Genomic DNA, 469,955 nt, shown 5'->3' on the forward strand with positions numbered 1-469,955 from the left:
TTTGAGACGGAGTCTCGCTCTGTCGCCCAGGCTGGAGTGCAGTGGCATGATCTCGGCTCACTGCAAGCTCTGCCTCCCGGGTTCATGCCATTCTCCTGCTTCAGCCTCCCGAGTAGCTGGGACTACAGGCGCCTCCCACCACGTCCGGCTAATTTTTTTTTTTTTTTTTTTTGTATTCTTAGCAGAGATGGGGTTTCACCGTGTTAGCCAGGATGGTTTCGATCTCATGACCTCATGATCTGCCCGCGTTGGCCTCCCAAAGTGCTGGGATTACAGGCGTGAGCCACCACGCCCAGCAAATACTTTCTTTATAGGATAAAAATTCCCATATTAAGCCAAAAGACAATGCTGAAAATGGCATAACCCTGAAAGTCACTTTCGGCCAAGGCCCATTGTCCCCATTGTTACTTTCATTGTGACAATAGTGTGGTGGGCAAGGAGGGAGGCCAGAGTCCGGTGGGAACTAGGTTTTAGGAGGAGGTATTTGAAGAATGTGTAGTGAGGCAGGGGGCTGGTGCGGTCAGAAGGGCCACCTCTAATTTCTGCCTTGCATTGGTGACTAGATCTGCACTTTCTGGAACTCCCAGAGAAGTTTGCTTGTGCCTTTGAGGGCAGGTACAGGGCCTGCCTTATCCAGGTAGCCCTGGGGAGGGTGTCCAGGGCAGTAGGGAGGGGCTGAGGGGAGGCTTACCTCTGACACAAGACCTGGGTACAGCAAGGGCATGCAGTAGCATGATCAAAGTCCCCCCAGAGTGGTCCGGGCAGCATCTCTGGTTGGGCCAGAGCTGGGCAGGTGGGGACCTGTGTTTCCCTCGCGGGGAGGCAGCCTCCCCTTCCCCTTCTGTGACGCCCTGTAACAAGGCCTACCTCGGGTTTTCAGAAGGGCCAAATGCGAGGACATGTACAATACCAGCTCCGCACCTGACACCTAGTAAACAGTGAACGTAGCTGTTGCTATTATAACAAATACCTGTTCCCTGTGGAAAATGGTTAAATGCCAACTTATGCTTTTAAATGTCTATAGGGAAACTAGTTTTATGGACATTATTTATTCTCATCTGCATTTGCAGTGTATCTCGGCCCGGCTGCTTCTAATTTTTTGCCATTATAAAACAGGGAACATGAGCATCTTGTGCAGGGTGGGGTTTTTGTTTTTTGTCTCACTGTAGCCTCGACCTCCCGGGCTCAGGTCATCCTCCTCCCTCAGTCTCCTGAGTAGCTGGGACCACAGGTGCGCGCCACCACAGCCGGCTAATTAATTTTACTTGTGGAGACGGTCTCCTACGTTGCCCAAGTTGGTCTCTAACTCCTCGGCTCAAGCGATCTTCGCGCCTTGGACTCCCACAGTGTTGGGATTACAACCGCGAGCCACTGTGCCCGGCTTTCTGCAAGTTCTTGATGACCGATGAGGGCCGGTGGGCCCTAACGCCAAGGGCCCTAACCCGGCTTCACGCTCCGCCCGGCCCGGCCCGGCCGTCCATACTTCCCTCCGGTGTCCACCAGGGGGCGAATGGGAGCCGCGAATAGGGTTCGACTACGCATGCGCACGCCGCTGGGAGCACGTGCGGAGGGCGGTGGGGCGGGAGGGTAAAGGTAGGAGGTGAGAGGTGAAGGGGCGGGCGCCCGGCGGCCAGTAGGGAGAGGGCGGGCGCCACGCACCGGACTGCGGGCCGAGAGCGCGCACGCCGCGCTCCGGCCCCACTGCCGCCCCCGTCGCCGCCGCCGCTGCCGCCGCAGCTTGGGAGTTGCTGCCACTACAGGTACCGTCACGCGGGTGCCCAGGGCGCCTGCCCGCGGGCCCCAGCTCGACCCCAGCCGCGCGGAGCTGGGAGTTCCGGAATGGGGGCCGCTAGGGGCGGGGGTGCGTGGGCATGGCGCTGTCCAGCAGCCGTGCGGGCCGGCCCTGGGAGACCGCAGGCCGGCAAGGAGGCAGGGCCGCTGCGTCCCCACCCCCAACCCGGCCGCGCCCCTGCACAGGCCGGCCCCTGGAGCTCCGCGTCTCCACCAGACCTCCGCTGGCCCCTGGTGTGACGGGGGGAGATGCGCGCCGTCGCATCCCCTGGCCTAGTTGCTCCGGGCGGCTGTTGTAGAACCTGCTTTGGTGCTGTCTGGGTTTTCCGGAGTGCGGGGGAGAGCATGTTCTGCACTTCTGCCTCTTTTGGAAGATCTTATTGAGAGACAACGCTAGCTGCTTTGCTGGTTTTGCTTGGTTTCTAGTTTTCCGTATTGCTTAAACCTCAACTTTGCTCACTAATATTGCTTCTGTTTACTTCTGAGTGGGTTTATGACCTCAGTATTAAACCGGCTTATAATGTCACGATAGCGTTGGTTGCAGGGAGCCCTGGATCCGGACTGTTTGAATCCCAGAAAGTTGTGCAGTTGGGAATGCGGAGGGGGTGGGGGGGCAGTGAGTCTCTGTGGGAGCTCTGGCAGGAGTCAGCCCCTGGTTCAGGTCGCTCACTGCTCCACCTTATATGGCAACAGTCGGAGCTAGGTGAATAAACTCTTTCTGGGGATTTTGTAATACTTATTGTGAAGCGGCCATAGAAAAGGTTTAGTGTTGTTAGCTTTGCGTGTGTTTCTTTTATTTGGCCAAAAATTTGTGGAGTTTGGTTATGCGGTGTCTTTATTGGCTTGCTGTCAGGTCAGGATATTGAGCAAAAGACTGACGCTTTTATTAGGGAGTCAGGGTCGAGGGTGTCTAGTTAGTGCTGTATCCATTTTAGGTGTTCCTCAGTGATGCCTAAAGACTTGTTTTTTGTTTGTTTGGAGACAGGGTCTCACTCTGTCTCCCAGGCTGGAGTGCAGTGGCGCGATCTTGGCTCACTGCAGCCTTGATTTCCGGGGCTCAGGTGATCCTCCCACCTCAGCCTCCCCAGTAGCTGGGACAACAGGTGTGTGCCACCACGCCCGGCTAATTTTTGTATTTTTTGTAGAGATGGGGGTCTTGTTGTGTTGCCCAGGCTGGTCTTTAACTCCTGGGCTCAAGCATTATACAGGCCTTGGTCTCCCAAAGTGTTGGTATTACAGGCGTGAGCCACCGTGCCCAGCCAAGACCTGTATCTTTTAAAATGTGTGTTAATGTAGTTTACATTTTAGGTGTTTTACACATTTGCAGTATTCCCACTGAGCACATGACGTAAAAAACACTATATAAATTTATTTAACACTGTATAAATATATTTCCATATTTATTCTTTTGGTCATAAATTGAAATGGAAATAATTAGGCTTTTTAAATTTATTATGAACTGATCTGATGTTTGAATGCTCTCTGTTTTCTTTCTTTCTTTTTTTTTTTTTTTGAGATGGAGTCTCGCTCTGTCGCTCAGGCTGGAGTGCAGTGGCGCCATCTCGGCTCACTGCACCCTCCGCTTCCCGGGTTCAAGCGATTCTCCTGCCTCAGCCTCCCGAGTAGCTGGGACTACAGGCGCCCGCCACCATGCCCGGCTACTTTTTTGTATTTTTAGTAGAGACGGGGTTTCACCGTGTTAGCCAGGATGGTCTGTATCTCCTGACCTCATGATCCGCCCGCCTCGGCCTCCCAAAGTGCTGGGATTACAGGCGTGAGCCACCGCGCCTGGCTTGAATGCTCTCTCTTTTCTTTTGCTGTTGCCGCAAAAACAGCCCCTCTCTAGAGATCTCCATGGACTTTATAATGACTGGTTTGGGGCCCTTTCCCCGTTCCCTCAGTCACTGTCATTAGGTGGGTAAAAAGTTTACTCCAAGTTTATTACTAGAAAAATGGAGGCATATGCGATTCAGGAATTAAACTAAAAAAGGAAAGAAAATGGAGGCATAAAGATTGTGATTTGCCTGAGGTCGTATATGAACAAATCAACTACCCAGTTGGGAAAGGAACCGTGCTTGTGGGCGTCACTGCATGTATGTATATTAACATTTGGTGGTAGACTTTAGGGATGTTTTCTCTCTCAGAATCTAGCCATGCATGTGAATAGGCCTCAGGGATCCTGGAATGACAGGTGCATGTGCTGTTTGCTTACTCTCACCATTGGTGGTTGCCAGTGTTTTACTGGCTCTGACAGGTACTTCATATACAGTTTGTGTCATCACCCCCGTTGAACAGATGAGAGTACTCCTCACAGAGAAGCTGGGTTCTTACAAGGTCACCCAGCTTGTCAAGGGTGGATCATCCTTCAAACCAGGCCTGCTACACCTCTGCCACCTGAGCTCCTTCCGTTAGAACCGGCTACCTTACTGAGTTGGCTAAAGAAACAAGGTTCAGGTGTCGTCTTTTGCCACTCAGAGTAATAATTCTGGGTGATATCGAGTGCTTGTGCTGTTTAGGCAGTGTCCTAGGTACTGTAATATTAGCTTATCTCACTTAGTTTTCATAATAACCAGATGAGATAACACTGTTATCACCCCCTTTACGGAGGGTTTTAGAAAAGTTATTTGACTGGCCCTGGGTCACCTAGCGAATTAGAGACAGAGTGTGTGTGCAAACTGAGGTTTGGCTGAGAAAAGAGTCCATCCTTTTATGCTGTTCTTGTACCTGCTGGCTTCCACAGTCTGTTTTTTTTTTTTTTGAGATGGAGTTTCGCTCTTCTTGCCCAGGCTGGAGTGCAATGGCATGATCTCAGCTCACGGCAACCTCCGCCTCCCAGGTTCAAGCAATTCTCCTGCCTCAGGCTCCTGAGTAGCTGGGATTACAGGCACGTGCTACCATGCCTGGCTAATTTTGTATTTTTAGTAGAGGCGAGGTTTCTCCATGTTGGTCAGGCTGGTCTCAGACTCCCAATCTCTAGTGATCCACCTGCCTCGGCCTCCCAAAGTGCTGGGATTACAGGCGTGAGCCACTGCCCCCAGCCCACAGTCTTTTCTGTTGCTCATTGGCAGGTAAGGGGAGTGGAAGAAGGTGGTAGGGGTGGTGGGAGGAAACCAGCATCACTGACTCGAGTGTGGGGATGGTGGAACTCAGCAAGAAGGTGACAGCAGTTAACCACTGCCATTTGACAGCTTCTGCTTAAGCAGTCAAGGGCACTAACCTAGAATGGTTGCAGGGATGCTAAATCATAAGCTTTGCAGTGGGGTCCAAAGTTGGTGTGTAAGCATAAAGATGCACGTGGATCTCAGGAAAAATAAAAACTGATTTTCCTGTTTATTTCAGCCTCATTTATATATTTATTTATTTATTGAGATGGAGTCTCACTCAATCTGTTGCCCAGGCTGGAGTGCATTGATGCTATCTTGGTTTACTGCAATCTTGGTCTCCTGCCTCAGCCTCCCGAGTAGCTGGGATTACAGGTGTGTGCCACCATGCCTGACTAATTTTTGTATTTTTAGTAGAGATGGGGTTTCACCATATTGGTTAGGCTGGTCTCAAACTCCTGGCATCAAGTGATCCACCCACTTTAACCTCCCAAAGTGCTGGGATTACAGGCATGAGCCACCATAATAATTTTTATTATGTACTTTATAATGTACACTGTATTATCACTGTAGTACATATATATAATTTATATGTAAGTGTACATGTATTGGGAGCATAAACTTGAATTTTTGTTGTTGGGCATTCATGGTCAAAACGTTTGGGAACCAGTGGTTTATCTGATATTTAGCATTTTCAGAAAGCATAAAATATACAAGGTGTTGGCCAGGCGCAGTGGCTCATGCCTGTAATCTCAGTACTTTGGGAGGCCAAGGTGGGTGGATCACCTGAGGTCAGGAGCTCGAGACCAGCCTGACCAACATGTGTGAAACCCCGTCTCCACTATAAATAGAAAAGTTAGTCAGGTGTGGTGGCATGTGCCTGCAGTCCCAGCTACTCAGGAGGCTGAGGCAGGAGAATCGCTTGAACCCGGGAGGCGGAGGTTGCAGTGAGCCGAGATCCCACCACTGCACTCCAGTCTGGGCAACAACAAGAGCAAGACTCCATCTTAAAAAAAAAAAAAAAAGAAAAAGAAAAAAATTGCAGTCACTAATGTGGAAGAGGTCTTTGTGTCTCAAACATAGCACCTGTCTTAAATTTGAAGCTATAGTGACCAGTAATGGTCCCTTAGACAAATCTAGATGTTAAAATTTTGTTGAACCTCTCCTGCCTTAAACATCTTAATTTTGGTTGGAGGCCAGAGGGACTCAAATAATCAGTTCACACAAATAAGACAATTATAGTGGTTGTATTTATACCATTCCCCAACTTCAGAGTATTTTCAAATCATCTAAATATTGAAATTTCAAATACGTTGATTTTTAAATAATTTTACAAGTGAGACTTGGTTTTCTTCATTTCATTCCACCGCATTCCTAATTGTTAAAATATCTTGCCGGGCGCAGTGGCTCACGCCTGTAATCCCAGCACTTTGGGAGGCTGAGACGCGCGGATCACCTGAGGTGGGGAGTTCGAGACCAGCCTGACCAACATGGAGAAACCACGTTTCTACTAAAAATACAAAATTAGCCGGGCGTGGTGGTGCATGCCTGTAGTCCCAGCTACTTGGGAGGCTGAGGCAGGAGAATCACTTGAACCCGGGAGGCAGAGGTTGCAGTGAGCCGAGATTGCGCCATTGCACTCCAGCCTGGGCAACGAGCGAAACTCCATCTCAAAAAAAATAAAAATAAAAAAAATTAATAAAATAAAACAGTTAATACAATATCTTATTTCCCAGCTTATTTTACAGTTGAATAGATTAGTTTTTGTTTAGTTTTTTATTTATTTTTTTGTTTGTTTGTTTTGAGGCAGGGTCTTGCTCTGTCACCCAAGGCTGTAGTGCAGTGGCATGATCATAGCTCACTGCGGCTTCAGTCTCCTGGGCTCAAGAGATTCCCCCCCTCAAGCTTCCCAAGTAGCTGGGACTACAGGCGCATGTCACCACTCCTGGCTAATTTAAATTTTTTTTTTTTTTTTTTTTTGAGGCAGAGTCTTGCTCTGTTGCCCAGGCTGGAGTGCAGTGGTGTGATCTCGGTTCACTGCAAGCTCTGCCTTCCGGGTTCACGCCATTCTCCTGCCTCAGCCTCCCAAGTAGCTGGGACTACAGTTGCCCACCACCACGCCCGGCTAATTGTTTGTATTTTTTAGTACAGATGGGGTTTCACTGTGTTAGCCAGGATAGTCTCGATCTCCTGACCTTGTGATCTGCCCGCCTCGGCCTCCCAAAGTGCTGGGATTATAGGCGTGAGCCACCGCGCCTGGCCTTAAAAATTTTTTGTAGAGACAGGGCCTCAACTATGTTGCCCAGGCTGGTAGAGTTTGTGTTTTTTTTTTTTTTTCCAGGACAAGAGTTTTGCTCTTGTTGCCCAGGCTGGAGGGCAATGGCGCGATGGCTCACTGCAACCTCTGCTTCCTGGGTTCAAGCGATTCTCCTTCCTCAACCTCCTTAGTAGCTGTGATTACAGGTGCCCGCCACCATGCCCAGCTAAATTTTTTTGTATTTTTAGTAGAGAGTGTTTCTGCATGTTGGCCTTGCTGGTCTTGAACTCCTGACCTTAGGTGATCCGCCCACCTTGGCCTCCCAAAGTGCTGGGATTACAGGCATGAACCACTGCGCCTGGCCGAGTTTGTTTTTAATTCAAGTCATCCTTGTTGCAAAATTAATAGGTAAGTGCAAAAAACCCACAAAGTTAAATTGTAACCCCATCGGTAACCACTATCAGGCTTCTTAGGCTTTTTCTCATGCTTTCTTGCTCAGTTGTTCTCTGTCTTATAATGGGATCAGAATGTTTTGTATTCATTTTCTACATTATATTGTGAGACTCTTTTTGTGGGAAAAACTGCTTGACATTTTTGGTTTTTTGAACGTAAAATCTCATTTATTTTTATGTTTTCCAATAATTTTCTCCATTGAGCAGCCTTGTTCAGCCCAGCTTGCTGCATTTGGCTGTGGGCTTGCATTGCACCTTTTGGAAGGCTGGGCTGTCACTCACCAGGTCTCCAGTCATAGGCAGTAGTTTCCCACTCTCATGATCTGCCCCAAGCTGGCCTACCTAGTTAACCCTTCCTCCCTCTGAAAGGTCATGTTCATGCTGCCTCATCTCCATGTTATGATTAGGTCCCTTCTTTCAGGCCTGAGCCCTGGTAGAGTTTGACAGTGATGTGCATTTGTCACCTCCAGAGACAGTGACTATTAGAGACATATTTAGCAGGCAGTTGAGAATGTTGCATTTCATGTTCTTGCCAGGAAGGAGAATCTTGAATTCAACTCCCAAAAGCCACAGCTGAGCTCAGCTGTGGAAAGAATATCCATTGAATTGTGCTTGAAGGTGCTTTAGTGTACCTATTTCACATCTGCAGTGTTTTGTCTTTTGGTGAAGCTAGATCATGAGAAAGCACAATTCTGGCCCTTCTTCCAGTTGTTTTCACTCAACTCATTTTGCATGGCCCCGTCAGTTTATATTGCAGTCTGTATCAGAAGTTCCCAAGGAAACCTCTGAGGCTGCTGAGAAATTTCCTTCAGGTTGAGTGACTGGGATCACTATACCTCTAAGTATACTGGAACTATGTTGATGTTTTCCTCTCTCTGCCTTGGCCACTAGGAAGCTCAGAGTCAGGTTTGTATCCAGGGTCTTCCAGCTTGCACTTAGTGTATTAATCTTCTAGGTTGTTTTTAATGGTTTCTGCTCTTTGTCTCAGGTTTTACTATAAAATACATAACACATTTCCTTCCTGTTCTAAATATTACTGTGATCATATTCTTATAGCCAAATCTTTGTTCTCATTCTTATTTTCTTTTATTTTTTATACTATTGAATCCCTCTGAGCCTTGCCTTTCCCTGCCTCCTCCTCTGTACTCATTTTTGCCAAAATTTATAAGGGGATAAATTCTTGAAAAGCTTTGCACATTTTGAAGACTTGTTTGTTTTTTAATATTTATTATAGTAAAACTCAAATATACATTCAAAAAGAGAGCAATAAGCCGATGTGTGCCTATCACTCAGTTACGTCTGTCACTTAGTCATTAGCTTGGGGACACTCTTCTTTCATCTATATCCTTTAATCCTCATTATACTTTTTTTTGGGGGGGAGAAGTTTATTAATTGATAGGTGTTACTTTGGGCTTTGGGGTAAATGAGGAGGGAGCTAACTAGTATGCTGGGGAACTGGTAAGGTTTTTTTTTTTGTTTTTTTTTTTTGAGACAGAGTCTTGCTCTTGTCGCCCACGCTGGAGTGCAGTGGTGCGATCTCAGCTCACTGTAACCTTCGCCCCCCGGGTTCAAGCGATTCTCCTGCCTCAGCCTCCCAAGTAGCTGGGATTACAGGCACCTGCCACCATGCCTGGCTAATTTTTGTACTTTTAGTAGATGGGATTTCACCATGTTGGCCAAGCTGGTCTTGAACTCCTGACCTCTGGTGATCTGCCTGCCTCGGCCTCCCATAGTGTTGGGGTTACAGGCGTGAGCCACTGCGCCCCGCCAAGGTTCTTTTCTTTGGGATCCTTTCCTGTCCTTAGAGAAGACCCTTTAGCTTTCTGCCTGAGGAGCTGATGCCTAGTTGTCAGGCTTTCTTCTTGCCAAGATAAGGGTGTTAACTCCTGTGTACAGACGTTCCCTTAATCCTTTTTACCAGTCCCACATCTCACTACAGCCCTATGCTATACCTGGGTTTCTCCATCCCAAGCCCCTTTAGGGTCTCTAGTGCCAATCTTCTTCTTCATTGGCTGTGTCTCCTAGGTTCTTTTTCATTTTTCCCAACGGTGATGCACTTACTGAGCAGATGCAGTAATCTTCTTACCTGATCCTACATATAACCATTGGCCTAAATGTATGATGGTTTGCTAACATCAGCAATAAGACTGGTAGTGGGGTAAAAAACAAGTTCTCTTAAGGCTAGGTCTTGATCCCCTGTTCTAAGCTGACCAACTTAATCTGAAAATAATTTGCAGCATGTAAATGTTTTAGGATTACAGCCATCTGTATACACACTTAAAAGTAGTTTTGCTACCATTACCTTAGTCTAAGAGTCACCTAAGAATGCCAAACGTTATTTTGTTCGAATGCCATGGTTATTTTAATTTAAAAGCATTTCTTTCAAAGCCGCTTCTCTCTTCACAACAGTAGAGCTCTGGCAGTGAACTAAGAGGTCAAGGATTCAGTGAAACTGTGGCTAATTTCTAGTTCCAATCTGGGAGCTCTCTTTGCACTATGATCAAAATGGAGTCTTGCCAGCTGCCCAGGGTAATAGCCTTGCAGGTCTCTTCCTTGTTGAGCAATGAATATAAGTTCCACATGGCTGGGGAGGCCTCACAATCATGGCAGAAGGTGAAAGAGGAGCAAAGGCATGTCTTACATGGTGGCAGGCAAGCCTCTTCTCATTATACTTTTAAAATTATTTGGTGGCCGGGTGCAGTGGCTCATGCCTGTAATGCCAGCACTTTGGGAGGCCAAGGTGGGTGACTTACTTGAGGTCAGAAGTTCAAGACCAGCCTGGCCAACATGGTGAAACCTTGCCTGTACTAAAAATACAAAAATTAGCAGGGGCATGGTGGCACACACCTGTAATTCCAGCTACTCAGGAAGCTGAGGAAGAATTGTTTGGACCCAGAGGTGGAGGTTGCAGTGAGCCAGGATTGCGTCACAGCACTCCAGCCTGGGTGACTGAACAAGACTCTGTCTCAAAACAAACAAAAATTATTTGGTGATTTTTTTTTTTGAGATGGAGTCTCCTTGTCACTCAGGCTGGAGTGCAATGGCGTGGTCTCTGCTCACTGCAACCTTTGCCTCCCGGGTTCAAGCGATTCTTCTGTCTCAGCTTACCAAAGTAGCTGGGACTATAGGCATGTGCCACCACACCTGGCTAATTTTTGTATTTTTTGTAGAGATGGGGTTTCACCATGTTGGCCAGGCTGGTCTTGAACTCCTGACCTCAAGTGATCTACCCGCCTTGGCCTCCCAAAGTGCTGGGATTGCAGGCATGACCCAGCGTGCCTGGCCCATTTTAACCATTTTTAAGTGTACTATTTAGTGACATTAAATGTATTCACATTGTTATGCAACCATCATCACTATCCATTTCCAGAATGTTTTCATTATTCTACATAGAAACTATCTATCCGGGAGCCATATGTAGAAAGCTGAAACTGGATCCCTTCCTTACACCTTATACAAAAATCAATTCAAGATGGATTAAAGACTTAAATGTTAGACCTAAAACCATAAAAACCCTAGAAGAAAACCTAGGCAATACCATTCAGGCCATAGGCATGGGCAAGGACTTCATGACTAAAACACCAAAAGCAATGGCAACAAAAGCCAAAATTGACAAATGGGATCTAATTAAACTAAAGAGCTTCTACACAGCAAAAGAAACTACCATCAGAGTGAACAGGCAACCTACAGAATGGGAGAAAATTTTTACGATCTACCCATCTGACAAAGGGCTAATACCCAGAATCTACAAAGAACTTAAACAAATTTACAAGAAAAAATCAAACAACTCCATCAAAAAGTGGGGGAAGGATATGAATAGACACTTCTCAAAAGAAGACATTTATGCAGCCAACAGACACATGAAAAAATGCTCATCGTCACTGGCCATCAGAGAAATGCAAATCAAAACCACAACGAGATACCCTCACAGCAGTTAGAATGGTGATCATTAAAAGGTCAGGAAACAACAGGTGCTGGAGAGGATGTGGAGAAATAGGAACACTTTTACACTGTTGGTGGGACTGTAAACTAGTTCAACCATTGTGGAAGACAGTGTGGCAATTCCTCAGGGATCTAGAACTAGAAATACCATTTGACCCAGCCATCCCATTACTGGGCATATATTCATATATAAATCATGCTACTACAAAGACAGATGCACACATATGTTTATTGCGGCACTATTCACAATAGCAAAGACTTGGAACCAACCCAAATGTCCAACAACGATAGACTGGATTAAGAAAATGTGGCACATATACACCATGGAATACTATGCAGCCATAAAAAAGGATGAGTTCATGTCCTTTATAGGGACATGGATGAAGCTGGAAACCATCATTCTGAGCAAACTCGCAAGGACAGAAAACCAAACACCGCATGTTCTCACTCATAGGTGGGAATTGAACAATGAGAACACATGGACACAGGGGAACATCACATACCAGGGCCTGCCGGGGGATCGGGGGAGGGGGGAGAGATAGCATTAGGAGATATACACAATGTAAATGACGAGTTAATGGGTGCAGCACACCAACATGGCACATGTATACATATGTAACAAACTTGCATGTTGTGCACATGTACCCTAGGGCCAGTGGGTGGGAATTGGTATCTCATTGTGATTTCGATTTGCATTTTCTAAGGAATATTGATGTTGAGCAATTTTTCATTTGTTGATTGGCCATTTGTATATCTTCTTTTTTGTTGTTGTTTGGATTTTTTTTTTTTTTTTTTTTTTTTTTTGACAGGGTCTTCTTGCTCTGTTGCCCAGACTGCAGTGGCACAATCACAGTTGACTGCAGCCTCAAGCCTCTGGTCCCAAGTGATCCTCCCACCTCAGTCTTCCAAGTAGCTGGGACTACAGGCATGTGCCCCCATGCCTAGTTAATATTCATATTTTTTGTAGAGATGGGATTTCACCATGTTGCCTAGGCTGGCCTTGAACTCCTGATTTCAAGTGACCCATCCACTTCAGCCTTCCAAAGTGGTGGAATTACAGGCATGAGCCACCCCACTGAGCCTGTATATCTTCTTTAGAGAAATGTTTATTCAAGTCCTTTTCTCGCTTTGAGTTGTTAATTGTTATTTTGTTGTTATTGTTGAGTTGTAGGAATTCTTTACAAATTCTGGATATTCAACCCTTGTTAGATATATGATTTGTGAATAGTTTCTCCTATTTTCTTGGTTAGCATTTCACTCTCTTTATTGTGTGATTTGCACAATTTTTGCCTTTTTTTTTTTTTTTTTTTTTTTTTTAAAGACAGAGTCTCCCTCAGTTACCCAGGGTGGAGTGCAGTGCTGCAGTGTTGGCTCATTGCAGCCTCCACTTCCTGGACTCAGGCAATCCTCCCACCTCAGCCTCTCAAGTAGCTGAAACTACAGGTGCACACCACCACGCCCGGCTGATTTTTTTTGTATTTTTTTTTTTTTGAAGCGATGGTGTCTTGCCATGTTGTCCAGGCTGGTCTCAAACTTCTGAGCTCAAGCAGTCCGCTTGCCTTGGCTTCCCAAAGTGCTGGGATTAAGGCGTGAACCACCACGCCCAGCCAAAAGTTTTTAATTTTTATGAATTCCAGTTTATCAATTTTTTTCTTTTGTTGCCTATACTTTTCAATCTTTGCTAAATTCAGCATCATGAAGATCTTTTTCTTATGTTTTCTTCTAAGGGCTTTATAGTTTTAGCTCTTCTTCTTTCATTTATTTCATCTATTTTGAGTTAATTTTTGTGTATAAGAGTCCAACTTCACTTTTGCATGTAACTATCCAGTTTTCCCAGTAGCATTTGTTGAAGAGACTGTCCTTTCCCCAGTGACTGGTCGTGGCACCTTTGTCAAAAATCAGTTGATCATATTTGTGAGAGTTTATTTTTGGGTTCTTTTTTTTTCTTCTTTTTCTTTTTATCAGGTTAGATGGGTAGTGCTGACATCATAACAAGATTCGAAAATGACTCATCTCACGTGTGTGAAACACCCAGGTATCATACTGATGAACTACGGAAGATCTGGGCTCTCTATTGTTTTATATGTCTGACCTTATGCCAGTACCACATTGTTTTGCTTACTGTAGCTTTATAGTAAGTTTTGAAATCAGGAAGTGTGAGTCCTCCAACTTAGTTCTTGTTTTTCAAGATTGTTTTGGCTATTCAGGGTTCCCCCTTTTTTCTTTGGACAAAATAATGGGAAGAATTTCTTTTTTTTTGTTTGTTTGTTTTTTGAGACAGAGTCTCACTCTGTTGTCAGGCCGGAGTGCAGTGGTGTGATCTCGGCTTACTGTAACCTCCACCTCCTGGGTTCAAGCGATTCTCCTGCCTCAGCCTCCTGAGTAGCTGGTATTACAGGCGCCTGCCACCATGCCCAGCTAAGTTTTGTATTTTTAGTAGAGACGGGGTTTCACCATGTTGGCCAAGATGGTCTCGATCTCTTGACCTCGTGACCCACCTGCCTTGGCTTCCCAAAGTGGTGGGATTACAGGCGTGAGCCACCGCAGCCAGGTTTTGTGTGTGTGTGTGTGTGTGTGTGTGTGTGTGTGTGTTTTACAAGTAAATGGAAAGAAATCCCACGTTCATGGATTGGAAGACAATTTTTTTTTTTTTTTTTTTTTTTTGAGACAGAGTCTTGCTCTGTCACCTAGGCTGGAATGCATTGGCACAGTCACTGCTCACTACAGCCTTGAGCTCCCAGGCTCAAGTGATCCTCCCACCTCAGGCTGCTAAGTAGGTGGGACTACAGGAACGTACTACTGTGCCTGGCTAAAAAATTTTTTGTAGAGATGGAGTCTCACTGTGTTGCCCAGGCTGGTCTTGAGGACTCCAGGGCTCAAACAGTCCTCCCCACTTGACCTCCCAAAGTGCTGGGTTTACAGGCATGGGCCACCGTGCCTGGCCAGCTGTTAGAATTTTGATAGGGATTGCATTGCATTTTGATAGGGATTGCATTTGTAGATAGCTTTGGATAACGTTGTCATTTAAAGGATATTGTCTTCCCAGCCTGGCCAACATGGTGAAACCCTGTCTCTACTAACAATACAAAAATTAGCCAGGTGTGGTGGTGTACACCTGTAATCCTGGTTACTCAGGAGGCTGATACAGGAGAATTGCTTGAACCTGGGAGGTGGAGATTGCAGTGAACCGAGATTGTGCCACTGCACTCCAGCCTGGGTGACAGAGCAAGACTGTCTAAAAAAAAAGAAAAAAAAAAAGAATATCATCTTCCAATCCATGAAAGTGGGAAAGTGGGATTTCTTTCCATTTATTTTATGTCTTTAATTTGTTTCAGCCATGTTTCAGTTTATGTCTTTTGTCTCCTTTGGTTAAATTTATTTGTAAGTATTTTATTCTTTTTGATGCTATTATAAATGGAATGTTTTCCTAATTTTGTTTTTAGATTGTTCACGTCAGTGAACAATAGAAATGCAACTGATTTTTGCATATTCATTTTCCATCCTACAACTTTGTTGAATTCATTTATTAGCTGTGTGTGTGTGTAATCTTTAGGGTTTTCTACATGTAAGATCATGTCGTTTAGGAACAGAAATAATTTTACTACTTCCTGTCCAGTTTAGATGCCTGGAGAGAAAGGGTAAATGAGGCAGTGAGAAGATTCTTGCTTAATTTCTCTGGCTAGAACTTTTCAGTACTGGATTAAATAGAAGTGGCACAAGTGGGCATCCTTGTCTTGTTCCTGATTTTAGGGGAAAAGCTTTTAGTCTTTCACCATCAAGTGTGATGTAAGCTGTGAGATTTTCATATATACCCCTTTATTATGTTGAGGATCTTGCCTTCTATTCCTATTTCACTGAGTGTTTTTTAATCAAAAAGTCATCTTGAATTTTGTTAAATGCTTTTTCTGCATCAGTTGGGATGATCATTGTGTTTTCCTCCTTCATTCTAGTAATGTGGCATATTACCTTAATTGATTTTTGTTAAACCATCCTTGCACTTTGGGAATAAATTCCACTTGTCATCTGAGATGTATTTTTAATATCTATTTAAAAAAAAAAAACACCCAAATCAGTCCCAGCCTGGGCAACATAGTGAGACCCTCATCTCTACAAAAAAATTTAAAAAGCCTGGTGCAGTGGCTCACGCCTGTAATCCCAGCACTTTGAGAGGCTGAGACGGGCGGATCACCTGAGGTCAGGAGTTCAAGACCAGCTTGACTAACATGGTGAAACCCCATCTCTACTAAAAATACAAAAATTAGCCGGGCATAGTGACAAGCGCCTGTAATCCCAGCTACTCGGGAGGCTAAGGCAGGAGAATCGCTTGAGCCTGGGAGGCGGAGGTTGCAGTGAGCTGAGATCATGCCACTGTACTGCAGTCTGGGTGACAGAGCGAGACTCTGTCTCAAATAAATAAATAAATATTAAAAAATAAAATAAATTAGCCAGATGTGGTGGCTCATGCCTGTAGTCCCAGCCAGTGTGAGAGGCTGAGATGGGAGGATCACTCGGGAGGTCGAGACCGCAGTGAGCCACAATTGTGCCACTGCATCCAGCCTGGGTGACAGAGTGAGACCGTATCTCAAAAATAAAACAAAAAACCAAAAAACTTACAAGTCAACAGATGCTTATTGAATTCTTCCTAGGTGTCAGACACTGTTAAAGTTCTGGGGATTCAGCAGTGAACAAGGCTAAGCCCCTGCTTTCTTTTAATTTTTAATTTTTTTTTTTTAGAGACAGTCTCACTTTGTCACTTAGGCTGCCAGGCTCGAGTGCAGTCATGCATTCTCAGCTCACTGCAACCTCTGCCTCCTGGGTTCAAGTTATTCTCATGCCTCAGTTTCCCATGTAGCTGGGATTACAGGCACTACCACACCTAGCTAATTTTTGTATTTTTAGTAGAGACAGGGTTTCACCATGTTGGCCAGGCTGGTCTCAAACTCCTGACCTCAAGTGATCCGCCTGCCTCTGCCTCCCAGAGTGCTGGGATTACAGGCGTGAGCCACCGTGCCCCGGCCCACTGGAGTGTTTTGAGCAGGGAAGTGACATTAGTGATTTGTGCTTTAGAAAGATGTATTGAGGATGGAATGAGGCAGGAATGAATAGAGGCATTCCTGCTGTCCCCATGGTCAGTGATGGGAGAGTAGCCAGGGAGACGATGATGGTTGGTCAGGTTGGGGATCTGACTTGGAGGTAAAACTGTTGTAACCAGCTGTTTCGGATGTGGGCCTGTTGTAGGATGTTTCCTAAACTTTTGCCCGAGGAATAAACAGGGTAGCTAGTGGTATAATTAACTGAGATGGCTGGGAAAGAACAGATACTGTGGGGAAATCAAGAGTTCTGTTTTTGGTCTTGTTAGATTTGAAGTGCTCATTAGGCATTTGAGTGGAGATACCAAGTGGAAATAGTGTAAATAAGGAGCTTAGGGGAGAGGCTTGAGAGGTGTGTATATGAGAGACATCAGCAAACAGATGAGACTTGGAGCCAGGAGTCAGGCTGAGAAGCCCTGGGGAGAAAGGGTAGATGAGGAAAGCTGGCCAGGAACAAAGCCTATAGGGAAGCAGGAAGGGAGGCTGAGAAGCACAACCTTCTAGGACACCAGTAGGGACATGATGTCATTCACAACTAGGAAATAAGTAGGCGTTTTTCTTTTTCTTTTTTTTTTTGAGACGGAGTTTCGCTCTTATTGCCCAGGCTGGGGTACGATGGCGCAATCTTGGCTCACGGCAACCTCTGCCTCCCAGGTTCAAGCGATTCTCCTGCCTCAGCCTCCTGAGTAGCTGGGATTACAGGCATGTGCCACCACGCCCGGCTGATTTTTTGTATTTTTAGTAGAGACGGGGTTTTGCCGTGTTAGCCAGGATGGTTGTAGGCGTTTCTCATTTCAGCCTAGTGTCTTCATAGTCAGCCCTTTCAGTGGCTGCTTCTGATGGTGTTTGATCATAAGTCATAACTCATCCATGAAGGTGTTTTACAGTCTGTCTTCAAGTTGGCAGGCCCTTAGATTGAAAGAATGGAAGCTTCACTGCGTGTGCCTTTACTACACAGATAGTTGATGGGGCAGAGGTTGTATAGCCGATGGGGCAGAGGCTGTCAGATGACTGTTTTACAGAAAAACCTTTGACAAGTTATATAGTGAACTAGTTAAAAGAAAAAGTTGATCTTCTAGCTAAGACAAAAGATTACAGTTTAGGAAGACAAAAAAGATGGATGGTGGTGATGGCTGCACAACAATATGAATGTACTTAATGTCACGGAACTGTACACTTAAAAGGGGTTAAAATGATGTTTATGTTAATAATTTTTTTTTACCACAAAATGAAGTATAATACTTTGTTACTGATTATAGTAAACATTTAAATCTGAGTGCCAGATTGGTTTTTTTTTGAGATGGGAGTCTCACTCTGTTGGCCAGGCTGGAGTACAGTGGCGTGATCTCAGCTCACTGCAACCTCTGCCTCCTGGGTTTAAGTGGTTCTCCTGTCTCAGCCTCCCAAGTAGCTGGGATTATAGGTGCCTGTCACCACGCTTGACTAATTTTTGTATTTTTAGTAGAGATGGGGTTTCACCATGTTGCTCAGGCTGGTCTCGAACTCCTGACCTGAAGTGATCTGTCTGCCTCGGCCTCCCAGAGTCCTAGGATTATAAGAGTGAGCCACTGTGCCTGGCCTAGACTGCTCTTAAATAGGTTAAAACAAATTATTTTGTTGGGAGGTGCTGGGGAATCAACTCTGTCATGGAAATGTTCCCCAGGCTGGGAGTTGGAACCAGATTATTGACTGTTGTCATTTGCTACATGACCTGGGTCATCTGGCATGACCTTCCCTAAGCCTCAGTTTCTTCCTTACCAATAGGATATTGTGTTGGAGGATCCCATCTCTCCTAGCTCTGAAATCTGGTAGCTTTCTGTTCCTTTTCCTATATAAATGTCTGGAAGGCAAGCAAGTTCCAGTCTGAGAAGTGACTGTGAACATTGGAAGAATTGTGTGGTCCCAGTGCATATCACAGTCCACAGCTGTCCTGTTAGCTGGAAAGTTTTACTTAGTACCAGCTTATAGATATGAAAAAGAAGCAATTGAAACTTACAGCAGGCCTTACAATTTGAGATGGAAACAAAATCTTTTTTAGACTTTGACCAGATATTTGGGAATGAGCACCATGTAGATGTGATTTGTATCTGTGAGGCTTCACACATTGTGACTTGACAGGAACCCACAGCACTTAGGTTTGTGAGCCCAGAGTACCACCCTTTGCCTTCAAGAGTGTGGAGGGAGTCTTAGGGCCAGCGCTGAGCAGGATGAAAGGCTCTTAGAAGCTGGTGGACATGAAGGGGGTACAGAGGGGAGGCTCTCCTGGGAGATAAGGTGGTGGAAGGGGCTGGTGAAGTCTGGCATGCTGGAGAGAGCTCTAGGGGCTCCTGGACCCTCACCCCAAGGAAAAGAGGCCCAGGTGAGCCTCATCTCTTGGCTTTCTTCTTTGCCACTTTTCCCCTCACAAACTCCTCCCCTCTTTGCACTGTGTTTGGAGCCATCTTCCATGCAACGTTTATATTAAGAGTTCTTGCTGGGCGCAGTGGCTCATGCCTGTAATCCCAGCACTTTGGGAGGTCGAGGTGGGTGGATCACGAGTTCAGGAGTTCAAGACCAGCCTGGCCAAGATGGCGAAACCCCATATCTACTAAAAATACGAAAATTAGCTGGGCACAGTGGCAGGCACCTGTAATCCCAGCTACTTGGCAGGCTGAGGCAGGAGAATCACTTGAACCTGGGGGCGGGGGCAGAGGTTGCAGTGAGCTGAGATTGTGCCACTGCACTTCAGCCTGGGGGACAGAGTGAGACTCCGTCTCAAAAAAAAAAAAAAAAAAAGCAACCAAAAAAAGAGTTCTTGAAGTGTTGCAGGAAGTCAGGGACCCCGAACGGAGGGACTGAGGGACTGGCTGGAGCCACGGCAGAGGAACATAAATTGCGAAGATTTCATTTTAATATGGACATATATCAGTTCCCAAAATTAATACTTTTGTAATTTCTTATGCCTTTCTTTACTTCAAGCTCTGAACATAAATTGTGAAGATTTCCTTTTAATATTGACATTTATCAGTTCCCAAAATTAATACTTTTATAATTTCTTACACTTGTCTTTAATCTCTCAATCCTGTTATCTTTGTAAGCTGAGGATGTACATCACCTCAGGACCACTATTGTGTTAGCTGTACAAATTGATTGTAAAACGTGTGTTTGAACAATATGAAATCAGTACACCTTGAAAAAGAACAGAATAACAGCGATTTTAGGGAACAAGGAAAGACAACCATAACGTCTGACTGCCTGTGGGGTCTGGCAGAATAGAGCCATATTTTTCTTCTTGCAGAGAGCCTATAAATGGATGTGCAAGTAGGGAAGATATCACTAAATTCTTTTCCTAGCAAGGAATATTAATAATTAAGACCCTGGGAAAGGAATGCATTCCTCGGGGGAGGTCTATAAATGGCTGCTGTGGGAGTGTCTGTCTTACGTGGTTGAGATAAGGACTGAAATACGCCCTGGTCTCCTGTAGTACCCTCAGGCTTACTAGGATTGGGAAACCCCACCCTGGTAAATTTGAGGTCAGACCGGTTCTCTGCTCTTGAACCCTATTTCTGTTGTTTAAGATGTTTATCAAGACAATATGTGCACAGGTGAACATGGACCCTTATCAGTAGTTCTGAATTTGCCTTTGTCCTGTTTCCTCAGAAGCATGTGATCTTCGTTCTCTTTTTTGCCCTTTGAAGCATGTAATCTTGTGACCTACTCCCTGTTCTTGCACCCCCTCCCCTTTTGAAATCCTTAATAAAACTTGCTGGTTTTGTGGCTCAGGTGGGCATCACAGTCCTACCGATATGTGACGTCACTCCTGGAGGCCCAGCTGTAAAATTCCTCTCTTTGTACTGTTTCTCCTTATTTCTCAGATGGCCAACACTTACAGAAAATAGAACCTATTTTGAAATATTGGGGGTGGATTCCCCCGATGTTGAAGTAGTAATACAGTGAGACTCATCACATCTCCCATTTTGGGATTTGATTGTATAAAACTGTCAAGAGCTTTGATGCCCTCCAGCAAAGCACACTTCTTGCAGGAAATCAGGCAAAGGTCTTTAGCCTGCGTGGCCTGATATGCTCATGTGTAGCTGGTGGCAGGAGGCTGGTCCTGGCTGTGCTCCTACAAGTACCTGCTGGAGCCGAGGCTGAGGACACTCTGTCCATGGGCCAAGAGTCTCATTGTGTGAAATGACAAGGCTGCCCCCATGGGCTCTCAAGTTGTTTCTAGCTTTAAAACGGATTCTTGGCTGGGTACGGTGGCTCACACCTGTAATCCCAGTACTTTGGGAGGCCAAGGTGGGCAGATCACCTGAGGTCAGGAGTTTGAAACCAGCCTGACCAACATGGTGGAACCCTGTCTCTACTAAAAATAAAAAATTAGCCGGGCATTGTGGCACATGCCGGTAATCCCAGCTACTTGTGAGGCTGAGGCAAGAGAATCGCTTGAACCCAGGAGGCCGAGGTTGTAGTGAGCTGAGATCACGCCGTTGCACGTCAGCCTGGGCAACAAGAGCAAAACTCTGTCTCAAAATAAATAAATAAATAAAAATAAAACTGATTCTTAGCAGCAGCAGTTCAGTCCCTTTGTTAGTCATTCCTGACCAGGTCAAGAGGGAGTAAGAATGTAGGTAACTGGCACTGTGGAAGAAAATCTTTCATAGGTTTGTTGATGTTCTATTGTGAAGAGGGTTGACATTATGCACGTGGTTATTTGTGACAACCATTACAACCAACTAATATAATTTGGTCTTCCTTCAATTTGGGTGTTGCTGTGCCATCCCAACAATTACTCTAAAATGTGCCAGTACTCATCTTCTTGAATATGTGTGTTTTTAGGCTTTAAATTCTCTGAAATCAGCTTTCGTTCATTAACTGAAATTCCTTTATTTTTTCAATACTATTTATTATTATTTTTTTGAGACAGAGTTTCCCTCCTGTTGCCCAGGCTGGAGTGCAGTGGTACGATCTCAGCTCACTGCAACCTTTGCCTCCAGGGTTCAAGAGATTCTCCTGCCTCAGCCTCCTGAGTAGCTGGGATTACAGGCGCGTGCCACCACGCCCAGCTAATTTTTGTATTTTGAGTAGAGACGGGGTTTCACTGTGTTGGCCAGGCTGGTCTTGAACTCCTGACCTCGTGATCCACCTGCCTCAGCCTCCCAAAGTGCTGGGATTACAGGCATGAGCCACCGCGCCTGGCCACGCCCTGCTAATTTTTGTATTTTTAGTAGAGGCGGGGTTTCACCATGTTGGCCAGGCTGGTCTCGAACTCCAGACCTCAGGTGATCTGCCCACCTCAGCCTCCCAAAGTGCTGGGATTACAGGCGTGAGCCACCGTGCCCGACCTTTTTTCAATACTATTAACTTGATCTGCTGAAAATTCTCCCAGGTTACTGGCTAATTTTGAAGCTTAGAGAAGCAATTTTCTCTTATTTATTTATTTAATTTATTTATTTATTTTTTTATTTTTTTTTTTTTTTAATTTTTTTTTTTCCTGTCCCTCCCGACTCTTCTTGTTTTTTCCTGGAATCCTCAGCCCTGGCTACTACTAGCAGTCACAGTGTAATCCTGAGGGAAGACAAGATAAGAAGAAAGCCAGAACATAGAGTGGGGCCAAAGAAAGTATTTCACAAAGGAAGCCTTGATCAAACTGTGCTTGAGGCCCACACACCTTTGGAATTTTCCATGTGAGCCAATACATTTCCTTCATTTCACAATTGAATTTAAGTTATATTTATGCCTTGTAATCTGAAGTATCTTTTTTTTTTTTTTAATTTTTTTTTGCACACAAAAACAATAAACATTTTCTAAAAATACATACAAACAAAAAGATGCGTATCAAACATATTAGGAAGGTTACACATGGGAAGTCGGGGAATAGAAATGGGGGGTGGGAGTTAAAATAAGGTAGAGAGGGACTTTATGTGGATCAGTGATAATAACTCAATCCTCTATTTGACAAAGAAGAGGGAGAAGGAAGAGGAAGAAAAAGAAAGTGGGATAAAGGATCAGAAAGGGAGGAAAATAGAAAAAATTAGAGTATGACTCCAGGGTAGACCTGTTTTGTTGTCACTGAGTTGGTTGGTTGGTTTGCCTGTTGTATTTTTCATGTTTCGCCAAGTTGGCCAGACTGGTCTCGAACTCCTAGCCCGAAGTGATCAACCCGCCTCGCCCCCCAGAGTGCCGGGACCACAGGCGTGAGCCACCACGTCCAGCCCCCACATTGCTTCTGGCCTCCATTGTAGACCTCCCAGACGGAGTGGCCGGGCAGAGGCGCTCCTCACTTCTTCCCAGACACGGGGCGGCCGGGCAGAGGCGCTCCTCACTTCCCAGACGGGGCGGCCAGGCAGAGACGCTCCTCACTTCTTCCCAGACGATAGGTGGCCGGGCAGAGGCGCCCCTCCCTTCCCAGACAATGGGTGGCCGGGCAGAGGCGCTCCTCACTTCCCAGACGATGGGTGGCCGGGCAGAGGTGCTCCTCACTTCCCAGATATTTATTTATTTTTTGAGACGGAGTCTTGCTTTGTTGCCCAGGCTGGAGTGCAGTGGCGCCATCTCAGCTCACTGCAGGCTCTGCCTCCCAGGTTCATGCCATTCTGCCTCAGCCTCCTGAGTAGCTGGGACTACAGGTGCCCGCCACCAGGCCCGGCTAATTTTTTGTATTTTTAGCAGAGACAGGGTTTCACCGTGTTAGCCAGGATGGTCTCGATCTCCTGACCTCGTGATCCGCCCGCCTTGGCCTCCCAAAGTGCTGGGATTATAGACGTGAGCCACCACACCCGGCCCAGAGAAGCAATTTTCTGCCCTTAGCATTGGTCCGCTTGACAACTTTCAGAAAACATTACCCCAAAGGGATGAATTATTTGCACCAGTGGACTAGTTTAGCGCAGTGAGCAGACCTGTAGTGACTTTCTGCTTGGCACCAGGTGAGGTGCTGGGTGCTCTAGGGAACACAAGGTGATTCAGTTATGCCCTTCTCCTGAAGGGGAACGCAGTCAATCCAGGAGGCTGAGAGAGTCAGAATGAGCAAGGTGGAAATTCATAGTTAGAGAAGCTCAGAGAAGAGGGCTGCTGCTTCCACAGGAAACTTTGCTCATTATTTTTTAATTTCAGCTTTTCAATGTAGAAATACATTTACGTGACACAAAATTGGAAAGGTAAACTACATGGGGGAAAGTTTCCCTTCCATCCTGCACCTGGCTACCAGATCCTCTCCCCAGAGGCTGCTGGTGCTGCCACTTCTCATGTGTCCATTCCCAGGTGTTTTGTGCATTTATAGACAAATAAGCAGACTTCTGTTCTCTTACATGAAAGTAGCACACTGCTCCCTTGCTTTTTTCTCTGAATGTTTCTTTCTTTTTTTTTTTTTTTTTTTTTTTCCGAGGAAGAGTCTCGCTCTGTCACCCAGGCTGCAGTGCAGTGGCACAATCTTGGCTCACTGCAACCTCTGCCTCCTGGGTTCAAGCAATTCTCTGCCTCAGCCTCCCAAGTAGCTGGGATTACAGGTGGCCACCACCATGCCCGGCTAATTTTTGTATTTTTAGTAGAGACGGGGTTTCACCATCTTGGCCAGGCAGGTCTTGAACTCCTGACCTCGTGATCCACCCGCCTCAGCCTCCCAAAGTGCTGGGATTACAGGTGTGAGCCACTGCACCCAGCTCTCTGAATGTTTCTTTATGATAGTTTATCATTAATACATAAGAGTTTCCTCATTGTCTTACTCTTTTTTTTTTTGACGGAGTCACCCAGGCGGGAGTGCAATGGTGTGATCTCGGCTCACTGCAACCCTTGCCTCCTGAGTTCAAGCAACTCTCCTACCTCAGCCTCCTGAGTAGCTGGGATTACAGGCCTGCGCACCACCATACCCGGGTAATTTTTTTATATTTTTGGTAGGGATGGGGTTTTACCATGTTGGCCAGGCTAGTCTCAAAACTCCTGACCTCAAGTGATCCGCTCGCCTCGGCCTCCCAAAGTGCTGGGATTACAGGCGTTGAGCTACTGCGCCTGGCACCTCGTTGTCTTTTATAACTGGATAATACTCCATTTTCAGGATGTCCTTTAATTTATTTAGTCAGAGCTCTATTGATGGAATTGTAGAGGAATTTTAAGTTTTGTTAGTGCAGATAACACTGGGATGACTAACTTTCTGTGTGCATCAATCAGTCCATGCATGGCCAAGTGTATCTATCCAGTTACTTACCAGAGGCAGAAGTGCTGAGTTGATGAGGATTTGCTTTTGTAATTTTGATAACTCTTACCAGATAAACCTCTACAGTGGTTTTATCCACATGTGCTCCTAAGCAGTGCGTGGGCAGTGCTTGTTTATCCACACCCTCACCAACACTGTGGTACTACACAGTTTGATTTTTGCCATTGTGATGGGTGAAAAATTAGTTTCTCTGTTTAGATTCCACCCCACCCCCGAACTTTTTAGTGTAACCTACAGAAAAGTTGAAAGAGTAGTAGAACGAACACTCATATTATCTCAGGAGAAGTTTTAATTTATTTCTCTTTGGTTGCAGTAAGGTTGAAGGACGATTTACGTTTTATTTTCTGTGAAAAAAACTATTCAAGCTGGGCATGGTGGCTCAGGCCTTTAATCCCCCAGCACTTTGGGAGGCCAAGGTGGGCGGATTGCTCGAGTTCAAGAGTTCAAGAGCAGCCGGGGCAACCTGGCAAAACCCCATCTGTACAAAAAAATACAAAAATTAACTGGGCATGGTTGTGTGTGCTTGTAGTCCCAGCTACTCAGGAGGCTGAGGTGGGAGGATTGCTTGACCCTGGGAGGTCAAGGCTGCAGTGACCTGAGATCATGCCACTACACTCCAGCCAGGGTGTGACCTTGTCTCAAAAAAAACCCCACAAAAACCCTATTCATATCCTTGACCACTTTTCTGTTGGGCTTTGGCTTTTTTTTTTTTTTTTTTTGAGACGGAGTCTCATCTCCGTCACTCAGCTGGAGTGCAGTGGCTCAATCTCAGCTCACTGCAACCTCCGCCTCCTGTGTTCAAGCGATTCTCTTGTCTCAGCTTCCCGAGTAGCTGGGATTACAGGCATGTGCCACAATGCCTGGCTAATTTTTGTATTTTTAGTAGAGACAGGGTTTCACCATGTTGGCCAGGCTGGTCTGAACTCCTGACCTCAGGTGATCCACCTGCCTCAGCCTCCCAAAGTGCTGGGATTATAGGTGTGAGCTACTGTGCCTAGCCGGGCTTTGGTATTTTTAAATTGATTTTGTCAAAATTGCTTATATATGCGGGAACTTAGCACCTTGTCAGTGATATGAATTGCAGTTGTATTTTTCCAGATCTTATTTATCTTTTTTTTTTGAGATGGAGTCTCGCTTTGTCACCCAGGCTAGAGTACAGTGGCACGATCTTGCACGATCTCAGATGATCTCAGCTCACTCCAACCTCCGCCTCCCAGGTTCAAGCGATTCTCCTGTCTCAGCCTCCTGAGTAGCTGAGACTACAGGCGCACGCCACCACACCCGGCTAATTTTTGTATTTTTAGTAGAGACAGGGTTTTGCCATATTGGTCAGGCTGGTCTCGAACTCCTGACCTCAGGTGATCCACCTGTCTCGGCCTCCCAGAGTGCTGGGATTACAGGCATGAGCCACTGCACCTGGCCTAAAGTAATTTTTATATTTCATATTTTACCTTTAAATCTTTTCTCTATTTGGAATTTATTTTTATTTTTTATTTTTATTTTGAGGCAGGGTCTTGCTCTGTTGCCCATACTGGAGCACAGTAGTGTGATCATGGCTCACTACAGCCTGGACCTTGCCAGGCTCGGGTAATCCACCCACTTCAGCCTCCTGAGTAGCTGGGACTACAGGTGTGCATCACCATGCCCAGCTAATTTTTGTACTTTTGGTAGAGAAGGGTTTTGCCATGTTGCCCAGGCTGGTCTTGAACTCCTGGGCTCAAGTAATCCGTCTGCCTTGACTTCCCAAAGTGCTGGGATTATAGGCGTGAGCCACTGTGCTTTTTGGAATTTATTTTGATGTGAAGTGTTAGATCCAACTTAATTTTTTTCCGTGGCTACCCATTTGTTGCAACACCTTTTGTTGCACAATTAATCTTTCTCCTACTTGTTTATCATTTACTGTATATGATATACTTTGTCGTATGTGTACATTTTGGTCTGTTTCTGGACATTCGGTTCTGTTACATTAATCTGTGTATTTATGTGTTAGGACCACACTGTTTTAATTACTCTAGCATGCTTTGTTATTTGGTGAAGTTACTTCATTTTCTTCATCTTTATTTTTCAGAACTTTATTGGCTATATTTGTTTTTCTGTATAAACTTTAAGTTTGTTTAGTTAAAGAAGTCCTGTTTTTATTGGGACTGTTACATTTCTAGATGAATGTAGGAAGAGTGACACTTTGGTTATGTTATATTGACTTTTCCTCATTAAGAATGTGGCATGTTTTTCTTTTTGTTGAAGTCATCTTTTCTGTCTTTCAGAGTTTCAGAGATTTCTTTTGGTTTCTTTTTTTTTTTTTTTTTTTTTGAGATGGAGTCTTGCTCTGTCACCCAGGCTGGAATGCAGTGGTGCAATCCCAGCTCACTGCAACCTCCACCTCCCAGGTTCAAGTGATTCTCCTGCCTCAATTTCCTGAGTAGCTGGGATTACAGGAATGTGCCACAATGCCCAGCTAATTTTTGTATTTTTAGTAGAGACGGGGTTTCACCATGTTGGCTAGGCTGGTCTTTAACTCCTGACCTCAGGTGATCCGCCCACCTCGGCCTCCCAAATTGCTGGGATTACAGGTGTGAGCCACCATGTCCTGCTGGGAGTTTCAGAGATTTCTTACATTTCTTTTTAGGTTTATTTTCAAGTTTTTGGTTTTGTTATTTATGTTAGTGTTAATGAACCATTATTATAATCAGTATTATCATTATTTTATCTTCTGCCTGCTTGTTGGTGATGTATGTGAAGGCATTGGTATGTATTAGTTTTCACTACCTTATGGTGTTTATTTTATCAACTGTAAAAGGTTTTCAGTTGATTATATGTATATATATATAATTTTTTGTATATATATTTGGATTTTGTATCTAATATCATTTGCAAATAATGATAATTTAACTTTTTCCTTTCCAGTTGTATACCTATGTTTTCTTTGTCTTGCCTAATTGTGATAACTAGTAGTTCCACAATAGTAATAAATAATGATGGTTAAATGTATAGCCTGTATGGCCCCTGACGTTAGTGAGAACACTTCTAGTGTGTTCCCATTGGGCTTGATTTTAGCTTTGAGATTGAGAAAGATGTAAACATTTAGTTGAAGTCTGTATTTTATTTTATATATATATGTATGTATGTATGTATTTTTATTATTATTTTTTGAGACAGTCTCACTCTGTCGCCCGGGCTGGAGTGCAGTGGCACAATCTTGGCTCACTGTAACTTCTGCCTCCTGGGTTCAAGCGATTCTCCTGCCTCAGCCACCCAAATAGTTGGGATTACAGGTGCCCACCACCATGCCTGGCTAATTTTTGTATTTTTTAGTGGAGACGGGGTTGGCCACTGGTCTTGTTGGCCAGACTGGTCACCTTGTTGGCCAGACTGGTCTCGAACTCCTGACCTCAAACGATCCACCTGTCTTGGCCTCCCAAAGTGCTAGGATTACAGGTGTGAGCCACCGTGCCTGGCCTATATGTATGTATTTATGTATGTATTATGTAAATCAACATACACATATCTACTAAGCACCTGTCTATTCTTATTTTAAAAGGATGAGGGTTGAATTTTATCAGATGTCTTCAGCATTGGCAGAGATGATTTCTGTTGATATGTTAAACGCAACATTGTTTTAACATTAGTACTTACATGTTTCTGGCACAAAATGAATAGGATGATGTTTAGAGAAGGCTTATGGAGGAAATGGCATTTTATCTAGTGCCTGAAGGCTGAATGGAGAAAATTGGAGGTGGGAATTAGAGTGGGAAGATAGGAAAAGGGCATTCAGTAAAGAGAGAGCCCTGACTGCAAAGGTGTGGAAAGTGGGAATGCAGGTTATTTTGGGGAAGAATGCCAACATCCCAACATGACTGTGATATTCATGAGGGCCTTCTAGATGGGTAACATGGCAGATTACACCTCTGGACTTCAGATTCTTATCTGTGGAACTGAAAAAGTAAAAGTAGTTATTAGTTTAAGGGTTATTATAAGGATTCAGGAGACAATGTAGGCGAAAGTCTTAGGCCAGAGGCTGACACATGGTTTGTAAATACTAGTTATTTTTATATGACAAGAGAAGAAAGCTGGAAAGAAGTTTCAGTATATTTTGAGTGTTCCTGTATAATAAGCAAAGAAGTATGGCCTCAGATGTGCAGGCACTGGAGAGCCATTCAAAACTTTTGTGCAAGGGGTGACATAAGCAAGTCTTTTTTTTTTTCCATTAAAAATTTTTTTTAAAAAATTTTATTATTATACTTTTAAGTTTTAGGGTACATGTGCACAATGTGCAGGTTTGTTACATATGTATACATGTGCCATGTTGGTGTGCTGCACCCATTAACTCATCATTTAGCATTAGATATATCTCCTAATGCTATCCCTCCCCCCTCCCCCCACCCCAAACAGTCCCCGGAGTGTGATGTTCCCCTTCCTTTGTCCATGTGTTCTCATTGTTCAATTCCCACCCATGAGTGAGAACATGTGGTGTTTGGTTTTTTGTCCTTGTGATAGTTTGCTGAGAATGATAGTTTCCAGTTTCATCCATGTCCCTACAAAGGACATGAACTCATCATTTTTTATGGCTGCATAGTATTCCATGGTGTATATGTGCCACATTTTCTTAATCTAGTCTATCGCTGTTGGACATTTGGGTTGGTTCCAAGTCTTTGCTATTGTGAATAGTGCCGCAATAAACATACGTGTGCATGTGTCTTTACAGCAGCATGATTTATAGTCCTTTGGGTATATACCCAGTAATGGGATGGCTGGGTCAAATGGTATTTCTAGTTCTAGATCCCTGAGGAATCGCCACACTGACTTCCACAATGGTTGAACTAGTTTACGGTCCCACCAACAGTGTAAAAGTGTTCCTATTTCTCCACATCCTCTCCAGCAACTGTTGTTTCCTGACTTTTGAATGATGGCCATTGTAACTGGTGGGAGATGGTATCTCATTGTGGTTTTGATTTGCATTTCTCTGATGGCCAGTGATGATGAGCATTTTTGCATGTGTTTTTTGGCTGCATAAATGTCTTCTTTTGAGAAGTGTCTGTTCATATCCTTCGCCCACTTTTTGATGGGGTTGTTTGATTTTTTCTTGTAAATTTGTTTGAGTTCATTGTAGATTCTGGATATTAGCCCTTTGTCAGATGAGCAGGTTGCAAAAGTTTTCTCCCATTTTGTAGGTTGCCTCTTCACTTTGATGATAGTTTCTTTTGCTGTGCAGAAGCTCTTTAGTATAATTAGATCCCATTTGTCAGTTTTGGCTTTTGTTGCCATTGCTTTTGGTGTCTCAGACATGAAGTCCTTGCCCATGCCTATGTCCTGAATGGTATTGCCTAAGTTTCCTTCTAGGGTTTTTATGGTTTTAGGTCTAACACGTAAGTCTTTAATCCATCTTGAATTAATTTTTGTATAAGGTGTAAGGAAGGGATCCAGTTTCAGCTTTCTCCATATGGCTAGCCAGTTTTCCCAGCACCATTTATTTTTTTTATTTTTTTATTTTTTTTGAGACGGAGTCTCGCTCTGTCGCCCAGGCTGGAGTGCAGTGGCGCAATCTCGGCTCACTGCAAGCTCCGCCTCTCGGGTTCATGCCATTCTCCTGCCTCAGCCTCTCCGAGTAGCTGGGACTACAGGCACCCGCCACCACGGCCAGCTAATTTTTTGTATTTTTAGTAGAGACGGGGTTTCACCGTGGTCTCGAACTCCTGACCTCGTGATCCGCCCGCCTCGGCCTCCCAAAGTGCTGGGATTACAAGCATGAGCCACCGCGCCCGGCCCCCAGCACCATTTATTAAATAGGGAATCCTTTCCCCATTTCTTGTTTTTGTCAGGTTTGTCAAAGATCAGATGGTTGTAGATATGTGGCATTATTTCTGGGGGCTCTGTTCTGTTCCATTGATCTATATCTCTGTTTTGGTACCAGTACCATGCTGTTTTGGTTACTATAGCCTTGTAGTATCGTTTGAAGTTAGGTAGCGTGATGCCTCCAGCTTTGTTCTTTTGGCTGAGGATTGAATTGGCAATGTGGACTCTTTTTGGTTCCATATGAACTTTAGTTTTTTCCAATTCTGTGAAGAAAGTCATTGGTAGCTTGATGGGGATGGTGTTGAATCTGTAAATTACCTTGGGCAGTATGGTCATTTTCACCATATTGATTCTTCCTACCCATGAGCATGGAGTGTTCTTCCATTTGTTTGTATCCGCTTTTATTTCATTGAGCAGTAGTTTGTAGTTCTCCTTGAAGAGGTCCTTCACATCCCTTGTAAGTTGGATTCCTAGGTATTTTATTCTCTTTGAAGCAATTGTGAATGGGAGTTCACTCATGATTTGGCTCTCTGTTATTGATGTATAAGAATGCTTGTGATTTTTGTACATTGATTTTGTATCCTGAGACTTTGCCGAAGTTGCTTATCAGCTTAAGGAGATTTTGGGCTGAGACAATGGGGTTTTCTAGATATACAATCATGTCATCTGCAAACAGGGACAATTTGACTTCCTCTTTTCCTAATTGAATACCCTTTATTTCCTTCTCCTGCCTAATTGCCCTGGCCAGAACTTCCAACACTGTGTTGAATAGGAGTGGTGAGAGAGGGCATCCCTGTCTTGTGCCAGTTTTCAAAGGGAATGCTTCCAGTTTTTGCCCATTCTGTATGATACTGGCTGTGGGTTTGTCATAGATAGCTCTTATTATTTTGAGATATGTCCCATCACTACCTAATTTATTGAGAGTTTTTAGCATGAAGCATTGCTGAATTTTGTCAAAGGCCTTTTCTGCATCTATTGAGATAACCATGTGGTTTTTGTCTTTGGTTCTGTTTATATGCTGGATTACATTTATTGATTTGCATGTGTTGAACCAGCCTTGCATCCCAGGAATGAAGCCCACTTGATCATGGTGGATAAGCTTTTTGATGTGCTGCTGGATTCGTTTTGCCAGTATTTTATTGAGGATTTTTGCATCAATGTTCATCAAGGATATTGGTCTAAAATACTCCTTTTTGGTTGTGTCTCTACCAGGCTTTGGTATCAGGATGATGCTGGCCTCATAAAATGAGTTAGGGAGGATTCCCTCTTTTTCTGTTGATGGGAATAATTTCAGAAGGAATGGTACCAGCTCCTCCTTGTACCTCTGGTAGAATTCGGCTGTGAATCCATCTGGTCCTGGACTTTTTTTGGTTGGTAAGCTATTGATTATTGCCACAATTTCAGAGCCTGTTATTGGTCTATTTAGAGATTCAACTTCTTCCTGGTTTAGTCTTGGGAGGGTGTATGTGTCAAGGAATTTATCCGTTTCTTCTAGATTTTCTAGTTTATTTGCGTAGAGGTGTTTGTAGTATTCTCTGATGGTAGTTTGTAAAAAATTTTTTTAAAGAGATGGGGTCTCACTATGTTGCCCAGGCTGGTCTCGAATTTCTGGGCTGAAGCAATCCTCCCATCTCAGCCTCCCAAAGTGCCAGGATTACAGGTGTGAGCCACCGCACCTGGTCATAAGCAGGTCTTTATTTTAGGAAGCTGTCCACGCTGACCATGTGGGAAGACAAACCAGAAGTGAAGTGCAAATGTAGGTAGCAAAATCAGGTAGGAGACTATTAGAATTTTTCAGGCTGGTGGTTTTGGATATCTGCCACTAGTCCAGTTTATTTTTTATTTTTTATTTTTTGAGATAGGCCTTGCTCTTTTGCCCAGGCTAAAGTGCAGTGGCGGAATCATAGCTTACTTGTAGCCTTGACCTCCTGGGCTCAAGCAATCCTTCCCACTCAGCCTTCCAAGTAGCCAGGACTACAGTCATGAGCCACCACAATTGGCTAATTAAAATTTTTTTTTTTTTTGTAGAGACAGGATCTCTGTGTGTTGCCCAGGCTGGTCTTGAACTTTCCTGGCCTCAAGCAATCTTCCTGCCTCAGCCTCCCAAACTGCTGGGATTACAGACATTAGTTAGCTACGATGCTTGCCCTGCTTGTCCAGTTTAGACATATGTTCAAGATGTGGGCACCACAGAGTTGACTTAGGCAACTCTTGGGCTCCAGGTTTGGTAGGGCAGTGTTTCTCAAATTTGAGCATATCACTGTCAACTGGAGGGTGTGTTAAATAGAGATTTGTGGGCCTCACCCCTAGATTTTCTGATTGACTGGGTCTGGGATAGGCCCAATAATTTGCATTTCTAACAAGGATTTATATTGGGACATTTGTGAAGAACAGGATGGATGAAGTGTTCCTTGTTTATGGTTTCATTCAGAGAGAGGGGATTATTAGCTCTCTCTCTCTTTCTTCCAGAATGCCTGAGGTGCTTTGTATTACAGTTAGAAATTGAGAAGATATGTACTGAGCACTGTCCGAATAATATCTGATCCTGGTTGGGTTGGTTGGTTTGCTCATCACTTATTCAACAAGTGGTTTGTTTTCAGAGACAGGGTCTCACTATGTTGCCCAGGCTGGCATCAATCTCCTGGGCTCAAGGGATTGTCCCACCTCAGTCTCCTGAGTAGCCGGGATTATAGGTGCATTTAATAAAAATTTAACATGCCAAGTACTATTAAAGACCCTGAAGAACAGACAGGGAGTTTATTTATAGTCTTGACAGAGGACAGATAGTAAACCAGGGAATAAGTCATTTGTACAATTACAGAGTTTTAAATGCACTGAAAAAGAAGAAATAGGCTCTGTAAGGGACAATAAAGAGAACTACTGGAAAACATATGGTCATGGGAGGTCTTTTTGTAGAAGTGATATTTCAGCTGAGACTTGAACAATGAAAAGGAACCAGCCTATAAAGAGAAGAGGGAATAGAGGACGGAACAGTATGTGCCAGGCCCCTGAGATGGGAATGAGGTTGGCACACATAAGGCATTGGAAGAGATCAGAACAGGGAGAGGTGACACAAGGTGAAGTTGGGGAGGACTGGGGTGGGTTGTGCAGAGCCCTGAGAGCTAGGGAGAGGCATTTGGGCTTTGTTCTAAGTGCAGAAGGGTATCCAGCTCACGGCATTAGTAGAATCTGTGTCCACTCTGACCTCTGAGATAAGGTGAATTGTAAAGGGATAGGAAGGGGTCTGTGAGGGCCAGGCATGGTGGGTGGCTCAGCCTGTAATCCCAACTCTTCTGGAGGCTGAGGCAGGAGGATTGCTGGAGTCTAAGAGTTTAAGACCAGCCTGGGCAACATGGTGAAACCCCATCTCTACTAAAAATACAAACATTTCATTGGGTATGGTGGTGTACGCCTGTAGTCCTAGCTACTTGGAAGGCTGAAGTGGGAGAATTGATTGAACCTGGGAGGTGGAGGCTGCAGTGAGCCATGATCATGCCACTGCACTCCAGCCTGGGTGACAGAGTGAGACCCCATCTCTAAAAAAAGAAAAATAAATAAATGAATGCTTATAGTGAAAAATGTAAAGATATTGAGATTTGAATTAAAAAAATTTCTCTGCTGGGTGTGGTGGCTCACGCCTATAATCAGTTTGGGAAATTGAGGCAGGAGGATTGCTTGAGCCCAGGAGTTTGAGACCAGCCTGGGCAACATGGCAAAACCCTGTCTCTACTAAAAATACCAGAAATTATCTCTCATGGTGGTACGTGCCTATAGTTCCAGCTAGTAGGCAGGCCGAGGTGGGAGGATCACCTGAGCCTGGGAGATTGAGGCTGCAGTGAGCTGTGATCCTGCCACTGCATTCCAGCCTGGGTGACAGAGTAAGACTGTCTCAAGGAAAAAAAAAAAAAAAAAAAAAAAAAACCCTGCATATAATCACATTACACAAAGACAAGCAACCACTACTAACGTTTCCCTCTATTCTCCTTTTGTGCACTTTTCGTATATAATTTTTATTTTTTCAAATTGTAAAAGTAATGTGTGCTTTTTGTAGAAAACTTATACTACATGCTTCTCACAATGAAATGATGTAATTGACAGAAAAATGCCAGTAGGCATAGTGTGAAAAGTTTCCTTAGGGCCAGGAGCGTGGCTCACACCTGTAATCCCAGCACTTTGGGAGGCCGAGGCAGGCAGATTGATTGAGGTCAGGAATTTGAGAACAGCCTGGCCAACATGGTGAAACCCTGTTTCTACCAAAAATATAAAAATTAGTTGGGTGGGGTGGCACACGCCTATAACTCCAGCTACTTGGGAGGCTGAGGCACAAGAATTGCTTGAGCCCAGGAGGCGGAGGTTGCGGTGAGCCAAGATCACACCACTGCACTCCAGCCTGGGTGACAGAGCAAGACTCCATCTCAAAAAAAAAAAAAAAAAAAAAAGTTTCTTTAAAGGCAAAGAATCCTGAAATGTAGGAAGATTTTCACATTAAAAAAATTTAAGAGTTCTGATGTGATAAAGATGGAGTAAACATACTCCACCCTTTATGTCTGACAGAGAGCAACTGAAATCACTGGACAGAATGCATGGATCAGTGGAGTAACCCCAGAAAGATAAATGTTAGCACGCGAATTGGAGAAGGAAACCAGAACTCCAAATACCAGTGAACTGGTAGTGAGTTTCCCATAATTTTTTTTCCTCCATACAATATTTTCCAGCCTGGACTTAAAGTCAGCCCCAAACCTGGAAATGTGTGCTGGATGTCCACAGAAAGAGGACTAACAGAAGCCATGTTTCTAGTTTGAGGAGCAGGAAAGGGGATCCTCATGGGTCAGGAATGGGGATGGAGGAAGAAATCTCGTATGTTGTTTGCTTTGTCTTTTCTCCTTTTCTCTTGCTCTGGTCCTCCATGTAATTCTGTAGTGGTGGAGACAGCAGTGACATTGGCAAATGGATAGGAGAGGAAGTCTTCTATTTATAGGGACTGTGGTCCCAGGAGCATGGAGGGAATCCTTGATTTTATTCTTTCCTTTCTCTCATTGCTTTTCCTTGGAGGTAGTCACAGTTGTGGGAGGTACTCAGCAGGTCAGGGAAATTAAACCCTTGACTTTTAGCTAGAAGACCAGGAAAGGGGCCCTTGGGATCTGGAAAGTGTTAGGAAGATTGTGTAGAGGAAGGAGCTCAACAAATTGAACTCATAAAGTTGCATATGAACTCCTGGGCTGTTCCTCAGAACTAACATACGTGCATCTGACCCTAAAGAGCATACCAAAGGCTTTGAGGACCAAACTGTGGAGTAGACTACTGCTCAAGTAGTTCTGCACTGGCCTCTGGACGGTATGCTTGGGAAAAATCAAAATAATACTTCAAAGGCTTTGAAAACTGATCTCATATTGGTACCACAGCCCACAGAAGGTAGGTAGGAACTTGTGGACTGGACCTGATTAGATTGATTGCTGCAAAGACAAATTCAAAATTTTTCGTGGGACTTAAACAAGAGCTAGAGTCACATAGCATAATATTCAAAATGTCCCGTAATTCAGAATTACTTCAGCTATGAAGAATCAGGAAAATCATAAGAGGAAAAGACAGCCAACAGATGGCAACCACAACATGACACAGATGTTGAAATTATCAAAAAATTAAAAGCCAAAGTATAATTAAAATATTAATTAAAACCTTGCTATAACAAGTAAGGGTGAATACTCTTGAACAGAAAATCAGAAATTTATTTACTGTAAAATATGACAACCTAAATGAAAAATTAATTGGGTGGGCTCAATAGCAGAATGGAGAAGACAGAAGAGTCAGTGAACATGAAGGCAGAATAATAGAAATTATCGAGTCTGAACAACAGAGATTGAAAGAAAATGAAAAAAAAAAAAAAATGAACAGAGCTTCAGGGACCCATGGGACAATAACAGAAAGTTTATCTTTTATGCTTTTGAAGTCTCAAAGAGAGGAGAAAGAGTGGTGCAGAAAAAATATTTGAAGAAATTATGGAAAGGAATAAATAAATATGTTTCTGTTCACAGATAACATGATAAGTCTACGTAGAAATTTCCAAAGAATCTACACACACACACACACACACAAAGACTCTGGCACTAATAAGTGATTTCAGGACAATTGCACGATAAAAGATTAGCATAAAAAAATCAATGTACTGGCAATGAACATGTGAAAATCAAAATTGAAAATATAGTTGCTAAAAAGTGAAATGGTAGGTATAAATCTAACAAAACATGTACAGTCATGTATGCTGAAAACTATACAACGCTGATGAAAGAAATCAAAGATCTAAATAAATGGAGAAATATACCATGTTCATGGATTGGGAGACTCAACATGCCAGTTCTTTGCAAATTTGATAAACAGTTTTAATGCAGTTTCTATCAAAATTCTATCAAGTTTCTGTTTGTTTGTTTTTGAGACAGAGTCTACCTCTGTCGCCCAGACTGGAGTGCAGTGGCGTGATCTCAGCTTACTGCAACCTCCGCCTCACGGGTTCAAGCGATTCTCCTGCCTCAGCCTCCAGAATAGCTGGGATTACAGGCGCACGCCACCATGCCTGGCTATTTTGTATTTTTCGTAGAGACAGGTTTTCACTATGTTGGCCAGGCTGGTCTCGAACTCCTGACCTCAAGAGATCTGCCCGCCCTGGCCTCCCAAAGTGCTGGGATTACAGGCATGAACCACCACACCTGGACTTTTTTTCTTTTTTCTTTTCTTTATTTTTTTTGAGTCAGAGTCTCACTCTATTGCCTAGGCTGGAGTGCAGTGGCGCAATCTTTGGCTCACTGTGGCCTCCGCCTCACGGGTTCAAGCAATTCTCCTGCCTCAGCCTCCCAAGTAGCTGGGATTACAGGCACTCACCACCACACCCGGCTAATTTTTGTATTTTTAGTAGAGAAGAGGTTTCACCATATTGGCTAGGCTGGTCTTGAACTTCTGACCTTGTAATCCACCCACCTTGACCTCACAAAGTTCTGGGATTACGGGCGTGAGCCACCACACCTGGCGTTTTTCTCCTTTTTTGAGACGGAGTCACAGTCTGTCACCTAGGCTGGAGTGCAGTGGCGTGATCTCGGCTTGCTCAACCTCTGCTTTCTGGTTTCAAGCGATTCTCAGCCTACCAAGTAGCTGGGATTACAAGTGTGTGCCACCACACCCAGCTATTTTTTTCTGTTTTTAGTAGAGAAGGGGTTTCACTATGTTAGCCAGGTCTCAAACTCCTGGCCTCAAGCGATCCGCCCACCTCGGTCTCTCAAAGTGCTGGGACTACAGGCGTGAGCCACTGTGCCTGGCCCAGACAACTGCTTTTTGACAAAGATGCCAAGCAATTCAATGGAGGAAGGATAGTTTTTTCACCAAATGGTGCTGGAACAATTGGCTATCTTTAGACCAAAGGGGAAAAAAAGGAATTTATATCTCACACCTTATCCAAAAATTAACTCAAATGGATCACAGATTTTTATTTTTATTTTTTGAGACAGTCTCGCTCTGTTGCCCAGGCTATAGTGCAATGGTGTGGTCATAGCTCATTGCAGCCTCAAACTCTTGGGCTCAAGTGATCCTCCCACTTCAGCCTCCCAAGTAGCTAGGACTACAGCCATGTGCCACCCTGCCCTGCTAATTGTTAATTTTTTTTTTTTTGTAAAGGCAGGGCCTCACAGTGTCCAGGCTGGTCTCAAACTCCTGGTTTCAAGTAATTTCCCACCTCAGCCTCCCAAATTGTTGGGATTACAGGCATGAGTCACTGCACCAGCTGGATTACAGACTTAAACAAATGTGAAACTACAAATTTTTAGGAGAAGACATTGGGGAAAATTACCTTATGACCAAGCAATTCCACTCCTAAGAATGAATACACTCAAAAGAAAACAAAAAGAAAAAAAATACAAAAACCCCCACTGAAGAATAACAACAACAAAAAAGTAAACTTAAGAATTGAGGGGGGCCGGGCACGGTGGCTCACGCCTGTAATCCCAGCCCTTTGGAAGGCCAAGGAGGGCAGATCATGAGGTCAGCAGTTCAAGACAAGCCTGGCCAACATAGTGAAACTTCGTCTCTACTAAAAATAAAAAATTAGCCGAGTGTGGTGGTGCATGCCTGTAGTCCCAGCTACTTGGCAGGCTGAGGCAGGAGAATCGCTTGAACCCAGGAGGCAGAGGTTGCAGTAAGCTGAGACTGTGCCACTGCACTCCAGCCTGGGTGACAGAGCGAGACTCCATCTCAAAAAAAAAAAAAGGTTGGCCAGGTGCAGTGGCTCATGCCTGTAATCCCAGCACTTTGGGAGGCTGAGGCGGTCGATCACGAGGTCAAGAGATTGAGACCATCCTGGCCAAGATGGTGAAACCCCGTCTCTTCTAAGAATGCAAAAATTAGCTGGGCGTGGTGGTGCGCATCTGTAATCCCAGCTACTCAGGAGGCTGAGACAGGTTAATTGCTGGAACCCAGGAGGTGGAGGTTGCAGTGAGCCGAGATCGCACCACCGCACCCCAGCCTTGTGACAGAGCAAGACTCTGTCTCAAAAAAAAAAAAAAAAAATTGAGACAGGGTGTGGTGGCTCACGCCTGTAATCCCAGCACTTTGGGAGGCCAGGCTGGCAAATCATCTAAGGTCAGGAGTTCTAGACCAGTCTGGCCAACATGGTGAAACCCCATCTCTACTAAAAATACAAAAATTAGCCAAGCATGGTGGTGTGCGCCTGTACTCCCAGCTACAAGGGAGGCTGAGGCACGAATTGTTTGAACCACCGGAAGGCTGAGGCTACAGTGAGCCGAGATCACGCTGCTGCACTCTAGGCTGGGCAACAGAGCAAGATTCCATTTCAAAAAAAAAAAGTTCGAGTTCGAGGCCAAGTAAACAAGAATAATGTGGCCCGGCATGGTGGCTCATGCCTGTAATCCCAGCACTTTGGGAGGCCGAGGCGAATGGATCACCTGGTTAGGAGTTCGAGAGCAGCCTGGCCAACATGATGAAATCCCATTTCTACTAAAAATATGAAAAAATAGCTGGGCGTAGTGGCGGGCACCTGTAATCCCAGCTACTCAGGAAGCTGAGGCAAGAGAATCGCTTGAATCTGGGAGGCGGAGGTTGCATTGAGCTGAGATTGCGCCACTGCACTCCATCCAGCCTGGGCAACAAGAGCGAAACTTTATCTCAAAAAAAAGAATTGAAAGCAGGTATTCAAACAAATACAGGAATGTTAGAATGTTCGTCACAGCACTATTCACAATAGGCAAAACAGAGAAACTGCCCAAATGTTTATCAGCTGATGAATGGATAAACAAAATGTGGCATACCCATTTGATGAAATATTCAGCCATAAAAAGTAATGAAGTGGCTGGGCTCAGTGCCTCATGCCTGTAATCCAGGCACTTTGGGAGGCCAAGGCTGGTGGATCACTTGAGGTCAGGAGTTTGAGACCAGCCTGGCCAACATGGTGAAACCTGGTCTCTACCAAAAATACAAAAATTAGCCAGGTGTGGTGGCGGGTGCCTGTAATCCCAGCTACTTGGGAGGCTGAGTCAGGAGACTAGCTTAAACCTAGGAGACGGAGATTTCATTGAGCCAAGATTGTGCCACTGCACTCCAGCCTGGGCAACGCCATCTCAAAAAAAAAAAAAAGTAATGAAGTACTGGCCGGGCATGATGGTTCGTGCCTGTAATCCCAGCACTTCGAGAGGCTGAGGCAGCTGGATCATTTGAGCCCAGGAGTTTGAGACCAGCCTGGAAAACATAATGAGAACCTGTCTCTACAAAAAAATACAAAACTTAGGAGGGCGTGGTGGAGCACACCTGTAATCTCAGCTACTTGGAAGACTAGGTGGGAGAATCACTTGAACCTGGGAGGCAGAGGTTGCAGTGAGCCAAGAGAGTGCCACTGCACTTCAGCCTGGTCGATAGAGTGAGATTCTGTGTCAAAAAAAAAAAAAAAAAGGTTCCTGGATTGGAAACTTGCATGTGCACTTAAGGCTTCTGCTTTCAGAGAGGTAGAACGAGCAATAGGCATTCCTTTTGGCTTTTGAGTTGGCTGTGGTGTGACTCCTTTTGCTTCTTGTTTCTGGTCTTGACACTTATGAGGAGTCATCTTTGAGTCTGGGTTTTCATCAGTGAGTACAATCAAGCCAAGACGTGTGTCTGGGCAGGTTCCCTCTAGCACAGACCGAAGAAAACAGCAACATAGAACAAGAGAAGTAAGCTTAAACTTGGATTCCATTAGAGGGCTCAGTAGAAAAGATAATTCTAGATCCCTGGGCCTCCTAGAGTTTTCTGTTCTGATTTCATTGGTTTAATGTTATTTGTTTGAAAGCACCAGAAATTAACTTTGGCCAACACAAGCAAAAAGATAATTTATTGGAAGGATATAGAATAGCTTACAAAATGAAAGAAAAGTTGATGAGCCAGTCCTCAGAAAGGATAGGAGCCAGAACAGCCTGGGGATCTTGGGAGCAGGAACCACTGTGGGATGAATAAACATCATGAATATCCAAGTTCCTGTTTCTTTGTGTTCAGAAGTCAAAGTCCAGGGAGAGAGGCCCAATTGGTGTAGCTTGGGTCAGCACGGGGCAGCTTGACTCATAGTTAATCCAGGCTAAATCCTGTGGAGCGAGGTGGTTCCCCTGAGCCACACCAGGCTGCTGTTAACTCATAGAAGGGGACAGCTACTGGCCGGGCAGGAACAGGAGCTGCTCTCTGCCTTTACGCTCCCAGGAACAACGATAGGACCAAGAGCAGAGAGTTCTACCAGAGTGAATTTTGCTTGGTGACCATTATGTCAGAGACCTAAGCTTTTTGGTGTTTTTATGTTGAGGGCTGACCTCACTAGACATTCTTCATGAGTGAATCACTATTTGTACAACAGTGTGTTTTGAGAAGGCCATCCCTATGTAAAGGTTTTCTCTGTATCCCTATGTAAAGGACTTCTCTCAGTGGGATTTGTGCATAGAGAAGGGTGGGGAAGAATGCCTGTTTGACAGAGAGCAGCTGAAGGTGATGTCTGTTACACAGGCATGGTTTCCTGTGCCACACATGAGAAAAATGCCCTTTGGGGAGTGTGGCCTTTTAGCATTGCCTAATATAGGAGGGAGGGAGTTGGGCGGGGAGAGAGAGAGAGAGTGAGTGTGTGTGTGTGTGTGTGTGTGTGTGTGTGTGTGTGTGTGTATTTTGGGATCGATGTCGTTAGACCTTGCATATAGGCATCCTGAAACCATTCCCCAGTCACATAACTATCGCCTCCCTCCAGCAGCCCTAGTGTGCAGAGCCAAGTACTCTTTATTAACTGGCTTTTCTCCCTTCTTACCAGGTACCTGCACATGTTGTTCTTTGTCAGTACTGTCAAGTGTGTGCCAGGGTGATCCATGGTCACTTTCCGGGATGGCAGCAAGGTGACTTCGGCTGAGGATGACCCTGACTGAAAGGCTGCGTGAGAAGATATCTCGGGCCTTCTACAACCATGGGCTCCTCTGTGCATCCTATCCCATCCCCATCATCCTCTTCACGGGGTTCTGCATCTTAGCCTGCTGGTATGTTTTTGGGTTTCCTTGGATATGGTGGGCCAGTGTCTTAGGACAGTAGGTTTTCTAACCCTAACCTCTATGGAGCACTTGGCCTCTGTATGCTTTTTACACAATGGGAGCTTGGGCTCCTTATAACTGTGAGTGGAGAACTCTAGTCCTGGCGTGGTTAGCTAATATAATAAAATAGTCCCGGCTGGCCCTGACCTACTGATTCACCAGATTTACTCATATCACTGGTACTCTATCTCAAAATAATGTTTAGATACTTCTAAGACACTGAGATAATTGAAAGATATGATATTTCAGTTTTCTTTCTCAATAGTAGTGGTTTCCTTTTAGTACCTGGTTAAGTGCAGGAGCCTTTTTTTGTGTGTTGCGAGGCAAAGTCCATTAGAACAGTACCTTGGACAACCTGTGGCAGGCTAACCTCAGAGACTTGCTTCTTTGCTCCCTAGTCATTTTCTTGTGTTCACATGGAGCTTGCTTCAGACTTCTTGTTGATTCTTGTGGCCAGCTGCACTTGCCAAGGACAGTTGTGAGAGCTGTAGCTGCCCTTGTTCCTGTCTGTCTTTCTCAAGGCCTCATAGAAGCCTGAAGGCTATGGCTGACCATGACGTTGTAAAGGAGGAGTTTGATATAAGATGATATCTGGTGACCTTTTTAGCTCTAAAACGCTGACAGCTGTGAAAAGAACCCATCTTATTCTTTTCTCTGGAAAGAATTCTGTTCTTCGGATTCATTGTCTAAAACATTTATAGATGTTTTCAGGGCTATGCTGAAGGGTGGATGAGAAGTCAGGAGGGAACTCCCTGTTCAGTTCAGTTGCTAATGATCTCAAGCTCTTCCCTGATTATCAGTAAGAAAGATGAACATTGGCCAGGTGCAGTGCTCATACCTGTAATTCCAATACTGGGAGGCTGAGGTGAGAGAATCACTTGAGGCCAGGAGTTCAGGACCAGCCTGGGCAACATAGCAAGACCCACCCTCTCTGTACAAAAAAAAAAAAGAAAGATGAACATCACTGAGAGTTTCTTGCTGGGTGCTGTGTTGTTGCTTCAGGTATAACATTAGGAAGTGGTCCAGTTATGTTTCCATTTACAAAGAGGGGTAGGGACTTAGAGATTTGCCTGGTCCACATAACTAATAATTGGGGAAACCGGGGTTCAAATTCAAATCCAAGCCATAGGGACTCTGGTGCCTGCACCTGTGTTACTGTCACCTGGTCTCACTCTGGCTCAGTATGTTTGTATTGGTGTTTAAACTGCTAAATTGTGTTGTACAAGATAAAATACTTATAGCTGTGTCCCATAAGTGATGAATTTGGAGTGCTCTGAGAACTCAGCTCTTGGGTTTTTTTTCCTTTAAGTTAATTGACCTCTTTCTCTTTTCTTCTTTAAAATAATTTTTTTGAGACATGGTCTCACTCTGTCACCCAGGCTGGAATGCAGTGGCACAGTCACAGCTCACCTCAGCCTCAACCTCCTAGGCTCAAGCGACCTTTCCATCTCAGCCTCCTAAGAAGCCATGACCACAGGCATGCACCACCATGCTCGGCTGTTTTTCGTGTTTTGTAGTGATGGGGTCTCATTATGTTGCCCTCCTTTGGTTTCAGTCTCTGGCAGTGCTATGGTTTCCTCTTTTGTAGTCACCCTGTTTTTCTTTTAAGAGGAAAGACCTGGCCAGGCATGGTGGCTCACGGCTGTAATCCCAGCACTTTGGGAGGCTGAGGCGGGCAGATCACGAGGTCAGGAGATCGAGACCATCCTGGCCAACATGGTGAAACCTCGTCTTTACTAAAAATGCAAAAATAAGCTGGGTGTGGTGGCATGCACCTGTAGTCCCAGCCACTCAGGAGGCTGAAGCAGGAGAATCGCTTGAACCTGGGAGACGGAGATTGCAGTGAGCTGAGATTGCACCACTGCACTCTAGCCTGGCGAAAGAGTGAGACTCCATCTCAAAAAAAAAAAAAAAAAGAGGAGGAAAGACCCTTCTGTATTATCCCATTCTTTTTTTTCTTCCTTGAGACAGGGTCTCACTTCCGTTGCTCAGGCTGGAGTACAGTGATGCAATCACTGCTAATTGCAATCTCAACTTCATGGGCTCAAGTGATTCTCCTACCTCAGCCCTCTGAGTAGCTATAGGCGTGCACCACTAATTTTTTGTATTTTTAGTAGAGCTGGGGTTTCGCCATGTTGCCCAGGCTGGTCTCAAACTCCTGAGCTCATGATCCACTCGCCTCGGCTTCCCAAAGTGTTGGGATTACAGGTGTGAGCCACCACACCTGGCCTTGTACTGTCACATTCTTAGTGCTGTATACTTATTTTCCCAAACCAGTATCTTTGTCATGTGATCTTAAAGTTTTTTTTATTTTATTTTGTTTTTTTCTTAAAACCTGATTGACGTGAGAAAATTTTTCCACAGCTGGGTGAAGTCTCTCAGCCTCCAAAGACTAATAAAAGGTTGTGTAAGAGAATCCATAGATTCTGGGACTTGGACAGAAAACCAGAGATCATGGACCCAGGGACACAAGCCTCACCATTGTCTTCAACCCACAGAAGCTTTTCTGTCTAGAGCAGCAGAGCAGTGCCCCCTTCTTCCAGAGCCTGAGATTGCCTACAGAAAATAAAGTATGGATATAGACTGCTTCTAGTAGTTTTGCTAGACATTCAGTTTCCATTTAATTGCTTACCTTTTATTGTTCCTGGGATGAAAGACTTGTACAGCCAAACCCAAAGGACCGCTGCACTTAATTTCCCTGTTCAGATCTAACAGCCACCTGAGCTGCAGAAATACTTTTTGCACACCACTGGCTCACCACCACTGGGTCACCCCAGGGAAAGTACAGAGCAGTACTAGAGGGGGTGGTGATCAATGACAGCTTGGGAATGTGCCTGTCTCCATTAGGCAGAAGAATCCAGGGGGTGAGAGAGGGCATCTGTATATGAGGAGTCAGGCTCACCCCAAACAGCGCTGAGGATGTGTGACTTTCTTCTCTGAGCTGCTGTTGAGGCTGCAGGTTTCAGTGACTGAGAGCCAAGGACACTACTTCAAATGAACCTGGTGCTGAGCCTTTCAGGTGAGCTAGAGTTAGCTGTTCTTCCTGCCTGGCCCCTGGGTGCGGTGACTGTTCTTTCCTCTCGGAAAATCTGATGAAATGTGTAGCAAATAGGCATTATGGCAAGAGGTGTCTATTTATAACTCTTGGAGGTTAGACCACTGGGCCCAAGATATGTCCCAGCAGCAGCCCAGCAAGACAGAGGGTACTGTTAATCTGGACCTGCCCTGGTAAGTGGTGGGTGCACCATGGGGTGAAGAAGAGCACCCAGATGCCATGCTAGTTGGACTGCCCTATGTGCAGGTCAGAGAGTGATGTGAGTCATTGAGTCATTTGATTCAACAAGCTGCCGCTCATGGTGAGAGAAGGTGGATTTTAATTTGGAGAAGAAATTGGAATCACATTGTATTGTTTTTGTTTTCGAGACGGGGTCTCACTTGTTGTCCAGGCTGGAGTGCAGTGGCGCAATCATGGCTCACTGCAACCTCTGCCTCGCAGGTTCAAGTGATTCTCTTGCCTCAGCCTCCCGAGTAGCTAGGATTACAGGTGCGAGCCACCACGCCCGGCTGTTTTTTGTATTTTTAGTAGAGATGGGGTTTCACCATGTTGGCCAGACTGGTCTCAAACTCCTGACCTCAAGTAACCTGCCCACTTCAGCCTCCTAAAGTCCTGGGATTATAGGCATGAGCCACCTTGCTCAGCCTAGTCATGCATTTTTGACTTAGGATATTTTCAGTTTACGACAGTGTTATCAGGACATAACCCCATTGTAAGTCAAGGTGTATCTGTACATGTCAAGTGCTTAGAATAGTGCCTGGCACATATTAAATATCATGTATGAGTTTTGCATTGTTATTATTCACTGTCTTCCTAGTCTTCTACCTTCATAGCCAGAAAGCATAAGCAGACTCCAAAACATGTATAGTCTAAACATAGAACAAAAATGGAGTATACTCTGTGATTACTATGCAAATGCTGTAGCCACAACCTAAATTTTTTTTTTTTTTTTTTTTTTTTTTTGAGACAGGGTCTCTCTCTGTTGCCCAGGCTAGAGTGCACTGCTATGGCACGATCTTGGCTCACTGCAACCTCCAGCTCCCGGGTTCAAGCGATTCTCCTGCCTCAGCCGCCCGAGTAGCTAGGATTACAGGCATGTGCCACCGCGTCTGGCCAATTTTTGTATTTTTAGTAAAGACGGGGTTTCACCATGTTGGCCAGGCTGGTCTCGAACTCCTGACCTCAAGTGACCCACCCACCTCGGCCTCCCAAAGTGCTGGAATTACAGGCGTGAGCCACCGTGCCCAGCCTAAATTAATTTTTTTTGAAGTGAAAGCAAGTTTATTAGAAAAGTAAAGGAATAAAGAATGGCTACTCCATAGGCAGAGCAGCCCTAAATGGATTCTGATCACATTCTCTTGTAGTTGTTTCTCTCTTCCTACTTAGAGCATCTTGGAGGCAGACCATAGTATTTATTATCTTTTGTATTCTCAGTGCCCAGCATATAATACATACTTAATAAATGGTTTTCGAGTGTAGGTAAAGATGGAAAAGCCAGAGAAAAGTAAAAATTGATTTTTGTGAAGGTAAGGAGATTGTGTAATTGTTTTCTGTAATTAACATAATAAATGTATTTAAAATATTTAAAACATGGTATTGTCAAAAGACATGAAGAGGCGTTTCACAAAAGATGCTATATCCAAGTGGCCGGTAGTAAGTATATGAAATAATTTTTTAAATTGTTTCTTATCAGGAAAATGTACATTAAAACCATGCTGAGATACCACTGTCTCTTCCTCAATTAATCTTAACATTAATTGGATTGACAATATCAAGAGGTGACAAGGATTTGGAGAAACTGGAACTCCTATTATACTGGTGATAGTGGGAACATAAATTTGTACAACTGCTGTGGAAAACTGTTTGGTATCATCTACTAAGCTAAACATGCATATAACTCCATACCCAGCCATTTCATCCTAGGAATATTCCCAACAGAAATAAGTGCTTATGGGGCCGCCAAAAACCAATAAAGGATAATAGCTTTATTCTTTTTTCTTTCTTTTTTCATTAAAAAAAATTATCCAGCCCAAAATGTTTTGTTTTGTTTTTTTGAGACGGGGGTCTCACTCTGTCACCTAGGCTGGAATGCAGTGGCACGATCATGGCTCATTGCAGCCTCAGCCTCCCGGCTCAAGCGATCCTCCCACTTAAGCCTCCTGAGCTGGGACTACAGGTGTGCACCACCATGCCTGGCTAACTTTCGTATTTCTTTTTTTTTTAGGGATGGGGGTTTCACCATATTGCCCAGGCTGGTCTCAAACTCTTGGGCTCAAGAAATCCTTCTGCCTTGGCCTCCCAAAGTGCTGGGATTACAGGCATGAGCCATCTCACCTGGCCAACTTTATTCTCCTTTTTTTTTCTTGAGATTGAGTTTTGCTCTTGTTGCCCAGGCTAGAGTGCGATGGCACCATCTCAGCTCACCACAACCTCCGCCTCCTGGGTTCAAGTGATTCTCCTGCCTCAGCCTCCTGAGTAGCTGGGATTACAGGCATGTGCCACCACGCCCAGCTAATTTTGAATTTTTAGTAGAGATAGGGTTTCTCCCTGTTGGTCAGGCTGGTCTTGATCTCCCGATCTCAGGTGATCCACCTGCCTCGGCCTCCCGAAGTGCTGGGATTACAGGCGTGAGCCACTGTGCCAGGCCCAACTTTATTATTCTTAATAGCTCAAACCAGAAACAGCCAAATGTTCCTCAACCATGGAATAGACAAATGCACTATACTTTATTCATTAGTGGAATAGTATGTATCCAGAAAGGAATGATCTGCTATGTGCACCAGTGTGGAGAATCTAGCAGATATAATTTGAGTGAAAGCAGCCAGTCACAAAAGAGTATATAAGTAGAATGAATGGTTTCATTTATATGACATTCAAAAATAGGTAAAACTAATTTATGGTGATAGAGATTCTAATAGTTACCTTTGGTGGTGGGGGGCGGTATGCTGTTGACTGGGAGTGGGCACAAGGCTGCCTTCTGAGGCTCTGGAAATGTTCTATAGCTTGATCTAGATAGTAGTTACACAGATATACACATGTAAAAACTTACTGCACTTTATACTTAAGATCTGTGCATCGTACTATATAGAAGTTATTTCTAAATTTTAAGAAAGTGAGATCTGAAACCAAATGTACATCTATTTGCCAACTTTTTCTTTTTTTTCTTTTTTTTCTCTTTTTTCACTTGAGATGGGATCTCACTGTGTTGCCTAGGCTGGAGTACAGTGGCATGATCTCAGCTCACTGCAGCCTCTACCTCCCAGGGTCAAGTGATCCTCCTGCCTCAGCCAGTAGCTGGGACCACAGGTGCACACCACCACACCTGGCTAGTTTTTTGTATTTTTGGTAGAGATGGGGTTTCACTATGTTGCTCAGTCTGGTCTCAAACTCCTGAGCTCAAAGGATCCGCCTGCTTGGCCTCTCTCCCAAAGTGTTGGGATTACAGGCTTGAGCCACCGCACCTGGCTTATTTGCCAACTTTTTGATGCAAGGTCAGGGCTTTTCCTTTGCATATATTGGGTCCATTAACTTAACTTTCCTCATGATCCTAATATAAACCACATCCTTAGTTAATTATACATAATTTTCATGGTCTGTCCCTTTAAGTGGAACAGTTGCTTAGCTATCTGAATTGGAATCCTTCTGGATTTTTAAAGGTACCCCCACTTTTGTTTTTTATTGTTCCGTTATGTCTAATTTGACAAGGTGATTTTTTTTTGTTTTTAGCATCTTGCTTTTTATTAAGTCTCTGAAAACTTTTTTTTTTTTATTTTTATTTTTTATTTTATTTATTATTTTTTTTTGAGACAGAGTCTCGCTCTGTCACCCAGGCTAGAGTGCAGTGGTGCGATCTTGGCTCACTGCAAGCTCCGCCTCCCGGGTTCACGCCATTCTCCTGCCTTGGCCTCCCAAGTAGCTGGGATTACAGGCGCCCGCCACCACGCCTGGCTAATTTTTAGAATTTTTAGTAGTGACGGGGTTTCACCGTGTTAGCCAGGATGGTCTCGATCTCCTGACCTCGTGATCCGCCCGTCTCAGCCTCCCAAAGTGCTGGGATTACAGGCATGAGCCACTGCGCCCGGCCAAAAACTTTTTTCTTTCAGAGACAGGGGTCTTATGTTGCCCACGCTGGAGTGCAGTGGTGTAATCATGGCTCACTGCAGCCTCTACCTCTAGGCTTAAGCAGTCCTCCCACCTCAGCCTCCTGAGTAGCTGGGACCACAGGCTCACACTGCCATGCCTGGCTAATTTTTTTGATTTTCTGTAGAGATGAGGTCTCACTATGTTGTCCAGGCTGGTCTCAAACTTCTGGGCTCAAGCAACCCTCCAGCTTCGGCCTCCCAAAGTGCTGGGGTTACAGGCATAACCCGCTGCGCCCAGCCTGAAAATATAATGTTACATATTATAACATGTTGGTGTTAATGTTGGTGTTTCCTTTCAGTAAAAGTCACTCATTAAATGTATAAACTAGCCAGGCACGGTTGCTCACGCCTGTAATCTCAGCGCTTTGGGAGGCCGAGGTGGGTGGATCACCTGAGGTCAGGAGTTCAAGACCAGCCTGGTCAACATGATGAAGCCCTGTCTCCACTAAAAATACAAAAATTAGCTGGATGTAGTGGCAGGTGCCTGTCTATCTATATGTGTGTGTGTGTGTGTATATGTTTATATATAAATGTTATATATAATGTTATAACTAAGTATATTTATACATACTTAGCTTATACAGCCTGAAAATATTTAACAGAACAGTCTATTTTACCAGTTGGGCTTCTTCGTAAGGTTTATGTGACTAAAATAAGTTTGAAAAATTCTAATCTAGATGACTTCTGAGTTTCAGCTTTGCAATTTTGTGATTCTAATATTTTGCACATTTGTATAGTCCTAACAGAATTTACTTATTAACTTCAGTGGCTCCTGTGTCACTGCTGAGAGAGGACTGCCTCTCATAGTGTCTAATTCTTATCTCCTTTTTGTTCTTCCCAGCTACCCGCTGCTGAAACTCCCCTTGCCAGGAACGGGACCTGTGGAATTCACCACCCCTGTGAAGGATTACTCGCCCCCGCCTGTGGACTCTGACCGCAAACAAGGAGAGCCTACTGAGCAGCCTGAGTGGGTGGGTACTCGGCATGTTCCTGAGGCCAGCACAGAGTATTGTGTGGAGACTGGCTGAGGCAGGGGTGTGCCAGTGAGATTGAGGTTGGTCAGCTTCTGATTTGTGAATTCATGTATTTTAACAGCTTTATCAGTGTACCATATAGATACTTAGTTTATACATTTTTTTTTTTTTTTTTTGAGATGGAGTTTTGCTCCTGTTGCCCAGGCTGCAGTGCAATGGCACAATCTCGGCTCACTGCAACCTCCACCTCCCGGGTTCAAGTGATTCTCTTGCCTCAGCCTCGAGAGTAGCTGGAATTACAGGTGCCCACCACCACACCCAGTTAATTTTTGTATTTTTAATAGAGACAGGTTTCACCTTATTGGACAGGCTGGTCTTGAACTCCTGACCTCAGGTGATCCACCCATCTCAGCCTCCCAAAGTGCTGGGATTACAGGTGTGAGCCACCGCACCTGGCTAGTTTATACATTTATTGAGTAACTTTTTTTGAAAGGAAACACCAAATGATGCCAAAGCGTGACTATTGTAGTAAAACTGAGATCTGTGCTTGTTCTAGCTGTGGCCAGCAGGGTCTGGGTTCATACCCTGAGTTGCTCACACATGCTGCATGGGTGTGCGGCAGTATCCTGGCAGACACACAGGCCGTCTCCTTCTTGTCCCTGGGCAGTCAGAACAACTGCACATCCCTGAGAGTGTTCCAACATAGAGTGCCAGCACTATCTGGTATTTGTATCGCGCACCTAATTTTTTCAGGTCTGTCAGGTCCTATTTTATCCTCACAATCCAAAAAGTGCAGGTTTTAAGTCTCTTTTCCAGGTAAGGAAGCTGGGGCCCAGAATGATTAAGTGCCTCAGTTATTTATTTATTTTTTTAATTTTTAAAGTTTTTTATTTTAGTCTTGCTCTGTTGCCCAGGCTAGAGTGCAGTAGTATGATCTCGGCTCACTGCAACCTCTGCCTCCCGGGTTCAAGTGATTATCCTGCCTCAGCCTCACGAGTAGCTGGGACTATAGGTGTGCGCCACCACGCCCAACTAATTTTGTATTTTTATTGGAGATGGAGTTTCACTATGTTGGCCAAGCTGGTCTCGAACTCCTGACCTCAGGTGATCTACCCGCCTTGGCCTGCCAAAGTGCTGGGATTACAGGCGTGAGCCACCACACCCGGCCGGTTATTTAGTTTGGAACTCTAGGTCTGCTGACCCCAGCCCACTCCTCCTTCTGGACTGTACTGCTTTCAGTTGACTGTCTCTGGGCCGAACACTGATATAAACGAGAAAAAAGGTCTTCAGTTGAGGGGCTCAGTCAAGGGACCTAACTCACCACCACACCGCACTCATTATTTGGAGCTCATTGAAGCTTGACTAGCTCATCTCTGTACCTTTTGCTTGTCAGGTGTGGACAAAGTGCCCTTTCTTCTGTGTTGTTCTGTGGTCCCTGGATTTGTGCTGGATTTGCTGAATCTGTTGTTGAGGAAAACCAAAGCTCATCGAACAGAGCTCTCCTCCCCCCTTCTCTCTGACAGTCATAGCATATTCCCATTTCCTTTTTGGTTAACGTAGTAGTCAGGTAACTTGTTATGAACTTGACTCTGCGGCTGAAATAGAGGCATATCTGGCAAGATAAGTCTGTGGCACAACTATACATGGTGTCAGTGGGGAGTGCACAACCCTGGCTTCATGGGGCTCTGCCTATGAAGGTCAAAGGATGCATGGTCTGATGCTGGCTGAAACCAGTTTTGTGGTGAAACCAGTTTTGTGGCTTTATGTCCCTGGTTGGCCATTGGCTCACTGGCTCATTATGGGACCTTCTTGGTTAAACCTTTTACCTTCATTAACCATTTTATTTTTATTGTTTTGAGATGGAGTCTCACTTGGTTGCCCAGGGTGGAGTGCAGTGGCGTGATCTCAGCTCATTGCAACCTCTGTCTCCTGGGTTGAAAGCGATTCTTCTGCCTCAGCCTCCCGAGTACCTGGGACTACAGGCATGTTGCCACCACACCTGGCTAATTTTTGTATTTTTAGTAGGGGTGGGGTTTCACCATGTTGGCCAGGCTGGTCTCAAACTCCTGACCTCAGGTGATCCACCTGCCTCAGCCTCCCAAAGTGCTGGGATTACAGGTGTGAGCCATTGTGTCCGGACTTCATTAACCTTTTAATGCAATTTTAGCACATAAGGGAATATTTGTGTTTCCTGATTAGCAGAGTTCAGTTGGCCCATTGGTGTGGAATAGATGTTTAATGATGAGGCTGTAAGGGGTGTGATGTGTTTGTGAGCTCTTTGAATAATGGGATGATGATAGAAAATGTTGGTGCAGAATAACTAGAGGGCTCTGGAATCAGGGGCATTGTCCATTTTCTCTCTCTGTCTGATTGGAGCGCTCATCCCCTGCAGGATTGAGAAGGAGACGGGCCCAGGGCAGTCACTGGTATCACACAGTTCAGTGGTCAGTTATCTCACCTCCATTGACTGTCCTTGATAAAGATACAGGCCAGCGATACTGAAGTGGGTGGTAAGGACTGTTTTAGTTATGAAGAACAGAAAATTCAACCCAAATCAGAGTAAGTGAAAGGGAATTTTTGGTTCATGTAACTCAGCCAGGTGCAGGGCTGACTTAAGCACAATATAGTTTGAGCCTCAAAAGGAGTCCATCTCTTGACTCTGTCCTCTCTGGGTCAGCTTCACTCTTGGTCTTCCCAACAGTGGCCCTAGCAGCTTCAGCCCCATGTTTTTGCATCATCCAATCCAGTGGAGGATGAAAGGGAGCCCAGTTGGCTATGAATAGGGTTACCTGCCTGTCCCCTTCCCAAGCCCTATGGCTAAAGGCAGGTATTTCATTGTTGTCCTCAGCACCTCGCTGGGAATGAGAGAGGATGGTTTCCAAAGGGACAATAGGGCTGGGTGCAGTGGTGCATACCTGTAATCCCAGTGCTGAGGCAGGAGGATTGCTTGAGCCCAGGAGTTCAAGGCTGCAGTGAGCCATGATCACACTATTGCAGTCCAGCTGGGGCAACAGAGTGAGACCTTGTCTCTAAAAAAATAAATAAATAAATAAATAAATAAATAAATAAAAAGGGAAAATAGGAGACTCGGGCAGTAAGACAGCACATTGCAGGCATCTGCTGCCTATACCAAGGAGCCAAAACTTCCTTCCCTGCTCTACTCACTGCTCAGTTCAGCACTCATTTATTGCATACGCATGGTGTGGGATGATGTCGGGGGCGCAGATAGAGGCTCACTGTCCTTGAGGAGATCCTATACTGTTTGGGAAGAGAAGACAAACATTTTTCAAAGTTTAAAGTAAATATAGTGTATGTCAAAGAGACGTAGGGGGGCAATTGAAAGCTCACCGGTGGTCAGTGCTAGAGCAATTTTTTTTTTCTTTTTTTCTTCCTTTTTCTTTTTCTTCTTCTTTTTTTTTTTTTTTTTTTTTTTTTTAGATGATGTCTTGCTTTCGCTAGGCTGGAGTGCAGTGGCGCGATCTCAGCTTACTGGAACCTCCGCCTCCCGAGTTCAAGTGATTCCCCTGCCTCAGCCTCCTGAGTAGCTGGGACTACAGGCACGCGCCACCACGCCTGGCTAATTTTTTGTATTTTAGTAGAGATGGGGTTTCACCATGTTGGCCAGGATGGTCTTGATCTCCTGACCTTGTGATTGATCCGTCTGCCTCGGCCTCCCAAAGTGCTGGTATTACAGGCGTGAGCCACCATGCCTGGCCTAGAGCAATTTTTGCAACAAAACCGGTATTGAATTATAACCCAAAATATAAAATAATTCTCTGTGAGTCCATTCCTGAGTCCATATGCTTGAATAAATATAAATAAATGAATGGATGACAATAGACAAATCTGGGCAAAAAAATTCTAAGTAATGTATCCTAAAGTGTGGACTATGCATGATGACTTTCTTCCAAAGAGGACAGTGTGACTGTGGGAAACAGTAACTTTACAGTGGAGAAGCCTGACAGACACCTCCTACAGTAAGTGATTGGGGTTAAAGCAGCAGTGATAAATCCACATTGATTCATTGTGCCCTTGATATGTGAGGAGGAGGAGGACATTTTACCGCTGATGTTTCTCCCCCAAACCCATAACCCCAGTATAATCATGAGTAAAACATCAGACAAATCCTAGTTAAGGAATACCCTACAAAATGCCTCACCAGTACCCCTCGAAGCTGTCGAGATCATCAAAAGCAAGGGAAGTCTGGGAAACTGTCATAAGCTACACGTAGCCTCAGACACTACAGCTAAACATAACGTGGTTTCCTAGATGGGAGCCTGGAAAAGAAAAAGGACATTAGGCAAAAACTTAGAAAACCTGAATATACTTTGGACTTTGGTTAAGAATTTCACTGTGGACATTGGTTTTCAGAAGGAAGACTACAGAGATGAAATGTCCTTCTTTTTATATACCTCAGCCTCCTAAATTATTTAAAAATTCATGTACATTAAGGTTGTCTTTGTGCTGTAAAGTTCTTGGTATCTTCAGTTGTTTGGATTTTTTAAAAAGCCATATTCTAATACAGAGACATCTCATTGTGATTGTGATTTGAATTTTCATTTCCCAGATGACTAATGACCTTAGTCTCTTTTTTAAGTGCTTATTGTATTTGCCTGTCTTCCTTTGTGATGTGTGTGTTCAGATGTCCCCTCAAAAAACAATTTTGAGTTGTTTTTGAGATGTCCCCTCAAAAAACAATTTTGAGTTGTTTGACTTCTTTTTGTTGAATTGTGGATATTTCTCTATGCTGGGGACGGCTCTCTTTTTATGTAGCCCTCCTCCTCCCCTTTTGCTAGGTGCTTCTCCACAATGGGATTGATGGCTGCACCCTACAGTTAAACCTTTATGTGTCCTCCAGAAAGGACTCCAGTCAGTTCTGCCATGTCTTTGTGCTCTGAGTTAGGCTCACCCTGTGTTGTCACTGTGACCATTGGCCTCTGTGGCCACTCTTGGGGAAGGGCGGTTCTCTCTGGGCAGAGGGATGTTTTTACCAGAGGAAGAGAAGAACAAAGCAGAAACAGTTGAGACTTTACGTTTTCCAGCTCTGTGACCTTGGGCAAGTTACCATCACCTTGTGCTTTAGTTTCCACATCCATAAAATGGGATAATTATACCTACCTTATACATTGTCATTCTTATGATTAAGTGAAACAATGCAAGGGTTTAGTACAGTGCCTGGCTCATCGCTTGCATTCAACAAATGATTGTGGCTGTTGCCATTGTCATCATTGTCATTGATCAAGTCTGGCTGGTCAAGCAGAGGGGAAAATGAAGATTCGTGTGCTTGGACTGCCCTGTGGTGTGCACCAGAAGTACACTCCTGAGGCGTTATCAACCTCAGCTCAGAGTCACTTCCTCCAGGAAGCCTTTCCCCAGCTCCCTTGCAATATGTCCTCTGCTGCTTCTCTGTGTTCTACATGGCGACCCCATTGGAGTCATGTTTCATTCAAGTTTATACACTCCAATGTTTTACACACAGTAGATGCTCAAGAAAGGTTTCTTGTTGAATAAAGAAACAGTATGGCTTATTTAGGAGACAGTGAGTTTGCAGTTTTTCCTGGAGCATGGTAGGTGGGACCAAGTTGAATCTCCTGATCTGTGAAGTTTAAACTTTTAATTCCATAGGCATTAGGAAGCCATTCCCTCAGAGGCAATGACTCGATGACAGTGGTGATAAGAAGACCCATCGTATTGAACTTGGAGAAACCTGTAGACTGAGATGATTGTGCATGGGACACCAACTCCAGTTTTCATAGTTTTAAGGGATAATATAAATGATATAACTAATATATTTTCAGACACTTTGCTAGATCTGGATGTTTCACAGGAGTTGTTTTCTTTGGTCCTCACGGTGCTCTGGTGAGGTCTGAGGTTTTATTCTTACTTCCCTCAGTAAGGGACAAGGCTTGGAGAGTATAGAGACCATCATGCAAGGGACACAGCCAGGGAGTGGTGGCACTGGGATTTGAACTCAGGCAGGTCTCCTGAGCCTGCTCTTCCCACCACAGCCCTTGCCCACCAGGGTTGGAGGGCAAGGATCAGGAGGCCTTTTCTCTAGGAAGAGCTGAGTGGCAGGAGTCCTCCACATCCTGTTCTGAGGGAGCCCACGGGTACACCAGTGTCAAGGTAAAATACCTGGAGCTCTAGGTTGCTCTATCTAAACAGAAAGGAAGGATTCTGTTTTTCAAAAACCTGAGGTCTCCAGCACTGCCTGGGTCCCCAAGACTAGCTCATTGTGAAAACCTGAGCCTAACACCAAGGCCTAGCTGGCAGGTCCACAGAGGTGGCTGGGCTGTTCCATGCTGGACTTCCATGGCCAACATTGCAGTGTTTGTGGTGGCTGCGTGAGCGTGGACACAGGGTTTCCAGGAAGCTCTGGGTGGGAGCCTCATGCTCTGAACTGTGGCGGCTGAAGACTCCAGGGCCCCCAGGACCTCAGCTCCTCTCCCACACCGCTTGTGCTAGGCCTTTCCTTCTGTGTCTTGTTCTCCATGAGACTCATATTGTTCAGAGCTACCCAGCCCTGGGTTTCAATCCTGGCTCTGTTGCCTATCAACTGTGTGACCTTGGACGCTTCATTTTATCTCTCTGAGCCATGGTTTTCTTATCTGGGTCCTTTAGCTCAGGGTCTCTCACAAGACTACAATAGAGCTGTCAGCCAAGGCTGCTGCCATCTCAAAGGTCAACTGGGGGAGGATCCCCTTCCAAGCTCACTTAAAGGTAGGTTCCTTACAGGCTGTTGGGCTGAGGATCTCAGTTCCTCACTGTGCGTTGGCTGAAGGCCTCCGTCAATTCCTTGCCACATAGGCCTTCCCTGAGCAGCTCACGATGTGGTGGCTCCCAAAAGAAGGGGGCCAGGGTGGGAGAAGGAGTCATAGTCTTTTGTAACCTAATTGGAAAAGTGATTTCTTATCGCTTTGGCTGTATTTATTTGTCAGAGGCAAATCATTAGGTCCAGACCACTCTTAAGGAGATGGGATTACACAAGGGCATGAGCACCAGGAGGTGTGGACTGTTGGGGACCGTGTTAGAAGGCTGCCTACCACAGCCTCTCTCTAGTTAGGAGTCTTTTGCCTAGGGGCATCTGGACCCCACTGGCCCTTACTTCCTCCATCACCCACTCAAGATACCAGTGTTTCCATGTCCGTTTCTCTCTTGAATATTAAGTAGGGATTGTGGGAGCTCACTCAGCACAGTGAGTGTGGGCTCTGCCCACATCTTCCTTACCAAGTTAGTGCTCCTTCCCTGCTCAGGCCTGTGTGAGCTTCTGTTCTCGTCACAGCCTGTGGCAACCAGCTCCATCCAGATGTCTCTATGCCTCCCAGCAGCTTCTAGTGGCTGAGTGTGATACAGAAGACAAAGTGGATGAGGCCTTCTGGAGTACTGCATTGGTGAGTGGCTCCATGGCCTCCCTTTCATCCACACGCATGCCCCTTGGAGTTCCCAACTGCAGCCCAGGCATGGAGACAGCCCCCATCCCTCAGCTGGGCTGGGCCCTGCCCCCTTCAGTCCACGCCTCGCAGTACACCACTGTCTAGGGCCATGTTTCCTTGTCTCCAGTTGTCACCAACTCCAGGGGAGTCTTTCCAGATCACTGCTCTCATCAGGTTGCCCCTTCACCTCAGAGACACTGGGCTTTGCTTTGTCAACTGATTAAAATCCTGACATCTCAGTCAGGCTTCAGTCTAAACCTGCTTGTCATCTTCCTTGTAACTTCTGTTATCCCCTGACAGGTTTCCTTGGTGCAGATGTCCAGGCCTTCTGTGCTCTCAGCATCCCTTGCAACTCACATTCCCTCCTGCCCCTCTCCTACCTCTTTTCTAACCTTATGGCTCCACTCAGCTTCTCCTGGGCCGTAACCCTGCCGTGGCTGACCCAGCATGTTTTGGGGTGCTCTGCGACATGCCCGTCACTGAGGGTTGCATATGTGAACACTGTTGTCATTTACATCCCTGTGAAGCTCTTGAAGGGTAGATGGCAGATTCTAGTGAGAAAAGTGTGTGATATTTAGTGAGGAGACCTTGGTTTGAGTCCTTGCACCACCCTGCCTGGAGTGTGAAGCTCTAGGCAGGCACAATGCCTGAGCCTCTCCTTGCTTCTCATCAGGCTGCTGTGAGGGTCAGATGAAGTGAAATGCCTGATTGTTCATTGTTAATATTTCTGCTAATCTCTCAGACACTGTTTGTATGTGTGTGTGGTGTGTGCATACATCTTGATGCTGCAGGGTGAATGTCGTTATTCCTCTTTCACAATGAGGAAATTGAAATCCAGAGATGTCAAAAGTGTTTTCAAGGCCGTATGTTTGGAAAGCTGTGATTTAAAATTGGGTCCTTTGATCTTCAAAACCCGCTACTCTGCTGCAAGTGACAAAACCTGAATCAGTAAGACAGGTTACATGCTTTGGCGAGTGTAGAGCCTACAGTGCGGTCAGCAGACATGTTCCATAAAGGGCTAGATAGTAGACATTTAGGCTTTGCGGGCCAGACGGCCTCTGTTGCAGCCATTTGACCCTGCTGTCGTAGAGTGAAAGCAGCCATAGACAGTAGTAATGGTAGGGGTGTGGCTGTGCTTCAGTAAAAATTGGAGGTGGAAAAACAGGCACTAACCAGCCTGGGCAACATAGTGAGACCCCATCTCTACAGAAAATAAAGAAGTTAGCCAGGCGTGGCAGTTTGGGAGGCCAAGATGGGAGGATCGCTTGAGCCCAGGAGTTCGAGACCAGCCTGGCAACGTAGTGATACCCTGTCCCCACAAAACATTTTTGAAAATTAGGAATGGTGGTGGTGCACACCTCTAGTCTCAGCTACTTGGTGGGTGGGGGTGCTGAGGTGGGAGGATCTCTTGAGCCTGGGAGATTGAGGTTGCAGTGAGCCATGATTGGGCAATAGAAGCAAGACCCTCTCCCAAAAAGAAAAACAGGCATGGGCCCTGATTTGTCCTACAGGCCATAGTTTGCCTACACCTGGTCCCACAGTGCTTTGCCCATAGTAGATGTGTTATTGAGCAAAAGAGGCTCACTTCCCAATGTGCTAGAAGCCAGTAATATGACACCGGGATTTAGGGAAAAGAAAAGCTTTATATTGAAGGTTGACTCCCTAGGAGACAGGAGTCCAGCTCAAATCTGTCTCCCTGTGCTGGCTTTAAGGCAGTACTTTTATTAGAAAAGGTTTAGAGGGTGGATGCTAGGATTAGCAGATGATTGGTGGAAGGAAGGGGGATTTCTGGGAAGTCCTTGAGCATGCCCAGTTATCTCTTGATGCCACCTCACAGGTCCCATGTGCAAGTTCTGGGGGAGTTAGTATGAAACATGCAGTGGAAATTCAGGCTGTGACATCGGCAAGCTCATTCTGCACAACTCCAATCGGCCATCTTGGTTCCAGCTTATTTCAGCCAGTTCTTTTATCTCATAAGTGGAGGGAGTTTCTGGGTTTCAGCAAATTGTTTCTTTTCTTATCTGCCATCGTGCAAACTCAAGAACTTGTGTTAGTCATTGGTTTCTTTAACTCTGTGGGGCAGGGTTTCCAATGCCCATTACATCCCTTGAACTGGACCGTGTTTCTTCCTCCTGTGCTCAGCTGTCCTTTCTGCCCTCCCTCATTTCTTCTGCAGTATGTGGGTGCCCCGGTGGCTTATGTCCAGCAGATATTTGTGAAGTCCTCAGTGTTTCCCTGGCACAAGAACCTCCTGGCAGTAGATGTATTTCGTTCACCTTTGTCCCGGGCATTCCAACTGGTGGAGGAGATCCGGAACCACGTGCTGAGAGACAGGTACCCCTCTCAGGGACCCTGGCCTCCCTGAATCCCATTCTGTACTGAAGGGAGAGTTACAGTCCTCAATGTAACTGCAGTGAGCCAGTCAGCTCTGCAGAGATAGAACAAGCAAGAAGGATGGAGGGTGAGCTAGCCTCGAATTTCTCAACATCCTTGTGGGTCTACGGTGGCTGCATTCCCCTTGGACCTATGCAGATGGCACACACACAGCCCTGAGTCTCATCCTTACATCTCAGATGGAGTCAGTGTCCACTGAGCTGACTCATGACCCACATGGCTTCCTGCCTGTGGGTTATGGTGTGAATGTAATGGTGGTGTCTCTGCCGACGAGAAGCAAGCTCTACCCGGGGGTACCTTCTGAAGCCCCAGCCCAGGTCGTGCTCTGCTGCCTATCAGTGGGTCCCTGGGTTATGCTGGCTTGGCATACAATGTGGGTAATTGGCAAGCTGCATCACTGCCAGGTTTTAGTTAGCTAGTGGCGTTGACAGATATTTTGGTGAACTAAATGAAGCCCCTAATTTACCCCAGTCCCTGCTCATCCACTGAACTGGCCAGGGTGTTTTAGTGGGCAGGGTTGTGTATGCTCTTATAGTACACTTGCCGGTCCTCAGAGCTGATGGGCCTTTGAGCTTCAGATGCACTTTGAAAGTCAGACAGCCACATGGTTAGGTTATTGGCCACCTGGAAGTACTTCCCCCTGCTGCCCTAGTGGTTAGGCTCTTTGGTGATACCAGAGAGCAAATATGGGGCATTGAAGAACAGACAGAGGACGTCCCCTAAGTACAGCAGGTCTGCCCTGTGGTGGCAGACACAGCAGGTGCCTTTTCCTGTCTCCCGCGCAGCTCTGGGACCAGGAGCTTGGAGGAGTTGTGTCTGCAAGTGACCGACCTGCTGCCAGGCCTCAGGAAGCTCAGGAACCTACTCCCTGAGCATGGATGCCTGCTGCTGTCCCCTGGGAACTTCTGGCAGAATGACCGGGAACGCTTCCATGCTGATCCTGACATCATTGGGACCATCCACCAGCACGAGCCTAAAACCCTGCAGACTTCAGCCACGCTCAAAGGTAGCCCCAGTACAAGTTCCCTTCAGATCTGCAAGGGTGCCCATTGGTCACTGTCTTTTTGATGTGTGCTTAGGCAGATCAGGGTTTACCCTTTGTTTCCCAGGGTGGGGGTGAAAAAGGGGTCCTTGGTGGCTCTGCAGTAGCTGTCATTTCTTTGTCAGTACCTGCTGGTTTCTGCTTGCAGACTTGTTGTTTGGTGTTCCTGGGAAGTACAGCGGGGTGAGCCTCTACACCAGGAAGAGGATGGTCTCCTACACCATCACCCTGGTCTTCCAGCACTACCATGCCAAGTAAGATTGACAGCACCCTGGGCTCTTGACTGGTCTGCTGGGTGACATGAGGCTTTGATTAGTCCCCCTTCTGGTTAGAGTGTTCTGAATGCCCCCTGGAAACTTGGAGAGTTTCCAGGCCTCCTGTTGAATGTTTACATCCCTCAGATTAGATGATGCTGTCTACCACATTTTAATGGAGATGACCTGACCGCTGGTTAAGCATAGGGGACTAAGGCAGGGCTGGCGGTCTCAGTGTCCTGGTGCCTCCTCTGGTCTCTCTTGAGCCTAGGGCAGGCATCCCCAGCTGGTTACTACTGAGCCCTGTATGGCCTGAGTCCTTCCCAGTGGGGCACTGCAGGCAGCTCCCCAATTGGCAAGGGCACTCGAGGTGCTTCTGATCAGCTCTCCTAGGCCTCTGACAATCAAGAGTGTTGGAGGCCAGGCGCGGTGGCTCACGCCTGTAATCCCAGACTTTGGGAGGCCGAGGCGGGCGGATCATGAGGTCAGGAGGTGAGACCATCCTGGCTAACACAGTGAAACCCCGTCTCTACTAAAAATACAAAAAATTAGCCGGGCGTGGTGGCAGGCGCCTGTAGTTCCAGCTACTCGGGAGGCTGAGGCAGGAGGATGGCGTGAACCCAGGAGGCGGAGCTTGCAGTGAGCCCAGATGGCGCCACTGCACTCCAGCCTGGGTGACAGTGAGACTCTGTCTCAAAAAATAAAAAATAAATAAATAAATAAACAAACAAACAAACAAATAAATAAAAAAGAGAGTGTTGGAGTGGGTCCAGAAAGGGAGACTGAGAAAGGAACAGGGGGAGCTCCTGAGAAAACTTTGTCCCCTTTGTGATTTTCCCAGTGCCCCTGGAGACTATAGAGAAGCTCAGGCACCATAGAGAAGTTTCCTTCCAACACAGGGGCAGGAGGGAGGTCCTGATGGACCCTCTGTCCAGGGATTGTCTTTGTCCCCGGAACCAAGAACAACACTTCCATCTACCCCCACCCTGCTCCTTGACCAGGTTCCTGGGCAGCCTGCGTGCCCGCCTGATGCTTCTGCACCCCAGCCCCAACTGCAGCCTTCGGGCAGAGAGCCTGGTCCACGTGCACTTCAAGGAGGAGATTGGTGTCGCTGAGCTCATCCCCCTCGTGACCACCTACATCATCTTGTTTGCCTACATCTACTTCTCCACGCGTAGGTTCATGGCAGGGAGGCTGAGGGCTTTCTCCAAGCTAAACGGGCATTTCCATGTCACCTGCTTCCCTGCCTCTGGAGGTGGCTTGGGGTAGAGAGATAGAACACACCTGGTGGTCGTCAGAGTAGGGCTTCGTCCCCCAGCAGGGTCTTAGGAGCTTGGGTGGGGCTGGGGCTCTTCCCACTTTCAGCCCCTTCCTGAATTAGGGTTCCTAAAAAGTGTACTATGTCCATGACACTGGGAAGTGCTTGTGCTGGCCCCTTTCCTTTGGTGAAACCAGGAGTTTTCCCTTCCTCGACTGTCAGGGCAACCTACTCCCGGGAACCCCAGTGGGCCGGGGGCTGGGGGAGGGACCGCCCTGATATGCCCTCTCTGCCCTCCAGGGAAGATCGACATGGTCAAGTCCAAGTGGGGGCTGGCCCTGGCTGCCGTGGTCACAGTGCTCAGCTCGCTGCTCATGTCTGTGGGACTCTGCACACTCTTCGGCCTGACGCCCACCCTCAATGGCGGGTAGGTCCCCAGCAGGCTCCACTGGGCCACAGGGTGGGCTCAGGCCAGAGAGCCTTGCACTTCTGGGTACTTGGCCTTCCCTGGACTTTGCTGTGACCTCACGTCTTCACGTTGTTGTTTTTGACATTTAAGAGGTACATTTTCTTCCTCCTCTTTGTCTGGCTTGTATTCATACTTGTGTTTGTATATAGCATATCTGGCTATAGTGAGTGTCCATACGTACAAAAGTGTGTATTTGTGGGCTGGATGTATATATATGGGGTGTGTGTTGGTATGTTTGTGTATACATGAGTATGTATTGCACGTGTGTAGTCGGGTTTTTGTGTCTGTGTTTATTCTATATACACACACCGCACACACTGCAGCTTGATGGCTTAAGCCACTGGAGGTGTGAGATAGAGAAGAGAATGTTTCTTTTTTTCATGATTAGAACATTTAAATGCCTAATGAAATAGGTCATTTTAGAGGAAGCTCTTTGGAAGATATGAACACACTGTAATTTGTCGCCTTTTTCACTGATGTTTACTTTCCCCTTGCCACTCCTCTCTCAACCTTAGTCTGGAAGCCCTTCCCTCGGCTTGTCCTCAGGCTTTGATCTTGGCTCTGGCTGGGCCCGCCTGCCTGTCTATTAATGGTTATTAATGGATTGTGGATTGGTCTGTCCCCCACCTTGGCCCATCAGGCTGGTTGTATGAAAAGCGACATTGTGTTTTGTTTCTGGTAGTTTCCTTGCTCTTAGATACCTGCTCCCTTTCCTGAGCCTGACGGTGTTAAACACCACCCTCCCCCATACCTTCTGTCGTACCCTCCACAGGGCCCTCCCTTCCTTCGGCTGCAAAGCAGAGGTCCTGCAAGGTCTAACTCGGCTGGCATTCCTTGCACATAGACTTTCTTAGGGTTTGCTGCAGGGAGTGTGGGATGGTGGGCTCAGAGAGCTGGTAGAGCTTTCTGTAGGAACAGTCGTTCTTCACACACAGCTCTCAACAAAGGTGAGTGGGCCTTCAGGGTGGTTTCATCTCCTTGCATTTAGCTGTGATGGGTCCGCCCAGAGTTACTGGTGTGGGTCTTGGCAGCAGTCATTGTCTTTAGCCAGCAGTCTTCTCCTGGGAATGGCGGGCAGAAGTGTGGTCTAGCGGTGGCGCTGCACAGCTCTCCCTGAGGGGCCTCTTCCAGCCCTCCTGTGCTGGATGGCTAGAGACAGGATGGCTGCTGGCCCCTCTGCAAGGCTCTGGAGCCTGCCTGAAAGCTGAGTGCTGTGTAGATGCAGGTCTTGTTGGGTGAGGTGGACAAGGGAGAATTTCTGCCCAGCGCTTGTGGGAGTCACTCAGCAGCCCCCGTGACAGGCTGGAAACCCCACAGCCTTCCCGAGGGCCCAAGTCTGTTGGGAACCACCACAACACTGTCCTCACCTTCTCCTTCTCTGTCCCCAGCGAGATTTTCCCCTACCTTGTGGTGGTTATTGGGTTAGAGAATGTGCTGGTGCTCACCAAGTCTGTGGTCTCAACCCCGGTAGACCTGGAGGTGAAGCTGCGGATCGCCCAAGGTAACGCAGTGGGAGAGTTGGGCAGAGGGCTGCAGGAGGGGCTGGAGAGGGGCCTGTTCCTCTTGCTGTTAACGCTCTGTGAGCAAACAGAGCCCCTGAAATGTCCCTGGCTCTTGCCTCGGCATAATATGCAGTGGGCTACTGGGCCCTGGCAGCTCTTGAGTGTGTGCCCTGGGGAGCCACGGGGCCACTGGACTGCACTTCATCCTGGTTCATGTGTCAATAAGAAAGCAAACCAGGCTGGGTGCCATGGCTCACACCTGTAATCCCAGCACTTTGGGAGGCTGAGGCAGGTGGATCACTTGAGCCCAGGAGTATAAGAACAGCCTGGGTAACATGGTGAAACCCCATGTCTACAAAAGATACAAAAATTAGCAGGGCATAGTGGCATGCACCTGTGGTCCCTCCTACTCAAGAGGCTGAGGCAGGAGGATTGCTTGAGCCTGGGAGGTCAAAGCTGCAGTGAGCCGTGATCACACCACTGTACTTCAGTGTGGGTGGGGCTTGTGTTTGGTGGTGGCTTTCTGTCTGGGGAGTTTAGCACCTAGTATTTTCTCTTACTGCCTCACTCCAGCTCACTAGGCCCAAGCCCTGGGGGCTGGCAATTTCAGAGATGCTGCCTTCACGGCTGCCAGAAAAGCTCCCTCTGGCCCTGCTGGTAGAAGCTGGTGATCTGGGGTTCTAGGGAAAATGAGAAAAGGGAGAGCCTGGCCTTGGAGGCCTGGTCACTTGAGCCTCTTCCTCCTCGTCACCTCATGTCTGTGAGGAATGGGGCTGTAGGCAGCCATCCATTCATCCAGCAGACCTCTGTGAGCCTCTGTGATAAGCCAGGCCCTGTGCTGGATATGGAGTTAGGAAGAGATGGGGCGAAATAGTCCTTACCCAGTAGGAGCACAGAGCCTTAGACATGCGACAGTGTGATAGTGTGGGATCAGGGCTCACCACAGGAAGGGGCTTGAGGAATAACGCAGCCAGGTCCTCCACCCACCGAGTGCTTCTGCCATGTGGCTGGTGGGCACACTGTCATGCTGGCCCGTGCAGACCAGACAAGAACCACATGCGGAGGTTGGATGTGGTTGAAGTGGGTGGCACTTGGCTTTCCTCATGGATTTTCTCATCTCCACACTCTGCTTCTTCCCTCTTTTGGTGATTATAGCTCTCCCCTGTACCCCCCAGGCTGCAAACACCCATTTCCTGTAGCAGCTGTGTGGTGGTGATGGCCCCTTAAAGTCTGGGCATTAGCAGGACGCTCAGGGTTAGGGTGCTTTGGTGGAATGGCTGCTTCAAAGGGCTGGGGGGCCTCCCCATGCCTCTGCCACTCCGAGGCCCATGAGGTTGTGTGAGTCATGTCGCAGAGTGGCCACGTGCTGCCCTGTGCCCTGTTGCTGTCCTCTGCAGGCCTAAGCAGTGAGAGCTGGTCCATCATGAAGAACATGGCCACGGAGCTGGGCATCATCCTCATTGGCTACTTCACCCTAGTGCCCGCCATCCAGGTAAGGCCCCAAGGCCTGCCACCTGGATGAGCATGGAAGCAACTGCTGTGCTCCCCAGCTGTGCAGCCATGGGCAGGGTGCTCCCCTCTTCAGCACAGGCATCCTTGCCTCTGAGGTGGGACCTCTTTGCCTGGCAAGCGGATCACTACAGCACACAGATGGCCCCTGGCATGCCTGGCTCAGAAGTGCTCAGCAAACCCTGGCTGGGTTCCGAGATTGAGCGCCTAGCCAGGCAGACTCTGCCCTTGACCCTGTCTTCCTACCCCTCCCTGCCTGCTTCCCCTTCAGCCAAGTGGCAGGAGGAGGCTGCAAGGGCATGGCAGGAGCTGGGGACTGGCCGTGCAGTTTGTCACACCTGTTTCCCATTTCTGAGGGAGAAGCACCGTGGGGTTCCTAGACCCTTCCTCCGGTGTCCTCCCTTGGCCCTGGCCCATGCTGCAGTCGCCAGACACATGGCCTTGCCTGGCCTGACCTGTGGGAGGGCCACCACCCATTGCCCAGAGTGACCCTGCTCTTGGCAAAGTGCCCTCACTCAGCTGTGGACTGTGAGCAGAGGTGGAGGTGGCCCTGCACTGAGCTGGAACCCCAGACTGATGCCAGCCATTCCAAAAGGAATTGCAGGAAGGGGAGGATGCCATCTTTTCTCCCCCATCTTTCCCCCAGGACTGGCAGGCCAGCTGAGGGATAGGGATGAGCAGAGAACAGATGGGCTATGGGCTGCTTCTCCTGGAAAAACAGTAGTATCTGCAGGATAGGGTACAGTCTTGGGACGTTAGAGCTGAGACAACCACTGTGCCACTATCTGCACCCCATGATCTTACCCCAGATCCGAGTAGCACTGTGGTGATGTGCTAGAGGTCTCAACACCGACATCTCAGAAAATTGTGTCTGCTGACAGAGCTTGGGGAGCAGAGAGCTCACCCTTTTTCAGTTTTAGAGGAGAATTAATCCCTCTCTCTCTTCATTGTTCCGGGGCGGTTGCTGGCTGGGAACCTTTCTGAGAGCCCCTGAATCAGGCCTGGGCTCTAGCTGGGTTGGTGATGCATGAGCAGGGCGGGGGCTCAGTGGGGAAGGACTTTTTGGGGGAGCAGGCTGGTGGGGCTTAGAGATTTCCAGGTTGGATCAGGCCTTCAGTCCTCTCTAGGGGGACCGGAAGATTCAGGGAAGGTACTCCCCCTTCCCTTTCAGCCCTTTCTGAAGTGTGAGGGTTTCTGCTGCCCCCTGGTGGAGACGGGGTGAGCTGCTGGTGGTATGTGAGCTGAGGATCAACCAGCATCTCTCTTCTTCATCTCTGCTGTGCCCTGCCTGCTGCTGCCCTGCCGGTTCTGAGGTGGCTGCAGTCCGAGCACTGCTCCTCTAGGGCTAGGACAGTGAGGTCATGGCACCCCCCGCCTCCATGTGCTCTGATTCCAGGAGTTCTGTCTCTTTGCCGTCGTGGGGCTGGTGTCTGACTTCTTCCTTCAGATGCTGTTTTTCACCACTGTCCTGTCCATTGACATTCGCCGGATGGAGGTAGGAGTGGGCTGAGCGCTGCCCTGCCCGCCTCCTCAGCCCTGGCTGTACTGAGGGAGTCCTGGGTGAGAAGGGGGTAGACCTCGGGCAGGGCAGCAGTCCTGTGCGGGCAGCCTCTGGATGGTGGACTCAGGCCCTGACCACTGTGCCCCCAACAGCTAGCAGACCTGAACAAGCGGCTGCCCCCTGAGGCCTGCCTGCCCTCAGCCAAGCCAGTGGGGCAGCCAACGCGCTACGAGCGGCAGCTGGCTGTGCGGCCGTCCACACCCCACACCATCACGTTGCAGCCGTCTTCCTTCCGAAACCTGCGGCTCCCCAAGAGGCTGCGTGTTGTCTACTTCCTGGCCCGCACCCGCCTGGCACAGCGCCTCATCATGGTACCTGCCACCCCTGCCCTGCCCTCTTCTGGAGGGCCGGCACTCCAGGCCCCTTGTGGTGCTGCATTTGGCCTTAGAGTGATGAGGGGTATTCCTCAGGCCCTGGTGGCCCCTGGAAGCTTGGCTCTGGGGAGCTGCCCGTTGTGTCCTCCCTGCCCAGACCCTGGTGGCTTCTGAGGAGACAAGCCTGTGGGAGAAGCAGCTCCAGGGCTCTCAGGTACAGGAGCCATCCTCTCCCCAGAGTGGCCCAGGACAGGAGCCTGTTAATTGAGTGCTCTGAGATGGACCCACTTGTGGCCACCACATTTCCCTGGGTCGGGTTCATCGGCCGCTGCATGTTGTGCAGACACTGGAAAGTGCTGGGCAAAATCAGTCACCAGCTGGGCCGGGCTGGCCGTGGGGCAGCAGTGCCTCTTCCAGGGAGCTGAAATGAGATGGAAGGCTGAGGCCCCCTGCGACTAGGACCTCTGGGGGACTCTGGAGCAGGTCAGGCAGCTGGCCCTCTGACCATAGGAATGGTAGCAGCTTTCTGGCCCCAGCTGAGGTGGAGATTAGGGGCGGGGACATTCTGTGTCAAACCTCAGGGTGCTTCAGTGCATTTCCAGGCCAAGAAACTCAGCCTCTAACTGTGGAAAGGGAAGCAGGCCCCTCCAGCGGCAAGTGTCGGCAGGTGTTAGCAGGAGGACTTGGAGACGCAGGAGGAAAGGACACAGTGGGGCCTGTGTCCTCTCTCCATCCCCAGGCCTGAGGTCCCTGTGCTGCTTCGTCTCAGCATGAGGGCTGAAGCTGCTGGGGGTTGGGGCCCATTCCTCCCACTGAGTACCCCCTGCCCCACTGCAGGCTGGCACCGTTGTCTGGATTGGCATCCTGGTATACACAGACCCAGCAGGGCTGCGCACCTACCTCGCTGCCCAGGTGACGGAACAGAGCCCACTGGGTGAGGGAGCCCTGGCTCCCATGCCCGTGCCTAGTGGCATGCTGCCCGCCAGCCACCCGGACCCTGCCTTCTCCATCTTCCCACCTGATGCCCCTAAGCTACCTGAGAACCAGACGTCGCCAGGCGAGTCACCTGAGCGTGGAGGTCCAGCAGAGGTTGTCCATGACAGCCCAGTCCCAGAGGTAACCTGGGGGCCTGAGGATGAGGAACTTTGGAGGAAATTGTCCTTCCGCCACTGGCCGACACTCTTCAGCTATTACAACATCACACTGGCCAAGAGGTGAGCTGGGCCGTGCCAGGTGCCACCTCACTTGATGGTGTCAACTCACCATCCCCTTTCCCCAATGCAGGAGGCCCATAGGTTTGAATTATGCAAATAATTAAAACAATTCATAAGGTTGTGAGGTGGGAACTGGTGGTCTAGGCAGCCATAACCCAAGAGAGGAGTCCCAGGTTGCTCTGAGGAGTCACCGGTGGCTGCCAGCCCTCACCAGAATGAGGCCACCTACCTGTGCCAGGAGTGGGGAGGGAGATACCCCACATGGCCACCAGGGCTGCTTGGGTGCTGGCATCTGGGACAGCAAGGTTGGCTGCTAAACTGGGCTGGGGAGGGACCTACCTCTGTCCCCAACCCCCATGCTGGGAGTCTGGCCGGTGGAGCTGAGGCCTGCCTGGGGAGGAGGGAGAGGACTGGCTGGCGGGCACAGCAGGAGGAAGCCCTGGGAGGCCCCCCGCTGAGGCTGCCCACTGTCCGGATCCAGGTACATCAGCCTGCTGCCCGTCATCCCAGTCACGCTCCGCCTGAACCCGAGGGAGGCTCTGGAGGGCCGGCACCCTCAGGACGGCCGCAGTGCCTGGCCTCCACCGGGGCCTGTACCTGCTGGGCACTGGGAAGCGGGACCCAAGGGCCCAGGTGGGGTGCAGGCCCATGGAGACGTCACGCTGTACAAGTAAGGCTGCTGGGTGGGGTGGAGTGGGATAGAGTTCGGGAAGGGGGACGGATGGGCAAGAGTAGGGGAGAGGGAGGAGGGGAGGGGACAGGCTGTGAGGTGTGTCTCACAGCAGTCCGCCCTCCTGTGCAGAGTGGCAGCGCTGGGCCTGGCTGCGGGCATCGTGCTGGTGCTGCTGCTGCTCTGCCTCTACCGCGTGCTGTGCCCACGCAACTATGGGCAGCCGGGCGGTGGGCCCGGGCGGCGGAGGCGCGGGGAGCTGCCCTGCGACGACTACGGCTATGCGCCACCTGAGACGGAGATCGTGCCGCTGGTGCTGCGCGGCCACCTCATGGTGAGCAGGGGCACAGCGGCTGGGCAGAGGAGGGCCGGGGCCTGACCTATACCAACACCGGGCTCCCGCAGGACATCGAGTGCCTGGCCAGCGACGGCATGCTGCTGGTGAGCTGTTGCCTAGCAGGCCACGTCTGCGTGTGGGACGCGCAGACCGGGGATTGCCTCACGCGCATTCCGCGCCCAGGGTAGGTGCGGCTGCCCTTTCCTCCTTTGTGCCCCCCCCCAACTCCCCCACCCCACCCCACCCCCCCGCCGCCACGTATCTCCCCTCCTTTCTTCGAGGTATCCCCCAACCCCTCCAGGCCCCCTCTCCCCTCCCCGCACCCCTTCCCGCCACCCTGCACCCCCTTTCCCCCCGCACCCCCTCTGCCCCCCGCACCCCCTCTGCCCCCCGCACCCCCTCTGCCCCCCGCACCCCCTCTCTTCCCCCATCCCCTTTTCCCTTGCCACTTCTCACTCCCCTGCCCCCTCTCACTTCTCCCCCGCCCCCACCCCCCTCCCCCGCCCCCCCTCACCCCCCTCCCCCGCGCCCCCCCTCACCCCCTTCCCCGCGCCCCCTCTCACTTCGCCCTCCTGGCCCCCAGCAGGCAGCGCCGGGACAGTGGCGTGGGCAGCGGGCTTGAGGCTCAGGAGAGCTGGGAACGACTTTCAGATGGTGGGAAGGCTGGCCCAGAGGAACCTGGGGACAGCCCTCCCCTGAGACACCACCCCCCCCTGAGACACCGCCCCAGGGGCCCTCCGCCGCCTTCCCTCTTCGGGGACCAGCCTGACCTCACCTGCTTAATTGACACCAACTTTTCGGCGCAGCCTCGGTCCTCACAGCCCACTCAGCCCGAGCCCCGGCACCGGGCGGTCTGTGGCCGCGCTGGGGACTCGCCAGGCTATGACTTCAGCTGCCTGGTGCAGCGGGTGTACCAGGAGGAGGGGCTGGTGGCCGTCTGCACACCGGCCCTGCGCCCACCCTCGCCTGTGCCGGTGCTGCCCCAGGCCGCTGAGGACGAGGGTGGCTCCCCCGAGAAAGGCTCCCCTTCCCTCGCCTGGGCCCCCAGTGCGGAGGGTTCCATCTGGAGCTTGGAGCTGCAGGGCAACCTCATCGTGGTGGGGCGGAGCAGCGGCCGGCTGGAGGTGGGCAGAGGGGCTAAAGGTGGGCAGAGCGGCTGTCCGCCCTGGGGATTGTGGGCCTTTCTGGCTGGCAGGTGCTTACAGCCTCTGGACTCGTAGGTGTGGGACGCCATTGAAGGGGTGCTGTGCTGCAGCAGCGAGGAGGTCTCCTCAGGCATTACCGCTCTGGTCTTCTTGGACAAAAGGTGAGAGTGGCCTGCCTCAGCCCCAGATGTCCCCAGCCTTTGTTGGCTAGGCCATAGTCTCTTGAGTCTTGAGTCCTGGTTCCCTTCCACTGCTGTACTGTATGACTCGATTGACCTTCTTGGTGCCCAGCCCCACACCTGTGAGCAGAGGGCCATCCACTTGGATGGGAAGGTAACAAAAGCATTAGGGGTGTGATGTGCTTGGATAGTGCATGGCACACAGTGACCTCCCAGGGCCTTAAGCAGTGACAGTGGGGAGTGATACACTCCTGTCCTTTCTTGCCCTTCTCAATGAAGCCAGTTTCTCTGATTAGCTTGTCAATATTGAGCCTTTGGGGTATCTTGGTTGCATTTTTAGTTACAGAGTGTGCTTGCAGACCCCTCTCTTCTCCTTGGCTGCTGGCAGCTGTTCTCTGCTCTCCCTGCCTGTGTCGTGCTTGCCCTCTTCAACGTCCCCAGGGCTCCGTCTGCATGCACACTCCTTGGGGAGTCTCAGCCACCTGGGTTCTGGCCCCACCTCTGAGCTGGTGAACCTGGGTCTCCACCCAATGGCCAGGTGCCTTCTGCCGGACGCCTTCGCCTGCCTGTCCCACACTGGCTCCTCCTCCAAGGCTCCTTGACTGTTGGTGGCAGCACCATCTGACCTAGAGCTGGAGTCTTTCTTTTTCCTTGGGGAGGGGGCGTCCCTTGCCCTTAGTGCTGTTGATTTCTGCCAGTGGGCTGCTGCTGTCATTCCTGTCACCGCAGGTTCTGCATGGGCCTTGGCCAACATCCTCCTTTGCTGCTTGTTTTAGCTGTAAGGAAAGCCTCGATGTCTCAACCTGACCCTCAGGGTTCCTGGTGACTGTGGTCTCTCCTTGTCCACCCACTTCCACTCATACAACTGGCTTCCCCAGCTCTGGTGTAGGCCCTTCAAATTCATGGGCAGAGGTTGTAGACATGCATTGCCTTTTGCTGCGGTAAGATTTTGAGGCTTTGGGGTTACTGGGCAAATATACCCATCCCTGCCTGTCAGACTGTACCTAGGAATTTTGGAGAGCAAAGAAAATCCTTGTTTCTTTGTGGAAAAAGGGATTGGTATGGGCTGTGCTTGGGTTGAAGCTGCTTTTATGTGGTGGAGAATGCAGGCTTCCGCAATGCCCAACGTAGCCCACCCTGCATCCTGTTTCCCCTCAGCAGCCTTCCCTTCAGCTCCAGGCTACATGGAGCCCTCTGCTTGTTTTTAATTTACAAACTTATGTGATATTCACCAGATACCACCTTACACGTTAGCTCACTTGATTCTCATGACCACCCTGTGAGGTGGGTACTCTTATCCCATTTTACGGATGAAGAAACTGAGGCACAAGGTTAATATTTGGAGTTGCCCTCTGGCTCCAACATCTGTTCTGGTACCATGTGCTTTCCTCTTGGTCATGTCCCTTCTGTGCCTTCTTGAGCTGGCCCTTAACTCTCTTGTGTCCACATGCTTAGCCCCAAGCTGGGGCTCTAAGGGAGAGGCCCCTGGCAGCTGTTCTTCTCTTCCAGGATTGTGGCTGCACGGCTCAACGGTTCCCTTGATTTCTTCTCCTTGGAGACCCACACTGCCCTCAGCCCCTTGCAGTTTAGAGGTAAGAGGCCCTGGGGCGGGCAGGTGTTCACACTTGGTGGGATGGGCAGGGGCTGTCTGCCTATTGCTTTCTCAGAGATCCTTCACTTGGCCTTTTGTCCTCAGGGACCCCAGGGCGGGGCAGTTCCCCTGCCTCTCCAGTGTACAGCAGCAGCGACACAGTGGCCTGTCGCCTGACCCACACAGTGCCCTGTGCACACCAAAAACCCATCACAGCCCTGAAAGCCGCTGCTGGACGCTTGGTGACTGGGAGCCAAGACCACACACTGAGAGTGAGTATTGTCTCGTCTCTTGGGTGCTGGAGTGGCCCGGCACGGGGTGGGAGCCTGATGGATTCGTCAGGGAGAGGCTGGAGGAGTCCTGGTGAAGAACAGAGGGCATTTCCCGGCCAAAGTATAACAGGAAAATCCCAGAGACCAGAACCTGAGGCCCATCCCTGTCCCAGGTGTTCCGTCTGGAGGACTCGTGCTGCCTCTTCACCCTTCAGGGCCACTCAGGGGCCATCACAACTGTGTACATTGACCAGGTAAGGGGCCTGCAGGTGGGGTAGGGGGATATAGAGCCTGTGGCCCATGTTTGCTGACTCCTGGGAGCTGGTCCCCAGGGGCCTTCCAGGAAGCAGTCAGGGCACCCACTGGGGCACAGGGACACCATTGTTGACAGAGGTACTACACCATGGTGACCCCACTCCCCTGGCCTGTTTCCCCAGACCATGGTGCTGGCCAGTGGAGGACAAGATGGGGCCATCTGCCTGTGGGATGTACTGACTGGCAGCCGGGTCAGCCACGTGTTCGCTCACCGTGGGGATGTCACCTCCCTCACCTGTACCACCTCCTGCGTCATCAGCAGTGGCCTGGATGACCTCATCAGCATCTGGGACCGCAGCACAGGCATCAAGTTCTACTCCATTCAGCAGGTAGAGGGGGTAGGGAACATAGGATTCTTGGGATTTTAGGGAAGGACTCAGGACTGAGCTTGTCATGTCCTTGCCTCCAGGACCTGGGCTGTGGTGCAAGCTTGGGTGTCATCTCAGACAACCTGCTGGTGACCGGCGGCCAGGGCTGTGTCTCCTTTTGGGACCTAAACTACGGGGACCTGTTACAGACAGTCTACCTGGGGAAGAACAGTGAGGCCCAGCCTGCCCGCCAGATCCTGGTGCTGGACAACGCTGCCATTGTCTGCAACTTTGGCAGTGAGCTCAGCCTGGTGTATGTGCCCTCTGTGCTGGAGAAGCTGGACTGAGCGCGGGGCCTCCCCTGCCCAGGCAAGGAGGCTAGGGTGTTGTGTGGGGGCCAATGCACTGAACCTGGATTTGGGGGAAAGAGCCGAGTATCTTCCAGCCGCTGCCTCCTGACTGTAATAATATTAAATTTTTTTAAAAAAACCACAACTGTCAGGCACTTTGGGATCTACTTGTGTCTCTTGGAATTGTTTGTGCACACACACTGCCTGAACCCTCCTCAGAGCTGCTGAGGAAACATACAGTGTGGCACAGGGAGGATGAGCAAGCCAGAACTGCAGGGCCCTTAAAGAACTGTCCTGGTAGTGTGGCAGTTTGGTACCATCCTGTCATCCACAAAAGGTGCTAAGTTCCTGGCAGTGCTACTGGAGCTAAGGCAGCAATGAGCAGACTGAGTCACGGGCCACAGAACAGGGTGGTTTATTATTTCAATAGCAAAGAGCTGAAAAATGTCAGGTCCCATAAAGGAGCAGAACCTGACCCAGAGCCTGTAGTACATCTCCACCCCACAGGGGTGCGGGCTGGGCCAGGCAGGGCCAAAGGCAGGCAGCAGAAATGGGAGTAAGAGACTGTGCCCACTGAGAAGCTCTGCTGGGTGTGGGCAGATGGGCATGAGAAATGATGTAGTGTAAGGACCAGGTAGGTGAAACCTGTTCAGGTCTTGTTGAGTGTCCAGAGTGGATCCAGAAGGCTGAGGGGGTCGTCAGAGGGCTGGGTGGCCCGCAGCCCTTGCCCGTTATGGGCCTGCAGAAAGTTCTGCTTGCTCATCCGCTGTTTGCCCCGCAGGGAGCTGTCCAGGGAGAAGGCCTCTGGGGTCAAGGAGGCCAGCAGCTCCAGGGAGGAGGAGGGGGGCCCCGAGCTGGGGGCTTCAGGCACTGGCGGCTCCTCCTTAGGCTGGGGAGCCTCAGGTAGTGGGGAAGAAAGGGGGGGCGGGGAGGAAGATGGGATTGGGGTAGACTCTGGGAGGCTGGCTGGCGGGAGGCCTGGGGGCTCTGCAGGGCCTGGCAAGCTGGCAACCGGGGACTCCAACCCCCCAGGAGGCCGGATACTGAGCTTGGCAATGGTGGCCTGGATGGAGCTGATGGGCACATCCCCACCGAGGACCAGGTCCTGCGAGTCCTGAGGGAGGTGGTTCTGAGAAGACAGAGTGGGTGAGGAGAGGAAGTCCCAAGGTTATGGCTCTCCCAGCAGCTTCCAGGGAACCTTCCTCACCTTCTGGCTGATACTTGCACTGGCCAAGGGTTTGCATGGAGGGGGCACACCATGGCGCTGCAGGACCTGCTCCACGTGTCTCATCACTGCCTCATAGCAGAACCTGAGGTGCAACTGCACAGGTGCATTTGGCCAGGTCAGCTGGGCAGGGGCCCGTCACCCTGGGACAGTAAGGCCCATCCCAGCCCCATCTGCCCAGATCCTCACCTTCTCCTGCAGCATGTGCTTCCTCTGCTGCCGCATGCGCCGCACCAGCTGTGGCAGCTCAGGGATTCCGTTCCCAGCCTCCACCTCCTGCACAGCTGCATAGAGCAGTGCAAAGGCTCCCGTGCGGCCCACACCAGAGCTGTGCCAAGAAGGGGGTATGAGGCCGGGGTATGAGACTAGGCCAAGAGCCCATAGAGGAGAGACCCTCAGGCCCACCCTCTACCTGCAGTGCACAACGATGGGCGTGTGCAGCGGCCGCTGATGCAGGTAATGTGCGTGCACCTCTTGGATGAAGCGCAGCAAGTTGCTGGGGCTGTCGGGCAGGCCTCTGTGGGACAGGATGGGGCGCGGAAGAGCCTATGAGCCAGGCCTGACCTGAGGCTCTCATCCCTCCCAGCACCAAGGACTGGACAGCACCCCAGACCCCCAGCCACCATCCAGAGCAGTGGACGCACAACTCAGGCCAAGTGGGGAAGTGCAGGTGCACAAGAGAGCGCTTGAGGCTCTGGTCTCGGAACTGCAGGCTCAGCACGCGCTCCACATGGGTTTCGGTGCTGCGAACGCTGCTCAATGCCAGGCTCAGGGCACCGTGCACCATGGGCTGGCCCCTCTCGGTGGGGAAGTAGCGTGCCACTTTTTGCTGAGGGACAGACAAGCCAAGACAGAACTGGTTTTCCAGGATCCCCTGCCCTGCCGCCCCACACTGCCCTCGTGGACACCCACCCCCTCTTCTCACCTTCTCCATCTCAGCCTCAGAAACCAGCATGACAATGACCGACACTTTCTGCTCATGGACCATGAGCCAGAAGTCAGCAGCTGTGCCAGGCAGTGGGGCCTGGGTTGCCACTAGCGGGGGGCAGTATGGGGAGAGCCCCTCCACGCAGCTGGCATTGATGTAGTCATCCTTGCCTGAGCGCAGCACCACACGGTTACTGTCATAGGGCATGACATCCTGGTGCCGGTTCTTCAGTGAGTAGCAGCGGGCGATGGCGATGGAACGGCCTCGGGCATCATGTTCCTGCGCATCTTGCAGCTCTCGCCAGACAGTGTCCAGAGCCCCCACATCCCCCAGCTGGCCCCGAAAGGCCTCCAGCTCCTGCTGCAACTGCCGCAGCCTCTCAGGATGCTCATAGGGGTCCCGCTCGATCAGCCGCAGGGCCTGCGGCCGACGGCCCTCAGCTGCGTCCACCTTGGTGGGCTGCAGCAGGGGCTGCCCACCCCCAGGAGGCTGAGTGCCACCATGCTGGCTCTCTGGGCTGGAGGAGAGCAGGTCTGCAGCTGCGGCGCCTCGGCGCAGGCAAGGGGGTGGTTCTGCTGCTGGGGGACGAGGGGGTACTGGACCAGGCCCTGGAGATGGGGCAGGTGAAGGCACCAGGTGGGGACTAGGGGTGGACTGGCCAGCAGACGAGGGCCCTCGAATGGTAAGAGGGCTGCTTGGGGGCCCATGGGTCTGGTAGAAGGGGCAGGACCATATGCCAGGGGGGGATGGGGAGGCTGAGGGGGCCCAGGGCTGGGGAAAGGCAGGGCCCCCGAGTGGGCTGGCAGAGGGTCTTGAGCGGGACCTGGGTAGAGCTGGGTGTGTAGGGGGGGTGGCGGCTGCCCCAGGACCCCAGGCTGAGGGGCATAGGGGTAGGGGGACTGGGGGGGTAGGAGTCCTGGGGCCTGGGGTGGGAAGAGATGTGGATGCTGGAGTGGAAGGGGCTGTTGTGGGGGCTGAGGCCCAAACGCTCGTGAAGGATGGGGCTGGGGCTGGGGCTGGGGCCCAATCCTCGGGGCTGGAAAACCTGCAGGGATCCCAGGAGAGAAGTGGTGCTGGGCTGGGATGGGTTGCTTGGCTCCTGCGGGGTAGGTGTAAGGCGTGGGCAGTGGCTGTGGTGGGGGCACAGGGAAGCAGGGCTGGGGAGGAGCAGGGGTGGGGTTTGGCCGTGGGGCTGTGTGGCTGGGGATGGGTGCCTGGATGCTATCTACTGTGGTGGTGGCTGGCCGAACCGCCATGGCCAACTCGGGGCCTGAGAATTGAGGAGGTGGGGCCGAGGGGAGACCTGCAACTGGTGGGGCCGGCCCTACCCCCACATAGGGACTGCTCACCACGCCATGCTGTGGGGAGGATCGGGGCACAAGGCCCAGCTCCGGTGTATAGGCAGGGGCTGGGTAGAGGGCAGGCCCAGGTGCTACGGGCATTGCAGGGGGCCCTGGGGCCCTGGGCTGTATCAGCTGGGTGGGGCCCGAGTAGGTACCAGGGGGCAAGGGGCCTGAGAGATAGTGGGGTCCTGGGCCTGTGGAGCTGGGGAAGGGGCTGGGAGGAAAGTGGAGTGCGGTGGCAGTTCCCAGGAAGGTGTCGGGCAGTCGTGGGCCAGCCACCATGTCAGGGGGGAGGCTGCGCAGCTCCTCAGGGGGGTCTCCTGCTTCCACTGCCTCACTGTCCTCCCTGCGGGGCAGCAGCGGCTTTGGGGCTGTGGGCCGTGGCGGCGGCTTCTTCTTCAGCTCCCTGTGGGACAGGCAGGGAAAAAGTGGGGCCAGGCTCCCATCACCCCAGCTTGTCTGGACCCAACTGCACCACAGCCCCAGGGCCACACAAACCTGTCCAGGAGCTGTTGGCGGGCAGCCTCGCGGGCCTGGCAGGTGGACTGCGTGCGCTCCAGCAGAGCAGCCACCTTGCTCTCCAGGTCTGCATAGAAGTCCCTGCCCTCCTGCGACTTCTTCATCAGGTCCTCATAGGCTTCATAGGAGGCCACCAGGGTCTGCAGTGTGGAGTTCCACCTGGTGGGCAGAAGGGCCAGCTCCAGGTGAACCACGGGGGTGGGCTCCAGGCGGCTCCGGAAAAGAGGAGAGGACTGGGCACTGACTTTTGGTCCAGGTCGCTGAGTACCCGCCGCACAGCCGCGTACTGCACGTTGGCCTCTGTCAGTGCACGGAGGACACGGTCCTGGGCGGCCAGGTTCTGCTCCAGGTACACCTTCAGCTGGTCATACTTTTTCAGCTGCTCCTCGAACAGCTTCTGAGGGAGGGGTGGGGGCCGGGCACGGACACTCAGGGCCTCGACTCCTAAGGGTGGGGCCCAGAGCCCCTCCACCCTGCTCACCCAGCCCACCTTCATCTCTGAGTGGTCTGTGGTGACCAGTGAGGCAGTGATGTCATCTTTCTGGATAAGCTCACGTAGCTGCTGCTCCAGGGACACGCGCTGGTCCCGCATCTCCTGCACCTTGGCCAGGATGCGCTTTAGGTTCTGCAGCACGGCCTTGTCCTCTGTGGGCAGCAGTGGTCAGTGAGGCCAGAGAAACCCCCAGCTCGAGTCTCCCAATGGGGTCTGGTGGGGCTCACCTGAGGTGAGGGCCGGTGTGGGCAGGGCAGCCCGGACCTGGTCAAGCGGCCCGCTGAGCAGGCGCAGGTTGCCGACGTGCAGGTTCATGGCACGGTGCAGCTCACTGTTGGTGAAGGAGGCCTTCTCGTGGACTTCCATGTACTTGGCCCATTCTCGCCTCACCTCTGCCAGCTCAGCCTTGGAGGGGGCGGAGATGGCCCCCACCTGGCCCACCACCTCCTGAAACTTCTGCTCTAGCAGCTCATCCTCCTCCAGCAGGTCTCTGATGTCCTTCAGGGAAGCCTCCACATCCGTGAACACACCTGACAGCACTGGGGGTGTGGATTGTAGAGGCAGCCCCTGAGGCAGGCTAACCGGGCACCCATGGGCCCCTCCCCCAAGAGACAGAACCACCCCCTCAGGTCAGGGCTTGAGTGAGGCCCAGCACACAGTGAGCAGGGTGCATGAGGTATGCTGATCCAGAGGGGTGGGTGTGGATGCCCAAGCCAGGGCCTAGAGGGGTGCAGCCTCCATCCTCGCTGACCAGGGACACAGAGGTGGCCACAGCAGATGACCTCCCACTCCCTTTCACTTGCTTGCTCTGCCCCTTACTCACCTTGCATGGACTGGACAAGGTTCCTGACGGTGTCGGGCCGGACACTGAGGGCTGCGCACTTCTCCATGAGCTGGGGTGGGATGTGGCTGTAGGCATCAAGGTTGTCCACCGTCTCGGGATCCAACTGCATTGAATCCATGAACTGGCTGTGGGGAGCAACAGGGCCAGGTGGGTGCTGGGTGCTCATTCCAACTCTGACCATGTCAAAGGAGCCGCTAGGGCGAGCCCCACCACTTAATCTGAGGTCTCAGCAGAGAGCAAATTGTGACCTCTGACCCCCACTACCAGGTCTGGCCTGGTCTCACAGAATATGCCCAGGGCACTGCTGGAAACAGTGGAACAGAAGGCACCTCCTCCTCCCAAGACATGACTCCTGCCTTACACACTAGCCCCACCACCCTGGGCGGGAAGGCACCATTGGGAAACCTGTTTGCAATGGACATTTCATTCCTCTCCCAGCATAGGCAGCCCTAGGGCCCTCAGAGGCCCGGGAAGTGCTGCCTGCCTCTGCCTCCCGGCCCAAGTCCCACACTCACTCCAGGACCTCATTCTTGTCCTCAATCTTGGCCATCATCTCCCGGAGCAGCTTGGCCTTCTCCTCACTGCAGAAGCGACAGAGCATTTGCCGAAGACCCACATCTCAAGACACCCCACCTCCCTCTGTGCCACCCTCCACCCACCTGTACAGTGACGAGGCCTCGTGGGCAGCCATGGGTACCAGTTTGGCGAAGATGTCAGGGCCTGTAACAGCTGGGTCTGTGGGGTTCACTGGCAAGGGCTTCACCAAGGGGGCTCCTGGGGGGATGGGAATTGTGGAGATCAGGCCCACGCAGAGTCCTTGAGGCAGGCTCCTGTGTCCTGTCCCCACCCCACCGTCACCTCTGCCCCCACCTCTCAGCTCCCCGACCTTTTACAGGCTGGAGGGTGTCCAATGCTGGGACAGCCTCATGGTAGATGAAGTCGTTGTCCTTCTTGGCAGAACTGTACCTGGGGGTCACGAGCAGGGGGAGTGGGCAGTCACGGGGTGTCAGTGGGGATCCAGAACCTACTTCCCATGTGGGACACTGCTCTCTGGCACTGGAGTCTTCCTCCCAAAGATGCCAGCAGAGGGACAAGACCCTTCACAAAAAGAGGGAACCAGGGCCACCCCCACAGACTCACTTTCCCCCAATGACATCCATAGTGAAGCGAAGCGCGTCTTGCACAGTGTCAGGCTGGCCCTGTGGGGTTAGGGACGGGATGGGGCCTTAGCACCAACCAAGGCTGGCACCAGGACACCCCCTCAGTCCCACCGGGCTTGCTTCTATACCCTCAGGGGTCTGAGGGGCAGCCAGGCCTTCCTCAGCTTTACCTTGGCCAACTTGATGGCTTCATTGAGCTTGTCCAGGGCACTCTGGAAGTACGCAACCTGTGGAGGGTGGCAGGAAAGCCTGCTCTGTCCTCCTCTGCTTGGACCCCTCCTCCTGCCTCCCACCCGGCCCTGCCTGTCCATCAGATGACAAGCAGCTCAGGAGGCAGCAAGGCACCACTCCAGCCAACAGCAGCAAGGTGGTGCCACACCCTGCCCCAGCCACCTGCTCTGCAGGGAGCCTGCCCCACCTCCTCAGACCCCGAGGGACGAGGGCTGCACAGATGGGACAACACTTAAGACACCAGGCCTCCAGCAGGGTGGTGGCCAGGGTGAGACAGAGAAGGCCACCCCCCGATGTGTAAGGAGCGGGAGCACACCAGCATCTCACTGAAGGCTGCTATCGGTCCCCAGCCCCTCCTCACTACAGCTCACTCACCCGCTCCCCGAACTTCTGCTGCTCCTCGGCCTGCTTTCCCATGTGTAGCTGCGAAAGAAGAGACGCCATGACTTGCTTCCTCAGCTGTGGCCACTCAGCCCCGCCCTGCCCCACCCTGGGGCCCCAGGCCCTCACATGAGCCACGGCTGCGAAGTAGTAGATCTTCATCTGCACAAGCTTCTTCCAGTCCTTCTGGATCCGGCCCAGCAGTGAGGCAGTGTCAGGGTTCTCCAAGGCCCGGCATGCCTCCTTGTAGTAATCTACCACCTGAGAACAGGGTGGGTCCCAGTGAGTGGGGGCGGGTCAGCAGCAAAGCGAAGGCCTCCCCTCAGCCCCTTCCCTACCTGTGCACTGATGCGGGCCACCAGAAAGCTCTTCCTGTTGTCCAACATCGACTTCTCCAGGAGACACTCCTGAGCCTGGCCCTGGGGCGACACATGAGGTGTACTCCCTCGCTCACTCAAGGCCTCCCCCTTCCCCTTCCCCTGGGGCAGACTGAGGGATCCCTCTTCACTGCCCTCTCCCCCAGCTGCCCCCACTCCAAGCAGCACCACCGTGCTCCTGATTCAACAAAGCCAAGGCCCCTTGCTTGTCCCTCACTGCCATCGGCACATGGCCTGGTCCAGGATCCAGGCCCAACTGCCCCCTCCCCGGCCATCCCCTTCCCTGGATTCAACTCCACTCCAACCAGGGCGCCTCCTCACCAGCATGAGGTTGACGTTGAGAGTAAGGATCTGGCGGCTCATGTCGACGCTGTAGGCTTGAGGGAAGTGCTCCCGTAGGTAGGCGAAGGCGCCAGCTGCACACTGGAAGTGGGTACAGGAGACCTTCATGCCCTGGGAGGGAGTGGGAGAATGGCCTGTGTCCACTCCATGGGTCAGGATTCATCCATACTTGGGAGGCTGCCCCTCCCTGGTATGTCCACATGTTCCACTACTGCCCCTCTCCTCACCTCCTCAGACACCCGCTTGTCCATGGCCCCCAGCATGGAGTGCAGCGCTCCTGGGGAGGGAGGGGACAGTGTTAGGGGGCCTGGGGCTGCTCACACCCATGTGAAGGTGAGGCAGAGGGGGCACTGTTGTTATCCACAATCAAGACAACAGGGCTCTGAGAACCAGGGCAATGAGTCCAAGGACACCCAAGCTGGAGGGAACAGGGAAACTCAGAAGTTCTGCCCAGCCCTCAGTCTCCTGCTCTGCATTTGGCAGAGGATGGAAGGGCTCCTGTCCAAGGGGTCCAATCTTGAAGCTTCAGGGATGTTTGCACAGAACTCTGGGGCTCCCCAAGCTTCTCCCTTGAGTCAGGCTAAGGCTGACTAGCAGGGCAAGCTGATGCCAGCCTTGCTCTCCTCCTACCTGAAGCAGCCCAAAACCACAGTGGGGAGGGGCTGTCCAGTCAAAGAAGAAAGGCCCTCTCTCCCAGACAGAGTACACAGTGGCAACTCTGTGTGGCAGCCAGCCCAGTAGAGCCTCGCCCCAGCAGAGGCTCCCCACGGGCCCAGCCCAGAAAACAGTGGAGGAGCTGGTGGGGCTGTGGGGAAGTCAGTGGAGGGGTGGGAATCCTGGAGTCCTCCCTTTATCAGCCCACTGCCTTTGTGGCCATCTGAAGAGCTGAAAGCTAGGCTGGCAGGACTGGGGAGTAGGGCCATGGGGAAGGGATCAGGCAGCTCACCAAGGTTGTAGAGAATACAGGCCTGCTCGTACTTGATGTCCTCATGGGCCACAGACTTGCCTGAGAAGATCTCTGTCCTGCAGACATGGCACCCCAGTTATCTCCAGGGCAGGAGCTGGCCAGGGCCCTGAGATTAGGTAAGGGGACTAAACACCCCAGTGTGGGGATGTGGGGAGGCCTGGGGGGACCATATGAGGCCATTCCCCATCCTATGCAGCAAGGAGAAGGGGGAAGGGAGGGGAAGAGCACCCCCACCACCCAGACTCCCCCTGGGATCCTCCAGCCCTGCCTGCGGCTCTCACCAGGTGACAGGGACAGCGGCCTCCTGGCCCGAGCCCATGGGGACCCGACTCTGCAGGTAATGAAGCTGGCCGAGGTACTTGCGGAGGACACTACAGCCCTCAAAGTCTCGTGGGACACGGACAGCATTCTGGGGGGGCAGGATGGGAGAAGCAGGCCTGATGTCATATGGGGCAGTGGACAGGCAGGCCAGCTAACCCACAAATGCCAGGAAAATGCATCAGAGCTGGCCGACTGCACACGCCAAGGGATCCCAAAAAGTCCATGACTACACCTATAATCGTTCAACAAAACACTGCACAAGCCAGGCTGGCAGCTGGCTGACTGAATCCATCCCACATAGTTTTTCTTTTTTTTTTTTTTTTTTTAAAAAAACGGAGTCTGTCTCACTCTGTCACCCAGGCTAGAATGCAGTATTCACTGCAACCTCCCGGGTTCAAGCAATTCTCCTGTCTCAGCCTCCCAGTTAGCTGAGACTACAGGCACACGCCACCATGCCCGGCTAATTTTGTATTTTTAGTAGAGATGGGGTTTCCCCATTTTGGCCAGGCTGGTCTCGAACACCTGACCTTGTGATCTACCCGCCTCACTCAAAGTGCTGGGATTACAGGCATGAGCCACTGTGCCCAGCCCATCTCAAATATCTGAAAAGCAGTTTGCAACATGTTTTAAGTTCTTTACTGTACTTAACTTTTGGCCCACAGTTTTTTAAATTTAATAGAGACAGGGTTTTGCCATGTTGCCCAGGCTGTTCTCAAACTCCTGGGCTCAAGTGATCCTCCCACCTCTACCTCCCAAAGTGCTGGGATTAAAGGTGTGAGCTGCCACACTCAGCATGACCCACAGTTCTGTGTCTAAAAGTTTACAGTAACAGACATCCAGGAAAGCACATGCTTGGATATGACCACAAGGATATTTATCACAGCATTATTACCAGGGTCAAAAACTGGACTCCAGGTCAGGTGCAGTGGCTCACACGTGGTCCCAGCATTTTGGGAGGCCAAGGTGGGAGGATCGCTTGAGGCCAGAAGTTAGATACCAGTCTGGGCAATGTAGCAAGACCCTGTCTCAACAAAAAAGAATTTTAAAAATTATCTAGGCGTGATGGTGCCTTTGGTCCCGGCTCCTTGGGAGGCTGACGGGAAAAGATCAATTGAGCCTGGGAGGTTAAGGCTGCAGTGAGCTATGGCTGTGCCACTATTTTCCAGCCTGGGTGATGAAGCAAGACCCTGTCTCTCCAAAAAAAAAAAACAAAAAAAACAAACAAAAGGCAAAACTGGATACCCACCAAAATTCCCACTAAAGAGGACTGTTTTAAATTAATTATGTCAAGGCGCCTCACAAGAGAATATTCTGCAGCCATGAAAACTAAAGACAAGAATCTCTAGTTATTCATATGTTAAGAGGCCTATGGCATGCTATTGGGAAAAAAAAAGTAACAAATGGAATCATACAAATACTGATATCCAAATAGGTACACAGGCCAGGCAAGGTGGCTCACGCCTGTAATCCTAGCACTTTGGGAGGCCGAGGAGGATGGATCACCTGAGGTCAGGAGTTCGAGACCAGCCTGGCCAACATGGTGAAACCCCGTCTCTACTAAAAATACAAAAATTAGCTGGGCATGGTGGTGTGTGCCTGTAATCCCAGCTACTCGGGAGGCTGAGGCAGGAGAATCGTTTGAATCTGGGAGGCGGAGGTTGCAGTGAGCTGAGATCATGCCATTGCACTCCAGGCTGGGCAACAAGAGCAAAACTCCATCTCAAAAGAAAAAAACAAACCCACAAATAGGTATATAAACAAAAAGAAAATTCAGAAGACTGTATACCATAATGTTAACCCTGATTATCTCTGGATGACAGGATTTAAGTAATTTATCTTATTCTATATAAATAGATAGATATGGCTGGGCAAGGTAGCTCACGCCTATAATCCCAACACTTTGAGAGGCTGAGGCGGGTGTATCGCTTGAGCCCAGGAGTTCGAGACCAGCCTGGGCAATGTGATGAAACCCCGTATCTACTAAAAACACAAAAATCAGCCAGGAATGGTGGTGCACACCTGTAATTCCAGCTACTCAGGAGGCTGAGGCAGGAGAATCACTTGAATGCTGGGGGCAGAGGTTGCAGTGAGCTAAGGTTGCACCACCGCACTCCAGCCTGGGTGACAGAGTGAGACTCGGTCTCAAATAATAATAATAATAGATAGATAGATAGATATGTATACATCTGACAGAGACATGTATTTAATTCTTGATATTGTTTATGTATTCTTTATATTAAACATTTTCAATATTTATGATAAACAACAGAGCTATTCTTATTTTGGGGGGAAAACAACAAAAAAACAAATGAACCCTCTGCTTAAACAAACAGGAAAGCAAACAATACATCCTCCAAGGAGCAGGTGCACAGTGAGGGGGATGGCCTGACACCTGTCTGCCCTCAGCCCCCTGCAGAGAGGACCAGAGCCCCTCACTGGGACTTAGCCAGAAGAAATCCTCCAGGACACTCCACTCTGGGAGCTCGGCTCTGAGCTCCCAGCAGGGATGCTCTCAGAAGGGGTACATACACCCTGGGGACAGTGGAACAGAAGAGTCAGGCACCAGTCGTACTCTCTACACCACTTCCCAGCAGTGTCTTGGGAGACTCTGAAACTCAGTCTCTTCTTTAAACAGGGATGATAATCTCCCTGGTAGTGAGGCCTCTAGAATGCCCAGTGCAAGGATAAGGCATGTCACAGCTGCAGCTCACAGCATTAGGCCAGTGCTTCTCAAATCTAGTCATTCTTATCATACCCCTCCATCATGACCTCTGCCATATCCAAATACCACTTGTACTTAACATTTTTCTTTAAACAACCCATTTTTAAAATTAAGAGCCACATCCTAAGCAATAACAGCTCTAAAATAACAGGTGTGATGTGCTAGCCACACAGTTTTTTTCAATACTCACTAAAGTAGCACATATAAAAATATTGAAAAATCTTGGCCGGGCATGGTGGCTCATGCCTATAATCCCAGCACTTTGGGAGGCCAAGGTGGGAGGATCACTTGAGCCCAGGATTTTGAGACCAGCCTGGGGAACATGGCGAGACTCCACCTCTACAAAAAATACAAAAATTGGCTAGGTGCGGTGATGCATACCTGTAGTCCCAGCTACTCAGGACTACAGGCTTGGGAAGGGGGAGAAGTGATTGAGCCTGGGAGGTGGAGGCTGCAGTGAGCCATGATCATGCCACTGCACTTCAGCCTGGGAAACAGAGTGAGACCCTATCTCAAAAAATAAAAGGCCGGGCGTACTGGCTCACGCCTGTAATCCCAGCACTTTGGGAGGCCGAGGCAGGCGGATCATGAGGTCGAGAGATCAAGACCATCCTGGCTAACAAGCTGAAACCCTGTCTCTACTAAAAATACAAAAATTAGCCGGGCGTGGGGACGGGTGCCTGTAGTCCCAGCTACTTGGGAGGCTGAGGCAGAAGAATGGTGTGAACCCGGGAGGCGGAGCTTGCAGTGAGCCGAGATTGCGCCGCTGCACTCCAGCCTGGGCAACAGAGTGAGACTCCGTCTCAAAAAGTAAAATAAATAAAATAAAAAATAAGCCGGGTGCAGTGGCTCACACCTATAATCCCAGCACTTTGGGAGGCCAAGGCGGGCGGGTCACCTGAGGTTGGGAGTTTGAGACCAGTCTGGCCAACATGAAGAAACCCTGTCTCTACTAAAAATACAAAATAAAGCTGGGCGTGGTGGTGCGTGCCTGTAATCCCAGCTACTCGGGAGGCTGAGGCAGGAGAATCGCTTGAACCCTGGAGGCAGAGGTTGCAGTGAGCCCAGGTTGTGCCAATGCACTCCAGCCTGGACAAGAGGAGTGAAACTCTGTCTCAAAAATAAATAAATAATAAAATTTGTCTTGTACTTCCTAAAACCATCTTTGGGAAACAATGGAAGCAGTCTCCCCTCCAGATCCAAGAGATCACCTGCACCCTTTAATCCACCCAAGAATGCAGCCCCCTGTGGTTCTAGCCTGGTTTCTCAGACTCTTAGATGAGCTGCGCAGAGCCACACAGAGGAGTCTGAGAGAGAGCTTGATGCTGTGACGCCCCCACAGCATCCCCTGCACCTGTCAGTTTTACTCCCTGTAATCACAGAGCCAAGAATTTATTTCAGAGTTTAAAAAGGAAAGTCTTCCTAGAAACAACTATTCAAACCCTGGTTTTACAGATGAGGAAACTGAGGCTCAGATCAGGGAAAGAGGACTGCCTAAAGCTTCCAATAACTTTTTCACTGAAAGATTATTATCAGTGTCCTGTGTAAGAAAATTTGTTCTGGGGTTTCACAAGTTTAAGGAACAGTGATCTAGACTAGGCATGGTGACTCACGCCTGTAATCCCAGCATTTTCGGAGGCTGAGGCAGAGGACTGCTTGAGGCCAGTAGTTCAAGACCAGCCTGGGGAATATACGAGACTCCAATGTCTACAAAAAATACAAAAATTAGGCCGGGCGCGGTGGCTCACGCTTGTAATCCCAGCACTTTGGGAGGCCGAGGCGGGCGGATCACGAGGTCAGGAGATCGAGACCACGGTGAAACCCCGTCTCTACTAAAAATACAAAAAATTAGCCGGGCGTGGTGGCGGGCGCCTGTAGTCCCAGCTACTCGGAGAGGCTGAGGCAGGAGAATGCCGTGAACCCGGGAGGCGGAGCTTGCAGTGAGCCGAGATTGCGCCACTGCACTCCAGCCTGGGCGACAGAGCGAGACTCTGTCTCAAGAAAAAAAAAAAATACAAAAATTAGCCAGGCATGGTGGTGCATACTTGTAGTCCCAGGTACTTAGGAGGCTGAGGTAGGAGGATCGCTTGAATCCATGAGGCAGAGGTTGCAATGAGCCGAGACAGACTGCACTCCAGCCTGGGCGACAGAGTGAGACTCTGTCTTTAAAAACAAAAACAAAACAAAAAACAGTGATCTAGTCCAACTCCCACATTGCTGGGATAAATTAAACCAAGTCCCAGGAAGGGAAAGTGGCTACCCCAGATGGCCTTGTGTGAGCTTTTTTTGCGCTGGAAAAGCACAGGTCTGAAGGCTGCTGGCTCACAGCTCTCTCAGGGGCTGCTCTACCCAGCCCATTGCTCTGTGCAGGTTGCCTGCCTTATGCTTTGGAGGATATGTCTCAGAGGATGCTTTGGAGATTGGTGGTAATGCTCCTTCTAGGGTGTGTTGCGTCCTTGTGTGTAGCGCGTGCCTGTGTGCGCAAAATGATGGTTGTCCCAGGGGCTAAGATTATCTCACTGGTTTTCAATCTTTGTTCAAATAAACCCTTTTTAAAGATTCAATTTATGAGGAGGGTTCTGAGAAGACAGCATAAGAAGCTTGGTCTCCCCACCAAGACAAGCTGCACTGGCAGAATCTGACTTAACTCTGGAGTCTATTAAAGGCTTGCAACTTATAGGCGAAGGCTTTGACAGTACAGTTCATTGCCATTAATTTTGGTCAATTTCAGCCCCTACCATAGTAGCAGCCACCCATCCCCCACCCCCAGCACCTGGGAGGTAGCTGTGCACCAGTTCCAGGAGCAGCTTGTGGGAGCCAGCATGGACAAAAAGGACTCTGTCCTCCAAATACAGGAGATCTTGCTGATTGCTGCTTCTGAACACAGAGGTACAGAGAAAGAGGCAGCTCCTCCACTATTGCACTTCCCTCCATGGCTGTAAGTTTCTTCACCTCTAGCTGAAGTAACTTCCAAGGGATCTAAAGCCCTGGCATCTTTTCCCTTCTCCTTCATTTTTCTCTTTTTCCTCCTTTGGGAGGCAGACACTGAAGAATAAGATGTACAAAAGCAACCACATATATAGGGGAAATGAGAAAATCACTGCACATGTGCAGGGAATGGTACAGGCTCAGAAAAGACCTGTGAAGACCTTAAATTTACAAGGCCGGGTGCTGCGGCTCACCTCTTTAATCCCAACACTTTGGGAGGCTGGGGCCAGAAGATCACTTGAGCCCAGGAGTTTGAGACCAGCCTGGGCAACACAGGGGGACCCCATCTCTACAAAAAATTTAAAAATTGGCTGGATACCGTGGTGTGCACTTGTAGTCCCAGCTACTTGGGGGCTGAGGTGGGAGGATGGTTTGAACTGGGGAGACGGAGGCTGCAGTGAGCCGTGATTGTGCCACTGCACTCCTGCCTGGACGACAGAGTGAGACCCTGTCTCGGGAAAAAAAAAAAAAAACTTTGGTAAGTTTACATTTCAGGCTGATTCTTGGCACAGGGGTAGCCTACAACAATCAAAAACACAAAAAACCAGCAAATCCCGGGGAAGGGGGAGAATCTGATATCCAGAGATATGACATCATTTGATTCTTTTTTAATTTCCTTCAAGAATTTTTTATTTGCATTCCTAACTTGGTGATCTGGTGCAAGAGGCCTAGCTTTTGGCCTATCTCAGCTTTTCACGTGCCTTCCTTACTAAGTGTAATAATTTCTAGCTTTTCTTTTTTGAGACAGAGTCTCACTCTGTCGCCCAGGCTGGATGCAGTGGTGCGATCTTGGCTCACTGCGACCTCTGCCTCCCGGGTTCAAGTAATTCTCCTGCCTCAGCCTCCCTAGTAGCTGGGATTACAGGCATGCGCTGCTACCATGCCCGACTAATTTTTGTATTTTTCGTAGAGAGGGGGTTTCGCCATGTTGGCCAGGCTGGTCTTGAACTCCTGATTTCAAGTGATCCACCTGCCTCAGCCTCCCAAAGTGATAGCATTACAGGCGTGAGCCACTGCACCTGGTCTTGTACTAATTTTGAATAACTGACATAGAAAATATCTTCACCAGGCCGGGCGCGGTGGCTCACACCTGTAATCCCAGCACTTTGGGAGGCGGAGACGGGTGGATTACCTGAGGTCAGGAGGTCGAGACCAGCCTGGCCAACATGTTGAAACCCCGTCTCTACTAAAAATACAAAAAATTAGCCGGGCATGGTGGTGGGCGCCTGTAGTCCCAGCTACTTAGGAGGCTGAGACAGGAGAATCACTTGAACCTGGGAGGTGGAGGTTGCAGTGAACTGAGATCGCACCATTGCACTCCAGCCTGGGTGACAGAGTGAGATTAGGTCTCCGAAAAAGAAAAAAAGAAAATATCTTCACTCACTAGACTAAATGAAAATGTATCCAAAAATTTACTGATGGGTAGTATACTGACAATAGTTGCTAACACTGCTGGGTTATTGCAAGGATTGCTATGTGGTCCATGATAGGCAAGAAAACACTAATAGCTACTGATTTCTATGGCATGTTTCTACATCACTGGTACTCAAGCTCAGCCATGCCGGTGCAGACTCTCAGACTTCTAACAAAAACTTAAGGGGAAACACGTTGTTATCCAATAGTACATACAATAATCAGGAAAAAAATACAACATACCTCATTTTATTGCACTTCGCAGGAGCTGCGTTTTTTACAGACTGAAGGTTTGTGACAATTCTGCATCACACAGGCCTGTCGGCACCATTTTTGCAGCAGCATGCGCTCATTTCATGACTCTGTGTCACATTTTAGTAATTCTCACAATATTTCAAACTGTTTTTTATTATATATCTGTTATGGTGATCTGTGATTGGTGATCTTTGATATTATTATTGTAATTGTTTTTGGTGCCATGAATTGCACCCATGGAAGACGGCAGACTTATAAATGTTCCGTGTGTTCTCACTGCTTCACTGGCTGGCCTTTTCCTGTCTCTCTCCCTCTCCTCAGGCCTCCCTATTCCCTGAGACACAATAATATTGAAATTAGGCCAATTAATAACCTTACAATGGCCTCTTAAGTGTTTAAGTGAAAGGAAGAGTCACACATCTTTCACTTTTTTTGTTTTGTTTTGTTTTCTAAACAGTCAGGATCTCACTCTATCACTCAGGCTGGAGTACAGTGGTATGAACATGGTTGGTTCACTGCAGTCCCAACCTCCTGGGCTCAAGTGATCTTCCCTCCTCAGCCTCCTGCGTAGCTGGGGACACAGGTGTGTACCATCATGCCTGGTAAATTTTTTTTGTTTTCTGTAGAGACAGGGTCTCGCTATGTTGAGGCTGGTCTCAAACTGCTGGGCCTGAACTCCAGGAGGAACCGATCCTCCTGCCTTGGCCTCCCAAAGTGCTGGGATCATAGGCATGAGTCACACGTCCAGCTGTCTTTCACTTTACATCAAAAGCTAGAAATGGGCCGGGTGGTTTCTTTTTTGTTCTTTTTGAGATGGAGTCTCGCTCTGTCACCCAGGCTGGAGTGTAGTCGCATGATCTCAGCTCACTGCAACCTCCACCTCCTGAGTTGAAGCAATTATCCTGCTTCAGACTCCTGAGTAGCTGGAACTACAGGCACATGACACCACACCCACCTAATTTTTGTATTTTTAGTAGAGATGGAGTTTCACCATGTTGGCCAGGTTGGTCTCAAACTCCTGACCTCAAATCATCTGCCCATCTCGGCCTCCCAAAGTGGTGGGATTACAGGCGTTGAGCCACCGCGCCCGGCCTAGGCAGTTTCTTTATCTCCCTATCAAACCAATCCTGCCTACCCATGCATAAAAAGACAATACTATCCTCCTCCTACCTGTCTGAGCAACTCCAGCTTCTTCAGTTCTTCATTGTAGGCTTCTGGGTTCTCTCCATAATTCTTCAGGACAAACTATACAGAGAGAAGAACATAAGCCAGTGGCAGACAAGACCCCCGCCTTGCCCTCTGAGTCCTGGGCAAGCACCAACCAGGGCTCAGGATTAAGTGCAGACCTACAACCATAAGCGTGTCTCCTGGACCACCAGGAGCTTCACCTCCTGAACAGGCAGCACCAAAATGCTGACCACGAGAGCCCTGACCCTCCACCAACACTCTGGCAGGTCCTCCTAATGCTGCAGCCTCTCTACAAAGTCCAGGAGTCTGCCAGCTCAGGAAGCCAAGGAACTCAGCTGACTGAAATGGGGTCCTAATAAGGATTCCAGAAAGGGTCACAAACTCAAGCCTCTCTAGAAGATTGGGCCCTGCTGTGTTTTCGGGTGACAACCATAACCCTAAGCTGATAGCAAGTGCAGGCAAGAGGCACCAAACAAGAGTGGGAACAGAAAGCCTCTCTCACCAACCCATCCTCCTGGCCTGGGAAAAGATAGCATAGAAATATGTGATCTGCAGTGTCCTCATCTGTGAGGAAAGACCTGCATCTGTGTGAGGAGAATGGCCCAGGTGGGAGAAGGTGAGAAGGAGAGGTCACTACCCACATCAGAGAGAGCACCAGAGTGCCTGTCCACAGTGGCACTCACAACCTCCAGAGCAGACTGTCTTGGACAGTGAGCATACACACCCACCTGGAGGCACAGGCTCAGCCCAAAGGGCCCCCTGTTCAACTCAGATCACCAGACTAAGGCAACTGCAACTGTCCCTGTTGCAGTACTTGCTGCTGGTGTCTTGGCTAGCAATCTTGGAGGCCAGATCCACTCACGCCACAAACACTAAGAGCACTGATACCCACCTCACAGGGCTCCTTAAGGCTACGACCAAGGTTTGCAAGGTAGAGAGAGAGGTGGCTGAGAAACGCCGAGATGAGGCAGCCTGCTCTGTCTGGGAGCACACTCACTCACACCATGTGTGTGGCCCACTCATCTTTCCTGGGGTCCCTTCCCAGGACCCAGGATGCATGGCTAAGGAATCAGCCACATGGGAACCAGGAAGCCTGTGTGACAGCTTCTGTCTGCCTGGTGAGCAAAGGGAGAAGAGGAACAGATGGCAGGGAGGCGACAGCTGAGCTAATTACAGCACCAAGCAACCCTTTCCCAAACCTCTGAGTCTAACCCGGTTCTCCTGTTGGTTTCAGCTCCTGAAAGTCCCTGTGTCCATAAGCTCTTTTCTCTCTCCCCATGCCACCTCTGTCCTGGACAACCCACCTCTTCAAATCCGTCCCTTACCAAGTGGCCAGAATTGTTATTTCTAACACAACTCTGAGGTCACTTCTAGCTTTAAATCCTTCTGAAACACACACACACCCTTAGGGAGAAGATAGAGCAAAACATGCTTATCTCAGGACAGTGAGATGATAGGAAATGATGTATAATCTAAAAAGAATGTGTGCAGTAGCATCCCAAAGCCTCTAGGACCAAATCTAATCTTGGCACAGAGTTTATGACCCTGCACAACCTGTTCCTGGCCGGGGGAGGTGGCTCAAGTGTGTAATCCTAACACTTTGGGTGGCTGAGGTGGGAGGATCACTTGAGGTCAGGAATTAGAGATCAGCCTGGGCAACAGAGCAAGACCCGTCTCTACAAAAATAAACAAGCTGCTCTCCACAACCTTCAAGGATTGTCCTCTGGCACCTCCCAGGGACAACCAGCCAACAGTACTTGGGAATTACTGCTCTCAGGTATCAATGCTTATCTACATTGTCCCTACTTTCTCTACTAAGACTCAGCCGAAATGTCACTTCCTTGAATATTAGCTGCTCTTCCGTTCACATTCCAAACATGCCTCCATCATACTGTGTGCTGACGGCAGGGTCATGACAGTACCCTAAACTCAAACAATAAGCATTAAGGAATGGTAGGGGCCTTATCAGATGTGTTGTATACTCAGCAAATGATTGCTCTTACAGGAAATGCAGAGGACAGATGAACACGAAAAGGAAACACTCAGAAAAATTCAGAAAATGGGGCAACAATGAACCCACTCTCTTCAAAAAATTAATGTCATGCAAAAGGAGGAGGTTGAGCAGTGGACTGTTCTAGATTAAAAATGATTAAACAGGTTGGACATGGTAGCTCAAGCCTGTAATCCCAGCACTTTGGGTGGCTGAGGTCAGAGGACTGTTGAGCCCAGGAGTTCCAGAGCAGCCTGGGCAACATAATGAGACCCTATCTCTACAAATTAAAAAAAAAAAAAAAAAAAAAAAAAAAAAATTAGCTGGGTATGGTGGCCCATGCCTGTAGTCCCAGCTACTCAAGAGGGAGAGGTAGGAGAATCAGCCTGAGAGGTTGAGGCTATGGTGAGCTGTGTGCACACTCCAGCCTGTTTCCAAATAAATAAATAAATAAATAATTAAAGGGACAGAACACAACTAAATGCAATATGAGAATCCCAACTAGATCTGAGTCTGCAAAAAAAAAGAAAAGTCATAAAAGATAGGGGAAAATTATTGCAGATTTTCTTAGGTATGATAATAATATTGTGATTGTGCAGAATGTCCTCACTCTTAGGAAATACATGCTGAGATATGTCCAGGAAAAGTGATGTCCAAAACTTACTTTCAAAGGGCTTGTGGGATCTCTATCTCTTCTATCTATCTATTTAATCTATCTATCTATCTATCTAGCTAGCTAGCTATCTGGAGAGAAAACAAATAAGGTGAAATACATCCATCAAATCTATCTATCTATCTATCTATCTATCTATCTATCTATCTATCTATCTATCTATCTATCTATCGAGAAAACAAAAAAGGTGAAATACATCCATCAAATCTATCTATCTATCTATCTATCTATCTATCTATCTATCTATCTATCTATCTGGAGAGAAAACAAATAAGGTGAAATACATCCATCAAAACTAGATAGCCGGGCACGGTGGCTTACGCCTGTAATCCCAACACTTTGGGAGGCCAAGGCAGGTGGATCACTTGAGGTCAGGAGTTCGAGACCAGCCTGACCAACATGGTGAAACCCTATCTCAACTAAAAACACAAAAATTAGCCAGGCATGATGGTGGGCACCTGTAATCCCAGCTTCTCGGGAGGCTGAGACAGGAGAATCGCTTGAACTCGGGAGGGGGAGGTTGCAGTGAGCTGAGATTGCACCACTGCACTCCAGCCTTGGCCACAGATCAAGAATCCATCTTAAAAAAACAAAACAAACAAAACAAAAAAACAAACAAAAACTAGGTAACGCACTGGGTGCAGTGGTTCACACCTGTACTTCCAGCATTTTGGGAGGCTAAGGCCAGAGGATCACTTGACCCCAGGAGTTCAAGGCCAGACTGGGCAACATAACAATAAATCCCATCTCTACAAAAATTAAAAAATGAATCAGCCAGGCGCAATGCACACCTGTGGTCTCAGCTACTCCAGAGGCTGAGGCAGGAGGATCACTTGAGCCTAGCAGTTCAAGTCCAGCCTAGGCCACATAGAGTAAATCCCGTCTCTAAAAACAAAACAAAACAAAACAAAAAACTAGATAGTGAGAATTTGGGTGAGTACTGAATTATTCTTCCAATTTTTCTATATGTTTGAAATTTGGAAAACAAATGTCTTAAGAGTTGCTGAAGAGCTAAATGGTACCTGAATACCACTTTCCCCTATCAGTGGTTTTCATTTAGCCTTTTGTGGGTCCTTTGAGAATATGATAAAAGCCATGAAATAAATCCCCCTAGAAATTTTCAACTATGCACAAACATAAGGATTTACCAAGAACTTTAGGGAGCTGACAGTCATTTAACAATCCTCGGGCCGGGCGTGGTGGCTCACGCCTGTAATCCCAGCACTTTGGGAGGCTGAGGCGGGTGGATCACAAGGTCAGGAGTTCGAGACCAGCCTGGCTAACATGGCGAAACCCCGTCTCTACTAAAAATGCAAAAATTAGCCAGGCGTGGTGGCTCATGCCTATAATCCCAGCTACTTGGGAGGCTGAGGCAGGAGAATCGCTTCAACCCGGGAGGCGGAGGTTGTGGTGAGCCGAAGTTGCACCACTGCACTCCAGTCTGGGAAACAAGAGCGAAACTCTGTCTCAAAAAAAAAAAAAAAAAAACAATCCTCACTCTGATCTATCCAACTCCACCCCCTCTCCACTCCCTCCCTCAAAAACAATGATGACAACAACAACAAAAACGCAACTATAAAAAGTGGCCTTGGGTTGGGCATGATGGCTCATGACTATAATCTCAGCACTTTGGTAGGTTGGGGTGAGAGGATCACTTGAGGCTAGGAGTTCCAGACCAGCCTGGGCAATATGGTGAGACCCCCATCTCTACGAAAAAAAATTTAAAAATTAGCCAGGAGTGGTGGTGCATGCCTGTGGTCTCAGCTAGTTGGGAGGCTGAGGCAGGACTGCTTAAGCTCAGGAGTTTGAAGCTGCAGTGAGCTATGATGGCACCACCTCACTTCAGCTGGGGTGTCACAGTGAGACCCTGTCCATATTAAAAAATAAAAATATGCCAGGCACAGTGGCTCATGCCTGTAATCCCAGCATTTTGGGAGGCCGAGGTGGGCAGATCATTTGAGCCCAGGAGTTCAAGACAAGCCTGGGCAACATGGCGAAACCCCATTTCTACAAAAAGCACAAAAATTAGCCAGGTGTGGTGGTGTGCACCTATACTCTTGGCCAGTTGGGAGGTTGAGGTGAGAGGACTGCTTGACACCAGGAGTTCAAGGTTGCAGTGAACCATGATTGTGCCACTGCACTCCAGCCTGGGTGACACCGTCTCAAAAATAATTAATTAACTAAAATATTTTTTTAAATGTGGCCTAAGCTATGAGGTAAAACTTGACTATATGAGAGAATGTTCTGTGGTTAACTCCTTTGCAGTAAGAGGTTTTGCCCACCATTAGGTTAGAGAAAACGAGTAAAAGTGTAGCTGAGAGGTCTCGTGGGATAGAGGCCAAAGGAATCAGACGGACAGGAGACTCCTATGTCCTAGAAACAAGGCTTCCCGTGATATCACTAGGAACATCTGACCCTGCTGTTCACACAATGGTGATGGAAGGATGCTGCTCCCACCCCTAGCAAATCATGCCTAGAGGTCACATTCTGTCTGAATCTCATCTTGGTCCTCCTGTAAGATCAGCAGCAGATGCTTACTGAGAACCTACCACAGGTCAGGCACTGTGCTGAGTGCCTAGTAATCACTCTGTCCTTACAACAACCCTAAGAGGTAGACACTATTATCATCACCACTTTATAGATGAGGAAATGAGGAAACTGAGGCAAAGAGTTAGGGTATTCACCAAGGTCACGGCGCTAATAACTGATGGGGATATGATTGAAACCCAGGCATTTGGGCTCCAGAGCCCATGTTCTTTCCATATTAGACCATTCCATTTCTATTTAAATTGTTTTTATTTTTTATTGTTTTGTTTTATTTTATATTCGAGACAAGGTCTTGTTCTGTTGCCCAGGCTGGAGTTACAGTGGTACTGCAACCATAGCTCACTGCAGTCTCAAACTTCTGGGTCCAAGTAATTCTCCTGCCTCAGCCTTCCAAGCAGCCGGAACTACAGGCAAATGCCACGATACTCAGCTAATTTTCTGTAGAGGTAGTGTCTTGCTATATTGCCCAAGCTGCTCTGGAACTTCTAGCCTCAAGCAATCCTTCTGCCTCAGACTCCCAAAGTGTTGGGATTACAGACATGAGCCATTACGTCCAAACTTTTTTTTTATTTTATAGAGACGGGGTCTCACTATGTTGCCCAGTCTGGTCTCAAACTCCTGGGCTCGAGCAGTCAACACACAACAGCCTCCCAAAGCATTTCTATTTTTTAAAAGTATGGTTCTTACAAACAACTCTGAAAAACAGGCACAGAAAATGAATCCCTGGCCACACAGTGAGTCAGTGGAGCAGCCAGGATATTTATGTTATTATTATTATTTGCAGCCTGTTAGAAGCAAAAAGGATATTTTTAAAACCCTAATAAAATCCTCTGTGACTGCTGATCACTCCTCCACTAAAAAAGAAGAAAGAGGCTGGGTGAAGTTCCTGGAGTAAGGGACAGAGACCTTGTCCCCATTTCGCTATGGTCTGGGACTCTGCAGAACTCGGAATAGTCTAGCGAGAAGTATGAAGCTCCAATGGAGCTTGAGAAGGCAGGCCCAGCAGCAGACCAGGAGAAAGAACCAGAGGCCCTGACAGGAACCCAGTACCTACACAACTAACAAGAAGAAGACCAGAGAACCTCCAAAAACAGCCAGGCTTTGGAATAGCTGGGGATCCTTTTCTGAAGGAGTAAGAGAAGACCCGTGGAGAGCTCTCAGTGAGGGCACATCCAGGGATCACAGCCACTGAGGGGAAAAAGAAAAGAAAGGAGTTACCAGATTACAAGTGGGAAACAGTGCCCCTGAGTTGCTGTGAAATCTGGGCTTGGTTTTCTGTTTTTTTGTTTTTTTTTTTAGAAATGGTCTTGCTCTGTCAGGCAGGCTGGAGTGCAGTGGTACTATCATCGCTCAATGAAGCTTCAAACTCCAAGTGATCCTCCCACCTCAGCCTCTTGTGCAGCTAGGACTACAGCTGTGTGCCACCATGCCCAGCTATTTTTTTTCTGAGACGGAGTCTCGCTCTGTTACCCAGGCTGGAGTGCAATGGCGCGATCTCGTCTTACTGCAACCTCCACCTCCTGGGTTCAAGCAATTCTCCTGCCTAAGCCTCCCAAGTAGCTGGGACTATAGGTGCATGCCGCCATATGCGGCTAATTTTTGTATTTTTAGTAGAGTTGGGGTTTTGCCATGTTGGCTAGGCTGGTCTCGAACTCTTTTTTTTTTTTTTCCCTGAGACGGAGTCTCAGTCCCCCAGGCTGGAGTGCAGTGATGCGATCTCGGCTCACCGCAAGCTCCACCTCCTGGGTTCACGCCATTCTCCTGCCTCAGCCTCCTGAGCATCTGGGACTACAGGCGCCCACCACCACGCCTGGCTAATTGTTTGTATTTTTAGTGGAGATGGGGATTCACCATGTTAGCCAGGATGGTCTTTATCTCCTGATCTCGTGATCCGCCCACCTCGGCCTCCCAAAGTGCTGGGATTACAGGCATGAGCCACCACGCCCCGCCCTGGTCCCGAACCCTTGACTTCGTGATCCACAAGCCTTGGCCTCCCAAAGTGCTGGGATTACAGGCGTGAGCCACCGTGCCTGGCCCCAGATAATTTTTATTTTTATTTTGTAGAGACAGGGGTCTTGCTATGGTGCCCAGGCTGGTTTGAACTCCTGGCCTCAAGCTATCCTCCCACCTCGGCCTCCCAAAGTGCTGGGATTACAGGCGTGAGCCACCGTGCCTGGCCCCAGATAATTTTTATTTTTATTTTGTAGAGACAGGGGTCTTGCTATGGTGCCCAGGCTGGTTTGAACTCCTGGCCTCAAGCTATCCTCCCACCTCGGCATCCCAAAGCACTGGGATTACAGGCGTGAGTCACCATGCCCAGCCTAGGCTTGGCTTTTTTCTTTTTTTCTTTTTTTTTTTTTTTTTTTGAGACGGAGTCTCGCTCTGTCGCCCAGGCTGGAGTGCAGTGGCGCAATCTCGGCTCACTGCAAGCTCTGCCTCCCAGGTTCACGCCATTCTCCTGCCTCAGCCTCTCCGAGTAGCTGGGACCACAGGCGCCCGCCACCACGCCCGGCTAATTTTTTGTATTTTTTAGTAGAGACGGGGTTTCACCGTGGTCTCAATCTCCTGACCTCGTGATCCGCCCGCCTCGGCCTCCCAAAGTGCTGGGATTACAAGCGTGAGCCACCGCGCCCGGCCAGCTTGGCTTTTTTCATGTGTAAAATGAGGTTAATATCACTTGCTACATCTAGTTCAGAGCTGTCATAAGGATTCGAGTTATTTCCTAAACAGGGAAGGAAGATGCTCAGGTGAAAGTATTGTTTACAATAGGCCAAGACCTGTACTAAGAACTTACAAGCATTAGAAAGACAAACTCTGCATGTTCTCACTTATTTGTGGGAGCTAAAAATTAAAACCACTGAATTCATGGAAACCGACAGTAGAATGATGAATACCAGAGGCTGGGAAGGGTAGTGGGAATGGTGGGAGGTGGAGTGGGAATGGTTAATGAGTACAAAAATATAGTTAGATAGAATGAATACAATCTAGTATTTGAGGCTGGGCATGGTGGCTCACACCTGTAATCCCAGCACTTTGGGAGGCCAAGGCGGGTGGATCATCTGAGGTCAGGAGTTCGAGACCACCCTGTCCAACATGGCAAAACCCAGTCTCTACTAAAAAGACAAAAATTAGCTGGGCATGGTGGCAGGTGCCTGTAATCCCAGCTACTCAGGAGGCTGAGGCAGTAGAAACGCTTGAACACGGGAGGCGGAGGTTGTGGTGAGCCGAGATTGTGCCACTGTACTCCAGCCTGGGTGACAAGCGCGAAACTCTGTCTCAAAAAAAAAAAAAAAAAAAGATCTAGTATTTGACAGCAAAACAGGGTAACTAAAGTCAGCAATAATTTATTACATTTAAAAATAAAAGTATAGGCCGGGCGCGGTGGCTCACGCCTGTAATCCCAGCACTTTGGGAGGCCGAGGCAGGCGGATCACAAGGTCAGGAGATCGAGACCATCCTGGCTAACACGGTGAAACCCCGTCTCTACTAAAAATACAAAAAATTAGCCGGGCGAGGTGGCAGGCGCCTGTAGTCCCAGCTACGCGGGAGGCTGAGGCAGGAGAATGGCGTGAACCCCGGGGGGCGGAGCCTGCAGTGAGCCGAGATCGCGCCACTGCACTCCAGCCTGGGTGAAAGAGCGAGACTCCATCTCAAAAAAATAAAAAATAAAAAAAATAAAAGTATAATTGGATTGTCTGTAACACAAAGAAAGGATAAATGCTTGTGGTAATGAATACCCCATTTACCCTAATGTGATTACTATACATGTTTGGCCATATCAAGTACCCCATTAATTTTTGTGGGTACATAGTAGGTGTATATACTTATATACCTACTTAAGCCCAGGTGTTTGAGACCAGCCTGGGCAACACAGTGAGACCTTATCCCTAAAAAAATAAGCAAAATTAGCAGAGTATGGTGGTGCGTGCCTGTGGTCCTAGCTATTCGGGAGGATGAGGTGGAAGGACCACTTGAGACCTGGAGGTAGAGGCTGCAGTGAGCCGAGATCACGCCACTGCACTCCAGCCTGGGTGTTACAGCAAGACCCCATCTCTAAAAAAATAAAAATAAAAAAGAACTTGGAAGCATTAATTTTGATTCTCAGAAGCTTATGAGGTATATTATTAGTTCCATGTTTCAGGTAAGAAAAGTGAGGACTAGATTAGTTATGTAATCTTCGTGGCAGCTAAAGGTCATTCAGCTATTAAACGAATGAGAGGGGACCTAAACCAAGGTCTGATTCTAATAGCTATGCTATTTCCATGATGCTACTCTGCTATTTTACTGAGCACCAAACAGTAGAGAATTTTGTAGCTAGATGAGATCACTGGAAACATCCATCCTGGTCCTGCCAAGATTTTGCAGATTAGAGAAAGGGGAAACCACAGATGAGCAATGATAGTGCTAGGACCCCAAGACAGATTTCCTGACTCCAGGCCTAGTATTAATCCCTCTGCGTCACCTTCTCTTGTTACTAGTATGTTCTCATTCTTCTATGTATGCTTTGCTCTTAATTTGACATAACATTTGGAATTTCATCATGCTAATTAAAGCAATAAGCCAAGAAGAAAAGGCAATTAAAAGGCATCACATGTGTTAGTTTTACCTTTGTTCACCAATTACATTGTTTCTTTTTTCTCCAGTTCCAGGGTTGACTCAAATGTAGGGCATTCCTTGGGCTACTCTAAGAAACAAACATTTTTTTTTTTGAGACAGGGTCTCTGACACCCAGGCTGGAGTGGCGAGATCTTGGTTCACCACAGCCTCAACCTCCTGGACTTAAGCCATACCCCCCACCTCAGCCTCGCGAGTAGCAGGGACTACAGGTGTGTGCCACCACACCACACCTGACCTTTCTTTTTTTTTTTTTTTGTGGAGACAGGGTCTTGCTTTGTTGCCCAGGTTAGTCTCAAACTCCTGGTCTTGAGTGATCCTCCTGCCTTGGCCTCCCAACGTGCTGGGATTACAGGCATGAGCCAACGTGCCTGACCGGTATTGTTAATTAATACATTATATGTTCAGCTACTAAATGTCAAATGAGACTAATTATATTCAGAGAATGGCATATTGCCAAGTGAAATCTTCAGCTCCTTGGTCCATGTCAGCAAGCCTGAAAGAAAACCGCCACAGGCCGAGAGTATTGGGGATAAGAACATACCTTCATCCTCCCCTTGTCTAATCCCTACGATAATACTCAAGGCCTCATTCCCACATCTTTTCTGAATGGCCCCTTGCCTGTCTGAAAAACACAGTGAGGAAGACTCAGGTTACCTCTCCCAGAAGGTCCTAGAACTAGACTAGGTCATTCAACCAATGCTTGTTAAGCACACCGTATACACAAATATTTTATTACGTCCTGAGTAAAGGAAAGAATCTGGTCTAAACTCTAACTGAAATGGATATAGGCCTCTGGTGTATGAGATTCAAGTCAGAGAATAATGGACAATCCAGGTCATCTGTGCCTGGAGCTGTTCTGCTGCAAATACAAGTGAACAGACAGGCTCAGGCAACTGGGTGACTCCAAATCTGTGACAAGAGATAAGACAGGTCACCACCACAGGTAACTGGCAATGTCCCATGCCCCTCACTGCTGAGCAGCCAGAGGCCTTTTAGGCCTCTAGTCCTCTTATTTACCTTTCTATGTGTGTGTTTGTGTATGTACATACATGTGCAAGCTAGCTTTTCAAGAGCCAGCCATCCCATGGAACATCTGGAAGGGGAAAAAATTCGATAAGCCTGAAAAACGAGGCTTCTACCTGGATGTGAATAAAATGAACAGTAAAAAAAGGTAACAAGAGTGTGCACTGTGGGCCGGGCACAGTGGCTCATGCCTGTAATCCCAACACTTTGGGAGGCCGAGGTGGGCGGATCACTTGAGGTCAGGAGTTTGAGACCAGCCTAGCCAACATGGTGAAACCCCGTCTCTATTAAAAATACAAAAATTAGTTGGGCGTGGTGGTACACACCTGTAATCCCAGCTACTCAGGAGGCTGAGGCACAAGAACTGCTTGAACCCAGGAGGCAGAGGTTGCAGTGAGCCGAGATTGCGCCATTATACCCCAGCCTGGGTGACAGAGTGAGACTCTGTCTCCAAAAAAAAAGAAAAACCAGTGTGCACTGTGTGGTGCAGGCTAACCCAGTGGTGGACAGCAAGACAGTCTGAATTCAGAGGAGGGAAAAGTTCTTTCTTGTTTCTGGCCCAAACACTTGCTGGGTGGCTGAGAGGACCCTAATGAAGTACAGTTCAACCCATGTGATAAACAGGAGGAAGGGAATTCCAGTAAGGGCCTGAGCAAGGGCAGTGACCAGATGTGGAAGGAAGAGAAGCTGAAAGTTCTCATAGGAGAGGATTGGGGAGTGAAGTTAGAGAGGTAGGCTGAAGCAAGCTGGGGTCAGGCCATGAGCAGCCTGATGGGAAAGTAGAGATTTAGAGATGAACTCAGCCAGAGTGGGAGGATGGGAGATGAAGAGAAGCCAAGTGACAGGCAGGGTGGCTACCAGCCAGATGTACACCTGCACTTGAGGATGAGGGTTACTGTGTAGATTACTAGAAGGTAAGTTTCATGAAGACAGGGTTTTGTGGTGTTTTTTTTGGAGACAGGGTCTCACTCTGTCACCCTGACTAGAGTACAGTGGTGTGATCTTGGCTCACTGTAACATCCACCTCCTGGGCTCAAGTGATCCTCCCACCTCAGCCTCCTAAGTAGCTGGGCCTACAAGGCGCACACCACCATGCCCAGCTAATTTTTGTATTTTTAGTAGAGATAGGGTTTCATCATATTGGCCAGGCTGGTCTCAAACTCCTGGACTCAAGCAATCTACCCACCTCAGCCTCCCAAAATGCTGGGATTACAGGTGAGAACCACTGCTCCCAGCCAAGACACAGGTTTTTGTCACCACTGTACCCAGGGCTGGCACATGACAGGCACTCAATAACTATTTGTACAATGAATGAATCAGGGATGAATGTAACAGCTCAGTCCAAGTAAGCTGGACTTGAGCTCAAGTACAGCTGGTTAAGGGCAAGTGTCTGGGCCAGAAAGAATAAAGAACTTCAAACAGTAATACCCGAGGCCAAATCACTCACTGATAAAGAGGACAAGAGTCATCCATCATCAGTTTCCAGTGAATCAGCACTCTGGCCTCCAAAGCACAAGTTAAGAAGATGCAGGGCCAGCAGCATTTCCCCACTAAAAAATTACGTGGGTCTGGCTGGGTGTGGCGGCTTACGCCTGTAATCCCAGCACTTTGGGAGGCCGAGGCAGGCAGATCATCTGAGGTCGGGAGTTCAAGACCAGCCTGACCAACATGGAGAAACCCCGTCTCTACTAAAAATACAAAATTAGCCAGGCGTGGTGGCACATGCCTGTAATCACAGCTACTTGGGAGGCTGAGGCAGGAGAATCACTTGGACCCAGGAGGTAGAGGTTGTGGTGAGCCAAGATGGTGCCATTGCACTCCAGCCTGGGCAACGAAAGCAAAACTCCGTCTCAAAAAAAAAAAAAAAAAAAAAATTACATGGGTCTAGTATCTTAACCTAAAGTTTGCCACTGCAGTTCAAAACCATCCTGATTTTTTGGCTTCTATTTCACATTATGCCATAATGGAAGGCTTGTCCACTGGGAGTGAAAATCAATACTAGCCATCAAGAAAGATTTGTCAAAAGCCCAGCACTTTCAAACAACGAACCCCTTTACCTGTCTGGAAAACTCCTATTTGTCCTTTAAAATCCATCTCTGGCAAGCCTTCCCTGATGGCCCCTCCTCAGGCTGGTATTTCTATACACTGCAAATACTTCTACTCTTTTTCTTTTTTTTTTTTTGAGACGGAGTCTCGCTCTGTTGCCCAGGCTGGAGTGCAGTGGCACAATCTCGGCTCACTGCAAGCTCCGTCTCCCGGGTTCATGCCATTCTCCTGACTCAGCCTCCCGAGTAGCTGGGACTACAGGCACCTGCCACTATGCCCGGCTAATTTTTTGTATTTTTAGTAGAGATGGGTTTTCACCGTGTTAGCCAGGATGGTCTTGATCTCCTGACCTCGTGATCTGCCCGCCTCGGCCTCCCAAAGTGCTGGGATTACAGGCGTGAGCCACCGCACCCAGCCTACAAATACTTCTACTATTAATGTCATCACTATAATTTTTAAATTTCCTTTATGAATTCCTTGAAAAAAAAAAAGGGGTGTCTCTTATTTGTCTGCTTATCAGGGTTCAGCATAGTACTTAACCAGTTGATGTAAACAGAACCAATTTTCACCCTTCTATTCTAAATTAAATTCTAACCCTCAGCTCCAATTCACTGGCAGAGGTTCCCACAGCTCAGAGCAAGGATAAAGAAGGACAAAGGTACCAGTGGCAGAAGGCAGAGAAAGGGCTCTGCAGTTGGGGAAGGGGGTGCAGGTTGGGAAGAGTCCCCAGGCTGCAGTGGTGTCTGCACAGTCTCCTCCAATGTCTGTGGAAGGAATTGTTTCGTATCTGATACCACCTCGGGCTAAAGGGCTAATGAGCAACTCCTCTCCTGGAGGCCCAGGTGCATCGAGGGAAGTCACTGGTCACACAATACCCTTTGGGCTCGGTGTGAATGGTCAGAGCAGCAAAGGCTAAGTTCAAACAAAAATTCTTCCTAGGAGTTTCTGGGCCAAGATTTTATCTACTGCATTCCCATATATTTATGGTCACCATCTCTAAATTTCCGCTTAGCTGTGATTCAATCATTTGAGAAACATTTTTCTGACTGCCAACTATGTAGAGGGTACACTGTTAGGCTCTGGGGAACACAGAGATGCTTCTCAGGTAACATATACTTTAACAGGGGGGTTAAAACACAGCATACATAACTGTCACCAGGGAAAGGATGAAAAGAGTTAAGGAATTAAGAGAAGAGAAAGATTAATCCAGGTAGAAAGATTAAGAAAGGCTCTGCAGAAAGGAGAGCTTAAGTAGACCTTGAAAGTTGGATGAGAGACAAGAAAACGAATTCACAGAGATTGAAGAAGGGCATCTCACCACCCCACAGGGCAAAATGAGAGCTCTTCTAGGAAGGAAGAATTCCATGACCAAAGGCACAGAAGAGGAAACAAGAGTATGGTAAGGAAACAGCAAGTGACTGAGAACAGAATCTAGGGTACCACTATCAGATGCACACAGTAGATGAAGCACACAGTGGGGACTCAATAAATGCTGAAAGAACTGGGATAAGTCTCATGGAAAACTAAAGATACTGGCTCTATTCCAGGACTCCGTCCAAAAAAAAAAAAAAAACAAACAAAAAAAACAGATACTGGATCTATTCTATAAAATAGAAAACAGGAGTTTTGGCCAGGCATGGTGGCTCATGCCTGTAATCCCAGCACTTTGGGAGGCGGAGGCGGGTGGATCGCGAGGTCAGGAGATCGAGACCATCCTGGCTAACACGATGAAACCCCCTCTCCACTAAAAATACAAAAAATTAGGCAGGCGTGGTGGCGGGTGCCTGTAGTCCCAGCTACTTGGGAGGCTGAGGCAGGAGAATGGCATGAACTCGGGAGGCGGAGCTTGCAGGGAGCCGAGATCCCGCCACTGCACTCCAGCCTGGGTGACAGAGTGAGGCTCCGTCTAAAAAAAAAAAAAAAAAAAAAGAAAAAGAAAACAGGAGTTTTGTTGTGTCTTAGAAAAATTCATCCAATTGTATTTGTATGAAAGAGCAGATGAAGGCCTGTAATCCCAGCACTTTGGGAGGCCAAGGCAGGCGGATCGGGAGTTCGGGACCAGTCTGACCTGAGGTCGGGAGTTCGAGACCAGTCTGACCAACATGGTGAAACCCCATCTCTACTAAAAATACAAAATTAGCCGGGCATGGTGGCGCATGCCTGTAATTCCAGCTACTCAGAAGGCTGAGGCAGGAGAATCGCTTGAACCCGGGAGGCTGACGTTGCAGTCAGCCGAGATCCTGCCACTGCACTCCAGCCTGGGCAACAAGAGCGAAACTCTGTCTCAAAAAAAAAAAAAAAAAAAAAAAAAAGGTAAAAAAAAGAAACAGCAGAGATGAAGGAGAGAGCAACGTCTGGATAACAGTTAACAAAAGTCTAGAATGTTGGATCAATTACCCTCATTTCCTGGGCCCAAGAGGCTAGATGATGGATTCAAACACTGTCTGAACTAAGGCAATGGTGTATAGAGAGAAGAGGGGAGACAGCTTCTTGGGAAACTACTTCCAAACCCATTTTCTTTTTCCTATTTGTTTTCCCAAGCATCTCGCTAAGTGGTGCACCATCTAGACTGGGGCTTACTCTGCCATCTGCTGTGCTAAGCCCACAAGGCCCACCACCTGCGACGGCCTCCTGGTTGTTCCTTTTCACTTCTGCTCTAGCCCTCAGTGCTACCAATACAGCGGATGTCTCGGAGGGCACCTGTGTTCAATCACCATACCTGGACCTCTCCACAGAAGTTCCTTGCCTTAGTCAACGCCAAACCTGCTCGTCTGTTCTTCCAATACAGTAAGATTTCTCTGAGCTCTACAACACTGTTTATGCCCTCCAGTCGGTTACGAAAAGCAGTAACCCTCCTAAAAATGTCATGGAATTGTATTGTTTGGTCCAAAGAGACTCCCGAATGGGAGACCACACAGAATCGCAGCAACCGTAAAACAAACCCTCACCGCAGGGGTCGGGCATCTCCCTGGGCCACCGGGGCTCACGTCTTAAACACACGCCCTGAGCCATCCCCAGTGTCTGTCCCAGGCGGGTCGTGGACTTGACAGCGCACCGAGGGCCGGGCGCAGCAGAAGAATCCGCACGGTCAGGGCCGCCCACCGCTCCCGCGCGGGGCGGTCCTGGCATGGAGGAGGGGCGGGGCAGAACTGGGTCCCGAGCGTCAGAAGGAGGAAGTGTGGTGCCTCAGTGGGAACTGCGGATGACTCCAGGAAGAAGTCGGGTAGCGGGTTCAGATGAGGATGCAGGTGCTAGCACGGGGCTATCGGGGAGAAGAATGGCCTGCGGGCGCCGGGGTGTGGGACAGGCTGAGGAAAACCGGGGCAGGCCCCTCCTGGCCTCACCGGACCCTGCGACCCGGCCTGAGGTGATGGGCGCGCAGGGGGGCGTCACGCGCTGGCAGACGACGGAGATACGCGGCGGATAGGGGGGAAGATGGAAGGCAAGCTCACCTTCTTCACAGCTGGCTGGAAGTGAAAGTCACCAGCCTCCTTCAGGTCCAGCCAGATCATGGGCATGCGGGGCACGGCCTCCATGGCGGCTGGCACCCGCCGGCCACCCGGCCACTCCCGTAGCTACTGCAGCGGCTGGCTCAGCCACGAGCCCAGCCCCGCCCCTTCGCGCCGGAAGTCACTGGTCACGAGAGGGAATGAAAAATGCCACCGGCCTGCCGGGAGTTGCAGTGCCCCCAGCCCCACGCCCCCGTGGTCTTTTGCGCAGGCGCAGTCCCTGTTGCGCATGCTCAGCCTTATTCTCGCGGAGGGAGTAGTGCGGGCAGGTGCTCGCCAGCCCGAGGCGAAAGGGTTTCTGGGATAGTAGTCTTCCTCCTCTGAACTGAGAGGCGCGGGGCGAGCTTATTCCCCCCTCCCGGGCCAAGCCCACCTGCCGGTCCTGCCCGCCGCGCTCCTCTCTCCTAGGAAGAGCATGAGACCTCACCTATGAACTTGCCCTCCTAAGTATTGTCAAGGGCCGTGGAGGACTGGCGCTGTGGTAGAGATGACGTGGCGGGCTGGCCGCTGGGAAGAGAGGACGCGAAAACGGGCCTTAGAGAGGGTGCGGAGGGGGCACCTGGCCTGAAGGAGTCGGGGCTGAGAGCAGGGGGTTTCATTCCCAGTGCTGCGAAGGCTTTCGAGCTTTGGAACAGAAGAATGACTGACCGGAGACTGGCCTACTCAGCCCAGCCTAGGAGGCCGGGCAGTGCCCAAGGGAGACGGACGATAGGGAGGGAGCGCCTGGATGGAGCGTCTCAAGTGGAGCAAGGAGGCCCCGGGCCCTGTGGGGAAGTGGGTGAGGGAAGGTATCCGGCCAGGTGAGCACCCAGGGACGCCCGCAGTATCTGGAAGACCACGGAATGGAGAGCACCTGTTGCCTCTGGAGAGGGGACCTGTAGAGCAGGAATTGTTAAATCATATGGCTGTATCACCTATACTCGGGAGGCTGAGGCTGGAGGTTCAATCTTTTGAACCCGGGAGGCGGAGATTGCGGTGAGCCTAGATCGTGCCACTGCTCTCCAGCCTGAGCGACAGAGCGAGACTCCGTCTCAGAATAATAATAGTAAGACTCCGTCTCAGAATAATAATAGTAACAACAGAAATAAATAACAGAGAATGGCCTGGAGATAGTGAGTGCAAAAGTGCAAGCTGGGAGACCAGTGAGCCTTTTGTAGTCTTCCAGGAGACAGGTGATTGTGGCTTGGAGCAGAGGGAAGTAAAAGATGAGCAAAGAAATATTTTGCCCACTTTGAGAAATATTTGAGGAATATTTTGGAGACAAAAGTATCAGAACTTGGAATAGATGGATGTAAGGGCATGAGGACGTCGAATATGATTTCCAAGCTTCTGGCTTGTGCAGCTGGGTGGCTGTGGGGCTGTTTACTGATAAGGGAAAACAGGGGAAGAGCAAAGGTTCAGGTCCATGTTAAGCTCGAGGTCAAGGCCTTTGACTCGTTCTGGATGAAATGGAGACCACGATGCCGGGCGCGGTGGCTCACGCTTGTAATCCCATCACTTTGGGAGGCCGAGGCGGGCGGATCGCTTAAGCCGGGGAGTTCAAGACCAGCCTGGCCCACATGGCCAAACCCATGTAGTGCGGTAATCTCTACAAAAAATACAAACATTAGCAGGACACGGTGGCTCACGTACACCTGTAGTCGCAGCTACTCAGGAGGCTGAGGCGGGAGGATCCTTGAGCCCGGGAGGCAGAGGTTGCAGTGAGCCGTGATTGTGCCATTGCAGCGACAAAAGTGAAACCATGTGTCAAAAAAAAAAAAAAAGGAAAAATTGTGGAGACTGTGGGATGTGGGTGGGATCTGGGATTCTAAGACAGGCTTCACCCACAAGGTAGAGCCCAGGTCCCTTTGTTATGAGACCTCAAACCCTTTCAAGACTTAGTCAAGGGCCTAGCTTCATTCCAGTTGGAGTTAGAGCAGAAGAAAATGAAATTACATGAATGTTCATAGCAGTACCATTTCACAGTAGCCAAAAGGGAGAAGCAATCCATGCATTGATGGATGGATGCATGAATAAAGATGTTGTATGTACATACAATGGAATATTATTCAGCCTTAAAAAGGAATGAAATTCTGTTACATGCTGCAACATGAATGAACCCTGAAGACATTATGCTAAGCGAAATAAGCCAGTTGCAAAAGGACAAATACTGTATTCTGCTTATTTGAGATACCTAGTTAGTCAGATTTATGGAGACAGAAAGTAGAATGGTGTTTGTTGGGCTGGGGGAGGGCAGAATGGGGAGTTACTGTTTAATGGCTGTACAACAGTCTGAACAATTTAATGCCACTGAACTGTACGCTTGAAACTGTAAACTTTGTGGCCGGGCACGGTAGCTCACACCTGTAATTCCAGCACTTTGGGAGGCCAAGGCGAGTGGATCGCCTGATTTGGGAGTTCGAGACCAGCCTGACCAACAGGGAGAAACCCTATCTCTACTAAAAATGCAAAATTAGCCAGGTGTGGTGGTGCATGCCTGTAATCCCAGCTACTCAGGAGGCTGAGGCAGGAGTATCGCTTGAACCCGGGAAGCGGAGGTCGCGGTGAGCCAAGATTTGCGCCATTGCACTCCAGCCTGGGCAACAAAGAGCAAAACTCCGTCTCAAAAAAAAAAAATTGTAAACTTTGTTAGGTGTATTTTACCACAGTTTTAAAAAATAATAAAATATAAGACCTTGCAAATAATTTATTTAAAGAGAAAGAAAAATTTTGCCAGTTCTTCCAGCATCTTAGAACAGCTTGTTTCTGGAAGACTTTTTTTTTTTTTTTTTTTTTTGAGACAGAGTCTCACTCTGTTTGCCAGGCCAGAGTGCAATGGTGTGATGTCAGCTCACTGCAGCCTTGGCCTCCTGAGCTCACTCAATTCTCCAACCTCAGCCTCCCTAGTGGCTGGAGTACAGGCATGTGCCACCAGGCCTGGCTAATTTTTTCTTGTATTTTTTGTAGAGATGGGTTTTTGCCATGTTGCCCAGGCTAGTCTTGAACTCCTAGGCTCAAGCAATCTGCCTGTCTCAACCTCCCAAAGTGCTGGGATTACAGACATGAGCCACTGCTCCCAGCCTGTAAGACCATCTTGAGGTCACCTGGTCAGAGGTAGAGACATTTCGGGCAAAGCCGGGCATGGTGGCTCACACCTGTAATCCCAGCACTTTTGGAGGCCAAGGCGGGCGGATCACTTAAGGTCAGGAGTTCAAGACCAACCTGGCTAATATAGTGAAACCCCATCTCTACTAAAAATACAAAAATTAGCTGAGTGTGGTGGCATGTGGCTGTAGTCCCAGCTACAAGGGAGGCTGAGGCAAGAAATCGCTTAAACCTGGGAGGTGGAGGTTGCAGTGAGCCAAGATTGCACCACTGCACTCCAGCCTGGGTGACAGAGCAAGACTCTGTCTCAAAACAAACACAAGAAAGAAATTATGGGAAGGCCCACACCCTGCAAAACTGCCCTAACACAATTTGTAGTAAGTAAAATACAAAAGCATAAAGCAGCCTAACTTGGGGCTTTCTGATGGTGAGGCAGTGGTCAGTCATAAGGGAGCTGCAAGACCTAGGCACAATGGCTGAGTCCAGAGCAGGCTGGGAATTGGGAGACTACATCATAGCATCACTGAGCAAAGAAGGAGGCGGCCGCTTGGCCACGAGACACAGACAGCCCAGGACCCAAACTTGAGGCCAGCAAGGGGTCAGGATTAAGCTGTTGCCATTCAGTATGGGCTGGAACAGGAAGTGAGAGAGGAAGGGGAGAAGTAGGAACCCCTAAATTGGGCCTTGCAAGACAGAGAAGACCTATAGAGATGGGCATTCCAGGTAGGTGGAATCGCAGATGCAAGAGGGAGCTCTGGCTAGGCTCTAGGATTCAGGAGAGCTGGGCAGATGGGTCCCTATCTCATGAGCTTCCTAGGGTGATAGCTTTGGCCCTACTGCCTTTCCTTCCCCTGGCCTCCACTCCCAAGGTGGAATGGGAACACTTTGTCCCCACATGGTGCTTCTGGAGTTGAACTACGACAAATGAAATAAATTATTCTGTGAGTTCCAGGGTGTATTCATTTGCTAGAGTGGCCATAAGAAAGTACCACATACTGAGTGGGTTAAGCAGAAATGTATTTCCTCACAGTTCTGGAGGCTAGAGGTCTAAGATAAGGTATTAGCAGAGTTGGTTTCTTCTGAGGCCTCTCTCTTTGGCTTGTTAAGGGCCATTTTATCCCTGGGCCTGGTGATCCTGCCTTTAAATTCGGTCACATTCTGAGGTACTGGAGGTTAGGACTTCAAACATGAAATGGGGAGTAATGGAGGGGGCACATTTAGCCCATAACACAGGGTCACAGTGACGTGAAGGGCAATTGGTGTGAAAGGCATCAGAGACCAAGAGGACCTTCACAGGCCTCGAATCCTGAGGGCAGGGATGGGTTGGTGGAGGTGAGACGGCAGAAAGGGTGACTCCTGACTCCGGGGCAGGGAGTGCCCTCCTAACATGTATTTCCTGGCAGAGTTGGGAGTTAGAAGCCTAAGACTTGATGGTCCTGGGGAAGAGTCTGCCTCATCACGAGGGGGCAGCACACCCTTTTCTCAAGACAGCCTCCCCATCACACCCAGCAGAGTCGGATGGGCCCTTAAAAAAACACACACCCTTCCCCATTTTACCAATATAGAAACCCAGGCCTGGACTGGGGAGGGGACCACCCAAAGTCTCTCAACAAGTGAATATAAATGAGTCTGGGCTGCACTTTGGGATGCAGAGGCAGACAGATCACCTGAGGTCAGGAGTTCAGATCAGCTTTGCCAACATAGTGAAACTCCATCTCTACTAAAAAATACAAACATTAGCCAGGCATGGTGGTGGGCACCTGTAATCCCAGCTACTTGGGAGGCTGAGGCAGGGGAATTGCTTGTACCTGGGAGGCAGAGGTTGCAGTGAGCTGAGATCACGCCACTGCACTCCAGACTGGGGACAGAGCGAGACTCTGTCTCAAAAAAAAAAAAAAAAAAAAAAAAAGAGTCTGGGCTGGACATGAGTCTCATCTCTCTCAGTTCTTTTATTCAACACCCACAGTGTCCTAGACGTTGTTCTAGGTGCTGTTGAACAAAACAGGTAAAGACCTCTGCCCACATGAGGTCCCATTTTAGGGATTGACATAGACATTAACACAATAAAGAATGGACAGTATGTTAGATGGCAACAACTGCTGTGGTTGGAAGAAAATCAAACAGGGAGAGGAAGGTGGGAGTATAGGTAGGGGACAATGCAATTTTATATTGGGTGGTCAGGGGAGGCTTCACTGAGAAGACCCTATTTGAGTGGAGATCTGAACGAAGTGAAGGAGCAAGACGGCATAACTAGGGGAAGAGTGTTTCAGAAAGAGGGAACAGCAAATGCAAAGGTCTTGAACCAGGACTGTGTCTGGCATACCTGAAGAACAGCAGGGAGGCCAGAGTGTCTGAGGTCGAGTGAGTGTGTAGAATAGAGGAGATGGGGTCACAGAGACAATGAGGAGGGGTGAGGTGAGGGGTTGCAGATGGAGTCGGATCTCGAGACCATGATGAGGACGTGGGTTTTCTTTGGACAAGCTGGGGAACCATGGGGAGGGTTTGAATAGACCTAGGGATATGATCTGGCCTACGTTTGTTTAAGGGTTACATACTCTGAGTAGGGGATTAGAGGAAGACCCCTACCAAGGATTCCTAAGACAACACTCTGGGCTCTGTAGAGGGGAGAGTGGAGACAGGAGAACTGCGTCACTCAGATCTAGCTTTCAGGGTCGTCATAGTCAGATCTTGGTATGGACACATGCAAGAGACATGAAGGAGACTTTTGAAAGGAACATACCCCTGTGGTTTGCAGTATTCAGGCCAGTTAAGGGGGCCAGATCACCCCCACAGAATGGGGTAGGGATAGTGTGAAACCAGAGGGGACAGAGCTTAATGGGGCTAGTGAGGAGGGAAGGTTTCCTGGAAGAAGAGATGTGATCCATAGGCTCGGTGCAATTCCTGCCAAACTCCCAAGTTTTTTTGTGAGAAAGTTGGCATACTGTTTCTCAAATTTATATGGAAAAGCAAAGACTGTAGAAGAGCCTAGACAGTCTCTTTCTCTTTTTTTTTTTAAGAGACAAGGTCTTGGTCTATTGCCCAGGCTGGAGTGCAGTGGCATGATCCTAGCTCACTGCAGCCTGAAACTCCCAGGCTCAAGTACTCCACCGGTCTCAGGCTCCTAAGTAGCTAGGACTACAGGTGTGTGCCACCATGCCTGGCTAATTTTTAAATTTTTTGTGGAGAAGGGTCTTGCTATGTTGCCCAGGCTGGTCTCAAACTCTGGCCTCCAGTAATCCTCCTGCCTTAGCTTCCCAAAGTACTGGGATTATAGACATGAGCCACTGTGCCCAGCCACTAGACAATCTTGAAGAGAAACAAAATGAGCAGACCTGTTTTACCAGATATCTAGGCCTGCTAGAAAGCTGAGTAATTGGGACAGTGTGGGTGTTTGTTCAGGAATGCAACATTAGACCCTCAGAACTGAACAGAAAACCCAGAAATAGACCCAAGGCATCCACATCTACTTAATGGATTCAGAGGTAGTATTGCAGGCCAGTGAGGAAGGATGGCTACTGAATAAATGATGCAGGCTAACTGGTCATCCATATGAAAAAAGAAAAACAAATTGGAGTCTGTTACAGGTTGAATTGTTCCCCTTAAAAGATATATTGAAGGCCGGGCACAGTGGCTCACGCCTGTAATCCCAGCACTTTGGGAGGCCAAGGCGAGTGGATCACGAGGTCAGGAGATCGAGACCACGGTGAAACCCCGTCTCTACTAAAAATACAAAAAATTAGCCGGCGCGGTGGTGGGTGCCTGTAGTCCCAGCTACTCCGGAGGCTGAGGCAGGAGAATGGCGTGAACCCGGGAGGCGGAGCTTGCAGTGAGCCGAGATCGCGCCACTGCACTCCAGCCTGGGTGACAGAGCGAGACTCCGTCTCAAAAATATATATATATATATATATTGAAGCCTTAGCACCCCCCACCAGTATCTGTGAATATGGCCTTATTTGGAAATAAGGTCTTTGTAGATATAATCAAATTAAGGTGAGGTCATACTGGATTAAGATAGGTTCTAATCAGGCCAAGCATGGTGGGGCTCACACCTGTAATCCCAGCACTTTGGGAGGCCAAGGTGGGTGGATCACAAGGTCAGGAGTTCAAGACCAGCCTGGCCAAGATGGTGAAACCCCGTCTCTACTAAAAATACAAAAACTAGCTGGGCGTGGTGGCAGGCACCTGTAATCCCAGCTACTTGGGAGGCTGAGGCAGGAGAATCTCTTGAACCCGGGAGGCAGAGGTTGCACTGAGCTGAGATTGTGCCAGTGCACTCCAGCCTAGGCTACAAGAGAGACTCCGTCACAAAACAAACAAACAAACAAACAAAAGCCAACTAATAGATGTATGAGATATGAGGAAGGATAAAATTAGAAAATCACTGTTTTGCAGCCATATTAATAATTCGACAAAAATCATCAATGGACATAAAAACCAGTAGACTTGAGAAATAAAGTAATAGGGTAATTACACCGTCCATGGTATCTCCCCTAGATACTTAAAAATCACAAAGGGAAAAACAGTAACTTTATATGGAGAAACTTGGTAGACCTCACCTTACCCACGTGATGAAGTTTAATATCACCAGCAATGAGAGAAATCTAGATCATGTGCCTTCTGGTATGATGCTCTGAGGACACAGTACCCAAAATGCATTACCTTAATCTAATCACGAAGAAACATTAGACAATCCCAAATTGAAGGACATTCTATAAAATAACTGGTCTATCATCTCCAAAAAGTCAGTCTTATGAAACACAAAGAAATACTATTCTAGATTAAAGTATAAAGAGACATAGACATAACCTCTTTAGTATACTAAAGAAGTATAACACATGATGTGGGATGTTCTTTTTGCTCTAAGGAAGCAGTCCCCAACCTTTTTGGGACCAGGGACCAGTTTCATGGGAGATGATTTTTCCATGGATGAGGGGCAGGGGATGGTTTCAGGATGAAGCTGTTCCCCTCAGATCATCAGGCATTAGATTCTCATAAGGAGCACACAACCTAGATCCCTCACCTGTGCAGTTCACAATAGGATTTGTGCTCCTACAAGAATCTAATGCAGCTGATCTGACAGGAGGTGGAGCTCAGGTGGTAATGCTCGCCACCCACCACTCACCTCCTGCTGTGCAGTTCCTGACAGGCCATGGACTGATACCAGGGTCTGGGGACCTCGACTCCAAGAGACATTACTAGTATGAGTGATGAAATCTGAATAAAGTCTGTAGATTAGATAATGGTAGTGTTTCAGTGTTAATTTCCTGAATTTGACAGTTGTTCAGTGGTAATGTTTACATATAGGAGAATGTTCTTGTTTTTAAGAAATATACACTGGGGCAGGCGCGGTGGCTCACACCTGTAATCCCAGCATTTTGGCAGGCCAAGGCGGGCAGATCACTTGAGGTCAGGAGTTCGAGACCAGCCTGGCCAACATGGTGAAACCCCATCTCTATTAAAAATACAAAAATTAGTTGGGTGTGGTGGTGTGTGCCTGTAATCCCGGCTACTCAGTAGGCCAAGGCAGGAGAATCACTTGAACCTGGGAGATTGCAGTGAGTAGATATTGCACCACTGCATTCCTGGGCAACAAGAGTGAAACCCCGTCTAAAAAAAAATTAAATATACACTGAAGTATTTAGGAGTAAAAAGGCAGTATTCTGCCCCTTACTCCCAAGTGACTTGGGGCTCGCTCAGGAAAGGGGAGGGGAGATATGTGTGTATATATGGGGGCACTGAGAGAAAGAGAGAGGGACACAAATGTCAAATGTTAACATTTGGGGAACTGGGGTAGAGGGTATGAAGAAATTCTTTGTACTATTCATGCAACTTTTCGATGTAAGTCTGAGATTATGTCAAAATAAAAAGTTAAAAAGTAAAACAGGACATCATAAAGAAAAAGAACAGACAAGACTAAACTGGGAGAAGATATTTGTGAGACATAATCAAAAAAGGATTACCATTAAGGATATGTAAAAAAGTCTGATGAGTTCTCAAGAGAGACAAACAATCCAGTGGAAAAATGGGCACACAACTGGGATGGGAACTTACAGGAACAGCCAAAACCACATGGAAAGATGTCCAACCTCATAAGTAACCAGGAAAATGCAAACCCCAACTACACTGAGATGTCACTTGATACTCATCAGAATGATGAGTATACATCTGTCAATAATAAGTGTTGGTGAGATGGGGCTGTAGATAGGGCTGTGAATTGGTGCCACCATTTTGGAAAACTGGCTTTATTTAGTCAAGTTGACACTATCAGCCCCTGTGACCTGCTGGGTGCCTGTATACCGTTGAAAGACTCCTGTGTACAGCACCAGGAGCTGTGTCAGGAAGGAATAGTCATAGCCACCCAAACAGGAAACATGGAGTCCTCCCCTGCTGCCATTTCCCATGTTTGAGAATCCAGAACCACTGCATTACAGGTGGGGAAACTGAGGTGTGCGATGGGAATGGGGCTGTCCAAAACACCACGTGGGCTCTGAGGGAGGGCCAGAAGAGAGGTCTGCTGTGGCAGGAGAAGTGGGGAGGAGGATAACAGAAGGGGAAAGGGGAAAAGCGGGGAGCTCTCTTGGTCTCACACTTGGCAGAGTGGAGGCCAGAGCAGGAAGCATCCCCATCTTATTCCTTCCCTCCCAGCCACCAGCCAGGATCCTAGAGCTCGGGGAGGGGGCCTCTGAGGCAGCCCTCTTCCACTGGCCTAGAGAGCAGTGGGGACCTTCCCCATCAGAGCAGAAAAGAGGCTGCTCAGTGGTGCAGCACTCCTCTTCCCTCCAGAGGGTCCCAGACCCTCCAGGAACTCTCGGAGCGCTGGGCACATTCTCCCTAGGAAAGGATCCAACATCCCGGGTTTGCAAATATTCAGGAAGGTTGGAAGCCTCTGAATCCATCCACAAAAATCACAACCCCTCCCCAGCTCCCAGCCTAGCGGTTGGGTGGGCAGGGGGCGGGGCGGGGGCGGCGGGTCACTCGGCCAGCAGATGGCGCCAAGGCCACAGTGTTGCCACAACACGGCCGTAATCCTGGGGGGCCTTTGGTTGCACAAAAACACACTCAAATATTTAAAATCAGGGCTTTTTTTTGCTCAGGACCAGATTTAATTCTTATACAAGTGGCCCTTTGGTACCAGTGTCTGTGAAAGGAAAGGTAGCAATGGAGAATTTATTCCTCTCCTGGCTGGTACAAACTCCCAAGTTCAGGCCACTGAAAGGAAGGAAGGGCCTCCGGGGCAAATGGGGCCTTTGGGATTGCCTAAGTACACCCTCCGAGGTTTTCTGGTGCCAGGCAGTGAGCTACAGCACAGCAGAACGTGGTGGAACTTGAGACATCCTCGCCTTTGCAGTGAGACCCTGCAGGCTGACTGGGCAGCACCCTCTTGAGGGTGCCAAAGCCACTGGGTCAGGACTGGGATCACCAGATGCAAAGCCTTCCTAGCCAAGGTCTCTGTCTCCATGGGTAGTAGAGTGACTTGTATCCACCATTTGGGTTTTGGAACATCAGGTGATGCCCCATGTGGCCCCACTGTGGCCACAGCCGCTTTCTTCACCCCATTCAACTTGTGCAGGCCACTTAGGCAAGGGTTCCTAGAATCTGTGCCTGCCTCCTGGCTACTTCATTATAGCAAAGAGAAGCTGCCACTGAGGTCTGGAGCTTACACAGGCCCACCAGGGTTCTTTCATCAGTTCTTTAGCCCTTGTGAAAGCTGTTTGCTCCAGCCATCTTTTCAAGGGAGGTGTAGAGGCTTTGGGGACATTCAAAAGGAGTCACAGGTCTCAGCTGCCTGTAGTGCTGGCTCTGTGCGGAGAAGATGGGAGTAATAACTGGAGTGGAACCGCTCACCTGAAAGGGATCTTTCATCTCCTGCAGGTGAAGACTTTTTCCAGGGTGAGGTGGGGGAATCCACTTCCGGCTCTCTGCACCTTCCAGCTGTCACCCAACCTCAGGCCCCAGGGTCAAGGCACATGTGGGTGGGTCTTGGAGAAAGCTCTTGCTGGGTGCCTGGAATCCTTCTCTCGCCTTCTGCAGCTCAGGCCCCAGCAGCCAAACCAACATCAGACTGCCGCTCCTCCTCTGAGAGCAGAGCAGCCTGGGGGGTGACACTACCCTGGGGTGGATCCCCAGCACCTCCACTTACCAGCTCTGTGCCGGGTCCTGTTTTGTTTTTTTTTTGAGATGGAGTTTCACTCTTGTTGCCCCGGCTAGAGTGCAGTGGTGTGATCTCAGATCACTGCAACCTCCACCTCCTGGGTTCAAGTGATTCTCCTGCCTCAGCCTCCTGAGTAGCTGGGATTACAGGTACTCGCCACCACGCCTGGCTAATTTTTTTTTTTTTTGGTAGAGACGGGGTTTCACCATGTTGGCCAGGCTGGTCTCGAACTCCTGACCTCAGGTGATCCACCTGCTTTGGCTCCCCAAGTGCTGAGATTACAGGCGTGAGCCACCACGCCCGGCCTGGGTCCCGTTCTTAACCTCCCAGTGCCTTTGTTTCCTTATCTGCAAAATTGAGTTAATGGTAGTCCCCTTGTCTATGCCTGGCAGGGATAAGAGCTCTGTGTTTGATAAGGGTCTCTGGTGTATCTCTACGCCATCACTGCAGCAAAAGCCACCATACCTGAAGCTTCCCCTACCTCCCACATTGGCCCATGTTGCCCATATTAGCTTTCTGTCTGCTTTATAGATGAAGAAACTGAATCCCAAAGAGATTGACTAAGAAGCAGTGGGGAAGTGGCAGAGGTGGGATTTGAACCCAGATCTATGGGACCCTGGAGCAGAGGAGGGGCTCATACAGCTGTACCCTGAAGCTGCTCTGGGTTGATTATCAAGCACAGGTTACTGAAGGGTTTTCATGTAGCTATAATGGAGTTTGATCATTTGAACTCATACCCTGTAAAGTCTACCTATCAAAAACACATTTCTGGCCGGGCGCGGTGGCTCACGCTTGTAATCCCAGCACTTTGGGAGGCCGAGGCGGGCGGATCACGAGGTCAGGAGATCGAGACCACGGTGAAACCCCGTCTCTACTAAAAAATACAAAAAATTAGCCGGGCATGGTGGCGGGCGCCTGTAGTCCCAGCTACTCGGAGAGGCTGAGGCAGGAGAATGGCGTGAACCCGGGAGGCAGAGCTTGCAGTGAGCCGAGATTGCGCCACTGCACTCCAGCCTGGGCGACAGAGCGAGACTCTGTCTCAAAAACAAAAAACAAAAAAAAAACACCTTTCTTCCAGTTGAGAGCCTCCCACCTGAGTTCCCAAGACTGACTCTACTGCCTTCCAACCTCAAGTCTTTGGACGTGTTATAGAGCCTTAGGGTTTGACAGGATCATAAAGGTACAAGGTTTTGTCCCCACCCCTCTCCATTGGATGCCTGAGCCCTATATTTATTGCATTCATGTTGCTAATAACAGAAAAGCCCACTCAAACTAGCTTAAACAGTAAACTCCAGAGGCCCCCTCCACCTTCAGGCAAAGTGTGACCCAGCAGCTCAGCGATATCAGTAAGGATTTGTTTCTTTCTCTCTCTCCTCTGTGCCTTCTGTGCTTCTGATCTCATTTTAAGGGCAGCCCACCTCATATCCGAGATGTTTTCTTTGTCACATCTAGTCAGGCTCCCTTGTTATTTCCAAGGAGCAAGAAATATCTTGGTCTGGTGCAGTGGCACACACTGGTAACTCCAGCAGTTTATGAGGCCAAGGTGGGAGGACTGCTGGAGCCTAGGAGTTTGAGATCAGCCTGAGCAACATAGTGATACCCCGTTTCTACCAAAAAATTAAAAAGATTCGCTGGGTGTGGTGGTGTATGCCTGTAGTCCCAGCTACTCAGGAAGCTGAGCAGAAGGATTGCTTGAGCCTGGGAGGTTGAGGCTACAATGAGCTAGGATTGTGCCACTGTACTCCAGCCTTGGTAACAGAGTGTCTGTCTCAAAAGAAAGAGAGAAGAAAGGAAACAGAAGAAGAGGAAAAAAAAGAAGATGAAGGAGGAGGAAAGAAAGAGAAAGAAAAAAGGAAGGAAGGAAGGCAGGCAGGCAGGCAGGCGGGCGGGCGGGCGGGCGGGCAGGCAGGCCGGCCAGGCAGGCCAGGCATGGTGGCTCACGCCTGTAATCCCAGCACTTTGGGAGGCCGAGGTGGGCAGATCACCCGAGGTCAGGAATTGAAGACCAGGCTGCCCAACATAGCAAAACCCTGTCTCTACTAAAAATACAAAAAAACTAGCCAGGTGTTGTGGCAGGCACCTGTAATCCCAGCTACTCGGGAGGCTGAGGCAGGAGAATCGCTAGAACCCAGGAGGCGGAGGTTGCAGTGAGCCGAGATCGCACCACTGCACTCCAGCCTGGACAACCAGAGCCAAACTCCTCCATCTCAAAAAAAAAAAAAAAAAAAAAAAAAAGAAGAAGAAGAAGACGAGAGGGAGGGGAGGGAAGAAAGAAAGAGAAAGTGTTCTGTGTTCCCACCAAAAGTTTTTTGAGATGTATTCTAATTGGACCAGCTAATCACATGCATACCCTGAACCACATTAATGGAGGGATGGGAGGCACTGGTAGACTTCGACTAAGTCTAGTTAGTCTAAGTTCCACTCCTAGAACCATGCAGATCCTCAAAAGGAAATTGGGGCCTGATTTGAAGGGAAAAAAGGTAGGGGAAATAGACGCTGAAGAGGCCAAGCATCAGATGGCCCCTACAGTTTCCTACGATTTTCCTGCCAATGGATTGTCCAGACATAGTTCAATGTCTCCCAAGCCGCCTCCGTCATGCTAGGCTCCAGCTGTTGTCAGGAGGCCTTTCCCATTGACATGTCTCCCTCTGAGAATCCAATCTCTGATTCTGGCTCTGAGGCCACAAAAACATTCTGGTTGTCTTGTTTGTCGCAGCCTTTCAAAGGCAGAGCCAGGAACTGAAATCTCCTTGTTGCTCCGCTCCTCTCCTCCAGGTAAATCTTCCAGTTTCCCATTATTCTACATAAGACTTGGCTGTGTAATTTGAACAAGTTTCCTAACTTTTGTTGTTATTGTTTTTGTTGAGACAGAGTCTCACTCTGTCATCTAGGCTGGAGTGCGGTGGCGTGATCTTGACTCACTACAACCTCCGCCTCCCAGGTTCAAGCGATTCTCATGCTTCAGCCTGCTGAGTAGCTGGGATTACAGGCGCACACCACCATGCCCAGCTAATTTTTGTATTCGTAGTAGAGATGGGGTTTCACCATGTTGGCCAGGCTGGTCTTGAACTCCTGACCTCAGGTGATCCGCCCACCTTGGCCTCCCAAAGTGCTAGGATTAGAGGCATGAGCCACCACACCCAGCCAACTTTTTTTTTTTTTTTTTTTTTAAAGTCAAGATCTTCGTCTGTCACCCAGGCTAGAGTGCAGTGGTGCAATCATAGTTCACTGGAGGCTTGAACTCCTGGGCTCAAAGAATCCTCCCACCTCAGCATCCTGAGTAACTGGAACTACAGGTGCATGCCACCACCCTTGGCTAATTTTTTATTTTTTGTAGAGATGGGGTCTTGCTATGTTGCCCAGGCTGGTCTTGAACTCCTGGGCTCAAGCAATCCGCCTCAGCCTCCCAAAGTGTTGGGATTGTGGGAATGAGCCACCACACCCAGCCAGTTTCCTAACTTGTACAGGCCTCATTTTCCTCATCTGTCAGTGCTGGGGGCAATCTGAGCTTCTCAAACTGATGGGGAGTCACATATTGGGAGTGCAGAGTCCCTGAACAAACACACTACAGCATCTAAAGGCTTGATTTTACTGGAGTTTCTGCCCCACCGTGGAAATATTAATACAAAATGTTTCAATGTTAAGACAGTTATGGACAACTCAATAATAAAAAACATAATAATTTGGCTGGGCGCAATGGCTTACACCTGTAATCCCAGCACTTTGGGAGGCCGAGGCAGGTGGATCACTTGAGGTCAGGAGTTTGAAACTAGCCTGACCAACACAGTGAAACCCAGTCTCTACTAAAAATACAAAAATTAGCTGGGTGTGGTGGCAGGTGCTTGCAATCCCAACTACTCGGGAGGCTGAGGCAGGAGAATCGTGTGAACCCGGGAGGTGGAGGTTGAAGTGAGCTGGGATTGCACCACTGCACTCCAGCTTAGGCAAAGCAAGACTGTCTCAAAATAATAATAATAATAGTAATAATAATAATTTTAAAATGTGCAAAGGACTTGAATAGGCATTTCTCAAAGATGATATGTAAATGGACAATAAGCATAAGAAAAGATATTCAACATCATTAGCTATTAGGAAAATGCAAATCAAAACCACAGTGAAATATCATTTCATACACACTAGGATGGCTGTAATAAAAAGAGGGGCAGACTGGGCATGGTGGCTTACGGCTGTAATCCTAGCAGTTTGGGGGCCAAGACGGGAGGATCATGTGAGCCCAGGAGTTCAAGACCAGCCTGGGCAACATAGTGAGATCCCATCTCTACAAAAAATTTTAATTAAAAAAAATTAGCCAGGTGTCATGACTTGCACCTGTAGTCCCATCTACTTGAGAGGCTGAGGTGGAGGATCGCTTGAAGCTGGGAGTTCAAGGCTGCAATGAGTCATGATCATGCCACTGCACTCCAGCCTGGGCAACAAAGTCTGTCTCAGAAAAAAAAAAAGCGAGAGAGACAAATGTTGGCAAGGGTATGGGAATATTGGAACCCTCACAGATTGCTGGCGGAAATGTAACATGACACAGCCTCTATGGGAAGCAGTTTGGCAGTTCCTCAAAAAGTTAAACATAGAGTTACCATATAACCCAGGAATTTCACTTCTAGCTATACATTTCTGGATAATTGAAAACATATCTCCATACAAAAACTCCTATATGAATATTCATAGCAGCATTATTCATAATAGCCAAAACATGGAAACAACCTAAATGGCTATAAACTGATGAATGAATAAATAAAATGTGGACTATTCATACCACAGAATACAGTTCAGCCATAAAAAGGAATGAAGTACTAACACACGCCAGAACATAGATGAGCCTTGAAAATACCGCACTAAGTGTAAGAAGCCAGACACCAAATGCCACAGAATAACACGATTCCATTTATATGAAATGTCCTAAATAGGTGAGTCCATAAAGGCAGAGTGTATTGGTTGTTAGGAGATGGAGAGAAGGGGAACGTGGGAGAATGACTGCTAATGGTACAAAGTTTCTTTTTGGGGCTCATGACAATGTTCTGAACTGTACACTTTAAAAGGGTGTATTTTATGGTACATAAACTTTATCTCAATAAAAAGAGTTCCATTGAACTTTTTAAAAAGCTGGCTAGGGGCCTCATTTTCCTCATCTGTCAATGCGGGGGGCAATCTAAGCTTCTCAAACTGACAGGGGGTCACATATTGGGAGTACACAGTCCCTGAACAAACACATCCATAGCATCTAAAGGCTTGATTTTACTGGAGTTTCTGCCCCACCATGGAAATATTAATACAAAATATTTCTTTCTTTTTTTTTTTTTTTAAGACGGAGTCTTGCTCTGTTGCCCAGGCTGGAGTGCAGTGGTGCGATATTGGCTCACTGCAAGCTCCACCTCCTGGGTTCACGCCATTCTCCTGCCTCAGCCTCCCGAGTAGCTGGGACTACAGGCGCCAGCCACTACACCCGGCTAATTTTTTGTATTTTTAGTAGAGACGGGGTTTCACCATGTTAGCCAGGATGGTCTCGATCTCCTAACCTCATGATCCACCTGCCTCGGCCTCCCAAAGTGCTGGGATTACAGGAGTGAACCACTGCGCCTGGCCAAATTATTATATATTTTATGTTGAGCTGTCCATAAATGTTTTGAGACTCTGTCTCAAAAAATAAAAAAATAAAAAAATAAAAAGCTGGCTAGGCATGGTGGCTCATGCCTGCAATCCCAGCACTTTGGGAGGTCAAGGTGGAAGAATCGCTTGAGCCCAGGAGTTTGAGACCAGACTGGGCAACATAGTGAGACCCTTGCCTCCTCAAAAAATTAGTCAGGCTTGGTGGCGCATGCCTGTAGCTACAGCTGCAGAGCACCCAGCTACAGAGCGACAGAGCAGGACCCACCTCAAAAAAAGAAAAAAAAAAGTTGCAGATGTATTATGGAATAAAATGCGGACTCTGCATGGGCATTTTAAAAATACTTTTGTTATTTTTGTAAAACTGAAAGTTGTTTATTATTTTAAAAATTTTCAAATAATAAAAGCTAAAAGAAGAAACATAGAGATAAGCATTGTTAACTTTAGTGAACATCCTTTCAGATGCCCTACTAATGATATTGTTAGGATGTTGATTGGTGCTCAATTTTATATACAAGGAGTTATGCCTTAAATTGGGGGTTGGGTTGACATGCTATCTTCCTTGGTCTGCTCAATCCCCCTCTCTGCTTTTATTTTTATTTTTCCCACCCCATTTCCTATCCCATCCCATTTTCCACCCCCTCAACCTTTAATCTTTTTTTAAATACATACAGTGGCATGATCATAGCTTATGCCATGAGCTACGAGTGTCTGTTCTCACACTTGAGCCTCTGACTCCTAGGCTCAAGCACTCCTCCCGTCTCAGCCTCCTGAATAGTTAGGACTACAGGTGTGTGCCACCATGCCTGACTAATTTTTTAATTGCTGTGGAGATGGGCTCTTGCTGTGTTGGGGTCAGGCTGATGAACTCCTGGGCTCAAGCATTCTCCCTCTTCTGTCTCTGGAGTAGCTGGGACTATGGGCATGTGCCACGACACCCAGCCCTTTAATCATTCTTACTGGCATTTTGGGGGTGTTAGAAAATGTGTATCATTTCAAGAGATGCATTCTAATATCTATATATAAAGAGTAGTAAGTTACATATCTCTTCTGCCTAAAAGTGGCAGTCTATCAGAGAAGGGATAATGGCAGGGGCCTGGAGGGCATGAGTGTTGGTAGGCTTGACAGTGGTGGCCCAGTGCTGTTGAGCTATGAGATTGTCACCCAGGCCTTAAAAATCTACCATGGGGATAATGGGGAGAGCCCCATTTCCACTGCTGGAGGCCATCCCATTAGCTAGGTTGGTGAGTGTCTCACGGGCCCAGGCTCGGGTAGGAGACAGTGGGGAAGCAGGTATTGCCTGCCTCATACCTGTGAGGATGGCTGGCAGGAAAGAATGCCTGGCACAGGCACCAAGTGCTTGGTTACTGTTCATTATTGATGTTATTATAATGTTTCTCTCACCTGAAGGTAAGACAAGATAGTAATCTTGGGCCTGAAAGCTGGCTGGCTGGTAAATTTAGAGCTTCATCCAGCGAAGTCTGGGGATCCAGACTATACTCAGGCCCTGGGCTTGGGAGAATATGCAGAGCTGTTTCAGAGGACAGACAGGAAGGGAACTGGTCTCACCAACACCTCTGGGGATTTCCAATTTCCCCTTCCTGCACTATTACCTCACGTGGCAGCTGAACATGCAGGGCAGGGATTCTTCTTCCTGTTTCCTCACACAGAGGAGGAAATTCAGGGACAAAGACAGGAAATGACTTGTATCAGGCCGTTCTTGCATTGCTATAAAGAAATACCAGAGACTGGGTAATTTATAAAGAGAAGGAGTTTAACTGGCTCACAGTTCTGCAGGCTTTACAGGAAGCATGGTCCTGGCATCTGCTTGGCTTCTGAAGAGGCGTCAGGAAGCTTGCCATCATGGCAGAAGGTGAAAGGTGAGCAGGCACATCACATGGTGAAGGCAGGAACAAGGTGGAGGGGATGTGCCACACACATTTAAACTACCAGATCTTGTGTGAACTCAGAGAAAGAGCTCATTTATCATGAAGGGGATGGCCCAGGTCATTCATAAGGGATCCGCCCCCAAGATCCAAACACCTCCCACCAGGCCCTACCTCCAACACTGGGGACTACAATTTGACATGAGATTTGGTAAAGACATACAGTCAAACTATATCATTCTGCCCATGGCCCCCACAATCTCATGTCCTTCTCACATTGCAAAATACAATTATGCCTTTACGACAGTCCCCTAAAATCTTATTTATTTGTGTAATTTTTTTTTTTTTTTTTGAGATGGAGTTTCACTCTTGTTGCCCAGGCTGAAGTACAATGGTGCGACCTCGGATCACTGCAACCTCTGCCTCCCAGGTTCAAGCGATTCTCCTGCCTCAGTTTCTGGAGTAGCTGGGATTACAGGTGCCCACCACCATGCCTGGCTAATTTTTAAATATTTTTAGTAGACACGGCGTTTCACCATGTTGGCCAGGCTGGTCTTGAACTCCTGACCTCAGGTGATCCACCTGCCTCGGCCTACCAAAATGCTGGGATTATAGGCGTGAGCTACCGTGCCTGGCCTAATTTTATTTTTTTGAGACAAGTTATTGCTCTGTCGCCCTGGCTGGAGTGCAGTGGTGCTATCTCTGCTCACTGCAACCTCCACCTTCCAGGCTAAAGTGCTCCTTCTATCTCAGCCTCCCGAGTAGCTGGGACCACAGGCGCATGCCACCATGCCTGGCTAATTTTTATATTTTTTTGTAGAGTTGGGGTTTCATCACGTTGCCCACGCTGGTCTTGAACTCCTGGACTCGAGTCATTCTCCCACCTTAGCCTCCCAAAATGCTGGGATGACAGGTATGAGCTACTGCTCCTGGCCTTCTTATTTATTTATTTTAAAAATTGTTTTATCAACTCCCAAGCACTTAGACTCCAAAGTCTTAACTCATTCCAGCATTAACTCAAAAGTCCCCCAGCCTGACCAACATGGTGAAAACCTGTCTCTACTAAAAATACAAAAATTAGCTGGGCGTGGTGGCACGCGCTTGTAATCCCAGCTACTCAGGAGGCTGAGGCAGGAGAATCGCTTGAACCCGGGAAGCAGAGGTTGCAGTGAGCCAAGATAAAGCCACTGCACTCCAGCCTGGGTGACAGAGCAAGAATCTGACTCAAAAAAAAAAAAAAGTCTCAAGTCCAAAGTCTCACCTAGATATGAGTCCCTTCCACCTACGAGCCTGTAAAATCAAAAAGAAGTTATTTACCTCCAAGATACAGTGGGGGTATAGGCATTGAGTAAACATTATCATTCCAAAAGGGAGAATTTGGCCAAAAGAAAGGGGCTACAGGCCCCATGCAAGTCCAAAATCCAGAAGCCATTCATTAAATCTTTTTTTTTTTTTTTTTTGAGATGGAGTCTCACTCTGTCACCCAGGCTGGAGTACAGTGGCGAGATCTCGGCTCACTGTAACCTCCGCCTCCCAGGTTCAAACCATTCTCCTGCCTCAGCCTCCCAAGTAGCTGGGACTACAGGCATGTGCCACCATGCCCAGCTAATTTTTTTTTTTTTTTTTTTTTTTGAGATGGCGTTTTGCTCTTGTCACCTAGGCTGGAGTGCAATGGTGGGATCTCGGGTCACTGCAACCTCCTCCTCCTGGGTTCAAGCAATTCTCCTGCCTCAGCCTCCTGAGTAGCTGGGATTACAGGTGCCCATCACCACACCCAGCTAATTTTTTGTGCATTTTTAGTAGAGACCATGTTGTTGGTCAGGCTGGTCTCAAACTCCTGACCTCAGGTGATCCACCTGCCTTGGCCTCCCAAGGTGCTGGGATTACAGGCCTGAGCCACTGCACCTTGCCTAATTTTTGCATTTTTAGTAGAGATGGGGTTTCACCATGTTGGCCAGGCTGGTCTTGAACTGACCTCAGGTGATCTGCCCACCTCAGCCTCCCAAAGTCCCGGTGTTAGATATGAGTCCTAAATTTCTCTTCAAAGAATCAATATGTCACTATGTTCCATTCTTTGCCTTCTACTTTTAAACTTAACTTCCTCATAAAGCAAACCTGCTCCACCCTGACTCATTCCCATTACCTGCTCCACCCTGACTCATTTCAATTACCTGCTCTGCCCTGACTCATTCTCCACCCTGACTCATTCCATAACCATTTTTCCTGCCAAACCACTTACCTCATCACTCTCTTTAAATTAGCCCATCAGAATTAGTTTAGCCTGTGTGGTCTAACCCTAGCCAATAGGGGAACAACACAGCAGCAGGAGAAACTCTTCCCCTCCCTTGCCCAGGTTTGCACTCACCATTGCTCCATCTGTGAGGGCACACCCTTCTATAGAAGTAAATTGTCTTGCTGAGACGAAAAAAAGAAAATTTTACATTCAAGTGCTATTTCTTTTGCTGCACCAAAACTTTATTTATAACACTGGGATTACAGGCATGAGCCACTGTGCCCAGCCCATTCATTAAATCTTAATGCTCCAAAATAATCTTCTTTGACTCCATATCCTGCATTCAAGGGACACTGGTGGGAGGGGTGGGTTCCCAAGGCCTTGGGCAGCTCTGCCTCTACGACTTTTCCACGCTGAAATTGCAAGCCATTGGTGGTGGCTCTAACATTCCTGGGTCAGGAGGATGGCAGCCTCCTTCCAACAGCTCCACCAGGCAGTGCCCCACTGGGGACTCTGTGTGCGGGGTCTAACTCCACATTTCCCCTTGGCACTGCCCTAGTAGAGATTCTCTGAGGGCAGTGCCCCTGCAGCAGACTTCTGCCCAGACACCCAGGCTTTCCTCATACATCCTCTGAAATCTAGGCGGAGGCTGCCAAGCCTTCACTTTTGGACTCTGTGCACCCACAGGATTAACATAATATGGAAGCTGCCAAGGCTTACCACTTGCATTCTCCAAAGTGAGACTGCAAAGTGGCAGCAGCTTGAGCTATACTTGGGCCCCTTTGAGCCTTGGCTGGAGCTGGAGTGGTCAGGATGTGGGAAGCAGTGTCCTGAGGGTGTGCAGGGCAGCAGGGCCCTAGGCCTGGCCCATGAAATCATTCTTCCCCACTAGGCCTCAGGGCCTGTGATGGGAGGGGCTGCCATGAAGTTCTCTGAAATGCCTTCAAGACCTTTTCCCCGTTGTCTTGGTTATTAGCATTTGGCTCCTTTTTAGCTATGCAAATATCTCTAGCAAGTCGTTGTGCCACAGCCTGCTTGAATTCTCTCCCTGAAAACGGGCTTTGCTTTTCTACCACATGGCCAGGTTGTAAAATTTCCAAACTTATACATTCTGCTTCCCTTTTAAATATAAGTTCTGGCCAGGCATGGTGGCTCATGCCTGTAATCCCAGCACTTTGGGAAGCTGAGGCAGGTGAACTGTCTGAGGTCAGGAGCTCAAGACCAGACAGACCAACATGGTGAAACCCCGTCTCTACTAAAAATACAAAAAAATTAGCCAGGTGTGGTGGTGCATGCCTGTGATCCCAGCTACTCGGGAGGCCGAGGCAGGAGAGCTGCTTGAACCTGGGAGGCGGATGTTGCAGTGAGCTGAGACTCCACCATTGCACTCCAACCTGGGCAACAAGAGTGAAACTCCATCTCAAAAACAAATAAACGAACAAACAAACAAAATATATATATATTCCAACTTTAAGTCATTTCTTTGCTCCCACACCTGAGTGTAGGTTGTTAGAAGCAGCCAAGCCATATCCTGAATGCTTTGCTGCTTAGTAATTTCTTCTGCGATACCCTAAATCAAACTTCCACAGATCCCTATGGCATGAACACAATGCAGCCAAGCTCTTTGCTAAGGCATAACATGGGTTACTTTTGCTCCAGTTACCAATAAGTTCCTAATTTCCATCTGAGACCTTGGCAGCCTGGACTTCATTGTCCGTATCACTATCAGCATTTTGGTCACAGCCATTTAACCAGTCTCTAAGAAGCTCCAAATCTCTCATTTTCCTGTCTTCTTCCAAACTCTCCAAACTCTTTTTTTTTTTTTTTTTTTTGAGACGGAGTCCCACTCTGTTGCCAGGCTGGAGTGCAGTGGCATGATGTCGGCTCACTACAACCTCCACCTCCCGTGTTCAAGTGATTCTCCTGCTTCAGCCTCCCGATTAGCTTGGAGTACAGGCATGTGCCACCATGACCGGCTAATTTTTGTATTTTTAGTTAGAGACAGGGTTTCACCATATTGGCCAGGCTGGTCTTGAATTCCCAACCTCAGGTGATCTGCTCACCTCAGCCTCTGAAGGTGCTGAGACTACAGGTGTGAGCCACCACGCCCGGCCTGAGCCCTCCAAACTCTTCCAAACTCTACCTGTTACCCAGTTCCAAAGTCAGTTCTACACTTTCAGGTATCTTTATAGTAATGCCCCAATCCTCGTTATCAATTTTCTGTATTAGGCCGTTCTTGCATTGCTATATTAAAAAAAATACCTGAGACTGGGTAATTTATAAAGAGAAGGAGTTTAACTGGCTCACAGTTCTGCAGGCTTTATAGGAAGCATGGTATTGGCATGTGCTTGGCTTCCAGGGAGGCCTCAGGAAGCTTGCAATCATGGTGGAAGGTGAAGTGGGAAAAGGCATATGGTGAAAGCAGAAACAAGAGAGGGAATGGAGGAGGAGTTGCCACACACTTTTAAATGACCAGATCTTGTGTGAACTCAGAGTGAGAGTTCGCTTATCACCAAGAGCATGGCCCAAGCCATTTATGAGGGATTAGTCCCCATGATCCAAACACCTCCTACCAGGTCCTACCTCCAACACTGGGGATCACAATTCAACATGAGATTTGGCAGGAAGATACGCTCAAACTATATTATGACCCCTCAGGGTTGTACAGTTAGTAAGTGGTATCCTTTGGCTACTTTCCAAAAGCTGAGGCACCTTAAACCTCTGCTGAGACCACTTAACAAGCCCCCTGGCTTTGGTGAAAAGTGCAGACCTGGGCTAAGACCCTTCCAGCTGTGTAACCTTAACCTCTCTGTGCCTTTGTTCCCTCACCTGTAAAAGGGAGATGATCAGGACTTTTTTTGTTGCTTCTTTAGAACTCAGCTTTAGGATTAAGGAGATGGTATGCATTTCCAGCTGGGAGATGGCCCCAAAAATGTGCCTTCAGGGAGGGCAACTGAGTCTTCATCCCTCCAGCTCCCAGCCCCTGTGAGCGAAAGGTCCCCTCCTCTCTTGCTCTAAAGAAGATGTGTGTCTGCCTCCACCCACCTCACCTGATCACTTCACCTGAGGTTCGAATGTGGAAAAAATCTGATTTTTTATCATTGTTTTTCCTTGCTATAAATTATTGCAAATCCTTATTTATAAAAGCAATACATACTTTAAAAATTACTAAATATAAAAAGAACACACCTGACAGGGTGGCTCAAGCCTGTATCCCAGCACTTTGGGAGGCTGAGGTGGCTGGATCGCTTGAACTCAGGAGTTTGAGTCCAGCCTGGGCAACATGGGGAAACCCTTTCTCTACCAAAAATACAAAAACTAGCCGAGTGTGGCGGTGTGGGCCTGTGGTAGCAGCTGCTGGGGAGGCTGAGGTGGGATGATCGCTGGAGCCCAGGAAGTCAAGGCTGCAGTGAACTGAGATCTCACCACTGCACTCCAGCCTGGGCGACAGAGCAAGACCCTGTATCTAAATAAATAAATTAAATAAATAAATAAATAAATAAGTGGCCATCCTTTATTTTAATGGACGCGTGTCTAGTCCACTGGGGTTCTTCCTAGCGATTGTCTCTCGCTCCTGGCTCTGGCTTGCATCTATGGTTTGAGAATGACTTAGGGGAAAATCCCACGGTGGGGCATGGGATTCCCACGGGTCTACACGGCCCTCCAGGCTCTGGCCTCCCTGGACAGCCAGGGTCCTGGGCTCGGGCAGTCCCGCCACTCTCGGGGTGGGTGGCCCCGACCGGGGCGGGCTCACCTCTGGCTCGCGCCGGGATCTTTGTTGCAACCGAGGGTCAGGAACCGCAAATGGCTCAGCGTGAAGAATTCCCCCGTGCAGATTGGCCACGGGGGAATTCTTCACGCAGTATTTGCGATTCCTGACCCTCGGTTCCAACAAAGATCCCGGCGCGAGCCAGAGGTGAGCCCGCCCCGGTGTGGTCCCCCGGGTCCCTCCTCTAGCCCGCAGACGCGCCTCCCTGAAACTCCGCCGCGAATCTCGTCTTTTCCCTCGCCGGCGAGTTTATCCTGGTTACCTCCCGACCGCTGGGGTGCCGCCGCCTGGGCCAGCAATTCAGAGCGTGGCGCCTCAGTTTCCTCACCTGGAAAGTGGGGGCGGATCCAGCACTTCTCAACGCAAGCTGTTGGGAAGGGGGAGGCCTGTAGTGTGTGGGGAATGCGAGGGTCTCGGTGGTTGCTAGTCCTCCGCAGGAGACGAGGAGGAGGGGCCCGGGGTCCGGGTGGGCTGAGGGCGCTCGGTGCTGTCAGGGCCCTGGCTGTGCTCCGGACCCTGGGCTCTGCCTCCAAGAGATTCCTTGGAAACCCGCCCTCCCCTTAATCCCACATTTGGGAAAACTGGAGGCACAAGTGGAGCTTCCTGGCAATTGAGAAGAACAGCCAGGACGGAAACAAGTCTCAGAGTCTGGGCCCGCTGGGCTCTGGGGAAGGGGGTTCAGCCAGGGGCCGCCTCTAGCTCCATCCTTTAGCCCTGCCTGCCGGCGCTTCAGCCCCCTCACCCAGGCCTTGAGGGAGGGGTCGGTCAGTGACGGTGATGGTGGTGACTATTCAGCGTAGCTTCTGCAGGTGCCTCCAGGGAGTTGCGGGTCCTCTGAGGCAGCCATGCCCTCCTCCCAGCCTGAGAACACCAAGCTACCACCTGTGGTCAGGGACCTATATGAGAAAGTCAAGTAGACACCATTACCAACATCCTAAGTCATTTCTAGGGCTGGAAAAGGGAGGGGAGGCCTGCCACAGACCTCCCTTTCCCCACCTGTCCAGCTCACTCTGGGGCCTTCAGCACCCCTGTCCTGCACAGTCTGGGGGTGTCCCCTTTAGAGAGCCCCTAAAACTCTGAGCCTGTCCACACTCCTCTGCCTTCGCACACCTGCTTTCCTCTGCCTGGAATTCCTGCCTCATCCTGTATCTGTAAACCCTACTCATCCTTCAAGGCACAGCTCAAAAGTCACCTCCTCCAGGAAGCCTCTCTACTCTCCCAGGTAGAAATGCCCTTCCCTTATCTCTTCACTCTCAATGTTCAGACAGTACTGTGTTGGCTCACAGTGCACCCTCCTAAACCAGCTGTAGGTGGCCTGTGGAACAAGGTTCTCTATAAGGTGCTCCTGGCATCCTGGGAGGCAGTTTGTTTTGTGAGGGACCTGAACACCTCTGCTCCCTGCCCAGTCACGTGACAACCAAATGCCCTTTCACATATCCGGACACCCCCAAAGGGGGCAGCCCACCCTTGGGAGAGAACCACAAGTGAGGCTTAATAAAACATTTCTGCAAAAAATGATTAAGTGAATGAGTGAATGAATAAAGTGTTAGAGAGAGGCTGGACTGGCTTGATGAGGGGTAAGGAGACCAATGAGTCAGGCTCTGGGTGGGGGTCAGGGGACTCCCTGAGGTCAGGGTAGGAACCATGGAGAGAAACTGGGGGCCATCAGAGGGCGGGCCTGGAGGCTCAGGAAGGCAGAGGAGTCAGCTGCCAGCCCCCTCAGCCCCTTTAGTTTCTTAATGCCCCCACCTTTATAACACAGCTGCAGCCAGAACTTCTCCCTGAACAGCAGACTAGGACTATGGGCATGCACCACCACATCCGGCTGATTTTTGTATTATTTGAGGAGACTTGGTTTTGCTATGTTGCCTAGGCTGGTCTCGAACTCCTGGCCTCAAACGATCTGCCCCCCTCAGCCTCCCAAAGTGCTGGGATTACAGGTGTGAACCACCACGCCCGGCCTAGTTGGCACCTAAATCCTGGTTGGCACCCACTGGTGGGTAAGAGGAGGGGAAAAGGGATGCTGCAAGAGGTGACTCGGGATTGAGGTTGGGAAATGGGCAGGTTTGGGCTGAGCAAGATAAGTCGAGACCCTCAGATCCTCTCCCACAGTGAAGAAATTGATGTTCAGCCGGCAAAGGCTACTTCCAACCCTTGCAGGCCCACAGAATGCAAATGTACCTCATTCACGCCACATCACTCCCTTGCAGAATCCTCCACTACGAAAAAAGAGTGCTACCTGGCCTCATCCAGGTCTTCTGTGGGTCACTAGGCCCAGCCTCTTGGATCCTGCACACAATGGGACTGGGTTGGGTGACTTCTCCCAGGAAACTCAGGGCCCATCTATGGTGGTCAACATCACACATCACACAAGGTCTGGGGAAACTGGCCCTGCAAGATGAGGCTGGCCTGTAGGACCAGCCACAAGGGCCTGCTTCTGGGTGATGCTGATGCTGCCTGTCCATGGACTACATGTTGAGTAGTGAGGCTTTAAACGACATGCACTTCCAAAATTATTTAAACTTTGCCAATAGTTTACATAAAATAATTTATGTGTGAGCACCTAGATAATAGTTATTTAATTTGGCCAGGCACAGTGGCTCATGCCTGTAATCCCAGCATTTTGGGAAGCTGAGGTAGGTGGATCACTTGAGGCCAAGAGTTCAAGACCAGCCTGGCCAACATGGTGAAAACTAGTCTCTACTAAAAATACAAAAATTAGCCAGGTGTGGTGGTGCATGCCTGTAATCCCAGCTACTTGGGAGGCTGAGGCAGGAGAATCACTTGAGCCAGGGAGGAGGAGGTTGCATTGAGCTGAGATCGCACCACTGCACTCCAGCCTGGGCAACAGAGTAAGACTCCATCTCAGAAAAAAAAAAAAAAAGTTATTTAATTCAAAATCAAGGAGAAAGACGTAAAGCTCCTCAATCCATGCTTAATGCTAAAACTTAAAGATAGTATAAAAAATAACATTATGAACAAGTTTGCTATAGTCTACCAGCAAATAATAAAAGTAATGCTGAGAATAGTGTCCGTGGCCCTGCTCTCCCGGGGTCCTTCACCCACACTGTTACACCCAGCAGACAAGAAGCCAAGTCCTTTCCTACCCTAAAACTCCCAGTTTAGGCTTCCTCTAGATTCTTGCAGATTAAATTCAACCAAATTAGAGCCCAATCTTATTAAAACACACAAAATTAGAACTGAATACGACGGAAAGACAAGTCTTGTTCTAGTTTCAGCTCTAAGATGCAGGGAATTTTATCAGTTTTGTTTACTGCTTTGTCCCCAAACCTAAAATTCAGTATTTTTAATTAAAAATAAATCGTGAGGCTGGGCACGGTGGCTTATGCCTGTAATCCCAGTACATTGGGAGGCCAAGGCAGGCAGATCACCTGAAGTCAGGAGTTCAAGACCAGCCTGGCCAACATGGTGAATCCCCCATCTCTACTAAAAATACAAAAATTAGCCAGGCATGGTGGCAGGTGCCTGTAATCCCAGCTACCCCAGAGGCTGAAGCAGGAGAATTGCTTGAACCCAAGGCAGAGGCTGCAATGAACCCAGATCGCGCCATTGCACTCCAGCCTGAGTGACAGAGCAAGAATCCATCTCAAAAAAAAAAAAAAAAAAAAAAAAAAAAAAAAATCAAGAATGAAGGAGAGCTCTGCTTGGAATGCAGGGGCTAAGTGCCCCAGACCCTCCATCCTGGGTTGGGGGCACACATCCTGACTGTTAGGGGTACTATATGTGAACTGTTCCCCAGGCCATCCCAGTAGGAGAATAGGCCCTGAGGTCCTGGGAGCCACTGGAGGGATCTGAGCATGCTGCAATTTACACCTTTACAATTTCATTCTGGCTGCTCTGCTGTCTATAGATTGGAGGGGGAGCAAGGGGAAGTAGGAAGACCAGTTAGGAGATCATTGTAGTAATCCAGGTTCTTTTTTTTTTTTTCTGGGCTGGGGGGACGGAGTCTTGCTCTGTCGCCCAGGCTGGAGTGCAGTGGCGCAATCTTGGCTCACTGCAATCTCTGCCTTCTGGGTTCAAGTGATTCTCCTGCCTCAGCCTCCCAAGTGGCTGGTATTATAGGCACCCGCCACCACACCCGGCTAATTTTTGTATTTTTAGTAGAGACGGGGTTTCACCATGTTGGCCAGGCTGGTCTTGAACTCCTGACCTCGTGATCTGCCCTCTTCGGCCTCCCAAAGTGTTGGGATTACAGGCGTAAGCCACTGCGCCCGGCCCATAATCCAGCTTCTAAAAGATATGCTGATGGTGTGGACTAGTGTGGCAAGAGAGGAGAGAACTGAATTGGAAGTAGTGTCAACAGAACTAGGTCATGACTTGGTTATTGGAGAGGAGGAAGAAGGAAATGAATGACCCTCAACTTCTCCCACCTCCAAAACCCACTGCTGGGTTCCTGAATGAGCAACTGGGTAGGTGAGAAGATTGGGGGAAACTGGGGGATGACCAGGTTTGAGGATAAAATCAAAATTTCCACTTTGAACTATGATCATATTGGACATATCCAAGTGAGTGCATGAATCTGGGCCAGTCCAAAAAATGATTCCAGACACCTTCCTCACATATGGGATAAGGTGGTACCAGCTAGGGAGAATGCATGGAGTGAAATCAGAACCCAGGGCTGAGCTCCAAGGCCTCTTATATTCACAAGTTAGAAAAAGGTGGTGGTGGGCAGTATAAGAGTGGAGAACAGGGATGGTCTCTGAGACAAGGAGAGGTGAGCACCCTAAGGCAAGGGAGAGAGGAAAAGTGAGGAGCTTGTAAGGACACACACCATGCTCACTCTGGTGATCTCAATCCCTGCTGGTGGGGCAAGAATCTCTCTAACCACAAGGGTCCCACCCCCTAAGAGAAGCAGGTGCCCACCCTAAGAGGCACCCCAGACGAGTCAGGAAAATGAATTAGAAATTTAAAAATTTCCCACAAAAACAGAGGCCCAGATGGCTCCTTTGGTGAATTCTATCAAATATTTTAAAAAGAAAAAATACCAATCCTTCACACACTCTTTCAGAAAGAGAGATGTAAGCAACACTCCCTAACTCATTCTGTAAAGCTGGTATTACTGACCAAAGACAGTACATGGAAAGGAAACTACAGAAAATATCTCAAGTGAACACAGATGCAAAAATACTTAATATTAGCAAACCACATCCGACAACATAAAAAATAATTATACACCACAACCAAGTGGGATTTATCCCAGGAATGCAATGTTGGATCAACATCTTAAAAATAATGTTATAACAATATTAACAGGCTAAAGAACAAAAACCATGTCACCTCATAGATGCAGAAAAAGCATCTGATGAAATCTCACACCAATTCATGATACAAACTCTCAAGAAACTAATAACAGAATGAAACTTCCTCAATTTGGAAAAGGTATAGATGAAAAACCCACAGGTTAACATCAGATTGAACAGTGATGGACTGAAGGTTTTCCTCCTAAGATTGAGAACAAGGCAAGGATGTCCACTTTTGCCACTTTCATTCAACACTGTACTGGATTTCTAGCCAGTATGATAAGACAGGAAAAAATTAAAGGCATACAGATTGGAAAGAAAGAAGTAAATGTCTTTATTTGCAGATGACACGATAATGTAGAAAATCTCAAGGAAGACGCACACGGACATTTAAAAAAAATGATAAAACAGATTGAATTTAGACAGGTCACAGCATATAAGATCAATAAACAAAAATCAATGGTATTTCTATATACTAGCACCAAAAAGTCTGAAAACAAAATTCAGCAAGCAATTCCATTCATAATAGCAAAGTAATATGAACATTTTAACAAAAGGAGTGTGAGACTTATATACTGAAAATAACAAAATACTGCTAAGAGAAATCAAGGAATATCTAAATAAATGGACACAAACTCCATGTTCACAGACTGGAAGACTATATTGTCAAAATGGCAATTCTCAAACTGATCTGTAAATTAAACACAATATATATTTAAAACCTCAGAAGGCTTTTCTGTAGTAATTGACCATCTGATCATAAAAGTGACATGGGAATGCAAAGTATCTAGAAAAGTCAAAAGAATTTTGAAAAAGAACAAAGTTGGAGGCATTACATTACCTGATTTAATGACTTACGAATACTTTAAAGCCAGAGTCATCAATACCACACAATCATGGACAGGCACAGATCAATGGAACAGAACTAAGAGTTTAGAAATAAACCCTTATATTTATGCCCAACTGATTTAGACAAAGGTGTCAAAGCAATTCAATGGGGAAAAGATACTCTGCAACAAATGGTGCTGGGACAAATGGAAATCCGCCCATGAAAAGATGAATTTAGACTCTTCCCTTACACCATGCCCAAAAATGAACACAAAGTGGATCACATGCCTACATGTAAGAATAAAACAAGACTTCAAAAAGTTCTTAAGATACGACACCAAAGGCATGATCCATAAAGAAACAACTGATAAACTAAACTTCATCAAAGTAAAAAACTTTTACAATTCAACCACCACCACTAAGAAAATGAAAAGAGTCCTTGTTAGTATAGTGGTGAGTAAAAAAAAAAAAGAGAAAGGGCTGGGCGCGGTGGCTCACGCCTGTAATCCCAGCACTTTGGGAGGCCAAGGAGGGCAGATCACGAGGTCAGGAGATCAAGACCATCCTGTCCAACATGGTGAAACCCCGTCTTTACTAAAAATACAAAAATTAGCCAGGCGTGGTGGCGGGCACCTGTAGTCCCACTACTCAGGAGGCTGAGGTAGGAGAATCTCTTGAACCTGGGAGGCGGAGGTTGTAGTGAGCCAAGATCACGCCACTGCACTCCAGCCTGGCGACAGAGTAAGACTGTCTCAAAAAAAAAAAAAAAAGAGAGAAAGAAAGAAAATGAAAATAAAGACAAGCCAAGACTGGGATAAAACTTTTGCAAATCATGTATTTGATAAATAAAGGATTTGTATCCAGAATATGTAAAACTTTCTTACAATTCATTAATAAGGCATGTGAGCCAATTTAAAAATGAGCAATAATTGAATAGATATTTCACTAAAGATATACAAATGGTTAACAATCACATGAAAAGATGCTCAAATCATTAGTTGTCAGAGAAATGCAAATGAACCACAATGAAATGCCACTTTGCATCCACTAGAATGGCTACAATAAAACAGAAAAGTCCAAGTGCTGGCAAGAATGTGGAGGAACCTGAACCATTATACATTGCTGGTGGAAATGTAAAGAGGGACAGCCACTTTGGAAAAGCTTGGCAATTTCTTAAAAAGTTAAACCTAAACCTACTATATGATCCCAGCAGTTTCACTCCTAGGATCTACCCAAGAGGAATGAAAATATATGTCTAACAAAGACTTATACATGAATGTTCATAGCCGTATTATTCATAATAGCCCCAAATTGGAAACAATCTAAACATTCAATAGGTGAATGAACAAAATATGGTATAGACATACAGTGGAATACAATTTAAAAACAATAAAAGGAACTATTGGTACATTCTACAATATGAATGAACTTCTAAATTATTCTAAAGTAGGAAGCCAGCCACAGAAGGCCACATATTATATGATTCCACTTATGTGAAATGTCCAGAATAGGAAAATCTATAGAGACAAAATAAAATAGTGGTTGCCTGATGATGCAGGTGAAAAGGGGAACTAACTGCAAAAGGGATTAAATGATGAAAATATTTTAAAACAAGATGGTGATAATGGTTGCACAGCTCTGTACACTTACTAAAAGTCATTGAGTTGGACACTTTGAATGAACTTTAAGGTATGTAAACTATGACTCAATGAAACTATTAAAAAATCAGTGATGTAAAAAGGAGGAAGACAAGGGAGCATGATTAGGTGACATTTGAATGTGGATATACCTGATTGTCCCTGAATTCTTCAAGAAGCTATTGTTCAGCCTCTTCTTCATGCCCAATGCTGTGTCTACAATAATGGAGAGTCTCACAGAGCTCACCACGTAGCAGGTAAAACAGGCAAACAGGTCACTGCATGGTAGAATATGGCCAAGGGTCAGCACAACAGATGGAGGAGCACCACGCTGACCAGAGACGTTTTCATGAAGGTAACATCTAAACTGAGATCCTGAAGACCGTTGCTGGGCAGCTGAGAGGAAGTGTCAGTATCTCAGTGACATTCTATGTCATGCTATGAAGTTTAGGTTTTATGAACTGCAGAACTAAGCTGGGCCTGGTGGCTCACACCTGTAATCTCACCACTTAGGGAGGCCAAGGTGGGAGGATTGCTTGAAGCTAGGCGTTCAAGACCAGCCTGGGCAACATAGTGAGACCGCTTCTCTACAAAAAATAAAAAAAAATAGCCACGCATGATGGTGCATACCTGCTGTCTCAGCAACTCAGGAGGCTGAGGTGGGAGGATCGCTTGAGCCCAGGCGTTCAAGGATGCAGTAAGCAATGTTGTGTACTGTTATCGTGAGTAGCAACAAAAAGCAGCAGTGCTGGACTTTGGGGTGACATGGAGTGGGCTCTGCTGTTGGTCATGATGGGGAAAGGAGTCCAAATAACAAAAACAAAGAAAGAAAGAAAAAAGAAACGGAAAGTCAAGCAGATGAGTCCAGTTTGACTTAGCAGTCCACTCTTCACCCATGGGGCTCTTTGGCTCTGGTCAAGGGGGCATAGGTTACATGGAAAGGGCTGCTATTACTTTACAAGCATCTGGCCTTTCTCCCAGGGGGCAGAGTTCCCAGATAGTCTAGCTATCTCTTTCAGCATGAAGGCACCTGCTTCTTCACCCTTCCCCTTGCTGCTCAGTCTGCTTTTCCAAGGTCTATGACAGTGTTGGGAGGAATGCTGCTCCCTCCATAGGCGGAAGACACTGCTGTCCTTAGGCAGACTGGACTGTGAGTGTGGAGATCTGGTCTCAATTTCTCACAATACCACTGGTTAGCTGGAGTCAGGTCAATTACTTGGCCCTTCTGAGGCAGTTTCCTTATGCTAAATTGTTACCTGCTCTGTGGGGATTACTGAGGACCACGTGAGATTCAACTGATAAGAGTGTTTATATGTAAGACATGTCCTGGTGGCGTGTGTGTGGGAGTGATATGCCTTCCAAAAACTTAAAAAAATAAAGTTGCCATCCAAGAGTTCAATGGACAAGACTGATCACAAGCTGACATTTGGAAAAGTGTGACTGAAGGGTTTCCCAACAGGCAAAACCACACTAACCACAGTGTAATCTTGGAAGGGCAGATCTGGAATGCGGCTGTATTTGGGGAAGTGAAACTGAAGATGGGAGTATAGTTCTCACACTGAAGAGCATGCAAATCACCAAGGAAACTTGCTCATGCCAGAATGCTGAGCTGCACCCCAGCCCTAGGGAACCTGTCTCTAGAGAGGGACTTAGGAACGGATCTGTGGTTTAAACATTTTCCAGTGACTTTTATGTGCACCAAAGTTAAAGCACCTCTCACCTGGAGCATAAAAAAGGAGCTGGAGATGCTGATTCCAGGCAGTCAACAGGCAGCCACATTCCACTGGGGAACTCTGGAGTTTTAGGGCAGTGAATGGAGAAAAGGGGAAATCCAAGAGTAGGGGCGATCTGGACAGGACCAATATGCAGTCCCAATGTGCAAATGAAGTCTTTGCATATTTTTCACCAGAAGTTACTCTCATAAAATAAATCCCTCCAAAGACTACATTTGCTGTACATCTGGCTTTTCCCTTATTTTCACAGAAATATTCCCACTTTGTCCAATATATTTTTTTCAGTGAATCACAATTAAAAAACAAACATGTACTTCTAATATCTGAGAAATGAACCAAGAAAGGACAAGAGCTATTAGGAGTGTTCTCTTTCTTTATTTCTCTTTGGTTTCTTAACACAAAAGACATGCATTCTATAAATAAAAGGAACTAAGATTTTCTGGGAAACAATAAATTGAGAGGAATTCCCATAGTCACACCTCTGTGGTCAAGTCAAGAGGATGGTCTTCAGCTCCCATCTGGCTGTAATCTCTGATGAAATCCAGAAGAGAAGGCCTGTGTGTTATCCAAGAACGTGAAACACTCAAGGACAGTGAATGCCACAGTCCTCTGCTCAGAGCTGGGCTAGGCCCCAAGGCCCACTGAGCACAATGTCTACCCTATCTCCTTGTTACATCCTTTTCACAATATCCTTGGGTGATGCTTCTTTTCATGGGGCTATTGGAAAGGCTCCAACACCAAAGAGCCAGACCAGCCATTTACGAACAGCCATTCACCATCAGACTAAGGAACCTACTGGGAGAGTGTAAATATGTTGGTGTTTGCTGATTTGTGCTCAGAGCCCAGATCAAAACACTGGCTTGATCTTACTTTGAAACATTGACCTCAGGTGCAGCAGTATAAATTCTACACCAGGAGGTGGGATTGCCACTACAAGAGCAGCAGGCCACAGTAGAAAATGATCTACCATACCCAGTGGCAAAATCTGGGCCAGTATCCTAAGGGCCCACTCAGTAGCCCACAGACTGATTCTTAATACCTTCACAATCCAGGCTTGCTGGTGCTACTTCAAATTCACAAAAGAAAGGGGCTTATAATAAGACAAGCACTGATACACTCCTAACAGGAAATGCACACCCCACCCGCCTTCCGAGTCTACCCCTACAGGCAAACCAGGAAGGAGGGAGAAATGCTGGAGCTCTACCACGAGCCCAGGTTAAACGACATCCGGTATCAGATTGTTGAGACGTTAAAAATAAAAATACCATTTTCAAGTGCTTGTAGCAGAGGCCTAGCTCCTAAGTTGTAGGTAACAAAGGTACTTCCCTCTGAATACATGGCGATTGCACACACTGGTAAACCTGACGGTCCTGGGGTGGGGGAGACACCCCAGGCTCCACATTGTGCCTTTCTGAACAGGCTCCTAGGCCCCCAGGCAGGCAGCAAAGGACAGGAAACCAAGCAGGTGGAGACTGGAGCCCTAAGACTCAGTCTTGGGTTACAGGAATTGCATCTTCTTTTAGTCTCTACTGGAAGAATTTTAGAAAACCAATTTTGGCAGCAGCAGTTGAAGGACAGCCCCACTGCCCAGTGCACTGGCAAGAGAAAATGTCCTCCTCTTTGAGTCCCGCTGTGCTACATTAGGTCCCATCCAGGCAGAAGGAGGAAGCAGTATGAAATCTTTCCAAAAGGTAAAGGTCATTTGCCATGATTACAGGAAGAAATATAAAATCTGTTCTTTGCAGCAGCAAGAGATTCTTTCGGCCTTTAGTTCTTTATGTCATAAAAGCCAGCTGTGCTTGAATGTAAAGGTCCACCTTGCTAGTCAGTCTGCCCAGGGCTGGAGGGAGGCCAGACTCTTGGGATTGGCGAGTGGATGGAAGAGCAGTGGAATGACAGGGCAGACAAGGTTACCAGACCAAGCCAGCCCACAGCTGGTAGAAGGAAGCCCCTGGTTAGGTTCTAGAGGTGCATATGGTCAACGTGCTCCAGAAGCATCACAATGAGGGAAATCATCCAAGAACGAGATCGATGGGCAAGTGAGAATCTGGCCAGACCTGCTGTTTCCTGCTGGTCAAAAAAGGAAGGAATGTCAGTGAGAGTGGGGAATCTGAATGAGCGCCATGGTGGCAGTAGGAGGTAATCACAGGGGCGTCTGGAGCCCCCAGCCACAGCTAGGAGACCCCACCAAGAAGAGTGGCAGTAATTCAGCAGATAGCTAACTCTCTACACCTATGATTTTAAAAGTCCTCTGATGGTGGGTGTGAAGACAAACCCCATGAGCACCTTACTACAGGCCCAGTCAAGAGTGCACTGATTCCACACACACTGGGGCTCAGAGGGAACCCTCAGCTCAATGCGAGGCCTCAGGACCCTGGGATCCGAATGTGGGGTGGATACCGCCCTTCTCCAGTTAGACGGTTTTCCATTTAAACATAGATTTGCTGTTAGTGTCTTTTATGCTTTTTTTCTTCCTGCAAAATTTGTTCACATAAAAAAAATTATTTTTCTTTCCAGTTTCTTTCAAGTGTTTCTTTGTTTAAATTTCCTTCAGTTTCTTTCAAGTATCTTTTTTTCCCTTCTGTTCTCCTGGATAGATGGAAAAGGCCTCACTGAAATCCCAAAATTAGACATGGGGAAAACTTCTCTTCTCCCTGCTTACCCAGCAATGAGGACATAATCCTTGGTGCCCCACTGTGGAAGAAGGAACGTGCCTGTGTGCGGCCCTCCACTGCTGTGGCCACACCATCTCACGCAGGGAGAACGCCTGGGTCTGTCCTTTTGTCCCCAGCTACATCCCAGTTTCCAGCAGGCTTGGACACTGCAGCCTCCCCGTGGCAAATTGGCCAGAACTCGGCTGGAGAACAAGCAGGCGAAGGGGAGCATCAGATGGAAGGCCTTCTGTGAACAGCTGGCCCACAGAGAGGCGGTGGGTAGGAGCTGGGCCTGGATGGAGCCTGTGTTCATGTGGACCAGAAAACAGTTCCATGTCACCAGCTGCAGGATCCAGAGGAGCTTGTGTTCCATGCTGTGCATCTTGATGACCCAGGCCTGAAGGTCACAAGGGTGGCACAGTGCGGGAGGGCTTAAGCACCTGGAAAAACTGTACCTCCGGCGAGCTCACGTTTTGCCATCTCTTCTGGTCCACTGCCTCTCCTGAGGGACTATTCCTGGAAGGAAGCGCCTATGTCTGTACCAGATTCCTGCCCCACCACATCCCATCCTCTGCCTTAGATGGTGAGGAGAGGGATGCAGCCCACACCGACCCCTCCCTCATGGCACGCCATGGGGGCCATGAATGTCCAGCGGTCTGTCTCTGGGTCGTACATCTCCACTGAGCTTAGGTTTGACTGTCCGTCATAGCCCCCAACAGCGTAGAGGCGCCCACAGCTGGCCACCAGGGAGACCCGGCTCCGGCGCGTGTGCATGGGGACAATCAGGCACCACTGGTCTGCCACAGAGCTGTACATCTCGGCAATGCTGAGGAAGCCAGAGCCATCGTAGCCCCCACAGACAAACATCTTGCTCCCCAGGGAAGCGGCTCCGTGCCGGCAGCGCTTGTTGAGCATGCCAGCTGCAGGGTGCCAGGTGGCAGTGTGGTGGTTGTAGTGCTCCACCTGCAGTAGGGAGAGAGGCACAGGTACAGGACAGTCAGAGGCAAAGCTCAGTCCATGGAGTGACCGTGCAGGGCACAGCAGCCCCCATGATGTCAAACTCCTGTGGGAGGCATGGGGACGAGGAGCTCTGCCAGTATTCCCTCTGCTGCAGGCCTGCTCTTTGGTGTATGGGGGCAGGGAGAGGTCACCTCACCTGACCCTTCCTGTTTGCATCTAAGGAAACAAAAAGGATGTGCCCAAGGATGCAATGCTAGGTAGTGACAGAACCTGTATGAGAGCTGGGTCTCCTGTAATCTCCAGGGCTTTCCACTGCAGCACTGACTGACTATGGAATGACTAGTAAATGGCTGTTGAGCCTTTTTTACAGAATAAATACAATTTCAAACAAATTATCCAAAAGAATACAACTGTTTGCAAATTTACACTTGGTCTATAATTGAACTTACTTTGGGCAGGAATCTCACAAGGTCTATGAAGTGTTCAACAGACAATAGAACAGGGTGGTGGCTGCAGATGTGACTACCCTTTACTGTTCTTTTGTGTACACTGGCTCGTTCTCTGGAAGTTCAGAATTTCCGAAGATGCAGTGGATAGCCTGAAACCTCACTAGATGATACTTTATCCAGCTATGGCAAGGCTGAAGGTTTTTCAAATAATGACCTTCTAAAATAAATCTCAAAGACAGAAGAAGTAGGTGCCCTTATCCCAGGGGGAGCTCAGACTCACACTGCTGAAGATCTGCAAACCATCATGGCCGCCTGACACATATATCCTGCCCTCAAAGACCGTAACCCCAGCAGCACTGCGATTCGAGCTCATCGAGGTCACCACTGTCCACCTTCAGGAAAGAGTCAAAATAGGAGGGGAAGCATGAGATTCAGGGTTCTTGTCCCCCCACGACAGCCTAGCAGGGTTCAGGTAAACTGTGCTGGCCATCTCTCTACCTCTTATCACCTCTCCCACCACCTCTCTGACAGCTCTCCCTGGCTGCTGCCTCTCACCCAAGCCACAAACCCACAACCCATCTTCTCTGCTCATCTCCATGGCTGCTCAAAATCATTGTGTCTCATACAAGGCCTCTTTCTCCTACAGTTCTGCTCCTCCCTGCACTCCCTGCCTTGTTAAGCAGACCACCAGCTCTCTAGCTGCTGTACTTATAAAGCTCAGTGCTATTCTGGCTGCATCTCCCTCACCATCAACATTCCTGTGGTCCCCCAAGTCCTGGCTGGTTTGCTTCCTAGTCAGTGCTTGTTCCCATCCCCACTACCGGTGCCCTACCCCTGACCTCTCATCTGGACCACTGCAACAGCCTCTTTACAGGCAGCCTGGCTTTCACACCAGTCCCATCCGACCCCACCCAGCCAGAGGGACTGCTCCTCCTGTACCTGCACCATGTCTGTCCAGTGGCTCCTCACTGTCTCCTCTAAAAGAGTCCAGGTTCCTTCATGTGGTTTTTAATGTTTTTTATTTTTGAGACAGGGTCTCACTCTGTCACCCAGGCTGGAGTGCAGTGGTGCAATCATAGCTCACTGCAGTTCTGACCTCCCAGAATCAAGCAATCTTCCTGCCTCAGCCTTCTCAGTAGCTGGGACTACAGGCTCACGCCACCATGCCTGGCTAATTTTTCTCTCTCTCTTTTTTTTTTTTGTAGAGACAGGGTCTCCCTATGTTGCCTAGGCTGGTCTCAAACTCCTGGGCTCAAGTTACCTTCCTGTCTCGGCCTCCCAAAGCGTTGGGATTACAGGTGTGAGCCACTGTGCCCCGCCCTTCATGTGGTTCTTCACCTCTTGGTCCTCATCCACCCTTCAGCTTCACCCCACACCACATGCCACCCACCCTGCTCCGTCTCCCATCCACACGCTGTGCTCTAGCCCACGAGAGGATCATTGCTGTTCTCGATTACAGTGAACACTTTCTTATTGCAGCCTCGCTCCTTGTTGTCTCCCTGCCTATGATGAGCAAACACCTCCCATTGGCTATCCATGACAGGTCTCACCTTGGAAGGCATCCTTGCTACCCTGTCCCTTCCGGCAACCCTGGGGAAGACGAAGGTTCTCTCTGCTCTGTGCCCAAGAGCTTCTGACACAGGCCTCCAGGGTAGGATGATCATGATGCAACCCATGGCCCAACCACATTGGGTGCTTTAAAGGATCTCAGACACCCAGCTTGCTGTCTGATCCATAGTAGATTGGTTAAGTGAACAGAATACTGGCTTAAAGGCATCCTAATAAGTCCATTCAACTAATTTGTTTATATTTTATTATATGAGTGAATTCAAATACTGAAATGAAAAACTCGAGCTAACCTTGTCAATGTTTTTCAAAGAGTGTTCCACAAATGAGTCCCACAAGATGGTGACTGGTGTGTATATAAAACCCGAGGTTAAACAGAGTTATTTACTGCAGGGTTTCTTAGAGCCTTTAAAATGTCAATATATCTTATGGAAAGACAAGGTCTCTGGCAGTTCAGACATCAACATTTCCCAAGCCTATCTGACCATAGAACTTAAAAACGTTTTTTTTTTCCAAATCATATCCTACCCACTTTGCAACATGCTGTTCATCTACTTCTTATCCCCTCTTGCCTGTATTTCCATTAAAATGGGCTGATTTAGCTAAGAGGTACAGACCATTAAATAACTATTTCCAAGCATCTATGTAGACTATTTGTTTTAAAATTTTATTTACTCATTCTTTCACTTAACCAAGGGTTATTAAATATCTAGTATATACAAAGTACTATAGGGGCAAAAAGGTAAGACATTCTCTACCCTCGAGAAGCTTAAATTAAAAAAAACTGCAGTTCTGATTTTTATACTCTCTGTTTATAAGCTCCAGTTGCCCCAAGGGAGCTGGAGTCCTTACTTGTCCGTCTCAGGTGAGTAGGTCTCCACGGAGCTGAGGGAAGAGTTGCCATCGTAGCCCCCACAGACGTAGATCTGCCCGTCCAGCACGACTGTCCCCATGGCACTGAAACAGACAGAGCTGTTATCCCAGACGAGCTGCAGCCTTCCTGGAGCAGCCTCTTTTGCCCACTGAAAAACAAACCTACCAATTGCCTCTTTCTGCAACGTAAATCTCAGGTATGTGACTAAGTAAAGGCATAAGACTGAGGTGACAGAAGCTGCCCCATCATTCCTCTTGTGCCCCACCCTTCTACAGCAGGCTGCCTCTCCTTCCTGCTCTTCTCTGTCCTTAATCTTTCTAAAATGCTTACCTTCCACCTCACCATGTGAAGGTTGAATTTACCTTGAAGGCCCAACTCAACTTCCACTCTCCTCTTCCTCCCCTTTGTAAGAATTACTCTTTCCCACACCCATGCTCCCTGAGTGGCTTATTACAGCAGTTGTTACAATCATTCATTCATCCATCAGATCTTTAACAGCTGGGGTTTAGAGTGGTAAGCAAGCCAAAGTTCCAGCCCACAAAGCACTTATGTTCTGACATTATAGGCTACCGGGAATCTATCTGCCACTTCTGTGTGTGTGTAATTTTTAATCAGAGCCTTGCTCTGTCACTCAGGCTAGAGTGCAGTGGTACCATCATAGCTCACTGTGCCTTGAACTCCTGTGCTCAATCGATCTTCCTGTACCTCAGCCTCCCAAGTAGCTGGGATTATAGGTGTGCACCACCACACCCAGCTAATTTTTTTGTTTCAAGACAGGGTCTTGCTATGTTGCCCAGGCTGGTCTCAAACTTCTGTCCTCAAGCTGTCCTCTTGTCTCAGCCTCCCAAAGTGCTGGGATTACAGGTGTGAGCCACTGTGCATGGCCCACCTGCTATTTTCAGCCCTTAGCATACCCTGCAACGAAGGAAAGAGCACCATAATCACTGTACAGACAGGCAGCCATAGCTTGGGGAGGCTGAGGTCTCTCCTCAAGACTGCCCAGAGAGAGGCCTGCCTCAGATTTAAATGAGACAAGCCCAACTCCCAAACTCCTTACATGCCAAGCTCTCCTAATGTCAAAGACCCAGGGGTCTGGCGTAATCATGTAATCTTCCCTTCTACACAATGCCTTATAAGGAATTCAGCACAAATGCCAAGCTGCCCAATTCACTATTTTCAAATGTGATGCTGGTGAAGATTAAAAATGAATCTGGGTTTCTAACAAACAGGAAAATAAAACATACCAGGCTTAATGCTACCTTTTTTTTTTTTTTTGAGACGGAGTCTCACTCTGTCAACCAGGCTGGAATGCAGTGGTGGGATCTTAGCTCACTGCAACCCCCGCCTCCCTGGTTTAAGCAATTCTCCCTGCCTTAGCCTCCCAAGTAGCTGGGATTATAGGCGCCCGCCACCATGCCTGGCTAATTTTTGTATTTTTAGTAAAGACAGGGTTTCACCATGCTGGCCAGGCTGGTCTCAAACTCCTAACCTTAGGTGATCCGCCCTCCTCGGTCTCGCAAAGTGCTGGGATTATAGGTGTGAGCCACTGTGCCTGGTTTGCTGCTACCTTTTAAATGTACATAGTAATCAAACTGATCCACAGAATGTCCCTTTCAGGGAAATGATAACAGACCCCCTGAACCAGCCCGAAAGAGGAGACGGACTTGCCTTAGGCAAGTACTGTGGGAAGATCACAAATTTACTAGACATGATCACTATCCTTCTGGATACGGACACAAAACAAACATAAAAATTACATAACAAAACAGGTGTTGAACAATATGAAAATGAATTAAGAGGTGCCCCAAAACTGCATGAGATTAACTATCAACTAGGTGGTAAAGGCTAGTGTGAAGAGAAGGAGAAAATGCTGATCAGCATGGACTGGAATAGTCCAGTGTAAGAAAGCTCTATGGGATGGCGTAGAACACTGGGGGAGATAGGAAGGAAAGATGGCAGGATGTCACTAACTGGCTGTGTGGGATGTCAGAAGAGAAGTGACTAGGAACGTTTTAAGGTAGCCTGTAATTTAAAAGGGATGTAATGGAACCGGGCCCACACTAATAACAGGATATTAACCACAGTGAAGGAAAGGAATACCCAGAGAACTTTCCTCCAAGACAGCACTCTAAACCCAGTAACATCAAAGTAAGGAAGTGGTCCAGAGCAGACACACAAGGAAGGACAGCTGACTGCAGTCACAGCAAAAAAGCTACTCATGGTTGGGGATATGCAGCAATGAGTCACTCAAACATAGGAAGCTGCAAAGTATCCAAGGAGCAAAAGTGGGGATGGTGGGAGGAAAGGACTCTCAACGCGTTCTTGGGAGGGGCAGATCTTACGTATTTTTTTCTTCCCAAAGGAACCTACTCCGATGCTTTATGAACTGGTCTCACCAGTACAAAGGCAGATCCCTCCCAGCTCACATCCACATGCGAACGCTGCTGGATGTGGAACAACATTAGGCATATGTCAAGCAAGCTTAATGTGTAAAAGCGATCAGTGTAGAGCTGTCCTGGGTAATGGGCAAGGGGGCCCTGGGCAGCTTTCCTCTCCCCTCCTTGGGCTGCGCCAGCCTTTCAGCTGCCCACACATGTGATGACTCCATCATGTGTCTGACATAATGAAACATGCCACCTGTCACCTCAGCATTAAGAAGGGCTAAACACAGGCACTGGGATGTCTTCTAATCCTACTTCTTATTCAGGCAATATAAACAGAGAAGTGGAGGGAGCAGGTAGCTAGAATGTACTGAGTGACATATCAACTTGGCCCACCTTGCAAATACCTATGTGCTCCTGTCTGGGAGAATGTGTGTGACCTAAATAAAAGAACATTGCTTTGGTTCGTATTCTCCCCAGGTAGTGGAAGCACATGTGTGAGGGGAGTCCTGGGGAAGGAAGGTATACAGAAAAACACCTTGGATTTCCTTTTATCACTAATAAAAGTAAATCCTCCTTATTCTTCAAGTTTCAACTTTAATCCCACCTCTTCCCTGAAATCTTCCAGAAGTTCCAGTCCAGTTTCTCTCCCTCCTCGAATCTTCCATAATACACATTTCCAGTCCTTATCTGGCACTTAAAATAACAACACAACTTCCACATGTCCACGTCTGGTCTCCCCAAGTTCCCCAAAGGACAAGGCGGGTATTTTACTTTTAAGCAGATGGGGGCTTGCTCCCAGGAGGTACTGGCAGTGGCTGGCCTGGCTGCAGGAAACTCCCAGGCCAAAGCTTGTATTTTACTCTACTGTGTGCCCCTGCTCGTCTAGCATGGCGCTCCCCAGGTGCTCAGAGTGTATGTTCAGGCTGCACGTGGCTTCCAGAATACCTTCTCTTGCTATTCATGCTCCCCACTCTGGTCCATGTGTCTGTCTCCGGGTTGTAGGCCTCCACAGTGCTCAGCCGTAGCTGGCCGTCATATCCTCCAATGGCATAGAGAAGCCCGTTCACCACAGCCACGCCAACGCGGCTGCGGGCGGTTGTCATGGGACGGCATCTCTCCCAGCGATTGGCGATGGGGTCGAACACTTCCACCACATTCAGGGAATCACCTGCATAAAAATTTGCTACTCAAATTAAAACAAATGAGACCACTTGTTTAGATCACAGCTATTGGGCATTGATTACATGGAACATTTGACTCAATTCCATTAGCTCTTCCCACAGAATTACTCAAGGCACAAGGGCCCACTAAGAAATTTCAGCCATGATCACCTCAAACCTAATTCTTTAAGGAAAATCAGAATCAGACAGGAGGTATTTATTTTTTAGAGAGGGTAGTTTCCAGTTACAATCAGGTACTCTACCTGCTTAAAGCCAAAGGTATAGGCAAATCGATACAATATTTCCTCCAGGCAGGAGGCATGCCAGAGGGACAGGCATGCGCTCCAGTGCTTTCATTTGCTAGTGGGTGACCCAAGGCAAGGGGCTTTGTGTCCCCACCCTCTGCTTCACATGTGAAATGGAGATAATCTTTATGGATTAAATGATATAACAGGTAAAGCACCTAGCATGGTTCTAGAATATACTTAGTGCTCAATAAATAGTCATATTAACAAGGAATGATCATTCCAGCCCTACCTTTTTCGTCAGGTTTTTGTGATGATCAAATAAAATAACCCCCTCTTCCTGTGGTATGCTGCTATGGGGCACTTAGCATTTCATTTGCACGCTGCTCCAGCGTGCACTGAGTTGAGGACTTACCTGTTCCAGGTCCTATGATTAACAAGCAGCAGCTAGTACCCAACTCTCATTAACCTTCAATTAAAAACAAAACTGGGCCAGGTGAGGTGGCTCACACCTGTAATCCCAGCACTTTGGGAGGCCAAGGTGGGCAGATCACTTGAGGTCAGGAACTCAAAACCAGCCTGGCCAACATGGTGAAACCCCATCTCTACTAAAAATACAAAAATTAGCTGGGTGTGGTAGCATGTGCTTGTAGTCTCAGCTACTCAGGAGGCTAAGGCGGGAGAATTGCTTGAACCCGGGAGGCAGAGGTTGCAGTGAGCTGAGATTGCGCCACTGCACTCCAGCCTGAGTGACAAGAGTGACACTCCATCTCAAAAAAATTAAAAACAATAAAAAATAAAAACAAAACTGCCTGGGAGTGCCCACCAACTCCCCCCAAGTTGGGAGGCCATGCAGCTTTCTGAAAACCTTACTTTTAGATTCAAAAACTGCCAATAACCCACGGACTGTAAAGCATGCGTGTGTTTCACAGGGGGTGGGGCTGAAGAGTAAAAAGTATTATTGACAGTGGTAGACCCTGTGTATTTGGATAATCTTTCTCTTGGGGACATTCTCAGTCTAACCCCAGAGATCCATATGACCAAATGTGAATAGCCTGGTATGGAATTGGGTCTCTGACTGTATCCTATCCAGGGCTGATAGGATGCTGCACCATAGCCAATGCGCTATTAGGGCAAAAGTGCTGGCTCAGGAATCAGAACACCCAAGTTCTAGTCCTTGCTCTGCCAAAAACAATTGTATGAACACAGTGAAAGTTCTGTGGGACTTAATTTCGTCACTTGTCAGGTAAGCAGGCTAGGCCTCAAAGATTTCTAGAAGGTCTCTTTAGCACTGATAATCTGATTCAATGGCATGAATATGTGACATGCTCTAACTGTAGAGCAACTGTATAAAATCAAGAGCGGCAAAGGTGGTGACAGCACAAAACAGAAACCAGAAGGGCCAGGCTAATTTGTTTGGTGCTTCCTCATCCATGGAGTCCAAGATGAGGGTCTATAAAGGGGAGCCGCAAGGTACCTGCTGAGTTGAGGCCCCCTACGGCGTAGATAAGCCCAGCGATGGACGTGCAGCAGCGTGGCCGGGTTCTGAAAGCTGGCAGGTGGGGCCGGCGCTCTGGCATGAGGTGGTAGTCCTTTGCTTCGTCTACCAGGTCCCTGGAATAAGGTGGAAGATGCTAGAACAGGGGGTATCCCCCTGACTTAGTCCTCGTCTGCATCTCTGAGCCTGGCTCCCCACTGCCAACTGCAGGGGAAACCTGGGAGGAGAAGCCTTCTGGAAGGTCTGGTCTCAAAGAAACCAGGTGAGTTCTGGGAAAATCATACATGGCTACTGAGATATACTCAAAATTAAAAGGGCAAGACAAGCAAAGACCCCCCTCAGCTAGTGTAATCGGGTACAGATTAGGCATGAGAAAAACAGGGTAGTGGCCTAAATGGTTGGACCTGGGAGTTTCGACAAGCAGCATGCACCCTGTTGCCACTCAGACCTAGCCCTTCCTTTCCATCCCTACAACTGCACTGTGGCTTACAACCTGCAATTAATCACCACTCACCTGCACGGTGGCAGCTCCTGACACACCTCCCTGCCTCTGGTCTGCCCCTCCATTCCACTTCCACACTAGAGTTCAAGCTAAGAACCTTCAATAGCCACCCACTGCTGACAGAATAAAGTCCAAACTCCTCAACAACACCCTTGAGACCGCTGGTCACTGGGCCCTAGCTACCTCCAGACACAACTCCACTCCATCCTGACACACACCTTCACACCACCTGCCATGGACAGGCACTTACTTCCTCCTGAACCAGCTAATCCCAACCAGGAGTTGGAAAATGAAAGAAAGCTGAATATGTGTAAAGTTTTTATCAGCAAAGGAGAAAAAAATGTTTCAGGGTTGTGAACTTGACAAGCAATCTGGAGGAGAATGAACATTTTTCCTCTGCTGTTCTACTTTTACAGCAATCATCCTATAGGGCTGCCATCTTCTGAACTGTTTGGGTAACTCTGCTGTGCCATGTTGTCATTGATTTACTCTGGGTAAAAGTTTCATGTGTTGGTAAACACGTCTGCCCCTTGCCCATCATCGTAGATGTAAAGCCTACACCTGCCGGAGGCCCCCCATGCCCACGGTACTGACTAATATTTACTGAAGAGGGCAATGAGCCCCAGGAAGTCCCATTTACACCACTGAGTGAGCTGCTGGTGTGGACAGGGTCAGAGCAGGCAGTAAAGATGGTTGCACATTCATAAATAACTCAGTGGGGAAAGATGCTGGAAAATCCTCAGATAACTCAGCAGGGGAAAGCCCTTTCTGCTTTGATGCTCCCACATGGCATATCTCTCTGCTCAAGGCATAAGATTCGGGCTCTTCACACTTCCTGTTCCAGCTTCTAGACAGAGGGCAGACCAATCTGTGTGCCATGAATTAGACTGATCACTCTAAATGCTTTCTTTCCAGAACTGGAACAGGTGGCCAACTCCTCTTCCCTCCTTAGACCTTTGGCAGTGTCCTATGCAGGTCCACCCTCACTCACCTGCATTTGTGGCAGCAACGCACCAGGTCATCCTGCTGTACTCTGTCTGAAAGGAACTGGGGCCTACAGAGGGGCAGGCGGATATTGGACAGCAGCTCAGGCAGGTAGGGACCCCTCTGCTCCCGGTCGTATCTGACCCAGGCCAATGCAGCTTCAAAGACCTGTCATGAGAGTGGATGCTCTGGCAGTAAATCCTCCCACCCAGGGGCCACACCCCAGGCCTCCAATCTCAATGCCTCCACTTCCTATACTGAAGCAGTCCTTTGGGCCCATCAATCTTTTCTCCTACTTGTCTCTGAAATCCCTGATTTCTCTCTACTTCCTAGGCTACTAGAACAACTTCCTGAATTTCATTATGATTATGATTTCCTAGGGGAAAATCATCAATGGCATCTTATTCCTTTCCGTCAAAACAAAATGCCTGTTTCCCTTCCCGCTGCCCCTGTACCCCTGCTCCCTCTAAACTCCCTCCATCACCCTCTCTGTACTCCGGCGAGGCTGGGCTGGTTCTCCTGTTCACACTGTCCCCCCTCATCTAAAATGCCCTCTCATCTCCTCCTCTTCATCTAAACCCACTCCCCTATTTTTAAGGCCTGGCTCTAGATCCATGTTCTCCAAGGAGCCTTTCTTAATGGCTCCAACCACAAGGATATCTCCCTCTAAAGCCCTATAGCCCTTACGAAATGTATCACTCAAATAAATGTGAGCTGCCCCCTGGCCCCCCGTCATATTAATTAGTTTAAGAGCTAGGGACAGGACACCTAGTTTTTGGAATGAGGCTTTTTCCTCGAAATCACAGTGTCGCTGCCAAGCCCAGGGTCCACTTTTCTCCCAGGCTCCTATCAAGCCTGCTTCACCTCTCTAGCATCCCCCTTTCCTAGAGGAAAGAGGAAAATAAATCATACCTTTTAACCTCTCCTCAAATTTCTTTTTTCTTTTCTTTCTTTTTTTTTTTTTTGGAGATAGGTCTTGCCCCATCACCCAGGCTGGAGTGCAGTGGTGCAATCTCAGCTCACCTCAACCTCTGCCTCCCAGCTCAAGCAATCCTCCCACCTCAGCCCAAGTAGCTGGGATTACAGGCCAGGAGTTTAAGCTGGACCATGCCTGGCTAACTTTTGTGCTTTTAGTAGAGATGGGGTTTTGCCATGTTGCCCAGGCTGGTCTCAAACTCCTGAGCTCAACAAATCTGCCCACCTTGGCCTCCCAAAGTGCTGGGATTACAGGTGTGAGCCACTGCTCCTGGCCTTCCTTAAATTTCTAACATTTGTCCCTCATCCTCACTCTCAGGTGAGAAAACAGAAAATCAGAAGAGAATGTCTGTAAGAATCTACCTGTCCCCTGTCCCTGGGCGTGTGCCCCAGCTCTCCCTCCTGCTACTGTGGATATGGATGGCCTGTGCTCCTATCAAAGATGCACACCCTTATGCCCTAGACTGTCCTCACTTATTCCAGAACATCATTCCAACAACTGCTCTCCCATTTCTCCAACATTATCAATTCTTCCCTCTCTTCTGGAAAACTCCCACCAGCAGTCAAATATGCTGTAATTTCTCTCACTTAAAAAAAAAAAAAAAAAAAAAAGGCCGGGCCTGGCGCAGTGGCTCACGCCTGTAATCCCAGCACTTTGGGAGGTCGAGGCGGGCGGATCATCTGAGGTCGGGAGTTTAAGAACAGCCCGGCCAACATAGTGAAACCCTGTCTCTACTAAAAATACAAAAATTAGCCAGGCATGATGGCACACACCTGTAATCCCAGCTACTCGGGAAGCTGAGGCAGGAGAACTGCTTGAACCTGGAAGGCTGAGGCTGCAGTGAGCTGAGATTGTGCCATTGCACTCCAGAGTCTCACTCTGTCTCACACACACACACACACACACACACAGGCCTGGCATGATGGCTCATGCCTATAATCCCAGCACTTTGGGAGGCCAAGGTGAGAGGATCATGTGAGGCCAGAGTTCAAGACCAGCCTGGCCAACATGGTGAAACCCCATCTCTACTAAATATATAAAAATTAGCCAGGCATGGTAGCAGGCACCTGTAATCCCAGCTACTTGGGAGGCTGAAGCAGGAGAATTGCTTGAACCTGGGAGGCAGAGGTACAGTGATTGTTGCCACTGCACTCCAGCCTGCCTGGGCGTCGGAGCAAGACTCTTTCTCAAAAACAAACAAACAAACAAACAACCCCTCTTGATTTCACAGACCCCTCCCACAGCCACCCCAATGTTCTGCTCTTCCTTAGAATAAGATTCTTGCAAAAAGTTATCTATACTTGGCCGGGCAGTGGCTCACGCCTGTAAACCCAGCACTTTGGGAGGCCGAGATGGGTGGGTCACTTGAGGTCAGGAATTCGAGACCAGCCTGGCCAACATGGTGAAACCCCATCTCTACTGAAAGTATAAAAATTAACCTGGCATGGTGGTGCATACCTGTAATCCCAGCTACTCAGGAGGTTGATGCAGGAGAATTGCTTGAACCTGGGAGATGGAGGTTGCAGTGAGCCAAGATTGCACCACTGCACTCCAGCTTGGGTGACAGAATGAGACTCTGTCTCAAAAAAACAACAAAAAAATTACCTATGCTTGCTGTTTCTGGTTCATAGCAGGATTATTTCTAATAGTAAATATTGGAAATAACCCAAACATGCAAGAATAAGGTGAGTAGGTTGATAAAAATCAACAGAATGCTATTTAGACACTAAACTGTATAGAGGCCAGGTGCGGTGGCTCATGCCTATAATCCCAGCACTTTGGGAGGCTGAGGTGGGAGGATCACTTAAGGACAGTAATTCAAGACTAGCCTGGGCAACATGGTGAAACCTGGTCTCTACAAAAAATAGCTGGGTGTGGTGGTATGTGCCTGTAGTTCCAGCTACTCGGGAGGCTGATGTGGGAGGATGAGGCTGCAGTAAGCTATGATCTTGCTACTGCACTCCAGCCTAGGTGACAGAGCAAGATACTGTCTCAAAAAAACAAATAAAACATATAGAAAGTTTTCATGAAAAATGCATGATACAGTAAAACAAGCCCCATAATATACAACAGCCACATACATGTCATGATCTTAATTTTGTAAAAAAATAAATAAAACAGTGATTATAAAGAGCAGCGTCTCATGTCACCCACACAGACTGCTACTGGGCTCACATACCTGCTCCTCAGATTTGACATTCAGCTCATCCCGAGACACCAGCTCAAGCACGTCTTCCAAGGGCAGGGCCAGAAACTCTTCCGACATGGACACCTCCACAAAGTGCTGGTGGATGAAGCTGTTGGCAGCGTCGTACAGCACAGCACACATCATTGTCTCAGCAAACTGGCGCACACCCAGGCAGTTTTTTGGGTGAAGCCTTTGGCATAAGAAAAGAAAAAAAAAATTAGAGTAAGAAAGGATGTTATCTTTGATCATTCTCAGGCTGGTTCTGGGTAGAGCCACAGAATGAAAACAAATTCTTAACCTCAGCTTTGTTGGAAACTGTACTTCTCTGGGACTCAACTTCTAAAGGTATAAAATTAAGAAGAAAGATTATCCTCAAAGGTCCCTGCCTTTTGGGCCTAGTGCTCTGTGCATCAGGTGGAATGAGCTCTCTGGGCAGTTCTGTAAAGTAACTGTCAGAAGGTGAGAAGTAACCGTCACAGGAATGCATGCACTGAAAATCTGCTTGAGATGTTCCACCACTGAAATTCCTGGTTGAGTGTCCAGGGCACTATTTCAACTTTGGTCACAAGGCAGGCACTGAAGTCACAGAATTAGAGTTTAAAAAACATAGACAGGGCCAGGCATGGTGGCTCATGCCTGTAATCCCAGCACTCTGGGAGGCCGAGGTGGACAGATCACGAGGTCAGGAGATCAAAACCATCCTGGCTAACATGGTGAAACCCCGTCTCTACTAAAAATACAAAAAATTAGCCGGGCATGGTGGTGGGCGCCTGTAGTCCCAGATACTCGGGAGGCTGAGGCAGGAGAATGGTGTGAACCCAGGAGGCGGAGCTTGCAGTGAGCCAAGATTGCGCCACTGCACTCCAGCCTGGGCAACAGAGCAAGACTCCGTCTCAAAAACAACAACAACAGGCCGGGCGCGGTGGCTCAAGCCTGTAATCCCAGCACTTTGGGAGGCCGAGGCGGGCGGATCACGAGGTCAGGAGATCGAGACCATCCTGGCTAACACGGTGAAACCCCGTCTCTACTAAAAATACAAAAAATTAGTCGGGCGTGTTGGCTGGCGCCTGTAGTCCCAGCTACTCGGGAGGCTGAGGCAGAAGAATGGCGTGAACCCGGGAGGCGGAGCTTGCAGTGAGCCGAGATCGCGCCATTGCACTCCAGCCTGGGGGACAGAGAAAGACTCCGTCTCAAAAACAACAACAACAACAAAACAACAAAAAACACAAAAAGAAAACACAACACGGAGAGATGGCTTCTCTAATATGGGAACCCTTATACTTTTTCTTTTTTTTTTTTTTTCCTTTTTTTTCTTTTTTGAGACAGGGTCTCACTTTGTCCCCCAGGCTGGAGTGCAGTAGCATGAACATGGCTCACATCAGCCTTGACCTCCTGGGCTCAAGCGATCCTCCCGCCTCAGCCCCACAAGTAGCTGGGACTACAGGCGCCACTATGCCTGGCTAATTTTTGTACTTTTTGTGGTAGAGACAGGGATTCACCATGTTGCCCAGGCAGGTTTGAACTCCTGAACTCCAGCGATCCACCTGCCTCGGCCTCCCAAAGTGCTGAGATTTCTTCTTGTTTTAGACAGAGACTCCATGGGCCTAATTGTTCAGACAACCAGAAACAACAGCAGCAGCTATCATTTATTGACCATCAGTGAGTCAAGTATTTTGCTAGGCCTTTTATATACATTCTCCAGAATCTTCTTAACCTGTAAAGTAGTAATGCACTCACAGATGGAAAACAGGCTCAGGGAAACCAAAGATGGTGCTCACAGTCCCTCGAGACAAGAAGTGGAGGTGCTGAGACTGAAATCAGGACTCTTGTGCACATTCCCACAGGAGCCTGGCAGACTTACACTCATCAGGGCTGGAGAAACCCAGGATAAATCCTGGCCCTGATGCTCATGGGGCAACTTGGGTGGGTTATGTTCTTCCAAGTGTCAGTAATTTTCTCACCTGAAAGAAGATGATGACAACAGCTACCCACCTCTTAGGGCTGAGCCATGATGCATGGTACCTGGTATGAAGTTAATGGCTGTCTTAATTTTTTATTATGGTTGTTTTTGTTTTTTGAGACAAGGTCTTATTCTGTCACCTAAGCTGTAGTGTAGTGGTGCAATTATGGCTCATGATAGCCTTGACCTCTTGAGCTCAAGTGATCCTCCTACCTCAACCTGCCAAGTAGCTGAGACCACATCTGGCTAATTAAAAAAAAAAAAAAAAGTGTTTTTTGGTAGAGACAGCATCTCCCTATGTTGCCCAGACTGGTCTCAAACTCCTAGGCTCGAGCAATCCTCCTGCCTTGGCCTCCCGAAGTGCTGGGATTACAGGCGTGAGCCACTGTGCCCAGCTTGTTTTTTTTTACTACTGCTGCATCTAAGAAAATTCCAAATGAGCCCAGTGTGATTCTAAAATCTTGGTGACAGCAGCAGACCCTGGGGGATTCTTATTTGGCTCCATGACTGATTCTCTGTAAAGATGGTATTGATCAGATTAAAAATTGGCCAGGCTTGCTTTTCTTCATTAGAAAGGTTTATTTCTTTTCCCCGACGTTGAGTTAAGGTTTTAGGCACAGGGTTATATTTATTTAGCAATATTCACTATTGTCCCCTAGCAGTTGACCCGTCAAGGACTGAATGGGCAAGGTACCTTGGAGCCTGGCTTTATGACTAGTCAAAATTCTACATAGTTATTTCATTCCAGCCTGAGCTTGCTCTGTCCATTGCTTTGGAAACTGATGTGAATTTAGAAGAGCACAGAAACATAAGTAGAGAGCAAGATGTAGGCAAAGTGCATGGCCACTGAGGAATACAGTGCTGAAGGTCAGAATGTCAGCTCAGTCATCTGTCAAATGCCTTTCTCCTAAAGCACTTACAGTGATTGAATGAGACTTGTTAAAGCACTTTACAAATATAAGGCAGATATAAAGATAAACCTTCCCTAGGCCTCTACAGCATGTGCTTCACTATTTCCTACCACTTTGACATCAACCCGAGAGGAGGATTCAAAATGCCACGAAGCAGGAGCTGGATCAAGTCCAAGGATATGGGAGCCAATGATCAACGTAGCCATTGGCATTCATTTCCAAACTCTCCTTCTCAGGTTAGGATTCTCGTACCTTATTTTTGGGTGTCTTTGATTGGCTTGGCATAATACTGAGCACAAAACACACCTTTTTTTTTTCCCTTTTCTTTTTTTTGAGACGGAGTCTCCCTGTGTTGCCAAGGCTAGAGTGCAGTGGCACGATCTCAGCTCACTGCAACCTCTGCCTCCTGGGTTCAAGTGATTCTCCTGGCTCAGCCTCCCAAGTAGCTGGGATTACAGGCGTGCGCCACCACAGCCGGCTCATTTGTGTATTTTTAGTAGAGATGGCGTTTCACCATGTTGGCCAGGCTGGTCTCCAACTACTGACCTCAGGTGATCTGCCTGCCTCGGCCTCCCAAAGTGCCAGGATAACAAGCGTGAGCCACCACGCCCGGCCAAAACACACCTTCCTTTTTTTTTCTTTTTTTTGAGATGTAGTTTCGCTCTTGTTGCCCAGGCTGGAGTGCAATGGCAACAATCTCGGCTCACCGCAACCTCCACCTCCTGGGTTCAAGCGATTCTCCTGCCTCAGCCTCCCGAGTAGCTGGGATTACAGGTGCCCGCCACCATAGCCAGCTAAGTTTTTTGCATTTTTAGTAGAGATGGGGTTTCACTATGTTGGCCAGGCTGGTCTCGAACTCCCAACTTCAGGTGATCCACCCCCCTCGGCCTCCCAAAGTGTTGGGCTTACAGGTGTGAGTCAATGCGCCCAGCCAAAACACACCTTCTTAACTGAACTGGGCTTTTACATCCAAGAGGATGGGGGATGTGGGGAGCCTGTTTTTAAGGCAATTAGTGGGGGAAAAGGAAGGAGAGCGGCCACACAGGAAAGGGGCCCATGCAAGAGGAGGAGAGAGATATGAGGGAAAACAAACCTACAGGGTTGATGGAGACCCACATCTTTCATTAGCCACATCACAACCTTCTTCCTTGCTGACACAGCTTGACTTTGGAAGCAAGAAGACAGCATAAGACATAATGCTTCATCAGAGGCAGGAGGCAGTGACTTGAATAGGTTACTGATGTGGTTCACTGACGCATTTGATGTTCCAATCTACCTCTGAGAGAATTTCAGAAAATATACAGCTCCAAGGCTGGGTGTGGTGACTCACGCCTGTAATCCCAGCACTTTGGGAGGCCGAGGTGGGCAGATCACTTGAGGTCAGGAGATCAAGACCAGCCTGGCCAACATGGTGAAACTCCATCTCTACTAAAAATACAAAAATCAGCTGGGCGTGGTGGCGGGCGCCTGTAGTCCCAGCTGCTCGGGACGCTGAGGCAGGAGAATCGCTTGAACCTGGGAGGTGGAGGTTGCAGTGAGCTGAGATCACACCACTGCATTCCCACCTGGGCAACAGAGCAAGACTCTGTCTCAAAAATAAATAAATAAATAAAAATACAAAAATTAGCCAGGCATGGTGGCAGGCACCTGTAATCCTGCTACTCCAGAGGCTGAGGCAGGAGAATGCTTGAGCTCAGGAGGCAGAGGTTGCAGTCAGCCGAGATCACGAAACTGCACTCCAGCCTGGGTGACAGAGTGAGACTCCACCTCGAAAAAAAAGAAAGAAAATACACAGCTCCAGTGCTTGCCTAAAAGCAAGGAGGCCCATACATTTGAAGGCCGGAAATAGGGCCACCAGAAAAAGTCAACCCCAGCCTCAGGGGGAAAAAAAAGCAGTGGACTGAAGATGTAATAGACTGAGCAGCCTCAGGAACTGTGGCTTTAAGAACTCTGATGGCATTGCGGCTTCTCTGTGCTGTCACATATCTTTTCCACTGGTGCTCAGAATGGTTTTCCTCAAGTCATTGGCAATCAAATCCTGAAAATGATGCACCCTCAGCCGGGCGTGGGTGCATTACAGCTCACGCCTGTAATCCCAGCACTTTGGGAGGCTGAGGCAGGCAGATCACAAGGTCAGGAGATTGAGACCATCCTGGCTAACATGGTGAAACCCCATCTCTACTAAAAATACAAAAAATTAGCCGGGCGTGGTGGTGGGCGCCTGTAGTCCCAGCTACTCGGGAGGCTGAGGCAGGAGAATGGCGTGAACTCAGGCGGCAGAGCTTGCAGTGAGCCAAGATTGTGCCACTGCACTCCAGCCTGGGCAACAAGAGCGACACTCTTGTCTCACAGAGCGAGACTCCGACTTAAAAAGAAAGAAAGAAAGAAAGAAAATGATGCACCCTCAAGGGCACATAGGAAGTGGGGAGCTGGGAGACACCACCACATTCTGTAGCCAGGCTTAGGGAGAATCATTCCAAGGAACAGAGACAATAATAGGAACTACTGGAGAGAAAACAGAAAGCAGGCCATGGCTCTGGAGTCTGTGGCAGGAAATAAGAGAGGTATAGGTTTAGGTCTCAGAAGGGGTCCTGAAGGGCTGAATGAAAAAATGTCAAGGATAGACTCAAAACATCAGGTTTATGCATAAGTACTTATTTCTAAAATGTTACTGGTGCATGCAAACCTGCACTGGCCTAAAAATGACTTTTCTTTTTTCTTTTTAGTTTTTAGAGACAGAGTCTTGCTCAGTTGTCCAAGCTGGAGTAAGGTGATTATAACTCACTGCAGCCTTGGGCTCCTGGTTCAAGTGATTCTCCCACCTTAGCCTCTCCAGTAGCTGGGACTATAGGCATGAGCCACTGCACTTGACTAATTAAAAAAAATTTTTTTTTTTGTAGGACAGGGTCTTGCTCTGGCATACAGGCTGGTCTGGAAATCCTAACCTCAAGCAATCCTCCTGCCTTGGCCTCCCAAAATGCCGGGATTACAGCATGAACCACCTCATCTGGCCTAAAAATCACTTTTCTAAGCAACTTTTAGATGACAGTACTTTACAACATAGCCTGGATCCAGTGTTGACAGTGACAGTCTCAAAAGCCCCCTAGGTGGAGCTGTTGTCCATTGGTGAAGATTCGAGGATCGCCAACAATCCTTTCCAGGATTAATCCTACTTAGCCACAGTAAGTCATTTCAGCAGTGGTGAAGCCCAAGGCCTCCAAGCCTGGGGCTCTATCTTACAGAAAAAAAAAAAAAGAAAGAAAGAAAGAAAAAGAAAAAAGGAAGTGATTTTCCAACTTCTGTGGGAAAAAGAGGTGAACTAAGTCCAGTCTGTGTCTTAAGAAGCTCACAAATGAGCAGGAAAGATAGTGTGTGCTCCTCACATCTCCATATGCGCTCTCTGGCCTGCCCCAGAGGGCATCCCAGAGCAGGGACAAGCTTGGTTCCGCAGCTTTACTCTTACTACGAGGTCTTTATAAAACTGCGAACAGCACCACCTACCTCGAGATGAAACCCAGTGTTCAGCAGATAAGCCCCCCACTAAATCTTAGGCATTATTACCACAGTTATTTGACTAGCTGCACACACAGCTGTACTCAGTGTGATGACCATGAGCACCGTGTGGGCAGGATATGAACAGAGAGCGGGTGTGGTCCATAAGCTGCTAACTGGATAGGTGGAGTGAGAATGGGGGAGGGGAGGTCAGCTCCATGAGGGGATGAGGTTCGGAGGGCAGATCTGAGTTAGGAGGAATGCTGACAGGCCAGCTACCTAGTGATCAGAGTAGGCTCAGGTGAAGGCTGGGTGTGTGAAGCACCACAGACACAGGGGTGCTGTTTGGGTTCCTCCTGCCTGTGTGTGGCCCAGCACTAACCCGCATCCCCAAGCCTCTGCTGGTTAAAAGGCCTTTACTTTATGACTAAGAGCTCTGGCTCTTGAGCGGGAGGGAGAGCCTTCTTAACTGCTCAGGTCATAGGAGACCCACAAGGCCCACTGCCAAGCACTGGAAATAGGTGGGGGTATCCATGGTCCCAACCATAAAAGTGCATACAATGATAGTTCCCAGTGGACTAAGGAGGACAGAGAATTCCAGGAAGTGAAATTTGGGTAGGCTCTTAAATAACTGAAGTATGAAAAGGAAGATCAAGAAATTCAAAGAGGGCTGGGAGCAGTGGTTTATGCCTGTAATCCAAGCACTTTGGGAGGCCAAGGTGGGCAGAGTTTGAGACCAGCCTGGGCAACATGGCAAAACCCTATCTCTACCAAAAAAATTACAGAAATTAGCCAGATGTGGTGGCACGTGCCTGTAGTTCCAGCTACTTGGGAGGCTGAGGTGGGAGGATTGCTGAACGTGGGAGGCAGAGTTTGCAGTGAGGCGAGATCACACCACTGCACTCCAGCCTGGGTGACAGAGCAAGATCCTGTCTTAAAAAAAAAAAAAAAAAAGAAAAGAAATTCAGAGGGCAAAGTACCTAAACAAAGATGGAGATGGCTATGATACAGTAGGGGAGCACTGCACAAATCAGTTTGGTGAGAAATCAGCTAAATTAGTGGCTGGTGAGACTGGAGAGGGAGGAACAGAAGATGTACATGTCAAGCCAAGGGAAAGGGCAGGCTGGACTATGTAAATCATGTTCTGAAAAAATTCATCTCAAAGAAGTGGGCACTGCTACAAACTGATTTCAAGAAATGTAAGCTCTGCAGAATAACCTTTCCAGCTCACTCCCTTCATAAACCTATATATGGTCCTAAGAACTCGGCAAACTGGCAGAAGATTCCAGAAATGAAATAGTCATGTTCTCCACCAGGCCCACCACATCACCTCACCGTTCTCGGAGGAATGTGCAGCAGGCGTCTTTGATGCTCTGCAGCTGCAGGAAGCTTGCCCCCATCAGCAATGACTGGACATTTTGCTGGTCAATGGCAAGGTTGCCATTGTAGGCAAAGTTGATCAGAGCCTCCAGGGCACTAGAGGAGAGAGGGAAAGCTGTGAGGTGCTTTCAGAGATGGGTCTTGGCCCACGGGAGACTCAGGCCCTAACTGAACTGACATTACTTAGCCCAGGCCCTTTGAGAATCTATCTAATGGAGTAACTACTTCACCACAGCCTAAAACTCATTCTACCAAGTTGTCTCCGTTGCCCTACAGAAAATTCTAAAAAAGAGAACACAATCACCTACAATTTCACTACTGAAAAAGTCAACAGCGGTCATTTTCCTACATTCATTTTTAGTCTTTGATCGCCTACATGCATGAATTTTATGGATATAATCATAAAATACTTATCAAGCCTTTCCCATGTTGCTACACTGTCTTCATGTTTATTGTTTTTAGTGGCTGCTGTATAATATTTCAACATGGAAATATGCTATCATTTATTTCCTTTATTGGTAAGCATGATAGCTATTACCATCTTATTGCTGTTAGAACGTTTTTGAATTATTTCTTTGGGGTAAATTTCTAGAATGAGATTTCTAACATTTTTTCTGCTTTCAATTCACACTGAAAATGAAATCCAAATTCCACCTTTAAGGCTGTATGTGCTCTGGTCCCTCTCCATCTGTCTATCCTCCTCACCTCCACTTTCTCCCTTTCTTACTTGATTCCAGCATTCTGAACATATTCTTACCTCAGGGCCTTTGCAATGACTGCTCCCTGTTTGGAGGGAACTTCCCCAAGATGGCTCATTCCCGCACTTCAAATAAGATGTCTCAGCTCAAATGCCACCCCACGACAGGGGCCTTCCCTGATCACCCGAAAATAGCACAGACTCCACCATCCTTTACTAGCCTTTACTCTGCTTTACTTTTCTCATATCACTTTCACTCTTAGCCATACCATGCATGTATTTGGTGACTGCCAAATCACTACTAGAAAGCTGGCAGAGGGCCGGCGCGGTGGCTCACGCATGTAATCCCAGCACTTTGGGAGGCCAAAGTGGGCGGATCACCTGAGGTCAGGAGTTCGAGACCAGCCTAGCCAACATGGCAAAACCCTGTGTCTACTAAAAATACAAAAATTAGCCAGGCATGGTGGCATGCGCCTGTAGTCCCAGCTACTTGAGAGGCTGAGGGAGGAGAATTGCTTGAATCCAGGAGGCGGGGTTGTTGCAGTGAACAGAGATCATGTCATTGCATTCTAGCCTGGGCGAGAGTGAGACTCCATCTCAAAAAAAAAAAAAAAAAAAAAAAAGGCAGATGCCTGTAATCCCAGCTACTCATGGGAGGCTGAGGCAGTAGAATTGCTTGAACCTGGGAGGCAGAGGTTGCAGTGAGCCCAGATCACACCACTGCACTCCAGCCTGGGTGCCAAGAGTGAGACTCCATCGCCCCCCCTCCCCCCCACACAAAAAAAGGTTGGCAGAATGAGAAGAGGTGCTGTTTTCTCACTGCTATACCTCAGATATATGATAGAGCTGTGCTCATCATGGATGTTCAGGCAATCTCTGTTAAATGAAGCCCCTGGACTATTCATGGGATGAGCATGTCTCCTTCACACACACACCGCAGAGAATAGGAGGGCACAACTGCCCTTGGACAGCTTACTTCTAGGTCTTTCCTCATAAGTAACTGGCCTAAGATTTCTTTCTTTCTTTTTTAAGAGTCAAGGTCTCACTCTGTTGCCCAGGCTGGAGTGTAGTGGTGTGATCACAGCTCGCTGCAGCCTTGACCTCCTTAGCTCACCTCCCACCTCAGCTTTCTAAGTAGCTGAGACTACAGGTGTGCACCACCATGCCCAGCTAATTAAAAACAATTTTTTTTATACAGATGTGGTTTATGTTGTCCAGGCTGGTCTTGAACTCCTAGCCTCAAGCAATCCTCCCGCCTTGACCTCCCAAATTGTTTGGATTTCAGGCACGAGCCACCTTGCCTGGCCTGACCTGAGATTTCTACCCTGCCATGGGTATATAAATCCTCTTCTGGTATTGGGGCACTTTGATCATCCAGAGGGTAACACACAGTCTCCTAGCTCTTTTCTCCCTAGTTGTCACCACTGTCAGATTAAGAGGTTGGGCAATAACTGACTACCAGCTAAGGGATAACCTTGGGCTTGATCTCCTTGAGCTTCAATTTTCTGAACCATGAAATAACCATAACATTTGCCACCTTCTAGACCTGTGTTGTCTAATATAGTAGCCTTTGGCCACATGTGACTATTTAACTTTAAAATTAAATTGATTAAAATTAAACAAAACTTAAAATTCAGTTCTTCAGTCCCACTAGTCATATTTCAAGTGCTCAATAGCCATCTGTGGCTAGTGGCTACCATTTTGGGCAACACAAATAGAACATTTGCATCACTGCAGAAACCTCCAGTGGACAACACTGTTCTAGACTGATAAGAAGGGACGTAAATGAAGACACTTATTTGAAGAACTATTTTGTCAGCTAAAATGACTAGCCCAGAAAAGTGCAGAGAATAACATACCACCACTCTTAAATCCAGCCCCAGTCAAAAAAAAAAAAAAAAAAAAAAAAATCATGGAGTCTAGGTCCTACTAAATGTATTTCTCCTATAGTAGGGTAAAAACAGCAGCATCAAAACTCCCTTCATTTTAACCCTATCTCAGACCACTGGCTGAGGTGCTAATCTGCTTATTAATCACTTATTATTTGTGTAGAGCTAGGCTATTAGACACTGTGTCCTGCTGCAGGTCCTCAACGGAACTGTGCACAGGCTGAAACTGCACCTGGAAAGCAGCCTGCGAAACCTAATGGTGGGATTCAGTACCTTGGGTCCATTCCTTGCATTACAATCTCATCCTGCTTGCACTCCATCATGTCATTTGTAAACATAGCATGGAAATATGGGATCGAGGCTGCTAAGACGATCCGGTGAGCACTGAATTTGTGGTCCCCAATCTGTGGGCAAAGTAAAATACAAAGACAGATATTGAGGAATGCAAAAAAAAAAAAAAAACAAAACCCACCCCCCTCCACAGCATACCCCACTGCCCATTGCAAAGGCGTTGAAGGCATCCCAGGGCATGGAGGCCAAGGCTTAGCATGATGACCCTGAAGTATTTTAAATGCAATATACTCGGTTACAGTAGAAGAATGTAAACAATACATTTTAATGAAGTGTTAAAATAGCCAAAAAAATTTAAGCCTGAATGTTTCATGTAATCGTTTTTGCTTATATGGTAGTCTCCAATGCACCCCTTTCAGCTACTCCACCAACTCAAATACCTGATTCCTGTAACACTTTATCCCAACCTCAGGCAGATGGACTAGACAAATGGTCCAAGAACGCTGGTGCTCCTAACAGTATGCTCCTCAAGAAGAGTAAATATGTAGTGACCGGGCCGGAGGCAGGGGCATGAGGAGATACACTGGTGTTGTGGACTGGCTGCTGCCCTGTGTGGCTAGCAGGGACAGAGGCCAACTCTTCCTCCAATGAGTGTCAAATCCTCACTGACACACCCTTAGCCTGAGGAATTCTATAAAGTGTTTTCCAACTATCTGCCAAAAGGCTCTTCCCTTCAATAAGCCATTTATAGTTCCAAGCTATATAAACATTTCTACTTAAGAACTTTCTATTCTCCAGGAAGAGCAAAACAATCCTTTTTTCCTTTTTATCAGGTTCCACATTAGTGAAATGCCAGAGAATCTCACTATCTGATGCTCATCTCTTTGTGTCATGTTTATCCAAGGGTTCGAGGTTAGAAGATCGAATCCTTGGATAAACAGGCGTGAGACACCGCACCCAGCCTCTACTCAAATTTCTTAAAGTTGTTCTATGAGGTTTATTACAGAAGAAAAAAACAACTAGCAGTCTCTGTTTTCTTGATTCCTTGCCCGTGATTCCTACTCCCAGGGACAAACTCTTGCTTCTAGGACTTTTCTCCATTTTTCTAAATAATATGCTTATATATTACTTGTTGACTTTTCACTTTGAGTTAAAGTGGTACCCAACCTTTAAATAGCTCCCAGTAAACGCTCACTCTTGGTATTTACACCCTTGTGCAGTCCCCTCCCACAACATGTCAGGGTTGGTCTATGTGACCAACAGAATATAGCAGAAGTGATAATGGTATGTCACATTCAAAGCTAGGTCATAAAAGGCAATTCCTCTTACCCTCTTCTTCTGGATCACTTGCTCTAAGAGAAGCTAAATAACATATCCTTAAGAGACACCCCTATGAAGAAGACTGAAGCCTTCTATGGCTACCTGAGTGAGCTTGGAAGAGCATCCTCCAGCTGTAGTCAAGCCTTCAGATGACAGCAACTTTGTGAGAAATGTCTGAGCTGCTTCTGAACTCCTGGCCCGCAGAAACTGTGAGATAATAAATACTTGTTTTAAGTAACTAAATTTTGGGCCGGGCGCAGGGTGGCTCATGCCTGTAATCCCAGCACTTTGGGAGGCCAAGGAAGGTGGATCGCTTGAGGGTGGATCAGGAGTTTGAGAGCAGCCTGGGCAACATGATGAAACCCTGTCTCTACAATAAATACAAAAATTAGCTGGGTGTGGTGGTGCATGCCTGTAATCCCAGCTACTTGGGTCACTGAGGCAGGAGAGTCGCTTGAACCTGGGAGACAGAGGCTGCAGTGAGCCAAGATCGTGCCACTGCACTCCTGCCTGGGCTGGAGTCTCAAAAACAAAAAAGTCACAAATTTTGGGGTAGTTTGTTATGCGGCAAAAGATAACTATTATATTACTAATCTAATTCCTATTATGGAAGATTAAGTATTTGTCCTGATACCTTTCTTCATGTACTACCCCATACACTCTCCCTATCTTTCCAATATAATTAGGTCAAATTTTGGTTAAATTAATATTAAGAGTTGCATTAAGTCTATGTAAATATTATTTGTAGCCAAGCCATGCTGTATACTGTGAGTATATTTCCTTTTTGTATAATTTTTCTTTTCCCTAGAGCATAAAACTCTGGTTAATATATTCAGTCAGGTACTCTATCAGTTGTTTGTTTTAAGTTGTCTGTTTCTTGAGACATTATCTACTGGAACTCTTCCTGGGAATTCTGTTTCCCTCACCTATACTAATACCCCCGTTTCCTGAACCCCACATAGTCCTCTTGCTTATTTATTCACTTGTTCTGGTAGAAAGTGTCTTCTAGGCTGGGCGTGGTGGCTCACACCTGTAATCTCAGCACTTTGGGAGCCTGAGGCGGGTGGATCACCTGAGGTCAGGAGTTCGAGACTAGCCTGGCCAACATGGTGAAACCCCATCTCTACTAAAAATGCAAAAATTTAGCCCAGTGTGGTGGCGGGCACCTGTAATTCCAGCTACCTGAGGTGCTGAGGCAGGAGAATTGCTTGAACCTGGGAGGTGGAGGTTGCAGTGAGCGGACATCGTACCATTGCACTCCAGCCTGGGCAAGAAGAACGAGATTCCATCTCAAACAAATAAAAATGTGTCTTCTAGTAAAGCCTCATAAGAAGGGGTCTATGTACAATGTCTGAAAATGTCTTTACTACCCTCAAGCTTAGATAATAATTTAGTTGGTTAAAAAATTCAAAGTTTAGACTTTTTTCCTGTCAAAATTTTGAAAGTATTGCTCCATTGTCTTCTACTTCTTTGTTTTTAGAGATGGGGTCTTACTCTGTCCTCCAGGCTGGACTTGAATTCCTGAACTCAAGCAATCCTCCTGCCTCAGTCTCCTGAGTAGTTGAGACTATAGGCATGCTAGTGTGCACCTGGCTATGTTCAAAAAATATATATATATACGTATATATTTGTACAGACAGGTCCTGCTTTGTTGCTCAGGCTGTTCTCAAACTCCTGGCTTCAAGCAATCCTCCCACCTCAGCCTCTCGAAGTGCTGGGATTACAGGTGTGAGTCACCACACCTGGCCTAGTTTGTTGTTATTGAGAACTCGAATGCTATTTTGAATCCTAACTCTAGGTATGTAACTGTGCTCTCTAGAAGCCTTTAGGATCTTCCCTGTATTCTTGTAGTTCTAAAATTTCAGTGTTGTATCTTGGTATTGGTTTTCTTTTATTGTGCTGTATCAATCTACAGACATTATTTCAGTTCTGGAAAAATCTCTTCACAGCATTTAATCCTTCATAATTTCCTCCCTCCTATTGTAATTTTTTCTCCTCAGAAATTTCTATTAGTCAGGTGTTAGATTTCTTGGAATAATCCTCTAATTTTCTTATTGTTCTTCCCCACGTTCCATCTCTTTCATTTGGTCTATCAGTGAGGAAACTTCTTCAACCCTATCTTACAATCTTTCTGTGCTGTAGGTTTTTATACTGGCTATCACATTTTTAATTTCCTAGAGGTCTTGTTTTCAAAAGCTTCCTTTTTAAAAGAATCCTGTTCATCTTTCATGAATGCAATATTTTCTCAAATCTCTCCTGAGATAGTATATAGTTACAACTTTTTTTTCTTCTTTCTCTCTCTGCTTTTACTGTTTCCTGAGATATTTTCTCTTCCAATTGTTTTGATCTCTGTCTTCTATGTTAGAGGTTTTCTTTAAATGCCTGGTGACACTTGGCTAGGGGGTAGGCTTGTCGATTTGTCGGCTTCACATTAGGGTGATCAGGCAAGAATCGGCCATTTGATTGAGGACCCCTGGAAGTATTCAGTATCGTTAGGACTTTTTCTCTGGAGTTAATTTTATCAGAGCAGGATCTTCCAATCTCTTGCAGGGAAATATCTGTCAGCCTACAGATATTCTGGAAACTGTGTGTAAGAGGGGGATGGTTCTACCATGCACTACTGATAACTCTTATCTTAAAGCCCTTATTTTCAGTTTTGCTCCATATTGCATCCCTTCTCCTAAGCTTGGTGTGCCTGATTCGGAGCCTCTGGTTCAGTATCTAAGACTAAACTTCCTATCTCCTGAGAGAGTGGGGGAGGGGGTGCAGGCATCTAATTGCCTTTCATACAGACTTCCAAGTAATCTTCCTGTTTTCAGTATTTGGTGTCTCCAATTCTGGAACTATTCCAGGGTTCTACACTAGAAATCCTCTTCCTTCTCAGTTTCTCCCCCTGGGAGGCACTTTCAGTTCCTCTGGCCCACTAAGTCTTCTCCACACATGCTCTCTGGCTTTAATATTCCATTGATTTCTCATTTGCTGATATGTCTTTCCCCTCTTACTACTATTTTAATGGGGTTATGGAGGGGAATGAAAGTTAAGTGTGTGTTCAATTGGCTGTGTTTAACTGCTGTGCATTTATTTTTCATCTAGAAAATAAACAGAAGACAAAAGAACAAGCTGTATGTGCACCAACAGAATGACCTGGTTTCAAAAAAAAACCAGCTACAGAGAAGATAGGCCTATCTTGGGATATGTTAGCCTGATTACATTTGAGTTCTGTAATCAGCTAAGGGGAACAACAAATTGGACCTTGTCTAGATGAGGAAGACCAAGATGGGCAAGAGGCTGAAAGCTACATCTTATAAGGAATAGCTAAAGGATAGTCTGGAAAAGGTAATTTAGGAGGAACATGATGGTTGTCGTCAAATCCTAGAAGGGCTATCACATGGATTCGGGCAGATCTAGAAAATTACAGGAAAGCAGATTTTCGTTTATCATAAACAATAAGAGCTAAGTGCCGGGCGCGGTGGCTCACGCCGGTAATCTCAGCTCTCGGGGAGGCAGAGGCAGGAGGATAGCTTGAGCCCAGGAGTTCGAGACCTGCCTGGGCAATACAGCGAGACCCCGTTCTCCACAAAAAGGAAGAAAAAAAAAAGACAAAAAACAAATAAGCGTTAAGAATAAGAGCTAAGAACACTTAGGGGGTGTCCTGGACTGGTTTTAAAACTATTAAGTGACTACTTAGAGGCCTTCCAATTCTACAATCCTGTGATACTACACTTTTGTGAAAAGCTTTTAAAAACCCAAACACTCTCATTTGTAATCTCAGTTTTTACATGTCTCATTTTTCGCTGGGCACAGTGGCTTATGCCTGTAATCCCAGCTCTTTGGGATGCTAAGGTGGGAAGGTTTCTTGAGACAGGGATTTTCAAGACCAGCCTGGGCAACACAGCAAGACCCCATCTCTACAAAAAACTAGCCAGGCATGGTGGTGCATGCTTGGGAAGATGGTTTGAGTCCAGGAGTTCAAGGTTGCAGTGAGCTATAATTGTCACTGCACTCCAGCCTGGGCAACAGAGCAAGAGAATGTCTCAAAAAATAAAATAAAATGTCACTTTAAAAAAAATGAGATGATCATTTATTGAGCTCCTTTTGTATGCCACAGACTATGCCAAGTACCCATTCTGCACATATTCTCATTTCAGTCCTCACAGCAACCCTCTGCAGTAGACAGCTACTGTGAATCATGTTCTATAGATGAGAAAACCACGATTTGGAAGTTAAGTAGCTCACCCAATGTCAGGTAGCTATTATGTGAAGAGAAGGAATTATGCTTAGGTTGTTACTGGTGGAATTGGAGAGGGACCTAATAAATAGCATACCTTCTCTCAGCTTGAGTTCTCAGTCAACTGAGAAAAAAGTTATAAATAAAAAACCTACACATGTGATAAAACTACATAGAATTAAATACACATATACACAGAATGAATAAAAGTAAAACTGAAGAAATCTGAATAAGATTAATGAATTATAATTATACCAATGTTAATATTCTAGTTGCAACATTGTACTTTCAGTTCCTCTGGCTTAATAGTTTTGCAAGATATTACCACTGGGAGAAATTGGGCAAAAGGAAAAAGTTGTGGGCATGGTGGTTCACGCCTGTAATCCCAGCACTTTGGGAGGCTGAGGTAGGAGGACTGCCTGGGTCCAGAAGTTTCACACCAGTCTGGGCAATATGGCAAGACCATGTTCTTACAAAAAATAAAATAAAATAAATTAGCTGGGTGCAGTGGTGTGCATCTGCAGTCCCAGCTACTTAGGCAGCTGACACAGGAGGATTGCTTGAGCCTGAGAGTTGGGGGTTACAGGAAGTTATAATCACACCACTGCATTCCAGCCTGGGCAGCAAAGTGAGACCCTTTCTCTATTAAAAAAAAAAAAAAATTAGGCCAGGCATGGTGGCTCACGCCTGTAATCCCAGCACTTTGGGAGGCTGAGGCGGGCAGATCACAAGGTCGGAAGATCAAGACTATCCTGGCTAACACGGTGAAACCCCGTCTCTACTAAAAATACAAAAAATTAGCTGGACGTGGTGGCAGGCGCCTGTAGTCCCAGCTACTCAGGAGGCTGAGGCAGGAGAATGGCGTGAATCTGGGAGGCAGAGCCTGCAGTGAGCCGAGATTGCGCCACTGCACTCCAGCCTGGGCAACAGAGCGAGACTCCATCTCAAAAAAAAAAAAAAAATTTAAAAGGTACGTGTGATTTCACTGAACTATCTTACCACTGCATGTGATTCTACAATTATCTCAAAATAAAACATACATTTAAAAAAAGGACTAAACTAAGCATGGTGGAACATACCTTGGATCTCAGTTACTAGGAGTTTGAGGCCAGTGTGGGCAACATAATGAAACCTAGCCTCTCGGGGGGTGGGGGGAGGACAAAGCAAATGGGAGACAAAAATATTATTTTCTTATCAATAAATGTAATATAAACCATAGCTTATATAAGAGGGTAAGTGGGTTCCCTATAATTAATATCTAGAATTACACAGGCCCATGCAAAGGCCACTTTCTCCACTGATCTGCAATTACCTCAAATCTCCCCTCTTCCCCACTCCTAAGGTGGCAAAGACATGTGAACTGGTGCCACACAATTTTTTCAAAAAAATTCATCAGTAAGAAACACATAACTGGTTGGTTAGAAAACTTAAGGCTATTTAGCATACACTCTACCTTTAGTCACATTTTGCTACATACCCGCCTCTAAAAATATACCTCTTATAAAATATTATCAATGAAATGGAATCAGACAGTAGATTTAAAGTATTAGAGTCAGGTTCAAAGTCCAAGATAGGACAGAAAGAAAGAAATGAATCTATGGTATACACAAAACACTCTACACTAAAATAGCTACACCCATGAATACACATGGAAGCTGCTGAGGCTAGATCAGGACATGAGATCTCCTGGTGTATTCAACAAACACTTAGTGCCCATGCCTACACTACCACTGTGAAATTATTTGCAATGAATAGCACCTACAAAGCAAATTTGGGGCAATCATGGGACTTCCTAGGTATGTACAACACCCCCGAATTTGCTTCTAAGAAAAAAAGATCAATTCAAACGAGAAAGACTAAACCACTTCCACTAAAACTAGCAAAGACTCAGCATTCATGCCCCTTGGCTTCTACAAAGAGTGGATACAGAATTCTTCCTGAGCAGGGCTCTGCATAATACACTCTGAAGACTGAAAATGCAGTACTCCTGCTTGCCTCTATATTATTTATTATTATTATATAATAAAAACTTTAACACCTGTCAACAGCTCTGTTCAGTAAATTAAAAGAAGTGATGGAGTTACACAAGGGGGAAGGAGATTAGGTCTACCAGTCAACAGGTAACTTAAATGTTCATATGTCGTAACTCTACTATACTTGTTTTGTTTGTTTGTTTTGAGACAGTCTCGCTCTGTCACCAGGCTGGAGTGCAGTGGCGCGATCTTGGCTCACTGCAATCTCCGCCTCTTGGGTTCAAGCGATTCTCCTGCCTCAGTCTCCTGAGTAGCTGGGACTACAGGCACCCACCACCATGCCCGGCTAATTTTTTGTATTTTTAGTAGAGACGGGGTTTCACCATGTTAGCCAGAATGGTCTTGATCTCCTGACCTCATGAACCGCCCTCCTTGGCCTCCCAAAGTGCTGGGATTACAGGTGTGAGCCACCATGCCTGGTCTATACTTGGTTTTTAAAATCATGAACATACTATTCCTTTGGTAAATGTTTGAGATCAGTGGCTTCCATGATTCAAGTACAGCTATGAAAAGCAAAGTGATGTGATGTGAGGCTGACTAAATAGATGGGACACTCAAGAATTCTACGTGTTACTTTAAAAGTATCAGGAGGCCAGAAGATCGAGGCCATCCTGGCTAACATGGTAAAACCCCGTCTCTACTAAAAATACAAAAAATTAGCCGGGTGAAGTGGGGGGCGCCTGTAGTCCCAGCTACTCAGGAGGCTGAGGCAGGAGAATGGCATGAACCCGGGAGGCAGAGCTTGCAGTGAGCCGAGATTGAGCCACTGCACTCCAGCCTGGACGACAGAGCGAGACTCTGGCTCAAAAGAAAAAAGTATCAGGAAACCAGGGAACAGGACTAAGGAAGAAATTCCAAGCTGACCAGGCCACTCTGTGGAGATGAATTGGAGGGACAGGAGTGGCAGCTAGGAGTCCAGCCAGGAGACCACTGCCTGGTCCAGAGAGAGAAGAGCTGAGCTCGGCCTGGATGGTGGCAATGGGAAAGGAGAAAAAAGTCAGACTCAGGAAAGATGCTGACCTTAGAACTGCTGTGACCTGGTGACTAACTAGATGTGGGAGTGAGGGAAAGAGGTGTCAAGATGACTTCCAGGTTACTGGTGCGATCTGGCATGTGGAGGTGCCACATACTTAGATCAGAAACGACAGAGAAGGATAAAGTCAGGAGTAAAAGACCAAATAAAGTTTTGGACAAGCTGACACCGAGTGCCTGGGAGGCATCTAAACAGAGACTATATAGAAAGTGGATGGTCCAGTCTGGAATACAGAGATAAGTCTGGGCTCAAATAACACTTTTGGAAATAATCAGTGAAGACAGAAAAAAGATCACTTAGGGAGACAACTCGAAGTGTGAAGAAAATAGGCTATAAGACAGCCTTGAAGAACTTCAACATTTAAAGATCACCTAGTAGAGGATGTATCAACAAAGAAGACACAGAAGGGAGGTACACAGAAAGGAAATGAGAAGAGAAGCAGGAAGATGTCTGGAGGTAGAAGAGAGTGTAGGTCCACCAGAAAGGCGATGTGGCATAGAGACTGGATGGAATCAGAAGGTCCTCACTAGCTCTGCTACCTCAGACAGGGCTGCTCAACACAAATTCTGTTCCCTACCACAGGCAGGTGGGGCTCAGCATTCAAACAGTAAAGCAGCCCGGCAAAATCTGAGTTGGGAGTAATCTGAGACAGGTGTTCCCAAAGAAAGTAAAAGATATACCCAGAATAGATTTCTCTTTGATGGAAAACATTTTGATACTATTGTTCCTACCTTCAGGAGCTCACAATGAATATAAATAAAGCACTAACAACAGTTAAGTGCCCAGACCGCATGGAAAGAATGCCCTTGGGATCAGTGGGGTTAAGACTAAGCTTTAACGCAGTCACAAAGGATGCTGAAAGTGCATGATAAGTAGTAATCCATAATTTTATTGAGGCACATATTTGAATCATAAAGGCCATGAAGCTGGTCTGTAAGAATAAGTCTATAAAATGGAGAAGCAGTAGGGATAAATTAATCCCTAAAAAAAATTTAAAAGAATAAGGTAGGCGGAACTGCCCTATCAGATGTCAATACTTATAAAGCAATAGAAATTAGGAAATTGTGGTACTGAAACAAACCGACCAAATGAACAGAATAAGCAGTCAGAAATACATCCCATATATATGTAAACTTGATAAATGACAGAAATGGCATTGCAGATAATATGGAAAAGAGAGTCCACTTAAAAAATGGTGTTGGGGGCTGGGCGCGGTGGCTCACGCCTGTAATCCCAGCACTTTGGGAGGCCAAGGCGGGTGGATCCCGAGGTCAGGAGATCGAGACCATCCTGGCTAACATGGTGAAACCCCGTCTCTACTAAAAATACAAAAAATTAGCCGGGCGTGGTGGCGGGCACCTGTAGTCTTGGCTACTCGGGAGGCTGAGGCAGGAGAATGGCGTGAGCCCAGGAGGTGGAGCTTGCAGTGAGCCGAGATAGCGCCACTGCACTCCGGCCTAGGAAAAAGAGCGAGACTCCATCTCAAAAAAAAAAAAAAAAAAAAAAAAAAAAAAAAAAAAAAAAAAAAAAAAATTGGTGTTGGGACAACTAGTTATCCACATGGAAAAAAAATCAAATTGAATTCCTGCTTCACATCACACACCAAAATCAATTCCAGATAGAAAAAAGCCTTAATGGCCAGGTGCAGTGGCTCACGCCTATAATCCCAACACTTTGGGAGGCCGAGGTGGGAGGACTGCCTGAGCCCAGGAGTTTGGGATTAGCATGGGCAACATGGCAAGATCTTGTCTCTATTTTTTTTTTATAAAATACAAAAAAAGAAGAAAAAAAATCTTAAGCATTAAAGGCAAAACTTCAAAATTTTGGAAGAAAATATTGTAGGTCTTTTTGACCTTGAGATTAGGATTTCTTAAACAAGAATTCAGAAAGCATTAACCTTAAGAGAGAAGACTTCAATATTTGACTACAGTAAAATTAAGAACTTCTGTCCAGGACAGGTGTGGTGGCTTACACCTGTAATCCCAGCACTTTGGCAGGCTGAGGTGGGCAGATCACTTGAGGTCAGGAGTTCAAGACCAGCCTGGCCAACATGCTGAAACCCCGTCTCTACCAAAATATAAAAAATTAGCCGGGTGTGGTGGCATGCACCTGTAATCCCAGCTACTCGGGAGGCTGAAGCAGGAGAATCGCTTGAACCCGGGAGGCGAACGTTGCAGTGAGCCAGGATCTTGCCACTGCACTCCAGCCTGGGTGATGGAGCGAGACTCCATCTCAAAAAAAAGACAAGTTACAAGTGAGAAAAGATATTTGCAAACATAAAACCAACAAATAATTAGTATCCAGAGTACATAAAGAACTCCAATAAATCAACGAATCATAATTTGAAAAAAGAAAAGTGAGCTTAAGACTTACCTAAAACTAGGCATTTCACAGACAATGAAACAGAATAATGGTCTAAAACAAAGGAAAAGATGATCTCAGCAATAATCAGGGAAATGCTAGCATCACAATGAGATATAATTTCACATCCAGGAGAAGTCCAATTAAGAAGTCCAATAATACCCAAAGCTGATGATGATGTGGATGGACAGAAGAGCTCTTAAGCACTGCTACAATGTATGTAAATTTATATAATTTCCACTTTGAAAAATAATGCCAATACTAACATGATCATGAAAAGTTGAACACGCACATACTCAATGACCTAGCAATTTAACTCCTAGCTATATACCTTAGATGCATACGCTCCAGAAAATATGTAATAAAATGTTTACATCGCTGTTCAGAAAAGCAGAAAACTAAACAAAACAAAAAACCACCTAAACAACCATTGAGAGGAGAATCCTAATTTCTGATATTCACATAATGGAACATTATTCATCAGTGAAAATGAATGAATTAAAAGCTACACACAACACAATGTAAAATCCCCAAGGGCAGGAATCTGACCATGTCAAAAATGTTTCCTCTCTTACAATGATATTTGCATTATGCAATATTTGATACATAGAAAATAATATCTGTAAATTAGGAAAATAAACTCATGAATCCATCAAAGGTCCAACATGCCTCAAAATAGTCTATAGGTCAAAGAGGAGTCTCTAAAAAAGGAAGGGAAATTTAAAAATACATTGAATTAATGAAAGTGAAAATACAACATATCTAAAGCAGTGGTGAGATTATGACACTAAATGCTTACATTAGAAAAGTCTCAAGTGAATAATCCAAACTACCTCTCCAAGAACTACAGAAAAAATAAACCCAAAGCAAGCAGAAGGAAGGAAATTAAAAGGAGCAGAAATCAATGAAATTAAAAACAGGAAAACAGTAAACTAATGAAACAAAAAGATGCTTCTTTGAAAATATCGATAAAATTGACAAAGACAGAAAAGACAAATCACCAATATAGGAATGAAACAGTTGATAATACTACAGACCCCGCAATCATAAAAATGATAACAGGAGAATACTATGAACAACTCTGCACATAAATTTGACAACTGATGAAATTGACCAATTTCTTGAAAATGACAACTTACCCAAGATGGGGGAATAATTGAAAAGCCTTGTAACTAATAAGAAAACTAAATCTTTAATTTTAAAATGCTTGAAAAAGAAATCTACAGGTCCAGATGGTTTCACTAGAGAATTCTACCAAATGTTTAAAACAGAATTAATACCAATTTTAAACAATCTCTTCCAGAAAATAGAAGATTAAGGGATAACTCCAAGTTCATTTTATGCAGTATTACCCTAGTACTAAAACTAGACAGACAGTATAAAAAAAGAAAAGTACAGACCAATATCCCTCATGAATATAGATGCAAAAATCCTTAACAAAATATCAGCAAACAGAATTCAGCAATATATAAAAATAATTATATACCATGACCAAATAGGGTTTATCCGGGTTAACGCAGACTTAATATTTGAAAATAAATCTATGTAATCCAGTATATTAATAGACTCACGAAAAAAGAAGTGACACGACCCTCTCCATGCAAAAAAAAAAAAAAAAAACAGTTGACAAAATTCAGCACTCATTCTTGATAAAAATTCTCAGAACACTAGGAATTGAGGGGAACTTCCTCAACTTGACAAAGAACATCTACAAAAAACTTCTAGTATTCTAGTAAAACACTGAATGCTCACCACTGAGATGTTGAACAAGGCAAGAATGTTCACTCTTACCACTGCTATTTAACACACTCTTGGAAGTTCTAGCAAGCTCAGTAAGGCAACAAAATGAAATAAAAGGAATACAAATCAGAAAATAAGAAATAAAACTATCCCTATTTGCTGATGACATTATGGGTTTTTTTCTTTCTCTCTTTTTTTTTTTTGAAACAGGATCTCCCTCTGTCACCCAAGTTAAGAGTGCAGTGATCCAATCTTAGTTCACTACAACCTCCACCTCCTGTGCTCACGCCATCCTCCCACCTCAGCCTCCCAAGTAGTTGGGACTACAGGTGCGCACCACCACACCCAGCTAATTTTTGTATTATTTGTAGAGATGGGATTTCACCATGTTGCCCAGGCTGGTCTTGAACTTGTGAGCTCAAGCAATCCACCCGCCTCGGCCTCCCAAATTGTTGGGATTACAAGTGTGAGCCACGGCACCCGGCCTGACATTATTTATGGTTTACGTAGAAAATCCAAAGCAGTCTGCAAAAAACAAATAACCCTAGAACTAATAAGTGAGTTCAGCAAAGTTACAAGACACAAAATCAACATACAAAAATCAGTTGTGTTTTCCATATACCAGCAAGTAACACATGGAAACCAAAATTTAAAATAAAATTACATTTACAATCACTAAAAAAATTAAATACTTATGTGTAAATCTAACAAACCAATGTACAGGACTTGTGTGTCTTGCTCTGTTGCCCAGGCTAGAGTACAGTGGCATAATCACAGCTCACTATAGCCTCAAACTCCTGGGCTCATACAATCCTCCTACCTCAGCCTCCCGAGTAGCTAGGACTACAAGATGCACACCACCATACCCAGCTAATTTTTTATTTTGGAGACACAGAGTCTTGCTATGTTGCCCAGACTAATCTTGAATTCTTGGCCTCAACTGATCCTCCCACCTTGGCCTCCCAAAGTGCTGGGATTATAGGCAAGATTGTTTTTATAGCTATAAATGATATTATTCTAAAATTTATATGAAAGACAAAGGAACTTGAATAGCTAAAACAATTTTGAATGAGAAGAACAAAGTGCAAATGGCCAATAAGCACATGAAAAGATGTTCAACATTGTTAGCCATTGTATATGTGTATGTAGAGATAGTGGATATAAGGAAAATCTCTGTACCTTTCACTCAATTTTGCTGTGAAACTAAAACTGCTCTAAAAAAATAAAAGTTGAACTTTGGGATGCTGAGGTGGGAGAATCACTTCAGGCTAGCAGTTCGAGACCAGCCTGAGCAACATAGGATAGAGCTCATCTCTACAAAAAAAAAAATAAAAATTAGTTGGGCATAGTGGCATGTGCCTGTAGTCCCAGCTACTCGGGAGGCTGAGGCAGGAGGATCACTTGAGCCCAGGAGTTTGAGGTTGCAGTCAGCTATGATCGTGCTACTGCACTCCAGCCTAGGTGACAGAGAGAGGCCATGTCTCAAAAACTAATGATGATAATAAAATAAATAAAATCCACTTAAAAAGGGAATGAAATTCTGGTCAGGCACAGTGGCTAATGCCTATAATCCCAAGACAGGAGGCCAAGACAGGAGAATTGCTTGAGCCCTGCAGTTTGAAGCCAGCCTAGGTGACAGAACGAGAGCTTACCTATAAAGCTGCTAAACCCTGAGCCTTGAAGGGAAAGGATGACACCAGCTGCCAGTCTTTTGGTTGTACAAGAAGATAAGGACGATGAAAACTTCTTCTGGATTGGTTCCTTTGAAGTTTTGTTACTGAAGTCAGGAAGTACCTTGCCAGTAAGGGATGGTCTTTTAAAGTTCTTTGGTATTGGACAATGCCCCTGGCCATCTGGAACCCCAAGAATTCAACTATGAAGGCATGAAAGTGGTCTACCCGCCCCGAAACACAATGTCTCTAACTCAGCCTCTAAATCAGGGTGTCACAGGACCTTTAAAGCTCATTATACCCAGCACTCTATGGAAAGGACTGTCAAGGCTATGGACGAGAACCCTAGTAGAGAGAACATCATGAAAGCCTGGAAGGATTATACCATGGAAGATGCCATCATTGTTATAGAAAAAGCTGTGAAAGCCATCAAGACTGAAACAGTAAGTTCCTGCTGGAGAAAGCTGTTCAGCTGTTGTACATGACGTCACAGGATTTATGACATAGCCAGTCATGGAAGAGATCATGAATATGGCAAAAAGGTGAAGGGTGAAGAGTTTCAAGATATAGATCTTTGAGAAATTAAACAGCTAATTGATACTATACCTGAGGAATTAACAGAAGACAACTTGATAGAGATGAGAGCTCCCAAACCAGTGCTGGACAACAAGGAAGACATTCAAGAAGCAGTGCCAGAAAACAAATTGACATTAGACAACTTGGCAAAAGAGTTTCAATTATTCATGGCTTCTTTTATGACATGGACTCTTCTATGATATGGGCACTGGAACTAAAACAAATGGTGGAAAAAGAATTGGTACCATATAGAAAAATGTTTGGAGAAATGAAAAAGCAAAAAGTCAGACAGAAATGACAATGTACAGTTGATCCTTGAACAACACAGGCTTGAAGTGTGTAGGTCCACTTGTACACAGATTTTCTTCTACCTCTGCCACCAGGGACAGCAAGACTAACCCTTGTCCTTCCTCCTCCCAGACTACTCAATGTAAAGATGATGATGGTGATGAAGGCCTTTATGATGATCCACTTCCACTTAATGAATAGTAAATATATTTTCTCTTATGTTTTTTTTTGTTTGTTTGAGACAGAGTCTCGCTCTGTCACCAGGCTAGAGTGCAGTGGCGCAATCCTGGCTCACTGCAACCTCTGCCTGCTGGGTTCAAGCAATTCTCCTGCCTCAGGCTCCTGGGTAGCTGGGACTACAGGTGCGCGCCACCACACCCAGCTAATTTTTGTATTTTTAGTAGAGACGGGGTTTTACCATGTTGGCCAGAATGGTCTTGATCTCTTGGCCTAATGATCTGCCCACCTCGGCCTCCCAAAGTGCTGGGATTACAAGCGTGAGCTACCACGCCCGGCCAATGAGTTTTTAAATAACAGTTTCTTTTCTCTAATTTCCTTTATCATAAGAATACAGTATATAATACACATAACATACAAAATATGTGTTAATAAGCTGAGCATGAAGGTTCACGCCTGTAATCCCACTGCTTTAGGGGGCTAGGCAGAAGATTGCTTGAGGCCAGGAGTTCAAGACTAGCCTGGGGATCATGGCAAGATCCCGTCTCTACAAAAATTAAAAAAGTTAGCTGGGCATGGTAGTGGTAGTGTGCACCTGTGGTCCCAACTGCTTGGGAGGCTGAGGTGAGAGAATTGCTTGAGCCTGGGAGGTCAAAGCTGCAGTGAGCTATGATCATGCCACTGCACTCCAGCCCAGATGACAGAGCAACACCCTATCTCAAAAAGATGAAGAAGAAACAAAACAAAACAAAGTTAATTGACTGTTTATGTTATCTGTAAGGTTTCCTTCTAGTCAACAGTAGGCTATTAGTAATTATGTTTCTGGGAAGTCAAAAGTTGCACTTTGATTTCTGAATGGGGATGGGGGGGGTCAACATTCCAACCCCCACATTATTTAAGGGTCAACTATATAGCTACAATAAGACTGTGTCATATTGGTGAAGGGACAGGCACAAAGAACAACGGAACAGAATAGAGAACCCAGAGGTAACCTCACACAAGAATGGCTAGCTGCTTATTGACAAAGGTACAAAAGCATTTAGATGGAGAAAAGAGTTTCTTCAACTATCAGTGGGGCTGGAGCAACTGGATATCCATATGCAAAAAAAAAAAAAGAACTTCAACCTATACCTCACACCTGAGGCAAAACTTAACTCAGAATGGACCAAAGATTTAAACATAAAACTTAAAACTATAAAACTTTTAGAATAAAATATAGCAGAAAATATTCAGGACTTAGGGCTTGGTGAAAAGTTCTCAGACATGAGACCAAAAGCACAAACCATTAAAAAAAAAAAAAATTGGACTAAATCACAATGAAAAACACTTGCTCTGTGAAAGAGCCAGTTAGAATTAAAAGACAATCTACATACTAAAAAATATATCTGCAAACTACATACCTGACAAAGATCTATCTGTATCTATAATATGTAAAGAACTCTAAAAACTCAACAATAAAAAAACAAAAAGCAATCCAATGAGAAAATGGGCAAAAGACATGAAAAGATATTTCATTAAAAAGGATATACAGATGGCAAATAAACACATAAGAAGATGTCCAACATCATTACCCATTAGCAAAATGCAAATTAGAATCACAGTGAGGCCGGGTGTGGTGACTCAATGACTGTAATCCCAGCACTTTGGGGAGCCAAGGTGGGCGGATCATCTGAGGCCAGGAGTTTGAGACCAGCCTGGCCAACATGGCAAAACCCCATCTCTACTAAAAATCCAAAAATTAACCGGGCATGGTGGCGCATCCTGTAATCCTAGCTACCTGGGAGGCTGAGGCTGCAGAATCACTTGAACCTGGGAGGCGGAGGTTGCAGTGAGCTGAGATCGTACCATTGCACTCCAGTCTGGGCAACAAGAGTAAAACTCTGTCTCCAAAAAAAAAAAAAAAAAAAAAAAAAAAAGAATCACAATGAGATACCACTAACAGAATGGCTAAAATAAAAAACAGTGATCATATAAAATGCTAGGCTGGGTGTGGTGGTTCATGCCTGTAACATGGTGGTTCATGCTTATAATCCCAGCTGGTCTTGAGCCCAGGAGTTCAAGACCAGCTTGGGCAACATGGCAAAACCCATCTCTACTAAAAAATAAAAATAAAGAGAATTTAAATATATATCTATATATATACACACACACACACACATATATATACACATATACATATGTACACACATATACATATATACATACATACACACATATATACACATATATACATATATACACACACATATATATACATATACATATATAATGCTGGTGAGGATGCAAAAGAATTGGGTCACCCATATTAGTCAGGGTTTTCCAGAGAAATAGAACTAATGGGGAAGAAAGTAGGAAGGAGGAAAAGAGGGAGGTGGGGAGAGAGAGAAGGTGAGGGATAAGAGTGGAGAGGGGGAGAGAAGTGAAAAGGGGAAGACAGCGGGAGGGAAGAAGGGAATGGAGAAGGGAAAGAGGACAGGGAGTGAGAGAGAGAGAGGGAGGAGGTATGGGGGGGAAGAGAGAGAGAAACTTATTTTTATTTTAAGGAATTGGCTCATGCAACTGCAGGGGCTAGCAAATCCAAAATATACAGTGTGGCTAGCAGGCTGGAGATTCAGATAAGATTTGATGTTACAGTCTTGAGTCAGAAATCTGCAGGGCAGGTGAGCAGGCAGGAAACTTAGGTGGGGTTTTTATCTTGCAGTTTTTTGTTTGTTTTTTTTTTTTTGAGACACAGTATCACTCTGTCACGCAGGCTGGAGTTCAGTGGTGCAATCACAGCTCACTGCACCCTGGACCTCCCAGGCTCAATCAATCCTCCTGCCTCAGTCTTCTGAGTAGCTGCAACTACAGCCATGTGCCACAACATCTGGCTAATTTTTCTATTTTTTATGGAGACAGGGTCTCACTATGTTGCCTGTGCTGGTCTCAAACTCCTGGGCTCAAGCAATCCTCTTACCTCAGCCTCCCAAAGTGCTGGGATCATAGGAGTGAGCCACTGCGCCCAGCCTATTTCGCAATCTTGAGGCAGAACTGCTTCTTCAGGGGAAAGCTCAGTTTCTGCTCTTTAAGGCCTTACACTGACTGGATGAGGCCCACCTACATTATGGAAGGTAATCGACTTTATTGAAAGTCTACTAACTTGTTATTATTTTAAAATGAGATAGGGTCTCACTATGTTGCCCAAGTTGGTTTCAAACTCCTGGGCTCAAGCAATCCTCCCGCCTCAGCTTCCCAAGTAGCTGGGATTACAGGCACATACCACTGTACTCAACTAAAGTCCACTAATTTAAATGTTAATCACATCTAAAAAATATCTTCACAGCAACATCTAGACTGGTGTTTGACCAAACAACTGGGCCTAGCCAAGGTGACACATAAAATTAACCACCACACTTACATATGCCAGTAGGAATGCAAAATGGTATTGCTACTCTGGAAAGTAGTTTGACAATTTCTTCTAAAATTAAAATACACAAACTGTATGACATAAAATTCTACTCTTGGGCATTTACAATAGAGAAATGAAAATAAGTTCACTCAAAATCCTGTACATGAATATCCATAGCAGCTTTATTCATAATACCTAAAAACTGAAAAATGTCCTTTGATGGCTGGAAATGGTTAGACAAATTATGGTACAATCATATCATGGACTACTACTCAGAAATATAAAGGAAAAAATGATCAATACATGCAATAACTAGGATGAACCTCATGGGCATTAGGCTGGGTGAAAAAAGGTCACAAACTCTACGATTTCATTTATATAACAATTTCAAAATGAGAGACAACAAATTCATGGTTGCCAGAGATTAGAGATGGTGGGTGGGAGGGGGCTGGATGTGACTATAAAAGGTGGCACATGGAGATCTGCGTGATTATGAACTAGCTCTGTATTGTGGAGGTCATTAGTAACCTTGACAAGAGCAAATGGTGGTGGCCTGATATAACTAACTTATCTATCCTTACTAAAACACGGGCTCCACCAAGGGGGCAATCTTCATATGTTTCATGTTTCCTGGAATAGTCAGAAATTAATACTCAGTATTTGTTGAATAAATGATGTTTCGGAATGAGTCAACTCAACATATAATTGAGTCTGGTCATGTCAGTCCCCATTTTAGGGGGCTCCCTACTGCCTACAAGTCAGATCCAAACTCTAAACAGGTTTTTTTCTCTTTTTTAGAGACAGGGTCTCACTCTTGCCCAGGCTGGAGTGTAGTGACACAATCATAGCTCACTGCAGCCTCGAACTCCTGGGCTTAAGTGATCCTCTCAAGTAGCTAGGACTACAGGTACCTGGCCAATTTTTTAATTTTTGGTAGAGATGGGGTCTCACTTTGTTGCCCAGGCTGGTCTTGAACTCCTGGATTTAAGGCATCCTCTTGCATCAGCCTCCCAAAGTGCTGGGATTATAGGTGTGAGCCACTGCACCTGGCCCCCATCCAGTTTTATCCTCCACCATGACTCTCTTCTAAAAACTGTTGGCAATTCTCAGAAATTGTCTTGTTCCCTCAGGTTGGATTCTTATCCCCTCATTTTTATGCCCAGTGAATTATTCCTCATCCTTGAAGATTCAGCTCAAATGTTCCCTCCTCTGAGGGGCCTCTGACTTCCAGGCAGTCAGCTCTCTCCTTTCTGTGGCACTTGGTACAAGCCTCCACTATAGCACACATTATATTGTCCCTAATGAATGTCTCTCCATCCAGGCTGAATATTCTTCCCAAAGAAAGGAAGGTTATATCCTAGTACTTAACACAGTGCCTCATACTCAGTTGTACTTAATGAATTCTAAAGCCTATTTCATCTAAAAATAGGCTTCATCTGAGATACAAACAAGTAACAAAATTTCTGATGAATTTTACCTCCTCTTTTTAACTGTTGACCTTCTGGCTCAGGACTGGCAGAGCTGGTCAAAGTGGGAGCTCAGAGGTGGAAAAGCATGACCTTCTCATCTCATCTGAAAATTCAGTTGGCTGAAGTAAAAGGCTCAAGAAAAAGATGGTGAGGCTTAGGGTCAATTTGTGGAGGGCTTGACTCCCAGGTTAACAGTGCATTCCCAGTACTGAAGAAATAAACAGATCACACTAGCTACTTTGTGGGTTTCTAACAAGATGGCATATAAGGAAATGGAAGTCGGGGGGATTCTTTCACCTTGAATGCTGATGGCCTGACTGCCAGCCTAGAATATGGGCAGAGAGACACAGGTTCACATAATACTACCACAAGCAGCAACGATGAGTCCTCATAAACTCTTGGGGTTAAGAAACTGATGGCAAGTATAACAAAACATACTGGGCTCAGTCTGCAGTTTTCGATAGCATTTTAGGGCACACTCTTTGAACACTCTGTGATGGAGCTTTGGTCTCTCTGCTTTAGAGTGCCCCACTGGGTAGTGACACAGGAAGGGGGTGAGGAAGAAAGTAGCTGACCAGCTGACACTAAAACAGGACTTACGGCTCCAGTCCCATATAAACAGCTGGCTAAAACATTCAGGCTGCTTCCCACGTCTTCTAAACCCTCCCCCACTTCCTACCACTCATATCCAGCAGGGTAGAATGGGAGCAGAGGAAGGGAGACAAGCGGGCAGAGTCCTCAGGAACCACAGAACATGTAACTGTACCAACTTCAACTGATTTGCAGGTGTTTCTTAGCAGTCTAGACTCCTCACCATGAAAATTTAAGGAGGACACAGTCTGTACTCAACCTACCTCTCCAATCCCACCTTCCACCTTGCTCCTCTATGTCTTACTTATTCAAGAAACACTGTAGGTGTACTTTCATGCCTGGGCCTCTGAACACTCTCCCCCAGCCTGGAATGCCTCTTTCCACTGTGCCTGTCTGTCAAAGTCCTATTCATCTTGCAATGTACCAACTAAATACCATCCTTTCCATGAAACAGTCACAAACCCTCAGAACTGTAAATATCGGCTACTCCTTTGATGTTCCCTTAGGCCTCTGGTGATGCCTATGCAGTTACAGAATTTATCAGACTCTGCCTTTTCTCATAATTATTAATAATTGGTGCATATCTATCTTCCCCACTCATCTATAAATGCCAAAGACAGAGGCTGACTCCCATTCACAGCAGGGTGTCTCATGCACCTACAAAGCACCAAGCGCAAGTAAATGCACTTATATAGTATGTTGACTGAAGAAGCATCTCAAACATAATGTCAGGGGTTAGTTAGGGTAATTCAATAAATACTTTTAAGTGCTTGAAACATGCTAAGAACTATACTAGTTAAGAGATGGCTTACGATTCAGGAGTTCAACATCTAGAGGGGAACAAAAACACTCAAACCATCTACATCCTGCTCAGACCGGTAAGGGGAGTAGGACCAATGTGTGGCAGCAATGCTTCTCAAACTTTAATGTGCACAGAATGTAAGAAGCACCAGATTCTGGTTCAGTAAGTCTGGGGCGAGACCTGAAATTCTGCACTTCGAACAGGCCCCCACCCAGGTGATGCTGATGCTATTAGTCCAGTGACAACACTGAGTAATGAGGGGTTAAGATGCAGTGGAAGAGGGGGAGATGAACTACACCTGGAGGGATATGAGAAGATTGTCTTCAGAGAAATGGGACTTGACACAACCCCCCACTGTGATAGAACAGGGCACACAAGAAAGAGGGCATGGGTCCCTTTGAGAAAAGAAAACATAGAAGGGGCCGGGCACAGTGGCTACACAGCACTTTGTGAGGCCGAGGCAGGAGGATTGCTTGAGGCCAGGAGTTCGAGACCAGCCTGGGCAACAAAGCAATACCCTGTAACTACCAAAAAAAAATTTTTTTTTTTTTTAATTAACTGAGTGTGGTGGCAACACACCTGTAATTCCAGCTACTCAGAAAGCTGAGGTGGGAAGATCACTTAAGCCCAGGAATTCGAGGTTACAATGAACTATGATTGCACCACTGCACCAGCCTGGGCAAGAGCGAGACCCTGAAGAAAGAAAAAAGAAAAGAGGAGAAAGAGAAAGGGAAAGGGAAAGCAAGGGAAGAAAGAAAAAGGAAAGAAAGCAAAGGAAGAAAATATGGAAGAAAGCTTGAAGCATGAATAGGGCTCTGCTTGGCAGATGTGAGCAGATACGCCAAGCCAAAGGAACACTAGAGCAAAGGCCCAGAGGAGGGAGAACACAGTCATAGAGAGATGGCCAGCTGACGCAAGAGGACACCGTGGGAAAGCAGGAGAGAATAGCAGAGAGGGCCCACATCTGCAGGACTCTGAATATCAAGAATACAGCTGGCAGTCTTAGAGAAGTCAACCAGAATGGCTGTCAATAACAGAACATGCTTAAGCTTCTCCCTCTGACGTCTGAGACAGCAGTGACTGGCGGATTTCTATGAGCAGCTTAGAATAATCAGAGATTCAGTTAAATCAGCAGTCCTTTCCTAAATCCTACAGAAAGCTAGCCACCACCTGCTGCTCCTGCATTCCCACTATCCCTCAGACATCTTGATTACTTAAAATGCTAAGCCATATACATGGAAAACACAAGGTTTCCCCAACATGAGGTAGAGGCATGTTTTACAACCACCAAGAGCTGAGCAGCTCTGCTCGACTCCCGGCTCCGCTGACAAGTTTCTAACCTCTGATTGTCACTGTGTGCAGAATAGAATTTCCTTCAAGAACAAGTCAGAATTAGTCTTCTGGCTCCGGCCATTATCATCATCTCTCCTAAACCGCAGAAGGGGAAAGCGCAAGCAAAACGCAGTGCTGTCTTCATGAACCATGGAATATGCATCCTAACTTTCTATACCTTAGGTATACCTCTAACACCCTGCCCTGATTCTTCATTCATAAATACATAATTATTGATTGGTTTCATTCATTCATTCACAACGTATTTACTGAGCCATACCATACCATGCAAGGAATTGTGCTGGGCTGGGTGGCTACTTCTCTGACCTCGTGTTCTTCCACTTTTCTCCTTGGTCACTCTGCCCTTACCATTCTGGCTTCTTGCTGTTTCCCCAAAACACCAAGTGTGCTCCTGCCTCAGGGCTCCGTGCTTACTGTTCCCTCTGCCTTCAGATATCCTCATGGATTGCTCCCTCACTTCATTTAGATCTCTATTAAGAGAGGCTGGCTCCTGATTTACTTTTCTTCATGGCACTGATCACCACTGGACATCTTCCACCTGTTTATTGTCTGCCACTCCACTAGGATGTAAGCTCATACTCAAAAAGGCTTGGCCTACTCTGCTCACTGCTGCACCCTCAGCACCTACAACAGTACTTGGCACATGGAAGGTGCTGACATACCTGCTGAGCATCCTGTTGAATGAAAATGAAATGAGAAGCCATTCAGAGCAGAATAAGATCAGAATTAAGCCTGGGGAAAAACAATCTGTTAGTAGCCCAAGGCTCATTCCCTAGAGGGTCGGTAAGAATCCTCTCAACATGCTAGTAAAGTTATAGAAATCCTGGGTTAGGTAAAAGATGAAGATCTCAATTAGGACAGTGGTTTACTGAGCAGCTATTATGTAGATACCTCAGTAAATAATTCAGTCATAGCCCTGCTCTTGTGGAGTTACAACACTATAAATAATTATGTAATTACTATTGTAATAAGTGTCACAAAATACACATAAGAGAGGATGAGCCAAAGACAATCCCAGAGTTTCAACTGTGCATGACTAGATGGATTGTGTGCCCTCCTAACACAGAGGAAACAAAAGATGGGCAAGGGTGTTCACTTTAGACATAATGAGTATGAGGACCCACAGGACAAATGGGGTAGAAAATATAAGTTTGAAAGCTATTTGTAATTTGCAGATGATGCCAACACACCTTTACTTGGAAGACATGTTAGCACGGCTTGTTTTGCTGGTCCTCAGAATAGCTCTGTCAAGGTTACACAACATTTGGAGCTTACAAACCAACCCAAGAAAAATAAGCTTACAACACATCTGCATCTCCTAAATATGCACCTCTTAGAAGGCGATTCCTTTTAAGTGACCATTTGAAGTGCAGCTACAGGGCTGAGCTAATACAATTTGGCTCTTAACAGCTGAGGCACCATAGTACAAAAATAAAGAGCAGGAAAGATTACTCCTTAGCATCAGATGTTTCTAATCATTGGGTTTCAATAGAGAGACAAATTCTGTTTTTAGTGTCTACAGTCAGAAAGCAATCTCTCTTGCCCACCTGGTAACAAGTCTTCTTGAGCTAATTATCTATCTTTTGAAGACTGGATTAAATATAAATAACATACAGTTTACCATTTTAACCATGTTTAAGTGTACAGTTCTGTGGCATTAAGTACATTCTACAACCATCACCACTATCTGTCTCCAGAATTCTTCATCTTCCCAAACTGAAACTATACTCATTAAACAGTAACTCTCCATTCCCCCTCCTCCCGGCCCCTGGCAACCACGATTCCATTTTCTGTCTTCATGAATTTGACTATTCTAGGTAGTTCATATAAGTGGAATCACACAACATTTGTCCTTTTGTAACTGGCTTATTTCACTTAGTGTAATGTCTTCAAGGTTCACCCATGTTGCAGCAGAATTTTCTTCTTTTTAAAGGCGAAGTAATATTTCACTGTATGTGTGTATATATATATATATATTTTTTTTTTTTTTTTGAGACAGGGTCTTGCTGTTGCCCAGGTGGAAGTGCAGTGGTGTAATCATGGCTCACTGCAGCCTTGACCTCTCGGGGCTCAGGTGATTCTCACACCTCAGCCTCCCAAGTAGCTAGGACTACAGGTGTGTACCACCACACCTGGCTAATTTTTGTATTTTTTTGTAAAGACAAGGTTTTGCCATGTGGCCCAGGCTGGTCTCAAACTCCTGGGTTCATGCCATCTGCCTGCCTTGGCCTCCCAAAGTGCTGGGATTATAGGCATCAGCCACTGTGTCCAGCCATATACCATATTTTGTTTATCCATTCACCCAGTGGTAGACCCTTGGGTTGCTTCCACCTTTTGGCTATTGTGAATAATGCTGCTATGAACATTGGTGTACAAGTATCTATCTGTTCTTGAGCTTATTTTTTGAAAGGTTTTTTTTTGAGATGGAGTTTCACTTTTGTTGCCTAGGCTGGAGTGCAACGGCGTGATCTCGGCTCACTGCAACCTCCGCCTCATGGGTTCAAGTGATTCTTCCGCCTCAGCCTCCCGAGTAGCTGGGACTACAGGCATGCGCCACCACACCTGGCTAATTTTGTATTTTTAGTAGAGATGGGGTTTCACCATGTTGGTCAGGCTGGTCTCGAACTCCTGACCTCAGGTGATCCACCCACCCTGGCCTCCCAAAGTGCTGGGATTACAGGAGTGAAAAGTGTTTTTGTGTTCTGATCAGCTATTCAGAACACTCTGCCCACATATACCATTATATTGGGTCATATTTGAACTACAGATCCCCTATTTTGCCTGCCAAAAGCCCAAGCTCTGACCTTTACCTTCAAGGCCCTGAACACAGACTGTCTGTTCCACTGGAACATAAGAGCCATCAGGGTCTCCTCTGGCCTGCCATTCTGCCAGCAGCTAAGCATCCTCAGCTTCAACTGAGACAGAATGGGAGCATGGTGTCTTTAGTTAAGACTTTGGAAACATTCTGCTTCAAGTTCCAGCAGAGCGTGAAGGCTTTACAAATGAGATGCTAAATTTAACAGTAACTTCTATGTTACTTACTCACTCACTAATCAGTATAGTCCCATGATCACCTGTAGTAAGCTGGGAAAATTTTTTTCACTTCCGGTTCATTTGTATTCTTTAACAAGAAATGCTTCAATTCCTAAATACTGTGTTGAAACTACAGAAGTATATGCTAGAGCAATAAATAATGAAAATAAAACCTACTTCAAAAGCCTTAGAGGCCTTATCAGTATATAACAGAGGTCAGTAAACTATAGGCAACAGATTCAGCTCATGCTTCTTTTGTAAAGTTTCACTGGAACACAGCCACACCCATTCATTTATATATTGTGTATAGCTGCTTTTGCAGTATAGCATCAGAGTTAAGTAGCTGCAACTGAAACTATATTACCCACGAATCCTTAAATATTTACTATCTGTCCCTTTACAGAAACGCTTGTTAACTCTTAGTTCACGCACCTTGGTTCACCCACTTTTGCCCCCATTGGAAAAAGCAGTGATGTAATCAGCTGCTTGGATGTTCTTCCTAAGGTCTTCCTAAGCTAACCACAGGCCAGCTGGCTGGTTCCATGCCAAAGAGGCAATGACAGTGCCAATACTCAACAAGTTCGAAAGTAGAAAGGTAGCTGCCATGCTTGTAATTTAGGAAGGGCTAGGAACAGGAACACACCTTTAGAAAAACAATGTGGTCTCATCTTCCATCAACTAGCCTACAAGCTAAACCAAGTGGGGCTAAGGGGCAAACAATGGAGTCTCCTGTACAGAATAATAAAGGAACTGTCTGCAGTTAAGAAACATCCCCAAGCACAGGCTTCTTAAATGTACCTGGCGAGCCAGTCAGCCAAGCTCCAGAAGCCTTAGGGTAAACATGATGAATGTTGCTTGGCTGGTAACGGATAGTCCAGGCTGTACCTCCAACTCTCTTTCCCCACCCACATGTCAGGCAGCATCAAGCTCTCTAATTCACCTAATTGGTGTCCAAATTTAACAGCATTATCCACAAGATAACTTGAACAAGGAGACTAAAACCGAATTTTTGATAGGAAATTCATATAACAAGTGCTGTGCCCCTCAAGGAGCACGTTCTTCCTCTCAGTTCTTATTGCTCATTAGAAAGAAACAAGGCTGGGCCAGGTGTGGTGGTTCATGCCTGTAATCCCAGCACTTGGGGAGGTGGAAGCAGGAGGATTGCTTGAGCCCAGGAGTTTGAGACCAGCCTAGGCAACAAGTTGAGGCCCCATCTCCCAAAAAATAAACAAAATTAGCCAGGCGTGGTGGCATACACCTGTGGTCCCAGCTACTTGGGAGGCTGAGGTGGGAGGATGGCTTGAGCCAGGGATTTCGAGGCTGCAATGAGCTGTGATCCACCACTGTACTCCAGCCTGGGTGAGAGAAGAGACCCTGTCTCAAGAAAAAAAAAAAAAAAAAAGAGGGAGACAAAGCTAACTACATAGAGAGAGATAAACCTAACTACATGAAAAATGTCACTAGAAAACCCTGGGAATGAGCAATATTCAGAAGCACAAGTTTTCCAATACAATGTCATTTCAAAATCAGAGTCAAGAATTCATATGTCTAAAAGACGAGTAGAAAAAGCCTCCATCTTCTCTCCTGAAATAAAATGTTGGTGTGGCATCTGTACATTCACATCCCTGCCCTCTGTGCTCAAGAATGACACTAAGGACGCTTTGTTCCCTACTCTGCTTCATACCATCAGCAGGGCAGGTGAATAATCTGACAGGATGTAAAAGCATGGCTTCCACCAATAAACAGCTGTGTTAGATCTCAGCTGATATAGATTTGTGCCATGGGCAAATCTCTTAATAGCTCTAAGCCCCAGGGTTTTTTACATCTGTAAAATGACGGCTTAAAAATGTTTTTATTTGTATAAATTTAGGGGTACATGTGCAGTTTTGATACATGGATATATTGCATAGTGGTGAAGTCTGGGCTTTTAGCGTAACCATCATCCAAATAATGTACATTGTACCCAGTAATTTCTCATCCCTCACCCCACGCCAGTCTCCATTCATTCCACACTCTATGTCCATGCATACACATGTAAAATGATACCTTTGATAGGGAACCTCTACAATTCTCTTTTTTCTTTTTCTGAGACAGAGTCACGCTATTGCCAGGCTGCAGTGCAGTCATTCAACCATGGCTCACACTGCAGCCTTGACCTCCTGGGCTCAAGCAATCCTCCCACCTCGCCTCCCAAAGTGCTGAGATTACAGATGTGAGCCACCGTACCCAGCCTATAGCTCCTTTTAATATGATTATTCTAGCTCTATAATTAACCCTGTGTAACTCACTGTACTATACACAACATAAAAATGGCATGCATCAACAAGCCCTTACTTCATTTCCTCATATCCTTCTCCACCTACTCTTTCATCACAAAGCCAGTGGTGACAACAAATTAGGCAAGATTCCAGATTCAAATGTGTAGCTCTTGAAGCCAATTTCGTGAAAATTGTGTGCCTACATTTAGTGGGTAACACAAGGAAATATTCTAATACTGTACCTTTCACCCATGGAAAAAACATTTCCTTCTGAGGGCTAAATTATCAGAGCCAGGTTCGAAACCTCAGCAGGGGCTTTGGGAAAATGCTGAGAAGACTAATGCCAGCAGATCTTTCAGGAACCATTTATCAGCAGTTGCAAAACAAAGGGTGTGTGTCTATATAGGGAGCTCCTCTCTCCTTTAAGCTTATGGCCCTGTGAATAATACTCAGGTTTGGTGACCTCATTCTGCTGTCACTCAAAAAGAAAATAAATGTGTGAGATAAAGGGAGAGCAGAAATATATGAATTTCAATGCCTTACAGAAGCATAGGGGAAAAAAGTAAATACATAAATCTGGCTCCAAATCTCATGAAGAAGAAGAAAAACTCATTAAATCTAGCAAGTGTGCCCAACTGGCTAGACCAAGAGGAATCAGACAATGCTTCCTGAGCCTTGGGCTTCTGGCAGCCCAGAGCAAAGGACACGAAACTCAACTCTGGGAAGAGGGGATGAGAGCGTCCATGGACACAAATCTCTCTACCTAGGCAAGCCTTATGCCAAGAAGTCTTGCACTACAATCCTCATAACTTTTAAGATAAAATGATTTGCCAAGGAAAAGGACCCATGGGCTTTTTCTCATAACAGTTTCAAGCCATGGGAGATACAGAATGTGATTTTTTTTTTTATGAATATATTACTCTTTTCTGTCATGCCTCTATCTCACTATCCGACAGGCTTCCAATGAGTTTAAATTTCAAATATTTCCCAAAAGGAAATTAAGCCTAGGTTCAAGTGTTGGCAGTTAATTTTGAGAATGTGGCATGCCTGCTAATATTTATTTTCATGTTCTCCCTAAAATTCAGGAAGATAGAAAAGATGACACGCCATTAAGGATAAATACAGTAGACCTGAGGTAGATTAAGTCATGTGGTAGCAGCCGAAATCAGTTCATTTACCGTCAGTGACAGAAGAGGCAACAGGAGAGCATGAAAGAACACCTGACCCCAAATACGAGACGAAGAGTCTAGTCCCAGTGCTGCTTAACTCAACCTGTGACTTTGAATGAGTCCCTTCCCTTTCTGGGCTTGGGTCTTCATTTGTAAAGTGCAGGCTAATGAATTAGTGCAGTGGTTGGCAAAGTCTTTTTTTTTTTGAGACAGAGGCTCACTCTGTCCCCAGGCTGGAGTGCAGTGGCGCGATCTCGGCTCACTGCAACCTCCGCCTCCCAGGTTCAAGCGATTCTGCTGCCTCAGCCTCCTGAGTAGCTGGGACTACAGGCCCGTGCCAGCATGTCCAGCTAATTTTTGTATTTTTAGTAAAGATGGGGTTCCACCGTGTTGGCATGGATGTTCTCGATCTCTTGACCTCGTGATCTGCCCGTCTGGGCCTCCCACAGTGCTGGGATCAGGCGTGAGCCACCGCGTCCAGCCGGCAAAGTCATTTAACGCAATGAACATTTTGTCCAGATAGAAATCATTCAAAGTTCATCAGAAGCTAAAACAAATTCAAAATGGCAGGTTGAACACATGAATTTATCTCCACTCCTTCTAGAAACTCCATTAAGTTATTATTAACAAATATATACTATTGGCCGGGCATGGTGGCTGATGCCTGTAATCCCAACACTTTGGGAGGCCGAGGCAGGCAGATCACTTGAGGTCAGAAGTTTGAGACCACCTTGGCCAATATGGTAAAACCCTGTCTCTACAAAAATTCAAAAATTAGCCAGGCATGGTGGTATGCAGCTGTAATCCCAGCTACTCAAGAGGCTGAGGCAGGAGAATCGCTTGAACCTGGGAGGCGGAGGTTGCAGTGAGCCAAGATTGCACTACTGCCCTTCAGCCTGGATAACAGAGCAAGACTCTGTCTCAAAAAAGAAAGAAAGAAAAAAAATACACACACACACACACACACACTACTTACTGAGCATTTACTACATGATTATTTGAAGTACATTAACTAATTGAATCCTCAACACTCAAGTAGGAGGTGATGTGCATTTTACAGACGAGACAGAGAATCACCAGTGTTTAAGGAAGCTGCTCATTTTCACAGCTAACAAGTGGCAGACCCAGAACTCAAACGTAGGCAGTGTGGCTGCAGAGTCTGTGTGATACTGCCTTTCGGACTGATGATCAAGGAACAGCAAAGCTCTGAAGGAAAAAGAAGCAGAGAGAGACAGCAGATTAGAAGAGTCAACAAAATTTTAGAAGAAAAGACGAATGAGTAGTAACTGACTTAGAGGATACTGAGTGTTGCAGATGGCAAGCCACTGAAGAATCCCCTCCAAAATGGAACCATTAGAGGTACCAGTTTCCTCTGAAGTTGTGAGCAAGAAGAAGGGCCGAAATCAGGAAGTACTGGTCCCCTTCCCCAGACAAGCAACTGCAGAAGACTGGAGGTTTACTCTTCAGACAGGATGAACAAGAGCCTCTGGACCTGGGTAACCAGGGCACCACTGAAGACAAGGAAGTGGCACCATTTAGGGGGATTAAGTGAAAGTCTGCATACAGAAGGGAGAACCTCCAGACCTCTCCTACCATAAGGCTCCCAGAATAACAGCCAGGCTTATACCACCTAGGAAGAAGCCTGGAGGAAGATTTACGGACTTTGAACACATCCCACAGAAAACGACAGGTCCATCACCCTACAACCATGGCTGTCAGAACGTGGTCCCAGTAGCATCACAGGGGAACCTGTCAGAAATATGAGTTTTCAGGCCCACGCCAGACCGAATGAATCAGAAATTCTGGGTGAGGTCCAACAACCAGCGTTTTAACAAGGCCACCAGGTGATTCTGATGTCCACTAAAGTTTGAGAACCACTGCCTGACAGGTAGCCCCCCAGTCAATAAAACATCTCACACCGAAAAGCTTCCAACCAGTTTTTCAGTGTCTGTTTACTTGAACAACACTGTGGAGTCACCAGAAAACTGAAGAAAGACTTTGACAAGAAAGAGAGACAAAACAGATTTCCCAGGACAGCTCTGGTGGCAAGTAGTGAAATGTGCAGAGCCTGGTTTGCATGCCCTTTCCCCGGTTCCACCATTATATTGCTACAGAGCTACTCCTTGGGCTCTACAATAAAGTTTTCAAAGTCAGTGAAGTAAATGCTCTCTACAATCCCGTCCAGCTCTAGCCCATGCCTTTATACTAGTCCTTCCCACTGGAGGCTTTTTATTAAAGAGTGAAAAAAATAAATATACTGGTCCTTATGTTCTAGATCCCTGAAGCTAACATAGCAATTCAGGCTGACCGTCTCAGTTGAAACTACGTCTGATTTTTTTTTTTTTTTTTGAGACAGGGTCTCACTCTGTTGCCCAGGCTGGAGTGCAGTGGTGCGATCTCAGCTCACTGCAGCCTCTGCCTCCCAAGCTCAAGTGATCCTCCCACCTCAGCCTCCTGAATAGCTAAGAAAGACTAAAGGTACACACTACTACAGCTAATTTTTTGTAGAGATGGGGTTTCACCACGTTGCCCAAGCTGGTCTCAAACTCCTGAGTTCAATGCAATCCACCTGCCTCGGCCTCCCAAAGTGCTGGGATTAGAGGTGTGAGCCACTGCACCCAGCTATGTCTGATAATTTACTTGTCCCTTTGAATGAACAAGCAATATTCTGCTAAAAGATTACTATATTCAGTATCTGCATTAAATGTACTATTAATACTTTATGTAGAAGTATCTGTGACCATCCCACGCTGCCATGCCCTTTTTGATTCCCTGTGTCTTATAAGATTCCCCTGGTTCACCCTTACAGCCTAAATCTTTTTTTTTCCCCCAATAGAGATGGGATTTTGCCACGTTGCCCAGGCTGGTCTCAAACCCCTGGGCTCAAGCGATCCACTCGCCTTGGCCTTCCAAAGTGCTGGGATAATAGGCGTGAGCCACAGTGCCCAGCCTACGGCCTAAATTTTAATCTAGAAATTCACACCTATTACTGCTTTTCACTAGTCTCTATTTACACCAAGTGTTGCTGCCACACCTGGATCATTTTTCTGCTTACAAATTTCTGGTTGCCTTAACATCTTCCACCATGTAATCACTGTGGACAAAAACTTCTAATTTACTTTTACTTCCTCTGCTTCCTTTAGTCTAGTTCATTTTTTCTCAATTCTCTTGGTTCCTCTTTCCCATATGAGAAGATCTCACGCCTTCTCAGATCACTTCACTTCTCTCCTGGAAAAACAACCTCCTTCAGGAGGGGTTTAGAATGATGAAAAGGGCCGGGCTTGGTGGCTAACGCCTGTAATCCCAGCACTTTGGGAGGCTGAGGTGGGTGGATCAGGAGGTCAGGAGCTCAGGACCAGCCTGGTTAACATAGTGAAACCCTGTCTCTCCTAAAAACACACACAAAAATTAGCCGGGCGTGGTGGCGGGCGCCTGTAGTCCCAGCTACTTGGGAGGCTGGGGCAGGAGATTGGCTTGAAGACAGGAGGTGGAGGTTGCAGCGAGCCAAGATTATGCCACTGCACTCCAGCCTGTGCGACACAGCGAGACTCTGTCTCAAAAAAAACAAAAATAAAAACAAAAAAACCGAGGCTTACAGAGATTAAGTAACTTGCTCAAGGTTACAACTAGGATTTTAATCCAAATCCTTCTGCTTTCAAAGCCATACTCAACCATCCTACTCCACCATCTCCAGAGGTCTGACTCAACTATGTTGCAGAAGAAAAGTTTCCTTAGCCATGTAGAAAATAAGACCAGGCTGGGTGCGGTGACTAATGCCTGTAATTCTAGCACTTTGGGAGGATGAGGCGGGCGGACTGCTGAAGTTCAGGAGTTCGAGACCACCCTGGGCAACATGGTGAAACCCCGTCTCTACTAAAAATAGAAAAAATTAGCCAGGGGTAGTGGTGCACGCCTGTAGTCCCAGCTGCTGGGGAGGCTGAGGCAGGAGAATCGCTTGAACCTGGGAGAGAGAGGTTTCAGTGAGCCGAGATAGCGCCACTGCACTCCAGCCTGGGCAACAGAACGAGATTCCGTCTCAAAAAAAAAAAAAAAAAAAAAAGAAAAAGAGCAAAAGGATTTCTGCATAGTTTTACTTTTTCTTTTTTTTATTTCTTTATGTGTGTGTGTGTGTGTGTGTGTGTGTGTGTCTGTGTGGTGTGAGAGAGAGAGAGAGAAATAGGAGAAATAAGATCTTGCTCTGTTGCCCAGGCTGGAGTGCAGTGGTGCGATTACAACTCACTGCAGGCTTGACCTCCTAGGCTCAAGTGATCCTCCCACCTCACCCTCCTGAGTAGCTGGGACTACGGGCACAGGCCACCATGCCCAATTTTTTATTATTTGTAGAGACACGGTCTCCCTATATAGCCCAGGCTGGTCTCCAACTCCCCCACTCAAGTGATCCTCTCGCCTCTTAAAGTGCTGGGATTACAGGTGTGAGCCACCATGCCTGCCCTGTTTGTTTTTTAAACAGGGATCAGCCACAGATGCTGAGAGCTTTCCAGCCAAAGCCCAACAGGGAGCCCCACTCATCATCCCCCCAGCCGGACGTCTCCACATGGTTCGGTGGCTTGGCCAGGGAGCAGCACAGCATGCCTCTTCCACATGAAAAGACCCAGGCACAGGAGGGAGGCTGGCTCTTGCGACCAGAATGCTGGTGGGGAACAGGTGGTTAAGATATCTTTCCCTCCTAATATCAGTCAGCATCCCTCTCCCCACGCGGCCAGTAGGCCCAGCCCCGGGGACCTTTGTGGTGGTGGTGGTGGTGGTGGTGAGTGGTGCCTTCCAGTGTGGGGCAGGGTGGATTCCCACCTCAAAAAATTTCCAGATCAGATTTTAAACGCTCTTAAAAAACAAAGCAGTAATTCAACAATTAAGGGCAATGATTCCTAAGGAGAAGCCTTCTCTTCTACAACAGCACAGCCAAGTTCGACAGGCACAAAGAAATATCTGTAGTGACAAGAGAGGGTGCTTCAGTGGTGCCCATCAGCATGTGGAGCCGGCCACCGCCCCTGCCTCCATAGAAGGTAAGTCCATTTTCTCTCGTCTGCATGACAGAAAAAGGAGGCTGTCACCCCAGTGTCTCCCACTCCAAGGGCCTAAGCGGCGCACCTCTCAACCTTTCCTTCCAAGGGCTGAAAGGTTGTCCTCTTCCTCTCCCCACTCGGCCCCGATCCCCTTTTGCTCGGCACCTCTCTCCCCACTACTCGGCCCCCCTCACACCTCTTCTCCCCACCCCTCTCCCTGCTAGACCTCTCTTTCTCTGTCCCCAGCCCCTTTTTACTCCCTGCTCGACCCCTTTCCCCTCACCCCGCTGCCGCCCAGTCCGCGGTACCTTGAGGGTCACGTCGCACAGCTTGCCCTGCCGCCGGATCTCCTCCATGACGCCGTAGCCGCGACTAGGCAACTCGGACACGGAGAAGTGCACCAGATCCTCCAGCTCCTCCGCACCGTCCTCCACCATCTTCCCCGGCCGCCGCAACTGCGCAGGCCTCGCCGGCCGGCTAGACACTAACCAGGGCGGGGCAGTAGCGCACGCCGACAGCCGCTCGGAGCGCAGAGCAGCAATCGGACGGGCCTCCGCGGCCGCCGTAGTTGAACCTCTCCGGCGCCGGAAGCCCCGCCGTCCCGCTTCCTGGTTCATGTGCGGCCTTCGTTCCCTCGCTATCTCGACCTTGGCTTCGCATATGCATCTGCCGAAGTCTTTCTAGATCAATCGGCCCCATCTCTCGTCTTCCCGATTCGGCCATGACCTCACCCGTATCCTCGACGTAGGACCTCGGACTTCATTTCCGCCACTCCCGACACTTCCGGAATCCCCGGAAGCGACCCGTTGCCATGGCGACTCTGTACACAGCCGGGCAGCCCCGCGTGGGGAGTGCAGGTGGTTTCGGTTGCGGCCGTCGCGTCCCGGGAGGGTCGCTACCTGGTGAACGGTGAGCAGGGGCTGCTCGCCGGTGGGAGTGGGGAGATGGGAAAAGGGTGTGCGCCCGGACTGCTGAAAGTGGCTGGGGTCCAAAAACCGCTCTATCTGGGGGTTCACAGCTGGGTCGCTCATCTCTGAAACCCAAGCGAAGGAGGGCGCGACGTCGCGGGAGTCCTTTCAGCCTGACCGCGGCTTACGGTCTTCGGAGCTAATGTTCATTGGTCCCACAAAGGGGTCCCACGTCGCGCCCAGGACATAGAGGCCGTGAGGCGGGGAGCCAGAGGTCGTCTGGACTCTTCTGCACTAGTCGGTTTTCGAACTAGAGGGGGCTTTGGAATCACCAGTCGGAGCCCTTCGTGTTACAGATGAGGAAACCTCTCCAGAGAGGGACCGGAATGGGTCCAAAGCCCACTGCCGCCCAAGCTCCACGCGGGGGTCCGGCATATTGGGTGAGAAAAAGGAGAAAGTCTAGTTTTGCCTGCATCCTAGTCTTGTTCAGCCAAGGCCAGGTGCAGTTGGACCCAGTGTTTTGGATTCGGGTGTTGCTGCTGCCGCTACGGGTAGCTATGAGGGTTCCCCATGACAGCCCCTCATCTGGACGTGAGCACTGGAAGATAGGGACCCACCTGGTGTCTTCCACCCCACCAAACGCTCCCTTTCCTCTTGTCGAGTCTTCACGGGTGCTTGTTGCCAATTCTGTTCATTCCCACTAAAGACAAATGAGGAAACCTCGAGCGCCTTAACACAGAAGTCTCCTGGTGGCCATTCAGAGACTTGCTCTGTTATACCAGAAATATCAAAGGGTGGTTCCCCAAGGAGAGACATTCCCCACAAGGTCCTGAGGGAGAAAGGGAGGGGGCCGGGCGCTGTGGCTCACGCCTGTAATCCTAGCACTTTGGGAGGCTGAGGTGAGCGGATTGCTTGGGTTCAGGAGTTCAAGACCAGCCTAGGCAACATGGCGAAACCCTGTCTCTACGAAAAATACAAAAATTACCCGGGCGTGGTGGTGCACACCTGTAGTCCTAGCTACTTGTTGGGCTGAGGTGGGAGGATCGCTTGAACCCAGGATGTGGAGGCTACGGTGAGCTGAGATTGTTTCACTGCGCTCCAGCCTAGGTGACAGAGTGAGACCCTGTCACAAAAACAAAACAAAACAACAACAACAACAACAAACAAAAAAAGTGTGTGGTGAGGTGCTGGATGTGGATTTTTGCACTTGGAAACCAAGTGTCCTCCTGGAAGGGCTGTGGGCTTGTGTTGGAGTTGTCAGGGAAGGGGAGTGACATCATATGCCCCTTGGGACTCTCTCAGTAGTGACTGAAGATAGACCCACATATGAAGATTCAGCTGCCCTCTGACTTCCAGCCATTACCATCACCAACCACCACCATTTCGTGAACACCTACTCTGTGCTGGACTCTGCCCTGGACATTGTGAGGGGATTCAAAAGAGATAAAAAGCACAATCCTTGCCTTCAAGCAGCTTGTAATTTAATTTGGGAACTGAAACCCACTCAAATGAAGCAACGTAAGAACAGTAACAAGCCGTATTTCAGTAAGTGCAAGATGGCATGGGGTCCCCAAATGTTTGGGTGTTAAAGGGCTGCTGAGTAGCAGGCTCACAAGATGGGTGTGCAAAGGAAGACTTATTGCAGGTGGATATGGCTCCTGGCCTGCTTGGAGCCGTGGTGTCAGCATGGGGAGGGCCTTGGGAAGCATACATGGGGTGACTGCATGTGCATGTGCATGTTGGCAAATAGCAGGGCAGAGAAGGGCCGGGCTCTGGAGGGAGAGTGATGCTTTTGCTTATTTGCTTTGTTTTGTTGAGACAGTCTCATGCTGTTGTCCAGGCTGGAGAGCAGTGGGTGTGCCATCACTGCTCAAGTGATCCTCCTGCCTCAGCCTCCTGAGTAACTGGGACCACATGCATGCACCACCACACTTGGTAAATTTTTAAAATTTTTTGTAGAGACGAGGTCTTGCTGTGTTGCCCAAGCTGGTTTCTAATTCCTGGCCTCAAGCAATCCTCCCACATTGGCCTCCCAAAGGCTGGTATTACAGGTGTGAGCCACCATGCCCAGCTGAGGTTGATGCTCTGAACTGGCCTGTGCTACTCTTGTGCAGGGGCTTCTGGGAGGGAGGCCTGGGCACCTGCTCCCAGAGCTCCCCTGCTTCTTCATGGTCCCTTTCGGAGCATACCCTGGATGGCATCTGTATTTCCTGGGCAGGAGAATGGGCCCTTGGATGTGAAGAGTGGTTCCCCAAGCTTTAGAAATTGAGTGTGAGGCTGAGGTGGGTGGATTGCTTGAACCCAGGAGTTTGAGACCAGCCTGGGCAACATGTTGAAACCCCATCTCTACAAAAATGCAAAACGTTAGCCAGGTGTGGTGGCACACACCTGTCCTACCAGCTACTCTGGAGGTTGAGGTTGAGATGGGAGGATTGCTTGAGCCTGGGAGACAGGCTGCAGCGAGCTGAAATCACACCCGTGCGCTCCAGTCTGAGAGAGAGAGTGAGACTCTGTCTGAAATAAATGTCTCACAAATAATAAATAAATAAAATCTGGAATAACTTTTGTCAGGTAACACCCATTGGACCTCTCGTAGATAATTTTATATAAAATGATCCGCCGAGGCAGGCGGATCACGAGGTCAGGAGATCGAGACCATCCTGGCTAACATGGTGAAACCCCATCTCTACTAAAAATACAAAATAATTAGCAGAGCATGGTGGCGGGCGCCTGTAGTCCCAGCTACTCGGGAGGCTGAGGCGTGAACCCGGGGGGGCGCGGAGCTTGCAGTGAGCCGAGATCACGCCACTGCACTCCAACCTGGGTGACAGAGGGAGACTGTGCCTCAAAAATAAATAAATAAAATAAAATGTTACCATTATTTAATGTACTTTTTTAAAAAGCAAGATAATCTAATTAAAAGTAGTCCCTGTTATACATGAGGGGTTTTTATGGTTAACATCTTAAAAGTTAGATTTATTTATTTTTTTTTTTATTTTTTGAGACTGAGCTTGCTCTGTCACCCAGGCTGGAGTGCAGTGGCATGACATTGGCTCACTGCAACCTCCACCCTCCAGATTCAAGCGATTCTCCTGTCTCAGCCTCCTGAGTAGCTGAGATTACAGGTGCTTGCCACTACACCCAGCTAATTTTTGTATTTTTTTTTTAGTGAAAACAGGGTTTCGTCATGTTGGCCAGGCTGGTCTTGAACTCCTAACCTCAGGTAATCTGCCATCCTCAGCCTCCCAAAGTGCTGGGATTACAGGCAAGAGCCACCGCGCTTGGCCCAAGTTAGTTTTTTTTTTTTTTTTTTTTTTTTGAGACATGGTCTCACTCTGTCACCTCGGCTGGAGTGCAGTGGTATGATCAAAGCTAACTGCAGCCTCAACTTCCCCAGGCTCAAGTGATCCTCCCACCTCAGCCTCCTGAGTAGCTGGGACTATAGGCATGCACCACCATGCCTGGCTAATTTATTTATTTTATTTATTTATTCATTTATTTATTTTTTGGAGATGGAGTCCCTCTCTGTCACCCAGGCTGAAGTGCAATGGCACAATCTCAGCTCACTGCACCCTCCACCTCCCAGATTCAAGCGATTCTCCTGCTTCAGCCTTCCGAGTAGCTGGAATTACAGGCGTCTGCCACCACAACTGGCTAATTTTTGTATTTTTAGTAGAGATGGCGTTTCACCGTGTTGGCCAGGCTGGTCTTGAACTCCTGACCTCAGATAATCCACCTGCCTCGGCCTCCCAAAGTGCTGGGATTACAGGCCTGAGCCACCGCGCCTGGCCGCCTGGCTAATTTTTGTATACTTTGTAGAGACTGGTTTTCGCCATGTTGCCCAGGCTGGTTTCAAACTCTTGGCCTCAAGGGATCTGCCCACCTCGGCCTCCCAAAGTGCAAAGATTATGGTGTGAGCCATTGCACCCAGCCAAAAGTTAGTTGTTTTTAAAGCCAGGCCATGCGCTTGTAATCTCAGCTACTTGGAAGGTTGAGATGGGAGAATCACTTGAGCTCAGAAGTTAAAGGCTAGCCTAGGCAACATAAAGAAACCTTGTCTCCAAAAATAAAACAATGAAATAAATGTTAATTTTTTAAAAAATACTGAACATCGGCTGGATATGCCTGTAATCCCAGCACTTTGGAAGTCCAAGATAGGAGAATCACTTGAGGCTGGGAGTTCAAGACTAGCCCAGGCAACATAGTAAGACACCATCTCTGCAAAAAAAATGTAAGAAAACTAGCCGGGCACAGTGTTACGCACCTGTAGTCCCAGCTACTGGGGAGGCTGAGGCAGGAGGATCACTTGAGCCCGGGAGGTCAAGGCTGCATTGAGCCATGATAGCACCACTGCACTCCAACCTGGGTGACAGGGTGAGACTCTGTCTCAAAAAAAAAAAAATGTATGTATATATGTCCTATGTCTTCCTTTATTTATACTATATATATATATATATATATGCACACGCATACACACACACACACTGAAAGAAAATGATGAGAATATAGTTAGGTTTTAGGAGAGCAAGAGGAGGTAGGGGACTGTCTGTGATATTTTTTCTCAATATAGTAAGAGAAGAAAGAATATTTATTATGGACCAAATATACTTCTAGGGCATCTATTTCTGATCTAGTTAGTCTATTGGAGAAGAGGGTGCTGTATCTGAAGCAAGATAAGTTAATGAAAAGGAAATTGTTTTAATGTATTTCATAGTAAGTATTTTAGAAGAAAATATAATAAATGAAGGAAAGCATAAGTGGACTCATCATCTTAGATGCAGAACATTTCTAGAAATGACATCTAAGATTAGGCCACTAAAGGAAGCATTCTTTTTACTTTGTATTTCAGTCTCTCTGGGGTCATTGGTGGAAAATGGCAAAGCAGTCTGTGAAGCAGAAAGTGCGTGTATTTGTTGAGCAGTGTCTTGTGGGTAGAACACTGAAATGCTGAGGGGTGAAAAGGAAAACTGGCTTTCAGGGAGAGAGGGAAAAATGGACTGCTCATCACTCTTTTCTGATCTTCTTAATGAATGACCCCTCTCCTCTACTTCTTATTTGATAATGACTGTTCAAAATTTCATGTTCCCTTCTTTTTAGCTAGAATGGGTACTAGGAAAAAAGTTCATGCATTTGTCCGTGTCAAACCCACTGATGACTTTGCTCACGAAATGATCAGATACGGAGATGACAAAAGAGTAAGTGCAATGTGTTTGCCTTCACCTGACTGGGCCTCTCTGTCCCACCTTGCTATAGTGTGACCGTATTTCCAAGCAACCTTTGAAGGACCAAGATAGAATTGGACAGGATCCAATGGACTCTAGAGTCCATCAAATCCAAACCACCCCCTCACAATGCTGCTAATGAGGAAATTAATAAAATCCCATCTTTAATTATCTTTTAATAATTTTACCTTTAATAAATTAATAAGTTTACCTTTACCCTCGTATCTGACACAGAAAAATTGACATTTGTTCACATTCATAAAGCTTTCTAGTGATTGATGTGTCATTGTATAATCTCCCACGGAGTGCAGTAAGAATATCTTGAGTTCATTACTGTTTAGCTTATCAAAACAGCTGGAGAAATACTTATCAAGAGAAGTGGAAAGATATATCCATCCCTATATCCTCCCCCTGAGAATGCTTCTGAAGGCTTAGGACAGCGTGAGAGTGTTAGATATTTTCATTCAGCAGACAATTATGGGCCTACTCTGGGCAGCATTGAGACATTCTTCAAAGGAAAAATTCAAGGGCAAACTGCCCAAGCCTCACAGGTCCTAGCGGTCAGAAAAGAGCTCACATGCAGCCCTATCAAATGTGTCCTGCTGGACATGGTTTTCAACGAACACAGAAGCACAGAGCATTTAATGTGTGAATGGACCAAGTCTTTCTTTCTTTTTTTGTTTGAGACAGAGTCCCATTCTGTTGCCCAGGCTGGAGTACAGTGGCACGATCTTGGCTTACTGCAACCTCTGCTTCCCAGGTTCAAGCGATCCTCCTGCCTTAGCCCTGCTAATAGCTGGGATTACAGGCATGTGCCACCACGCCTGGCTAATTTTTGTATTTTTAGTAGAAACGGGGTTTTGCCATGTTGGCCAGGCTGGTCTCGAACTCCTGACCTCAGGTGATCCACCTGCCGTGGCCTCCCAAAGTGCTGGGATTACAGGCGTGAGCCACCGCGCCTGGCCAAGTCTGTCTTTCTTGATCTTAATTTTTCTCTCTGTAGCCAGGTATAGCTCCTGCATTAGGGCAGTCAGTGTAAGATTTCAGCAAGAGTCTTTACATCAGAAGTTCTCATCAAGAACATTGGAATCTACCATTGACCTCACCCAGTATGTCCCTAAGCCAGCTGCTACCACAATGGCTTACTATGAAGGGGCATGCATCTAAAAATCTGCTGATGACACCCTCAATTTACTCTTAATTCCTATGTCTGAGAAGTCCATAGCCTTCTCTGTGGCTTTCATTTTATCATCACTCACTTTGGCTCGTAGCGTGTGTGTGGAAGTAGATGTTCACCATAATGCAGAGCTGAGGGAGGCCTCACTGCCAGCAACCAGAGCAATGGGGCTGGAGCCCAGGCCTCTGTTACCAGGCTCACTATTCCCTCTGGCATAATTCAAGGCCTCCCTATGCTTATGGAATCTATCTAAAACTTCTTTAATAAGAACATGATAAATTTGACCTCATATCATAGGTGGGGAAACCAAGACAGACAGCACCCTGTGATCTAGGGTTAGAGGTGCTAAAACTAGGAAGTGCTCCACTCTCCTGATCTTTCCACCTCCCTGCAGGAGCTCTCTTCTCCCATCCCAAAGAATTCATCGGAATATCAGCCCCTACGCGGGAGTCCTCATTCATCCTACAGTTCACTTCCTCTGTTCCCTCCAGATTAGGCCTCAGCTGTCAGTGATTTTTTTATACCCATTTTTGAACAAAAAACATTTTTTTCTTTCTCACTCTTTTTTCCTAGAGCATTGATATTCACTTAAAAAAAGACATTCGGAGAGGAGTTGTCAATAACCAACAGACAGACTGGTCGTTTAAGTTGGATGGAGTTCTTCATGATGCCTCCCAGGACTTGGTTTATGAGACAGTTGCGAAGGATGTGGTTTCTCAGGCCCTCGATGGCTATAATGGTAACTTAATTAACTGTTGTCTCATGTAAGAACCTGAGGAGTAAGAGATGCAAATATTTTATGGTGAATAAAATAAAACCTCACTTACTATCATTTGTATGTTTGTCTGTCTCCATGTTGTTACGTTGCAAAACTTACTGTTTGCTTGTTGACATTGTGGGCATGGCTTGATCCAATGTGCTGGGATTCTACCTTCATTGGAAAATTAAAAGACTGTGGCTCTCTATAGGTCACAGGGGTTCAATTATCCTGTTTCAAATCTCTCAAGTATTAGTTTTGAAGATGCGTCTTTATGACGAATTTGATGGAGTCCAAACATTTGTCTCTCAGCTTCCTGCTAGGAGCTATTTTCATGTATTCTACCAACACAATCAATGTACAGTTGATATTCTAGTATAGGATTGTATAAAAGAATATATCACAGTTTGTAGACTTTGCCATCTGGTGGCTGCTGACTAGGATGTTCCCTGTTTTGTAAGTTTAGGTTTTATATTTAAAAGTGCGTTGAGTGTAGATGCTGTAATTTATCCTGAATATGATACGTAGATGTGGTCCCCATTGACTTAAGGAGGTTCTCTTTTGGTTTTCATGATGCTCTGAGGAGATTGTGACCTTGAGGAGGTGAAGACAGAGGAACTAAGGCCCAGGGAGATGAATAGTCTTGAACACTGGTGCTGTGGAACCACAGATGGGCTCTGATTTGCAGCTGAAGTGACTCCTTCCTGTTCATTTGTGTTGGGTTAATAGACACCATTTCTGGCTCCAGCTCAGATGCTGAATCAGGATCCCTTGTGTAAAACCTGCTACCAGTCCCAAGAACTAGAATGTCTGTGTGACGAAGGCAAAAAATTTCCACAGCCCAGCATTGCCTGGGCAGATCTGCCATGTAAATGCCCATGGGCAGTCTGTGGGATGGGGTCTGGCTCAGGCTGCCCATGCTAAGGGGAAGAACAGATAGGAGCTGGAGTTCAGGGTGACTGCATGGTTTGCATCCCGGAGCCTGGTGGTGATGGTAGACCTAAAGGATGTTGATAAGTGCAATGAAAGTCTTCCCAGGGTGGGCAGTGCACCAGATCAGGGCCTGATCATGGTGGTACATTTCTGGAAGTGACATGGAACCAACTAGGAGCCCTGTTTGATCCTGCAGGAATTTGTAGTCTGCAAAGAATTCTCACCCTTGACAGAAAATGCCCTTCCACTCCATCTCTTCCTGGAGATTTTGAAAGACCCTCTTTGCCTCTGTGGGGAATTTGATGCCTCCTGCCAACCCTGAGACCCTGGCGGTTCATAGCTGTGCTAGAGAAGGGCTGGAGTCTAATGCTCCTATCTCCCTCCTCATCTTTTTAGGAAAAGTTCCAGTTCCTCTGTACCCTGAGATTCCCTGCCCTTCTCAGGAGCCCTAGGGCCGGATCATCTCTTGGTGGAGGGAACAGCAGAGCATTGTGGGGACCACAGATTCAGGGCACATGTCCTTGTTTTGACCACTTTTGTCCCTGTTCCCCTGCCCACTCATCCTCTTCCATGGTGGAATTCCTGATGTTCTTGGCTGCTGCCACTGGCCATCTTCATGCAAAGGGCCCTGGCTGGCACCAGGCATGCTGGGGGAGGGGAGAGTTATCCTTGGAGCTATTTTCCTGGATGTCACCATGTTTTGAAATGTTTGCAGGCACCATCATGTGTTATGGGCAGACAGGAGCTGGCAAGACATACACCATGATGGGGGCAACTGAGAACTACAAGCACCGGGGGATCCTCCCTCGTGCCCTGCAGCAGGTAGAGAGTGGGCCCAAGGGTGGGATGCCACACAGGTTCCCTCTCTCTGCCATAGATGTTACTGACCCCAGGCCAGCTACTAGAGACAGTGGGGACCAGGCCTCAAAGGAGTTGCAGTGGATACTGGTACTGGAGACAACATACACAGGACTCTGGAGTCAGTAGAGTCAGGGGCCTCAGGAAACCAGGAGGTTGGGTGTCAGACTCTGAGCCATACCCACACTGAGCGTGTTTCCTCATTTGGGAAGGAGGGAGTCAGGCATGCTAATCAGCCTCTTGCTGCTCCAATGGTCTGTGATCCTGTAATTAAGAGTTTGGAGGTCCTAATCTTCTCCTTCCTGGTTTTAATGAGGGGCATATAGACCCTTGCAGAGCTTCCTTACTGGCCTCCTCTGGCTTTTTTCACCACCACAGCCCCTGAAAGATCAAAAGCAAGAAGGAGGGCATTACTTGAGCTTTCAGGACTGTGTCAGCCTTGGGGGTCTCAATAGCATAACTGAAGATAGGACAGAAGGGCCTTCCTTTGGGCCCCACTAGCCTGGGATCTGTAAGGACCCTCTGGTCAGAGGTAGGAGGCAAAAGACTTTCCCCGAAAGCATCTTGGCAGCTTTACAGCCCTGTCCTATAAGTGTTATAGGACAGGGTTTTTTGCAGCCCTGTCCTGTAAGAAGTGTAGACATTCCTCTAGTATGTGAACCATCCATGCTCTTGTTTTTGGAGCAGTATCCTTAATATCCCACTGTCAAAGCTTCAGTATCTCAGCATCTTAGACTTTAGTAATCTAGCCCAGTGCTACTAATAGAAATATACTGTAAGTCACATGCAAATTTGAGTTTTCCAGTAACCACATTTAAAAGAGCAAAAATAAACAGATGAAATTAATTTTAATGATATATTTTATTTAACTAAATATGTTTAAAATACTTCCGCATGTAATCAATATAAACTTATTGAGATAGTTTACATTCTTTTTCTCATACTAAGTCTTTGAAATCCAGTACATATTTTATACTTGGGGCACATTTCAGTTTAGGCATAAATATTATCGGAAATGCTTGATCTGTATTTAGATTTCATAAAATGTTGAAAAAGTAGATTTACATACCCAAGTTGTTCCAGACATACTTAAAATTTACCAATAACTGAATTGCATCAGTTTTTAAATCTAAATGTAATGAAAATTACATAAAATTTAAAATTCAGTTCATTTGTACTAGCCACATTTTAGGTACTCAGCAGCCATCTGTAACTTGTGTCTACCATTTTGAACAGAACAAGTCTAAATTCTTAGAGGAAGGCAGGACCTCAGGAATTATCCCTTCCTTGATAAGCACTGGGGAGGGAATTAGGAGTTGAGAAGGCTGAGTTCTGGCTTTACTTCTATCCTTACTAGATGAGTGACCATAGACAAATTATTTTATTTGTTTATTTATTTATTTATTTAGATGGAGTCTCACTGTCACCCAGGCTGGAGTACAGTGGCGCGATCTCATTTCAGTGCAAGCTCCACGTCCTGGGTTCAAGAGATTCTCCTGCCTCAGCCTCCAGAGTCGCTGGGACTACAGGCACACACCACCACGCCCAGCTAATTTGTGTAATTTTAGTAGAGACAGGGTTTCACCATGTTGACCAGGATGGTCTCGGTCTCCTGACCTCATGATCTGCCCACCTCTGCCTCCCAAAGTGCTGGGCTTACAGGTGTGAGCCACCGCACCTGGCCAACAAATAATTTTATTTCGTGGTGCCTTCCACAAATAGGTATTGCCCCTGCACTGCCTCAGTCACAGAGATTTATATGTGGATGGAATTAAATAGATTTGAAAGAGGCATATAAATGATGAGACTCTATAAAATAAGAAGTCCTCACTCCAGAGTCCTTTCCACTCATTATGCCTCTACTTTTTGAGATGGTTCAAGTGTTAGCCAATCTGATGTCAAGCCTCAAAAACCTACAAGATGATACTAAATATCACCCAATTCCTTTAGGATAAGAATTATTCTATACGTCTTGATGTTCCCTTCTGAGGTAAGAAGCCCCCCTTATGCTAGCTGGCTGTTGGAGTTCTGCCCTTGGTGACTGCTGTACAATCTGTCATCTAGGTTTTTAGGACAATCGAAGAACGCCCCACACATGCCATCACTGTGCGCGTTTCCTACTTGGAAATCTATAATGAGAGCCTGTTTGATCTCCTGTCCACTCTGCCCTATGTTGGACCCTCAGTCACACCAATGACCATCGTGGAAAACCCTCAAGGAGTCTTCATTAAGGGCTTGTCAGTTCACCTCACAAGTCAGGAGGAGGATGCATTTAGCCTCCTTTTTGAGGTGAGATAATAAAACCTGAGGGTTCCTTTCCTTCTCTCCCTCCCTCCCACCCTCCTTCTCAGCTTTTCTTTTTCTTTCCTTTTTTTTTTTTTTTATTATTATTATACTTTAGGTTTTAGGGTACATGTGCACAATGTGCAGGTTTGTTACATATGTATCCATGTGCCTTGTTGATTTCCTGCACCCATTAACTCGTCATTTAGCATTAGGTATATCTCCTAATGCTGTCCCTCCCCCGTCCCCCAACCCCACAACAGTCCCTACAAGGCTACAGTAACCAAAACAGCATGGTACTGTTACCACAACAGAGACATAGATCAATGGAACAGAACAGAGCCCTCAGAAATGATGCCACATACCTACAACTATCTGATCTTTGACAAAGCTGACAAAAACAAGAAATGGGGAAAGGATTCCCTATTTAATAAATGGTGCTGGGAAAACTGGCTAGCCATATGTAGAAAGCTGAAACTGGATCCCTTCCTTACACCTTATACAAAAATTAATTCAAGATGGATTAAAGACTTAAATATTAGACCTAAAACCATTAAAATCCTACAAGAAAACCTAGGCAATACCATTCAGGACATAGGCATGGGCAAGGACTTCATGTCTAAAACACCAAAAGCAATAGCAACGAAAGCCAAAATTGACAAATGGGATCTAATTAAACTAAAGAGCTTTTCTTTTTCTTTGTTCTTTTTTTCTTTTTTCGAGACAGGATCTTGGTTTGTCTCCAAGTCTGGAGTATACTGGCATGAACATGGCTCACTGCAGCCTCGACCTCCTGGGCTCAAGTGATCCTCCTGCCTCAGCCTCCCAAGTAGCTGGGACCACAGGCGCATGCTACCATGCCCACTTAATTTTTTTTTTTTTTTTTTTTTGTAGAGACAAGGTCTCGCCATGTTGCCCAGGCTGGTCTTGAACTCCTGGGCTCAAGCGATCTTCCCGCCTCAGCCTCTCAAAGTGCAGGGATTACAGGCAAGCTACTGTGTCCAGCTAGTTTTTTACTTACTTTGATTATCAGAATGGAAATTAATATATGCACATTTAGCAAGTTCAGATAGTGCTGAAAAAAATATATAGGAACAAAAAAGAATTTTATTTCCTCTTCCTTTCCTGTTACATAAATAAAAAGAAAAAGAAAAAATGATTCATGCATATTTTTTACATAAGGCAACAATAATGTATATTTTAGCTCATTTCCTTCCAGTCTTTTTTCCTGTGCAGTTTTTTCTTTACATAGTTGAAATGATTCTTATGTCCCTTTTTTCAGTTAATATTAAATTACGAGCTCTTGTATGGAAAAAAATAAGGCCGGATGCAGTGGCTGATGCCTGTAATCCTAGCACTTTGGAAGGCTGAGGTGGGTGGATCACCTGAGATCAGGAGTTTGAGACCAGCCTGGCCAACATAGTGAAACCCCATCTCTACTAAAAATACAAAATTTAGCTAGGTGTGGTGGTGGGTGCCTGTAATCCCAGCTACTAGGGAGGCTGAGGCAGGAGAACCACTTGAACCCGGGAGGCGTAGGTTGCAGTGAGCCAAGATCGTACCATTGCACTCCAACCTGGGCAACAAGAGCAAAACTCCTTCTCAAAAAAAAAAAAGAAAGAAAAAGAAAAAAGAATTAGCATGCTTACTATACAAAAGCTCTTAGAGCTAGGTGCGGTGGCTCATGCCTATAATCCCAGCACTTTGAGAGGCCGAGGTGGGTGGATCACTTGAGGTCAGGAGTTCGAGACCAGCTTAGCCAACACGGTGAAACCTCATCTCTACTAAAAATACAAAAATTAGGCAGGGCACAGTGGCTCATGCCTGTAATCCCAACACTTTGGGAGGCTGTGGCAGGCGGATCACAAGGTCAGGAGATTGAGACCATCCTGGCCAACATGGTGAAACCCCGTCTCTACTACAAATACAAAAATTAGCTGGACGTGGTGGCGCTAACTCCCAACTACTCGGGAGGCTTAGGCAGGAAATAGCTTGAACCCGGGAGGCGGAGGTTGCAGTGAGCCGAGATTGCGCCACTGCACTCCAGCCTGGCAACAGAGGGAGACTCTATCTCAAAAAAAAAAAAATTAGCTGGGAGTGGTGGTGGACACCTGTAGTCCCAGCTACTCGGGGGGCTGGGGCAGGAGAATTGCTTGAACCCGGGAGGCAGAGGTTGCAGTGAGCTGAGATTGCGCCATTGCACTCCAGCCTGGGCAACAGAGCAAGACTCTATCTCAAAAAAATAAAATAAAGGCTCTTAGAAACCAGTCAAATGCGCTGGCACAGTGGCTCACGCCTGTAATTCCAGCACTTTGGGAGGCCAAAGTGGGTGGATCACTTGAGCTCATGAGTTCGAGACCAGCCTGGGCAACACAGTGAAACCCCATCTCTACCAAAAATACAAAAATTAGCCAGGCATGGGGGCGCATGCCTGTGGTCCCAGCTGCTTGGGAGGCTGAGGTGGGAGGATCACTTGAGCCCAGGAGGTAGAGGTTTCAGTAAGCTGAGATCATGCCACTGCAGTCCAGCCTGGGTAATAGAGCAACATTTTGTCTCAAAAACAAAAAAAGAAATCAGTCAAGTGTATGTTATTCTTTTAGAAGTCATATAGGCTAGGAACTGTTTATTTTTTTATGTGAGTTCTCACTGTGTTGCCCAGGCAATGGGCACCTGTGCAATGGCTATTCACAGGCATGATCATAGTGCCTTCTCACAGCATAGCAACTTACTTCCTCAACGTCAATAGCAGGAACTTTTTTTAAGGGCCAGAAAGACAAGGCAAGGCCAGGCGCGGTGTCTCACGCCTACAATCCCAGAGCTTTGGGAGGCCGGGGCAGGCGGATCACTGGAAGTCAGGAGTTCGAGACCAGCCTGGCCAGCACGGTGAAACCCCCTCTCTATTAAAAATACAAAAAAAGAAAGAAAGACTAGGCAAGAGGGTGCTTCAGAAGGGGGACTGAAGAGTAAAGGCGAATGACCTGGTGTGATGGCTCATGCCTGTAATCCCAGCACTTTGGGAGTCTGAGGCAGGAGGATTGCTTGAGCTCAGGAGTTTGAGACCAGCCTGGGCAACATGGCGAAACCCTGTCTCTACAAAAAAAATATAAAATATTAGCCTGGCATGGTGGCCTGTACCTGTGATTTTAGCTACTTGGGAGGCTGAGGTAGGAGGATCACTTGAGCCCAGGAGGCAGAGGTTGTAGTGAGCCAACATCATGCCACTGCACTTCAGCCTGGGCAACAGAGTGAGAATGATCTCAAAAAAAAAAAGAAGAAGAATAAAAATGAAGTGACCCCTTATATTCTTGGTGAATGTCACTGGATTTGTAGAACAGGCCTGATCACAGGCTATATAGCCTCACTACTATGAGCTATAGAGGTATGGCCACAGGGGTCTGCTAGGCTTGCTCCACAGCCTCAGGCCTTCCCTCTTCAGCAGGTGCTCTCCTCTCCCCAGGGGGGCTGTCCCCCACCCTCACTTTGGGGCTTGTTCATAGCACTTCTCATCAGCATTAAGGAGACATCAGTCTATCCCTCAAGGACCTTTTTCTCCAAGAACAGCCATTTCCACCACACCACCACCCTGTCTCTACAAAAAATTCCTTTTTAAGTATATTCTGGTCATAAGGCCTCCTCCTGTAAATTAGAGGTAAGGGCCTACTGTCCCTTTAAAAATACAAATTACTAGGTCAGGCACAGTGGCTCATGCCTGTAATCCCAGCACTGTAGCAGGCCGAGGCGGGCGGATCTCTTGAACTCATGAGTTCCAGACCAGCCTGGGCACATGGTGAAACCCTGTCTCTACAAAAAATACAAAAATTAGCCAGGTGTGGCAGTGCATGCTTGTAGTCCCAGCTACTCAGGAAGCTGAGGTGGGAGGATGGCTTGGGCCCAGGAGGCAGAGGTTGTAGTGAGCTGAGATCGTGCCACCACACTCTAGTATGGGTGACAGACTGAGATGCTCTCTCAAAAAAAAAAAAAAAAGAACACAAAATAAATAAATAAAAATAAAATTATTATTTTTTTAAAGTAATACATGCTCACTAAAAAAACCCACAAAACTGTATAAAAAAGAAAAAATAACCTATAAACCCCAACCCAGCAGCAACTATTATTAACATCTTATTAGCAGAATTCTGCTTATTTCTTCTATGAATGCTTTTGCATTCCTTAGATCATGCTATAATATGATTTTGGATTCTACATTTCTCTGTTATTAAAAACTATGTGTCAGCATTTTCCTGGCTGCCCAATATTCCATTGTACACATAGGTCATTCCCAAATTGTTGGACATGCAGGTTGATTCTGATTCAATATTCATAAACATTTTTAAGGCTGTTGATTTTTATTGTCACTTTGCTTTCCAGAAAGCTATACCAATTCACACGTCCCCAGCAGCAGGTGAAAGTGTAGCTGTGGACTCCAATTTGACTCCCTTTCTATTAGTTCATAAAAGAGTTTTGCCTGGAAGGCCCAGCTGATCTCAGTGATACGAGACCACTTGTGTAGCTATTGGTATAATTGAAAAATGACCCAAGTGCCTTGTCGTTTTAGTTTTTTGAAATGTTGCCTATGATTCCTTTCCTCTTCAGGGTGAGACCAACAGGATTATAGCCTCCCACACTATGAACAAAAACTCTTCCAGATCACACTGCATTTTCACCATCTACTTAGAGGTAGGTGCAAGCTCTTTGATCAGCCCAGGTGGGGCAGTCAATTCCCATGGGGCCTGCTCAGTCAGAAACTTCTCCCTGTAACAGTCTAACTTCTGCTTGGATGTTTTGTAGGCGCATTCCCGGACCTTATCAGAGGAAAAGTACATCACTTCCAAAATTAACTTGGTGGATCTGGCAGGCTCAGAGAGGCTGGGGAAGTCTGGGGTAAGTGATGGGGGCTGGAGGTTGCTACTCAATAAGCCACGAGCCCTTTTTCTGGCATAGTGCTTGCACATCTGGGCCATGACTCATTGGATATTTGTGAACACAGTCCTGAGCTAGGCGAAGTGGGACATGTGGGCTTGCTAGAGGGACAGGATTGGCAAAGAGGGAACGGGGGCGTTCCTGGGGGCGGTTCCTACCTCAGAAGATTTTTGTTAACATTAAATGAGATAATGCCCTCTACATTCTTAGCAAAGTGCCTGGCACTCAGTGCTCAGTAAAATATTCCTTGCTGGTATAGCATTTCTCTGTGTGTGTTTTTGTTGTTGTTGTTTTGAGACACAGTCTCGCTGTGTCTCCCAGGCTGGGGTACAGTAGCACAAATACGGCTCACTGCAGCCTTGACCTCCCGGGCTCAAGTGATCATCCCACTTCAGTGTCTCAAGTATCTGGGATCACAGGTACGCACCACCATGACCAGCTAATTTTTAAGTTTTTTTGTAGAGACGGGGTCTCGCTATGTTGCCGAGGCTGAACTTGAACTCCTGGGCTCAAGTGATCCTCCTGCTTTGGCCTCCCAAAGTGCTGGGATTACAAGCGTGAGCCACCACACCTGGCTTCTTTGTGAATGAATATGAGTATTCATATGAATATTTGCATGAGTATTTCAAATAAATATTTGTATGAGTATATTAGCACAAGTATTAACAAGAGTATTCAGATGAGCATTTGTATGTGCATTCATGAGTGTTTGTGTGAATATTCACAGGATTCTTTGCTCAAATATCTAGACAAGTATTTCAGTACATATTCATATTAGTGTGAATCTTTGAGTGAATGTCCATATGAATATTCATGTAAGCGTTCACATTCGCATGAGCTTTCACGTGAGTGTTCACATGAATATTTCTGAGTTTTGGTATTACCATTATTAGCCCAAGATGGAATACAATCGCATGACGTTGAAAGAAGACCCTGGGCCGGGCGCGGTGGCTCACGCTTGTAATCCCAGCACTTTGGGAGGCCGAAGCGGGCGGATCACGAGGTCAGGAGATCGAGACCACGATGAAACCCCGTCTCTACTAAAAATACAAAAAATTAGCCGGGCGTGGTGGCGGGTGCCTGTAGTCCCAGCTACTCGGAGAGGCTGAGGCAGGAGAATGGCGTGAACCCCGGAGGTGGAGCTTGCAGTGAGCCGAGATTGCGCCACTGCACTCCAGCCTGGGTGACAGAGCGAGACTCCGTCTCAAAAAAAAAAATAAAAATAAAAATAAAAATAAAAATAAAAAAAAAAAAATAAAAAATAAAAAAAAAAGAAAGAAGACCCTGGTTCTGGGAAGGAGGCGCTGACCTGACCACAGACTTATAGCATTTCTCCAGACCAGGAAGACTGCTATTCTTATTGGGGCAGCTGCTTTATTCCATCCAAAGTGGAACTGACCTTTGCTTTGTAGTCTGAGGGCCAAGTCCTGAAGGAAGCCACCTGCATCAACAAATCACTCTCATTCCTGGAGCAGGCCATCATTGCCCTCGGGGACCAGAAGCGGGACCACATCCCCTTTCGGCAGTGCAAGCTCACCCACGCTCTGAAGGACTCGTTAGGTGAGGGGGTACAGTTGCTGCCCAGGGAGGAGGGTCTGTGTCTTTGGGGAGGGACAGGTTTGGCACATCTGCCACTGGCGATAATAGAATTGCTCCCTCCTGGTGGCATGGATTCACCTGCAGCACATTCACAGTGACTTCAGACACCTGGAAAGGCAGAATCAAGCGCTGTGCCCAGAACACACCATGCTATTCACTCCTCAGAACCTTCCTTAGGCTTTTTACCTGTACTAGGAATACCTTCTCTTTTCCCCTTGTCCTGAGGGGACAGCTGGCAGAATCCTTCACAGCCTGAAGACTTGGGGCGAGGGCCTCTCTCCCATGGCATCTTCCCTTCCCCTGCAGCCTCCTGTACAGAGCAGCAGGGGCTGTGTCTTATCATCCCCATGGCCCTAGGCCTTTGTGTTGAGCCTGACAACACAGTCACTAGTGTCTGATTGTTAAACTGAGTGCCACCCTGAGCAAAGCTCCAACTCATACCTCCTTCTCCTGTCCCTGCCCCTCCCTGCCCTGTATCATCTCTCCTCTGCTGTTTTCTCCTGGATCCTCTTTTAGGTACATCTGCTGGCCTCTCTTTCTCTCTTCCCCTTACCTCCCAGCCTCACAGATGTGTGTATCCTCTCTGACCCTGTCTCAGTTCAGGCTGCTATAAGAAAATACCATAAACTAAGTGGCTTAAACAACAGGCATTTATTTCACATAGTTCTGGAGACTGGAAGGTTCAAGATTCAAGTGCCAGCAGATTCAATGCCTAGTGAGGGCCCTCCTCCTGGCTTGCAGATGGCCACCTTCTCGCGTATCCTCACATGGAAAGAAAGAGAGGGCTCTGGTCTCTTTCCTTATAAGGACACTAACCCCATCATGGGGGCCCCACCCTCTGACTTCAACTAAACCAAATTACCTCCCCCTCCCCAAGTCCTCCATCCAGATACCATCACATCGGGGTTACAGCTTCAACATATGAATTTTGTAAGGACAAAAACATTCAGTCTTGACCAGGTGTGGTGGCTCACACCTGTAATCCCAGCATTTTGGGAGGCTGAGGCAGGAGGATCACTTGAGGCCAGGAGTTCAAGACCAGCCTGGGCAACATAGCAAGACCTCGTCTCTACTAAAAACAAAAAAAAATTAGCCAGATGTGGTGGTGTGCACCTGTGGTGCCAGCTACTTGGAAGGCTGAGGCAAGAGGATCGCTTGAGCCCAGGAGATTGGGGCTGCAGTGAGCTGTAATTGTGTCACTGCACTACAGCCTGGGTGATATAGTGAGACCCTGTTTCAAAGAAAACAAAAAACATTCAGTGTATAACAGACCCCATCAACTCCTTTGGAGCAGAAAAAACACACGGTTCATAGCCCTTCTGTGTCTTGCTTTCCTCAGGGGGAAACTGCAATATGGTCCTCGTGACAAACATCTATGGAGAAGCTGCCCAGTTAGAAGAAACGGTATGTAAAGACAGTCAATGAAACCAGATTGGAATCCCCCTTCATGGGTGCCAGGGAAGGGTAAGGCTCCAGGCTGGCTAACCTGGCACAGTGGCCATAGACATTGTCAAGAGTGGAAGGATCCAGGGGTGAGTCTGAGCCACAGTTGCTGACGGGGCCCAGAGCCAGGATCCACACACTAAGCACTAAGCTGTGTGGAGGAAGAGGGCCAGCCAGCAGGCAGGCTCAGCATGGGGGACTGTGTGAGGAGGGAGGCTGAGAGCCAGCTTTGTGAAGACAAGGGCCACGTTTCCTGGGGTGCTGCTCCTGGAATTGGGATCGAGAAGGATCGTTGGTCACTTGTTCTTTATAATCACACATGTTTAAACATCTTGAAAACCCCACAGGGTTCCAGGCTGTGGTTATAAGGCCAGTATGAGCAGATGGTATTAAGCACCTGCCATGTGCGCCATGGTAAGGAGGAGTAACCTTGCAGAAATTAGTCTTAAATGCCTTGGGCCTCAGCATCCTCAACCCAGAAAGACAGAGAAGCCATGGTCCTAAGTAATGTGAGGCCCAGAGGGAGGAGACCTTCAGTGGAGGCCAGGATGGGGGTGATGGGGAACTTTTCCTGAAGCTGGAGTAGGGAAAGGTGGGCACTGAGCTGGCTGGGGTTAAAGGATTGGCAGTAGGATAAGCAGAGGTATTCCTGGCAGAGGTAATAGTGGGACTGAAGATGTGACCCACACCAGGAACATCTGTCTACTGCGGGGGGTGGGGGCTCTCAGCAAGAAGAAGAAAAGAAATCACAGGGGCTGAATGGGCTCTAGTGGCCCGGCTGAGGCCTTGGCTGTTCTCCTGCAGGTGGCTGGAGCTGTCACAGGGTTTGAGTAGGGGAGGGCTGTGGCCAGAGGTGGGATTAGTCAGGGAGATTATCCAAGTGGCAGGACACAGGTGGCCTGGGGAAGGGAGAAGCTTGTGAGAATTAGAGGCAGGAATAAAGGTCTAGCCCAGTGACACAGGTGAGTCCACACAGCTGAGCACCTCCAGCTTGGGGCTTTCCCAACCTTCCTCTGAAGTGCCACCCATCATAGATAAGACAGATTAGGGGCCGGGTGTGGTGGCTCACACCTGTAATCCCAGCACTTTGGGAGGCTGAAGTGGGTGGATCACCTGAGGTCAGGAGTTCAAGACCAGCCTGACCAACATAGTGAAACCCTATCTCTACTAAAAATACAAAAATTAGCTAGTCATGGTGGTGCACGCCTGTGGTCCCAGCTACTCGGGAGGCTGAGACAGGAGAATCACTTGAACCTGGGAGGCAGAGGTTATAGTGAGCTGAGATTGCGCCACTGCACTCTGGCCTGGGTGACAGAGCGAGATGTCTCAAAAAAACAAAACAAAAAACCGCCACAAAAGACAGATTAGGAAAGCTATCATTAGACATTTTACTTTTCAAGTGTGGATGTTTAAGGCAATCTTCAGTCACCTGGAGAATCTACTTAGGAGAAACAGATTATTTCCAAAGATGCTTCAGGGCAAGACATGCCTGCAGGGTCTCCCAGCTGTGTGCATTAGGGACTGTCCCAGCTTCCAAGGAGAGTGCTCCTGTCGTACATCCAGCACCCTGGGACTTGGGAGGCAGGGGAGGAGAGCTCCAGCTGACATGCAGGCAGCATCCCCAGAGGAAGGCTTTTGGAACTTCTTGGTCTCATGGCATAAAAAGCATGGTTGAGGCCAGGTGTGATGGCTCATGCCTGTAATCCAAGCACTTTGGGAGGCTGAGGTGGGCAGATCACTCCTTGAGGTAAGGAGTTTGAGACCAGCCTGGCCAATGTGGTGAAACGCATCTTACATGGCAGGAGCAGGAGGAAGAAAGTGAGGGGCAGGGAGGTGCCACACATTTAAATGACCAGATCTCATGAGAACTCACTCACTACCATGAGAACAGCACCAAAGGGGAAGTCCGCCCCCATGATCCAATCACCTGCCACCAGGCCCCACCTCCAGCATTGGGGATTATATTTCAACATGAGATTTGGGTGGGGACAGAGATCCAAACCATATCAGATGGTAAGATATCTCAATAATTTAAAAATGTTGATTACATGTTGAAATTATAACATTTTGGGGCCAGGTGCAGTGGCTCACACCTGTAGCCCCAGCTACTCAGGAGGCTAAGGTGGGAGGATTGCCCAAACCCAGAAGGTTGAGGCTGCAGTGAGCTATGATTGTGCCACTGCACTCCAATCTGGATGACAGAGCAAGACCCTGTCTCAAAAGAACACAACAAAACAAAACCCCACAAACAAACCATAATATTTTTGGTATCTTGGGTTAAAATTTAAATAAAACATATTAAAATTATTTTCACCTGCTTCTTTTTAGCTTTTCTTACATGGTTACTAGAAAATATAAAATTACATGTATGGCTTACATTTGTAGTTTGCATTGTATCTCTGTTGGACATGGCTGATCTAGACCCTGAAAATTGTGTGAAGGAGGGGGAACACTGTGGTTTGTGGAAGGGGCAGAGACGTTTCATGTGAAGGAAAACCAGGAAGGCTTCAGGAAGGAAGCTGATTTTCAGCTGAGCCTTGGAGAAAGAGTGGAATGCAGGAAGGCAGACAGCATAGGAGGACAGAAAAGGGTACTCCAGGCAGGAGTCACCTGAGCAGAGGCCTAGAGGTAGAAAGTGATCAGGTTTGGATGAAGAAATAGACCAGTGCGCATCCTCACAGTCTACATGACGAGGGCCAGGCTGCTGGATATGCCCTCTGTCACCTTCCTGCTCTTCTCATGGGGACCTCATACCCAAGAACCCTTTTGACCAATGTCCTCCGGGGGAAGGGAACCAACACAGGTTGGCAAGGGAGCTTAAGGAGCCATGAAAGGGCAGGCAAGGTCTCTGAGAAGGCGGGTCTCTTGGGGTCTCACTTTAGTGGCGAGCCATCTAACGTCTACCTGCTCTGTTTTTCAGCTATCTTCACTGAGATTTGCCAGCAGGATGAAGCTAGTCACCACTGAGCCTGCCATCAATGAAAAGTATGACGCTGAGGTACAGCAGGGGTTGTGGGCAGGTGTCCCACTGTGGGGAAAGTGTATGGGTTTGCTACTTGGGTCACACAAGCGAGGCTTCCCTTCCTGCCTCAACCAAAGATCCCCATGCAGCTCTGGGTAAGCCCCTTTCCACTCCTGGACTAGCCAGAGTCTTCAGAGTCCCTGGAGACCCTTAGGGGCTGTCATGGGGTGAAAGGGCTAGGTCAGGCCACCAACAAGTTCACATGTGAGGCCTAAAGAACTTATTAGAAATGGGATAGAAGCCGACCTTAAGATGAAAATTTTTTAAAAACAAAGAAAAAAAAAAGGACATCTTCAGGCTCCACCCTAGACCGGCAGAATCAGAAACTCTGGGAATGGATCTAGTGACCTGTGGTTCAATATCAGTCAGGTGATTCTGATGCCTTGTCACATTTGAGAACCGCTGCTCTAAGCTCCACTTCCTCCCCAGTCTCCAAACCATGAGTTAGTTCTACAAACTCTGGGTGCTCTAGGCTTCTACATGAGATTTCCTTAGAGCTAAGGGCTAAAGTGGTGTGGACCATCTTTCAGAATCACCTGGCTATGTCACTACAGAATTTCTTTCCTCCCAGTAAACAGCTGGCCAATCAGAGGGAGTGCTCAGCATCACCATTAACAATGGAAATACAAATTAAAACCTCGTTGGAATTCTACCCTTAAATTAGCAAAAACTAGAATGTTTTTGACAACACAAAATGATGATGAGAATGTGGAGAAATGGAAACTCTTGTCCACTTCTGGTCAAAGTGTAATTGATACAACCACTTTGGGGAGCATTCTGGCAACATCTGGTGTAGTAAAAACACATTTATTGTTAATTTGGCTTTCCTCTAAGATGCTCATGGAATCATAGCTCATGGAGAAAGGAGCATTTGTAAGCCCTAAGCTTGACAAACCAGTTAAACTTTTCAGATTCTAAATCCTGAAGGAAAATGACAGTCCCTATGGCTCTGTAGAACTAACCCATGGTTTGGAGATTGTGGAAGGAGTGGAGCTTAGAGCAGTGGTTCTCAAATGTGACAAGGCATCAGAATCACTAGATCCATTCCCAGAGTTTCTGATTCTGCCGGTCTAGGGTGGGGCCTGAAGATGCCCTTTTTTTTTCTTTCTTTTTAAAAAATTTTCATCTTAAGGTCGGCTTCTATCCCATTTCTAATAAGTTCTTTAGGCCCTTTTATGACACTGATGCCTCCTCTCTTGGGGCCACACTTTGAGAACCACTGGCATCCTAGTTAAGGCCATGGTGACTGGATTGGGCTCTCCTGGGTTTAGCACCCTGCTCTTTCCTCCATTAGCTGTGTATAGCCTCAGCAAAATACCTACACTTTTTTTTTTTTTTGAGACAATCTCCCTGTGTCACCCAGGCTGGAGTGTAGTGGCATGATCTCTGCTCTCTGTAACTTCTACCTCCCAGGTTCAAGCCATTCTCCTGCCTCAGCCTCCCAAGTAGCTGGGATTACAGGCACATGCTACCATGCCCAGCTAATTTTTGTTTGTTGAGATGGAGTCTCGCCCAGGCTGGAGTGCAGTGGTGCAATCTCAGCTCACTGCAACCTCTCCCTCCCAGGCTCAAGCCATTCTCTTGCCTCAGCCTCCCAAGTAGCTGGGACTACAGGCGCACACCATCACACCCAGCTAATTTTTGTATTTTTAGTAGAGACAGGGTTTCACCATGTTGGCCAGACTGGTCTTGAACTCCTGACCTCAGGTGATCTGCCCGCCTCTGCCTCCCAGAGTGCTGGGATTACAGGAGTGAGCCACCACACCTGGCCAAAATGCCTACACTTTCTAAGGCTCAGTTTCTTCATTTGTAAGTTGGATAGATAACACAATCCATGCTCAAAGAGATCTTGTGAAGAATGAGATAATGTGTAGAAACCTCTTAGCATAGTGCTGTCATGGGGTAAATGTTCAATAAATGTTGTTTAGCACTCCTCTCCCTTCTACAGAGCAGCAGTATTGCTTCTAGGTATATATAGTCTAGAGACATTCTCACATGTGTGAGAGACTATAGAAGTCACTATTAAAACAAGCACTGTGAGCACCCTTCTTCTATAGAGTCTATAAGTCTCTTTATAGACTTACTGTAATATTGATTAAATAGTGACTCTTTATAGTACTTACTATAATAGCGAAAAATTAGAAACATAATATCCTTTAACAGAGGAGTAGCTAAATGAGTTGTGGGATGAGGGAGCCAGAGCTAGAGCTACCTGCATGGATAAATCTCAAGTGAGAAAAAAACTAGATGCCTGAAGTGGCCCAAATGACAGTCTCTATTATTTACACCACATATAAAAACATGCAGAGAGATGCTGATACCATTAATGGATATATGTGTGTGGAGTAAAAGAAAAAATGCATGGGAGTGAAAAAACCAGACTGAGGCCAGAGGTTCCTTTTGGGATGGGAGGGGAGTGGATTGGAGCATGGTATGCAGAAGTTTCACATTTATCTGAAATGTTTTACTTCTTAAAAAAAAAAAAAAAAATCCCTGGGCTGGGTGCGTGGCTCATGCCTGTAATCCCAGTACTTTGGGAGGCTGAGGCAGGCGGGTCACTTGAGGCCAGGAGTGCAAGACCAGGCTAGACAACATGGAGAACCCCATCTCTACTAAAAATGTAAAAATTAGCTCGGTGTAGTGGTGCCTGCCTGTAATCCTAGCTACTCTGGAGGCTGAGGCACAAGAATCGCTTGTGCCTGAGGGGCAGTGGTTGCAATGAGTGGAGGTCATGCCACTGCACTCCAGCCTGGGCAATAGAGGGAGAATCTGTCTAAACAAACAACAACAAAAAAACCACCCCTGAAGCCAATGTAACAGCATACTATTGTAGTCACATTTTGGGGCAGTTTGCCCAGGTTTTATGGCATTATTTTGTATGCTTTTCTGCTTTTCTGTATTCTTGAAGATTTTCTTATCTTTTTTTTTTTTTTTAGATGGAGTCTAGCTCTGTCGCCCAGGCTGGAGTGCAGTGGCACAATCTCGGCTCACTGCAACCTCCACCTCCCAGGTTCAAGCAATTCTCCTGTCTCAGCCTCCTAAGTAGCTGAGATTACAGGCACCTGCCACCACCCCCAACTAATTTATGTATTTTTAGTAGAGACGGGGTTTCATTGTGTTGGCCAGGCTGGTCTTGAACTCCTGACCTTGTGATCCTCCAGCCTCAGCCTCCCAAATTGCTGGGATTGCAAGCATGAGCCAACATGCTTGGCCTTCTTATCTTTTCTTATTTGGTGTTCCCTTAGCTTAGGATTATCAACATTGCTACCTGTGAACCTGGCTGGGTGGATGTTGTACCTGTCCTGAAGGTTTTTCATGCCCCTATTTTTTATTTATTATTATTATTTTTTTAGACAGGGTCTTGCTTTGTCACCCAAGCTGGAGTGCAGTGGCGCTGTCATGGCTCACTGCAGCCTCAACTGCCTGGGCTCAAGCAATTCTCCCACCTCAGCCTCCCAAGTAGCTGGGACCACAGGCCTGTGCCACCACGCCTGACTAATTTTTTTTTTTTTTCTGTAGTGATGGGGTCTCTCTATGTTGCCCAGGATGGTCTTGGGCTCCTGGGCTCAGGGGGTCCACTTAGCCTCCCAAAGTACTGGGATTACAGGTGTGAGCCACCACGCCTGGTGAAGTTGGAGAATCATGCTTTTTCATGTAATTTGTGTTCTAAGATCTGCATTGTTGGCCCTGGCCAACCGAGTGAGTCTCTGTGCCATCCATTGTGAATGTGTTTATAATCTTTCTGATAAGCATTTTTCTTTACAAACGTGAGTTCTTGAGAGAGATGTAGAAAAATTATTTTGGTTGCTGCCTTTCCTAGACCGTAGCCAGAATTCTCAGGTCATTTTCAGCACTGTCTTCGGTATTGACGCCTGTTTTCAAGAGGGTGGAATTGCTTCTTCAGAATTTCTTTGGCTGATGGGGCTGGCTGTAAGGCAGAAGCCTGGGTTCCTAATCCACCTCTTCCATAAGCTCTCTGTGGCGAGTTGCTCAGACCCTCTCAACCTCAGGGTTGTCCTCTGTGAACAAGGAAGTTGGCCTGATAACCTGCAGTGACCCTCCCACTCTGCCAGTCGGTGATTCTGTGAAGTGGTGTAAAGGGCTGTGAGCCTCAGGCATAAACAGACAGCAGGGAGAGACTTAGTATACCCCACTCTACCAAGAGAAGATACACTGGCAAGCTGCAGTGGGATGAAAATCGGAAAACTGCCTGACCCGAGAGCTGCCTCACAGCCTGATGTGCAGCTTAAGCAGAATTCTCTGAATTATCCTCATTACATTTATAATGAAAATGCCTATTAGGAAACTTACATGAGTCTGTGCTGTTTCCAAGGCATTTTTTTCCTATCTAAAAAATGCCCCTGTTTGTTGTCATTGTTGTTGTTTTTGAGACAGGGTCTCACTCTGTTGCCCAGGCTGGAGTGCAGTGGTGCAATCTTGGCTCACTGCAACCTCCGCCTCCCGTGTTCAAGCCATTCTCCTGCCTCAGCCTGCCGAGTAGCTGGGATTACAGGCATGTGCCACCGCACCCTGCTATTTTTTATTTTTTATTTTTAGTAGAGACGGGGTTTCACCATGTTGGCCAGGCTGGTCTTGAACTCCTGACCTCAAGTGATCTGCCCGCCTTGGCCTCCTAAAGTGCTGGGATTACAGGCATGTGCCACTGCACCCAGCCTCCTACATCACCTTCTGATTGGCCCAGACATGTAAGTTTGGCTCTGCTGTGCCTCACTGAACAGAGTCATCAAGCTGGAGGACCCTGATGGCTCAGTCAAACTTTCTGTAGCTGGGCCATGATACATTTTCTAGGGCTGGGAGAAGGAGGGCATGTGGACAGGTGAGACTGGCCAAGCCTCTCCTGTTGATCCCACAGGAAGTCCACACCTGAAGGGGACCTTCGTGGGGCTTCCCAGAGGGGCAGATCAAGGATCTGGACACTGGTCACATGCCTTGGGTCCCAGGCTTTGTGCCTGAATTGCCACAGAGCCATCAGGATGCCAGGGGTTCTGTTGACCCTGCTATGTGAGGGCAGATGGGCCTCAGTGCCCAGGTTGGATGAGGGCTAGAATACAGCAGGCCTTTGGTCTGGGAGAGGGCCAGTGGGGCGGTGGACTGGTCACAGTTTCGGTCACCAGTCCCAGGATCCAGGTGTCAGGGGCTCCCTCCAGTGGCCCTTTTATGACAACTAAAGGAAGTCCTATTGTTCACAGCGAGGGTTCTCAGCTTGAAGTTCCTTGTGCCTCTTTTAGAGAAGACACTCAGATGGTATCTATCAAGTATAAAATGACTTAGCGATTCTTCTCCTCAAAATGTATCATTTATGATCCTTTTGTAGTTCATGAGCGTGATGATTGGGTGTTCATATGCTTGTGTGAGATGTGCCACCCTTGAACCTTGTTATGACGTCGGCACATTACCTGTCCGATCTGAAAAAAAAAAAAATGTATCATTTATTTACTTACCTAAAATCTGTGGAGTGCTTACTATGTGCCAGGTGCTTTTTAAAGCACTTGGGATACCTGACTGCATGAACAGAAACACAAATCTCTGAGCTTGCAGTCTGATGGGAGTAGGGGAGATACATAATAATAATCACAATAAATAGGTAGGTTCTAAAGCTTCACTGTTTAATACAGTAACTGCTACTCAAATGTGGCTATTTAATTAAAATTAGAATTACTGGCCGGGCGCGGTGGCTCACGCTTGTAATCCCAGCACTTTGGGAGGCCGAGGCGGGCGGATCACGAGGTCAGGGGATCGGGTGAAACCCCGTCTCTACTAAAAATACAAAAGATTAGCCGGGCGTGGTGGCAGGCGCCTGTAGTCCCAGCTACTCGGAGAGGCTGAGGCAGGAGAATGGCGTGAACCCGGGAGGCGGAGCTTGCAGTGAGCCGAGATCACACCACTGCACTCCAGCCTGGGTGACAGAGCGAGACTCCGTCTCGAAAAAAAAAAAAAAAAAAAAAAAAAAAATTAGAATTACTTCTTCAGGCTCCCTAGGCACATTTCAAGTGTTCAGTAGCTGTATGTGTCTCATCATTACCATACTGGGCAGCACAAATATGGAACATTTCAATAATTGCAGAAAGTGCTATTGGACAGCACTAATCTAGAGTATGTTAAAAGGCAAAACGTGCTATGAAAAACAACATTAGAGATTTTTAAAGCATGTTGCAGGGGTGGAGAAGGAATTACAATTTTTTTTTTGAGACAGTGACTCACTCTATTGCTCAGGCTGGAGTGCAATGGTGCGGTCTCAGCTCACTGCAACCTCCGTCTCCCGGGTTCAAGCAATTCTCCTGCCTTAGCCTCTCTAGTAGGTGGGATTACAGGCGCACGCCACCATGCTCGGACAATTTTTGTAATTTTTGTAGAGACAGGGTTTCACAAGGCTGGTCTCGAACTCCTGACCTCAGATGATCCACCTGCCTTGGCCTCCCTAAGTACTGGGATTGCAGGGATGAGCCACCGCACCTGGCTGGAATTACAATTTTAAAAAGTAATTGTGGTGCACCTAATTTAGAAGCTTTTGAACAGAGATTTTCAGGAGGTAAGTGAATGAGTCTTGGAAATACCTAGGAGAAGAAAATCCAGGGCAGTGGACAGGCAATGCAGAGGCAGAAGAATACCAATTTGTGGAAGTGTTTGGAGTGCACCAGGGAAGAGAAGCAGAAAAGAGGTAATGGGGGCAGATCTCAAAAGCCTCATAGATCACTGTGTTATTCTACAGAAATCTATAAGGACATAAATATATGAGTACAAAAATGTTCTTGCAGCATTGTTTGTAAGCAGCAAAAAATTAGAGGTGAGGCCAGGCACAGTGACTCACACTTGTAATCCCTGCACTTTGGGAGGCTGAGGCGGGCAGATCACCTGAGGTCAAGAGTTTGAGACCAGCCTGGCCAACATGGCAAAACCCCTCTCTACTAAAAATACAAAAATTAGCCAGGCGTGGTGGCGCCTGCCTATAATCCCAGCTACTCGGGAGGCTGAGGCAGGAGAATTACATGAACCCAGGAGGCAGAGGTTGCGGTGAGCCAAGATTGTGCCACTGTACTCCAGCCTGGGCAACAGAGCGAGACTCCATCTCAAAAAAAAAAAAAATTAGAGGTGACATACATGATTATCACTGGGGAGTGGTGACATGTTCATGCAGTGGTTGGTGAGGATGAGGGTGAAAGGATGAGGGTTATAACCATGCATAGAAAGCATCCTAGAGGCCAGGCACAGTGGCTCACACCTGTAATCCCAGCCCTTTGGGAGGCCGAGGTGAGAGGATTGCCTGAGCCCAGGAGTTTGATACCAGCATGGGCAACATAGTGGGACCCCTGTCTCTACAAAAATTAGCTGAGCATGGCAGTGTGTACCTGTAGCATGACCTACTCAGGAGGCTGAGGTGAGAGGATTGCATGAGCCCAGGAGGTTGAGGCTGCAGTGAGCCATGATGGTAACACTGCACTCCAGCCTGGAGGACAGAGCAAGAGCCTGTCTCTAAAAAGAAAGCATTCTGGTGCTGGGTACAGTGGCTCATGCCTGTAATCCTAGCACTGTGGGAGGCTGAGGTGGGTGGATCACCTGAGGTCTGGAGTTCGAGACCAGCCTGGCCAACATGGTGAAACCCTGTCTCTGCTTAAATTATAAAAATTAGCCAGGTGTGGTGGCGGGCACCTGTAATCCCAGCTACCCAGGAGGCTGAGCCAATAGAATCGCTTGAACCCGGGAGGCGGAGGTTGCAGTGAGCTGAGATCATGCCATTGCACTCCAGCCTGGGTGACAAGAGCAAAACTCTGTCTCAAAAAAAAAAAAAAGAGAGCATTCTGGAGTCTGTAGGCTGCACCAAAAGGGCCATTATCCTGGTAGACTAGAAGGAGCCTGGGGCCCCTGGGAATTGGGGTTTGAGGTGGCCATGTGGCTTGTGTTGTCTCTTCTGCTGGCAGTAGCAAAGGCCAGGGGACTGTTCAGGTCCTCCCAGACCCTAAACTCACCCCAGTTAGGGAAGAGTCACCAGTGGGGAGGGAATCACCAGAAGCTGAAAGCGTACCCTGTGAATCCAGGAATGACCAGGATGTCTGGGCACAGAATGAGGAACTGTGCTCTTGCTGTGGAAGAGACAGGGTAGCTTCTCTGATGACCCTTCCTGTCGGCCCCCACCCTACCATGTTTCCCAGCAGAGAGTGGTCAAGAACCTGGAGAAGGAACTAGCACTGCTCAAGCAGGAGCTGGCTATCCATGACAGCCTGGTAAGAGGCTAGAGGCAAGGAAGGAGAGCAGAGGTGCTGGGGCAGGGGTTGACTAGAGGGACTGGGGCTAGGGGCAGACAGCATGATGGGTCAAGGCTGATGGTGGGCGGGGTCGGGGGCAGGCTGAGTGGCAGGAAAGGGGCAGCAGCAAGGGTCCATGAGCACAGGGGGTGGGAGCAGAGTCCTCCAATGGCCCTGAGGGGCCTCAAGGCAGAGGCAACACATGCCTCCTGTCCTCACCGTTCTCATGCTACAGAGTCTGCTGGGACTCAGCCAGCAGAGCCTCTGTCTGGAGTAGCAGGCCCCATATCTGAGGGTCTTTCCTTTCCTCCCCGACCCCATTATCCCTCTCTGACCCAAGCACCTGGCCTGTTGTGTCAGGCCCTCTGGCAGGACCCGATGATGAAGGGAATGAGCCAGCTTGGGCAGCCAGGGCCTGGGCCCAGCCTCCCTACTCTGCCTCTCAGAATGGCCCCTGCCATTCCCCTGTGGGCTCAGGTTCTTGTTGCTTATCCACATATTCTTCATCCTCCTTCAAGACCAACCGCACCTTTGTGACCTATGACCCCATGGATGAAATCCAGATCGCTGAGATCAACTCCCAGGTGCGGAGGTACCTGGAGGGGACGCTGGACGAGATCGACGTAAGGAACCCCTCTGTGACCATTATGCTCAGCTCAGGGCTCAGCCTGGGCCTCCCTGTCCTGGGCACACCCCAACGCATGCTCTGCTGGCCTCAGAACCTCATGTGAATGGGTGCAGTGGGTGGAGGGTGGTGCTGGACTCTTGATGTCAGGGTCCCTTCAGCTCATCTCAGGGGCACAAGCACTCTTTGCTGAATGACCTTGGCAAAATACTCAACCTCGTGTACTTCAGTGGCCTCACCTGCCTAGTGGGGAGGGAAACAGAGTGGGGATTAACTGAGCTGCTGCACCTGGGGTGCTTGACTGTGTCCGCAGAATGAAGCTGATAAAGGATGGTGGTCATGCTGGTTGTCTACAAGGTAGACCCCAGGGCCCATGTTGGAGTGGGCCAAGGAGGGGAAACCACTCCACAAGGAAGGGTCCTCAGGGGGAAGGCTGCATCCTGTTTTCACAGTGCAGTCCATCAAACCCCTCTTCTTGGAGACATGGGCAGACCCCCCTGGCTGTTACTGTGGGCAGCTCCGAGAAGCAGGCCTGGGACAACTAAGGGATGGACTCTTCTGGCCTTCACAGGAGGGGCAGTCCCAAATTAACCCTTGATCAAGGGGAATGCTGTGGGCTTTAGGCTGGGGGGAGGCCAGTAACCTTCCTCCAGCCTCATGTGTGTGTGTCTGTGCCCATGCAGACAGGTCCATAAATGGGCTCCATCTGAAGACAGCAGGCAGAACCTTTTGGAAGTAAGAGAAAGCTGGAGAAATACATTTTATTAAAAAAAAAAAAAACTTTAGAAGGTATTTTCAAGGTATAGAATCATTTCATTTTATAGAGGTCTCCACTTAGAAAGGGTGGTGTTTATAGCCTCAGCAAATACTTAGTTTTAAAATTATTAATCAGGTGTTTCTCTGCTCTGGAGGAGGGCTTGGCTGCCACTTTGCTGAGAGGCTGTGTGCACATGTCCTCTTCTCGAGACAGATGGTCCAGGGGTCAGCCAAGGGGTCTTGATTTCTCTACCAACATAGATGCAGCCTGGTCCCTCTAGGTGCCCTTGGTCTAACCTCTGCCTTGCTCTCTTCCTTCCAGATAATCAACCTTAGACAGATCAAGGAGGTGTTCAACCAGTTCCGGGTGGTTCTGAGGTGAGAGACCCCCACCCCTGCCTCACTCCTACAGCAGGCTGCCATTTTCATCTCCTGCGATCTGGGCACTTGCCTCCAAGAGCATCCTCTTCTTGCTCGTTGATGAAGAGCCAAATCAGAGCCCTTGGGGGCATGCCTGGGTCCCTGGTGGATATTCAGTGAGTTCATTATTAGACAGGAGATGTTTATGGAGTGCCAGCTCTGAGTGTGCCCAGAGCAGGGCACTGTGAATATTCACCTTGTGAATATTGCCACACATACCCCCACCTCAGGAGGCATTTGTGGTTTATTTGGGTGCAAACATACCCGTAGTCTGAGCAGCTTATGCTAGGTGGTGTCACTAAAGCTGGTCACATGATTCTAAGGGGCCTCTTAGAGACAGAACCTAAGACAGAACCCCACATGGTCCCAAGTGAAGCTTACGGTCCTTATCAAGTGTCATCTTGGAGCAGACACACATGGCATAAGGTGGCACTTGTGGGTTTGGGGGTTGGACAGTGGGTATATGCAATGGGGCAGGGGGAAGTGAGTCCTTTGTCCTTTTGTCTGGTCTGGTTCATGATGAAGGTGTGGCCCCACACAAGGGACCTCACCCATATGACTTTTAACCCCAGTACTTGGTTCTTGCCCCAGTGGATTCAGCATGGCCCCAGGTACAAGCTGTTCTCTCGTGCTGTCTCCCAAGCCAACAGGAACAGGAAGTGGAGTCCACTTTGCGCAGGAAGTACACCCTCATTGACAGGAATGACTTTGCAGCCATTTCTGCTGTCCAGAAGGTAAGCATAGTTGCTACTTGCCGACAGCACTCACCTCAGATTTCCCATCCTCAGACCTTTGCAGAGGCAGCAAGTATTATGCATTAAACGAGAGTAGGATTGCAACAGATAAAGGTAAACACCAGAATGAACACAGGTGACCTGTGTAAGAGTGAACCACTTTTGAATTAAAAATAATTTCCATAAGGTAGAGACATGGATAATAATATTAAAGACAAATTCCTGGAATTAGGTTGGAAATAAGCTTTAAGATCCCCAGAGTATGGAATGAGGTGCCATACTGGTGAGGGGGTGCATGTGGAAAGTGGACATTTGGCAGAGTGGTCAGGGACCGCTCTACTGGGGACAGCCTGAGACTGGCATCAGAAGCTGTCAAACCTTGGTGTGTACGGTGAACATGTCCACCCTGAGCCTTGGGCCATATACATGTGGGTCCCCAAGGGGTCCAAGCCCTTAATCTAACTCACAGACCTTTGGCTGGCCTATGTAGGTGGGGCTTGTGGATGTTGATGGCCACCTAGTGGGTGAGACTGAAGGACAAAACTTTGGACTCGGAGTTGCCCCTTTCTCTACCAAACCTGGGAAGAAAGCCAAGTCCAAGAAGACATTCAAAGAGCCACTCAGGTGAGTGACCTTGCTGCTCTGCCTCCTCAGCAGCTGGCCCTCCTCGGTGGGTGAATGGGAGGACGTGCACTGTTCCCACCTTCCCCCTGGTGTCTCAGCTACTGGGTTGGCACAGTGGACGTCACTGCTGCCAATACTACCAAGTCTGTGAGGCCCAGGCTGGGGCTGGTTTGGAACCCCACAAGAATCACCTCTCGTCCTCACAGTAACCTGGTGAGGTGGGAGTTAATGTCTTCATTACACTGATGAATAAACAGAGGCTTAGAGAGGGGAAGTCACACACCAAGGCCATACCACCAATGAGTAGTGGAATGGCAGCGAGAAGCTCGACCAGCTCTCCAGAGCCCATACCCTCTGGTACTTTATGTTGTACCCCCTCCCCTCACTTCACTAGGGTCTTCCTGCCGACTGGCACTCAGGTCACCTAAAACTCCAGTTCACCTTTCAGGCAAGACTCGTTTGTATGTGCAAGGTGGGAAGAGCGTTTAGGTTCACTTAGTGAGCCCACTCTCCCGGGCTGCTGTGTAGTGGTGGGTAAGAGCACAGGCTCTGGAGCTGACTACCGGGTTCCCTTCCCTGCTCTGCACTTCTCACACTCAAGGGGTCACCCCGTGTGAGACATGAGAACCGCTCTGTGCCTGTTTCTGCCTCTCCGGAATGGGAATAATAATAATAGCATCCAAGTCATTGAGGTCGTTGTGAGCAAGAGTGAGTGAGCGCAGGCCACAGGCCAGAGCTGATTGTAGAAAACTGTTACACGCAGGACAAGAGTCCGGCAGCAGAGGATGCCAGTGTCCCTGGCTTCCTCCCGCCTCTTCATGAGTGCAGTCACACCTCAGCCCTCTCTGTTCTGCTTCCGGATAATCAGTGCAGTAGTCGATGGGTTGAGGCTCAGTCCCCTGAGCCACACTCGTTGCAAGGAGGAGGAAAGAGGAAGAAACAGATTTTCTATCCTCAGACCTTTGGGAAGAGCCATGGGCATCCTCCTGCCAGTTCGGTCCTCAGATCTGCCTCTTCTCGGAGAAAGGCAACAAGCACTGTCGCTTCAGCAGGGAGGACAGCTACTTTTCTGGGAGCTGGTGTGGAGAACAGGGTGTGTACCAGTAAAAACAGCAGGGCAGAGCCATCCTGCTTTACCATTGGTCCACAGACAGACCCACCCTGTGTGGGGCTCTACCAGTCCTTCCCAGGGAAGCCTGTATGACTCAGACCTCAGCAGCCATGGTGGTTCCTGAGAACCTGTGGCCCATCCTACAGGTCCATACACTTTCAATCCATGGAGATTGTACCCATTTTTCCCAAGTGTTTCCTGCCAAGACCACTGAAGGCTCTTTTTTCTGATAAAAGGGAGAAAAATGCCCTCTTCTTCCTCCACATCTGCCTAGCTTAGCATCACACCATTTGCGCTTTTACCTAGGAATATGAACAAGATGGGAGCTGAATGAGGTGGGGTTCCCAGGGTAGTCAGTGCTGAGAAAGGTCACTCATCCTGGCATCTGATACCTCACTGTCCATGACTGAACCCTGGGGCTTCCGTGCCTTCTTCCAGCTCCTTGGCAAGAAAGGAAGGTGCCAGCAGCCCTGTGAATGGGAAGGACTTGGATTACGTTTCCACCTCCAAGACCCAGCTGGTCCCATCCTCCAAAGATGGGGATGTCAAAGACATGTTTTCGCGGGACCGGGAAACTTCCAGCATTGAGCCCCTTCCCTCAGACTCCCCGAAGGAGGAATTACGCCCAATTAGGTAATCAGCTAATGTTAGCTTCTGCACCAGATCAAACAAAACCATATGTGATCCTCAACATGTAAAGAGTACCTGCAGATAAAAGAGAAATAAAATAAGGAATAATAGGCAAAGACTAGGAACACAGTCCCCAAAGAAGAAACATGACTTATGCATCTGCAAAATGATGCAACCTCAGGAGTAATCTAAGATGCACAATTAAACATGGAATCATTTTAGACCCTCCAAATAGCAATTATTTAAATAATTAAAGTTATGTATCTTTTGTACAAGTACTGCATTCAAAAGATTTAAAAATTTTAAGGTTTGAAAGATTATAACCTCTTCCCTTTCCTCGAATCACTCAGCCCCTCTCTCTGATGAGTTTTTAAGGATCTATCCTAAGGAAATAGATGTGAAACAAGATTTATGCAAAAGGTGTTTATCTCATCATTTATTTAAAAAGCAAAATATATATGTTTTTGAAAACCTTCAGTAGCCAACACTAGGGAAAGGGCACTAAGTGAATTGTTCTCTGCCATTGGGTTGTCCATGAAGAATTTCAGCCTATGAACATTTCTAAACATTCAGAGAAGTTGAAATAATTGTACAGTGAACACCTGTACACCAAGCATCCTCCCAGTTCTACAATTTATATGTTACTATTCTTGTTTCATTCTGCCTCTATCCTTCTATCCTTCCATGTTCTTTTTTTGATGCGTTTCAAAGTTGCCCACATCAATCCACTTCCCCTTCCCCAACTTCATCTTACACTCATTAACTAGAGTTCTCAAAGAGTTTTTAATAACATGAAATGCTTTTTTGAAAAAAGTAAAGTGTAAAATTAAACATACTGCATGGCCTTAGCCATTCAAAAATATATCAGAAAGGCCAGGTGCGGTGGCGTATGCTTGTAATCCCAGCACATTGGTTGGCCAAGGCAAAAGGATTGCTTAAACCCAGGAGTTGGAGAGCCTGGGCAACATAGTGGATCTCTGTCTCTATAAAAAATGAGAGCACATGCTGAGCATGGGAGCACATACCTGTAGTCCGAGCTACTCAGGAGGCTGAGGTATGAGAATTGATTGAGCCCAGGAGCTCGAGGCTACAGTGAGCTGTGATCGAGTCACTGAACTCCAGCCCGGGCAACAGAGCAACATGCTGTCTCCAAAGAAAAAAAAAAAAAAAAAAAAAAAAATATATATATATATATATATATATGAAATCCAGGGCCAGGCACAGTGGCTCATGCCTGTAATCCGAGCACTTTGGGAGGCTGAAGTGGGTGGATCACCTGATGTTGGGAGTTCGAGACCAGCCTGACCAACATGGAGAAACCTGGTCTCTACTAAAAATAAAAAAATTAGCCCGGTGTGGTGGCGCATGCCTGTAATCCCAGCTACTCGGGAGGCTGAGGCAGGAGAATCGCTTGAACCTAGGAGGTGGGGGTTGCAGTGAGCCGAGATTGCGCCATTGCACTCCAGCCTGGGCAACAAGAGCAAAACTCTGTCTCAAGGAAAAAAAAAAAAAAAAAAAAGAAAGAAATACAGAAGGAGATACACCACCATATGCCATTGTTCTTTTCTTTTCTTATTGTTGTTTGTTTCTTATACTTTTCCTTGCTCTCCTCACTTTCTGCCATGAGCATAGGTCGTTGTACATGTGCTGAGTAAAACAAAGAGGAGGGAATGATTCACACACAGTTTAGCTCCTGTCTTGGGTAGATGGTGCCTAGCACTTCTGCCTCCTGCCCACAGAAGTCCCAGGGAAGAAAGACGAAGTGCCTGGTGACTCCAAGGCAGCCACCTCATTTATCCTCTTTGGTCTCACCCTTGCATCTCAAGGCCCGACACCCCACCCTCCAAACCAGTGGCCTTTGAGGAGTTTAAGAACGAGCAAGGTAGTGAGATCAACCGAATTTTCAAAGAAAACAAATCCATCTTGAATGAACGGAGGAAAAGGGCTAGCGAGACCACACAGCGCATCAATGCCATCAAGCGGGAGATTGATGTGACCAAGGAGGCCCTGAATTTCCAGAAGTCACTACGGGAGAAGCAAGGTAAATGTGTTGGAAAGAGGGCTAGGGAGCTTTGGGGTCTCAGAGTCATGCTGGTCGAAGCAGAACAGCCCTTGGCACTAGAGGACTGAGATGGGAGGGGGCCAGTGGGGGTGCTGGGATGTGGCCTTCACCCATAGGTCAGATCACTTAGCTCTGGTCAGCCCCTGAGAGCCGCAGAGTCCTCCCCTGTCAGCCAGCCTCTGCCTGTGGGTCCCTCATTGTTGCATTATCTCAGACCTAGGTGCTGGGCCTTCCACCCCATATATGCTACTGTCCATGGTGAAACAGGCCCTTTGTCCTGCAGAGGTATCACTGGGAGATGGGTAGCTGGTGACCTCTACAAGGTCCGTGGGGCTCTGTGTGGTTTCCTCACTGCCCCAGGTGGTCAGATTGAGGTGGGGCTGCTGGTAGGGACTATGAAAAACCAAGTAAGGGAACAAGAATGTGGATGCCGGAGAGCCAAGGGACTCACTGTCAGTAAGGCCATTCCCTGTGCCGAATCCCTGACACCCATGCTGGTCTTGTCAGAGTCTTGTCCCCTAGAGCCAGTGGCAGGGGGTGCTCCAGGCTCAAAAAGCAAAGGACCCCAATGTGGGGAGGGTGCTCACCTGGTTACCCTGACCCAGTGTCCTTGTCTTGGTGGCGTGCACCGCCCAAACCTGCACTGAGGGCCAAGGCCCATCAAGCTTGCATGTTCAGATGACTTATCTGGGAGGGCTGGTCAAGTGCAGATTCCCAGCTCCTCAGACAGTGTTTCTGACCTGGGAGAGGTGCAGCAGGGCTCAGGACCTGCATTTTAATGAGTGACCATTCCAACTCTGGGACAGGTGGTTCAGAGGCCACACTGTTCTTCACACTCCTGGTTCAGTCTTACTGTCTTCTTCCAGACAGGAAACACCACAGGTTACTGGGCTTTCCCTTGCTAAATCACAACCCTGTTCCAGGCCAGCTTTCATAAGTGATCTCCAGATGTCACTTGGTTTATTCCTGCAAGTCAGATGCATCATCTTACTCACAGGGGGTGCATTTTCCTCATTTATTTCTCAGAGGAGCAGGGCGTGGTGGTGCACACTTGTAATCTTAGCATCTTGGGAGGCTGAGGCACGAAAATCACTTGAACCCAGGGGGCAGAGGTTGCAGGAGGCAAGATTGCGCCACTGCACTCCAGTCTGGGTGACAGACCAAGACTGTCTCGGAAAAAAAAACAAAACAAAACAATTATTTCTCAGAGGGCAACTTTATTTTCTAATTCTTGGGGCCATTCTTATCATACCTCACAGACCAGTAATGACATGCTATTCCTGAGGGCAAAGCCCTCCACGGGTCTGGGAAGCTGGAGAAGGCCAGTGATGGTGGCTATAGACATACCCCTATCCAGAGCCACAGGGAGAGGACATGGTGAAGATTTTATGGGACAAACAAGCACTTCTTTGTTCTCTCTGCTCACACTTTCTTTGAACATACAGCCCCTTATTACATATTTAAGATAAAATATACGCATGCTATGCTGGCATATCATTTACTCCTGAATACACCTGAAAGTGGACAGTTTCAAAAGATGAGATGAGGAAGACATTAAAATTTTTTTTTTTCTTTTTTGAGACGGAGTTTCACTCTTGTTGCCCAGGCTGGAGTGCAATGGCATAATCTCAGCTCACTGCAACCTCCGCCTCCTGGGTTCAAGGGATTCTGCTGCCTCAGCCTCCCAAGTAGCTGCGATTACAGGCATACCCGCCACCATGCCCAGCTAATTTTGTGTTTTTAGTAGAGATGGGGTTTCTTCATGTTGGTCAGGCTGGTCTCGAACTCCCGACCTCAGGTGATCTGCCCGATTTTTGGCCGGGTGCGGTGGCTCACACCTGTAATCCCAGCACTTTGGGAGGCCAAGGTGGGTGGATCATGAGGTCAGGAGATCAAGGCCATCCTGGCTAACACAGTGAAACCCTGTCTCTACTAAAAATACAAAAATATTAGTCGGGCGTAGGTGGTGCACGCCTGTAGTCCCAGCTACTGGGGAGGCTGAGGCAGGAGAATGGTGTAAAACCCGGGAGGCAGAGCTTGCAGTGAGCCGAGATCGCGCCACTGCACTCCAGCCTGGGAGACAGAGCGAGACTCCGTCTCAAAAAAAAAAAAAATTATCTATCAGTATCAAAAAATACCCATTTTTGTGCTGTCCCCCAAAAGTAGTTGTTTTTCCACTGATTATTAGAATATTAATAAAATACCTTTATTTTATTGAATTTACTTGAACAGATCAAGTAAACTCATATCTTCTAGGCCAGGCGAAGTGGCTCGCGCCTGTAATCTCAGCACTTTGGGAGGCTGAGGCAGGTGGATTGCTTGAGCACAGGAGTTTGAGACCAGTCTGGGCAATTCAGTGAGACCCTGTCTCTACAAGAAAACATAAAAAATTAGCTGGGCGTGGTGGCACATGCCTATAGTCTCAGTTACTTGGGAGGCACGGTGAAAGGATCACCTGAGCCCAGAAGGTTGACGTTGCAGTGAGCCATGATCATGTCATGGCACTTTAGCCTTGGTGACAGAGTGAGGCCCTGTCAAATCAATCAATCAATCAATCTCTTAGATACCTTATTATTGACAGCCACTTGTTGACCCAGAAAGGTCAACTAATTTGGAACATTAGTCTCTTGTAAAAGAACCTGAGGCCAGTAATTCAAGAAAAAGAAAAAGAAACAAAGAGAAGAAAAAGAGAAAAATGTAAAAATGTAAAATCATCTTTAAATTCAACTCTTTTTTTTCCTGGAGATAATCAGAGATCCTCTGAGTAGAACAAAAGATGTTCACAGTTACTCCCCAACTCCACAGAGTACTGTAAAGACCCTACTCTGTAAAGGATTGCGGCTTATCCAAATAATCACATCAGGGACCTCCCACAGCATAGAGACCACAGCAGATTGCTCTGCATTGAAGGTGAGACACCTGGTGAGGGTGACTCCCACTCCCCACTCCAGATCCCAGATCCCAGATCCCAGATCCCAGAGTCTAGACATTTGCTTTTCCATTAATGGCTTTTAATGTGTCTCACTTTTTTCTCAATAAACATCAGTGGAAGTGCTAACTTTCTTTTTTTTTTTTTTTGTGACAGAGTCTCGCTGTCACCCAGGCTGGAGTGCAGTGGTGCGATCTCGGCTCACTGCAGGCTCCGCCCCCCGGGGTTCACACCATTCTCCTGCCTCAGCCTCCCGAGTAGCTGGGACTACAGGCGCCCACCACCTCACCCGGCTAGTTTCTTTTGTATTTTTAGTAGAGACGGGGTTTCACTGTGTTAGCCAGGATGGTCTCGATCTCCTGACCTCGTGATCCGCCTGCCTCGGCCTCCCAAAGTGCTGGGATTAGAGGCGTGAGCCACCGCGCCCGGCCGAGAAGTGCTAACACTTTCCTCTAGCACCTGGGGGCTGCCTCATGCACCCCAGCCACACACCTCAGGTCACATGCAGAACACACTTACCCTACACTTGGGGATGGGGGTTGATGTGATGCCTTTGCTAAGCTTTCAGGTGCTGTGAGCAGTGGAGAACAGGGTGAATGGCTTTGCACACCAAATTATTTTATCTTAACCCAGCAACTGTCACTGAACTGACAGACCTTAAAAAATCCATGCAAAGAGACTAATAGCACTGACCCTTGTCCCTGGAGCCCTTTGATAGCTACTCAACACGATATAGATGTCTAATCATCTCTAACAAGAAGGTAGCTGGTGAGCTGCGCATGGTGGCTCATGCCTGTAATCCCACCACTTTGGGAGGCTGAGGCGGACGGATCACCTGAGGTCAGGAATTCAAGACCAGCCTGGGCAACATGGTGAAACCCTGTTTCTACTAAAAATACAAAAATCAGCTGGGCATAGTGGCACATGCCTGTAATCCCAGTTATTTAGGAGGCTAAGGGAGGAGAATCGCTTGAACTTGGAAGGCGGAGTTGCAGTGAGCCGAGATTGTGCCACTGCACTCTAGCCTGGGCAACAAGGCGAGACGCCATCTCAAAAAAAAAAAAAAAAAAAAATGAAAGTGGCTGGTGGACGTGTGTATCAGCAAGAGACAATTTGAACATCTGCTGTTATTAATAAGGAGCCTTGCTCAAGTGTCTTGTAGTACTAGCCAGTGATGGCAGTTTGTAGATGTAATTTACAAGAAAAATAGACATTTGTATACTAGGGGTACTTACTAAATATCTTTGGCTACTAGAGTTTTAAATAAAATAAGCATGGAGCATGGGCCTTCTGCACCTTCCCCTGCCCTCTGCTCCTGTTTGTCCTAAAATGCCAGTGTGGCCCCACTGAGCTGAGCTCCCCTCCCTGTGAGATTATGCCCTGGCAGCCTGGCCTTCTTGTGCTTTGCCCATCTCCTTGCCATGGGCCAGCCCTGCCTGTGGTCTTCTATCTTCATGATTTGCCAGCTCTGTGCCCACTTTCTGGAATCCCTTCCTCCCCCAATTTCCGGTGGACACCTCCTCATTTCCTGACTTCTTCTATCACCTTGCAGGCGAGTACGAAAACAAGGGGCTGATGATCATCGATGAGGAAGAATTCCTGCTGATCCTGAAGCTCAAAGACCTCAAGAAGCAGTACCGCAGCGAGTACCAGGACCTGCGTGACCTCAGGGCTGAGATCCAGTATTGCCAGCACCTAGTAGATCAGTGTCGCCACCGCCTGCTCATGGGTGCGACAGTTGGGAAGGTTGGCCGCCTCCTGAGGTACAAGGAGGCTCAGGGAGAGGCCACAGCCTGAGTTCTGGAAGCACCCTCAGAGTTTCTCTCTGGCAGAGCCGGGGGCTGGGCAGGGGCTTCAGATGTGTGGTTCCCAGGACTGTGAGGGCCAGAGATGGAGACGGGGACAGGGTAAGACCCTGGAGTAGGAAGTGAACAGGTGGTGAGCCTGCAACACACATAAGACAGATGAGAGCACACAGCCCTTACTGGCTTCCTCAGGTTCTGTCTCCTCATCTCCTTGTAGAATTTGACATCTGGTACAATGAGTCCTTTGTCATCCCTGAGGACATGCAGATGGCACTGAAGCCAGGCAGCAGCATCCGGCCAGGCATGGTCCCTGTGAACAGGATTGTGTCTCTGGTGAGTGGCACAAGGGCAGGGGCGTGGCAGTGGTTGAGCATGGGGCAATGGGCAGTGCCCCTTGACCTCTGTTCTCATCACAAAGATGGCAGTGTGTGTGGTGCTCCCAGCCTCTCCACAGCCAGCCCAGGCAGGTGGGCAGGTACGGGTCTCTCCTCGGTTACCAAGGGATGGGGGAAAATACCCCTCTTGCTACTGCCACCTTCCTAAAGCAGTTCATCCTGCTCAGGCAGCAGTTACAGGTTGTCTGTGGGAACACTGACAGACATGGGGGCTGGAGGGCTGTGAGATGTCCTTTTGGTGGGGGGGGGGGTGTGTGGCACAAACCCAGCAAGGGACTGCCCTGATGCCCACCACAGGCTCTGCTAGGGTATATCCTGACAATACCATGCTAAAGGGACTGTCCTCCCCCAGGGAGAAGATGACCAGGACAAATTCAGCCAGCTGCAGCAGAGGGTGCTTCCTGAGGGCCCTGATTCCATCTCCTTCTACAATGCCAAAGTCAAGACAGAGCAGAAGGTAACTCAGAGGCCTATGTCTCCAGGAGGATGGGAGCCTCAGTGACCTCATGACTAGGAAACCCAGGATCATATTCCCTATTTTAGAGAGGTAGGGGAGGAATGGCACCATTCCAAGGAGATTAGTCACCCTCAGTCAGTGGGTGTCTTCTGCCAACTAGACTGCGATTGGGCTGGACCCTAGAGGAGTCCCACCAACCATGGCCAGGCCAGGACATGGCTGGTGAGTACTGACTAGCCTATGTATGGTTCGCAGCACAAGGCCCAGGGATCCCCTGAGGCTTCCACCTGTCAGGGAGGACCTCTCCAACAGGGTTCACTCTGCACAGGTGGCAGGGGACAGAGGATCACATGCAGCTGAGGCACAGCTAGACATGGCATTAGCTATAGATTGGGTGGGGTACTCTTCTCTTCGAGCAGGTTAGGCTGGTGCAGAGGGTCTCCACTCTACTAAGACCTTGCCTGGAGCCAGAACACAGAGGGCCCTGTGCACTGCACACTCCTCTTTGCGCAGAGGCAGTGCTTATACAGCAAGTGGCAGATGCACACGGGGCAGATGCCCAAGTGAGTTCATTCTTTCACAAATATTTTTGTAGTTATTTATTAACATACTCATTAGGTGATACATTCAGGTGTTTCAAACATTAAGAAAGCATGAAAGTACGTGGCTGGGCACGGTGGCTCACACCTGTAATCCCAGCAGTTTGGGAGGCTGAGGTGGGTGGATCACTTGAGGTCAGGAGTTCAAGACCAGCCGGGGCAACATGATGAAACCCTGTCTACTAAAAATACAAAAAATTAGCCAGGCGTGGTGGCACATGTCTGTAATTCCAGCTACTCAGGAGGCTGAGGCAGGAGAATCGCTTGAACCTGGGAGGTAGAGGTTGCAGTGAGCCAAGATCACACCACTTTACTCCAGCCTGTGCAACAAAGCGAAACTCCTCTGTCTCAAAAAAAAGAAAAAAAAAATGCTGGGCACAGTGGCTCTGGCTGGGCGCGGTGGCTCATGCCTGTAATCCCAGACTTTGGGAGGCTGAGGCAGGTGGATTGCCTGAGCTCAGGAGTTTGAGACCAGCCTGGGCAACATGGTGAAACCCTGTCTCTACTAAAATACGAAAACTTAGCTGGGTGTGGCAGCATGCTCCTGTAGTCCCAGCCATTCGGGAGGCTGAGGCAGGACAATTGCTGGAACCTGGGAGGTGGAGGTCGCAGTGAGCTGAGGTACCACTACACTCCAGCCTGGGCGACAGAGTGAGAGACTCCGTCTCCAAAAAAAAAAGTAAGTACATCCATGAGCTTCTGATAGGGCACCCCTGTCACTTGTTTCAGATCCTGGCAACCCCCTCTGACAGGACACCCCATCACTTGTTTCTAGTGTTCCCCTCAGTTTTCTTTCCTTTTTTTGGCGGGGGGGATGGAATTTCACTCTTATTGCCCAGGCTGGAGTGCAATGGCGTGACCTCAGCTCACTGCAACCTCCGCCTCCCGGGTTCAAGTGATTCTCTTGCCTCAGCCTCCTGAGTAGCTGGGATTACAGGCGTGCCACCACGCCCGGCTAATTTTTTGTATTTTTAGTAGAGATGGGGGTTCACCATGTTGGCCAGGCTGGTCTCGAACTCCTGACCTCAGGTGATCCACCCGCCTTGGCCTCCCAAAGTGCTGGGATTACAGGCATGAGCCACCATGGCTGGCTTCCCCTCGTTTTCTGCATCTTGCTTTTTCTACTTAGCAACACATCCTGAAGATCATGCTGTGTCAACCTATAGGTGCTTCTGTGTCTTTTTTTTTTTTCTTTTGAGACAGTGTTGCGCTCTGTTGCCCAGGCTAGAGTGCAGTGGCATGATCATGGCTTATTACAGCCTCGATCTCAGATTGAAGCAATCCTTCCACCTCAGCCTCCTGAGTAGCTGGGACTATAGGCATGCACCACATGCCCAGCTAATTTTTTTTTTTTTTTTGGTAGAGATGAGGTTTTGCCTTGTTGCCCAGGCTGGTGTCAAACACCTAGGCTCAAGTGATCCGCCTGCCCTGGCCTCCCAAAGTGCTGGGATTACAGGCATGAGCCATTGTACCTGGCCAGTTTTTTCTTATTAATTTTTAGGAACTTTTTTTTTTTTTTTTGAGACAGAGTCTCACTCTGTCGCCCAGGCTGGAATGCAGTGGCACAGTCTTGGCTCACTGCAACTTCTGCCTCTGGGCTCAAACTATTCTTCTGCCTCAGCCTCCTGAATAACTGGGACTACAAGCACCCGCAACCACACCCGGCTAATTTTTTTGTATTTTAAGTAGAGACAGGGTTTCACCATATTGGCCAGGCTGGTCTCGAACTCCTGACCTCAGGTGATCCACCCACCTTGGCCTCCCAAAGTGCTGGGATTACAGATATAAGCCACTGCACCTGACCAAGAAATTAGCTCTTTGTGATATGATTTACACCTATTTTTTCCTGTTTGTCATTTGTCTTTTGACTTTCCTTATGGTTTTTTTTTTTTTTTTTTTTTTTTTTTTTTTTTTTTTTTTTTTTTTTGAGATGGAGTCTCGCTCTGTCACCCAAGCTAGAATGCAGTGGCGCGATCTTGGCTCACTGCAACTCCGCCTCCCGGGTTCATGCCATTCTCCTGCCTCAGCCTCCTGAGTAGCTGGGACTACAGGCGCCCACCACCACGCCCAACTAATTTTTTGTATTTTTAGTAGAGACGGGGTTTCACCATGTTAGCCAGGATGGTCTCGATCTCCTGACCTCTTGATCCACCCGCCTCGGACTCCCAAAGTGCTGGGATTACAGGTGTGAGCCAGCATGCCCGGCCGACTTTCCTTGTGGTTTTGTGTAGGTATTTTGTTATTTTTAAGTAATCAAGCTTAGTCCATTTAGGCTGCTGCAACAAAATACCTTAGACTGGGGAATTTATAAACAGCAGAAATGGGCTGGGCGCGGTGGCTCACGCCTGTAATCCCAGCACTTTGGGAGACTGAGGTGAGTGGATCACCTGAGGTCAGGAGTTCAAGACCAGCCTGGCCAACATGGTGAAACCTCATCTCTACTAAAAATACAAAAATTAGCCGAGCATGGTGACGCATATCTGTAGTTCCAGCTACTTGGGAGGCTGAGGCGGGAGAATTGATTGAACCTGGGAGGTGGAGGTTGCGGTGAGCTGAGATCGCGCCACTGCACTCCAGCCTGGGCGACAGAGTGAGACTCAGTAAAAAAAAAAAAAAAAAAGCAGAAATGTATTGCTCACAGTTCTGGAAGCTGGCAAGTATAACATCAAGGCATCAGCAGATATGGGCTAGTAAGCGTTTGCCCTCCGCTTCAGAGGTGGTGCCTTCTAGTTGTGTCCTCACACAGCAGAAGTGCAATAAACTAATGAGCTCCCTCAGGCCCCTTTTATAGGGCACTAATCCCATCCCTGAGGGTAGAGCCTTCAAGACCTGTCACCTCTCAAAGGCCACACCTCTTCATAGCATCACCATGGGGATTAGCTTTCAACATATGAATTTTTGGGAGACACTGATATTCAGACCGTAGCACGAGTTTATCGGTATTCTTTTTCTTAGTTTCTGGATTTTGTGTCATCATTTCCCCCAGTTGAATTCACTCTTTACGTTTAGGATTAAGCTGACATCTTCACTGACCTGATGGCTGTGAGGAGCTGAAGCCCATCCAGAGAGGCTTAAGCATAGGGGTTTCTTACATGGATTCTGAAGGTCCCATAGAGCAGCGCATCCCATCCTGTGCTGTGCACACAAATCACCGGGGGTATTTTTAGAATGCAGATGGCCGGTAACAATAGCTCGTGCCTATAATCCCAGTACTTTGGGCGGCTGAGGTGGGCAGATCACTTGAGGCCAGGAGTTCGAGACCAGCCTGGCCATCATGGTGAAACCTCATCTCTACTAAAAATACAAAAATTAGCCAGCCATGGTGGTGCATGCCTGTGCACGCCTGTAATCCCAGCTACTTGGGAGGCTGAGGTGTGAGAATTGCTTAAACCAGGGAGGTGGAGATTGCAGTGAGCCAAGCTTGCACCACTGCACTCCAGCCTGGGCAATGAAGAGAAACTCTGTCAAAAAAAAAAAAAAAAAAAAAAAGCAGATACTGATGAAGCCTAAGATTCTATATTTTGAATAAACTCCCAGATGATGTCCATGCTGCTAGTCCAGGACCACACTTGGGGTAGCACACTTAGAGGCTTTACCTTAGAACCTGCTCTTTATTAGGTTGAAGACGTTCTTTTCTGTTCCTATTCGTTGAGTGTGTATTTTTTTTTCTCAATCATGAAAGGGATATTGGAACCGTTATCTTTTTGCATACTGCCTCCCTTTTCTTTCTATTCTCATTTCTAGGACTCTGATTAGATGTATTTTATTTCATTCTGTCCTCTGTATCTCTTAAAATATCTTATGTTTCTTCCAGCTCCTCATTTCTCTATGCTGTAATTTAGGTAACTTTTAATTTTAGACAGAGTTTTGCTCTTTCACCCAGGCTGGAGTGAAGTGGCGCAATCTCAGCTCACTGCAGCCTCCGCCCCCTGGGTTGTAAGCGATTCTCCTGCCTCAGCCTCCCAAGTAGCTGGGATTATAGGCGTGCACCACCATGCCTGGCTAATTTTTGTATTTTTAATACAGACAGGGTTTCACCATGTTGGCCAGGCTGGTCTTGAACTCCTGACCTCGTGATCCACCCGCTTTGGCTTCCCAAAGTGCTGGGATTAGAGGCATGAGCCACCATGCCCAGCCTGGGTAATTTCTTTTTTTTTTTTCCCCGAAATGGAGTCTTTCTCTGTCACCCAGGCTGGAGTGCAATGGTGTGATCTTGGCTCACTGCAACCTCCACCTCCCAGGTTTAAGCGATTCTCCTGCCTCGGCCTCCTGAGTAGCTGGGATTACAGGCATGCACCACCACTACCGGCTAATTTTGTATTTTTAGTAGAGATGGGGTTTTTCCCGTTGGTCAGGCTGGTCTCAAACTCCCGACCGCAGGTGATCTGCCCGCCTTGGCCTCCCAAAGTGCTGGGATTACAGGCATAAGCCACTGTGCCTGGCATTATTTTTCTTTTTAATTAAAAAAATTTTTTTAAAAATAGAGACTGGGTCTCCCTATGTTGCTCAGGCTGGTCTCCAGTTCCTAGACTCAAGGGATCCTCCTGCCTGGGCCTTCCAAAGTGCTGGGATCACAGGCATGAGCCACTGCACCCAGCCTTTTTTTTTTTTTTTTGACAAGGTCTTGCTCTGTCACCCAAGCTGGAGGGAGTGCAGTGACACGGTCATAGCTCACTGCAGTCTTGATATCCTGGGCTCAAGCAGTCCTCTCACCTCAGCTTCCCAAAGTGCTGGGATCGTGGGCGTGAGCCCCTGTGCCCCGCTAGTTATTTTAAATAAATTCTTATTTTATGCTTTTTAAAAGGCTTTATTGAGATAGAATTTGCATACCATACAATTCGCCCATTTAAAATATGCAGCTCGCCAGGCGCGGTGGCTCACGCCTGTAATCCCAGCACTTTGGGAGACTGAGGCGGGCGGATCACTTAAGGTGAGGAGTTCAAGACCAGCCTGGCCAACATGGTGAAACCCTGTCTTTACTAAAAACACAAAAACTAGCCGGGGATGGTGGTGCACACGTGTAATCCCAGCTACTCAGGAGGCTGAGGCAGGAGAATCGCTTGAACCGGGGAGGCAGAGGTTGTAGTGAGCCGAGATTGCGCCACTGTACTCCGGCCTGGGTGACAGAGTGAGACTCCATCTCAAAAAAAAAAAAATTCTAAATCATTAAGCAGAGGAATCCTGTATTTCTACAGGTCAAAATTCTATTCTCTCATTCCCCAATCTCTAGAATTCTCTGTATTGGCCATTTTTAATGTTTAAGATATGCCCATGCACAAACTTTTTATGCAAATGTTATACTTGAACCACTCCATGTTCTTTCAATTCTATGTTATAGTTATTTAAATATATATTAATAGGAAACATATAGATCAGATTTTTCATGGTCAAAATCTGCTTCCTGTTTTACTGAGTCTCATGGTGGCTTGACAGTGGTGTGTGTATGTGTGTTTGTGTGTGTATTGAAATCGTGAGCTTGTGTTTGATCGAACTTAAGCTCAAGGAGACCTGAACACATAAATAGAAATTATTTTCCCCCTGAAAAGGTTTGCACTTGCTTTCTGCAGTTAGCCATGGGGCATTACCAACCCAGGACCATTTTAACCCTCTTCAAGAATTCCAATTTAATACGGGAGCTTCAATTCAGACTCCTACTTTGTGGGGAACCTAAGATTCCATGTTCCAAGCTAGTTTTAGCATTTTCTGGCTTACAGCCCACTGTTTCTGTTTCAGCCTAGAGTTTTCACCTGCTTTCTAAGAGCCTAGTGATGCATTAAAAAGGTATAATTTGTGAACATCTGATTGATTGCAGTGGCAAAGAGAGGGCCCTTATGAATCCTGGCCCCTAACTCCTCTGGAGATAGAACCCTCTTCTTTTCTTTCTGAACCTATTCCCTATCAGAAACTCCCAAGTATGCCCTTGAAACCTACATGCTTCTTTTCAAATATGCCTGCCAGACTGTTTTAAAATCGTTTTACACATTTTCTTTAGGATAAAAGAATGAAAGAGTTTGAATGGAATGTTATTTCTCAGAGAAATGGGGCTACTCAGAAGGAATCCTTGTCCACAACCCATGATGTTTGCAGGAGGAATGATAGGGTGAATGTGAGTGGCCTGGTCTGAGTCCCTGCTATGTCTATCCCTCCTAATAAGTTCCTGTTTTCTCCTCCCTCTGTGTCCAGCATAATTACTTGAAAACCATGATGGGCCTCCAGCAGGCACATAGAAAATAGAACCTCATCACCGGTACCTTAAAGGACAAGACCAGCAACTCCAGCCTACTGTAGTGGAGCTGCTCAACCACCTGCCCAGAGCTGCAGCCCCTCTACTCCAAGGCTGGGACCCAGCACAGAGAACACATATGGCCTGCATGTTGGGAGGAGCATCCTCCAAGGACAACCTTGCTCATCTCCACAGAGCACTTTGGGTTTTAATTCACTGTCTTATACACAGGGACAGGATAAAATAACTTTCTAGTTTGGACTTTCAGTGCTCATCTGAGAACTTTGTCTTATTTCCTGTCTGAAAGGACGTATTCTCTATGTATGTGTGAGGTTAGAACTGAGTCTCAAGTAGGAAGGCAGAAAAGTAGCTCAGCCAGGCTCCTCCTGGCAGGCCTTTGTCCCACTGGTCAGCCCCTTTCCTGGATAGACATCCTAGGGTGGGGGTGGTGAGCTCAGTCTGAGGAGCTCTGCTTCTCACAGCTCCCTGAGACCCTAAGTTCTCTCGAGACATCTTTTGTGTGTTTCTGAGCCAGTGAAGAGGACAGGAGGAGGCCCTCCTTCATTTGGAAACCAGGGGAGGATAAGGTCTAGCCACAGAGACCAGAAAGGGCTGAGGCAGAGCTGGCTCCATGTACCAGGGAATAAATGAGCAGCTTCTGGGAGACATGTCCTCTGTGTGTTTCCAGAACACCACGGCCTTCCCTATGCAGCATGCACGGCCACCAGGCGCCAGGGTGCTTCCCCTCCCCACCTTCTCTCTCTCTGTGTGTAGGCTGCGCTGAGCAGAAGTGAAAGTGAATGATTTGCCCTGAATAGGAACTGGGATCACTGTCAAGGCTGAGCAGGGAAGAGAGAAGATATCACTCTCTATCAAATTATCAGGCTGCAGCTTGGGCCCTTGGTGGTGGCACCAAAGGGAAAGAGTTCACTACTTTGCTCAGAGAACAAACTCAGGCCCTCTGGGGCCTTCCAGGCTGACTAATACGCCCCTGGGTTGGTAAACCAAGTCTCCACTGAGTGAAAAGTTCCAGCGCTTCCTTGGAATTGTATCTCACCCCCTCTTCTGTTCTTATGGGTCAAGGCCTTGGCCTGGCACTCTGTGGGTGCTCCCCCATCTGACACCCTCATCAGGCCCTTGAGGTTGCTGTTATTCTTCCAACAGTGGGAGAGGAGGTTCTGCTCACCTGGCAGCCCTGTCATGGGAAGCTGTGAGAGAAAAATGCATCACTTCTGGTGGGTGATATCCAGCTCTGGGACCACTTTGTATGAGGAAAGATGGAAGGAACTAGGTCTGCTTACCTGAAGAGGAAGAGAAATGTGACAGAGGCCATGAGGGGCTGCCAGGTAGAAGGGAAAGCAAGAGGATGTGGGCTGAATGAGTAGCAAACATTTTTCCCAAAGGTTTTGTTGTTATTGTTGTTGTTTTTGAAACAGGGTGTCACTCTGTCATCCAGGCTGGAGTGCAGTGGTACCGTCACAGCTCCTTGCAGCCTCAACCTCCTGGGCTCAATCCTCCCACCCCAGCCTCCTGAGTAGCTAGGACTACAGGTGTGCACCACCATGCCTGGCTAGTTTTTAAATTTTTTGTGGAGATGGAGTCTCACTATGTTGTCCAGAATGGTCTCGAAACTTCTGGGCTCAAACGATCCTCCCACCTCAGCCTCCCAAAGTGCCAAGGGATTACAGGTGTGAGCCACCTCTCCTGGCCAAGATTGCTATCTCAAAATAAGAAGAGGCTTAAAATGAGAGCAGTCCTGGCATGAAGTCATTAGTAAGGGCCCTGCAGCAGTAGGCTGTCTGGCAAGGAGGTTGCACCTGGTTGAAGGTTGAACTGGATAGTCTCTATCCAATAAAAAACCCTGTGATTCTGCTCTTCAGCCCATCAGCAGATGGATGTGGATTTTGTTGAAGAAAGTGATAGGATTGCCTTGAGGGCTCTGCCCTCTCCCTCCTCCAGCTCCTTTCTCTTCCCCTGACTGATGCTTCCAGGAGTTGATGCTTCCAACATTGCAGGAAGGTGGGGGTGTTGTGTTCATTCAGATGGGTCTGTCATTCCAGAAAATAATTCCTGCTGAGTTAATTTGGCCATCCAAGTCACCCCTGGAGGGACTTCCAGTTGCAACAACGTGACAGGTGAGATAACCTGAAAACATTCCTGCTACAAATAGAGGTGCTGACTAAAGTATAACATTCTTTTAAATACAGTTGACCCTTGAGGCCACGTGCGGTGGTTCATGCCTGTAATCCCAGCACTTTGGGAGGCTGAGGCAGGTAGATCACTTGAGGCCAGGAGTTTGAGACCAGCCTGGCAAACGTGGCAAAAACCCATCTCTACTAAAAATACAAAAATTAGCCGGGTGTGGTGGTGCACACCTGTAATCCCAGCTACTTGGGAGGCTGAGACACAAGAATTGCTTGAACCTGGGAGGCGGAGGCTGCAGTGAGCTGAGATCACACTGCTGCACTCCAGCCTGGGGAACAGAGATTCTGTCTCAAAAAAAAAAGAAAAAGAGAAAAGAAATACAGTTGACCCTTGAACAACACAGGTTTGAAATGCACAAGTCCACTTATACATGGGATTTTTTCAACCAAAGGTGGATTGAAAATACAGTATTCAACAGATGCAAAATCCGCATATGTGGAGAGTCAACTTTTTGTATGTACAGGTTCCGCAGGGCTGAGTGCAGGACTTATATGTGGATTTTGGCATATGGAAGGGGCCCTGGAGCCAATCCCAAGGGATGACTGTACAAAGTAAAATTTGCAAGAAAGGGAACTGTCAGGAGCTGGAGATAAAGGAGGAACTGAAAACCTGAGTGGTCAGCATGTGAACTGGCCATGGTTTCTAGGGACCAGGAGAAGGTATGTGAGTGGATTGTTACTTTTGAAGGTTAAATGCCCACATAAGTATGAGAAATAAGACTTCGGTTCATGCCATATAGGAAGTTGGAAATGGGACTGCCTGAATAAAGATGGCACCCTGAAGGCTTCATCACTGGTGAAGAGGTGAGCTAGAAAACCGAATGTCTAATTGTCTCCCTAAACATACTTTACCCATAACCTTCCTTAGCCTAATTGCTCAGGCTAAAATCCTTAGTTTTGTACTTCATTCCTCTATTCTCTCAGACCTCACACTGAATCCAGAAATTCAGTAGGCTTTACCTTCCTCCTATATTCAAAATCTGACCACTTCTCACCACTTCTTGCCTGGATATTGCAACAGCTTCCTGTCTCCTGGCTTCTCCTTTTGCTCTCTATTTCTAGAACAGCAGCCTGGCTGAACCTTTTTTTTTTTTTTTCTCACACTGGAGAGCAGTGGCATGATCCTAGCTCACTGCATCCTCGAATTCCTGGGTTCAAACAATCCTCCCATGTCAGCCTCCAGAGTAGGTAGGATTACAAGTGTGAGCCACCAGGTCTAGCCCTGGTTGACCTTCTGAAATATGTTAGATCACATTACACTTCTTCTCAAATTTTTAATGGTTTCCTATTTTGCTCAGAGTGAAACCCAAGTCCTTAAAACATCCCATAAGATCCTATATAATCGTGACTTCTATGATTTCTCTACTCTTGTCTCGTCTACTGTCCCCTTGCTCACTCTACTCCAGCCACATGGGCTTCCTTACTTTTCCTCCCAACATGCCAGACAGACAGCTCCTGCTTCCGGGCGTTTGCAATGGCTATTTCCTCTGCCTAAAACATTCTTTTCCTATATGTCCACATGATTCACTTTCCTAGGTCCTTGCTTAAATGTCGCTTTTTTTTTTTTGAGTCAGAGTCTTGCTGTGTCTCCCAGGCTGGAGTGCAGTGGCACAATCTTGGCTCACTGCAACCTCCGCCTCCTGGGTTCAAGTGATTCTCCTTGCCTCAGCCTTCCAAGTAGTTGGGATTACAGGCATGTGCCACCACGCCCAGCAAACTTTTGTATTTTTAATAGAGATGGGGTTTCAACATATTGGCCAGGCTGGTCTCTTGGCCAGGCTGGTCTCAAACACCTGACCTCGTGATCCGCCTGCCTCGGCCTCCCAAAGTGCTGGGATTACAGATGTGAATCACCACTCCCCGCCTTTTTTAGAGACAGAGTTTCACTCTCTTGCCAGGCTGGAGTGAAGTGGTGCGATCTCCATTCACTGCAACCTCTGCCTCCCGGGTTCAAGCGATTCTCACACCTCAGCCTCCAAGAAGCTGGGATTACAGGCACGCACCACCATGCCCAGCCAATTTTTTTTTTTTTTTTTTTCCGAGACAGAGTCTCGCTCTGTCGCCCAGGCTGGAGTGCAGTGGCACGATCTCGGCTCACTGCAAGCTCCACCTCCTGGGTTCACGCCATTCTCCTGCCTCAGCCTCTCTGAGTAGCTGGGACTACAGGCGCCCGCCACCACACCCGGCTAATTTTTTGTATTTTTTTTTTTTTTTTAGTAGAGACTGGGGTTTCACCGAGGTCTCGATCTCCTGACCTCGTGATCCGCCCGCCTCGGCCTCCCACAGTGCTGGGATTACAAGCATGAGCCACCGTGCCTGGCCTTTTTTTTTTTTTTTCTTTTTTTTTTTTTAGTAGAGACGGGGTTTTTCACCATGTTGGCCAGGCTGGTCTCAAACTCCTGACCTCAAGTGGTCCGCCTGCATCAGCCTCCCAAAATGCTGGGATTATAGGCATGAGCCACCACGACCGGCTTTAAATGTCACATTCTGTAGCAGATACTGTCATGCCTTGACACAGTCCCTTGCACTTGCCATTCCTGCTAATGACTTCCTAGTAAAAGCATCTGCAACTTTCCACATAAAGGCCTTGTCTACATAGGTGTTCATCTGCTTCAGGGTAGTTCCAAATGCCAGGGAGTTAACGACACCTTTAGGGGCAACCCTCAACCAATAAATCAGTGGATTATTATCTCAACTTTCTCCGCTTTGGATAGAACAACTCCTCTGGGGCATGTTTTCCACTAAATGGAACTTTCCCAGGACTTCCCAGCATAAACACACGAATTCACACATACACGAATGGAGCCAAAGAAAAAAATAGTTGATACATTGTTTGTGGGCTTGTCAATGAAATGATAACATCTTAAAATATTTAGGCTAAGCACAGTGACTCATGACTGTAATACTGGCACTTTGAGTGGCTGAGGTAGGAGGATTGCTTGAGCCCAGAAGTTTGAGACCAGCCTGGGCAATATGGCAAAATCCCATGTCTATGAAAATAAAATAAAAAATTAGCTGGGCATGGTGGCACTCCAACCTGACAACACAGTGAGACCCTGTCTATATATATATGTAAATGGAATTTGAGGAGAAAAGTAAAAATAAGAAAACAAACAAGCATAAAAAAGAATATATATAGATATATATAACATTATTTTAACAGCTTTAATTTTTTTTTTAATGGGCTCAAGCAATCATCCCACTAAAAATCCTGGCTAATTTTTTTTTTTTTAACTTTCTGTAGAAACAAATTCTGACTATATTGCCCAAGCTGGTCTTGAACTCCTGGGCTCAAGTGATCCTCCTGCCTTGGCCTCCCAAAGTGCTGGGATTATAAGCATGAGCCACTGCACCTGGCCTGTATTTTTAATAATATATATTATAAAAGTGTAATGAAAAGGATACAATTGAATCAGTATAGCACCCAAAGTTTCTTTCTAAAGGTCTGAGATTCAAAGTAGGACAAAAAGCTCTGGAGAGTCCCTCCTATGTTCCATTATCTTTAATCCAAAGGGCTCAGATATCTCTATTGCTATTTCTTCTGGCACTGCAGGGAAGTTCCAATCCACCTGGTCCACACTAGCTGGGCCCAGGGAGCCACCAGCGCCCAGCCAATAATTTTATTTAACTCATTAATTAATGAGGGAACCAGTAAGATTTTACAAGTTCAAAGGAGAATTTAAAGTACCACACTTACATGATAAATGTTAGAGGTAATGAATATCCCAATTATCCTGATTTGATCATTATACATTGTATACATGTATCAAAATATCACATATATCACAAAATACATACAACTACTATATATCAATTTTAAAAATTAAAAAACAATAAAGTACCATACTTATATAGGTCAGGAATGCTGAAATGAATTTACAAATAGATGTAAAACTGGCTTTTTTAAAAAAGGGGTTGGGTGGGGAAAGAGAATTTGAAGTCTAGGGGCAATTACATTTGCATTTCTATCCATTATCTACAACTTACTGGACTGAAAATAACTCAAAAGACAATGAAAGGCCAGAGCCCCCTTAGAATCCCATAACTGGGCCGGGCACGGTGGCTCACGCCTGTAATCCCAGCGCTTTGGGAGGCTGAAGTGGGAGGATTACTTGAGGTCAGGAGTTCAAGACCAGTCTGGCCAACATGGTGAAACTCCATCTCTACTAAAAATACAAAAATTAGCCAGGTGGGGTGGTGGCCGCCTGTAATCCCAGCTACTCTGGAGGCTGAGGCAGGAGAATCACTTGAACCTGGGAGACGGAGGTTGCAGTGAGCTGAGATCACACCACTGCACTCCAGCCTGGGCGACAGTGCGAGACTCCATCTCAATAAATAAAAATAAAATAATAATAAATAAAATATTTGCTACATATTCATTTTACATATGTATGTCAGTCACGATGATAACTTGTTTGAAAGTTATCCTTTAATAAAAGATACACAGGCACTCTTTTTCACTGTTGGAGACAGCATCAATTAGTTCATGTTTTCTGGAGAACAATTAAGTAGTGTATCACCAGAGGCTTGCAAATGTATATATTGGGCCTGGTGCAGTGGCTCATGCCTGTAATCCCAGCACTTTGGGAGGCCGAGCCTGGTGGATCACGAGATCAGGAGATCGAGACCATCCTGGCTAACACGGTGAAACCCCATCTCTACTAAAAATACAAAAAATTAGCCAGGGGTGGTAGCATGCACCTGTAGTCCCAGCTACTCAGGAGGCTGAGGCAGGAGAATTGCTTGAACCTGGAGGCAGTTTGCAGTGAGCCAAGATCGTGACACTGCATTCCAGCCTGGGTGACAGCGCGAGACTCCATCTCAAAAAAAAAAAAAAACAAAAAATATATATATTGGTACATACTTTAGTACACACTTTTTGGATAAAACTTAGCAATACCTTTCAGATTTTTAATTGTCTATACTAGTGGTGTTTCATAAATACATTTTGTTCAAATGTAAATTTTTAATAGTTTTATATTATTTAGAACCCAGGCCGGGTGCAGTGGCTCACGCCTGTAATCGCAACACTTTGGGAGGCCAAGGCGGGCGGATCACTTGAGGTCAGGAGTTCAAGACCAGCGTGGCCAACATGGTGAAACTCCTTCTCTACCAAAAATATAAATAATTAGCCAGGTGTGGTGGCATGTGCCTGTAATCCCCGTTACTCGGGAGACTGAGGCAGGAGAATTGCTTGAACCCCAGAGGCAGATGTTGCAGTGAGCGAAGATCATGCCACTGCACTCCAGCCTACGTGACAGAGGGAGACTCCATCTACAAAAAAAAAGAAAAGAAAAGAAACTAGTGGTGGCTTATGCCTGTAATCCCAGCACTTTGGGAGGCAGAGGCAGAAGGATTGTTTGAGGCCAGGAGTTCAAGACTAGCCTGAACAACATAGCGAGACCTTGTCTCTCCAGAAATTTTAAAAATAAGAAATTAGCCAGATGTGGTGGCACACACCTGTGATCCTAGCTACTCAGGAGGCCGAGGTGGGAGAATAGCTTGAGCCCAGGAATTCGATCCCAGCCTGAGCAACATTTCTACAAAGTAAAAAGGAATATTAACTCTCCAAAAGGCCCCCTGAAAAAACATGTTTGTCAAGTAAAGCTAATTTTATTAAACTTAAGGAGAACACCAATTTGAGAAAGTTGTAATTGTTTTTCAGTAGGGGAGAGTTGGGAGGATATTTTTAGGGTTTTAGGGCCTTAACTTGGATATTTTCAGGAGGGTCTTGCAAAGCAGGAAACTCGGATTAGGCAGAGTTTATGATATAATAATTTTGGATTGATGGGCACAGTGAGGCAAAAGTCTTTAAGCAAGTCTTGGTGACTTAGCTTTTAGTTTTTTGCTTTTTTGAGACAGGGTCTCACTCTTGCCCGGGCTGGAGTACAGTGGTGTGAGCCTCAACATCCTGGGCTCAAGTGATTCTCCCACCTCAGCCTCCTGACGACTAGCTGGGGCTGCAGGTGTGTGCCACCAAGCCCAGCTAATTTTTGTATTTTTTGTAGAGACGGGGTTTCACCATGTTGTTCAGGCTGGTCTCAAGCAATCTGCCTGCCTCAGCCTTCCAAAGTGCTGGGACTACAGGCATGAGCCACCACACCTAGTCAGCTTCTAGTTTTTAAAATATGCTCTTTTTGCTAGTTCACAGTCTTATCTTCCAGGAACGAGTTTTTTGTTGTTGTTGTTGTTGCTGTTTTTGAGAGAGAGTCTCACTCTTGCCCAGGCTGAGGTGCAATTGCACCATATCAGCTCACTGCAACCTCCATCTCCTGGGTTCAAGCAGTTCTTCTGCCTCAGCCTCCAGAGTAGCTTGGATTACAGGAGCCTACCACCATGCCCGGCTAATTTTTATATTTTTAGTTGAGACAGGGTTTCATCATGTTGGCCAGGCTGGTCTTGAACTCCTGACCTCAGGTAATCCGCCTGCCTCGGCCTCCCAAAGTGCTAGGATTACAGGCATGAGCCACCATGCCTGGCCTGGAACGAGTATTTCTTAAAGCAAATAGCTAAGTTATTTTTGCTTGTTCTCAGTATTATTTAATGTAAGGACAGGAAAGTATTCCTGGTCCTAGTATTTTCTAACCCAGGGAAAGGAAATTAATGTTGGTATCAGCTCTGTTTGTCAGGTTTCTGCAAACTATTTTTGTTGTAAGAGGAGATTGGTTGTTAGTAAGTCCTGTTATGGTGGCATAATTACTGAAAAATACGGTGATAAGGCTTGTGGTTGTTGTAGTTAACACCTAACGGATGCCATTTTATCTTGCTTGAGCAACTTGTGTAAGTTTATGACAAGCCAGTCCCCAAGTCTGTGGCAGGTTACATAATGTCTTTGGCTGAAAATAAATTATGAAAGCAGCTCACTCTCTGATTTGACTAGTAATTTTGTTATACCCTGCGGTGCTAAAGGAATTGTCTGAACAACACCTGAAGGGTATAAATAAAACACTTGTATGTTTATTATTCCCAAATCCCTCATGGTCTTCACCACGTGTGTGCCATTGTAAAGGATGCTCAGCAAGCATTTGTTTTGTTTTGTTTTGTTTTGTTTTACCGACTTTCCATCCTATAAATATTTCCTTAACCAGATTTACTCTGTTATTGGCTGTGTGAGACCCAGAACTCTCCTGATGACTGTATGAGTTTTCCATTGTTGATGTAACAAGTTATTATAAACTTAGTAGCTTAAAACAACACAAATTTATTATCTTAGGGTCAGAAGTCTGACGTAGGGCTAAAATCAAGGTGGCAACAAGGGGGAATCAATTTCCTGGCCTTTTCCAGTTTTTAGAGGCTGGCCACATCCCTTGGCTCATAGGCCATTTCTTTCATCCTCAAAGCCATCCCTCTGACCATTCTTCCATAGTCATGTCTCCCTCTGACTCTCCTCTTCAGGCTCCTTCTTCTACCTTTTAGAATCCTTGTGATTATATTGGCTCTATCTGCATAATCCAGGATAATTTCTCTGTTTTAAAACCAGTTGGTTAGTAACTTTGATTCTATCTGCAACCTTAATTTGCTTTTGCCCTGTAATCTAACATATTTACAGATTCCAGGTGTTAGGACATGGACATCTTTGGGGATGAGTGGGGAAGGGCACATTATTCTGCCTATCAAAGTCACCAAGTGACTAGATGGACTTGCTGATGTCCTGGGCTACCACATGGGCACTGATGACAAGGTCAGGAAAACCAGAAATGATTATAAGGTAGCTATTTTGCCATTTGGCTGAAGTCAAATTCAAATAATAGATTTGGTAGACTACCAAGGCTGAGACTGAAATTCAGTACATCCCTAACACCCTATGACCCAGCAATCCACCTCGAGAAATTTATCCTACAGAATAAATTACTCATACAACCTTGCAAAGTTATACTACAAGAATGTTTACTGCCACATGATTTATAAGAGAGAAAAATTGGATACAAATATCTATCCATAAAGGAACAGTTCACAAAATATGCTACACCTGTATCCTGGAATACTTTGCAATTTAATGAGGTAAATTTAGGCTGGGCATGGTGACTCATGCCTGTAATCCCTGCACTTTGGGAGGCTGAGGCAGGAGGATCACTTGAGATCAGGAGTTCGAGACCAGCCTGACCAACATGGTGAAACCCCATCTCTACTAAAAATACAAAAATGAGCTGAGTGTGGTGGTGGGTGCCTGTAATCCCAGCTACTCAGGAGGCTGAAGCAGGAAAATTGCCTGAACCCAGGAGGCAGAGGTTGCAGTGAGCCGAGATTATACCACTGCACTCCAGCCTGGGCAACAGAGTGAGACTCCATCTCAAAAAAAAAATTAATTAATTAAAGAAAAGGTAAATGTATAAACTATAGGCTAGGAAGATGTTCGTGAACTATGGTAGTTTTTATAAAAAAGCAAGCTGTGGAACAATATGCATAGTATGACACCATTTTACCCTTTATTAATGTGTGTGTAATACACATACGTGTGAGTGAACAGAGCAAAAGGGCTGGAAGGATATTGCTCTGGTCAGAATGTTTGTGTCCCCCCACAAATTCATATGTTGAAACATAATCCCCACTGAGGTGGTATTAAGAAGTAGGGCCTTTGAGGGGTCATTAGGTCATGAGGGCTCCATCTCATGAATGATATCAGTGCCCTTGTAATGAGGCCTGAGGGAGCGTGTTTACCCTTTCCACCATGTGAGAACACAATGAGAAGGAGCCATCTCTGATAAAGAGAGCTCTTACCAGACATTATCCTGACGGCCTTGATCTTGAACTTCACAAACTCTATGTAAGAAATAAATTTCTGTTGTTTATAAGCCACCTAGTCCAAGGGTTGTTTATTTGTTTGTTTTTAAAGACAGGGTCTTGCTCTGTCCCCCAGGCTGGAGTGCAGTGGTGCAATCACAGCTCACTGCTGCCTCGATCTCCTGGGCTCAAGCAATCCTCCCACGTCAGCCTCCCTAGTAGCTGGGACTACAGGTGGTCACCACCATGCCTGGCTAATTTTTTTAAATTATAGTCTTTTATTTTTCCACAACAAAAGCCACATTCAAAAACCTGGCTAATTTTTATATATTTTGTAGATACAGGGTTTCAACATGTTGCCCAGGCTGGTCTCAAATTCCTGGGCTCGAGATCCGCCTGCCTCGGCCTCCCAAAGTGCTGGGATTACAGGCATGAGCCACCATATCTGGCCCAGAAATTCTAATTCTAGGAATAGACTTAGGAAAACATCATGATGATGCACTGAGATTTATCTGCAACAATATGCAGCATTATTTATATAAGAGTGAACAATTGTTAGCACCCGAAATGTGGAGGGTGCAACCCAAAATGAGTTGCACATTTATACTATGGAAGAGTATAAATGAAAATAAGTTATTGAAAATAAGATAGATATATTATTAAGCAAAATATATAATAAAACATTATGTATGTTGTGTTCCATTTCACTCAAATACATATGCACAAAAAATAAAAAATATCACTCTGAAAATATTATCAGTAGTTGTCTCTGGAGAGTGGGATGTTGGGTGATTTTTTTTTTTTTTTTTGGATGAAGGAGGAGAAAAAAAAAATCAGAGGCTCTAGTCATACTCTCTTTTAGGGTTGAACTTCGGAGGATGGTGTATGCAATAAAGGTCCACAGTTTTGGTGGTGGTGTAAGAAGTGCCAGAGTGGGCAGCTCGTTCTAGATTCCCTGGAGCTGCCATTAGACAGCCTGTGGAGCACTCAGTAATAGCCGACCAACATCCCCCTTCCAACTTGTCACCCCTGCCAACGTGGTGCTCTAGCCAACATGGTGTTCCTCCAACATGGTGCCACCACTAATATGGTGCTATATCCAACAGGGGGTTCCCACCACAGTTGTAATCTATCCCCCATGGCACTAGACTCAACATGACGTCAGGACCAACATGACCTGAGCCATAGAGTGCCTGTGCCTGAGGAAGGCTATCAGGCAGCAGAGTCTGAAGTCAGCCTCACCGACTAGCATATCCCAGTGAGGTGCCAGAACAGGGGTAGACTCCAAGTAGTCTGAACAAGTAAGAACAATTCACCTTTCCTGTTCAGGTTTCCTTACTCAGGCTCAAAAATAGAGTTTTGCACACATTTGATTTGTGGTTGTTGAATTTATAACCACTATATTTCCCATTGCACCAGCATTGGCTGGTTTTCTCACTATGAGAAGGAATGTCAAAACATTCAAGCTTATCAACAGGATCAGGTCCTTGGACCTGCATTCTGCAGATTCATTCTCTGCCCCAGGAGCCTGTTACTTTGGCTTTTTTTTTTTTTGGACAGAGTCTTGCTCTGTCACCCAACCAAGCTGGAGTGCAGTGGCACAATCTTGGCTCACTGCAACCTCCACCTCCCAGGTTCAAGTGGTTCTCCTGCCACAGTCTCCTGAATAGCTGGAATTGCAAGTGCACAACACCACAGCCAGCTAATTTTTGTGTTTTTAGTAGAGACAGGGTTTCGCCATGTTGGCCAGGCTGATCTCGAACTCCTGACCTCAAGTGATCCACCCACCTCAGCCTCCCAAAGTGCTGGGATTACAAGCATGAGCCACTGTGCCTGGCCACTTGAAGTTACCCCCTAGAGAGATGTTTTAGGGCCTTTGCCTTCAGAATGCACTCTTCAGGAATAATTATGACTCTGTTCCTCCTAAATTTACCAGTGTCTTTGGCAGCATTTTGCCAAATAGGTTTTTCTATAATTAACTCCCCCTTTTATAATTTAAGTTCTTTGTCCTTTGAAAGACCTTTTATTTACTAATTAATTTGCAAAGAGTGCTTTAGTTTACTCATTAACAATGACCACTGCCCTTGACAGACTGTATACTCTTATTGTACAATCCATATTTTAATCACATTGAGGAAAATTTAAGAAAAACACAGTCCTCTTGTATCTCCCACCTAACACATCAAATTTTTCCAGTTTACCTCAAAACCAAAACAGACTCTAACTTATTGAAATCAATGTTCTACCTTTGTACCTAAAATGCTATTATACACATCTCCACATGGTTTGTCTTCGACATTACAAGTTCTGTTGATTGCGTGGTATTTCATCACACTGATAAATTAATATTTTTTTATAAAATTAAAAAAAATGAAATAGAGACAGGGTCTTGTTATGTTGCCCAGGCTAGTTTCAAACTCCTGGGCTCAAGCAGTCCTCTTGCATCAGCCTCCCAAAGTGCTGGGATTATAGGTGTGAGCCACTGCACCCAGACAATTAGCATCTTTTGAGCCATTTTCCAAGTATAGGCAGTTTGATCCTTTAAAAAGTGCTCTGCAATGGCCTCAATATAGGAAATTAAACAAGGCCACATAGTGACTACAGATCTTTTTTTATTTTTTATTTTTTGAGACAAAATTTTGCTCGTTGCCCAGGCTGGAGTGCAATGGTGTGATCTCAGCTCACCGCAAGCTCCGTCTCCCAGGTTCAAGCTATTCTCCTGCCTCAGCCTCCCGAGTAGCTGGGATTATAGGCATGCGCCCGTGCCCAGCTAATTTTGTATTTTTAGTAGAGACAGGGTTTCTCCATGTTGGTCAGGCTGGTCTCGAACTCCCAACCTCAGGTGATCTGCCCACCTTGGCCTCCCAAAGTGCTGGGATAACAGGCGTGAGCCACTGCACCCAGTGACTACAGATCTTTAAACAAAAAGAGCTCCAAAGGGAAAATCAAATTTTGATTTTACACTATTCAAAAAAATGAAAACTATTAAACTATTAAAACTAAAAAATCACGAAACTATTAAACAATGAAAAGGTCTCTCTTGTCAACTTCAATGTCAAATAACATTCAACACTAATGAAAATTAGTGTATGTGCAAACTAGGCATAAATAATAAAAGAAGCTGTGTATGGTTTATTCGTGAAAACCACATACATATATGAAAAAAAGAGTGAAACTAAGTTAAAACCTGGGCACTCTGCCCCCAAGATCTGAATTCAGATAAATAAGAGCAGGGTGGTGGGAGAAATTACAATTACAATGTTTTTTTTTCTTTTTTTTTTTGAGATGGAGTCTCGCTCTGTAGCCCAGGCTGGAGTACAGTGGCACAATCTTGGCTCACTGCAAGCTCCGCCTCCCAGGTTCAGGCCATTCTCCTGCCTCAGCCTCCCGAGTAGCTGGGACTACAGGCGCCCGCCACCACGCCCGGCTAATTTTTTGTACTTTTAGTAGGAACGGGGTTTCACCGTGTTAGCCAGGATGGTCTCGATCTCCTGACCTCATGATCCGCCCGCCTTGGCCTCCCAAAGTGCTAGGATTACAGACGTGAGCCACCGTGCCCGGCGAGAAATGACAATTTTTGTTCAACAATTTTGCCTCTTCCATCCCTTGACTTGCCCTAGAATGCTTACCTCTTATTAGAGAATCACTCAAGAGTGAGCAAAGACGGTATGGGTAAGAAATTCAGTTCTAGATGCTAAAAATGTCTCTCTACATATGTTTAACATAAGCCAAGTCTTTAAATGTGCATTCCTGGAATGAAAAGGAGTATAGTTATTGGCAGTGATTCTTTTAAACATAATTGAAATGTCTTAATGGGACTACTAAATCTTTCCACGTACATTGGGTAAAGTATCCAGATGAAACTTTTATGTGATTTCTTTCAGTTTGTTGTTCATTATTCAATAAGGTAGTTAAAATCATTCTAAACAAATCATGTCACAAAAGTTATTATTACAGTAAATTCTTATTTATCTTAAAAATTGTTAAATATTTTCTATCTTCTATTGATTAGTTTTTAGCAGTAAATATCTTTATCTTTTATTAAATACATCGGAAAATATTACCTAATGAAAATAATGGAGTTAGGCTGGGCGCAGTGGCTCATGCCTGTAATCCCAGCACTTTGGGAGGCCGAGGCAGGTGGATCACAAAGTCAGGAGTTCGAGACCAGCCTAGCCAAGATGGTGAAACCCTGTCTCTACTAAAAATACAAAAATTAGCCAGGCATGGTGACACATGCCTGTAATCCCAGCCACTTGTGAGGCTGAGGCAGGAGAACCGCTTGAACCCAGGAGGCGGAGGTTGCAGTGAGTGGAGACCACACCATTGCGCTCTAGCCTGGGCAAGAGCAAAACTCTGTCTCAAAACAAGAAAAGAATGGAGTTGTTTATAGTTTTTCTACTTGATTTTTATTTAATTTTTTTCAAAAACCAAACACTAGAATTTGGTGGGATTGTTGTTGTTGTTTGCTTATTTTTGAGACAAGGTCTCACCCTGTTGCCCAGGCTGGAGTACAATGGTGTGATCATGGATCACTGCAGCCTCAACCTCCCCAGGCTCAGGTGATCCTACCACTTTAGCCTCTCACATAGCTGGAACTACAGGCATGCATCACCATGCCCAGCTAATTTTTTTGTAGAGACAGTTTTGCCATGTTGCCCAGGCTGGTCTCCAACTCCTGAGCTCAAGCTATCTGCCTGCCTTGGCCTCCTAAAATGCTGGGATTACAGGCATGGGCCATCACGCCTGGCCACACCAGAATTTGAATCACATACACATACACACATGCACAATTTACCAGGGAAATCATGCATTTATCATATACTCCTTGCTTCAAAAATAATATATAATTTGGCCGGGCCCACCTCAGAAAACAAACAAACAAACAAACAAAAAATTAAGTAGTGAGAAACAGTACATTGATGTTCTACCTTGTTTTTAATAAAATAAAAGTGATAACCTAATTAGACCTATATAATTTTAATCCTGATGATAGGTTTTAGTAACCTGATTTATAAGATTTATTTATTTCCAATTGGTTACAACACATTCCTTGAAATAAATACTAACATGGCCAGGCACAGTGGCTCATGCCTGTAATCCCAGTGCTTTGGGAGGCTGAGGCGAGCAGATCACAAGGTCAGGAGTTTGAGACCAGCCTGGCCAATATGGTGAAACCCCGTCTCTACTAAAAATACAAAAATTAGCCAGGTGTGGTGGCAGGCACCTGTAGTCCCAGCTACTCGGGAGGCTGAGGCAGGAGAATCGCTTGAACCCGGGAGGTGGAGTTTGCAGTGAGCCGAGATTGCACCACTGCACCCCAGCCTGGGCGAGCGAGACTCCGTCTCAAAAAAAAAAAAATAAAAAAAGCACATTTATTTGAGGTAAAAAATGAATATTTTTGTTCTAACGGAAAGTAATTCTGATTTGACTGAATGACAGAGAAGACGAGCATTACCAACTGGATTGTAGGGCTGACATTTTCCACTCTTAAATGAGGTAACATTGCAGTTCCAAAGTCAGGAATTGTTTTATATGTAAGATAGTCAGTAAAACTTTATGATTTAGAAACAAATCAGTAAAACTTTATATTAATAATTTAGAAATAAATTAGTGGTTTTTTTAGTGTTGGTAGGTTACACACTAATCAGTACATCAAAAGTCTGAGGAACTTGGCTGAGTGCAGTGGCTCATGCCTGTAATCCCAGCGCTTTGGGAGGCTGAGGCAGGTGGATCACCTGAGGTCAGGAGTTTGAGACCAGCCTGGCCAACATGGCAAAACCCCATCACTACTAAAAATATACAAATTAGCTGGGCATGGTGGCATGTGCCTGTAATCCCAGCTACCAGGAGGGCTCAGGCAGGAGGATCATTTGAATCTGGGAGTCGGAGGTTGCAGTGAGCCAAGATCTTGCCACTGCACTCCAGCCTAGGCAACAGAGTGAGACTTTGTCTCAACAACAACAACAACAACAACAAAAAAGTCTGAGGAACTTCTGATAAGATTTGAGGAGTTCACAATATGATTTTTTTTTAATTTTTGTGGGTACATAGTAGGTGCATATATTTGTGGGTTACATGAGATATTTTGATACAGGCATGCAATGCATAACCACATCAGGCTAAATGGGATATCTATCACCTCAAGCATTTATCCTTTGTGTTACAAACAATCCAATTATACTCTTTTTATTATTTGAAAATATACGATTGAATTATTATTGACTGGCCGGGTGCAGCAGCTTATGCCTGTAATCCCAGCACTTTGGGAGGCCAAGGCAGGTGGATCACTTGAGGTCAGGAGTTCGAGACTAGCCTGACCAACATGGTGAAACCCCATCTCTACTAAAAATACAAAAAATTAGCCAGGTGTGGTGACAGGCACCTGTAATTCCAGCTACTCAGGAAGCTGAGGCAGGAGAATCATTTGAACCCAGTAGGTGGAGGTTGCAATGAGCTGGGATTGTGCCACTGCACTCCAGCCGGAGTGACAGTGAGACTGCATCTCCAAAAAATTACGTATATATTATTGAGTATAGTCACTTCAGGAATGGTTCATGGGTACAAAAAAATAGAAAGAATAATACCTAGTATTTGCTAGTACAACAGGGTACTTTCCAGCCTCTGGTAACCATCCATCTACTGTCTATCTCCATGAGTTCAATTATTTTAATTTTTAGCTCCCACAGATAAGTGAGAACATGCAAAGTTTGTCTTTCAGTGCCTGGCTTATTTCACTTAACATAATGACCGCCAGTTCCATCCATGTTGTTGCAAATGACAAGATCTCATTCTTATAAGGATTTTTATGCAAGGACAGGATGTAAGACATGAATCATAAGACCTTACCCAGATAGTTAATTTGAAAATCTGTCAAATATGACCTGTAGGTTATCATTTTCCCCCTTCAATCAAAAATCTTCTCATGGAAGCATTGATGAACAATCTCTGCTAAGGTTAGAGTGTTTTTTTTTTTTTTTTTTGAGACAGAGTCTCATTCTGTTGTCCAGGCTGGAGTGCAGTGTCACGATCTCAGCTCACTGCAACCTCTGCCTCCTGGATTCAAGAGATTCTCATGGTTCAGCTGCCTGAATAGCTAGCTACAGGCATGTACCACCATACCCGGCTAATTTTTTGTAGTTTTAGTAGAGAGCAGGTTTCACCATGTTGGCCAGGCTAGTAGTCCTGGCCTCAAATGATCCTCCCACCTCGGCCTCTCAAAGTGCTGGAATTACAGGTGTGAACCACCGTGCCTGGCAGTAGATTTTTTTTTTTTTTTAATCTTTCAGCATTGGGAATGCTCATTTCCAGGAAGTCATGTCTTTTGATTTGGGGAAGGAACCTTGTTATTGCAGGCCGGGTGTTATGGCTCATGACTGTAATCCCAGCATGTTAGGAGGCCAAGGTGGAAGGATTGCTTGAGCCCAGGAGTTCGAGACTAGCCTGGGCAATATAGTGAGACCCTCTCCCTACAAAAATAGAAAAAAATTGGCTGGATGTGGTGGTGTGCACCTGTAGTCCTAGTTACTTAGGAGGCTGAGGTGGTAGGATCCTTTGAGCCTGGGCAGTCAGGGCTGCAGTGAACCAAGATCACACTACTGTACTCCAGCCTGGGCAACAGAGCAAGACCCTGTAGCAAAACAAACAAACAAAAAAGAACCACCTCGTTATTTCAGGCAGGCCAGGTTGTTAGTAAAAAGGGGCCCAGGGGTCCATCATGACAGGAGGCTATATGTTATTTTTTGAATAATAAATTATCTCTAGTCTCTGGGGGACTATGATTTTGGCCTTAGCCATTGATTGTTTATGAATTTTGCAGAACTTAGGTTGAAAGAAAGGTAAATGTTTTAATTTTCTTTTCTTTTTTCTTTCTTTCTTTTTTTTTTTTTGAGACAGGGTCTCACTCTGTAGCTCAGGCTGGAGGGCAGTGGCACAATCACAGCTCATTGCAGCCTTGACCTCCCTGGGCTCAGTGATCCTCCCACCTTGGCCTCCCAAGTAGCTGGGACTACAGGCACACTCCAGCATGCATAGCTAATTTTTGTATTTTTTGTAGAGACATGGGTTCACTATGTTGCCTAGGCTAGTCTTAAACTCCTGGGCTCAAGCGATTCACCCACCTTGGCCTCTCAAAGTGCTGGCTTTGATAGGCATGATAGGCATAAACCATCATGCCTGGCCAATTTTTAATTTTGTTTATAAAAGTATATGTTAGCCTCGACAACCTGGTAAAACCCTGTCTCTACAAAAAAAATACAAAAATTTGCCGGGCGTGTTGGTTTTCACCTGTGGTCCCAGCTACCTGGGAGGCTGAGATGGAAGGATCACTTGAGCCAAGAAGGTCGAGGCTGCAGTGAGCCGTGATTACACCATTGCATTCCAGACACTGTCTCAAAAAAAAAAAAAAAAAAAAAAAAAAGAACCAGTAATGTTTTAAAAAAAAGTAAAAAAGTCATAATCATCTTAGCATTTTATCAGTTTAGTCTCATGTAATTTTGTTCTGTTTGGTGTTGGGTTAGCAATCTTTATGAATGTATTAGATTTCATTAGAGTTTCTGAAATTTTTCTTTAGTCTATTAATCTTAAAGTTATTAGAAACCTGTGTTTAGGAGTACTTTGTTAGAGTCTTTTATGAAAAGCAATTTTGGATTATAGCTGATTGTAAATGTTTTTAGAGAAGAATTTAAAATAATGGCTGTGCCTGGGCAACATAGACCCTGTCTCAAAAAATGACAATGATAATAATAATGGCTGTGGATGACAAAAACTTAGAAAAGCCATGGTCAGAGTCTGATGAAGGTTTTTAATTGACAATTGCTACATTTTTATTATATGTAGCATTTTAACATAAAAATTAGAATTATTACTGACAATATCACATCAGGACTATTAGACCTTTATAAATGTTATATAACCTTTAGAATATTTATATTAATGATATATCTATGTAACGTGAGAAAATATTTAACATAATTAAAATTATGACTGATAACATTAGATTTTTATGAATTTATATACTTTTTAGAACATTTATATTAATAACATACCCATTAAATGTAACTAAAAGAGGATTTAGTATTATTTATCAAAACAAGTTGAATTGTTTAATCTAAAAAGACTTAATTTAGGATTTTGATCTTGGAGAAATTTGTAAAAGATGTCAAAAGACTTAAAACACTTGATCAAGATAGAAGTATATGGCTGGGCCTGATGGCTCACACCTGTAATTCCAGTACTTCAGGAGGCCAAAGCATGAGGATTGCTGAGCCCAGGAGTTTGAGACCAGCCTGGGCAACATAGGGAGATCCCCATCTCTTAAAAAATTAAACAAAAATTACCCAGGCATGGTGGCATGTACCTGTGGTCCTAGCTACTTGGAAGGCTTAGGTGGGAAAATTACTTGAGCCCAGGAGCTTGAGGCTGAAGTAAGCTGTGATCATGTTACTGCATTCCTGCCTGAGCAATAAGCCAGACCCTGTCTCAAAAATAAAATAAAAACAACAACAAAACCCACAAAAAACCTATACAGATAATACAGAAATTATTATTGTTATTATTATTATTATTTTGAACCAGAGTCTCTCTCTCTCTGTTGCCCAGGATGGAGTGCAGTGGCATGATCTCAGCTCACTGCAACCTTTGCCTCCTGGGGCTCAAGGGATCCTCCCACCTCAGCCTCCTGAGTAGCTGGGACTACAGGCACACACCACCATGCTTGGCTAATTTTTGTATTTTTTGTAGAGACAGGGTCTCCCTATGCTGCCCAAGCTGGTCTCCAATTCCCAGACTCAAGGGATCCTCCTGCTTCAGTCTCCCAAATTTCTGGGATTACAGGCGTGAGCCACAGTGCCCAGCCTAGAAGTTATTTTTGTTGTTTTTGTTTGTTTGTTTGTTTTTTGAGACGGAGTCTCACTCTGTCACCCAGGCTGGAGTACAGTGGCACGATCTCGGCTCACCACAATCTCCGTCTCCTGGGTTCAAGTGATTTGCCTGCCTCAGCCTCCCGAGTAACTGGAATTACAGGTGTGCTCCACGACACTTGGTAATGTTTTATATTTTTGGTAGAGATGGGGTTTCACCATGTTGACCAGGCTGGTCTCAAACTCCTGACCTCAAGTGATCCACCCACCTCGGCCTCCCAAAGTGCTGGGATTACAGGTGTGGGCCACCACGACCAGCCTAGAAGTTATTTTGATAAAATGCAGAATATTTGGTTTTGAGGCCAGTTACCAAAATGGTAAAGAAAAACCTCTTGTAGTGCAATTGTATGGGAATTGCACTACTAAACGGGAAGCCCATTTAGATAACCTGGAAGTCAAACTTAACATAAAAAAAAAAAAAAAAAAAAGAGGGTGGGCCTGGCGTAGTGGCTCATGCCTGTAATCCCAGCTCTTAGGGAGGCCGAGGCTGGCAGATCACCTGAGGTCAGGAGTTTGAGACCAGCTTGGCCAACATGGTGAAACCCATCTCTACTAAAAATACAAAAATTAGTCGGGCGTGGTGGTGGGTGCCTGTGATCCCAGCTACTCTGGAGGCTAAGGCAGGAGAATGGCTTGATCCCAGGAGGCAGAGGTTGCAGTGAGCCGAGATGGCACCATTGCACTCCAGCCTGGGCAACAAAAGCGAGACTTTGTCAAAAAAAAATAAGAGGGTGCTCACATTAATCAGACCAAGGATGAGTGTGTCTAGGGTCATAAATGTATATTAAATTATAAAGGAATGTAAATAAGAAAACTAGTATCTTGAGCAGTGGGATATATGGCTCTTAGTAACAGCATGGGAAGTTTTTTGGTTATATGGAACAATTTAGATATATCAAGAAAAGCCTAGAACACAGAATCAAATTATACTGGAGGAAAACATTGCCTTTTTAGACCTTCAAAACAAATGTTTTAGTATTAGCCATCACAGTAGGGTTAGAAAAAGTTACACAAAAAGTTCACAAAAAGGTTGAAGGAGAGAGTTAACTCAGCTAAGCAAAAAGATATACATTTTTATGGAACAAAGGAACAGAAGACAATGATGTATGTAACCTGTCAATCATATGTAGTGAGGCATAGAAAAAGCTGAATTTTTTAGATATAAATCTGGTAAGTTTTAAACAGATTTTTTTTTTTGAGACAGGGTCTCGCTCTGTCATCCAGGCTTACGTGTTGAAATCACTGCTTACTGCAGCCTTGACCTCACTGCAGCCTCGACCTCCTGGGGCTCAAGCAATCCTCCCATCTCAGCCTCCCGAGTACCTGAGACCACAGGGGTGTGCCACCACGCCTGGCTATTTTTTTTCTTTTCTTTTTTTTTGGGAAACAACAACAACAACAACAACAACAACAACAACAACAACAACAACAACAAAGCCACCATGTTACCCAGGCTAGTCTTGAACTCCTGAGCTCAAGCAATCCTCCTGCCTCAGCCTCTCAAAGTGCTTAGATTATAGATGTGAACTACCGTGCCTGGCATCATTTTGTTTCTTATTGTCAGTTTAGAAAAATGTGTTGGATCTGAATATCAGCAGTTTTGTGTTTTGCAGTTGTTCTGTTTGTTCTTTTTGTTCCAAATTTAAATATATTTTAACCTATTGAGAGAAAGAAATATGCACATTGTGAAATTCTAAAACTCTCTGCCTAAGAGATGTATGGGAGCCAAGGGAACCAGCAGAAAGGGATGCGTTCATATCACAGGGACTGAAGGAGGAGGAGCAGTTGGAGGCAAAAGGGAGAAAACCTCCAAAGTCTTTTTCAATTTAGAAATAGTTTTCTTTATTTTTCTTTTTTGTTTGCCTCAGTTTCATCATCTGTAAGAAATAATTTTAAATATATTTACCTTTTGAATGGGGCAAATTTTTTTTTAGAATGTATCTTAAAAGCTTTTAGGTGTTATTGGAATTAAGTCTCCCATTCTATTTGTTTGGTTCTAAAACCAGCTTTTCTAATTATGCATGCAAATAAATTATTTTAGGCATATTCAAAAGATCTCCATTTTGGCCATTGCTGTTTTATAACCAACCTGGGTTAGGTAAGTAGAAGGACCCATAAGCATTATTCATAAAACCTAGCTGGTGCATCTTCAGTTTTAGAGGACCCCTTTTCCATCCTGGTTGTTCTGAATGAAACAAGCTATGTAGTGGAGCAAGAGCACACTCATGCAATTGAAAAAGGAGGAAGCTAAGGAAAAGTTGTCTCACACCAAAACCCCAGTGAGACAATTTACAGAGCTCCCATTTTATCCTGGCCTAGAATTCAACAGAAACTCTTGCCTTGAATTCATAGCAGTAACTCTGATTCTGAGTCATTGTACCTCCTAGCCAAGGAGGAAACTAGATTCAATAAACCAGGACCTCGACTAATTAGCCAGGCATGGTGGTATGCACCTGTGGTCCCCAGCTACACAGGAGGCTAAGGAAGAATGATCTCTGGAGCCTAGGAGGCAGAGGTTGCAGTGAGCTGAGATCACACCATTGCACTCCAGCCTGGACAGCATAGTGAAACCCTGTCTGAAAACAAAACAAAACAAACAGAACTCTGATGAAGACACAAAGTTCATTGATTTTTTTTTTTTTTTGAAACAGGATCTTGCCCTGTTGCTCAGACTGGAATACAGTGGCTCCATCACAGCTTATGGCAGCCTTGACCTTCTGGCCTCAAGAGATCCTCCCAAGTAGCAGGGACTAGAGGCCCATGCCACTAAACTCAGCTAATTTTTTTTTTTTTTTTTTGAGACGGAGTCTCACTCTGTCACCCAGGCTGGAGTGCAGTGGCGTGATCTTGGCTCACTGCAAGCTCCGCCTCCCGGGTTCACGCCATTCTCCTGCCTCAGCCTCTCCGAGTAGCTGGGACTACAGGCACCCGCCACCACGCCCGGCTAATTTTTTGTATTTTTAGTAGAGACGGGGTTTCACCGTGGTCTCGATCTCCTGACCTCGTGATCTGCCCACCTGGGCCTCCCAAAGTGCTGGGATTACAAGCGTGAGCCACCGCACCCGGCCTTTTTTTTTTTTTTTTTTTGAGATGGAGTCTCGCTCTGTCACCAGGCTGGAGTGCAGTGGTGCCGTCTTGGCTCACTGCAACCTCTGCCTCCTGGGTTCAAGCAATTCTCCTGCTTCAGCCTCCCAAGTAGCTGGGATTACAGGCATGCACCACCATGCCCCGCTAATTTTTGTATTTTTTAGTAGAGATGGGGTTTCACCATGTTGGCCAGGCTGGTCTTGAACTCCTGACCTCGTGATCCGCCCGCCTCGGCCTCCCAAAGTGTTGGGATCACAGGCATGAGCCACCACGCCCGGCCCCACTCAGCTAATTTTTGTACTTTTTGTAGAGACAGAGTTTCACCATGTTGCCCAGGCTGGTCTTGAACTGCTGGGGTCAAGTGAGCTGCCTGCCTCAGCCTCCCACAGTGCTGGAATTACAGGCATGAGCCACTGTGCCCAGCCTGATTTTGGTGGAAACTCACCTGTAGCCCAGCAGGGCATCCAAGTTCAGGAACACAGTGGATTTTTTGCCTGTACATGCACAAAGGCTGGAAGCTGCTTTTGGTCTAGGGAGGTCACTCTGAAATCCTGCCACCTATGCTATTTTGCCAACCAAAATTAAGGTTGCTGAGGCAGAAATAATTTGATAAAGGTTATTGGAAGCCAAATGTGAGGATAAACCTAGGAAGATACATCAACAAAGTTGGACGTGTTCTAAACTGTTATAAATTGGAATGAGTTTTTTTGTTTTTTGTTTTGAAACAGTCTCTATTGCTGAGGCTGGAGTGCAGTGGTGCGATCTTGGCGCACTGCAACCTCCACCTCCTGGGTTCAAGTGATTCTCCTGCCTCAGCCTTCTGAGTAGCTGGGATTATAGGCTCCCACCACCACGCCAGGTTAGTTGTTTTGTATTTTCAGTAGAGACAGGGTTTCACCATGTTGGCCAGGCTAGTCTCAAACTCCTGACCTCAACTGATCCACCTGCCTTGGCCTCCCAAAGTGCTAGGATTACAGACGTGAGCCACCACGCCTGGCTTGGAAAATTTTTTTTTTTTTTTTTTGAGAGGGAGTCTCCCCCTGTTGCCCAGGCTGGAGTGCAGTGCAGTGGCATGATCTCGGCTCACTGCAAGCTCCGCCTCTCGGGTTCAGGCCATTCTCTTGCCTCAGCCTCTGGAGTAGCTGGGACTACAGGCGCCAGCCAGAGACACTACGCCCGGCTAATTTTTTTTTGTATTTTTAGTAGAGACAGGGTTTCACCGTGTTAGCCAGGATGGTCTTGTTATCCTGACCTCGTGATCCTCCCGCCTCGGCCTCCCAAAGTGCCTGGCCTGGAATGTTTTTATAAGAAAGTTTAGGAGAAGCAATGGGGACTCCTCATATCAGAGTCCTCTCTCTCTCTCTCTTTTTTCTTTTTTTTGAGACGGAGTTTCGCTCTTGTCACTCAGGCTGGAGTGCAATTGCACTATCTCGGCTCACTGCAGCCTCCGCCTCCTGGGTTCAAGTGATTCTCCTCCCTCAGCCTCCCGAGTAGTTGAGATTACAGGCATGCACCACCACGCCCGGCTAATTTTTTTTTTTTTAGACGGAGTCTTTCTGTGTGCCTAGGCTGGAGTGCAGTGGCACGATCTCGGCTCACTGCAAGCTCCGCTGCCCCGGTTCACGCTATCTCCTGCCTCAGCCTCCCGAATAGCTGGGACTACAGGCGCCTGCCACCATGCCCGGCTAATTTTTTTGTATTTTTAGTAGAGATGGGGTTTCACCGTATTAGCCAGGATGGTGTCGATCTCCTGACCTTGTGATTCGCCCGCCTCGGCCTCCCAAAGTGCTGGGATTACAGGCACTGTAAAATTGTCCAGTAATTTTTTTATGTTATTAATAGACACGGGGTTTCACCGTGTTGGCCAGGCTAGTCTTGAACTCCTGACCTCAGGTGATCCACCTGCCTCGGCCTCCAAAAGTGCTGGGATTATAGGCGTGAGCCAACGTGCCCAGCATTTTTTTTTTTTTTTTTTTTTTTAAGAGACGGGGTCTTGCTCTGTCACCCAGGCTTGAGTGCAGTGGAAAATCATAGCTTGCTGTAACCTCACGGTTCTGGGATCAAGCGATCCACCTGCCTCAGCCTCCCAAGTAGTGGGAGTACAGGTGTATGCCACCATGCCTGGCTAATTATTTATTTTTTTTGAGATGGAGTTTCACTCTTGTTGCCCAGGCTGGAGTGCAATGGCACTATCTCAGCTCACCGCAACCTTCGCCTCCCAGGTTCAAGCAATTCTCCTGCCTCAGCCTCCCGAGTAGCTGGGATTACACGCATGCACCGCCATGCCTAGCTAATTTTGTATTTTTAGTAGAGACGGGGTTTCTCCATGTTGAGGCTGGTCTCGAACTCCTGACCTCAGGTGATCCGCCCGCCTCGGCCTCCCAACGTGCTGGGATTACAGGCGGGAGCCACCGCGCCGGGCCAGGCTAATTATTTTTGTACAGACAGGGCCTCACTATGTTGCCTAGGCACAGCACTATTTTTAATTCTTCTCTAAAAATTCTACGCTTATCCCAAAGCCTTGGGATTACAGGCGTGAACCACTACAAAAGGCAGAGTTATCTTTGTCTTTTTCCACTAGAGGGTATAATATAGAGGGTCAATCATTGGCTACAGATTACAACATATAGGCTAAAATGTTTTACATATGAGATAATCAGTAAAACTTCATGATTTAGAAAGAAATTAGTGTCTTTTTCAGTCTCAGTAGATTACATATTAATTAGTATGTCAACAGTTTGAGGAACTCACATTAAGACTGAGGAACTCAGGTTAAGAGAGAAGGTTCTTGGCCGGGCGCGGTGGCTCAAGCCTTTAATCCCAGCACTTTGGGAGGCCGAGGTGGGCAGATCACCTGAGGTCAGGAGTTCGAGACCAGCCTGACCAACATGGAGAAACCCCATCTCTACTAAAAATACAAAAAATTAGCTGGACGTGGTGGCACATGCCTGTAATCCCAGCTACTTGGGAGGCTGAGGCAGGAGAATTGCTTGAACCTGGGAGGCAGAGGTTGTGGTGAGCTGAGATGACGCCATTGTACTCCAGCCTGGGCAACAAGAGCAAAACTCTGCCTCAAAATACTTTTTTTTTTTTTTTTTTTTTTTGAGACAGAGTCTCGGTCTGTCACCCGGGCTGGAGTGCAGTGGCGCGATCTCGGCTCACTGCAAGATCAGGTGTGAGCCACCGTGCCCTGCCTGTTTTGCTTTGTTTTGTCTTTTTGAGACAGGGTCTCACTCTGTTACGCCCCAGGCTGGAGGAGTGCAGTGGCTCACTGCAGCCTTGAACTCCCCCGGCTCAAGCAATCCTCCCACTTCAGCCTACCAAGTAGCTGGGACTACAGACGGCACCACCACAACCCAGCTAATTTTTGAATTTTGTGTAGAGATGGGGTTTCACCATGTTGCCCAGGCTGGTCTCGAACTCCTGGGCTTAAGTGATCTGCCTGCCTCAGCCTCTCAGAGTGCTGGGATTACAGGCATGCCAAGATTTTTTATTAAGGGACAGAATGTAAGCCAAGAATCATAAGACCTTTTCCAGGCAGGTTAATTTGGAAGCCTGCCAAATGTGACCTGTAGATTATCAGTAGTTTTGTTTATTTGTTTTTCTTTTTTTAGAGACAGGGCCTTGCTCTATCACTCAGGCTGGAATACAGTGGCACAACTGATCATAGCTCCCTGCAGTCCTGATCTCCTGGGCTCAGCGATCCTACGGTCACAGCCTCCTGAATAGCTAGGATTACAGCCACTTGCCACCACACTTGGCTAATTTATCTTTTTATTTTTGTAGAGGTGAGGTCTCACTAGGTTACCCAGACTGGAGTAATAAATTTTGAAATCAAGAATGTGAGTACTGGTCAGTTGATTTTTGATTAAGGTGCTAAATTGGCTGGGTGCAGTGGCTCATGCCTGTAATCCCAGCACTTTGGGAGGCTGAGGTGGGCGGATCACTTGAGGTCAGGAGTTCAAGACCAGCCTGGCCAACATGGTGAAACCCCATCTCTACTAAAAATACAACAATTAGCCAGGCATGGTTGTGGGTGCCTGTAATCCCAGCTACTCGGGAGGCTGAGGTGAAGAATTGCTTGAACCCAGGAGGCGGAGGTTGCAGTGAGCTGAGATCACACCACTACGCTCTAGCCTGGGCGACAGAGCGAGACTCCGTCTCAAATGAACAAACAAAACAAAACAAAACCACTTCTATAAGAAAACATTGGAGAAAATATCTTGTGACTTTGAGTTGGGCAAAGAGTCCTTAGATATGACATCAAAAACATCATCCGCTGGGCGTGGTGGCTCATGCCTGTAATCCTAGCACTTCAGGAGGCTGAAGCAGGCAGACCGCCTGAGCTCAGGAGTTCGAGACCAGCTTGGGCAACATAGTGAGATTTTTGCATTTTTAGTAGAGACGGGGTTTCATCATGTTGGCCAAGTTGGTCTCAAACTCCTTACCTCGTGATCCACCTGCCTCAGCCTCCCAAAGTGCTGGGATTGGCGAGGGGGGCCAACGCACCTGGCCAAAAAATGATTTTAAAATTAGCTAGGTGGCCGGGCGTGGTGTCTCATGCCTGTAATCCCAGCACTTTGGGAGGCCAAGGCGGGTGGATCACGAGGTCAAGAGATTGAAACCATCCTGGCCAAAATGGTGAAACCCCGTCTCTACTAAAAATACAAAAAATTAGCTGGGCGTCACAGTGCACACCTGTAGTCCCAACTACTCGGGAGGCTGAGGCAGGAGAATCGCTTGAACCCGGGAGGCAGAGGTTGCAGTGAGCCGAGATTGCACCATTGCACTCCAGCCTGGGCGAGAGAGCCAGACTCAGTTTCAAAAAAAAAAAAAAAAAATAGCTAGGTATGGTGGCATGCACCTGTGGTCATAGTGTCCTAGCTACTCAGGAAGCTGAATGGGGAGGACCACTTGAGCCCAGGAGATCAAGGCAGCAGTGAGCTGTAATCACCCCACTGCACTCCTGCCTGGGAGATAGAGCAAGATCCTGTCTCAAAAAAAAAAAAACAAAAAGTTAATGACAATAGCAAAGAGATATATACACTTCCATGTTTATTGCAGCAGTATTCATATTCATAATGGCCAAAAATGAAATAACCTAGGTGTGCAACAACAGGAATGGATAAAGATATGGTACTGATACATAACAGGATACTATCTAGCCATTGAAAAGAATGAAATCCTGTCATTTGTGGCGACATGGATAGAACTAGAGGATATTATGTTAAGTGAAATAAGCCAAGAGCAGAAAGTTAAACATCACATGCTCTCACTCATATATAGAAGCTAAAAAAAGTTGATCTCAGAAGTAAAAAGTAGAACAGAGGATACTAGAGGCTGGAAAGAGTAGGGCGAAAGGGGAGACGGATAGATTTGTTGAAAGACACAAAAGGATAGCTAAATACGAGGAATAAGTTGTAGTGTTCGATAGCACTATCGGATGACTATAGTTAACAGTAATATATAGTTTCAAATAGCTAGAAGGAGGATATTAAATGTTCCTAACACAAAGAAATGATAAATGTTTGAGATGATGGATGTGACAATTATCCTGATCTGATCACTCTACATTATGTATATCAAAACATTACTATGTACTCCATAATATGTACAATTATTATGTGTTAATTAATTTTTTTTTAAGTTTAAATCTGGGTGTGGTAGCTAACATCTATAATCCTAGTGCTGTGGAAGGCCAAGGTGGAAAGATGACTTGAGGCCAGGAGTTCAAGAGCTTGGGCAATATAATAAAGCCCCCTCTCTAAAAATTTTTTTTTAAAGTAGCAGGGCACAGTGGCACACACTTATAGTCTCAGCTACTTGGGAGGCTAAGGTGGGAGGATTGTTTGAGCCCAGGAGTTTGAGACTGCAGTGAGCTATGATTGTGTCACTGCACTCCAGCATGGGAGACAGAGCAAGACTCTGAAAAAGAAAAAAAAAAAAAAAAAAAGAGTTGGCCAGTTGGCCAGGAGCAGTGGCTCACACCTATAATCTTAATCCTAGTACTTTGGGAGGCCAAGGTGGGTGGATTGCTTGAGTTCAGGAGTTTGAGACCAGCCTGGGCAACATAGTGAGACCCCATCTCTACAAAAAATACAAAAATAAGCCAGGTATGGTGGCATGTGCCTATAGTCCCAGCTACTCAGGAGGCTGAGGTGGGAGGCTGGCTTGAACCCAGGAAGCAGAGGTTGCAGTGAGCTGAGATTGTGCCACTGCACTCCAACCTGTGTGACAGAGCCAGACCCCGTCTAAAGAGAAAAAAAAAAAAAAAGGCCAGCTGCGGTGGCTCATGCCTGTAATCCCAGCACTTTGGGAGGCTGAGGCAGGCGAATCACCTGAGGTCAGGAGTTCAAGACCAGCCTGGTCAACATGGTGAAACCCCGTCTCTACTAAAAATGCAAAAATTAGCTGGGCATGGTGGTGGGCGCCTGTAATCCCAGGTACTCGGGAGGCTGAGGCAAGAGAATTGCTTGAACCCAGGAGACGGAGGTTGCAGTGAGCCGAGATTGCATCACTGCACTCTAGCCTGGAAAACAGGGCGAGACTCTGTCTCAAAAAAAAAAAAAAAAAAAAAGTCAAACTCATGGTAAGAAAAAAAAAAATTACCATATGGTCCAGTAATTCCTCTCCCAGGTATATATACAAATAATCAAAAGTAGGGATTCTAACAGATATTTGTACACCCATGTTCATAGCACCATTATTCACAATAGCCAAACATTTTTTTCACAGAATATAATTTATTTTCATGTTTATACAAGAATTATTTTGCATTAATATCAGTTATCTATAACTTACAGAGTTGTAAAGTAGCTCAAAGGCAATGGTAGAGTTATATTTAGATTACCTGTAAGAGTGTGCACTAAAAATGCATAGCTTTTTATTAGAGACACCAAGTCCTCTTTTCTGCCTATTCCAAAGTTCCTTACATTGTCACATTCTGGTTGATAGGTTACCTCCATCTCTGATTACTTACTGTATATTTGTGAATCTTTTCCCCAGAAGCTACAGATTGAGCATCTCTATCTTGTACTATTTTTGTCTCTCCATTTTTCCAAATATAGTATTAGAAGAAAAACTGGTGCTTCTTAACTATAATACTTAGTGTAATTAACTTTAAGAACTCAAATATGCAACAACAGATAAATAGGTAAACAAAATGTAATATATACATACAATGGAGTACTGTTCAGCCTTAAAAAGGAAAGAAATTCTGATACATGCTACCAAATGGACGAAACTTGAAAACATTATGCTAAGTGAAATAAGCCAGACAAAAAGAACAAATACTGTATGAGTAGTCAGACAGAAGTAGAATGGTGTTTGCCAAGGGCAGAGAAAGGAGGGAATGAGGAGTTATCATGTAATGAATACGAAGTTCTTGTTTGGGATGAGGAAAATGTTCTGGAAATGGATAGTGGTTATGGCTGCATAGCAATGTGAATGTACTTAATACTACTAAATTGTATACTTTAAAATGGTTAAAATTGTAAACTTTATGTTTTTATACATATTTTTTATTTACAGCAACAACAAAAAAAACAAACACATAAAACCCAAAGTAATGCTAATACGGCAAAAAGAGAACATCAGAAATGTACGAAAAGGAGGATACTGCACGTGTAACTAAGCTCACTCAGCAGTTAAATGCCCGTAGTCCACAAGCCTTACATCAGATGTGATTCAACCTCTTATTATGCCTAAATTAGAAATGATTTCTTGGCTGGGCGTGGTGGCTCATGCCTGTAATCCAACCGATTTGGGAGGCCAAAGCAGGTGGATCACTTGAGGTCAAGAGTTTGAGACCAGCTGGGCCAACATGGTGAAACCCTGTCTCTACTTAAAATACAAAAATTAGCTGGGCATAGTGGGGAACACCTGTAATCCCAACTACTAGGGAGGCTGAGGCATTAGAATCGCTTGAATCCGGGAGGCAGAGGTTGCAGTGAGCAGAGATCGTGCCACTGCACTCCAGCCTGGGCAACAGAGCAAGACTCTATCTCAAAAAAAAAAAAAAGAAAGGAAAAGAAAAGAAAAGAAAAGAAAAAAGCTGTTGGCTGATGTGTTTGAAGGAGAAAAGGGAGAAGCTGATTATATTTTATTTAATTCCTTGATATTATCTAATAGCATTCAATAGTGGAAAGAACATAGCTGTGGAATAAAAAAGCCCTGGATTCAGGCCAGGCATGGTGGCTCACACTAGCATTTCAGGAGGCTGAGTCAAGAGGACTGTTGAGGCCAGGAGTTTGCGACCACTCTGGCCAACATAGCAAGACTCCACCTCTTATTTTTCTTTTTAAAGCCCCAGATTCAAGCAGTTTTAACACAGAGAGACTGAATATGCAAATGGACAATAGCTGGACCGTATACAAAAATAGAACTCTGATACATAATCTGCAGCCACCAGCCCAAGAAACCAACCCATTATCTACAGCAACTAGCCTACTATCTATAAGTCAGACTTGAAGGAAGTCAGACCCCTATCTTTAGCAACCAGTCCAGTAGGCCAAACAACAACCCTGTAACAATCAGCCCCAAACAGTCAGGACTTGAATAATAACAGATAGCATCCCTAATTTTTGTCCTTGCTTCCAATTTAGGACCAATGAAAGAAAGCCAAATATCCATATAGGATGTCCCACTTCTGATTAGACTGCTCATGGGTTCCAGTTGAGTCATATCTGAAGTCTTCCCTTTTTTCCACCATAAAGCTTTCCCACTCCTTTGCCTGACTTTGAGTCTCTGCCAAAACATGTGATGATGTCTGACTCCTTTGCTATAGTAAGCTCTGATGAAATCGCTTTTGCCTGTTCTTATTTGGTTGGTCTTCATTTATTTCCACACCACATATAAGCTACATGACTCTGTATCGGGAAAAATGCCTCTTCTACCTCATAGGGCCTAGCAAAGTGCTAAGAACAGTTAAGCTCCACATCCCATTCTCTGACATCATCACAAGCCAGCCTGTAAGACCACTTAATTACACAACACAAGAAACCAAGATCTATGAGGTTGTGTTCCTCTCAGGGTATCTTAATTACTGAAATCCAAAAGGTTTAATTTACCCTAGCACAGTTTTTAAGTGTTGTAATGACAGTAACACAGGCTAACAGCCAGAGTTAATTGTCTATCATCCATCTTTGGTGGTTCAGTATTTAAGGTTTCGTGATGTTTTTTGCATCAAAAATTCAGTCAAAGCTGAATTTAATAATTTTAAGTCTCAATCTGAGATTGCAAATTTCTCAGCGATTGTACAAAATGTCCCCTTGGGCCAGTTTTAAATTAGGCTCATGCAACAAAAATGCACATTTCAGGCCAGGCGCGGTGGCTCACACCTGTCATCCCAGCACTTTGGGAGGCTGAGGAGGGTGGATCACGAGGTCAGGAGATCAAGACCATCCTGGCTAACACGGTGAAACCCCATCTCTACTAAAAATACAAAAAATTAGCCGGGCATGGTGGGGGTGCCTGTAGTCCTAGCTACTCGGGAGGCTGGGGCAGGAGAATGGCGTGAACCCGGGAGGCGGAGCTTGCAGTGAGCCAAGATGGTGCCACTGCACTCCAGTCTGGGCAACAGAGCAAGACTCCGTCTCAAAAAAAAAAAAAATGTACATTTCATTTGAAAGCTTTTGTGCAGGTGTGCCCAAGCAGTCAAATCCAATTAAACAAGGCCAAATGCCTTAATAGTTGAAGACTTTCTTTTTCATCAGGCTGTCTCTAGAGAGATTCCAAGTAAATAAAATAGTGAAATCCCAAGACACCTTTTGTTTATGCAAGCTAAGAAAGATACGTATTAAGTAATTTGGAAGAGTGATCAAGGGTGATTGGATTCATTACAGCACTGATTCTATGGGGGAGGTGCCAACCATATTGCCCTTGAGGAAAAGTAGTACCTTGACTTCAGCAAAGAGCCACAGTGTTCTTGGTTGAGGGGAGAACAAGGCGGGCAATGATTCTGAGGTGTAAGTGTGTGAAATGCATGGAGGGAAAGTATAGAAAGCACTGGGACATATAAAGGCATGCTGATGAGTGGTGAGGGAAAGCTTCAAATGCTTGGCTGAAGAAATATAAAGGTGTTAAGAAAAATTATTTCAGCCCGGGCGTGGTGGCTTACGCCTGTAATCCCAGCACTTTGGGAGGCCAAGGTGGGTGGATCACCTGAGGTAGGGAGTTCAAGACCAGCCTGACTAACATGGAGAACTCCCATCTCTACTAAAAATACAAAATAGCCGGGCATGGTGGCGCATACCTGTAATCCCAGCTACTCGGGAGGCTGAGGCAGGAGAATCGCTTGAATCTGGGAGGTGGAGGTTGTAGTGAGCCGAGAGTGTGTCATTGCACTTCAGCCTGGGCAACAAGAGCGAAACTCCATCTCAAAAAAAAAAAAAAAAAAAAAAATTATTTCAAACATGGGAACAAGATAAAAGGTAGGTGGCATGTACTTTCAATGTCATACTGGAGATTGAGAGACATGATAGTCTCATCCAAGAATAATTTAGTTATCCAGGCTAAGGGAATGTGCTTTTGTTTGTTTTACTTTTTTTTTTTTGAGACAGTCTTGCTCTGTCACCCATGCTGGAGTGCAGTGGTGCCATCTCGGCTCACTGCAACTTCCACCTCCCAGATTCAAGTAATTATCATGCCTCAGCCTCTCAAGAAGCTGGGATTACAGGCATGCGCCACCACACCTGGCTAATTTTTGTATTTTTAGTAGAGACGGGCTTTCACCATGTTGGCCAGGCTGGTCTTGAACTCCTGACCTGAAGTGATCTACCTGCCTTGGCCTCCCAAAGTGTTGGGATTATAGGCATGAGCCACTGCACCCCACCCGACTTTGCTATTTATTATCCATTAACTTAGACTCTGAAGTTGTATGCTACATGTTATCCAATAGAAAAGATAGCCCTAAAGGTTAACATTTTACTGCCCTATGTATTTAAACATAAACTGATTTAGACATAAACCAGTTTTATATCTAATCTAGTATTTTAACACCTCTTCCCTGCTAATAACATTACTTCTTCTTCTTCTTCTTTTATTTTTTAGAGATAGAGTCTGGCTCTGTTGCCTAGGCTGAAGTGCAGTGGTGCCATTTTGGCTCCCTGCGGCCTTTACCTCCTGGGCTCAAGCAATCCTCCCACCTCAGACTCCTGAGTAGCTGGGACTACAGGCACCCACCACCATGCCCAGATAATTTTTTGTATTTTTTGTAGAGATGGGGTTTTGCCATGTTACCCAGGCTAGTCTCAAAGTGAACTCAAGTGATCCTCCTGCCTCAGCCTCCCAAAGTCCTAGGATTACAGGTGTGAGCCATCACATCCGGCCATTCCTTCTTAAATATCTGTGAATACTTAGTTCTTCAACATGCTCTTTGAACCAGCTTTACTTACCATCTTATTGGTTCCCTTATAATAAGTTAATATATATTTGACACATGTTCATACTATATTTGTATGAGTCATGTTTTCAACTTTTTGAAAATTACACCTTGACAGGGTTCAACTGTGATGACCCAAACTAACCAAGGTTAAGGGTACTTTGTGAAAAAAAGCAGTCCTCACTCCCCCAAGGAGCCCAACTCTAAATTGTCATTGGATTCCTCCTCATTCTCCATGGATCTGTAAAGGACTAAATTTTAAGAACCTGGGAAAATTTATTCCAGGCTGGGCGTGGTGGCTCACACCTGTAATCCCAGCACTTTGGGAGGACGAGGTGGGCAGATCACTTGAGGTCAGGAGTTTGAGACCAGCCTGGCCAACATGGTGAAACACTGTCTCTACTAAAAATACAAAAATTAGCCAGGTGTGGTGGCGCATGCCTGTAGTCCCAGCTACCTGGGAGGCTGAGGCAGAAGAATGGCTTGAGTCCTGGAGGTGCAGGTTGCAGTGAGCTGAGATCGCACCATTGGACTCCAGCCTGGGCGACAGAGTGAGACTCCATCTCAAAAAAAAAAAAGAAAGAAAGAAAGAAAAGAAAATGTTTTCCAAGGGAGAGTTCCCAAGGACCACTGTGATATTACACCATAATACAAACCTCAGGCCAGGCGTGGTGGCTCATGCCTGTAATCCCAGCACTTTGGGAGGCTGAGGCAGGAGATCACTTGAAGTCAGGAGTTCGAGACTAGCCTGGCCAACATGGCAAAACCCTGTCTCTACTAAAAATACAAAACTTAGCAGGGCGTGGTGGCAGGCACCTGTAATCCCAGCTATTTGGGAGGCTGAGGCAGGAGAACTGCTTGAACCTGGGAGCTGGAGGTTGCAGTGAGTTGAGATTGTGCCACTGCAGTCCAGCTTGGGTGACAGAGCGAGACTCCATCCCCCCCCAAAAAAAACCCCAAAAAACAAACTCCAGGTTTGTACTCACAGACATGGCAGGTAAGTGAGGCATTCTCACATGAGCATGTGTTTAGGAATGATTTCAAGCAGTCTTTCATCTTAGACCCTGCTTTGGTTAACTGCTGTTCTGTTATCCTAAGTCCATGTTAAGATATTCAGATGCTTGCTGGGCACAGTGGCTCACGCCTGTAATCCCAGCACTTTGGGAGGCCAAGGCGGGCGGATCACTTGAGGTCAGGAGTTCGAGACCAGTCTGACCAACATGGAGAAACCCCGTCTCTACTAAAAATACAAAAAATTAGCCGAGTGTGGTGGCGCATGCCTATAATCCCAGCTACTTGGGAGGCTGAGGCAGGAGAATTGCTTGAACCTGGGAGGTGGAGGTTTCAGTGAGCCGAGATCGCACCATTGTATTCCAGCCTGGGCAACGGGAACAAAACTCCGTCTCAAAAAAAAAAAAAATGTATATATATATTCAGATGCTTATAACCTAGCACATAGAGCTGATTGGCTACTGCTTGGGTTCTCTGTAGTTCAGGAAGGAACAGCCCTCTTGTCTTCTAGTATGGTCCCCAAAGTTACTAACAAACTCACCAATGGAGCTAATAATGTTCACTGCCTGAAAAGGCCCTTTCCTGCCTCCTTCTTTAAAAAATTTTTAAATTTCTGCCTCCTTTTTTGTCAAATAACTGTTCATCATTTAGTGCTCAGCTTATATATCACTGCCTTTCTCAACTCTCCCAGGCAGAGAGGTACTTCCTTTTCCTTTGGCACTCTGTTGCCATCTTTACAGTACTTTACAGCATTTTCAATACAGTAGTGCTCCTTATCTGTTCACTTTATTATTTATTTATTTATTTTTTGAGATGGAGTCTCACTCTGTTGCCCAGGCTGGAGTGCAGTGGCACAGTCTCAGCTCACTGCAACCTCCGCCTCCTGGGTTCAAGCGATTCTCCTGCCTCAGCCTCCCGAGTAGCTGGGATTATAGGTGGCTGCCACCATGCCTGGCTTTTTGTATTTTTAGTAGAGACGTGGTTTCACCATCTTGGTCAGGCTGCTCTTGAACTCCTGACCTTGTGATCTGCTCGCCTTGGCCTCCCAAAGTGCTGGGATTATAGGCATGAGCCACCATGTCCGGCCTTATTTTATTTTTTTATAGATAGGATCTGGCTCCGTCGCCCAGGCTGGAGTGCATTGGTGTCTTGCTGTGTCACCCAGGCTGGTTTCAAACTCCTGGGCTCAAGTAATCTTCCCCGCTCAGCCTCCCAAAGTGCTGGGACTTCAGGCATGAGCCACCATGCCCAGCCCTCCTTACCTGTTTAGAAGTGTTTCTCCAGTTAGTTTGGGAGCTTCCCAAAGGCAGGAATTATCTCATTTATCTCTGTATCCTCTATTTTCCCCCCCTCCTTTTTTTTTTTTTTTTTTTTTTGAGACAGAGTCTCACTCTGTCACCCAGCTGGAGGGCAGTGGTGTGATCTGGGCTCAATGCAACCTCCGCCTCCCAGACTCAAGCAATTCTCCTGCCTCAGCCTCCTGAGTAGCTGGAATTACGGGTGTGTGCCACCACACCCAGCTAATTTTTGTATTTTTAGTAGAGACGGGGTTTCACCATGTTTGCCAGGCCAGTCTTGAACTCCTGACCTCGTGATCTACCCACCTCGGCCTCCTAAAGTGCTAGGATTACAGGCATGAGCCACAGTGCCTGGCCTGTATGCTCTATTTCTACCCATAGTGTTTAGCATGTAAAAAGCATTCAATAAATTGCTATCGAAGGAACATTTTTTTTCAAAAAAGTTCTATTGGCAAGTGCTATTACTGGGAACCAAAAAATAAAAATAAAGGGTGTTGATAGGGAGAAGCAGAAATCTACTTTACTAATTTAACCTACTTTACTACTCTAATTTACTACTCCAAGCTTGGGGTTTATTTCAACTTGTTTAGGTTTCTTATGGTGGGGATGAAATGTTGTTGGGTTAAATGAAACAGTAGAAAAATATAACATTTGTATAAGTCAGTAAAAATTAGCCTTTTGCGGTAAGATCTGAACACCAATTTTCTAGATAGAAACTATCTTCTCAATTTTTTTTTCTTTTTTTTTTTTAAAGCCCGAGGTGGGCCAGGTGCAGTGGCTCACGCCTGTAATCCCAGCACTTTGGGAGATGAGGCGGGCGGATCACGAGGTCAGGAGTTCGAGACTAGCCTGGCCAATATGGTGAAACCCCGTCTCTACTAAAAATTCAAAAAAATTAGCCGGGTGTGGTGGCACATGCCTGTAGTCCCAGCTACTTGGGAGGCTGAGGCAAAAGAATCGCTTGAACCCAGGAGGTGGAGGTTCCAGTGAGCTGAGATCGCGCCACTCCACTCCAGCCTGGGCAACACAGAGAGAGTCCATCTCAGGAAAAAAAAAAAAAAAAAAAAAGCCCGGGTGATCACGAGGGTGGATCACAAGGTCAGGAGTTCAAGACTAGCCTGGCCTACATGGTAAAACCCCATCTCTACTAAAAATGCAAAAATTAGCTGGGGGTGGTGGTGGGTGCCTGTAATCTCAGCTACTCAGGAGGTTGAGGCAGGAGAATTGCTTGAACCCAGGAGGCGGAGGTGCAGTGAGCTGGGATCATGCCACTACACTACAGCCTGGGTGACAGGGCAAGACTCCATCTCAAAAAAAAAAAAAAAAAAAAAAAGCATAGGAAGTGATTGTATAATACCTCCTTGTAGCATATATGAGTCTTCTTTCTGAGAGAGATATAGTTGTGAGTGCTATCTGAAGAGGCAGAAATGAGACAGTATCAGAGGGATGAAACGACATAAGAATGTCTATACACATGTGGGGGAATTGGCTATGCTGAATTACATTCATAGGGTAGAGTTAAATATAATAGTAGGAACTAAATTTACAGAAGCTGTGCATGTTACAATGGGGTTAAAAGATGGAGTTTGTGAATATTAGACAAACAATTTCTAGTTAAAATAATATACCATTTTTGTATCTCAAGCACTAATAATTTTATATTTGCTGTTTGACACTAATAATCTCGTATTAGCTAAAATTTCGCACAATAGATCCAGGTATTTACAGCACAGGGAATATACAAAATGTTAGCAATATATATTCTGTATTTTGATGGGCTTGACTTCAGAAGTTGTAACTAGAAAGTTCTACACTTCAAACAGATATATTTTATCTGTGAATTCAGAAAAGGTTATTTTCCTAAGAGGAATCCATACCCTAATAGTCCATGGGAGGGCTTGAAGGAGACACCATTTACTAAAACTGTAAGGAATGAATTGGTGAGGGGACACTAAGCATCACTAAGTCAAACAGTGGCTTTCCTCTGTAGGTCAGGGTTGAAGTTAGAAGAAGCCATTAATCTGGACTCTCTAATAGCAATGTGAATAACAATAATTGTGCACACCCCCATAGATATCAGATAGCTTCACCATTAAAAGCCAGGTGGATATAATCATAATGACTGGCAAAGTCAGCATGGTAGCCAAGGGAACTTGCACAGATGGTTAAAAAGACAATTTATTTTTATTTTTATTTTTTGAGACAGAGTCTCACTCTGTTGCCCAGGCTCCAGTGTAATGGTGCCATCTTGGCTAACTGAAACCTCCACCTCCCAGGTTCAAGCGATTCTCCTGCCTCAGCCTCTTGAGTAGCTGGCATTACAGGCGTGCACCAACATGCCCAGCTAATTTTTTTGTATTTTTAGTAGAGATGGGGTTTTGCAATGTTGGCCAGGCTGGTCTCCAACTCCTGGCCTCAAGCTGTCCACCTGCCTTGGCCTCCTAAAGTGCTGGGATTACAGGCATGAGCCACCATGCCCAGCCAAAATATACAACTATCTTAAAGACATCAGGGATAGTGTACTCCTTATATCCTCATTTAGTTAACCAATACGACCCCACAAAACATCAGATGGAACCTGGAGAAAGACATTTGGACTACTGCAAACTCAGTCAAGTAGTAGTCCCAAATGCAGCTGCTGTGCCAGATGTGGTATACTGGCCTAGGCAGATTATCACAGCCTCAGGAAGACGATACATGGTGATTATTCTGGTGAGTGCATTGTTTTCCTGCCCCTGCCAGATATGAGAATCAGAAACAGTTCACATTCACTTGGAATGGACAACAGTATACAATTCAGTGTTGCCCAAAGTTATCTTACCTCTCCTGCTTCTGTCAATCTATAAACTGAAGAAATATAAATAATCTGGCTATCCTTCAGAATACTATATTCAGAATATAGTATTGAATACTATATTCAGAATATAGTATTGAATACTATATATTCAGAATACTATATATTCATTGTATTATATTCAGAATACTATATATTCATTGTACTATATTCAGAATATAGTACAATGCCGTTATATTGATGGCATTGTACTAAACTGATCAAATAAAGCAATAAGTGGCTAGCATGATATAGTCCTTTGGAAGACTCGTATATTACAATGAGTGGGAGATAAACCCTATGGCAATTCAGAGACCCACCACATCAGTACATTTTTTCTTTTTTTAGATGGAGTCTCGCTCTGTCATCCAGGCTGGAGTGCAGTGGCATGATCTCGGCTCACTGCAACCTCCACCTCCTGGGTTCAAGCGATTCTACTGCCTCAGCCTCCTGAGTAGCTGGGATTACAGGCTTGCACCACCATGCCTGGCTAATTTTTGTATTTTTAGTAGAGATGGGGTTTCACCATGTTGGTCAGGCTGGTCTCGAACTCCTGACCTCATGATTCACCAGCCTTGGCCTCCCAAAGTGCTGGGATTACAGGCGTGAGCCACGGGGCCCAGCCCAGTAAAATTTTTAGGGTCCCAGTAATCTGGGACATTTCCTCCAAAATAAAAAACAAATTATTGCATCTTGCACTTTCTACCACCAAGAGGAAAGCACCAGACATTGTCATAAACATTCAATATACTCACTCTTTTTAACTTCAGCTACTCTAATAGGTGTGTAGTGGTATTTGTTCTGATTTAAATTTGCATTTCCTCTATGACTAATGATGTTGAGTATCTTTTTATTTGCCATCAGCACATCTTTGGTGAAATTACTGTTCAAATCTTTTACCCATTGCAATGGACTGTTTGTGTCCCCTCAAAATTCATATGTTGACATCCTAATCCCCAAAGTGATAGTATTAGGAAGTGGGGCCTTTGGGAGGTATTTGGGTCATGAGGGTGGAGCCCTTGTGAATGGGATTAGTACCCTTCCTTTAAAAAGGAACCCTTATAAAAGACTACAAATTGGGTGCAGTATATACAGTCTGGGTGATGGGTGCACCAAAATCTCACAAATCACCACTAAAGAACTTATTCATGTAATCAAACACCACCTGTTTCCCAATAAACTATGGAAATACATTTTTTTTAAGTTAGAAAATAAATAAAAAATAAAAAGGAACCCCAAGCCAGGTGCAGCAGCTCACACCTAGAATCCTGGCACTTTGGGAGGACTGCTGGAGGCTGCAGTTCAAGACCAGCCTGGGCAACACAGTAAGACCCCATCTCTATTATTAAAAAAAAAAAGAGGCTGGGCGTGGTGGCTCACACCTGTAATCCCAGTACTTTGGGAGGCTTAGGTGGGCAGATCATGAGGTCAGGAGATTGAGACCATCCTAGCTAGCACAGTGAAACCCCGTCTCTACTAAAAAATAGAAAAAATTAGCCAGGCATGGTGGCGGGTGCCTGTAGTCCCAACTACTCGGGAGGCTGAGGCAGGAGAATGGCATGAACCTGGGAGGCTGAGCTTGCAGTGAGCTAAGATTGTGCCACTGCACTCCAGCCTGGGAGACAGAGCGAGACTCCATCTCAAAAAAAAAAAAAAAAAAAAAAAAAAAAGGGGGCTGGGCTCGATGGCTTAGGCCTGTAATCCCAGCACTTTGGGAGGCTGAGGCGAGTGGATCACCTGAGGTCAGGAGTTCAAGACTAGCCTGACCAACATGGTGAAACCCCCTCTCTACCAAAAATACAAAAATTAGCCGGGCGTGGTGGTGTGCACCTGTAATCCCAGCTACTTGGGAGGCTGAAGCAAGAGGATTGCTTGAACCCAGGAGGCGGAGTTCACAGTCAGCCAAGATCGTGCCACTGCACTCCGGCCTGGGTGACGGAGAGAGAGTCCATCTCAAAATAATAATAATAATAATAATAAGGCCAGGAGCGGTGGCTCACGCCTGTAATCCCAGCACTTTGGGAGGCCGAGGCGGGCGAATCACGAGGTCAGGAGATCGAGACCATCCTGGCTAACACGGTGAAACCCCGTCTCTACTAAAAAATACAAAAAATTAGCCGGGCATAGTGGCGGCTGCCTGTAGTCCCAGCTACTTGGGAGGCTGAGGCAGGAGAATGGTGTGAACCCGGGAGGCGGAGCTTGCAGTGAGCTGAGCTGAGATCGCACCACTGCACTCCAGCCTGGGCGACAGAGCAAGACTCTGTCTCAAAAAAAAAAAAAAAATAATAATAATAAAATAAGAAAGAGATCCCAGAGAGCGTCTGTTTCTGCCATATGAGATATAGTGAGAACATACTAGTCTGCAATCAGAAGAGGGCCCTCACCAGAACATGAACATGCTGGCACCAAAATCTCAGACTTCCTAGCCTCCATAGCTATGAGAAATAAATTTCTGTTGTTTAAGCCACCCAGTCTATGGTAATTTGTCATAGCAGCCTGAACCAACTAAGAGTTGTGTGAACATATTTATAATAGCTGCTTGGAAGTATTTGTCTGCTAGGCCAGGTGTAGGGGCTCACACCTATAATCCCTGCACTTTGGGAGGCCGAGGTGGGTGGATCACTTGAGGCCAGGAGTTCAAGACCAGCTTGGCCAATATGGCGAAACCCCATTTCTGCTAAAAATACAAAAATTAGCTGGGTGTGGTGGCACACACCTGTAATCCCAGCTACTTGGGGGGCTGAGGCACGAGATTCATTTGAACACAGGAGGTGGAGGTTGCAGTGAGCTGAGATTGTGCCAGTGCACTGCAGCCCAGGAAACAGTGCAAGACGCTCTCAAAAAAAAAAAAAAAAAAAAGGCCCGGCATGGTGGCTCATGCCTGTAATCCCAGCACTTTGGGAGGCTGAGGCAGGCGGATCTCAAGGTCAGGGGTTCAAGAACAGCCTGACCAACATGGTGAAACCCCCGTCTCTACTAAAAATACCAAAATTAGCCGGATGTGATGGTGTGCACCTGTAATCCTAGCTACTCAGGAGGCTGAGGCAGAAGAATTGCTTGAACCCAGGAGGCGGAGGTTGCCAGTGAGCTGAGACTGCGCCTTTGCACTCCAGCCTAGGTGACAGAGTGAGACTCCGTCTCAAAAAAAAAAAAAAAAAAGTATTTGTCTACTAAAGTCAACATCTGGGCTCTTCAATGACAGTTTCTATTACCTGTTTTTTTGTTTTTCCCTGTGTATGTATCACACTTTCATGTTTTTTGCTCATCTTGTAACTTTGTGTTACAAAGTGGACATTTTAAATAATATATTGTAAGGCCAGGCACAGTGGCTCACGCCTGTAATCCCAGCACTTTGGGAGGCCGAGGCGGGCGGATCACGAGGTCAGGAGTTTGAGACCAGCCTGGCCAATGTGGTGAAACCCCATCTCTACTAAAAATACAAAAATTAGCCAGACGTAGGTGGGAGTTGTAGCTGATGTGAGTCAGGGAACGAAGTTCCAGCCCAACTTGGTCTTCTTCATACCCTGTTCCATGATTATGACTTGATCAAAAAAAAGAAAAATAGAAAGAAATCTTTTTTTTTTCTTTGACGGAGGAGGCTGAGGCAGGAGAATTGCTTAAACCTAGGAGGTGGAGGTTGCCGTGAGCCGAGATCACGCCACTGCACTAAGCCTGGGTGACAGAGCAAGACTCTGTCTCGGAAAATAATAATAATAATAATAATAATAATAATAATAATAATAATAATAATATATTGTAGCAAGTCCATGTCCTGATCTCTATTCCCACTCTCTCCCACCCACCACCCTCCCCTCTAGACTTTTGCTGTTGTTTCCTTGTTTTCTTCTGTTAACCAAAAGGAAAAAACTGAGGAAAAATTAACATAAGTACAGAGTCTGTTTGGGCCAAGTTAATGGACTACAACCCAGGAGCATAGATTCAAGTTGCCCTGAATATATGCTCTGATTAACAGCAGTTATAAGTGGGTTTTTAAATGGAATGTAGAAGAGGCAATTTCTAAGTTGCTTATCAAGAATTTATGTTAGGGCCGGTTATGGTGGCTCACCTCTGTAATCTCAGCACTTTGGGAGGCCAAGGTGGATGGATCACCTGAGGTCAGGAGTTTGAGACCAGCCTGGTCAACATGGTGAAACCCCGTCTCTACCAAAAATATAAAAATTACCAGGGCATGGTAGCCTGTGCCTATAATCCCAGCTACTCGGGAGGCTGAGGCAGAATTGCTTGAACCTGGGAGGCGGAAGTTGCAGTGAGCCGAGAATGCACCACTGTACTCCAACCTGGGCAACAGGATGAGACTCTTGTCTCAAAAAAAAAAAAAAAAAAAAAAGAATTTATGTTAAAGTAATATAAGCTATCGATTGGCTGTACATTGTTGTTTATATCACAAATTCCAGGAACAGGAAGATAATGGCTTAGGCTGGGCGTAGTGGCTCACATCTGTATTTTCAGCACTTTGGAGGCTGAGGCAGGTGGATCACTTGAGCCCAGGAGTTGAGACTAGCCTGGGCAACATGGGGATACCCCATCTCTACAAAAAATACAAAAATTAGGGCCGGGCATGGTGGCTCACACCTGTAACTCCAGCACCTGAGGTCAGGAGTTGAGACCAGCCAGTCCAACATGGTGAAACCCTGTCTCTACTAAAAATACAAAAATTAGCCAGGCGTGGTGGCATGCACCTGTGGTCCCAGCTACTCAGGAGGCTAAGGCAGGAGAATTGCTTGAACCCAGGAGGCAGAGGCTGCAGTGAGCTGAGATGGTGTCACTGCACTCCAGCCTGGGCGACAGAGTGAGACCCCATGTCAGAAAAACAAAAGGAAAATTAGCCAGGTGTAGTAGCGCATGCCTGTAGTCTCAGCTACTCAGGAGGCTGAGGCAGGAGGATTGCTTGAGTCCAGGAGGTCAAGGCTGCAGTGAGCTGTGATTGCACAACTGTACTCCAGCCTAGGTGACAGAGTGAGACCCTGTCAAAAGAAAAATAAAAAAAGATGATGGGTGAGGCAGTCAGGAAACTACAGGGAAGAAAAGAAATAACAGACCAGGCATGGTGGCTCACATCTGTAATTCCGGCACTTTGGGAGGCTGAGGTGGGAGGATCACGAGGTCAGGAGATTGAGACCATCCTGGCCAACATGGTGAAACCTCGTCTCTACTAAAATACAAATAATTAGCCGGGTGTGGTGGTGCGCACCTGTATTCCCAGCTACTGAGGAGGCTGATGCAGGGCAATTGCTTGAACCTGGGAGGTGGAGGGTGCAGTGAGCCGAGATTGCACCACTGCACTCCAGCCTGGTGGCAGAGCAAGACTCTGTCTCAAAAAAAAACAACCAAAAAAACCAAAACCAAAACAAAATGCCTTTAAACCATTGTCCCCAGGCATGAGTGCAGGGGTGTGTGGCTGAAGTCCCATATTCATTCTTTTTTTTTTTTTTTTGAGACAGGATCTGTCTCTCTCTGTTGCCCAGGCTGGAGTGCAGTGGCGCGATGTTGGCTACTGCAACCTTTGCCTCCCCAGCTCAAGCAATCCTCCTGCCTCGGCCTCCTAAGTAGCTGGGACTACAGGTGCATGCCACCATGCCTGGCTAATTTTTTTGTGTTTTTTTGTAGAGATGGAGTTTTGCCATGTTGCCCAGGCTGGTCTTGAACTCCTGAGCTCAAGTGATCTGCCCACCTCAGCATTCCAAAGTGCTAGGATTCCAGGTGTGAGCCATGGCACCCGACCACTCATGTCTCTTTGTGCCTGTTAAGTTTTGCATACCTCATGTAGCTCAGACTGCTCTGATTTTTTTTTTTCTCATTTCTCTCTTTTGATTGAAATCTTTCTCTTCTGAAAGCATTGATGTTCAACATTTTAGATGTATGTTTCTCCCATGTAGCTGGGAAGGCTCATTCCCAGGTAACCTTGTTCCATGTCAGAGGAAGAGAGGAGAGGTACTGTGGCTTATGAACTTAGTAATGTCTCAATGCTGAATTGATTGACAAAAAAAAGAGACAGAGCAATGGGACCTTGGTCAGGCCATCCACTTATAAGGAAGCTGCAGAATATTGGATTCTTTCAAAGCATCTAGCTATCATAATTCATTTTCTGTTGCTGACCTTAGATATCTAAAAGCACAAAGCATAATTAGCTTAAGAATAAAAAATATGATGCAAATAAGGACAATTATTGACAAAACAACTTGAAATCCAGGTCTGAAAAGTGTTCTTATTTCTAAAGGTACCAGGCCAGGTGCAGTGGCTTATGCCTATAATTCCAGAACTTTGGGAGGCCAAAGCAGGAGGATCGCTTGAGGTCAGGAGTTTGAGAATAGCCTGGGCGACATAGAAAGATCCTATCTCTATAAAATAAAAATAGGCCAGGCACAGTGGCTCACACCTGTAATCCCAGAATTTTGGGAGGGCGAGGCGGGCAGATCATGAGGTCAGGAGATTGAGACCATCCTGGCTAACACGGTAAAATCCCGTCTCTACTAAAAATACAAAAACAAAATTAGCCGGGCATGGTGGCAGTCGCCTATACTCCCAGCTACTTGGGAGGCTGAGGCAGGAGAATGGTGTGAACCTAGGACGCAGAGCTTGCAGTGAGCCAAGATTGCACCATTGCATTCCAGCCTGGGCGACAGAGCAAGACTGTCTCAAAAAAATAAATAAAAATAAAATAAAAAATTAGCCAGGTGAAGTGGCTTCCACATGTAGTCCCAGCTACTCATGGGGCTGAGGCAGGAGGATCACTCAAGCTCAGGAATTTAAGGCTACAGTGAGCTATAATCATGACACTGCATTACAGCCTGGGCAACAGAGCCAGCCTCTATCTCTAAAAAAATTTTTTTTAACAAATAAATGTAACCAAATAAATATTTCATCTATTCCTTGTACTAGTCTGAAAAATAAGGTATTGAAGATCTCTGCTGTTGAAGATGCCCACTGAGGCAGGGCTGCCTGATATGGTTCCTTCTAACATGTTGGAAAGAGTCCCCTATTTGATGTTTTTCTATTTAAAAAATCTCCAGGTTGGAGACTGTGATCTTTGATGGTCTTATATTCTGGGAGCTCACTGTTAAAATAATCCTTAGGCTGAGTGTGTGGCTCGCACCTGTAATCCCAGCATTTTGGGAGACCGAGGCAGGTGGATTACTTGAGGTCAGGAGTTTGAGACCAGCCTGGCCAATGGTGAAACTCCGTCTCTACTAAAAATACAAAAAATTAGCTGGGTGTGGTGGTGTGCGCCTGTAATCCCAGCTATTCGGGAGGCTGAGGCAGGTGAATTGCTTGAACCTGGGAGGTGCAGGTTGCAGTGAGCCAAGATCGCACTACTACATTCCAGCCTGGGTGACAGAGCAACACTCCATCTGGAAAAAAAAAAAAAAAGAAAAATCTTTAATTAATCCTCAATTTTAATGATAAGCTTACAAGCCCTTAGCAAAAACAAAGAATATCACCTTTAAGGAGAGCTGGTTCATAGGCTCCTTCATCTAGGCACATTACTATTTCAAAGGGAGAAACCTGATGTTTTCCAAACCAGGTAGAATGTAAGTCAAGCAAATGGAAGAGCCTTAGCCAGGGAAAGTTAAAAGTTTGCATGAGCTTTGCCAATTGATTCTTTTATTATCCGATTTGTGTTTTCCACCACTCTGGAAGACTAAGGGTGGTATGTACAATGGAAATGCTGATCCATCTTATTGATTGATTGATTGATGGAGTTTTGCTCTTTCACCCAGGCTGGAGTGCAGTGGCACCATCTCAGCTCACTGCAACCCCTGCCTTCCAGTTTCAAGTGATTCTCCTGCCTCAGCCTCCCGAGTAGCTGGGATTACAGGTGCCCACCACCACGCCCGGCTAATTTTTGTATTTTTAGTATAGATGGGGTTTCACCATGTTGGCCAGGCTGATCTCATGATCTCCTGATCTCATGATCTCCTGATCTCATGATCTGCCCGCCTCAGCTCCCCAAGGTGCTAGGATTACAGGTGTGAGCCACCGCGCCCAGCCAATCCATCCAATTTCAATCAGCTTTGATGACACAAGATAAGCTTTCTAGAAGACTTTATAATTTCTTACATTTTTTTCCAATCTCTTTCTTTCCTCAACTTTCTATATCCATTCAGGTTTTTTTTTTTCTTTTCTCCTGAGATGGAGTTTCGCTCTTGTTGCCCAGGCTGGAGGGCAATGGCACGATCTGGGCTCACTGCAACCTCCGCCTCCCAGGTTCAAACGATTCCCCTGCCTCAGCCTCCTGAGTAGCTGGGATTATAGGCATGCACCACCACGCCTGGCTAATTTTGTATTTTTAGCAGAGACGGGGTTTCTCCATGTTGGTCAGGCTGGTCTCGAACTCCTGACCTCAGGTGATCTGCCTGCCTCAGCCTCCCAAAGTGCTGGGATTACAGGTGTGAGCCACCGCACCTGGCCTCCATTTAGTTTTATCTATCATTCTTTCTTATCCTTTCAACTTAAAATAATCTTTAAGAATCTCTAGCCAGGCGCCGTGGCTCACATCTGTAATCCCAGCACTTTGGGAGGCCGAGGCAGGCGGCTCATGAGGTCAGGAGATCGAGACCATCCTGGCTAACAAGGTGAAACCCCGTCTCTACTAAAAATACAAAAGATTCTCTAGACAAAAGTACTTTTCCTTTAAGAAAAACTACATTCTCATGCCTTCTTTATAATCTTCTTTACCAAAGACACATTTGGTTTTTAAATGCTGTGTACACAGAATTGTTTCTCTTATATCTAGAAATTTTTTTTGTTTGTTTTTGAGACAGAGTCTTGCTCTCCCAGGCTGGAGTGCAGTGGCACAATCTCTGCTCACTGCAGCCTCCGCCTACTAGGTTCAAGTGATCCTCCTGCCTCAGCCTCCCAAGTAACTGGGATTATGGGATTACAGGCATCTGCCATCACTCCCAGCTAATTTTTGTATTTTAGTAGAGATGGGGTTTCACCATGTTGGCCAGGCTGCTCTCGAACTCCTGACCTCAGGTGATCCACCTGCCTCGGCCTCCCAAAGTGCTGCGATTACAGGCACGAGCCACCAGGCCCAGCCTAGTAGTTTTAATTATATATATTTACTATGATTTTAACTTTTAGTAACCTAATTTCTAGTGAAAAACCTAGAAAGTAATTTTGAATGTTTTTTAATCAATATTTGTAGATGAAAATCACTTTATAATTTTTTAGAAAGATGTTTCCTCCATTTTTATTAACAGATTGGAATATATTTAGCTTTGTTAAACCATATAAGATACCAAAGTATATAAGCTTAAGCTTAAAAGACTAAGTATAGTTAATATTAATATTTTATCCCAGAGCTTGGGCCACTAGCTGTAACCTGCCCTGCAGCTGGTAGGCCTAGGCAAGCCACTGTGCCTGGCCTGGTTACCTTTAGAAACACTTTTTTTTTGAGACGGGGTCTCGCTCTGTCACCCAGGCTGGAGTGCAGTGGCACAGTCTCGGCTCACTGTAGCCTCTGCCTCCCGGGTTCAAGCGATTATCCTGCCTTAGCCTCCTAAGAAGTAGCTGGGATTACAGGCATGCACCACCACACCTGGCTAATTTTTGTATTTTGAGTAGAGACAGGGTTTCACCATGTTAGCCAGGCTGGTCTTGAACTCCTGGTGTCAAGTGATCCACTCACCGTGGCCTCCCAAAATGTTGGGATTACAGGCATGAGCCACCCCTGGCCAGAAACACTTTTCAGATATGGATTTCAGATTGTTTTGTTAATAATTGTCCTTATTTGCATAGTTTTTGTTTTTTTGAGACAGGGTCTCACGCTGTTGCCCAGGCTGGAGGGCAGTGACACAATCTTGGCTCACTGCAACCTACACCTCCCAGGCTCAAGTGATCATCTGACCTCAGCTTCCCTAGTAGCTGGGGCTATAGGCGCATACTACCACACCCACCTGCCATTAAACCTGGCTAATTTTTTATATTTTTTGTAGAGACAGGGTTTCTCCATGTTGCCGAGTTGGTCTCCTGGACTCAAGCGATCCGCCCGCGTCGGCCTCCCAAAGTGCTGGGATTATAGGAACGAACCACTGTACCCAGGCCATATTTTTTATTCTTAAATTGATTATGCTTTGTATTTCTAGATGTCTAAAGTCAACAACAAAAAACTAAAAGATTAAGTTGATTGATATCTCAGCATTTTAACTTACTTAGAAATGACTCAGACATTTTATGATTATCTATTACATAATTTAACATAACATTACTTCAAGATACACAGTTCAAAGACATATGTATGCTATGGACATATATATGTCTTCAAAGGTCTCACCATGGTCACCTGTCCAGGCCCCCAATTTTTTTTTTTTTTTTTTTTTTTTGAGACAGAGTGTCACTGCGTCGCTCAGGCTGGAGTGCAGTGGCATCATCTTGGATCACTGCAAACTCCACCTACCGGGTTCAAGTGATTCTCGTGCCTCAGCCTCCCAAGTATCTGGGATCACAGGCATGTGCCACCACACCTGGCTAACTTCGGTATTTTTAGTAGAGGTGGGTTTCACCATGCTGGCCAGGCTGGTCTCAAACTCCTGACCTCAAGCAATCCGCCCACCTTGGCCTCCCAAAGTGCTGGGATTACAGGTGTGAACCACCACTCCCAGCCTGAATCACTCTCTTACGTGTCTCAGACTGCCTCTAACCACCAGGTAGCAGTAGGGTTCTCAAGTTATCAGGCTTATCAGTTCCTTATTTGTGCCTTTCTGGATAAGTAAGTGTCCCTAAAATGTTCTTTTAGTGAGGAATGCCCTGTAAGTGTGCTTTGTGTCCTAGGCAACAGTCCTGACATCTCTGCACAGTCTCTAGTCACCTAGACCAGCTGAATGGTTCAGACAGAGTCATTGTCTTATCTCTTCAGGGTAATATAATTCACCCTCATGCACTCTTTGGTTTTGAAATAACAGGAATTGGTCACAAATGAAAAGACAAGTCTGAATTATAAGCAACAGAAAGCAGTTGCAATTTCAAAGGCATGCTAGGTAGTTTTAGGCTATAAGAAGTGAAACCACTTGTATTAGTTCTTTCTTACATTGCTATAAATAAATACCTGAGACTGGGTAATTTATAGACAAAAGAGGCTTATTTTGCTCATGGTTCTTTTTTTTTTTTTTTGAGACGGAGTCTCGCTCTGTCGCCCAGGCTGGAGTGCAGTGGTGCGATCTCGGCTTACTGCAAGCTCCGCCTCCCGGGTTCACGCCATTCTCCTGCCTCAGCCTCTCCGAGTAGCTGGGACTACAGGCGCCCGCCACCACGCCCGGCTAATTTTTTGTATTTTTAGTAGAGACGGGGTTTCACCGTGGTCTCGATCTCCTGACCTCGTGATCCACCCGCCTCGGCCTCCCAAAGTGCTGGGATTACAAGCGTGAGCCACCGCGCCCGGCCATAATTTCTTAATAGATATCTAAATACATATGCATATACTTATTATGTATTTATTTATTTTTTGAGACATGGTCTTGCTCTGTTGTCCAGACTGGAGTGCAGTGGCGCGATCTTGCCTCACTGCAGCCTCCATCTCCTGGGCTCAAGCAATCCACCCACCTCTGCCTCTTGAGTAGCTGGGACTACAGGTGTATGACCCCATACCCAGCTAATTTTTTATTTTTAGTAGAGATGAGGTCCTGTTACGTTGCCCAGGCTGGTGTCCAACTCCTGAGCTCAAGTGATCCTCCTACGTCAGCCTCCCAAAGTTCTGGGATTATAGTTGTGAGCCACCATGTCTGGCAAACTCAATTCTTTTTAATGACAGTATAATACTCCTCTGTATGGATGTTCCAAAATATATTCACCCATTCCCTTATTTATGAGCATTCACTTCATTTCTCCCACCACAAATTATACCATTAATCTTGTACATTTAGTCTATGTACGAGTGCTTTTATTTCCATGAACCAAAATTTTAGAAATAGAATCTGCTGGGTCAAAGGACACACACACATAGTTGTTACGGAATAATAAATAGATATAAATAACATTCATTACATCTAGGGTAGACAAAATAACAAAACAAATATCTGTCCACTTACTAACTAGTTTAAGAAATACAACTTTACCGGTGCTCTGAGGCCTCCTGGGTGTCCCCTATATAATCCCTTTTCCTGTTTAGAAAGGAAAACCAAACCAAACCAAAACTATCCTAAAATTTTTCTTTACCTTTCTCTTGGTTATAGTTTTACCATATTTAATTCTCAACACCATCTGTTGTTTAATTTTGACTCTTAAAACTTTACATAAATGGAAAAACATTCTATGCCTTTTATTTCCTGTTCATTATTATGTCCCCAAGACTTTACCATTTTGGTAGGCATAGCTGAAAATTTCAGTTATGGCCAGGCTTGGTGGCACATGCTTGTAATCCCAATGCTTTGGGACGCCAGTGTGGGAGGATCACTTGAGGCCAGGAGTTCAAGACCAACCTGGGCAACATAGCGAGACCCTGTTTCTAAAAAAACTAAAAAACAATTATATATCAGCACCATAAGACAGGCGAAAAAAGAAATCCAGGCATGGTAGTCCCAGCTACTTGGGTGACTGAGGTGGGAAGATCGCTTGAGCCCAAGTGTTTGAGGTGATACTCCTGCCTCGGCAACAAATGCAGACCCTGTCTTTTTTTTTTTTTTTTTTTTTTTTTTTTTTTGAGACGGAGTCTTGCTCTGTCTCCCAGGGTGGAGTGCAGTGGCACGATCTCGGCTCACTGCAAGCTCCGCCTCCCAGGTTCAAGCCATTCTCCTGCCTCAGCCTCCCAAGTAGCTGGGACTACAGGCGCCCGCCAACACGCCCGGCTAATTTTTTGTATTTTTAGTAGAGACGGGGTTTCACCGTGTTAGCCTGGATGGTCTCGATCTCCTGACCTCGTGATCCGCCCGCCTCGGCCTCCCAAAGTGCTGGGATTACAGGCTTGAGCCACCGCGCCCGGCTCAGACCCTGTCTTTTAAGCTGTTTAACAGTAGTTCATTATATATACTATAGTTGATAGACATTTGCCCATTTGCCAATACTGCTATGGACATTCCTAGACATGTCTTTTGGTGTATATTTGCAAGAGATTTAATTTGTATATCTAAGAACAATTTTTGGGTTTTAAGATATGCCCATATGCAACTCTACTAGGTAATGCCAACCAACTTGTTTTCCAAAATAACTGTATCAATTAACACTCTGACCAGCAGCCTGATTTCCCTGAAACAGCTTTTCAAATGTTTCCTGGCCATTCATTTTTCCTCTTCTGAGGTATTTGCCAATTTAAAAAGCTGGGTTGTCTTTTTCTTATTCACTTATATTAGTTATATATATATCCTAGATCAGTGCTGTCCAAGAGAAATAAAATGGAAGTCACAAATGTGATTTTAAATTTTCTAGAAGCCACATAAAGAGGTGAAATTGTTTTTTGTTGAGACAGGGTCTTGCTGTGTTGTCCAGGCTGGGGCGCAGTGGCATAATCTCAGCTCACTGCGACCTCTGCCTCCCATGTTCAAGCGATTCTCATGCTTCAGCCTCCCAAATAGCTGGGAGTATAGGTGCATGCAACCATGCCTAGCTAATTTTTGTATTTTTAGTAGAGAAGGGGTTTCACCATGCTGGCCAAGCCGATCTCAAACTCCTGACTTCATGTCATCTGCCCACCTCAGCTTCCCAAAGTGCTAGGATTATAGGTGTGAGCCACCGTGCCTGGCCTTTCTTTTTTTTTTTTTTTTTTAAAGAGGCAGAGTCTTGCTTTGTGATCTAGGCTGGTGTACAGTGGCAAGATCATTGCTCACTGTAACTTTGAACTCCTGGGCTCAAGAGATCCTCCCACTTCAGCCTCCTGACTAGCTGGGACCACAGGCATGTGCCATGATGTCTGGCTAATTTTTTTGAGATGGAGTCTTGCTCTGGCTGGAGTGCTGTGGCGTGATCTCGGCTCACTGCAACCTCAGCCTCCCGAGTTCAAGTGATTCTCCTGCCTCACCCTCCTAAGTAGCTGGGATTACAGGCACATGCCACCATGCCTGGGTAATTTTTGTATTTTTAGTAGAGATGGGGTTTTGCCATGCTGGCCAGGCTGGTCTCAAACTCTTGACCTCAGGTGATCTGCCCATCTCAGCCTCCCAAAGTGCTAGGATTACAGGTGTGAGCCACCGCACCCAGCCAATTTTTTTTGTATTTTAGGTAGAAATGGGTTTCATCATGTTGTCCAGGGTAGTCTCGAACCCTAGTTAAAGCAATTCACCTGCCTGAGTCTCCCAAAGTGCTGGGATTACAGGCGTGAGCCACCATACCTGGCCTAAGTTTTATTTTCTTGTCCATTTTGCACTCTTTAAAACTGAAATGTATTCCTCCTGCCTCAGCCTCCCAAGTAGCTGGGACTATAGGTGTGTACCACCACAGCTGGCTAATCTTTTTTGTTTTTTTGTAGAGCTGGGAGGGAGTCTGGCTATGTTGCCCAGGATGGTCTTAAACTCCTGGTCTCAAGCAATCCTTCCGCCTCAGCATCTCAAAATGCTGGGATTACACGTGTGAGCCACCACGCTCGGCCTTTTTTTTTGTATTTTTCTTTATTCTATTTTCTTCTGTTAATTTGGAAAAGCAGTTACCCTACATATTTTATCTTATACACTTAAAAGAGTAAAGGTTAAAGTTAATCAATATTTTTACCCACTTCCCAAACAACACCAGGACCTTGGAAAACTTCAACTCCAACCATCACTCCACTCATCCTGCTTCTAAATATATGACTTTGTTGTCCAGAGTATCAGTTCCATCTTGCTTTAACTTATTAACCACACAAATTACTTATTATTACTTTGTATGGGAAAAAGTTTTTAGTTTTAACCACTTATTTACCAATATTTTTATCATTCCTTCTTGTATAAGGGATCATTTTTTTTTATAAAATTATTTACTATGTAAAATTAAAAAAAAAAATTTTCAGCACCTGACGCTCCCAGTGTGGGCTGAGATGCTGAGGCTAGGATCATTTCTTGTTGGTGGCAAACTCCAGATATTTTTGTCTGAAAATGTCTTGAATCAGATAACCTGGCTGAAATCCTGGTTTTACCATTTCTTAGTCATGTGACCCTAGATATGTACCATGACCTCTGGAATCATTGGTTTATTCATCTGCAAAACTGGTAATCTTGAGTACATTCATTCTCTGCTGGGTAAGACAAGTTTGGGAGGGAGGATGCACTGAGAAGCTCCTGAGCAGATGAGTTCTCTAGAAGAACGCCAAGATCCAAAGCAAAACAGAATAAAAGATACACCATAATCATCTCTCTGAATGTTTGAAAATTGTAGGGAGGCTGGGCGCCGTGGCTCATGCCTGTAATCCCAGCACTTTGGGAGGCTGAGGCGGGTGGATCACAAGGTCAGGAGTCCAAGACCAGCCTGGCCAAGATGGTGAAACCCCGTCTCTACTGAAGATACAAAAAATTAGCTGGGTATGGTGGCGCACGCCTGTAATCCTGGCTACTCAGGAGGCTGAGGCAGGAGAATTGCTTGAACCCAGGCAGCAGAGGTTGCAGTGAGCTGAGATTGTGCCACTGCACTCCAGCCTGGGCGACAGAGTGAGATTCCATCTCAAAAAAAAAAAAAAAAAAGAAAATTGTAGGGAAGACAAGGTTAACACATATTGAAAAAAAAATTACCTAATAACAATATTCCTGTATACTTGAGAGTTACAGTGTGTGGTTCTTTTTAATCAGTCTTTTCAAATCCAGTGAAATAGCTGCTTGTAAGAGTTTACAAAAGAGACTTTACAGAAGAGAGTGCTTGACTGGAAGTCATCAACTTGTTAGCCAACACCAACAATCTATTTTTAACAGAAAAATCTAATGTGAACACTAAGAAAAAGAATTGGTATTCCATGGACGAGCCTGAAAAAAAAAGACAAAGGAATTGGGAAAAAGGAAAAGTATTAATCAAAAAGTAACGTATTCAGAAGTAACAAAGTAGTTATTCATTCAACACTTGCTACCTACAGCCTCAAACACTATAAAATAGGAAAGACAGATTGCTTCTGCCTACAACAAACTTATAAAGTTGGTAAGATATATATATTATGTAATTAAAATCTGTTAACAAAGCAATATGTAACAGAAAGATTATCTGTATAGGAAAAACAACTACAGAGTATAATAATACTATGTAGGAGGGTGCTGACTTGATACAAATAACATCTAATAGGAAACATAGGAGGTGGAGCTCAATGTAGGTTGTGCATTGTTTTCTAGATTCTTCTTGCCTTGTGTTGGGATGTGCAGAATGAATAGGAATAAAAATGAGTTGTAATTAGGCTGGGTGCAGTGGCTCACGCCTGTAATCCCAGTACTCTGGGAGGCCGAGGTGGGTGGATCACAAGGTCAGGAGATCGAGACCATCCTAGCTAACAAGGTGAAACCTTGTCTCTACTAAATTTACAAAAAATTAGCCGGGCATGGTGGCGGGTGCCTGTGGTCCCAGCTACTTGGGAGGCTGAGGCAGGAGAATGGCATGAACCCAGGAGGCAGAGCTCGCAATGAGCTGAGATCACACCACTGCAATCCAGCCTGGGTGACAGAGCGAGACTCCATCTCAAAAAAAAAAAAAAGTTGTAATTACAGTAGTACCCACCTTATCCACAAGGGATAGGTCCCAAGACCCCTGGTGGATGCCTGGAACCCTAAATATACTTTGTTTTTTCCTTTATGTACATACTTATGATGTTTAATTTATAAATTAGGCACACTAAGAGATTAACAGTAGCTAATAGAACAATTATAACAATATAACAAAACTTATGTGAATGAGTAATTTATTCTAAATTATGCTGCCTTTATTCTGTATACAGAGTAAATCTAAATCTTCAATTGTATTGAGCCTCATATATCTACCTAAATTTACAAGGTAGCCAATTTTTTGTTGTATGGCTATTAGTTTACAGGCATTAGGTACTTTTTCCGACATTATCTCATTTCCTGCTCCCCAAAATGCTAAGATGTTGATAGTAAATGTTTCTATGCTACAGAGGAGAAAATACATATTTATTTATTGTATTCATTTTTTTTGTTTGAGACTGAGTCTCACTCTTGTTGCCCAGGCTGGAGTGCAGTGATGTGATCTCTGTTCACTGCAACCTCCACCTCCCAGGCTCAAGCAATTCTCCTGCCTCAGCCTCCCAAGTAGCTGGGATTATAGGCATGCGCCACCATGCCTAGCTAATTTTTGTATTTTTAGTAGAAATGGGGTTTCACCGTATTGGCCAGGCTGGTCTTGAATTCCTGACCTCAAGTGATCTGCCTGCCTCGGCCTCCCAAAGTGCTGGGATTATAGGCATGAGCCACTGTGCCCGACCTACATTTCTTTTCTTTTTTTTTGAGACGGAGTTTTGCTCTTGTTGCCCAGGCTGGAGTACAGTGGCGCAACCTAGGCTCATCGCAACCTCCGCCTCGCAGAGTTCAAGCGATTCTTCTGCCTCATCCTCCAGAGTAGCTGGGATTACAGGCATGTGCCACCACATCCGGCTAATTTTGTATTTTTAGTAGAGACGTGGTTTCTCCATGTTGGTCAGACTGGTCTTGAACTCCTGACTTCAGGTGATTCGCCTGCCTTGGCCTCTCAAAATACTGGGATTACAGGCGTCAGCCACCACACCCGGTCTACATTTCTTCTTTCTACTACCCCTTCCCAGGTACCCGGAGCCTACCTGTGGAGAGTGATTGACCTTTGGCCTTCTGTCTTCCCTAAGGCAAGAGATGATTTTTTTTTATCTATATATATTTAATAGATTTATGAAGAACATATATAAACATATATAAATATAGACATATCATCAAGGAAGATTTAGGATATATGAATATGTGGCAGGTTTGGAAAGAACATAATTCTTTCCCAGAAGGGGAAGGGGGAACTATACTTAATCGGATCCAGCTACAACGTAATTGTAAGTCATTTCTCGCCAAAAAGTATCTCCACAGCAAATTCTGGTGGATAAATTTTCCATGCTTTTTGTTTATGTGGATTATCCAATTCATTTCTTGGTAGATAAAGCCTGTTATTTTGAATAAAAGATGTGTTGAACCAGAAGAAAAATGAACAATTGTCATAGTATTTAGGAAAATTCGAAGAGAAAAATTGCACTTCCACATCATCGTACAGAGGTGGACCGTCATATACATTAATACGCCGGCTGTTTCAATGTCATGCAATATCGAACAATCTCCTAATGAAGTACTGGAAAAGACAACCTTTTTCTCCATTACTATTTGGAATTTTAGATCACATATATCGCCTGTTCCAACACCATGAATTGAATAAATAATAAATCTTTTTATAAAGAGTATCCGTCTTGGAGGGAGATTCCAGTTGTAGAGATGTCTCACTTGTGCAAAATATCCAACATATCTATTCTCTGCAGTTGAAAATATTTTGGAGGCAAGAAGGAAGGCACAAACCATAGTTCCGGTTCTTCCTTTCCACTGGAGATCCACGCAACCCTGGCAGAGGAAGAGATTGTTTCTCCCAAGCCTTGGAGCTCATTTGAGGAGAGACTTGGAGACTTTGTGAGGGAAAGACACAGAGAAACACTGCTGGCATTTTCACAAACCTGAACTGGGAGCAGGGCAACACTGGGGGATCTTCCCTATGTGGCTGCACCCATCTTGTGCACCCAATCCCCCTACCGCTAGGGCTGAGGGAGCTCAGATTAATGTGTACTCAGGAAATCAGCCCATTGCCTCAGCAAGAGATGATTTTGTTTCAGGGTCACTACTGGCAATCCTGGGATCTCCTGGGATGGGGTTGGTCTTGACCCACAGGAGACAGTAACAGTAGGAGAAAGTATATATATATTTTTTTGAGATGAGTTTCGCTCTTGTTGCCTAGGCTGGTGTGGAATGGCACGATCTCGGCTCACTGCAACCTCTGCCTCCCAGGTTCAAGTGATTCTCCTGCCTCAGCCTCCCTAGTAGCTGGGATTAGACATGCACCACCACACCCGGCTAATTTTTGTATTTTTAGTAGAGACAGGGTTTCTCCATGTTGGTTAGGCTGGTCTCGAACTCCTGGCCTCAGGTGATCCGCCTGCCTCGGCCTCCCAAAGTGATGGGATTACAGGCGTGGGCCACCACGCCCAGCTGAAATTATAAAGGCTTTTACGATTTTAGCACTCTGGGAGTGAATGCCTCATATATTTCATGCTAGGGCTTTTTAGACATTTTTCCTTTAAACATGTGCAGAAAGTAGGGGATGGTCAGTATTTAATAACACTAAAAACCGAATTATTCCACAGCTTTGATCAAGAGGCCAGGCCCAAGTATGTGCTCCAGGCATGCATTCTCTTTGACTTAAAAATATGAGTCCAAAGAACTCTGAGTGCAATTACAGATGAAGGCACTGCCTGTAAAAACCCAGTTCATTTGTTTCTGTTTGGGGCTTAGAATTCTCACTGATTCCCATGGCTTGACAAGCTTATTGCACTGGGTTCTGACCAAACCAATGCTAACATGAGACCAGGCATTCCAATGCCCAGCTGTACCTCCTGCAAGAGAATTGCTTACTTTCTTATTAAGGAAATAGGAAACCTGCACCTGACTGCTTTTTTCTCATTCACCTCAGCTTAGGTCCTTACCACCTCATACTTACATTGTTTCAACCACCTCCACCTAAAATTGCCCTTTCCTGCCTGTCCAAGGTCAAGTGACTCCCAATTGCCTATGTGGCATCTAAGGCACAGGGCCTCAATCTATTCTTTCAAAGCCCAAAAGATAACACTTACTGGGCACTTACTCAATGAGAGGCACTGTGCAAGCATGTTCACAACATTCTCTGCACAGTGGCTAATACCCCATTTACAGGTGAGGCACGGGAAGCATGAGAAGCAAGCATCCCAATGTCACAGGGCTAGAAAGTGCCTGGTACACAATGCCAGGTAGAGCTAGCTCTTAAACTCTGCACTATCATGGCTGAAGAATGCTGACGTTTACTGAAAGTTTAAGGCTTTAACAAATAGCTCATTTAATCCTCACAATAATGATTAGACCTGTCGGCAGCAATATTCTCATTTTATAATGAGAAAAACCACAGGGAAATTAGTAATAATCACGGTGTGTAAAAAAATGGCCTTGGGAGATTCGAACCTAGGGAGTCAGATGGACCCTGGACCTCCATGCCAACCTAACCCTAAAGGTACCAGGAAAAAAAATAAATAAACAAAAGCCAAAATAATCCCTAAGTGAAAAACAATGATTATAAAACACTAATAGACACTGTAGCCTACATACATATAAAGGCTATTTTAAAAAGTTAACCACTGAAGGATGTTTATTCTCTCATATCATATTTCAGTTTTTTGTTGTTGTTTTATTTTTTTGAGACGGAGTCTCGCTATATCGCCCAGGCTGAGTGCAATGGCGCGATCTGGGCTCACTACAACCTCCGCCTCCCGGGTTCAAGCGATTCTCCTGCCTCAGCCTCCCGAGCAGCTAGGATTACAGGCGCACCACCACGCCCAGCTAATTTATTTTGTATTTTCATTTATTTATTTATTTTTTTGAGATGGAGTCTTGCTCTGTCGCCAGGCTGGAGTGCAGTGGCACAATCTCGGCTCACTGCAACCTCCGCCTCCTGGGTTCAAGCGATTCTCCTGCCTCAGCCTCCCGAGTAGCTGGAATTAGAGGCGTGCGCCACCACGCCCAGCTAATTTTTGTATTTTTAGTAGAGATGGGGTTTCGCCATGTTGGCCAGTCTGGTCTCGAACTCTTGACCTCAGGTACTCTGCCCGCCTCGGCCTCCTAAAGTGCTGGGATTACAGGCGTGAACCACCGCGCCCGGCCCACATTTCAGTTTTTAACCACTGTTTCTCAATTGGAAAACACATCCTTTCCTTTCCGTTACCAATTGCTGGTAAAATCCGATTCAAAATTCTAGTGGAAAAACAGCAGCAACAACACAAAAAACGCTAACCCTATGAACCCCCAATGTCAAAATGATCTATCGCCAAAAACTCTTCAGCGTCTAGAAAGTTTAGCTATTGGATTTACGCGTTCCTATCTCTCCTTCCAAAAATAACAACTCGTAGCTCTTTCAAGTTTTCTACTTAATCTCATCTTATCATTTCTGTAGGAAAGTGATTAATACCCTTTTTTTCATGACGTTGCCTCTAAGGCCCCAGGAACCACACAAGAGACGGGAGCTGCCGCCTTGGAGACTTCGGGTGGGGGCAGAACGCCGCGCCGAGGTGGAGGTAGGAGCCCCGAGGGCACAGCGGGAAGGAAGGCGGAGGCTGCCGGGAGCTCGGCCTCCAAGCAGTCCCCCGCCTCGCTGGGCTTCCATGCTTGCTAAGGGGTCGAGATGAAGAGGCAAGGGAGAAAGAGGGGGAGGATAAATAAAAAAGAGAGGGGCGAGTCGGACGAGGGGCCCGGGAGCAGCCGCGGCCGCGTTACCTCAGAGCCCAGAGGCCTGGGGGAGGGGCCCTCGGCGCTGCCGCGGACTCCGGGGCTCCCGACGGGCAGGTCCTGCAGGGCCGCGGAGCGAGAAGGCTGAAGTCTCGGGTGCCTCGGGGAGTTCTCCCGACGTCGCCTGCTGTTTGTCAGTCGCCAGCTGTGACACGGTAGCGGGCCGGGTCACGCTGCCCCCGGCCGCCAGGCGGGTTGAGGGAGGAGTCGCGGTGCCGCCTCTCCAGGTCCGGTCTGGCCCACATCACTGGGGCCGGGGGTTTATTGTTCCGGAGAGCCACAGGCACGGTCGGCCTGGGCCCACCGGGCAGTGTTCCGCTCCGCCAGTCCCGGTCTGGGGTCAAGCCAGCAGCTGCAGGCACGCCGACTGGCGGCAGATCGGGGGCCCGTGTGTGTCTCTTTAAGGGGCCGGGCCTACGAAGCTGAGGGGCGGGTGGGGTGTGCGTCGCTCCCGGTGTGAGGGTGAGAGGGAGAGAGCGGCTGGCGGGCGTCCGAGGGAGGGAGGGAGCGACGAGCGAGGTAGCGACGCGGGCCGCCCCTGCCGCCGCCGCCGCCGCCGCGGTCGGACCTGCGGCCTCCTCCCCTCCCCTCCCCTCTCCCGCGTCGCCCTGCCGCGGGGAGGGGGCTCGCGTCGCCGCCTCCAGCCGCTCCCGATGAAGCAGCTGCAGCCGCAGCCGCCTCCGAAGATGGGGGATTTCTACGACCCGGAGCACCCGACCCCTGAGTAAGTATCATCTCCGCGGCCCCCCGCTGCTGTCGGCCGCCTTATCCCCAGCCGAGGGCGGCGCGTCCTGACGGGTGGCGGCGCGGGCCGGCGCGAGGAGTAACGGGCCCGCGGTGGCCTCGCGCGGTCGGTGTCGGGAGCAGGCCCGCGCCGCCACTTCAAGCCGCTTGGCCGGGGCCGCAGCAGGCCCGCGGTTGGGCCCGGCGTTGGCGCCGCTGCTCATGTCGCGGCGGCGGTTGGGCCGGGCCGGTGGGGGAGGGGAGGGCACGGTCCCTACGGCTACCGCCGTGTCCGCACCGACCCGGCCACCCCGGGGCTCGGCGGTCCTCGCGAGCTCCTCGCGGCTCGTCCGGGCCCCGCTGCTAGCCAAAGGGCAGAGTCGGAGGAGCTGCCGGTGCCAGGCCCGGCAAGAGGGCGCCGGTGAGGGTAGGCCGCGAATCCCCGGGCTCGGGTGGAAGCTCGACCCGTCGCCCGACCTCCCCGCGACGGCGGCGCCTTGGACCGGAAGGGCCTAGCGCGGGTTGCCTGGCCCCCGGGCCGTAGAGGGGCCCGCGCTGCACTCCTGAGCTTGATTTTTTCCTCCTGGGAACTTGATCCTGGCCTTGCAGTGCTTCCGGCTTCACATTCTGCACCTTTGGCACTTGGGTTTTGTAATGGCGAGGTTTGTGTGGTCCCGTTGTTGAGGTGACACCGGGTTTGTTTTTCCGCCTGAAAATGAAAGCCTCCTGAGGGACATACATTTTCTTGCAGGTTGTGAGATTTTCACACTTTCGGACACGATTTTCTTGGTAACAGGAATCTCTTACCCTAAACGGATGACTTTCTATTTCTTGTGAAGACTTGGTTAAAAACGAAGAATCGTTTGAGGATTCTCTAAAGAAGACAATGTTGTGGAAAACCGAAACACAGTTTTGCCCAGTAGTAATTTTTCAGTCTAGGACACCTTTGCATTTCTCTTGAGGTCTGAATCTGCTGCTGTATCTGCTACCTCAGAAAGCCTAGAGTCACTTTTTTCCCTGAACCCTCACGAGACCATTGTTTTGAAAAGCCGTTCTTAAACTCCATTTGCTGGTGTTAGACCTAGGAATATTCTATTCATTTAAAACTTATCGGTTGATAGGGGTTTCACATGAAACTGTCAAACTTTTATGACCAGGAAGATTCCAAGAACTTTGCTGTTTTGACACATTTTACCTTAGGTTTGCTGTGGCTCGTTTTTGAATCCCTTACCACATCTTCTCACGTTGGTCCAGAAATGTCTGGATCTTAATTGATAGTTCTTAGTTTTGATTGGAACACAAACGGATTCTGTTGAGGTGTTGGTCATTTCTGCACAACAAGATAAATCATTATTTTGCTTTTCTAAAAACCCAACTCTTACTTGCAATAGTAAGTTAACATGGCTTTTTCTTTTCATGGGTTCTTGGCCATTGGTTAACATTACCATAATTAGATTGATCTTTTTGTTTTGCTACTGGCAGGGTCAGTTAGGTAAGATTGTTTTGATTTACTGCACAATCAGTCCAGTTACAAAGCTCATGTTACAGGTTTTTAGTTTGAAAAACCTCAAAAAAATAAATTTTGTATCACGATTCAATAAATGCTTATATAGCACTTGCTCTGTACAAAGTAACATGCTAACCCCTGAATAGTCTAAGTGCCTGCTTTCACTTCCTTTTACCAGGTGGTTTGGTGAAGTCCGGAAGCTTTAAGGATCACATCCTTACACTTCTTGGGGAAAAACAATTTTTCATAATATGTGGGAAAATGGACTCAGAAGGGCATCTTTGGTAGACCTGAGTAGGGGAGGAATCAAGAATGTTTTATGGTTTTACATGTTTTGGAGTTTTTATTTTTATTGCTTTTAATCCACTGCTTTGGATTTCTAACAGTGATTATATATTTTTAAATTCTTGTGTATTTTTTCCTTTTTTTTTTTTTTTTTTTTTTGGAGGCAGGGTCTCACTCTGTCACCCAGGCTGGAGTGCAGTGGTGGTGTCATCATAGCTCATTGCATCCTTGAACCTCTGGGCTTAGGCAGTCCTCCTGCCTCAGCCTCCTGGGTTGGGACTATAGGCATGTGTCACCACACCCGGCTAATTAAAAAAAAAAAAAAAGTTACATTACTCAGACTGGTTTTGAATCCCTGGCCTCAGGTGAGCCTCCTGCCTTGGCCTCCCAAAGTGCTGGGATTACAGGCATGAGCCATTGTGCCAGGCCTCTTCTTGTGTATTAACCTGTATGGAGTAAAGAATTGTAACATTTTTTTTTGTTGTTGTTGTTGTTTTGTTTTTCCTTTTTTTCATGATACTATAAAGACTGGAGGGGATCATGGTAGGTATCCTGAGCAATATCACCTGTTTGACATATGAAGAAAACGAAGCCTAGAGAAGTGAAGTGACAGCAAACTCTTGAGATAGTAAGCTAGTTAGTGTTTATAATGCTAGAGGGAGGAGAGAGAAAGGCAGTATAGGGTTTAGAAAACCTGGATTTCAGAGTCAGACCTGGATCTGAACACTATTTTAACCTTGGACAGATGACTTCATCTCTCTGAACTTGGGTTTTCTCATCTTTTATATAGGTATTATAATGGTTAACAACTTACTGGGGCTTTTTGGGAGGATTGAATGAGATAATGCATGAAGAGCACTTGGCTCAGAATGTGGCACGTGTAAGTGCTTCTAGCTGGGGTCATCAGGGAAAAGTTAAAAGGTAGGATTTAAGTTGAGGATGAAAAGACTAGGTGGGCAACATGGCTCAGGGGAGGAATGACCAAGTGCCCTTTTTAGACTTTGGATGGTTTGAAATGGTACTTAGACATATGAAGAAATTGAGGCAAAAATGTAAATTCAGTTTGACTGAAGTAACACTTGGCGTCTGATGTTCTGGGTTTGTCTTGTACCTATGCTTTTAATCAGACACAGCTGCAAGATGGCTTTTTTTTTTTAGCAGCATATAGGACATTGTGTTTCAGGTGAAAATGGCTGTAATCACTTGCGTATCTGTGCAGCGGGTGTCCATTATGGGGCAGGCCCAGGGACAGGTGTTGAGGACACAGCAAAGTAGATCCAGTTAGTCTTTAAGGAACTCTTTTAATGAAGGAGATAGGCAAGTACCTTACAGTGATAGAGGTACAGGTCTTTGAACATATGCATGTCTGTTGTATGCCAAACATAGGCACACTAGGGGTAATTGGTGTACAAAACAAAATTTTGCCCTTGTGGAGTTTACATCCTAATGTAATAGGTGATAATAAATGATATAGAATGTTCTGGCCAAGTGAGGTGGCTTTCATCGGTAATCCCAGCACTTTTGGAGGCCGAGGTGGGTGGATCACCAGAGGTCAGTAGTTGGAGACCAGCCTGGCCAAGATGGTGAAACCTCATCTCTACTAAAAATACAAAAAAAAAAAAAAAAATTAGTCTGGTGTGTTGGCAGGCGCCTGTAATCCCAGCTACTCGGAAGGCTGAGGCAGGAGAATTGCTTGAACCTGGAGGCGGAGGTTGCAGTGAGCTGAGATTGTGCCACTGCACTCCAGCCTGGGGGACGGAAGGAGATTCCATCTCAAAAAAAAAAAATTAAATAAATAATGTAGAATGTTCAAAGGTAAGTGCTTTGGAAAGTGGAATAGAGTAAGGGGGATTCAGAATTGTTGAGGAAGAGGTTGCAATTTAAAGTGAGGTATACTGGGTGAGTATCTTTGAGAGAGTGATATTTAGGCAAAGATTTAAAGGAGAAGTAGCCATGTTAATAACTGGGGTGAAGGCATTTCAATAAGAGGGAATAGTTAGTTTCAAGGTGTTGAGGCAGACCTGTGAGTTTTGCCCATTATGGCTAGAATGGAATGAGCAAGAAGGTGTAATAGTAAACTGGGTTAGGGTAAGATGGGGTTTAGCTTTTTTTTTTTTTTTTTTTTTTTGAGATGGAGTCTCACTCTGTCCCCCAGGCTGGAGTGCAGTGGCGTGATCTTGGCTCATTGCAACCTCTGCCCCCTGGGTTTAAGCGATTCTCCTGCCTCAGCCTCCTGAGTAGCTGGGATTACAGGCACCTGCCACTGTGCCTGGCTAATTTTTGTGTTTTTAGTAGAGACGGGGTTTCACCTTCTTGGCCACACTGGTCTTGAACTCCTGACTTCATGATCCACCTGCCTTGGCCTCCCAAAGTGCTGGGATTACAGGTGTGAGCCACCGCTCTCGGCTGAGGTTTAGCTTTTTTACAGTCTTGTAGAGCTATTCTAAGAACTTTGCCAGGAGTTTTGAACAGAAGAGTGACAGTCTGCTTTCAGTTTCAAAGGATCATTTGAATTGCAAAGGGAACAACAGTGGAAGCCTGGAGACTAGTAAGGAAGCTAGTAATCCAGAAAAGAGATGCTGCCGGGTACCAAGATGGTAACATAAGAGTAGTGAGAAATGGATGGATACTGGATATATTTTGAAGATGGAACTAATATGATTTGTTGGTGTGACATGTGAGAGAGGAACCAAGGATGATTCCAGGGTTTCTGGTCTCAGCAGTTAGAAAGTTGCCATCAACAAAGACAGTGATGACTAAAAGGAGCAAGTTTGAGGACTAGATTAGGAGGAGTTCAATTTTAGGCATAGTAAGTTTGAGATTGCCTGTTAGACATTGAATTGATTTGATAACCAAGTCTGAAGTTCAGGGGAAAGGTCTGGAATGGAGATAAATTTTGTTTTCACCAGTTTAGGTAGTATTCAAGCCATGAAGCTGGATGAGATTACCAGAGAATCCTTAGTAGAAAGAGAGAAGGGCCAAGGATTGGTCTTTTTATTTTTATTTTTTTTTAAGATGGAATCTTACGTTTTCCCCAGGCTGGTCTTCAGCCTGGGCTCAAGCAGTTCTCCCACCTCAGCCTCCTGAGTAGCTGGAACTATAGATGTGTACCACCACACTTGGCTTGATTGGTTTTTTAAATGCCTGTGTTAAGAGGACTGTTTTAGTGTGCAGTTTAAGGTTTTAACATGGATGACATCTATAAACTTGGGAAGATTACCTCTTTAGTAACCTCTGACTGGAAGTTAGCATTTCTTTCAATTATTAATGTAAATAACAAACTACAGTAGTATTAATTGTGATTTGTGTAGAAATCAGATATTTTAATAATAAAATACGCAGTTGACTCTTGATCAACATGGGAGTTAGAAGTACCAATCTGCAACACAGTCAAAAATGTGCGTATAACTTTTGTCTCCCTCAAAACTTAACTGCTACTAGGATACTGTTGACTTTTCTGAGAACATAGTCTACTAACACATATTTTGTTGTATGTTATGTGTATTACATACTGTATTACAAGAAAGTAAGCTAGAGAAAAGAAAATGTTATTAAGAAAATCTTAAGGAAGTGAAAATATATTATTCATTAAGTGGAAGTGGATCATCATAAAGGTCTTCATCCTTGTAGTCTTCACACCGAGTAGGCTGAGGAGGAAGAAGAGGAGGGGGTTTTAGTCTTGCTGTCTTGGGTGACAGAGGTGGAGGAGGTAGAACTGGAGGCAGGCACAAGGTGTGTAACTTTTATTGAAAAAAATCTGTGTATAAGTGGACCTGCACAGTTCCAGCCCATGTTGTTCAAAGGCAAACTGTATTGTGGTTTTTATATAATCTTGAAATATGTTTATCATTGTATCGAAATCCACTAGATTGAGAAGCACATACTAAACAATATGACACATTGTTTTTTTCCCCTCAATATAATTGGCTTCCTTTGCAATCATATGTATTTTATCTTATGCATTAAAAAATATTAGACTGAGAAGGAATCTACAAGCTTCATTAGATTGCCAAAATGGTATAGGGCACAAAAAAAGTTAAATCCCTGGGCTCTGGAGACAGAACTCCTGGTTTAGAATCTCATCTCTTTTACTTAATTGCTTTGTGAACCTAGGCAAATTTCTTAATTACTCCTTACCTATAAAGTAGGGATCATGGTAGTATCATCTGCAAAGGGTTTTATGAGAATTTAAGAATTAGGACAGTGTTAGTTTCTTTTTTTTTTCCTTTTTTTTTTTTTTTTTGAGATGGAGTTTTGCTCTTGTTGCCCTGGCTGGGGGTACTATGGCGCGATCTGGGCTCACCACAACCTCTGCCTCCTGGGTTTAAGCGGTTCTCTTGCCTCAGCCTCCCGAGTAGCTGGGATTACAGACATGCGCCACGATGCCTGTCTAGTTTTGTATTTTTAGTAGAGGTGGGGTTTCTCCATGTTGGTCAGGCTGGTCTCGAACTCCTGACCTCAAGTGATCTACCCACCTGGGCTTCCCAAAGTGCTGGGATTACAGGCATGAGCCACCACGCCCCTGGCCAGTTCTTTTATTGTTAGTGTTGAATGGAACAAGTTGGCTAGAAAGAACAGTACTTACAAGGCACCATGATGTGAAAGTGTGGTGAATTTGGTCAAAAGAAAGTTTAACTGGGAAAGAATATTTCAGCATGTTCAAATGAGATACAAAGCAGTCAGGATAGTCAGATTCTCTATTTTTTATTTTTAGGGACTTGTTCTGTTGTCCAGGTTAGAGTACAGTGGCAAGATTATAGCTCACTGTAACTGAACTCCTGGGCTCAAGTGATTCTCCCGTGTATCTAGGACTGCAAATGCCCACCACCACTCCTGGCTAATTTTTTTGTTTTGAGACAAGGTTTCGCTCTTGGCCAGGCTGGAGTGCAGTGGCGCGATGATGGCTCACTGTAGCCTCAACTTCCCAGGCTCAGGTGATTCTCTCACTTCAGCCTTCTGAGTAGCGGGGACTATGGGCACATGCCACTATGCCCAGCTAATTTTGTTTGTAGAGATGGGGTTTCACCATGTTGCCCAGGCTGATCTCAAACTCCTAAGCTCAAGTGATCTTCCTGCTTCGGCTTCCCAGAAGTGCTGGGATTGTAGTTGTGAGCCACTGCACCTGGCCCTGGCTAATTTTTTATTTTTTGTAGAGACAGGGTTTTGCTGTGTTGCCCAGGCTGGTCTCAAACTCCTGCCCTCAGCCTCCCAAAGTGCTGGGATTACAGGTGTGAGCCACCAGGCCCAGCAAGTCAAATTCTTATAATTCATGTTAGAATGGAGAAGATAGAGATACCTTAGGAAGCCAACTGAAAGTATCATGTGGTTACCAGATTTCATATATGATCTGGACGTTTAGTAGCTTTATAGCCAGTTGAATCAATTTTTCTGATAAGAGAGAGATAGCTTTGTAGTGATGGAGGTATGGTGCTACAGGCCAGATTACCTTCTTTGGGCTACTGAGGTGCACAGTAAGTATGGAAAGCCTGTTGAACTATCCTAGTGCTTAGGCTAGGGTATACCTCTTTAATATTCATTTCCCTCTTTGCCATTTGCTTTTGCTACATTTTAGGCATACCATTCTCCTTTTATTGACACATTATGTCTTTAGAAAAGTATCAAGCAACTGTTGATACAATTGTGTTTTCCTAAGAATTGTCTCCAGTTGCCAAGCCATATTTTATACATGCAAGATTATCAGTCATACTTTCCTAGTTTCCTTAGCAGGACTTTGGTGTTTCCAGATCTTCTCAGTCATTTTTCACTGTAGTGACTCATTGATTTAATTTATTCACTTAAAAATTTTTTTAATACATTACAATTTATTCTGTAATAGATATTTGTAATAAATTTTCTCAACCCTAATATTCATTGTTGTTCCATGAGCATTGTCAGGTTTTGGAGGGAAGCAGGATGGCCAGCCTGGGTTTGAGAATCAAAAGTTGACCAGCTTCTCTGTCCATAAATCTACTACGTGGCTCTGCTGGAGCCTCTCTGAAACTATCCTGGTTAAGAGGCTGCTCAATTTGCTAATTGTTCTTTGCTCAGTTTCTTAAAAATGTTGACTAGCTTCATTTCTGTTAATTCTTCCAAGAGTACTGTAGAGTACTTGATTTTGTAATACACTAAGAACTATTATTGTAAAACCCTGAGAGATAGTTTATATTGTAAACTAAGCCCTTTACACCTAAGTCACTGAAATCAGGTTAGAATGTTTTTCTGACAGAAAAAACAACAAAAACAAAAAAAACACTTTTTTATGTGTGTGTGAGACAGGGTCTCACTCTGTCACCCAGGCTGGAGTGCAGTGGCACAATCTTGGCTCACTGCAACCTCTGCCTCTGAGGCTCAAGTGATCCTCCCACCTCAGTGTCCTGAGTAGATAGGACTACAGGCACACACTACCACACCTGGCTAATTTTTTATTTTTTGTAGAGATGGGGTTTGCCATGCTTCCCAGGCTGGTTTCCTGACCTCAAGGGATCCACCCACCTCAGTCTCCCAAAGTGCTGGGATTACAGGTGTGAGCCACTGCGCCTGGCAAAAAACACTTTTTATTTTGAAAAAACTTTAAACTTTCAGGAAAGTTGCAAGAATAGCACAGTAAATTCCCATAATATACTTTTAACCTAGATTAACCAGTAATTGGAATTTTGCCACGTTTGTATTACCTTTCTATATTTAAAAAAAAGTTTTATTTACTTTTGGCAGAACCTTTTGAGAGTAAATTGCAGGCATCATGATCTTTCTTTCCTAAATATCTGATAGTATTACCTAAGAACAAGCATTGTCTTAGATAATCAGTGTACAGTAATCAAATTCAGACATTTTAACATTTGTAACCCTGCCATTACCTGATATATATTTTATACATTTTGCCAGTTGTCCCAAAGGTGTCTTCTTTTTTCAATCTAGTATTAACATTGCATTTAATTGTCATGTCTCTTAGTCTTTTTCAATCTCTGAGGATAACTTTAAATTTGTCTTGGAAGTGCTTTATTACTATGTACTAACCATGAATGTGATATTTTAAAAACAGTAACAGGGTCTGATAGTATGTTTAAGTTTTTTTTTTTTTTTTGAGATGGAGTCTTGCTCTGTCGCCCAGGCTGGAGTGCAGTGGCGCAATCTCGGCTCACTGCAAGCTCCGCCTCCTGGGTTCACACCATTCTCCTGCCTCAGCCTCTGGAGTAGCTGGGACTACAGGCACCCGCCACCACACCCAGCTAATTTTTTGTATTTTTTTAGTAGAGACAGGGTTTCACCGTGTTAGCCAGGATGGTCTCGATCTCCTGACGTTGTGATCTGCCCGCCTTGGCCTCCCAAAGTGCTGGGATTACAGGCCTGAGCCACCGCGCCCGGCCAATGTTTTGTTTTTTTAATTACCATAACAATAAATGTTTATTGCAAAAGGGTCAGACAATAGAGATGTTTATAGAAGAAAAAGTAAAAATCCTCCCTGAGTATCTCTTCTCTGCTCCACCTCTCCAAATACCACATCCAAGAACTTAATGTATTTTTCGAGATCTTTTCCTTTTGTTTGGTTATTTTTTTACACAAGTGGAGTCATACTACTATACGTATTTTTCTGCCTTTTTCCTACGTTCTGTATTTGTTTCCATTTACATATAAGATAAGCTTATCTTTCTTTTTTTTTTTTGAGATAGAGTCTCTCTCTGTTGCCCAGGCTGGAGTGCAGTGGCGCAATCTCGGCTCACTGCAACCTTTGCCTCCTGGGTTCAAGCGATTCTCCTGCCTTAGCCTCCCAAGTAGCTGGGACTACAGGTGCGCACCACCACACCCAGCTAATTTTTATATTTTTAGTAGAGACGGGGTTTCACCATGTTGGCCAGGATGGTCTCCATTTTTTGACCTTATGATCCACCATCCTTGGCCTCCCAAAGTGCTGGGATAACAGGTGTGAGCCACCGTGCCCAGCCAAGACGTGCTTATCTTTTTAAGTAGTTGAACAATATTCTGTAGTATGGATGTACCATGTTGTTTGATTTTCTTAAGATGTCTGGTTAGTATGTTAGGCAGTTTAAAAGAGCCTTAGGACATATTGTGCTATGTGGAAGGTGTCTCTTTCCAAATGTATTTCTCCACAGAGTGAGTATTTCTGGTTATGATGGTGTTTGGGGGATTTTGTTTAGAGTTTTTAAAAAAATCCTGTACTTATTTCTGTTTGTATATGGTACTGATGGATTAAGCAGGTAATTTTTATTCTTGCCTTACTTTGATTAGTTACTTGTTTCTTTTAAAAAGAAAACTGAAGGCATTTAAGTGGGATCTCTTTTTTTTTTTTTTTTTTTTCTTTTTTGGATCAGGGCCTCCCTTGTCACCTAGGCTGGAGTGCAGTGGTATGATCCCAGTTCACTGTAGCCTCGAATTCTTGGGCTCAAGCAATCCTCCTGCCCCAGCCTCCCAAGTAGCTGAGACAACAGGCATGCGCCACCACACCTAGCTAATTTTAAAATTTTTTTTGTAGAGATGGGAGTCTCACTATGTTGCCCAAGCTGGTCTCAAACTCCTGGCCTCAAGGAATCCTCCCATCTCGGCCTCCCAAAGCACTGGAATTACAGTGTTGGGCACCCCTGTGCCTGGCCTTAAGTGGGGAGTCTCTTGAAAATGGTTGGTTTGAGGCTGGCCAACAGAGCTAAGACAAAATTTGATAGGTTTGTTGTTGTCGTTTTTCCATAGTTGGACTTACACAGTATTTGGAAGTCTCTCATTCAAATGAAAGGCAATTACCTAGTATAAGTTTTGGTTAATTACCTTGTATAATTTTTGGTTAATAAAAATTGTGTAATAAAATGTTGTATTTGAGTCTCTTAGCTTTGGAATTTGTGTAAATTTACTTTGTTTAATTTGGTAGTCTTTGTTTTTTAATTTTTTAATTTTAAAAATTAGATACTCACTTCACTGGGTCTCACTTCACTGCCCAGGCTGGTCTTGAACTCTTGGTCTCAAGTGATCCTCCTGCGTCAGCTTTCCAAAGTGCTAGGATTACAGGCGTGAGCCACCATGCCTGTTTTTTGTGTTTTTGGTCAAGCTAATGGTTAGTCTTTTTTCCAGCTGAGCAAACATATTATCATTTCACTGGAGGTTTAAGATAGGTCTGAATTCCCATAGTTGCTTTTTATTTTAGAATGCTTTTTCTGTCAAATGCTAACATCTTGCAAGTGAAAATATCCTTGGGATGATGTGGGTGTTGATAAGACTGCAATTGTGTTGGCAGGCTTCTGGGAGGTCTGCTTACTGGGAGCACTGCTTCTGGGCTTGCAAGAACCTAGAGCAAGTAGTGGTTTCCAATTGTAGTTCTTCCTGTGGCCCACTTCCCTGCCAAGTGTGGTTGGACCCTCTCTTTGGGGAGGACCCTGTCGTAATCAACAATATTTGCTTCATGTTTAGCTCTTTGTGAATCCATGGTCTAACTTGTGTTTTGAGCCTTTTGTCTGATATTTGGCCTCATGATGAATAGTTATTAATTACATACTCTATTTGAGGAAGCAGAAAATGCTAGGTTTAAAGTTTAAATTTTTTATGAGTTTTGTGTGAATGTAAAGTGGAGCAAATACTGTTTTTCATAAATTATATGAAATGACTAAAAACTCTTTTTATAGAAATCCATTTATTCTGGCCTTGAGCACACACAGACCTGGTTGAAAATACATCTGGTTAAAAATTGCCTGGTTAAAAATATGACTCTTCCATTAATTTATCAATACTCGATTGGAGTATCAGCTCTAAAACATAAGCTGCACGTTTTATGGTACTGGTTCTGTGCTGAGAATGTAGTTAAGAATTATCTGTAGTAAAGGCAAATTTCTTTGAGGTACAATACAACATTTTAGAAATCGGTGAAAATCTCTTCAAGTTTGCCTCAAGGTAACCATAATAGGTATATTTTCAAGCTGAAGCTTACCATGTCTATTGAGGAACAAAAACAAAACAACTTTTGTTGTCGTACAATTATTCAGGAAACCAGTTGTCACAATTATGAAAAGTATAGTATACTTTTTGGCAGATTAATCTAGCAGTTTGTGTAAGGAAGTAGTGTTACTAGCTGATATGAACACCTTGAACACATTCAAACAGTAATGATTGAATATAAAAAGAGTGTTCCCCCAGTTATAGTTTTGCTCATATGAATTAGGGAGATGATGAGATTTGCAAGAAATACGTGGTGCTCTTCTTTCTTTGACTACCTATTTTCTTTCCAAACTATTTTATTTTATTTTTTTGAGACAGAGTCTCAGTCTGTCTCCCAGGCCGGAGTGCAGTGGTGCGATCTTGGCTCTCTGCAACCTCCGCTTCCTAGGTTCAAGCAATTCTCCTGCCTCAGCCTCCCGAGTAGCTGGGATTACAGGCGCCTGCCACCACGCCTGGCTAAATTTTGTGTTTTAGTAGAGATGGCTAGGCTGGTCTCAAACTCCCGATCTCAGGTGATCCACCCGCCTTGGCCTCCCCAAATGCTGGGACTACAGACATGAGCCACTGTACGCAGCATACTCTTAGTAGAGAAGATCATGATGGTGTCAGGATATGAAGTTGGGAGCAGGAGTTAGAATCTGTGATAGGACTTTTTTTCCAGTTGTGCATATGTGTGCTGCACAATTTTTTTGTTAGGTGTGTGCTTTTTTGAAATGTACCGATTGCTTAAGCATTTTTATTTTCATCAATGCTATTTCTTCATGTAAGTTTTTAAAAGATATGTTTTTATATAGTTATTTTTATAATTCTGTAATTTTTAAGATGTTTTGGGTGATTGTTAATACGAAGTATCAAGAAAGGCTAACATTTCATTGAAGGCTGGCTATCTTAGCATTCATCTATTCTCATTAGACCTGTTTGGTTTTGTTGCTTGGACCTAAGGGATTTTGTAGATCCGTGTATCAGAAAATTCAAGGCCCGTGATGAATATATTGTAGAATATGTTCTTCTCTTTTAGTGGAGGAATCCTAGTAACTAGTAGTTGGGTACATGGTAGTACAAGCTTAGTAAATGTTTGAATTGACCTGATTCTTTGTAACTATCATTATTCTAATTTGATTACCAGCAGCATTGTTAATAATTGCCGACCTCTATGATAATACATTCTTTTCTTTTTTCTTTTTCTTTTTCTTTTTTTTTTTTAAAGATAGGGTCTTTCTCTGTCGCTCAGGCTGAAGTGTAGTGGCACGATCACAGCTCACTGCAGCCTCAACCTCCTAGCCTCAAGAAATCCTCCCACTACGCCTAATTTTATTTATTTATTTTTTGTAGTGACAGGGTCTTGAACTCCTGGGCTCAGGCAATCTCCTTACCTCAGCCTCGCAAAGTGCTGGGATTACAGGCGTGAGACACTGTGCCCAGCCTATTACCAGACATTCTTAAATTAACTATAAGATTAGGACAGACGTCAGGGAATTGAGTGGTATGTGTTGGGCTAATGGCAGTGACTTGGTGCTCATAGCACTTTTTATGCTTCTTCTGTTGGTATGCTAAGACCACTTTTTTCTCCCAGCCTTTTCAGTTGTTTTGTACTTGTGTATTTTTCAGGATGGGTAATCCTTAAACTAAGGGTAAACTGCACTTTACCCTTGTTCTGTTGACTTTCTATCCAAATTTCTCAGATCAATAATCTCATTTATCTCTTTATAAATATTACAGGCAAAATATTACGGGCAAAAAGGAAGTGAGGAACCTCAGATGCAGTGGTAAATCAAAGGATATTTTTGAGGCCACGCACGGTGGCTCATTCCTGTAATCCCAGCACTTTGGGAGGCCAAGGCGGGCGAATCACGAGGTCAGGAGATCGAGACCATCCTGGCCAACATGGTGAAACCCGGTCTCTACTAAAATACAAAAGATAAATTAAAATTAGCCGGGCGTGGTGGCAGGTGCCTGGAGTCCCAGTTACTCAGGAGGCTGAGGCAGGGGAATTGCTTGAACCCAGGAGGCGGAGGTTGTAGTGAGCCAAGACTGCACCACTGCACTCCAGCCTGGTGACAGAGCGAGACTCCGTCTCAAAAAAAAAAAAAAAAAAAAAAGATATTTTTGGATATACTAAAAGACACTGAAAAATGATAGAAAATTTAGTACTCCAAAAATAGAGGCTTTTGTTCTTCTCTAGGGTAGCTGATACTTTTTATACCTAGCATACAAAAAAATTCAGTTTTCTAAGTCTGTCAGTTTCTAACTGTATGAGGCAATTAAAAACGTTATATTTAAACTCTTTTCATTATATCGAGCCTTTTAACCTAATGTTTAGAACAACTAGCTGAGATTGAACTCTTGAACTCTTGACAATTTATTCAGCTAACATTTGTTGAATGCCAGACCTGTGATAAGGATACAGAAGTAAGCACAATGTGCTATGGCAGGGATATCTGACTTTGACTGGGATGGGGATCAGGTGGGCAATCAGGGAGGGCAGCCCAGAAGAATACCTGAACTTAGCCTTGAAGAGTGGGACTTAGGCAAAAATGGAGTAGGCAGATGGTAGAGGATGTTCTAGGGCCACATTATGGGGGAGGATACAGAGAGAGGATTAACCCTATGCCCATGTCCCCTTCAGTTTTTAACCGAGTGTAAATTGCTGAGTGCTATAAGAGGTGTCTAGTGTAGGGAGTCCTTTTACCGTATCTAATAATTCCTCATTTCTGTGGCTCCCAACTTTTTTTTTTCCCCTTTAGCTTGCTCATTGTGACTTGCCATGATTGTGATTTTAAAAGGGCAGGGGAGCTAGTGCCTCTAATTTTATAAAGGGAAGAAAAGGAAGTCCAAATAAGTATAGGTTGTGGTCACTAGCTAGTTTAGTGGCATATCAGAACTTGGGTAATATTCATTTACCAGTTTGTCCAAAACTGACTTTTTAATGATGTTAAGGAATAACATTTAGGATAGCTGCCATTCATAAACAACTGGATTTCTGTATTGAGTTACTTGTTTTCCTAAAGGTCTTCAGAATTGACCTTGATGTACTTATAATTGTTCAATTTGGAGGGTGCAGGTGATTCTGTATTTGAGTTGGTTCTTTCCTCTGACTTTGCAAATGTATATGCTGGAGGATTAAGAGTATGAATATCATTCAGCAAAAGGTAAGCTGGATATGAGGACCATTCAGATCTGCCTGTTTGTCTGTCCTTGTGCCTTAAGTAGTCTGAAATCTTCATTGGAAATGAGCTTAATCCCATATGAAACTCAAGCCTTCATTCACCATTATTCCATATAGTGATCCGCCCGCCTCGGCCTCCCAAAGTGCTGGGATTACAGGCGTGAGCCACCATGCCTGGCCTATGGCCACTTTTAAAAAGGAAACTTGTATGTAAGTTGATTGGATGTCTATAAAGTTTTTCCTACTGGAAAATGGGGTTTTTATTATTCTAACCTCAGTTCTAAGTCAAATATCATTAATTTAAGACCCTAATTAATGATTGTCTGATTCAGAAATGTGCATTTATTTGAAGTTCATTTAAAAACCCGTGCTCATTTTAGAATAGTATAGAGGTAGAAAGAAGGTATAAAAAATTGGAGAACACTTGAATACAGATTGTACTTTGAAATTTCCCTGTTAGTTTTTGTATTTTTTGTCTTCATTAAAAGAAAGTTTGAGGGGAGTAACATTGTTCTGTTTCAATAAAGTTTCAGGGCCAGGCACAGTGGCTCATGCCTGTAATCCGAGCACTTTGGGAGGCTGAGGTGGGTGGATCCCCTGAGGTCAGGAGTTTGGGACCAGCCTGGGCAACATGGCGAAACCCTGTCTCTACTAAAGATATAAAAATTAGCCCGGCGTGGCGGTGGGTGCCTGTAATCCCAACTACTTTGGGAGGCTGAGGCAGGAGAATTGTTTGAACCCAGGAGGCAGAGGTTGCAATGAGCTGAGATCACGCCACTGCAATCCAGCCTGGGTGACGGAGCGAGACGCTTTATCAAAAACAACAACAACAACAATAACAACAAAAAACACAACCAAAAATACAAGTTTCAGTTTGGTTATGTTATAGTTGAAGCCTAGGTTTACTAAAATATATTTTTAGCCCACCAATGAGTATAATACTTTAATTTTGTAAGAGGGTTCTAAGCATACCTTTATGAACAAGAGTGCAGAAAGTGTAGGAGCTGAAAGAAAATATCTTTTTTTTTTTTTTGAGACGGAGCCTTGCTCTGTCGCCCAGGCTGGTGTGCAGTGGTGTTTGTTCACTGCAAGCTCCGCCTCCCGGGTTCATGCCATTCTGCTTCAGCCTCCCAAATAGCTGGGGCTACAGGCGCCCACCACCTCGCCCAGTTAATTTTTTTTTGTATTTTTAGTAGAGACAGGGTTTCACCATGTTAGCCAGGATGGTCTCGATCTCCTGACCGTGATCTGCCCATCTCGGCCTCCCAAAGTGCTGGGATTACAGGAATGAGCCACTGCGCCCGGCCTAGAAACTATCTTAAAAAATGACATGCTGGCCAGGCACGGTGGCTCACACCTGTAATCCCAGCACTTTGGGAGGCCGAGGCAGGTGGATCACCTGATGTCAGGAGTTCGAGACCAGCCTGGTGAAACCCTGTCTCTACTAAAAATACAACAATTAGCTGGGCGTGGTGGTGCATGCCTGTAGTCCCAGCTAGTTGGGAGGCTGAGGCAGGAGAATCCTTTGAACCGAGGAGGCAGAGGTTGTAGTGAGCCGACATCACGTCACTGCACTCCATCCTGGGTGACAGGGTGAGACTGTGTCTCAAAAAAAAAAAAATGACATGCATTGGCTAGGCTCGGTGGCTCACGCCTGTAATCCCAGCACTTTGGGAGACTGAGGAGGGAAGATCACCTGAGGTCAGGAATTCGAGACCAGCCTGGCCAACATGGTGAAACTCTGTCTCTACTAAAAATACAAAAAAAATTAGCTGCTGTGGTGGCGAGTGCCTATAATCCCAGCTACTTGGGAGGCTGAGGCAGGAGAATTGCTTGAACCCGGGAGGCAGAGGTTGCAATGAGCTGAGATTGCGCCACTGCACTTCAGCCTGGGCAACAGAGTGAGACCCTGTCTCAAACAAACAAAAACAAATGTTACAGCTCTCATTTATTGAGTATAAACTCTCTGCCAGGCACTATGTGAAGGAATTTTTTTGAAGACAGGGTCTCACTTTGTTACCTAGAGTGGACTAGTAATGCAAACCTGGCTCACTGAAGTTTTGATTTCCTGGACTCTCAAGTGATTCTCCTGCCTCAGCCTCCCAAGCAGCTGGGACCACAGGCAAACACCAGTATACCTGGATAATTTTAAAATTATTTTGTAGAGACAAGGTCTCTCCATGTTGCCCAGGCTGGTTTTGAACTCCTGGCTTCAAGCAGTCATCTCGCCTTGGCCTCCCAGAATGCTGGGATTATAGGCATGTGCCATCATGCCTGGCCTATATGAAGGAATTTTTTTTTTTTTTTTTTAGACGGAGTCCCACTGTGTCGCCCAGGTTGGAGAGTAGTGGCATGACCTCGACTTACTGCAACCTCCGCCTCTGGATTCAAGTGATTCTCCTGCCTCAGCCTCCCGAGTAGCTGGTATTAGAGGTGCCTGCCATTATGACTGGTTAATTTTTGTATTTTTAGTAGAGACGGGGTTTCGCCATGTTGGCCAGGCTGATCTCGAACTCCTGACCTCAGGTGACCCGCCTGCCTCGGCCTCCCAAAGTGTGAGGATTACAGGCGTGAGCCACCACACCCGGCTATATGAAGGATTTTAAATAGACACTCATTCTCTTTTTAAAGTAATTATAGTACTATTTCAGTTTTATAGCTGGCTTCTTTGGCCTCCATTTATTTTAGTAACTTAGGTTAAAAAACTTTGGAGTCAGTATTCAAATTCAGGTTGACTGAATATAAGAGCTTTTGCTCTTATATATTGTACTGTAGGTGGTACCTCTCCAGCTGACATTTTGAGAGTACAGGATGGGAGATAAGAGCAAGTGGGATATGCCTTCTGGACAGAGGCACTAGAAAGACCATAGCAGACAATTTTGGCTGTATAGCTTTCTTTTTTTTTTTTTTTTTGAGACAGGATATCGCTCTGTCACCCAGGCTGAAGTGCAGTGGCACCATCATAGCTCACTGCAGCCTTAGACTCCTGGGCTCAACTGATCCTCCTGCCTCAGCCTCTTGAGTATCTGGGACTATAGATGTAAACCACTATACCCAGCTAATTTTTTACTTTTTGTAGAGACAGAGCCTCGCTATGTTGTCCAGGCCAGTCTCAAATTCCTGGCCTTAAGCAGTCCTCCTGTTGGAGGCCTCCCAAAGTGCTGAGACTACAGGCATGAGCCACCACACCTGTTCAGCTGCATAGTTCCTTTTAGGTTATATAGTTCTTAAACTGTATACAGGTCTCAGCTGAATCCAAAAATGTGAAATCTGAAATGCTCCAAAAGTTGAAACTTTTTTAATGCTGACGTGATGCCACAGTGGGAAATTTTATACATGACCTCATGTGAGGGGCTGCAGTCAAAACACAGCCAAGCCGGGCATGGTGGCATGCACCTGTAGTCCCAGCTCTTCAGGAGCCTGAGGTAGGAGGATCATTTGAATCTAGGAGTTCAAGGCTGCAGCGAGCTGGGATTGTTCTACTGTACTTGCTCCAGCCTGGGCAACAAAGCAAGACCCTGTCTCTTAAAAACAAAAACAAAACACAGGCATACAACACAGTTTATTCCATGTCCCAAAATTATTAAAAAATATTGTGTAAAATTACCTTCAGGCCATGTGTATAAGGGGTATATGAAACATAAATTTGATGTGTAGACTTGGGTCCAAGATAATCTGGCCCCAAGGTATCTCGTGTATATGCAGATATTCCAGAATCTGAAAAAGTTGGACATAGTTACTGTCCCAAGTGTTTTCAATAAGGGTTACTCAACCTGCAGTTTTTTTTTGTTATTCTATTTATGTTTACACATTGTCAGTTTTGATTTTTTCAGTGTTCTCACCTCTGTAGATGTTGGCATGAAAACCAGCTGCGTACTTTGACTTTTGGATATAATATTGTCTACTATTTAATTCCAAGCCATATTCTGTTATTTTTAAAATATTTATTTATTGTTTGTTTGATTGATTGATTGATTGTTTTTGAGACAGTCTCACTTGTCGCCCAGGCTGGAGTGCAGTGGTGTGATCTCAGCTCACTGCAGCCTCAGCCTCCTGGGTTCAAGCGATTCTCGTACCTCAGCCTCCTGAGTGGCTGGGATCACAGGTGTGTGCCCAGCTAATTTTTGTATTTTTTGTAGACATAGGGTTTTAACCACATTGGCATGAACTACTGGCCTCAAGTGATCCACCCGCCTTGACCTCCCAAAGTGCTGGGATTGCAGTTGTGAGCTACCGTGCCTGGCCTTATTTCTTTTTCTGGACTTATTTTTTATTTTTTTTTTGAGACGGAGTCTCGCTCTGTCACTAGGCTGGAGTGGAGTCTCGCTCTGTCACCAGGCTGGAGTGCAGTGGCGTGATCTCGGCTCACTGCAACCTCCGACTCCCTGGTTCAAGCGATTCTCCTGCCTCAGTCTCCCGAGTGGCTGAGACTGGGACTATAGGCATGCACCACCACGCCTAGCTAATTTTTGTATTTTTAGCAGAGACGGGGTTTCACCATGTTGGCCAGGATGGTCTCGATCTCTTGACCTCGTGATTTGCCTGCCTTGGCCTCCCAAAGTGCTGGGATTACAGGCATGAGCCACCACACCCGGCCGGACTTATTTATTTTTATAATTTTTTTAGAGACAGGGTCTCACAGTGTTGCCCAGGCTGGTCTTGAACTCCTGGGGCTCAAGTGATCCTCCCGCCTTGGCCTCCCAAAATGTTGGGATTATAGGTGTGAGTCACTGCACCTGGCTTCTGATATTTTGCCCTGTGTTGTTTCTGTGAGGTGTACATTTACTTTGTCAGCTTGGAGTAGTTCTTTGTCATAGAGCATAAGATTTGGCCTCCTCAAGTGAGCTGTTTATAGCACTTAAGTTTTGTCTCTGATTAAGTGGCTAGAAACTTGACAGCTAGAGCTGTGGGACAACTGCATTTTCTTAAGTTCTGGTGTAATGTGGCCGGGCGCGGTGGCTCATGCCTGTAATCCCAGCACTTTGGGAGGCCGAGGCGGGCAGATCACGAGGTCAGGAGATCGAGACCATCCTGGCTAACATGGTGAAACCCCGTCTCTACTAAAAGTACAAAAAATTAGCCGAGTGTGGTGGTGGGTGCCTGTAGTCCCAGCTACTCGGGAGGCTGAGGCAGGAGAATGGCGTGAACCCGGGAGGTGGTAATGTAACTTGACATTTGAGATATAAAACCAATGGGATAAAGTTCTGATAAAAGTTTGTTTTATAGATCAACTAGTTTTATTATATGAATATACAGTTATATACTGTTAGTGTTTAATAATGAGCAACTTAACAGAAATTAAAAAGATCAGTAGACTAGATAGCAATTCTAATCTGCAAAATGATGTTCAAAAATACTCTTATTTTTCTGTTTACCTTAAGAGCACAGAAGATAACTTTTGCAGAAAATGAAAATTTAGCACTGTAGTGCCTTATCCTAAAAGATTACAGATAGGTGGAAAGTGGATTTAAATATTCGGAATATTACTATTTCTCTCCTTCTTGAACACAGAACAATTTTATGTCTAATTTTGTTAAGGTTTTTAAGTTTTTTTGTTTTGTTTTTTGAGATGGGGTCTTGCTCTGTTGCTCAGGGTGGAATGCAGTGGTGAGATTGTAGCTTACTGCATCCTTGACGTCCTGCGCTCAAGCAGTGGTCCTGTCTCATCCTGCTGAGTACCTGGGACTACAGGCATGCACCACCACACCTGGCTAATTTTTAAATTTTTTTGTAGAAATGGGCTCTCACTATGTTGCCCAGACTAGTCTTGAGCTCCTTGGGCTCAAGTGATCCTCCTGCATCAGCCTCCCAAAGTGCTGGGATTACAGGTGTGACCTACCATGCCCAGCCCCAACTTTCATTTTTCCATTTTGAAAATAATAAGCCAATGAGCCAGGCGTGGTGGCTCATGCCTGTAATCCCAGCACTTTGGGAGGCTGAGGTGGGGCAGATCACCTGAGGTCAGGAGTTCAAGACCAGCCTGGCCAACATGGTGAAACCCCGTCTCTGCTAAAAATACAAAAAATCAGTTGCGTGGTGGCAGGCTCCTGTAATCCCAGCTACTCAGAAGGCTGAGGCAGGAGAATTGCTTGAACCCAGGAGGTGGAGGTTGCAGTGAGCGAGATTGCGCCATTGCACTCCAGCCTGGCCGACAAGAGCAAAACTCCATCTCAAAAAAAAAAAAAAAAGACAATGTATATATGGTATTCCCCTTCCCCACCTCTCCCCACCACAAAGCCACAAAGTAGCATACTAAATTTACTGTTTTGTTTCTTGATTTTTTTCCTTAACAGTACATTCCGGAGCAGTATACAGGGATCTTCATTATGACCTTTTATTTTAATTTAATTAATTAACTTAGAGTTAGATTCTTGCTCTGTCACCCAGGCTGGAGTGCAGTGGCACCATGTCATCTCACTGCACCGTTGGCCTCTGGGGCTCAAGCAGTCTTCTTACCTCAGCCTCCCAAGTAGCTGGGACTACAGGCGCACACCATTACACCTGGCTAATTTTGCTTATTTTTTGTAGAGGCGAGGTCTTACTATGTTGCTCAGGATGGTCTTGAACTCCTAGCCTCAAACAACCCTACTGCCTCAGCCTCGCAAAGTGCTGGGATTACAGATGGGGGAGCTACCACGTCCAGCCCATTATTATGATCTTTTAGATCAAAGTTCGTAATTAGAACTTTTTGGAGCTGCATACTACCACACATTGAACGGATGTACCAGGGTTATTCAGTCACTGTTACAACCTTTTACTAGCACACAGATAGCCTTTTGCAGTTTATTTTAACCTTTTTCTGTATGAAATTATAGATAGTGGTGCATTCAGTGCATTGTAGTTCACAATCATCCTACATTATCATTTGGCTTTGCCTTGTAAGAATATGTGTTTCACGTGTTTTTCTTAAGGTATGGATAGCTTTTACCCTACTTGTAGTTGTGTTAGTTGACTTGAAACCTTTTCCTTCTATACCTCAAACATTAATTATAATGAAAAAAAAAGCTTAAACTCTTTACCAAAACCAGAACATAAACGATGGCTATTTTTATTGCATTTAAGCTTTTGTTCCATAAGAGTACTGAATTGTTTTTTAATGTGTTTTGATTTTGGTCGGGTGGTAACATGCTAGAAACTTTTTAAATTGTTGTACTTGCTATGTTACTAAAATAGAAAGCAGCCCACACATATTTTTTATTTTTTCTTTATAACAAAAGAAAACTTGTGAAACATGAAATAATAAAATTATTTTCAGAAGCATTTTTAGTATTAACATGAAAGTAAGCAGTTATTTATGATGGAAAGAGATCTGAAATATGTATAAAAAGAGAGACCATGTCTTTCTCATGTCTTTCCATTTAATCACATCACAGGTTTTATTTTCGTGTTTTTATTTAGAAGGTGGGTTTTTCAGAGCTAATTTGCACGAAAGGCTGTAACTTGAAAGAGCTGTTTTTGTATTCTCATTTAATGTGGTTAAGCAAGAGTAGGACAGGAAGGCTGATATAAGTACTTAGTCTGGTACAATACAGGATAGGTACAGTTTAAACATTAACCAACCGGGTGCGGTGGCTCACACTTGTAATCCCAGCACTTTGGGAGGCTGCGGCAGGCAGATCGCTTGAGCCCAGGAGTTTGAGACCATCCTGGGCAACATGGTGAAACCCCGTCCCTACTAAAAATTCAAAAATTAGCCAGGCATGGTGGTGTGTGCCTATAATCCTAGCTACGTGGGAGGCTGAGGTGGGAGGATCACTAGAATGGGGCGAGGGTGGGGGGTGTGAGGTTGCAGTGAACCAAGATCATGCCACTGCACTCCAGCCTGGGTGAGGGCAGTGAGATCCTGTCTCACAAAAAAACAATATTAACCAAGAGAGCTTAGAGTCTACAGTCTAATTATAATAGTCTAATTGTAACAAGCCATCTCCCTCAGAAACCTATCTCATATCTTTCTTCGTATTCGATACTTAGAATTTTTAATTTTAATTTTTTTTTTTTTTATTTGAGACAGTCTTGCCCTGTCACCCAGGCTGGAGTGCAATGGCGCAATCTCAGTTCACTACAACCTCCACCCCACTGGGATTCAAGTAATTCTTGTGCCTCAGCCTCCCGAGTAGCCGGGATTATAGGTGACTGCCACCATGCCTGGCTAATTTTTGTATTTTTAGTAGAGACAGGGTTTCACCATGTTGGCCAGGCTGGTCTTGAACTCCTGACCTCAAGTGATCCATCCACCTTGGCCTCCCAAAGTGCTGAGATTACAGGCGTGAGCCACCGCACCCGGCCAGTCAACTCTTTCTGTGTGATTCATTGGCTTGTACTAAAGATGAATTTCAGCATTTATGCATATTTATCTTTTGAGGCTTATTTGGTATTGGGGGTTTTCCTCTCTCACTTTTTGCTAATGAGGAAAACAAATGGATAATTGAAAAGATTAACTCAGAGTAATGAATAAAATTACTGGAATTCAATTGAATACAATAATCTTCAACACTGGGCTCTAAAATGTTCAGGTTAGGTCACCCGACGTTCCAACTTACGGGTTTTGGAAAAAGCAGATGGCTTTAACAGGTGAATATCATACACTTTACGTAGGTATTCTTGTGTATCTATTTGGCAGACAAGTAGAGAAACATTTCCGGCATAAATACAATTGTTAACATTTGGGATTATAGTCTTAACCTTTCCTCACTGATTAGAATTCTGTAGTGACACATTTGAAATTAGCTTTGTTAACAAAGTCACTTCTCGTTAGAAGTGACTTTTTTAAAGAAAATAAGTTAGCTTTACTCACTTGTGTAGTAATTCCACATTAAAAGAAAGTTTCAGCTATTTTTGGGGTGTAAGAATAGTTGGTAAGTATGAACAAGTTATTTTTTTCTAGATTTAGTCGGTATACATTGATCAGTAGGATTCTCTGTATGTTTCTGAGATACTATACCAGTTGAAGATGTGGACTTAAACAAGTGAGAAGGAGTGCTTGTATATCAAGTCTACTCACGCTAGTTCAGGTTAGCATACTTATTCCAAAGTGCTTTACCTGAAATTTCAATGTCTTTGATAAAGTAGTGTATCACTCATAGCTTTATTGACCACATAAATAACATATATTTTTCATCAGTGTTTTTTTTTTTAATTCACTTGTCTTCACGTGTCCTTGTTCTTAGATGAGAATGCGGCAAATTTCATAAATTTTATGGCCTATATATCTTGCTTTTTCTACCTCTCAGTTTCGAGATGTTTCCTCTCTCTTTTCCTTTAAGAATTGCTTGAAGTGAGGAAGCTAAAAACTAGTACAGTTGTTAAGGAGTTTCTTTGATTCAAAAAGTAACGAGAACATATGATAGGAACGGGAATGTTAGGCCCAGGGGAGATTATATAATAAGGACAAGATGTTGCCTTTATCTCTTTGAAATTTAAACTCTATATGGGGAGAGAAGAACAATAAATACAAGTCAAGGCTGTATGTAATTGTCAGATTTTAAAGTATATGCTGTAGGAGTTGAGTTTAGTAGTAATATCTGGAAAGGTAAGAAAAGGATAGGAAAAGGCATAATAGTGCTGAGTACCTAGTAGACATGCAGATAATTGTCAAAGGAAGGAAAGGCTTTAATGGTCCCTGAGTGGATTAAGGTAGATATGGGGGTGATGTGGTATGTGTGTGGTGTGGAGGCTGAGAGGGAGGAAGGTGGTGAAACGAGCAATATGAAAAATAATTTGAGAGCTTGGGCAAGATAAGTGAGCCCCTGTCTCTATAAAAAGTTAAAAAAATTTAGCCAGCTGAGGAGACTTGGGAGGGAGGATCGCTTGAACCCAGGAGTTTGAGGCTGCAATGAGCTATGATTGTGCCACTACACTCCAGCCTAGACTCTGGGTGACAGTGGGTAACAGAGCAAGACCCTGTCAAAAAAAGAAAAGAAAGAAAGAAAGACGTTGAACAAGACTGATCTAGAACTTAAAAGAGACCACCATAGCTATTGAGATTCCTTCTGGGGAGTAGTGTAAAAGCAGCTTAACTAGGTAGGAAAATGATAATCCCAGCAATTTGAGAGGCCGAGGTGGGCAGATCACTTGAGACCAGGAATTTGAGACCAGCCTGGCCAACGTGGTGAAACCCCGTCTCTACTAAAAATACAAAAATTAACCAGGCTTGGCTGGGCGCGGTGGCTCACGCCTGTAATCCCAGCACTTTGGGAGGCCAAGGTGGGTGAATCACCAGAGTTTGGGTGTTCAAGACCAGCCTGACCAACATGGAGAAACCTCATCTCTACTAAATATACAAAATTAGCCGGGCTTGATGGTACATGCCTGTAATCCCAGCTAATCAGGAGGCTGAGGCAGGAGAATCACTTGAACCTGGGAGGCAGAGGTTGTGGTGAGCCGAGATCGCGCCATTGCACTTCAACCTGGGCAACAAGAGTGAAATTTCATCTCAAAATATAATAATAATAATAATAATAATAATAATTAGCCAGGCATGGTGGCTAACACCTGTAATCCCAGCTACATGGGAGGCTGAGGCAGGAGATTTGCTTGAACCTAGGAGGTGGAGGTTGCAGTGAGCTGAGATCGTGCCACTGTACTCCAGCCTGGGCGACAGAGTGAGACTTGGTTTCAAAAAAAAAAAGAAAGTGGGCCGGGCGCGGCGGCTCATGCCTGTAATCCCAGCACTTTGGGAGGCCGAGGCAGGTGGATCACGAGGTCAGGAGATCGAGACCATCCTGGCTAACATGGTGAAACCCCGTCTCTACTAAAAAAATACAAAAAATTAGCTGGGCGTGGTGGCGGGCGCCTGTAATCCCAGCTACTCCGGAGGCTGAGGCAGGAGAATAGCGTGAACCCGGGAGACGGAGCTTGCAGTGAGCCGAGATCGCGCCACTGCACTCCAGCCTGGGCGACAGAGTGAGACTCCGTCTCAAAAAAAAAAAAGAGAAAAAAGAAAGTGATAATACTGTAATCCCAGTACTTTGGGAGACTGAGGCGGGTGGATCACCGGAGGTCAGGAGTTCGAGACCAGCCTGGTCAACTTGGCAAAACCCCATCTCTACTAAAAATAAATAAAATTAGCTGGGCGTGGTGGTGGGTGCCTGTAATCTCAGTTACTTGGGAGAATGAGGCAGGAGAATTGCTTGAACCTGGGAAGCAGAGGTTGCAGTGAGCCAATATCGCATTATTGCACTCCAGCCTGGGCAACAGCAAGGTTCTGTCTCAGAAAAAAAAAAGTGATTATAATGTCAAATATTTATTGAGTGTTCCCTGTCTTCTAAGTGGTGCTTTTGGCAGTTAAATGCAGCTGTAAACAAGATAAAACCAAATCTCTGTCCTAAAGAAGCTTGTATTTGGCCGGGCGCGGTGGCTCACGCCTGTAATCCCAGCACTTTGGGTGGCTGAGGTGGGTGGATCACAAGGTCAAGAGATCGAGACCATCCCGGCCTACATGGTGAAACCCCGTCTCTACTAAAAATACAAAAATTAGCTGGGTGTGGTGGTCCCAGCTACTCGGGAGGCTGAGGCAGGAGAATCGCTTGAACCCAGGAAGCAGAGTTCGCAGTGAGTCGAGATCATGCCACTGCAATCCAGCCTGGTGACAGAGTGAGACCCCATCTCAAAAAAAAAAATAATACTAATAATAATAAGTGCTAGGAATAAAATAAGGTACTATAATATAGAATGATGGGAGAATCTCAAAGGAAATAACATTTGAGGTGTCATCTTTTTTAAAAAATTATTTTAGATTCAAGGGGTACATGTGCATGTTTGTTACATGTGTATGTTGCATGTTGGTGGGGACTGGGCTTCTAGTGTGCCCATTACCCAAATAGTAGTGAACATTGTACTCACTAGGTAATCTTTTTTTTTTTTTTTTTTAGATGGATTCTCGCTCTGTTGCCCAGGCTGGAGTGCAGTGGCGTCATCTCGGCTCACTGCAACCTCTGCCTCCCGGGTTCAAGTGATTCTTCTGCCTCAGCCTCCCAAGTAGGTGGGATTACAGGCACCGGCCATCATGCCCAGCTAATTTTTGTATTTTTGGTAGAGACAGGGTTTTGGCATGTTGGCCAGGCTGGTCTGGAGCTCCTGACCTCAGGTGATCCACCTATCTTGGCCTCCCAAAGTGCTGGGATTACAAGCGTGAGCCACAGCACCCGGCCCCCGTTAGGTAATTTTTCAACCCACTGCCCTATCTTTTGGAGCCCCAAGTGTTAATTATTTCCTTCTTTATGTCCATGTGTACCCATTGTTTAGCTCCCACTTACAAGTGAGAACATTTAGTATTTGGTCTTTTGTTTCTGAGTTAGTTCACTAAGGATAATGGCCTCCAGCTCCATACATGCTGCTGCAAAGGACATGATTTCATTCATTTTTATGGCTGTGTGAGGTGTCATTTTATTATCGAGAAGCAGCAGTCTGGTGAAGATCTGGAGGGAATGGTATTCCAAGAAGGAACAGCAGGCGAAAGGGCTTTGAGCCAGAAATTATCTTGGAATGTATGAGGGACAGAGAGAAGGCTAATGTGGCTAAAACCTAGAGAATGAGGAGGAGGGACTATGGAAAGAGGTAAGGTCAGAAAGAGGATAAGCAGGTATGTGGAGTGGGCTGTGAGTGGAGAGAGAAAAATTAAGGACAAATGAGGCTTTGATCTGAGCAATTGGGTAGATGGTAGTATTACTGTCATAGGAACGACTTGGGGGAGGACTGAATTAGGTATATGGGATAATCGTCATCAGTTCAATTTTGACCATGCTATATTTGAGATAAATAGGAGGTATCCAAGTAGTACCCAAAAAGGAAGTCCCTGTTAGCTGGATGGGTGGGAGGAGCCAACAAATGAGATTAAGGAGGAGTAGCAGTGAGGAGGGGAGGAAAAACTGAAGAATGTGGTTTGTGAAAGCCTAGGAAAGAAATTGGTCACTAGCTTTAAGATGCTGTTCTAGTAACTTATTAAAAGCTGTTTGGCTAATGAGAATGAATAGAGAGGAGAGAGAGAGAGACTGATGATAGAGGAGAGGAAATAAGTAGAAAATGGAAGTCCTTGAGGCAAGAGGATAGGACACTGAGCAAAGTGGTGAGATCATCAATTGAGAGTGGTCATGGAGATCATGGTGATAGAGATTTGGGGTAGGGGAATGTGTGAAATAGGCATCTGGGAGAGTAAGGGAACAGAGTGGCACAAGCCATAGAGTTAGTAAATGGCAGGGATAGGATTCTGACCTAGGTATCAAAGTTTGATTTTTTTTCTGTATTAAATTGCCACCCCTAGGCCAGGCATGCCTGTACTGGCTCATGCCTGTAATCCCAACACTTGGGAGGCCAAGGCGGACAGATTGTTTGAGCTTAGGAGTTCTGAGACCAGCCTGGGCAACATGGTGAAACCCTGTCTCTACAAAAAATATAAAAATTAGCTGGACATAAGTGGCGTGTGTCTCTAGTCCCAGCTACTCAGGAGGCTGAAGTGGGAGGATAGCTTGAGCCCGGGAGGCAGAGGTTGCAGTGAGCCAAGATTGTGCCACTGCCTCCAGCCTGGGTGACAGCCAGGTCCTGTCTCAAATTTAAAAAGCCACCCTAACAAGCAAAGTAATAAATACTAAAGGTGTGTTTTCATAGAGAATCAGAAAAATTGAGACCAGGTGAGCCCAAAAGTGAAGCTTAAAAGAAAGCACCTTACTAGGCTTTTCTACTCATGGCAATTATTATTTGTTACCTTGTATTATAGTTATTTGATGTACCTCTGTGCCATGTTACTTCAAGAAAGTATAAAATTCCTGGTGGGGTAGAGACTGTGAACTGACATTTTGCCTTTACAGACCTAGCACTGCTTTTACAAGGTGGATTCTTAAATAATTATTGAACAAATAGCCTCTGATTGATATGAGAAGTGATACTTATAGTTAAGTGTTGCCTTTCTAAAATGTCATTCAGGCCGGATGCGGTGGCTTACACCTGTAATCCCAGCACTTTGAGAGACCGAGGTGGGTTGATCACTAGAGGTCAGGAATTCGAGACCAGCCTGGCCAACATGGTGAAACCCTGTCTCTACTAAAAATACAAAAATCAGCCATGCGTGGTGGCACATGCCTGTAATCCCAGCTACTCCAGTGGCTGAGGGAGGAGAATCACTTGAACTCGGGAGGCGGAGATTGCAGTGAGCCAAGATCGTGCCACTGCACTCCAGTCTAGGCACCAGAGTGAGACTCTGTCTCAAAAAAAGTCATTGAGCGGCCGGGCGCGGTGGCTCACACTTGTAATCCCAGCACTTTGGGAGGCCAAGGCGGGCGGATCACGAGGTCAGGAGATCGAGACCACGGTGAAACCCCGTCTCTACTAAAAATACAAAAAATTAGCCGGGTGTGGTGGCGGGCGCCTGTAGTCCCAGCTACTCGGAGAGGCTGAGGCAGGAGAATGGCGTGAACCCGGGAGGCGGGGCTTGCAGTGAGCCGAGATTGCGCCACTGCACTCCAGCCTGGGCGACAGAGCAAGACTCCGTCTCAAGAAAAAAAAAAAAGTCATTGAGCAGTGCATCAGCATGGTTGTGTGCTACTGAGATATGTTCTGATGCAGTTTTCACATTTGCCATAAGCCCAGGTCACTCTTGGTAGTTAGCTAGGACATCTATTCCCTACCAAAACTCTAGCCTACAGAAGGATTGGCTCAGTGTGAGGTTTGCAAATGTATATGACCATAGTCCAAGCAGAGAGCTAGGTAGATGTGACCTTTTGTGATAAAAGTTTTAATTTTAAAGACTTCTGCCTGATGCATATTTCTAGATCACTGAAGATTGGAGGAAGTTTAACTCTTGAATATGTAACGCCATAGGTGCTTAAATGTGTAAATGTCAAAACATGCATGACTTTAACTCATTCATTCTAAACTTTTTCCCCCCACAACAGACGCTTCCACCTGTACTTGCTGGGAAGCAGATCAAGGATTTAGAAACCTAAAATTAAAACAAAACATGAGGTATAGTGTAGGATGGGGCAGCAGAAGCAGTGAAATTCCTCATTTCCTAATGATGAAGGTAATCACTTAGTAATTGAGAAGAGTTCCCTGCCAATATTTCTGTTTCTGTCTTGCTTTGGGCAGGGGACAACAAGCACCTTTCTTCTAGGAAGTTAAGGGTACTGCTATCCTACCTCTGAGCTAGAATATGTTAAAAGCAATATTATGAAATACTCTTTGGTTTGTAATTGGTGGCTTCCTTTCTTTTGTTATCAGTTTTCCTGTCTTTGAGTTTTCTCTTCACAATATCGTTACCCCTATAATCTCATACTCCAGAGTCTAGTTTTTATGTAGCTTATTTTTATCAGTGCTTACCAGAATATAAATTTAGGAAGATTTGAGGTAATGTTTTTCCAGCTGAGGCTCTAGGATTTCCGAGGGCCCACATACTCTTTTTTTTTTTTTGAGACAGGGTCTTGCTCTGTGGCCCAGACTGGAGTGCAGTGGCGTGTTGTTGGCTGACTGCAACCTCTGCCTCCCGGGTTCAAGCGATTCTCATGCCTCAGCCTCCTGAGTAGCTGAGATTACAGGCATGTGCCACCACGCCTGGCTAATTTTTGTATTTTTAGTAGAGATGGGGTTTCACCATGTTGGCCAGGCTGGTCTCCAACACCTGGACTCATGTGATCTGCCTGCCACGACCTCCCAAAGTGAGCCACCACGCCTGGCCCACATATTCTTAAGGGTTGGGGATTCTGTGAGAATTTTTAACAGCTTTTCATATTTGATTATCTTTAAGTTTAAAAAATAATTGCAGAATGGTTTAAAAAATAGAGATTTCCACTGGGTACAGTTGCTCATGCCTGTAATCCCAGCACTTTGGGAGGCTAAGGCGGGAGGATCGTTTGAGCTCAGGAGTTCGAGACCAACCTGGACCACATAGACCCCTGTCTCTACAAAAAATATATATTAAAATATATTTTTTAAAACACAGAGATTTCCTGGCCGGGCGCGGTGGCTCAAGCCTGTAATCCCAGCACTTTGGGAGGCTGAGGCGGGCGGATCACGAGGTCAGGAGATCGAGACCATCCTGGCTAACACGGTGAAACCCCGTCTCTACTAAAAATACAAAAAAAAAAAAAGTTAGCCGGGCGTGTTGGCGGGCGCCTGTAGTCCCAGCTACTCGGGAGGCTGAGGCAGGAGAATGGCGTGAACCCGGGAGGCGGAGCTTGCAGTGAGCCGAGATGCGCCACTGCACTCCAGCCTGGGGGACAGAGCAAGACTCTGTCTCAAAAAAACAAAAAAAAACACACAGAGATTTCCTATATACCCTTCACCCAGATTCCCGAGATAAGAACATTTTACCACATTTGTTTTGTCATTCTTTCTTTATAGACATGTATGTACACATCATTACTTTTTTCCTGGAATGCCGGAAATTTGCAGACACAATGCCTCTTTACTCCTATATCCTCAAATGCGTATTTCCTAAAAACAAGGTTACAATGATCAAATTCAGGAAATTAATATTGATACAATATTATTTTCTAACCTACAGACCTTAAAAATTATTTTGACAAGTTTTAAGTTTAAAATTCTCTGCAATGACAGTTTTCAAATGAAATAAATTTTAATAGGCTAATTTTTGTTTTCTGTTAGAATTCTTGAACTGTGATCTATTCTTATATGTCTGACAGTTTTTTTCTTTAAATGAGGCCTATACTACACTCAAGTGTAAGAAACACTGTATTTTAGTTTTAGTAAGAAATCTTTAGGTAAGAGTGAATTTTTGAAGTCTTTGCTTATTAAAATCAAGATAAAGTAAAAAGCTATTTCTGATTTGTAGTTACGAAATTCAGTAGAAGGTCTGGAGTGAGACCTAGGACCTCACTTTTGGCTGTCCACCTTGAGGACAGGAATACTCTTTGTCTTATCTTAATTAAGTTCTTATCCAAACTCTTAAACATTTTTGATGTCAAGGAACCTTAAGTATCCTGTACAGTGACACATCTAGTTTTGTTTTTGTTTGAGACAGAGTCTCCCTCTATCTTCTAGGCTGGAGTGCAGTGGCACAATCTCTGCTCACTGTAACTTCCACCTCCTGGGCTCAAGGGATCCTCCTGCCTCAGCCTCCCAAGTAGCTGAGACTATAGGCATGTACCACCACACCTGGCTAGTTTTTGTAGTTTTGTAGTAGACTTCGTCTCAAAAAATATTAGCCGGGTGCGGTGGCTCACACCTGTAGTCCCAGCTACTCAGGAGGCTGAGGCAGAAAAATCACTTGAGTTTGGAAGGTTGAGGCATCAGTGAGCCAAGATTGTGCCACTGGACTCCAGCCTGGAGGATAGAATGAGATCCTGTCTCAAAAAAAAAAAAAAAAAAAAAAAAAAAAATATGTGTATGTTCATATATGCACACAAAGTTTTCGAAATAAGAATATGCAAACTAGGCCAGGCACGGTGGCTCACGCCCGTAATCCCAGCACTTTGGGAGGCTGAGGTGGGCAGATCACGAGGTCAGGAGTTCAAGACCAGCCTGGCCAGCATGGTGAAACCCTGTCTCTACTAAAAATACAAACATAAGCTGAGCATGGTGGCTCGCGCCTGTAGTCCCAGCTACTCGCGAGGCTGAGGCAGGAGAATTGCTTGAACCCAGGAGGTGGAGGTTGCAGTGAGCCGAGATCACGCCACTATACTGCAGCCTGGGTGACAGAGCGAGAGTCCATCTCAAAAAATAAATAAAAAAAAAAGAATATGCAAACTTAACAATAGTTGCTCTGGGGAGAGTGATTTGTTTTTAGTTGTATATCTGTTTGTATTATAACATTTCCCCCAGCTACATATAGTACTTTTTCAAATAAAATTAATTTGGCCAGGCGCAGTGGCTCACGCCTGTAATCCCAGCACTTTGGGAGGCCGAGGCAGGTGGATCACGAGGTCAGGAGATTGAGACCATCCTGGCTAACACGGTGAAACCCCATCTCTACTAAAAATGCACAAAATTAGCCGGGCGTGGTGGTGGGTGCCTGTAGTCCCAGCTACTTGGGAGGCTGAGGCAGGAGAATGGTGTGAATCTGGGAGACGGAGCTTGCAGTGAGCCAAGATCGCGCCACTGCACTCCAGCCTGGGCGACAGAGCGAGACTCCTTCTCAAAAAAAAGAAAAAAATTAAAATGTACTAAAAGTGAACTAAAAACTGTCATTCTGTAACTTCTACTTGTTGGTCACAGTTCTGACTTTCAGAATTGCACAAAATAAGATTATTTCATCTTCTAAGCTTTCTGATAGTTTGAAATAAACCACTATGGTCCTGTAAATCTTTTTTCTTCTAAGGTAGATAAAAATACTTCTATTTAGCTTTAACCATTTCTTGTGTGACATGATATCCAGAATAGATTTCTTTACTATCCAACTTGTTTATATTTATTAATGCACTTGATAGGGCCAAATTGCTCTCGTTTATTGGGCTTCCCTTTGTAAACCTTACTTCTAATGTCCTAGCCTGAGAGATTGGTTGGTTGGTTTTTTTTAAGTCATGTCATTCTTTGGTTTCTTGAGCTTGCCATGACAAACTCTTAACTAAGTCTTTTTCGATATATACCATGTGACCTAATAGAGATTTATCTTCATGTTGATATGGATTCTTTAAATATAATTCCATCAGCAAGCTGCAGATTTGCCCACTTTACTATTTTTTTTTTACAGATAACTGGCTAACATTCTTTTTTTTTCTCTGTAGTATTTTGAAAGAAGAAATATGCTATTCTAGCATGATCTCATCCTGTGAAGTTAAATACTTGTTTTCACATGCCTCCTTATTTTTTATGGTAGGGAGTACAGGAGGTTTAATACTCTTAACTTCTTGTTTCTATACCCTTGTTTCGTCAACCTTTCTTCAAAAACTCTCTTCTTTGCTCCTGATATTATTTACCAAAACAAGTGTTCTTATGTTAAAAACATTTGTAGCTAATTCTTGCTGTTAATTGTGGTCTCCCAATTGTATTAATTTCTTCAAAAAGGTCCTGCCCTCTTATTGCTGCAGCAATCTACTCTTCCTGGCCATACCTAGGTCTCCTACCTAAGAAGACTCTCCTGGAAATGTACTTCAACTCTAAAATAATACTCTCACCATAATTTCCAGTTCTTCCACCTTATTGACCCTTCTACCTCTCTTCCTGGTTTCCACCAAATCCACTCTTTGAAGCCCCGAATATCTTGTCCCTACCCTGTTGAGTTTATCAGCTTCCTTCAGATTTCACTCCCTGTCTATTATCTAGGGATCTTTAGGTCAGTTATTTTAATATTTTTGAGAAATCAGTTCTCTCAACTTCTTGCCTTCTACCCCTCTTGTCCCGCCAATCTTGCTGGATTAATTCACTAGTTGTTGCCTCTGATGGCTTAGTCCCTTCAACAAAAATAGAATAAGTATGCTAATGAGCTCAATTATAAATTGGTAATGTCCAACTTTGGGCAGCAACATTGAGGATTACAGTCTACTTCCATTTCTGTTGCCTAACGCTTGAATTTTCTTTGTCTTTTACCCTGTCTCTTCCCCCAGCTTTCAACTAATTATGTCAGAAAAGTAGAGACCAATTTTTTCTTTTTTTCTCTTTTTTTATTAAATTTTTTTTCTTTTGCACACAAAACAATAAACATTTTCTAAAAATACATACAAACAAAAAGATGCATATCAAACATATTAGGAAGGTTGCACATGGGAAGACGGGGAATAGAAATGGGGGGTGGGAATTAAAGAAAATAAATAAGAGAGGGACTTTGTATGGATCAATGATAATAACTCAATCCTCTATTTGACAAAGAAGAAGGAGAAGGAAGAGGAAGAAAAAGAAAGTGGGATATAGGATCAGAAAGGGAGGAAAATAGAAAAAATTAGAGTATGACTCCAGGTTAGACCTGTTTTGTTGTTGCTGGGTTGGTTGGTTGGTTTGTCTGTTGTATTTTTCATATGTTTCGCCATGTTGGCCAGGCTGGTCTCGAACTCCTAGGCTCAAGTGATCAACCCGCCCCGGCCTCCTAGAGTGCTGGGACTACAGGCGTGAGCCACCACGTCCAGCCCCCACATTGCGTCTGGCCTCCGTGGTAGACCTCTCAGACGGGGCGGCTGGGCAGAGACGCTCCCCACATCCCAGACGGGGCGGCCGGGCAGAGGCGCTCCTCACTTCCCAGACCGGGCAGCTGGGCAGAGGCGCTCCTCACATCCCAGACGATGGGCAGCCGGGCAGAGGCGCTCCTCACTTCTTCCCAGACGGGGTGGCCAGGCAGAGGCGCTCCTTACTTCTTTCCAGACAGGGTGGCTAGGCAGAGGTGCTCCTCACTTTTTCCCAGATGGGGCGGCCGGGCAGAGACGTTCCTCACTTCTTCCCAGATGGGGCGGCCGGGCAGAGGCGCTCCTCACTTTCCAGACGGGGCGGCCAGGCAGAGGCGCTCCTCACTTCCCAGACGGGGCGGCTGGGCAGAGGTGCTCCTCACATCCCAGACGGGGCGGCCGGGCAGAGGCGCTCCTCACTTCTTCCCAGACGGGGTGGCCGGGCAGAGGCGCTCCTCACTTCTTCCCAGACGATGGGTGGCCAGGCAGAGACGCTCCCCACCTCCCAGACGGGGTGGCGGCCGGGCAGAGGCTGCAATCCCAGCACCCTGGGAGGCCAAGGCAGGCGGCTGCGAGGCGGAGGCTGCAGCGAGCCAAGACCACGCCACTGCACTCCAGCCCGGGCAACACCGAGCACCGAGTGAGCGAGACTCCGTCTGCAGTCCCAGCACCTCGGGAGGCCGAGGCGGGCAGACCACTTGAGGTCAGGAGCTGGATGGAGACCAGTGTGGCCAACATGGCGAAACCGTGCCTCCAGCCAAAGGACAAAAACCAGGCAGGGGTGGAGGCGCGCGCCCGCAGTCCCAGGCAGGCCGCAGGCCGAAGCAGGAGAATCATGGGAGCCGGAGGCAGGGAGTCTGCAGCGAGCCGACTATAGTCCAGCCCGGGCCACAGAGGGAAAAAAAGAAAGAAAAAAAAAGAAAGAAGAGGAAGGAAGGAAGGCTGGCTCTTTATTCTTTTTTTGAGGTGGAGTCTCATTCTGTCGCCCAGGCTGGAGTGCAATGGTGTGATCTCACTGCAACCTCCGCCTCCTAGGTTCAAGCGATTCTCCTGCCTCAGCCTCCCAAGTAGCTGGGATTACAGGCACTTGCCATCATGCCTGGCTAATTTTTGTATTTTTGTAGAGATGGGGTTTCACCATGTTGGTCAGGCTGGTCTTGAACTCCTAACCTCAGGTGATCCACCCGCCTCGACCTCCCAAAGTGCTGGGATTACAGGCGTGAGCCACCGCGCCCAGCCTGTATCTCCTTCTCTTGAGATCACTTCCTCAATCTAATTTGGTGATTCCATACTTTTTATGTGATCTGAACAACTTGTCTGCTCACCAGCTCTATCATGAGGGAAGGAAGCAAGATACAGAATGGCTTGTAATGTTTTAAAAAGAAAAACAATGATCTCTGTTTAAAAACCACACCCAAGTGCATGCACAAACGAGTGCAGAAAGCTCTGTAGATCAAAGTTAACAGTAGTTGTCTCTGGAAAGTTGGATTGTGGACTTTTCCTTTTGCTTGTTTGTAATTTGATTTTTATCTATTAACACTAAATGCTTTTAATGATGAGAAAATTTCCCTCCAAATTTAATTGTGCTTATATTCTTTTATTATAAACATTTTATTTTATCAAGTTCTGAGAAATGTCATTTCTTATCTTTTCTTTTTTAAACACTTCCCCTCCTGTCTTGTCATTTCTGTCAAACAATTCTTTGATTTCTAAAATGGACCTTCATTATGCCCCCTTCCCTCCCAACTCCACAGATTTACAATATAACCTGAGCCTATTTTCATCATATTTTATCAGGATTATTCTTTCATCTGCCTGTCCAGAATAGAACTGCTGAGGCTTAAGAAAGTGTTCTGGTCACTTTTGTATTTCTAGCATTTCGTATGTGTGCGTACTATGCAGATAAGCCTGTGGTTGGACATCTCCTGGTACCTTCTGTCTTCTTGAAAAAATTTCAAATGGTACTAATTTAAATCAAATCGAATATACCATAGGTTCTAATATGCCATCGATTGTAAGAAAATGATTATTTTATGAACGTTGAGAAGTGAAAAAAATTTTCAGTTAAAACTATGATATCATTGATAGCATGCATCCTGTGGGCAAAATGTACATCATAGAATTGATGAAGTACAGTGGTGCTAACATCACATTTATGAGGTTTTTAGTGGTTTTGGAGTAGAAACAAATGGTTAATTTTGGCACTGCTTCAGATCTCATTCATGTATTATCAGCTTACTGCCCCCTCTCCCCCTGTCATTAACTTGGTTTTGTATGGCTACCACAGACACTGGTGAATGGAATGAATTATGATGAAGTTAGGCCTACATTTGGGGAAAAGGGCTTTGTATGTTTCCTTTCAGGAACATTGAAAACAGATTGTTGTATTCCAGTCTTGCCACATAGCCCAGTGAGTGACTAGCTGAAAATACAAATCTCGCTGTCATGTCCTTTTGTAGCTTCCTTTTCTCCAAGTAGACAGTCCCTCAGTATGCCTTGGTGTGCTAGTGTACACCAGACTTGTGGCTTTTGATTTCTGTTAGTCAGTGTGGTTACCTTTGTTAGAACATAACCCAGAGAGCTGCACACTGTGTTATGGAGCAGATGCACTGTAATGTGGAATAGTTTTGCCTTTGGAACTGTTGAACAGATACCAAAAACGATTGAGAAGCATTGATCCATAAGATGAAATATGATTCTTCTCATGAGAAACCTGACCACTGCCTCCTACTCCATGTTATTGTTGGCTTCTTTCTGCCTTATACCTTATATTCAGGTAATATTGAACTGTTTATAGATACTTTACACATATTATTCTATGTTATTTTGTGTGTGTGTGTGCGTGTGTGTGTGAGAGAGAGGCAGGTTTTCACTCAATTGCTCAGACTAGAGTGCAGTGGCATGATCTTGGCTTAGTGCAATTTCTGTCTCCCAGGCTCAAGCAATCCTCCCAACTTAGCCTTCCTTTTAAAAATTATTTTTCTTTTTTTTTTTTTTTTTTTTTTTTGAGACGGAGTTTTGTTCTTGTTGCCCAGGCTGGAGTGCAATGGCATGACCTTGGCTCACTGCAACCTCCACCTCTCGGGTTCAAGTGATTTTCAGCCTCCCGAGTAGCTGGGATTACAGGCACGCACCACCATGCTCGGCTAATTTTGTACTTTTAGTAGAGATGGGGTTTCACCATGTTGGCCAGGCTGGTCTCGAGCTCCTGACCTCAGGTGATCTGCCTGCCTCAGCCTCCCATAGTGCTGGGATTACAGGCGTGAGCCACTGCACCTGGCCTAAAAATTATTTTTAAGAGAGACGAGGTTTTGCTATGTTACCCAGGATGGTCTCGAACTCCTGAACTCAAGTGATCCTCCCAACTTAGCCTGTTAAAGTGTTGGGATTACAAGCATGGGCCACAATGCCCAGCCTTATTTTATGTGTTAATCTCCTACTCTGCCTGGGATCTTCTCACAAATGTATTCTTCAAAAACGAATCCTCTCTTAAGGAATTTTTTTTTTTTTAAAGACAGCCATCACCACAGCTGGAGTGCAGTGGTGTGATCATGGCTACCTGTAGCCTCGACCTCCTGGGCTCAGGTGATCATCCCACCTCAGCCTCCCAGGTAGCTGGGACTACAAGTGCACGCCACCATGCCTGGCTATTTTTTTGTATTTTGTATAGAGACAGGGTTTCACCATGTTGCCCAGTCTAGTGTTAATCTCCTGGCCTCAAGCCATCAGCCGGCCTCAGCCTCCCAAAGTGCTGGGATTACAGGTGTGAGCCACCACACCTGGGCAGGAAAAATTCTTTGCATTCCTATTTTCCCACTAAACTGAGTTGCTTTTCGTCCTCTTTGCTGCCTCACTATATATATTTCTATTTTTATATTTACTCCATTATGTTGGAATTACTTTTGTTACAAATTTCTTTTTTGTAACTTACAGGAAGCTGAGCTTTTTGAGGGCAGGGATGCTGCTTTATTCAAATTTGGTCTCCAGCACTTAGCATAGTATGTGGCACTATCTTGAGTAAATATTTGTTAAACTGTATGTAACTGAGTCTGAAGGAATGGACAATTCATATAGAATATACCTGTAGGTAGTAAGTATCCTAAGTTTTAATACAAATAACTATTATTTCAATCGTTTTTAAGTATTTATGATTTCTTTTTATTCTTTTGCATGTTTTCTTGGCTGAATGGAAATAGAGAAGAAGAAAACGAGGTAAGTATAATTTACGTAGCCATTCAGTGATTATGAGATGGACCACTAAACACGTTTTAGAAATTGGGTAAAAGCTGAAAACACTCAAAATGTAGCTATCATTTTGAATGTGAAATGAAGTAATAGTTTTTAATTTTGTTTTTAGAGCCATGGTAACATCCCAGTGAGGGATGTTGTGTATCTCAGAAAAATGATTTTTAAACTTTAGAGCTTCAAGAGATTTAGGAAAGGTAGAGAAAGTTGGAAGTTCTAAAAATATCTTTTACTTGTTTTTTATGTATGAGCTTCCATTTAAGATTTAACTTGAAAAGTGGATTCTGTTTCTTAAAAGTATTTGGCTCATGCCTGTAATCCCAGCACTTTGGGAAGCTGAGGCAGGTGGATCACTTGAGGTCAGGAGTTTGAGACCAGCCTGGCCAACATGGAGAAACCCTGTCTCTACTAAAAATAAGAAAATTAGCCAGACAAGGTGGCTTAGTCCCAGCTACTCAGGAGGCTGAGGCAGGAGAATTGCTTGAACTGGGGAGGAGGAGGTTGCAGTGAGCCAAGATGGTGCCCCTGCACTTCAGCTTGGGCAACAGAGCAAGACTCTGTCTCAAAAAAATAAAGTATTTGGAATTCACTGCTCCATGGTAATACATGTGAAAGTATTTACTTTCCAACTTGAATGACTACTATGTAATTTTGAAAACTGATTTCAGATTTTACTGTGTTGAAAGGGAAGTTATTCTCTTAAATAGCCAAAGTGGATTAAAGAACGTTAATTAGAAGAATTTTGCATATGGGAAGTATACCACCATCTTTAATTTAGGATTGAGTTTGTTGCTGTAGATTTTTCTGATGCTCTTTCTACAACCTACGTTATGCCTTGAACTTCCAAAGCTCACCATTTCCTTTGGTGATTTGGCAAACATGGAAGAAAAGTAGTCTTCTTAGGTTTATACTTTGTAACTGCTGCTCATACAGCAGTATTATTACCTGAGGGTGGGGGGCCCAGGCAGAGACAGTGATGTGTGCCAAGGCATAGTACTCTCCAGGAAGGCAGAAGGCCTGGTCCTCATTTGGTTACCTCGTCTGTAAAACAAGTAAGGTCGGAAGTTCCTCTATATCAGTGGTTTCCCAAACCTGGGACATTGATTAGAATTGCCTATGCAATGCTTGTTTTTTTTTGTTGTTGTTGTTTTGTTTTGTTTTGTTTTTTTTTTTTGAAAAAACCAAAAACCTCAAAACACCCTGAAAAACAAACCCTTTCCTCATCTTAGAGCTCAATAGCTCCAGTTGATATTTGATATTTCCTAGAGTCTGGATCATAGATGAGTATGTTATTTTTAATTTTTAAATTTTTAATTTTTTTGAGACAGCGTCTCGCTCTGTTGCCCAGGTTGGAGTTCTGTGGTGCCATCTTGGCTCCCTGCAACCTCTGCCTCCGGGGTTCCAGTGATTCTCCCACCTCAGCCTCCCAAGTAGCTGGGGTTACAGGCACATGCTGTAGCCACACCCTGCTAGTTTTTGTATTTTTAGTAGAGATGGGTTTTCATTATGTTGGCCAGGCTGGACTCGAACTCCTGACCTCAAGTGATCCTCCCGCCTCGGCCTCCCAAGGTGCTGGGATTACAGGTGTGAGCCACCGTGCTCAAGCCAGATGAGTATTTTTACTGTGCACTCAATGTGATGTCAGGAGACCACTGGTCTTGATGACCTCTGATTTTTCATCTCTGATACAGCACAAGAACAAACCATATTGAGTACTGAGATGTTAGATATTGCCCTTTATACAAATGTTTTTTAAACATATGTCAGGTTTTTAAAAAATTCTTTTTAAAAAATGCTACCTGGAAAATAGTTATAAAACTGAAAAAAATTATTTATGTAAGAGAAAGTAAGAATGGGGAAAATAGGTAATTGTTGAAGCTCGGAGTGGATACTTAGGGATTTATTATACCATTTTGTATACTTTTGACTGTTGTTTGAAAATTTTCGTAATAAAGATATATATAGCTTAGTGAAATTCCTACTATTTGTTATTAAAAAGAACTTTTCATTTCTCCAATAAACATTTTAAACTGTGTAGTCCATTTGAAAGTAACTATTTATTGTAGTAGTAATTGCTTATTTTGTTCATTTGTAGGCAAAGATTGAAAATGTGCAGAAAACAGGTTTCATCAAAGGACCAATGTTCAAAGGTGTTGCTTCTAGTCGATTTTTGCCCAAAGGCACCAAAACAAAAGTTAATTTGGAAGAACAGGGACGACAGAAGGTGTCATTCAGCTTCAGCCTTACAAAGAAAACTTTGCAGAATAGGTTTCTCACTGCACTTGGCAATGAAAAGCAAAGTGATACTCCAAACCCTCCAGCTGTACCTCTTCAGGTAGACTCGACTCCTAAAATGAAAATGGAAATTGGTGATACCTTACCTGCTGCAGAAGAATCTTCCCCACCAAAGTCAAGGGTGGAATTGGGCAAAATTCATTTTAAGAAACACCTGCTTCATGTAACATCCAGGCCACTGCTGGCTACTACCACAGCAGTAGCATCTCCGCCTACTCATGCAGCACCATTACCAGCAGTGACAGCAGAATCAACAACTGTAGACTCACCGCCCTCATCTCCGCCTCCACCGCCTCCACCTTTCCAAGCCACAACACTCTCATCACCAGCACCAGTAACAGAGCCAGTGGCCTTGCCACATACACCAATAACAGTTCTAATGGCAGCACCAGTACCCTTACCAGTAGATGTAGCAGTTAGATCTCTGAAAGAACCACCAATTATAATTGTACCAGAATCTTTAGAAGCAGGTACTAAGCAGGACACTGTATCTAATAGTTCAGAAGAACACATAATTCAAATATTGAATGAGCAAGCAGATATTTCCTCAAAAAAAGAAGATTCCCATATTGGGAAGGATGAAGAAATTCCAGATAGTTCTAAGATTAATCTGAGCTGTAAAAAAACAGGTTCTAAGAAGAAATCCTCACAATCTGAAGGCACCTTTCTTGGTTCAGAATCTGATGAAGATTCTGTACGGACTTCTTCAAGTCAAAAATCACATGATTTAAAATTTTCAGCAAGCATTGAAAAGGAAAGAGATTTTAAAAAGAGCTCAGCACCTTTAAAAAGTGAGGATCTAGGGAAATCTTCACGATCTAAAACAGACAGAGATGATAAATATTTTAGCTATTCAAAACTTGAAAGAGATACTCGGTATGTATCTTCCCGATGTAGATCAGAAAGAGAGCGACGGCGGAGCAGATCTCATTCTAGGTCTGAGAGAGGCTCTAGAACTAATTTATCCTATTCCAGGTCAGAACGATCTCATTATTATGACTCTGATCGTCGCTACCATAGGAGCTCCCCTTATCGAGAGAGGACACGCTATTCTCGGCCATACGCAGATAACAGAGCACGAGAGAGTTCTGACTCAGAAGAAGAGTATAAGAAGACATACTCAAGGCGTACCTCATCTCATTCCTCTTCTTACAGAGACCTAAGGACATCATCCTATTCTAAATCTGATCGGGACTGTAAAACTGAGACCTCTTACTTAGAGATGGAAAGAAGAGGCAAGTATTCTTCAAAACTAGAAAGAGAATCTAAAAGGACTTCAGAAAATGAAGCAATTAAAAGATGTTGTTCTCCCCCTAATGAACTGGGATTCCGACGAGGGTCATCATATTCTAAGCACGACAGTAGTGCTTCCCGTTATAAGTCTACCCTTTCAAAACCTATACCCAAGTCTGATAAATTTAAAAATTCTTTCTGTTGTACAGAATTAAATGAAGAAATGAAACAGTCTCATTCTTTTAGTTTACAGACACCTTGTTCAAAAGGTAGTGAATTAAGAATGATTAATAAAAATCCTGAAAGAGAAAAGGCTGGGTCTCCAGCTCCATCAAATCGATTAAATGATTCACCTACTTTAAAAAAGCTAGATGAGTTGCCTATTTTTAAGTCTGAATTTATAACACATGATAGCCATGATGGTATTAAGGAATTAGACTCTTTATCTAAAGTGAAGAATGATCAATTAAGAAGTTTTTGTCCCATAGAATTAAATATAAATGGATCTCCTGGGGCAGAATCTGATTTGGCAACATTTTGCACTTCTAAAACTGATGCTGTTTTAATGACTTCTGATGATAGTGTGACTGGATCGGAGTTATCCCCTTTGGTCAAAGCATGCATGCTTTCGTCAAATGGATTTCAGAATGTTAGTAGATGCAAAGAAAAAGACTTGGATGATACATGCATGCTGCATAAGAAGTCAGAAAGCCCATTTAGAGAAACAGAACCTCTGGTGTCACCACACCAAGATAAACTCATGTCTTTGCCAGTTATGACTATAGATTATTCCAAAACAGTAGTTAAAGAACCAGTTGATACGAGGGTTTCTTGCTGCAAAACCAAAGATTCAGACATATACTGTACTTCGAACGATAGCAACCCTTCTTTGTGTAACTCCGAAGCTGAAAATATTGAGCCTTCGGTTATGAAGATTTCTTCAAATAGCTTTATGAATATGCATTTGGAATCAAAACCAGTTATATGTGATAGTAGAAATTTGACAGATCACTCAAAATTTGCATGTGAAGAATATAAGCAGAGCATCGGTAGCACTAGTTCAGCTTCTGTTAATCATTTTGATGATTTATATCAACCTATTGGGAGTTCCGGTATTGCTTCATCTCTTCAGAGTCTTCCACCGGGAATAAAGGTGGACAGTCTAACTCTCTTGAAATGCGGAGAGAACACATCTCCAGTTCTGGATGCAGTGCTAAAGAGTAAAAAAAGTTCAGAGTTTTTAAAGCATGCAGGGAAAGAAACAATAGTAGAAGTAGGTAGTGACCTTCCTGATTCAGGAAAAGGATTTGTTTCCAGGGAGAACAGGCGTAATAATGGGTTATCTGGGAAATGTTTGCAAGAGGCTCAAGAAGAAGGGAATTCCATATTGCCTGAAAGAAGAGGAAGACCAGAAATCTCTTTAGATGAAAGAGGAGAAGGAGGACGTGTGCATACTTCTGATGACTCAGAAGTTGTATTTTCTTCTTGTGATTTGAATTTAACCGTGGAAGACAGTGATGGTGTAACTTATGCATTAAGGTGTGACAGTAGTGGTCATGCCCCAGAAATTGTGTCTACTGTTCATGAAGATTATTCTGGCTCTTCTGAAAGTTCAAATGATGAAAGTGATTCAGAAGATACAGATTCGGATGATAGCAGTATTCCAAGAAACCGTCTCCAGTCTGTTGTGGTTGTGCCAAAGAATTCTACTTTGCCCATGGAAGAAACAAGTCCTTGTTCTTCTCGGAGCAGTCAAAGTTATAGACACTATTCTGACCATTGGGAAGACGAGAGATTGGAGTCAAGGAGACATTCTTATGAGGAAAAATTTGAAAGTATAGCAAGTAAAGCCTGTCCTCAAACTGATAAGTTTTTCCTTCATAAAGGAACAGAGAAGAATCTGGAAATTTCTTTTACACAGTCCAGTAGAAAACAAATAGATAACCACCTGCCTGAACTTTCTCATCCTCAGAGTGATGGGGTTGATAGTACAAGTCATACAGATGTGAAATCTGACCCTCTGGGTCACCCAAATTCAGAGGAAACCGTGAAAGCCAAAATATCTTCTAGGCAGCAAGAAGAGCTGCCAATTTATTCTTCTGATTTTGAAGATGTCCCAAATAAGTCTTGGCAACAGGCCACTTTCCAAAACAGGCCAGATAGTAGACTGGGAAAAACAGAATTGAGTTTTTCTTCCTCTTGTGAGATATCACGTGTGGATGTCTTGCACTCATCAGAAGAGCTCAGAAACTTAGGTTGGGACTTCTCTCAAGAAAAGCCTTCTACTACATATCAACAACCTGACAGTAGCTATGGAGCTTGTGGTGGACACAAGTATCAGCAAAATACAGAACAGTATGGTGGGACACGTGATTACTGGCAAGGCAATGGTTACTGGGATCCAAGACCAGGTAGACCTCCTGGAACTGGGGTTGTGTATGATCGAACTCAAGGACAAGTACCAGATTCCCTAACAGATGATCGTGAAGAAGAGGAGAATTGGGATCAACAGGATGGATCCCATTTTTCAGACCAGTCCAATAAATTTCTTCTATCCCTTCAGAAAGACAAGGGGTCAGTGCAAGCACCCGAAATAAGTAGCAATTCCATTAAGGACACTTTAGCTGTGAATGAAAAGAAAGATTTTTCAAAAAACTTAGAAAAAAATGATATCAAAGATAGAGGGCCTCTTAAGAAAAGGAGGCAGGAAATAGAGAGTGATTCTGAAAGTGATGGTGAGCTTCAGGACAGAAAGAAAGTTAGAGTGGAGGTAGAGCAGGGAGAGACATCAGTGCCCCCAGGCTCAGCACTGGTTGGGCCCTCCTGTGTCATGGATGACTTCAGGGACCCACAGCGATGGAAGGAATGTGCCAAGCAAGGGAAAATGCCTTGTTACTTTGATCTTATTGAAGAAAATGTTTATTTAACAGAAAGGTAAGTCTAAGTAATACTTGTTTGACAAATTTTTACTCTTTTTTTGTTAGAAAAAGCCTTTAAACAATTCAGACTGTATGAGATTAAACACATGAAAGAGTTGTGGGATAAAATAAATGTAAAAGCCTAAAAAAGTGTTTTTACCTATTTAGATTTGATAGTATAGATTCCTTTCCCCATTTCCCCCCCACAACCCCACCCCCAGGAAAAGAGATGTCTATTTTTTTCTTTTATTACATATTTGGTTTTCAAGTTATAATTTAGGCTAGCCCAGTATTTCTGTAATTCCTTTTACATGTGAAAGTCTGACCAAAAAAATAGAATAAAACCCCAGCAAAATAATCTGTACTTAGAGAAGAAAAAAGTGGTTACCTTGGATTTTATTTTCAAAAATGTGCAGAATGAAGTATCTTTGGGTACTGTATTAGTCCGTTTTCATGCTGCTGATAAAGACATACCCGAGACTGGGAAGAAAAAGAGGTTTAATTGGACTTGCAGTTCCACATGGCTGGGGAGGCCCTAGAATTGTGGCAGGAGGCAAAAGGCACTTCTTACATGGTGGTGGCAAGAGAAAAGGAGGAAGAAGCAAAAGTGAAAACCCCTGATAAATCCATCAGATCTTGTGTGACTTATTCACCATCACAAGAATAACACGAGAAAGGCCAGCCCCCATGATTCAGTTACCTCCTCCTGGGACCCTCCCACAACACGTGGGAATTCTGGGAGATACAATTCAAGTTGAGTTTGGGTAGGGAAACAGCCAAACCACATCAGGTACTTATAAAGTTAGAACTAGACTAGAACATAATTTTCTTCTCTCATTTTTTTTTAGACTATTGTTAATAGATTAAATCTGGCAATAGTGTAATAAATATTTTAGAAATGATAAAGTGGTTTATCAAAAAATCCCTAACATGAAACAAATTATAATGAGAATAAGAGTAATGAAAACACTGTCCTCTAGAGCAGGGCTTCTCAGTCTGTTTTAACTTTAACCCTTCTTTGATAATTTTCTCATTTTCCTGATGTAAATGTATGTTGATTGTACTTAAAAAACCAAAAAGTATCCTGCCCACTTACTGTCCTTTTTTGGAAGTTTTCCTGCTAGTTGAGAATCAACCTAGCCATTGTACCTTTAAGCATCAAAATGTTATTAAATCAAATTTTCCACTGTGTATAAGGTAAAAGACTTAATTTTAAAGGTAGGTCCTACTAGAAATGTTTTTCTATTACAAAATAACCTTTTAACAGAGAGCCTTTTACAGCTATTTTCATTTATATCTAGTAATAAATTAGGTTTACATTTAAAATATTCAATATTTTAAGTAGTACCCTTTAGGAACTGCGTGAGTAGACTAATGGAACTTACAAGATCTTTGTAAAAGAATATAAATAAAACTAATCAGTCCAATTCTCTGACTTTTCTTTAGCATTGAGAATCAGATATATATATATATATATCTGATTATATATATATGATTATATATATATATCTGATTATATATATATATGATTATATATATATGATTATATATATATATATATATAAAAAACTGTGCACATAGATTTGGTTAGTGGAGGCATAAGAGGGCTTCCATCACTTTGCAGTGGGAAGGATTTATATATATTTAACTTTTTTTTGTTTTTGAGACAGAGTCTTACTTTGTCGCCCAGGATGGAGTGCAGTGGTGTGATCTCAGCTCACTGCAACCTCTGCCGGGTGCCACCACGCCCAGCTAATTTTTATATTTTTGGTAGAGATGAGTTTCGCTATGTTGGCCAGGCTGGTCTCGAACTTCTGACCTCAGGTGATCCGCCTGTCTCGGCCTCCCAAAGTACTGGGATTACAGGCGTGAGCTACCATGCCTGGCCTATATATTCAAAAATTGGAAGTGCCTTTTATATGCTAGGCATTTAGGAGTCACTAAAAAGACAAACTCTTATAAAAAAATAATATGAATATAATGAAAAAATTTTTCTTACGTTTAATGGAAAAGGGCTTACCTGCCAAAATCTATGCCCATTCGTCCTATTCCAGCCTTCTAGAGCAATACAAAATAAAGCTGCTGCTGATTCTTCAAAATTGTAGCTAAGTACTTCTAAATAGATAATTTTGTTTAGTCATCTTCAGGCTAAGCATATTCACATACTCATTAACGAATTGTGTCTTTAATCAAGAGGAATCATTCTTTTCACCTAAACTTATTTAAAACTGTCATAACACTCTTTAGGCACTTTATAAAATTACCACTAGAATAGAACATATGTTGAAGATCAAAGCAGATTAGAGGTAGGAGATTAGATAACCATTTAGAGCAGCTATGCTGTTTCCTGTTTGACAGTCAAAGAGTGAGTTATAGTTCTTATAGTTCCCTAATCTTACACATATCTTAACAGATCTTTTTTGACCATCTTTGGTTGTTTTTTTTGTTTTTTTTTTTTTTTGTTTTTTTTTTTTTAGACCAGGGTAAAAGACTAGTTCATCAGCAAAAAGGCCAATAAATAATCACATTTTCACTTTTACTTAGCACACTCTGGAGTGGGTTATTATGAACCCAATCAAATTTTAGCAGTTTATGTTCTTCTCCAAAATAAATCTGTCTGCATGGAGAAAGTTTAGCTCTCTTAAACATTTACCTGATTATTCCGTAATTACACTTCATTTAAAAAATTCAATCTGCTTTTAAACAAAATTTATGCAAATGTGATGTTACTGAAAGATAGTCTGAAATATTGGATTGAGTTAGAACTCACTCTCATTTTTTTAGAAACCCCTTTTCTCCCTCAATCTTATATCTCAACTATTGTTTGCTCATCCATGAGGTCTGATTCTTAAACTTAACTTTAACCAGCTATGCCACTATTTGAAATGCATGTTAAAGTATGACTTTAACACTTGAAACTGTTCAGAATCCAAGGCTTAGCTGATCTGGACTACGAAATAAGGGCTGAGCTCCAGAATGACTAGTCTTGAACTCATCTTATCTTCCCCATTTGCCAAGGTTAAGGTTGCCCTTCTCATGTTTTTTTTTTTTTTGGTAACACAGTTCTTAGGATTTTCAGTCTCACAAGTACTAATAATTAGATGTTTTATTTTGAATGGTTGACTTACAGGAATCATTAAATGTGAATCTAGCCAGGCGTAGTGGGTCATGCCTGTGATTGCAGCACTTTGGGAAGTGGAGGCAGGGGGATTTCTTGAGCCCAGGAGTTCAAGACCAGCCTGAGTAACATAGAGAGACCCTGACTCTACAGAATATTAAAAACAAACAAACAACAACAACAACAACAACAAAAACCAAGCGTGGTGGCATGAGCTGTGGTCCCAGCTATTCAGGAGGTGGAAGTGGGAGGGTCATTTGAATCCAGGAGGTTGAGGCTGCAGTGAGCCATGATCGCATCACTGCACCCTGGCCTGGGTGACAGAACAAGACCCTGTTTAAAAAAACCCAAAAGAATCTAATGAGATTTAGCACATACTTGATTACATATGTTATATCTTTACCACGAAATTTATTTAATCAGTTTTTATGAAATTTTACCCAATAGAAAGAAGAATAAATCTCATCGAGATATTAAGCGAATGCAGTGTGAGTGTACACCTCTTTCTAAAGATGAAAGAGCTCAAGGTGAAATAGCATGTGGGGAAGATTGTCTTAATCGTCTTCTCATGATTGAATGGTAAGTAAATTAGAATACTCGGCTTTTGCTCAACACTTCTATTAAATGTCTCTAAATATTGAATTATCAATGAAGAATAAAATTTAACCTTTCTCCTACCTATGGATGACTATAAGCAAAAAAGTATAGTAGACACTTTGATGTATAGTAGAAAACAGATATTAATAGGGCAACAAATATCCCTTGCATTGTGCATTAGATTACAGTACCCACCATGTTGTAAGTGCTCTGTAAAGTAGTCCTATAATATTAATTTCTATTCAGTACTTTTTTATCTTTTATAATATTCATATCCTAGGTGGTAAATGTTGGTATTTTTTAGCTTTCACTATAAAGTGAAATAAAACCCTAACATTTCAGAAATGCATAAAGTGAATGTCTTCTTCTCCCAAACATCAATCCCATTGTTTTGTCGTTTTTCCAGAAAACTTTTAATGCCTGTGCTAGCATAGGTAGATGTTTTCCTCTTTGTATGTATACAGATAAAATCTTATTCTATATACTTGCTTGGATTTGCTAATCATACCTAATCAGAGCTCTATGTACAGACCTGCCTTAATCTTTCTCTTGACTGCATTATGTATTCTATTCATAGTTAGCCAGTAATTATTCTGTTGACAGACATTTGCTTCTGTATTGTTCTTATAAATAGTAAATATCTTTACATTAAAAAACTTAATTTTGGCCAGGCGTAGTGGCTCATGCCTGTAATCCCAGCTATTTGGGAGGCTGAGGCAGGCAGATCACTTGAGGCCAGGAGTTTAGGATCAGCCTGGCCAACATGGTGAAACCCCATCTCTACTAAAAAATACAAAAATGAGCCAGGCATGATGACACACACCTGTAATCCCAGCTACTCTGGAGGCTGAGGCAGGAGAAGCACTTGAACCCAGGAGGTGGAGGTTGCAGTGAGCTGTCACTCCACTGTACTCCAGCCTGGGTGACAGAGCGAGACCTTGTCTCAAAAAAATTTTTTTAACCAATCTGATTGATGAAAAATATATTCTTGTCTTTAACGTGGAAAGAGTATACCTTATTTTTGATGTTGGTGAAGTGTTTTTTTCTCAAAGCTCAGTTTTTGGTTTTGCTCATGTTATAGTCTTGCAAAAATAAAATATGTATACCTTGAAAAAATAAAGAGAAAGGATTTTTGGTATTCTTTTATCCAAACTAGAGAGAGAGATGACAGTACAGATGTAACAAGAGAAGACATAGAGTTAGCATTGTTCTAACTTCATATTGTTGCCCTAGTCATTCTTCTGGGTTTTCCTGCCAACCTTGTGAAGCATACATGAAGAAAAATACTTGTTTATATTATTCACACACTTAAGCTTTTAGTAGTTCTCGGTTGTTCTCATGATTAGGTTCAAACTTAGCCTTGTATTCAGAGCCCTTCATAGCATATCATCAGCCTGTCTTTTCATCCTTCAGCAACTCACCTTTCTTACCAGTTATCTTCAGTTGTTTCATTTCCCTTTGTCCAAACAGGGATTGTTTTCCTATTTCTGCACACAGGCAGGGACAGTTATATCTCCAGCTTTCTTTATGCATATCCTACCTATCATTAGAGATTCTGCCTTAAATTCTCTTCCCTCCTGAAAGCTTTCCTTTATACTGCCTCACTCTAGAGCAAATCCTTCATCCTTTGACCATTGCTAAAAATGGTATTTGCTGCTGGGTTGGCAATAAATAATAATGTATTCAAAATGATTGGTAATTTCTAGTGGTCTTTTTTTTTTTTTTTTTTTTTTTTTTGAGACAGTCTCCTTCTGTCGCCCAGGCTAGAGTGCAGTGGCGCAATCTTGACTCACTACAGCCTCTGCCTCCTGGGTTCAAGCAATTCTCCTGCCTCAGCCTCCCAAGTAGCTGGGATTACAGGCGTGCACCATCATGCCCGGCTAATTTTTGTATTTTTCAGAGAGACAGGGTTTCACTATGTTGGCGAGGGTGGTCTTGAATTCCTGACCTCAAGTGATCCATCTGCCTCGGCCTCCCAAAGTGCTGGGATTACAGGCATGAACCACCGCACTCAGCCCCCTCTGGTGTAGTTTTAATCATCGTTAAAAACCTTTGTATCTATCACATATTAAGTCAAGTCAATCACTGTTTGATTTTATCATTTTTACTCTAGGATCCATGGGAGAAGAGCGGTGCCATGTTATTCTGTTTACTCTGAACAAGGATACGTTTAATAATGGCTTTAGATTTTCTCAATTGTAGATCAAGTAGTTAGCTGCATTCAAAAAATGAAATTAAAAGTGATTAGAGTAGAAGGAAGGGAAGGTGCACTTACAGAAAATAAGTTCTGCAGAGTTGTCAATGTACTGAAAGCTTACATGCAGCTGGAAAATGTATTCTAGACACCTAGGGAGTGGTAGATATATCCTGTGATGACCAGATGTCAAGGCTGTATTGTGGGTATGACCTGTTTAAGTAACAATGTAGATACTCAGTTCTAAGGAATCCCTTTGTGATGGAAGGAAAGGAAGGCTTAGTTGGGGGTTAGTCATACATATGCTAATTATACCATAAAAGCATGTATATATGTAGTTATACTAACACATTTTTTCAAAGTTACTTTGGTTCTTTTGCTGCTTTAAAGAATTAAATTTCCTCCTTTTCTCATTTCAGTTCTTCTCGGTGTCCAAATGGGGATTATTGTTCCAATAGACGGTTTCAGAGAAAACAGCATGCAGATGTGGAAGTCATACTCACAGAAAAGAAAGGCTGGGGCTTGAGAGCTGCCAAAGACCTTCCTTCGTAAGTTCTGGTTTAATTACCTTTCACTTCTTCTTTTTTTTGAGACAAGGTCTCACTCTGTCACCCAGACTGGAGTGCAGTGGCGCTATCTTGGCTCACTGGAACCTCTACCTCCCGGATTCAAGCAATTCTCCTGCCTCAGCCTCTCAAGTAGCTGGAACTACAGGCTCATGCCACCATGCCCAGCTGATTTTTTTTGTATTTTTTGGTAGAGACGTTGTTTCACCATGTTGGCCAGGCTGGTTTCGAACTCCGACCGCAAGTTTTCCGCCCACCTTGGCATCCCAAAGTGCTGGGATTACAGGTGTGAGCTGTCGCGCCCGGCCTTCACTTCATTTTTGTGGTGTTGAACTTAGATGTTTTTGTATGGAAATAATTTCTTTATTACACTGAGGTTTAATGATGATTATTATATAGAATGACCACTTGGTAGCTAGCTTGTTATTTAAAAAATCTTTTTTTCTTTTTTGGTAATTATGTTTTCTTTAATTCCAAGCAAGTACCAAGTGTTTACTGTGGACCCCCAGAATCTCTATAAAGCTATATAAAAAGGATTTGGGACAGAATTCATTAGTATACATAAAATTGAGTTGGGATAAGAGTAGAAGAGAAGGCCAGGTGCAGTGGCTCATGCCTGTAATCTTAGCGCTATGGGAAGCTGAGTGGGAGGACTGCTTGAGCCTGGGAGTTCAAGGTTACAGTGAGCTGTGATCACGCCACTGCATTCTAGCCTGGATGGCAGTGATCTCTTGTCTCTTAAAGAAAAAAAAAAAAAAAGAGCAGAAGAGAATACCTGAGCATATCAAGGTTAAGAATTAAAACATACTTGATAGATAATCATTAAACATTTCTTGAATGAATAAATGTTGCTTTCCATCTAACTGATGTAAGTTTTTAATATAATACACCAAAAGGTTCACTTTATTTTCTACCATATTCAGTATTTCCTGGAAATGTTTAATTTCCTTATATATAGCATATTTAAAGTATTCTTGGCCAGGCATGGTGACTCATGCTTGTAATCCCAGCACTTTGGGAAGCCAAGGGGAGTGGATCACCTGAAGTCGGGAGTTCGAGACCAGCCTGGCCAACATGGCGAAACCCCATCTCTACTAAAAATACAAAAATTAGATGGGTGTGGTGGCGCACGCCTATAATCCCAGCTACCCAGGAGGCTGAAGTAGGAGAATCGCTTGAACTTGGGAGGTGGAGGTTGCAGTGAGTGGAGATCATGCCACTGTACCCTAGCCTGGGAGACAGAGCAAGACTCCATCTCAAAAACAAACAAGAAACCCAAAATTAGGCTGGACGTGGTGGCTCACGCCTGTAATCCCAGCACTTGTGGGAGGCCGAGATGGGCAGATCACCTGAGGTCAGGAGTTCAAGACCAGCCCGGCCAGTGTGGTGAAACCCTGTCTCTACTAAAAATACAAAAATTAGCTCGATGTGGTGGCAGGCACCAATAATCCCAGCTACTTGGGGGGCTGAGGCAGGAGAATCTCTTGAACCGGGGAAGCGAAGGTTGCAGTGAGCCGAGATTGCTCCATTGTACTCCAGCCTGGGCGACAAGAGTGAAACTCTGTCTCAAAAAACAAAACAAAAATTAGCCAAGCATGATGGCGCACACCTGTAATCCCAGCTACTCGGGAGGCTGAGGCAGGAGAATTTGCTTGAACTCACGAGGAGGAGGTTGCAGTGAGCCGAGATCATGGCACTTCATTCCAGCCTGGGGGACAGAGCGAGACTGTCTCCAAAAAAAAAAAAAGTATTCTTAATGAAAGTCAAGTGCCTCTTTGAAGTTAAATATAAACAGATTACATGTGTTTATGGTTGAAACATTTAAAAAATATATAAAAGAAAAAATGGAAGGAAATAAAACATTTGCTGGATTCTAGTAACATAGACATAACTATTCTTTCAGAACCCTCTGAGCATATGGCCACACTTGGATGGGAGTTGGAGTTGGGGCAGGACTTGGTGGGGTTTAATCTGTTTATTGTGGGAATTCAAAACACAGGTAATAAAGACGATAATTTTTTTTTCTCACTGTTTTCCCCTTGGCAATAATTTGGTTTTATGACAGGAATCCTTATATATCTTTTGATAAGCAATTTGTTCTTTTTTTTTTCTTTTGAAGATAAGAAATGATGTTTATATTAATCTATCCTTTTGGGAACCAATCAGAAAAAAACATGTTTTGTTACACAAAAAGGGGGCTAGTAGGAACCTCATAGATTTCTCTAAGTTTTGTAAAAACACATCCTGGCTCATAACTGGTTTTATTGTTTTTTATTTTTTTGAGATGAGGTCTTGCCCTGTCACCCTCGCTGGAGTGTCCTGGCACAATCATAGCTCACTGCAGTCTCGACCTCCCAGGCTCAATTTATCCTCCTGCCTCAGCCTTCTGAGTAGCTGAGACTATAGGTGTGAGCCACTATGCCCAGCTACTTTATTTTTCCATTTTTTGTAGAGATGGGGTCCTCACTATGTTGCCTAGGCTTCTCATAACTGGTTTTTAATTGTTTATTTGAAACAAATATCCCGCAGAATTGTCATATACCCCATATCCAATTTATTGGATTCTTTATAATATTTTAAACAAATAATTGGTTACACTTCCTTTGAACACTGTTAGTGATACAGAACTCAATACCTCTCAAAGCAGCCCATTGAATTTCCAAAATCACTAGTTCTAGTCCAGACGCACATATTCAAAAATGCCTTCTTTCATTCTGCCCTAGCCAGCCAGGTCTTCTTGAGAGTTTCTTTTTTTTTTTTTTTTTTTTTTAAACCACAGTTTGAACACAAGCCTCTCTTACAGGGTCAATAGTGGATGAGCTGTCTGGACGCTGGTCTTTTGTGGTATCTGCAGTAAAATACACAGCTTCAAACCTGATCTAAATTCTGTTATTTGCAACAGACACTCTTTGATAGCTCAGTGCTCTTCTCATATTAAGGGGAAAGGAGATTGGGGAAGGGGGGAAAGGAGATTGGGGAAGGGAGGAAAGGATGTATGGCTTCAGTTTATAAGCCAGGTTAAAATTTCCTAAAGCTCTTTCGTTTTCTTCGGCTATTCACAGAGAACCCTGCTTTGGTACAATATACTAGGACTTAATGTTTCTGTGTTTCCCATACCTTCCTACTCCTATAACTTCCACATGATGATGGTAATACCAGTAGTTTATGAATTTCATAAACTAGTCAAAACTCTTGAGTTGTTTACTGGTAGAGTATTACCATTTAATAAGGACAGATTGTCAGATCTACACAGGATGAGAAATTATTTGGAGCTAAGTTGCTAGTTAGTGTTAAAGTGCCATGACGGACCCCACCAAAAAAGCAGGTTACTACCAAAACCCCTGTAGTTTTAGGAAATCTCCCAGTTGTAGGAAGAGAAGGCAGTCCAGGTTGACTTAATGTAATTGGATACCTGATAGGGTTTTAATTGAGGTAAAATTCACATAATATAAGATTGACCATTTTAAAGTTTACAATTCAGTACCATTTAGTGCATTCATAATCTTGTGCAACCGCCACCTTTGTCTGTGTCCAAAACATTTTCATCATCTGAAATGGGAACTCTGTACCTGTTAAGCAGAATCTTCTCATACCCACCTCCTCCCAGGCCTGGCAGCCACTAATTTGCTGTCTGTTTCTGTGGGTTGATGTATTCTCAGTATTTCATATAAATGAAATTATACAATATGTGGCCTTTTGTGTCTGGCTTCTTTCAGTTAGCATTATGTTTTTGAGGTTTCATCTGTATTGCAGCATGTGTCAGCACTTAATTCCTATTTATGGCTGAATAATACTGTTGTATGGGTACACGATATTTTGTATATCCTTTTGTTAGTTGATGGACATTTGGGCAAATGAGGCTTTTTTTTTTTTTTGAGATGGAGTCTTGCTCTGTCACTCAGGCTGGAGCACAGTGGCACGATCATGGCTCACTGCAACCTCTGCTTCCTGCGTTCAAGTGATTCTCCTGCCTCAGCCTCCTGAGTAGCTGGGATTACAGGTGTGTGCCACCATGCCCAGCTAATTTTTGTATTTTTAGTAGAGATGGGATTTCACCATGTTGGCCCAGCTGGTCTCGAACTCCTGACTACAGGTGATCTGCCTGGCTTGGCTTCCCAAAGTGCTGTAATTACAGGGGTGAGCCACCATGCCCGGCCGAAATGAGGCTTTTTTAGAAGCCATCTTTCCCCTCCACTTTTTTTTTGTTGTTTTTCGATGCAGGGTCTCACTCTGTTGCCCAGGCTCGAATGCAGTGGCACGATCACAGCTTACTGCCGCCTCAACCTTCTGGGCTCACGTGATCCTCTCACCTCAGCCTCTTCAGTAGCTGGAACTACAGGTGTACACTACCATACTCTGCTAATTTTTTTTGTATTTTTAGTAGAGACAGGGTTTTGCTGTGTTGCCCAGGTTGGTCTCGAACTCCTGAGCTCCAGTGATCCTCTCACCTTGGCTTTCCAAAGTGCTGGTATTACAGGCGTGAGCGACCACACCTGGCCCGTTTTATTAATAAAAAGTTTCAAACTTACAGAAAAGTTGAAAGAGTTGAACAGTTAGCATCCATATAAGCACCACTTAGATTTTATAGTTATTAACATTTTGTTCTGTTTGCTTTATTTTACATTCTCTGTCTGCCTGTCTCTTTTTTATCTATCAATCTTTTTTTGATGAAGCTTAAAGAGAGTTGCAGACATTATCCTTAACCCCTAAACCTCCATAGCATTGCAGTGACAGTGACAATTTCTGTCCCCACCCACCTGCCATAGTAGAGCCCTGTTGCCCTGAACAGGCTTTAAGGAGAAGGAGTTCAATGAAGTAACCCTATTCAGCCAGGAACAAATTTCAGGCTTAGTAAAAGATTAATAAGAATCATAAGAATCACACTTCTCATTGCCTTTGCCTTCATGGGATTTAGTCACTGCATGCCAGGCAATTTGATGTTTTTCTGCTTTGTTTTTGTTTTTATTTTGGTTTTTAATTGAGACACGTAGCTTCTCTAAGAAACCTAAATCTTAGAGTTGTAAGGACTGCATGATAGACTTTTACACTGGCCTCATATAGTTTTTCGGAGGTTAGGCAGCTGGAGGGTCTAGCCACTCTTCCTACATTCCCCAAATTCCTGAGGACTTTGAGATGCTTCTCTCAGCTGCTTCCTCAAGGTCAAACTGTTAGATCCATGTGTGTTGGTATATCCTTCCGACTTCCTGATGTGGGGTCTCTACTCTGAGTGATTTTAGTGGCTGGTCAGGCTCTGATATTTAAGAACTTTTTCTAAATAAGGTGATTTGAGAGTAATATCATTAGAATTGAATATTTTAGTATAATTCAAGAAAGCATCTTTATAATATAGTGAGGTAAATAGTTATTTAGGTGGAGTTTGAATCCCAGGCTGTAAATGAACTTGGTGAAGTTGGATAGATCACCTACATTATCCAAACTGTCTTATTTGTCAAATGGGCATCATATCGATGCCAGATGACATCAATGTGCTTTATTTTTATTTTTCATACTACCTTTCAAAAGCAGGTAATTAAGCCTTAAATGAGTAAGTTTAGGGAAGATAGATTTTTGGCAGGAGAGGGATTAGAAATTTTTTTATGTGTGCAGTTCCAGATCCTGGATAATAATATGTTTTGTATGTTTTGTAGTCACCACATTTAATTCACAAGGCAGTCTATGATGTCATTTTTCTTTTTCTCTCTTTTTTAAGTTTTTAAAAAATGTTTTAAAACATTTTTTAAAATTTATTTATTTTGGTAGAGACGGGGTTTCGCCATGTTGCCCAGCTGGTCTGAAACTCCCAGGCTTAAGCGATCTACCCACCTCGGCCTCCCGAAGTGCTGGGATTACAGACTTGAGCCACTGTGCCCGGCCTTTTTTTCTTTTTTTAATGCGACGGGGTCTTGCTCTGTCACCTAGCCTGGAGTGCAGTAATGTGATCGTAGCTCATTGTAGATTCAAACTCAGGGCTCAAACAATTCTCCTGCTCCAGCCTTTCAACTGGTATAGTGGACTATAGGCACATAATACCATGGCCGGCTAATTTTTTAATTTTTTATTGTTTGTCAAGATGAGGTCTTCCTGCGTTTCTCAGGCTGGTCTTGAACTCTTGGGCCAAAGCAATCCTCCCCCCTTCAGCCACCCAAAATGACTTTTCTTTTTCTTGAGGGAGGGCACTAATCCTAGAAGTGGAGAGTCCAACATTGTAGGACCTCAAATTTTTTCATCATTTTAAATTATTTGCAAGATGATAAGCTTCTGGGATTAGAAAGGACATTTCAAATATTGGTTATAGAGGTAATAATTTGACTTTCTAGGTTTACCCATGAATAATCAGATTTTTATTATTGAGACCTAAATGTGTTGGTGATGGACTACTATATAAATATATATATATACATCCACTATACCTTCAATCCTGTTTTTGAGCTCTGCTTTTTAATATATATGTTCTTTTCTCATTTGTTTTTAATTGCTTTATTTTTTAAAGTAAAAGGATTTAATTTTTTTTTTGAGACGGAGTCTTGCTCTGTCACCCAGGCTGGAGTGCAGTGGCGCAATCTCGGCTCACTGCAAGCTCCGCCTCCCGGGTTCACGCCATTCTTCTGCCTCAGCCTCTCCGAGTAGCTGGGACTACAGGCGCCCGCCACCACGCCCGGCTAATTTTTTGTATTTTTAGTAGAGACGGGGTTTCACTGTGGTCTCGATCTCCTGACCTCGCGATCCGCCCGCCTCGGCCTCCCAAAGTGCTGGGATTACAAGCGTGAGCTACCGCGCCCGGCCAGGATTTAATTTTTTTCAGTTGGCAAAGTTAACTCCTTTAATAAGTACATTGATTATGCCAGTATGTTGTAAACAAATACAAAAGATTTACATTAAAAAAAATTTCTTTCATTAGAATTAGGGCATGTTTATTTTGAGGGGATAAGAAAAGACTTTCAGGCAGGCCATTTCATGTCAGAACTTAGGAGTAAAACATAGTATAACATTTGTCTACATAGAACTAATAGTTGAAGTCATTGATTAGAATGAGCTTTTAGAGAAGAGAAGGGGAAAAGACTGAGAATTTAATATCTTCAGTTCAGAATAAATCGGTAAATAATCAAGAAAAGAACATTCAAAGATATAGGGTAACTGAAAGATGCCAAAGAAGAAGATAAATCACAATTACCAATTACATTCTAAAGAGAAGTCAAAGAGAATGTCATTACATAAAGGGGATTAGATTTGATCTTTAACATTTTTAGAGACCTTTGAGAGTAAAGACAGCAGAAGAGCTGCTATATTTAAATTTCCTTCTTTTTTTTTCTTTTTCCTTTTTTTTTTTTGAGACGGAGTCTCACTCTGTTGCCCAGGCTGGAGTGCAGTGGCACAATCTCAGCTCACTGCAACTTCCTGCCTCCCAGGTTCAAGCAATTCTCCTGTCTCAGCCTCCCAAGTAGCTGGGACTACAGGTGCACGCCACCATCCCTGGCTAATTTTTGTATTTTTAGTAGAGATGGGGGTTTCACCATATTGGTCAGGCTGGTCTCGAACTTCTGACTTCAGGTGATCCACCCGCTTCTACCTCCCAAAGTGCTGGGATTACAGGCATGAGTCCCCGTGCCCAGCTGCCTTTTTTTTTTTTTTTTTTTTAGAGCAAAAATCCTCTAACTTTTCAGTCTCTTGATTTCTTCAGAGCTGTTTTCCAGCTGTTAATAACTGTTTTTTTGATATTTTAAGCCAGACTTGAATGTTTTAGTATCTAGTTAAAGGATATATATTTTGGTAGTAGGTATAAATTATAAAAGCATCTTAGAATCAACATTCTTTGAAAAGTACTATGAAGGAGAAAAGTAACCTTGGTTAGAAGCTAGATACTTGACATATGTTTGAAATTTATTTTGTGTAATAACTAAATTTATCCACATTGCAGTATTTATTTAAATTCCTTATTTTTGCCTGCGCATATATGTTTTCCATACTGCTCCTAGGCAGGAAGTACTATTTTTTTCCTTTTGGTTTGCAGGAACACCTTTGTCCTAGAATATTGTGGAGAGGTACTCGATCATAAAGAGTTTAAAGCTCGAGTGAAGGAGTATGCACGAAACAAAAACATCCATTACTATTTCATGGCCCTGAAGAATGATGAGGTAAGCAGCTTGGATATGTTTGCCTTGAAACAGATCTGTTAGGTTTGAAGGAGCCATTGATACTGATTTGATTTCTTTTTTTTTTTTTTTTTTTTTTTTTTGAGACAGAGTCTTGCTCTGTCGCCCAGGCTGGAGTGCAGTGGCAAGATCTCGGCTCACTGCATCCCCTGCCTCCTGGGTTCAAGCAATTCTCCTGCCTCAGCTTCCTGAGTAGCTAGGATTATAGGCGCCTGCCACCATGCCTTGCTAATTTTTGTATTTTTAGTAGAGACGGGGTTTCACCACGTTGGCCGGGCTGGTCTCGAACTCGTGACCTCACCAAAGCGTTGAGATTATAGGCATGAGCCACCGTGTCCTGCCGACTGATTTCTAAAATATATTAAGCGACAAAAATGAGGGGCAGAGCAGTATAAATAGCGTCTATTTGTTTACAAAAAGCGTGGAAGTTACTGTTGCATGACAAGGTAGAAAAAAACATGGAAGAGAGAGGAATTTACATATATATGTAATCTATAGATATATATCTATAGATTACATATATATGTATATAAAGATAAACATAGTGTGTTTTAGATTACAACACTTAGAAATTATTGATGACCCCCAGAGTGCCTTTTTTTTTTTTTTTTTTTTTTTTTTTTTTTTGAGATAGTATCTTGCTGTATTACCTGGGCTGGAGTGCAGTGGTGCCATCTTGGCTCATTGCAACCTCTGCCTCCCGGGTTCAAGTGATTCTTGTGCCTCAGTCTTCTGAGTAGCTGGGACTACAGGCACACACCATCATGCCCAGCTAATTTTTGTATTTTTAGTAGAGACGGGGTTTTGCCGTGTTGGCCAGGCTGGTCTTGAACTCCTGGCCTCAAGCAATCCACGTGCCTTAGCCTCCCAAAGTACTGGTATTATAGGTGTGAGCCACAGTTCCTGGCCCCAAAGTGCTTTTGCTTATATAGGTTATGTGGGTTATAATTACTTATACTTAATCATATTAAAAATTACAACTGAGAAATTTAGAATGTCTGTTTAAAACTACATTAGGGCCAAGTGGGAGAATCATTTGAGGCCAAAGGAGGCCAGCCTGGGCAACACAGTGAGACCTCATCTCTACAAAAACTAAAAAAAATTAATCGGGCATGGTTTTGCATGCATCTAGTTACAGCTGCTCCAAGGGTTCAGACTGAAGGCTAAAACAGAGGATCACTTGAGTGTTGGCCCAGATTGGCCTCCCAGAGCGTTGGGATTACAGGCATGAGCCACTACGCCCAGCCCATTTTGGTCTTTATTTAGAAGTTTGTTGATGTTTTGTGGCCAGAAATATGCCATAGGAACTTAACTATTGTTTAATATCCGTTAGCCTATGGTAAAATTGGTTTCCTTGTATGTTGTTTTGCTTTTGTAAGTTGCAGTTTCAAAGAACCTGTTGATGACTTTAAGTGAGGACTTAACTGTAACAATAGTAAGCCCATTACTTATTGATAAAAATAACATGGTATTATGAAAAATAACTTTTTTTTTTTTGAGTCAGGGTCTTGCTCTGTTGCCCAGCCTGGGGTGCAGTGGCATGATGATAGCTCACAGCAGCCTTGAACTGCTGGGCTCAAGCAGTCCTCCCACCTCAGTCTCCTGAGGTGCTGGAACTACAGGCACATGCCACCATGCCTGGCTTATTTTTAAATTTTTTGTAGAGACAGGGTCTTGCTGTGTTGCCCAGGCTGGTCTCACTTCTGACCTGAAGCAATCCTCCTGCCTGCCTCAACTTCCCAAAGCACTGGGATTACAGGCATAAACCACTGTGCCTGGCCTTGGAAAATGATTATTTAATTTTTTTTTTTTTTTTTTAGTGAAAAGAGTTGCATCGCTTTACATTTTTATAGATCTCTTTAATGTCTGGCTTAATAGAATTCAGTTCAATTCTCATATATCTGCCTCTGTATTCAGTGTGGAAATGTAAATTCTAGGGACCTAACCCCAGAGCTGTTTAGTTTAACCCTAGGGATGGGTTCAGCAAGTTTTAACAAACTCTCCATGGGATTTGGATACACACTCAAGGTTGAGACCTATGGCATTGTGACATAGCCCACACTTTAAAGTGAAGTATTATACCATGCAGTGAGATTGGGATATAATAGAATATAAGAAATGGCTAAGGATAAATGGGAGAGACACTGATAAAGATAGTTTTGCCTATGGGCAAAAGTTAATAATTAGCAGATCTTCCAAAAGCATCAGTTAGGTATTTGTCACTTTGAAGTGTGAGGCAGTGTGACAGTTCTCTGAAGCAAGGGCAAAGTTGGGGTAAGGGAGTGTGTGTGTGTGCATGCGTGTGCATTGCATGTATCTTACATTTGTCTTAATGCTTTTCCTTTGTAAAATGTGTAAATTTTTTTTGATTGAATGGGTTAATTTAATTCACAGTGTCATCTGTCTTCAGTTAGAAATAATGGAAACTGAGCCGTTGTTTACAGTGGAAAAACTATGAAGCTGGTAGTCAGGAGGGCTCGCTGCCCTACTTTAACTGGTTAGGTTTCGCAGCACAATCTTTTTTTTAATTGATGCATAAGAGATGTATGTAGTTTTGCAGGTAATTGCATGAATATTTAAGGTATTATTTTTTAATTCTTAAATGATCCTCTTCTCCCAGATAATAGATGCCACTCAAAAAGGAAACTGCTCTCGTTTCATGAATCACAGCTGTGAACCAAACTGTGAAACCCAAAAAGTAAGTTGAGGTGGATTTAGAGTTTGAGGTATTTGTTCACGATTGCTGTTCTGACCATTAATTTTAGATCCCATATCTAAGGTACTCATGAATTTTTTAGTCCCTTTTTCCTATTCTACTTTATTATTTAAGATTTTATTTTGAAATAAGTTTAGATTTATAGGAATGTTAGAAAAATAGTATTGACTACACCCATATATCAGTCTTCACCTAGCTTTCCCCATGTTAACATCATATATAACCATAATAAAAGGATCAGATCCAGGGAATGCTATTAAGTAATATAAAGACCTTATTCAAATTTTGACAGCTGTTGTTTTTCTGGTCCAGGATACAATCCAGGAACTCACATTGCGTTTAGTTGTCACCTCTCCTTCCTTGCCCCTAATTATTTTATATATTATTTTAATGGTGCCAAAATACAAAACTAAATTTTAATTTTGAAAGTTCAGTGTGTATTTGGATTCTTTATCAGGTCTTATCTAGGTGCAACATTTGACTTTTAATAACACTGATGAGGGACTGAACGACTGACATTGAGAGGGATTGTATCTTTTTTTTTTTTTTTTTTTTTGCCCATGCTGGAGTGCAGTGACATGATCTCGACTCACTGCAACCTCCGCCTCCTGGATTCATGCGATTCTCCTGCCTCAGCCTCCCAAGTAGCTGGGATTACACGTGCGTGCCATCACGTCCAGCTAATTTTTTTAGTATTTTTAGTAGAGACGGGGTTTTGCCATGTTGGCCAGGCTGGTGTCAAACTCCTGGCCTCAAGCAATCCACCCCCGTCGGCCTCCCAAAGTGTTAAGATTACAGGCATGAGCCTCCGCACCCAGCTGGGATTGTAACTTTTTTAGGTTAAAGCTATGAACCCGCTCTGCAAATGTGTATCATTGATTTCCTCTCATGTTGAAATAGTGCTTTTGAGTCTGGGTATTTTTTGCCCTTTGAACTATACGCTAATAGATTTTATGCATGGCTCTTCCAGGAGCCAGGTTGTGTAACAAAAAGGAGAACCTACTGTGGAATCATTCAACCTAGGTTTTGGTTATAGTTCTGCCAGAGCTGGTGGCCACATGTCTAGCTATGAGACTCTCACTGTACAGTGTCCCCTTAATCTCTGCAAGTCCAGAGTTTTCATTAGTAACATGTGCAAATTGTCTGGATCAGAGCTCCTCAGTCCTTGACTTGCTTACATGTTTTGGAACTAAAAGATCTGCCTCCCCTGTATCTGCCCCCATTTTAATTCTTGAGTCTTATGCATCTGTTCTGATGTCCCTTTCACTATACTCACCCAGATGACCACCGCTTCATGGAATTAAACTTTTAGGATCAGTGTTTCCTAGTTTCTATATCTCATCTTATCTTACAACTTGGTTACTTTTAAAATATGTTAATATAGACTTGCCTTTGATACTCAGTGACACAAGCATCCTCTATTTGCCAATTTTTAGTACAAGTGAATCTTTACTGTATGGAAATGTTAAGATAAAGTAGCAGTTACTTTATTTTCTTTTTTTTAGCAGTTACTTTTATTAGAGACGAATTAGAGATATATCCAATCTGGTAGTCCGTAGAATGAGAGTTACACTTAAATATTTTACTTCTTTTAAAAAAGTCTCCATGTGCTATTTGGGAAAACCTTCATTGCCTAAAGACCCATTTGCATAATTAAGGCGGATGATGATGATCTTTATATATGCACACACACACACTAATAAGTTACTAATTTCTTTTGTTTTCAAACATCATCTCAGTGGACTGTGAACGGACAACTGAGGGTTGGGTTTTTTACCACCAAACTGGTTCCTTCAGGCTCAGAGTTAACGTTTGACTATCAGTTTCAGAGATATGGGTAAGTATTGTTTCTACTATAATTTTGCTGCTTCTGATGGGGAAATAGGCTGTTCAGATATAAGGATATAAAATTTTAATTTGAATTACTTAAAAGTTATATTTACTCTCAACTCTTATCTATAAGATATTGTTTTGGTTTTGTGTGTTTTTCTACTGTATTACACTTCTGACCCTTAAGGGATGTTGTACAGGAACTATATAATTTTCTCCTCAACTTCATACTGTCTACTTGTATAATTATATTTCTTATGTAATTCTGAAAAACTTTATTATAGACATGCCAACTCTTTTTGTGTGTCTGAAGAGAATAGTACAGTATTATAAATTCCTCTGTATCCGTTATTCAGCATTAACAGTTAGCAACTCATAACCAGTCTATTTCATCTGTACCATTTTGTACTCTTAAATATAATTGGTTACCTAGTTCTGTTTACTAAAAACAGTAACCGATGCAATAGCAAAGACTGCCTAAGCAAAAAGTGTGGGGGTTCTTATTAACACTGAAGCATTAATAAAGATACTGAGGAGGTTTGAAGGACATTATGTAAAATCCCTGTGTTCTAATGACTACTTAAAAATAAAACTACAGGCTGGTTGCAGTGGGTCACGCCCGTAATCTCAGCACTTTGGGAGGCTGAGGCGGGCAGATCACGAGGTCAGGAGTTTGAGCCTGGCCAACATGCCGAAACCCCATCTGTACTAAAAATACAAAAATTAGCTGGGTGTGGTGGCACACGCCTGTAATCCCAGCTACTCTGGAGGCTGAGGCAGGAGAATAGCTTGAACCTGGGAGGTGGAGGTTGCAGTGAGCTGAAATTGTGCTGTTGCACTTCATCCTGGGTGACTCCATCTTAAAAAAATAAAAAACAAACAAAAAACTACACCTGGGAGGCTGGGTGTGGTGGCTCATGCCTGTAATCCCAGCACTTTGAGAGGCCGAGGTGGGCAGATCACGAGGCCAGGAGTTCGAGACCAGCCTGGCCACATGGTGAAACCCTGTCTCTACTAAGAATACAAAAAGTAGACAGGTGTGGTGGCACATGCCTGTAATCCTAGCTACACCGGAGGCTGAGGGAGAATCACTGGAGATCGTGCTACTGCACTCCAACCTGGGTAACAGAGAAAGACTCTGTCTCAAAAAAAGCAAAACAAACAAAAAAGCAAAAAAAAAAAAAACTATATTAGTCAACCAATTCACGACTTTAAAGACTAGTTTAAAAATAAAAAAGGAAAAAAATTAAGCATTTAAACATTTATTCTGCCTTTCTCAAGTGACTTCTGCTTTAGGTTAAACCAAATAGTTGATGAGAGGAAGTTTTTCTTTGTACAGGTCTTCCAGTTAATAAATGTAGTAGTAGGCGAGCTGTGGTGGTGCACGCTTATAGTCCCAGCTACTCAGGAGGGTGAGGTGGGAGGATCACTTGAGCCTAGGACATTGAGGCTGCAGGGAGGCATGACCTTGCTACTACAGTCCAGCCTGGGCCATAGCGCAAGACCCTGTCTCAGAAAACAAAAAGATAAAACTAAATTAAGTAGTAAAAATGTCAACATTTTGCAACACTTAGTAAGGTATGGGTCCTAAACAGTGGTCATTAGTGGCCACTAATATCAGAAAAAGACAACTAATGTGTGCCTCATAGTGAAAGAACACAACATTACCTGTGAAACAGTCTATCTTCTTTGGGTCTTTAGGACCAGTGACCTATGCACGATACTTTCTGATTATTAAGAAAACAGTACAATTAAAATATTGGAAAATTTGAGGTACAAAACTCTAAAAGTTTTTATTTTTTTCAGATTATACCTATATCAATTAGTAGCTTTTGGTGTTTATGCTAGAGAAGCACACAGCTGCAGAGTTTCCTGAATATTTTAATTCTTTTAATGCTACCATATGATGAGGTTTTAATTCCTGTACTTTGTTCAGTCTGGTAACAGTTACCAGACTTCTGGCAATGAAGGTCTTTTACATACTCCTTCACATTGTTTCATACATGCTTCATGTCTTAAACATAGTGAACTCTGAAATGGATGATCTGATTATAATCTAGGACAAATGCCAGATGGTTGTTTACGATTCTGTCTGCTTCTCTTGTCAGATATTCAGGGCATGAATGCAGACCAGGTTCTGTGTCGGGCTCCATTTTTTTGCCTCTGTGCTTGTATTGTCCTCTCTGAGGGAAAGAAAAGTGGAAATCAAGTGCTGTTTGGGAATTCCTGCTCTACTTATTGACAATTTATTTTTATCCCTCTAATTGCCACTGTCATATCCTAAATCTACCAGTTTACTATTAGAATACTCAATTATTATTATCTTTTTTTGTTTTGAGACAGAGTCTTACTCTGTCACCCAGGCTGGAGTGCGGTGGTACAATCTTGGCTCACTGCAACCTCTGCCTCCTGGATTCAAACAATTCTCGTGCCTCAGCCTCTTGAGTAGCGGGGATTACAGGTGTGTGCCACCATGCCCAGCTAATTTTTGTATTTTTAATAGAAATGGGGTTTCACCATGTTGGCCAGGCTGGTCTCAAACTCCTGGCCTCAAGTGATCTACCCACCTTGGCCTCCTAAAGTGCTGGGATTACAGACATGAGCCACTAAGCTTGGCCTAGAATACTCAGTGTTTTCCTCAGGTAGCTCTGATCACTGATAAATGCCAGACGTGGTTTCTTCCAGGCCCCTGTAAATTTAGGTCTGTGTTCTTTCCCACCGTTCTCCCTCACCTCCATGGTTACATTTATTTTTTTCTGTATTTGTTATTATAGTGCCTCATCGTTATGTGATGATTACTTTTTTTTTTTTTTTTTTTTGAGACAGGGTCTTGCCCTGTTGCCCAGGCTGGAGTGTGGTGGCATGATTTGGGCTTGCTGCAACCTTTGCCTCCCAAGTTCAGCGATTTTCTTGCCTCAGCCTTCTGAGTTGCTGGGATTACAGCCATATGCCACCATGCCTGGCTAATTTTTTTATTTCTAGTAGAGATGAGGTTTCACCATGTTGGCCAGGCTGGTCTCAAACTCCTGGCCACCCAAAGTGCTGAGATTACAGTCGTGAGCCACTATGCCCAGCCATCTTGTAATAATCAAATGTTTCAAGTATCCTATATTAATCATTTTATATCTGCTTATACTAATGCATGTTTGTTTGTCCTATGTGCCAATTAAACATTTACATATAAGTAATAGTTCTCTGAACTATTTAAGCAATTTTGTCCTTAATCCAAACATGTATATGATCTCTTATTTTCATATTAGTAGGTATTCTCATAAAATGGAAGAATTGTTTATTTCTTGGCTAGTTTTGTCTCCCAAAGAAAGATGATTGGAAAAATAATGAATATTTTTAAAGAGCAGTTTTCAGACATTTCTATTAGTAATAGCAGACTTGTTGGAATCTCTTCAAGTTATGGTTTTTGTTTTGTTTTGATTTTGTTTAGACTGGTATGACTTTTGTGTGTAATTGTTTTATTGCCAACAGTTTTGTGTGATTTACTTCCACATAGCTGACTTCTTTCCTATGCTTTTTGAACAGAAAAGAAGCCCAGAAATGTTTCTGCGGATCAGCCAATTGCCGGGGTTACCTGGGAGGAGAAAACAGAGTCAGCATCAGAGCAGCAGGAGGGAAAATGAAGAAGGAACGATCTCGTAAGAAGGATTCAGTAAGTTTGCATTCTTCTTTCAACTTTCACAATAAAAAATTTAAAAAGCGAGGTGGCTTTTCTGATTGAAGGTTATAAAGTCATACTACTGCCACCAGAGAAATCCAAGATCAGATGAGTTGTTACCAGAAAAGAAATGCAATTGCTATTTTTATTTCAGATTCATAGAGATTGGAATTGGGTACTGAGAACTATTAAAGTATTATTGAAAACACCTGGACTAATAGTTTTTCAGATTCTTTAAAACTCCTAAGTACAAGTAAAACATATCTTTTCTCCCTGATAGCTCACTATGTCTGCTGTACATTTCTAATCTCTTGTTATTGGTTTGTCTTTGTTTGGTACTCTAAACTTTGAGTGTTCTTCAAATCTCTGAAAACCCTCTTTTGAGTGTGAGAAAAGTTTTGAGAGGAAGTAGGTAACCTAAGACCAACAGGAGTAGTCACAGATGCTCTTTTTATTTAATGAAACAGCAGTTGATAGCCTTATTTTGTACCCTGTCTTGCCTGAGTTACTCCTGGGATGGGGATGGGGTTGTTGGTGGGGAGTATCCTGTTACTAAAGGGGCTATCAACTGCGAAAAGGACTTTGTGTAAAAAAAAAAAAATTCTCCCTTTTTTGAGGATCCCTTTGCTAGACACTGTTTTTCAAAAATGTGATCCTTGGATCACTTTCTTTAGAACCACCTGACTGGATCCATAGTAAAAATGCACATTTTTGGGCTAGTCTCTAGACCTGTGAATCTTAGTGGAAGGGCTGAGGGTTTACTGGTGTTAATCAGCAAATCCCCCTGTGATTCTTTTGCAGTTAGCTCATTCCTGGACTTTTCAGGAACTTAGTACTCATAAAAACTATAGATGACAGCAATTTTTCTGTTTAGATGGGGAGATAGAAAAAGACATGAGGGAGGCGATGAGAGTATAATGGTTAAAAGGTAACATCAGTCGAGCACAGATTAATTTGAGGGAATTAAGTGTTAAGAATCTGAATTCTGTAAGAAGATACAGTTAACAAAAAGCATTGGAAAGGTCCATTAAAAAAAAGCAGAAAAGGACAGTTTATATAACAAACACCTATATTTGCACCACCCAACATGAACAAATGCATTGGAATGTCATGTGTTCTTTAGCTCTTTCTTTCTCTCTCTTTTAAAAAATGTATATATTTTCAAATGGTTTGGCTTTGTTTTTTTTTTTTGTGAGACAAGGTCTCGCACTGTTCCACAGGCCAGAGTACAGTAGAGTGATCACAGCTCACTGCAGCCTCGAACTCCTGGCTCAAGTGATCCTCCTACCTTGGCCTCCCAAAATGCTGGGATTACAGGCATGAGCCACAGTGCCCAGCCTTTTTGAGGCAAAATCTCACTCTGTTGCTTAGGCTGGAATTCAGTGATGCATTCATAGCTCACTGCAGCTTCAAACTTCTGGGCTCAAGTGATCCTCTCGCCTTGGCCTCCCAAAGTGCTGGGATTACAGACATGAGCTACCACACCCAGCCTTTAGTCCTCTTTTTAGATAGCATATATAGTGTAACTTTATGCCAAGCACTTTTCTAAGCACTTGATGTATTAGCTCATTTAATTCTCACAATAAGCTCATAAATTAGGTAATGATCTTTCCTTTTTTACAGATAAGAACACACTAAGGCACAGAGAGATTATAGTGTCACCCAACTAGGTGGTGGAAATGAGCTCCAATCCAGCATCTTGTCTGTGCTCTTAACCATCGTGTTAAACTACAGTCAAACTGTAGAGTGGAGTCCCCTCCTACCTCTGAGGCAACTATGGCCATAACAATAAATGTTTCTGCATTTTAGAACATATTGTTTCGTGTAGCATTTTAAAAGTTTTTAGAAATGGTAAAATATGGCTGGGCATGGTGGCTCTTGCTTATAATCCCAGCACTTTGGGAGGCCAAGGCAGGAGGATAGCTTGAGCCCAGGAATGCGAGACCAGCCTAGGCAATATAGCAAGACCTCATCTCTATTAAAGAAAAAAAGAAAAAGAAATGACATAATATAGATGTATTTGTGTGCATTTTTTACTCTTATTTTTGAATTTGATCTGTATTCATATATGTAGATGAACATTTATTTCTAATTGCTGTAATTTTTTTCTTTTTTTTCTCAACTTCTGCATGATGGTCATTTGAAAGTTTTTCATCATGTAACAGTTTATTGACATATTTTCCTACTGATAGATACTTATGTTTCCAATTTTTGCTATTAATTTCAAAGTTAGTATCTTTGCACATGTCTCTTTTGCACGTGTTTCTTTAAGATTTATCTATGGAAGTGTAGTCACTGGGTCACACCTAGTCTGTTAGCTTTCTTCACTTGACTACCGGACATTTTTCTTTAAACTCCATTAAATTGCTTTTGTTGTTAACTCTTGTTTCATATAGTTCATGGTTTACCAGAGCAACCACAAAGTAGTTATTAAACATGTTGACCTAAACTAGTATCTCCATAAAAACTTTCCAGGCCAGGCACGGTGGCTCACGCCTGTAATCCCAGCCCTTTGGGAGGCTGAGGCAGGCAGATCACGAGGTCAGGAGTTCAAGACCAGCCTGGCCAACATGGTGAAACTCCGTCTCTACTAAAAATACAAAAATTTGCTGGGCGTGGTGGCGGGTACCTGTAGTCTCAGCTACTCCGGAGGCTGAGGCAGGAGAATTGCTTGAACCCAGGAGGCAGAGCTTGCAGTGAGCCGAGATGGCACCACTGCACTCCAGCCTAGGCTACAGAGCAAAACTCCATCTAAAAAAAAAACGAAAAGAAAAATTTTCCAATGGCTGTTTCCTGTTTTCAAAACTTAAAGAATAAACACATTTTTAAAACTAATTTATTGATGAGAAGTGACCTTATTATAGATTAAGAGGTGGCATTATATCTGTATCATACTTCCATTAGGTGGCTTTTTACCTTTCTGAGAAGATTTAAGGATAACTCTGAGGAACTAAGGACTAGATATTTCTGTCATTGGTTGGTTGTTTATATTCAGGTAACAGTGTGTCAATTTCAGGATAGGTCTTGGTGCCTATGGATTGAATTAGATGTAACTTGTATCCAGTCATTCCATAGGCTGCAGTCATCGGTTGCTCCAGATATGAATTTGAAGTTATTCCGGAACAATGATGTTTTATATGAAACTTTGCCCAGATAGAGGAATATCCCAGAATGAACCTAGGTTCCTAGAATGATGTGAAAGATCATTTGCCCTTGACTCTAATGCAGAGGTTAATTGTACTTTAATTTTACTTGGATTATCTGCTGCAGAAATTCCTTTTTTGCATGCCTGGATTGTGAGTTTTGGTCAGTTACAGTTGAGCAGAATCACAGAAGCAGAATCACAGGATTCAACTGTTTGAACTCACAAGGTTGAGCCTTAGGAATTTCTTTGGGTAAAGGATGCCATGGAAAGGACAAGATAGCTAGCACTTCAGAATGCAGTTTTGCATGTATAAACTGTTGACAAGAAGATGTTAATAATGATTGCACTATAATCCACATCCCTCATGTTATCCCTTGATTGCTAAACATTTTTTATCCTTGTTCTTATGATTGCATCTGTATACAGCTTCTTTCCTTAACCAAACTATAAGCTCTTCCAGGACAGGTGATTATCTTTGGCTGTGTCACACACTGGGTACTTAATTACTTACTTACTTGATGGAAGTATAATGTGTCCCTACTATGACCAGATGTTATTTGTAGTTTATGGTATGAACAGAAAATAGTCTGAAACTTCCCTTAGTCTCTATTGTTTGAGTTTTTGAAACAAATCAATAATAATTTACATAATAAAGAGGGTGAAAAGCCACCTCAGTGAGAGGAAATACTTAACTTTCAACTCATAACAAATGAATACTACTATCCAGAATATGCATAACGAGTGTAACTGGTAACCTATTAATAAGAAAAGAACAGCCAGCACAAAAGAAAAAGAGACAACTTCCAGAGACACTTTACTAATTTAAATAGCCAATAAACATGGAAAGCTGTTCAACTTTATTAGTAATCAGGGAGTGCAAATTAAAATTACTATTAGATGTTATTTACACTCTCACCAGATTGATAAAAGTTAAGTTCCATGGTACATAAGAACAACAGATCTCATACACTGTTGGTGAGGGGTGTAAATCAGGGACAACCACTTTTGAAAATACTTTGACATTATTTACTGAAGTTGAAAGAACATATACCATATGAGCCAGCAGTTCCTGGGTGTATAAGCAGAGAGGCTAGCTATAATGTATATCAGAAGTCACAACAGCATTGCTTATAATATCAGAAAAAGTAGAAATAACTCAAATATTTATTAACATAAGAATGGGCCAGGCGCAGTGGCTCATCCTATAATCCCAGCACTTTGGGAGGCTGAGGTGGGTGGATCACCTGAGGTCAGGAGTTCGAGATGAGCCTGGCCAACGTGATGAAACCCCGTCTCTACTAAAAATATAAAAATTAGCCAAGTGTAGTGGTGGGTGCCTGTAATCCCAGCTACTCGGGAGGCTGAGGCAGGAGAATTGCTTGAACCCAGGAGATGGAGGTTGCAGTGAGCTGACATGATGCCACTGCACTTCTGCCTGGGTGACAGAGTGAGGCTCAGTCTCAAAAAAAAAAAAAAAAATGGATAAGTTATAAAAGAAATAGTCATGAAAATAAACTGGCTGCATGCAATAACATGGATAACTCTTAAAATGTAAGGTTGAGTGAAAGAAGCATGACGAAAGATTTAGTTCAGTATGATTTCATTTCCATAAAGATAGACAAAATTTTATATACCTAGGTAACAAACCTGCATGTTCTTGCACATGTATCCCAGAACTTAAAGTAAAATTAAACTAATTAAGGAGCAAGGACAAGAGTGAAGCTTTTATTTCAAATAAAGTTAGCTTCCATCACTTTAAAAAAAAATTTAATATTTAGGAATTTGCATATCGATAGTAAACCTATAAAGAAAATTGAAGGCCTATTTCTTAAAATGGTAGGATAAGTTATCTCTAAAGCATAGGAAGGGTTGCTGTTATAACCAGGAAGGGGTAGGTACATGGGGCACTACAGGAATGCTAGCAGTATTGTTTTTTAAACTTACCTGGATGGTGGCTATATGGGTGTTGCTCACCTGTTTATTAAATCTATTTACTAATTATTTATATATATTTCTGTATATATATGTATACTGCATACTATATGTTGTATTCCATCAAGAAGTATTTAAAATGCTACTTAGACCCCTTAGTGCCACAAATATTCAAGTATTAAAAAATAGTATCTTGCAATGATTAGGTACTTAATAAATTTTCATATACCTTAATAAATTTTCATATACTATAGAATTGTGCATATATATGCACTATATATAGTAAATATATATTTGCTATCTATAAATTAATTATATATAAATATATATTTAATATATATAAATTTTCACTTATCAATAATTTAAAAATACACCCTAATCATTCTTACATTTATGTTTACTTTTAGTTACTTACCTCATATTCTTGGATGATGTTGACCCATACATAAAATCTAAGATTTTTAGTAAATGTAATTTAATTGAAAGGAAGGGAGACAAACTCAGTCTTCCCACCTCTGTCTCCCAGGTACCCTAAAAGTTATTGCACAATGGATTGCTTTGCTTGAGCACCCAAAATTAGGGAAGCTGTATTATCACCACTGGAATTGGCATGCATTTATGTGTATGTGTGTTACAGTATAACCACTGAGGAATGTTCAAGGGTTATTCGTCTTTATTTTGTTTGCAAAAATTAATTTATACTGCAGTTTCTGCATTTTTACTGTTTATTTTTCTTTAGTTAGAATGTGATTTTCTTTGTATCCTGGAAATGCCTTACACAATATCTATTCAATAAATGTTATTGAATGAGTGTAAGTAACATAATTTAGCTTTGTCTCAGAGTTTTTAAACAGTCATAACATGCCTAATTTTAAAAAGAAAATACTTCTTTTTTTTGTTTGTTTTTAAGAGAGTATTTTGCTCTGTCACCCAGGCTGGAGTGCTGCGGCATGATCTTAGCTCATTGCAACCTCCGCCTCCCAAGTTCAAGTGATTCTCCTGCCTCAGCCGTCAGAGTAGCTGGGATTACAGATGTGCATCACCACACCTGGCTAATTTTTATTTTATTTAATTAATTAATTAATTAATTAATTTTTGAGACAGAGTCTTGCTGTGTCGCCCAGGCTAGAGTACAGTGGCACGATCTTGGCTCACTGCAGCCTCCGCCTCCTGTGTTCAAGTGATTCTCCTGCCACAGCCTCCCGAGTAGCTGTGATTATAGGCACCTGCCATCATGCTCGGCCAATTTTTGTATTTTTGGTAGAGACTGGGTTTCACCATGTTGGCCAGGCTGGCCTTGAACTCCTGACCTCAGGTGATCCACCCACCTCGGCCTCCCAAAGTGCTGGGATTATAGGCGTAGGCCACCGTGCCTGGCCTAACTTTTGTGTTTTTAGTAGAGATGGGGTTTTACCATGTTTGCCAGGCTTGTCCCGAACTCCTGGCCTCAGGTGATCTGCCCGCCTTGGCCTCTCAACTGCTGGTATTACAGGTGTGAGCCACTGCGCCTGGCTAAAAATATCTCATTTTTTAGTCCTGTGAGTATTTTCATCTCAAAACTCTGTCAAAAGCAGTATTCTGGCTGTTACAGTTGAGAGGGAAAGTAGAATTTTAAAGCCCTTGAACTCATCTAATACCGTAGAATTTGGGACACAGAAAGGCTTACATTTAGGATATGCAAGGAAAAGATATCTTTAATGAAATTGTCTTTCTTGGGTTAAGACAACTTTAAATTGGTTTTTCTGTTCGTGTATTTACTCAAAAACTTAAATGGTATTGGAAATGAAAAAGAATGAGCCTTAAATGTACATTTTAGAAAGAAAAATGGGTTTGAGTTTCTACAACCTCTCTCAGGCAGCACTTTATATTTTCTCATTTATTCTTATTCTTTACCAGAATGTGAATTTTTGGGTACAATATGAAATAAAAATGTTCAGTGCCTTGCCTGAAATTATATTAAGGGATAAATAGCTAGTTAAGTAAAGAAAAAAGTAATAGAAAATTTTCTTAAGATTTTTTCCTTTTAGTTTGCTTTTCTCTGAATCATTTCATTCTAGACTTTTATCATTTCCTGCTAAGTTGTAATGCTACCTGTCTTCTCCTTAGTCTCTAGCTTATCTAAATTTTATTCTGTTATTGCCACACAAATTATTCTCAAATTCCACTTTGGGCTGGGTGCGGTGGCTCACGGCTATAATCCTAGCACTTTGGGAGGCTGAGGTGGGCAGATCACAAGATCAGGAGATCGAGACCATCCTGGCTAGCACGGTGAAACCCTGTCTCTACTAAAAATACAAAAAATTAGCCGGATGTGGTGGCATGGGCCTGTAGTCCCAGCTACTCAGGAGGCTGAGGCAGGAGAATCACTTGAACCTAGGAGCTGGAGGTTACAGTGAGCTGAGATCGCGCCGCTGCACTCCAGTCTGGGCGACAGAACGAAACTCCATCTCAAAAAAAAAAAAAAAAAAAAAAAAAAATCCACTTTGATCATATTATTCCCTTGTTCAGGATTCTGTTCAGGTTTTATCAAATTCAAGTAATTTTATGTTACATTGACATCTTCTAATCTAACACCAGTCTTTTATTTGTTTGTTTGTTTTTGAGAAGGAGTCTCACTCTGTTGCTCAGGCTAGAGTACAGTGGCACAATCTCAGTTCACTGCAACCTCCACCTCATGGGTTCAAGCTATTCTCCTGCCTCAGCCTCCCGGATAGCTGGTACTACAGGCTGCCGCCACAAAGCCTGGCTAATTTTTGTATTTTTATTAGAGACAGGGTTCCACCATGTTGGCCAGGCTGGTCTTGAACTCCTGACCTCAGGTGATCCGCCTGTCTTGGCCTTTCAAAGTTCTGGGATTGTAGACATGAGCCACTGCATCTGGCTCAGTCTTTTATTTGGTATAGTTTTTCTCAGTCCGTCACCATGACTTATCTGTTTGAGCTTTGCTGACCTATGCACTGTCATGATTTCTTATTTTCCTTTGTTCACACTTTCCCCACTACTTTGCTTACCCTTTCCTTTTGTCTTTATCTTACCTATTTCTAATCTTATTTCAGTGACTCATTCTAATTACTCCCTTACATAGGCCTCTTAGTTCTATGTAACATTTGCAGTTAATGCTTCCTTGTTTGGTTTCATATGAATTAATTTAATCTCCCCCATAATAAATTCTTTGAAGGCATCTTTATATCCTGTAATTGCCATAATGCAGGGCTGGAAATAACCTTTGGTAGGTTGATTCCCACCCCCCATTATTTACATTTAATATTTAAAATACTCAAAGAATATATATGTTACAAAGCATAATTATAAAATTCTTGTTAGTGCTTCTCTGCTTCCTTCTCCCTACCTAGAGGTTACCACTGTTGTACATTTTGGGTCTTACTTCCTTGCCTTTTTTTGAGACAGGATTTCACTGTGTCACCCAGGCTGGAGTGCAGTGGCAAAATTATAACTCATTATAGCCTCAATCTCCCAGGCTCAGGTGATCCTTCTGCCTCAGCCTCCTGAATAGCTGAGACTATAGACACATGCTACTACACCTAATTTTTTTGATTTTTAGTAGAGATGAAGTCTGCCTGTGTTGCCCAGGCTGGTCTTAAACTCCTGAGCTCAAGTGATCCTCCTGCCTCAGCCTTTCAAAGTGCTGGGATTACAAGTGTGAGCCACCATGCCCGGTCATCCTTGCCTGTTTAAAAGCAGTTTTTCACATATGTATCACTAAAAAGTTCAGCTTTGAGGTGCATAAAAATGGATTCATATAGCATGTAATTCTTTGGAACTTGCTTTTTCTTAATGACATATTTTTAAGATTGATGGATGTTGTTGCTTTTGGCTGTACTTGATTCCTTTCACTGTGGTATTATATTTCATTGAGTGAACATGGCCGTTTATCCAACTTGTACAGATATTTGGGTTGTTGGCAATTTTTTGCTATTATAAGTATTGCTTCAATGAACATTCTTATGAGTCTCCAGGTACACATGTGCAGAATTTCTCTACAGTTTATTCTGATAAGTAGAATTTCTGTGCATGGGGATACAACTATTTTATTTTTCAGGCTAATGCTTTGTTTTTTTTCTGAAGCACCCTGCCCCTATCAGCTGGGTCATTCATATGCTGACATCATAAAAAGGTCATTATATATTATAACATATAACTTATGTAAGTTTGAGGGAGATATATCTCACACAGCAGCATGAGAACCCAATCATTATATTTATGAACCATAAAGGATCTCTGAAGTCCTTTTGGTTTAATGTAATTTGTTCATGGTCTCCCATAAGGGCAGGTTTTTATGTTTTGGCTCATTGCAAATCTCCACCTAGAATTATGCTTGACTCATGTAATAAGTTCTTGCTACGTATTTGATGAGTGAAAGAAGTGCATTTCAAATGTATTATACCACTTTATACTTTCATCAACAGTAGACTTATTATTATCAGCCTTCTTAACTTTTTCCCCCAGTCTAGTACTTTCCTAGTTTGGTCTTAATTTGTGTTTTCCTGATAATTGATAAGGTTGAGCAACTTTTTGGGTTTTTTGGTTTTTTTTTTTTTTTGGTTGTTGTTGCTGTTTTATAAAAAGGTATTTTTATTTGCTGTGGTAGGTGGATGGAGAGCTAGAAGCTCTGATGGAAAATGGTGAGGGTCTTTCTGATAAAAACCAGGTGCTCAGCTTATCCCGGCTAATGGTTAGAATTGAAACTTTGGAGCAGAAACTTACCTGTCTGGAACTCATACAGGTGAACACTTTAATGTTTATTTTTTATTTCTGTTTTTGGGGTGGGAATGAATGAAGATGAATGAAGAAGGAATAATTCTGATAAGAGTTAGTCTTATTTTATTTATTTATTTGTTTGTTTGTTTGTTTAGATGGAGTCTTGTTCTGTCATCCAGGCTGGAGTGCAGTGGTGCAGTCTCGGTTCACTGTAACTTCTGTGTCCTGGGTGCAAGCAATTCTCCTGACCCAGCGTCCTGAGTAGCTGGGATTACAGGCACCCGCCACCACGCCCAGCTGATTTTTGTATTTTCTTATTAGAGATGGGGTTTCACCATGTTGGCCAGGCTGGTGTCGAAATCCTGACCTCAGATGATCCACCCGTCTCAGCCTCCCAGAATGCTGGGATTACAGGTGTGAGCCACCATGGCTGGCCAATCTTATTTTTTTAATGGATATGTGCATTGTGTATTACTTTCAAAGCTTGTACCATATTATTTAAAATGGCTAAAGCGTTCAGTATTGTTTAATCTATTAGTACAGGGATCCCCATTCCCCAGGCCATGGGCTGGTTAGGAATGGGGCCACACAGGAGGAGGTGAGTGAGCATTACTGCCTGAGTTCCACCTGCTGTCAGATTAGCAGCGGCATTCGATTCTCATAGGAGCGTGAACCCTATTGTGAATTGCACATGAGAGAGATCTAGGTTGTACACTCCTTATGAGAATCTAATGCCTGATGATTTGAGGTGGAACAGTTTCATCCTGAATCCATTCCCCACCCAGTTCGTTGAAAAATTGTCTTCCATGAAACTGGTTCCTGGTGCCAGAAAGGTTGGGGACCATGGCATTAGTAGACCTGGTTTGCTTTCTGTCTATATTCAAAGAATGTGGTGGCTTTTTTTTTTTTTTTTGTGGTAATTCATCACACTTGCCATAGCCTTTTACCCTCCAGTTATTAGCATCCCAAAGCCATTTGTACTACATGATCTCCAAGCACAAAATTTTAACGGTACCCTTTTTTACACCAGTTTATTAAGTATGCCACAAGATGTTAGATAACACAAAATGATTTTTTTTTTTTTTTAGGGTCTTGCTTTGTTGCCCAGGCTGGAATGCAGTTGTGCAATCATAGCTCACTGCAGCCTTGGAACTCCTGGGCTCAAGTGATCCTCCTGCCTCAGTTGCCTGAGTATCTAGGACTACAGGCACACACCACCACATCCAGCTAATTTTTATATTTATGTTTTTGTAGAGATAAGGGTCTTGCTATTTTGCCCAGGCTGGTCTTGAACTCCTGGCCTCAACCAGTCCCTCCCTCTTCCACCTTCCAAAGTGCTGGGATTTTAGTTATAAGCCACAGTTTAAAAAAACCATAATGATTAAAAAAAAAAAAAACTTAACAGGAAAAAGAGGGCTTTTCAACAATCATCTGAAAGCGAGAGAAGAAAGAATTATTTAAGGACTAATTTTTATGGTTTTAGCTTTATTTAAAAAGTTAGATGCAATTTTTTTCTTAGTTCTTCAGAATTTTCATTATAAATGACCTATTAATATTCATATAATTTTCTACGTTAGTAAAATCCCAGTTGACTGGCTGTATTTTGTGTATCAGAGAAGATTATAATCTGTTCAAAGCATTTGTTGTAGAGTTCTATTTAGGCTAATGAAAACAGTTTCTAGGTTTTTTTTGTGAATTTAAGTGAACCCTATAATGTGTAATGTATACATGAACTCTCCTTGGGCTTTTTGTAATATTCTGGTATTGCCTCCCAATGCTCTGCATCCTGTCTCCCTTCCCCCATGAAAGAACACACACTCACAATCCTGCCTGAAGTCATTTCTGGAACGTCATGGGCTGTCTTTGTTGTGGATCTGGATGGCAGAGCTAGGTGACGGCCGGGAAAGTAACCAGAAGCTTCAGGAAGAGGTCAGTTCACATTTAGCTTGCTTGTTTCTTAAAACCATTATATTGATTGCCTAGGTTGTGGGTATGTGATAATATCAGTAATTATGAATTTAGCACTGTATCATTGGTATTAAATAATCAAATAATTTTTTCATCTCAGTATCATTCCCTTAACGTATCTAACCGTACATACACCTTGTTAGTAGTTTGTCCCATGGTTTTCCTATAGTATCTTTTTAAAGTTGGTACTACATAGCAGGGAACTACAAGAGCAAGAAATAATAACAACAACATAGTTAAGTGAAAGATCCAGTTTGTTGTTAAAACCAGAGTTTTAAAAAGATGGGAAGTCATATAAAATTTGAACTGTGGGGTCTAAAGAATTGGTAAAGATCTGAATTCTACATAACAAGAGTATGAACATTTTGAGGAATCTTTTAAATAAGTGTTTTAAAAAATCTAAGTAAAGGTTCATTGGCAGCATTGTTAGTGGAGTTATGATGTCTTTACCTTTCTATGAAATTAATAGTTTTTTCTAACTTTCTAATTTGTAATATAATCCCAAAGTCTTTTATTTAATAAAACACTTTTAAAAACAAACAAAAAGGAATGGGCAGATAAGTACTTGTTCTTGCCTCCTACCTTCTCCCAGGAGATTTGGCTTGAGGAAATTGAGGAAGCCTTGGGGTTTCTGTGGAACTACATTGAGGAATACTTCAGAAAAAATTCTTGGATTTCAGAATGGGGGAGGTTGTCTAAGAATGAGGAGAGGATCTCTCTTTGCTAGATAGCTGTTTATCAAAAGCTGAAGAGATGTCTGCATTTTTGTGTGTACGACAGACATCATTTAAATATGTTGTTACATAGCTGCCAAGTCTGTATCATAGACACTTAGTAAACTTTTTAAGAAAAGATACCCAGGATTGGTCCAGTAGTGTATATGTTTAAAAAGCTACCTAGGTTTAGGAACTACTGGTAGAGAATATTGATCAGTCCTATTTGATGTTGTGATTCTTGCTGATCAGTCTTATTAAAAGTTTTTCTTTCTTAAGGAAAACAATATTGTGATTTTTAAATATGCTTGTGTTTACAGAGATGTAGGTCTTAATAAAGCAGTAGCAAAACTGCACTACTCTTGCAGAAATAATCTGAGTCCCATCCAGAGATTGAAAAAGTCAACTGTAGGCCAGGTGCTGTGGCTCAACGCCTGTAATCCCAGCACTTTGGGAGGCTGAGGCTGGCGCATCACCTAAGGTCAGGAGTTCAAGACCAGCCTGATCAACATGGAGAAACCCCGTCTCTACTAAAAAAAAAAAAAAAAAAAAAAAAAAAAAAGCTGTGCATGGTGGTGCATCCCTGTAATCCTAGCTCCTCGGGAGGCTGAGGCAGGAGAATCACTTGAACCAGGGAGCCAGAGATTGCAGTGACCAAGATCACATCATTGCACTCCAGCCTGGTAACAAGAACGAAACTCTGTCTCAAAAAAAACAAAGTCAACTGTAGCCAGGTGTGGCTCATGCCGGTAATCCTAGCATTTTGGGAGGCCGAGGTGGGTGGATCACTTGAGGTCAGGAGTTTGAGACCAGCCTGGCCAACATGGTGAAACCCCATCTCTACTAAAAATACAAAAGATTAGCCAGGTGTGGCAGCGAGCGCCTGTACTCCCAGCTGCTTGGGAGGCTGAGACAGGAGAATTGCTTGAACCCAGGAGGCAGAGGTTGCAGTGAGCCGAGATCATGCCATTGCGTTCCAGCCTGGGTGATAGAGTGAGACTCTGTCTCAAAAAAAAAAAAAAGTCAACTGTACAAAGTGATGTAATTTTTTTTTATATTTAATCAGATTATAAAGACTTTGGAACACTTGCCCATTCCTACTAAAAATATGTTGGAGGAAAGCAAAGTACTTCCAATTATTCAACGCTGGTCTCAGACTAAGACTGCTGTCCCTCCGTTGAGTGAAGGAGATGGGTATTCTAGTGAGAATACATCGCGTGCTCACACACCACTCAACACACCTGATCCTTTCACCAAGCTGAGCACAGAGGCTGACACAGACACTCCCAAGAAACTAATGTTTCGCAGACTGAAAATTATAAGTGAAAATAGCATGGACAGTGCAATCTCTGATGCAACCAGTGAGCTAGAAGGCAAGGATGGCAAAGAGGATCTTGATCAATTAGAAAATGTCCCTGTAGAGGAAGAGGAAGAATTGCAGTCACAACAGCTACTCCCACAACAGCTGCCTGAATGCAAAGTTGATAGTGAAACCAACGTAGAAGCTAGTAAGCTACCTACATCTGAACCGGAAGCTGACGCTGAAATAGAGCCCAAAGAGAGCAATGGCACAAAACTAGAAGAACCTATTAATGAAGAAACACCATCCCAAGATGAAGAGGAGGGTGTGTCTGATGTGGAGAGTGAAAGGAGCCAAGAACAGCCAGATAAAACAGTGGATATAAGTGATTTGGCCACCAAACTCCTGGACAGTTGGAAAGACCTAAAGGTAAGGAAGCATCTTTTGTTCATTTCAACTTGAATTACTCAGGTTTAGAGTTCTACAAACCTAAGCAAAATTAACGACTTTTTTTAGCCATGCATATTTCTGAAAAATGGAATACTGTCTCTCTTATTGTTTTATTTATAAGTGTCTCAAACATCCTCTAAACCATGGCAAGAGTCATATTAGCCAAACTAATATACAAATGTCTTCTTTTCTCTCACTTAGAAAAGTATATCACAATAGTGAGTTCAGTCATTTAAGTGCTCTTCACATTAAAAACAAAAATCCATTGAGTAGCAAACTTAGGATTCTGTTTGTAATGAGAAAAAATTCGTGTTTAAATTTATTGGAAATCAGTTGTATTAATGGAAAATTAAAAATTAATTGGAAAACTAAGGTAATTTAGCAGCTTATTAAAAATGATTGAATGTAAATTTTTATTTTAGAAAAACAACTTTATGGAACTAGTTGGTATTCACTTCTATTATTGTTTCTGAAATGGGCCTGCTTTTAAATGCCTATTTCTTTGGACAAAAGAGGAAAAATAGATCTGGAACTCTTATGCCTATTACGTACATAATCTCTTGTTGAAGAATGAGCAAGATGTGCAGGGTTTGCTTTGCAGAAAACCGAGACTGAGTCTTGGATAAACACAAGAATGAATAATAGGATAAACCTAGGAGAGGTGTGGTACATTTCATTTGTAAGTGATCTGGACTTGGGATCCACGTCTTGAGGACCCTGTGGGAACAGGTTACTTAACTAGCTTCTATTTTTCTGTTCCTCCTTTCTTCTGCCAGAGATGAAGCAACCAAATAAACCAGCAATCCTGACTCTTTGCAGCAAGATGAACACCTGAATCCTCCCTGCCCCTAATTATGATGACAAAGCTCACTCCATTAGATCCTGTGATTTGACCCAATGAAACTGGCCTTAAACACTGAGCAAAATGAGTAGTTGTTGGTTGTATACTATGCTTCCTCATTTGCTGTGTTGAGACCCTTCTTTAAGTATGTTGTGGTTTCAGCTCTTGTTTACCCATTTGAGCTCTTACTCATGTTACTTTCATCACTTACAATTCAGTATAAAGTCAGCCTTATTATGTCTTAGGAAATCAGGCCTTTCTCTAAATATAAAAGGAAGGGTTCGTAGTAAATTTATTTACGAAGTCAGTATGTGAACTGCAGGAATCAGAATTGCAGTTAATTGAAAGAAGTGCTGGGATAGTCGTTTGATGGATTTCTATTTAAGGCCTGCTTTGTGACAGTACAGGAGTCCCTAAAAGGAGTCCCTCTTGTGTTTGGAGGTTGCCAGTGGAGCCTGTAAAGAAGCTCAATTAAGAAGGTGGAGATGAAGACAAGTACACAAATGGACACAGAAAAGGCCTTTACAGCTGTAGTTTTATGGAAGGAGAATAAGTAGGGCTGTAGACCAGTAGTTTACTTTTGCCGGAGAAGTCTCTGGTTGACGTTATTTTTTAAAACTGCTAAGATGTAATCATTATAAAGCTGTCTTAAAATCTGGAAAAAGTAAATATTCTTGTTTCTTTGTATGATAGTGGGTTTCTGTAATTGTGATGGTATGAATTACTCTCTAGGATATACTTAACCCAATTAGATGTAACCGTGGTAATTTAAACTCACACTCTGGTCGCACATTTGAGTCCTACAAAATTATTTCTTCCCCTTCTTCTTATCTTCCCCACTCCTATCTGAAACATCAAAGCAATTTTATAATATTATGTAGCTTGATGATCCTCTTGATTTGAGGTTTAAAACCTTATTTGTACTTAAAATATATCCTTCTTATCCTTCATACTTTGGATTTTTCCTGATTCTTAGTGTCAAGGGAGCCATTAAGTAAAATTCTCCTCTCTTCTTCAAACTTTAGTTTGCTCTGGAATCATTACCCATCTAGAATTGTATTACTGAGAAATGTTTTTACTTGACTGTGAACTGTGATGTTTTGTTACACATTGGTGCTGGGGTTCTTAATTCATCCATCATTCTAATTAACATTTACTATGGCTCTGATTTCAAAACTCTGATTATGGTGGTTCTTAAAAAAAAAACCAGACAAACATAGGTAGCATTTAACCAGAAGTCTGAAATCAGGAATCCATAATTTGAACATGTTTTAGAGAAACAAATTGACTTGATGTGATTACTATATATCCATATGATCCCGGCATTGAAAGAGTTAACTACTTCTGTCTGACTTCCACCTATGTGTTCGAGTAGACATTGGCTGAAAAGAAAATGTCTTATTCAACCAACCTTTATTAGGTACCTATTGTCAAACACTGTTAGTTGCTGATCTTTAATTCCAAGATCATACTAAAAAGCATTGGTCTAAGATTGTGGTTATATGGTTATGGCCATTTCAGGTCTCCCATAACATTGAGGGCCACCATAACATGGTGGACATGTGTTCCGCTTGGCTTTTCTACACACTGGATGGAGTGAAGAACAGAAAGGGATTGCTTCAGATTCCTTAATCTTGGTTTTGCTGTGATGGCAGACTATAGGAATCATCAGTAAATGAAAGAGGGTGGGAGGGAAGGGAATGAAGCTTCATGAATTACTCTTTGTCCTCCCAGATCTGATGATGATCCCCCTTGTAACTTGAACCATTTCCATCTAGCTTCTCAGGGCAGCAAGGAGCTTGTTAACATCACCAGCTGACCATGTGTCTCCTTTTCTCAACTCCATTTCCAACTTCGTGCTGAAGAAAAACGAGAACCTAGCGTGCATTCTGTGAAGAAACAGGAAGATGGTTGGGAAGTTGGATGATGCATGAAAAATATAATAGGTGAAAAGAGGACAGAGGTGGTTAACTCACTGGCGCCGGCGTTATTTTGGTGCGTCCATTGCCGACAATGGATGTCGTTCCGGGAAAATCCCTACTCCTGGCGAGAAAGGATTAAGTGAGCTACTTTTTCTATACCTATATACACAGGACCACTGCCTTGACTCCACAAGGCTTACACATTTTGACTCCTAAAGTAGACCTCAACCAGAAACATCACCTAGCACTTTGCCACTTGTGAACATGTATTCGTTTTCATGTGAAAATTTACTAGGCTACATTTTCAGCAGGGATATGTGCATATATTTCTGTTTGCAAAAGAAATTGTTGCATATCACCCCTCATGCTGAAAATACACCCTAGACTTCATAGGGCAAAACAGCTGGTTACCAGTGGCGACTAAGTATAACTTGACTGGAATATCTTCATTCATTTGGATCATAAGAAGAGGAGGTAAGGTTCCTGTGAACATGGCAATTTCATTTGCCATTAAACACCGAGAGATTGTAATGGTTAGTGATTCCAGAGCCTCTCTTATAAACACTTAGATTATAGGATGTGCATCTCTCCTTAGAATGAAGTCTGGGTATTTCCATTTGCATCTGGATTTAGATGATTTAGGGACAAAATTACCTACATGTGATAAGTTGAACTCTTCCTAATGACTACTCTTATTCTTCTCTTATTCCATCTTTATCTCAAGACATTATCTTTAATTCAGCAAATCAAGTATTTGCCTAGAAAGCTACGTATTAAAACTCTCTATGAAAAGTTAAAATAAAGCAGAGTTGCCTAAACTGAGAAGTTTTGAGTCACTGCTTGGAATTTCACTCCCTCACTAATATTGTATGTGAAATCTGCTGTGCAACATTTGAAAATGAAATTATGTGTCCTGGATTTCTGTGGTAATTTTCGAATTCTTACTAGAGTAAGATTATTCTGTATCTATAAGGATTAATATTACTTATCCTTTAACAAAATTAGAATTGCCCCTAAAGAATGCTGTTTTAGCTACAGCAACGTTGAAATTTTTAAATAAATGTCTCGTTTGGTAAAAAGGCAAAAATGGTATAAAATTTATTGGTCCATTTTTTAACCAAATACTTTCATCTAAATCAAGGGTTGGCCAAATCTGCCCCACTGTCTGTTTTTATAAATAAAATTTTCTTTGAAAACACAGCCACGTTCATTCGTTTATGTATTATCATCTGTGGCTGCTTTTGTACTACAGTGGTAGAGTTGAGTAGTTGTGACAAAGACTGGATGGCCCACAAAGCCTAAAATATTTACTGTCTTGTCCTTTGCAGAAAAAGTTTGCCAACATCTGATCTAAAAGATAAAGTGCAGAATCTGGCTGCTCTAAACATTCTGGTTTTGAATGAAGTCATTTTCACTTTACTCTTTTGGGTGAGCTCTTAATTCTGTTTCCCTAAAGACGTAATGATCATGTTTCTATTGCTGCCCATGAGGTTAGTTTTTTTTAAAAAGTCTTGATGCTGTTTAGGAAGTGATTTGGATGTACAACTATCTTGAGAGGTGGGAGGGTGTATACATTATAGAATTTCCAAGCTAGAAGTGATCATTAAGGAATATTGTTATTCCCTTAGGACTGTGACCAAGTCAGAAACTTGAGACCGTTTTAGTATAGATGTAGGCAGTATAATTTAAGTTTTATAGTAACCATAACCATAATGAAAACACATACATTTTCCTTCCTAATATTTTAAACTTTTAATTATGATATAATTTCAGGCTTAATGAAAAACTGCAAGAATAATATTCTGTACATATTCTACATGTTACACACATTCTAGTGACAAGTCTAGAGAAAATTCAGCGAAAAATTCCTCTGAACTTTTCACTGAGATTCCCCAGTGTTAACATTTTACCTTATTTTTTTTTATCGTTTTCTGTTTCTGAACTTTAAAAAAGTAAGTTACAGCAGAGGTGGGCAGATCATTTGAGCCCAGGAGTTCAAGACCATCCTGGGCAACAAAGCAAAACCCCGTCTCTACAAAAACTAAAAAATTAGCCAGGCATGGTGGCACACGCCTGTAGTCCCAGCCACTTGGGAGGCTGATGTGGGAGGATTGCTTGAGCCCAGGAGGTTGAGGCTGCAGTGATCCATGATGGTGTCACTGCATTCCAGCCTGGATGACAGAGTGAGACTTTGTCTAAACAACAACAACAACAACAAAGTTACTAAGTTATAGATATGATGCCCCTGGATATTGTGTATTTCCTAAAACCAAGGATATTCTTCTGTGTAACTTTAGTGTACTTACCAAAATCAGCAAATTACAGTGATAAAATGCTATGATCTAATCAACAGACCTCTTTCAGATTTTGCCAGTTGTTCACATAATGGCCTTTATAGGAAAAAAAAAAAAAAGGCTGAGAATCTAATATGGGAGCAAGCATTACATTGAGTTGTATGTCTCCTTAGTATCCTTTACTCTGAAATAGTTCTTCAGTCTGCCTTTATTTTTTATAAAGTTCACATTTTAAAGTATTTTTGAATTTTTGTAGAATATCCCTCAGTTGGGTTTGTCTGAAACTTTCCTTTGTTGGATTCAGGTATACATTTTTTTGGTCAGGAATATTACAGTAGTGTTCTTCTCATGGTACTGAATTGTCCCATTACCAGCATTGTCAACTTTTATCACTCGATTAAGCCGTAGTCTGCCAGACTTTTCCATTGTAAAGTTACGATTTTTCCCTTTATAATTAAAAAGCATCACATATGAGCAACTTTGGAAATATATAAATATCCTATTTTTCATAAAGTGTATCCATTAGATTTAGCATCCAGTGATTTGCTTGAATTACTTACTATGGTGGTTGCCAAATGGTGATTTTCTAATTCATTATTCCTTTTACTTTGTTTATTGGACATTCTTTTGTAAGCAAGAAGTTTACTTGTTCTCCTATTTGTTCATTCATTGATTTATACTATTTTACTCGTAGATTCTTATTTTACCCAATAGATTATGATCCATTAACTTCATTATTTACTTGATGCCTTCATTGTCCCATATTTGGCCAGTAGAAGCCCTTTCATGTTGGCTTTTGTGTCATTTTGACATATCTCCATTATTTTCTTTTACCTGTTTGCTACAATATGCTGTTCCAGGCTCATCTTGTACTGTCCCTTCCCCAGCCCTGGAATTGGTCATTTCTTCAAGAATCTCTTGTTCCTTGTGTTGGGAAATGTTTTTGAAACCAGTATCTGGATTCTAGATGAAGTTGTCGATACTGGGACATTGTTTCTAGGACCTGTCAGCAGATTGTATAAAATATATGTGTGTGTATGTATCAATTAACATGTATGTACACACAGTGTACTTCACCACTCTATTATCTATCATTTGTTTCCATCTGTTAATCTGACACCATACCCTCCATTGAATCTTTTGAGATTCCTTCTGTAACTCTCAGTTGTTCATTCTTCTTTTGCCTATCCCTTAAAAAGTTGTGTATTTCTTGGGGCACCTGAGATTTATTTTGTTCTACATGTTAAATAGGGCACAGCAGGCCGGGCATGGTGGCTCATACTTGTAATCCCAGCACTTTGGGAGGCCGAGGCAGGTGGATCACCTGAGGTCAACAGTTCAAGACCAGCCTGGCCAACATGGTGAAACCCTGTCTCTACAAAAATACAAAAGTTAGCTGGGCATGATGGCAGTGCCTGTAATCCCAGCTACTCGGGAGGCTGAGGAGGGGGAATTGCTTGAACCCAGGAGGTAGAGGTTGCAGTGAGCTGAGATCGCACCATTGCGCTCCAGCCTGGGTGACACAGCGAGATTCTGTCTCTGAAAAATAAATAAGGCACAACATCCCTTCTTTGCCACTTTTAATTCAGGCTCCTGCCATTTCTTACTTACACTTTTACAACATTTATCCTTCTTGCTCTCATTCTTTTCCCCTTTCATGTTATCCTTCATTATGCTACAGTATTTTAAAAACACAAATGTGATTAACAGGAATCTCTAGTAACATCTCAGAGACTCCATTACTCTAAGAACAAAGCCTTTAGTGTATGATAGAGAAAGTAATTCCATGACTGTCTAAACTTCTTGCCTAGCAGGCAGTTTCTCTTTACACACTCAGTGCATGAGGCACATCAGTCTTCTCATACATATTCACCTCTTCATGTCCTTGAGCATACTATTCTCCCTGCTTGGAATTTTTTTTTTTTTTTTTTTTTTTTGAATGAGTTGCAGTTCATGCTTTGTCCTTTTCTGTACTTCTATACAACTGTAATAATCTTAACCGATTACTAAAACTTCTTGTGTAGATGCTTGTTTCCCCTCACTAGACCATGGAATTGCTTCCTTCAAAGGCATGAACAATTTTTTAATCTTTGTAGCAAGAGTTACTTTTATTATGGCATTTTGGGAGTAATGGTTATTATAAATTACTTCTTAGTAATAGTGAGTGACTACTATGTGCCCCCTATAATCTGTGCTGCATTCAGTAGCTAGAGCAATCTTTCGGAAACATAAATCCTTCATCTCAGTTTCCTATTTAAAATTTTTAAATGGCTCACTATTACACTGTTAAAATTAAGTTCATTTTTCTTAACGTGGCTCGCATGCCTTGCATGGTCTGGTTTCCGTTTATTTCTGCAGTCTCCTCTGAAGCCATTCTAGACAGGCAGTAGACCTCTGCTGCTAATACTCACACACATACACTCTTTCCTGAAAACTCTTTTGTTTTGGATGTCTCTTCTCATTTAAATTTCTTCCTTTCCCCCCCGCCCCCGAAAGTCTTTCCTGTTTCTCCAAGATAGAGTGTTCGTTTTGCCCTTTGTATAGGCTCTCACAACATCTTTTCCAATCAAAGGCAGATAACATTTTATAGTGGTACATTGAGTGAAGGAAGAGACTGCTTATGTCTTGGTCACTTGGGTCTTCCCAGTGTCCTGTGAAGAGCTTGGTAATGTAGTTTGACATTTCATAAATATGTGAATGAAAATATGAAGAAAGTCAGTCTTTTTCTGTGGTACCTTCATACTTTCTTTCATACTGCTTCTCAAATCCCTAGAACATATTTTTTGTTTGATAGGTGGTCAGAAAATATTTTCATTAGCACATTGTAATCTTTTCAACCCTGTGAAGTTAAGTGGTGGTGTTTTTATCAGCTGTAAAATGGAATCAAACAGACTCATGAGGTTGTAACTTAGCTTTCAGCTGACAGTTGACTTATGTCTTCTGATTTAAATACTGTATTCTTCCACTCACTTTTCTGGTCCCCAAAATAACTATTTCTCTGTCTTTTCTAGGCAGTTCATGCAGTTATGTTTCTTTGGCAAATACTTTTTAGATTCTTCTTTTTTTTTTTTTTTTTGAGATGGAGTTTCGCTTTTGTTGCCCAGGCTGGAGTGCAATGGCACGATCTCGGCTCACTGCAACCTCTGCCTCCCGGGTTCAAGCGATTCTCCTGCCTCAGCCTCCGGAGTAGCTGGAATTACAGGCATGCACCACCACGCCCGGCTAATTTTTTTGTGTGTTTTTAGTAGAGACGGGGTTTCTCCATGTTGGTCAGGCTGGTCTCGAACTCCCGACCTCAGGTGATCCGCCCACCTCGGCTTCCCAAAGTGCTGGGATTATGGGCGTGAGTCACCGCCCCCGGCCTTTTTAGATCATTCTTAATCTGCTTCTGATTTAGAAACTATAATAAGTCTGAATTCATTCTAACGTCATAGAAACCATTTTAGTGTTTTGTTCAAGTATCTTTTTTCCTTTAATACTGCAGAGATTTTTTTTTTTTTTTTTTTTTTTTTTAAGAGATGGAGTCTCGCTCTGTCGCCAGGCTGGAGTGCAGTGGCGCAATCTCGGCTCACTGCAAGCTCTGCCTCCCGGGTTCACGCCATTCTCCTGCCACAGCCTCCCGAGTAGCTGGAACTACAGGCACCTGCCACCGTGCCCAGCTAATTTTTGTATTTTTAGTAGAGACGTGATTTCACCGTGTTAGCCAGGATGGTCTCAATCTCCTGACCTCGTGATCCACCTGCCTCAGCCTCCCAAAGTGTTGGGATTACAGGCGTGAGCCACCGTTCCCGGTCTATTGCAGAGATTTTTAATCTGTGATCCATAATTGAGCTTCAGGAGATGTTTAGAACCTCTAAAATTACATGTAAGACTATGGCATTTCTGGGGTGAGGGTCCATAAATATGAGCAGTTTCTCTAACAGGGGCGTGTATATATCTGGGTTGAGAAAGAAATGAACTGTGGTTCAAAAAGTGTTTCTAGATGATTTGGGTATCAGGAGGGCTCCTACTCTTAGCTTGGTAGTGAAGGGTGGGTAAGGCTAGAAAAGAAGGTGGTTGGGGGACCAAGTTTAAATAGAGACAGTGAACTAGGGGGACTTTCTAGGTATGGCACTTACTGAAGAACAATATTTAGAAGTTGCCTTGTGAGTAGCTATGGTCTTCACCAAGCATACACCCATAATGCACAAGAGTCTTTGGTACTATGCCTAGGACTTTTTCAGAAGCATTTTATCTTTTCTTCTTCTTTTTTAGTTTTAAAAACATGCTATTTCTGCACATGAGGCAAAATATGAAAGACATACAGTGAAATGTTTCCTCCCTACCCTTGGCTTCCATCTGATTTCCTTGAGGCAATCAAGCAGTTCTTGTGTAGCTTTCCAGAGATAATTTATGCATATTATGCATATATTTTATTTTTTAAAATAAAACTGGCAGCATTATTCAGCTCCTTTTAAATATAATGTGAAGATTACTTGATATCAATTTATAAAGAATTTATTTTTCAGAACTGCATATTATTTTACTGTGTAGATATGTCATAATTTATTTAATCATTCTCCTATTATAGCCATTTAGGTTGATTGCTTTCTTTGCCTTAGCAGCAAGTAATTTTCACCTAAGTCATTTCACACATTCACACGTAGGAATATGCATGTTGGCTAAGTTACTAAAAATTAGTATTGTTGAGCTACAGTCTGTGTTGTAATTTTGATAAGCATTGCCAAATTGCTCTTCATAGTTAATTGTATCAGTTCAACTCTCCTTGGCAGTGTATATATGTAAGAACGAGAATTTCACCACCCCTGGCCAGCACAAGTACTGTCAAGTTTTATCTTGGTCAGACTGATAGGCAAAAATGGAATATTGCAGTTTTGATTTAATTTTTCTCATATGTGTTAGGTATTGAACATCTTTCTGTTTGCATTTCCTACTTTAAGAACTTTGTTCATATTCTTCACCCATTTTTATTAGTGGCTGAAAACTGCACAGATCTGGTTACCTTTCATTTCTTCGGAGCCCTACTATTCGAAGTTAGAGTGTTTCTTCAGGGGTTTAAAAGCATAAACAAAATTATTTCATTCCCCTTTTCCTCTTCTCCCTCTCACTCTTTCTTCCTCTTTCCCACCCATGTATGTGATTTTTATGTAACCCTCCAGACATGTATAGTATCTTCTAATCAAATCTCTTTGACCTACTTGAGCTTCCCCTCTACTCAGGTGCAGACTTGCTAGGTCATAATCCTTCTGTTTTCCCTTTGGCCCTCGTAGCCTTATTGCTCAGTAGTATTTCATATTTCTTTAATTCTGGAAAATTTATCTGCTTAATTTTGTAAAATAGTTTCTTCTTTCCTAGAATGCCTTTTACCTGAAGTTGGCACTTGAACTTCTAGGCTCCATAGTTTTGCTTTTCTATTTTCTTTTTATCCATTCCTGCTGCATTTTGTCTGTTCTTTTAGCTATGAAAGTGGCAGTTTGCTCACAATATTTTTTTTTTTCTTTTTTTTTGAGGTGGAATGTCACTCTGTTACCCAGGCTACAGTGCAGTGGTGCTATCTTAGCTTACTGGAACCTCAAACTCCTGGGCACAAGAGCTCCACCTGCCTCAGCCTCCTGAGTGGCTGGGACTATAGGCATGGGCTGCCATGCCCAGCTAATTTTTTCTTTTTTCTTTCTTTCTTTCTTTCTTTTTTTTTTTTTTTTTTTTTTTGAGACGGAGTCTCGCTGTGTCACCCAGGCTGGAGTGCAGTGGCAAGATCTCGGCTCACTGCAAGCTCTGCCTCCCAGGGTCACACCATTCTCCTGCCTCACCCTCCCAAGTAGCTGAGACTACAGATGCCCGCCACCATGCACAGCTAATTTCTTGTATTTTTTAGTAGAGACAGGGTTTCGCCGTGTTAGCCAGGATGGTCTGAATCTCCTGACCTCACGGTCCGCCTGCCTCAGCCTCCCAAAGTGCTGGGATTACAGGCTTGAGCCACCGTGCCCGGTCCTAAATTTTTTCATTTTTCTAGAGACGAGGTCTTGCTATATTGCCCAGGCTCCTGGGCTCAAGCGATCCACCTGCCTTGGCCTCCCAAAGTGTTGGGATCACGGGTGTGAGCCACTGCACCCAGCCTTGTTCGCAGTCTTCTTTTCTCTTTCTCAGTACTGCTGTCATTTAGGAAAACATTTAGGAAAAAAGGTTTTGTTGGCTTATACGAGATTTGATCTGTACTTGTTAACAGGGAATAACTAAATCTAGTCTTAGTTTTCAAAAATAAATCTGTTGTTATAGAACAGATAATCTGATCTCTATATAACAAAAGGTGGAAATCTTACTCTTGTAAATTATTTTGTTCTTTTTTTTTGAGATGGAGTCTCGCTGCATCGCCCAGGCTGAAGTGCAGTGGCATGATCTCAGCTCACTGCAAGCTCTGCCTCCCGGATTCACGCCATTCTCCTGCCTCAGCCTCCTGAGTAGCTGGGACTACAGGCGCCCGCCACCATGCCCGTCTAATTTTTTGTATTTTTGGTAGAGACAGGGTTTCACTGTGTTAGCCAGGATGGTCTCGATCTCCTGACCTCGTGAACTGCCCGCCTTGGCCTCCCAAAGTGCTGGGATTACAGGCGTGGGCCACTGCGCCCCGTCAATTATTTTGTTCTTATAAGTGTTGTTTAGCTCAGGAACAGTCTAAACCAGTGGTAACTTTTTTCTTGTCAGAAAAAGATTTCTTATAAATTATTTAATAATTTTGTTTTAATCCTGTTTCTACAGTATATTTTTAGAGTTTATTTGGGATGTATTAATGAAGTGCTGCATTGCTTCTAATGAGTACTTTTTGAGCCTGTCGTAAGAAAACGTTGTAAAGTAAGCCATGTGACCTGGTAGTAGTAGGTAACTTGTTCAAGTGTTTATTAATAGAAAACATACTATATGGAACATACTATTTCAAGTTAAAGACTTTCTACCTTTTACTTTTATTTGCTTATTTTTTTCTTGTATGTTTTGTGTCTGGGCAATCTCTAGCAGTATCACTATATGTTATTGTTTCTTAAATTTCCCCAAATTGTGATCTTTTGCTTTAGCCTGTTTCCTGAATTTCAGACGTATATTTATCACTCTGACCCTGGAAACACAAAATGTTTTGGGCTGTAGGTGAGGCCTTTAAATTCCAAGGATAAAAGCGATTGATGGTATAGTGATAAAAAGCATAGGGTATATGCAGTATTTTGAGTTTATGTAGCACTGTGTAGGTGATTTCTATAAATTAGAAGTAGAATTTCACTTGTTGGTCCATTCAGAAAGGAATTGAGTGTTGATTATGTGCCAGACACTGTTCGTGGTGCTAGAGATACAGCAAAGAATAAGACAGTATGGGCCCATAATAATTATAGCTTGAGTGTGTATGAATTGTGTGTGTTAGTTGAGATTTGCACCTAGACACTAAAGAAATAAGAGGACAATATGTAAAAAATATCAGATGGAGTGTGGAAGCAGATTCTTTTAGGTCTGTCTGAGGGCAAGATCAGTCCTAGAACCTAACTTACAGAATATCAAACCTGCCAGGCATAGTGGCACGCACCTGTAGGCCAGCTACTTGGGAAGCTGAGATCGAAGCATCCCTTGAGCATGGGAGTTTGAGGGTGCAGTGAGCTATGATCACACCACTGCACTGGACATGATGGCTTCCAGCACTTTGGGAGGCTAAGACAGGAGGATCACTTGAGGCCAGGAGTTTGAGACCCGCCTGGGCAACACAGCAAGACCCTATCTCTATACACACAAATACACACACAATATTAAATCTTAGAACATCCACAGTCATTGTCTTCAGTATTCTCTTTCAGTAAATAAAATTTTGAGACCTTATAGATCTGAAAAATGTCCTCATTCTATTCTCCCTTGTTTGGCCGATCATATAATTATCATTTTGAAATGTTCTCTTATAGTATGCCAGTCTCTTGAGTGGAATATTTAACAAAGTAAGGTGATTTTACATTAAGGGTTAACATGAATGAAGCCAATTTAAACATTTTCTGTAACAGACTCTGTGGCCTATAGATGTGACATTATTCCAGACAAACTCAAGTATCACTGAGACTAATACTGTTATTCACAAGACAGAATGATCTTAAGAAATGTCAAAGTTATCCTCATGTGGCTGCTTCCTTCTCAGCTTTCAATGTTGTGGGGCTTTGGAAAACTTCAGTTGTATTGTAAGAGAGAGGACCCCACTCTCTTAATATATAAAATAAGGAGGAGAGAGTAGGTAATCTGAGTTGCAAGCTTAAATTTTGTATGTAGCCTTGACTATATAAAGAGAGAGGATCAAGTTAGCAGCTCCAAGTGGTTGGGTACATATTGATAGAAATTGTTTCTCATATGATTAGGCACACAGTAAATAGTAGCTCCTGGTCATTAGTCACTAGTAATCATTATTTTGTGAACATCAAAATACATTTTCAACTTAGTAGTTGATCTAAACTTTTGAACGTAACTAAGAATTTATCTTTGAGAAGCGTTTCTGGTGGTACATTAACTGCCACTACAGAGTGGGTCCCCAACTTGAGGCCTATGTAATAAATTACTTTAAATGTTTGTAATGAATGCTTATAATGCCAAGATATTATGCAAAAGAAACTAGGTCAAAATTGTGTTATTCTTAGTTGGACCCTCAATACATCAGTTCTAAGTACCTTTTGTGAATGAACCTGCTGTCTTTTGGAGTGCCTAGGTTTACAGAGTACCTAATGCAAATGTCATTTCCAAGCTTCTTAAAATTAGCAGAATACCTTTTTTCCCTTATAGTGTGGGTAGGTGGTAATAAGTGGCGTTCTTACTTTTTCCTGTCTAGTAACCCCTCTGAGGGGCAGATAGAGGAGTAAGACACACAGAACTAAGAGTGCCAGCTTGCTCCTTCCTGTCTTTGTTCCTGATTCAGTATTACCCACAGCTAGAAGTGGACAACTCAGTAACTTCAGATGTCCCTCATAGTAGCAGATGGGAATGTATCCCCTCTCTAGAGGCAAAAGCAGATCAAGAGAAAAGAGAGCCCAGATGTCTCTTAGCTGAGGGCAGGCCTACCTAGTTTTTTCTCCCAGATTGTCTCTTGTGGGGAGGGGTGAGTGAGGATAAGAATAGCCAGTAGTTCAGTAGTTCTCAACCTTCTCTGTGCATCAGAATCATCTGAGGAGCTTCTAAAAAATATGCATGTCTGGTACCCACATCCAGAGATTTAGATTCACTTTGTCTGGGGTGGTATTTCCATGAACGTTTCTTGGGTGGTTTAATTGTACAACCAGGGTAGAGAATCACAGCTCTAATGAAAGTTCTTCTACATAGGAAGGAGAAGTTTAAGGGGATGGAGGATGTCACCTGCATTTGTGCATAAATCTCAAAATGGTACTCCTCAAAATAGTGTTGTTAGGCATGTCCTGTGTCATCTAGTACAGAAGATAAAGGTGCTCTCGAGTTAGACTGTCTGGTAGCATCATAACCTTGGGTAGGTTGCTAAGCTTTTTAAATAAGTTTTCTTTTTGGAAAATTGAGGTAATAGTACCTACCTCATAGGGTTGTTTTGAAGCTCAAATAAGATAATGTATTTGAAGGGCCGGGTGTGGTGACTCACATCCGTAATCCCAGAACTTTGGGAGGCCAAGGTGGGCAGATCATGAGGTCAGGAGTTTGAGACCAGTCTGGCCAACATGATGAAACCCCATCTCTACTAAAAATACAAAAATCAGCCAGGCATGGTGACACGCGCCTGTAATCCCGGTTACTGGGGAGGCTAAGGAGAATCGCTTGAACCTGGGAGGTGGAGGTTGCAATGAGCTGAGATCGTACCACTGCACTCCAGCCTGGGCGACAGAGACCCCGGTTCAAAAAACAAAACAAAAAGGCCGGGTGCAGAAGCTTACACCTGTAATCCCAGCACTCTGGGAGGCCAAAGTGGGCAGATCATGAGGTCAGGAGTTCGAGACCAGCCTGGCTAACATGGTGAAACCCTGTCTGTACTAAAAATACAAAAATTAGCTGGACATGGTGGTGTGTGCCTGTAATCCCTGCTACTCAGGAGGCTGAGGCAGGAGAATTGCTTGAACCCAGGAGGCAGAGGTTGCAGTGAGCCGAGATTGTGCCACTTTACTCCATCCTGGATGACACAGCAAGACTCCGTCTCAAAAAAAAAAAAAAAAAAAAAAAAAGATAGTGTATTTGAAATGTTCAGCATTGTATCTGGCACACAGTATAAGTGCACAATTCCAATTATAATCTTTATTAGATAATTTGTCAGCATGCATATAGTATTGGAGGTTTAAAAAGATTTTTCATTTATATAGATTTCCCTGGATCTGTGCAGTCCATATTGATCATTTTTAATGGCAACTGAATATTACATCATGACCTTTCCTCAGTTGTGTGACACGTGGCTTATTAGTTTTCACAAATATTGTTAGAAGCAACAGTTGTGGAGAGGAGGCCACTCAGGTGTGGTTAATATTATGAGATTCCTCTGAAGGGAGGATATCACGTTATGTACCATTGAGAGTGTGTAGGCTTGTTACTGGCCCACTTAAGATGACTGGATAAGAAAGCATTGTGCCCAATAGTTACTCAATGGACTGTGGAATAGTGAGGAGCTGTTAAAGAACAAAATAGGTTCTAGGCCTTAGATAACACAAGAAAAGGTACTTAAAAGCCTTTAAAACAGTTCACATTTCTCAGGATTAATTTTGGTACAGTGATCAAGAGGAGCAGTGATCTAATGCTTATCCTTTATATTTTTTATAACAATCACAAGGTGAAAGTAGATACTACATTGGCCATTAGTCATGTTGGTTTTGCATTTATAGAAAAATACACTGAATAGTAGGAATCGTCTTTACACATATAATTTTTCTGAAGTGTTTTTATATAACTGGGTAGTTATTAACCTTTTCTTTCTCCAAGTAGAGATGGCAAGTGCACATTAGAATTATGAATACTTGGCCAGGCATGGTGGCTCACGCCTGTAATCCCAGCACTTTGGGAGGCTGAGTAGATTCCTTGAGCCCAGGAGTTTGAGACCAGCCTGGGCAATGTGATAAAACCCCATCTTTACAAAAACAGAAAAAATTAGCGGGGGCATGGTGGCATCCACCTGTGGTCCCAGCTACTTGGGAGGCTGAGGTGGAAGGATTGCTTGTGCCTGGGAGGCAGAGGTTGCAGTGAGCCAAGATCATGCCACTGCCCTTCAGCCTGGGTGACAGAGCAAGACCTTGTCTCAAAAAAAAAAAAGATGCTCAGGAAGCGTATCCTTGCCCAGTCATTTAGTATGCCACTTTGCTAGTGAGATCGTACAAGCCTGATAGATGTAAATATATATATTTCTGCTATATATTTTTTACTTGTTTTTAAGGGGCCAGGATATATTCTTATTTAAAGCCCAGATATAAGTCAAATTTTAGAGAATAAGTACCAGCTTGTTCCTTTCCATTTCTTATTGTCATATGAAAACAATCAGTTTCAAAGCAATCACCATTTCCACCCTCACTAATAACCCTCCCTCTGGTTTATTTTTTGCAGGAGGTATATCGAATTCCAAAGAAAAGTCAAACCGAAAAGGAGAACACAAGTAGGTATTCAGAGATACTCTGTGTTGATGGCTTTACAAATATTCTTTTGTTATGTGCAGAGGTAACTGATAAGAACTTGAGTGTTTTTGTTTTTGAAAGTAGAGAATATATAACTAGGTAAATGAAATATTTGGTGTAAAAGTTTGGAAACTTGTGCTTTTATTCTTAATGACATTTTGCCAAAGGAAATGTCTCATACTGTTTTGTTGTCGCTTTCCTTGAACTCAATCTTTACTAGCTTTTTTTCTATTCATTTGTCCTCTAGAGCAGACATTATTTTTTTATTTAGTCTTTTTTTCTTTTATTATTGTGATTTTGATTTTTTTTTCCTTAACACTGGATAGAGCAGACATTCTTAAACCTATACTTCTAGATGTCTTTGGGAGGATCTTTACCTCAAGATATTTATATGCAGCTGGGCAGGGTGGCTCACACCTGTAATCCTAGCACTTTGGGAAGTTGAAGCAGGTGGATTGCTTGAGCCCAAGAGTTTGAGACCAGCCTGGGCAACATCGTGAAACCCTGTCTCTACAAAAAATACAAAAATATTAGCCAAGTATGGTGGCGTGTGCCTGTAATCCTAATTATCAGGAGGCTGAGGTAGGAGGATCACCTGAGCCTAGGAGATTGAGGCTGCAGTGAGCCATGATCATGCCACTGTACTCCAGCCTGAGCAACAAAGTGAGGCCCTGTCTCTAAAAGGAAAAAAGATGTTTACATGTAAAATTCTGTATGTACACAGTTGACCCTTGAACAACATAGGGGATACAGATACCCTATGTAGTCGAAATTCCACATAACTTTTGACTCCCCATATTATGTATGTTATGTCTATTATATACTGTATTATTACAATAAAGTAAGCTAGATAAAAATGTTATTAAGAAAATCATAAGAGAAAATATATTTACTCTTCATTAAGTGGAAATAGATCATCATAAAGGTCTTCATCCTTATCTTCACCTTGAGCAGACTGAGGAGGAAGAAGAGGGATTAGTCTTGCTGTCTTGAGTGGCACAGTTAGAAGAAAATCCACATATAAGTGGACTTTCATGCAGTTCAAACTCATGTTGTTCAAGGGTTGACTGTATTTACTTTTCTGAGGCAAGTTCAAAACTTTGATCAGATTCTCAGTCACCCCTGAAAAGGTTAGAATCATTGTTTCAGAATGGATAGCAGGGAGGCCATGGGAATCTGGTTTCTGGACTTTACCACTTAGTTACATTCCAACAAACTTATTTATTGATTTATTTTTTAGAGACAGTATCTTATTCTGTCATGCAGGCTGAAGCACAGTGACACCATCATAGCTCTCACTGCAGCCTTGAACTCCTGGGCTCAGGCAATCCTCTTGCCTCAGCCTCTTGAGTAGCTGAGGCTATAGGTGTGTGCCACCATGCCTGGTTAATTATTTATTATTATTTTTTTTGTAGAGACAGAGTCTCGCTATGTTACCCAGGCTAGGCTTGAACTCCTGTCCTTAAGTGCTCCTGTTTCGACCTCCCAAAGTGCTGGGATCACAGATGTAAGCCACTATGCCCAGCCTTAAGAATTTCCTTCCTTTCCTCCAGCAAACTTACTTAGAGATTCAAGGAATGGGATCACTTATGGTGGTTATTGGTTTCATGAGTACCTCCACCACTGACCCACTATAAGTAGAATGAAGAAGCCAGTATGTTTTTTTTTGTCTTTTTATTTTTGGTGTGCATAACTTTTTATATAATCTTAGTCTTATTGGTTAAAGACCTGTGAGATACCCTTTGCACCATTGTTTGTCTTTCGAATATTTTTAGTTCCACTCTCTGGTTTAGTCTCTTCATAGCCTCACATTCTACTTAGGGCTGCAAATAACTCTTCCTATAAAAAAGAAGGCAGGACTGGGCAATAGTGGTTGGCAAAACCAGTGGCACCACTATAGGGTTGATTATCAGAAGCTAGCTTTCTGGGATCACTGAGTTAAAACTATTAGTAGCAACACAAGCAAAGCTTAAATGCCTATGAGCATTTCTCCATAATATTTTGCAAATATCTAGTCTGGTGTGGCTAGATATTTGCAAAATATTGTGGAGAAATATTTTGCATCCATGAGATGCAGAGGGTGATCTGTAATGAACAACTATATGTTTTCAGGGAGTAGCCTCTTTTATGCCGACCTTAGTCTCTCATTCACATGTAGAACCCTCCATCTCAGTCTCAGGTTTCTAAATAAGAAAATGCTTATAATATATAATGCTTATAATTATTTTATATTTTTATGTATTATATATTATTTTATATTTTATATATTATATATATATTTATGTATATATAATATATATAAGCCTGGTTTCCACTTCTTAATGTCAAACAATTAAACCATAGAACCTTTAAAATTCGGAAGGATTGTGAAACACTTCAGGAAATACGTAGTCTAACTTTACCCTCATTTTTATAATATTAGGAAATCAGCCTGAATAAATGGAATGACTTGTCTGCCTCACATATTCTAAGGTGCAGAGTCAGAATATGAACTGTTGGTATGATTCCTTTTTTGTTTTATCAGAGTATAGTGAAGAAATAGTCACATTTTAAGGAAATTTATACTAGGTAAGAAACCTGGGTTTGCAGGAGGAAACAAGATAGACATGGGTAGATCCAGATGCAACTGGATAATGGTACCTCATAAAAGGATGTAGTGCTAATACCTTGTGAACTGGAGCAGTTAATTTAATTATACTGCATTTTCTACCAGCATGTGGTACAAACAAGTTCTGTTAGCTTCTCATTGACAAATGCTCATACCTGGCTGTAGATTAGTAACCATGTTGCAAATATTTGGGGTTTTGGGCCACCTAAAGGAACTGTGAGAAAGGCTTATGAAACCTAACTCGGTTGCTGAGGAGTAAAACAACCCATAGCACATTTTTATGAGATGAGAAAAAGAAAAAGCAGTAAATGTTTATTGAGACTCTTCCTTGTCCTATGAGAGAAATTCTCAATAAGAGAGCAATACTAACATACACAAAGCAACAGCATATTATGCCAGTCAATTTATACCGAAATGTTTAGTGGTGAGATTTAGTTGTTGTTGTTTTTTTTTTTTAACTCCCGAGATAGAGTCTAGCTCTGTCGCCCAGGCTGGAATGTAGTGGCGCAATCTCGGCTCACTGCAACCTCTGCCTCCCGGGTTCAAGCCATTCTCCTGCCTCAGCCTCCCAAATAGCTAGGATTACAGGCACCTGCCACCATGCCCAGCTAATTTTTGTATTTTTAGTAGAGGCGGGTTTTTCCTGTGTTGGCCAGGCTAGTCTCGAACTCCTAACCTCATAATCTGCCCGCCTTGGCCTCCCAAAGTGCTGGGATTACAAGCGTGAGCCACAGTGCCCGGCCGAGATTTAGACTTCTTAAGGAGATGAGAAACTAGGAGGTGTGATCAGTGAAAAGTAGTACTTAGGACAGCTTTGGAGAGCACTGGAATGGAATTGGGTAAGTGAAAACAGTGAGATTAAGAATGATTCTAGATAAAGAGAGACACTGTAAATTAAGAAGGTTATTAATACCATCTTTGAATAGGAAGCTGGCATTCTGATTTTTTGGTTTGTTGGTTTGTTTTTTTCAAGAGACAGGAAGGATCTTGCTCTGTTGCCCAGGCTGAAGCGCAGTGGTGTTAACAGAGCTCATTGCAGCCTAGAATGCCTGGGCTGAAGCAGTCTTCCTGCCTCAGCCTCTTGCAAGTAGCTGGGACTACAGGTGTGTGCCACTATGCTCAGCCTGATACTATGTTTTTTTTTAAGATGTAGCTCTCTGGCTTTGATGACTTTCAAAGTTATCACCTGGGTTTGAGATATTTTCCTTTTATATTTATACCTTTGACTCTTGAACAACACAGGTTTGAACTGCACAAGTCCACATATACAGTGGATTTTTTTGTCAACCAAATCTACATAGAAAATATAGTATTCATAAGATCTGAAACCAGCCTATAAGGAGGGGCAACTTTTTGTGTATGTGGGTTCTGTGAGGTGGATTGTGGGACTTGAGTATGCACAGATTTTGGTATGGAGAGAAGGGGGTTCCTGGAACCAGTCCCCCATTTATACCGAGAGATAACTGTAGTTCATTAAAATGCTGCCTGATAAGCCACTTTTTTAATTTTAAGAGTTGGGGTCTTGCTTTGTTTGCCCGGGCTGGACTGCAGTGGTGCAATCATAGCTCACTGCTGCCTTGAACTCCTGGGCTTAAGTGATCCTCCCACCTCAGTCTCCTAAGTAGCTGGGACTACAGCCACCATGCGTACCTTTAAAAAAAAATAGACTTTTCTCATTGAGGTTCTTATGCTTAGCACATCAGGCTGCTTTTCTGTAGGTTATAAATATGAAGAGTTATAAGGTAGTTGAAGGCTTTTACATTTTTGAACTGACAAGTAAACTGCCTTGCTAAATGTAATGGGAATATCTTGCATGCATGTGCTCACAGAACTTATTATAGAAATGTTAACGGCTTAGACTGAGTCTTTGGAGGGAAAGAGGAGAAAAGGGCATTTGTGAAAGAGACTTTTAGTGAGTAGAGTGAACACAGACATAAGACCTTGTATCTCATTCAAATTCAGGACTGGGTAGATGAGGGAGGAGTCCATAGATACATTTGTTGGATAGAAGTTTTATTATACAGTTGATATATTGTTATGATGGAGAAAAGTCCACCAAATAAACTTAAAAAAAAAAACAAAAAAAAAAACCACCCTTTTCCCTTAGCAACTGAACGAGGAAGGGATGCTGTTGGCTTCAGAGATCAAACACCTGCCCCGAAGACTCCTAATAGGTCAAGAGAGAGAGACCCAGACAAGCAAACTCAAAATAAAGAGAAAAGGAAACGAAGAAGCTCCCTCTCACCACCCTCTTCTGCCTATGAGCGGGGAACAAAAAGGCCAGATGACAGGTAAGTGGCCTGTGTGAGTTTTTTTGTTTTTGTTTTTGTTTTGAGCAAGTTAAAAAGTACCCAAGTCATATACTTCTGATTGTGAACACCAAGGGCTTTTGGAATTAGTATTTGCATTTTGATGAATGAGAATACAACTTTACTGATAAATCTTAAGACAGATTCTCTGTTGACAGTAGTAGTAGCTGTGAAGATTAATAGGTTTTGGTTCTTGAATGGTTCCTATTTGATAATATTTAAATGTCATTTTGGGAGCCAAAGATTTGTTCTTTCAAGCGCAATGGGGGTTGGTGGGAGATAAGTCTTCAAAGATAATGGTTATTCTTTAAAAGCCAGAACTTGTTGTTTTCTTGTGAGTTTTGTGCCATACTAATTAAAATGCTGATTTTTAATAAATCCAGTCACAAGGTCTCTTGTTATGCTGGTAGAAAAACAAACCATGTAAGCATTTACTGGAGGCTAGAAAACATTTATCCCAGACAAGTTCTTTTTAAATTAAATTTGCTTTTTAAAAAATTGAGATAAAGCATTTATATACTGCAGTTGGCAGAATTTTTTAGTTTTAAACTATCTGGGTATGTAATGTGATTTTTATTTGCATTCCCCTAATTACTAAATAGATTGAACATCTTGTCATATATTTATTGTCCATTTCTTTCTTTGGCATGTAGTTATCCAGTTTTCTCAGCACCATTTATTGAAAGTCTGTCTTTTCCCCACTGTAAGTTCTTGGTGCCTTTGTTGAAGATGAGTTGGTTTGTAAATGGGTGGATTTATATCTGCATTCTCTATTCTGTTCTATTGGTCTATGTGTCTGTTTTTATGCCAGTACCATGTTGTTTTGGTTACTATAGCTTTGTATTGGCCATTTCTGTTTCCTGTTCTGTGAAGTATCTCTTTTTTTGAGACAGAGCCTTGCTCTGTTGCCCGGGCTAGAGTGCAGTGGCATGATCTCGGCTCACTGCAAACTCCACCTCCCAGGTTCATGCCATTCTCCTGCCTCAGCCTCCTAAGTAGCTGGGACTACAGGTGCCCACCACCATGCCCGGCTAATTTGTTGTATTTTTAGTAGAGACAGGGTTTCACCATTTTAGCAAGGATGGTCTCGATCTCCTGACCTCGTGATCTCCCTCAGCCTCCCAAAGTGCTGGGATTACAGGCGTGAGCCACCGCGCCTGGCCGTTCTGTGAAGTATCTTATATGTGTTGTTCATTCATTGACTTATTTGTCTTTTTTAGTTTTATGTGTCCTTTATATTCTAAATATAATTTTGTCTTGGTAATAATTGTTGCAAATATCTTCTCCCAGTTTACGGCTTGTATTTTGACTCTTTTTGTACCTTTTGATACATGGAAGTTATTAATTATGGTTTAGCTGAATGTGTCATATATGGTATGTTTTCTTTATGGTTTTTTTTAATCGTATTTTAAGAAATCCTTCCCTACCCTTTAGGAGGTGATTTTTTTTTGTATTTTAAGAGAATTAAATCCTTAATCCATTTGGAATTAATTTTTGTATATATTATAAGGGAGGGATTCAGTTTTATTTTTCTCTAATACCCAATTGTCCCAGCACCATTTACTTGAAAACCCATTCTTTTCACTTGTCTGTAGTGGTGCCTCTCTCCCACAAATTTTCATATATGGGAGGATCTCTTTCTGGGGCTCATGATGACTGTAGCTTCTCTTAGGTCTTGGTAGCAAATCACTACCCCCTTCTTGGTTTTTCTCTGGGAAATCTTGTCTTTTCTCAGACTTTTACTCTTCTTTAAAATCTGCTTCCTTAGAGCCCTACCCACCAAAGAGATGATTCTGTAGCGACTTGACACTGATACAATTTTGAGTATGCCTATCTCTGTCTAATGAGGTCTCTGTTGAGACAGGATCTTACTCTGTTGCCCAGGCTGGAGTGCAGTGGCATGATCATGGCTCACTGCAGCCTTGCGTTACCTGCACCAGCTGAGGCAATCCTCCCACTTCAGTGCCCATCCAGTAGATGGGACTACAAGGAAGTGCCACGACACCCGGTTTTTTTGTTTGTTTTTTTGTAGAGACGGAGTTTCTCCATTTTGCCCAGGCTGGTCTTGAATTCCTGGGTCTCGAGACTGGCAGATCACCTAAGGTCAGGAGTTCAAGACCAGCCTGGCCAACATGGTGAAACCCCATCTCTATTAAAAATACAACAAATTAGCTGGGGCATGGTGGCTCATGCCTGTAATGCCAGCTACTTGAGAGGCTGAGGCATGAGAATCGCTTGAACCCAGGAGGCAGAGGTTGCAGTGAGGTGAGAACACACCATGCACTCCAGCCTGGGTGACAGAGCAAGACTGAAAAAATAAATAAGTAAAATCCATACAGTTTTGTAACCACCACCACAATTATGATACAGAACACTTCCATCATCTTAAAAAATTCCCAGCCAGGCGTGTTGGCTCGTGCCTGTAATCCCAGCACTTTGGGAGGCCTAGGCGGGTGGATCATGAGGTCAGGAGTTTGAGACCAGCCTGGCCAATATGGTGAAACCCCATCTCTACTAAAAATACAAAGATTACCCGGGTGTGGTGGCGCATGCTTGTAGTCCCGGCTACTCGGGAGGCTGAGGCAGGAGAATTGTTTGAACTCGGGAGGCAGAGGTTGCAGTGAGCTGAGATTACGCCACTGCACTCCAGTCTGGGTGACAGAGCAAGACTCCATCTCAAAAAAAAAAAAAAACAAAAAAACAAACAATTCACGGCTGAGCGCAGTGGCTCACACCTGTAATCCCAGCACTTTGGGAGGCTGAGGCGGGCGGATCACTTGAGGTCAGGAGTTTGAGACCAACCTGACCAACATGGTGAAACCTATCTCTACTAAGAGTACAAAAATTAGCCAGGCATGGTGATGCACCCCTGTAATCTCAGTTACTGGGGAGACTAAGGCAGGAGAAGCACTTGAACCCGGGAGGTGGAGGTTGCAGTGAGCCGCTTTCACACCATTGTGCACCAGTCTGGGTGACAAGAATGAGATAACCTCTCAAAAAAAAAAAAAAAAGGCCAGGCGCGGTGGCTCACGCCTGTAATCCCAGCACTTTGGGAGGTCGAAGCGGGTGGATCACGAGGTCAGGAGATCAAGACCAACCTGGCAAACACTGAAATGCTGTCTCTACTAAAAATACAAAAAAAAAAAAAAAAAAAAAAAAATTAGCCAGGCATGGTGGCGGGCGCCTATAGTCCCAGCTACTCTGGAGGCTGAGGCAGAAGAATGGCATGAACCCGGGGGGCGGAGCTTGCAGTGAGTGGAGATCGCGCCACTGCACTCCAGCCTGGGCAACAGAGTGAGACTCTGTCTCAAAAAAAAAAAAAAAAAAAAAATTCCCTTGCGCCCCTTTGTAGTCAGTCCCTTCCACATCCCTAACTCCTGGCAACCACTGATCTGCTTTCTGACCCTCTGGTTTTGTCTTCTCCATAATGTCAAAAAAGTGGTATATAGTATATAGCATTTGAATTTGCCTTCTTTCACTTGTTGTATTGCATTTTAGATTCATTCATCTATGTTATTGTGTGTCTCAATAGGTTTTTTTTTTAAATTGCTGAGTAGTCCATTGTATTCGTGTACCATAGTTTATAAATTCATAATTTCAGAGACATTTGGCTATTGTGAATATTGCTGCGATGTACAAGTCTTAAGTGAATATTCTCCCTTTGTCTTTTTTTTTTTTTGAGACGGAGTCTTGCCCTGTTGCCCAGGCTGGAGTGCAGTGGCGCAGTCTCAGCTCACTCCCACGTCTGCCTCCTGGGTTCAAGCAATTCTCCTGCCTCAGCCTCCTGAGTAGCTGGGATTACAGGCACACGCCACCAGGTCCAGCTAATTTTTGTATTTTTAGTAGAGACGGGGTTTCACCATGTTGGCCAGGCTGGTCTTGAACTCCTGACCTCAGGTGATCTGCCTGCCTCATCATGCCTGGCCTCTTCCTCATTTTTGAAAGGAAGTTTTTTTGGGGAAATAATTTCTCTCAACATTCTGACTCATTCTTCAGTTTTCTGGCTTCCCTTAACTGGTTTTGTGAGACTTGGTTTAATTTTCATCCTTCTTTAATCGGGCTTTTCTCTTGGTCTGCTTTTAAGAGGTTCTCTTTGTATATGGCTTTCTACTGTATGTTTTTATGAGGATTTCTTTTTCTTTTCCCAGTTGGAATTCATTGGACTTTTGAATTTGAAGGTTATTTTTCTTTTTTTTTTTTTTTTTTTTTTATTGAGACGGAGTCTCGCTCTGTCGCCCAGGCTGGAGTGCAGTGGCGCAATCTCGGCTCACTGCAAGCTCCGCCTCCCGGGTTCACGCCATTCTCCTGCCTCAGCCTCTCTGAGTAGCTGGGACTACAGGCGCCCGCCACCACGCCCGGCTAAATTTTTTGTATTTTTAGTAGAGACGGGGTTTCACCGTGGTCTCGATCTCCTGACCTCGTGATCCGCCCGCCTCAGCCTCCCAAAGTGCTGGGATTACAAGCGTGAGCCACCGCGCCCGGCGAAGGTTATTTTTCAACTGTTTCTCTTCATATCTAATCTCCTGCTTAACCATACTGTGGAATTTAGGGACAGTAAATTGGATTGAGTTTTGGATTATTTCTTGGTTTATGACACTTATTTTGTTTTTTATTTTAATTTTAGAATTTGCGATTATAGAAATGTCCCCAGCTATAAAGAATAGGATGCTATATCTATCTTTAATCTTAAAATTCTAGAAACTAAGGATAGAGATGAAATTATTTTCATCTCTTTGTCAATTCCTTGGGATTCTGTTCTGTGTGCAAGACAAGCTGAGTAATTTTGAGTATAGTTTTAAACCAGTGCCAAATAGGGTTTGGTGTGGTTAGTGGTTTAGTCATGAGTGACATAATACTTATTAGTGCTTTCATTATGTCTATGATTTAGGGAGAAACTTTTTGTGGTCCTTATTTTCTTTCTAGATATGATACACCAACTTCTAAAAAGAAAGTACGAATTAAAGACCGCAATAAACTTTCTACAGAGGAACGCCGGAAGTTGTTTGAGCAAGAGGTGGCTCAACGGGAGGCTCAGAAACAACAGCAACAGATGCAGAACCTGGGAATGACATCACCACTGCCCTATGACTCTCTTGGTTATAATGCCCCGCATCATCCCTTTGCTGGTTACCCACCAGGTTATCCCATGCAGGCCTATGTGGATCCCAGCAACCCTAATGCTGGAAAGGTGCTCCTGCCCACACCCAGCATGGACCCAGTGTGTTCTCCTGCTCCTTATGATCATGCTCAGCCCTTGGTGGGACATTCTACAGAACCCCTTTCTGCCCCTCCACCAGTACCAGTGGTGCCACATGTGGCAGCTCCTGTGGAAGTTTCCAGTTCCCAGTATGTGGCCCAGAGTGATGGTGTAGTACACCAAGACTCCAGCGTTGCTGTCTTGCCAGTGCCAGCCCCTGGTCCAGTTCAGGGACAGAATTATAGTGTTTGGGATTCAAACCAACAGTCTGTCAGTGTACAGCAGCAGTACTCTCCTGCACAGTCTCAAGCAACCATATATTATCAAGGACAGACATGTCCAACAGTCTATGGTGTGACATCACCTTATTCACAGACAACTCCACCAATTGTACAGGTAACTAATTCTGAAACTTCTCTTTTCCGCTTTATGGTCTGTTCATGGGTTGTTAGTTAAATCTGGTACAGGGGAGGAAGTCCTACCATGGACTACTTGTATATATTGATCAACTTTATATGTATTGGTTATCTATTGTGTGAAATATTGCCAGAACTTGTCAGCTTAAGACAATAAGTAACTCAGAAGCAGCTTAGCAGGGTGGATCTGGCTCAGGGTTTTCCATGAAATTACAGTCAAGCTGTTAGCCATGGCTGCAGTCATCTGAAGGCTGAACTAGATAAAGAGGATTCACTTTCCAACCTATTCACATTGTTGTTAGCAGGCCTCCATTTCTCCCAAGGGAGAACCCTTCATTGTGGTAATATTTTTGTGTTTTCTAAAATCATGGTCAGGCCAGGCATGGTAGCTCATACCTGTAATCCCCAGCACTTTGGGAGGCTGAGGTGGACGGATCACCTGAAGTCAGGAGTTTGAGATCAGCTGGGCCAACATGGTGAAACCCCGTCTCTACTAAAAAAATACAAAATATTAGCTGGCCATGGTGGCTCATGCCTGTAATCCCAGCTACTCGGTAGGCTGAGGCAGGAGAATCGCTTGAACCCGGGAGGCAGAGGTTGCAGTGAGCCGAGATAGCGTCATTGTACTCCAGCCTGGACAACAGGGCAAGATGCCATCTCAAAATAAATAAATAAATAAATAAATAAAATCACGTTTTCTTTTCTTTTTTTTTTTTTTAAATTATACAAGGTAGAACTTTCTCTTTTTTTTGAGACGGAGTCTTGCTCTGTCCCCCAGGCTGGAGTGCAGTGGCACGCTCTCAGTTCACTGCAAGCTCTGCCTCCCGGGTTCATGCCATTCTCCTGCCTCAGGCTCCCGAGTAGCTCGGACTACAGGCGCCCACCACCACGCCTGACTAAATTTTTTGTATTTTTAGTAGAGATAGGGTTTCGCCGTGTTAGCCAGGATGGTCTCAATCTCCTGACCTCGTGATCCACCCGCCTCGGCCTCCCAAAGTGCTTAGATTACTGACGTGAGCCACCGTGCCTGGCCGGCAGAACTTTTTTTTATTTTTTATTTTATTTTAAGAGATTAGGTCTTGCTCTGCCACCCAGGCTGGAGTACAGTGATGCAATCATAGCTCACTACAGCCTTAAACTCCTGGGCTCAAGTGATCTTCCCACCTGCCAAATAGCTGGGACTACAGGTGTGCATCACTGTACCCTGCTAATTTTTTTAAGAGATGGGGTCTCACTGTGTTGCCCGGGCTGGTCTTGAACTCCTAGCCTCAAGCAGTTCTCCTACCTTGGCCCTCCCAAAGTGTTGAGATTACAGGCGTGAGCCACTGCGCCTGGCCAGCAGTACGTTTAAAGCTTTTAAAAAAAAATGTTCAAAGCATTATCATCACCACTTTTCTGTCTGTCTCCCAGCACTCCTCATTACCCCTTAAAAATGAATTATTGTGGATGTTGAAGACTCCCAACAATGTTTCCTGCACATAATACTTAGTATTAAACAGTAATTTGTGCTTCTGTTCATATTTTCATAATGAAGCTGTATTAAAACATTTGTTAAAATGGCCATGACAAGGTGTCCTGCTTTAATTACTAAAACCCTAACTGTATTAACTACTTTCATTTTTTATGATCCTTTAAAGCACATTTTATATATTTTATATATGTGTCTTGACTTGAAGTTTTTTATCCCATGTTTTCCTACTTAAAATGATTTTTTTTTTAAGATAGTAAGTCAGACTTTATTTAAGAGGAGCCAGTGGGGATAAGTATAGGGACCACTGTGATGGGATCTTGGAGTAGGGGAAAGAGATTTGACTCAATTCCTTAAAATGATTTGTAACCACTTTTTCAAATTATTTACTATTATACTATGTGTGTGTGTACATATACATACATATACATAAATGTTTTAATGGGTATAATACCCTATTTGCTTATATAGTCATCCATTCTACTGGGGGTAGTCATTTAAATGGAAAGTTATTTTTCATAATTATAAATAGCATTCCATTAAACATGCTTATAGTTTTTTTCTGCTTTTTTTTTTGCTGTTTGGTTTAAAATGACTGTTGTTACAGAAGGCTAGTAAAAATATGGGCATTATTGGTCATCAGGTGTGAATTGTGTGTGTGTGTGTGTGTGTGTGTGTGTGTGTGTGTGTGTGTGTGTGTAGGGAGAGGGTATGTTTAATTCTGCCTCCTACAGAATGTTTCGGTTTTTGGTTTTGGTTTTGTTTTACTGTCAGTTTGACTTGGGTTGAGCCATATTCTTTCTTGGACCAAGCCATTAGTTTTGAGTTTTTCCCTAAAAATATGTATCAGGGATACAGTAAAAATGGTTTATGTCTATCCCCATTCCTATTCCTGAAATAGGTCCCATCTTAGTACTAGAGCCTAAGCAACAGCAATGAAAGATATCCATTAAAGACTCCTCAGTAAAGAGCTCACTGGTTATATGATTTTTCTTATAAAATAAAATCCATTTATTCCTTCCCAATGAGAAAAAAAGATTCTCTTGGATTTATTCATTAGCCCTAAGAGCCAAGCATCACGATTTACTTGCTTCTAGTCTTTCAGTCTGGCCCTATCAAGAAGTACTTACTGTTTCCCTAATCTACTTTGTGTGTACTTAAGTAGTATGTAAATGGACTGTGGTGGTTCAACTATCCTTCCGTTCCCTACTCTGTGAGATTAGTTGATCAGATGATACTGGGCTTTGGGGATATTGAGAAACATAGAATATATTGTTAGTGTGTGTTTTGAGTCCTGGTTTATCATTTACTGTGCATCCTAGAAACAGGCATTAATATTCTTGAGTCTTTGTTTTCTCATCTATAAAATGAGCAGAATGCCTCAGGATGGTTTGATTTGCATTAAGATAAGGGGTATTAATAATGATAGATTCAAAGCACCATATACCTTGATGGTTACTTACACAAATAGTTACCTTAATAGTATTGAGGGGAGATTATTGACATTAATAGGCTGTGAAATAACATCTGGTCATGTTCATCCATCTGTTGTCTGGCCCTAAAAATCTGACCTCTAGGAGCCTTGAAGTCTGTGTTGTTGAAGCCCAGTATTAACCATACAGCATGGCTACTCAGAGTTTGCAAGCTGTGATAACCTTGGTGGTGAAGTAATATGTAACATGATATAATATACATTTATGTCTGTGTATCTACATATTCAGTATCTTTAATATTTGGAGCAAATGTGTTATCAGAGGTGACTGATTTTTTTACACAACTGCATACTAAACAAAAGCTCAATTTTAACAGAGGTCATGTAATTTGTGGTGGTCTCGTGACACTAATAAGTGACTTATTCTCACAAAGTTATACAAAATTACATCTCAAAAGTTTGAGTGCTTAGACTATAATTTTTAATTTTAGGTTGGTGCAAAAGTAGTCATGGCTTTTGCTGTTAAAAATGGCAAAAACTACTTTTGCACTGACATAGTATAAAGTGAAGTGATCCAGATATAAAGTAATAATGATTTTTTATTATTCTACAAGTGGTGACAGAAAAATTGTATTTTTCCTTCTATAACCTATTGAACCTTCTCAGATTTCTTCTTTCTCAGATTCCCATTAGAAATCACATTTTAGGCCGGGCATGGTGGCTTACTCCTGTAATCCCAGCACTTTTGGAGGCTGAGGTGGGCAGATCGCCTGAAGTCAGGAGTTCGAGACCAGCCTGGCCAACATGGTGAAACCCCATCTCTACAAAAATACAAAAATTAGCTGGGCATGATGGCAGGTGCCTGTAATCCCAGCCACTGGGGAGGCTGAGGCAGGAGAATCATTTGAACCCAGGAGGCAGAGGTTGCAGTGAGCCAAGATTGCGCCATTGCACTCTAGCCTGGGAGACAGAGTGAGACTCCATCTCAAAAAAAAAAAAAAGTCACAGTTTAAAGATACTTCTAGCGGATATATATTTGAGAAACTAGCATTTGTATAACAATTTTTTTTATTTTTGGAGACAGAGTCTGGCTCTATCACCCAGGCTAGAGTGCAGTGGTGCAATCTCGGCTCATTGCAACCTCTGCCTCCCAGGTTCAAGAGATTCTCCTGCCTCAGCCTCACTAGTAGCTGGGATTACAGGTGTGCACCACCACTCCTAGCTAATTTTTTGTATTTTTAGTAGAGACAGGGTTTCACCATGTTGGTCAGGCTGGTCTCGAACTCCTGACCTCCGGTGATCAACCTGCCTCGGCCTCCCAAAGTGCTGGGATTACAGGGTTGAACCACCATGCCTGGCCACATTTGTGTAATTTTAAGACATTTGAATGAGAGGGCTCTTTAAATGTTACATAGGTTTTTCAGCCGGGCGTGGTGGCTCACATCTGTAATCCCAGCACTTTGAGAGGCTGAAGCAGGAAGATCACTTGAACTCAGGAGTTTGAAACCAGCTTGGGCAACATAGTGAGACCCTGTCTCTACAAAAAGTAAACAAAATTAGCTGAGTGTGGTGGCACATGCCTGTGGTCCCAGCTATTTGGGAGAACTGAGGTGGGAAGATTGCTTAAATCCAGGAGGTTGCGGCTGCAGTAAGCCAAGATTGTGCCACCGCACTCCAGCCTGGGTACAAAAAAAACGAACATTCATGTTTTTCTGTGATACAGAAAAAAACAAAAATCTCATATAGGTTTTTCCTTAGCAAATAGATAAGTCACATGATATATGTACATGTCTCACAAACGTGTATATCTTCTGCATTATTCTAGTCAAACTGCAAATCACTTTCCCTTCTTGGTTTATAGAAACCAAATTAATACTGTTAAAAGCTTAGAAGTCTTTTTTAAAAAATATAAGTAGATACTGCTGTTGTTATCTCCCAGCCAACATTTGGAAGTGGTCTTCTAAACCACTGCTTTATTCCATATGAATCAAATACTAGTGTCTGCATAATGAGCCTTACTTAAACATCTGATCTTGTCAGAAAAATTCTTCATGAACATATTGTCACCGATGGCCAAAGAAATTTTGTCCTCCAAAATATCAGCAGTTTTCTGTTGTACATTTGGATGATTGACTTCCTGGTCACTCTAGAAATAACATGTTTTACCCTGGTGATTTTTTTTTTTTTTTTTTCAAAATTAGAATTCGAACTAGCTCTTTTATTGTTTTATAAAATCAGAGTATCAGAATATTAAATGTTCACACTCAAAATATGTTAGGTAATTATGAAACTCATTCTATTCCAAGTAAGTGAAGGTACCAGTAGTAGGAAATGAAGTCAGAAAAGTTACAATAGGGTGTTAGGGGGAGCTTTAAGAGGATTTTTGGCTGTTAGACTGAGTAATGTGGAAATCCACTGGAGCAGTTAGAATTGAATAGCATGATCTGACTTATTTTGAGAGGATCACTGGCTGCTCTGGGTAAAAGAGATTGCAGGAGTCAAGGGCAAAAGTAGGAGACTGGCCAGGCATGGTGGCTCATGCCTGTAATCTAAGCACTTTGTGGGGCTGAGGTGGGAGGATCCCTTGAGCCTAGTAGTTTGAGATCAGGTTGGTTAACATGGCGAAACCTCATCTTTACAAAAAATACAAAAATTAGTTGGATGTGGTGGCATGCTCATGTAGTCCCAGCTACTTGGGAGGCTGAGGCAGGAGGATCATCTAAGCCCAGGAGGTCAAGGCTGCTGTGAGCCTTGATGGCACCACTGTGTTCCAGCCTGGGTAACAGAGTGAGACCTTGTCTCAGAAAAAAAAAAAATATAGGGAGACAAATAATGGTCATGGCAAGAGAACATGGTCACTTGCACATGGTATGAGTAGAGGGATAAGAAAATAGGCCAGGTGCAGTGGCTCACATCTATAATCCCAGCACTTTGGGAAGCCGAGGTGTGGCGATCACTTGAGGTCAGGAGTTCAAGATCAGCCTGGCCAACATGGTGAAACCTCGTCTCTACTACAAATACAAAAAAATTAGCTGGGCTTGGTGGCGCACGCCTGTAATCCCAGCTACTCAGGAGACTGAGGCAGGAGAATTGCTCGAACCCAGGCAGCAGAGGTTACAATGAGCTGAGATCGCGCCACTGCACTTCAGCCTGGGCGACAGAGTGAGACTCTGTCTCAAAAAAAAAAAAAAAAAAAAGAAAAAAAAGAGGAAATGTATACAGGTTGAGTATCCCTTATCTGTAATGCTTGGGACCTGAAGTGTTTTGTATTTCGGATTTTTTTTCAGATTTGGGAATATTTACATTATATATACTTAGTGGTTGAACATCCCTAAGCCAAAATCCAAAATATTCCAGCGAGTATTTCCTTTGAGCACCATGTGGACGCTCAAAAAGTTTCATATTTTATAGCATTTGGGATTTCTGATTAGGGAAATCAGAAATGTTTATGCTCAGCCTGTACATAAATACAATCATGTGCCATGCAATGGCGTTTTGGTCAACAACAGATGGCATTTATGACAGTGATCCTCATAAGATTATTATGGAGGTAAAAAATTCTTCCGGCCTTCTGACATCTTGATGATCCTGACTGTGTAAGCCTAGCCTAGTGTGTGTGTTTATGTCTTAGTTTTTGTTTTTTTATGTTGATACATAATAGGTATACATATTTTCAGGGTACATGTGATAATATATTCATATAATTTGTAAAAATCAGTGTATTGAGATATCTATCACCATAAATATTTGTCTTTTCTTTATACTAGAAACATTCAATTATTCTCTTCTAGCTATTTTGAAATATACAATAAGATTATTCTAAAGTATAGATACCTTACTGATCTATCAAATACTTGGTCATGTTTCCTCTATCAAACTGTATGTTTTTCCCATATATATATATATATATATGTTTTTATATATGTTTATATATATAAGAAACATAAGTTTATATATATAAGAAAAATGTATAAATATATGTAAAAATATATAAACTCATAGAATAAGTTTATATATAATATAATATATAAACTCATAGAATAAGTTTATATATATAATATATAAACTCATAGAATAAGTTTATATATATAAGAATACATATATATATATTTAGAAAACTTATATAGTCTATTAAAAACTTACAGAATAAGAATAAGGATATAAAGAAAATATTTGGCCCAGAGTGTTGTCTCACATCTGTAATCCCAACAGTCTGGGAGGCCAAGGCAGGAGAATCACTCGAACACAAGAGTTCAAGACTATCCTAGACAACATAGCGAAACCCTGTCTCTACAAATTTGTTTTTAATTAGCTGGGTGTCGTGGCACATACTTGGGAGGCTGAGATGGGAGGATTGCTTCAGTCCAGGAGTTCAAGGCTACAGTAAGCTATGATCACACTACTGCATTCCAGCCTGGGTGACAGAATTAGACTCTTTTTTAAAAAAAATGTAGGCCAGGCGTGGTGGCTCACACCTGTAATCCCAGCACTTTGGGAGGCCGAGGTGGGTAGATCACAAGGTCAGGAGATGGAGACCATCCTGGCCAACATGGTGAAACCCCGTCTCTACTAAACTAAAAAATATTAGCCGGGCATGGTGGCACACACCTGTAGTCCCAGGTACTCAGGAGGCTGAGGCAGGAGAATTGCTTGAACCCGGGAGGTGGAGGTTGCAGTGAGCCCAGATGGCGCCACTGCTCTCCAGCCTGGCGAGGAGGAGGGAGGGGGGTTGTTTATACAGCTGTAGAATGTGTTTGTATTTTAAGGTAAGTGTTACAAAAGAGTTAAAAAGTTGAAAAAATTTAAGTTTATAAATAAAAAACTTATAGTAAGTTACAGTTAATTTATTAAAGAAAAATGTTTTATAAATAAACTTAGTGTAGCCCAAGTGTTCATAGTCTACAGTAGTGTACAGTAATGTCCTAGGCCTTCATATTCACTCACTCACCACTCACTCAAAGCAACTTCCAGTCCTGCAAGCTTTCTTTATGGTTAGTTCCCTATACAGGTGTACCATTTAAATTTTTTTTTTTTTAAGACAGCGTCTCGCTCTGTTGCCCAGGCTGGAGTGCAGTGGCACCATCTCGGTTCACTGCAACCCTCCACCTCCTGGGTTCAAGCGATTCTTCTGCCTCAGCCTCCTGAGTAGCTGGGACTACAGGTGCATGCCACCACACCTGGCTAATTTTTTGTACTTTTAGTAGAGATGGGATTTCACCGTGTTAGCCAGGCTGGTCTCTATCTCCTGACCTCATGATCCACCCACTTTGGCCTCCCAAAGTGCTGGGGTTACAGGTGTGAGCCACCGTGCCCGGCCTAAAAAATTTTTATACTGTATTTTTACTGTACCTTTTCCATGTTTAGATAAACAGATACTGTTGTGTTGTAGTTGCTTACAAGTCTTTATTGCAGAAACATGCTGTACAGGTTTGTAGCCTAGGAACAACAGACTATACCATATAGCCTAGGTATCTAATAGATTTATGAAGTACACTGTATGATGTGTAAGTACCTCATACACTTAGTAGGTTTGTGAAAGTACATTATATGATGTTACCACAACAATGAAATCTCCTAACTGCATTTCTCAGAATGTACTCCCCTTGTTAAGCAATACATGACTGTACATTTTCCTCTCAGGCTTTGTGATACTATTCTGATGATAATTCTGCCTTAACAATTAATGTTTTTCAGTCTGGTTTATTATCCAAGTAGATTAAGCTGATCCAGAATACCAAATTAAGTATTCTTTTCCTTTTTCCTGTGTCTTGTCAGTAATTATTCGTCCAGAAACCTGCTAGGTAGCTGCATTGCCTATTCAGACTACGTGAGTTTTTACTGGTATCATTTGGAATTATATTTTGTATTTTGAGTACTTACCATTTAATGTTTCTGTAATCATTTTACCTGCTAGAATCTCAGTCCATAGAAGCAAAATCTCTCCTTAAGGATACATGTCTATTCAATTCCTTAACAGTCACCACCTCTTAGGACAGCAAGGCTATTTTTCAGTCTTCTTATCACTTCTTCTTTAAGTAGATTTTCTATGCTTGAGAAATAATTACAGAGTAGGTTTAAGCCCTAGCATAGTACTTATTTCTTATGAAACTCCAGGCATGGGCAGTACCTGGTCTTGATGGTGGTCAGCACTAAATGAGATGATGTGTGTTAAGGGTCTTCTTGCATCATAGAACACTGTATAAGTTAGTGTGTTGTGAGAATTTCAGATGCATTGATTCTGCTGTCTTTCTGCCAGGGGGTTTTATCATAGAAGACTACAAAAAGCTAAAACAAAAGGTAGCTTAAAATTTGATCATCTTATTTACTATGATTCACACCCTTTGACCTTTTCTGATCCAAACAACCTGTTTGTTATTACAAGTTGGTAGCAAATGGCTTCCTGAAAAGAGCAGTGTGGCATTGTTTCTTGGATATCCCAGGAGCAGCACTTCATTGGTTTTTGCTTATAGAAACTGTCTACCTGTTTAGTTTTCAATGTTATTCCAATGTCATTGAAAGCTAAACAGTTGGAGAATTTCTATGACCAAAAAAAAAAAAAAAAAGTTTTTTCTTATGATAAAGTAAAATCAAAGTAAGTAAATGAACAGGGAATTAGTAAAAAAAAAAAAAAAGAAACCTTGGGGTTTGAAACAAAAAATTGTTTTGCACATTTATGTCCAAATATATAAACAAAAAATTTAAAAATGTTATGGGTATATTTTTAAGATTGTGCCAACTTGGAAGTCAGTCTGTTTATTAAAGTGACAAAAGCTTAAATTATTTATTTCTTCATTTTATCTTTTAGAGTTATGCCCAGCCAAGTCTTCAGTATATCCAGGGGCAACAGATTTTCACAGCTCATCCACAAGGAGTGGTGGTACAGCCAGCCGCAGCAGTGACTACAATAGTTGCACCAGGGCAGCCTCAGCCCTTGCAGCCTGTAAGAAATATTTCAGTTGTTAAAACTCATTGGCTAGCTACTTTGTCTTTAGAAGGTTTTCTTTTTGGTTTGGTTTTGTTTTGGGTTTTATTTTTGGATTTTTTTTCACGTGTTCTTTGTTTATTTATTTTTATTTTTTTTTTGAAACAGAGTCTCGCTCTGTCACCCAGGCTGGAGTGCAGTGGCATGATCTCGGCTCACTGCAAGCTCCGCCTCCTGGGTTTTCGCCATTCTCTGGCCTCAGCCTCCCGAGTAGCTGGGATTACAGGTGCCCTCCACCACGCCCAGCTAATTTTTGTATTTTTAGTAGAGACGGGGTTTCACTGTGTTAGCCAAGATGGTCTCAATCTCCTGACCTCATGATCTGCCTGCCTTGGCCTCCCAAAGTTCTGGGATTACGGGCGTGAGCCACTGTGCCCGACCTTAATTTTTGTATTTTTAGATACGGGGTTTCACCATGTTGGCCAGGCTGGTCTTGAACTCCTGACCTCAAGATCTGCCCGCTTCGGCCTCCCAAAGTGTTGGGATTACAGGCGTGAGCCACCGTACCTGGCTGAAGTAATAATTTTCTAGACCAGCTATCTATTAGTATTTATGGCGTACAGGTTGAGTATCCCTTATCTGAGCTTCAGGGGACCAGAAGTATTTCACATTTCAGAATTTTATGGATTCTGGAATATCTGCATTATAATTACCACTTAAGCATCCCTACTTTGAAAATCTGTAACTTGAAATATTCCAATAAGCATTTCCTTTGAACATGGCCTTTTGATTGTCCTGTCAGCACTCAAAATGTTTTGTATTTTTGTATTAGGGCTGCTTAACCTGTACTAGAATATGATACTGTACTAGTCACCATGGACTAGGCATGTAGAATTGTGTGATATACTTCACTATACATGTTGTACAATGTTTAAAAAAATTTTTTTATACGATGTTTAATATTAAGATAAGCTTTTGGTATTCTGCAGCATATGTAGGAGAATATGGTGAAATCTCAAAGTGTTGTTGTTTTTGGATAAAGTGGAAAATAAGAGGTTGGCGTGGGAAACAATTGAAAAAACTAAACAGAATAGCATGGTCAAATCAGCACTTTAGAACACTTACAGTTCTGGAGAAAGCTCTTGTAGCAATCCAGCAATTGATGGTGACTTTAGACAGGACAGTTAGTGAAGATGGACTAAAAATACTATATGTGAAACAACAGGATAATAAGATAATGTGTACTTAGAGCAGATGTTTGAGTGGTTGTTATGAGTTGAGCCCTTCTAGGCTTTTTTTTTTTTTTTGAGATGAAGTCTTGCTTTGTTGCCCAGCCTGGAGTACAGTGGTTTGATTTCAGCTCACTGCAACCTCCGCCTCCCAGGTTCAAGCAATTCTCCTGCCTCAACCTCCTGAGTAGCTGGGATTACAAGTGCACACCACCACACCCGGCTAATACTTTTGTATTTTTAGTAGAGACAGGGTTTCACTATGTTGGCCAGGCTGGTCTCAAACTCCTGACCTCGTGATCCACCTGCCTCGGCCTCCCAAAGTGCTGGGATTGCAGGCGTGAGCCACTGTGCCCGGCTGACTAGGCATTTTTAATACAAACATAAATAAGTTTCCATTTGTATTCTTAAAAGCTGATCTTTCAAATAAGAGAAAGATGATGGTCACAAGAGAAAGATGGTGACTACACTAAAAATAGAGTTTTGTGTTGGGAATAAGTACTGAATGGTTTGGAATATATTTTTTCTTTTTTGCCTTAAACTATTAAGAGATAAATGGTTTGGAATATTAAGTGACACAGAAGCTTGGGGAAAAGAGGTCACTTTATAAGCTAAAGGATAGGGTAATGGAGGAATTGAAACTTAAGCTGGGCCAGAAAACCCCAGCTGGGTGAAATAAGAGATAAAGAAGAGTATACACAAAGCAAGAATGCTCAAAGACCCGTGTTTGCTTAAAAGTGAACACATTTTATCTGAGCCTGGGGTCTTCAGGTTCCTCTTTAACTGTGCAAGCAAAGGTAAAGGTGAAAAAAGTATTCTTCATTAATAGGCTTGAAAGAAGGAACAAGTATATATCCTTGTGGTGATTACTAGTCTGCTAGGGCTGCCGTAACAAAATACCACAGACTGAGTGGATTAAATAACAGAAATTTTCTCACAGTTCTTGAGGCTGAAAGTCCAAGATCAAGGTGTCAGCAGTGTTGGTTTCTCCTGAGGCTTCTCTCCTTGGCTTGCAAATGGCTACCTTCTTGCTGTATATACCTTTTCTCTGCGAGTGTCCTCTGGTGTCACTTCTCTTTTAATAAGGACACCGTCCTATTAGATAAAAAGTCCTCACTCTTATGACTTCATTAATCTTAATTAGCTCTTTACAGGCCCTGTGTCCCAGTAACAGTCACAGCAGGATTAGAGCTTCAACATACATGTTTTGGGGAAACAAAAATCAGTCCATAAGTGATTATGAGGTTTTTATGTTTTTCAGAATGTAGCACTAATATTTTATAGTTTTGAGGTTTCAAGTACAGAAAAAATATAATTGATAAATGTTAACATTCTGTCATATTTGCTTCTCGGGGTTTTTTGGTTTTTCTTTTTTTTTTTTAAGATAAAGATATTTCTGGAGCCCATTTAGTTAATTGGTATCCTGCAGTCGATATGTCTTAGAATTGGTGTTTTAAAGTTGAAAAATGCTGCTCTATATGATAAACTGCTGGCTGTTTTTAAATATGGTATCTTGGATGGTAAACTTAGAGCCAACTGTCAATTTTCTGATAGCTCTGTAAAGCTCTTTATATATGCTGTTCCTTATTTCCCAGACTGTACCTTTCCTTTATCCTTTTTTTTAAGAGGAGATAGATGTACATTTTTACATATTTAAGTGGGCTATTTTGTCCTATTTGGCCAGATTAAGAGAGATATCACTGATCAAAAATGTGTGTGTTTTCTTTGTAGTCTGAAATGGTTGTGACAAATAATCTCTTAGATCTGCCGCCCCCATCTCCTCCCAAACCAAAAACCATTGTCTTACCTCCCAACTGGAAGACAGCCCGAGATCCAGAAGGGAAGATTTATTATTACCATGTGATCACAAGGTAAGAGGAGCTGTATGGGCATTCCCATGTCTGCTTTTACTTAATCAAAGAAGTTGCCACTATAAGGGGAGTTTTACAGTTGTAAACTTCTTGTCATTAGCTGTTCACTGTGCTTGAAGGCTGCTGGATTTCCAGAATCACATCTTAAATGTATTTTAGACCTTAGACTTTGGTTCTTTTTGTATTTGTTTTGGTGTATTTTTATTTTATTTATTTTGTCACCCAGGCTGGAGTACAGTGGTGTGATCTCAACTCACTGCAACCTTTTGCTCCCATGTTCAAGTGATTCTCGTGCCTCAGCCTCCCAGTAGCTGGGATTACAGGCATGTACCACCATGCCTGGCTAATTTTTGTGTTTTTAGTGGAGACGGGGTTTCACCATGTATGTTGGTCAGGCTGGTCTCGAACTCCTGACCTCAGGTGATCTGCCCCGCCCGCCTTGGACTCCCAAAGTGCTGGGATTGAGCCCCTGCACCTGGCAGTTTTGGTGTATTTTTCATCCGCAAGACTCTTGGAGAAAGCTAAGGAGATTTTTTAAATGTTACTTCATCTAATACTGTATAAGTATCAGGGGTCATAGACAGATCTTTTCTGTAAAAGGCCAGAAAATAAATATTTTAGTTTTGCCAGCCAAGCAGTCTAGATCATAGCTACTCAACTCTGCTGTTCAATTTTTTTTTACGGACAGCACTTTTTCTATTTCCAAATTAAATAGCTAGATTGTTTATCTTTGACACACATTATTTATGCTTACTGTAGAAAGCAAATACAGTAGAAAAGTACTAAAAAAGAAGTATAATTCCTGGAACTGCCACTACTCAGAGATAACTCATTTAATGTTTTTAAAAATACCTTTTAGACAGATAGCTTTATGTGGGTATATGTACTTTGTGTGTGTGTCTGTGTGTGTGTGTATATATACACTCTATATAATCTTACGTAAATTGTTAAGATACATGTTTTTGTAGTCTCTTTATTTACTAATCTATTTTATAGAGCTTTATCAATTAACATGGAACTATGGAATTTTTTCTTTAAATTTTTTTTTTCTTTTTTTTGTAGAGACAGAGTCTTGCTTTGTTGCCCAGACTGATCTTCACGAACTCCTGGCTTCAAGTGATCCTCCCACCTAAGCCTCCCAAAATTCTGGGATGACAGGCGTGAGGCACCACACCCAGCTACAACTGTTAGTTTTAGTAATGTTTATACTTTGTTGCAGGGCTGGCAAACTATGCCCACAGGCCACTTGTTTTGGCAAATAAAGTTTTATTGGAGCACAACCATGCACATTTGCTTACAAATTGTCTATGGTTGCTTTCACACTACAATGACAGAGTAGTTGTGATAGAAACCATTTGGCCCACAGGTCAAAATATTTATCATCTAATCATTTACAGAGAAAGTTTGCCAACCCCTGCTGTATTGTATAGCTATATCAAATTGTATTTAACTCACTCTGATTTGATAGGTCTTCACTATTTTATATCTAACTATAACCCTGGGCATCCTTAGGGACACTAATCTTACTACTTCTTCGAGAGGGTACTTAGAAGTGGAATTGTTGGGCAAAACAGGTACACATTTTAAATTGAGAAATATTGTCAGCTTACCATTAAACAATAGTTTGTATCAATTTGGACTCTCACCAAAAAAAAGTATGTATGAGTTCCTTTTAGCCATGTACAGCAGCTCATGCCTATAATCCTAATGCTTTGGGAGGCTGGGGCAGGAGGATCGCTTGAGCCCAGGAGTTTGAGACCAGCTTGGGCACCATAGTGAAACCCCATCTCTACAAAAAATACAAAATTAGCTTGGCATGGTGGTGTGCACCTGTAGTCACAACTACTTGGGAGGCTGAGGCTAGAGGATCACTTGAGACAGGAGGTCAGATCTGTAGTGAGCCATGATTGTGCCACTGCATTCCGGCCTGGGTGACAGAGCAAGACCTTGTCTCCAAAAAAAAAAAAAATCCTTTTCCCTCATGTCATCTCTTTTAACCTTGCAAGTCTAACAGGTGGGAAATATTTTTATTTTCAGTTATTTTACCATTGAGATGGGATGTCTTCATTCGATTGTTGGTCATTTGTATTTTTTGTGAGTTACTTGTGTGGGCCATCTACCCATTTTCTGTCCAGTGTTAGATTTCTTTATCAAGAGTTTTGTATCTGATATCTTGTGACATAAAGAAGTTTAAAATTTTCATATATTTTTCCTTTCTGCTTTCTGCTTAGAAGGGCCTTCCTTATTCGCATTAAAATGATTCTATAGGCTGGGTACAGTGGCTCACACCTGTAATCCCAGCACTTTGGGAGGCCAAGACAGGCAGATCACCTGATTTCAGGAGTTCAAGACCAGCCTGGCCAACATGATGAAACCCTGTCTCTACTCCAGATACAAAAATTAGTTGGGCTTGGTGGCAGGTTCCTGTAATCCTTGCTACTTGGGAAGCTGAGAGGCAGGAGAATTACTTGAACCCTGGAGGCAGAGGTTGCAGTTAGCCGAGATTGCGCTACTGCACTCCAGCCTGGGTGACAGAGTGAGACTCTGTCTCAAAAAACAAAAAGGCTTTTATAAAATGAGTCCTCATTATGTTGCTAATTGAATGTGTAATGATTTTAAAAACCATGTGTGGTTTAACCAGAACTTTTTTGTTTTTTTTTTTTTTGAGACAGAGTTTTCACTCTTGTTGCCCACGCTGGAGTGCAGTGGCATGATGTCGGCTCACTGCAACCTCTGCCTCCAGGGTTCAAGTAATTCTCCTGCCTCTCAGCTTCCCGAGTAGCAGGGATTACAGGCACCTGCCACCATGCCCAACTAATTTTTTTTTTTTGTATTTTCAGTAGAGACAGGGTTTAACCACGTTGGCCAGGCTGGTCTCAAACTCCTGACCTCAGGTGATCCACCCGCCTCGGCCTCCCAAAGTGCTGGGATTACAGGTGTGAGCCACCACACCTGGCCAGAACTTTGTTTTTTAACACCAAAACAAATTTTAAATATTCTATCAATCTTCCAAAAATAAAAAAAGTTTGGGCCAGACATGGTGGCTCACGCCTGTAATGCCAGCACTTTGGGAGGCTGAGGTGGGCGGATCATGAGGTCAGGAGTTTGAAACCAGCCTGAGCAACATGGCGAAACCTCGCCTCTACTAAAAATACAAAAATTAGCCGGGCGTGGTGGCGCGCACCTGTAATCCCAGCTACTCAGGAGGCTGAGGCAGGAGAATCGCTTGAACCCGGGAGGCAGAGGTTGCGGTGAGCTGAGATCACGCCATTGCACTCCAGCCTGGGTGACAGAGCGAGACTCTATACCAGAATAAAAAAAAAAAAAGTTTGTATTTCTTGTTTATATGTATACCTTTCCCATCTTTTCTAGGTTTTTTTTAGTAGCTAAAAACAGACCTACATATATTTGTTCAGTTTCTATAATAACACCCTTAGCTGCTTGTGGTTCTTTTATTATGATAGAAATCTTGAGCCTTTTAAAATAAATGAGTTCCATAGGTCCGAGGTAAGCCTATTTTTACAATAATCTATCTATCTATCTATCTATCTATCTATCTATCTATCTATCTATCTATCTATATGTATATATATGTATATATATGTATATATATATACACACTGATTTATATCAAGTGTCTTTAATGCTGTTATATTGTTGACTAAAGATTGATGTGGTGGGAAAGCAGAAGACTGTAGTGACAAGATTGACCTGCCAGATTTGTTAGATCCTTTGAGGCTTTTGACATTTTAAGTCACTGTCCTCATAACATTCTCTGTTACAGCTGGCTTCAGACTCCTGAACGTGAATATCCTTTCTTCCACTTTTTATCCTACAGATCTTTTTTAAAAAAGAAAAATCTTTGCTTGCTTATTTTCAAAATGACTGTAGACATTTAATGAGTTAACATGGCTGAAACCTTTTTGCAGTCGGTTGAGAATATTTTTAGCAGAGGGTACAAGTTTTTGTTTTTTGTTTGTTTGTTTTTTACGACAGAGTTTCACTCTTGTTGCCCAGGCTGGAGTGCAATGGCACGATCTTGGCTCACTGCAACCTCTGCCTCCCAGGTTGAAGTTATTCTACTGACTCAGCCTCCTGAGTAGCTGGGATTACAGGTGCCCACCACCACGACTGGCTAATTTTTTGTATTTTTAGTAGAGATGGGGTTTCACCGTGTTGGCCAGGCTGGTCTCGAACTCTGGACCTCAGGTGATCCACCCGCCTCAGCCTCCCAAAGTGCTGGGAGTACAGGCATGAGCCACCACGCCTGGCCAGGGGTACAAGTTTTTAACCTGTACGTATTTTTCTTGTCAGTCATTAAACCAGAGGGGCAGAACTATTAAAAAGAAAACTCCTACAGCAAGGGATAATTTTCTCACGTGGTCAAGGATTGTGAGAGGTGTTACATGATTTATTTTGCTCTAATTATATGCTAGGTACAGTCACTGTTTACCTCTTCATCTACAGAGGGGTGACATAGGCAGGGACCTATTTCCTGTACATTTTAAGCTTTGCCCGATCTTACTTGCATGACAATAAGAGTCAGGTGAGAGACAGACAGGATGTTTGGGTTTACTGCTCTCTTTGACACCCAGTCAGTGTTGCCACATCATTGCCCACAGAAATACTGTCATTGAGGAGGGGCATGTCTCTGTGCTAGAATCATTGCTGTTAGGAAGATAGAAAAGGTTTGTCTCTAACTCATGGAGCTGACTTATTCTATGTCTTATTGTATGTTGTATTTTATGTATGTATGAGCAGTGATGTTTATGTCAGAATTCTCTGTTTCCTAGCCCTGACAGCATGCCTGCTTTTATCTCTTTCTAGGCAGACTCAGTGGGATCCTCCTACTTGGGAAAGCCCAGGAGATGATGCCAGCCTTGAGCATGAAGCTGAGATGGACCTGGGAACTCCAACATATGATGAAAACCCCATGAAGGTGAGTATGGCTTACACATGTATTTCCTGATCATTTGGGAGTCCATCCAAGCCCATCCCACATGGTCTTGGGATTCTTTTTTCTTTATTCCGAAAAATAAGTGAGTGACCATGCATGTATCAAGATGTAGAGATGAAGTCAGGGAGAAAGAATGGCCTTTTTTTAGACATTCAGAGACTCAGATGTATACTAACTACTTACTCATTTGAGGGAGAATTGTGAGGGGTGTTCAAAACACCCATTACTATGATCGCTTCAGGGCCTCTCTTGTTCTCTCTCTTTGCCTTTTTTTTTTTTTTTTTAAATGAGAAGGAGTCTCACTCTGTTGCCCAGGCTGGAGTGCAATGGTACAATCTCGGCTCACTGTAACCTCTGCCTCCTGGGTTCAAGCAATTCTCCTGCTTTAGCCTCCTGAGTAGCTGGGACTACAGATGTGCACTCCATGCCCAGCTAATTTTTGTATTTGTAGTAGAGACGGGGTTTCACCATGTTGGCCAGGCTGGTTTTGAACTCCTGACTGCAGGTGATCTGCCTGCCTCAGCCTCCTGAAGTGCTGGGATTATAGATGTGAGCTACCACGCCCGGCCTCTCTTTGCTTTTTGTTATTAGTGCCCATAACATATGCTTTCATGATTGGTCTGTTCAAAACCAATAGGAGGGGTGGGTTTTGTTGTTGTGTTTTTTGTTTTTTTGGTGTGATCTTGGCTCACTGCAACCTCTGCATCCTGGGCTTCAGCAGTTCTCATGTCTCAACCACCCAAGTAGCTGGGATTATAGGTGTGTGCCACCCTGCCTGGCTAATGTTTGTATTTTTAGTAGAGATGAGGTTTTGTCATGTTGCCCAGGCTGGCCTTGAACTCCTGACCTCAAGCAATCTGGCTGCTTCAGCCCCCCAAAGTGTTGGGATTACAGGCATGAGCCACGACAGCTGGCCGTATGAAGTGTCTTGAATGAAATCAGATATCATATTTTTATGTTCTAAAACCTGAATAATTTTTTTTAGTTTTGAAAATAATTAAGTACTTCAGTGGTTAAATTATTGGGAATACGTGGAAGAAGGAAGAGGGAAGAAAAGGAGCTGGAGTGAGAAGGGATTAAAGTAGAAATGAATTCATTCTTCTGTTTATATTTTATTCACTTTTGGAGGAAATGTTTTTCTCTTTTCACATGTGTTTGGCATTTGCAAAAAGATACACACTTAAGTTCAATCCATGTGGAGTTTGCTAAATTTCAAATGAATCACATAAATCACTTAGCCACTTCACTCCAGCTGTTGGGCTGTCGTGTTTTCCTGAATCATTTAGGAATATGCCCAAGACTGCTAGGCACTTGCCATTTAAATTATATGTAAGCTTAAATACAAACAAAAATCACAACTCCCGTTTCCAGACTTCTGTACTGTGTTAGCTATATCTTTCGAAAAATAAACAAAGGGATTAAGGTAAGATCTGGTGCAGCAATACAGCTGAGTTCTGGGGCCAAGTTTATAAAGCATGTTGGAGGCCTTACCCTTCTTATAAGCCCAAGTTCATGGGCACCATAACTATTAATCTTGATTCAGTCTTTTGGTCTAGTATATGCATATTAAATTAGGCCTTTCAAAGCAAATGAGGAATGGGCATGAAGTTCACTGTTGCTTATTTAATACTCAAGGAATTGTCTTTTTTATATGAAGACCTGTGTTAGGAAATCCAGGTCATCAAACTAGCCAAGCACAAAGTAGGAGCTGAGAAGTAGGGGCCAAGTAAAAGGGCAGCTTATGTGCCATGCTACACAATTAGACCTTCATTCTCTGGCTAGCTGGTGAGAATGGGAAACCTTTAAAGTGATTTGAGCAGTGACATTTGCCTTTTACAAGGCTCTCTGCTGGAGATGGACTGGAGGGGTTGACCATGGAACTGGTGCCTTCACAATGAGCTTATTGTAGTAGTTAGGTCTGCTCAGCACCCAACAGCACCAGGCACCACCTGTTAAAAATGCAGACTCTCACTCCTGTCCCTCCCTGTCCCAGACCTGCTAGATCAGAATCTGAAGTGATACAAGGTCCCAAGGTAATTACACATTGAAGTCTAAATAATTGGCAGTATTGTTTGTGATCAACTGTAAGAGAAGTATGATAATAAAACCTTACTATATCCAACCACCCAGAGTGAGTGCGCTTGTCAGGTTATGTTTGATCTTTACTCCTCTGTTTTACCGTAGGTGCATGTGTGCCTGGGGAGTAGGCTCTTGAAAGTATTATATCCAAAAGGCAATGCCTGAATTATAATCTACTAGCTTGGAACTTTGGATCTCTAAATACACATTTTAAATCACACAGATCTGAACTTAATCTCACTCTTTCACATTTTGGTTATTTATCAGACATTTGAGTTCCTATTCAGCACAAATGCCATGCCCAGACCTGGGGATGCAAAAGCAGTATAAGGCAAGGTTATTGCTCCCAAGGGTCATAAGAAGGTAAGGTTTGAAAATGTACAGTATTATGTGGTTAAGTGGTAAACTGAGGGAGTTATTTATTTTGTCATTTGGTTTGCTTTGATTTGTTTTTAGAGGCAGGGTCTCCCTCACTCTGTAGCCCAGGCTGGAGTGCAGTGGGGCAAGCATAGCTTACCGTAACCTCGAACTCCTGGGCTCAAGTAATCCTTTCATCTCAGCCTCCTGAGTAGCTGGGACTATAGGTACATGCCACCATGCCTGGCTAATTTTTAAAAATTGTTGTAGAGACAACAAACAAGGACTTTAGAGGACTGCAAAAGAAAATATAGTCCATCCTAGGAAGGAAAAGAGCACTAAACTAAATCTAACACTTAATTCACAATTAATTCTGATATATTGATATGCTCATGTGTGTTGGGGGAGGTACATGTATAAAAACGAAAGGGAATGGGAGATTATAAAGAGAAAACATTCCTCCTAATACTAGCTCTTAACTGCCTCGGGGGGTTATAGGGTAGTACTTCTAATGGAGATTCAAAGGTGTCAGCTTCACTCAGTTGTTAGAGAAGATTGGAGAGGCCCTTTTATTCTTTTCTGCCATTGTATGTATACATAAATAAATCCACAAATAATAATAATGAGAGTGCACAAAGAATTAAGCTGCCAAATGTATTTCCTGTTGTGAACAAATAAAGGTAGAGGTCTTCTCTCCCAAAAAGAATAATCATAGGCTAGGCACAGCAGCCTACTTTGGGAGGCCGAGGTGGCCCAATCACTTGAGGCCAGGAGTTCAAGACTAGTCTAGCCAACATGGTGAAACCCTGTGGCTCAAGCCTGTAATCCCAGCACTTTCGGAGGCCCGGGCGAGTGGATCACCTGAGGTCAGGAGTTTGAGACCAGCCTGGCCAACATGGTGAAACACTGTCTCTACTAAAAATAGGAAAATTAGCTGGGCATGGTGGCACATGCCTGAGCACATGGTAATCCCAGCTGCTTGAAAGGCTGAGGCAAGAGAATCGCTTGAACCCGGGAGATGGGGGTTGCAGTGAGCTAAGATTGCACCACTGCACTCCAACCTGGGCAACGAGAGCGAAACTCTGTCTCAAAAAAAAAAAAAAAAAAAAAAAGAAAATCAAACCACGACAGGGCTTATAACTTTAGTTACTTGAGTGCAAGTGTTAAGATTTGGTCTTGGTTTTCAGTCAGAAATTCACATATAAAATCAATCAGATTAATTTCTCTATACTGAAGAGCTGAGTCCCCCTCAGTTCTTAGGAGATACACACATTCCCCTGGGCTTCAAGCCAGCCTCCTTCTAGATTACGTCTCCTTCAAGCCTGTCCCTGCCTATACTGGCAGTCCTGCACCATGTGCTTCCTCAGCATGGTACAAATGGTTGCTTATAGCTCTGTCATGCTTTTTCATCCTGGGAGCATACAAGAAACTCAACCAGAGAAAGTTAGGAGGACTTTGTGAGAAAGTGGCATTTGAGCTTTAAAGGATGAGGAATTTTTCAGTAAGCAAAGATAGGCTAAAAGGAAAGCTGGAGCAAAGGCAGGGAAGGAAGGGAGTGTTCGGGATATATTTGGGGAATAGCTCTGTTTACTTGCAGGAGGAACATAGGCATCATAAAACTTGTAATCCAGCATGAGGTTGGAAGGGCATTGTTGGGGATAGATCTTGGGGATTTGAAAATGTAAAAGAATATGAACCTTTAGGCCGGGCGTGGTGGCTCACGCTTATAATCCCAGCACTTTGGGAGGCCGAGGCGGGCAGATCACGAGGTCAGGAGATCGAGACCACGGTGAAACCCCGTCTCTACTAAAAATACAAAAAATTAGCCGGGCGTGGTGGCGGGCGCCTGTAGTCCCAGCTACTCGGAGAGGCTGAGGCAGGAGAATGGCGTGAACCCAGGAGGCGGAGCTTGCAGTGAGCCGAGATCGCGCCACTGCATTCCAGCCTGGGTGACAGAGCGAGACTCCGTCTCAAAAAAAAAAAAAAAAAAGAATATGAACCTTTGTATGGTGGGAAACCTTTGAATTTTTTTTTTAGTAAAATTTATCTCAAGGCTTATGTTTATAGGCCCTAAAATTCAGAAATGGTACTGTAAATAAAGGAATTGACAAGTACTTGTGCAAAGCAATTCAGTCTTTAAGGATGGCTTTTTTTTTTTTCCCTGTCTGAGACAGTCTCGTTCTGTCGCCCAGGCTGGGGTGCAGTGGTGCGATCTCGGCTCATTGCAACTTCCGCCTCCTGGGTTCAAACGATTCTCATGCCTCAGCCTACTGAGTAGCTGGGATTGCAGGCATCCACCACCACGCCTGGCTGATTTTTGTATTTGGAGTAGAGACGGGGTTTCACCATGTTGGCCAGGCTGGTCTCGAACTCCTGACCTCAGGTGATCCACTCGTCTCAGCCTCCCAAAGTGCCGGGATTGTAGGTGTGAGCCACCATGCCCAGCCTTATTATTTGTTTTTAAATTTTTATTTGTCTTTGCTTTCTTTTGGATTGATTTAGAATTTATTTCAAGTATTCTGTTTTTTGTTTTTGTTTTTGTTTTTCCTATTGGCTTAGCCATACCTCTTTATTTTCTTTTATTTTTTATTTTTTTGAGCCATGGTTCACTCTGTTTCCCCGGCTGGAGTGCAGTGGCACCATCAGGGTTCACTGTAGTCTCCACTTACCAGGCTCAGATGATCCTCCCATCTTAGGCACCCAAGTAGCTAATTTTTGTACATTTTTGTAGAGACAGGGTCTCGTGGTGTTGGTAACCAGGCTGGTCTCAAACTTCTGGTGTCAAGCAATTTTCCTGTTGTGGCCTCCCAAAGTGCTGGGATTACAGGTGTGAGCCACCACACCTGGCCTGCTTTACTTCTTGGTGGTTGTTTTAAGACAGTGGTTCTCAAAGTTTGGTGTGGGGACCTCTAGGTTCTTAAGACTCTTTCAAGGGAGCCACAAGGTCAAAGCTGTTTTAATAATAATATGAAAACATTACGTGCTTCTGTCACATTTGGTACATTCACAAATATATCATGGAATTTTCCAGGGGGCACATGACATATTTGAATGCAGAAGGCAATGAGACTTCAGCTGTATTCTAAGTGAGATGTTAAAAGAGATTTCCAAAATGTAAAACTGCCTCTCTTAACCGAATTGCTTTAGTTTTGGAAAACAGTTATTTTTCACAAAAAATTATATTATTGTTATATGTATTGTTATATAATAGATTTGCTAGTGTTATTTTAAAATAATGCTTAATTTTTTTCTCAGTTTAACTTAATTTCTAATATGAAAAATTTTGATAGCCATAACCTATATGAATAAAAGCTCTTTGCGGTCCTCAGTGTTTTAAGAGTATAAAGGGATCTTTATATTCTTTATACCTACACATTTGAAAAAACAGTGTTGTAAGGTTTACAGTATGCATATTTATCTTATCACAATCTACCATTAAGTCCTATATTTACCCACATATTTACCATTTCCAGCACTCTTCATTCTCTCATGTAGATTTGAATTTCCATCTGGAATCATTTTCCTTTAGCCTAAAGAATTTCCTTTAACATTTCTAGTATTTCAGATCTACTGTTGATGCGTTTTGTCAGCTTTTGTTTGTCTGAAGAAAGGTATTTATCTTACCACTTTTTAAAAAGTAGTCTTTATTTTTAAATCAATTTTAGTTCTGTTTTGGCATAGCAAAATTGAACAGGAGGTACAGAGAGTTTCCATATACCCCCTGTCACTACACACGCACAACCTTCCCTTTCTGTCAACATCAAAGCACAAGAGTGGTACATTTGTTACAATTGATGAATCTACTATGACCCATTATTACCACCCAAAGTCCATAATTTACATTAGGGTTCATTCTTGGTATTGTACATTTGTGGGTTTTAACAACGGTATCATGTCATCTATACAGCATCACAGTAACATACAGAATAGTTTCACTGCCCTAAAAATCTTTTGAGCTGCCTCTTATTCATCATGCCTTCTCTCCTCATCCCTCTTCCCCGGTTCCTGGTAACCACTGATCTTTTTACAGTTTTCATAGTTTTGCTTTTTCCAGAATGTCATATAGTTAGCTACAGTAGGTAGCCTTTTCAGATTGGCTTCATTCACTTAGCAATATGCATTGAGGCTTCCACCATGTCTTTTCATGGCCTGATAGCTCATTTGGTTTTAGCACTGAATGTCTGAGTGTACCGCAGTTTATTTATTATTCACTTACTGAAGGACATCTTGGTTGCTTCCAACTTTTGGCAATTATAAATAAAGCTACTAAAAACATCCATGTACAGGTTTATTATGACAGATACTTTCACTGGATATGGAATTCTAAATTTATATTTTCTTCCTTTCAACTCTTAAAAGATGTTTCCATTTTTTAATAATAGTTTATAATAAAAATATAATTATCTTTTTCCCCCATATGTCTTGATTTTGCCTTTTATAAACAGTTTTTAGCGGTTTGTGATATACCTTGGGTTTGTTTTCTTTGTGTTTAATCTGCTTGTGATTCTTGTATATTTTAGATCCATGATTGGTAGTATTCATCAAATATGGAAATTTTTTTCAAATATATCTTTTTATACCATTGTCCCTTTTCCTGGGACTCCAATTATATACCTGTTATTAAACCGCTTGATACTGTCTCACAGAGCACCACATCTCTGTCAAATTTTTTTCAGTTCTTTTCTCCCTGTGCTTCAGTTTGCGTGGTTTCTGTTGGCCTCTTTTTAAAGTTCACTGATTTACCTTCTGCTATATCGAATTAGCTAAGCTCATCCATTGATTCATTTTTAAATTTCAGTTATATTTTTCTGCTCTCAAATTTTAATTTGCATATTTTTTAATAGTTTTAATTTCTTTTTTATTTTTAACAGTGCTGATAAATACCTTTCACTTCATCGTGTTTTTCATTTTTTATTTTATTTTTTTTCAAGACAGGGTCTCACTCTGTTGCCCAGGCTGGAGTTCGGTGGTGCGATCTCAGCTCACTGCAACCTCTGCTTCCCAGGTTTAAGTGATTCTCCTGTCTCAGCCTGCCGAGTAGCTGGGATTACAGGCGCCTGCTACCACGCCCAGCTAATTTTTGTATTTTTATGGGGTTTTGCCCTGTTGGCCAGGCTGGTCTCAAACTACTGACCTCAAGTGATCTGCCCATCTGGGCTTCCCCAAGTGCTGGGATTACAGGTGTGAGCCATTGCATGCGGCCATTTTTACTTCATTTAAATGTCCACTTTTTGTAGTCAAGTCCCAGAATAAAATGCTATTTTTAGGAATATGTTTAACTGAAAAACTGCACTTAAGTGTTGGCAGTTAAGCAAACTAACTTTGCATGATAAAGCCCCTATCAAGTATCTCATACTTAAGCAAATACCTGCAAATCATAGTTTGTAGCTTTATTGTAGCTTTTTTCAAAATACATTTTATACCATGTGTTCCCCAGGAAATCCCTGATATTTTTTAAGTATTAATGGGGTTAGAGTCCCAGGTATTCTATATGCAGACCACTATACTCATATTTGTGTGTTTTTTATTTTGTTTTTTTTGTTTTATATTTGTGTGTTTTAATAAGTTTCTGATCCATAGGCTTACATTTTTATAGAAGCTACAGTTTGAGTTCCATGACCAGATAAAGACAGGGCAGCCCTGTGATCTGCAAGATTGAAGGGGGGCTGGATGCAGTGGCTCACACCTGTATAATCCTAGCACTTTGGGACGCCAAAGCAGGTGGATCCTTAGAGCCCAGGAGTTTGAGACCAGACTGGGCAACATGGCAAAACCATTAAAAAAATGCAAAAAAAAAATTAGGCATGTTGGTGCACATGTGTAGTCCCAGCTACTTGGAGGGCTTAGGTGGGAGGATCACCTAAGCCCCAGAAGTCGAGGCTGCAGTGAGCCAAGATCATGCCACTGCACTTCAGCCTGGTGACAGAGTGAGACCTTGTCTCAAAAAAAAAATTAAGAGTTTGGGGGGTGTTTGATAGCTCAGGGTTAAGACCATTTGTTGGTGACATTGAGATGGTCGAGCTAGTCTACAACAAATCTATCTGAGGGGAACTTGGAAGTGTTGGCCGTCTTCATGGCCTCAAAGGCCTCTGCCCTGTGCATTACAGTGTAGCCATACTCCTGCCCTGTGGTCAGGTAGGGCATGCTCAGCCAGTAGTGGTTCTCCAGATGACCAATCTACTGCCACCAGGAATGCTACTGTGGTTGGGGAGGGCAGTCAGGAACATGATGCCACATGTGCTTCTCAGGAGTCTGTCCCTTTGGCCCAGTAGTTTTAATTTCTTCACTGTGTTCATGTTTTCTTTCATAACTGTGAACATTTATAATAGCTTTTTAATAGTTGCCTATTTTCAGTTGAACACTGGACATTGTGACTGTTACATTGTTGAGTTTCAGAATTTTGTTACTTTCCATTAAGAATGTTGAGCTTTGTTCTGATAGCCAGTCAGGTTACTTGTGGATCACCTTGATTTTTTTAGAGGCTGTTCTTAATCTTTGTCGGGTTGAGTCCAGAGTAATTTTTTCTCTTAGGGTATCTCCTAAGGCATCGCCTGTCTGGGATCTCCACTGAATGCCACAGGTTATCTAATGGATATCTCTTCACTTTAGCTGATGGAAGCTCACATGTTTCCCCGCCTTCTGTGAGCTCTGAGAATTGTTAGCTTATAGTTTATCTCAGATACTCTAAATTCCAGTCCCTGTCTCCTTAGCTCACTGAGAACTCCATGCTGTGCTTGGGTTTTCCTCTCTGCCCCAGAGTCTGGTAAATTTCTCCAGGCAGAAAAGCCAAGGTAATCATAGGGCTTACCTCATTTTGTCCCTTGTCTCAGGATCATAGTTTAGTGCTGCTTAATGTCCAATGTGTGCAAACTGCCTTTTTCATGTATTTTGTCTAGTTTTCCAGTTTTTAACTCTGAGAGGGCTAATTCATTTAACAGTTAATCTGTCATGACCAGAAGCACAAGTCTGGACAAGCTTTTTTAAAAAAAAAAAAACAAAACACAACAGAACAAAACAAAAAAACAGCATCCTGGCTAACACGGTGAAACCCCAATTCTACTAAAAAAAAAATACAAAAAATTAGTCAGGCGTGGTGGGGGGCGCCTGTAGTCCTAGCTACTTGGGAGGCTGAGGCAGGAGAATAGTGTGAACCCGGGAGGTGGAGGTTGCAGTGAACTGAGATTGTGCCACTGCACTCCAGCCTGGGCGACAACGAGACTACATCTCAAAAAAACAAAAACAAAAAACAAACCAGCAGCAGCAGCAACTTTATTGAGGTATAATAAACCTAGTATAAAATCTAGTCGCTTTAGATTTACAATTTAATAGCTTTTAGTAATTTACCAAATTATGCAGCAATTACTATAATCTGGTTTTAGAACATTTTCCTCCTCCTGATAAGACCTCTCATACCCATTTGCAGTGACTTCCTAGCCCAGGCACTAATCCATTTTCTTTTTAAATTTTATTATTATTATATTTTAAGTTTTAGGGTACATGTGCACAATGTGCAGGTTCGTTACATATGTATGCATGTGCCATGTTGGTGTGCTGCACCCATTAACTCGTCATTTAGCATTAGGTATATCTCCTAATGCTATCCCTCCCCCTTCCCCCCACCACACAACAGTCCCCAGTGTGTGATGTTCCCCTTCCTGTGTCCATGTGCTCTCTTTTTTTTTTTTGAGATGGAGTCTTGCTCTGTCGCCCAAGCTGGAGTGCAGTGGCGCGATCTCGGCTTACTGCAAGCTCCGCCTCTCGAGTTCACGCCATTCTCCTGCCTCAGCCTCCTGAGTAGCTGGGACTACAGGCACCCGCCACCACGCACGGCTAATTTTTTTTAATATTTTTTAGTAGAGATGGGGTTTCACTGTGTTCGCCAGAATGGTCTCGATCTCTTGACCTTGTGATCTGCCCACCTCGGCTTCCCAAAGTGCTGGGATTACAGGCATGAGCCAATCCATTTTCTTTCTTGATAGATCTGCCTCTTGTGGGCATTTTATATAAATGAAATAATACAATACATGGCCTTTTGTGATTGGCTTCTTCTATTTATTTATTTATTATATATATATATATATACACATATACTTTAAGTTCTGGGGTACCTGTGCAGAACGTGCAGTTTTGTTATATAGGTATACATGTGCCATGGTGGTTTGCTGCACCCATCAACCCATCACCTACATGAGGTATTTCTCATAATGCTATCCCTCCCCTAGTCCCCTACCCCCTGACAGGCCCCAGTGTGTGATGTTCCCCTTCCTGTGTCCATGTGTTCTCATTGTTCAACTCCCACTTATGAGTGAGAACATGCAGTGTTTGGTTTTGTGTTCTCTTGTGTTAGTTTGCTGAGAATGGTGGTTTCCAGCTTTATCCATGTCCCTGCAAAGGACATGAACTCATCCTTTTTTATGGCTGCATAGTGTTCCATGGTGTATATATGCCACCTTTTCTTTATCCAGTCTATAGTTGATGGACATTTGGGTTGGTTCCAAGTCTTTGCTATTGTGAAGAGTGCTGCAATAAAAATATGTGTGCATGTGTCTTCACAGTAGAATGATTTATAATCCTTGTGGTATATACCCAGTAATGGGATTGCTGGGTCAAATGGTATTTCTGGTTCTAGATCCTTGAGGAATTGCCGCACTGTCTTCCACAATGGTTGAATGGTTGAACTAATTTACACTCCCACCAACAATGTAAAAGCATTCCTGTTTCCCACAACCTCACCAGTGTCTGTTGTTTCCAAACTTTTTAATGATTGCCATTCTAACTGGTGTGAGATGGTATCTCACTGTGGTTTTTATTTGCATTTCTCTAATGACCAGTGATGATGATCATTTTTTCATATGTTTGGTGGCTGCATAAATGTCTTTTTTTGAAAAGTGTCTGTTCATATCCTTGCCCACGTTTTGATGGAGTTGTTTGTTTTTTTTCTTGTAAATTTGTTTAAGTTCTTTGTAGATTCTGGATATTAGCCCTTTGTCAGATGGAAAGATTGCAAAAATTTTCTCCCATTCTGTAGGTTGCCTGTTCACTCTGATAGTAGTTTCTTTTGCTGTGCAGAAGCTCTTTAGTTTAATTAGATCCCGTTTGTCAATTTTGGCTTTTGTTGCCATTGCTTTTGGTGTTTTAGACATGAAGTCCTTGCCCATGCCTATGTCCTGAATGGTATTGCCTAGGTTTTCTTCTAGGATTTTTATGGTTTTAGGTCTTCCATTTAAGTCTATAAAGCAAGAATACAGTGGGATAATTGCTATAGTAGAAGAATGTATGAAATGCTTTGGGAACAGAGAGATACATGGTTTGAGATGTATAGGAGCACAGTTTTACTTGTAGGTAACCAGGACTGAGTATGCTAGGTAGATAAGGTGATTTTTTGCAAAGGCTTAAGACAGGACAAGCCAGTATATATAGGAGACTGAAAAATAATTTGGTTTGGTGAGAGTTTGGATGCATATAGGGAAGTTAGCAAGACAAGATATGGAAAAGTAGGTTAGATTTAAATTGTCTGAAGTCTTAGTGCTCTGCTAGCATGGTTAATGTAATACTGTATAATAGGTACTTGGGAGTCAATAAATGGTTTTAATGCAAGGGAGTCAGACAGTCACATGTGTGTCCTAGTGAAATGGGCTCATTAATAAAGGTGAGATCAGTAATAGTGAAATCAAATTGGAGAGTGTTAATAGTTAGGCAAAGTTAGGAACTACGACTGGAGATGTTGGGGAATCTTGCCAAGACTGAAAAGCAGGATTGAGGGTTTAGCAAACAAGTGAGTAAGGAGTCATGGATGGCCTGCCACCCTCATTCTTAGCTTGGGTGGATAAGATCCCATCATTCAGTCTAGGGAATGAAAGAAAGAGCAGGAGGAGGTGTGGAGATAAGTTCATTGTGGAGTTTGAGCTCTCTGCAGTGACTGCTAGGCAGGCAAATCTGGGTTTGAGTCATCAGTAAATTGGTGCTTGTTGGAGACAGAGAGAGCTGTATGGAGTGACATGGGGAAGGCATGTAATGGGCAGATAATTCTTTGAAGAGTGCTGTCTGGTAGTAAAAAGCTTTTGATGATGAGACTAAATATTGTGAGACTGTTCCTTTTCTCTTTTCCATCCATTGTTGTTCCCTTCATTGTCCTGTACTCACCATCAAGATAAGTGTAAGTGGTGGTAAGTGTAAAATGTAAAGTCAAATCTTCCCTTTGAGCACCTCTGACCTGAATTATTACTACTTGCACAATTGAGGCAGCAGTTTATTTACTGCTACCTCCTGGCTTTTAATTAACAGTCATAAGGTATAATAGATCTCCTCTAACTATGTTATGTTAAAATAGTAGTTTTAGAGTATTTGTTGCATTGAGGGAGTTGCAGAGAGGTGGCATCAAGAGCCAATGTATTTTTCAAACAGGGTCTTGCTCTGTCGCCCAGGCTGGAGCGCAGTGGTGTGATCTCATCTCACTGCCACCTTTGCCTCCCAGTTTCAAGCGGTTCTCGTGCCTCAGCCTCTGAGTTAGCTGGGATTACAGGCATGTACCACTAGGCCCAGCTAATTTGTTTGTTTGTTTATTTGTTTTTTTGAGACAGAGTCTCACTCTGTCACCCGGGCTGGAGTGCAATGGCGTGATCTTGGCTCACTGCAACCTCTGCCTCCCAGGTTCAAGCAATTCTCCTGCTTCAGCCTCCCAAGTAGTTGGGATTATAGGCGCCTGCCACCACGCCTGGCTAATTTTTCGTATTTTTAGTAGAGACAGTGTTTCACTGTGTTAGCCAGGCTGGTCTCGATCTCCTGACCTTGTGATCCACCCACCTCAGCCTCCCAAAGTGCCGGGATTACAGGCGTGAGTCACCACGCCTGGCCTTTTTGTATTTTTAATAGAGATGGGGTTTTGCTTTTTTGGCCAGGCTGATCTCGAACTCCTGGCCCCAAGTGATCTGCTCACCTTGGCCTCCGAAAGTGCTGGGATTATAGGCCTGAGTGACCACGTTCAGCCTATATAAAATTTGTTTAAGAAATAATGTTGAAAATTTCCTGTCTTGAGAGAGGGACATAGGCATCCAGATTCATGAAGCCTAAAGGATCCCGAGTAAAATCAACCAAAAGAAGAATACTTTGAGACACATTACAGTTGTCACTCTGTATCCATAGGGGATTGATTTCACGACACCCCAGCGTGGATGCCAAAGTCTAAGGATGCTCAAGTCCCTTATATAAAAGGGCGTAGTGTTTGTATGTCACCTACGCACATCCTCCCATATGCTGTAAATCACCTCTGTGTTGCATATAATACCCAATACAATGTAAATGCTATGTAAATAGTGGTTATACTGCATTGGGGTTTTTTAAAATTGGTTCTTATTTGTATTATTTTTATTGTTTTTTTTTTCAATATTTTCTATCCATGGCTGGCCTTACAGATGCAGAACACCAGCTGTACTAGGTTTTTATTATTTTCAAGGATCTTAACCTTTTAAAAATTGACATGTACAGGTTCATGTGCTGCAGAGCTTAGGTTGAATTGTGTGGATAGTGTTTATGATGGCTCAGCTTCTCCTCCTGCTTCTAGATTCGTGCTGCACAAAAGATGTAGTTCCTCACTGGATGATTTACGTTTTATGTTCTAAACAGTTTTTTTTTTTTTTTTTTTTTTTTTTTTTTTTTTTGGAGACAGAGTCTCGCTCTGTCGCCCAGGTTGCAGTGCAGTGGCATGGTCTCAGCTTACTGCAGGCTCCACCTCCTGGATTCAAGCGATTCTCCTGCCTCAGCCTCCCGAGTAGCTGGGATTACAGGCGCACGCTGCCGTGCCTGGCTAATTTTTGTATTTTTTAGTAGAGACGGGGTTTCACCGTCTTGGCCAGGCTGGTCTCGAACTCCTGACCTCATGATCCACCCGCCTCAGCCTCCCAAAGTGCTAGGATTACAGGCATGAGCCACCATGCCCGGCCCTCTAAACAGTATTTAATTAAATACAGGGAGAGAGAAGTATTAGCTGGGTATGTCCTGCTCTGCCTTTGTTAGGACTCATTTCTATAACTCAAGCCATATCCTCTTGGTTCCAAGTCACATGGGCTTTGTGACATAGTCATGTCCATATTTATAATAAAGGATGATTCTGTTGTGTTACACAGCCTGTGTATGGTTGCCAGAACTGCCCAATAAGCTTAAGGCCATTGCCAACTAATCCAGAAGGTCTCAAGCTTCACCTTGGGTAATATAAAGGTACTCAGGCCTGCCTTGTCATAATTAGAACAGATTTCCTAGGAATCCAAATGTGCCACAGATGAAGGCTGACAGCAGGGTCAGCTTCTAAAGGCAGTAAACTCTGGCTTTCTGCCAGGTGCTTTGCCTGCTCATTTCATTGTGTACTCTTAACTGTCCACAGCCTCACATAGATTTCCACCAGAATCTTTAATTGACTGATACTCTATATAAGCCAACATAGAGAAAAGACAAACTGCTTATTGCTGAGGATCTGGAAGCACTTGCTTTTTTATATATCAGAGCCCCCACCCTATTCTCTGGTGGTTTCCTTAAAAGTGCGTTTTTTCTTTTTGGAGACAGCATTTCACTCTGTTGCCCAGGCTGGAGTGCAGTAGCGTGATCACAGCTCACTGCAGCCTCAACCTCCTAGGCTCGCGCAATTCTCCAACCTCAACCTCCCAAGTAACTGGGACCACAGGCACAGCCACCATACCCAGCTAATTTTTAAATTTTGTTTATAGAGACGCTGGTCTCGAATTCTTGGGCTCAAGCAGTCTCCCCATCTTGGCCTCCCAAAGTGCTGGGATTACAGGCATGAGTCACTGTGCCCCACGTGCTAAATTTTTTTTTTGAGACAGAGTGTTGCTCTGTCTCCCAGGCTGGAGTGCAATGGCATGATCTCAGCTTACTGCAACCTCCACCTCTCCCGGGTTCAAGCGATTCTCCTGCCTCAGCCTCCCGAGTAGCTGGGACTACAGGCACGCGCCACCACGCCCAGCTAATTTTTGTATTTTTAGTAGAGATGGGGTTTCACCATGTTGGCCAGGATGGTCTTGATCTCTTGACCTCGTGATCCGCCCGCCTCGGCCTCCCAAAGTGCTAGGATTACAGGCGTGAGCCACCGCGCCCAGCCTTACCTGCTAAATTTTTAAATGGGACTTTTTTGTAGTGGGGGGGTCCTAAGGTAGTTCATGTCAATAACAAGTGCTGTCCTCAACTCTGACTCTGGTTACTTTGCCTGGCATTGGATTTGAGTAAATGTTAGCCAGTTTCTGAAATTATTTCCCATGCCATTTGCAAATCACAGACCATGAAGAGAAGGTTTTGTGAATTTCAGTACTCTCAAGAGTATTCCATTTTGGTTCATGATTTCCATGATGTAAGTCTGGGACCCCTCATTTTATCATTTCTTTTCTCGATCCCAATTGCTCAGCACTCAGGAGGACCAAGAAAGCTCCTAGACAGAGCTCAGTGGATTGTATTCTATAATTGTGTTTTTAAAGGTCACCCCACCCTCCCCCCGCCCCCGCCAACCTCACCAAGTCAGGGATTAAATTATAAATCTATTAAAAGTGCTTTGGGTTCATTTAGCTTTGTGAGTGCATACCCTATCCAGAGTGAAACAGGACATTCCTATTTACATAGTACCCTCACTGAGAGCCTGGCCTCTTCCATAGGACCCAGATCTTTGAGATACCCAGACCTGAAGGGGCTTTCTGTACTCATTTCTGTTGCTACTCACTTCTGAGAGCTACAAGAGAACAGCTGGGGATGTGTTGAAGTTTTCTTGACTTACTCAAATAATGCTTGATCCCTTGCTACCTGAGGTCTTATTGTGGAGCATACTCATACCCTCTACAACTGGGGGAAAAAAAAATAAAATCCCAAAGCAAAACACTTGCAAATAGACTTATATTATTAGCATTATTTTTGCTTAGTTTTGTTTTCTTCAAAAACAAATTGGATCTTTATGTTCTTTTTACTCTGCCCCCTAATCTCCCCATACAGCTACATGAAGAAATTGGAAAAATGGAAAATACGTAAAGCTTTTATGACACAGCAGAGAAAGTTGATTTGTAACAGCCTAAAGCCAAGGGAGTGCCACCTTTCTCTGGAGCTAGTCCAGCTGCTTTAGAACCAGAGCCTTCATATTGTTTATGGAAATGGAAGAAACAGAACCAGGAGATGGGTGGGGAGCAGGAAAATTATTCTGCCCTATGCCCCTAACAAAAAAATGTGAAGTACCTATAATATCAACTCCAGCTTCTAGATCCATTATGAAGTAACTTATATTTGGAGGGGAATGCTCATAATTATTATTTTCCATGGAAAAGCACATTTACTGGGAAGGGGCCTGATGGCTAGTGGTGGGCAAAGGTATGGGGAGATGGCCTGCATGACAGGCGCTCTGAATACCAAAGCTTCCAACTCATCCCCTCCTGGTGCAGTACCTAGTTAGAGGGAACTTGGAAGCCTCCTTCCAGCAGTGCTGGAAGGGAATGTTCCTGGGTTTGTCATTATCTTGCCAGCTGGGGACATAGAGTACCTTCTGTGTCATCGTCTACTTATCTGTTCACTGGCTTTGATGACTTTCATCACCTCCCGTCAATATCGTGATACTTTCTTAATCTTTCTGTTCCTAAACTGAAGGTACCAACCTCCAAGGAGCCTCTCTTGCATGCTGAGACTGTCTTCTACAGTCTAGCCAACTCCACCTTTGGAGGAAAGGTGATGAGTATTCAAGAATCTTCAGAACAGAGCATTTTGCCTCTGTCCTGGAATCCTGGAGTTTCAGAGGTGGGAGAGATGGAGCTTGTTTTGTGCAGGCCTTGCTTGATAGTTCAGGGAGCTGAACCCAGAACAGGGACATGAGTGACTCTGAAATGTGTGGCTATATCAAAGTTGTAGCTTTGACTTAGGGTAGAAAATTGGAACTTAACTTATAAGAAGGAGAGCCAAACCGTATAACAGGATTTGAAACATAATAGCCAAGTTGACTCCAGGCCTTATACCTGAGTCAGGGCCTCTAAATGGATTCTAATACCAAGAATCAGGTATCCCTCCTAGGGGAAAGAAAGGAGGGTTCTGGGACAGTAGGGCATCACTAAACTGATCTCTCATGCCAGCACTGCTGTGTTTTCTCCTCCATTTTTAGGCCTCAAAAAAGCCCAAGACAGCAGAAGCAGACACCTCCAGTGAACTAGCAAAGAAAAGCAAAGAAGTATTCAGAAAAGAGGTAAGGTTTGGTGGATATAAGCACTAAGCTTCTCAGGCTTAAACCTGAACCCTTTCCTTTCTTGTCCTAAGTATATCGAGTATCTCCTTTGCCCCAAGGTAGGCAGGAACACAAGGTGTTCCTTGTGTGTGTGTCTTGCCGAAGTGCTTCTTTTCGCACTGAAAACTCTTCAGCCATCTTTTCTTGGCTTGACAGGAGCCCCTCTCAGACCACATTTGCTTGTTTGACTGTGGGCCTTCTGTAGCATCTATGGCAAAAGAAAGCTATATGTAGTGGTAGGCTGCCTGTGTCTTTGGGTATTCCTCTTGCTTCTGTGATTTGACTTAGTTGTTATGTAATGACACATTGGCGAAAGAGGTGTGGCCTTTTTCAACTGGTTAAGCACTTTAATACCCATTGACTCATTTTGTCCCCACAACAGCCCTTGAGGTAGGCAAGACAGATTGCCTTTCCTCTTATTCAGGTGAAAGAACTCTTAAGGTTCAGAGAAGACAAGTTCTAGACAAAAGATTTGAACTCAGGCGTTCTGGTTCAAAGTCCACTTCTCTTTCTGTAATATCTCATTTGGTAGCTGCCTAATTCTCCAGGGCTTGGGAGAATGCTGCTCCTTTTTATGCTTTTTATGCTATCAGAAGTGTGTCTTACCAGCCATCAAGACACTAAACTTGTCTGCTTCATAGCATCTAGGTTCTAAACTCCAATCTTCATTCATTGAAGGGGCTTGTAGTGTTTTGGAAGAAACAGACCTGTAAATAAGTAGCGGCAGCTGTGTGAAAAGTATGCCATATTAGGGCTGGGAGCCACAATCCGGGCTGTCAGGAAGGGCTCTTGAATCAGGGGTAGGAATTGGCCAGATGGATCAGCAGGGGATCTAACTTATGTCAATAGAATGTACAGAGGCAAGATAGAGCATCTTCCCTTCCAGGGAGTTGTAAGTGGCCCGATGGGCTATAGCACAAGGTATGGGAGGGCTGTTGAAAATGAGGTGGAATGGTATTGTGCTTCTTCATATAGGAACTATGTGTCTGTGGGTTATCGGGAACCATTGCAGAATTTTAAGCAGGGGGTAATGAAATCCCTATCTGTGTTTGAGGGGATAGACTGAAGGGAGTTTGGAGGCCAGGAAACCCCAGAAAAACCTTGAGTTAAAAGGCTTATCCAGGGATAAAATTTAGTTTCTTATGATCCCTTTGTGAACATACTGGTATTTCAGCTCATTGAACCAGCAGCTGTTTATTTAGTGCCTACCTACCTTGTGATATAGCCTTGTTCTTTGAACACCTGAAGGCTCACTGAATTTTAGTGATGGGTAGACTTTGTTCAAAGTGCTCTCTGATGAAATGGCTATGACTGGCCTCTTTATTCTCTTTGTCCCCTGTGATCTTAGCATCACAAATACCTCTGAAGGTCCTATTTCTAGAGTGTTTGGGAGCACCTGGGTAGGACAGACCATACTTAGACAGCCCAGGGAGGACATAGTAAGTGGTGGAATGAAAAGGATTCTGCTCAGGTTTTCCTTTGCTGGCTGTCATATCATGCTTCTATCTGCTTCACATGCTGTGGTATGACCACTTAAAGAATCTAACTACCCTTCAATGACAAAATTCCTGTGGTTCCTGGGATTGCTAAGCCTCACAGAAGCTCTGGAACACCTGCCTTGCCCTGCCTTGCCTCCAGGGCCCAGAGAACCCAGCTACTGTCTTTATGCCAAGGACACAAAATTTGTTGACTGAAACCTGGGGCTGCTGAAGGACTCAGCATTGAAGTCATGCTGTTGAGTCCCTCCAGCCTCCTTTAAGGCTTGCTTAGTCCATCCAGGGGAGCTCTTTCCCTCTCAGGCTGAGCCCGTATCCTTTTCTCAGATCTTACTGGCTTACTAGTATTCCACTGTCCAAACCAGTTAACCTGAGGGAGGAAAAGGAGAAGGATTGGTTGGCTTTACTCACTACTTTTTCTAGTTACTTCCTCAGTACAACTCCTTGCCCTCTCTGGACTGTTGAGCAACGTGTTCTCTTTTCTCTGCCTGCAGATGTCCCAGTTCATCGTCCAGTGCCTGAACCCTTACCGGAAACCTGACTGCAAAGTGGGAAGAATTACCACAACTGAAGACTTTAAACATCTGGCTCGCAAGGTACTCCCCTTGCTTTTGGTAGCCCACCAGGCAACATTCTGGGCAAACTGTGTACCTTCTAAGAAGCCCTTTTCATCATAGAAAGTATTTTTTTTTCTCTTGTCAGATGTCAGGGATGGGGACCCAGGAACGGGGAGGGAAGGTCTGGGGAGGGATGCACACCTTACATGACATCAGTAGTTCTCTACGAAATTTTCAGAGCTCAGCTTGTCCTTTCTGGTGATCATAGCACCAGCCTGCCCCAACATCTACCCCCTTATTAACTTCCTGTCTTGGTGAGAAGGGCCCTTCAGGCTGGATCACCACCCCTGTCCTCCCCCGCATATCATTTCTGCTCTGATTGGTGGCTGTGGTCTCTCTTCCTGTGCCCTGGACAGCTGACTCACGGTGTTATGAATAAGGAGCTGAAGTACTGTAAGAATCCTGAGGACCTGGAGTGCAATGAGAATGTGAAACACAAAACCAAGGAGTACATTAAGAAGTACATGCAGAAGTTTGGGGCTGTTTACAAACCCAAAGAGGACACTGAATTAGAGTGACTGTTGGGCCAGGGTGGGAGGATGGGTGGTCAGGTAAGACAGACTCTAGGGAGAGGAAATCCTGTGGGCCTTTCTGTCCCATCCCTGTCAGCACTGTGCTACTGATGACACATCACCCTGGGGAATTCAACCCTGCAGATGTCAACCGAAGGCCACAAAAATGAACTCCATCTACAAGTGATTACCTAGTTGTGAGCTGTTGGCATGCGGTTAGAAGCCATCAGAGGTGCAAGGGCTTAGAAAAGACCCTGGCCAGACCTGACTCCACTCTTAAACCTGGGTCTCCTCCTTGGCGGTGCTGTCAGCGCACAGACCCATGCGCATCCCCACCCACAACCCTTTACCCTGATGATCTGTATTATATTTTAATGTATATGTGAATATATTGAAAATAATTTTTTTCCTGGTTTTTGTTTGGTTTTCGTTTTGCTTTTAGCCTCTACATGCTAGGATCACAGGAAGACTTTGTAAGGACAGTTTAAGTTCTCCTGCAAGGTTTAATTTGTTATCATGTAAATATTCCAAAGCAGGCTGCCTTGTGGTTTTGGCCAGCCTTGTGCTATGTTGATAAGATTGATTTACTGCTTAAAATCACTTTACTTTATCCAATTTTTACTGAACTTTTTATGTAAAAAAATAAAATCAATTAAAGAACTTGGCATGTGTGTTCCCTAAAAGTTAATCAAGCATATTTGTGTGTAATGATGTCACTGGAAGAAGGAGAGATAGTGGCCTTAGGTGTGTGAAGTCCAAGGTTAATCCCTGTGATTGGATTTTATTACAGGACTTGTTCATTCTCCACAGGTCCTACTATGACTGAGGCAGACATTTGCCAGGTGACTGACACTTGCAGGCTTGGAATCTTTTGGCTGTGCTCAGGCATTGGGTCAATTTGCACATGCATTCCAGAGCAAAAGCAGCAGCATCTAGGGCCTCTTTGGCACTAGGCTTCTTTATTTTGGTTAATCATCAGTCAAGAGAAAGGCAAATTTATCTTCTCCCTTGATACTTTCTCCTGGCTGGAGAGAAGCATTGAATCTTTTTCCCCCCATGGACTTGATTTTTCTGAGCCCACTGGAATGCTTTTTTTGGGGGGGCGGGGGGAGGGCGGGGAGAAAGGGTCTCGCTGTTGCCCAGGCTGGAGTGCAGTGGTGTGATCATAGCTCATTGCATCCCTGAACTCCTGGGCCCAAGCAATCTTCTTGCCTTGGCCTCTGGAGTAGCTAGGACTATTAGCTAATATATTTTTTAAATCTTTGTAGAGACGCAGGGTCTTGCTATGTTACCCAGGCTGGTCTTGACTTCGAGGCCTCAAGTAATGCTCCTGCTTTAGACTCCCAAAGTGTTGGACACCTGGTTTGAAATGCTCATTTGATGTTTGGGTTCCCTAGCTTCCCACTGTGCTCCCTAACACTGGGGTTGGACACTAGAGGACAGGATAGGACCCCTATAAAAGAGGTATAGTGCACAGGTTATGATGATAGTGAACATTTCCAGGAAGATGCAGGGCTTGGGTGAGAGACCTCTCTCCCACTTGTTGGATCAGTTATCTAGGCAGTGAGGAAGGCTGAGGGCTTCAGGCCAGACTGGGGCCCATCTTTGCAAAAAGATTGGTCCCACCTGTGTCTCACCAGGGTTATTCTGCCCACTGCAGCAGTGTTCTTGAGGTCAGGTCAGGCTGTGGCCTGCCAAATCTTTGGCAGGGTGAGTAGCAATTGGAGCAGTCACTGCCTGCTAGGCACTTTGCTGAGCACGTAGAGCTTAGGTTGTGGTCACAGTCCTGAGGCACAGGAATTGGCACTATGATGAGGAAAACTAAGGGTCAGAGAGGTTCAGTAACTTTTCTAATATCCTCATATTAAAGGAAGTGTTAAAAGAGGGGAAAATCCTTATTTTAAACTTAGATGTGCTATTGTTTTCTCATGATATTGCAGCCTTCAAAACTGTTTAAAGCACTTTTTTTTTTTTTGAGACGGAGTTTCGCTCTTGTTGTCCAGGCTGGAGTGCAGTGGCACGATCTCAGCTCACTGCAACCTCTGCCTCCCAGGTTCAAGCGATTTCTCCTGCCTCAGCCTCCCTAGTAGCTGAGATTACAGGCATGCACCACCATGCCCAGCTAATTTTGTATTTTTAGTAGAGATGGGGTTTCTCCACGTTGGTCAGGTTGGTCTCAAACTCCTGACCTCAGGTGATCCACCCATCTCAGCCTCCCAAAGTGCTGGGATTACAGGCGTGAGCCACCACGCCTGGCCTAAAGCATATTATTATATCACATGCACAGATGGTAATGCTCAGCCCTCTTAATGTCTTGGAATTATGTCTGTTACAGAGAATATTTTAGTTAATGTGCTTAAGCACATTGAAAGGGGGCATTTCTTTTTCAGTGGGTTTGCAGTGCACGGGTACAGCCACATGCACTGCTGCTTGCAACCAAATCAGATGCATGGTTTTGACCCAAAGCTCCAGGTTATGATGTCTCCAGCAGCTGGTGCGTATCTTCCCTGCTTTCTCTCCTGATTCTTCAGGGTTATTGCCCTAAGGTCATCTGAGGAGGAAGGTGGCTATAAACTTCCAGTTCTTCCTTAGTTTAAGGGAAAGATTTACAGAGTGTTAAGCAGCCCTGGTCAGCTATTTCTGAGGGTAGCAGTAGCAGCAGTCTGATGAGCTTGGTACTCACAGAGTAGTCAATCTCAGTTGCATCTCATTTCAGCAGAGAGACAGGATCTACCTTGGGCCCCACTAGACCATGACTGGAACCCATGTCTTCTGAGTGAGTTTGGATGGCTGTGCTTCTGAAGCCTACTTATGCTGGTAGATGCCAGGATGGTAGCCATTGTTCCTTCCTAGGCAAGGCTTGTTCTTTATAGCACCTTCTTCAAAAGTCACTTATTGTGCCAACCTACCTGCCTCCCCCTTTGGGGTGGGCATATGCATGGAGTGCATATGCATGGACGTGGCTGCACCTGCCTTGTCCTGAGCTGCCCAGGAGACCCACCTGTCCTTGGTGTGTGTAGCAACCACATGAGCAGATGTGGAAGTACATTTGGAACTCCTTGTCCTGAGTTCAGGTCTTGTAAAGAGAGCGTTTTCTTTTTTCTTATCTAGAGGTGACCTGAGGCCCTTGGTAATTAACTGCCCAGGACCAGCCTGCTTCTTGCCTCCTGTCTAGAGGAACAGGCCTCCAGCCTCCCCTTGTTGCTGCTCATAGAACAAGTCAGGAAAATGATCTCAAACCCAGCGTCCCTCAGCACCAACCTGGGAGTCTTAGGTGTGGGGGAAACCACTGAATGTGTCACTTAAACTTATTGTTCTCCAGCTAAGGAAGTTGATAAAATACCAAGGTAAAATAATCAGCAAGGTAAAATAGCTTCCAAACATGATAAAGCCAGCAAATGGTAGACGCAGGATATGAACTCTGATCTGTGCCTCCAGAGCCCATGCATCTTCTATAGGATCACACTGCCTGCCATCCCAGGTGTTGCTTGGAGAGGGCCGTCCCACAGCCTAAGGACCGCCACCCCTTTTCTGGGCCTCTGCCTCATAGCTCAACTGTCTCACAGGCCCAAGGAGCCAGATAGAGCCAGCGGAAAAGTCCGAATCACGTTTATTATGGGTTACAAAAGTAGCAAAACCAGCTGAGGCTTAATAAGAGGAGGTGGAGTAGGGATCCAAAGGGCAGGACCACTCCTCACTGTCCACTCCCCACCGTATCCTGGGCCCTCTTCTGGAGGGGATGGGTAGGTGAGGGGAAGTGAATGGTGGCTGGATCTTCGGTTTTCTTCCCCAGAACAGAGCAGGCTGAGCCCAGCAACCCCAGGAAGCCCACGAAGGGAAAGATATATGAGATGGGGGTAGGGGAGCACCGGAGCAGGCTCTGAGAGTCCAGGCTATGGAGACAGCATTCACACCACAGAGCAGCCCTCAGCTTGGGGGCCCAGGACCTGGACCACATCTTCTTGGCCCATGGCAACCAGGACATTCTCTAGCACCTTGTGGGTGGAACCACTGTCTTCTTGGACAGCCCAGTCCCTCAGCAGTGTGTAGGTTCACACCTGGCCTTGGGCCATAATTTCTACAGCCTCAGCCCAGTAGCCCAGATGGTCTGCCAGTCCCTGCCAGCCCTTGTCAGGTTCACGTGACACCTCTAACAGC

General features: G+C 44.8%; 5 protein-coding genes, 1 long non-coding RNA gene, 1 other non-coding gene and 3 pseudogenes across 31 annotated transcripts; 4 read left to right on the forward strand and 6 right to left on the reverse strand.

Annotated features, from left to right (window-relative positions):
* Window positions 1-2,161: 2,161 nt before the first annotated feature.
* On the forward strand, window positions 2,162-74,626 carry SCAP (SREBF chaperone). 3 transcript variants are annotated; one of them, XM_030811912.1, is made up of 23 exons: window positions 2,164-2,494; window positions 41,923-42,142; window positions 50,232-50,361; window positions 59,974-60,131; window positions 60,977-61,197; window positions 61,382-61,487; window positions 62,489-62,661; window positions 63,046-63,172; window positions 64,603-64,715; window positions 66,114-66,208; window positions 67,622-67,720; window positions 67,879-68,097; window positions 68,938-69,314; window positions 69,796-69,984; window positions 70,117-70,318; window positions 70,390-70,505; window positions 70,905-71,445; window positions 71,542-71,627; window positions 73,155-73,237; window positions 73,342-73,508; window positions 73,682-73,762; window positions 73,946-74,152; window positions 74,233-74,626. In XM_030811912.1, exons 2-23 carry the CDS (start codon window positions 42,021-42,023, stop codon window positions 74,476-74,478), a joined length of 3,858 nt encoding a protein of 1,285 aa, XP_030667772.1. In that variant the 5' UTR covers window positions 2,164-2,494; window positions 41,923-42,020; the 3' UTR covers window positions 74,479-74,626. The 3 variants fall into 3 exon arrangements, with proteins under 3 accessions (XP_030667774.1, XP_030667772.1, XP_030667773.1); XM_030811913.1 differs by having other exon boundaries at window positions 70,908-71,445; XM_030811914.1 differs by lacking the exon at window positions 73,682-73,762 and having other exon boundaries at window positions 2,162-2,494.
* On the reverse strand, window positions 13,508-13,605 carry LOC115834999 (annotated as a pseudogene).
* A 254-nt stretch (window positions 74,627-74,880) lies between the features above and the next one.
* Window positions 74,881-108,674, reverse strand: PTPN23 (protein tyrosine phosphatase non-receptor type 23). The gene is given in 26 exon segments (XM_030811915.1): window positions 74,881-75,610; window positions 75,689-75,802; window positions 75,896-76,034; window positions 76,119-76,223; window positions 76,351-76,535; window positions 76,632-77,326; window positions 77,329-78,383; window positions 78,476-78,655; window positions 78,742-78,893; window positions 78,987-79,141; window positions 79,217-79,528; window positions 79,813-79,958; window positions 80,349-80,414; window positions 80,493-80,607; window positions 80,720-80,799; window positions 80,974-81,032; window positions 81,164-81,220; window positions 81,600-81,647; window positions 81,735-81,866; window positions 81,944-82,024; window positions 82,304-82,435; window positions 82,552-82,601; window positions 83,271-83,347; window positions 83,573-83,700; window positions 92,161-92,235; window positions 108,527-108,674. Coding segments are annotated over 26 exon segments (4,902 nt in total). The 5' UTR covers window positions 108,611-108,674; the 3' UTR covers window positions 74,881-75,130.
* A 34,464-nt stretch (window positions 108,675-143,138) lies between these two features.
* KLHL18 (kelch like family member 18) lies at window positions 143,139-204,975 on the reverse strand. 4 transcript variants are annotated; one of them, XM_030811933.1, is made up of 10 exons: window positions 204,667-204,975; window positions 169,828-169,958; window positions 166,924-167,064; window positions 159,217-159,415; window positions 156,069-156,229; window positions 154,555-154,691; window positions 152,618-152,840; window positions 149,267-149,371; window positions 147,129-147,240; window positions 143,139-146,402 (listed from the first exon to the last, which is right to left on the reverse strand). In XM_030811933.1, the coding sequence occupies exons 1-10, from the start codon at window positions 204,973-204,975 to the stop codon at window positions 146,016-146,018; spliced, it is 1,905 nt and encodes a 634-aa protein (XP_030667793.1). In that variant the 3' UTR covers window positions 143,139-146,015. The 4 variants fall into 4 exon arrangements, with proteins under 4 accessions (XP_030667793.1, XP_030667792.1, XP_030667794.1 ...); XM_030811932.1 differs by having other exon boundaries at window positions 152,618-152,855; XM_030811934.1 differs by lacking the exon at window positions 204,667-204,975 and adding an exon at window positions 200,311-200,505 and having other exon boundaries at window positions 152,618-152,855.
* KIF9 (kinesin family member 9) lies at window positions 204,898-255,378 on the forward strand. 14 transcript variants are annotated; one of them, XM_003256993.4, is made up of 21 exons: window positions 204,898-205,267; window positions 210,364-210,461; window positions 212,239-212,404; window positions 214,071-214,177; window positions 216,278-216,502; window positions 221,090-221,173; window positions 221,285-221,377; window positions 222,829-222,976; window positions 224,355-224,419; window positions 227,379-227,456; window positions 235,652-235,720; window positions 236,260-236,364; window positions 237,445-237,500; window positions 238,186-238,276; window positions 238,767-238,900; window positions 240,450-240,644; window positions 242,468-242,682; window positions 247,185-247,361; window positions 247,655-247,770; window positions 248,185-248,289; window positions 255,072-255,378. In XM_003256993.4, exons 2-21 carry the CDS (start codon window positions 210,369-210,371, stop codon window positions 255,120-255,122), a joined length of 2,373 nt encoding a protein of 790 aa, XP_003257041.1. In that variant the 5' UTR covers window positions 204,898-205,267; window positions 210,364-210,368; the 3' UTR covers window positions 255,123-255,378. The 14 variants fall into 14 exon arrangements, with proteins under 14 accessions (XP_003257041.1, XP_030667785.1, XP_030667790.1 ...); XM_030811920.1 differs by having other exon boundaries at window positions 205,123-205,267; window positions 210,368-210,461; XM_003256994.4 differs by lacking the exon at window positions 240,450-240,644 and having other exon boundaries at window positions 204,962-205,267.
* LOC115834977 lies at window positions 232,804-232,907 on the forward strand. The gene has a single exon (XR_004029958.1). It is a non-coding gene; the product is annotated as a small nucleolar RNA U13 (small nucleolar RNA).
* LOC101177828 lies at window positions 239,579-317,385 on the reverse strand. Its single transcript, XR_004029766.1, has 3 exons — window positions 316,985-317,385; window positions 247,618-247,747; window positions 239,579-240,716 (listed from the first exon to the last, which is right to left on the reverse strand). It is a non-coding gene; the product is annotated as an uncharacterized LOC101177828 (long non-coding RNA).
* LOC105738173 lies at window positions 313,312-314,442 on the reverse strand (annotated as a pseudogene). The gene has a single exon (XR_001113930.2). The product of XR_001113930.2 is annotated as a phosphatidylinositol 3,4,5-trisphosphate 3-phosphatase TPTE2 pseudogene (transcript).
* Window positions 317,386-317,472: 87 nt separating the features above from the next.
* On the forward strand, window positions 317,473-466,462 carry SETD2 (SET domain containing 2, histone lysine methyltransferase). 6 transcript variants are annotated; one of them, XR_004029763.1, is made up of 22 exons: window positions 317,473-317,720; window positions 356,846-356,861; window positions 358,990-363,356; window positions 366,906-367,037; window positions 369,669-369,797; window positions 377,824-377,947; window positions 380,586-380,663; window positions 382,421-382,518; window positions 386,049-386,175; window positions 395,868-396,002; window positions 397,787-397,906; window positions 399,725-400,387; window positions 403,028-403,195; window positions 417,010-417,058; window positions 421,793-421,976; window positions 426,918-427,587; window positions 437,313-437,447; window positions 440,390-440,529; window positions 445,357-445,468; window positions 463,053-463,133; window positions 465,163-465,264; window positions 465,642-466,462. XR_004029763.1 is itself a non-coding variant. In XM_030811916.1 (21 exons), the coding sequence occupies exons 1-21, from the start codon at window positions 317,650-317,652 to the stop codon at window positions 465,801-465,803; spliced, it is 7,695 nt and encodes a 2,564-aa protein (XP_030667776.1). In that variant the 5' UTR covers window positions 317,495-317,649; the 3' UTR covers window positions 465,804-466,462. The 6 variants fall into 6 exon arrangements, 3 of the variants coding, with proteins under 3 accessions (XP_030667776.1, XP_030667778.1, XP_030667777.1); XM_030811916.1 differs by lacking the exon at window positions 403,028-403,195 and having other exon boundaries at window positions 317,495-317,720; XM_030811917.1 differs by lacking the exons at window positions 317,473-317,720; window positions 403,028-403,195 and adding an exon at window positions 355,037-355,425.
* On the reverse strand, window positions 395,356-395,495 carry LOC115835000 (annotated as a pseudogene).
* Window positions 466,463-469,955: the final 3,493 nt, after the last annotated feature.

The sequence above is a fragment of the Nomascus leucogenys genome, chromosome 4 (genome assembly GCF_006542625.1).
Source record: "Nomascus leucogenys isolate Asia chromosome 4, Asia_NLE_v1, whole genome shotgun sequence".
Taxonomy (NCBI): domain Eukaryota; kingdom Metazoa; phylum Chordata; class Mammalia; order Primates; family Hylobatidae; genus Nomascus; species Nomascus leucogenys.

Excerpts from the sequence above, each read along its gene's own strand:
- KLHL18 (XM_030811932.1), bottom strand. The coding sequence starts at position 204,975 with ATGAACCAGGAAGCGGGACGGCGGGGCTTCCGGCGCCGGAGAGGTTCA. Across the intron at positions 159,416-166,923 it reads TGCACATTCCTCCGAGAACG|GCTTCACCCAAAAAACTGCC; the intron begins GTGAGGTGATGT and ends CTTATGCCAAAG. Across the intron at positions 156,230-159,216 it reads ATGTCAAATCTGAGGAGCAG|GTCTTTGAAGCTGCATTGGC; the intron begins GTATGTGAGCCC and ends CTCTCATGACAG.
- SCAP (XM_030811912.1), top strand. The coding sequence starts at position 42,021 with ATGACCCTGACTGAAAGGCTGCGTGAGAAGATATCTCGGGCCTTCTAC. Across the intron at positions 68,098-68,937 it reads TGGCACAGCGCCTCATCATG|GCTGGCACCGTTGTCTGGAT; the intron begins GTACCTGCCACC and ends GCCCCACTGCAG. Across the intron at positions 71,628-73,154 it reads CTGGTCTTCTTGGACAAAAG|GATTGTGGCTGCACGGCTCA; the intron begins GTGAGAGTGGCC and ends CTTCTCTTCCAG.
- SETD2 (XM_030811916.1), top strand. The coding sequence starts at position 317,650 with ATGAAGCAGCTGCAGCCGCAGCCGCCTCCGAAGATGGGGGATTTCTAC. Across the intron at positions 369,798-377,823 it reads GCTGCCAAAGACCTTCCTTC|GAACACCTTTGTCCTAGAAT; the intron begins GTAAGTTCTGGT and ends TTTGGTTTGCAG. Across the intron at positions 427,588-437,312 it reads CAACTCCACCAATTGTACAG|AGTTATGCCCAGCCAAGTCT; the intron begins GTAACTAATTCT and ends TTTATCTTTTAG.
- KIF9 (XM_030811919.1), top strand. The coding sequence starts at position 205,170 with ATGGCGACTCTGTACACAGCCGGGCAGCCCCGCGTGGGGAGTGCAGGT. Across the intron at positions 238,277-238,766 it reads CCATTTCTGCTGTCCAGAAG|GTGGGGCTTGTGGATGTTGA; the intron begins GTAAGCATAGTT and ends TGGCCTATGTAG. Across the intron at positions 242,683-247,184 it reads GTCACTACGGGAGAAGCAAG|GCGAGTACGAAAACAAGGGG; the intron begins GTAAATGTGTTG and ends ATCACCTTGCAG.